The sequence below is a fragment of the Carettochelys insculpta genome, chromosome 17 (assembly GCF_033958435.1).
Source record: "Carettochelys insculpta isolate YL-2023 chromosome 17, ASM3395843v1, whole genome shotgun sequence".
In the NCBI taxonomy this organism is placed as follows: domain Eukaryota; kingdom Metazoa; phylum Chordata; order Testudines; family Carettochelyidae; genus Carettochelys; species Carettochelys insculpta.
In genome coordinates, this window is record NC_134153.1 from 26104144 (window position 1) to 26680859 (window position 576716).

Sequence of the window (576716 nt, forward strand, 5' to 3'; positions counted from 1 at the left end):
TTTGGGTCAGGACCCCAAATTTGAGGAATGCTACTCTCCCCCATGGAATCTGTACAGTGCAGGGTAAAAGGCCAGATTTCCTGGGAGGATACCAGATATCAAGGTCTGTGACATTTTGCACAGCTGTGAATTTGACAGAGCCCTATTTATGGTTCAGGTTTTCTGTCAAACGATGTATCTTTTGCTGAAACTTCTAGAAAGCTTCGTGCTGTCATTTGCATCTTGGACTATCTGATGGATTCTCTGGCCAGGCAGAGTCAGTTGTAAATGTTTGATTGGTTTTAAAAGTGTTTATCACTTTAATCCATACTCAGCTTTTAGGTGTTTACTCCAAGCTGCCATGCAATATTGTAGGAAAATTACTGTCTTGCAATAGTGTGACAGCACATGGCTCAGTCCGTCTGTTCTTAGTCATGGGGTGTCCCCTGAAATCATTCATGTGCTACCAAATCATTCTCATGTGAACTTGGCATCGTGGCCGGTGTCACTCAGGACAATGGAGGGGTCGCCAGGCCAAATTTCAGTGAATGGTGTCACAACTTCACATGACCCAACACACTCTGCTCCCCTGACCCCACCGGTACCAATGGCACACACCTTGCATAACACGGATAGCTGCAGGCATTGCTACTTATTTAGGCAGTTCACCCTCTGCTGAAATTAATGTGATTTTTAGAGGGATAAGCATGGACTCAGACCACAGACTATACTTGTACAGGTTAAGCCTCTCTAATCCGGAACACTCTTGTCCAGAAACATCCATAATCCGGCATGATTTTAGATAGCTGAGTGACCTCTTATCATGGGTGTGGACAAGTTTTCAGCAGTCCGTGCGCTTTACAGCCATAAGTCCTCGCGCTCAGTGTTCTGTGCTGTTCTTTATCTGTATTTTACCCCTCCATGTTTTCTAAGATCCCAGTAAGCAGTGGAAGTGTTGGTAATGTGCTAGAAAAGATTGACCTCCCATGGTCCAGCATTTCTCTTGTCCAGCATGGGTCAGGTCTCGAAGGTGCTGGATGAGAGAGGTTCAACCCCTACTGCAAAAACAAACAGTGGGATTTTCCTCTGTTGAACCATACTATTGACTGTTGTTTCAATTCCTGCTGTTTTTATTTACTTGTTCAGTAATAACATGCTTACTATAAACTCCCTCCCCCACCCAGATTACTAAAATGAAAACCCCTTTGGACTTCTGATTTAACACCAAGAACATAATCAATCTGAGTTTCTATATCAACTGTGAGTAAGAAGTCTGGTACTTCACGTAACATAACTTGGGGTTATCAAAGCAGCCTTGACAGATGCTCTAATACTTTCACTGATGGGCACCAGTATAAGAACTCAGGTAGAGGAGTAAGTGGAAATTTAAGTGGTTAGAAACATATGCACATAGAAAGCCCTAAATTTTGTTCCTGTAATTGTTTTTCCATATCTAAGCAACAAAAACCTGTCTTCCGCAATGACCTGCCTTTGAGATTAAGGAAATCGGCTACAAGGTCTTTATGAAACAGTCTGGGCTGTCTCTGTGTGCGTTTCTCCTTTGTAGCCTGCTGTGGTGACTTAAAGAACGAAATGGCTGCAGCTGTGTCTGTTCTTAGACATATCAAAGTGCAAATTGCACAATGCAGAAGTCCCATTTTTTTGTATTGCCTAGAACCACAATTCTCAGCACTACATGTATAAGCTTAGCAAATAACCAAAATTTCTTTGTATGTAGGTGGCCGCAGGTCTTAGCAGCATGTTACACACACACATGCATCTGATCATATTTTTATGCAGAGGTCTTTGAAGGATGGGGGGACTGTGTTTGTGTGACTGTTTGTTATGTATTTGTTCCCATAGCACAAGAACTAGAAGTCACCAAATGAAATTAATAGGTAGCAGGCTTAAAACGAATAGAAGGAAGTATTTTTTCACGCAATGCACAGTCAACCTGTGGAACTCCTTGCTGGAGGATGTTGTGAAGGCCAGGACTTCAACAGGGTTCAAAAAAGAGCTAGATAAATTCAGCGACGATAGGCCTATCAATGGCTGCTAGCCAGGATAGGTAGGAATGGTGTCCCTAGCCTCGGTTTGTTAGAAGCTATGAATGAGTGACAAGGGAGGGATCACTTGATGATTACCTGTTCTGTCCCATCAGGCAGTGTCCTCAGTCAGAAGACAGGATACTGGGCTAGGTGGACCTTTGGTCTGACTTAGTGTGGCCCTTCTTATGTTTGTGTGCAGCTCCCAGCACCATGACTCCCAATTCTGAATGGAGCCTGCATTGCACACAGTAGCAATATTTAATAGTAGTGAGGAGTACTAACAGTGTGACTTCCCAAATGTAGCACTGCCAGAAGTTCTTAGAAAGTGACAATTCTGTGTGCAGTTTGTGGTGCCAGATCAACAATGTTTGTAAATTGCCCCATGAGCCCTAAGAACAGACAGTATGCAATTACAGTTCAGTAATGATTGCAAAATTCATGCTCAGATTCCTAGGGATAGGAAGCAATTTTATTCCTTCATTAGGTTAGCTCTTTCTCATGAATATTTTTAAAAGACATTTACGGAACGGCTTGCACTCAGTAGACTTTTGCTAAATTTCTCATTATTGTAAGGTCTGAACTTGCCATGTACTACTGGGCATCGAGGGACACTTGCAGGACAAAGGCCCCTTTTGTGATGGGTGGTTGGGGTGATTTTAGCCCCATGTGCTGAGCTGTGTGCAGCAAAGGCTGGATGAAGTTGAGGGACAGGAAACCAAAGGAGCAACCTGGAGTTCTCACCCATCCTTGGGTGACTTTATAGGTCCTTTGCACCATTACAGAGTTGCACGAGGGCCATACAGGAGAAGAGACGCTGACCCTTTTCTTTGAAGAGTAAAAAGATGTCCCAGATTTCCAGCACCTATCTGCTACAGAGCACAGGCAGTGCCACTGAAATGATATTGCCATCCTCTGGCTGCTGTTCGGCAGTTTCTGTGAAGTGAGTCGGTGAGCCTCAGTCCCGTTTCCTCGTCTTCATGTCACAGAAAACCACCTCTGACACAGTATGTGCTAAGGGAGCTTCTTTTGCCGTGTCAGCCAGTAGGGCAAGAGTTTGTTAACCTGGGGCTGGCAAACCCCAGCATGTTTGCCACTCTCCATATGTGAGTCGATTTAGAGAGGCACACGTGGGGAGCTCTGGCCCCGCCCTTCCTCCCCCTGCCATGGGGCCCCTGCTGTGTGACTCCACCAGAGCACGGGAACCTTGCCAGAGCACAGGGCTGCCACCAAAGCCCCAGCTGTGGAGTCCCCATGGGAGTGCGGAGCTCCAGCCGTGGGGCCAGGGGCAGCAGTGGGAGCCGGCCTGGCCCATGTGCAGCCTGTAAGCAGCAGGCATGAGATCCCTCGCATCCACTGCACTAAAGGGTAAAGCTCTGCATCTTTCTTTATGAATGAAGCTGTTGTAAGTAGGACTATTAGTGACTTTAAAAAGTATCGCTGGCACTTGGACTGTACGCAGAGGGCGAAAGGTCAAATTTTGGCACTCCGTCTTGGAAAGGTTGCTGACCTCCGCTCTCCCTGAAAGGTGGGTGGGGGGCGTGGGGTGGAGGTGTCCCTTCTGGTCTGGGTTGAAGTATTTTGGCGGGATAGTTACAATGGCAGCTTTCACAGCCTGAGCTGTCTGTTGCAGAGACAGAAATACATGGCCCAATTCCTCTTTCACTTTCACCAGCCTAAGACCATGGATTTCAGCGGAATTACTCCAGGCTTATACCAGCATCAGAGGAAAATCTGACCCTGTTCCTGAACTGCCATTTAAATGTGAAAATTCACGAAAAATATTTCATTAGAAAAAAAGAGGAGTTTTGTGATGGGCTTTGCAGTATGTTACTGTCATTTTGCTACCCCCAGAATTACTTTGTATATACAAATTGGCTAGAACTACTGTGGAAAATGCACTTCCTGCAAACTCAGAATTTTTCCGGGGGAAATTTTCAGTTGATGCTCAAGCTCTTCAATTTTGGCCTTGAGTTGATCCCTATTGAAACATTTCAGTTTGTTGAACCAAATTTAAACATTTTGTTTGGATCCAGTTTGCCGTTATTTAGTCCTCCTGAGTTCCTCCGTTGTCTCATGGGAATTATAGTGCCAGTGCCTAAAACCCCTTTCTCCTTTGTGTGTTGGATGTTTTTTTTTTTTGGCAAGACTACACCTTCAGTAATACACACAAAAGGCCCCTGCTGGTTGAGCTGCTGTGGGGGACTATGGGAGTCAGATGACCACATTGTGTCCTGGGAGATGGAGTATAGCGAGAGAGACCAGCCCATAGAGTAAAATGGCACATGAGACAACTGAACTACAGTTCCCACAAGGCCTTGCAGCCGCTCAGACTCAGAACATTCAAACCAATCCTCAATGAAATATTTTCATATTTTTCAAATACTTTTTTTAACTTTGCATTCAGCAAAAAGTCGCAATGTGTCGACTCTTCATCCCAATTTCAGATGAAAACAAATTTTGGGATATTGAAATTACTTGTAGGATTTTCAGCCTGCTCTATTCATATATGAAGGTCTATTCTATTCACAGTCAAACTAGAGGCAAACAAGGATAGCAAGTTCTGCCACTGCGCACACCCTACCATCCCACATCTTAGCAGATGCTCAAGTCTTTGCTACTTGCAGACCTGCCTCTGCTCCCCATCCTCGGACGGGGAGGTGGTGTCCTATTGGAAATGCACAAGGAGCAAATTAACCTCATCTTGATACAAAATAAAATGCTTGACTGTCTCAGCTTGCTAACGGTTGCACCAATATTTTGCCTGTAGATGGCACTGACCCAACATGATACACATGGAAAGCAGGACTGCTTTCCAATAGATTTTTCTTTGGGTTGTTATTGTTATTGTATGGTTTCAGCATGATGTGTATAAACCCTGGAATAAAGGATTTTCAGTTTCAGAAACAGGTTGCTGATTATTTCTGTAATCAATGCTATTGATAATAAATAGCTTTCCAAGTCTACAAATCATCTCCTTTCCTGCTTGCTTGACTTCCTTTGCATCTGTCAGTGGGAGAATTGAAGACAGAGAGGTAGCCCTGTTAGTTTGTATTCTATCAAAACAAAAAAGCAGCCACGTAGCACTTTAAAGCACTTAAAACTTTGTTTTGTGCAGAAAAGAGATTTTAACAACTGTCCACAGAGAGAATGTTTGGAACTAACGTTCATATTCAAATTCAACACATTAATGCATGGTTTGAACAGGGACAGCAATTACCTGACCCATTATAAGGAGTCTTTTACATACTTTGATGTTTGACCTAACTCTTAACTCCCCTCCCCATGTCCCCCTCCCCTCTGTTCTGATTTGCCAACATTGATAACAATTTTTGGACCTCTGTGCTTTATCTGTTGAGTCTGTTCTCCCAAGGCTATGATCTGAAGAAGTGGATTTGTCCCATGAAAGCTCATCACCTAATAAATTATTTTGTTAGTCTTCAAAGTGCTGCATGACTGCTTTTTTGTTTTGGGAGAATTAAACTAAGCCCTCCAAACTTTCTTTCCTGATAATCTTTAGGATGTATCTACCATTTTCTTTGTATCACCACTCATGGATGGCCATTTGCTGGATTTTGGGAATCAAAACAGCTAATCAACATCTAACAGAAATGAACTGGGCACCAATGCGTCTGACTGCATTTTGAAAACTTGTGGGAGTACCATGGGGAGAGAAGAGTGATGGAGACTGAGAGGATTGAAGAACCAAGGCTAGGTTCAGTTTTTTGACTTGCGCCATCATTACAGCCATGTAGATTGAAAATTAAATACATTTTGGGTAGACGTGAAATTGAATTTTTTTTTTTGAGATTTCTGGCAAATTGAAAAAGTCAAAACAATAATTTCAGGTTAAACATCACATTTTTGCTTCAGGATCAGGCAAGATTTTTTAATGTTTTTCTAAAATAATAAAATGGAAGGAAATTTGGAAATGAAAAGCATTTTGAATAGAAAAATCTAAAATATTTTGTGAGCCAAGGTTGAAATGAAACTTTGATTCTATTCTAAAGGTTTTGTTTTGTTTTGTTTTTTTGGTCTTTTCCTCCTCCCCTGCCTGAGATGAACAATTCAGCCAAAGAACAACAAGAAATCTTGTGGCACCTAAAAGACTAACAGATATGTTGGAGCATAAGCTTTCGTGGGCAAAGACCTGCTTCATCAGATGCAATGAAAGCCCATGAAAGCTTATGCTCCAAAATATCTGTTAGTCTATAAGGTGCCACAAGACTTCTTGCTGTTCTTGAAGCTACGGACTAACACGTCTACCTTCTGGTACAATTCAGCCAAACTGACACAAACTAACAATGTTTTGATGGTACTGAATCTGCATTTTTTTTCCTCTGGGGGGATAAAAAAACCCACAAAACATTTCAAGTGGAAAAATTTCATCCAGCTTGAATTGCCATGTATGATGGGCCAAATGCTGGCTGAAACTGAGCGGGCTGCCTGGCTCTCACTTTGCATAGGTGTAAATGATGGCACAAGATGCACAGCAGCCACTCACAAGTCCTTATGCCCTCTCCAGCAGTGCTCTGTTGAGATCTATGGCATTCCTATGGATTTACTTGGTGTAAGAGAGCAGAAATGGGACCCTTTAATATTACAAACCTGCTGCTCATCCTTTCGTCTTCAGCCTTCCTAAGTCATGACTATGTAGCTCATATTACATCATGAGGGGCATTCTTGGGGACTGCTCTCTTTTACACTGGCTTCAGATTGCAGTGGGTCAGACCTATTTAGTTTTAGCCTGTCCTGATAGAGGAGCTCTCTTCCCTTCTTCTCTGATCACATGGATATCCATTTTACAATGAAACCCTCCTGCCAATGAAAATCAGACCCTTTGACTCCAGAACTGAATTGGTAGCGGGGGGAGGCAGGTATTTATAAAGGGCCCCGAGTATCAGTGTTTCCTTGAATGTTTTCCATATAGGTGCAGAATAAATTTTGTTCCGGGCCCTGAGGCAACTGCAGATGCGTACCACCAGTAGAAAAGCATGATGCTAGCTGTGGGCGCACTGCTCATCAGCTGGGCGGCATTTGACTCTCTCCCGGGGGACTGCTCACGTGCTCGGCTTACAGGGAACACTGCCGGGTTTAGTGGGAACGGTTGGAGTGCCAAAGCACAAGGACTCCTCTACCTCAAAGAAAGAGATCAGATCCAAAGGCCTGGGAGAGGCACTGAGTTTTCTGTGGAAGGAAGGGTGCTGCAGTGGCACAGACAGAGCATGGTTGGCTTGGCACTGTCCCTTAATGCAGAGATTATGAGCTCTTTCCCTCACATGCATGCAGCCTCTATCCCTCACACACAGACATCGAATTATTGCGCCAGCGAAGGGGGATTACTTATCTGATGGAAGATAAAACCCACAAGGTCATGCAAGCTGAGCGGCTGCTTATGCTCCTTTTAGGAAATAATCAGAACATTTGTAATAGCTTTTCTATTGACCTGGTTGGATAATAATGTGTGTGCATGAAAAACAGAGAGAGAGAGAAAGCAGGGAGGGGGTGCAGTGGGGTAGATAGGGTGGGGATTGGTGCCCATCAGAGCACAGACCATTGCAATGTAAAGACGGATCTTCTCTTTGAAACTTGAGCTGGTGTTAGCTTCTGGACCCCATTTAGCTCTGGCACTCGTGCACTTCTATCAGCAAGGGCCCTCCCTCTCTGTGCTGTGATGGCCAAGACAAACAGGGTGCATTGGGTGGGGTGGAGAAGTTGTAGATGTAATTACAGTTGTTAGCTAGAGTCAAAAGCCAGTTCCCCTGGGTGAGGAAACAACCTTCCTCTGGAGTCAGTGCTCATTTTTCTTTTGTTGCAGATTGGCCGTATCTCTGGAAATCCCCAGATCTATGTTGTTTCCTTGTGGCTGTTTATTTGCATCATTTATTTAATAGCTCCCATTATTTCAAATATTGCATGAGCCGGATGTAAATCTTCCTCTGAGCACCAGCCTTTGGATGAGCCTGCTCTGGGTCTGGTGGGCCAGGGATCAGTGAATTGCAGTTAATGGCGTGTTTCAGAATTTGTGCGTATTTGTTAAGCTGCCTGGCCGAATCATCTATTTGCCTTGCCGGTTGCAAGAAGGGTTTTTCAGTGCCTTTGTGCATGGTTCTTAAATAAGAGGTATGAGGGACTCGGACACATTATATAGGCATGCTTTGGAGGACCTGTTGTGGGAGATTTCAGGAAAATTGGGAGTATTCCCCATGCAGCAAAGGAGAGGAACACTGAACTCCCTTCCTCCTGGAGCAAGCAAGCAGGGAGTGGACAAGTTGACTAAATAAGAGGGACTAGAACTTAATAAGAAACTTCCTAATGTAGGCTGCATCTACTATTGCAGGCGCTGCTAGCGGCATAGAAATGCAGCCCCTCTCGTGCAAGTGTAGTGCCTCAGGCCAAGATGTGAGAGAAATCTGCCTGGGGTCTGTGTGTGTTTCCTGGACTAGCTCCCCTCCTCCCAAGGGACATTTGCTCGCAGAAGTGGCTTCCTCTCTCGGCTATACGTGGAAAGATGGACTGTCCATCATTTCCAAACCTCTTGCTGCTCCTCAGAAGTGTATCTGGGTTTGCACGTAGATGGGGACTCCAGACCAACTCCCATTTCCAAGTTCCTGTGACTACAATTCACAGGACTACTTGCAAATTACAACAAATGAGCATTTAGGTCATGTTTTTGTTGTTAAAGCTAGTTGGAATCTCTCACCCCCTTCCATCAAGGGCAATTGTGTGTGTGGTGAGGGGAAGAAGGCACTAACGGACAAAATAAAACACAGCCTGTTCTTTCTGGAGACTGAATGCACAAACTACCTTGTTCCATTTCACTAATGACCCGCAGTCCCCCCAACATCACTACAGAACCTTCTATGCAGGGCCCTGCTTGTGGTGCCGGAGGGGGACATAACAGAGCTGGGTAGAGGTATGTGTATATTCAGCCAGAGGATGTGGACAGGAGGTGACTCCTTGTCTGGCCCATGACTTCCCAGAAGGGAAACCCTGGGACTGCACAGAGCTACAGAAAGACATGGAGGAAGTTTGCAAAGTGAAAAATGCTGCACAGATGACAGGCCACAGAAGTCAACGTTTCCTGCCGTGCAACTGGAATAAATAGCTGGAGTTTGATTCACTGTATTCCTAAGGGTCATCTCATTCTTGACCTGTAAACATCTGGAGGACTGCTGGAGAGTCCGTGAAAATATTGAGATCTGAGAATTAAACAGGGAATGCTGAGAAACAAAAAACTTGCTTGTTAAAAAGTTGGTCATCCAATCAGGGAACAGAATCAATATCATGTGACCAAATTACCATTCCATAAAGAGAGATTCCTGTTTTCCAAAAATTTATTGGTCCAGTCTATTCAACCAAAACTTATGCACAACCTGTGAGAAACAGTGTGGCCTAGCCAAAGGGGCATGCACTGGGAATCCAGAGTGTGACTGGCTATGTGATTTGGGGTAAGATATTTCACCTCTCTTTCCTCTGTCTGTCTTGCCGGTTTAGTTCGTAAGCTGTTCGTGGCAAAGATTGTCTCTTACTTTAGATATACTGTGCCTACCATGGTGGGGCCTTTAGGCGCTACTCAACATCCACATGTAACACTTATATGTCATCTGAATGGCTTTACTAACTCACCTCACCAGCAAGCCTGGGGAAAGATGGGTGGAAGCTGCTGGTAGAGCTTTAATGGAGTTCTAACCATGCACCTAGTTTGTTTCTCTTATAGATTTCACGGTGGGGAAAAGATAAAAGTCCTCTAGAGTTTTACCAAAGTTGCTGGGTCCACAGATTTCCTCCAATTATTAGTCAGCTGTTACAGAAGGAGGGATAGCTCAGTGGTTTGAGCATTAGCCTGCTAAACCCAGGGTTATGAGCTCAATCCTTGAGGAGGCCATTTAGGGAGTAGGGTAAATAAGTGTCAGGGATGGTGCTTGGCCTTGCTAAGAGGGCAGGGGACTGGACTAGATGACCTCCGAAGGTCCCTTCCCGTTCTAGGAGGTGTGTGTGATGTGCATGAATCTTTAGCCAGGACTGAAGTGTAATGGCTAAGTGACATTCCTATTTGCTGATGTTCAAAAGGAAACTAGGCAGCTGATAGTTACTGGATATATCCCTTTGCCACAGCTGTACTGACAGTTTGGATTTCTAGGTTTTTTCACTGGTTTTTAGACTGCCCCTGGCTTCTGATGTTTTGCAATTGACAATCTTGGGGCCTGATTCAAAGCCTACTTACAGCCATGGGAGTTTTTCACTTGATTTCAGTGGCCTGTGGGTATCAGGCCCCGTGGAACTGAAGTCTTGGTTGATAAATAGGCAGCATGTGACGCCCAACTGTCTGCTCAGACTACCAATAAGGATGCAAAGTGGGGTGGGTTTAAAACAAGATTATCCGGAACAACCAATGTCAGCTCTTGCTTGGCCATGAGGGCTAGGTGGCAAGGTTCTGGTTATGTTCTGTATGGCGAGGTGCATGCAACTGGTGGGCTCTTTGCAAACAAATTGCTTTGCCTTGCCCTTGGCTGTCCATTGGTGGTTGTTTGGGGCAGGGGGCACTAGGTCCCGGGAATTGCTTCTACTCTGCCAGGGGATGACTGACATTCTTACGAGCAGGAAGAGGGAAAGCAGAAGAGTTTCAAGAAGGCCTCACAACTGTCCTGCTGTGAACCCTTGTGTCAGTGGGCACCACATTTGCACTTCATGCCATATTGCCAGCCTGTGTGCTGTCACCATGAGCGTTGCAAGGCTGGGCTGGTTTCTTTGGTGGGAAAGGAGAGAGGAGCGAGGGACTTGTGAGTGTGCAAACAAGCATGTGCTGCTCAGGAATTTTGCCTGAGCTGCCTGCAGGTCCCCCTTTGGCTGCTTGGGCCTGCTGTGCTGTCTGTTTGCCCAAGGTGCACCTGTGCGCACAGCGCAAGGCAGGGCCCTGGAGCATGTGTGGCAGGACAGGGATTTCTCGGTGCTTGCAGCTGGAAATTTACCTCCAACACTATTCAGGGAGTGGGAATAAAGAGAGAGAGTTGCCTGGAGGCTTCTGCAGCCCCTTCAGCCTGGAGGTAGGGGCAGCCACTGGAGGCTGCAAGAAGCCTGAGAGAGGAGAAGAGTAGGGCCATGTGGAGCCTGCGGAGGGAACGGGCACAGAGGGTGGCTCTGGGAAGTGACGGTGGAGCAGTGTAGGGGACAGCAGCAAGGAGTCAGGCCCATTAGTGTGAAAGCTGAAGTGGAATGATTTATTTTGCGTGCACGTATGCTGGTCTGTTCAGCCTGTAATTGTCTCGTGTGCTGGGTTGCCGAGTAGGAGGTCAGCGGGAGCTCCAGAACCAAAGACCAGCCAACACCAAGATTTATTCTCTTAAAATAATCTTGTGATTGGTAAGGGAATTCCTGTGACTGTTTTTGCCGTTCTGACTTGTGCTCTTTTTGAACTGCTGGTGCTGGCAACCCCGTGTGGGAACAGAGAACTGCCGAGATGAACGCTTGCAGGAAAATAACTGGGGGAGGGCAGAGGTGTCATTGGCACAGACTTAGAGATCATATCTGAATGTGTATTCATGGATGCTTTCTGGGCGGAGGGTGTCAGGAGGAACGTTGTAATGAGGGTGAAATACTTGCTCTCCTTTGTCGGGAGACATATTAAAACTCCCAGAAATGTGGCTTCTAGGAAACCTGGCTTCCAGGAAATCTGCCAGTCGGATATAAGACAAGGATTATTTGCTGTGCTTATTTAACTCCCTCAGTAAGTGTCCCTGTCTTTTACAGTCACTCTCTGAACAATTCATATCCTTAGGAAGTTCAAAGGAAATAACTTGCTGCATGTTTGCTATGTTTTTACTGTTATCAACACTTCAGTTCTGGCAGACAGTAATGTAAGGTTAATACATCAATAAACTGGAGTGCTCTGATTCAGATCCTGATCTCAGTTTCACCAGTAAAGATCCAGAGCAACTGTATGGGCTCCAAACTGTAAACCTTTTTGCAAATGAAAACTCCCTGGAGAGAAATGAGTGGCTCAGTGTTCTTTATGGGCTAGGGCAGGTCATTTCCTTGACATCCCAAACGTTAAGCCTGGGCAACGCTACAAACTATTTTAGTATGTGAACCTATGCATTCACAGCCATGCTGAATAACCAGACGGAAGGGTAGATGTGCGGAGGGAGAGCATACAAACAGAATTACAGTAGGAAAGATGCCGGGACTGACTCAGCACTATACCAGTTATGGGGGTGACGGGAGGAGGGAGGTGGGGCAGGAGAAGAGGGACAGTGGTCTGTAGGATGAATGTCCTGTGAATTTTGAAACCCGGCTGCCTGCCCAGACGCTCTGCCTATCACCTCCTCCCAACCCCACTTACAATGCAAGTACCATTCTCTCCTGCCTGTGAAGCAATGAGCACAGAAGAGCCAGGATGCTTCTGTGTAAAACCTGTGGATGTGTAGAAAAGGAGAAGCTGCTTCCCTTTGTGTGTGGCTGCAGGGCTGGTTTTCATCCTGCTGGGCTCTCAGCTGGCTCCAGAGGAAGCTGCCGGCCTTTGTCGTGTGGTTAGCTTGGGGCTCCGCTGGGCTGGGTGCTTTTGAATGCATACTGAGGTGGCCCATGTCTCAAAGAGTTTACAGGCTAAACAGAGCAAAAAGGGAAAGATGTGCCAAGGCCAGGGTGGGTGTGAAGTGGCCCCCTGGCTGGATGCAGTTCACGAGGGCTAGCTCCTGGCAGGCCGCCAGGTGCCTTATTTACCTGCATGTCCACTGGTTACATCTGCTCGCTGCTCCCATTGGACCAGAGGTCGCTGTTCCTGGCCAATGAGAGCTGCGGGAAGCAGTGGGCCGGCGTTAGGGAAGGGACAGGAGGTGCTTCCCGCCATGGGATGTGAGGGGAGGGATGACCTAGCCCCATAGCTCTGCAGAACTCATCTTTTCTCCCCACCTGCCACTGTGGCCGGAAGCAGCTGGTGCCTTCCTACCCACACAGAGTTAAAAGGCAGCTAACGCTCCTGGCTGCTGCTGGTCACTGACATAACCCATCTGCTCCTGTCTCTGGGCTCCAGCATGGGCAGCAAGGGGTCAAACCCCAAGGCTGCCTTGTGTACCAGGGCCCAGGGAACCTGACTGCAGGAGCTTCATCGAACTCAGCCAGAGAGGTGGCTCAGCAGAGGAGGGTGCTTAGGGGATGGAGCAGCCCCTGGGCAGGGAGTGTGAAGAAGGTGCTAAGCCACTGCCGGGGAACTCCATACCAGCAGTCTGGCCCCTCTCTCCAAAATGGAGCCCTCTGTGCTGTGGAGCCTGCGGGTTCAAGATGGCTACGTCTACACAGCAGCTTTAGTCTGAAATAAACGATCCCTGAGTAGCTATTTCGAAATAACGCTGCTGCACACCACAAGGTTTTTCAAAATAGCGTGTAGGGTGGAGGGTCCTGTGCTTTCCTGGGGTGTTCTGCCCGCACTGCCTCTGGCTGGGATGAAGGAGCCTGCCAGCCAAAGGGTTAATGAGCTGAGTGCTCCAAGCAGGGGCTTGTTCTCCACGCAGTCTGGGAGCGGGATGCAGCCTGTGGGGGCGGGCACGGGGTGACGGGACACAGCAGGGAGGGGACAGTGAGAGGGGAAGCATGCAGAGGGCTGATGGGGCAGCAGAGGCCACATGCAATCAGCCACTGCCTGGGGCCAGGCTGCACGGCCCAGAGCTCACAGCCCTCAGCCAGGGCTGAGCCAGAAACGGGACAGGGGGCAGACCTCTTCGGACCGACAGGTGGCACACAGCCACATGCATGCTGCATTTTTTCTCCTGCTACGAGCAGGCCCTGCTACCTGCTGGGTTCCTCCTCACCAGCTGCCTGTCCAACATTCATTGTTGGCCACTCACCGCTGCTGGGCAGGCAGCTGGTGAGGAGGGTATCTAGCAGGTAGCAGGGCCTGCTCACACTGCTGGGGGGCAGAAAACATGGGACAATTTGCCCATTTGGGAGCGCAAGCCCCCTTTGCTATGGGGGCCTCTGAGCTTTACTAACAAGATCCTATCTGCAGCAACCTAGGCCTAGAGACTACAACTCCCATGATGCTTTGGGGGGAAAAGGGGGAACACTGTTCTTATCTAGCAGTGCAGGATGTAGAGGAGAGCAGGTGTGTGGCTCTGTCCAGACCAGGAGCTGCTGCTGGAGGTTAGAGCCTGCTGGTGCTTTGGTCGAGCAGGGAACTTCAGAGGCGGTTGGTGATTTTCCCTGAAGGAGAGACACTCTTGCCTTGCTTGGAGCTGGCTGAGAAGGGCCTGCAGGGGAGGAGCTGTGAGTAACTGTGATGACTCTGTGTCTCCTGAGCTTACCAGGACCCAGAGCTGGCGGCGTGTGGTGGAGCAGCTCTGGCTGCAGAGGGGGTTGTGCTGCTTGCTGCTATGGCTAACCCGATTGGTAGAACCTGCACAGTGCTTTTTTCTGCTCCAGCTGGAGATCTCCAAGTGTGGCCACGCAAGCCACTGAAATCCAGCGGAGCGTATGCTGAGCGGTGGGGTAAATGGCGGCAGTGGAAATGCCAGCTAGATAAGTTTCAATAATTACTGTAGACTTTGTTAATTGATTTTATTTCGCTGCAAACTGTGATATTTAATCTTAGCCTGTTAAACCCTGCATCTTTAAGTGAAGGTGTGTTAATTCTAATTTCAGTTCAGTAGATGTATGTTATTTATCACAGTTACTTTGGGGTTAGATTCATGTCACTGATTATTATTAAAATGGGTTTATTCCTGGAGGTTTCCAAGGCACACCACTGAGTGTGTCAAGGGGCCAGCCAGGTGGAGGCACTGCCAATTCTGAATTCATGTAGAAGTTAGGGACTGCAGCACAGGGGTGGATGGAGGGTTCCCACTTGTCCAACATCACTCAGGGTCTCCTTTAATACCAAGAACACCAGAGGCCCAGGCACAGGTGAGTGTTGCCTGCTCCCAAGTAACTCCAGGAGGAAACAGGGACGTACATAAGAAAATGTCAGGACTCCTGCAGGAAGCCTTAAATGCAAGATTGTCCCTCTAACACAGGACATCTGGTCAACCTAGCTGTGCTCAAGAAAGCTCACCCCTAATCATTTGCAACCAAAACAGTCAGGTGATATGAAAAGAGATGTGAATAATACTAAGCAGCTCTGGGACAGGATGGTGACATACTCTTGAGAAGAATGGAAGGCTGTATTCAGAGAAAGGAGTAAGGGTCTCATGTTCTAGAAATATTCAGCGAGAACAAAACTCCAAGCAACAAAAAGATAAAGATGAAAAAAACAAATTGAGAACATTTATAAGCAGTAGCAAAAAAGCAAACATGGGCTAGAGGGCTAAGCAGCTAAGCAGCTCCATCAAGGGAATCTAATGGCATAATCATAATGGCCTAGTTTTAATAACAGGATTTAATAACCTCCTGTAAGGAGCAGTCAGTTGTCAGAACCACAAGATGGAATTGGCTTGTGTTCTATTGCTATGATAGGGTCGGAAAGTTTTGTTTGAAACATTGTCTGTTCACATTTCTTATTACAAGCAGCCTTACAGCTATGAGATGGTCAGAGATCACATCAACCGGATGGTAAAGTATTCCATGCAGCTCTGAAACTAGGGTAGCATTGGCGCATTTGAGGATTTCTGAGGGAATACCATCTTTCCCTGGGGCTTTTCCAGAGAGAGTGCTTTTAGTGTGTCACTGAGTTCCTCCAAGGTGGGCTCAGCATCGAGTTCAGTCATGGTGGGCAGAGGCTCGATGGCATTCAGGGCTCTCTGTGTAACTACAGTCTCTCTGGCATACAGCTGTGAGTAGTGTTCCACCCAGCATTCCATCTGCTTGGTTCTGTCCTTCAGGACTTGCCTGTGGCCGACTTAAGTGGGGCAGTCTTTCTTTGTGATGGACCGATGGCCTGCTTGATCCCATCGTACATTCCTCGCATGTTACCAGTGTCTGCAGCCTGCTGAATCCTGGAGCAGAGTTGGAGCCAGTAATCATTGGCACACCACCGAGCAACCTGCTGCACTTGACTCCGAGCAGACTGGAGTGCCTGCAGGTTCACCTCACTGGGAGAGGACTTTATGCAGCCAGTGCCTGTCTCTTGTTCTCAGTCAGGGGTGCCAGCGCTTCAGTGGGCTTCAAACCAATCAGCAGACTTGACTGTCTTCTTCCCAAAGGTAGATATTGCAGTATTATAGATAGTGTCCCGTAGTTGTTCCCATCTCTTGCTGATATCAGTGTCGTCTGGGCGGGGCAAGGCCTCTTCAAGTGCTTGGACAAACTCGCATACTTTTGAAGGGTCACAAGTCTTGCCAGTGTCAGTGCACGGACTCCCTTCCTTTTTGGAGTGAAAGAATCTTCACGGCTGGATGTGCACCTTACTACACACGAGCAAGTGGTCAGTGTCACAGTCTGCGTTGTGGTAGCTACTTATCACCCGGACGTTACCTAAACGGCTGCGTTTGGTGAGGATGAGGTCAAGCTGGTGCCAATGTTTCGATCTTGGGTGTTGCCGCGAAACTTTGTGCTGTGGTTTGACGTTGAAGAAGGTATTGGTTACGCAGAGGTCATGCTGGGAGCAGAGTTCAAGGAGGCGCTGTCCGTTTTCATTCATCTTCCCTGTTCCAAACTGTCCCAGACAGGATGGCCAGCTGTGGTGGTCGCTGCCATCTCTGGCGTTGAAGTTGCCAAGGATGAATAGTGGCTCATGGGAAGGTACCTCACTGATGGCAATGCTAAGTTCATCATAGAACTTGTCCTTAACTTCCTGGGCAGAAGTTAAAGTAGGTGTATAGACGCTGAAGATGTTGACCATGCCCACTGGTGTCTGAAGCTGGATTTTCAGCATTCTCTCACTTCCCACATTTGGTGGTATGACTGAGCCAGCTAGACTGTTTCTGACTGCGAAGCCAACACCATGTTCCCTGGTCTCTTCTGGAGGCTTCCCATGCCAGAAAAAGGAAAAGTCCTTCTCCCTGAGACATCCAGAGGACGATAGCCTTGTTTCCTAGAGGGCCACGATGTCCATCTGCAGTCGTCTCAGCTCGTTGTTAATGATTGCTGTCTTCCGGGGGTTACTAATGCTCTCTAGGTCTTCTGTAAGGCCTGGAGTCATGGTCGGTACGTTCCATGTGCCCAGCCTGAAGACTGGATTATTTTGTTGCTTGTTTGTTTTGCCTGGTGTAAGGTTAACGATCCACCTGTTGGTGATTCCCTAAGCCCCACACATCCAGTGGAAAAGTGGACCATGGCAAGGCAACACCTACTTGGCTGGGGGCTGCCCAGCTTGAGGTGGGCGGTAGCTGTCCAACGAGATCCAAAGACCTCTCCCACCGTCGGAAGCAACCCCTGGTGCCTCACTCTACGCCAATCGAGTGCAGTGGCTTAATACCGGTAACTGCTGCTTCCTGTGTTGTGTCACCGCTCAGAAAGCGATGCCGGAGTGTCCTCTCCAGGGCGCAGGCCTGGGAAAGTAAGTTTGAAGAAGCAGCTGATGCCCAGCAGCAGGTTCCCCCTCTCCACGCCACTGATGTAATCCAAGGGAAAGGCAAAAGCCAGTACAACTTGGCACCAATGTCATCACAGGAGCTGCCAGAGTGAGATTGAGCACAACCTCAAACTGCCTTAGGGGCTCCATCTCTGGATTTTTCCTCGGGGTTTTCTCCCGAAGCCTTTCCCATGACTAGGTATCGCTGCAAGGCAGCGGAGGTTTTAAATCAGAGTTCCTTCTCCTAGGTGGGCGGCCTTCCCAGGCTGACAAGCCCCATCTGCCCGAAGCAACTGGTTTTAAGGCGCCAGTCACCCGCCTTTGCCCCTTCTCCTGTCAGTGCAAACAGTTTCACCGGGCTTAGAAACTAAGCCACACGTGAAGGCCAGGAGCTGGACTTCAGGTGTCAGAGGCGATTGGAGACGCACGCTATGGGAGCATTTTATAGATAGTAGGAGCTTATCCCCACTACCATCCCTGGCTATGAAACCTTTGAAATTGTTGATATATGAACTTCTTTATTGCTTGCCATGCTGACCCAAAGCATTCCTGTTGATTCCCCTGACTCCCTAATGGGATGCACTGTAAAAACCACGTCACCAGGATTTCCCAGCTGATGTCTTCCCTTGGGACTCGCTTCCTTTTGTGAGTGTAGAAAAATTAATGCAGGCTCACTGGCTCTCCCAAGGCTCTTCTGAGAGTGTTCTGCTGTTCTACCCCTTCCCTAGCCACAAACGTCTCACTCCACGGAGTTCCTCAGGGGCTTTATGCCTGCTGTTAGAATGCTGTTAGACTCAGTTTCAGATGGGGTGTGGAAGATCTTCATGGAAAGTGCCATCTGTGTTTCTCCAGTTAGGGCCCATAGAAATTAGAAATGGAAAAGACGTACGGGTCCTGTATCTACGCTAGTTCCCTGCTGCTGCAGGTTGTTCCCCACAGGACACTTTCTGTACTTGCTCCTGCCACTTCCTTTGTTCTGTATCTATTTGACACTCCACTTTATCTCACTACTTCCTAATGCCCAGATTGATTCTCCCTTTGCTTAGATGTCATCCTGTCACTCTAAGGTTCACCCAGATGGATCAAGCAGGTAAGTGGATTAATATGGACAGAACATGACATATGGTAAACTGGGATTCAGTGTAAAATGTGCATTAGGTGTCAGTGTTGTTTGTAGTTGCCTGGCTATAACAAATCAAAATGTTAGGAAATGGCAGATAGGGTATGGCTCCGTTGTTATCGCATCGGTCCTGGTGACTTGAACAAATCACTTAAGCTTTGTGCTTGTGGTTTATATGTTTGCCAGGAACCTTTGCTAATACCCCAGCCTTATGTCATACAGATGGGTCGAATTAATCTTCTCTATGTAGAGAGAGAGTATTGCGAGTCCAGAGCATTATTTCTTACTGAATGCCCCTCTGCTTAATCCTTATTTTGTTGCAATAAGAAAGGGACTGAAGGGTTAATTAACTCTCCCTGGGGAGAGTAGTTTGGCATTTTTAAGGCTCCTTTAGGCCCATAACATTTTATGAAAGACATTTTTGTTTTATTGTTGTGATCTTTCATTCAGAGGCATCCCTCCTGGACAACACTTTCAATTTGATCTCCAACGCAGACGTAAACTAGCTTATCCAAGATCTTTTAATAACATATGCAGGGCTTTTAATAAATGTGAATTTAATCAGAGACACTCTCGCTCTCTTTCTTTTTTTTTGCTGGCAAGATAATTTAATATTAACACATCACTCCTTATCATCCAATAACACTTAGTCCCTATAATCTTATGACAGACTAATTTCTGTAGCAACGTCCCCAGTGTCAAATCTGCTTCATTCCATTACTACCCCAACTATTCACAGAGCCTGGCTTGGTAATGAATATTCCAGCTTCTAAGCTTTTATCTAAGGGGTATGAAATAAATGTGGAGTTTAGCCAGAGAGTGTTGCAGCTTCATTTTGCCTAGTGAAGTTTTGTTAATGTCATTGGAAAAATGAAAAAAAAACCCCAAAAAACAAGTCCCACCAAACAACGGAGAACAAATTTTATATGTAAAATAATAATAATGATAATAATAGAAACCCCCTAAAGTACATTGACTGTTGGGTTTAGCGGAAGTTTTAATGCTAATTGGGAAGGCATCTGCTGGAGAACTACACCACTACCGCATCATTCGAGAGGTAACCAGGTTAGGACAGCAGCTGCATGGGAGCTTATTGGTGCTAGCTTGCTTGCTTTCAGAATGTCAAAATCCAAGTGTAAAAAAAGGATGATGCTTTTTGTTTCTCCATAATCTACTGGCCAAGGGGCTCAGAATGCTTTGCAAACAGAACTACTCAAGCTGTACAACACATTAGGTAGTGTCAGCCCCGTTTTATTGTACGTGAAAGGAAGCTCTGAATGGCCTAAATCCAAGGCCACGGTGGGCATGCGCACACTGGAGTGGGAAGATGCAATTTCCAGCTGAGGGAGACACCTGCATTATCTCTGAGCAAGCTACTGTGCTACCAATAGTGGTGTAGCCACAGGAGTGTGGGCAGTTGGCTGGGTTGGTGGCCCTGCGTAGGTGGCAAGTGTTTGGGATGAAATTGTACTGAGGGCAGCTAGTGCTGCCGGCTGCTTGCATGGCCTTGATTTCATGCTACTTGCAGGCACCAGCTCTGTCAGCACTGGAGTGGCTCTGTCTCCCGGAGTTGAGACTGACACCCCCAGCTCTGGTGTAGACCTGTGCAGTAAGTCTGTGGCAGAGCTGGGGCTAGAAGCCAGACATCCCAGCTCACAGTGCCCCGCTCTCCGCAGTAGAAAGTATTCTTTGCCACGTGTGGGTTCTTTAACACCTCTGTTGGTGGAGGCACTGTAGGTGTTTCTGCCACACTTCTGAGGGAGGTTAAAGGGCTGGGCCACACTGCACATGCTGCACTGGTGCAGCTTTAATGAAGGCCCTCTGTGCCGATGGGACGGAGCTCTCACTTTGGCCTAGATAATCCCCCTCCTTGAGCAGTGGTAGCAGCGGTGGCAGGAGCAGCTCACCTGCCAACACAGCGCTGTCGACATGCGAAGAGAGCTTGGTGTCACTGCAGTGCTCAGGGCTGATAGAGAGAGAGAGAGCACTACAGTGCGCACGGGAACCTAGTGTAAGAAACTAAGAGCTTTGGTCAGAATCAGGCACCTTGTTGGCTGTACTACTCACTCCCTCACTACAGCCCATCCACCAAACCCCAGGCTGCTGCCCAGTCCCACCCAGACAGCCCTGTGCAGCAGGGGAATTACCTGGAGGTGGGTCTGGTCTGGTCCTCTCCTCTTGCCACCAGAGCAGTTTGCAGGAAAGGGACAAACGTGGTACTACCCCTGCCCTGTCAGAGCTGGGAAGCGTCCTTTGATAGGGTGCTCCTCGGAGCAAGGAAACATCAGATTTCAACAGACATGAGAATAAGCGGAGGGCTGATTTCGTGGCCTGTGATGCACTTTTCGTGTCTGTGAAATTGGTAGGGCCCTGCATATGACTGTTGTTTCTGTTACTGCTGTAGCATGCAAGGCCAGGGGCATGGACTCTGCGGTACAGGGCACCAGACAGTGCTGCAAAGCATGAGCATTACCACCAGTAACATAAAGTACCAATGCTGGGTAGGATAGTGGGCTTGGTGATGGTTTGGAGTGCTTTTCCCCTTCAGTCTAGCTGTCAGCGCAATCCACGTGAGCTGTGCCTAGTCCCAACACACATCGAGAGCTCGGCTGGCTGCTTTTTTTCTGCCTTCCTACAAAGCACCTCTAGCCACTGTCACTTACTTTAATACGTGCAGCTCAGAAGTCAGAAGATGAAGTGAGCTCATTTGGCATAATTATCAGAGGTGTCAGGAATGTGAAATTCAAGGCAATATAACTGTCCTGGAGCCATCACACCTGAGACAGCCTGTCAGGGCTTGATGCTGCAAGGATAGGAAATGCACCTGCTTCCTCAAGCAGAAAATAGACTGTTTAAAAAAAATTGGTAAAGACAAAACTGCTATCTTGTTTTGCTGTTTAGCATATGCTTTCGCTTCCTGCTCCGCTGCCCCTGCCCCTCTTTGTCACTCATCTGTCACAAGACCTCAGAAAAGCAGTCGGAGCTGAGCTGGGCACTATGCCTCATGCTTCATAACAAGGGCATGTTGACTGCAATTCTGTGAAGTATTGATAAGCCTGGGAGACAGTTCTGTTTCATGTGTCTGGGAGAGTCCAGTAGAATAATGCTCTGGCTGGCTGCATAACTGGTGCCAAAGTCCATCCATGCATGTATGTTGTTCCTGTGGAGCCCGTGTAAGGAGGATGGTCTAGTGAATGAAGCAGATATCTAGGAGCCACATCAAAACAAAAAGCAGTCAAGTAGCACTTTAAAGACTAGCAAAATAGTTTACGAGGTGAGCTTTCGTGGGACAGACCCACTTCTTCAGACCATAGCCAGACCAGAACAGTTTTGATAGTGTATAGACTAGCGCGGCTTCCTCTCTGTTACTAGGAGCCACAGTTTGAGTTCTCACCCTGACATTGGTTGAAGTTCTCTAGTCCAGCACCCTGACCAGTGCTGGATGAGCAAATTTGGTGTACCATGGGAGGCCAATACTGTCTAGCACATGACCAATGCATTCATCGCTTACTGGGCTCTTAGAGACATTTAGGGGTAACTTAGAGCTAAATAATAGCATACAATCTTGAAAGCCAGGACTGTAAATGAACTTTATGGGACCATGGCAAACTTGGCCATTCACATAAGTGGTTGTCCAGCTCACTAGAATCATGATGGATTATGTATGTTGCCGGGTGAGAGCATTAGAGAGGTTTAGCCCATATTTTCTGGGATCTTGGGCATGTCACTGTCCCTGCTGCACTTTCCCCAACTTTGAGATGACCTCCCTGGGAGGTCAAAGGGAGAGGCTGTGTAAACGCAGAGCGTTATAAGTTAGCTGTAAAAGTGGCCAGTGTGTTCTGGACCCATGGGCTATAGGTTGTGAAGATGCACCACAGGTATGATCGCAGGTCACATGCTGTTCCTATAACAGGGGTTAATGTTTCCAAGATAGCCCTGATTTTGGAATTTAGGATTGCTTCCCACAAGCGTAATATGGGTGCCTTTAACAGGGCTGAGCTACATCATGGACATTTTTCTGAAAATGGGGAGGGTTGAGGGAGGGAACTAGCTATGCATCAATGTGGACAGGGCTGTGCCCCAGGTTCCAGAACTATTTGTGGGGACAACTAACTGGTTAAGATGGGAACCTTTTGCTCTTCCATTCACTATTGTTGCCGTCTATTTTCATGCTAGTGGTTCTCTGCCATTTAGTATTCAGAGTTAAATTGCTGATCTCCAGATGTATTGTGACTGCTGAGGTTTCCTGGGTTCTTGCCGTGTTTCACAGACCCTTTGGAAATGAAATAAAAAATAGCGAGTACAAATGGAAATAAAAACCAGGCAGGAGCTTGGGTTACAGCATTTTGAGCACGGTACTGTGAAGCAGAGCTACTCAGTTCCCGTGGGCTGGCTGAATCTGGCCAGATTCTGAATCAGTTCCCTGTTCCTCTGTCTCATGACAGAAAGCTAGCTGGCATTTCCCTTTTATAGCACTCTATTTCATTGTGGGCCTCCTGATGCCCTGGGATGCCTATCTCCTCCCTTTGTATTTAAGAGGCCAGTTGGAAATTGCTTCACTGAGTGCAAACCAAAGTCAGCTCTCGCGAGTTACTTATGTGGCCCTGAGCTGGGCAGAAATTGGGTGCCCCCACCCTACCGTTTTGATGTTATTTTCCCTTGCATTCCCAGCATCACCTTGCCAACCTCTGAAAACCCACCTCCAGCTGAAATGTACAGAATACAACATGAAGTTCTTCATCGCGTGGTTGGTCATGTCCATTCCACATTAGATGTGCGTGTTTGCCATGTGCACCAGTGTTGGAAGTTTTCCCCTTAGCAGCATCCATAGGAGATCAGCTCTGGTGACCCCTGGAATGGTGCTGCCATGGCACAGTATAGGATACACCACGTACTCCCCAACTTTCAGTTCCTTCTTGCCCCCAGTGAAGGTGCGTTGGAATTGCTGGCTTCGACTCCTTTTAGCTTGCGCTCCTCCATTTAGCAGCTCTTGTAGATAAATCTTCAACAGTTCAGTAAGTTAGTCCCAGGTGGGACATTTGCCTAGGGACAGGCATGCCCAGGTCCTCAGGCTTCAAATCTTGTGCTTTGTGCAGGTGCCTATGCCTAGGAGTAACCCACATGATAGTTCTCTGCAGCATCTTGGAGAAGGCCATGGTAGTGATTAGTGCTGAATATGCAGATCATTCAAGCCCTGTACTGAAAAGGAGAGGGACGTTTGCCTGCAGCACTTCCAATGGAGTTGGCACTGTCCCCAGCAGGGGAGCAAGTATCTGCTGCGAATTTGTGCCTCATGTCTCTGTTGTGGAGTGCTGCCTTGGTGCTGTCCTCCTGTTGGCACCTCACCCCTTCACCAACCCCAGTGAGGAAGGCGAAGGTTTCAGCCAAGGGCTGCTCCTCTCCATCCCAGAAGGTGAAGGAGAAGCAGAGAGGAAACCCAAGACTTGCACTGGGTGTCTCATCACCTCTGCTTGGAAGTCGAACTTTAACTCACGTGGAGCAGCCCAGCCCTGTCCCGCCCAAATTGGCAGCACTGAGCAGCACTGATGAGCTCTGCTACTGAAAGGCACTGTCGACACAAGAAGCCTGAAAGGGGCACAGGCTGTTCTGGCTATGCCACTTCCAGCAGCACTGTCGTCTGTGGTGTCCCAGTCTTGCATCTGATGAAGGTTTTGCCCACAAAAGCTTAGGCTCCAAAAGTTTGTTAGTCTGTGAGATGCCACAGGGCTTCTCGTTGTTTTTCCAATCTTGAGGCAAGCCCATGTTGGGCTCCTTCAGGGCCTCTCCTCTCTGGGACTGCTCGTCACGTAGAGGGCTGGAACACCAGTGCTCCCCTGTGCGAAGCCATCAAGTCTCAGATGCTGAGAGACAGACATTGTGAACATCCCTCCAGTCTCCCGGCTGAGGACGAAGGCAGGGTTCGGAACAGCACTCACCACCGCAGTGGCACAGAGCTGTCGTCGTCACCGAGGCCTATGCACCATTCCTGGGATTGCTCCCCAGAACATCAGTCTTCATCAAAGCCAGCATTTGAGCAGTCCCGGTCTCAGCAGTCTTTATATTCGTGACATTCCACTTGCAATTCCGGCACTAAAGGGACAATGGGAGTCATAGATTGCTGGGTGTCCACCACAGATCTGCCTTCCTCAGATTGATGTCAGTGTGCCACAATAGAGGCTCTTTGCAGTTGGAGAGGCGCTGGTGGGCCTGGAACATGTACCGCTTTGAGAGGTGGTTTTGAGAGCTTCTTGGTCCTGGTCGCCAGGCAGAGCACTCGTGCACTCGGAGGGCAGCACAGAGCAAGGGTCCCTGGACTGTCCAGTCTAGTGCTGATTCTGCCATTGTTCCCCCAGCCCTCAGCACTGCAAGGTCTGTGGCTGGCATCCTGGTTCCTGTGGAATGCCTGGGGGCTTACTCAGCAGCCCAAGGCTCCTAAGTCAGTCTCAGGGCATAAGAGAGACCCTCAGCATCTTGACCTCCTAAAACAGCACAAGCCGTTGGGAAGGAAACCGTTCCCTCCCACGCACCCAAGAGCCTCCAGTGGACCCTGTGGAGGTGGCTCAGGGTAAGAGAGAGGAAACCGCAGATCTGGCTTATCTTCATCTTCCCCAGGAGAGGCCATTAAACACCCACCTCTCCTGTGCTTCAGGATGATACGAAGGCACACCAGGGACTCCTGAGGTGGGTAGCCTCAAACCTCCAGCTACAGGTGTCGAAGCTAGAGGAGCCAACAGGTGCCGCCTTTGGTGTGCTCAGCACGTCAGCCCCAGGACGTATTGCCTTGCTACTACATGTAAGAGACTTTAAAATTACCAGTGTACTTTGGCAGACACCCTCCTCCCTGACCCCCATTTCGAAGAGTGCTGAGAGAAAGTACAGGAATATGTTGCCTAGGGAGGTTGTGGATTTGGCATAATGGATGATTTGAATAGAAGAGGCAGACCTCACAGAGAATGGTGCAGAGCTAGTCTGCAGAAACTAAGCCACTCTGCACTGGACCGGAAAAGATGGAAGGAAATAGTGAGAGAGGCATCGGACACCACTGCGTGCTGAGCCCAAGGTTGTTGCTGATGAGGTTGTGGAATCTCCATCACTGGAGATATTTAAGGGTAGGTTAGATAGACACCTATCGGGGATGGTCTAGATGGTGCTTGGTCGTGCCGTGATGGCAGGGGACTGGACTCGATGACCTCTCAAGATCCTTTCCAGTTCTAGTATATGAATCCCCCTTTATTCCTCTTGTTGGCCAGGTCCTTGTTCAGCTCAGATGGGACAAGGCCTGGGTCATCCTGATTGCCTCAGCCTTACCTCCCCAGCATTGGCTCAGGGCGCTACTGAACTTGGTGATATACTCCTCTGTGCAATTTCAGGACACGGGCTGGCTCTTCCACCCCACCCTTTCATCCCTGCACCTCACTGCATGGATGCGCCATGGCTGAGTGAGGTGGACAGTATGTGTTCAGAAGAGGTCCAGAAGGTCCCTTCCATATGACTGACCTGCCAAGAAAAGTGGGTGAGGCTCTCCAACTGTGCAGGGGAGCCGGATATCTCTCTGCAACAAACTCTGGTGCAGTCAGTTCTCGACTATTTGTTGCATCTCTGGTGCAAGGCCTAGCGCACTGTTCTGTTAACGTGCATCTTGTGGCCATCTCCACTTTCCCTGAGCTGGTTCAAGGGCAAACAGTGTTTCAGCATGACATGACACCATAGTTCCTGCAGGGTCTTGGGTGATTCTGTCTGTAGGTGTGGAACCCAGTCCCTTAATGGGCTCTTAATCTAGTCCTCTCCTGACTCATAGGGCCATACTTCGAGCTACTTGGAACCTGCTCCCTCTCCCGTTTATCCTGGAAGGTAGCGTTTTTGGTCACTGTGATGTCAGCAAGATGCATTTTTGGAAATCTACAATGTTTTTTTACAAGGACTAGGTCCATGCAGGCTCCCTCCCGCCCCCAACATCTGGCCTTGCTTCCGAAGGTGATCTTCTTCCACGTTAACCAGGACATCTTTTTACCTGTGTTCTGCCCCAAATCTCACAAGACAGGAAAGAAGGGGTGACTGTATGCCCTGACATCTGGATGGCTTTGGTCCTTTACCAGCAATGTATTAAACCATTCCACAATTCATATCAGCTTTTCATCTCTACAGCTGACAGAATGAAGAGCCTGGGCAGTGTCCACACAGTGAATGGCTAAATTGGATTTTGTCGTGTGTTCGGACCTCCTGTGACCTGGCAGGTATCCCCAACTGCAGTTCTTTTGGGCCCGTTCAACCAGGGCCCAGGCATTGTCAGTGGCCTTCCCGGCAAAAGTGCCAATCCAGGACATCGGTAGAATTACAATATGGTCCTTGATCCACACATTCATGGCCCACTTCACCCTCATGCTGCAGGCTAAAGATGACGCTGGGTTCATCAGGGTTGTGCTGCAGACAATGCAGCCGTGAACTCCTTCCCACCTCTGTAGCTACTGCATGGAGTCGCCTAATGTGGAATGGATGTGAGCAAGCACTTGAAAAAGAAAAGACAATTAGGAAAGATCTTTTTGTGACTGTTGTTCTTCAACCTATGTTGCTCATGTCTGTTACACACCTCGCTGCCTCCCCTGTGTTGGAATTGCCAGCAAGAAAGAACTGAGGGTGGGGGCAGTGTGTAGCACCCTTTATACTGTGCCGTGGAGATGCCACTTTAGGGGTCGCCAGAACTGTTTCCCTATGGATATTGCTAAGGGAAGAACTAACACAAGTACACACCACGTGTGGAATGGACATGAGCAACACATCTCGACAAACACCAGTTATAATGGTTGTCGTTTTAATGACCCAAAGTGGGAGAATAAGATGACCACACAGTTCCAATGGCAGTGTTGCCACATCATGTAACCACTTGGTTTCTGGGTGATTAATTGTTTGTCCCAGACCATCAAGCTCTGAGAAAGCACCTGGTGGAAATATACCAGAGTATGTTTCGAAGCTCTACGCTGGATATTTTTTCCATCACTGCTTTTTAATTGCGCTTGTAAACTTTGGGAGCAGCTCCTTTCTGGATCCCCCAAGCCAGCTGTAGAACTCGCAGAAATGTGTAACCACGCATGTGAAAGTTGAAGTCAATGTGCAGAGCTGTCTGTGTGAGTTCATTTATGCGTCCAGGATCTGATGCTCTCCCCGCTTCAATCTTTATTGAAGGAACAGAGTTAAAAACAGTAGAGGAGTTCAAGTACCTGGGCAGTGTGACAGCCAATGATGGCTCCCTAGACAAAGAAATCAATAACAGAATCTGCCAGGCCAGCCGGGCACTGGGACATCCGAGAGCGTGAGTGTTGAATCATCACAATATCTGACAGTCCACTCAACTGAAAGTGTACAAGGCTGTAGTCCTGACCAGTCTCCCGTATGGCTGTCAAACCTGGACCTTGTACAGAAAACATATAGAACTGCTGGAGCGCTTCCACACACGCAGCCTGAGGTCAATACTGCACATTCGATGGCAGGACAGAGTTACAAACCTGGAACTCCTGGACGGAGCATGAACCATGAGCATCGAAGCCATGATTCTGAAAGCCCAGCTTCACTGGACAGGGCACGTCGTACGAATGGAGGAGTCAAGAATCCCTAAGCAACTCCTCTATGGTGAACTCTCCCAGGGCAAAAGGAAGCAAGGTAGGCCTCACAAGAGATATAAAGACTGCGTGAAGGCCAACATTGCTCATGCTGGTTTAAAACCAGATCAGCTAGAGCAGCACGTAAAAGACCAAACAGGCTGGCGTGCTCTCGTACGACACGTGTATGACAACTTTGAAGAGCAGCGACGTGTATGCCTCATTGATGCTCGTGAGAGCAAGAAAGCAACAGCAGCAGCTGCACCAAGAGAGCCAGCACATTTCCCTTGTTTCCACTGTGAATGCCTATGCTGTTCAAAGCTTGGACGATGCAGCCACACGCGAATCCACAACCAATGAGCCTGTGGAAGCTCACGACGTCATTGTCGGACACTATGGACTACCTATTACTGCGCAATGGGTTGGAGTGCAAATATTTCGTGGGCCAGAATGAGGCATAAAGTGCCTGATGTTGCAAGACTGCAGTTTCTGGGAACACAAAGCATTTATTTTAGGGACATTAGCTCTCAGCTGTGTATGCTCCTAAATCACCTCCCCCTGAAACAACAGCAGCAGTAGCCTGGGACTCTGTTTCAAAAAGGGGTCAGTTTCAGTAGTAAACAGACACCAGCTTGTTCATTTTCCCTTGTGTTACTTGGCAACATAACTGCCTTGCCCCTGGTCCAATTTGCATCCAAAAATGCTGGCTTGCTCTTTGCTGGCTTGTTCATATTCATCCTTAGTACAGCATGCAGAAATTAACCTGCCACTGGCGCCTCTCTTCCCCAGCAAATGCCTAATAATAAATTCAACAAAAAATAATTACCTTGCTGTAAACTGCGTATTAGCATATGAATTAGAGTTTAACATATGAAAGGACTTTTGATGCCGTATAAAATTGATATAGAAAATGACCATAACAGAATTACAAATTACACTTCAAAAGACAGCTTTATCGAGCACAGATTGAAGGCTCGACGGCTGAGCAGAAATGCCCGTGTTGAAGAGGGGTAGGAGTGTGATCGTATTCTCTTCTCTAGACATCCTGAGCATTTTCAATGCAAAGATTATTAGAGCATTTATACCAAGTGAATCCTTGTACCCTCCACCTCCTGTTCCATATTTCCCACCCTTAGACGTGCATGTCTCTTGGACTCAGGTAGTTATGGTGATTTGGCGTAGCAGCAACGCTGTTCTCAGAGCAATGCGAATTCTAGCAGAGGTGACAAGTGCACAAACAAATGGACGCCCAAAGTGGGTTGAGTTAACTCTTTGAATGCACGGCATGAATAAGATTCACTTTGCTGGACATTTCCATGTTCAACATTCTTAGCCAATTCCTCACCTAACTGAAATGAAAGGAGGGATCCCCCCTGCTTCACTGGGATCAGGATTGGCTCAGGTTATGAAGGGAGGCTCCCACTGGCATCAACACGAGACTGTCTGGGTTGGGAGCAGGGGAAGTCCTTATGCTAAGGAGAAAATGGGAACTGTCATTTGCCAGATAAACAGAGCGTCGTTGCAGAAGAGGAACATTTCTGCAGTGCTGAGCTTCTAAGGGAATGAAGGAGAAAGAGGGGAAAGTGACCCAGATTTCCTTCCCAAGGTTATATCTTTTTTGCCAGTCATCACACCTGGTGCAGCTGCAGCGCTTTTTGCCTGTAATTTGATCTAGAAAGTCTTTTGCAAGGGGAAATGGCTGGTAGCTTCAGTTCATCTGTTCTCTCTATGGCACGGCAGTGACTAGATTTGGGGTGGGGTGGGAGTGTGGAGAAGGTTCACAACATTTATCTATAGGGGCGTACAGAGAGCATGTGAAATGGGAGAGGAGGGGGGTGGCACAGTGTGAGTCTAGTGATACTCAGACCTCTGTGGTCTGGACCCAAATTAGTTGTCGGCATTACCCAAAATGGCAGTGGGTTAGAAACACAGTAAAAACAACCTGACTGATTAATAACTAAGGTGGTTTAATAATGAAATCGCATAGTGTTTTAATATCATGTGGGGCAAAGAGTTACAGGTGATGCCTTAAAGAAGCACGAGCCTTAGTCTGAGTATCACTGGCCTAGGTACTGAGGAGGTTCAGCAGTGTGTTAGGTTGTAGCTTTTCCCCAGGTATAATGGCTTGAAATGTTGTATGTGAACTTAATCAGCCTGTTTGGAGTTGGTGAGCTCTGAAGAAAACAGAAAATGGGGGTGAGGGGCTGTTAGAGCCTCCTGCAAATGTGCCCGAAGTGCGATATCAATTGCAAAAGAGTGAATGAAAGTTTTAGAGAATGTCACAGTATGCTGTAACAATAAATGCTGATGGGAAAAGGTGCAGAAGGGAAGCAGACTGAATTAATCCAGAAAAAACCTTACAGATTGAACTCAAAGACTGAGGTATGATCCCTCTTGGTAAACAAGACAAATGTGGGGGCTGGGAATTAATGAACCCAAATTGGTGTGTTGTAAATTTAGGCTTAACTGGTGAACCAAATAATGTAGAGATGAGCTTTTGGGATCCTCAGAAAAAGACATTAGGTGGAAATGTTGCCTGTCATGACCTTGGCTGACTGAAGAAGGAATGAGTGAACTTGCAGACTCTTGGATGTTGTACCCACTGTCTCCTGGGACCTTGAACCTTCTTGGTTCCACTCCTGAGAGAGGTCCAGAGAGAAGGACCCAGATGGCCATTTTCATATCACCTGGAATGAGAGACTTTATCACCCCACCCACTAGTGTGCTCTTTATCTTCCCCTCTTTACTTCTTTGCTTTCCCATCCCTGTCTCTTGCCTTCTGTTTAATAACCATCTGGCTTAGCTGGCCATCACTGTATATTTTACAAAACTGCTGTAAGCCTGAGACTCGAAAGAAGCAGGTAAAAGCAATGCCATAAACAGCCTGATGGCTGTACGTGTTTGCCTGGGCTTGAAGTGGCTGATAACACTGTGTGCTCTGCCTGTGTTTTGCATCAGTGAGATTACGAATGAAAGTCAACATCAGAGACAGAAGCAGCATTTTCTCTTTGCTCCTCTTTCGTTTTCTCTTTTGTGTGATTTTGTCTTGTTTTGTTTCCTAGGAAATGGGATGAGGCTTTAAAAATAACAATAATAACAACAGCTTCAGCCCATTTCACTAACTTTTTCTCTTTTCCCCAAAAAGGACAGTTATTACTATCTTAAATGCTATCTGAGACATAGTTAAAGAAGGAGGTTTTTGCTTCTAATGACTCTCTGTGGCTAATGGGAAAGGCAGGAAGGGATTGTTTAAAAAAGAAAATGTTACTTCATATCTTCCATTTCAAGTGCTTTGTGTTTACTTGTACTCTGTATCTTTAATAAAAGGTTAGCAAGATTTTAATGATACACATACCTCTGTACCTAGCAGGTAATTGTGAACACTCCACGGTACCTAGCAGGTGATTGTGAATGTACCATAGAACCTAGCAGGCAGAGGTCTCTTCTGTACCAAGCCATGACTCTTGTTTAACACTGTTTAATGTTGGATGGTGACACAGGGCCACGTTAACATCTTTGACAGGGAAGCAGGTCAGAGAGTGGAGGATTTGGAGGGAGACAGAGCAGAGAACGCTGGACAAGGCACACTGCTTGGAGAGAAAATCGAGGGAGTCAGTGGGTGCCACCTGCAGCAGCTCTGTCAGGTGTAAGAAGTGATGGGAGGTAAACACCGTAGTCAGTCCCCCTTAGGACTGGCAGAACCCTCCTGGGTCATCAAGACCAGTCATCTGCTGTCACAGACAATCCCATCAAAGTATCCCACTCACAGATTTCTCTGGCTTCCTTCTCGCCGGGTGCTGGCTGGCTGTCTTGGCCAGGGCCTGGAGGAAGGTGATGAATTGGTCTTAAGAGTCTGTGGGGTTGCAGGTGGGTAGTGTGTAAACAAACAAGTGCTGGGATAAATGCAGCCAGCAGGAGGCAGAAGAAGGACTGCAATCCAGGAGCCTGCAGGTGGCCAGTGTTCATATGCCGGCATCTGCCTCTTATTGCACAAGGGAGCGTTGGGTGAACTGTGCTGTCCAGTGCTCGTGGCTCTATGAAGGAGCTGCCCGCTCGTGTCCCAGGCATGCCGTCCAGGCTGGCCTGCTGGGGTGAATTTAACCAAGCAGTTCGCTCTAGAGACTGAATTACATAGAACACACTGACCGTGAGTCTCAGCAGGGCAGGTTTTCCCTGTCGGCCTACCAGGATGCCTCCGTCCTGACCCAGAAATACCTGCTCCTGGGATGAGGGGCCCATTTTCCGTGCCTCTGCTCCGCTCCTGGCCTCTCTGCTGAGATTGTGGTCAAGGGTACCATTGGGGAGGTGACAAGTATCAGAGAGGTAGGCAAGTTAGTCTGTACGTTCAACAACAGCAAGAAGTCCTGTGGCACCTTATTGGCTAACAGATATTTTGGAGCAGAAGCTTTTGCCCACGAAAGCTTATGCTCCAAAATATCTCTTAGTCTATAAGGTGCCACAGGACTTCTCACTGGGGAGGTGGACGCTGTCTGTTGGGAACTGGAGCAAGACTGCTCCATCCCTTTCGTGTGGGCCACCCCACAACCATCAGGCAGTAACAGCCAGCAGCCGCAACCGATGGTGAGCAAGAGGTGGAAGGCGCTGCTGTGGCCCACCATTACCCGTTCTCAGTCTGAGTTACCCAGTTACTGTGGGAGGCAGTATTTGTAAAGAAGGATGCACCTGAGAAATTGTACCTCTTCTCTGAACACTGACACCCCCTTGTACCCTCCTTGTGCTGTTCTCTGGAGTCTCATTGCTTCTGATGGACACACATTTCTGCGCCTGGCCCTTTAGCACTCTCTCTGCAGCAGTGAAAGCAGCAATCAGGCCCTAATTGGAGCCATCCTGGTTGCTGCAATGAGCAGAAATTCTCATTGAAGTCGGACCTTAAATTCAGTGGCTGCCAGCATGTCCCTGCAAGTGACAATGATGAGGACAGATGAGGGCAGTTTTCTTAATGGCGCCGACAATGGTTCTAAATAGCTTATTATTTTGTTTTCATCTGGTGATTGTTCCTTTTCCTTTCTCTTCCAACACAGAACAAAAAACTACCATGTAGAGCTGAGTTGCAAGCCAGGGTAAACCAGACTGCCTCTGTTTCCTGCCTGCTCTGTCTGTGTCTTGCTGCCAGGGGATTTCCTGAGAGTTGTCTAATCTTCAGTGCTTTTCTTTGGGTGATGGAACTGGGCCTGCAGCTCCAGAGAGGGATTCCCATTGGTATGACCCTTGTCTGAATGCTGCCATGTATTGGGGCTGAAACGCCCACACTGCAGGGATCTGTTGGCTCAGAGAGTTCTCCTGGGAGTTTCTGTGGTCCCCTCAGACTCCACCCGCTCCTGTCTGCGTCACTGTACTACAAAGCTATGCAGTGCAAGGATGTGATACTGCACTATGTGTAAGACACAGTACAAGAGATGCTTAGATCCAAAAAGCATGCAAAGCCCAGGGGAGCCTCAGAGATTGTACCAAGCCCTCACCACTTCATTCTGGGGCCCTCACCTTTCTCCTCTCAGTGGCCATGAAGGTGGTTGGTCCAGCAGCAAGAAGGAACAACAGGGGCATTTCCAGGCCTCCTAAGAGAACAAATACCTCTCTCATGTGCTAGCCAGCTGGGGAAATGAGGGACAGGCATCTTCCCCTCTGCTTTCCTTTGAGCCAGAGGGTGCCATCTCCAGGAGACTGTGGGGAACGAATGCAGGAGCCCCTTGAGGACCCGGCATCTCCCACTCTTGAGCTAATAGCTCAGTCTGTTGGTCTCAAGCAGTCATATCTTGCTGCATGTTTACCAACACAGCTGAGGCCACCAGGGTTGACCCTGGGTCCCTTTAAAACTTTAGCTTTACTGAGCACCTCTCATCTGGCTAATGAGCTATGCAGAACTGACTGAATAGCCTTGCAAGCTCTGGTCACAGGTTTCAGTAAGCCTCATGGCTGCTGTGTGGCCCACAAATGAGCTTAGCAGGAGGGCAGTCTGGTCTGGAATGAGCACAGAAGTCAGATATAGGAGATCCCAACTTCTGATTCTGGCTGTGCCACAGACACCCTGTATGACTGTGGGCAAGCACTTTCTCTTTTTGCCACACAAGGATAATACCACTCACCACGCAGCTGATGGTGTGATGTGAGGGGAAATTAATGTCCGTGCAATGCATCAAATGCACAAAGCATTACAACAATGCCAAGTCATAGTTTCCAAGACTTGAGTGTCTGAGTGCTAACACAAAGAGACTTTAACACCAGATTACAAAGGGAGACACCTGAATTGGAATTTATTCTCAAGTTTGATACCTATGACCTCTGGCTCACAAAGATATCAAGTACCTTACACGTTACAAGGACAATTTCCCCACCTTTGATATTCGCAGTGACCACAGGCATCTCACTTAACTTAATAGACACTCACAGGAACCATTTTTCTTCTCCCTTTCTTCCCCCTTCCTTCTGCCTTATGTAGCTGACTTGTTAGTTTTTATTTCTTTTTTTGTAAATCTTTCTTTTCAATTCTCTTTGTCTCAGTTCTCATTTACCAGGATTCTCCAGATCTGAAGAAGTGGGTCTGTCTCACGAAAGCTCATCACCTAATAAATTGTATGGTTCGTCTTTAAGGTGCTACAGGACTGCTTTTTTGGTTTGCAATGCCAAGTGTTATTCCAAAACCACAATTAGGTGAACGGAGGGGTCCCCTCAGACTCAACCCGCTCCTATCTGTGTCACTGCGTGTGTGTCCGGGGCACTATCAGCTGTCAGGACTCGCACCTGCATCTCTTAGGGGTCTGTCAGCACTACAAAGACAAACCTGTGCTTAGTCTGTGCCAGGTGATGCAGAGGGCGGAGTGGCTTTATTTCTATGACTACCAGGCTTGGGCTGCCACATGAGCTCTGCAACCCTCCGAGCCTTTAGGGGCCTATGGCCTGTGAAAGCAAACAAACAAACAAACAGCCACACAACTTGAGCCACATGTGCCCATCAGCTGGCACGGGCCAGCTGTGGGTGTCTAATTGCTGTGCAGACAAACCCTTATTGTGGACAAGGACTGTTGGCCGGGAAGCAGTCAGGGTTGGCAGTCCCACTCCCCTGGGTCTCCAGACTCCCTGGGCTGCCATGGGGCTCCAGCCCTGCGCTCCTGAGGCTGCTACAAGGCTCTGGCAGGCCGGGGCACCAGCCTGGCTTTGTGGCAGGGACTCTGGCTTCCTCCCGTGCTGCAGAGGGGCCGGCAGGTGTGAACAGAACATAAGAACATAAGAACGGCCATACTGGGTCAGACCAAAGGTCCATCCAGCCCAGTATCCTGTCTGCCGACAGTGGCCAGTGCCAGGTGCCCCAGAGGAGGTGAACCGAAGACAATGATCAAGCGATTTGTCTCCTGCCATCTGTCTCCAGCCTTTGACTAAAGACTAGGGGCACCATACTTTACCCTTGGCTAATAGCCATTTATGGACCTAACCTCCAAAAATTTATCAAGCTCTGTTTTAAACTCTGTTAGGCTACGTCTACACGTGCAGCCAACATCGAAATAGCTTATTTCGATGTTACGACATCGAAATAGTCTATTTAGATGAATAACGTCTACACGTCCTCCAGGGCTGGCAACGTCGATGTTCAACTTCGACGTTGCTCAGCCCAACATCGAAATAGGCGCAGCGAGGGAACGTCTACACGTCAAAGTAGCACACATCGAAATAGGGATGCCAGGCACAGCTGCAGACAGGGTCACAGGGCGGACTCAACAGCAAGCCGCTCCCTTAAAGGGCCCCTCCCAGACACAGTTGCACTGAACAACACAAGATACACAGAGCTGACAACTGGTTGCAGACCCTGTGCCTGCAGCATAGATCCCCAGCTGCCGCAGAAGCAGCCAGAAGCCCTGGGCTAAGGGCTGCTGCCCACGGTGACCATAGAGCCCCGCAGGGGCTGGAGAGAGAGCATCTCTCAACCCCCCAGCTGATGGCCGCCATGGAGGACCCAGCAATTTCGACGTTGCGGGACGCGGATCGTCTACACGGTCCCTACTTCGACGTTGAACGTCGAAGTAGGGCGCTATTCCTATCTCCTCATGAGGTTAGCGACTTCGACGTCTCGCCGCCTAACGTCGAAGTTAACTTCGAAATAGCGCCCGACGCGTGTAGACGCGACGGGCGCTATTTCGAAGTTGGTGCCGCTACTTCGAAGTAGCGTGCACGTGTAGACGCAGCTTTAGAGTGCTGGCCTTCACAGCCTCCTCCGGCAAGGAGTTCCACAGGTTGACTGTGCGCTGTGTGAAGAAAAATTTTCTTGTATTAGTTTTGAACCTACTGCCCATTAATTTCATTTGGTGTCCTCTCGTTCTTATATTATGGGAACAAGTAAATAACTTTTCAATATTCACTTTCTCCACACCATTCATGATTTTATATACCTCTATCATATCGCCCCTCAATCGCCTCTTTTCCAAACTGAAAAGTCCCAGTTTCTCTAGCCTCTCCTCATATGGGACCCTTTCCAAACCCTTAATCATTTTAGTTGGCCTTTTCTGAACTTTTTCTGACGCCAGTATATCTTTTTTGAGGTGAGGAGACCACATCTGCATGCAGTACTCAAGATGTGGGCGTACCATAGTTTTATATAGGGGAAGTACGATATTCTTCGTCTTATTTTCTATCCCTTTTTTAATAATTCCTAACATTCTATTTGCTTTACTGACTGCTGCTGCACACTGTGTGGATGTTTTCAGAGAATTATCCACTATAATTCCAAGATCCCTTTCCTGATCTGTTGTATCTAAATTTGCCCCCGTCACATTGTATGCATAATTGGGGTTATTTTTCCCAATGTGCATGACCTTACACTTACCCACATTAAATTTCATTTGCCATTTTGCTGCCCAATCACTCAGTTTGCTGAGATCTTTTTGAAGTTCTTCACAATCTACTTTGACTATCCTGAACAGCTCGGTATCATCTGCAAACTTTGCCACCTCACTGCTTACCCCTTTCTCTATATCATTGATGAACAAGTTGAACAGGATTGGTCCCAGGACTGACCCTTGGGGAACACCACTAGTTACCCCCCTCCACTGTGAAAATTTACCATTTATTCCAACCCTTTGTTTCCTGTCTTTTAACCAGTTTCCAATCCATGAAAGGATCTTTCCTCCTATCCCATGACCACCTAATTTACCTAAGAGCCTTTGGTGAGGGACCTTGTCAAAGGCTTTCTGGAAATCTAAGTATATTATGTCCACTGGATCCCCACTGTCTGCATGTTTGTTAACCCCTTCAGAGAACTCTAATAGATTAGTAAGACACGACTTCCCTCTACAGAAACCATGCTGACTTTTGCCCAACAAATCATGTTCTTCTACGTGTCTGACAATTTTATTCTTTACTATTGTTTCTACTAATTTGCCCAGTACTGACGTTAGACTTACCGGTCTGTAATCGCCAGGATCTCCTCTAGAGCCCTTTTTAAATATTGGTGTGTTATTAGCTGTCTTCCAGTCATTGGGTACCGAAGCTGATTTAAAGGATAGGTTACAAACCACCATTAATAGCTCTGCAATTTCACATTTGAGTTCTTTCAGAACCCTTGGGTGAATGCCATCTGGTCCTGGAGACTTGTTACTGTTTAGCTTATCAGTTCCAAAACCTCTTCTACTGACACTTCAATCTGGGACCGTTCCTCAGATTCGTCACATACACAGGACGGCTCAGATTTGGGAACCTCTGTAATATCCTCAGCTGTGAAGACTGAAGCAAAGAAATCATTTAGTTTCTCTGCAATGGCATCATCTTCCTTGATTGCTCCTTTTATATCTCTATCGTCCAGGGGTCCCAGTGCTTTTTTAGCGGGCTTCCTGCTTCTAATGTACTTAAAAAACATTTTACTATTGTTTTTTGAATTTATGGCTAACTGTTCCTCAAAATCTTTTTTGACTTTTCTTGTTACATTTTTACACTTAATTTGGCAGTGTTTATGTTCCTTTCTATTTTCCTCACTAGGATTTGACTTCCACTTTTTAAAGGATGCCTTTTTATCTCTCACTGCCTCTTTTACATGGTTCTTACGCCACGGTGGCTCTTTTATAGATCTCTTACTGTGTTTTTTAATTTGGGGTATACATTTAAGTTGGGTCTCTAATATGGTGTCCTTGAAAAGTTTCCATGCAGGCTGCAGGGATTTTACTTTAGTTACTCTACCTTTTTAACTTCTGTTTAGCTAATCTCCTCACTTTTGTGTAATTCCCCTTTTTGAAATTAAATGCCAGAGTGTTGGACTGCTGCGGTGTTCTTCCCAACACAGGAATATTAAACGTTATTATATTATGGTCACTGTTTCCAAGCGGTCCTGTAATAGTTACTTCTTGGACCAGATCCTGTGTTCCAGTTCAGTACTAGTGTGGTCTCAGCCCCGGAACTCTCTGCATAGGGATGGAGCAGGGGGGCTGGGCTGCTGCTGCATGCCACTAAAAATCAACTCGTGTGCCACTCTTCGCATGTGTGCCGGGGGTTGCTGACCTCTTAGAGTCTTACAACTGAAGCGTGTCCTTACGGAGAAATCTCTCAGACCTGCCCTGGATCCCAAAACTAGGCCCACCCCCACCACAACAAACTTCACCAACCCTGGCTTGTGACAGGTCTCTGTTCTTGCACCCCGCATCAGAACAACCTGTCAGAAAACTAAGCGATGAGGCAGGCACCTGTGTCTCCAGCACAGGCATCGACCCAGAAGACCTGTTCCATGAGCAGATATCCAGCACTGGCAGCTGAAGCAAGAACGTCCGGTACTGCCAACGTGGCCAAAGCCAGCGATGCTATAACAGCTGGCCCTGACAGAGGCGCTAAGGGGAAAGCAAAACCCCATGCCTCTGTACTGATGACACCGAAACTGCGACCTGCACGCCGCTGCGCAGCACCGGTACAAATGGCAGCTTCTTCAAAGGCAGTGAGCACAGTGGTTCAGCCTTCAGTGCTGCCTTGTTCTCCACATACCCTGGCTCTGACGAGTTGGCTGCCATAGGGACCAGTCAAACAAGCACAGCAGCAGATGCTCGGGCAGAAATCACACATCATAGAATCCTAGGGCTGGAAGGGACCTTAGGAGGTCATCTTGCCTAGCTCCTTTTGCACTGTCCCCTGTGTCTGCTGAGCCAAATCCCTTGCTTAGCACTCTTTATCTGCACACCCCCACTAATAAAGTGTCCCTCCGCCTCAGCTCTCCGCTCACAGTTCAGTCTGCTCCATACCAATCCAGAGTTCACAGGTACATCAGCATGGCGACTCTTGCCACACTGGGCCAGGATCACCTGCTGGCTGCTTGCCAACTCTTCTCCACCAGCCACCCCTTGCTGACTGCTTACCCGCTGCTCTCCACCAGCCACCTGGCTGCTGTTTTGTGGTTTTGGCTTGAGGCAAAACCCTGTGATTTCAGCTCTCAGTGGCTTCAGCTCAGGGCTTAACCGCAAGAATCACAGTATCCACCGGGGTGGACTCTCACAAAATAACTACAGCTCCCAACACTGGTCTGAGCTTTAGTTCTCTCTTTGAAGAAGGGGAAGGAGGACCAGTCAAACCAGATTTATGGTGGTAGGGCCAGAAAGCTCCCAGCTGATTCAACCAATACCTGTTCCCGACTTCTGGTAGAAAGATCTTGTTGTTGGATCTGTCCTCAACTCCCTTATTCTCAGTACTGATACAAACATGGCAAACTTGGCACTGAGTCTCCATGCGTCCCCAGCACAATACAGTCCTTATCTGAGTGAGGACAACGAGCTCTCCTTCCACTGTCCCCTGTCTACTAGGATACCTATTGTAATATCTACCAGGAGCCCCTCAAGGGGCCTCTTATACTAATCCCAGGTACCTACAGTGGTATGGCCAACCTGTGGGTGTCCAACCCATCTTACCTATTAACATTCTAACCTAAACCCCATCAAATGATGCTTCATACTTTTACAGTCAGAGGGCACTGGGTTTGTACACAGACAGAACTAGACTGTTCTGTAAATCATCCAGGCTGTTCTTGTCCATCGCCGAGCAATCTAAAGGGGGTGCTATCACTAAAAACTCTGCATGGGGGATCTCTGACTGCATAAATCCATGCTAGCATTGGTGCAATCGTCATCCCCCTAAAGGAATTTGCACGTACTCCACTAGAGCCCTGTTGACCTCCATTGCTTTCCTGAACAATGTACTCATCGCGTACATTTGTAGGGCTGCTACCTGGGCCCCAGCCCATACCTTTACACAAACATCATGCATTACATCAAATGGCATAATCAGATACATCATTCGGACTCTCTGTGCAATCCTCTGTCACGACTTCAGCTCTGAAGCCGCTTCCTTCCGCCACAGGGCACGGCTCTGAAGTCACCTGAGCACTCACAGGAGGAGCACTCGAAGAATGGAGTTCCTCACCTTGTGCAATAACATTGGTTCTTCGAGATGTGTGTTCCTGTGGGTGCTCCACTGCTCTCCTTTTTTTCCTCTGCTTCGGAGTTTCTTACTCAATCCTGGTCTACACCAGAGAGCAAAGTTGATCCTAGATATGCAGTTCTAGCTATGCCATTAGTGTTGTTAGAATCGATGTATCAGGATCGACTTTGTTCCTTGGTGTAGATTGGCACAAGCCCAAAGAGCTCCAATGTCCTTTTGTCCACATGGTAGCGTGGAGTACCACGGTCGATGGCCAAGCCCAGAGAGATTGATGTTTGCCGTGTCTTTACAGACGCAGCAAAATCAAATTCCGGAGGATCGATCATGGCGTGTCGAATGCATCCTAAGTGTAAACATACCCTCAGTCTCTGCAGTACAGAAGGAGTGGGTGGGGGAGGGGAAGGAAGGCATTGGTTGCACAGCAGATTGCCCTGCTGCCTAAAACACCATGGGAGAGGGACCCCGCATGTGTGACCCAGCTGGGCACTTCTCGCCAAAGTCTCCAAGTGCAAGCGCAGGAGTGCACAAATACCTAAAGTGCAGCTCCAACAGGGACACGCATCTTGAAGCATGTACTATACTGCACAAGGTGAGTAACTTTCTCTTCCCTGCAAACAGTTTTTGTTTCCTGGGTTAAACTTCTTTTTCACAATTGTTTGCTGTAAAATTCCCAACCAATTCTCCTGAAAGTTAAACAAACCAAAGAAAGCTCCTTTGTAAACAATATTTAATTATTCTTATTGTTTGTACTGTGGTTCCATTTAGAGTCCCCCACGAGGATGGAGGTTCTGTTAAACTAGTCACTGCACAAACACACAGGAAAAGTTAATCACTACTTGAAAAAAATGTTTTCGATTCTATTCTAGTATTAAATAGGAACAGCCTCACATGTTCTCATAACACTGAAATAATCTCCGGTATATGAGGGGATTGCTATAGAGAAATGCATAATTGTTGCCCTGGAAGATGGTAACATCATTGTTGTGAACTGCAAGGCAGCTGGAATTTTCCCACATTACGATCAGACACTGCCTGCTGGAGTAGGACTCCCTAGAGTTGTCTGTAAATGAAGTCACGGTATTGCCAGTGAAACCACCTGCCCAGAGAGAAGAAGGATGGTAGGAACAGCCGTCGGGCTGAGCAGAAACTTTACTTCCCTTTTGTTTTAGGCAACTATTTTTATGAAAATATGATTCTAACAATAAAAAGAGAGACTTAACATTTTTGTTGACAGTGAGACTCTATTGGTCAGTCTATTTCCCTTCTTTTTGTTGTGTAAAATGATTAATTGTCTCCTTGGCTAAGCTTGTCCTCTAAATGATACTAAATTGCTGGTAATTTCTGCAGTATTTCTCGCTTTACGCACTAATGATTTATTGTTTACAGATTCTCTCCACAGAGAAGCCTTTTGGGAACATTCCACTTGGCTGCTTTTGGCATCCTGAAGGGATAAAATCCCATGTAGCCCAACTCTTGGGAATGCTGCAGTGGCATCAATGACCTTAATGGGGAATCTAGCCTCTCCAGGCAACCTGGCTTTTGTTTCTCCCTTCCTGGGAGAGTTAAGCCAATGCTCCTTTTTCAGTCGTCACAGAGAGGTAGCCATGTTAGGCTGTATCTTCACAAACAAACCAGCAGTCCTGTAGCACTTTAAAGACTTACAAAATAATTTATTAGGTGATGAGCTTTTGTGGGACAGACCCACTTCTTCAGATTTTCAGAATTTCCAGGTCTGAAGAACTGGGTCTGTCCCACAAAAGCTCATCACCTAATAAATTGTTTTGTTAGTCTTTGAAGTGCGACAGGACTGCTTCTTTGCTCCTTTTTAAAATTCTCCTGGTGTCACTGTAATTACTATTTTGCAGATTTGGAAGCTGGGGAAGGGATGGGATAGAGACAGGCTATGTGAAAATGTTTTACCTGTCCTTTTCCCTTGTCCTTCAGCTTGCACAGTGGGAATTTAGCTAGCGCCTTGGGTCAGCACATTGTTTTGAACCTTTCATACGTGCCTCTGTAATTCCTCTGTAACAACTGCCACTCTGAAAGCTAAATGCTGCGGTTTGGCAGGTAAAACGGGAACACAACAGCTAGGCTTCACCGCTGCTAATGCAGTACAGGAAAAATCTGGATTTTGATGGCTTAGAAGCGAACTAAGGAAAGACCAGAGATGCACAGTGAGGGGGAGGGAGCAGGAAAGGGTGCTATGGTAAACTATAAAAATTGTTCCCCCATATTAACAGTGTGAATCCAAGCTGTGAATGGCAAGTCCCAGCCAGGCCTGGAAGTGAAGTCTCAACATGTCGTTGGGAAAGTTGTTCTTGTGGTGTTTCCAGCTCAGACGAAAGCAGGAAGAAGTTGATATCTCTGGCAACAGGCTGATGTCTTTTCCCTGCTTCCCCACCACCTTTTGCTATCCTAAAATGTCTGGCTAATTCAGAGCATAATCTGTGTGAGCAACCACATTTGGGTGCTTTACCTAATTAACTGATATTTGACGTTTGCGTGGTACAATTTAGCCTATTAGGCACTTGATGTCTGCCTCTTTCCCCTTGTTTCCTTGGACACTCATTTCTAATGACAGCGAAGAGTCCTTCGGATAAGGGAACAGCTGGCAGGTGTGCTATACTAAGGGGATCTGAGCAGGGATCTAGGATTTGTCCTCGCTCAATTATTGGGTGCCCAGCTTGAGAGACTTCATGGAGGCCTGTCTCAAGTCATGCACCCAACATTGGTGCACCCTTAAGCACTAGTCACTTTGGAAACCATAACCTTCGGTTTTTCTCCTTTCCATGGGCGTTTTTATTACCTAAAGACACAATCTGTGGAGTGGAAATAACATCATCTTGTCTTCTCGTGGTGTTACAGCACCTGTGGGGTTATAAGATGATCTGCTCTGCTATTTTGGCACATAAAAACACAGGCCTAAATACAAAGACAGCATGTGCAGCTTTGTTTGGGTTTCTCTGAATCCCAGGGTTTGGGTTATTCTGATGTTGTCAGACCCTGCATGCGCATACTTAGCTATTTTTCCTTTCCTTGGGTTCAAATCTGGGCTTTGGGTAACAAGTGAAATGGATTTAGTCTGTATAGACTGAGGTTTGTCTTTGTGACCAAACCACAACAGGCGTGTCTGTGCTAGGAACTAACTTAGAAGTTAGGCACTACTTCGAAGTATCCACCAGAGAGTCTACACACATTTTCCCTTACTTCGAAGTTAACTTTGAAGTAAGGAGTTCAACTTTGAAGTCCTTACTCCAGTCCCAGGAATAGAGAAGTGCCCTGCTTCGAAGTTTAACTTCGAAGTAGGGTGTGTGTAGATTCTCAGCTTTGAAGTTGCTTGATTTGAAGTAAGCAAATTCAAAGTTATTTTTGTAGCGTAGACCCAGCCAACATGATTGACAGTCTCTTCTCTGAGAAGTCCATCCCTGGATTATCAGTGGTTGCTGTGCATTCTGGAATTGAAGCATCTCGGTAGAATGTCTGTTTTGCTTTTTCTTTAAATTATTCCATTTTCCTCAGAAGTGTTCAGCTTTTCATTAAAAAACAGTTATTTTCAGCAACCAAAAGGCATTCTTTTTTTTCTAATTCTTGGGTTTTTTCAGTAGTTGGTTGCACTCTTCCGTCTAATCCCTTCGATGCAAGTGCAGAATAAGTTTGTTTTATGTACATGGAAGCATGAGCAAATCACACCACCAACAGAAACACAAGACCTACCTGTGTGTGCTCTGCAAATCAGCTGGGCAGTGTTTGAGTTTCTCCTGAAAGACCACACAAGCGTCCAGGTGACAGGGAACACTGCTTGGTTTCCAACAATCAAACAGTTTTCATGTATCAGATTTTTTGACAAAAACACAAAAATGCTTGATGGGAAATCTTCAAGAAAAATGAAACAATTTTTGAAAAATTTCCAAGGAAAACCAAAACCATTTCCTTAGCAGCTTGATTTGTGACTAGGTCTGGTACAGCTTGTGGTGAGGCAAGGAGCGGGCCTGATCCCAGACAGCTCTGGTTTCCGCAGCTTGTTTGTCAGAGAGTCAGTTTTGCAATTCTGGAATGTTGCAGGCTCTGTGATTTCAAAGCGTACTCCTCTTAATAGACAAGGCCTTCCCCATAGTACTTTCTGCCTTTCTCCTGCTTCTCTTCCATACCCCCAGTTCCCTTTGTCTTTGCATTAATCCTTTATGGACAATGGCTTACTTTACCAGAAGAGTTCTTTTGACCAAAAGAAGCGATATACAGTTCCAGAGACGGGCACATTGTAACTTAGTTCAGTGGTGTGAGGACTGGCCTTATACACCCAGGCTTGTGAGCTCAATCCTTGAGGAGGCCATTTAAGAGTATGGGTCAAATAAATTTAAAAAATGAAATCTGCCAGGGATGGTGCTTGGTTCTGCTGGGAGGGCAGGGGACTGGACTTGATGACCTCTCAGGTCCCTTCCAGTTCTATGAGACATGTGTAACCTGCGTATCAGGTTCCCTGGGATCTGGAAGCATAAACAGAGGTGAGATCTGGATTTGATCAAGGTATTCACGCCTGATGGTGAACACCTTTCCTCTCTTGAATAACCAACTATAGCTGTATATCTCCAGATGCCACAGAGATCCAAACTTGAAACCTTCAGCACCAAAAGCAACAATCCTTGCCTTGAGAGCAAGGGGTGGGGGGACTCTCTTCATCAATCCGTACCAGTAGCATGTCATTTTCCTAAACAGGGTGTGGGGTAGTGGGAGGGGTGGCAGCTGCTTGCAGGACATATTATCACACCCAGTATGTCAGCGTGTGGCACTTGCACACAGAAGACCAAGGTATGGGGGAAAGGAAGGCTTCCCTTCCTTTGCTGCTTCTCCTGATAAGTTTGAGAACATTTGTCTCAAAAGTGTGCTGAAATACTGCTTTCTTAAAGCCTCCGATAGATTCCTCTCTCTGCAAAGAATCTTAGCATAGGGTTGTAACTTCTGAATTTTATTATTCTTCCCCCCATCCCCAGCTTCTAGGTTGTAGCTTTATATCATGTTGGGAAACGTTTGTTTCAGGGTTGAATGTCTTCCTGGTGAAAGGGATGGAAGCCATGTTCCTTTTTAGCACAGAGTGTTCGTTCTGCTTGAAATTATTCAATGAAAACTGAAATCCAGGAGTTTCGTAGTTGATCCCATTGCCGGCGAGGAATGGGTTATGTATTATAACCCCCCTGAGTGTTATAAGCCCAGCATGTTCTTTCTAACACCAGTTGTTGCTCCTCACTGTGGTTTTGAAAGGTGGGACTCGCCGCCTAGGGAGGTTGTGGAATCTCCAGCATTGGAGATATTTAAGAGCAGGTGTGATAGGCATCTACTGGGGATGATCTAGATGGTGCTTGGTCCTGCTGTGGGAGCTGGGGGCAGGGGACTGGACTTGATGACATCTTGAGGTCCCTTTCAATTCTCATATTCTATGCTTCTATAAGCCATGTATGTTAACACTAAGTATTTGCATCTGACTCCCTTTGTTCTCTGCCAGTGCCAAGGGACAGATGTTTCTGCTAATGTTTTCCAGATGCTGGAATCTGACTTTTTTGAGAAGGATCTGACTATGCACAATTTCCACTTCAGCTGCTAGGGTGACGATTCATCTCATTGTACAGGCAACTGTTATAAAACCCATATATGGGCACATACCTACTTGCCTCACCCTTTGTTGGCCAAAATTTGATTGAGGCATACAGATTCAACTGGCGTCTTGCCTCTTCAAGGGCTGAGGCCCACTGGAACAGTGCTGCTAAAGGTCTTAATTCCATCACTGCAACCACTTTGGTTTCTAGAGGTGTCCATGTGGTGCCACTCACTGTGGAGAGTCCCTTTTTGGTTCTTTATTGTTGTACATCTGATCTCATCTTTGTCCCTATCCATTTTCATTTCTCTCCCACATATAGTCAACCTCTGTGTCTTTGTGGTCACCTCCTTCTCCACTCCAAAACAAAAATATTCAGAATTTGCCCAGGCCCTCTCAGAAGTCCAGAGAAGCACAGGCCCTTTCAACTCGTGAAGACTCTGGGCATATTAAAAATAAAAAAATGATGACAGATGAAAACCCAGTGAGCCACCAACAACAGTGACATATTTGAATATTAATAATCCAGAGCCTTTTTCTGTGCAAATACTCTAATTATCGAGGGATGCACATAAAAGCAAGTTGTGAAACTTATCACATGCCAAAATATTGACCAGTGTCTAAATCTGAGGCCCCATTTTAGCTTGAGGCCAAGGTCGAATGCCTCTGTTGGCACCCCTGTGATTGGCCCTGAATTTTGAACAAAATGAAATGAAAAAATGGGGCATTGATTGATACGTTTACTTTAAATTCAGAATATTTCATTCTGATTGTGCTGTTTCAAAGAACTTTCCCTCTTGGAAACAAAAAATTTCATTTTGAAGTATTGTTGTGAAACAAAGATCCAAAACACTATGTTCTGAATTGTTAGCAGGTACAGATCAGCATTATCAAAATGCTCCATTGTGGTTTGTTTAAATGAAAGTTCATCAAATGACACGTTTCTAAAGTTTGGGTTGAGATGAAAATGGCGTCGTTCACTGAGAAAAGTTTAAATGAAAAATGCGCGACTAGCCGTAGTAATTAGTATTATCGCCCTATGCTGGATGGGGAAACTGCGGGACTAAAAGAGGAATTTGGTCAAAGCCACACAGGAATCCTGTGTCAGAGCTGGCACCCAGAACTCCTGATTCTCTGTCCAGTGCCTTGTCTACAAGCTATTCCACACCTGTTTTTGACAAAGAGAAACCACAGGAGTCGGGAGGCCCTGGTTCTAAAGCGGCAGAGATGGGAGGGAGTTTCTGTTTCTCTGGGAAGCATTTAGCAGCCCTGATCCAAGACAGAAGCTCTGATTTTCTTTGCTTGTTTGTCAGCCAGACAGTTCCTCAATTCTGGCATGTTACAGGCCTTCTGGCTGTGTCACTTCAAAGCTTATCCTGCGTAATGGAATTGCTCCACACCCTTTCACAAGGGACTTTCCCATCCTTCCTCCTGCTTCTCTCTCTCCCCCCATGTCCCCTTCCTCTCTGCATTAATTCTTTATGGACAAAGGCTTATTTTACTGAACGACTCCTCTGATCAAAGGCAGCCTTATCCAGCTCCAGAGACGACAAGCACCTCCCAGGGAAATCACAGAAATTAGGTCAGATGTGTGCCTCTCTGAGCCTCTGGGATGTGGTTGCTGAACAGTGATCTGTTGAGGACTTTCGCATGTTGCCCTTTTTATTATGCAGCTCTAAGTCCTGGTCATTCAGTCCTCCCTTGGCTTTCTTCCCCTCCGCCCCATCTCTCTAAAGAAGAAACTCAGAAACCAGAGATCTCCCTCCCATATACAGGAAGTGTTCCCTGGGAGTGGAAGGGCAGAGCCAATCACTTGCAGTAGGCTCTTGCAGGGAGAGCTGCTCTAGATGGAGGATCCAGTCACAGCCACCACATTCATGGCACTTGCATATCGTAGGCAGCAGGATTTGAACATGGTTCTCTGTGGGAGGAAATGGTGCTGTTGCTTTAACTCCCCTCTAGCATGGTCTGTACCGTCAGCTGGCTTCTCAGTTGAAGCCAATGTTAAGAAATACCAGTAGAGAATTCAGTCTTATGGGAATGGATGAAAAGCCTGTTGAAGAACTCCTGGACTTCCTCACCTGGCAATGAAATAAAACATTAGTATATGGAGATGCACATGTCAGAGCTGGAAGGGACCTTGGGAGGTCATTGAGTCCAGTCCCCTCCCATCTTAGCAGGACCATGCACCATCCCCCTCTTTTTTTTTTTCCCCTCTCTTAGATCCCTAAATGGCCTCCTCAAGGATATGAGGCCCCCCTGATAACCAGGGGTGTATCAGGCCAATGCTCAAACCACTGAGCTATCTTGGGGAGGGTATGGTCAGAGCTGAAACCTTGAAGGGGAGCTGGAATAGCTTTTCAGGAAGCAGTAACCAAGCTCTCTCTCAGGGACGTTTGTTCTTGCCATGCCCCCAAAGCATCATTAATCGCAGGCAGATGACCTTTCTTCCAGCTCATTAACATCAAATGCTAAAGAGAAGGAGGGCAGAGGCATTCTGTAGCAATTTATATGTAAATGCATAAGGTACCAAATAAAAGCGACTCCATTGGCATTCATTAAGAAAACAGTGTTATTGGGGCAAGTTTGGAAAGGTCTATGTTTTTAAAATTTAGTGGAACAAAACAAAACAATTGCTGGCTGCCTGGTCAGCCTTTTTTCCTGGACTCTGACCTGGTGGGTTTAAAAACCCAGACATGCTTGGAATGTGTACACGCAGGCATGCTCTTCACTGATTTAGTGCATTGGTCTTCCAGTTCCTTAAACCTAGCTGTGACTTGCAAAGAGGAAGGCTATAGCTAGGAGGGATAGGCTCGAAGTTGGCTAATGGAAAACCTGACTGAAACATCCCACTTGGGAAGCTTCTAAGAGTGTAAAATAGGCTCCCATATGTGTCCCCTTGATGACGAGTTAATTAAATGGACAAAGTACTGAAGAGCCTGACTCTGCTCTCAGTTATGGTAGTCCACCATCTCCCACTCACCTCTGTTCTCTAGGACAAGGGCGAGCAAACTTTTTCCATTGGGCCCCACTTTTCATCCCTGCAATCAGCAGCGGCTTCCCCAGCCTGTCTAATGTCATCCAAACCGATGGACATTTCAGTTATGTTCATATACAAAAAAACCCAATCCCCTTTTGGCACGTATAAGTTAGTAAGTAAGTAGAATGTAAAAACTTCATGAATCGGTGGATAAATGTGAATGCACAGACCTAAAAACAGTAAGATAATTCTACATTTTTAATGAGATGGATGTACCTGAGACCCAGCAGCCAATCGTGCTGCGCCCTCCTTACGAAATGTCATGCCTCTCCGAAGGGGGCCACCCCCCACTTTGCACACCCTGAACTAGGATTCTCTCGTACATTGCTAGACCTGCCCTCAGTAGCCCAGAGTGTGCAGACTTTGACAGACAGGGAACGAACATGGCCAGCTCACCCCTGGGTCTCTTGACTGTCTCCTCTCTTTTTAAGCCTTATGTTTCCGTTCAACCTGTGCTCCCGTAGGGCTGTGTCTGCCAGCAATGGACGGGAATTAGGGAGTGTTTTAGGTTCTAGTCCCAGTTTTGATCCATGTTATTCAAGAAGATCTAAAATGAGGCCAAATGCATGTGTTCATCCCTAGGCAAATGCATGTGTTCATCCCTAGGCAAATGCATGTGTTCATCCCTAGGCAAATCGTTAGAATATTTTGCTTTAATGCTTCCAAGAACGTTACTGCAGAGAATAGTATAGTTTTTACATACACAAGGGAGTAGCTTACATACATCACTTTGTAGCTCTGCAAAGGTTTGCCTCTGAAGCAAGTTTGGCTTGGATAAGATGGAATTGAGTTGCTACGTCTCAGATTCCAACCCAAACCTAGAGATCCCTTGTCTGCTCCACAAGTCTCTGGCAACATTGGGTTTCACTGGCGGTATCTGCTGAGAAGAGACTAAAGGCTGGAATTGCAGAGGCATGGGCCGTGGCTGACAGCCCAGCTGGGGAAGGCAGGTGCCAGCCCCACCCCTACCACCTGAGGCCTTGCCCCTTCCACCACCATGCCTGCAGACCCAAGCCCAGACCACACGCCAGGTTATTGCCCCCAGCCTCTGACCTGTAGCCCTTAGGCCAGGGGGAGCATGGCTCCACTCTTCCCAGCCAGCCACCGTGCCTGGTGGCTGGAGGGGTAGACAGCCTCGGTCTCAGCCCCAGCCTGAGACCTCCTCAGGGAGCTGAACAGGCCTGGCCCCATGCCCATCCAGGTGGCAGGCCAGCTCCGGCCCCAGCCCTCCCTGGGTGTCTGGATAGTCATGGCCTAGGCTCCAGCCCTCCCCAGCAGCTGGGCTGCCATGCCGTGGCCCTGGTCAGCTGCGCCATGGCCCCTGCTTTGCTGGGGAGGCTAGGAAGTTGTGCCAGCCCCTGTCCTCCCCTGGCAGCTGGGTTGCAGCACCACAATCCCAGCTGTCCTCAGGTGGTCAGGGAATGTAGGCAGTTTTGGGAAGGCAGTGCCTTCTCTTGGCTCTCTTACCCACTGCCCATGCTCAGGGGCAAACTGGTGATGATGTCTGTTGTGGTAGCTTGCAGAGCATCTGCAGTTTTGTATTCATGGCTCTATCAAGCCCCTGTTGTTACAATCAAAGGCTTCAGCACCCACCTCCCTACCCTCTTGGTCCCCCAATATGTTGCTTGTTCTTCATTCTTGAGTGAGCACAACTCTGCTCTAAAAGCTGCCAGCTAAAGCGCACATCCTGTACCAACTCCAGAAACAATAGCAGCGCTCAGAGTGGTTTTCAAGTGCAGTACCAGTCATGGAAGAGCGCCGAGGCTTTGGCTATCTAACTGATGAGCAGAATGTTTGTGCAGCTGTGTTAATGAAACTTACGGAAGATTTGCTGCGGAGGGTTTACCACTCCAATGTACAGTTTACAGTGCAGTAATTAGGTTAGGATACATTCCAGTTGGCTTCTCGCAAAACCTCAGTGCTTAGCTTGATGGGTAACAGCATGCAAAGTACAATAGATGCAGTGAGATCTATTTTCTCTTTGAAAACAAACAAACAAAAATCCCTACTCAAGTGCTCTGTTTCTCTATATGGTCTGGTGTTTATTCAGCAAGGCATGCTTCAGCTGGGCCTCTCTACAAAACATCTTGATCTATCCTGGATATTTTGTTCATATTTCTTGGGTTTTATCTGGCTTTCAACAGCTGCACAAGAGAAGAGTATTCAGAGAAGGGGAGCCAGTGAAAACCGGTAGTGAAGTCATAACACTAATAGCAAATACGTAAGCATGTACATCCTATAAAACATTGTTTCTTAAAATTTTTGAGACCACAGAGCACCAAACTATAACATTTTTATGTGGAGCACCAATGAAAATTTTCTTCAAAAAGAAGTCAGACAAAACAAACACAAACAAACAAGCAAAAACCAAACCAACCAACCTCACAGCAACATGTAGAGCAAAACCAAAATGAAGTAATTTAATCAGGTATCGTAGCTATGGAGAAATCATATCTTGTTTTAATAACAGAAAACATAGAATCATAGAACACTAGAATTGGAAGGGACATCGAGAGGTCATTGGTTCCAGTCCCCTGCTTTCACAGCAGGACCAAGCACCATAGACCATTCCCGTTAAGTGTCTGTCTAACACATTCTTAAATATTACCGGTGATGGAGATTCCACAGCCTCCCTAGGTAGTTTATTTCAGTGTTTGACCACCTTGACAGTTAGGAAGTTTTCCCTGATGTTCAACCTAAACCTCCCTTGTTGCAATTTAAGCCCATTGCTCCTTGTCCTGTCCTTAGAGGTCAAGGAGAACATTTTTTTTCTCTCCTCCTTGTAACCGTCTTTTAGGTTACATGAAAACTGCTATCATGTCCGCTCTAAGTCTTCTTTTTTCGAAACTAAACAAGCCTACTTCTTTCAGTCTTCCCTCATAGCTCACATTCTCTAGATCTTTAATCATTCTTGTTGCTTTTCTCTGGACCTCCTCCAATTTCTCCACATCTTTCTTGAAATGTGGTGCCCAGAACTGGGCACCGTACTCCAACTGAGGCCTAATCAGTGCTGAGTAGAGCAGAAGAATGACTTCCTCGTCTTGCTAGACCATCGGAATATTTTTCCAAACATTTGTGGCACACCTGTGAGTTGTTCATGGAATACAGTGTTCTGCGGAACATAATTTAAGAAACACTGCTATAAGAGCTGTGTAGTGTTAAAAATATACAAAAAAAGAGCATGTGACCACTGTACAATGTGGTGGAAAGACAAAAGCAGAAACATAATAGGTACCATCAGTCTAGGCTTGTCCTCAAAACACTCTCCCAGCATTGGTTTCCAAATATCCATTTATAGCCCTTCTCCTGGGCACCCGGAGAAAGAGGCTAAGCAAGAGTGAACTCCTTGATTGTTGTGGACCAGGTAGTGCCTGGTGCCCTGTTAGCCAGCAACACACACCAAAATGGAGGTGTTGACTAGCAAGATGAGTGTTTCTGGCAGGATGGGCATGGCAAGCCATGCGCTGTTGCTCTGGGACGCTTGGTGGCACAGTGGAAGGATCAGTCCTGGCAACGCTTTCAGCTGTATCTATTAGCTGGGTCACCAGCAAGAGACATCTTACAACACACATGCCATAAACCTGGGTTTAAAAAGCACTATACCGCAGAAGCTCTAATTAGGAAAGCACAGACTGGTTTCCAGACAGCGGGTTTAATTCTGGCACACTTGCACTGGAAGGAGGCATGGTTTGGTCAACAGCACAGTAAGGATCTGTGTTATCATCTGTTTCATTTCTTGTTAGGCATGGTTGGCACAGGGATATAATTATCCATTCAAAACGTGAGCCTAGAGCTGCGCGGTGTCCGGCCGGGGCCACAGGAGCCCACAGCTTGCAGCTGGTGGAGGAGCTGCCTCCACACGCTTGTCCCACCAAATAGTGGGGTGTGTGTGCAGAGCGGGTGGAGGGTGCCCCATTTTGCCACCCCACCATTTCCTGTTCGCTACATGTGGCAAACGGGCAGCGTGTTGGATGCTGCGGACATAAATGGGAAAACACTGCATCTTGATTTATTTCTTAATGAAGCTGTCCTGAGTAGGACTAGTTGCCTACGTCTACGCTAGAGAGTAGTGTTGACAAAACCAGTGTTTCGACACAACTCACCGCGCGTCCATGCTAAAAATGCGTTTTGTCGCCATATTGTCGACAGAACGTGGCACTTTTGTCAACAGCCTTCTGCCCCTCCCCCATGAGGCAGAACGCCTTTCTCAACAGAATCTGTCGACAAAAGAGTTGTGTGGACGCTCCTGGGGGCCTTTGTTGACAGACAGGGATTCCAGGTCACTGAGCAGCCCTCTCTGCTCTGCTTTCGGTTGGCTGTTCTGTCGAGAGAGTGGCCGGGCCGTCCAGCCACTCGCTGTTGATAACGGATTGACGGAGCGCTCTGCTTTCATGTGTGGGTCTGATGTGTGAGCGGAAGTTTTGTCAGAAGATGTTTTCCATCAGTAACTTCTGTTGACAGATCGCTCTAGTGTAGACATAGCCTTAGTGACTTGAAAAGGTATCTCCGGCACTGGGACTATACATACAGGTCAAAAGGTCAAATTTTGGCACTCTGCCTCCATAAGGTTGCTGAACCCTGCCCTACGGGCAGCCACAGCTACTTGCTCTAAGTTTTGGCTGTGGCAAAATTGTCTCTGTTGGTACCCCCAGGATCAGAGTGTTGCAAGTTAGCTTAGAGTAACCTTTCCCCCCAACGTTAGCAGCAGTCACTGTTTTTACACCTTTGAACGAACTCTCCTCCCATCTCCACCAATAACAAGACAATGGTCATTATGGCTGTGGCATGTAGCTGAAAAGGGGGTAAAGTTATAGTGAAGTGGGACCACAAAAGATTCTTGCAACGAAGTGACTCAGAGTTTCTTGAGTTGATGGAGATGCTAATACTGTATTGATTTCCCCACGTTTTTACCATTATAAGGGTCTTTTCGATAAGCAGCATGAGCAAATCCTCAAATCCCCAAAGGCTTAGTGGGCTTCTTTCTTGCTCTTTGAAAAACCAAAACAAAACAAAATTAAACTCCGAAGCAAACCATAAATAATCAGAAGAACAAGACAGGAATGCTTCAATATTGGAATATGACTGGACTAGTAACGTTTTTTTTTTATCCTCCACCATATTAACTTTCATAATTGCCACAGAAGAACTTTTGTAATAACACAAGAATCCATATGCATGAGCAAGTTTGTGTGTGAGCACTTGTGCTTCTCTGGGCCTGTGGGTTTCAAATGTGTGGGAGAAGACCTGAGGTTGAATGTGTATCCATAAGCATGTGGTGGTGTTCCTATTGCCTGTGTCTTTGTGTGTTTCTCTCTGTGTTCAGCATGTGGGAACATATTTGTATGTTTATCTAAACTTCAGTGTGCCTTTAGCTTTGTTAGTATTTGTGTTTCTGAATGCGTAAATCAGTGTGTATCTCTGTGTGCCAGTGTCACGATCTGTGAGTTTCTCTGTGAATCTGCACTGGTGTTTGTTCATCTTTCTCAGGGTCTGTAAACCTGTGTTTATGCATATTGTGTTTGTGCAAGTAGCTGTGTAAGGATGAGTATTTGCTTGTATTGCTATCTGCTGCTCCTTGTGCATCGAGGATGTCTAAGGAGTTTAACATGGGAGGAAAATGGCACATTTTGTCAGACCGTAGAGTTTACAGCGAAAGCCAATTTATACTGATAGCACTGCATTTTTGCTGCTCAAAGTTGCTTATTGTACCACAGAACTAAAAAGGTTATAGCATTCAAAGGAAATAATTTATAAACAGCAGATGTTTCATAAACTATGATAAAAACTCTACACAGTGTGTGCATGCGCCTGGACTGGGAAAAAGGTATCTAGCTGGAGCAGCTGGTGGAAAAGCCGAGGGAGGTCAGCAGCAGAATGGCAGCAAAATGCACACACAATGGCAGGCGCTTAATAAGAATTTTCAGACATGATGCAAAGAGGGGAGCCAAGGGAAATTAATCTCCTGCACTTTCAGAGGAACTGGGAAAATGGTGTGAAGAGGGGGATGGGGTGGGGAGGAAAAGGGAAATAATAAGAAAGATGCAGCAAAGTTGGGCTGAGCTTTGAAATAATTATGTTGCACGTTCCGAACTGAGCTGGGGTATTTTGCAGCTGGCAAGCTGAAGTCTGACCTGGTCCCTCTTTCTCCCTTGCATGAGTTCTGTGATAGCGCTGCTGCCACTGGGGAGATGGGGAATGATAGTGGCTGTGACTCCTTCCCAGAGGACCTCTTTGATGCAGCCGTCAACGTTTTTTTTGAAGACATCAAAGTGCCTTTTAATTCCAGCCTCCAGTTCATTTCATCTGCACCCCCCCAGCTAACAATGACAGCGTGAGTCCTTCCTCCCAGCACTCTCTAATTACTCATTTTTCTTTTCGCAACTGGCCTTCCTCCTTGCTTCTAGACCAGCTGCTTTGTGGTTCCTGTTGCTCCCTGTGAGCCCGCAGGGCACCGAAGGAGATGCACAGGAAAGAGGACGCTACCCTGTCTTTTGTCACTGACGTTGTGGAGAGGACTTTATTTCAGATCAGGGTGTGGTGCACTGTGGCATACTGGCCTGAACCCCTGGGGAGTGTATTACAGGCTCCTTTGGCAGTGGCAGATTACCGTTGGGGCCAATGGGGCTGTGCCCAGGGTCCCTGTCCAATGGGGAAACCCCAGAAAATGGGTGACCCTATGCCCCAACCCCCTCCACCTTCCCATCCAGTGCTCCTGCTGGGGAGTGGGTCGGGGCTTGGGGACTGGCCCCTTTCCACCTGCCTGGTGCTCCTGCTAGGGAGCAGGGGCAGGACAAGCCCCTGGGCCCCATCCCCATTTCCTCAGTAGGTGTGCTGAAGGGAGAGGCACAGGTGGAAGAGGTCAGGAGGGGCCCTGGCTCATAAAACTGTAACCCACCTCTGCCCACTGGTTTCAGTCTCCAGCGTATATGAGTTAGCACAGCCTTGGGCTACGGAAGCTTGTTTTTTGCTCAAGCTGTTGTACTTCATGCCCCTGTCTCCCTGGGAACTGAGCCCCAGGGGGGTGCTGTCACACCAGCCTCCTGTCAGATGATGCTCTGGGGGTGATATCTGCTGGTGGCTTTTGGGCTTCATGGCTCTGTCATTCCCAGAGCCACACCTGATGTGCCCTCCATAGACGTGCTCTGGCCCATCTCATGACTCTCGTCCTGTTCCCGCACTGGGGACACCCCCAGCCCTGGCCTCTGTCCCTTTCCGTGATCGCACCACCACCGGCATGACAGCTGCCTTCTCTCTAACCTGGCCATCTGCAGGACTGGGGATACCCTTCCTGCATCTTCACACCTCAGCCACATGAGCTGTTTTCACACCTCACCAGAAAGCACGTCCTTTTGCCCTGGCCTCTGTGGCTCTCTCTTTCTCTGCTATTATTTTACAAGCCTCTACATGGGGCATAACTCGCCCCCCTCCTGCCCCAGTCAAAGCTGAGGCAGGGGAACCACTGGAGCTGTACTGGGCCAGAAAATTTGCACCCCTCAACCATTGAGGAGAAAGCATTGGTATATGAAGTGCTCCAGCACAGGGCAGAGCCACTTCCAGGAGCAGCACTGCCCTGAGACAGCAGGAGAAGTGTTTACTGAGGAGGTCTGCATGCAAGTCTTTCTACAATACTTTGAGACATCTCCTCAGGTGTAGCAAGGGCTGCATGCAGGGCCATCAGAGCCGCCTGTGGGAGCCTGAAACTCTGGCATTTGTTGCCCAGGACTATAACCGAAAGCAGCCAGGCCCCCAACTGGCCCATTGGCTGTGGTAGGAAGTAACCCATGGGGAAGGTGAGCAGGAGGAGAGCAAAATCAAGGCCATACTGTGCTATCACTGCCAGGGACTTTGGCAGAGATTCTGATTCTCCTACCTACCCCAGGGCCTGTTTGCCTAGCTCTGGGATGGGCAGGACTATTTGGAGAGAGGCTGAGCTGTCTGTTCCTGTTACAGGTTGGACCTCTGGCACCCTTGGGACCTGAATGGTCCCAAAGGAGGAAGTTCGCCGGACCATGGGAGGTCAGACCCCACTCTAGCCAGTGGGGCTACATGTGCTCAGCAGCTGGCTGCTCTGCACCCTAGGTTGGTGGGGCTCCCTGCCCCCAGTTTCCAGGGCTCTGTGCCCCTGGCCAGCAGCGACTCTGCAGTCCCAGCTGCAGGGGCTCCCTGCCTCTGACCAGCAGAGCTCCACTCCTGGCCACTGGGGCTGCCTGTCACAGGCCAGCAGAAGCTCTGTGTGCCTGGCTGTAGGACCACCACACCCCCAGAAACCGATGGCTCTCTGCCATGGGCTAGCAGGGCTCCTGCCACCAGACTGCCTGAGCTCCAAGCTGCTGGCAACCTCTGTGGCTGGGTCTCTCTGGTCCAGCAATGTCCACGGTCCTGCTGAGTCGTGGATGTTGCTGGATCAGTGAGGTTCAACCTGTACATTGAACTGAAGGAGAGACTGGAGCAGCAGTCCCTGGCCGGTAGATACCCTGCTGCAGGCAATATGGGGTGGACATATAGGGTATTGTATATATTGAAGACACAATCATAGACTAATATGTGTACGTGTGTACCTTGGAACACCACTGCAGAGAGCACCTCAGTAATACCCAGAAATACTTTCCTAACAGGAGACCTAACTAACTCAATGCACCATTGGAAATGTAAGACCCATATCGCAAGACCCTGACCGATATCCCTTTGCTCAGAAAAGTGAGTCTTAAGATTCCTTTCTTCAACCATGCCGGTTTTTTCTCCATCCGAAGAAGGGGGTCTTACCCACGAGAGCTCATGACTTAATAAATGCATTAGTCTGTAAGATGCCACAGAACTGCTTGTTGTTTGTGCAGCCACAGACTAACGCGGCTCCCCCTCTGAGATTTTCCTCCATGCCTTTGATTGTCTGATCCTCCATGAACTCTCCACTTGGTACTGTTCCTTGCAGTAGAGTCTTTGCAAGTGTCACATTCCACATATGGACCAGCTGCTGAGCTTTCATCCAAGAGAGATACAGGAAGATGTGTTCCCTTCCAGATATTTTTAGTCCACTGTCAGCTATGGCAGGTTATGGCTCATATAAGGTATGTTATACACCAGGATCAGGAATCTCTGGCCTGTGGGCTGGATCTGACCTGTGGCTTGTCTGGATCTGGACCCCAAGGCTTGGGGCTCCCCTCCATACCACCTAGCCCACAGCAGGGTTGGGGGGTGCAGAGCCCTGAGCCTCCCAGGGTGGAGCAGGCGAGCTGGGACCAGATCCAGATCATGGGACCAGACCCTGCACCCCTTGACCACTCTGCATCCCCTCCCATGCCCTTCCTGCACCCTGTCTCACACCCCAACCCAATCCAACCCCCCCACCTGCATCTTGCTCTTGCCCCCTCCCAGACCCCTTACCCCCACCCTGACTCCTTCCAGCCAGAGCTCATGCCCCGAATCCTCCACCCCTCTCCCACCCAGACCCCACACTTTTCCTGCACCCTCTCCTGCCTAGACATCCCACCTGCACCATGCTTCTGCCCTTGGCCTCCTGCACACCTCACCCAACACCCTGACCTGTCCTCCCAGACCCCAAACCCTCCATCCCCGCTCTTCCAGGCCCCACAACCCACACCCTCCTGCACCCTACCTCACACCTAGATCCATACTCCCAGCTTGCTTCTGTACCCTCTCTAGCCCTGACCTCCAGCCCTACCCTATATCCCCTTCTCACCCAGGTCTCCTACCCTCAGCCTACTCCTGTATGCCACTCCAGCCCAGATCACCCCCAATTACTATCCTGCTCTGCATCCTCCCTCCCACCCAGACCTTCTAGCTCTGGCTCTGCTTCTCACTTGTGGACCATGACTGATTTTTCTATGGGTCAGTGGCTCCTGATCCAGAAAAGGTTCCTCTTATACACTCTGTCACCTAACACAGCGCACTGCTCCATACCCTTTGTCTCTTTATGTTTGACATTCTGACCATTTATGCCATCACACTGTCTGTACCGTTCAGTGCCGATCAGTTTAAGTGTTTCTGAATCATACAGGTTTTTCCAGTTACACATCCTGAACAAGTAATAACTTGGTCAGTGGGTGTCCATTAGTAGCAATGGCTGGCTGTGGTTGATTCAGTGTCTTCTGAGTAAATAAATAAAATGGAGATATGCATCTCCTAGACTTGGGAGGTCATCTAGTCCAGTCCCCTGCCCTCTTGGTGGGACCAAGCACCATCCCTGACATCTATTTTCCCCAATCCCTAAATGGCCTTCTCAAAGATTGAGCTCGCAACCGTGGGTTGAGCCGGCCAATGCTCAAACCACTGAGATAAACCTCCCCTCATAATTTTCTGCTTGTTCTGTATCCACCATCTGTAGAACTTGCTCTGTTTATTTTTCTGTCTGAAGAATGAATGGTAGATACCAACAATGTCTGTTAAACTTTCCGCTCTTGGTCTCAATGACACATGATCTGAGCAAGTAATTATTTTTCTTTGTTACAGCTGGAATGCTCAATCCTTTTGAAACAAATATTGTGACCAGGGCCTGGAAGGGGCAGCTCTCTGAGTGCTGCCTCTTGTACAAGGGCTGGGGAGGCCTTTTTGCCTCTGTCTTATTTGGATACTCTCCTCATGTGCGGTCTTTTTGGGGAGTGATTCTTTTCCAATGTCGGAAGGGTATTTCTGAGCTGTAGTCCCATCAGGAGCTGTGCTGCACTCTGCCCAGTGGCTGCTGTTGGTGTTGGTCGGTGGCTCAGAAGACAAAGAAATAGACTCTTCTGCTGAAGGATTTTCTTGGCCGTCTGTACAGCTCTCCGAGCCTCTCCATTCGCTTCTGGAAGAGATGTCCCATCCGTAGCATGGTTTGAGGTGTCCGCCTTCGGGCCTGTGCCTTGGGGGGACCTGTGGCAGCCACCCCAACGGTCCTATGGATGGGAGAGTCCCCTTTATGGACGTCAGGCCATGGGGCCCAGGGTGGCCTGGAGGATTACTGAGGGGGCGGGGGTGGTGTGACTGGCAGCTGGGCTCAGGCCCACCCTCACTCATCACGGGAGTGGGAGCCACAGAGAGAGGGGCGATGCAGCAGCCTGTGCTGCTTTGCTGCCGTCTCCCAGCTGGATCGCGGAGACCCAGCTGGGAGTTGAGTGAGGGAGCAGAACAAGCTGCTGTGTCACTCCACCTCTTGCAGCTCTTGCCACTACGGCGCATGTGATGGCTCAACCCCTGCTGCCATCCTGCACGCCGGTGATCCACCAGGCCGTGTCTCTTGGCGGGGGGCTCTGGAGAAGGGAGGGAGAGGACTGGGGTGGGGAGAGGCAGAATGCGGGTGGAGCAAGGGCAGGGCCTGGGGGAGGGGCTGAAGTGGGGATGGACACAGAGGAGAGTGGCCTGGAGTATTATGGGGGGGTGTGTCAGTGACCAGCAGCAGGGGTCAGACCCCTCATGCCCACCAAGACTGGGAGGAGGGGTGGGTGGCAGGGCCAGGGTTGGGGAGGGGGTTGTCCCCAGCTCCAACCCCTTGTAAGGAACTGCCCTGACTTTTGGCCACTGTAGACTGCTAGCAATATGATCAAAATCATATTGAATTAGAAAGACCAACTTAAATTCTGGTGCAATGACTTGTGGTCCTTTGGCACCTTATAGACTAACAGATATTTTGGAGCATAAGACTTTCGTGGGCAAAGATCCGCTTCATCAGAGAGCACTTCAATCTCCCTGGACGCTCAGTAACAGATTAAAAGTAGCAGTCCTAAAACAAAAGAAATTTAAAAAATCAAATGGAGAGAGAATCTCTGAGCTGCAATTTATTTGTAAATTTGACTCCATCAACCAAGGATTAAACAGTCCTGGAGTGGCTGGCCCATTACAAAAGCAGGTTCTCTGCCCTGGGTGTTAATTAGACTCTGACAATGGCTCACATCCCCCTGTCTGATCTGACTTGTTTTTTCCTCTGTTGATACATACTACTGATAATGGGCCATTTCCACCAAAATATCTGTTAGTCTATAAGGTGCCGCAGGACTTCTTGTTGTTCTCGAAGATATAGACTAAGACAGCTACCTCTCTGATACTTGTGGTCCTTTGTTCATCAGTGTTTTTTCTAGAATACGAAAATGACCAAAAGTGTACATCAGCGTCTGGATAACACTGCAACAAGTGATGTCCTTCAAGTACGTTATTTCTATAGACCCGGGAAATAAAATGTTCACTATGGCCAAGTAAAGATGGCCTCGGAATTTACCCAAGTCAGCAGCTATTGAAGCTAGTGTTGCTATTGAAGGTTCTTTGGATTGTGTTGGTCTGTTAGTTCTGCAGTAATCCTTGCTGCTGCCTGGCCACTACATATATGTTTGAGCTTCCACGTAATTGGACTGTATGGCACCGTGTCTGCTGTGACCAGATTTTTTCCAGGAACATAGCAAGTAGAATAAATTGCCTTATCAAAAAAATGATGGTATCGTGGCACTGCTTGGTGCGGGTCTGTTTAGTTGGTCAACCTAAATTTGGTTCAGGTTCAGAAAAAGGCAATAAGAATGATTAGGGGTTTGGTACGGGTATCACATGAAGAAAGATTAAAAAGACTGAGACTTTTCAGCTTAGAAAAAGGAGACTAAAGTGGCATACGATAGAACTCTGTAAAACCATGAGTGGTACGGAAAAAGTGAATAAGGGAAGGTTACTTACTTATTCCCATAACAAAACGAAATTTATGGGCAACAGGTTTAAAACCAACAAAAGGAAGTTTTTCTTCACACAGCGCCTGGTCAGCCTGTGGAATTCCTCACCAGAGGAGGTTGTGAAGACCAGGACTTTAACAGGGTTTAAAAGGGAACTAGATAAATTCATGGAGAGTAGGTCCCTCAATGGCTATTAGCCAGGATGGGTAGGAATGGTCTCCGTGGCCTCTCTTTGTCAGAGGCTGGAAATAGATGACAGAAGAGGGGTTGCTTTGTTGACTCCCTGTTCTGTTCTCTCCTTCTGGGGTATCAGCCATTGGCCTCTGTCAGAAGACAGGACGCTGGGTTAGATGAAGATTTGATCTGACCCAGTGTGGCTGTTCTTATGCTCTTACATTCTTATGAGAATTGCAAGTGGTTTATGTCCTATCAGGGTAAAAGAATCTAATCCATGCAGATACCTGTAAAAGTTCCTACATGCCCATATGCTTTCTGGGCACTCCTTATTAATCAGTTGATAGGTTTTTTTAACTTTTTATTATAGGTTTTTTATTATTTTTTATTATAGGTTTTTTTCTGTTTCTGAGCATGTGAGAGTAAAATGTAACTGCTTTAAGCTCATTTCTGTTATTGCAATAGTACACCCCATAGGCCATAGCTGCTTGCCTCCACATTGATGATTGTGGGCTTAGTTACATCCTAGTTCTTTGAGAAATGGAGCTGTTGAGATAATTCATTTTACCTTTTTGGAGCAATTGTCTTGATTTGGCCCCTCTAGCCACAACGTGTTGGACTCAAATGGTCCATGTACTTTTCTCACTGTAGAAATGCCTTGTGGGTATTGACTAAAGTAATTTACCATCCCTAGTGTGCGTCTCAGTTCTGGTATGTTTGCTGATGCATTCGATTCTCAGTTTGTTTTTACTTTCTCAGGCTAGGACTGATTGTATCTTTGTTTATTGTATGTCCTAAAAACTGTCTGGGGTAGGTGAAATAAGCACTTTTCCTTATTTGTCCTCAGTCTAGCCTGACTGATTAGGCTTGTAACTTTGAGCCTTTTGCTATGTTCTTCCATTGAAGGACATCATGACAACTATGAAAACTACAACTCCCTTGGTGTTTGTGAACAGTTGTGCCATCTTTGGAATATGTCAGGTGCACTGCTAATTCCAAAAGGAGAAAGCAAGATCTCCCAAAGGCTGTGCTAGTGTAGTCAGTTTAAAACTTTCTTAGGCTAAAGGAATTAGTCAGAATATACACAGCACTCTATGGCTGTCCTCAGCTCAGCTAAGATGGCATCACTTAAGCCGCTGCCCCGCCACACCATGTGTCTAAACATTGTAATACAGTTAAACAGTCCTCTGTACTATATATGCTCATTAAGTACTTGGCCCTTTAAACCTGGGGCAGGCAACCTATTTCAGCCTTAAGTGTGTCATACAATCAGCTGATCTGCCCTTCCTCCTACGTTGTCCATGTTCAGCTCCTTTAATGTTGCTTTCTTCTAGCTTCCTCTCTCTGTGTTCTCTTGGAGGCAGCTGATATTCACGTGCATTTTGCCATGGTTTCAGAATTTGATGGATGCAATCATGTCAGTTGAAGTTTCATGGAGGGAGCCCAATTTTCAACCTCATAGTGTGCATCTCAGTGTAAGTGTTCCAGTCAGCACACGAACACCCAAATGCATGCTTCCGGCATCACAGCTGGGATTTCAAAGGAGCCAAGCGGATTGGGCACCTGGGTTCTTAAATTCTTCAAGGGCATCTTGGGACATGGACTTATTCAGGAAGAGCTCTTTCAGAATAAGTCCACATGTGGACACTCTTATTCTAGAATAAGGGTGTCTTGTTCCTGGGCAGCTTAACCCATTTTCACAGTGTGTCAAGCAACAGAAGAACGAAGCACTTTTTTTGGAATTACGGTGGCTGTACATGGAGTTATTCAGGAATAACTAATCCTGAATAACTCCATGTGTAGGAAGCCCCTTTGAAGGACAAAGACTTAGGCTGGGACATCAATTTTTTTAATTTCTCTCTCTCTCTCCCCCTGTGTGCATGCAGCCTGCAACCAGTCACCGTGCTGTTGAGTGAAAGAGAAAGGGCTTAAATTCAGCAGAGAATCATACTGTTCGATTGCTCATTCAGTTTACCCTACTGGTATAGACAGACTCTTTTTGATGTGTGCATTTAGGATTATGATTCTGTTCCATATGCACCATGGAGGAAGAGCAGATTGTGAATTTGCATGTGTTTTATTTTTGCTTTGTGTTCACAGTCTTCTAGTGTTCTTTTCCCCCCAGGATAGAAACTTCATAAAAAACCTGGTGCTGCCTCATCCCTGGAGCTGGATTGAGAAATGAGGGGGAGCTCATGAGTTTGGGTTTTTAACACAAAGGAATGATCTGCCGTAAGATTCGAATTTGAAAGGTATTTAGTAGAACTCAGTCAATTAGGATTATTATTTATTTGTGGGGCAGGCTGAACTGGGATTCTTACTGTGTTAACTGTTAAACATACACGCAGTTCTGAAGCAGTTAGCATGACAGGATCCCGGTCTCAGCTGGGGCCTCTAGTTACTACTGCAGTGTGGTTATTAACGAACAATCATACAAAGGAAAACGCCTGCTGTAAAGAGCTAGCAGTAACTGAAGGCTGAGATTTTCAAAGTTGCCTTGGGAATTTGGACAAGCAATTCCCTTTGATTTACATTAAACTCTTTCATATCTGCCATTCTATTACCCAGCACTCTCAAATAACTGGCATGTTAACCATAAGTAAATTTTAGTTACATTTTCCATAAGCACAGTAAAGTGACAGTAATACAAATAAAGACGGACAATGCAGTATAAGTTTACAGTGTACAATGTGACTGTTGTTGGTAAATAAAATACTCTAGAAACATTTTTGTTTGTTTCTTAACGTCTAATCTGGTTTTACTTTAGTGTTAGGAATTGGTAGGTAAACCTCTCTGTGATCCAGAATGTTTGAATATCCGGTAACTGGGGCTGCAGGGTATGAAAGAGTTTACTGTAGATGGGAATCAGGCATCCAAATCTTGTAATCTAGTGAGGGTTAAAGAACACAAGCTCTTCAGTGCTATGAGAGCCGCAAATAAAAAGCAACACATAAATAGGTTTCCCTATTCTTATACCATAACTAGGAGGTGTAGAAGGACCACTTCCAAAAACAGTCCACACAAACCCAAAGATCCTGGGCTCAAACCTCTGTCCCCAGCCATCAGTGAAAAGAGGAATAAGCATGCTGACTTATTCCATTTGATTCACACACATGCTAAGGCAACACGTCATGCCATGATATTGGCTTCGCTGACTTTTATTGCATTGGATGACTCCTTTTTCTCTTGAGCAGAACGGGTGGTGTCAGTATTTTTGTATGTCGGTGGAGACGCAGGGCATGGATTTGGTTGCCCTCGGAATAGAAATGAATTGCAAAGTAATTCCGTACCTGTTCTGCTCTAGAACGGATTTCTGATTCTTTGAGGAGCTGGTGGGAGGGATCCGTGCATTAATGCTCTCGGTCTGTTTAATTTCCACGGAGTCACAGAGGGGACGCAGAGGGAATGTGCCTCCCCTGCCGCTATGGCAGGAGGGCTTCAGTGTGTGTAGAGGTGGAGGATGCATCTGAGGTTGCAGCGTGAGAGTGTCTCCTTCCCTTGCAGCCTGAGGGTGGCGAGAAGTATGTTACCCCAGGCGTGACACCCTATGACATCACCTTGTTGTTTGTTCTTTTAGACCTGTGTTAGACAGCCGGCAGCACAATGCTTGCAGTGTTTGTCCTTTTTGAAGGATTATGTGGCCCTGATAGAAGCTGCCACTGGGCAGAAACAGGGCGACTCAGGAAGCTGCAGCTGGCTCATGCGCCAGGGAGCAAAGAGTGAGGGAAGAGGACAAAACCAGAGTCGTCCACATGCATGGCCCTTCTTCATCTCAGTGGGCCGCACCAGCCCGCTGCCCCCTTTTCTATCGGCCCTCCCATGCGCTTCTCGTGCACTGGGGCCCTGGGGAAATACAAGTGGCCTCATTCACGCCCCACCCCTCTCCCCCCCAGTGCTTGGACAGCTGATTGGTGGCATTCCAGCTCTGGGAGGGAGGGGGAGGCATGGGGACAGAGCACGGAGCTGCTGTTTCATGGTACTCCGAAGAGGCTGGGAGGGAGGGGGAGGCGCAGACCATGCGGGGCTGCAGTGTCCAGCTGCATGAGAGGGGTTTGGGGGAGCAGGACAGACAAAGCATCCGACGGCCACAGGTGGAACCCGATCGGGCTACAGGCTGCCTGCAGGTTGCTCACCAGTGGCGTATACGGCCAGCCTGGAGGGGGCTGCAGGCCACAAAACACCCCTGCCATTCTTTCACTTCTAGGCCTCCTGGCCCTGCTGGAGATGGGACACTTGGTTCCTGGCAGAGGCACTGTTACTGTTGCTCAGGCTGTTGGGCTCGATGCTGAGAGGTGTTTTTTTGGTGGGGTGGAAGAAGGGGGAAAGGCTCCGGTTGTTTCATTTCTCATACAGAACCTGAAATAGAACAGGTGCTTATCATGGGTAAGATTTACAGGGCCAGGAGAGAATAAAGCTGGAGGAGAGGAGCTTGTTACAAGTGAAGATGATCACTGGAAAGGAAACAAACCTGCCAAAGCAAAGGTGGGTGGAGGAGAGGGGCTTTTATAGCCATGTTGAATTGGCTGGTGTGGATTTTTTAAAATGTATGGCTTCTGTCCTCCCCAACCCCCCTTCCCACCTTTTCCAAATAGATCATCTGAAATGTCAGGTTAATAAAAGGTGTCTGGGTCCAGCGACTCTGTGCTGCCTTGTCACTTCTCTCGCTTCTGGTTCCCACTCCTGCCTCCACCAGCAGAATCACAACTTGAGCTATGAAAAAGGAAATACAAGCAAGGCTCCTGTCCAGGTCTGCGGAGCACCTGTTTTACCAGCCATCCTCCCTTTGCTGGCTGCCGCTCGCAAGGGCTGGAAAGCCAGGACTTGATTCTCACCTTGCATTTCCCCACCTGTAGGGATTGAAGCTGAGAGTTTCAAAGGAGCTGTAGGGGATTAGGGGACTGAAGCACTAACATTGCTCTGGAATCCAGCTGCTTTAAAAATCCCAGACTTCAGTCTGGGTGAAATCTTGTCTCTGGCGCAAGGCAGCAGAGGCTTCTGACTCGGAAGTGGTTTCTGCTCATGCACCGATGTACAGAAAAGCAGGGGACAGGGATGGGGATGAATTGGGTGCTCAGGCACCTGTGCGGGGAGCTCTTCCTTGCCCTATACCCCCTTTGAGCTGATTGTGCACATGCAAAGGGGAGGCAGAACAGCTGGGAGTGACTCAGATCTGTCTTGTGCGCGGGAATATCACTCCAGTGGGACCTGGGGGCCTGCAAAAAGGATCAGCACATGTAGCCCTTAGGCAGACAGCTGGCTGGGACACCACCGTGTTCCGTACCCTGTTAGGCTTTGCATCCTCAAGCAACCCAATGTATTGCATGCACTTGGCAAGCCAAAATCCTACCTTCTCCCACTGCTCAAATGCTGCCCTCACCGCTGGGGTGAACAGTGCCAGCTGCTTAACAGTGCACAGTAAAGCTCTGTTACCGGCCAAGGGAGTCAGGGAAGAAGTATATCCTATCTGTCTGAGACTGCACGGCAGGAGTTTGGGTGGGTGGGGTGTAATCAGTTGCCCAGGACTTTGGCTTGCACACTGGCTTTGCCAAAAACTACAAGAGGATTTATAATGACTACAGGGACTTCGATGCTGTGATGGCCCTTCTCGCTGGACGTAGTGCCCTGGTGGTCGAGGTGAAACATTAATGCGTTTCCCCATTGCTGTAGAACCTGAGTGCCTCCAGCCATCCCTGTGAGGCAGGACAGCGCTATTATTTATTTCCCTTTTATAAATGGAGACCTGAGGCACAGAGAGGCTAAGTGGCTTGCCCAAAGGCTCATGGGATATCTGTGGCAGAGCAGTGAAATGACCCCAGGGCTCCTGAGTGACAGGTAGAGCAGCCTTCCTGCTCTCAGCAGATAACCTTGTGGCACTGGGGCAAAGACGACTTGAAAGGTAGAACCCAATATGCTGAATCATCATCAGCACCTCCTGCTGTGCCAGCTTATTCCTCCATCTCTCTCCTCAGCCTGATGCTGCCTGGCTCCAATGAGCTCTCACGTGGCATCAGGTGGGATGGCCGGGGGGGAATTTTCTCTCCTTTGCTCCCAGTGGAAGACAGATTAACTTTTAAGTGGAAGAACTAACATCAAAACCCTTTGCAATTTCCTGCTGAAATGGGCCAATCTGCTGCTTGAATAGGTAATAATGCCAGCAAAGCAATCAGCAGCCGACTGGTGAACATTTCAGTACAGTACTTGGGGAACAGGGGGGTATTAATGCTGAATTCCAATTGCTGGTGAAGGCGCCATGCGTACTAAAGGTGGCAGCTGCTTGGGAGCTCAATAAAAATTTCCGGCAAGAATTAGAGCGAAGTACAAGGGTTGTGTATATTCTGATCTCTGGGATACAACAGCCTCCCCAGAGCAATCCAAGCACTTAGATTCAAGCTTTTCCCTGGTATTGTCTTCCCCTGCAGTTCTCAGCCCCTGAAGAGCAAGAGGTTCATTGGCCGATCCTCACGTCTCCTTCGCAGCACTTTGCCAATACAGATGGCCGCCCTGGGATTTAAGAGCTAATTTCAGGGGATCAGCACCGGGATTACACTTCTCCGCTTCCCATTGCTGTCAGAGTTTGACATGCAGGAGGCTGCCTGTAATGTATTCCATGGCACAGCTATTGACAAGGGTGCTGGGGCCAGAATACAATAAGGGAAAAGAGCTGAGGCTGCACTGTGTGAACACAAAGAAAGCTCCAGAGTCAGAGGGGACGGCAGGAGGGAGGAGGCAGAGAGGGAAGCCGCTAGTGAAGGGGTGTAATAAGATGGCAAGAAACTAGCTCATCAGCAGCTTGCAGCATCCGCCAAGCCAACACGTCTAATGAGACGCTGCATACTGCGAGCTAGATGTGTGGATTTCCTTAAATAAATGTTGTAATCATTTGCAAGAACGTTCAGACAATCGTATTGCTTCGTTTCCCCTCGCTTTTCTGGGTCTCCTTCTGCTGTCCTGAGGAGGCTTTATTGAGTTGGGCGTGTGCTTGTGGCTACTTTGCACCAGGCTAATGTGGCACCAGAGTTGGTTCTGCTGGCCCAGTGCAAGGAAGAGCTTCCAGGGGCACAGAGCTGATGCAGGGGGTCTTACACCTCTTGCCCCACCGGCGGCCTGCATGGTGGGGGAATGGGATGTAGTAGGATAAAAGGGGGGGGGGTCTGTCCAGAATGTCCCTGCGCTGTGACCGAGGGCTTGTCTGCACATGAAATTGTGCCACTCGAGTGCTTCAGTGAAGATGCTACCACCACCAGAGAGAGGTTTCTCTCTGCTGTCCTTGACGAGGGTAGCTATGTGGGTGGAAGAATTCTTCAATTCACCTAGCGCTGTCTGCAGCAAAGGTTAAGTCTCTTTAACCATGTTGCCTGGGGGTGTGGATTTTCAAATGCCTGAGTGGCGACAGCTGGGTTGACTAAGCTCTTTAGTGCAGACTGGAATGACATGTTCTGCCCTCTTCGGTGGTAGAGGTGAGAGCAGCATTTAGGCTGGTGGGGCTGGGCTCTGGCCAGATCTGCAGCAGGGTCAGAATACGTAGAGGGGAACTTTGCTGTCTCTGCCTCGCCTGACCTGATGTGCATTTTGTCCGGCTGATTTACACAGCAGGTAGCCTCACAGCCGGAGAGTGTTGGGTGCTTTGCAGAGGGACACGGTGACTTGACTAGCTTACAGTGTAGTATTAGACCCCATCAATACACCAGTCTTTTCCCAGGCCTCTCATTGGTTTGTGCACCCTTGGCTCAAACACACAGCTTCTGTGCATGTGGCATGCAGACAAGAATGGGTTAACAAAGCCAATGAGACTTCTCTGGGCTTTAGCCATAAAGAGAAGGTGCTTGTAACTGATACAGTGAATGAGGGGGAAACTGTGGGGACATGGGTGGTGGGTAACAGAGGCGAGGGAAGGCATTGTCTTCCCTAAATAGCCTCTACTCCTGCCTTCAGGATCGGCTGAGGCTGCTGGGGAGAGCTGGAGTCCGGCGTGTCTGAGCTTCGGGGTGGGAGAAGCAGAGTGGGCAGGAGCATGAAGCCAAAGAAAAAAGGTTAAAAGTCCCTGCAGTACAGATGTAATACCAGGAATGCTGAGCATGTGCCACAGAAGGACAAATGTAAGATAATTTCAGTCTTTATTGCTCCTCCAGGCCCCCTTCTCAGCCTGCAGTCCCTCTCCTGTGCTCTGCCTCCAGCTACCCAGCCGCAAAAAACAACAGAAAAAATAAGGGGTGAGGAAAGCCAGGAGAGCAGTAAAGAACTCACTGGAGTTTCTCTCCAGAGCGCAGTTCTCTGTGTCTTTACTTCTGCTCAGCAGCTGCTGTGCTCAAAGAGCGGCGGATTCAATCGTCTGTAACGTTTTGCAACCTGGATTCTTACTTTTAACTTGCTTTTCTGTTGGCATTTTCCTCACTCCTCTGTGGCCAAATTTACTGTGGGTTGATTTCTTTCTCCGAGCAAGATCAGATGGCAACTGACTCCCCGTCTCCCCAGCGTCTATTTTTAAAGCATGCTCATTTTCTTCTTGGTGGAAATAATGCACATATTGGATGGCAGTTGGGATCCTGACTGGTTCCTGGGTGGTAAATAATGGGACTTTGGGCTCACCTCTGGCGGTGGGCAAATGGCACAGAAAAATTTCTGTATGTCCCAGTCAGGTGTGTCAAATGAAGCCAAACAGGGAGGCCAGGCTTCAAGCTTTTAAGAGTCCTATTGAAAGCCTGCTGAAGCCAAGGGGGAAGGACTTCCGTTAGCTGCAGGGGACTTTAGATCAGTGCTTGTCCAAAATGTTGGCGCTTCATGCTCCACCAAGGTCTGAAAGCGCAGTGTGTGAGCAGACAGGGCAGCACCCTCATGGCTGGGGGAGCAGCTTGATGGTTGCTTTTTGCCTGGAGTTCCCAACCACTTTGCAAATATGAATTATGGAAGCCTCACAATATTCAGATGTGCGTGTTGTCTCTCTGTGGGTGATCTGATTTGTCCAGGGTCACGTAAGTCTGTGGCACATTTGGGAACACAAACTACTTGGCACCTTGCTTTTCTTCAACCATTAAGTCAGTGGCTTTCAACCAGAGTGCCGCAGCATGCTGATGTGCCTTGAGAAGTGTCCAAGTGTGCCATGAAAATATGTCAGTTTCCCCTCGCCACTGGGGGCAGGGCGGGGGGAATTTGATGACCCTGCAGGCCCCCATTTGCATCAGGAGGCAGTTGAAATGTTGTTTCCCATCGTAAATGAGCCGGTGGGGAGGCCACCCCACTCTTTGCTGTGGCAAGAGGGAGGGAGAGAGAGAGCTCACTGGAGCTGGGATGTGGTTTAAATGCTGTGTCCTGCCTCCAACGGGCTGGCGGGGAGGGGAGCCCATTTTCAGTGATTACTCATTTACTCAACAGCTCTAACACAGCACTGAGCAGATTTTGAAAATGTGTCTGTGCGTGCTAAGATGGTCTATTCTGTGGTGGATTTGAAACCTTAATGCATTTGATCCTTGTTTAGCTTGTATTGCGCTGCACTTGTGCCAACTTCAGCCATCTCCTGGGTGTTCCAAGGTCCCTTTTGGAGCACTGAGTGCTCTCATGCCCTTGATGCACAATGATGAAAGCTGCATCCTCTGCAAATACAGATTTGCTATATTTTCAACTGATAAAATTTCCCCGGGTCTGGGGTTGATTTTCTGGGAGGGAAAGTCAGAGAAACTGGTGTCGTGCTTCTGCTGCCATTGAGCTGGTGAATGGAAATACCAATACTGATGTTCTGTTGGGGATAGGGAGAGTTTCTGGTTCTGAACCACCTCCAGCCATTGGTGAAGTTCAGGTCCAAACATCAGAGCTTGGACACATTAGCAGGAGGATCAATCTATTCCCATGTAGGGCCAGATTATGATCTTCCCACTCAGGGTGAATAACGCCTTGCAATTCAAGCAGCCTCACAAAAATCAAAGTAAGGTATTACTGAGCGTGTGTAAAGGTGATGCAATCTGTCTCTTATTCATTGGGTCCCATTTTGATGAGATAAGTGCTAGAGCAGGTTAAAATGCATGAAAAATAATCTTAAATGTTTCCTTATCTTAGACTAGGGATCACCCCAGGGTTACACTCATTTGTATTTCAGTAAATGCCCCTGTTGGATTAAAGGAAAAGGGGGAACTAGTTCTCAAGCGCAGCTCCCACCCACTCACTCACACCCTCCTGCAGTCACACACTTAGACAGGTAAACTCATGCAGGAGAAGAGTTGCACTGGGACGGTGGAGGAAGCCAAGGCATAGTGGGTCCAGTGTGTTTGCCTGCAGTCATGAATCCAGGGTGGTGAGCAAATTAGAGGACCCTCTTGTCAGCTTGTGCTCTTGTCAGCGTAGTGCTTGGGAGCATTCAGTACTATCCATCCTTGAAAAAGAGGAAGGCTCCAGGGTGCAGGGCCTCCTCCTGCCTCCCCAGCCAGGTGAAACTACCTCCTGCAGAGTGACGATTGCAAGAACTCCCTTCTATCTTTGCACCCATCTTTTTATATGTTTCAATCCACAGCTCTTTGTCTCGTCCCTCTGTCCCAGGACTTATATGACCATGAATCATCACCACTGTCCCAGGATGCTGTGTGACCATGAGTCATTGGCTAACAGCAGATGGGACTTTGATCGTCTCTTGATGGGGCCTCTTTCTCTTTCTTGGGTGGATTCCTTAGCAGGGCTTAGCTCCTATTTTCTGGCCATTAAGGTGCTGCTGGCAGCTGGTCGTCCAGACAGGCTGACTTCAGGGACTGATTCCACTGTGCACATCCCCCATCATATTCACGTTTTCCTCTCTCACACAAAGGACAGCTCAGTTCAGAGAAAGAAATCAGCTCATGTAACAAAACACAACCATATAGAAGAAAGCTACATCTACAAAACAAAGGTATTGTAACAAAGCTTACAGTTACAGGACTTAAAACCGGTGATGACTGAAAGTTACATTGTACTGGACTGAGTGGATGTTTTATAGAACAATAAACATTTAGTCCAAAATTTTATCTGGGAGTTTTCTTTCTAGTCGAAAAACAGGTAAAAAAATGTGAAAATGTTTTCCTTGTTTCGTTTGTTTTTGTGAGATCAAAATTAAAAGTGTTGATAAATGTTGCATAGCTGGAGTTTCTTGAGTAAGAGCTAGGTAGACAAACTGGCTGGGAGCAAACATTAAGAGCACCTAAGTCTCTCTGGAGATCTTTGATCTGCCCTCTGCTTCCTGCAGAGAGGACTTTATTTTGTTTTCTTTAGGGAATATTCCCTGCCTTGTTGCAGGGGAAGAGAGTTTGGTACATGTGTCTGGAAGATTATATAAATTCCAGGCTTTCACCTCTTTTTCCCTTGCCTGGTTTTGCCCATGTTGATATAAATCCAGCATTCTCTGACAGCTAATTTTTTTGGGGGAGTGTGTGTGTGTGTGTGAAACCAGAGAGCTGAGTGGTGCAGCTTAGAAGAATGAGCCCTTGTAATTATACTACCAAGAAGCAGGTTCAACTAGCTTGCAGAATAGGACTATAATCTACTGGGGGGAAGTGAATTGCAGATTTTTCTTGTATCTCATTCAGTAGTACTTAAGTTTTGCAACGCTCAACCATAAGGTTACATACTGCATGGGAAACTCCTATAATAAATCAATAAATAAATGTTGTCTCCTATAATAAAGCATACAGGGCACAATTTTGGGGGGTTCTGTGCACCTTTCAATCCCATTGTCTCTAGAGCGGCAATGGTCAGGGGCATCTGGCTGAGCAGTGACTTGTGCCTCTAGGAGCCAGTTCAAATCCAGCCCTCGCAGGCACTGACAGTGGCTCCTCTGAGATTAATTTGCTGACCTTGGTCCAGTTTTCCAACCTAGCCAGGGCCTAAGCTTCCGGTAAGTTGTGCAACCAGCTGGTCACACAGGTGCCTGTTTAGCACCACACAGACACTCAAGGAAGCCACCAACCTAGGGACCTGTGTCGTTTGGGGGAGGCCTGCCCCAGCCCCAGTCTCAAGCAAATCTTCCCTCCAGTTAGTCATGCCAGGGCTGCCAGGCCCTGGCCTGGACTCTACGATGGGTGTCCTGGCCCAGTCCTGTTGTGCAAGCCTGGCCCAGGCCACCATCTGGCCATAGCAGCCCAGCCCCAGCTCCCATCTGGCCTTGCAGGCCTCGCTCCCTCCAGCTCCCACCCTAGCCCGTCTGGACCTGTCCTCTTTATGGCCCCACCAGGGTGGGGAGAAGTGCAGCTCCCCCTCTCCTAAGGTGCTGTTGTGAGGAGAGAGGGCTGGGGGAGTCCTCTCCTGACACTAGCACCAGAGCACTCTCTTAAACCTCTCTGGAACCTGGCCTCCACCCCAGAGCCCTCCCACCTCTCCTGCTCCAGCCCAGAGCTCCTCATCTAACTCCATCCAGAGCCCACACCCTCATCTGGGCCCCCCCTTTGCACCTCAACCCGCTGCTCCTGCTCTGAGGCCCCTCCCACACGATGAACGCTTGGCCTCACCCCCGCCACATGAATTTCGTTATAGGCACCAATATAAAGGAGACGTGTCGCTCATTGCCTCCATACTGGTGCACGTAACAGCATTCATGCTGCTCGGGAGCGGGAGGTGTTAGAGGGCGCACAGGGCTGAAGTCGTGGGAACTTTGTGTGACTGTGGCCGATGCGGTACCTGCTCTGAGGCATGCTACATTTACGTGGAGGGTTGGTTGCAGCTGTTGCAGGCTCCCTGTTATAAGTAACATGTTCTGCTCTGGCACCTTCATAAAGATCATTGCCATTTTTATAGCAGCCTTCTCCTCCACTGTCATCAGAAGCGATGGGAATAGTCGTGTCGGCTGCACAGACAGAAATCAATGCAACCATTGATGTCTTGAGCAGAGACAGCAGGATTTGGTCCTGGATGGAGCCGGCAGAGCCGGTACATGTAACTGGCATTCAGGGTGCAAAACCAGTACAATTTCCAATGAGTGGTATTCCGCCCTAGTGTCAGGTGTCACGACTAATCAGCTGTAGTGGAAATAGGGCTTGATTATGCTAGGGCTGAATTTGGCCCTGAGGGGTGTTGGAAGTGGGTTGGCATTTACATCAGAAGAAATAGGAGAGGGTGAGAACCAGTGCTTTTTGTGTGCCTCTACTGAGTACCACCTCCTTGGCAGCCCTAGCTGTGGGGTTGGCTGGGGCTGGAGGTGGGGAAGGGGGCGGTGAGCTGGGTGAGTACCAGCTCCACTTTTCTTTTTTTGGTTACAAAAAAAGTTCTGCTGAGCACTATAAATCTCTCTCTTGTTTTTAGCTCTAACTTCAGAGCCCTCCCTCTTGCTGTATACGCTACTCATTTTGCAAAACCACCAGGTTTCATTCTTCGTTGCTTACTCCTGGGGGCATTTCTCACCAAAAATTTAAAAATTCTGCACCAAAAAATTAAAAATGTTGTGCACAATATTTTAAAATTTTGCAAAATTCCACATATTTTGTTTGTTGAAATAACACAATATAACCACAGTAGTTTCAGTTATGTTGGTAATTTATTTATTTTACAGTACAATGGATGAAGAATGCAAGTGAGGAGCTTTAGATGAAATCCCCCAAACCCGCTTTCTCTGATAGGAGTGTAGCTTGCATGAAGCCTTTACTTCTAGTTTTAGTCAATAAATATATGCTGCCAGATGTTCACTGTTACATCACAGTCAATGGAAGAGAAAGCGTGGAACGGAGGCTTAAGCTGTTAATTGATATTACTTACTGAGCATGCTCCTTTATACCACTGACAAGGTAAGCGAGCCTTAAAATGTTTACATGTGTTTTATATTCCTTGGGGAATTCACTAGAAACAATGGGAACAAATCACTAAGCAGGCAGGCTGCTAAATTCTGCTCTGTTTGAGGGGACAGGGCCGACTCCAAGCCTACCTCCCCAGAAACTCCCCAAAGTCCTGTCCCTCCATGTCAAGCATGCCACATTACCAAGCAGGGGGGACAGAGCGTCTCTCTCTCTCTCTCTCTCTCTCACGCAAGACTGCCTGTCCCTCCAATGATGTACGCCTCTTCCAGCTGCTGTGAGCACCCAACCTGACCTGCCTTCGCTGTTGAGGAGGGGTGCTAACGCTCCTGCAGCTTCCCTTTGCTTTTCTGCCAGAAGTCGGTCTTCTGGGGGGAAGCAAAGAAATCTGCGAGGGCTGTGAATTCTGTGCATGTGCAATGATGCACAATTTCCCCAGGAGTAACAGCTTTCTGTCTTGTGCGACACCTCCCAAAACTCAAAGCACCCTACATTGGGACCTGATTAGAATGATGGCTTTGCATCCACATTGCACTGGTGTAAAGGATGACACAGGGTGCAGATCAGTGCAAAGCTGGACTCTCCATATCATGCCAAGGTCTGCTGCTCTGACATTTGCACTTGGCAAATGTACACCCACCATGTAAAACACACCACTGCTTACATCCCTGCTGCGTTTGGCCCATGCACATCCATGGGTGCTGCACATGAGTACTGCTGGCTGAATCTGGGTTTATATATTGCTATGAGCCACAGTAAAATATCCTATTTGGGTGTTCACTTTGGTATGTCCCAATGCACAAGCTAAGAGGGTGTAACTTGTAGGCAAAGTAAACGAGAGGGAAGTTTTCACAGAGTGCAAGTAAGGGCATGGATTTCCTTTTGCAAGATCCTGCAGAGATTTCTTCTCTCTGCCCTATGAATTCCTTTTTCCTTTGGCAGTGTCCTCCCCTAAATAACAATGGAACTGACCCAGCACTCAAATCCTGGCTTTGTTTGGAAGTGAAAACTCCCTTGTTGATTTCTCATCTTAGGTACCCATTTATGCAAAGGAGAATCACCACGTGGTTTGGTAGATTATGCTTGAAAGCAGACCAGCACTAGTAAATAAGAGATCACTATTAATCAAGAGAGAGGGCTTGTTGCATCAGAGTTTGCTGAGGGAAACATAGGCATTGTGGCTTTCAGCCCATTATTAATATTAGCCTTTCTTTTGTGCACGACTGGTCAGTTTCCTGGGTCCTGCAAGCAGTAGGGAGAGGAGAGCCAGGCTGCCTCCTGGTTCCCAGCTCCCCACTGCTCTGGGAGCCAGGAAACTGACCAGCCCTCGTGGGCTGGTCATTTTCCCGGCTCCTGCAAGGCCAGGGGAGCCGGGAACCAGGACGTAGTCTGGTTGCTGTCTCCCCCCGATTTGCATGAAAATTTGAGTTACGTGGGGGTTGCAGGAACGCAACCCTTGCATAACTTGACGGTTTACTGTAGTTCCTTGTACAAACAAACAGTTAGTATCTATAACTGATTTAAAGACTGGAAGCTGAAGCTAAAAACATTCAGGCTAGAAATAAGGTGAATTTTTTCTAAACACTGAGAGTAATGAATTATTGGAACAACTTAACAAGGGAGGTGATGGATTCTCCATTGCTTGATGACTTTAAATCAGGATTGATTTGTCTTTTTTTTTACCTCAACCATAAGATAAGGGCTCCACTCAGAGGGGCTAGTGCAGGAATTCTGGCTAGGGGCAGGGAAGGAGCATGTGCTCCTGCCCCCTCAACACCCATGTCCCCCCTCCTCCTCCTGCTCTGCCCATGCCCATACCCAGACTTCTCACCACCCCTGCTCTGCCCCTATCTGCTTCTTCCTGCAGAAGAGCCATGCTGCCCCCAGTAGGTGCGGGGGTAGTCTACTTCCCCCTCCCCGGGGAATGTGATCTGAGAGCAGCATGAGCTAGAAAGTCTGTGCTGCTCTAGGACTTTGCCATACCAGGGGAGAGGTGGGAATGGCCCCAAGCACACCAGAAGTGGTGCAGTGCTGACAGGTAGTTCAAGGAGGTGCGGGTAACACTGGTGGTTGCATGTGTGACCCCCCTGATGCCCTCCCTCCATTATTATGCAGGTCAGACTAGTTCCCATGGCCTTAGAATCTATAAACTGGAGAATGCACATGCAATTTCGCATCCTGCATATGCAGGCGCTAATAATGCATAACAACCAGGGGTGACTCTGTTGCATGAAGAATTGCAGACCTTACTGACCCAGCCCTTCTTGTACTGCACCCAGAGCAGGGCTCAGAACAGTGCACGACACCACCAGCAATTTAACGACATAGTGGCTAGCGTACAGAAGGGCTGTGTTCCTTATTAGAGCTGTCAGCTAAGTTATAATTTAACTGGCATGTAAAAAGAATGCTCTCCAGGATGAAACAAGAGTTGATCTCTCTCTTTTTTTGATGTGTTATTGCTGGAATATATGCCGGGCTTCATCTCGGTTTTCTGTAGACAGCATAAAGTACCCAACAGAGCCGAATACAAGGAGAGAAATATCAAGAAACATATTTTGGCGTAGACAAGCCGCGGAAGTCTCATTTCAAGCCGCCGCTCAGCAAGGGGGAGATTGGGCTGGAGGCTAATCTTTTACGCAAACCGCGGAAAAGAATATATACCTCTTCACCCGCCAAAGTGTAAGTGATGGGCGCGGTGGGTGTGAGAAGGAGTTGGCTGCAGAAGGCCTGGTCTTAGGAAAGAAGGTGGCCCGGCCCACCTGCTTGTTTGGCATCTCTGACCACCGTGGCCATGGCATCCCTTCCACTGCCCCTGGGCTCTGCACCCCCTTCCTGTGATTAATTTGCATTGGAAGAGGTGCCAGGTTCAGCCCCAGCAACTCCAGCCCAAATTAAGCGCTGGCTGTACAGCCAGAGAGTGGCAGTTGTTGGCTGGGCACCTAGTTCTGAAGTCAGGGCAGCGTGGCATGTGGTGTATCCCCACCCTTCATTTGCATGGCACTACGTCCCCTTCACTCCTCCCTGCCGCGCAGTGCCTGCTTCATCCCTAGTCCCTGCACTCCGCCCCCACCTGTAATTCTCACACCTTCTGGGTGTGGTGCCTTGTCCCATCTCATGCCACTGCCACCACGTAGAGAGAAAAATGAGTCTGTTCTGCGGCCTTCACTTTCAGCTCCTGTGGTGGAGCAGGGGTCTCAGTCTCATGGCCTGCAGGCCGGCCCCCTCTGGAGCACTTATGAATGCCAGGAGGCCACAGGGACTGGCTGTCCCTGTCCTCCAAGCCCTGCCCCTTCCTGCAAACACCACCTCTCTCTTCCATTGCATCCCATCTCCTGAGGGATGCAGCTCCCAGGATTGGCAGGGGGCCTGGTGCAGGGCAGCAGCAGTGGTTGACTCACACCACCTGCACTCCTTGTGGTGTCAGGGAGCCACAGAGAAGTGGAGCTAGTTGTGGGGCTTGGCGGATGGGAACGGACAGACGCCCTTCCCAGCTCCAGAGGTCCCAGGTTTGATTCTGCCAGCAGATCGCTGTGTGGGTGTGTCTGTCAGCATTTCACATGCAGGGGGGAACTGACCTGGATGCATGTGGTAGTTTGTCTTGCTGCTTGCTCCCTACTCGAATGCTGCTTATTATCCACTCACCTGTTAGGCATCAGAGCAAGGAGAAAATGTTGTATAAAGCCTCCACTCAGTCCAGTATGGTGCATATGTAAGTTCTGTAACTTGCAGTCCTTGCTCGTTCTAAAGCCTGTAACTTTCTGTAAGCTTTGTAACAGTAGCTTTGTTTTCTAGATGTAGCTTTGTTCTACATAGTTATATTTTGCAGCAGAAGCTGTGTTTTGTAGCAGATGCTAGGTCTATATTAAGTATTATAACTTAGTAAGAAATTGTTTATAGATACGATAAGTCTGTAAGAAATCCTGGCTGTTCTTTTGTAAAAGAAATGGCTTTCTGTGAAAGTGCGAATGTGGGTGTGTGCGCAATGGAATCAGTCCCTGAATTCAGCCTGTCTGGATGACCAGGTGCCAGCAGCACCCTGATGGCCAGAAAATAACAGGATCTGAGCCCTGCAAAAGAACCCACTCAAGAAAGGCCCCACCAAGAGAAGATGAAAGTCCCATCTGCTGTTAGGTGATGACTCATGGTGACACAGAGTCCTGGGGCAGTGGTGATGACTCGTGGTCATACAGCATCCTGGGGCACTGGGACAGGACAAGAGCTATGGACAGAAACGTAAAAAGATGGGTGCGAAGCTATCAAGGAGTTCTTGTCATCACCACTCTGCAGGAGTGAGACTGGGGAGGCAGGAGGAGGGCCCTTCTCCCACTATGGGTGGTCCTGGCTGCCCCCGAATACTTCCACTGACAAGGGAGCCAGCTGAGAAGGGGGCCATGCAAATGAAGGCCTGGTCTTAGGAAGGAAGGTGCCCTGGCCCGCCTTCTTGTTTGGCATCTCTGACCACTGTGGCCATGGCATCCCTCCCACTGCCCCTGGGCTCTGCACCCCCTTCCTGTGATTAATTTGCATTGGAAGAGGTGTCAGGTTCAGCCCCAGCAAGCTCCTTGCCACCTCGGATTCACAACTGCAGGTAGACACAGTGGACCCACTATACCTTGGCTTCCTCTCCTGTCCCGGTGCAACTCACTTGCGTGAGTTCATCGGTGCGAGGGTGCGAGCGTGCGGGGGTGTGTTTGAAAGTTAGTTCCCTTTCTTTTCCTTTAATTCAATAGTGGCATTTAATAAAGCACCTGTCAGTGTAACTCTGGGGTGGTCTCTAGTGTAAAACAGGGTGACAGCAATGTCAGGGCCCCCTGGTACTCTCCCCACCTGGGCTGCCTAAGGACTGAGCTGCTGCTCACCTCACAGCCCAGCTGGGGCAAGTGACCTGGATTCATAAAGAGCTTGAAATTGCTCCTCACCCTGCAGAGATGTTTGCTCTGCCCGTGCGTTCTTCTGGGGATCTGGTACATTCCCCTCCCCGTGAGAGCTTGGCTAATAGATAGGCAGGGGAGACAACAGCCTTGCCTGGCCCCTGGGCAAAGTGTGTGTGGGGGGCTTATCTCTGTGCTCTCAGAAAGAGTGAGGCCTCAGCTGGAAGAGGCGAAGCCAAAGCAGCCAGCTCTCAGCACCCTGTGTCCTGCAGCGCTGGGTCCCTCCTCTAACCCTCGGTGTTGCCTGGAGCATAGTGCTCCACCAGCCATTAAAGGGCCCAGGGTCGCCACTGTAGCAGCCGCGATGGTCCAGAGCCCCGGGCCCTTTTGAATCGCAGTTGCCCCCTTTGCCTCCCCCATCATTGGCTGGCCTGGCACAAGGTCAGCCCACTTCCAGATTTTCGGATCCAGGTCCTCCTAGCTTGATCTGTGCCATTTAACAGACCTGTCCTCTTTGTTCAACACCCAGCGCCCCACAAGGAAGCTGAGATCTTGCTCAGTGACTTTGCACTGCCAACTGGCGGGGGCCTGCTGCTGTCAGAACGTAGTCTGGATAGCTGTTCCTTCCTCTACTGTCATTCAAGCATATGCAAATGTAATTAATATGCTCTAAATTAATCTTCAGCACTCAGTGAAAAAAAGGCACAAACTTCCACCCCACCGCTCACAAACTCAGCCCCTGTTTGTCGTTATGATTGTGTTAAATAATAGGGCTGCGCAAAGGAGCATTTAATATCCAGCCGGGCCATTACTGAGTTCTTCTCACAGCTCCCTGCATGGAAGGATAATCATTGTACCTACTGCTGTCAGACTTTTTGCTGTGAGCTGTAATTATTGGCACCTGCAGCTAGGCACAGGGGCTCATTCAGTCTCCATGTAATGTCAATGCTCCACCACAGGGGAAGCAGTGGCACTCGCCCCAGCACCCTTCCTTGCCGTGTTTTCTCTTTGGAGTCCGAGAGAGCCTTCCCTGAGGTGGGGAGCCCCAGAGTCGCCATGCACTGCTCTGGAGAAGTTCTGTGCACTAGGGAATAAAATGAAGAAACTGTTGGGAGGGGAATGAGTTGTTTCTCCAGCTCTGACCTGTGAGACTTCCTCCCCCCAGCCCTGCTGATGGACCGCAGGCCTGGCCCAGAGAACCCCTTGCCAACCTGTTCTTAGGCTCTGGCACCTAGCTTTGCTAGTTCGCCTCGCTGTAGCTTCTTGCTGCACCTCCAATCCTGCCTCCCACCACCGCCAATGCACCTCCCTCCAGACTTGCAGAACCCCTGTAGCTCTGGAGCTCAGCAGATGCACTTCCATCCTGAGCAGCAGTTCTCCCAGTGACTTTGGCCTTGAACTCCCCACAAAGCTGCCGGTGCACACAACTGCAAGTACGCTCAGTCCTGCTCCGCAGGACTTTCTGGCGGTTCCTCCCCTCGCTGCCGCACTCTGCTGGTGCCCCTTTGGGTAGGGGGCTGGACTCGATGACTTCCTGAGGTCTCTTCCAGCCCTAGGCGTCTACGATTCTACACCTGGGCCCTTTCTTGCCTCACCTCTCCTGTTTTTAATAGTCCAGCAGGTCTGCTACATTGCATGGTGGTTCTGGAAGGTGGATAAACATTCCCTGACGTACCGCAATGAAACCAAGAGTTAATTTACATTGCATCCAAAACCACAGATGTGACCCAGGTCTTCCCAGGAGAAGAGCTCCAAACCTGTAAGCTGAGCGCTGGGGTGGCCACCCTGGAGAGATTCAGGTGCCACTTGGCTGATTAGCAAAGCACCCACAGCCACCAAGAGCTGGCAGCATGTGTTTCTATTGGCAGTGCACATCCACACATGCCACAGTGCACAGAACAAAATTTATTCTGTCCACAGATGGGAAAAGTTCGAGGGAACAGTGCGCCAAATGTGCATCCTTCCCCCAACCATTAATAGTTGGGGTTTTTTTTTTTGTGGGAAAAAAAAAGCATTTTGTCTCATCTGAAAAATATGCAGATGTTACCAATGTGTGCAAATTACCAATTTAATCATAATAATACTTGCAGAGTACTTGTCATCTGGCTGTCGCAGTGCTTTGCGCAGGTATGCTTTTATCCCTGTGTGACAGCTGTGGAAACTGTTATACATCCCACTTAATTTACTCTTCCCAGAGATCCTGTTAATGGTAGGTGGACCCCCCCGCTTACTTTTTTTTTCTTTTCTTTCTGTTTTTTTTCTCCTCCTCCTTTCTTCCCCATCTTTCCTCCTATAAATAGACCTTGTTTTCATGTTTTTGCTGCACAATCTGATGACGCGGGTCTTATCTAATAAATAAAAGTGTTAGTCTTTAAGGTGCTACAGGACTGCTTGATATGTTTGTGAAGCTCCAGATTAACATGGCGCCCCCACTGAGACAGAGCTGATAAGTGACTTCCCGGAGGTCACACGAACAAATAGGGTCAGAGCTGGGCCAACAACCCAGGTCTCCTGACTCAGTGCAGGGCTTTAGCCCCTCGACTGTACCAACTGTACTGCCTCCCCTTATATACTCTACACTGCTGAGCATGACTCTCATTTAAATTAATGGCTCGTGAGCTGGGAGCATGACTTCCACTTGAGAAAACACGTATCAGCTCTCCTTTAATGAGGCCAGTTCCTGCAGCATGAAGGGGAATGTGAGCAGCTAGCTGGCCCAAGTTCAAACCCCTTAGACCTCACTGGTTAGTACTGGCGTTGTCTAGCGTGTGCTGTGGCTACTGCCTGTGTTATAGCAGGTATAGGCTATGTGTAGTATGCAAGAGGGACGAACGCTCACACAAGCATGTTTGCCTGAGCTGGGAATCGCACTGCCAGTTCCAAGCGCAGAGGTAGCCTTTTACCCCTTTACAGCGCCTTAGTGTCAACAAGGATCAGCCCCTTATGTTCAACTACCAGTCTGCCTGGAGCATAGGGCTCCATTTGCAATTAAATAAGTTTTTTCTCAAGTTTATCATAAGATTATTTTCGGATACCAAACCACCTACTGAAATGTGACTCGGTTTGAGGCCTGGCTGGACCCCAAGGCGTCATTTCTGGTGGGAAATCTGCAAACCCTTTTTTTTGCACTTAAATGCATTTTTAGGCACAAGGACTGGCTTGTCTGTACAAGTGGCATCTCAGCTGAATGCCTATGTCTGAAAATGTGACCCTGAATTTGCCCTTCCAATCTCTTTTCCATAGAGACTTTCATAGAACTCCAGACGTCCTTCTCTTTCTAGATGCTATAAAACAGTGTTTCTCAACCAGGGGTTTGACTACCCTTGGGGGTACACCGAGCTCTTCCGGGGGATACATCAACTCATCTAGATAGCTGCCTAGTTTTACAACAGGCTCCATAAAACAACCACCAAAAAACACTAATAAAGTCAGTACAATCTAAAAGTTCATTCATACAATGACTTGTTGCGACTGCTTCATATGCCTTACTCTGAAACACAAGTACAATATTTCTATTCCAATTAATTTATTTGATAATAGGATGGTAGAAAGTCAGCAAGTTTTCAGTAGCAGCCTTCTGTGATGTTTTTGCATGTTTTTGTACATAAGTAGTTTTTAAGGGAGGTGTAACTTGGTGATATGCAAAACAAATCTTGCTCCTGAGAAGGGTACAATAATCTGGAGAGGTTGAATGGGACTTGTTTCAAGACCTTAGGTTACCTTAGGACGATGTTTCTCAACCAGTGCTACTTGTACCCTTAGGGGAATGTGAGAGAAGTCTGGGGGTACTTATAATTTTTTTTTAAAAAGGGGTACTTTATTAAAAACAGGTTCAGAAACATTGCTGTGAGAAGTTCAGGCCTTTGAAGACCACTTTAGTGTCCACTGACAACTGGTACAGTGCCTGATTGTGCTGTTAACAGCCCACCATGCTTGACTTGGGGCAGAAATAAGTGGCTTGATTTTTCCGGCTCAGCTAAAGCAAGATAAATGGAAAATCAATAGCTGTGCTGTAAATTCCTTGCAGTTAATACATACAATATTTTAAAGTACAAAATAATAGAAAAGCAGGTAGGTAAAAAGACAGTAATTGATGGATTGCTTTTGATTTTTGCAGAGAGAATAATTGTGTGTGTGACTCTGAGATGAGGCACTTAGTGAGCTGACATCTTGTTCTGTAACTCTCCCATCCATTTAGCTATGAAAATCACTGTTTTCAGAGTACTGAGAAAGCTACATTAAGACGAGCTGTGCAGTTCTTGTCAAACCTTGGAGAGGTTGAGCTGAACATGAAGAGCGAAGGAGGAAGCAGGAGCTTGACTTGTTCTCTGTTTTGGAAACAAATTGCCATTCTCCTGCCACATGTGAACTTCAGTCAGTTCTTTTGGACAGGTACTCCTCTACCTGCTGGCTGTCCCACCTCCCAGGCTGGTTTTTTGGGTCTACATGTGGGTCATGATGCCTCTACAGCTTGGTGACCTAGTGGAGCCTCCTGGGCAGAGAATGGCATTTACCAGATGAGAGGGAAAATTTCCAATCAAAATTAAACACAGTGACCAGTTCAAGTGCAGGGCTGTCATTAGAGCTGATTGAACATTTTCAGGCAAAACTTTTTCTTTTAGAAGGAAAAATGCAGATTCAGTGACACTAAAATGTTTTCCAAATTCTTTCTGACTTTGCCAAATTGTTCATCTGAAACCCCTGCCCCCAAAAAGCTCTGAAAAAAAAAATCAAAAGACTGTGTGTCAACATTTTCTAAATGAAATTTTTTCATTTTTGGGGTGAAATGCCTCTTTGTTCCAAAGCTTATTTTAACTGGATTTTAAGATGCTCCCCCCGCCCGCCTTTTTTTTTTTTTTTAAACTTTTGGTTCACCAAAAATTTAGGAAGTTTTCATTTCTGGCCTGCCTTGTAGTTATTTTTTCCTAATGGCCAATGAACAGAAAATTCCAGATGAGCCTAGAGATGTGTGAGTGCCCGATTGTGCTAAGCACAGTACAAACGCGTGATCATAGACCGTTCTTGCCCTACGGAGCTTAGGGTTTATACAAAGGCCTGGTCTACACTAGGGATCAAAGTTGATCCCGGATATGCAGTTCTAGCCACGCCTTTAGTACAGCTTGAATTGACGTATCAGGATTGACTTTGTTCCCTGGTGTAGATCAGGGATTGTTGTGCTCATGTTGATGTCCCATACTCCATGCAGCAGTGTGGAGTACCAGGGTCGACAGCTGAGCCCAGAGAGATCGATTTTGCCACACCTTCACCGAAGTGGCAAAATCAAACTCCGGTGGATTGACTGCAGCCAGTCGAACCCACGGTAAGTATAGACATACCCAAAGGGTAGGTCTACACAGCAAAATTATTTTGAAATAGCATCCCTTATTTCAAAATAACTTTCCTAGTGTATACACAACACAACCACTATTTCAAAATAATTTCAAAATAGCGGTTGGCTTATTTTGAAATTGGTAAACCTCATTGCACAAGGAATAGTGCCCACTTTAAAGTAGCTATTTCAAAATAGGGGCTGTGTAGACAGAGAATAGAGCCTATTTTGAAGTAAGCCAAATTGACTCAATTGTGTGTAGATGCTCTGTTTCGGAACAGTTACATGCTATTTTGAAATGCATTTTGTGTTATTTCAAAATAAGCTATTCCAGAATGCCTCTTCCAGAATAGCTTATTTCGGCATAATGCTGATATGTAGAAATACCCAACAAGTAGGAGGGGAAGTAGAGATAAATGAACTTGCCCAAGTTCCCACACAAAGTCAGTGGCAGAGCTAGGGATAAATAAACGTATAAGACAAGATTTCCAAATCCCAGTCTAGTGTCCTATTCGCTAAGTTTAATGCATGACTAGGTGGGATTTCTAGAACAGCTGGAGCTTTATTCAGAGAGGCAAGGAAACCACTCCCATGGAGGTGTATTTTGCACTCACAAGAGCTGCTTTCCATAGGCCGTCAGTGTTCCCATGTGAGTCCAGCAGCAGTCATAGGCTGTATGATAAACGCCTGTGCCAAATGATGAAGGCCACTGAGATGTCTAGCTGCCATTTTTATCAGGCATTTCAGGAAGCTTCCAAGCCCAACTGGCTGGGTTTGAGTCAGTCAGACAAAAGCCTCCAATTTGGTTTACTGGGCAGGCATGCTGCAAGGAACAGCATCATCCAGGGTCCCCGTTTCCATGGAGATAAGGGGTTGAGTGAATGGACTGCAGGGTGGGGGCTGGAAGCAGGGGGTTTACAGGAAGTGGACTCAGCGCTGGGGGACGGCTGGCTGTAGCTTCAGGAAGGTCAGCCTTTTTGTACTCTGTCTCGCTCAGTTTAAACTGCCTTCTCTCGCACTTTCAGATGAGCAGGCAACCGTGGACTATTACCACGCACTGAGCGAGCGGAGGAAGCAGAGACCCCATGCTGTTCTGGAACCCACTGGCAAAGCATTAATAGCTTATGTCTGACTGTCATTCCACCAATCTATCCCACGCCCCGCTGAGAAGCATTGGGGATAGGTGGAAGTTTGCCATCTAATGAATATTTAAATTAAATTTAAGAATGAAGTGTCCCCTGGAGGCCTAATTTAGTCTCTAAGTGTTAAAGTGTACAAAGTATCATATTCCATGATGGAGGGAAAATAAAGAGTTATGCGGGCGGCTGAGCAATGGAATCTATCAAGGGAAGATCTAGTGCTTAATTTTCTTCACTAAATGGGTTGCTGAGCCTTCTGGGGGAATGGGATTCTCATTAGTTCTTTCCCAAGATAAGCAAAGTGGGGTCTTTATGTCACACCACTGCCTGACAGAGTATAGCCCTCCACATGCTCCCCACAGCAGTCTGTCCCCATATTATACTGATTCCCAATTGGCTGGTTGGTCAGAGGGTAGGATTCTGATTGGTTAGACAGGGAGACCCCAATAATACCCATTGGAGGGGAGTGTGGGCAAGTGGGTAAATCACAGGACTTGTCCCGGAAATCTATTCCCGTAAGTAAATGGGGAACAGAAGAACTTTTTTAGCAGAGTTGTGAGGCTTAATTGGTGTTCACGACGTGTTTTGAGATCAGACAAAAGGTGTTGTACAGTCGCTGGGCTCTGTTAATCCTGGGTGAGTGGAAAAGCCATTTCTAGCCAGGGAAGGCAGGGAGGCTGATCTCTGTCTCTGGGATTTTTCGGCCATTTTGCCTTTGCTGGGATCCAAAAAAGCAGAAAAATAACGGTAATGTCTTCGGAGTCCAGATTCAGAACTGTGCCTCTGCTGGGGTGTGACTTGCAGAACTAGCCTTCGGGTGGGTGCTGTTTTCTCCCTGCAAATTATTGCTCCCAATTTTCAATCAGTGTGAATTGGGGGTTCCATGATTAATATGAGGGAGGAGAGAATTTTATTTGAAAGAGCTCAGCACGGTGAGCACTGGGCTCTCTTGAAACTCACTCCCACTTCTAGGTGCTGAGGAAGATTTTTCAGACAAAGATAGCAGCTAGATGCCTAATTCCTAACGACTTTCAAATGTGAGGTAGGGTCCTGTTTGTGTCTTTGAAAATCTCCCTGTTCTGAGCAATTGGGAATCCGGCCCTAGATCTATAACTCTCTCTTTGCCCCCACATTCCAGTAAGTTCAAGTCTAACTACTCTGAGCACTAGAAATGTAGCACTGAGTGGGTCTGTCCCACGAAAGCTCATCACCAACTAAATCATTTTGTTAGTCTTTAAAGTGCTACATTTCTGCTGCTTTGTGGTGTTGGAGTACAGACTAACACAGCTACCGCCCTGTTACTACACTGAGCACTGTTAGCGCTCTCATTCTACAGTGGGTGCAAAAATGTTGGTGGAATTACTGCACCTACGGAAATGTGACTCGGTTGGTGGCCAGGCTGACAGTTGGACCCCAAGGCGTCATTTCTGGTGGGAAATCTGCAATAGGCTCTGTTTAATTGGTTAGAGAAAGGGAAAATCAGACAGAAGTGCTAGTGTTATGCAGCAAATTCTGCTCCAGGAAAGACTGGTCTTTCCACTCAAGATTGATGACTTTGCCTCAGCGAGTGTTATTAAACATAAAAAATACAAGGATGCAAGAGAATAAAATAGAATGTAAAGCCCCCAAGATTTATGTTCCAATGCTACACGCTGCAGCCACATCTGTTTTAGTGCTTCCTTTAGGGGGCTGATTGTGCCTCTGCAGAGGCAGTGGGGTGGGGGTGAGGAAGAGGCATGTCAAAATGACCGCTTGCAGGCACTTTACTCTCCTGGGGCTTAGTGCGTCCTGGATGGTGATGGACAGGAAGCAGTGGGCAGCAGGACCTATACAAAGAGTGGCAATGCAGCCCTGGTAGCAGGCCTGGCAGCTGGCTGAGGAGGATACTGAGTGGGGATTCTGGTGACCGGGGTTCTCTCCCCACCAGTGCTGCTAGCCTGGCTTGTGGCTTCTCTCTCTTTCTCCTCATCCCCTTTGTTGGTCTCACAGGCTTAGATTGAAAGTGTGTTGGGGCAGAGGTGGCCTGTTGCTGTGAGTTTGTGCAGTGCCAGGCTGGCCCTAGGCTCTACAGTAGGATAAATAACAAAGCACATTTTACAAGTTACAGCTGGTTGGGGAGGAGAGAGCAGGCTGCTTTTATCCCCCTTTAAAGCACAAAACAATCTGAAGAAGCAGAACTGTGAAGTGCTGTTCAATATGCACAGCCTCACACAGTTCTTGTATTATCTTTAGACAAAGCTACTTTGGCAGGTGTTTCCACAACTCTCTTTACCATGGCATCTCGCAATCTTTACTGCATTTAGCTTCACCACACTGCAAGAGGCAGGGCTGTGCTACTACCCCCATCCGACAGGGGTGTTAAGCGAGGCATAGAGGTTCCACGAGGCTCTCGTGTGGTCACACAGAGCAAGACGTTGAACCCAGAGCTGCTTATGTCAATGGCTAGTACCCTATCCATTGGACTATCCTTCCTCTCAGAGTCTTTCCTATGGTGGCCAACAAGGGCCCAAGTTTGGCCTAGTTTGGATGGGCTAGGTTCTCCTGGGAGGAGCTCCCCTCCCTGCCTCCTAATCCCTATCCTCTGTGGCAGGCATAGGTCCAGCGTCTTCCCTGCATTGGTGCTGATTTATGCTTCTGCTGCTATGGGGCTGCAAGGAGCTAGCTTGGGTTAAAGCAACCCAGGGGGCTGCCTCAACTTGTGGCTTAGCTGCCCACGGGATCAGCCTGTTGGAATGCGCACAGGACAAGGCTCCAGGGATTCATGATGTCTGTTCTTGGCTGTGATACTGATTTCTCCTATAGTCTTGAGCAAGTTACTTAGGAGTGGGGGTTCAAAAACTTCTTTCCCAAGTGACTATTGAGCATGGGGTAACATTTCCAAAGATGTCCAAGTCTCCTTGACTTAGGACAGAGCAATCAGCCTTGCTGTGTTCAGTGGAGGGTGGTGCTGGATCAGCAACACTGGACATGAATGCGGGACTGGCCACTACGAAAGGATGCCAGGCCATCAACCGCGGCAAGTCAGCATGACTTGCAGATGTAGATGTTTTATTCCAGAGGTGGGCAAGGTGAGCGGGTGCAGTGTTTAGTCGCACAGATTGAAAACATTGTCAGCCTCATGTGCCACAGGTTGTTTTCATCCACCATAGCCCTTTGTCTGGTTTTAAGGGTGAAACTTTTGGGACCAACACAGCTAAATTAGATATTAAAATGTGGCTAAGGCAACCCCTAGCAGTAAAAGTGTGCAGCTGCCAATCAACAACATGTACGTGCCAAGGCATACAGAATGCAGGCTCCCGCTCTTTGTGGAATTAGGCTCCTAAGTCCCTTTGGCATTTCAGAAAATGTTACCCACAAGCCCTATTGACTTCCTGTAGCACTTGTGCACCTACATCACATAGGCATTTTTGAAAATCTCACACTTGTAGCATCCTTTGTGCTGTTGTGAAGTGTGAAATGCCACTCATCCTCTGCCTCAGTTTCCCATCTGGAAAATAAGGGTAATGATGTTTACCAGCTCATAGGGGGCGCTAAGAGGACTGATTAGTTAATTTATACGAGTGCTTTGAAGAGACAATCTCTTTATTATTATTAGCCATAACACTGTAGTGTTGTATTTCAAAGCTTGCAGCTTTTCCACTCTTGCATCAGTAAGTGATACTTAGGAGTTTAAAAACTGAGATTGTTACATTCACAGGTAATAAACTTTTGTCCTTCAGCTGTTCATTTTTTAAAAAAAAATATTTAATTAAAAAATAGACTGAGTAATTTAGTGCAGCTGCTTCTGCTCCAAGCCCCGTAACTGTAACTAGGGCGATGGTGGGAGTGGAACAAGAGCCCTGCCTGAGAGGTTGGATGATGTGCACGTGTGTGTTTGAAAGGGGGAGAATCAAATGTGAAGGGGAGACGAGGGATGGAGAAGTTCGTACTTAAATTAAAAAAAAAAATCTTGACAAACAAGCTGAGATGTGGTTGATTTTTTTTTATTGTCACAGCAAACCTTTTCCCTCCCTTTGATGTCTGAATAGAAAGGAAAAAATGCATATCATTGTTTCACGCCATGTTGTACAAGCCACCAGTACACAGGTTAATGGAAAAAAAATGCATGAATTTGGCTAGATATATAAAGGTCCCTTGGGTGCTCAGTCATAAATCTTTGTAGCTGGAAGGCAGAGCAGACATAAATAGGCCTGATATAACCAACTGCTTTACATACAAATGAGTGCTTGCCTTTTATTTAGTTGACAATATTATTATTTCAAATCCAAGAGGAATATTAAATAACCTCTGCTGTGCTGTCTCCATTAGGACTGATCCTGATCTCTGAATTGTGATTGGAGCAGCGGGTCTGGGCTTTGTGCACCAGATTGTATAAACTCTGAAAGGCGCTGTGTGTCTGTGTGTGCGCGGGCGTGTGCGCGAGAGTGAGCGAGCGTGCATGATTCTATGTAATGGGGCAAGTGTCATTGAAATACATTCTATTCTGTAGAGGAATGTACCTTCCATATAAAGCTCTGCTGGGAAGAAAGGAAATAAATTGGCTCAGAGCAGCCCCACACATAGTTATTAAGGGACTGTGTATAATGGACTCCATTGAGCTGATGCCCAGAAAGAGTTCTTTAAAAAAAAAAGATTTTAATGCCAGGGATTGCAGTGCTGGGGTAAGATGCCAGACTAACAGCCGTGGAAAACCAAGTCCTCGCTTGCCTTTGGAGAAGACGTGTATTGACCCCGCCCAAAAAGGAGCCATGGCAAGAGACAGTGGGGCCGACAGCTGGTGTGGGCCCTGGGGCAAGGTGAGAGGGGGCTCCAGCTCTGTGCCCTGCAAGGGGTGGGGCAAAGAGGATGGGGGTGAAGCCTAGGGCAGTCAGCCATCAGTGCCATCCGGACTGCAGCAGTGCCCCCCACCCCTCAGCCATGCACAGCAGTGGAGCAGTGCTGCTGCAAAGCGGCCAAGGGGTCAGGAGCAACTGCCCCCTTTGCACCGCCCCCCGCGCCATTGGCAGGCCTGGTTAGAGGGCAGATACTAGTTAGTGCCGCTCTGACAACCCCTTCTGCTGAGGCGGCCGACCATGGGGCTGACATGAAGGTGGCTTTTCTTTACTTGTTGCTCATCCCCTAGCCCTTGAGCTAAGACCGCCAGTGTAGGGAGACCACTTACTAAACAGCTGCCTCCTGCTGATGGCTTTTTGCCACAGTCTGCTTGAAGTCAGATTTGGACCCAAGTCCTTATGTGAAAGGGCTCCATGCCCCATTCAAATCCCCTGCTGCGTCCAGTCCCAGAATGAAAAAGCCCCAAAGAAGGGATTCACTTGAAATGCCGTAGTGGATGGGGAATTACTAGAGCAGTATTGAAAACAATCAACACAAAGGGGGCATATTGCATTTTCACAGACAGTTAAATGGCTGACGACAATCAGCCTGAGTGGGTGGGGTGGTGAGAAGGGAGCTCACGCTGGATTTTGTATTATTCCTTTTGTGAACCAAAAATCCCAAGAAGGGGTAAGCTTTGATATGTTACAATCTGCAAGGACTGTATTTGAAGCTGTGTCCTCACAGCTTGGTATTGGGCAAGAAAAGAAAAGTATTGCGGAGTAAAATTGTCAAACTTGTATGCACAAAAATGCATGCTCAGTCGTATAAATAATTTGCATATGCATTTACTGCAATTGTACCTGCAAATGGACAAGTGTGATGCTCTACATACAAAGCAACCCAACACACAATTAAAATGAAGGCTGAAAATTAAACATGAAGTTGCACAACCCGTTTTAAAAACATGGCCCTAAATCTGTAACTGCTAGGGATAGCCATTGGAGCTAGTGTTAGTACTTTTTAAATGCTAAAGCACAGCACGTGTGTAAAACTGCCTCTGAAGCTCAGGTGGTGATTGATAGTCAATATGTTTTCACAGGGGAATCTTGAACTCCCAGGGGATGCTCGTCTCTGCACAGTTATGCCTTGTCAGAGGCTCATGTTCATTATGTGTCATACGTCTGTGGATCCCATTACGGTAGCATCTAAGCACCTTGCAATCTTTCATGTGTACCCCTGGGAGGTAGACCAGGCTGTTTTTCCCATTCTATCAATGGAGAGCTGAGAATCTCAGCGACTAAGCTGTAGTCCCAGAGGGTGTTTGTGGAGAAGTGGGGAACTGAACTCATTTCTTCCAGATGTGAGCCCTGACCATTCTTCTACCTGGGGCAGGGCGAAGGGGGGTGGATCTTGTGTGGATTTAAGGATCAGCAGCTCTGTTTAGCTACTCAGAAACTCTCAGCATAGTCCAGGAGAGAGACTGAAGGGATGAGTGATCTGGACGATGATCTTGCAGCACGTTAGTACCAAGACATTGCCACTTGTGCCAACATCAGTGCAGCCTTTGAAATCAATGGCTGTCACACAGTAGGAGATATAATAGTACTTGGGTAAGGAGCACTAGGGACCCAATGAAATGGCAAAACCAAGGCAAAATGCATCTCTTCCCAACACACTACAGAACTCCCATGGTCAAACATACCCTTGAGAAAGGCAGAGAGTAACTTGGAGCAGGTCTGTACAGTGGGGCTCCAGATCAAAGAACTGCCACAGACTCAACTGTGTGACCTTGGACAAGTCACTTAATCTCCTCTTGCCTGAGTTCTCTATCTGTAAAACGCAGATAACAGCATTGCCTTTCCTCACATGGGTGTTGGAAGGATAGATGTTGAACACTGCCAGGTGTTCAAATAATGTAGTCATGGGGATCTTAGAAGTAGCCAGCATGAAGTTGGCACAAACGTGGTCTTATTCTGCACCGGACTGGCATGTGAATTCCTACAAAGCAAAGGAACAGAAATGTAGTACTTTAACAAAATGATTTTATTCAGTAATGAGCTGTCGTGGGACAGACCCACTTCATCAGATCAATTTCGTTTCCAGTACAGACTGACATTTATAAGTACCGAGGACCGAAAAAAAAAATTGCAATAAAAACTGAGAAATCAAATAGGATTGAAGGAAGGAGGTGAGGAGTGGAGGGATGTTAATTGTCCCGTCTGAGATAATTACGAGCATCAAAGGCAAGGAATGTGTGAGGTAATTGATGTCTCTGTTCATACTATGTGTTAATGTGTCGAATCTGAATATGTACTCTAACTCACAAATCTCTTGCTCTAATCTGTTGTAAAATTCTTTTTGTTCCAGGACACAAATTCTCAGGTCTTTAACAGAATGGCCCACTCCACTGAAGTGTTCACTGACCGGCTTATACGTATTGAGTTTCTTGATGTCTGCTGTGTGTCCATTTATTCTTTGGCCAAGGTTTTGCCCAGTCTGTCCAATGTACATAGTGTCAGGGCATTGTTGGTACATAATAGCATATATAATGTTGCTGGAAGTGCACGAGAATGTGCCTTTGATTCTGTTAACTCACGTCTGCTTTGTTTACAATATGTCAATGTGGCCAGCTGGGAGCAGTGATGCCAGCAGACAGGGGAAAGGACAGGCAAGAAGGAACTAAGATATATTAACACCTCTGAAATACAAATGAAATAAAAATGAACTGTGCCCGTCCTTTTGTTACCGAGACTGCCTAGAGTAGTGTTTCCCAAACTAATTTGGCCATGGAACACTTTTAGACTTGGAAATATTGATGGAATACATACATGTTGGTTGGAGGGGTAGGAAGGAGGGTTTCATACAGAAAAATTGCCACACGTAATGCTCAAAAGTTGATTTAAAAGAGGTATTTTAGATGTCTTTTATTTTTACAAAGAGCAAAAAGTAGCAAGAAAATTATCTGAACGAATAACTAATGTCCTTCTCATGGGGCGCAGTTAGCAACCCTATAATTAAGTATAAAAATGAAAAATTAAGTACAAACCCAAAACAAAACATCAGTATAACAGCTGAAAGTGTCAGTCTTTTATACAAAAATAGAACGGACAACATTGTTCAAAAAAAGGATTGCTCTCCCTTGAAGCTTAGAAACATTTTTTTATGAAAAAGAAGTGCAAAACAAATTCGGTATGGAAAACATTTTTAAATTTTGTTTCTTGTATAAGTTTGTTATCTTTACAGAAAACTACTGGAAAATTAAATTAAATAATATGACCTTTTTTAATGGGAAGAGTGTTTTTGCACCTTTTGATCACAAATCTGCTTAATATTAGGAATGATTCTGGAGAACTGGGTGCAAATCTCGTGATTTCTCTGAACATGGATGATCATTTTGGCATGAGTCACATAACAACAACTATGCTATTATGAATGTGTTATAAATGTTAAAATACTTATCAGCGAAATACTATTCAAATACTTTAGTATTTCTGATACACACATAATTTCATATTTAATAATTTAGAAGGAAAAATATCACTGTCAAAATTTTTTTCACTAAACACCTATTCACATTTCATGGAACACCAGCATTGCATGGAACACAGTGTGGGAAATACTGACCTAGAGTCTCTGGGCTGCTGCAAAGTGCGGTAATGTTCATTGCAAAGCCAACATATCCTCTGAATAGTGGTATTTCAAAGGAGAGACACCACCAGCCATTTAGTGCATTCAGTTTTGCTGTGGCTAGCGCACTAGTTTAAGGGCTTATTTACACTACAGCGGAAGAGTGACTCATGAGAAATCAAGCTCTCATGGGTCACAGTTGACTCCGTGCTCCTCGCAAGCTGCAAGGAGTAAGGAAGGTCATAGGGCAAAAGTCTCCTGTCGACCTTCCCCAGTAAAAATAGACAAGTTAGACAAGTATACCACTTCTGTGTGCCTCAGTTTCTCCAGCTGTCAGATGGGTATGATTTTACTTTTTAAAGCACTTTGAGATCAGTGGATGAAAACTTCTTCTAAGTTTCCTGGCAAGTGTGTGGCGCACAAACAGTACATCACCAGAATGCTTTCTGGCTCAAAACAGATTTGGAGAGTTAAATAATTCAGAGAACACAGAGGGAAAGATTATGAGTTACAAGAAAGGGAAGAAAGATACGTTTTCACCTGAGATTTTAAATGAAATGGGAAGTTGTTGGGGTGGAAATGTGGATGAAAGCCGTTCCAGATAGCAGGATAATGAGAAGAGAGAAGCAAATGAGTGATGGTGAGCTCATAAGGGATAAAGACCTCTCATTGTTATCTGGAGGAATTCTTCTTTAACTCAAGTGGCAGAGACCTCTGTGGGAAATGAAGAACTGGGAGTAGGTTTGTCCGAACTTCCATATTGCCAAACCCACGAGTCCTATAGGGCTGAAGAAAGTTATTGCTCTTTTAATGAATTATAGCTTCCAAAATGACACTATGTAACCTCATGAACTGAAGACCAATTGTTACGAATGGGATTTTCGAATGCATTATTTTCTAAGTGGTGTTCCTTGGAACCCTGGGGTTCCGCAAAGTGAAAATAAGGGTTCCTTGAGAAAATGATCAGTGGTCGGCATCCTGGGGTGCAGGGGCAGGTTTGGGCTGAGAGGAGTCAAGCCATGTATAAGACTGTTATTAGGGGTTCTGCAAAAGTCTTCTGAGTTTAAAAGGGTTCCATGGCCAAATAAAATTGGGAAACACTGTTTTAATGAAATAGGGCTGCTCACTTTTGGAGGAATTTGTTACTAGGTGGTAAGAACTGCCTTTGAAGAATCTGTTATTGTAACCCCATTTGAAAACATTGTAATGAAACTGACTCCATATTGTGACAGAAACCCCATTTTAAATTTTGCACTGTGTTAACTCTGTTTAAAGTTAGGTGTGTGTGTGAAATCTCATTTAAAAGTGAACGTAGGTGTGTGTGTGTGTAATGGGATCAGTCCCTGATGTCAGCCTGTCTGGGTGGCCAGCTGCCAGCACCACCGTAATGGCTGAAGAAAAACATGGGCGAGCCCTGAAAAAGAACTCACCCAAGAAAGACAAAAGCCCCACCAGAAAAGTCACATATGCTGTTAACTACGCTGGGGCGGTGGGACAGGACAGGATCTATGAGCTAAAACATATAAAAAGTTGGGTGGAAAAGTGTAGGATTGAGTCTTTTGGTTCTACAATCATCCTCCATGAGCACCAGTGAGCAGCAACACAACCCAGCCCTCCGTCCTCATGTCTAGACCACCTAGCCAGTGGACAAGCATGCCTAATTGAGGCTGGTCATCAATGTTTCCGCTATTTTTTTTCCATCTGGGGTAGAGTAATTGGCCGTGTCTACACTAGCCAAAAACTTCGAAATGGCCATGCAAATGAGCAGATGGGAATAAGGGGACTTCGAAGTAGGTGGGGTCCTTTCGAAAAGGAGCCCTGTCTGGACGAGCCGCGCGGCAGCGAGCCGCGTCAATTTTGAAGTGCCGCAGCTGCCCGCATGCTAATGAGGTGCTGATTATGTATTTCAGCGCTTCATTAGTAAACTTCGAAATGGCCATTTGCATGGCCATTTAGAAGTTTTTGGCTAGTGTAGACAGCCCTGGGGGTATTCCAAAGTGACTTAAAGCTGGATTTTTAGCCACTTGCTCCAGAGCATGGAGGAGGGAATTAGCTACCCTGTTGTTTAATCACTTAAGCCTATGCAAAGTGGGTGCAAAATTCTACGTGATTTGAATTCACATACTCTCCACATGTGTAACTGATTATGCAATGTGTGAGGCATTGCAGAATCAGTGTGTGTATCAGATCTTCTTCAGCTTCACTAAATAAACCACTTTGTCCACTTGAAAGTTAATATGAATTAAAGGAGGGAGTGAATTTGAAACATGGAAGCTGTTCCTGAATCACAGTGGGAATGCTTTTAGTTCTGCAACAAACCTTGTTCTGGATTAGCATAATGCACTTTCAAAAGTAGATTAGCCTAAATTATGAACTAGGACTCTTATTCTCAAATCAGAGTGTTCAAACAATTAATCAGAAACAACTGCCATGTGTAGGCAGGTCCTTCTCCATCACACACGCTGCAGCGATGAGGATGTGCAGTTGTAGGAAATGCTTATGTAGGTATGTGCTGGTTACCATTATGGCCAGCCCACTGGGGTTTTAACCTGGGATCACTGGAGTTAAAAGCACAGCTGAGTGAATCATTATTTTTTTTTTGGTCTGGTGACTAAACTGGAAAAATAAAGTTAAAACATTGTTTGTTTTGAACACCAACTGATTTTTTTCTCCGTCTTTCATAGAATCCTGGGGCTGGAAGGGACCTCAGGAGGTCATTGAGTCCAGCCCCCAGCTTTCCTTATTGACAAAAAAAGCAAATAAACAAAACCAAAAAATATTTGGGTCGAATCATAAAACACTAGAGCTGGAAGGGACCTTGAGAGGATATAGGGTCCAGTTTCCCTGCCCTCTTGGCAGGACCAAGCACCGTCTAGACCATGACTGATAGGTGTCTGTTTAACCTCCTCTAACTAGTGATGGAGATTCCACAGCCTCCCTAGGTAACTTATTCCAGTGTTTAACCACCCTGACAGTTAGCAAGTTTTCCCTAATGTCTAACCTAAACCTCCCTTGCTGCAGTTTAAGCCTATTGCTCCCTATCCTATCTTCAGAGGCCAAGGAGAACTATTTTTCTCTCTCTTCCTTGTAATCCTCTTTAAGGTACTTGAAAACTTCTGTCATGTCCCCTCTAAGTCTTCTCTTTTCTAAACTAAACAAGCCCATTTCTTTCAGTTTTCCCTCATAGCTCACGTTCCCTAGACCTTTAATTATTTTTGTTGCTCTTCTCTGGACCACCTTCAATTTCTCCACATCTTTCTTGAAATGTGGTGCCCAGAACTACAGCCTATTGAGGCCTAATCAGGGCAGAGTAGAACAGAAGAATGACCTCTTGGCCGTGTCTACACTAGCCAAAAACTTCAAAATGGCCTGCAAATGGCCACTTCGAAGCTTACTAATGAAGCGCTTAAATACATATTCAGCACCTCATTAGCATGCGGGCGGCCACGGCACTTCGAAATTGACACGGCTCGACGCCGCGTGGCTGGTCCCTACGGGGCTCCTTTTCGAAAGGACCCTGGCTACTTCAAAGTCCCCTTATTGCCATCTGCTCATAGGAATAAGGGGACTTCGAAGCAGGCGGTGTCCTTTTGAAAAGGAGCCCTGTCTGGACGAGCCGCGCGGCGTTGAACCGTGTCAATTTTGAAGTGCCGCGGCCGCCTGCATGCTAATGAGGTGCTGAATATGTATTTCAGCGCTTCACTAGTAAACTTCGAAATGGCCATTTACATGGCCATTTCAAAGTTTTTGGCTAGTGTAGACGTAGCCCTTGTGTCAATAGTTTATTTTGAAAACGTTGGAACGTTTCAGAATTTGTAGGCATTTTTCAGGCAAGAGTATTCACCAAATTCAAACTGAATTCATTAATAGTTTTTGGTTTTGGGGGTAGCTACTTTAACCAATTAATAGGTAGGATACTTGTATGATGCCAACAGCCTGAGTGTGTGTAGGCAGAACTGAACCTGAGACATCTGGAGGTTAGTGCATGAGCCTCTACTGCCTGTGCTAAAAACCAACTGACTGCCAGTGAAGGCTGTAGAGCAGACTCACTATTCTCTGTGGAAGTGGTCTCAGTACTGCTAGATGGTCAGAATGCAATACGCAGAAAGGGCTGGTGAGGCACAGCTGCAAACAGAAGACAGGACTTTATTAAGAGAAAGCTGAGTTTCACTTTCTTTGCCATACAGTCTGTCAGAAGGAGCACCTCTGATTAAATGTTCCTGGGACCTACCCTAACGTAGTGCAGCTGTGTCACTCTAGCAATTCGACCATACAAAAAAGTTGGCTTCTGGAGGTTCTTCAGCTGAAGTGTCAGGTACTCCTGCTGCTACAGCTACTAGGTTCATGCTTCACAGGAACCCCAGAGAGGGGCAATGGTGTATTTGGATATGCTAACTATTAGACGCAGGCCAAACCTTGCTTTTGGAATCTGGAATAGAAACCACAAATTCTTTTTCCCCAGCCTGGCATCGCTGTTGTGCAAATTCCTGCGTAACATGGTGGCAATGTGTACATCATGTGCTTCAGTGTAGATTGGTCCACAAACCGGCTCAGCATTTCCTTTCTTCCGGCGGCAAACGTAGAAGGAAAAGTGTCTGTATACTAGATCGGCAGATTTGGTGTTTAAACCCTGCTCATGACCCATGTATATATGTATCTCTGTAGTAAGTAGGATCAGGGTTCCCTCTAATTTTTTCCATCTATGGGTGGAATATATTTTGCTACATGCACCTGGGTATCTGTGGGGGTGCACCACCAACAGAAACATGCTGCTGGCTGTGGGCGCTCTGCTGATCAGCTGGGCGGCTCCTGAATCCCTCCTGCGTGGCCGCCCAACACTCAACTTACAGTGCACACTGGGTAACATGCTGCAATAATTTGTTGAAGCGATTTTAGAGCATTGTATTTGGAAGTGGAGTTGGTTGTTGTGCTAATGTTTATTCCACTGTTGTGTTGTTACATTTGCTCAATGGGAGCTGTCCCTTTAAGAATAGGGTGTGGCAGAGGAGAGTGTGTTTGGGCTGAGCACAACAGGTGGGACAGATTGTGCACAGTGGTGCCAACAGGTCCAGGGAGTGGAGATCTTGGCAGTACAAGCTCCAAAAAGGTGAGAACTTGATTAAATAAACATACCTGTCCAGAAAGCAGCTTCACTTTCACAGAGGTTGCCTTATGAGCTAGTGGGGAGGAGCTATCACCATGCGTGGCAGGCAAATGTTAGATCTGTTCAACTGCATGTCACCACTTTGAATCCTAGTTAGAGCAGCTGGGATGCAGATCTGCTCTCCTTCAGTGGCAATCTGATGGTCCTAATTGCAGCTTCCCTGATACAAACTCACCAACACTAGATCAATAGAGCTTCAAAGCAGGGAGTTGCTCTTAACTTCCTGTGTTTATGTTGTGCTTAGCAAAATAGACCCAGGAGCTCAGTTGGGTCATCTTGTATGGGGCGGCCAACCAGTTAGGGACTAAGAGCCATGGACAGAGTGCACAGAGGCATGTGTTTTATATTTTTCTCTGTACATCTACCTAGATAGATAAAAAGAAATATATAATATGTGGCTTAATGCCCTTCCCCTCCCCCAGACCCAGGCATCCCCAGTTCCCTGCCGTTACCCAATCTGCCACTCCCACACCCAGAACCAGGCACCCATGGTCCCACTCACTCTAACTCAATGCCCTCCGCCAGAGCCAGTCTCCTGTGCTCTAAGTGGATGCTAGTGACTCACTGGCGCTACCACGGCTGCTGCCATGCGCTTCTCCCACCAAGCACTGGTGCCTGCATGCAGAGTCGGGGACAGCGCTCCCCGCGCATGGCTTTGAGCGGGTAGCTGCATTTACTGGCCTGAAGAGCTGGGGGTTGGCTACCCCTATTGCACTAAGCCCGTCTGTAGTAGGAGATGAAATCATCTGCTTTGCTGTAAATGTGGGTGAGTTGGCGATACAATAACTGCGCCATAGGGGCTGAGGCTGGATGGGGTGGGACAGAAGGTGTTCATTTTTTTTTTAATATAAAAAAGGCATGCATATTTGGAGCACAATTGCGTGTTTTAACTTTTGGGGTTGATAACTGCTAATTAGGAAATGTCATTGCTGACTTTTTGCGTTATCATTTTTTGCTGATTCATTTTACCAATTTACAGTGTCATTTTCACTGTTTCACAGAAAAGTTGACTGAGGCAGGGAGGAACTATATTTTTTGCTCATGGGCAAACAATGAATCAATGGCATTATCCACAATGGTGGAGTCCCTTTCCCTTGAGGTGGCAACTAGTTTTGTCTATTTTCAGTCAACAGTCTCTAAGAACTCATTACATGAGCATATGTGGAGCAAAAAGAAAAGTTTAAAGGGTGTGTTGTATGTGAGAAGTCAGTAGCTATAGAAATGTAAGTTGATTGAGGCTGCAAGGCATTTCCTACGTCTGTTAGCTGGAACAAGCATTTTCTAGTAAAGGGTGAAAATGTAATTGGTTGGCGATCCTGTCTCAGTCTGTGCAGCCCTTGTCAAAAGGACATAACTCTGGCTGTTCTTCCAAACAGAAAAATGTATTGTTTCCTCAAGCACATCCCACTTTATCCTGAGGTTTGCTTCATCCCCTGAAAACTTATTTGAGGTCTCTCTTTTTATTTAGGTGGAAAACCAGCATGTTCAGAATACCCAGTTGTTGTATTGTGTGGGCTGGTAAAAGGTTGAGGTGGGGCAGAAGTTACCAACTCACTTATTAGAGAAATTGGAAGAAAAAAGGCTGCCTTATAAGCTAGGCCTTTCCTTCTATCAGTCACCACCCCATTTCCAACCAATACATTGTGCCCTGTTGTGTGTTCTTTTGCGCTTCGTCCACTTAAAAAGAGACTCATTCAGGTGATAGAAGTGCCTGGAATTTTATAGTCTAATACAGTGGTCCCAAACCTTTTATCTCACTACCCCACTTACCTCTCTCCACGCCCCATCTCCCTTCTCTGCTCTAAGACACCCCCCGCCCTTTGGAAATCTGAGGAAATTCAATTTATTGCTGCTAATCCTACTCCACCCTCCCTCAATTATTCCTCTTCAGTCATGGCTTGGTGTGCAATACGGGGGATTGTGACAACCATCTGTAAGCATCTGAACGGTAGATGTACCAAGGAGGGAGCAGGGCATTAAAACTGTATGCTCGCTCTCTCTGTGGGGGCCGGCCTGCGTTGTTCGGTAAATGACTGTTTTGACTCCTGGCCAGCACTACAAAGATGTGCTGTGTTCTTGTCTTTTCATTTTTCCCTCAATTTGTGTCAATTCATTTGGGGGATTTCTCTTCCACTCCCCTCCCATATCTCTGCCTCAGTATTCTGTGCATCTTCTGTACTGCTCTCCTGTGGAGGTCCTGTCAGCGAACTCTGCCCTGGCAACATGACATCAATGTACTGATAACCCAGAGGGCCATGCTGGGTAGGACCTGCTTTACTGCCGTGCAGCTCATGTATGTTAATGGGTCACAGGGCTGTAACTGTATCAAGCATGATGGTCTATTGGCTGATAGAGGAGCTTGACTCAGAACATGCCAGTTCTAGTCCCAGCTCTGCCACTGACCTGCTGGGTGACCTTGGGGATTTTAGTTTTTCTCATTTTCCCCATGTACCGTAATGATACTGACCTCATTGTAAAGTCTTTTCCTATCTTCTGCTAAAAAACACTCTATAAGGGGTATATTTTATATTATTTATGTGGGTGCAAATTTTCCTGTCATGGATAGTCCCTAACCCATGAAGAATTAGACCCTCATTCATGTGGATGATGGGTATATTGGTGGTACAGATGCTGAATAAGCAGCAGCAAAAGGAAAAAAAAACCTAGATTTATTGTCAGTAAAAAAATTCTCTTCTGTAGGGAAGAAAGGCCCTCAGGTTGTGTGACTTAGCGCTGGCATGTCACCTTGGGGGATTTTCAGAGCTGGGAAAAGACGATGTTTTTGTGGAGACATTTTTCACTGTTCCTTATAAATAATAATTATTGAGACTTGCTGTGAATTACCCTCCCGAGTCCCAGTGCCTCTCTGTTGCTCTGTTACACCCACCCACACATTCTGTGATGCACAAAAATACCTTGTTCATATTTTGCATGTCTCCAGGGTACACCCACCTACCTGTCTGTCTTGCCTAACATGCATTCTGTTACATGCACCCTTTGAAACTTTCTGCCCAAGCACTTGTGTAGTTGTGTCCTGGATCCTGCTCTTTGGAGAAAGCACCCACAGAGAAGTGTACCCTGAGTGTATGCGTACACTACAAGTAAACACCATGGCTGACTGTGTCAGCTGACTTGGGCTTGTGGGGCTTAGCTGCAATTTAAATGGCTCGGCAGTGCAGATTTCCAGGCTGTGAATCCTGCAAGGTGAGAGGGTCCCCAAGCTTGGGCTGTAGCCCCAGCTCAGAAGGCTGCGCTGCACTTAAACAACCCTCCAGCCTGAGGCTTTTGAGCCCAAGTCAGCACAGCTGGCCCTGCTGTGGATTTTTAATTGCAGAACAGAGACCTGCAGTAGTCACTTTCACTTGTAGACCAAACTCAGACTTCTTCCCATGCCTATTTTATTGTGTTCCTAGCAAGGCATTAATGAGTTCTTAAGTAATGACTGGTGTCTGAATCAATTTGCTCCTCTGTCCAGTTCATCTTTTCCTCAGAGACAATCTTAGTATTGATTTCTGAACGGTTACCCTTCATGTCTCTAAATATTGCACACACGCTCACATTCACAGGGGGCTGTGAAAACAAGAGCTGGATGCACTCCAGCTGTGTAAGAGAATGCAACTGAGATCAGAGGGCTCCAAAGCCAGGCCAGTCTGAGAGCAGAGAGGGGGCTCTTTTCCTCATGCTGCTTCAGCCCATATTTTTACCTGGCTGTTGAAGTAACTTCATATGTGCAAAATGCTTTGCAAATTGTTCCCTTCTGTCCATTCAGAAGGGTCTGGAAGGCTGTAGTGGGTGGCAAAAAGATTTCAGTGGGAACGCAACAAGGGCAAGTACTAGGGTTTACTAGTGGAGGGTATAGTCTCTCTGTTTTCACTGGCTGAGCAGAATCCAGTTGTGGTCAGTGCGGCACGTGCCTGGAAATTTACTCTTGCTGTGGAAGGTAGCAGTGTTGGTACTTTAGTAGGTGGTGCGATTGCTCTGGGTCAAGCCTGAAACAATGCCCCATTGTGGAGTCAGGGAGCTGTGTGCAGCTGACAGTGTTGTCTCTGGATGAAATCAGAGCCCAGGGTGTTGCTGGTACCCGAGTCTCATGGCGTTTTTTGCTATGTTTTGCAAGTGCAGGGATGTTACTGTTCGAGTGGCGGTGGATTTTCTAATGCACTGATATAGTCTCTGTGCCACAGCGCTGGGCATCATGCCATGCACCCCGAAGATAGGCATGGTGGCACAGTGATCCTGCCTGTATTCTGCCTATGGCACACGGTAGCTTCCTAAAGCCTTGGTCTCATTCTGGGCACTGGGTTTGATGTGGAGGTGGCTGGGTGGTGGCTAGTGGCCTCTGATTATACAGGTGGGATTAGATTGTCACAGTTATGTGCAATAATACCTGTGTTCTCCCTGTATGGTGCAGCAGGGGCGGCATCTGTTCCAGGCTCCTCAGCCACCTTCCTTTCTTGGGTAGAGAAATGCGTTTCTCTCCCTCATGATCAGGGCAGTTTTTGGCTGTGCAAGGATGAACACCCCAGCAAAGTCAGGCTACCTGGGCAGGCTTCCTTTTCTCCCCCGAGATGAGAAACGACATAACTGCCACAGTTAAATTAGCACACAGCTTTCTAAGAAAGCTGCTTACTTTTGAAAGTAAATACATTTCAGAGAAAACAAAGTGATAATCTGCACACGTGTTCCTAAACTCATCAGAGATCATCCCCTCCCTCCCCCTCAAATTCTTACTAGAGCTCTGGCAGGGGAACATGCCAGAGGCTTTCTTCTGGGGTCACGCTTGTAACGGATTGTGCTCAAGACTGGCACACCGACTGAGCCGCGTCGTTCTGTTGCTTCCCAGGAAGGATTGGGGCTCCACGTGGACCCAAGCTCCTGTGCATTTGTAGGATCTGAAAGTCTCAAGAGTCAGTCTTCGCTTTGGCCACTTAACCAAATTCCTTTCTGTCATCATCCCTGGAGAATCCAGGGTGAGCAAGTTACGTGCGAGCCTCTGGAGATGTTATAACCTGAGTCAATTTGCTTGACATTTTCCACTCTTCTGAGTTCCACAAGAGCCATGGTCCCCACTCCAGTGGGATTGTATTCCATCACTGGCCCATGCTGATACACAAACTTAATTCTGTAAGGTTTGTCCAAGAAATTGCCTTGTCTATCACATGCATGATCTGCGTGTCCTTTCTGCCCTTAAATGCTATCATCTGACAGAAGGTGAGTAGCATGATGGCTGTGATGCAAACCTTCTTTCAGGGCTTAGAGAGGACCAGAAATGAGCCATTTTTTGGAGCTCTGGAAAGCTGTGTTTCGTTATCTTCGTGCTCAGCCAGCACTTTTTGGCTTGAGTGGTCAGTGGCAGGATGTGTTTGTCAGACTGACTGGCAAGGTTCACAGCAGATGTTGCATACCTGCCCAAAGTGAGTCACTAAAGCTGTTGGAGAGCGGCCTGTTGCTCTATCTAACTTACTGCTGTGGCGCTTGTCCTCATGGCATCAGAGCATTGCAATGTATTTAATGCATTGTCTTCCCAATGCCCTGTGAGGTGGGCAACAATAATTTTAACCATTTTATGTGTGGGAAGTGAGGCACAGAGGGACTGTGGGTATGTCTGTGCTAGAAACACTTCAATGTAGACACCTGCATAGTGGAAAGAGCTCTTTTGTTGCTGTGGTTTAATCCAGCTCCCCTCAGGGTGCCAACTGGAGCAGTGGAAGAGTTCTTCCCTCAGCCTAGTGTTGCCTTAGCACTTCTTAGGACGGCTTAACTATGCCTCAGGGGTGTGGATTCTTCACAGCTCTGAGCCATGTAGCTAGGTTGGTCTGACTTTTGGGCACAGGTCAGCCCTAAGTGACCTGCCCAAGGAGTCTTGGGCCAGGCAGGGAATTGAACTCAAGGCCCTGGCTAGCCCCCTAACTGTCTTTATCCTTGTCTCCTGCCTGACTATCTGACTGTGGCAGTGGATGGAAACCCACCAAACCCTGCTGAGAGCAGCCAGGATGATTAAGCCTTGTCCCATCTGCTATTGATCTCTCTATGGGCTGGGAGAGGAGCGACGACTCCTCACCAGGCTGTAGATCAACTTGTCTGGACTGCAGTTGTCCTTGCAGCTCCTGCATCCTTCGCTCTGTAGTGTGAATGCCTGGTGGAGCCACCAGGCCCACCCCGTATCTCCCAGGTGTCCTGGTTGCAGTCAGGCTCCGTGCAGCAGTGATGTGAGGCACAGCAAAAGCGGAAGGTCCCCTGTGCCGGGTTCTGGGATTGCTGTTTATTTGTACAGGTTGAACCTCTCTAGTCCCGCTCCCTTGGGACCTGACTGGGAGGTCAGTATTCTCTAGCACGGTGGTGTCCAACCAGTTTTAAAGAAGTAGCTGGTATCGTGACCTAGTCGCATGATTCTGAAAATATATTTATTGTTCGAGCCAACTAGCAACGCTCAGCCAGCCACATAGCCGTAAGTGGGTAATGGCTAAAGTGTTGGACACCCCTGGTCTAGCAGCACTGCCAGCACGTCTGCTGCTTACTGGGCTCTGAGAAGGCATTTAGGGGTAAATCAGAGGTAAGGAACAGAACACTGAGCACCAGGGCTGGTGGCTGTGAACCAAGTTTATGGAACCACTGGAAACTTGGCCACTCCTGAGAGTGGACATTTGGCGAAGTAAAATCATGGTAGACCATGGATGTTGCCAGACCAGGGAGGTTCAAGCTGTACTGCAGTAGCTCCTAAGAAACTTGAGGTGGGCACGGGCAGAGCAATCCAGAATCCAGATGCTTCAGCAGAGAAGCGGAAGGGGGAAGAGAGTGCGGCTGATGCCAGGGAGAGTGTGGCAAAGCCGGTTTTGTGGCAGACTTCCCTGCCTCGTTCCACAGAACACAGACCTGCCCCAGCAAACAAGACGTGAACGAGTCCTCCGCCTCTTCCTCCTGCTTAGTTTCATTTAGATGTCGAACGCTGCAGCACTAAATTGTCGTGTTGCAGCCAGTTGCAGGGCAGGTTTTCAGCCTGTCTGAGTGAGAAATAGCGACTAATCAAAGGGCACAGGAGGGATTGCTGCTGCAGGAATAAAAACCTGTCTGCACTGGTAATAAACATCGTGACTGCTTCCAGAATTACTCCCCAGGGCAGCTTGCTCAAACTTTAGTCATGCAGGAAAAATAACTGCACCCAGTGGAGCTTGTCCATTTAAAAAAATACAACTGAACAGTGCAGTCAGGGTGAGATTTGCTCTCTCCTGCTGTTATTGTCAAGGAGATTGGCTTAAATGACCCAGGCCCCCGAAGCAATAAAGTCCACCTGATCTTGGAAATCAGCGTTCTGCCTCTAACTGGCTTTGTTTTTATGCCTTGTGTGTGAGTTTTCTCAGAGGCTGCAAGGTGTTAAATGAGGGCAGAAACCTGTACGTGCACAGGCCCGAAGTGGGTAAGGTAGCTGAGAAGGAAGGTGCTCCAGCAGTTTGGGCCCTTTCTGGAAGTTGGAAGACCTGCATTCTTTACCCATTATGACCACAGGCAAGTCACTTTGTGCCTCAGTTTCCCAGTTCTGCAAGGGGGATAACAGCACTCCCCTCGCACATGGAGGTGGTCTTTAGGAAGAGTGAAGGGCTTCCCTGTCCATGGTGGCAGGGATGAAGTACCAGAGGGAGCCAGAGCTTTACTCTGTCTTCCCCGAAGACACTGAGACATGGAGGGAATTAGTCTCAGGCTCTATCACCCTATGAAGTGGGGCAGAGGTCTGCAGTCTACCATGTGCCTCCTCTCCAGCAACAAAGGGGTTGTCAGTGGGTCCCAGACCCCTCTGCACTGGGCTGAGAATGGGCTGTCTGCACCCACCCCTTCCCACTCAAGGGTCAGAGTCCTCAGCTCCCTGCACAAAATAGAGTCCTAAATCTCCAGTCACCATACCACAGAGCCCAAATAGGAGTAAAATTCTTTGATTCCCCCACGCATATATCTAATCAGGGCAGGAATCTTCTCTCCTGACTCCTACCTTAACAGCTTAATCTCTGTGTGGGGCCATCCTGGGAGAGCTGTTTCCCCTGAAATGCTATGCTTAATAAAATGCAATGTGCATCTATAATTTAACTATGTGTGACAACATATAAAATCTGTTTAAAAATATTACCGGCTTGGCCAATATTCCTGGTAATTAAAAATGGATGTTATGACAAAGTACAGCAGGTGTTGAATGTATTCCAGGCTTTAGGTGTATTTAAAACATGGGCCATGCCACATTTTTACGATATTTCAAAATTGATGGCAAGTGTGTACTGTTTTAAATATATCTGATATATTGTCCCATATATTTTAATTATTAATCTGTAATACAGCCAACCAGAGGCTAAATTCATCCCAGCTGCTGCTCCAGGCGACTGTTACAAAAGAAGCTCAGTAAGCTGTGGTTGGATGGGGATAACCCTAAGCTGCTTAAAAGTCATCCTTTCTGGTATTGGTTCACTGTTGTCTCCACCTGTGCCGAGCAGGTGTGAAGTGCAGCCAAACAGAGTTCTCCCCTCAGTTGCACCTGAAGTTGCATTTTACAGCTGCGTGGTGCTCACTAGGCCAGATTCTCACTCTATTTGTGCTGTTGTAAACTTGGAATAAATGCAGTGAAGTTAGCGGAATTACTCTGGCTTTACACAGCTGTGGCAGTGGAGCAGAACCTGACCTGCTTTTCACAGGGGAGAGGATGAGAGAACCAACCGCAAGATAACAAGTGGAAGGACAGAAGTGTAACTAATGACACAGGTTGGAGAGCAGTACAGAGTCAGGCCATAAATCCTGATTTGTACCTGTCTGTCTCATAGGCTTTGGGCTGTGTTCTGTGTTTGCACCACTGCTGTAACTTAACGGTTGCATGTACGCTCTCTGGATTTACGCTAGGATAACTAAGAATGTATGTCTCAGAAGAGTATGTGTATTACTAATATAGTCTTTGCTGTGCTACTTAAGATGGACTGAAATACGATTTGGCTTGGATATGAAACATCTGCAGCTGCCAAGCTAGAGGGCCTGTTCTAGGTTTTCTTGGACTAGTACTGCCCAGTTTGAGTTGTTCCTGAAGATAGCATCAGTGGAAGCTGTAAGAGTATAAGGACAACCATACTAGTTCAGATCAACGGTCCATCTAGCCAAGTATCCAGTCTTTCCACAGTGACCAATGCCTGTTGTCTCACAAAGAAAGAACAGGGAATCATCATGATCTATCCCCTATGTCCATTTCAAGCTTCTGACAAACAGAGGCTAGGAACACCATCCCTACCCATCCTGGCTAATATCCAGTATCCATAACCTATCCTCCATGAATTATCCAGTTCTGTTAAAGTCTTGGCCTTCACAACATCCTCTGACAGGGAGTTCCACAGGTTGACTGGATTGTGGGAAGAAAGACTTCCTTTTGTTTGTTTTTAAACCTGCTATTTATTTCAATTGATTCTTATGTTATGGGAAGGAGTAAATAACATTTCCTTATTTACTTTCTCCATACCAGTCATGATTTTATAGACCTCTGTCATACCCCTCCCCATCTCCTCTTTTCTAAGATGAAAGGTCCCAGTCCTATTAATCTTCCTCTTACAATATGATTTCCTCATTCCATATCCCTAATCATTTTTGTTGCACTTTTGTGAACCTTTTCCAATGACAGAATATATCTTTTGAGATGAGGCTACCACATGCACACAATATTCAATATGTGGCTGCACCATGGATTTATGTAGAGGCAATATAGTTTTATCTCGTGTATTCCTTTAGTAATAATTCCCAATGTTCTGTTTCACTGTTGCTTCATGTTGAGTAGATATTTTCAGAGAATCTATCCACAGTGACTCCATGATCTCTTCTTTTTGGTGGTAACAGCTAATTTGACCCCATCGTTTTAGATGGTTATATAAACATAGGGGCTTTGTCATATGGACAGAAAGATATCCATATAAACATATGGATTATGTTTTTCAATATTCATTACTTTGCATTTATTAACATTGAACTTCATCTGCCATTTTGCTGCTCACTCTCCTAGTTTTGTGAGATCCTTCTGAAACTCTCCACAGTCTGCTTTGGATTTCAGTATTTTAAGCAATTTTGTATCATCTACAGATTTTGACTCCTCATTGATCACCTCTTTCTTCAGATCATTTATGAGTATGTTGAGTAGGATTGGCCCCAGTATGGACTCCACTAGTTACCTCTTTCCATTCTCAAAACTGACCCTTTATTCCTCTTTATTTCATATATTTTAACCAGTTCATGAGAGAACCTTCCCTCTTATCACATGACAGTTTATTTTACTAAAGAGCCTTTGGCAAAGGAACTTGTCAAAAGTTGTCTGGAAATCTAAGAACACTATATGAAATAATTTTAGTAAGGCATGATTTCCCTTTACAAAAACCATCTTGACTTTTCCCCAACAAATTCTGTTCATCCACGTGTCCGACAATTCTGTTCTTCTCTATAGTTTCAACCAGTTTGCCCAGTACTGAAGCTAGACTTTCTAGCCTGTAATTGCCAGGATCACCTCAGAAGCCTTTTTTAAAAAATTGGCATCATGTTAGCTGGTCATTTAGAACAGAAGCTGATTTTAAGGGATAAATTACACAGTTAGTACTTCTGCAATTTCACATTTGAGTTCTTTCAGAACTATAGGGTGGATGCCCACTGGTCTGGTGACTTACTGCTATTTTAGTTTATCAGCTTGTTCCAAAACATCGTTTAATAATACTTCAGTTTGGGAAAGCTTCTCAGAGTGGTCACCTAAAATGGATAACTCAGGTTTGGGCCTTTCCTGTGGGTAAAACTCATGTGTTTTACATCTGTGTTTCCCAAGGGGTGTACTGCAGAACCCTGAGGTTCTGCAAAGAGAAGATAAAGGTTCCACAAGCAACTAATTGGGGTCTGCAACTTGGGGCTCCAGAGCCCCATGTAGCTCTAAGGAGTCATTTGCGGCTCTGGACACTGCTGCCACTGACTCCTCCATGGCTCCCTGCCCTGCTGCCGCTGAAAAAGTAGAATTAAATTTAATTGGTTTAACTGCTGGCAGAGTTGTGGGAAGGATCTGGCCATGAGACCAACTAAATTTAGTTCCATTATTTCAGCAGCCGCAGGTCAGGGAGCCTCAGAGAGCACCATGGGACAGAGCAAAGGGAGCCAATGGCTATCCAAAAGCGGAGCCAGACGGTTCCTGTGTCGTCCTGGCTTTTCATTGGCTGTGACTGGCCTCTCACGTTGCCATAGGGTGGCCAATGAAATCGGGCCCTTTGGACTAGAGTCGGAGGAGCGGCGGCGACTAAGGTAAGTTCGTCCACCATGTTGGGTGAGGTAATGGGAAGAGGTAACTTGGGCGGAGTCTGTTCAGGTAGGGTTAGGCTGGAGGCCTCTTTGGATGAATGGGTTTGTCCCGGGGCCAGTTTGGGGCTGCGACAGGTTAATCCTGGAGATGAGGGGGTGGGTTTGGGGCTGAGAGGGGTTAAGCCATATATGACTGTCATTAGGGGTTTTGCAAAATCCTTTGAAGTTTAAAAGGGTTCCGTGGCCAAATAAAATAGGGAAACACTGGGTAAATCATCATGTCCATGGCCAGTGTGGAACTCTAACCACTTTCGATGCATTTCCCTGCTCCCGTGCTGTGTCCATGTCCTCCTTTGGGGTGACAGCAAGTTTCAGAGCTCTTGCAGCTTTCATTTCTGGCTGTCGCAGCTTTCGACTGAGTTCAGTTACACTTTTCTTTGGCAACTATGCATCAGAAAAATCTGAATTTCATTAAGGCTGTGGTGTTGGTATTGCTGTGTCAATCAGTCAATGACTGGAACACGTGGCAAGCACCCATGGCTCTCTGGTTAATTTGTAAAAGACAGCAGACTCAACTATTGGAATAGACTAACGTTACATTTCGTTTAATGTCCTGATTCTAGCCATGAACTAAACATGCTGGTTCAGATGCTGTGAGTGCATTACTTAATGCACCTTGCCAAGTGTTTAATGCTATCCCACAGGAGAAATTTATTCCTAATCTGATGTCACTGGGTGATTAGTTTATGCCCTGGAGTCTGAGGATTTACTGCACTGCGTATCTAGTGCTACTGCAGATACTGTTTTTATTTTGACCTGGCCAGATTCTGCTGTCAGTTACACCAGAGCTTTCTCATGGAGGAACACCCCAAACAATGCAAATATGCAGTTTGGAATCTGCAAGAGAGTTTTTAATTATTTTCCTTCAATGAGGCCATTTCCACAGCAGCAGTTAGATAGCCAGGTAGCTCACAGAAGAGGGTGACATTCCGTCATCCTAATGTATTGGAAGGCCCTAAATCACTAGTTTAATTTTCCTTTCCTCCTATTGTTGGCTCCTAGGAAAATTTTGATTTGTTCACTCTGCTCTTGACTGTCTGCATCAGCCCCAAGATTAATCATTTTGTTTCATTATGAAAGAGAGAAGTATCTGTAGAGCCCTGCGAATCTGTGGATATCCCCTTTATAGCCCCATCCAGGGATGTGAGTATCCATGGATCATTTTGGTGGATTCAGGTACGAATATAAATTTTGCATCTGTGCAGGGCTCTGAATTTGCTTCAAGGCATCGTTCATTTTAGATGCTGTGTTAGCCTGGGGCCAAAATCTAAAGCGAAGCACTTACCCAAGAAGTCAGTTGTGAATCTTGTGAGTTGCTCCACCTCGGAGCCTGGAATTAGTTCTGTGGGCATTTGTGCATCCTCCATTGTTCACCAGATCTTTTGTCCTGTCCTCTCCCTCCACTGTTTATGGTGCTGTGCAGGCAGTCTCGTGGGCAGAGCTCTGCATCAAATGGGGCTTGACCCACCCATGCACTTCCACTGCCTGTGTTGCTTCCTCTCTTGCAGAGGACAGGATTGGATTAGTTCCTAAGAGCAGTGCGCTGTTTGTGCTACTAGATGCAGCTGCGTGTTCCATGTTGTTCTATTGTCTTCAAGTTCTTAGGCTGTGGCCATGACCTTGATCCGATGTCACTGTAGGGGTGATGCCTTTTGTACCGGTGCAAGTTCCCTTCTCCTGCTCCTCTTCCCCAGATGTTGGTGCAAATCTCTGCGTCTAACTCCCGACAGCAACAGGAGGTCCCAGGTCTTTAAAGGGCTGTCTGTGGCCCTGGTGGCCAAAAAGCAAATAGGCCTTCATGCACCACAGATGCCAGGTCTTGTACTCCTACCATTCTTTCTCAGCTGCATTGGACACATTGCCCTGGTCGCAGTTGGCAATGGTCAGAGAACGCGGCTAAATATAATGCAGGGGTGACAGCAGGCCCTGATGCCCGATGAGCTGTCTGCAGACAAACAAGGGGAAGCTGCTCCTCTCTCTGAGGCACAGTTGTCTTTGTCATCTGTGGATGAAGCAGTGGCAGGCCTCTCGCAAATAGAGCTCCCTCATCCCCTGCAGTGACTTCAAGGAGCTCCAGGCCTTGCTCAAAGGGTGGCTGTCATCCTGAACTTGGAGGTCCAGATACTCATGGAGGAGTTGGATGACCTCTTTAATGTAATTTCCTTCTCCACACCAGCCTAGGTCATCTTGCTTGTTCACCCAGGGGGCCTAAAAGTTGTTCAAGATACAGTCAGGGCCAGGGGAGTGGCACATGGAAAATAAAGAGGCTGAGAAGCTGGATTTATTTGGCAGGAAAATTCATTTGACAGCCTGCAATGGCCCTGCTGGCGCAAGTGCAGCTTCAACCTGTGATGCTCCGTCAGCAAGTTCAAGGAGAGCCTTACCACAGCACTGAGTCCAGGAAGTCACCACCATGGTGGGAGAGGGCAAAGCAGGGCAGGGCGATTAGCTTCTATGATGAGGTAACAGGCTCTGTGGACATGGGGAGGTAGTGGGTGTGATATACCTTGACTTCAGCAAAGCTTTTGATATGGTCTCCCACAATATTCTTGCCCGTAAATTAAGGAAATATGGATTGGATCCTTGGACTAAAAGGTGGCTAGAAAGCTGGCTTGACAGTTCAGCCCAACGGGTAGTGGTCAATGGCTCAATATCTGGATGGCAGTCAGTTTCAAGCGGAGTGCCGCAAGGCTCCGTTCTCGGGCTGGTGTTGTTGAACATCTTTATTAATGACCTGGATGAGGGACTGGATTGCACCCTCAGCAATTTTGCAGATGACACAAAACTAGGGGGAGAGGTAGATACGTTGGAGGGTAGAGAGAGAATCCAGAGGGACCTGGATAAATTGGAGGACTGGGCCAAAAGAAATCTGATGCGGTTCAACAAGCAGAAGTGTAGAGTCCTGCACCTGGGGCGGAAGAATCTCAGGCATTGTTACAGGCTGGGGACCAACTGGCTCAGCAGCAGTACGATGGAAAGAGACCTAGGGGTTATGGTGGATGAAAGGCTGGGTATGAGTAAACTGTGTGCCCTTGTAGCCAAGAAGGCTAACAGCATACTAGGGTGCATTAGGAGGAGCATTTCGAACAGATCTAGAGAAGTAATTATTCCCCTCTATTCGGCACTGGTGAGACCACATCTGGAATATTGTGTCCAGTTTTGGGCCCCCTGTATAAAAAGAATGTGGAAGTGCTGGAGCAGGTTCAGCAGAGGGCAACAAATATGATTAACGGTCTGGAGCACAAGACCTATATGGATAGGCTGAAGGATTTGGGCTTGTTTAGTTTACAGAAGAGAAGACTTAGGGGTGATTTAATAGCAGCCTTCAACTTCCTGAAGGGGAGCTCTAAAGAGGAGGATGAGAAACTGTTCTCAGTGGTGTCAGATGGCAGAACAAGGAGTAATGGTCTGAAGTTGGAGAGGGAGAGGTGTAGGTTAGATATTAGGAAAAACTACTTCACGGGGCGGGTGGTGAAGCATTGGAATGCATTGCCTAGAGAGGTGGTGGATTCTCCTTCCTTCGAGGTTGTTAAGTCCCAGCTTGACAAGGCCCTGGCTGGGATGACTTAGTTGGGGTTGATTCTGTTTGAAGCAGGGGACTGGACTAGATGACCTCCTGAGGTCCCTTCAAGCCCTATGATTCTATGAAGGTGGTAATCCTGGTGCTGGCTTGTTTTTGCCAACACTGGGTCACCATGCTGCTGGACCTCTCAATGGCTGTCCCATTAGGGATACTACCACAGTCAGGTTGGTTGTCACGAAACCATGGTGGTATCTTGCAGTCAAACCTGACAGCTTGGCATTTAACAGTTTGGCTGCTTCATTGTTAAATGCAGAAGAGCAGGAGTGCTCGGCCAGAGTCCACAATTCCTCCTGGGCCACTTCATCAGAGTGATCTTCATTGCCAAATGGAAACGGTTCACTGGTTTCGCCTCAGATTAAGGCATTTTGTCTGAGCAGGCCTCATTGCACTTAATCCTAGACTACCCTTTGCATCTCAAGCTTCAAGGCCTGTCCCTTTCAACTATCAAGGTGCACTTGGCCACTCTTTCAGCCTTCTCCCCACTGCTCGAGAGTAGGATGGTTTTCACCCAGGACATGCCTGTCAGATTCATCAAAGTCCTCAAGCCTGTCTACCTGCTTGTCTGGGACCCTGTCCTTCTGTTGGACCTGACATGTACTGTCACGGTGTGTGGGATCCTCCTTCGTGCCTCTGGCTTCCTGCTCTCCCCTTCTCCTTCCCTGGAAGGTCATGTTCTTTGTTGTGGTGACTAACATATGCTTGCTGGGTCCCTGAGATTAGGACCGTTACTTCGGAACTGCCCTATATGCTCTTTTACAAAGACAAGGTTCAGCTGTGGCTGCACGCAGCTTTCCTGATCAGGTGGTGTCACAGTTTGATACAGACCAGGATGTTTACTTGCTGTTATTTTTCCCAAAGGTATATAAGTTGGAGGAGCAACATAGGTTGCATTCTCTAGATGAAAGCTCATGTCCTCCTGACTATACTGAAAGGGCCCAGCCAGTCGCAAGTTGACACGGTTGTTTGTTGCAGCGGCCAACAGAATGAAAGCTCATCCAGTGTCTACTCTAAGAATTTCTTCTTGGATCACTGCTTCCAGGATCAGACCAGGTGCCACCTTTCATGATTGTGATCACTCACTCAGCTGGAGCGTGGGTCTTTTCAGCTGCTTTCCTAGCCCAAGTGTTTATCCAGGACACCTGTAAGGTGGCCACCTGATCCTCCATCCACATGTTCACATCCCATTACATGCTTTATCCAGCAGACCCAGGACAGTGCTGATTTCGGTAGAGCAGTGCTGCAAGCCACAAGACTGTGACCTCCAAGTCCACCTCCAAAGATACTATTTATGAGCCATTTAGAAAAGAATTGACATAAGCAAGCGCTTGAAGGATTTAAAAACTGGTTACGTACCTCTCATAACTGCTTTCCGAGGTATGTTGCTCATGTCCATTCCATAACCCACCCTCCTGCACCTCTACTGGAATAGCTGTCAAGAAGGAACTGAGAGGGCCTTGGGTCAGTGGCACCTAGTATACCAATGCACAGTACCCCTAAGGTGAAAGTGTCCAGCTGTGCATGATGGTGCATGTACAGCTGGAATGAAATAGACACAAGTAGCACATCTGGACAGGTAACTTTTTTTCTTTTCTGTGAATTGGGGTCCAACACTCGACACATAAGTTGGATCTGTTGATGCTATTTGTTCCTGGAATCAGGAGACAAATGGGTGAACAATGGAAGCAAACCGTGCAGTGTTTTAGCATCACGGTCTGTGGACTCTGAGGCGCCAGGTTTGGGTCCTGGCTTCCCAAGATGTGCTGTAAGATATAGCTGCATTTCAGAGGCTCAAATGTTGACCCCTGTGATTTAGATGCCCTTGGATTTGCAAAAAGACCTCCTGTCACTTATGGTGGCAGAGGAGAGCAGCAGATGTCTGCTAGGAACAAGACAATTTCATTCTCTTCCTGACCTAAAGGTATGATCTCCTTCCAAGTTATAGGTTTGCTGCTGCTGATCTTTTTCTGTTTTTTAAAAATTTCATAAGTGAAACAAATAACGTGGGTGAAAAAGCCAAAAATCCATTAAAATGTTTTGTTCCGTGGATTTTTAAAATACCATCTCACCTTGATGATACTTCAGCTTCCAGGCTAAGCTGAATTCTCATTTTGCTCCAGTAGCTTTGCTAACTCGATCCAACTTCCAGGGTCTCAGGGCTTGGAAGAGTTTGTTTTAATTCATCCGGATTTTATTTTTAATCTCTGTCTGACTTCAAACAATATATTCTTTTTCAGATGCTTACTTACCCAACCTGCTTTAGATAATCATATGGTCCATGTGCGTGCTGCCTGCACAGTACAGCTGTGATTGCAAAATTGAATCTCCGATCCCTCTGCAGCTATCCATGGGAGAGTGCAGATAATTAGTCTCTAATGAATACAGATTTGGAAACATCTGTGCAAATTGAAGCTTAGGAAACAGAACTGAGGAGCAAGTGTGTGCAAAATGAAACAATAAGAAAGGCAGCACTCGACAAATATTTCAGTTATGTTCGTCTGCGCCAAGAAATCGGAGGAAAGTGGAGTGTGCTTTCCTGTCCTCTTGATGGCTGCTTTCTGTTGTAGGGAAACATAAATGGGGATTGTGCTGTTTTTACAATCTTGATGCTGCAGCTGATGCATAGGGGACGTCAGTGGGATTTGAGGGTGCCCCAAACGGTGAATGATCCGGCCCTAAACTGGGCAGATGGGGTCGAGAGCGGCCTTTTAACAGGTTTTGTACAGGATGAAATAGTTCATCTGCCAGCCCTGAGCACCCTCCTGTAACTCCAAAGCTCTCATCACTGGCCACACCCCAAAGCCCACGCTCCCAACCATAGTTCAGGCTCTGATCATCCCAGACTAACAGTATCGCTGTCTTGGAGGCAGCCTGCTTAGCACTCACAGGAGGAGAGTCTCTCGCATTGCTGCACAGCACCCCACCTCTCTCTCTCTCTAACTGTGGGAGTAGAACCAGGGACAGCTGCCTCCATCTCCCCTGAGCCTGGAGATAAGCTGTTGTGGGATCTGGAAGAGCTGTAGTGGGAAAATGGAAGTGAGTTGAAAAATAAGATGGATGTGAGGTTCACTTCCAGAAAGGCCTGATCCAGAGCCCATTAAGTCTCATTTTGTAATAATGAATGTGATTCCCACGGTAAAGAAGCTACAGTGATTAATCATAAGTAATCTGACTTTTCAGTGCAGTCTTTAGCAGTGTCTGACACCGTTTCATCTTCTGCAGAACTGGGAAAGAGGAGAATATTTCTGCCCTTTCTTGTTCAGAGGTCCAGTCTGCAGAGACAGCTCGGATGTCTGCTTCTGACCAGTAGTCTTTGATTTCTTTCCCAGGATTCCCAGTTAAGTTTGGAATGCAGTTTGTGCTGCTGAGATGTCTTGGACCCTGCAGTTTGCGGAAGGGGTTGCAGTTGGCTAGTAAGATGCTGAAGGGCTAGGAATTTTGTGTGCCAATTTTGTAACTGAAATTAAATGCACTCTGTTGGAGGCTGTTTGAAAAATAAGAGCCTGTGGTGCAGAGTTTGCAGGTCAGCATTTGCATCCATTAGAAATCAGGAGACAGTGTAGCTGACAGCAATTCTTTTTTTTTTTTTATTATGTTAAACTCTCCTTAAAACAGCTTTAGAAGTCTTCTGCTTTTCCATGCATTCAAATGTGAGCTCCATTTTTGGTGCCAAAGAGAGAAACTCCCATTTATTTTAATGGGCTTTGGAGCAAGTCCTTAGGCTGCATCATGACATTGTCAAATTGGCCACTTATTTGGTGCCTGACTGAGGAAAGCGCTTAAGAATCTTCTCAACGTTAAACACTTGCTTGAATCCCACTGGAGTCTGTGGGAGATAAGCAGAGACTTTAGTGAGGGTGACCAGACATCCTGATATTACTGGGACCATCTAAACGTTGGGGCTTTATCCTCTCTGGGGGAGTGAGCAAACTTTTTATGTTTGGGCCCCACTTTTTGACCCTGCAATTAGTTGGGCCCCCCCAGCCTGTGGGAAGAACACAGGAAGGGATGTGGGGGAGCTCAGGAAGTGCGTGCTGGGGGGCGCCAGGCAGTGACGCAAAGGGGAACAGGTCCTCGGGGAGAGGACCCTAGGAGGGTACCAAGGAGGGACTCCAGGAGGGTAGCTCACTAAGCTGGAAACTCACCAGCTGCCCCCACCACTTGACTCAAGGCCTCTGCGCATTCTGATTGGCCTGATGGGGCAGGGGAGGGGAGCGTTCCTTTGGCGACAGCAGTGGCAGAGAGCAGCAGGCTGGCGAGGCAGCGGAAGTCGTGACGTGGGGGACGAGCCAATCGCACTGCGCGCTCCCCCCTTACAAAATGTTGCACCTCCACTTTGCCCATCCCTGTTCTGGAGGATCCTGTCCTCTCCCCCACTTTGCTTTTTCCACCGTTTCGTGCTTGCTATCTGGTCAGCTGAGCATCAGTGCTTTCCTGAATCAAGACCACGGAGACAGAGTTCTTCTTTAAAAATTTTGGACACTTTGTGGCGATGTAGCCGTATTTGCAGTTTGGAACTGTTCATCGATTTGTGGATTTTTGAATCTGGCAGAACCACTATGGCCGTCGAATGTGACCTGCTTAACACGGGGCGCGGAACCTCAGCCAGTAATTCCTGTTTCAAGCCAATATCTTGTGGCTGAACTAGAGCAAATTTGTAGGAGTATTAGATTGTTTGCAATATCCTGCATCAGTCCTTTCACAATGCCTCACCGTTACCTGCTGGGGTTTAAACTCTTTAAAACAGGAGTGGGCAAAATACAGCCCACAGGCCAGATCTGGCCTGTCACAAGACTCTGGGCCACCTGTGTCCGGTGGCTCCTCAGCTGCCATGCTCCCACCCCCTGCTCAGAGCCAAAACTGGCCCATGGGAGCTGCCTGGTCCATGCTTGTGGGAATGTCTAGCACTTGGAGACCCCCTCACAATGGGCAATCCAAGCAGGGAGGTCCACACCGGCCCCAGCAGCCGGCTTCTTTGAGTGGAGTGTGGGGACACAGCAGCCAGGGAGCCTGCCTGAGGGTACTGCTGAGCAGCTGGCTGGCCATTGCCTATAAGCACCTCCTAGTCAGAGCCTGCACCTGGCAGCTCTCCTGCAACCCAGTCCCCGCCCCAGGTCACAACTCAAACCCTCTGCACCCCAAGCTGCACTCTTGTCCCTGGTCACAATTCCCTCTCAAACTTTGCACCCCCTCCAGCACCCCAAACGCCTGCCCCAGGCCGCAACCCCCTATTTCACTCAGACTCATTCCCAGGCCCCACATCCTCTCCGGCATCCCAAGCCCCTGTCTGAGCTACTTCCTTCCCAGACCCTGTACCCCTCCTTGAATATCATATGAAGCGGGTGGGGTTCACTTTTGACCACTTACCAAATTCTTGGAGTAAAAAATGAATGTCTGCCCCTGCTTTAAAGGCTGTAGAACAACAGTTAATCACCACAGCAGTTAATTTCCCGTTTGCCAGTACAGACAGCGATCTGATATCCCCAGCATACCTCACTTGAGAGAGAGTGCAGAGGAAGGGGAGAAGTCTTTAGAGATGGCAGGTGAATTACTGTTTCATTTTTCCTTATTACACAGGTTGGGAGCATGACCATGGGGAAAAAGTACAGAGAATAGGACGTCCCCCCCTGTGCAAACAGACACCTGGTAACTAAAGAAAGAGGTTTAAGACCAGAAAGCACAGAGATATGTGGCAGGGTTTGAGCAAAGTTGAGTTTATAGTCAGTGGTTCCTTTTTAGCAAGTATCGCCATCAAATTCTTCTGGCCATCTGACTTCCTTTCCCTCTCCAGCAGTGGCGGTGGGGTGAGAAACCCCAGTGGAGCAGTCTTGACTGTTTTGTGGGAGCGGGAGAATAGAGAACTGGCAAATGCAAAACAACAATTAGCAGCCCAAGCAGCACTGAACCCATGCAGTTTGCAAGCAAATCTTGTTAGCATCATGGCAAAGTAGGCGCAGAACCAGTGGGCCTGAAAGCAAGTCTGTGTGAAAAGCAGGGGTTGCTGCCAATGTGTCTCTTGCCAAGTTATTCAGAAAACAGGTCCCAGGTTACCCAAGCAATGCAGCTCAGCACCAACAAGCACTAAGAACAATACTCAGCACTTTCTTCAGAGATGAGGAGAATGAGGTACAGAGAGAGGTTAAACAACTTGCCTAAGGTCACATCCCATTAGTATGGGAGCCACAATAATTATTACAAAATTAGTCTGGCTTTGATCCTACACTCCAGTAAGGCCATGGAAAAACCCCTGGACCTAATGGGTTCTGAATGAAGCCCTTACGGAGATAAAGCTCCAGCCTTATTTCTGCTTTAGCCCTTCTTCCCCATTGCCGCTTTCCAGGTGCCGATCTGAATTGGAGTGATTTGCGTGTTGGGTTTGGGCTCCAGCCTAGTCCAAGTCCAGGCTTAGGGTGCAGTGTAAACATACTCTTGGTGAACACGTAATCCAAAAGAGGGGCTGTGCTTGTGTCGAGACAGTAGAGAGCTGCACTAAGCTTCCCTTGGTTCTGATGTGCTCCCAGCCTATTTGACAGTATGTTGTGCAGTGATTGTAAGTCTCCCTAGTAAACACTCAAAGAAACCAAGTCATTTCTGAAAAGATTTTTTTTATGTTCCCTAATTAAAGCAAACTGAAGGCCTGATGCATCAGCTTCCTAATCACCTGTGATAATGAAACCATAACCTCTAATGAGGTCGGAGTACCACTGTTTCTCATAAGTCAGTACATAGCACAGACTTATGATACCTTTTTCTGAGGAATTTTGAACTGGCAGCTCTGAAAGCTGAAAGTTGCTTTTAATTCAAGGTCAGGCAGTAAAAATTCCCTTATACAGTACTTCCTTGCCTTAGTTCTTGAAGATCAGTATTAGAGCAGCAGGACAAATGGTTTTCACGCCCCTTCTCCCAAATGTTCAAGATGCTGAAAAAATTTCCCATTCCACATTGGGACAAAAAGTGAAAACCATGTGGGGCCTGGAGGCGGGGGAGGAAGGAAATTGTTTCAGAAGCTTTTCCCCACCAACAGTTGGTTTGGGGCACTGAGAACATTTCATTTGGATGATTTTAGAATGATTTATTTCAGTTTTGTTCTTTTTAAAAACATTTTTACTTTCAAAGCGGTAGCAGATTTAAACAAATTTTTCATTTCAACTTGAAAAACTGTTTTTTTGAAACACTGTTTCTTAACAGTGTTTCAAAATAATAACTGTTATTTTGAAATCTATCTGAAAATCACTGAATGGAACATTTCAACAACTTCAAAACATTTTATTCCAAAACATTTTCAGTTGGGAGAGAAGTTGAAGTCGAGACAGTTTCATGAATAGTTTCCATATTAACAACCTGGAATTTTCCAGTGGAAAAAACGTTTTAAAAAGAACTTCTTTCCAGTTCTAGTCATCGAGACTCATCCTCAAGGGGTGATGGCCATTGTAATATCAAGGCTTTGGCCTTTTTGCTGTGGCTTATCAGTTGTGGTTCCAATTACCGTGAGGCACGTAGCTGGCTGTTTTATTTTTTTGCTGGCTGTGTGTGACTGACACAGTGGGACCAGAACTGAGCCACACGCTCTTATCTCAACAGCAGCCTAATCCATCAGATAACTGCCTTTCTATCGCTATCAGCTTAGGCTGTGGTCAGAGCACTGAGCTAGGGATTAAAAGTACCGTATCCCGTAGCAGTTCTCCTGGTCGCTCTCAAGACTGAGCTATACTCAGCGTTTAAGGACCCCACTTCCCATTGAGCCCTGCTCAGGACTGCAGCAGGGAGAGATCTCTCCAGCCAAGATCTGGAGCTACTGCAATTGGTGGTGTGGGGCCCCTCTCTGCAGGCTGCAGCATGGAGCTGTTATGGCCGGGGTCAGGGACCCCTCTTTGCTGTCTCCAGTAGGGAGCTGCCCAGGTAAGCGCAAGCCCCAACTTCCTGCACCCCAAAACTCTCATCCTTGGTCACACCCCAAGATCCAGACTCCCAGCCCAGAGGCTGTAACCCAGTCTCTAGCCACAAGCCCCTCCCCAAACCTGCAGCCTCCTCTTGCATTCCAAAGCCCTCATCCCCAGTCCTGCCCCAGAACTTGGACTTCCTGTCAGAGCCCTTGCACCACAGCCAGAGCTCAGACTCCTGCACCCCTGCCCCAGGGCTGAGCCCTCTCCCACACTCAGAACCCCTAGACCCCACTCCCGCCACCTGGGTTTTGTGATGTGCACCAGTATGAAGGCAGTGTGTTTGTTCCACTCAAGGGTGAAACAAATTAGAGGGAGCATTGCATATACTTCTGTGTGCTGAAGAAACAAATGCTGTACAACGGGAGGTGGGCTTTTTAAGGGAAGGGGTGGGATTTGGTTTGCTTCTGTGTGGTCTGCTTATTGCAGGGCACTTGGTATTCTGGGACTGCTGTTCCTCATTCCCCTCCTGTTGTTTGTCAGAGGAGTCCACTGGGCTCACGCAGGCACCTCTGGATGTTTTATACATAAATGATATATGGTCTGTGGGTCCCAGCATAGTGCGCCAAGGAAGAGCAGAGTGATTTTAAGGTGATGCATGCATGGCTGATATAGATGGCAGCCCTGTGATTTATTTGCAGCTCCCATGGTGAGAGAAGCCACAGAAGGCTGCAAATGACATGTCAAACTGGATATATTTCCCCAATGATAGTGCAGAGCACATAGGCATGGAGAGGTGGGGTGTTAATCCTAAAACCCAGGGAGCAGATGGAGTGGTGTTTGGGCACCATTTCTGAGGCCCTCATGCTACCCAGAGAACATGGTAGGAACCTCTTGGAAGGCAGCACTCAGTGAGGCTGTACTGAAGACAGTGTCTCTTATTTTGGATCGTGCGCCTCGTCGGGGCAGAGTTACGGTGGGAAAAGTTGTGTTGTGTAGAGCAGATGGGACCAACTGCTGTTCAGGAAAAGAGGGAGGTAAGAATGGCAGCTCTCCCCCATTCCCCCAAGATATGGACCATGTGGTACGTGATTGCTTGGGAGTAGACTAGGCTAAGACAAAGAAAGAGCTGCTACTTTTCTACTGCTACTCACTGATTTTTCACCTCTGCTCTGGCATTGTCTGTTAACAGCAACTGTAATGTGGGCATCTAGTAGGATGGAAGGCAGGTCATGGAGGGTTTTTCTCCCTCCTATACAATTGCCACCTCTCTGCAATTGTTTGTATGTTAAAATAAATGCTGAAATGAACCCTAGATATGATCTCTGAGTCCAATTAGATTAGGACCCAGAGTTATGGAATAAGAAATATTCTAACCACATCTGTACAGCTTCACAATCATTTTAAAATTGATTTTAGCCTAAGGCCCTTGAAAAGTGACTTCAATGAAAATTAAAGAGTTTAAGCTTGAGTATGAAGTGAAAATGCTGTTCTAAAAGCTCTTCCGGACACACAACAGCTTCACAACCTTGTTCTAAAGAAGCTCTGCATTTCTTCCCCAACTGAAAGGGGATGTGGAGCTATGTATTGCAATGGTCACAACTAGCAGGGCAGAGAGAGTGCTTGCAAGTAAATATATGCCCCATGTAGTACCAGCTGGGCCAATCTGGACAACTTTGCAAGCCCTAGCTTGCTTGTACACTTAGGCTGTCTGCTTAAAGAAAAAGACAGACAGACACAGAGTTCTCCCTAATTTTTTCCATTTATGGGCAGAATAAATTTTATGCACACCAAAGCATGTGCATATGTGCACCACTAATAGAAACACGCTGCCGGCGGTGGGCACTCTGCTAATCAGCTGGGCAGCATGTGACTCTTTCCTGGGCAGCCACCCGAGCACTCAGCTTACAGGGAACACTGGACTTGTGATGTAGAACTGAAGGTCTCAGGTCAACTTCAAGAAACACTTCCTATCAGCAAGAGGAATAGCTGTTGCCTGTAGCATACCCTTCCCCCTCCCTCCCACTGCACTGGGACAAGCCACACTTAACTCGTGCTCTTTCTAGCTGTACGTGGAACAAATGTAATCACCACAGCATTAATATATAAATAGATTACTTACAAAAGATCCCGTTAAAAGACTCTTATCATTGGAAAATCAAGCCATTAGAAGTTAGAAAAGATGAGAATCAGGCTTTCCTGGGTATCTAAACCTTCTCAACACGACAACAGTCAGAATTTTTGAAAGCTGCAAACACCTGCAGTGAAACATTTCACCCAGAAGGGCTAAAATTTGGCAAAGTTATAAGCAGTGGAAAGCAGGGGTGTATAATGCGACTGGCCAGTCAGCCTTGACTATAGGCACCAGTACCTGCATCCTCTAAAATAACATGCGGTTGTTTTTCTTTGAGTTACCAGTCACGCGGACCTGGCTGGAGAGTCGGGTGGCCGTTCAAAGGATGTGCCGATTCTGCTTTCTGCATAGGGTAGCTTTAATAGTGGGCAGTCTCCAGGTGACTGCTGCAGAGGGAGCGGATGGCTGCCGTCTCCAGGGGGCGTGGGCTGAGAGTCACAAAAGGGCTGCACCCTGGCCCGGTTCTCTTCCCGCTGATGTCAGAGGTTTAATTACCCTGTGGAATTAGGCTCTTGCAAATTCCATTGCCATCCCCCAGTCCCGCAAACGTGCCTATGTTACGCTCACGAGCAGTCCCGCTGAGGCCATGAGTGCCGATGCTGCCGGGACTGGGGATTTGTGCATTCTGTACAGCTTTTCTTTACAATGAAGGAATCCGAGCCGAAAAGGCCTGGTTTTCCTTGGTGCATCTGGATAACAGAGCACTCAATAAACCTACCCCCTTTAACATTTTGGCCTTTTACATTCCTAAATGATTTTGTTTTCCCTCTGAAAACAAGTTGGTGGAATAGTTTATGATATTTCTAACACTGGCCATCCAGTTCTGGCTGCCTCTAAATATATTTCGGAGGCCTCCTGTTATAAGATGTCATGCAGAATTTATTTTCCAGGGAACATTTTACCTGCAACTCAAGTAATGGATAATAAGTCAAAGACTGAACTGGAAATGCTGGAGGCAAATAACTCTTACTTTTAGCATTTCTAAATTCTAAAATGTGACCCCCCCACACCTTTCATGCACCAAGACTAACTTTGTTTATTTTTTTCAGTGTGCTCCCTCCGTCATCCAGAATGACTTGCAATGTGATTCACCTCCTGTCTGTTAATTTAACCAAAATAAGAGAGGCCAAGTCCATAAGTAATCAACAGTTTTTTAATTTATCCTATCATGCTAGGACTTGTGGGGCACAGCCTGAAACTGTGGGACTGCTGCGTCCTTTTACTTCTCTATCCTGGACCGTCCCTCACAGGGCTATGCCAGTGACAAACAGCAAACCTTCCTGGTACTGAGGTTACTTGACCATCAATGTGGGAAGACTCTTATTCAGGTAAATTGCAGAAGGGCCCTCCAAGATGCTTAAAAATTAAATGGAGAGACGCAGTAGCCAATCACCCCTTCCCTCAGCTTTCCATCCCAGGAATTCACCATCTTATACTGCTGAAGATTCCCTTGTACAGTGGCAGCTCATTAATTAGTTCACCACTTGATGTACAATAGCCCTTGTTAACCTGAGCTAAGAGTCTCGAAGCATTTCAGCCCAAAACTTCTCGGAGGTAAAATATAGAACCCATCTATTAACTACAGGCAGATCGATTTTAAGTGATTATAAGTAGTAGACATAGATGAAAGTTGGTTACATACCAAATAGAAATAAAATCACTGTCTAAATTCTATGGACCAAGCAAGATTTAAATCAAGCAGTTTTTCACCCCGACAAATGCCATGGGCAGTTTACAGTTCTTGGCTGATTCTGATGTAGATCTGTCTGGTCGGTTACCTTTTTGTAACTGAAAGGCTGGCTCTGGATGTCATCAAACTTCTCAGTGTATTTCAGTAACACACACGTAGCCAAACTTTATAACTTCACATGCATCCATAGTGCCTACAATTCAATGGGATAGCAGAGTTCGACAATCAAGATGTCTTCAGTGACCCTTCACAAGGCATACTTTGTATACAACATATCTTAACTATATTACAGTGGTGAATATAGGGGCTTTAGGATGCTATTTTGAGGTACAGAGTGTCACACTGACACATTCATATCTGTAATCACTAAACCTTTTGTATCCAGCTACTAACCCACTTAAAGCCTCCTGTGAAATGAAAAGATTTCCCCTGGAAATTAAGGTACTCAAAGTTGTTGGAAGGTGGCCTTGTGGTTAAAGCACTACCCTGGGATTGTAACCCTCATGGTCTAAGTCCCAGCTCTGTGATAGCCTTCTTGTGTGATCTTGGGCATGCCAGTTAATTGCTGTGGTTCCTGTTTTGAAATATGCAAACAATACTTCCCTAATTTGTTGTGAGCGTAAATTAATTAGTGTTTGTGAGGTGATTGGATACTGTAGTGATGGGTGAGAAACATAAAGACCTATACTAAAATCCTCCTCCTCCACTCAGTATTACTGTGCTCTAGAGCTGGAAAACAGGACCTCTCTTGGGAGCTAATCACAGCTCTGAGACTGGTTCTTTCTCTGGCCTTTTGTTGCTTAACTTTGTCCTTGACGTTTTCCCCTCTGTGGAACGGAGGTCTGAACCTACTGGCATCCCAGGAGCAATAATTAGCAATAAGTAGTCCATGTTTTTTAGTGTTTGAAAGCAAAGTGATTTATTTATGATCCACTGTATAGTTAAGAATCTCACACGTGGTTTTTGTTCCAAAGCACAGTGTGCTCTGGTATTAGAGTTATCACAAAATGCAGACTAGTATTTGAAAGATGTACTCAATGAATGCGGATGGTGTGGTCATATAGCTGATTTGTGCACTAATCTCTGGGGCAGCAGTTTGAGAGGGTCTCATGTTGGTCACCGCTAAACCACTACATATTTTGTCACTGTCCAAAGGAGGTCCAGGCCTGGAAGAGCAGAGGAAATTACTGGCTACTTAGCCAGCAAGGCCAGATGATACACAACGATTGAATTCCAGCTGAGAATATTTAGCAAAGTGCTTGCTGACTCAGCTAGAAGGATTTTTCTCCATCTGTGAGGGACAGCTTTTGTGTGCTAGGATCTCTTCAGGCATTGAACTGCTTGGGTCTTTCTTCGAATCTCAGCCTATGGTAATGCCCCATAATGCACAGTCAGTCTGGCTACTTGATGTGGGACTTAGCTAATTGTTTTTTGTTGTAATGTCTCTCCATCAATTGGCATGCATAACATCAACACGAGCTACTTCCTCATGAGAGATGTGGATGACTGCAGGACTTTGAAATTGCCTCCATGTATCCACATTGGGGTTTGTAAGCACAAATATCTGTATTGCAGCAGCAGCAGCTGGCGAGGGTGCTTTAACACTATGCTACGCAGGGTGCAGGCATGGGTACCAGGGTGTCATGGTTCCTGCTTAGATCAAGATGTGGTTGTACAATGGTAAATACTCCTGAGTTTGGCATTTTGTGGTGTTTTGGCACCATTACTTCCATCATGGTTACCACCAGGGTGGCAGTATTTCTTCTAGGACAACCTGGGTATTAGCCTCTGTGATGTGAAAAAGGCCAGAGCTGTATGGAATGGCTAGCTGGTCACATTCTGTTCCCCAGAAGCCTGGCACACCTTTCACCCCCTGTATATGCAGCCTCCTTGTCCTGTTTCCTTATGTATAACAAGCAGTCCTGTGGCACCTTAGAGACCATAGTGCCATGAAAGTGCCATTTTTCATTTGATGAAGAGGGTTTTCCTCACAAAAGCTCATACCCTAATACATTTGCGAGTCTCTAAGGTGCCATAGGACTGCTTGTTATTTGTGAAGCTACAGACTAACATGGCTACCCCTCTGAGACTGTTTCCTTATTTGATCGTCACGTTCCTGCCTGTTGCCTCCATGCATGCTCCATGTCCGTCCATTTTCTGCATCCATGTGGGCCCCTTGGAAGTCCTGGAATGGGAACCAGGGCCTGCTAGCTGGCTCCACCCTGCTTGCCCTCTCTTTCCCTGGAGCTGCCACTCCAGGGAGCTGCTTCTGGGACCACCCTGTTACTGCAATTCTATCCCCTGCTCTTTGCAGCCGAGAGGCTCAGTTACTTTCACCATTGGTGCTGAATGCGTTCTTTTGCAACTTTCCCATAATCGGGTGCTTTACCTCAAGCTTTAAAAACGATCTCCGTAAATGTAACCTCTTTAATTGTCACATTACTGGGCAGATCCATAGCAGAGCCGTGAGGGAGGGAAAATACGTACTGAGCAGTGTGGGCGTATTGATAATTTATTATCTAATAATCTCTTGCCTTGCTTTCTATTCCCAGCTCTCTCATTACATGTACATGGCTTAATGCCCCATTGCTAGCAGCAGGGTTGTGACAATATTGCAGAGCCAATTTGGCTCCTTTTTGGGGTCAGGATGCAGTAGGGGGTCCGGGAGCTGTGGTGGGGGTACAGATCTAGGCAGAACACAGATGTACAAGGCCTGGTGCTGCCAAGGAGCTGAGTGATTTAATTTTCTTTCTTTGGAAAGCGGGGTGGTGAAGAACTGCAGTGTCTAGTGGTGGATGCTGTTGAACCAGTTTATAGGGTTGTTGTGATTCCAAATATGTACCTCGTGCTCCAGGAAGGAGGCTGCTGGCTGTGCCCAGCCAGCTTTACAGTCACACGCTGGCATGTGTTGAGTCAAATCTTCCCATCCGCAGCTGTTTGTTATATAGCTCTTAAGTAGTGTGCAGCACTGGCCAGTGGTGAATTCAGCTGAGCATTTACATTGCATTTGCAGATCGTTGGTGGATGAAGTGACTCCTGTATACTGATTTTGGAAGAGATTATGGGGCTCCTTCAGGATGAAAGGCACATTATTGATCTGAAGGGCCGGATTCCAACATACCTAGACCTTGTCTACAGATGCAAGTTGTCTTGCTTTACCTGTACTGGCATAGGTATAGAAGTACACCCTTCCTAGAGTGGTTGCAGTGGTATTGGTCTAAATGGCTTCATTTTGGCGTAGCGGTGTCTGTAGTAGAAGGGGAATAACTATATTACTATAAGTGTTGCAGTGGTGCTGGTCCCAGGTTATGAGACAAGGTGAGTGAGGTAATATATTTCATTGGACCCACTGCTGCTGGTGAAAGGGGCAAACTTTTCAGCTACAAAGAATTCTTCGTCAGGTCCTCTTCAGAACCTGAACAGCTGTGTAGCTTAGTTTGTCCCCAGCAGAAGTTGGTCTCATAAGAGGTTATTACCTCATCTCGCCATCACCTTGTGTCTCTAATATGCTGGTATAAGGCACTTTTATACCAATATGTCAGAGCCCAGGCTAGGGGGTGTACTGGTGTATACTGCCTAAAAAAAAAGTCACGTCTCAACTGAGATAGTGGTACAAAATTATATGCAAAATGCACCTTGCTCCAGTGTACCTGGAACAAATGGGGAGTACTCAGTATGATACCGCAGCAGGATTTAATTCTAAGCTAGTAGATATCAACTCAGCCTGGCACTTGGCTATATATGGCCTGTTTGTGCTTAGTTGTGTGTGAGTACTTAAGCAACTCCTCTACGGTGAACTCTCCCAGGGCAAAAGGAATCATGGTAGGCCTCGCAAGAGATATAAAGACTGCGTGAAGGCCAACATTGCTCATGCTGGTTTAAAACCAGATCAGCTAGAGCAGCATACAAAAGACTGAACAGGCTGGCGTGCTCTCGTACGACACATGTATGACGACTTTGAAGAGCAGCGTTGCGTACGCCTCATTGATGCTCGTGAGAGGAAGAAAGCAACACAGCAGCTGCACCAACAGAGCCGGGACAATTCCCTTGTCCCCACTGTGAATGCCCAGGCCGTTCAAAGCTTGGACTCCTCTGCCACATGCGAGTCCACCACTGATGAGCCTGTGCAAGCTCAAGACGTCAACATTGGACACGACGGACTACCTATTGCGTGAATACCTTTCTGAACCAGGATCTTACTATCAGCTGAGTTGTTATAACCACTAAGTGTAGAACATGCCCTGAGTTCCTTCATTTCCCTAGTAGAGCATGGGTTTTGAGTTCACTAACTTCTGAGTTAAATAAGCATCTATTATTTATTTGTACTGGGGTGCCAATGGAGATTGGAGGCCCTTTGGGCTGGCCACTGTACAAAACACAGTGAGAGGGCATTCCGAGCCCCCGAGAGCTTCTGGTCCAAATAGAGATGGGCTCTGTCTTCTCTGCAAAAGAAGGTGTGTGTTTTGTCTGGCTGGATAATTATCTAACTGGAAAACTGCAGTGGAGTGAAGGCTCCTAGCTAGATGAGATCAGGTCCAGGTGAGGAAGTTACACAATTGACTTCATCAACTATCGTGAGGTAAATACTACCCAGGCCTTCTCTCCACTCAGGTCTCTTGCTGTAATGTTTCTTGAGCTATCTGTCTCAATGTGCATATGCTCTTTACTTTGCAGTGAAGACTTGGCTATGGACAGAGGATGGGAGGAGGAATGGTGCCATGGAGAGGTTAAGTGGCTTGCTCAAGGTTACATAATGCACAAGAGATTGAGTGGGAATCATAGACACCAACTTTGTGGGAGCTCTGAGGCTGGAGCACCCATGGGAAAAATTAATGGGTGCAGAGCCTCACCAGTACCAAGCTCCTTTCCTCTCCCCTCCTTCAGCTGGCAGCCCTGCACATATGAACGCCCCTCACGCCCCCACAGTGCTTCCAGGGAACCACAAACAGCTGATTAGGGACATTTGAGCTCCTGGAGGGACAGGGAAGGAGAATGGGGTGTGTCAGGGTTGGAGCAAAAGAGGGGTAGGAAGAGATGGGGTGACATCTTGAGGGAAAGGAAGGAATAGATGAAGGGTGTAACATGGAGGGTGGGGGTTGAGCCAACCCCTAGGAAGAGGAGAGATAAGCACCTATGGCTGGGATTATAACCGTGGCTGTTGACTCCTAGTTCAGTGTCCTACCTTCTGGGCCAGGCTGTCAGGATTCTATTTCTAAGGAATCGAGATTGGAAAGCTTGTGACTGGTAGCAGTATAATAGTGCTGACACGCATTGCTTTCCATCTTGTCAGCCTGCTTGCTTTCCACTTTAGTTATAATGGAAAATCCTTTCCTGTACAACTTAACTTCAGATAAAAATTTGCTTGACAGCTTTACTTACACCAGAGAGCTTTGAGCAGAAATAAATTCATATGACCAGTCATTTCTGGATCTCAGGGTTATTAAGGAAGAGCCCACATGGCCCGTATATCTGAGCGCGCTATAATTTGCAATTATTTATTTGCAATTATTTACTACAATTAAAAACAAGTGAAATTTGTACCGTCCGCATTTGCAATGGATAGAGTAATGGGTATGATTTAACTGAAATTGTATTCAGAGTGATTACAAAAAGGATCTGGGATGTTAAATGAAAGCACTACTGGTTAGGGTCTGAGTGTAAATTATTGGCTTCAGTTCTTTGTAGAGCTGCATCTGATGCTAGTGAGGAAGGAGCACAGTGATAAAGAAAACAAGTTTTACAAATGGGGCAGCCAGATACAAGTGGTGTGTTGAACAGAGAGCAAGAGAGAAGCTTTGAGTACAAGGTAAATAGATGTTCTTTATGTAAATGATGTAGCTCTGCTGTGGTCAGAGAGCAGAGGTGTACGGTGTTACATAAAGAGACAATGCAGCATGCTCCAGTGGATAGCATGCAGGGCATGTGGAGACGGGGGTTTCTGATCTTGAACCTGCCACTCACTTGTGTGACTGCGTCCTTCACCAAGTGGCCCCATCTCAAATTTTCAAAAGTGGCCTTTGATTTTGGGTGGCCAGTTTAAGGTACAGTAAACTCTCTTTTAACCGGTATTCGATCTACCGGAATTCTCAAACAACCAGCACCGGGTGCCATCCCGGTGCCTAGGCCTTCCAACCCAGCTGCCTCCCTGTCCCATTCCTCTCCTGCCCATTGCTCACATGGGGCACAGAATCCATCTGCCACCTGGGGAGTGGCGCATGCCTAGCGGCCCCAGATGGTGGGGCACCCCCTGAACTGGCGGCCTGGGACGAGGCAGCCCCGTCAAGGGGAGGCACTGTGTTATCCAGGCGGAGCAGGCTGCTATGGCTGGTGCAGGGCCCCGGAGGCCCTGTTGAGCACCTCCACATGTGCAGCTGCACTGAAGCTGGAGGCAGCTGGAGAGCAGTGTGTTGATCTCAGGCGAGGGGAAGAGCCTCACCATTCAGGGCAGGTGCAACGGGAGCAGGAGTGGCATGGGGAGGCCCCATCGTGGGCTGCTTGGAGGAGAAGGCAGCCTGGTGGTGCAGCTGATGGCGGGAAGGGCTGCAGCACCGACCAAGCTGTGAGAGGGAGGGGCCTGCTGCCTGCCAGGAGGAGGAGAAGGAGGAGCTGAGCAGGTACTTGTAGCCTTTTAAGTCTGCTTTTGTGTCACTCCAGCAGCACATCGCAGGACTGCATATGAAAGCTTTCTAAGCAGTATACTTGTCCATGCACCTACTTCCTCTAGCTCCAGCAGAGCGGGGTTAGAGGGGAGCCAAGCTGAGGAGAAGTATGAATGTACCCTGCAGGCAGGCAGGGAGCTGCATCAGGGACCAGGGGAAGACACCTCTCCATCATCCGGCATATTTGAGCATCCAGCAACCTCCCAGTCCCGGGGGTGCTGGATATCAAAGAGTGTAGTGTATTTAGGAATCCAAGCTGGGTGGCCAGAAATTAGCAATTGCAGAAATTACCAGGCACGCCAAATTAGGGCCTCCTTTTGAAAACTTCCCCCTTCGTTGTGCTCAGATTCTCTGTCTGCAAAATGGGGCAGAATTTCTTGCCCACCTTTGTCCAGGACTTTGAGATTTCTGTGATGGGGACAGTGCCTGGCTCTGCCATTCCAATGCTGTCAGCACGCACCGCCTTGTGGTCCTAGCCGCACCACTTGAGAATGGATGGCAGTCCCCGACGGAGCATGGCTCGGGTAGGGTGGGAGCCAAGTGGTAAAGTTATGATCCACACCTGAACTGTGCCACTTAGAGAGGCTTGGATCAGATCTTCCTGCCACCCAGGACCATGATGTTGTTTTCCCAAACTCTCAGTTCCAGTGGATGGTTTTTTTTTTTTTTAGCAGAAGGAGTTAGAGGGTGGCGGGACACAGAGGAGAGAAAAATCAGTTTTGTTGTTCATGGAACACTAGGAAATCTGTCCTCACCAACCAGGGCAATAAGACACAAGAATTGATCTGCATGGTCCTAGATCACTAGATCTGACTTTGAGCGGGCCTTCGAGAGGGAAATTCACCCCTGAATAAATTACGTGGTGACTGACAAGAAAATATTATAAATTATGTATTTGGTTATATTATTCAGTCACCCGCAGAGGAGGTTGAATAGTGGAAAAAGGTGTGAATGTGTTGTGATAATTGATGGAAGAGACAGAAATACTGTGTCACCAGCTCCAATCCAAATTCTTCTGTGACAGCAGGAGCTTCCCAAATCAGGCATAGGAACAAAAGCAAAATCTCCACCCTAGGCCAGCGTAAATTCTTCCAGGTGTTTTTTAGTGTCACGAGGGATTATTAAGGGCTATTTGCTACAGTTTTTTAACATTCTTCACCTTAAACTTGAATGGCTTTGGAACAGGGTGCAGAATTCTGTCCTGCTTTGTATCAAAGGGGTTGTCGTGTTAGTCTGTATCCACAAAAACAAGAAGTCGTCCTGTGGCAACTTGTAGACTAACAGATTTTTTTGGAGCATAAGTTTTTTTTTGAGCATAAGCTTTGTGCATCTGATGAAGTGGGTCTTTGCCCATGAAAGCCAAGCCATCGAGTGGTGAGCCGACAAACTGAATTCCACTGTAGTTGCGGCTGCACCAGAACAAGTCTTTTCAAAAGCTGTGTCCTGCTTAAAAGGACATTTTCCTCCTATTCCCTGATTGTGTTCTAATCCTTACAATACCTGTCACCTCTTGCTACAGTTTGTGTCTGCATTGTTTGGTTCCTTCCTAGTTTTTTTTTCCCCTTAAAGCACATAATCCATCAACAACACAGGCGTACTATGCAAAAGCTTGAGATATATAACCTGCATGGCTCACGTCACCGTGCTGTCTGCATTGTTCATGTGTGTGTAAGGACAAAGTGAAGCTGGGATTCACACAGCTCATCAACTACTCCGGCACCAACAGAAAATTTGTCCACGGGGCAGCATGGTATGGGGAGGAGGTGAGCAGCCCTCCATAGTGAAATAATAAGGGCTATTTAGAAAAGCTGGACATGCGCAAGTCCATGGGGCCAGATCTAATGCATCTGAGCATGAAGAGCAAGTTGGCTGATTGGACTGCAGAGCCAGCGGCCATTAGCTTTGAAAACTCATGGCTATTGGGGGAGGTCCCGGATGATTAGATAAAGGCAAATATAATTTCCATTTTTAAAAAAAGGAGGAGGAGACCCCAGAGAGCTACAGACTGGTCAGCGTCAGCACATTTACTGGGAAAATCATGGAGCGGGTCCCCAAGGAATCCATGTTGAAATGCGTGGAGAAGAGGAAGGCAATCAGGAGCAGTCAGTGTGGGTTCAGGGCAAGTCGTGCCTGGACAGCCCAACTGCCTTCTATGAGGGGGTAACCGGCTCTGTCGATATGGAGAAAGTGGTGGGTGTGAAATAGTTTGACTTTCATAAAGCTTTCGATATGTTTTTTCCAAAGTGTTTTCCTGAACAAGTTAAAGTAGTATGGCTTGGATGACTGGACTATAAGGTGGATAGTAAGCTGGCGAGATCATGAGTCTCCAGTGGGCAGTGATCAATGACTCGATCTAGTGGGCAGCTGCTATCAAGCAGAATATCCCGGGTCGGTCCTGGGGCTTGTTCTATTAAACATTCATTTATCTGGATGATGGGATGCACCCTCAGCAAGTTTGCAGGTGGCCCTAAGCTGCAGGGAGAAGTAAGAGGGAGTTCTAACGAGGGTGCTGGAGGGTAGAGAGAGGGTCCAGAGTGACCTAGACAAAATGTAGGATTGGGCCAAAAGAAGTCTGATGAGGTTCAACAAGGACAAGTGCAGAGTCCTGAATTTAGGGTGGAAGAATCCCATGCACTGCTAGAGGCTGGGGACCAATTGGCTAGGCAGCAGTTCTGCAGAAAAAGACCTGGGGATTGGGGTACATGGGAAACTGGATACGTATCAAGAGTGGGCCCTTGTTGCCAAGAAGACTAACAGCACATCGAGCTGCATCAGTGAGACTATTGAGAACAGATGGAGGGAAGTGATTATTTCTCTCTGTTCAGCACTGGCGAGCCACATCTGGAGTACCGTGTGCAGTTTTTGGGCTCCTTGCTACAGAAAGGAGGTGGACAAATTGGAGAGAGAGTCCAGCAGAGGGCAATGAAAATTATTAGGGGGTAGGGCACATGATTTATGGGGCGAGGCTCACGGAACTGAGCTTATTTAGTCTGCAGAGGAGGAGAATGAAGGGGGATTTCACAGCAGCCTTCAACTACCAATAGATGAGTTTCCAAAGAGAATAGAGCCAGGTAGCTGGTGACAGACGACAGAGCAAGAAGCAGTGGTGTCAAGTTGCAGTGGGAGAGGTCTAGGTTGGATACTGGGGGGAAAAACTATTTCATTAAGAGAGTAGTGAAGCCTGTTTTTTAAGGTCAGGTTTGACAAAACCCACGTTGGAATGATTTAAATGGGGTTTGTTTTGCTATGAGCTGGGGTTGGACTAGATAACTTCCTGAGGTCTCTTCCAATCCTAATCCTCCGTGATTCTTTAATGGGAATGGCAGCTCTGAACTGGCATACTCAGTCTGTTCTGAGCCATGATCCACCTCCACAACTACGTATGTGAGATCATCTTCTTCCTCACTGGTTTTAAAATGGGCACAAGAGAGACCTTCTGAATGCAACATGCAATTAACCCATGGAACTCACTGCTCCTGAATAGTAAGGAAGCATATTGCTTTGTAAGATTCCAAACTGGAATACATGTTTTAGGGCACATTTGGGGCAGATTTCCACATGGGGATAAATTTTCAAAAGAACTTGGCACCCTGTGTGCACTTAATGCGCTGAAATCCTCTCAATCTCCCCCTTTCTGAGTGCAAACAGAAGCTGAAGTGATGTCAGGACTCGGATCACAAGAGACCTCAATCCCCTTGTTTGAGAATATAATCTGGTCATCAGATGGACTCAGCAAAATTTCACATACAGTTTAAATGTTAGGCATTTTATGCTTTCTTTTAAAGCATCTAGGATTGGCTGCTGTTGAAGAGAAGGGTAGCTTTTTTTAAATGGAAAATTGGATTCAGGAGAAAGGAATTATCCAAGTGGTGTCTGCCTGCCTTTGTAAATTTTTTTTCTGTTCTAAAAAAGAATCCAGGAAAATAGAAATATTTTAATTCTGCAATACTGCCACTCTGCACCACTGGAGCTGTCATTCACATGATTCGTGCCTCTCTTCTCTTGGGTGGATTCACATTTCCCTCTGTCTGATATCTCCTCGGATGCCCTGCAGTCCTGCAGTTACCATGATGGTTGGCCTTTCCTCAGTGGAAGGAGAGGAGGGTCTGTGATGCATCTTAGGAGATATAGTCCAGCCAAGGAGTCTGGTGTGTAGAGAAGAATGGGAGTACAAGGCATCCAAACAACAAACCTTATGAGGCCTGGTGGTGGCATTTTAGAATCAAAATATTTTGGTTTCTGATTTTTTTTTCCCACCACTCTTGAAATCTTCCATGGGGGATGGGAGCCCAGTTTCCATCCAGCTCTTGTGATATTATGCACCTAGGTGGTTTATTGTAATGCCCCACTGCAGCAGTTCTCAGGTGGGAGAGGGGACCTGTGTATGGCTCCTGCTCCATGTAAACTAACTTTCTGAATGGGAGGGCAAGACTCTCCCGCTCCCGTAAAGCCTCCACAGGATGGGTGCATCTCCCCAAAGTGCCCAGAAGCCGTTTGAGAAATAAGCCAAGTTATGTGCCCTGCTTTGCTGAAAAGGGGAGACACTGATTTATATTCTGCTGTAACCCCCGCTGGATCTGTTCCACGCACATACATTGAGGCTGCTAATCTCTCTCTCCTTCTAGTTGCATCCCTGGTATCTGAAATGAAAGCAGCATAATTGGATGCGCCACCGTGGCGGCCAGTGACACAAAGCATTTTTCTAAAAGTGTCCTTCCTCTCCCCCATCCCCTTGTCAAACGATTGCATCTGATGTGATAAACCTGCATAGCTCCTGGTTGGCACCACAGCTAAGTAATTTACCTTTCCAGAGAAGAGTTTTGTTATTGCAGTACATTTGCTGCAGCTATGTGGGTGAAATTATGTGTTTCAAATAAGAAAAAAATAGGAATTTTGCTTTCACATTGCCCAATAATTCAAACTCCTTTGAGAAAAATGAGATGTAGACCTTGAGTCAGAGGTGGAGAATACCCATTACTGAGTGTGATTAAAAAAGGACAGAGGCAAGGAGAGGAGACAGAAAATGGATAGGGATGTACATGCACATACACCCACAGTGCAGGGAAGATGCTGACCTCACTTAAAAATGGCCTAAAGTTTTAAAAAGGAAAAAAAAAGACTGTGGCTTGCTTGCTGAAAGAGGTGTGTATTTGGCTGCATGAAGGAGCTTTCATTGGATGGTTTAGGGAAAGAAATATGAACCTGTTTATACTATGTGCGATTGAATCTGCCAGTCCAGATTTTGACACCTAAGGAAGTCAGAGAATTAAGACTGCTTGGCAATCCTAGTCTTTGGGATTGTCCTGGAGTCTCCAGGAATTAAAGGTTAATCTTTAAGTAAAGAATATATCATGTGGTGAGCCTCCAGGAGTATGTCCAACCAAATCTGGCAGCTCTAGACTTTGCTGAATTTGGATGCATCAAAGCTTGGGGTTCGTTGTCCCAAGAATGCCCTCATCCCCCATCCCTTCTCTGTGTAGCTAGCAGTATGTGTACGGTGCACACAAACCAATCTGGAGCCATGGTCGTGTCTGTCCTCGCTTGTTCTTCCCTTTGGGCAGGCTGTAATGTGATCTAAGGGGAGCAAGGGAGTCACTTGGTCATTTCTTGCTCTTGCAGTCCTGTTTGGGCAGCAGCTAGCCTGCAGCAATGCAATGTTCATTACCTCCTGGCCACTGTTGTGCCTAGGCTTCCTTTGACTGACAGCATTGTCATGCTAATTCTCCCCTGACAGCAGTGTGAGTTTGGGTTTGGCTTGGCATTATGATGAGATCAGAACTTCAGCTTGGTAATCAATACTCAGGCGGGGGGTGTAAATAGATAGACAGGACCATGGTCTAGCTGAAAAAGTGGCTCTCTGTATGGTTCCTTGGAATCAGCAGTAGGCTTCATTGAGTGGGCTACAGTGTGCTGGAATGGCAATCACGCTACATTGGAGAACTTTTTCCAATCTGCATTATGGAATTCAACCAATTCATGATTGAACTTTGGATGATGAGCCTGAAGTAGATGTGTGGTGATCTTTATTGGTCGTGAGGGAAGTTATCAAGTAACGACTCCCTGGTTGTGGATGGCCATCTAGCAAACTGACCTGACAAAGATTGGGTAAGTACTCTTTCAACCATCTAGCTGAGAAAAATGTGCAACGTTTTGCATTGTGAATCAACACAAAGTCATTGTTAATTGCTCAGTCATCAACTGCTTGCTTTTATCATCCGAATTAGTATACCCCTCTCAGAGAGAGGACTGTTGACTCTCCAGTGAATATTGCTGGAGGATCAAGTGTTGGAAGGGCCTGTTGGCCCAGTGCACACCTATTGGCTTGTATATATTGGCAATCCTAAAGCTACAAATCTGAATCACATCATAAAAACTGGAGGGAGAGAGTGAAAGGGCATCTGATGTTGGAACACATGTATGTAGTGCTGCCATGTTTAACATCTGGGGAGTATGAGATGAAGTTGAGCCAGCAACACTATAATATCCTGCTGTGCTGATAGCACCATGAGTTTCTTGCAAACAAATTTCAGGACTGTGATGAGTGGTTAAGGCACTAACGATGCTGTGCTAGACTGCTGACAGATACTCAGCATTAAAATTAAGAATTGGAAGTCTTGGTACATGGCTAGAAAGTTTGAGAAATAGCAATGTATTGAGGTCATATTCAGATGTCATGTCATCAAGATTTGTCACTGAATTTGGTCCACTGTTTGGATCATAAGCTTGTTGGATCAGTACTGAAGGACAGACCAGGACATCAGATCTTAACCCATCATGGAGAGAGAGGCTCAGATTTGAACATGTGGAGCTGGGTCAGAACAAAACTAGAAGAGGTTTATTTTTTGTTTCTGGTTCAGTCCAGCTGAAATCTTGCAAGAACAGGTGATCTTCTGAGGTGTTTCCACTTGTGGGGAAAATCTTAATAAGAAGAGTTTCTGGTGAACCTGATTCAAAATCTCAACTTCAGCTCTGATTTGAACTCTGAACTTGAGCTCAAGAATGGACCATCATCCTGTTGAGTCATCTAGAGTTATTGTGCTGGGCTTAGTTCTGCCACCCACTAAATTTCTCCAGTTAGCAAAATATCGGGTTTGCCACTTGGAGTCAGGCTTGGACAAAGAAAATGTGCTGCTTATTTTTTAAGAATTTTGGAAACGCTGTAACCTGAAGGTAGGTGTACATCCTGGCCAGCACCTAGGGACAGGAGTTGTCTAATATTCTTCCCAAGACTAAGACAAATGTAGCTGTACAGGAAAAAAGTGGCTTTTATTTTTCTGTTAGGAAATACAAGGAGAAAATCCAATAAGAAGGGAGCAAGACATGTAACATTTGAAGGGAGGAGGAGAAATTCAGGAGGTATAAATTCATCCAAGAGAAAAAGAGAGAATACTTTGCAATTTGTAGATTCCAAGGCCAGAAAGGACCACAGGGCTCATGTACTCTGACCCTGCCTCCCACCGCTTCTCCAGGGTGACACAAGCTAGAGAACTTCCTCAAAATACATCCTACAACTAATCCTACACCAGAACATCCAGTCTTGATTTACAAATGTTCAGTGAGCATCCACCATTGGAGGTCCCATTTAGTTATCCCACTGAGTTAACTGTGTAGTTGAGCTCTGAGAACCAGGAAACCTCAAATAGCCTGGATCTTCTGCTTCCCAGCCCTGTGCCTTAATCACGAGATGGCCTTATTGTAGTTGGAGCCAGAGGGCCAAAAATGTGAAGAGGCTGTTGGCAATGTGTCATTTCATGGGGAAAATTAGACCTGGCTTTTTTTCTTTCTTGTTTTTTTCATCAAAATTGTAAAATGTTTTTGACCAAAAAAAATTGATTTTTGTTTGCTGATTTTTTTTCAGCCAGCTCTACTGATAACTGGGCTTGTTTCTAGGGGATAGAAGGGGGATTTTTTGAGAGTTCTGTGGAGGGGAGGGACTTATCCCAAGCATAACCTTCAGAGAGGGGCTAGTACTTTAGAGACCATTGGTTTTCTTTTTTTAAAAAGATTGGAAGGGTTCATTATGCGCATCTAGTCCCACCTCCTGTGTAGCACAGGGAATTTCTCCACGTGCTTCCTGCATCAAGGCCATGGTTTAGCTAGAAAGACCTCTAGTCTTAGTGGAAATGCTTCAGATGACAGAGACACCAATGTGTCCATAGAGAAGTTTGTTCAAAAGGTTTAATAGGTAATCGTTAATAACATTTTAAAAAGAGTGCCTTGTTCCCTATACGTAGAGTGTTCTGATGCTCAGGCATTGTGACCTTACAGGGACATCTGTACTGCACTTAATTACTTCCTTAAATTCTCTCCTGGCAAAGGGTGCTGAGGTTTCAGCACATCAGGAGCCTGGACAGTAAATGTAATGTTTCTCATAAACATGTAGGTCAGTTGGTGCTGTCTTACACACTTGAACGTGTCTAAATATCATGTGCTTGTCTGAAAATAAAAGCCTAAACCCAATCAGAATGACTCTCCAGCTTAGAAATAAAACCTTGGAGGAATTATTCTGAGGCTTGCTCCTAATCAACCTGGCCCAATGGAAAAATGGGTATTCTCTTGAGACCTAATCAAGAAAGATCCAGTAGCGTCCAGTTCTTCCTCCAAAGTTAGACGTTGGAACTTAGCACTATGCTAGGAAGCATGAAAGCTGAGTGGGCTGCATTGCCCAAAGCTTGCAAATGGAAGCCTAAATAGATAGACTATCTGGAGAATGGCTGCACTGTCTAACCTGCTTAGATTCTCGATACACGAACCGGCTGGATAATGACAGACAGATCCTCACATCACAATTGAAAGTGTTGTGAGAGAGTTGCCTCACTCTACTAACTTCCAATAATTGGCCTAGCAGTTGCAATAGAGTTTGTGCACTGCAGTGGAAGAGATCTATTAAGAATACTTTCCAGGCCTATGCTGCTGGGGAGAACAGTTAATTGAAACTACAGAATGTATTTTAATTGTGTCTCTCTGTAAGCTTTTGCTTGAATTGCAGTGCAGAACTGACTTCACCACTCTGATAGTTCTGCTGCTGAGCTGAATGACTGTACACGATCAATAAGAGTTTTTTGCGTTGGGTTGGGGTTTACTTTTTTCTCTTCTTTTTTTAAGTTCAGCAACATTCTAGAAGTTTCCAGCATTTATTCCTGGAGTTCTCTCTGGTAGTGGAAGAAGGCTGTCTTCCTATTTCCAGTTCCCTGCGTACCCACAGCCTCAGTTTCCATTTGTGGAGCTCCTTGGTTTCCACACTGGGACAGAGTGCTGCTCTACCTCATGCTGGAATGGTGCTGTCACAATTTTTAGTCAGCCTCAGAATTCCCTCTGTTCTTTAAAGAATGTTTTCTTCCCTTGACCTCCCAATGCTCCTTGCATCTCTGTCAGCAAAGGGCTCTATCTATATCAGTAGCTCTCCTTAAACTTAAAATCTCTTTGTTTTCTCAGTTCCATCTGCCCCACACTGAGAATAGTCTGCCTTCATGCCTTCCTTGACTCGTTTTTTTTTCCTCCCTGCATTTTTATGAGCATCCACCTAGTGGTGGTGGCCAGAAGCCCATGATTAGGATTTCCTGTCCACTGTCCTTCCTATTACCAACAGCAGCTCCAACGATTCCTTTCTCTTGTGAGGTAATAATTTCTGCTTCACACTTTGCTGTCATATAGTTGAAAATTGTGCCATGGGCGACAGTAATGTCAGCCTTCCCTTTATAGCTGAAAAGCTAGCGTGTTGCCATCAAACAAAGGGATCAGACCACTGCACTTCTCTGCTCTCTGAAATGCATCTTTAATGGTGGAAGACATGATTCCTATCTGACGTAAAATAAAATATATGAAGATACACATCTCATAGAAGTGGAAGGGACCTCAGGAGGTCATTGAATCCAGTCCCCTGCCCTCTGGCAGGACCAAGCACCAGTGCCCCCCTGTTTTAAAAAAAAAAATCTATTTCCCCTAAATCTTTAAACACCCCCCTCAAGGACTGAGCTCATGACTGTGCGTGTAGCAGCCCAATGCTCAAACCACTGAGCTATGTCTTTCCTCAGGGCCCTAGTGGCTGGGGGTTTAGAGAGTCTGTGTGAGCTGTTTTAAATCTAACACACCTGTATTTTTGGGTTTTCTTGTTAAAACCACCAAACCAACTGGCCCCTGAATGGGTGCATTAGGGATGGGGGCGCAAAGGGTTGTCTTTCTCTTGTGTTTCCTGTGTGGGATCCAGGTGGAGCTACACTCCTACTTCCTGCCCCTTGCCTGCATTCCTCCCACTTGCAGCAGTCAGCATCGAAGCAGTGAGCTTCACTGGCTTGTGGATGCCTCCTACGCCGGGTTACTCTGGGAGGCACAGTGCCTCCCAAGCTCTGTACTGGTCTCATGTTTTGGCACCAGGGGTCTGAATTAAAGCCCACTGAGGTCAATGGGAATCTTCCCCAGGTGGACGAGGCCTTCTTTAGTAGCACTTCGACCTGGTACAACAGTGACATAAGGAGCCTAATTCTCCTTTACCCCAAAGCCACTTTATTCCACTCTGGTGTCAAGGCTCTTTATGTTGCCAGTGTGCTATAAAGAGGCTATGGTGTAAATGAAAATCAAGCCAGTAGTTTTAGAAAGCAGATTACCTTGAGCTTGGATGGGCCCCTGGGAGCAGCAGTACTGGCTAGCAGAAGGCTGCTTTGTTTTCTTGGATTAAAAATGTAAATGTTTTCAGGCTGTGAATGTAGACGGGGAAGAAAAGAAAAGATGAAAAAATATTATGCGCTTCCGATTTTTAGATTAATGCTCTTCCTCATAAAAGCATGAGTGACATTTATTTGGCTGGCTGCATAATCCATGTTAACAAGACAATTAGTATGTGATGAAAGTTATTATCGTCCTCTGCCCATCAAAGTTGGGACTGCTGCTGGATTTGGAATGGAGCCTTGCTTCATTTCTTATTTGCAGCAAAAGAAAATATTGAATTTTTTTCCAAAGATCTTGATAGGGTGTAATTAATACTTTCTTGCATTAAATAAAATGGAGCAAAACACAGCCACTCGGATTAAAAGAAAAATCCAACAAAAGTTAAGTTTTTTTTTTTAAATTATATTTTGAGTGAATGTCAGACTTCTGAAAGCTAATTGATTGACAGCCATGGATGATGGAACCTGTTCTGTCAATAATCATAACTGCAGTGTTGAAAATGGCAGCACATGTGTTTTTCAAACACCATGGCATTACTATATATTTTCCCTAGAATTTCTCACCGTTGCTTGCACTGCTTCAGTGTTATCTGGGTTAACAAAGATGCAAACCCTAACTTGGACAATTGATCCATGTGGTCACCGCATCATATAAATTTGCCATGACAGAGTAAGCCTGCACAAAATGATTCTCAGTTTTAGTGGTGGTTACCAACAGCTCGTTTCCATTAGGCCTCCTGTACTGAGGAGGACTGCTAGTGGAGCTGAACCAGTGGAGGTGGAGTAGAAAAAGTTAGCAAAAATTTCCTGTGACGGACAAAGCCTGTGTGTGTATTGATGTGCTGCAGGCTTCTCCTAAATTAAGCACTCTGCCTCCCACAGTAGATGTAAAATGGGAGGTTGAGGCCCCCTCCTCAGCTGGTGAGCAGTAAGCCCCAAATTTTTTTGGGTGCTGGTGCATTAGCAGCCTGATTAAGACCTTCATTTTACAGACACTGCTGAAGTGATCTGAAAGTCTGATCATGGTCAGACATTATCTACCAAGGATGGATCAACCCAGTCTCTTAGTAGAGAAAAACTTTGAAGTGTGTTATTCATTCTGTTTTGTTCTGTGTACTTGGATAGGTTACCACAGTACAAATAGTACCTTATGTGGCTGCAGCATCTCTGTTCAGATTGTCAGATGCAACAATATTTTATCACAGAAAGCATCTGTTTCGTGAGAAGGTCTAACAGCTCCGTGGTTTGCAGCTGGCCTTTGAAATTCAGCAGGTAGGAGGCCCTCAAGCTCGAGAAGTGCCTTTTCTCTGTCCCGCGTAACTACATTCAGGTTTAGAAGATTTAGTAACTTTTCAAAGTTACCTTTTCCCTTCTGTTGCAGAGTTTGGGTAGCCTGCTCGAACAACTGGGCATGGACCTCCGAAAACGCTACACACACATTACTGCCAGGTAGTCATGCGATAGCCAGCGGTGGACAGAACACCTGCTGCTGGAGTAATGAGCTTGGCTCCTCCTGCCAACCCTTCAGCCCAGTAGATGGCTCTAGTGTTCCATCTCTTCCTTCTGGGGGCGCCACATGAGGCAGGAGCTGCATCACCTTCACAGTGGAGCCAGCTCATCGCTCTTTCTAGGCCTGCTTTCTGTCCCATGAAATTCCATTGGTTGTCAAGCATGTGTGTCTCACTCTGTCTCTCTCAATTTACAATTAAGAAATTCCAGAATTTAGACTGCGTGCAGCCTTAATTCAGCCCTGCTCTATGTATGCATTATGACAGTCTTCAGTGATATGATCACATGCTATTTTTGCCATGGGAACTCTGCCTCATTCAGTGCCCATGTTGGACTGCAATGATCAGGGCACACATAATGGGGCTATTTGAGGGACTCCTCCACTTGCACTGGAAGATGTGTGGAGAACAAAGCAGGCCATGGCTGTAAAACAGAGATGGACATATGAATAAGGCAGGCAGGTGCCTCATAGAAGAATTCCCTGCCTCTACCACAGAGGGAATATGAGATGCTGGGCAAATCACTTACCCCCAGAATTTGGCAGAAGGTCACTCATCGTGTGTGTCTCATTTTCCGGCTGCCCCAGTGTCTGAAGAGCTGGGAACTCATGACTGCAGCTGAAGTTGATGGGTCCTTTGGATGCTTTGCATCTTTAGCAATGTGGTCTGGAGGAATGAGCACAATACAGGGTGGAAGGAGATCCTGACCCTGCCCTTGGTTCACTCTGTCTTTCATGCTAATCAGTTTACCTGTGCTTCGCCCTCTGTAGAAGGAGGCTAATAATTCTCACATTTTCTAAGGGAGATGGTGGTAACTTCATTAATAACAGAGACAGAATATTGGCGAGCACCCCAGAAAAGGCTATGAGGAAATAAATATTCCAGGGCAAGGTTTGGATTGAGTGCAGTAACTAAGGCAGGGGCCACATGTTGAATGAGGATTAAAAGTAAAAAAGAACAAGCTGACTCCTTTCCTGAATACTACCCATATTTTGCATTGAATGAGGCAGGGGTTCTCAGGAGAAAACAGAGTGCGATTAATGGTGTCGTTCATACAGACAAGGGGCTGAGTTAAGGTTGTATGGACACTACAGTCATTAAAGAGAGGGGACATGCTGATAGTGGGGTCTGGAAAACCCCTGCTTACATAAAACGGACTGAATTCACGGCTGGAGTAATGCCTTTGGCTTTAGTTGAGTTAATCCTGGGTGAAATTAGAAAAAAAGTCTTTGACGGATAGCAAATGTGGCAGGGAAATTGCTGGAAAGCTTCAGAACGGTGAAAAGATTTAAGGGTAAGTATGAAAAACGTAAGCGTTCTTGACAGAATGACAGAGACTTTTCACAATCCTTTTTCAATTCCTATATAAGACAATTTTATTTAGGAAGGTCTCCAGACCTACTGTGACTTGTACATGTGTGTGTGCATGGAGACAGAAATGTCGCTCCCATATCCATTTTCTTCTGATTCAGAAGATATTACTAATGCATTGCCCCCTAAAAAATCTTTAGCTGAGGGTTTGAGGGGCTGGTGTGCTTTAATTACTCCAGGGCTGGCTTCCCTGGGAAAAATAAGCTCCCCCGCCAATTGGCAGTCTGGTATGTTCTGTGTCTGCTTATGCCAGGACCAGTTCTGCTGCAATGAAGTCAATTTTGCTGTTAACTGCAACAGGCACAAGATTAGACCTTTGGACTAGATACTTTATAGAGGACTGTTGTCAGCCACATGCCCAGCTCAGGACCGGAAAGGGGATTCATTCCATCCACCAGTGGATCAGGCTAAATGGCTTCAACCAGCAGACCCAGCTGTGAGCTGTACCTGGTACTGACATGTAGAGTGCTTTGCAGAAATAGGGATTTCTGCATTTTCTCCTATTTTTGAAGTACTAAAATAAAATTGCTCCCAAGCCAAAAATGAATGATGTATGCACGTTTAATGTTTGTGTTTGGGCCTGGGCCAGGTATTGTTGTTGTTTTTAATAATTATGTTGTTCTCTGTCTGCTTGATCGGGCTCATGTCTGGTTTGTCTGCTGCTAGTATGTTTTCTCCAGCATTCCAGGAAAAGGCAGCCAAACTCTGCAGAATCTAAGCTATTTTCTAGACATATAAATGATAGCTTTTAGTGTGTGTGGATTCACTTTTAGAGGCATTTATTTATTGACTCTACATCAATCCTCCATGAATAGGAAAAGAACCATTGATCCAATTCCAAGAAACAGAAAACTAATTGGGAAGACCTGCCATGGACCAACGAAACAGCCAGCATTTTGGGATGAAATCTCCCACTGATGCAGATACACCAGGGGTCAGCGGTGTCAGCCATAGTGCAGACACTGCTCTAAATCGCCACTGGTATTTTTTTAAGCACCATATGTGCTGGTCGTAGAAGACCATATTAAACATGCCTGAAGTCATCTTGGTACCATCATTTCTGCTCTGGTTCTCGGGGTGAATCTACATCGTTACTATAGCAACACTGTGCTTCATTTGCATAATCTCGTGTGATCATGCTGTCAGAAGTGATTGTGGCCAAAAAAACCCGAAAAAACAGCTATGTAGATAGTATTCTGTTGGCAAAAACCCCCTTCATTGACTGATTCTTATTCCTGATAAAATGAGGTGTAAGGTTCTGTCAGTGCAGGGGTTTTTTGCTGTCAGAACCCCGTGGATGCAGCTGTTTTTTCCCGCAAAATGTCTCCTGACAGCACGATTGCGCAAAATTATGCAGATAAAACACGAGATTTGTAAATCAGACCTTTATTTGCAATGTTGGGTTCCCTTATTTGCATTCCTCCCTCGCGAGAAGAATGCTGTGTTAGACATAGCCTTAGAGTTTGCAACTACTAGGGAGGCGGTGGTTGGTGTTTTTTTTTCCTAATTTCCTGATATGTATCAAATAGATCTGGATGGAAAAGAAAAATATTAGGAAGGATGGAGCTTCACTCTTAGCTCTCTACTTATTTGAATATCAAAAAGGAATCCTATAAAAAGAATAGCACAAGCAGGCAGAGGAAGAATCCAAAAGGCTAAGGCACAAAATGAATTACAGCTAGCAAAGGCAATAACAGGATTTTAGAAGGGCATGAGGAGTAAGAGAATGACAAAGCAAAGTGTAGGTGCATTAGCTGGGGGGAAGGAAGGCATGACAGCTGGAAGTATTGAGGTGGTTAAGGCCTATTTTGCTTCATTTTTCATTAAAAGTGTTAATGGTGACTAGATGCATAACACAAATAATATTAACAAAAAGGAGGAGGGAACAGAAACCAGAGTGGGGAAAAATAGGTTAAAGAATCTTTAGAAAATTTAATTGTATTGAAGTTGGCAGAGCCTGAAGAAAGCCATTCTTAAGGAACCAGCTGAATGAATCTTCGAACCATTAATTATTATCTTTTGAGTCTGAAAGGATGAGTGAGATCCCAAAGGACAGGAGAAGGGAAAACATAGTACCTTTCTTTAAAAAGGGGAACAAAGAAGACTCACAGAATTGTAGACCAGTCAATCTAATGCTGATAATTGGGAAGGTACTAGAATAAATTATTAAATAAGCACTTTGCAAGCACCTAGAGGATAGTGAGTTTATAAGTTATAGCCAGAATGGATACATCAAAAACAAATCCTGCCAAAGCATCCTAATTTCCTTATCTTACAGGGATATAGACCTAGTGGGTGTGGGAAAGCTGTAGATATCATATATTTACTAAGGCTTTTGACATAGTCCTTCATGATGTTCTCATAAACAAACTAGAGAGATGGAGTCTGTTAAATTACTAGAAGGTTAGGACAAAACTGTTCAAAAAGTCAAGTCAAAATGTAGTTATCAATATTCACTGTCAAATGGGAGGATGTACCTAGTGGGGTCTCACAGGGGTCTGTCCTGTATCAGACACTGTTCAATATTTTCATTAATGACTTGAATAATGGAGTAGAGGGAAGGAATACAGAATTTGCAGATGACAACCAGGCGAGAGGGATTCCAAGCACTGTGAAGAAGTTTTCTTTTTAGAAAAGAAAAAATAAATATATCACTATAGATTGGGATATAACTGGCTGGGCCTAATATTGCTAGCTAGGACCTGGTGGTAATAGAGGACCACAAACTGAATATAATGCAGCTGACAGTTAAAGCTAGTATCTGTGATATGTTAATGAGAGATAATTGACCTGCTTTATTTGGCACTGATGAGGCGTCAGCCAGAGTATTGTGTCCAGTTTCAGGGCATTCTACTGTAAGAAAGATGGATAAAGTGGGGGCCCAGAGGTGAGAGATGCAAATGATAAAAGGTTGAAAAAGCCTGGCATGTTTAACCTAGAGGAAGAAGGAGTGATGGGGCAGGGAAGGGAGGAAGACAGCAGATGAGTATTCAGTATGGCTGTTCGAAAAAGGAACTGTTTAAAGGCTATTCTAAAAAGGAGAGTGATCAGTTGCTCTCCATGCCCACAGAAGGTAGGACAAGAAGAGTCTTAAGCTGCAGGAAAGGAGATTGAGGTCAGATATCAGGAAAGACCTTCTAACTGAAAGCATAGTTCGTACTTGGATAGGCTTCAAAGGGAGATCCTGGAATCCCAATTGCTATAGATGTTTAAGAACAGATTAAACAACTGCCTGTCAGGTCTAGGTGCGCTCAGTCCTGCCTTGTCTTAAGGCTGCATCTCCAGTAAGCTCTGGCCCCAAAGAGCGGCCTCCTTAGCTTTCTTCCTCCTGGCTTTCTGCCCACAGTACACTGCCTGCATCCAGTATCTCAGCTCCTTTGTTTGCAAAGAGGAAAACCCCTCAGCTGCCACAGCTCCACTCTGTGGCCTAGTACTTCAAGTGATAGTAAAAATAGCTGGGGATGTGAGGCTAATAGATAGGCTTAATTTCTCCATCTGTGGAACTAGAAAGAGTGCTTGTCACCCATTGGCTTTAAGGGGACCTGCAATTTTATTTAGGTTTGATACTCGCGTGAGGACAACTGCTAATGCTATTTATATATTATGTTGCCAAGAAGAAGGACAGTTTGTTTAGCTTGTATTACAGACTTTTTTGGTGTACCATGAATGGTACTGAGCAGCCATTGCACAAGGACAAGAGTCTATGAGATTGAAGACTCAATACGTTTACAAGAAGTAAGAGGAAATATTCATTTATGAAATTTAAATTCACTGCTGCTGGAAGCTACGCAGGCAAATGGGTGAGTAAAATGTAAACAGCCAACCAAAAAGGGAAGGGATTAACTCTGACTAAGAATATCTTCTGCCACCAAACAAGTCTGCGGTAAAATAAGCAAAAGCTTTTCTTCCTTATGTTCAGGTCATTAACTTTTTCTTTGTGCCAGAAAACAACCTTCCTGTATGATCCAGAATTATACAATTAGCTTGCTGTTGAGGTTTTGTGTGTGTTCTTCTACAATGTGCACAATTGATAATTGTCTCCACTAGGTCACCAAGCTCGCAATTTCTTTTGTTCTGGGGGATCTCCTCTGAGATCCTCTATTCATAACACACAGGACACAGAATAGCTTCTGACAGTAGCAGTGTTCAGTAATTACCAAGCTGAATTTATATGAGTGACATGCTTTTTAGCCCATTGTTTTGTCTTCTAAGACATCCCAAACCATCTTAATAAATGAATATTCCATTGTCCTTGTACATTATTATGCAGCAATAAGCCATGACATCTCCCCGACCCTCATTTTAACAAAGTAACTTAGTTTGAAACTGCAGCAATCTCCTGAGTTACTAGCTTCATCCCTGTGTTTAATAAAGGAGGTGTTACTTGATTATAGACAGTGAAATACAATTTTCAGATGTTGCTGCTACTATCAGCAGGGTGTAATAGAAACTCATTATAGTTCACAAGTCTAATTTAATTACACTTTCCTCAAGAATGTTACGCTGGCTCAGCATGAACTGGGGCTCATCTACATATATTCAGGCTCAGGCTTATCAAAACTCATTAATATCTACAGTGAAATCGTTTTAGGAAGTCAGGAAAGGCTCTAGCTTTCTTCTGTCTGCTATGCCATTTGACAACCAGTGGTGGGTTTTAAAAGAACATGAATCTGTCCAGGAGATGGCGGAAAATTAATCAGATCTTAAATTTTGTATAAAAGAGTGTGGAGTAGAACCTAGCTTTCTTGCTTGTAATTCTTGAATGATGATGTGAAACTACAAGTTTAACCTCTCTAACCCAGTACTGGTCCTGCAACATCTATGGGCTGGAATGATTTTAGTTAGCTGGATGTCCACTTATCATCGGCGTGGCCAAGTTCCCCATGGTGCTATGAAGTTTGTTTATAGCAAGCAGTCCTGGCTCTCTGTGTTTTGTGCTGTAATTTACTCCTAAATGCCTTCTAACAGCCCAGTAAGCAGTGGAAACATTGGTAATCCTGCTAGAAAATGTTGACCTCCTGGGGTTCAGCAAGTTCTCTGGTTCGGCACTGGTCAGGTCTCAAGGTTGTGGGACTAGAGAGATTCAGCCTGTAGAGTTTTCTCTTGACTGTATCCCAAAAGCCCCATTTTGCTTACACTCAGTCCTTCCTCAAACAGAATGTTTGTTGACTTGAGAGAGTCTTGTAAGCACAAGTGCTCTGTAAATACTGAGTGAAGACACCAAGATGTGATGGTAATGCATTTGCCTTTTTCCAAGTCACAGCCTTTGGTAAGAAAGGATGAGAAGGCATAAGATGAAATAAAGTATCATTATCTCCATTTTTATAGAGGAGGAAACTAAGTTACAGAGCAGCTATGTGACTTAGTGAAGGCCCCACGACACCTGAGTGGCAAAGCCCAGAACTGAATCTAAAATGCCTGGCTCCCAGTTGGCTCCCTTATTTCCTAGACATTATCTCCCCACTACAAAAGTGCCAAATCTCAGGCTAGAACATTTGGTGGAACATGTGTTATTGAGGTTGATGTTAATGATGTTGAAGAACTTGCTATGAAACTTTAGGTAGCTAAATAGGAAATACAGACAGTGTAGATCAGGCGTGTCCGGCTCACGGGCCTCATGTGGCCCTGGACAGCTAGTAATGCGGCCCCACAAGATCGTAAACTTTTAATGTTATTATGTGATTTATATACATTAACTATATTATATATTTTATATGCGGCCCAAGACAATTCCTCTTCACTCAGTGCGGCCCAGGCAAGCCAAAAGGTTGGACACCCATGGTGTAGATAGTTGTTTTTTGTTTGTTTTTTTTTTATGATGAAAAGTGAGCTGGCGGGAAGTGGAATGGTTGAAACTCAACCTTTGTTCTCAGAAACCTTCAAAACTGAAAGGGCTAGGCCATGGTTGGAAACCAAAATAGCAAGAAGAGCCATTTTTTTCTGAATTCAGTTAAAAAAAACCAACCTCAATTCAAGAGCCACAATGCATATGAATATGAGACAGGTGTTAATAAACACTGTCAAACCGTACTATTTTAAGAACAGCGCAGACATACTGATTTGTAAAGTGATATATGTTTACTGCAGGACATTCACACACTTTTACATATTCTATTTCTCACACTTTACTTGTGTTTTTATCATTCTGTTCCTGACTTTCATGTGTGAACCTTCTCTCTCTCTCTCTGGAGAATACCAGATGTCATCTGCTTCCATTTGCCAAATACAGTAAGCATACAGACACATCGTTTATGTTGTTTCAAACAAATATATTGTTAATGTGAATTCATATTAATAAAATGGGCCAATTAATTATTTTTAGTATCTTAAGTATGCTGATAATGTTTTCAGCTTACCAATATTTTAGTGCAATTTCAGCTGCAGAGTTTCTTTGGAGAGTCATTCAGTGTTTGGAGAGTAGATTGTCATTTTCATTTTCAAGCAGGACTGTAGACTTTCATCATTCAGTTGGCTTCTCAATTTGCTTTTCATGAAATTCATCTTTGAAAACAGTTGCTCACACAGGTAAGTAGATGGACAGGATACCAAATACATATCTCTTCATGTTACTATAGGCAACTCAGTCTTGGCTTTTTACGATCAAACATTTCAGTCCGTTTGTGTCGAAGTGCTAGGGTAGATTTCTGCCTATCTAGATTTTCAACTTCAGTCTGAATTTACAAGTCCACCTGTCCTTACCCTGCAAATCAGCCAGTTCCAGTTCTGCTCAGTCCACTCTTATAAATGCTGAAAAGTTGAGCTCAGAGGTATCGGCTTCAATGGGTTTCAACACAAATGACAAAGTTGAATTTTCCCTTCTAAATTCCTGAAATCGACCCTGGAAGGCTTCTTGCATTTTCATCATCACATTTTTTTAGGCTTGCAATGTTAAGCTCGTAATTCGTTGCCTCTTTGAATTGCGTCAGTGACGTGAAATGAGCCAGCAGACCTGTCTCAATGTCTCTCGCAAACTATGCTAGTTTTCTCTCAAATGATAGCAACTCTTCTAAATGCAAGAGACACACACTTCCCTTTCCTTGTAGCTTTCTGTTAAGGCCATTTAAATGTGAGGTGATGTCCACCATGAAGTGAAATTTCTGTAGGCACATAGGATCTGTCAGCTCTGCGTATTCACAGCCTTTCTCCTGCATGAACGCCTTCACTTTTCCAGACAGGCTGTAAAATGTGCAAGCATGTTTTGCCTGGAAAGCCACCGTACCTTGGTGTACTGGAGCAGGTTGGAATATTGACAGCTGACCTCTTCAAGAAGCGTACAGAACTGCCAGTGTTTCAAGCCTTTTGCCATGATTTTGTTGATGATCTGCATTGCCAGGGTCGTCATTTCTGTGATCTCAGGTGGAAACATTTGTGCACTGAGTGCTTCTTGATGTATTATGCAGTGAAACAATATCACATTATGATTCAGCATTTTCTGCAACAGAGAAATAAGCCCCTGGTGTGCTGCTTTCATACTTGGTGCCCATGAGTAGCTACTGAGACAACGTGGCTGGTGTTTATTTCTTTCATTTTTAGGCAGTTGATGACAGCTGAAAAAATATCTTCTTCTCTTGTTTGGCCTTTGAGTGGCAGCACCTTAATAAGCTGCTCTTGGGGTCCTTCAGAATTCACATACCTGCTGAGAAGGGCAACTTGCACAATGACAGCAACATCACTCAACTCATCACAAGCAAGAGATAAGCCCAGGGCCGTATTAATGTCCTTAATCTGATGGCTGGTGATATCTGTGGCCGTTTTTAGAGTTCCGTCCCTCACCATCGTTGCAGACAATGGCGGATCTCTAATTTTCTGAACAATTCTTTTGTTTCTGACATCCCTGTACAGCTTTTCTGACACATTGATAAAGCACTTTTTTATATACTTGCCATCTGTGACTGGCTTTCCCTGTTTCACAATCTCTTGAGTAGTTGCCACAAAACTAGCCACAGGTATGCTGCTCGGTGATTTCACCCATTTCGCGAATATGTTTCTGCTTTGCTTTGCATAACAGCTCCTCCATGGCTTTTTTTCTGGCATCTCCAGCTGGATACTGTTTGGCAAAAGTCATGTGGTGTGTGGTTTATTGTTTGAGAAAATGCCTCTCATAGCTGCATTTTCTGCTGTTGATGAATTTCTCACTGAAAGTGAGACATAAAGGAAGCCCAGCTGAACTCGGGTCCATTCACTTTGAAATTCTCTGTTTTCATCTTCAGTTTTCCTCTGTTTCAGTCTTCTTTCTTAAAATGCATGTTGCCCTTCACAGCAGCAATGCCACAAGCTTCCTATTCCTTTTCAAAATCAAGACTTTAGTAGCAACATGATCAAAACACAGATACAGTATCATATCTCGCAATGCTCTGCTCATATTGACAGGGGAGTTATCCAGTGTTTCGAGATCACATATCATTTGCTATTTAGATATGAGTTGTTCATTATTGGGCTTTTAGATGTTCACCATTTATCGAAAATAATCAGGAGGGGTTGCATTTTTTTTTTTTACTTTGCATTTATAGCATGGGGAGCCACAAAAAATGTCCTTAAAGAGGCCATGCGGCTCCAGAGCCACAGGTTGAAGACCCCTGGGCTAGGCATCTCTAGCATTTATATTTTAATGTTACCACTTTTCTGCTCCCCCGAAGCCCTGTGGTCTGAAAAAGTCTTTTTTTCTTTGTCTCTAGATATTTCTAGAGTGCTCATTGCTGAAACGTGCATTAAATAGTCCTGGGGAAATTCTGCATTTGGGGACTTAAGAAAATTGCAGAATTCAGCCAGGACTGATTAGAAGCCCTGGAGAAGAATCCAGAAGGTCCTGGATTTCACTTTTGAGGTCGGTGGGGGTTTTGTTGTTTACTTTAATGGGATCATGATTCACCACCATCATGTAATTTGGCTGCTGTGTCACCACTCCCATCTTTTTGAGATTTCTTCAGGAATGAGTCAGATGAAGCAGAATGTCCCATTAGCTCTTTTCTTGGGGGCCCCCTTGGAAATCCAGGTGATAACACACATGCAAAGGCTTGTGTCTTGGGATACACATGGGAGGTGGGGAGAGGTTCTCATTTCCGTGACATTAGTCATTAGTGCCCTTCACATGGTAACACGGACTCAAGTGCCCACTATACTGAGGTGTCTGCCTTTCCTTCCTAATCTTCCTGTGAGTTTTCCTCCTTCTCCTCTGAAAAAGAGATTTCTGGGGTCCACGCAGCAGTTAGAGGCAGCCTGGGGAGAGTTGTTTGGTCGTAAGGTGCTGGACCTTGTTTCCTGCTATCGCTTAGCAGTTCCATGTCCCAGACCACTGCTTGCATGTCAGTCCTTCCACAGGCTGCTTTCCTCTCATGACACAGCTCAGTGTGATCTGGGCATACCCTGATCTGGTGGAAAATTTGGGTAATTGACTATCCCAAGTTACTTGTGGGCGCTGGAGTCGTCTGCTTCAGCTAAGACTTGCAGAATGTCATAAACCGACTTGCTAGATCAGCTTAAAATGACATTGTGATTTGAAACTGGTCCAGAAGCAGTTGCTGCTACTTGATATGCTGAGGTGATCTATGGACACGCATTCATGAAGAAACACAGAGGAGTAGAACTGTGGAGTGCACGAAGCAGAGAAAGGAAACGGTGAGAGGGCACAGAGGAAGGAGAAGAAACTGATCATGGGTGTGGTCTGCTGTTGCACTTTCTTATGCACGAGGGCTGGTAGACCAATCACCCTGTTCTTTACTTCAAGGTTAGCAGGATAGGTACCTAAAAATGCAGCCATTCGTTGTAGGGACCCTCACTGCTGCAGTTCGGATGTCAGGCTTAAAGAATGGCCCTTGCTGACCATTAAGGGCTTGTATCAAGGAAGTATAGGACTGGGACTTGCCCACTAAGTGAGTGCCCATGTAACAAAGGGTCTCTATGTGGATGACACTGAGAGTATCAATTCAGGGCAAACTGCTTAGAGGCAGGGCTGCAACCTCCCAGGTCTGGGGTTCCTCCTTTGTAAGGCACACCAAACCGGTCACAAAGAGAGCTTCCACTTCACCACACTGATTAGTAAGAAGTCTCATAAGCCAGTGGTTTTCGACCAGTGTGCCCGCACACTGATGGGCTCTGAGAACTGTCCAAGTGTGCCATGAAATTTCAACAATTTCCCCTCCTGGTGCCTTGGCAATTGACAACCCCATGCCAGCTGGGGCTCAAGCAGCAAGGTTGAAATGCTGTGTCCTGGCTCCAACAGGCTGGTGGGGAGGGGAGCCTGCTTTCAGTGGTTGCTCATTTACTCAACCTCCCTAGCATGGTGTTGAACCAATTCTGAAAATGTGTCTGTGCTGGCTGGCTAAGATGGTGTATTCTGTGGTGGATCTGAAACATTAAGGCTTTTGATCCTTGCTTAGCTTGTTGCATGCACTGCTACCTTGCAAACCTCATTAGAAAGACTGTAACCATGGTAAACGTAAGTAAGCGAGATGTTTATGAGCAATCGATTCAGCTGAAAAAAAGTGGCCGTGCCATGGACCTGTTTGTCTCATTGAACTGTGCTGGCTTGCTGAAAAAGTTGGGAACTGCTGGTACAAGCAGTTCCCTCAGATACCCCAGTTCCTCAGGATCATCACCAGTAATGCTGCTTAGGCAGATGTAAGGTTTCGAATAACTTTCTCGTCAAATAAAAAGGTTCTTCTGTTGCTACAGGACCAGCCACATTCATAAGTCAATTCATAACTTGGATCTTACCTCAAAGTCACGACGATAGCTAATCCTTTTAGGGCAGGGGTGGTTTGTCCCGCTGCTGGAGGAAGCCCTGAACTTTGGCACTGCTGTGTGGAGTTGGTGGGTGAGTGCTCGCTCACCCTACTGCAAGCCTGTGGGGTTGAAGCCCCAGGGACAAGGGAGTCCCAGTTCCGTTTGTTGGGTGAGTGGGTCCAGGTCAGTGAGGGCTTATTTATTTTGGCGGGGGGGAATTGTGTTTTGCTTCTCAGCCAGGGGCCTGCTCAGGTTATTGTTTATTTTGCTTTTCACTTGTTTGTGGCCTCTAGTTTGAATGTTCACAGAAAGGCTCATGTGCTGTGGACTGGCACCTCCCAAGGCCCATTGTCTGTCAAGTGTGTCTATTCAACTTGAATAGTTCCTACACAACAGGTTGGCCAAATGCGTCACTGGTGTTTCTCAGAAGCAAACATTTGAAATATTAGTAGGTAGCCAATACTCATAAATTAGAATACAAAAATGATTCGTGCATATGAACGCCGTTATTATAAGATTTCCGTGGATGCCTCACTTGTCATGCGTTTTGTATAAGATTTGTTGCAAACATTTAACAATGATTGCAACAAGCATCTGTATGTTGATAGTTCTATTGAATAATATCACCCACCTCCCACCACTGACTGGGAGGAAAAGAACCAAATTCTGGGGGGAAAAAAAAGGGGTTAATTAAAAGATTATTGGAGCTGGCAGCGCCTTGCTTATGTTAATCTACATGAGCCAGAGGGGTTAGTGCTCAGATGGTCAATAAGACCAGCCCATTTTATATTATATTATTTTATATTATCGTGGTTTCTTATATTGGCAAAGTTGTGACAGAAACACTGCAAGGGATTGATTCGTAGATAGAAACATATGTGCGTTGCTTGTGGTTTATTAATTCGACCAAGATAACAAGTGCTGCATTATTGATCAAACCCACAGGGACATTTCCCTTCTTTCTTCTTGTCGATGAAATCCTCTTGTAATTGTGTTTTTTTTCTTTCTGGTTCTTTTATTAATTTTATTTTATTTTGTCTGCCTAAAAAGATCTCTGGCCCTGCTATAATGAAGCGAACACAAGCAGTGTGAGTCAGGGCTGTCAGACAAAGGGGCAGAGGTGGGAGACAGGTTAGGTTTGTGGGGAAGCGAAGATGTACTAGTTTGCGCAAAAGAAGTGCAGAGTCTCTCTGGCTGTCTCTTATTTGGAAGCTACCATAGTAGAAGATGTATTTTGAGGAACCTAGATCTCGGATGCCTGCTGTCCCCCTTTCCCTTCCTAACTGTTGCTTTTTAATGCCAGAGTAAACCAGGAGCCCAAAGTTCATGAAGCTGAAGGGAACAAGTAAGTTATTGGTCTGTAAAACAAATGATAGCCATGAACTATTTCAGCTTGCTTAAAATTTCTCTTCTGTCTGGAGAAACCACTGTTCCTTGCACACCAGTTCCCCTGTCACCCAAAAGGCTGTGAGAGGGGAGGACAGATTTTATATTCAGACATAGCTTGGCAAGTTCTTGTCATGGCACCCAATAGCTGGCATATTCACGTTGCAGAGGAAGCAGAAAGTGAATTCAATCATTTTTTATGAAAATTCCACAGCTTTTCATTATGCTTACAGATGGTGTCTTGTGACTCTGCTCTTTAAAAGCAGTGCTCTGGTTTCTAATGCTGAGGTAAGAATGTTCCCTTTTCCAGCCTCTCTGGCAGTGGGGAAGATGCCCCCTATTCCTGTGGCAACCCTGTTGATTTCCCCCTTATTTGAATGTCTTCCTTAAACTGTCCCTCCAGCCAAGAACCAAATGCAACTGCAGGCTAAGTTTGGGGGTGATGGGAAAAGTGGTGTAAGTGCCTGCAGATGACACAGTGTGGGGAGAGAAAGGGGAAGTTGTAACTGACAGAACACCTGGCTGGAGGATAAGGCTTGTCTACGCATACTGTGTAAACCCACAACACACTAGTATGTCATGTGTAAACTGTTCCTGTGGACCCTTCTACTGAGCAGTTAAAGGCCCCTCATGCACTTTGATCTACTCCACTTTGAAATAGAAGTAGATTAACGTGCACTTGGGAGCTTTCCAGGCAAGGTGGTAGTGTACGCTTTGGCAATTGTACCCCAGCTGGCTGTGCACTAATTTCACGTAGACAAGCCCTTACAGGGGAAGATCCCTAATGCAGAGCAGGACTAGAGAAGGGATTCCTGGCGCCCTCCCCATCCCCCAGCATGCCTTTATTGTGCCTGCTACTTTACTTTAAACATGGAGGTAAAGCCATTAGTAGTAGTAGTAGTAGTAGTAGTAGTAGTAAGCCTCTTCCACTCCTACATCTTGGAGCATGGGCCATTGATGACCATTTGCCAGCATCACCTATTCTGAGCGAACTTTTCCCATTCCAACCAGGTGTATCCCATCTTTTTAGTGTCTGCCTTCAGGTCTCTGTGCCAGGTGTTTCTTGGGCACCCTCTTTTCATCTTTTTTCTTGTGGGTTCTAACTTAAGGCTTGCCTTGTGATGTTGGTGGTTTGGTTATTGGTGGTTAGCTGCAGCTCTAAGGCAGCCGTCTTGCAGCTGGCTATATCTTTCTCTAATGGAGCTAAGCAGTAGCTAATGTACTTTTCCAGTTGCTTGTTCTGAGGTGATGGCATCCTCCTCCAGTTAAATAGAAAGGTGCAAGGGTTCAGTCAGCTTTGTGATACTGTCCAGATAATGGTGTTTGGGCAGGCGTTTCTGGTGAAAGCTCAGGGACATGTGGAAAGGGTAATTCTCCCTCAGCTTTGCTTCACGAAGCCCTGCTCTTAAACCAGTAGTCACACTAGTCTGCTGATGTTCTATAATATCACCTGGCATTTCTACATCCTTTTCTGAATGGAAGATCTCCCCATGCTTTACTTGAATTAAACCTCCATCACGCACAGGATGAGGTAAAAACTATGCTACTGTTCAAGATGGGAACACGGACGCCGATTCATTTTTGCCCTGCATATTGTTAGATATTAGATATTGGCATAGAAAGTGCACTTGTTATGTTTGCAGATGATACCAAGCGGGGAGGGGTTGCAACTGCTTTGGAGGATAGAGTCATAATTCAAAATGATCTGGATAAATTGGAGAAATGGTCTGAGGTAAACAGGATGAAGTTTAATAAGGACAAATGCAAAGTGCTCCACTTGGGAAGGAACAATCAGTTTCACACACACAGAATGAGGAGAGACTGTCTAGGAATGAGTACAGCAGAAAGGGATCTAGGGCTTCTAGTGAACCACAAGTTAAATATGAGTCAACAGTGTGATGCTGTTGCAAAAAAAAGCAAACATGATTCTGGGATGCATTAACAGGTGTGTTATGAACAAGACCCGAGAAGTCATTCTTCCGCTCTACTCTGGCTGGTTAGGCCTCAGCTGGAGTATTGTGTCCAGTTCTGGGCACCGCAGTTCAAGAAAGATGTGGGGAGAAATTAGAGAGGGTCCAGAAAAGAGCGACAAGAATGATTAAAGGTCTAGAGAATGTGACCTTTGAAGAAAGGCTGAAAGAATTGGGCTTGTTTAGTTTGGAAAAGAGACGACTGAGGGGAGACATGATAGCGGTTTTTGGGTATCTAAAAGGGTGTCATAAGGAGGAGGGAGAAAACTTGTTCTTTTTGGCCTCTGAGGATAGAACAAGAGGCCAACTTAAACTGCAGCTAGGGAGGTTTCGGTTGGACATTAGGAAAAAGTTGCTGACTGTCAGGATAGTCAAACAGTGGAATAAATTGCCAAGGGAGGCTGTGGAATCTCCATCGCTGGAGATATTTAAGAACAGGTTAGATAGACATCTGTCAGGGATGGTTTAGAAAGTATTTGGTCCTGCCATTGAGGCAGGGGGCTGGACTCGATGGCCTCTCGAGGTCCCTTCCAGTCATAGTGTTCTATGATTCTGTGATTGTTGTACACCAGCGCCAGGGAACTGTCAAAGCTCCCGTTCTGATCTGGGAGTGTTTTACACCCCGTTCAGACTGGTGTTAATGACTGTATGCCAAGGGCAACAGTGAACTCATCCCAGAGAGACACATCTCAGCACTAAAGCTAAATGCATAAGGGAGTGTTAAAAGTTAGCTGTTGCAACCCCTCAATGTCATGCTTACCAGTGGAATTTTAACCGTTAGTTAGATGCCAGGCTCCCTGTACGTGTGGAGAGTTAGATGCAGAGGTGCAGCCATGAGCAGGCCTGTGTGGGCTGCAGCCCACTCACTTAGCATCCAGACAAACCTATCTCAGCCCTGGTTCTGCTCCCTCTGGGTCCCTTTCTGCCCGGTGCTCCAGGAAGGCCTGGGGAGTGTGGTCAAGGGTGTGAGTTTCTCTGCTTGCCCAGTGCTCTCACCAGGGAGCAGGGGTAGGGGCTTGTATGCTGGGCCACTGCCACGGTCTTCCACAGAGGTTAATCATGTTCTGAGCATGCCTGTCAGTTTGGGTTAGATAGGCAGGAGAGTGTCCAGTCTGTGAACAGATGTAAACATGGGTTAGGTTGCATAGGGTCTAAACATGAGTAAGGTATTAGACAGCTCTGAGTTGATCATCTGCTTCCCAATTTTTCAGAGGAGATAAATACTCACAACTCTAGTTGCTGTTAATGTGCTCCACCTCAGTTCTTCTGCTGGCTGGGTGCTGTTGAGCAGAAAGATTCTTTATCAGGAGAAAGGGAGGACGTTAATGAATATTTAAGTGGAGGGATTTTCCACTGTTGACACTGAACCTTAGTTCTTCTAGTTACAATTGTTAAAGTCCTGCCAACATCTAATTAATGAAGACTCTGCCCCAACTTTACTTAACCCATGGCTTTTTTGTTTGTTTAAATAAAAATAATTAGCTCGCTAAATACCAGCTTATTTTGCCTCAGTCAGACTCCTGGTACCAGGATTGTTCCAATTTGAGAGTGACCAGGAAGAATTTTCATAGTGAATTCAGAGGCCTGAATGCCATGTAGGTGTTTGCCAACCCTCCAGAACTGGCTTGGAGTCTCTGAGAATTGGTATCAATCTCTGTGACTTTTGAAAGCAATCCTGGAGATTTTAATTGGCTATTTTAAGAAAATGACATTAAGTCCTGTTTGGAGAAAAAGATCTCCCCGAAGAGCTTCAGTCAGAGCTGGCAACTCTAAGTCCTTGGACTGAGACAGATGAATGGACATAAATCTGACATCAGGAGAACACTTTAACTTCTGTGGACACTCAATAATGGATTTAAAAGTAACTGTTCTTCTGCAAAAGAATTTTACCACAAGATTAAAGAGGGAGTCAGCCATTCTGAAATTTGTTTGCAATTTAATACGTTTAAATTAGGCCTTAACAGAGATCTCATCTATCTTACACATTACAAGGGCAATTTCCCTACCTTTGTTCTCAGGAATGGGACACATCCTACTTAATTTAATTTGCTTTGTCTGCTGGTTGAACTGGTGATAGGTAACTCCCCCTCCCCCGCCCTTTTTTTTCTTTGTCTTTCCCTCCTTTCTTCACTTATCCTTCCCTCTCTGGACTCTGAGGCTATGTCTACATGGTGGGTGCTGCCTCGAGGTACAGTATTCCAGAATAGCTGCCTGTGTCTAAGAAACACCCCTGTTGTGTTGAAACAGTTTCAAGATAACGGGCATGCTGTTCTGGTATCCCCATATGCCTTATCATAGGAAGAATACAGGGATGCCTCAAAATGGTGCTTTATTTGAGCGTGTGATGCTGTTTTGACAGCGCTACACGCCAAAATTGCCTAGTGCAAATTGTGTAGCTTATTTCGAGGTTAGGCTGCGGTGTAGACATGGCCCAAGTGTCTGCTCCAATCATCTGAGGAAGTGGGTCTTACCCATGAAAGCTCATGACCTTATACATTTGTGTAGTCTTTAGGTAGTATAGAATTGCTTGTTGTTTGTGAAGCTACATACTAACCCTGCTCCCCCTCTGACACCAGAATTAAGGATTAGGAGCCACATGAAAGAATGGTGGAAGCCTTTCACAAAGCAGTTTTTGCTGTGTGTGATTGCACTGCACGCAGGCACAGTGGGCAGTGCTGGGAAAATGGCCTTATTAACTGTAGCTGCTGCTGCAGAGGCCCTAGATAGTTATAATAGTCTCCATCTGTCAGTAGTGAACAGAACTGATTTAGAGAAGGGCCTTCCACCGTTAAAGTTTTTTTGTGCACCTAGAGAGAAAGAAACCTTTGAATTATTCCTCTCACACACAAAGATGCAGAAGGCTCAATAACACAGTGAGGAATATGGGACTAATTGGAAGGTGCATGACTGGTTTTGCAACAGTGCTCCCTTAAGAGACACCCTCGTGAGAAAGAGGCAGGTGGTAGACTACAGAGATGAGTATGTATTTGAGTGGATTCTGAACCGGTGTTGGAAGAAGCCATGCAATGCTGTAAAGTAGCCAAACTGGCAAACTTGCAGGTTCAAGGTCAAAGTCAAGAGGAGACTAGAGACATTTATGTGAGGTTATCACACAGTGGAACATGAAGGCTGGTTATCAGAGGAGAGCATACTAATCAGTGGGGCAGTAGAAGAAAGCATGAAAATGTGGCAGTCAGCAGGCAGCCCAAACTATTGTTTGAGAGAGGTAGGAGTGAGCTCTCATTTACAGACTGTGCTTTTGTTCGGATGCTGGACAGAGTCTGCTGTGCATATTTGTCAGACAATATAGGCAAAAGCCAACTGTAAATGCAGTGAAGGAATCTATAGACCGCTCCATTGGAGAGGCACTGTACAGTGATTCCATACAGCAAATGTCACAAGCTCTGGAGGAGGAAAAGGAGATCACAGCACTGTGAGCTAAGTTAAAAATTGGTAAGGCCCAACCAAATCTGTTGTGCTGAGAGCTGCTAGATGCACAATGGAAAGTAAAACTGAATTCCAACTGGGAGAAGGCAAAAAAAGTTCAGAAGCATTTTTTATGAAGCTCATTCTGAAATGGGGATTTTCCTCCTCACGAAGGCAGATGGATGAGGAGCAATATTCTGAAGGCAGTCCTGAGGCTTCCGGAGGAATGGGGCACCAGGGAACTAGAGAACACCCACTGAAGAGCCATGACAAGACACCAGCTTCCCAGAGGGAGGAGCTTTAGGAGGAGATAGGGAACATTACCAATTTCTCCCCACCTACCAGAGCTAGATGTGTATTTCTAGCCCGCATACTTCAGTTTAGAGCAAAATGACAATTTCAGAGCAGGGTAGGACTGAGACTGGAGACTAGTTAGCCTATGCCTCTGGACACACACATGTGTTCCAATTTCAGTATTTCTGTAAAGATGGAGGTAGGGGCAGTGGGGAGAAGGGGAAAGGTGTGGCACAATTGCCACTGTTGTGTAAGGCTGTGGGTGTGGCTACAGAGAATAAAGGTCAAACTTTTAGTTTGGAAGGTGGCATTCAAGGCTCCAAGCTGTAGTCAACACCAGGCTCTGGTTTCTGTTGTCTTTCAGTCCTATAATGGTTAAATCCAGGAAATCAAATGTCTTTCTTTTCACTATGACCTTGACAACACATGCCTGGCAAAGTCGTAAGACCAGAAAGCCATTCTGGGAACATTCATTTAGCATCATGCAATCAGGCTGTGATTTAAAAAAAAAATTTAGAAAAGCAGATTGTGCTAAACAAGACTTAATAAATAAGACTCTTATGCCAGATCCTGGGCAGAAGGTTCCTTGGTTTGACCTTCCATAGGCATCTTGGTCAGCTGCATACAGAATTTGAACCAACCATGGTAGATGTGGATATCAACTGCCCAGATGGAAATTCAAGGGCTCCCTGGTGTGCGAGTGTGGTTCTCCTCAAGGGACTGTTGAACATATCACTACCTACTGCCTAAGTTATCAATGTGAAGGAGGCATTATTGTAATAAATTCTGCTACATCTTATGTAGCCATGTGGCTTGATCAGCTTTGGGTTACCGTGTAGCTGCTGGTCTATACTGGCCACATGAAAGTAGATATTTAATTGTAAGCACTCCCAGCCTTGATAGGAGCCCCACATTAAGTGGACCAGCCACAGGAGGGGGACAAAGACCGCCTCTTCCCTAGTCTGGGCTCCATAATGAGGATGGCTGTATTTAAAAATCAATCCATCAATAAATGATTAAAGCCCTGAAAATGAAAGAGCTGGGAACAGCCTTGCAGAATGTCACAGTTGACTGATGGCTGTTACAACATCATTCCCTGCCATTGCAACTTCGTGGAGGTGGTACTTGTCAGGAATGTGGTTAGATAATGTCTCCTTCAGCAGTTTGGAACTGAGACTGTTGGAGCTCAAGTAGGCTTAGCTGGACATGTCATCCAAATCGTATTGATTACTGCATCCTGTTCCAGAGAACTACTCCTTAATGCCACTACTGAGTGTTCCTGGAGGCTGACCAAGGCTGTAGTAACTCCCTGCAAGCACCACATTCTTCACTTCTCAACCTACTGAAAAGCCTGGCTTGTCTTGCTTCTCGGCCATCAGTCAATCATTCTGGTAGGTAATGGCACCTGTAGTGATTCATGGGCCTTTCTACATATTTCTCAGCCTGCTGCAGGGGAACCAGATTGTGAGTCATGGCCTTTAAATAGTGGGAATGTTGATAATGAAGAGACCCTGCAAAAAGCAAATTCTGGGCAGGTAGGTGCTGTTACGTTAAGGGTGTGTATTTTACCATTTGTAGAGTTCGACATTGAGAAAAACAGGCCAAGGTAGAATTTTGGAGCAGGTATATAATTTTTTCTCACTGTCTAGATGTGTTCTCATTTATGTCTGTGCAAAGTGGTTGTAAAATACAGAGTCAGACAGGTAACAGTTTTATGCTGTGCGGGTGTAAATGATCTTGGCTTCTGATGAACTCTGTTGCCATGTCTCCTGACCGCAGCCATGCCCCTTCTATGGGCTTTCTCGTAAAGGTCTGTGTGGCACTGTGAACTTCAGAGCAGCACCATATAATTACAGTGGGCTTCGTTCAAAGGTGTCAGTTTTAAAAGGCGTATTTGTTGACCCTTTGTTGCGTTGCATTGTATCCGCTGTCATTGCGTGTGAAGTTTATGAAGTTCTGCTTTGTGTGCGTTACTGACCTGTGTTGTGAGGTTGGGAACACCCATAACCAGCCATCCAGGCACAACAGTGTAGCATCCACATGGGCTTCTGGCCCACTGAAGAGAATCCACTCTCCCAGTGACCGTTTCGGAGGAACTGTGCATTTGATGGAGGCTGTTTAACCCATGACATAGCGTAAGGACTTCCCAGAAAGTGGGAGGTAAGAGGGAATGAGGTGATGGCAGTGGGGGGCAGAGGCCCTTTGTTCTTCAGAAGGGGGCAGAGCTATGGAGAGAAAAGAACACTCTCCTGCTGTGTTATAGTGACAAGTGAGGTGCGGCGTGATGTATTCCAGGAACAAACTCAGAGCCTGGGGAGCAAATGGAGCAGTTGCCCCAAGGCCCAGTGGCTCAAAAGGGGGCCAAGGCTCTGGCTGCTGTGCTGACACAGTGACAGCAATGGCAGCTGGAACCCTGCATCCTTTTAAATCACTGCTAGAGTGCCATGCTGGGCACATTGTCCCCACCCCATCAGCCCCTCCCCAGTCCCAGGGCCCCGTGGAGGCTGTCAGTTCCCCTGTTCATGAACCGTTTGTCTGGTGAATGATATTCAGTCCTTTGTGGTTGAATAATCAGATAATTTGTTTGCAAATAACTAATTTGAAAGTGCTGGAGGTAAAATTTCATTCACCCCACTATTGCTGAGTAGTATGTGCACCAGATATTCAACATGGCAGGAGTGTAGATAGAGCCCTATCAGTCCAAGACCAGCGCAGAATGGGAGGATGATAAGGACTATTGCTACTAACACTAAACACGAGAAATGTCTCTTGCCCCAGACTGCGATACAAAAGCTCTGTGTGGCATTTTTTATTTTCCTTCAGCTGTGTTTTTGCGTTTAAAAAGAGGGAAACAAATATGGAATTTGTTTATTTGTAGGTACATAAAGTTAAACAACAACACACAAATCTCGCATGGAAGTTGCTGCTGTTTTCTTCTTCTTTTGTTTTTTGACAATTATGTACATTGTTTTGTGGCATCTTCATAAAATGAGGAATAAGACATGACATAACTAAGATGCATGGTGTGTTTTCCAGTGGAACTGCAGGACTGGCAAAACATTACTATCATTTTTCTCTCTTTTATTTGAAATCATAAAGAGTTAAGTATAGCAGTTTGCTGTCATTATTTCCTTTCCACTTCAGTAAGAAGTGAAAAAAGACTGAGACAGTTAATTTAATAGTTGGTTGGTAAAATATACTGATCTGTGGACATTATTAATTGAAATGAAGGGCATAGAATGTTTAGGCTGCTAAAGATGCGTGCTTGGAAAATGAGATTAAGCAACACATGAAACCTCAGAGTTCCAACTCACGACACAGGTAATTTTCATGTGACGAAAAAGGTAGATGTTTCGGGACAGAATGGAATGGAGAAGGGCTAGTTGTAACGCTTCTTCTATAACTCCTGTTTATAAAAGATTGCACAGCAGGCTGTAAAATAAATGAATGCATTAATGAATTTTTAGTGCATTCTTCTGAGGCAGGTAGATTATCCTATCCCCATTTTGCAAATAGAGAAACTGAGGCAGAGAGGTCATTTACCTTTGGAATTCTGTTCCTCCAAGGTAGGCCCCATAATTTGTAAATTCTTTAGGTATCTTACTTCTTAAGAAAGAAGGCAAAGGGATGGTAGATGTTGACCAAAAGGGGTGGTTATTTAGATGCCAAACAGGGTAGTTAGGTGCCTAACCTTAGACACTTCATTTATAAATTTGCTCTCCAAAGACTTGGCCAGATTTCCACAGCAAGAGAGAGAGACCACAGAGAGATTATTTCACAATCCATGAAACATTATTCTTGGCTTTAAAAAAAAAAAAATCTGCTACTCAGACTAAATTTTGCATTGCTTCATTTCTTCCCCTTGCTTCAAATCTTACTCTTGTGGACAACCAGGAGCCATTTCTCCATTTCCTGGGCGTCTCTGTTGTTTGAATACTTGCAGACCTTTGTTAGATCCACCTTTGTCGCTCTTTGCTCTTGCAGTGTACATTTAGTTCTCTCAATCTTTTCTTCCTTAGAAATCAGCCTTCAAGGCCTTGAATCACTATTGTAGCTCTCATCCACATGCATTTACACCTTTCTGGTACAGAATGGCTAGAAATGTATAATGTCTACATCCTGCCTTTCTCAAGGTGGAGAGTTGCGCAAGCAGTTATATATATATATATATATGGGGCTATACTGGCAGACTCTGCTGCGTAACTTTACAATATGGCTCTGAGCCAGCAAAGAAGACAATCATAGATTAGGGTTGGAAGAGACCTCAGGAAATTGTCTAGTTCACCCCACTGCTGAAAGCAGGAACACCCCCTGTGGGGCTGGCAGCCACTGAGGGCCCAGAGGCAAGGTGAGAAGGGGGCCCAGGTACCTGCCCTCAGAAGGGGTGGGGCTTAGGGCAGTCAGCCCTAGGCCCCTCCCACACAGCCGCATGCGGAGTGGTGGCACAGCGCTACCATGGTGTTCCGAAGAGGCTAAGGGCAACCCCCTCCCCCCGGCTCCATCAGCAGGCCTGACCAACCCCAACTAAATCATTCCAGCCAGGGCTTTGTCATGCATCATGTTGAAAACCTCTAAGGATGGAGATTTTGCTACCTCCTTAGGCAACCCATCCCATTGCTTCTCCACCCCTGAGTGAAGCAGTTTTCCTAATATCCGACCTAGATCTCCCCCCCTGCAGATTGTGACCATTGTTACTTGTTCTATTATCTGGTTGAAACTAAGCATGTGTTGAAGTGGACTGGGCTGACCTGTAGTCTGACGTCTGTCCAGTTACCAACTGTAATTTAGTGTGCTTATATTCTTATTGGTACCCTCAAAATAGTGCTACAGTAGGCACATTGTTGTGGAGGGTTAGTTATTGATCTTTATTGGTAATAATATTGATCTTAGATTTAAGGGTCTTTGTGCATAAATATAGATAAAACTGTTAAATGTAGGTAAAACTGTTATTTTGTACCACTTGATGCCCTTTGTTTTTAATGTTTTATTTCTGATGTGTATTGTGTGTGGAAGGGGCAGTTAATGTATTCTTAGACTGGGTTTGTAGGTGAAAATGAAATGGAAGAAAAAGGAAATCCTGCGTGGTGTGATGAGGTTTAAAGCTTGGTTTTCTTATCCTTTTTCTTATCCTTGGTTTTCTTATCCTTTTTCAGTTTGTGGATCCTTTTGGAACTTCGAGTGGAGGTGCAGTCCCCCTTGGAAATCTATTTTCTGTAGATATAGTAGAATTCTCTTCTGTTTTCAATATAAATCTTTCATGGGACCACTTAGAATGTAGTGCATAGACCTCCACAGGTATCCACAGACCAAAGGTTGAGAATCCTAGTTTAACAGAAATCATGTCACAGGGGTGTGGTGTTCCTTTGGAGTAGTTAGTCATTTAACATGATCAGGATCATCATTATCACTTGCAGACGAACCTGAATTTAGTGAGCATGTGAGAGGTTGCTTGAAGTTGCTCTGCTGAGCCAAGCTAATGTAGATCTTATCCAGCATGATTTTGATTTAGTTGATTTGATGCTCCTATTGTTCAGTGTGATCTGAAATGAAAGGTGATACCATTGCAATATATGCTGAATAGCCTAAGATCTGAGTGAAGCTTTAAGGAACAATGTTCTTCCCTGAGGAAATTGCACTAAACATGTTGTTGGGGATAAAGAGCTACCTATAGTAAAATAATAAGGATGTTACATATGCTGCACTGACAGGGTCATTCTGCATCAGAAATAATAGTGCCTTGTACCTTTCATCTCATGGGCTCAAAGCACTCAGGAAATTCTGCTTGAAGAGAGCTTAAGTACATCCTGTCAACATCTGGATAAATGGGGTTAAAATATTCCACAGCAATAGGCCAAGACAGAAGTCTGTGAAGCATAATTGTGCAGCTGTGTATCTTTTCAAAAGGTGCTGTGCTTTGAAATTTGAAATTTTAGAGGTGGAATGTCAGCACAGAAATTAATTTTTAGACATCGGTGCTATCTGGTTAGAGTAATTGCTTATTATCTGCTTCCCTGGGGTTTTAAGCTCTTGGAAAAGAACATTTGCATCTCAGCTATTGTTTAAAGAGAAGAAAAACCTTTCAGAGGTTCTGTTCAAGTTATCTGTTGCTAAAACAATTAAATAGTCTGAGGAATGGTTTAAAAAAAAAAAACTTTCAGAGAAGCCAGTTACACCTGACCCTATCTGCTTCTCCTGAGAAACTGGAAACTTTCATTGGCATTCTTCTGTGACTGCTGGTACCTAGTTGGTTATGTGATCTGCCATTACATCAGACTTTTCCATACCTATCTTGGCTGGGATGGATAGGCAGCTCTAAATGGTCCCAGATTGCTCTGATGTGTTCATGCACTTAGATTCTGTGAAGACTGATGCTAGAGAAATACGTAAGACTGGCAGACTTGCAGGCAATATCACCAGTACCAAAAGAGCTAGGGGGGTTACCATGGCACAGTAGTCAGTAGAGATTTTCAGTGCTGGAGATCCAAGCTCAGATCAGGTTATTGTGCTTAAAAATAAAGGCCACAGGTTGCGTACAATCCAAAGCCATCATGGGACAGATTTTCATTTGTTTATTACCCAGCAGACACACCTATTCTAGTGCTCAAATGGGAGCTGAACTCTCATTGGTGTTGCCACCTTTTCAGTGCCCAATGCTGCTCCTTCAAAGGTGGTGGGAGAAGGGGATGAACATTCAGAAGCCACAAGAGTTACTTTCATGAAATATATGATTGCAGTAGAAGTTAGAGACCACAACCACCATTTGTGCCCTCTTGTGGTAGGCACTGCTTACAATCAGAGACAGTCCTTGCCTAAAGAGATTCCAATCTAACTGGTCAATACAGAGAGTGGGAGGGAGAAAGGAAGCATGGTTATTTCCAAGCGTTGGGACTCTTGTACACAGGAAGTCTGAGCACAAGTCCAGTGGTTTAACTGCAAGAACAGCCTCCTTCCTTTCTGAGCATACACCTGTGCAAAATTACCTGGTGACCGTTGCAGACTGCACTGTCTGCAGCCACGCCCCCCCAGTCTCAAATTGACAAACAGGAAAACCCTATGCAGAAAAGAGCCACGGCCTCTGACCTAGCAGCTCAAAGGCGCCAGCTGCATACCTTAAAAGGGAAAAAGAAGTATGGGATGTATGGGTGTGTAAAAAGGGGCAGGGGCTGAGAGGGGCTGCAGGCGAAGAGAAGCAGAAACAACCAGGGTGTGATGTGTCAGGCCTCGGGTGGAGCCAGCAAATGGCAGATCATAAAAGGGGGCAACAAAGTAAGGAGGAGGAGGAACTCCCGAATCCTGGAGAGACCGGATGCTGTCTGCCACAAGGATTGATCACCCTTCGCCGCTCCTCCTGCCTGCTCCTGAGTTAAATAGAGTAGTGTGTGAAAACCTACTGGTACCACGAAGAAATTTGTAACAGTATAGCTTAGATAGCCAGATGCAGTGTTTTATTGTTTTGTTCCTGTACCTGCTCAGCTACGTAAGTAAAAGTTAGCAGTTGCATTTTATCTCTGGCTTTTCTTTTGATACCCTGCCATAGCTATGTGTATTGCTGTGTGTATGTCTTTAGTTTTATGAGTCTGTAAGGGTTACGTGTAAGGCTGAGGCAGAGATGCCCCAGGACCCCCGAGAGGGCTTTGACCCAATGACCGGGAAGTTCTGAAAGCAAGCTGCCTCAGCTGGGAAGCGTGGTCCACTGAACCTTCATGTTCTCCAGAACAGAGTGGTGTTTGTGTCTGTACGTCACTTTCTCCTATTAATCCTTAAGTCCTATCCCCTGAAACTCAACACTCACGCTTCTTGGGGATAGGTGACAGCTCTTAGATAACAGCCAATGAATTCCACTAACCCGTGGGCTATTTTAGAGAACTACTGGGAGTTAGAAAAACCCCAGGGGGTGTTTCTTTTCCTTTTTGGGTGTAATCCTATTCCTCCTGTTAGTAGTGTGGTGTAAGCCACAGCTATAACTATGTCAGTTTCGTAATAAATAGCACAATCACTCTCAGTGGAGTGTGCCATCACTGAGAAGCAGCCCTCCCTTTTCCCCAGTTCAACACTTCACCCACCTCTCACCTCCACCCTTATTTAGGACTTGGAGCACAGCATATTTGCTCCTCAGCACCTAGCGCTATTATCCTAAAGCCATATCTACAAAGCCACTCTACTGCGCTGCAACCTTCTTGCTTGGGGGTATGAAAAACTGCCCCCCGAGCTGAGCATGTTATAGCACTGTCAAGTGCCAGTGTAAACAGGCTCCCAGCTCTGGGAGCTACACCCCTTGTTTAGATGGTTTACATACAGCTGTAAATTGTCATGCCGTTTCTACTCACCCTGGTTAATTGCCATTGGTGGGCCTCTCCTCCATGAATGTATCTAGCTCTTTTTTGATCCCTGTTGAAATCCTGGCCTTCACAACATCCTCTGGCGAGGAGTTCCACAGGTCAATTTTGTGTTGTGTGACATCCTTTTTGTTTGTTTTAAGCATGCTACTATTAATTTCATTGGGTGACCCCTAGGTCGTTCGTTCTTTCTTTTCTCAACACTGGTCATGATTTTATAGACCTATATCATATCCCACTTAGTCTCCTCTTTTCTAAGATCAAATGTCCCAGTCTTTTTAACCTCCCTTTATATGGCAGCATTCCAAACCCCCTGATAATTTTTGTTGCCTTTTTCTGAACATTTTCCAATGCCAAGATATCTTTTTTGAGATGAGGTGACCACATCTGTATACAGTATTCAAGATGTGGGTGTACCATGGATTTATATGCAAGCAATAAGATCTTGAAACATAATCGATAACATGGCCACAGAGTGTGGAAAACTACAAAGTTTTATCTCTTTGTAGTTAAGGAGAAACATAGCCATAAGCTATGCTGATGTAAAACCACCACAAATTGAGGCATTATTTCAAGATATTTGTAACACAATTTTGTTCCATTCACAGTTATTTACTGTATGTAAATAAATTCCACACTAAGGAGAAATGTTACTTGATAACTCAATTATTTGAACATTAAAGGGGATGGGAATCAACCCAAGTCCCTAAACTGCAGCAGGAAAAGAAGATTGTAGATGATATCATAGATTTTTTTTTTTATTATAAGATTAGATTTATTTGAAAACAATATGCTGAGATTTGCTTTCTTCCCTTAGAAACATCCTTTGCTCTGTAAATTTGTAATTGCTATTTTCATTAAATGTTGTGCTGTGATTTGAATTATTAAAAACTACATGGTTCAGCGTAGATTCCAAATCAATAAGAATTTCTAGCTGTTAGAATAAGGGACTGAAGGTGAGTTAGGATATTGTCCTTGATGAGAGCTATTGCATCTTTCGGTACAAGGAGTTTAACGGCAGGGGAGGCAGGGGAATTTCTGGGGGTACAAAGATAAATATAAAATCCTTTGAAACCTTGTTTGCTGTGCTTCCTACATGAATATGGATTGGAGAATGATTGATTGTCTGGATTATTGCAAGATTTGATCTTCCCCAGTGAATTTAATGGCAAAATTCCCATTCATTTCAATGGGAGTAGGACAAGGTCCCTAATCTGTGGTTAGAGCTGGCCAAATTATTTTTTAATTTGATAGAGAAGAAGCAAGCTAGTACGGCAAGTGGGGGAGTTATGTGCGGTATGCTTTCCATTAATACTATTAGCCCTTCAATAACCCGTCTGCTCTTTTGCTGCCTGAATGCATACGCTTAAATCAAAATGGTTATTTAAAGGAAATAATACAGATAAAAGTCCTTGAGGAAACAATAAGGAAGCTATGTATGGAGGAATACACCATATCTGGCTCCATCCACCTGAGCTACGTCTACATGTGAATGCGACATCAAAATAGCTTATTTCGATGTAGCGACATTGAAATAGGCTATTTCAAAGAATAACGTCTACACGTCCTCCAGGGCTGGTGCCATCAATGTTCAACGTCGACGTTGGGCAGCATTACATCGAAGTAGGCGCTGCAGGGGAGCGTCTACACACCAAAGTGGCCCACATCGAAATAAGGGTGCCAGGAACAGCTGCAGACAGGGTCACAGGGCGGACTCAACAGCAAGCTGCTTCCTTAAAGGGCCCTTCCCAGACACACTTGCACTAAACAGCACAAGATACACAGAGCCGACAACTAGTTGCAGACCCTGTGCATGCAGCATGGATCCCCAGCTGCCGCAGCAGCAGCCAGAAGCCCTGGGCTAAGGGCTGCTGCACACAGTGACCATAGAACCCCCCAGGGGCTGGAGAGAGAGCGTCTCTCAACCCCTCAGCTGATGGCTGCCATGGCGGACCGTGCTATTTCGATGTTGCGAGACGTGGATCAGCTACACGTGCCCTACTTTGACGTTGAACTTCCCATCTCCTCATGAGGATAGCAACTTCAACGTCTTGCTGCCTTATGTCGATTTCAACTTCGAAATAGCGCTTGCCACGTGTAGACGTGGCAGGCGCTATTTTGAAGTTGGCACGACTACTTCGAAGTAGCCGGCACATGTAGACGCGGCTCTGGAGAACAAGTTTACTCTTCCCAAGGCTACCTGCTAATTAGTATAAAAGAAAGATACCAAATCAGTACCAACCCAGGCCTAGAAAAGGGAGGAAGTTTGGGTTTCTCAGGGAGTGTCAGTGTAAGCTGACAAGCATGCAACTAGATACCTAAAGAGCATGTGGCAGCCAGGACAGTTTGTGTCTTTGGCTGGGCTGAGGGGAACTTCTAAATGCTTGCATAGAAGAAAAGTAAGGTAAGACAAAGGGAAATCTGAATATAGGACTTGTTGGGTTTTTTTAGCCCTTTGCTGTGAATGCTTTGTACCTTTTGGGTGAAAGAGTAAACAATGCTTGATGTTCAAAAAGCTGCCCCAGGCTCCCAAAGGGAAAAGCTTACAAGTTCCAAACTGGGCTGGGCCTGTTGGGTTAAACCAGTTAGGAAATGAGAGGCTGCATCCCAGAGATCCAACTGCTGGTTTGGTAGAAACTTGTAGATCCAACCAGGATGAGATGCAGGAAGACAGACCTGTTACCTGAAGGATCTAAGGTGCAGCTCACACTGTAACTATGACAGGCAACATATTTTAGAAAGTGTCATTGTGTGTGTGTAATATATAGGCATGACCAGGCTACATGATCAATATAATGATAATATTTGTTAAGGCAGTGGAGAAGATGCTACCGTGACATTGTATTGGGAACATCTGACTGGTTATTCATCTCCAGAACCATGCCTCACACAAGGGTCTAGATTTATTTTGGAGAAATTAGAACTTTTTGTCATAATACAGCAGAAAAACTGTCATCTTAAAAAAAAAAAAAAAAAAGAAGCACAGCAGAAATAGACTGCTGAGGCAAGGGTTAAAGACCTGCTGTGGTCTCCTTAATCCATGAGCAACTCAGCTCAGTTGGGGTTGACTAAGGAGGAGAGCAGTCATGTGCTGCAGTACCTTGCAGAGAAACCACCGGGATTCCAAACACCTGGGACCAGACCTTTTGGCCAGATCTTTGGGAACCCTCCATTCACAGAAGCTGAAGGTGTAGGCTAGCTGTAGCCAGTGGATGAGACTGCAGAGATGGACCAGAGGAGAGCCCAGGAGGGATCTCCAGGTCAGCCTGCAGCAAGAATGGCAGGACTGTAACAAAGGTAGGATGTGACCCAGGGAACACATGTGTGGGCACCAGATTCTCAGCCACTGAAGTGGATTATTGGCTTAAATGGCCCTGGGTCAGAACCCAGTGGAGTCGGATGGGTCTGAGTTCCCTGTCCCATTCCTGGTCCGTTAGCAATAGTTGCTAGGCAAGGCACCCTTGAACTCTAACCACTGAGTGATGCTTTCTGAACTGTTGCACCTAGGCAAGGCAGCTTTGAGCTCGCACCACTGGGTGATGCTTCCTGAACTGTCACCAGCAGGCAACTTTCCTGAACTATGACCATCAGATGTGACAACTTGTGAGCACTGCCATGTGGCAGGCTGTCACATGCATGCACACCCCTGATATCCAGACTAAAGGAAGTGAGAGAACAAAACATCTCGAAAAGCAAGCTGATGCTCACATTCATAATTTCTGGAAGCCTGTGGTCAGAAGTTTCAATGTGGAAGGAGCCCTTTCTTAGTGGAAAGGGAATTCCACTGGTTCTCCTTCTAGCCTTCTATATAGGGTCAGCTCTTTGAGTCTTCCTGTCCAGTCTGTCTTTTGAAACAGATCCCCAGAAACTCCAGGTTAATCAAATCCTTTTATATAACATCCATTCAACTGGTTTTAGGTCTTCCTACTCGTCTCTTACTCTCCACTTGTAAACTTATCATCCTCTTTCCTATATATTCTTCTGATCTTCTTTTCACATGCCCACAACATAACAGCCACATTTCCTCAGCTTTTCTATCATTGATATGACCTTCACCTGAGCATTACAAACATGGTTCATCCTTGTAACTCCAAGCATTCATCTTCACATTTTCCTTTCCACTGTATTCAAGATCTGTTCCTGCCTCTTCATCAGTACCCAACATTCAGAGCCTTATAAAAGTGCACATTTAATTACTGTCTTGTGGATTTTAGAGTTCAATTTGATGGGAATTCTATTGCTGTCCATTTAGTTTATGCCTTTCTTGTTCTGCTTATAAATTCATCACTGTTTATCCTGTGCTATCAAGTTGAAATATGTGAACTTTTGTACCTTTTGGTAGGGGCTCTTGTTAAGGTATTGTTGTACATCCATGTCCATTTTCCCCAGACATCCTCTCATTCTTCTTCATTGCCTTGCACATTAGGTGTACGTGTGCATGTAACATTTAAGGGGCCAATTATTCCCTTCTCTGTTGTTGATGTTGTTGTATATTCTCTCCATATTTACTACACATACCTATATCAGTTTCCCTGAAACTGCGCCAGCTCCATTTCTCTTATTTGACATGCCATAATATAGTAGCTGATAGTGTTCTCCATCATCTTTTGTCTTTGCACCATTCTGTTTGATCTCTTGAATGCAGGTAATCTTGTACTTTCCTTTCCGTCAATGTCTGGGCAAACTCTGCACTATTACCAGCTATTGTCCCTGTATTCTAAAATAACAATCTTATTTTCTGGACTTGGACTGCATCCATCCAGAATGACACCATTTGCACTCAGACAAAGGCACTATGCTTAGTTCCAGGCAATGCACTGCTTATATAGGGCACATAAAAAACAATTTTCAGGATTTCTTAGGCTAAGTTTTACAGCTGGCTGCCAGCCTGAAGCTAATACTCCTCATTTCTCAACTAGGACCAGCTACTGTAGAGGTACATTTCCAACCGTTACACTTGGGAGTCACCCTAACTATACTGGACTTGGACCTTGGTAGGAAGTAAACTCTGAGAGAAAGAAAAAGAGAGGGGAGGTGAAAAGGCTGTCTCATTGCAGTGAGGGACTCAGGGCAGCTGATGGTAGGGGAAGGCGGGGCAGAAAAAGGTGATTTGAAAGGACCCTGGGCTCCCAGCTGCCACTGTTCAGGCCCTTTAAATCCCTGATGAAGCTCCGGGCGGAACAGGCTGGTGAGTGCTGAAGATCTGTTTGCGAGAGTCTAGCTCCTCCCCTTTTGCCTGAGGTCCTTCCCCTTCCAGGGGCCAGGAGCCATTACCCCTTCCCTTTTGCCCAGAGGTTTGGCAGTTCTGTTGGTGGCCCTGGGGGAAGCTCATCTCCAAGTAGCAGGCACTTGGTCCCAGGGTCCTACATGCTCTTGGCTTTTCCCTTTTGAGAATTCAGGGCTGCAGTGAGGTCTGTTCACCAAAGAGCACAGAGCAGGCCCAGTGCAGAGCAAATGCCTTTGTAAGAGGTGACGTACAGAGGACTCCTCACCAGAGACTAGTGGGGCAGTAGCAGAGATGAGGGTACATCTAAACTAGGAGATTAGGTCGAATTTGTTAAGGTCAATTTTTTTTTTAAGCCCCTGATTTTGTAAAGGTGAGGGTGCACGTCCACGCTGGCATATGAAGCGGATGGAGATGGGTCCCCATTAGGGTTAGCAGCTTTGACTTTGTCAGCAAGGCACTCTGGGTACCCATCCAACAGCTCCTGCTGCCTCCTTGCATTGTGGGTTAAGCGCCCCGTGTCTGACAGGATAAAAAAGTGCCATAGGTGGTTCTGGGTGTGTGTCACCAGCCTCCAGTAAGTACACTTATCTCCTCTCTCTCCCTTTGGAAAGCAATGGCAGAAAGCATTTTCATGCTCTTTTTTTTTTCCTTGGGTATCCGTGCAGACATCATTGCAAGGCTGGCGTGGAATCTTTCCAGCTTCAAACTGTTGTGGCAAGTATTGTGAGCCCCTCACACATTGTGCTGCAGTACGTGTGGAGCCTAAGCAGCCTTCAGAGGGCTGAAGGCTCTGAGAAGGTTACGGACACATGGGAATGTGAAACGCTGGGCAGGAGGAGTAGGGAGATGCTGGCTGGACTTGATGCTTTGTACACAGCAGAGCAGCTGTTCTGGTGCTGTAAAGCAAGCTCAGACTGGCGGGACCATGTTGTTCTGCAGGTATGGGATGATCAGCAGGGGGTGCTTCTCCTTGCGTTAGGCAGTTTTCATGGAACTTTGATTTGCTTTTCCTCACCTTGGAGCGCAGCAATACCAGAATGAGACCTGCTCTGATGGTTCAGGAGTGAGTGGTAATAGCTGTGTGGAAGCTTGCAATGCCAGATAGCTACCAACCAGTGGGCAGTCAGTTTGGAGTGGGCTAATCCACAGTGGGGGCTGCTTTGATCCAAGTAGCCAAGGCAATCACTATACTTCTTCTATGAAGGATGGGAAATGTGCAGGTCGTAGTGGATGGTTTTCCCGCAATGGGGTTCCCTAACTGCAGTGGGCACTAGATGGAACACACATCTGTATCTCGGCTCCAGACCACCTTGCCATAGAGTACATACAGTGCCAAGGTTACTCCTCCATGGTGTTGCCGGCGTTGGTGGATCACAAGGGTCATTTCACCAACACCAACACGGGAAAGGTACATGATGCGCACACTATTAGGAACTCTGATCGCTTCAGAAAGCTACTGAGTGGAACTTACTTCGCAGAGCAGAAAATCACCATTTGACACATGGAGATGCCAATAGTGATCCTGGAAGATCCAGCTTACCCCTTGTGGTCCCTGGGATCGTAAAACCATACAGCAGGAGCCTGCACTGCAGTGAGGAGCAGTTTGACTACAGGTTGAGCAAATGCAGAATGGTGGTAGAATGTGCATTTGGCCATTGAGAAGCCGGGCTCAGGAGCCTGCTGACTTGGTTAGACTTCCATCAGTGGCCAATGCCAGGTGTCCCAGAGAGAGTGAGCAGAACAGGAAATCATCAGTTGACCCCTCTCCTGTCATTCATTTCCAGCCTCTGACAAACAGAGGCCAGAGACACCATTCCTACCCATCCTGGCTAATAACCATTGATGGACCCAACCTCCATGAATTTATCTAGTTCTTTTTTGAGCCCTGTTAATGTCCTGGTCTTCACGACCACCTCTGGCAAGGAGTTCCACAGGCCTTGTATGCAGTGTGTGAAGAAAACGCCTCCTTTTGTTCATTTAAAACCTATTAATTTCATCTGGTGACCCCTAGTTCCAAGAATTATTGATTTCAGAATAGGACTGACACACAGGAAAAAATACGGCATCCTTTATGGCATCTGGCCAGTAGTTCTTTTGCTAGCCGAAACTGCTATGCTGTCTGCTGCCTTGCTGTCTATGGCTGCGTCTACACTAGGCAAGGTCTTTTGGAAAATTGGCCCCTTTTTGAAAGAACACGAGGAGCGTCCACACACACAATGCGGTCTTTCGATCTCAAGTCAAAAGAATGCGTCTCTTCTTCTGGAAGTTCTCTTCCACTCCTGGATCAGGGAGGGCACCTCCTTTCAAAAGCTTCTTTTGGAAAAAAAGGCGTGTGTAGATGCTCCACGGGCCCTTTTTGCAAAAGAGCAGTTCTCCTGGTGCCAGATTTTTCAATCCCTGGCCTGTTCTTTCAAAAGGAGGGGGTGGACTCCCTCTATCGAAAGAGCAGGTCAGTCTTTTGATCCGCTCTTTTAAGCGTAGATGCGCTCTTTGAAAGAAGATCTTCCAGAAGACCACCTTTCAAAAGATTGCTGTAGCGTAACTGCAGTCTATATGTGTAATTGATGGGCCGCATGACAAGAAGGATGCCTGCAGAATAGGGTTTGTGAGATTTCACAGTGATGAGGACACCTGGATGTAACTTCCTTCGGCATTCCAAAAATGAAATTCCTTGTCTGGCCATGGGATTTGTCCCAGGATGGCACGAGGCTTTTCCTTCCCTAGGCGCAAGGCCCTGAGAAAAGATCTCTGCATTTAAAAAAAAAAAAAAAAAGTTTTGATGGCATCATGGGTAAATGCTTGAATTCACTGGATATACACAGAGGCCAAGTCACCCTCTGCCCCTCCTTCTCCCTAGACTACTGTGATTTTTCCAACAGCACAGAAGCAGACACAGTCAGCTCTACTTTTGCCTTCCTGCTGAGGCTGCAGCTATGTGTAGTACGGTAGGCCAGTCCCATCTGAGAGGGGGCAAGGTGGGGCAGGCTACCCCTGTCTGAGTGAGTGGGAGAGGGTGGAGTCTGTGTGCTCAGCTCCAGCACCTGCTGCTGCTTTCTGTAAGAAGAAGAGTGAAGCAGTATTGACAATGTAGGGATTAGGAGTCCCAGACTGGTCCTTACACCAGACAGGCATGGGGCTCAAACTGGGCCCCATCTCCTAGTGTAGCTTGGAACAGGAGGAGGAGCGCCGGAGGTCCCTGCCCCTGCTGGGAGGGGAGCTGGGGGTGATAGAATCCTGCCCCAGTAAATGGCTTGGGGTAGGGAATGGCTTCTGGTCTCAACCCTGCTCCAGCTTGTGCTGCTCTGTCTCCCCCCATGTTCCCTGGCAGCATTGTAAGGCAGGCTGGGCCACGCTGGGATTGCTGCTTGCCATGCCATCAATTATTGTCCCTTGTCCAAACTGGCGAGAGAGGAAGCAGCAGCAATGGCTTGGGCTAGAGCTGTGTGTGAAGGGGCTGGACCCAATCCCTCCCCTAGACTAGTTTGGGTTGGGCAGCTGGCACCATGTGGAGAGACACTGTCCCTGCCTCTTCCCAGCCCCTCCTTTCCATCCCACTCTCAAAATAGGACTGGCTCAGCATCTCCCTCCTCCCCTCTGGGACGGCAGTGACCTGCTGGCTCCTCACAAGCAGCTGCTGCCTCAAGGGGAGGTGGTTGTGAACATATCTGCTCCTGCCATGGTACTGGGCCAACTTCATGATTTCCATGCAGTCATGTGGCACTGGAAGCAAAAAAATCTAGTTAAGAAATTGTGCTTGCTTACAAGCCACTGAATTCCAGAGTGCTAACTGGTAGCAGAAGTAAGTATTGGTAAAACAACGAGGAGTCTGCTGGCACCTTAAAGACTAACAAATGTACTATGGCCTAAGCTTTCATGAACTGCAACTCGCTTCCTTATGCCATAATAAAATTGTCAGACTTTAAGGTGCCACTGGCCTCCTTGTTGTTTCTGATGAAAAAGACTTAAACAGCTACCTCTGAAGCTGGTTAAACATCGTTATAAGACAATAGGCATTGGTGGAGATGGCTCCATAGTCAAACATCGTGTTCAAATGATCCACACACCATTTAGTATGGGATTCTACTCTTCCAGGGTCAGTGGAATCTTTCTTTAGTGTGAAGAGCTGCACGAGGAAATCATTTGCAGTGCTCATGCTCTGAAGTTTTAGTAGGCCTACAAACCCCCAGATCAGTTCCTGAGCACCATCTCCTGGTACCTTGTCTGTTCATGAACTAGTAGTGACACATGTACAGACATCGATTTTTTTCACTGCACTCCTGGAATATTCTAAGGATTGACTGAACTCAGTTTTTTCAGGGGAAAAATATTTTTCGAGCCCAAGGGCTAGGTCCTTGTAAGTTCTGCTTGGACAGCGGCAGCAGTGCAAAAAGGATATTTACAGCAAGTTAAGGCAGAACCTGACGACTAGGGAGAGGCGGCATAGTTCTCACTTTACCAATATTACATTGTGTGTGTTTGTGTGGCACTCAGGTGGGTGCTGATTTGCAGCCCATCTTGAGTTTGCTACTCTTGGAGAAGATGTGGGTTTAAATCCCCTTCTCATTCCCATTTTTCCCAAATACTTTTATCTCTGCTTTCCTTCCCCTGTTCTAAGGGTCAGGGAAGTTATGGTGGACATCTGTTTTCTAAATCCAGTGCATTTGAGCCCTTAATCGGCATTGCAAACACATTGACTACAATGAGGTCTGTCTGAGGCTTTTCTCATTGTGTTATGGCTGGCTGTCATGATGAGGCCCCCACGTAATGCACGCTAATGGATCAGCATCTCGCAAATGTGGAATAAATTAAGTCTTGTGAAGGAATGTCAGCACAGAAGCAGCATAAGCCTTGCTGTATTATTTAAGGTTTCTGGTAATTGCTGTTGATATGGGGGCTGAAGTGGGTGGTGGTTGGGGGGAGAGCCATCCAGTGGCCACTAACTCCCAGATATTGTAAAAGACACTGCAGATTCAGCAGCTTCAGTGGATTCTTTTTATTTTATGGCTATTTTTTCAGAGTATGTTCTCTCTGCAAGTTTACAAGGGCCAGTGTCTGCATCCTTGTTGTGAACTTAGAGGGCACCAGCAGAGTGCAACCCTCTGGTTGTCTGGCTGCCCTCATTCTGTGGCTGCCCTTTACAATGCCTTTGTCTCGAGGAATCCCGGAGTGATTTACAAACTGCAGAACACCAGCCCTTGATGAAATGCGGTCATCTACCCAGTAGAACCCGGCAGTTCTTCCTCTGGGCACAGGAATGTTACATAATGTTTTCAGACAGGCCAGGAAAGAGTGTTGATCAGATGTATCGCAATATGGTTAAATATGCAGGGGTAACATATAAAGATCCAAGCTAGAATTTCACCCAAGCCCTGGAATTAACATATGCACTCGTGCCCCCTCCCCTAAAAATAATGTCTTGGAGAATTTTAAAGGGCCATTGGTGGTAAGGGACTTTGACTCATCTAAAACATAGCATAACACTCCTTAATATCTTACCTAAGGATTGGCTCGGTCCTGATTTAATAGAAGTTGTATTATTATAACTGGGAAACAATCCCCTTAAGGATATCTTGGAAACAGGGCAATTGCAAACAGGAGGGAGTTTTGAGAGGGGCTCTCCTGGTGAAGGAGGGGTGATTTCTGGCACCTTGAGGTAAGCGGCTGTCTGGAGTGTGTGGGTGTTTTGTGCTTGGGGGTTCTGGGCTTGTGTTTGTCTGTCTGTTTGGAGGTTTTTGAGCACTGACCTGTCTGTCTGTCTGTCTGTCTGGAAGGCCCTGTGCTCAGAGTGGCAGTTGGAAGCTGAGTGTCATAATTGGGATTGAAATCTAAAACTCTCTGCTCATTGGTTGAGCTATAGCCAGAGAGTGGGGCTATCAGGAGGGCCAGAGCTTTATAAACCCTGCTGGATAGTGACCAGGGAGCTTGCAAACAGGGTGATTGCAAACAGGAGGGAGACTTGAGATGAGAGTTTAGAGGTGGGAGGTGAGGGTGTGTCATTTCCTTCTGACATATAACATATATCCCAAGCCTTTAAATAAAAAAACCCATTTATATTCAGATTATTGTATAGAGAAAATGCAGGCAGAAGCCCAGCAGCAGAGTGGGGGCTCACCTGTTTATTGCATAGAGTGTAACATGTACCTGTCCCGTGGGCAGGTGGCGTATGTATGCGCTCGTTGCAAGGAGCTCCTGACCCTCAGAGACCGAGTTCGGGCTTTGGAGGCCAGGGTGGCTGAACTAGAGGAGCTCAGGAAGGCAAAGAGGTATGTGGATGAAGCTTTCTGGGACACTGTAGTACTGTCCCACCTCCAGCGTGAGAGCCCCAGTGCTCTTAAGGAGGATGAAAGGCTCAGGGGAAGAGAGCAGCCATTGGAAGCTCAGGGAAACCATCCCATAGTTGGGACCCTCCTTCCAAAGGATGTTACGGTATCCTCTCACACTGAGGATACCCCTCTGGAGAAGGGAACACCAGTTGTCAGGAAAAGACAGGTGTTAGTAGTGGGTAATTCACTTGTTAGAAACATAGATAGCTGGGTTTGTGATAACGGGGGAACCGTATGGTGGCTTGCCTGCCTGGTATGAAGGTTGCGGATCTCTTGAGGCATCTAGATAGACTAATGTGTAGTACTGGGGAGGAGCCGATGGTCGTGGTACATGTTGATACCGACGACATAGGAAAGGGTAGGAGAGATGTCCTAGAGTCCAAATTTAGGTTGCTAGGAAAAAGACTGAAATCCAGGATCTCTACGGTGGCGTTCTCAGAAATACTTCCTGTTCCACGTGCAGGGCCAGGTAGGCAAGCAGAACTTCAGAGTCTCAATGCGTGGATGAGACGATGGTGCAGGTAGGAGGGGTTTAGATTTATTAGGAACTGGGGACACTTTTGGGAGGGTGGACCCTATACAGGAAGGATGGGCCCCACCTAAATCAAAGAGGATCCAGACTGCTGGCACTAAACATTGAAAAGGTCATAGAGCAGTTTTTAAACTAATAGATGGGGGAAAGCCAATTGGTGCAGAGGAGCATGTGGATTGGACAGAAACTCCTCTTAGAGGAGAATCCATCAATAGAGATACTCTAGGATTTAGTAAAAAAGAGAGGAGGGGTGATATCAAACAATGGGTTAGATCAGACAAACAATGACATGTAAAACAATCTAATACATCTGGGATGGGAGGACAAATAAGCAGAGACAAATATTTAAAATGCTGCTACACAAATGCTAGAAGTTTGACTAATAGATGGGTGAACTAGAGTACCTTGTATTAGAGGAGGAAATTGACATAATAGACATCATGGAAACTTGGTGGGATGAAGACAATGTATGGGACACAATCATACCAGGATATAAAATATAACAGAAGGATAGAATGGGCCATGTGGGTGACGGAGTGACACTGTATGTGAAAGATAACGTAGAATCAAATGAAATAAGAATTTTAAATGAATCAAAACGTTCCCTAGAATCACTATGGATAGTAATTCCAAGCTCTACTAAGAATAGAGCAGTAGGGCTATATTACTGACCACCTGATCAGGACAGTGATAGTAACGTTGATATGCTAAGGGAGATTAGCGAGGCTACCAAAATGAAACACTCAATAGTAATGGGAGATTTCAATTATCCCCATATTGACTGGGTACATGTCACATCAGGACGAGATGCAGAAATAAGATTTCTTGATGCCATTAATGACTGCTTCTTGGAGCAGCTGGTATGGGAACCCACAAGGGGAAAGGCAATTCTTGATTTAGTACTGAGTGGAGTGCAGGATCTGGTCCACGAGGTCTCTGTTACAGGACCTCATGGGAATAGTGATCATAATGTAATAACACTTAATAGTCCTGTGGTGGGAAGAACACCTCAGCAGTCCAACACTCAGGCGTTTAATTTCAAAAAGGGGAATTATGCAAAAATGAGGTTAGTTAAACAAATTAAAAGCCAGAGTGACTAGAACAAAAACCCTGCAAGCTGCATGGAAGCTTCTCAAAGACACTATAATAGAGGCCCAACTTAAATGTATATCCCAAATTAAAAAATATACTAGGAGACCAAAAAAGAGCCGCCATGGGTTAACACCCATGTAAAACAAGCAGTGAGGGATAAAAAGGCATCTTTCAAAAAGCAGAAGGCAAATCCTAGTGAGGTAAATAGAAAGGAACATAAACGCTACCAAATTAAGTGTAAAACTGTAATAAGGAAAGCCAAAAAAGATTTTTGAGGAACAGCTAGCCAAAAGCTCAAAAAGTAATAACAAAATGTTTTTTAAATGCATTAGAAGCAGGAAGCCTGCTAAAAACCCGTGGGTCCCCTAGACGATACAAATACAAAAGGAGCAATCAAGGACGATAAAGCCATTATGGAGAGACTAAATTATTTTTTTGCTTCAGTCTTCACGGCTGAGGATGTTGGGGGAGATTCCCAAACCTGCACTGTTTTTTGTGAGAAATGAAAGTGAGGAACTGTCCTGGATTGAGGTGTCATTAGAGGAGGTTTTGGAACAAGTAGATAAACTTAATGTTAACAAATCACTGGGATAGGGTGGCATTCATCCAAAGGTTCTGAACGAACTCAAATGGGAAATTGCAGAGCTATTAACACTAGTTTGTAACCCGTCCTTTGGATCAGCTTCCGTACCAAATGACTGGAAGACAGCTAATGTGACACCAATATTTATAAAGGGCTCTAGAGGTGACCATGGCAATTACAGACTAGTGTGTCTAATGTCAGTTCTGGGCAAACTAGTTGAAACAATAGTAAAAAATAAAATTGTCAGGCATGTAGAAAAACATAACTTGATGGACAAAAGTCAACATGGTTTCTACAGAGGGAAATCATGTCTCACTAATCTGTTAGAGTTCTTTCAAGGGGTTAACAAACATGCAGATGGGGAGACACAGTAGATATACTATACTTAGATTTCCAGAAAGCCTTTGATAAGGTACCTCATCAAAGGCTCTTATGTAAATTAAATTGTCATGGGGTACGAGGGAAGGTCCTTCCATGGATTGAGATCTGGTTAAAAGACAGGAAACAAAGGGTAGGCATAAATGGTAAGTTTTCCGAATGGAGAGGGGTAACTAGTGGTGTCCCCCAAGGGTCAGTCCTAGGACCAATACTATTCAGTTTATTCATAAATGACCTGGAGAACAGAGTGAGCAGTGAGGTGGCAAAGTTTGCAGATGACACTAAACTGTTCAAGATAGTCAAGACAAAGGCAGACTGTGAAGAACTTCAAGAAGATCTCATCAAATGGAGTGACTGGGCAAGAAAATGGCAAATGAAATGTAATGTGGATAAGTGTAAGGTAATGCACATTGGAAAAAATAACCCCAACTATACTTACACTATGATGGGGGTAATTTAGCTATAACTAGTCAGCAAAGAGATCTTGGAGTTATCGTGGATAATTCCTTGAAAACATCCACGCAGTGTGCAGAGGCCGTCAAAAAGGCAAATAGGATGTTAAGTATTATTAAAAAAGGGGTAGAAAATAAGACAAGGAGTATTTACTGCCCCTATATAAATCTATGGTACGCCCACATCTTGAATACCATGTACAGATGTGGTCTCCTCTCCTAAAAAAAGATATACTGGCACTGGAAAAGGTTCAGAAACGGGCAACTAAAATAATTAGGGGCTTGGAACAGGTCCTGTATGAGGAGAGACTAAAAAGTTTGGGACTTTTCAGTTTAGAAAAGAGGAGACTACGGGAGACGTGATAGAGGTATATAAAATTATGACAGATGTGGAGAGGGTGAATAAGGCAAAGTTATTTACTTGTGCCCATAATACAAGAATTGGAGGACACCAAATGAAATTAATGGGTAGTAGGTTTAAAACTAATAAAAGAAAGTGCTGCTTCACTCAGCGCATAGTTAACCTGTGGAACTCCTTGCCAGAGGCGACTGTGAAGGCTAGGACTGTAACAGAATTTAAGAAAGAGCTAGATAAATTGATGGAGGTAACGTCCATAAAAGGCTATTAGCCAAGGGTAGGAATGGTGTCCCTGGCCTCTGATTGTCAGAGGCTGGAGATGGATGGCAGGTGACAAATTGCTTGATCGTTGTCTTCGGTCCACCCCCTCTGGGGCACCTGGCACTGACCGCAGACGGCCTACTGGGCTGGATGGACGTTTGGTCTGACCCAGTATGGCCATTCTTATGTTCTTATAGTCATGCTTAATGGTCAGTCAACAGTTGTTCTATGATGTGCCCCTTTACCTCCTGGGGCTTTCTCAGTGAATGAAGATGTGGGGCAGGCACAGATAGGTTGTTGGAGAGATGATTCATGGAGAATAACTAAGGCTTGGGAAATTCAGGCTACTTTTTTTTTTTTTTTTTTTTTTTTTAAAAGAGGTTGGGACTAGGAGGCTTGTCATGTGGGTAGATCAGGGTTGTCACGTCTGCTGGACAAACGGGACAAACTCTGGAAGGAAAATTGTATATGTTCTGTCTTTCTCTCAGAACAAGAGAGAGAAAAGAGAATCAATGAAGTGTTATGAGAAAGTCGGACTGGGTAAATGTATGGGATTTCCAGTTGTCTACTGCTAAAACCAAAAGACTGATCTTTACAAAAAGGAAAGCTACATAAGAGAGTAAATTGTATATGCATGGAGAACAAATAGGTATAGTTTGACGGTTTAAATTGCCAGGGATACTGTTTGCTACTGAATTACTCTGCAGTGATCTTATAGGAAGGAATTTCCAAGGGTCAGCTTGCATAAAAGTATTGTTGATATTAACTGGGAGCAGATATGAAAACATCATGATAATATCCACAACCTTAATTAGACCCGTTCTCAACTCAGTATTCAAAAATTGTTTAATTCAAAAACAGATACTCTTGAGTTTTATGTGGACTATTTATTGCAAAACTCACATGCACAGTACAGATAGTGAAATGAAATGCCAGTTACACTACAAATGAAATTCTCTTTCTTCCTATTTTTCAGGAAGAAAGATTCATTTGAAAATAGGGTTTGTTTTTGAAGGAACCCCATCTACGCTGCATGTTTTTTTCCCCTGAAAACAACACTTCTGGAACACGAGTGGCGGTCGTTATGCAAATGAGGCATGCAATATGTAAATAAGCACCTTATTTGCATTTCCAATTGGCTGTATTTGCATTCCCCTTCAGAAAGGGGAATGGAGTGTAGAGACAGCCCTTGAGTCCCAGGCAGATGCAGTATAAATTCATGGAGCCTTGCCCTTGTAAGGTGTTTCAAAAGTTAAATGATCTATCCCAAGCTTGGTGAACAGCAAAAAAAAAAAAAAAAAAAAAAAAGTGATAGAAGGTAATCTAGATTTTTCTACAAGTATTTCGATTGTTGTAGATGAGTTATTTTGTTACTGAGAATATGTATTAAAATTTTAAATCTAACCAGTAGCCCTTAAATGACTAGATACCAGATGAGAGAGCATGCTAGTATTAGAGCTGAATGGGTCTAATGTTTATTTAATTCTCCTTTTTAAAATAAAGGAATGAGACACAATGCTCTTGTCAGCTAAGTACTAAGTTATTATCTGCAGAAAAATCCCAAGAGATTTTAGGTGCTAAGTCATCCCCGAAATCATAATTAAAGTTGCACTCTTCCCCTTCTCCACAGCAAAATCGGAAATGGAAGCCCTGCCTCATGGCAGTAAAAAAAAGGGTGTCTCTGCACACAGAGGTGATTTAAATAAAGAAATTATATTTCTAATAACCGAGCGAGTACAGCTGGGTGTATGTGTCGCATTTAACTTGGATCCCAGCGTGTGTCAGGTAACAAAATGAAATGGCAGGCAAACTAACTAAAAGCACTGAAAGAGATGGAAGGATTGGCATAGAAATACCCAGGAGTAAAAATTAAAAGCTTAATACAGAAAAATTTAACAGGGGAACAGCAAAATAAAAAAGGGATCAGTGAAAAACAATTTCTTTTAAATTGTGCCCTAGAGTTGAAGGTAATGACACTTGTCAGGGCCTGGATAGGAAAAATAAAGTGATTTTGTTCAGGATAGCAGTTAGCCATTGTGGGTCAAACAAGATCTTCTTTGAATGAACAAACACAAGGAAGGAGTATGCAACTGATCCCCTTTTATGAAGCATTTTCAAAGGAGAGAGCCCCATGGGCAGGATCTCTCTAAAAGAAGTGTGTTGGTCGGGGTGTGGGGAAGCCTCACAGCGGTGAGCGGAAGACCCGGCAGTAAGGGTGGAATCCGAAGGGACAGCTCAGGCCAGAATCTGAGTGGAGAGTGGCACAGTGGAGGCGTTGAGGCCGAAGGCCTTTCATTCATCTTGCCCATCCTCACTGCCTCCAAGAAGCTAAGGTCAGTTCTGTTCCTGGTGCAGCCCTGCTTCTGGCGTTAACAACAAGCCAAGACAGAGAGGGACTTGGAGCAGGTCTAGCAATTTCCTCTGGTGTGCCAAGCAGCTAACAAAAATTGGACCTGTCCCAAGCAAGAGGGTGTCAGCCTGGCCTGGAGTCCTGGGGGAAGGCAGGATAAAGGACAGCATGCTCCTGCACTGTTGACTATGTTGGCCAGTGAATGATGCGTGTATGCTCTTGCTGTTCCATTCAAACACTGTTGGTTTCAGGAAGGACCCGAAATGCACATGTAACTCTTTCTGGGTCTGTCTTTTTGGAGAGCCTGCCTCCATCTCCTGTTCCTCTTGTCCAGCTCTAGCTCCATTCTGGAAGCCAAATGGAGCTTTTTAGGATGGAACTGCCTGACTAGCACCATTTCTCATACAGCACAAGCAGAGCATCTTTCTCCAGCGGTGAGACTATCAGAGGGGGAGAAGGAATCACTGGTCCAATTCCCCCAGCTTTCAAGATCTTTCTGCATGGGGAGGCTGGCTTGGCCTTGCACATTTCTCCATTTTGCTTCCAAATGAGTGGGCACCATTTACAGGCCCTGGCACTCAGCTGCCTGCTCTGGGGCTAACGAGCACTCACACCCCTTCTTGCTCTCAAGAAGAGAGAGACTCAAAGCTGTATGTATAGATCTTATGAACCAGAGGAGTCATTTCCAGCAACCTTCTTGCAAGGCAAGAAAGAGCATTCGTACCATAGGCGACTGGAGCAGATTCTTACCTTTGCAGTTTTGAGATTTTTCTCTAGGTATTTCTCTAATGGAGGAGAGGGGTGGGCAAGCAAGAAATGCCAGTAGATATACTCTGCTATTGCCAGTCAGCAAAGGGGTCAGGAAATGGCCAAGTAGCCACACACAGGCTGGCTTTGGGTCCTAGTCGCAAAGCGGAGCCAGAGTTAAGGAATGCACCCCAAATCCTTCCCAGTTTCTCCTCTGAAATCCAGGGGACGGCAGGCTCCTCAGCTACAGGATTATACAGCTCTTCCCTGGTGCTCTTTAACCCTCTCATACCCACTTGCCACTCCTCTCCCCCATTCCCCCCAAAAGTACTCCCTTTTCTCACCTTGAATAGCGACGTGCTACATGACTGCTTTTTGTTTTTCTCACCTTGTGCGACACCTTGCTTCCCTGTGCAGCATTCTAAGGGACGGCTGTCCTTTACAGCTGCAGATTGGTTTCCCCACTGACACGTTAGGTGTTCTCATCTCATTACTTTAAAACACTAACTCAGCAAATGGTGATAGAGTGTATTAATTGGTTTACATACATGCACCCTACTTCACTGAGAGCTTCCTGCAGAGAGACTTAACTTTCATTCTTTGGTCTGTTATATGCTGAATTTGGAGTATGACAGACAGAACTCCTTGGTGCTTTAGCCTTCCTTATTCCCTCATGGTTCCTTTGTGGTTGACTTGGAAGGAAGGGTGACTTCCCTCTATCCTTCAGAGGTCACAGCACGACTAGGCTTGCTAGATGAAAGCTTAGTTAACCAAGTTTTATTGACCATCCCCTTGACTTATCTTAGGCTGCTTCTACACTACGAGATAAAATCTAATTTAAAGGAGTTAGCTCCACATTAAAATGTTACTGTCTTCTCTGTAAATGTCGTTAGCTTATTTAGTCTGCCCTAATATTGGTAACAAAATGTCGGTATTAATGGATGGGTAAAGCGTCAATCTCGAGTTTAAAATGTTGAATAAAGGCTAGTGTGGCTAGTGTGGAAGCGCCATGTCTTTCATTTGAATTTATTAGCCTCAAGTGTCCTGTATGTATCCAACAAAGCTATGCGCTGTACCTGGCTCCCAGCTCCCTGCTACTCGCCGGAGCTGGGAAACTGACCAGCAAAGCTGTGCTGTCAGTTTCGCAGGTCCTGCAGCTTGGCGAAGCCAGGAAATTGAACTAGTTCTCCTGGGCTCGTTAGTCCTCTACTTCTTTGTTGATACTGTGACCTAGAGGACAAAGGATGGTGGTTTAAGTGGTGGGGACGCTGTCCCTTGGAACCAGAGCTGAGATCACTAGCTTAACCACAAGGGAGGGGGGCAGATAATCAATTGATATGCATGAAATGGGCAGAGCTCATTTGAAAATCTGAATGTAAGTGAGAGTGAGGACAACTTGGAAATACAGTCCCTCTCTACTAGACGCCCAACAGATACTTAGCACTCTTGGGCATTGGTCAGCTATGTTAGATCCGTACTGCCATTATAACCTAGAGGAGATAGGTTCTGTGACCCGTTACCAATCACTTGAGCCATGTTACGTGTCTTATCTTGGGGTCAAATTTTCAGAAGAGCCAGTGGGCAGTTCTCAGGTGCTCAGGACCCATTTAAGTACCAAAGTAAGGGACAGAATTTCACAAATGTCCAGCTCCAAGTGTGGTGTGGAGTTATTAAGAGCTCTGTTTGCTATGTACAGCCCAAGCACCGAGCTCTTCTGACAATCTGGCCACTGACTGTGGTGCCAAATGAGAACTGGGCTATTCTGAAAATTCTGGGTCAGTTTGTGAGCACCGAGTGCTTTTGTAAATGCTGGCCTTGCTGTTTGTTTCAGGCAAATGTCATTATCCAAAGTTCCTGGGAATGGCTCTGTGACCCAAAGCAGACGTGGCAAACAAACTAGTGAATCAAACATTCACGAGATCTAGCAAACCGATTGACACGGCAGAACACTAATTATTCCAATTATCTTGAAAGCCTTCTTCCAACTCCAGCTTTTTAGCCTGTTCCCTGATCCCTGCTTAATGATGGATCAGTTGTGTAGTTAATTTTTATATTTATGACCCTACCGTCATATTCTGTGGGTCTGTTAAATGTTATGTGCTGTAAAACTGTTTATGATTAATGATGACCCCTGTGCTACCTTGACTGCAGTGTTCTATTGAAAATCTGGTGTTCAGTCTCCTATAGTTACATGTTTTCCTTTCCCCCCTGTAGAGAGACAGGCCACAAACAGTGACTAGAGGCAGCTGGTTCCCCATGACAGGTCATGGACTAACATCTAAAGAAACCAGCAGGGCTTGTGAAGCAGAGTGTGGGTAGGGGCAGAGAAGAACGGGGTGAGTACTGTGCTTGACAGGTAGGAGAACTACATTAGAAATGCAAAGTCTTTCAAAAATGAGTTGTCTTGTGGGACCTAACCTTAAAGAAGCTCGACTTTCTGAAATTTACCCTCTGAAAACCAGGACTCCTCAACATATCTCATATGACTCCCAGAATTTGAACCATCCAAAACCATAGGCATTTTGTGGGGGACCCCAAACCCATCATGTAATCATGTATCCTAAGGTTTCTTTTCATTTAGTTTTTGTTTAACACTTAACATAACGGCTATGTCTACACTAGCCAAAAACTTCAAAATTGCCATGCAAATGGCCATTTCGAAGCTTACTAATGAAACGCTGAAATACATATTCAGTGCCTCATTAGCATGCGGGCGGCCGCAGCACTCCAGAATTGACGCGGCTCATCCAGACGGGGCTCCTTTTTGAAAGGACCCTGGCTACTTCGCATCAATTCTGAAGTGCCGCGGCCGCCCGCATGCTAATGAGGCGCTGAATATGTATTTCAGCTCTTCGAAATTGCCATGCAGAGTTTACTAATGAAGTTTTTGGCTAGTGTAGACACGGCCAACATGAGAACTAGGAGTCACTCAGTGAAACTAATAGGCAGCAGAGAGAAAACAAACAAAATAAAGCATATTTTCCAAAATCAATTATAATCATTCTTTGCCAGAGGATGTTGTGAAGACCAGGATAATAACAGGGTTCAAAAAAACTAGATAACTTAATGGAGACTAGGTCCCTCCAAGGTTGTTAGCTATGATGGGGTAGGATCCAACCCCATGTTTTATATATCCCTCACCTCTCTTTGCCAGAATCTGGGAATGGGTGATGGCATGACTCACTCAATGACTGCCTGTTGTGCTCATTCTCTCTTGAGCACCTGACATTGGCTACTGTTGGAAGACGGGATCCTCAGCTAGATGGACATGTCATCTGACCCAGTAAGGCCATTCTGATGTTCTTACATAGAACCCAGATGCATCTGCCCCTGCTGTTATACACTAGACCCTTTTCTCCTCCAAGAACTGAGAGGTCACCCAAGAGTTCTAATGGGGCCTCTTGGGGTCCACAGAGGAAGTAACAAAGTAAGACTACATATTAAAAGTTTAAATCTAGCGGTGTCCTTTTAGATGATTTGCCACAAGATGTCAGAACATATTATTACAGCTGAGTGAGTCTAATATTTGTTTAGGAATGGGGTGCAGCTCCGCTGCCAGTTAACTCTCTCAACTCTCTGTCAAAAACGTTTTCAAGTGCCTAAGTAGCCCCTGAAATCATGGTAAAGCTCCCCCAAATACACACCAAAATCTGAAGTAGTGCCCTGGTTTTGGATTATTTTCACACAGTTGGGTGTGTTTCCCTGTAACTCCACATCACCACAGTCTTTACCTGCCTCAGGCACTTTGGTCACTGCAGTTTTGTATACATTTCACCAGTCTTTCTGCTTAGTTAGCTAAGTCCCCTCAAGGCTTAAGCCCCGATTGACACATTCCATTTGTCTTTTGTATGCATGCCTAATCTCATCTAAGCAACCAGAGAAGAAAGTTAGACTGTCTAGCACATGGGACAATCTGTGCCAGGAAATACTCTCTCCCGACATTGCTAGATTCCATTTCGAATGCTGCCCCTGGTACTTTCAGCTATCCAACAGGATGTATTATCTCTGATGAAGATGTTGGAACTGGGGCCTCTTGCTAGCAACTTTAGTCAAATGGCCTAGTTCTGTATTATTGTGAAGTAAAGCACTTTTTATATGATCTGGACAGCATCTTCAAAACAGTGGCAATTCCACACAAAATGTAAGCTAACCATTCTAGTATATATTTCTGATGGTGAGCTGGCTTAAAGTATTTTCTTGAATGCACAAAGCCTTTCAGTAAAGCACACTGTGGCTCTATAGACTGCTTTTGCAGTCCCACTCTGTGGATATATGGATTGATTCTGCTCTCACTCACACTGATGTAAGTCAAAACAAAGCCCCCTGATGTGAGCTCAGAGGAGTTAGAACATGTGGGAGAGGAGAATCAGGCCTAGCTATCTGTCTATCCAGCCAGCCATGGTATGAGATCCTCTAGTTATAAATGAGCCATCCCTTTTGTTTTGTTTAAAGGACAGAGGAAGTTAGTCTTCCTAACTATAATTTAATACAATAATGAATCATAGCACACTGAAACTGGAAGGGGCCTCACAAGGTCATTAAATCCCGTCTCCAGTCCTCATGGCAGGGCCAGGCATCATCTATATCATCCCTGTTAGATCATTATCTAACCTGGTCTTAAATGTCTCCAATGATGGAGATTCTACAACCACTTCAGGCAATTTATGCCAGTATATAACCACCCTGACAGTGAGAAATTTTTTCCTAATGTTCAGCCTACACCTCCCTTTCTGCAAATTAAGCCATTGCTTCTTGTCCTAGTATCAGAGGTTAAGGTGGATAATTTTTCTCCTTCTTCCTTGTAACACCCTTTTAGGTACTTAAAAGCTGCAATAATGTCCCCTCTCAGCTTTCCCTTTTCCACTCTAAAAAAACCTGGTTCTTTTAATCTTCTCTCATAGGTCAGATTTTTTAGACCTTTAATCATTTTAGTTGCTCTTCTCTGGACCTTCTCCAATTTCTCCACATCTTTCCTAAAATGGACAGTACTCCCAACTGAGGCCGAATCAGTGCAGGATAGAGTGGAAGAATTAATTCTTGTGTCTTGGTCACTACATTCCTGTTAATGCATCCCAGAATCACATTTGGTGTGTTTTTTGCAACAGTGTCACGCTGTTGACTCATACTCAGCTTATGCTCAACTATGGAACCTAGATCTTTCTCCAATGCTCCTTCCTAGGAAGTCACTTCCCATTTTGTAAGGGTGAAACTGATTGTTGCTCCCTAAGTGGAGCACTTTGCATTCATCCTTATTGAACTTCATCCTGTTAGCCTCAGACTGTTTGTCCAGATCATTTTGCATTCTGACCTTGTTCTCCAAAGCACTTCCGACCCCTCCCAGACTGGTATCACCTGCATACGTGATAAGCATACTCTCTATGCCATTATCAAAATCATTGTTTGATTTAGGCTGCTTTTCTTTCTAGTGCTGCTGAGATCAGCTTAATTCCTCCAAGATCCCAGGCTGAGAGAGAGGAAACCCCTTGGCCTGGGTGCAAACCAGTGTTCTTTCTAATTTTTCGATCCATTGGCAGAATGAATTTTGAATGTTGTGTGTCCACAGGATGTGTAGATGTGCACCACCAATAAAAATACATGCTGCTGTTTGTGGGTACTCTTCTAATCAACTGGGCAGCGCCTGAATCTCTCCTGCGCAGCTGCCCAACTGCTCAGCTTACAGGGAAAAGGGGTGATAACCAAGGTGAATACTGGATGATAAACATAGTAAGTCATAATAGTGCAAATTGTTATCTTAGGGAAAGGTTCCTTGTTACAAGTGCTTTTGCTCTGATTTGATTAGATCCGAAACACTGTGGACATCTTTCCAAAGTGTGAAAGCCAGCTGCACTCCAAACCAGGGGCTTGCAAACCTGTGGTGTTCTCCAGGTTCTGGGACGAGCATTCTCTAATACTTAGAGTATTCTGTATCAGACTCCCTCTGTCTGACCATTCTGCCCTTGTCCCCTCCAGCCGTTCCTGGTCCCAGCCCTAGCCTCCCCTTCCTTCTTCAGCTCCTCAGTGCCATCCCTCCTCTCCCCTTGCTTCTTACCCCAGCCCCACCATTCTGCTCCAGCTCCTTCCGATCATCTGACCCTCTCACCCAGCCTCCACTCTCAGCTGGGGAAGCACTGAGACACAAGTCTGCCTTGCGCTACCCTGCATCACTGACAGAACTGCTGGAGAGTGGGGGAGGTCTTGGTTGGGTATTAGGGAAAACTGTTTCAACAGGACGATGGTGAAGCACTGCAGTAGGTTATCTAGAGAGGTGATGGAATCTCCATCTCTAGAGGTTGGTAAATCGTGGCTTGACAGACCTTTGGCTGGGATGCTTTAGTTGGCATTGGTCCTGCTTTAAGCTGGGAGCTGGACTTGAAGAGCTCCTGAGCTCTCTTCCAACTCTGTGAGTCTACAATTCTAATTCAGCTGTGGAACTTTTCAAGAAAAAGTCTTTACTGAGCATATGCAAACTGAGCTGCTCAGAGAGGTATCACATTGGCTGGATTTTCAAGGGGCTGACAAAAAGCACACCCTGTCAGCAGAATGAGCACTCTGGCTTACTTCAAGGGTGTGTCCTAAAGCAGAGGGAAAAGCAATGTATTGTCTCCTAGCCTCATTCTTAGAAACAGCCGAACCATTTCTGCTGAAAATTCCCCTCCCCCAGCTATTCAGCTTGTGGCAAACCCCTGATATGGCTGAAGTAGAGCAAAATTGTAAGGAACAGAAAATGGGATCTTAAAATGGGAAATGTCCAGCAACCTTAAAGGCAGCCATCCCTGCCTCCATTGCCTGTAGTACACTGGCATAGGACACGTGATGACTTTGGTGCCAGTATCTCCAAAGAGCGCCCTCCATGCTTGTTGAGTGATTACCGCTTTAGCTTCAGTCTGAGCAGCCTGTGCTTTTGGTTCTGGACTGTTTCTCCCAAGGGCAGCCCCAGCTAGATCCATCTGTGGTAATACCGTGACCCCTGTGACTGTAGTGTCTGAGCACCTCATACTCCTTAGCATATTTGTTCTCTTTTTATGTACTGGAAACAGAGGCACAAAGAGACTAAGTGACTTATGGTTCTTGTGGTAGAACAGGGAACTGATCTCAGTGCTTCCCACTCCCAATCTAGGACCCAAACCACTGGACCCTACTTCCTCTCTGTGTTTGGCCACACTTAATTATAGGGTGGAAGCTGACAGCCAGGCAGACTAGCCATGGTCATTCCACCGGCGGCTCAGTGCTAGGAGTGCCTTGTAGCAGGAGTTGGCATGCATGGAAGGTGCCTTTTCCTTGGCTGATATAAAAACACTGCGTATGTGAGGCACATGGGTGGAGTAATGGGGGTAAAACTAGCATTGCACTGAATGCTGCTGGGCTCTAAATCTGTCTTGCATCCCAGGGCAAGCTGAACCCTTTGGGGTGCTTATGAGCTACTGCCAGAGAGACCCATCTTTAAACAAGGCTGGGACAAGTGCATTCAGCTCTCAGGGGGAGAAAGTAGCACCATTCTGATTCAGGGCGCAGATGCTTTGCTGAAGGGGTGAAAAATAACAACCTGAGGCTGGGCGTAAAAAAGAAACATTAATATGTGGAGTTCCCTGCATGTCAGAGCAGGTGTCTTTTAGAGAGTGAGGCCAAGTTTTCCTTTATCCATCTCTGATGAGTGGAGGGGGCTGAAGGGCCCTCTAGGACAACCCAAACATGCATAATCAGTCATAAAAAGGCAAAACAGCATCTCTTGACAGCTCTTTACCTCTTCTGCCCATAGCACCCAGCTCCATCAATTATTTCCCATACAGTCCTTGTCAGTGTCAACCATAGTTTAAAAAAAATAGCGAGCGAGGCAAAACAAATGTAAAAATAATCCCCTTGGACATGAGAGTTATTGATGCTCTCTCACCACTGTGTCTCTTTGATGGTATTGTTTTGGTTTCCTGTTTCACAGTTGTGGGATAAAAGGGAATGGGCTGCTAAAGGGCTCCCCAAAGAGCCATGTTTTTTCCCATATGTCCCACAATGCATTCAAGTTCCAGCTCTCAGTTAGTGCATTTCTGATGGAGGACTCGTTTGCTCAACTCCTCTCTCTTAAATGAGGGGGAATGTTACCTGGATAGTGACCCCCTCCTCCCTGCGCCTGGAAAAGTGCTTCCGACCCCCTGCTGCTGGCACTGATAAGCTGTGATGTGTGTGAATGAAACGTGTACCAGGAGTGCTGTGATGTGGTGGGAATGTATAAATCTGATAGCTGTGATGAATGTGTTTGAACTCGTTATCTGTGGGTGACCAAGTAGAGGCTCTCTGTGGGCTGGGAATGAAGGCTGCTGATGGCATACCTTGTGGGCCCCCAGGAATACATGCATAAGTTGGAAAAACACCCTACTCCCACTTATCCCAGCCCCTTGAGAGGTGTGAGTAACAGTCATGATACAGCATGCTCTTGTGAGCTATTCAAAGGTGTTAAGAAGTCTTAGAAAAACAAAAACAATGCAAAACACCTCCTAGGATTTTTTTTTTAAATTTTTATTTTTTTAAATCCTAATACTTTTATTCCATGGACTAAAGAGCTCGTGTTAACATTCCCCATTTAAAATACAGCATCAGCCTGCTTGTAAAATGAGCTTTGAAGTGCTGAGCGAACAAACCCCAGGGGAAAGCATAGTTTTTATTAACAACTTCTGGTGCACTTCAGGAGCCTAATTCTAATGTTTAGTGAAAACCTTTTCAGCAAGAGAAAAAAAATCATCAGATCAGAAAACCCACTGGACATGGCAGGACAGATTTTGTCCGTGTTACTGTCTGTTCCCACGCTCTCTTACCTGGTTCCAGTTAATGTTAGGAATGTTTGATTTAAATACCAATTTAAATATTGATTGCAAATATAGTTTGACTTAAATGCTCTTAGGGCAGAAAATGATCCATTTGCCATCTTGTCTGATATCCTGGATCGCAAGGGCACACTATAAACATGTTCTTCCAGTTGTTGAAATTTGCAAATGTTGTAGATTGGGTATAAAACTTCCAAAAGCACGAAAGGGACCTAGGTGGTTTAGTTATACTGAGACTTACGTTCTTAAGATCTAGATCCTTCTATGTGAATTTGGTGGATAATTACCTCTGTGGACCTGGGCTTAAATCCCTAAAATACATTTATTTTAGAAAGGGGATTTAGGCTCCTCTATCACTTAGGTGCTTTTGAAAATTTTACACCCAATGCGTAATATTTACGAGTAAGATCTGTTGCAGCACAGCCCCTTAAATAAAGGCAAAAATAAAAGGTACAGATTTTAGTCTAGATATTGATTTTAGAGGGATTAAAATTAATGCTGCTCTCAGTTACAGCTCCAACATTCAGATGTAAATGAAGGCAGGAGAAAGTCAGATTTATTTTAAATGTATATATTTTGAAAAGTGGGCCAAGATTCCATCATCTCGTAAGGCTACGTATAGAATTATATTTTAAATTAATGGTGGAGTAGAGCATGGGTTAGCTAAGTTTTTATGTCAGGTCCCACTTTTCTTCATTGAACTTAACAGGGTGTCCCCAACCTGTCCAGTGTAATCCAAACTGATGGAAATTTTTGATTGTTCCTTTTGGCACATGTAAGAAAATATGCATGTAGAATGTAAAAGCTTTATTAAACACTATGGCTACGTCTACACTAGTACACTACGTTGAAGTAGCCTGTTTCGAAGTAAGGACATCGAAATAGGCTACTTCGACGCGTATCGTCTACATGTTCTCCAGGGCTGGTGCCATCGACATTCAACGTTGAAGTAGTGACCGGGAACATCGAAAGGAGCCGGCCTGGAAGGAAATGCAGAACGTCCGCACACACAAGCACTCCCCATTGAAATAAGGGGTCAGCAAAGCCCCAAGCTGCTCCCTTAAAGGGCCCCTCCCAGACACACGTGCCCTGCACAGCGCAAGATCCACAGAGCTGACAACTGGTTGCAGACCCTGTGCATGCAGCACGGACCCCCAGCTGCAGCAGCCAGAAGCCCTGGGCTAAGGGCTGCTGCACGCGGTGACCATAGAGCCCCGCAGGGGCTGGACAGAGTGTCTCTCAACCCCTCAGCTATTGGCCGCCATGGAGGACCCCACTATTTCGAAGTAGCAAGATGCGTTGAACGTCAAAGTAGGGCGCTATTCCCATCTGAAGATGGGAATAGCGATTTTGACGTCTCACCGCCTAATGTTGATTTCAACGTTGAAATAGCACACGGTGTGTGTAGATGTGATGCTTGCTATTTCGACGTTGTGCCAGCTACTTCGAAGTAGCCGGCTAGTGTGGACGCACCCTATATAAATGTGAATACACATAAATAAAAAACAGTGAAATATTTCATTATTTTTAATGAGATGGATGAGCCAGAGACCCAGCAGCCGATCATGCTGCTCCCCCCCGTACGAAATGTCAGGCCCCCCCCGAAGCGTCCTGCCCCCCACTTTGCACACCCCAGAGTACAGTTGGAAGACAGGTAGATTAAAAGGGTGAAATTCTGTCCCCTTTGAAGTCAATGGAAAATTTTCATTGGCTTCAAAAGGGTCATTTGTTCCACTCTCTCTCTGCAGCTCTGCCAGAGGGAGCAAGAGTGAATGGTTGTGGTGATGGGGAGCCCCGTTGACTTCAGTGTGGTTTCACATAGTGCAGCAGCCCACCTGCATGTTTTCAGATATAGGATCAGTGCTTAAACTGGGCCAGTATGATGCCTACACATACAGAAGATCCTCAGTTGCCAGCTGAGGGGCTTGTAGCACTCTGGACCCCTTGCCTAAGGATTCCTCCATGGCAGCCTCCTAAAGAACATGGGAGTGGCTCTAACTTATGGGTATCCTTGGATCCAAAACTTGTTCAATCTTCTCCCAGAGCCATGGACCTTGCCTAAATTCACCTCAGAGGATGCACCAGTTAACAACTGTGCTCCTTTTTACTCCTGGGGTAGAAAGTTGTTAAACCGCGTAACCGTCTTTTGAGGCAAGATCAGCATAAAGATACCTATTCCGAGATCCTAGAAGATTACAGAACTAGGCTATGGCCAGGGCTCAGTGTTAAAGCTGGGATTAAACAGCAGTTATGGGCTCTTAGACTCAGTGAGATGCAAATGGGTGATTTAGAATGAAATAGGAACATAATGAAATTTTCATATTGCCATTCAAGTATATTTGGGCTGGATTCATCAAAGGAATAATGGGGAGAGAGACCTTTCATTTGTAGAGTCACTGAATACAGAGCATTGCTGTCCAGTATTTATTGACTTTCACATTTTAATTAATAGGTCTAGTGCCCATTTATGATAGTCTCTATTTATAGAAAGCAGGAACTTGAAAAATAATGAATTATTTGCTCCTGTACTTGTGCCTTGTTGTTCAACTTCTCCGCTAATGCAGAGGACCAAAAACGGTCACTGGAATTGTGTTGTAATCTGTATGTAGATGACTGGGGGAGGAGAACATCGTTCTCTTGCCATCCTTGTTGGTCAGACCAAAGATTGGCTCCTTTGTTCCCTTTGCTTTTTACAATGCAGCTGACAGATAAATCAGCCAAGGAAGGTGATGCACACTTGGACCACTGGAGGTCACCAAACACCTCATGAAGTAAACAGGCACGCAAATAAATAAACTGATTTGGGAAAAATTGGAAGTGGGGATAGAGTCTGGTGGTCCCAACTATCTCAGGGAGTGGTGATGCTAATCTAGGTGACATCCTTCAGGCACCGCTTTATTGTGTTTGTCCTGTATGATTCCTTGTAACAGCCAGACATCCTTTCCTGTTCTGACCTTATTGAACAGGTAAGACTGGGGAGAGTCTCTACTGCCTTGAAATAATACAGACTTCCAAGTCTTCACCTGGTCAAAGCAGCACTAGCTGGTCTCGAAGCTTTAGATGGGCAAGATTTACATGGTCTTGCAGTGGCTGTTCCAGAAGTATTTGTGGGCCTCAGTGAATTAACTGCTCTGGGAACTACAAAATAACAATGCCCAAAGAAGCACTAGTTTAATAAATGCATAGCTTTTAAGGCCAGAGGGGCCCACTGTGTTTACCTAGTCTGACGTCTTGCATAATGCAGGACAAAGACCTTTGTTGGTCTAGATACTTCAGCTAGCCAATCTCCAGGCATTTCGTCTGCTCTGCATTTAGGTTATGAGAACCTTACTCCTGCTGGTGATCATTGACTCACATGCATTATCCCAAAGAAACCAACAGGGCAATGTAGACAAGTTAGCACTCACCTGCATGAGATGAGCTTGCACAAGAGCACCCTGTAGAAGCACTGTGCCGGGCCCAGCGTACACCAGCTGAGGTGTGAGAGGAGTCATCCGGTCTCCTTGTGGGCAGTTTCCCAGCATGAGGCTGATGAGGGCTGAGCCCTTATGTTCTGAAACTATGTGGGGAGGATGATGGAACGATGCTGTTTCCCCACTTACAAAGGGGAAACGGGGGAAGTAGCTTTTAAATAAGGAAATCTACTGTTCTGGGAGTACAAATGAGGCAGTTAAAAAGAATCAGACGAGGAAGCCATGTCATCAGCCAGTTGACTGCAAATCATTGTGACTTTATAGAGCCAGTTCAGCTCCATGCAAATTGTAAAGGTTTTGCTTTCACTGGCTTTCAACTCACAGTACAGAAAGCAAATGTCAGGAGAGCAGTGAATATGCTGCCTCTGTATAGAAGGTGTTTAAACTTAACAAATATTAGGGAAAAAGGTGAAATCCTCGCTCTGTTCCAGACCATGACAAAACTCCATTGACTTCAGTTAGCGCCAGGGTTTAACCGGTGGTCTTTTGTGTCACTTCTATTCTCCTTGTCAATACAGAGGGAACACCTGCAACTTAGGCAATAGAGAAGAAATAAAAAATAGGTCTCAGTTTGTTATCTGCACAAGATTTTCCAAGCAGTGCATAGAACTGCGCCAAACTATAGGACATTTTTCAAAGAATTTTTTTTTCACAAAATCGTGACCATATCTGTGTCCCTAAAATATCATTGGTCATTCGCCAGCACAGAACATATATAACTGGCAACAGTGTACCTCTTTTGGCATTAGGAATACTCTCTCTCCAGAGCAGGCTTTTCGAATAATTTCACTAATATGGAACTTAGTATAACTTCACAATAACATATGGAGATGCTCACAGTTCAACTATTTAAGAATTCCATTGCATAGCTATTTTCCACAGCCAGAGAGGAGAGATACCAGGTTTGTTCATAATAAATTCATAGCTAAAGCACAAGTAAAGATTTCTGAATAACATTAATAGCAATGTCTCTGCTCATGGCAGTATTTGAAGCAGGTTTGTGACCTTTCTGTAAGCAAGGTTTCAAGTGGAGTGCCCCAAGGATCGGTTCTAGGGAAGCTATTGTTCAATATCTTTATTAATGACCTGGATGAGGGGATGGATTGCACCCTCAGCAAATTTGCAGATGACACTAAGCTAGGGGGAGAGGTAGATACATTGAAGGGTAGGGATAGGGTCCAGAGTGACCTAGACAAATAGGAGGAGTGTGCCAAAAGAAATCTGATGGGGTTCAACAAGGAGAAGTGCAGAGTCCTGCTCTTGGAATGGAAGAATCCCAAGCGTTGTTACAGGCTGAGTACCGACTGGTTAAGTAGCAGTGCAGCAGAAAAGGACCTGGGGATCACAGTGGATGAGAGGCTGGATATGAGTCAACGGTGTGCCCTTGTAGCTAAGAAGGCTAATGGCATATTGGAGTGCATTAGGTGAAGCATTTCCAGCAGATCTAGAGAAGTTATTCCCCTCTACTTGGCACTGTGAGGCCACATCTAGAGTATTGCGTCCAGTTCTGGGTCCCTCAGTACAGAAAGGATGTGGATGCATTGGAGTGGGTTCAGCAGATTCAGGGGCTGGAGCACATGACCTATGAGGAGAGACTGGGAGATTTGGGGTTATTTAGTTTGTAGAAGAGAAGAGTGAGAGAGAATTTGAAAGCAGCTTTCAACTTCCTGAAAGGAGGCTCTGAAGAGGATGTATAGAGACTATTCTGAATGGTGACAGACGGCAGAACAAGGGACAATGCGCTGAAGTTGAGTGGGAGGGGTAGGTTGCATATAGGCAAAACTGTTTCACCAGGAGGGTGGTGAAGCAGTGGAATGTGTTACTGAGAGAGGTAGTAGGCTCTCCATCCCTAGCACTTTTTGAGTCCCGGCTTGACATGGTCCTGGGTGGGCTGATTTAGTTGAGGGTTGACCCTATTTTGGGCAGGAGGCTGAACTAGATGACCTCCTGAGGTCCCTTCCAGTCCTTGAATTCTACGATTCTTTTCTCTGTATGTGTTTACAGAGGAGAATGGGACAGCACACAGCACCAATCCTGTAAATATTCATACATGTGCTTAAGTTTATAAAAGTGAATACCACAGCTGGTCAAACTTTTTTCATAGAAACTTTTTTTAGTATAGAACAGTTGATTTTTTGACCTGCCCTTACAAAGGTAGAAAACATCTACTTTACCCTCAAAAAATTCTATTTTTTTGATCAAAAACACCAAAAGATATTTTTGGTCAAAAATATTTTTGTTTTAAGCAGCCTTTAGATACTTTTTTAAAATTTCCATTTAAAAGACTACATTTTTTCCACAAAAATATCTTTGATCTACTATAGTGCCAAGTTGTTCAGACTGATGTGTTGACAGCATCCTTCAGCATACTGTTGGGAATAAAACAGGAGTGCCTATTGTTACCTTTCCTGTTCTTGATCACAGAGGACTGGATTATGCGCAGGACCACAGTTAGCCATCAGTGGGGCATTCAGTGGACTCTTTGGAAACATCTAGATGACATTGATTTTGCTTATGATGTCATGCTCAATTTCATACCCACATGAACACATGGAAGAAAAGGTTGCAAAACAAGACAAAACTACCTCAGTAACTGGACTGAGCATTAACAAGGGAAATATCAAGACAATGAGGATGAACCCGTCCAGCAACAACACCATCACAGTGGTAGGGGGTGATTTGGAAGATGTGGATAGTTCACCAAGTTGGGGAATATTATGGGCAGAGATGGAGGATATCATGCCAGGATAGGGAAAGCAGCAGCTGCATTCAAGACTCTTCATCCCTTATAGAGTTCAGAAATAGTATCTGTAAAGACAAAACTGCAGATCTTCAACCTAAATTTGAAGAATGCGCTCATGTGAATGCGAGACCTGGTGTACTAGAAAGTCTTCAAATCACAAGCTACAGACATTCATAAACAGATGCCTGAGGTACATCCTTCTCATCAAATGGCAAGACTTTGTCACAAAGGATGTGCTTTGGAACACAGCAGGACAAGAACCACTTGACGTTCAAATGAAGAGAAGAAAGTGGGGATGGCGAGGCCACGTTCTTGGAAACCCGTCATCCAGAATAGTCCATCAAGCTCTCCAATGGAACCCTCAAGGAAGATGCAAAAGAGGAAGACCTTGGACAACATGGAGAAGATCTGAAACTGAAGGACAACAAATGAGGTGCTCCTGGACTCAGCTACAAGTTTTGTCCCAAGGCGGAGGGAAGTAGAGGAAACTTGCAGATGACCTATGCTCCACTCGGAGCACGAAGGTTTAAGTCAAGTAAATTATAGTGAATAATGCCATGGAGATGAATGGGAGTAGCCAAGTGTGGCATATTAAGCCTATGCTGTGCGAAGGATTTGTGTGTGTCAAAGTTCAATGAGGGTTTTGGGGCTAGGTTTTAAAGGTATGTAGGCACCTAACAGCCATTGTTTTTAAAATAGGTTAAAAATGTGGCCCTTTACTAATAGCCAAAGCTGGGATTTTTTCCCTTTCTTTCTCTCTCTCCGTACCCTTCAAACATTGTGAATGGAAAAAACAGTTTCTGTCAGCACTGACACAAGCAGACACGTCTGCAGTCAAAGTCAATGAGATTTATGTCTGCTTAATGTCAGTTGCTTGCTTCTGAGTGTTTGGGGTTCGCCAGAGTGTAAACCTCAATTTGTTATCTTATGTCCTAAATTGACCCTGCTTGAGCTCTCACTGGATTTCCAACCAGATACCTTTGCTGCTCAACAGCTGTCGCTACTCGGTGAGCTAAGGGCATCATTCCAATAGCTAACTGCTGTGGTAGACCCATACATGTGGTGTATACCAAACATAAACCATCTGCTTGTCCCAGCTAGGCTTGTGGGGAAAGGTTGTGCTTCTGATCCTAGCATATAGCACAATTTTCCCTTTACCTACATTTAATATGAGCCCCTTGGGGTGAGGCAGGAGCAGGGGCCTGGACTTGAGTTACAGGGGAAGAGGCTCAATGTGTTTGCCAAAAAAGCCACTCCAGAAGATTCTCAAAATTTCAGTCTCTATAAGGTTACTTCTTCCCTAGTTTAAGTAAAAATATTCATTAAACAAGCAATGGTTTTAAAAGTCCCCTGGTTTTCCCCAATGCCATGTCACATTCACGCTGTAAAATGTACTATAACTGGAACATAGATCCCCAGGTCAGCTGGATCTGTTAATGAGGAAAAGACATCATGAAAATTACGACTTTTCTTCAGGAATGGCATTGAACAGGAAATTCAAGGAATATTTGGATATCTCAGTGGCTAGGTAGGCACAATAGAATTTTGTAATGCAAACAAATTATTTTTAAGCTCTTGCATTTCATTTCTTGTAGAAAGAGTTCTGCACCTGAAAAAGAGATTTGTTCATTATAAGCTGTTTAAATGAATATCAGTTAAAGTCTATACTGGTTAACTTTGGCCTAAACTGTTAAAAGGTGGTGGGGATACATGAAAGAGACAGCAGGTTTGAGCCTGCACCAGTGCAGATTTACAAGAGTGGAAAATTTTAAGAAGCCTGAAGCCCAGCTTCTCCCTGTGTGTGTTGTCATTGGGCTGGTTTGACTCTGTCTCTCCCCAGGTGCTCAGAAGAGTTCATTATGGCTGCATCTATACAGCAGTCCCCTTTTGGAGGAGGAATGCAAATGAGTGAGATCAAAAATACAAATGAAATGCTGATTTACAACTCTCACACTTCATTTGCATAATCTCACACGATTGCATTTCCAGAAGAGACTTCCGAATGCAAAAACAGCTGTGTAGACAGGGTTCCTCTGCTTAAAAAAAAAAGGGGGGGGCAAAACAAACAAACAACCCCCACCCACCGTTTTTGGAAGAACCCTTCTTCCTGAAACAAATGAGGAAGGAGGAGGATTCTTTCGAAAATGGGTTTTTTTCTGAAGGCACCCCGTCTACTCAGCCATTTTTGCTTTCGGGGAAAGTCTCTTCTGGAAATGCAATCACGTGAAATTATACAAATGAAATGCAAGATTTGTAAATCAGTGCTTTGTTTGCATTTTCGATTTCTGTCATTTGCATTCCCCACCCCGGAAGGGGAATGCTGTGTAGACGCAACCTAAGTTATGTGACTATTAGGTGTTGAGCTCTTCTAAAAGTCAGCCCCCATGTACCACAATGATGCCCACAATTAGCTGACCTGAGCTGCAGGATCTGACTTTCAGTTCTGAATGTTTGGGTAGCTTGGGTCAAGAAGTTCTTGCTTGGGGCTCATTTCTGGTCAATGCATGAGGACAGAGGAAGTGGATGGCTAGCAGACCCTGCGTTAATTAACTTTGCAAAAACTTAAAATGTGTTAAAATGTTTGGCTCGAGTCCATTTGCTTAGCACTGGACATACTGCTTCTGTCTGAGTTTTGTCTGGGTTCTCAGAATCAGAACCTAAAACAGAGCCAGCTGTCCCTTGTCATGACATTTTAATGTCTCATGCTGGGAGTTTTTGTGTTTGAATATATTATCCATTTAGGTGGCCACATTAACAGCTTTGATGGACTTGGAAGCTCAAATTCCACTGAAATGGATGATGAGGGAGGATCATACCTCCACAGGGGTGAGCATTGTAGTCTGTCTCAGCTGACTCAATACAATACATTGATTTGGGGACAGGAGGCTCTTTCAAGGTTAGAGAAGAGAGAACTTCTAGTGTCTCTTCATATGAAAACTGAGATTCTGAAGAATATAAATTCCTTCAAGATAGGTGTTATTTCCAGCTCTAGTACCCCTGAGCATTCTCCACAGTGAACCGGAAATACTCTTCCTTCTTCCTTTATTACATTGCCTCTAGATGGAGCTTGGGTATGGAGATTGCTATGTAATTAGTTTAATGTATATGACAAGCTTGCACATGCTAAAGGCAGAATTGCTATGCTTCGATGAATCAAATGACTCTGCCTCATGCTATATTTTGATGCTACCTAGATCAAACGAGCCGGGTCAAAAAGTTGAGATTCTGAGTGTTTTATATGCAATGCATTCTGGGAAACTGGTTCTTCCTGCACTGTATGGTCGATCTGCCTACCATGCTGCGTTTGAGAGTACTCTGGTCGTGTATGGAGTCACCCTGCCGAAGTGGTTACATTACATCTTACTGGAAAATAGGCACAATTCAGACTGAGCCCTTTGACCCCTGGTGTAAAAGTACCCATGCAGCTCGTCTGAGAATACCCCATTGTTCTGGTTTGTGGCCTCAGAGTGTAGATGCATTGATCAGTATGCTGGAAATGTATCCAGAAGATGAGCAGCAGTCCAGGGAGGGTTCCAAATAAAAAAAGAGGGAAGAAGAGGCTGGTTACAGAACAATCCTTAACAATGCCCAAAACTTCCTCTTCTTTCTGGTAACGAGACTCTCAATGTAATTCTAGACAAACTGCAGGCCCAGGCTGCATGTAATTAGCATGTATTAGCAGAGGATGTTAACAAGTAAACCCTCTGTAATTGCTGTATGAGGAAGGGATCTTTCCATGTTGTTTGTGCCATGTAAGTCAGTGTTTCCGTTTGTTGTATCACTAAGATCGCTAACGAATCATGACAAGAGCTAGCTTTTGGTACAGAACAGTAGCAGAACTGAGGTATTATCGTAATGTGCAAACTGGGCTTTCCATGAGGAACCCAGGGCGCTGCAGTAAGTAAAGTGTCTTGAGCATACCATGGTGCCCTGCAAAACTACAGTGCAATATGCCCTGGTTTGGTGAAGGCAGCTGAAGAGACCGTGCTACACCAGTTCTTTGTCTTTGGAGCTATACTGACTTCCTGTTTGTTTCTGTAAAGCAGTGTGTTTGCTTTGGTCAGTTGAGCCTAACAGAGAGATCACTTTCCTCTCTGCAGACTAGCCTGATTACAAATATAATCTGGGGCACTCAGATTCAGAACCCCACTCTTGGATGTCAGGGGATGATTGGTCAGGCATTCCATGTGGGAATTAATTGCCCTCCCTCCGCCCCCGCAGTGGACTGGAAGTTAAAGTTTATTGAGCTGAGGGGCTCACACCAATTTATTTTCTTGGGTATTTATGGAAGGTGGGTGATGTCTGATTTTGTTTAAGGGAGAAGCTTCTGTTCTTGGAAAGTCCATTTGCTTTGGGAAACTCATGCACCCCAAGGATTTTATGGATCCATTTCTACTGAAATTTTACAGGTAGTGATTTTAAGGCTTTTCCTTCAGGCCTGCAGTAAAGTTATCCAACTGTTGTTACTCCCCTCTCTGGTTTGTGCTAAGCATTAATCTAAACAAGTGCAAGCAGGACACATTAAACCCGAGAGCCAGCAGTTTAGGATGAAAAAAGAGCAGGCGGTTACACACGACTTTAAAGAACATATATATACTCAAGCAAAACTGCGCATTGTCTTTAGCTAGCTCTAGAATAAGTTATAAATTTTTGACTCTTTACCCTCTCTTTGTTTCAGTCTGATGCTCCTTCCATTTCCATGATCGCTTTCCTTCCTTTGGCCTTCTTTTTCTTTGTGTTAGAGTGAAGCCAAAAGTTCTGGTGCTGAAGGAGCCTATAGTTTAAGTTTTATTTTTATTCAGATCCATCTGGGCACTGGCTGTTTGGCTCTCACTTCTAAACTAGCCAACAAAGACCATTTCTAAGCAGTTGCTGTCTGAAGCTGTTTCAACTTTCCAGTTTCTCATTTATTTCTCATGCCTACATACCATGGTGTAATGTGTCCTGCTAAGAGTATAGCTACACTATGAAATTAGGTTGAATTTGTCAAGGTCAGTTTTCTAGCACCCGATTTTATAAAGTTGAGGGTGCATGTCCACACTGGCATATAAAGTCAATGGAGTGTGTCCCTGTTAGCATTCCAAAGCAGCAGAAATGTAGCATTTTAAAGAGTAACAAAATGATTTATTTGGTGATGAGCTTTCATGGGACAGAACCACTTCATCAGATCAATTTAGCATTGTCAGGTTTGACTTGGTCAGCAATGTATAATGTATCTATCCCACAGGCCCTGCTGCCTTCTTATGTTACAGTTTTCTGTCCCAGTGTCTGAAGGGACAAAAATGCGCTGTGGGTGGTTCTGGGTATGTGTCATCTGCAACGTCTGGTGTACTTGTCTCCTGCCCCTCCCTTTGGAAAGCAACGGCAAAGAGTGTTTTTGTGCCCTTTTTTCATATCCATGCAGGTGCCATTGCAAGACTAGGGTGGAACTCATCTGCAGTAATAAAATGGCCTGACAGTGAAGGCTAAGGCCTGAACAACAGTCAGTACTTTGCTAACATAAAGCAAGCTGTGAGCAAAAAGCAGGTCCTGCTCACAGAAGTTTGGCAAGGACAGGGATGCTGATATCGCAGTAATACACATACCTTGGGGAGGTACTAGGCACATAACCATTCCAGGAGGATGGTAACAGGATGTCTCGCTGTAGAAACTGCTTAGTACCAGGTCACCCCCCGACAGATGACAGGTACAGAGGCATCCCTGGGAGTGGTATGCAAGGCTGCTCTTGACAGACACCCCCGCTTTGCATTCTGGGGTGCCAATGTGAGGTGGGCATAAGGGTCAGCATGGGCTGGAGTGCTCCTATACTAGGCCATTCAGGAGCTCTGTTTGCTGTCTCATCAGCTGCAACATCTCCTGGGCCTCCAATTCATGCTGTCAGATTCTGAACAAATTTCTGTAATTGTTGGGTACTGCAAAGCATGTCATGGTCTGGTGCCTTCAAGTGCGATGCACTGAAGTCTGAAAATACGCTTACCTCCTCAAGCATGGGATATCCTGAGCGTTTTGTGAGAACACAAGTTCCGCTGTGACCCATTAGCCTGAATCAAAAGACAAGAGGATTTGGGATCAGTTCCCATCAGATCATTCCACTGTGGATGCACCCACGCAAGTCTGGTCTGCGTGGCAGGAGCATTCAGCGTCAGCCTAGCGATGACAGCCTGACAGGGTTTCTGGCTATTTCTTCACTTCTCCAAGTTCTAAGTCAAACGAACAATCCAAAATCACCCAAAAATGAAACAAACAAGGAACAAAGTTGTAGGTGGTTCTAGCCAGGATATTTTGGATCTCTTTCATCAGAGGGGCTCTGAACAGGCTAACGTCCACCCTAAAGTCAGTGGGTCTTCAGCACAAGTTAGAACGTATAGGTGTTTCCCTTTTATCACTCAGGATCTGCGTTCCCATTCTGAGAAGACTCACAAAACAAAAAAGCAGTCAAGTAGCACTTTAAAGACTAACAAAATAATTTATTAGGTGAGCTTTCGTGGGACAGACCCACTTCTTCAGACCATAGCCAGACCAGAAGAGACTCAATATTTAAGGCACAGAGAACCAAAAACAGTAATCAAGGAGGACAAATCGAGGGAAAAAAAATGATCAAGGTGAGCAAAGTAGAGAGTAGAGGGACAGAAGGGGGTGGGGAGTCAAGAAGTAGATTAAGCTAAGTATGGAAATGAGCCCCATAGTGACCCAGAAAATTCAAATCTTGGTTCAAACCATGTGTTAACATGTTGAATTTGAATGTAAAAGAGAGTTCAGCAGTCTCTCTTAGAAGAGTGTTGTGAAAATTCCTCTTCAGTAACATGCAAACTCTTAAGTCATTAACAGAATGTCCCACTCCATTAAAATGCCGGCTAATAGGTTTGTGGATCAGGAGTGTTTTTATGTCTGTTTTGTGCCCATTAACTCTTTGTCTAAGAGAGTTTGAAGTCTGTCCAATATACAAAGCATCTGGGCATTGTTGGCACACGATGGCATATATGATGATAGTTGAGGAACATGCAAATGTGCCCATGATTCTGTGAATAACCTGGATAGGTCCAGTGATAGTATCTCCAGAGAAGATATGTGGACAAAGCCGGCAGCGGGCTTTGTTGCAATGAAAATTCCCAGGACTAGTGTTCCTGTGGTATAGACTGTGGCTGTTGGTGAGAATCCTCATAAGATTGGGAGGTTGTCTGTAGGAGATAACAGGCCTGTCACCTAGGGCCTTCTGGAGTGTGGCATCCTGATTAAGGATAGGTTTTAGGTCTTTAATAATTCATTGCAGTGGTTTGAGTTGGGGGCTGTAGGTGATGACCAGTGGTGTTCTGTTCTTGGCTTTTTTGGGCCTATCTTGGAGTAGCTGGTCTCTGGGTATTCGTCTGGCCTTGTCGATTTGTTTTTTTTATTTCTCCTGGTGGGTAATTCAGGTTTATGAGTATTTGGTAAAGATCTTGGGAAGACTAAGGCTCTGCTAGCTACCTTGCCCCTTCATGGAAGCTTAACTCCCTTCCAAAGGCTACCCACTACTGTGTGGCACTTTTTCCCCCTTTCTGCCATGACTTGCAGGTGTGGCGCAGGGGCAGGCTGCTTCAGCCCAGAGCAAAACTCTTTAACCCTTTTCACTCTGTCACAGAGTTTAATTTTCCCATCACAGATCCAGTATGTGTCCTGGCTGCTGAATGGGGCTGCTTTGTTGGGTGAACACTGTACAGTAATATGGTGCTCCTAGGTTAAATCTCAGACCATTTATTCCATGCATATGCATGATGGATAATCTGCTAACAATGATATACAAGTTTTATTGACCCATTTCTGTACCAGGGCATTACACACAGCTGATCAGGGAAAAAAGAGCAGGAAGTAACATGAAGAAGGGCTGCAATCACATGGAGGAGCTAGTTTAAACCCAATGTGCGTCATTTAAGCAATCCTGTAGAAAGCGGAGTAATTTTTTTGAAAGTGACTTCAAGAGAGAAATTGGGGAAGAGAATGTGGGAAAAAGGTCTCTTATTGTTGAGTTTTTTGGACAGGGATCAAACAAAAATTTCTGCCTTCCACAGCCGAATGAGTTTTTTGTGATCATTCCTGGATTTTAATCTGCTCTAAGCTCACAGGGGGCGAAAAAAAAAAGGGATCTAGCAGGAACTGAAAAATAGCAACTAGTACAATCAGCAGTTCCTTCCAAAAGTGCATTTTCTATGCCAGGATTTATTCGTACAGTCTATGGAGACAGTAGGCAGCATAGGCTAGAAGCTAGAAACATGGGGAGAACCACAGGGTTTGTCTGTATCCAACAGCCTCAATTAAAATAAAAAGTATATTCATTACAACAGACTCCCTTCTCATGTCTACAATAGGAAACACTACAGCAGATAACTCATAAATGAAGAACTTTGGAATCTACTAATGGGCTTGGATATGAATAGTCAGATCCAACAGAACTTTTCGAAATGTCTGGGGTTTTGATTTGGCCCATTGTTCTTACTTTTGGATCTGATCTTCCTCGAATTTGGGGGGCATTTGACGTTTATTAAAGTAAGGAATGGGGAAATTGTGATGTTGGCAATATGTGTTTTTAAGTATGTGTTTTGGGCTGAGTGGCTTGGAAATTTAAAATGAGCTCACAGAAGCCATTTTTCATAGTGCTGAGCGTGTAGATCTGGATAATATGAGTTAACTTGCATATTTGCCCAAAGCCAACACCATCTTTTGACATTTTTGATGTTTTAAAAGTTTAGTTCCCTTTTTTTGGGGGGGTGGAGGTGGGGGGCGGAGATTCCTGGAATTGTGCTTTAAACACATGCACATAGACACTCAACAATCCCTGGCAATACAGAGCCACAAGTTTATTGCTTTCCCATACCCCTTACCTCTGGTCTGGAAGTCAAATCTATTCCCAGGCTCAAGTGACTCAGCCAGGTATCAGAGGTGGACTTCAAAGTCCATGGCTTGTTTTTGTCCGTAAAGTATTTTCAGGAAATTACAAACTTAACTTCAGTGCCAGGAAAGATGCTGGAGCAAATAATTAAGGAATCCATCTGCAAACATCAGGATAAACAGTAACATCATGGATTTGTCATGTCAAACTAATCTAATTGCTTTCTTTGATCGGCTAACAAGCCTTGTGGATAAAGGGGAAGTGGTGGACATGGTATACCTAGACTTTAGCAATGCACTTGATGCAGTATCACATGAGCTGCTTATCAGTAAACTAGGGAAATGCAACCTAGATGGAGCTACTATCAGGTGGGTGTGCAACTGGTTACGTAAACATTCACAGAGAATAATTATGAATGGTTCACAGTTTGGCAGCAAGGGAATAACAAGTGGGATTTCACAGGGATCAGTTATAGAGCTAGTTCTGTTCAGTATCTTCATCAGTGAGTTAGATAATGGCATACAGAGTACGCTTATCAAATTTGCAGATGGTACCAAGCTGGGAGGGATTCCAAGTGCTTTGGAGGATAGAGTCAGAATCCAAAATGATCTGGATAAACTGCAGAAATAGACTTGAGGCCAACTAGGATGAAGTTCAATATGGACAAATGCAAAGAGCTCCACTTAGGAAGGAACAGTGAGTTTCACACTTACAAAATGGGAATTGACTCCTTAGGATGGAGTACTACAGACAGTGACCTAGGGGTCATAGTGGACCACAAGCTGAGTTTGAGTCAACACTATGACATTGTTGGAAAAAAACAAAACAAAAATACCAACCAGCCATCCAAGAACCAAATAAAACCACCTTGATTCTGGCATGTATTAACAGGAGTGTTGTGAGCAAGACACAAGAAATAGTTCTTTCAGTCTACTCTGCCCTGATTAAGCCTCAACTGGAGTACTGTGTCCAATTCTGGGCACCACATATTAGGAAAGATGTGGAGAAATTGGAGCAGGTCCAGAGAAGAGCAACTAAAATGATTAAAGGTCTAGAAAACATAACCTATAAGAGAAGTTTAAAGGAACTGGATTTGTTTAGTTTGGAAAAGAGAAGGCTGAGAGAGGACATGATATCAGTTTTCAAGTACCTAAAAGGGTCTTACAAGGAGGAGTGAGAAAAAATTATTCTCCTTAGCCTCTGATGATAGGACAGTAAGCAATGGGTTTAACTTGCAAGAAGGGAGGTTGGATATTAGGAAAAATTTCCTAACTGTAAGGATGGCTAAGTCTCGAAATAAATAGTCTATGGTAGTTACAGAACCTCCACCACTGAAGATATTTAAGAACAGGTTGAACACATATCTAACAGGGATGATATAGATAGCACTTGGTCCTGCCATGAAGGCAGGGGACTGGTCTTGATGACCTCTCAACATCCCTTTCAGTTCTTGTATGCTATGATTCTGTGATTCATGGGAAGGGAGTATCAAGGTCCATGCCCTTCCCCCACTTTCCTGGGTGTATTTCCTGACAAACCTGCTGGCAAATTAATACAAAGTATGCACACAGTAATGAATATAATGACTTGGTTAGCATAGTGTAGTCATACATTATTTCAGGCATCTCCAAATCCATCACAACAGCTACGTTTACACTAGCCCCAAACTTCGAAATGAACACGCAAATGGCCATTTCGAAGTTTACTAATGAAGCGCTGAAATGCATATTCAGCGCTTCATTAGCATGCGGGCGGCCGCGGCACTTCGAAATTGACAAGACTTGCCGCCGCACGTCTCGTCCCGACGGGGCTCCTTTTCGAAAGGACCCCACCTACTTCAAAGTCCCCTTATTCCCATCAGCTCATGGGAATAAGGGGACTTCGAAGTAGGTGGGGTCCTTTCGAAAAGGAGCCCTGAAGTCCCCTTATTCCCATGAGCTGATGGGAATAAGGGGACTTTGAAGTAGGTGGGGTCCTTTCGAAAAGGAGCCCCGTCAGGACGAGCTGCGTGGCAGCAAGGCGTGTCAATTTCGAAGTGCCGCGGCTGCCCGCATGCTAATGAAGTGCTGAATATGCATTTCAGCGCTTCATTAGTAAACTTCGAAATGGCCATTTGCGTGGCCATTTCGAAGTTTGGGGCTAGTGTGGACACGGCCAACATGTGCTGAAACACAAGCCACATTCTGGATGTTCAGATCTGGTGTTTTGGTGTGGGTACATTACCAAGTAAAGCGAATCCATGGAAATGTGTCTGTCTTCAGTATCCATGCATCTCTTGTAATTATCCTTTGCATCTAATGTGGAAACAGAGTGCTTTATTGCCCAGTGCACGCCAAACAGCATGCATGCATATAATTGTTTCTCTTATCAAGCAAACTAAGTGCTTGCACTTAGTGCTTCCTTAATGTGCTGTTGTGTGGCTACTGAATAGCTGCTTAGACACAAAGTACATGTGCTGGATAGAGCTGTCTGAGTGATTGGAAGAGAATGATTTATTAGATGAATTCAGCCCTTATTCTGTCTGGGTAATAGCTGCATTCAGATCATAACTTATACCCATCTGTTCTTTTCCTAGCACTTAGAAACACTGCTGTCCACAGTGAGAAAGCTGGAAATTGGGAGACAGGTCACATGTATTCCTTTTCTTTTTAGAGGGACGTCTACACACCGCCATTTGGAAAAATCAGTGAATGTCTCTCAAGCCAGCCAAGCTTTTAAAGTAGAAGGAGTTTGTTAACTGACCTCTGTGTATGACGCAAACACTGCGCTGGTTAGAGGACGAAGAATGGAGGAATGATCAGGTTCAAAGGAGAGGTGAGTGACACCAGCCTCTATGATGCAGAATTAATGTAAAGATATCTCTTGAGGGACTGGGTCATGGCTCAGGGAAGAGATTATGGATCAGCAGTCTTTTGGTTCTATGTTCAGGTTGCAGATTCAGATCTCCTCTAAGTTGGTCCTAGTAATTGTAATGAATTATCATGTGCTGTTAGTCAGTGGATTATAGGAAATTACTTGCTGCTTTCAGCCCAGTAGACATAGATCCACACATCATAACCCATCAGCACAGCTAGCAGTACTTGGCAGGCTGGTGGTTAGCCACAGGAGAGAAACTAAGGACTGAATGAGCCTTGGTGGGGAATCTCCTTCTCACATCTAGAGAAGGAGGTCACAGGGGAGGCTATTGTGAAGGCAGCTCACACCACAGGCAGACTAACGAAAGAGAACTTCCTTCCTGCCAGCAACAGCTTTAAATGAGAGAAATGTCCCACAGGACAGTTCCCAACTGGAAGTGCCCTGGAGTGAACTCAGCTGAGAATCTGGGTGCCCTTCTCTAAAGCGAGCAAGACAGCCATCACTCAGAACTGGATTATCAATCATGTTACTTCCAGACTGACACTGTCACAAGTGTGGTGGTGGGGCTCTGATTCTGATCTTAGTCCACACCAGTGCAGGTACAATGAATTCATGGGGTTATTGCAAATTTACATCTGGGAGATTTTTTTATGCCACAGTGCTGGAAGCTAGGTTTAGGCAGGTGAGTGGTTCTCTGAGGAATTCAGTAGGCCTAGCCATGTGCTGAAAGTCATAGATATGTTTAATACCATCCTGAATTACAATCACCATTAGGGAAGTCTCCCATGTCCTGTGTGGCGCTCTCTGCTGGATTATTTGCCATGAGTGAGGGAGGAAAGTATGGAGTTACAAGAGCTGAGGCACTGTGACCTAGAGAAGATAGAGCACTGGGTACCAGTCCTAGGTCTTCCCCTGGCCTGTTGGGATGACCTGGGGGAGCCTCTTCCCCTCTCTCTGCCTTGTTTCCATCATTTATAAAACAGGATATTGACTTCCTTTGTGAAATGCTTTAGAGATCTGACACACAAAACAATGCATGAGGGAGAGGCAGAGGGATGGGGAGCGTTGCTATGTCAAAAAATGGTTGAGAAAATAGACTAATGAGATTCTGTGAAACTACGAAGAGGTGGAAATGAGGGTGGGCAGTAATGCTGGACTCTGAGGGTATGTGCGGAGATGCTTGTTGGCTGGTTTCCAGACTATTGAGACACAGCCAAAGAGAAAAACAACTGCCATTGTAAAGAACGGACAACACTGCTTAATATTTTTTTAAAAGGTATTAATGTTTGCTGTATCTTTGAAGCCAATTAACCAGGAGCAGGTTTATGATGCAGAATGGAACAGCACTGAATTCCTCCTGCTGGGGTTTTTATGACTATTGTGCATGCTCGATTGAATGGTGCTTTTATGATTATTTTTATTTATTTATTTATTTATGGCTGCCGAGGAATTAACATGAATAATTTTCCCATTTCACCATCTGCTTTAGACCCCATCACATGGGCTTTCATTGAGTGCTCGGTGTAAAACGCTTTTAAAGTGATTCTCTGCATATTTCCTGCACGCAGCAGTCTGCTAATGTACCAGCTCGATGTACAGGTGATGGGGCTGTCTGATTTAGAGAGGATCATTAGGGTTATGATGAGCTGTGCAACTGCCTTGTTTATTCACAGTTAGCAATTTCACTTTGGCGTCCCTCGTCTTGCCAAGATTCTTGGATGAATTTTTTATATGTAGAATAGCCTGTTTGAAACATCCCACTGCACACGTGCTCTGACTCGGCAGCGCAAATTCTAACCCTGTTGAATCTGGCTCGCTGTGCCTGGCACGTTCTGTTTGTGCGGAAGTGATGCGTAGACCCATGTCTCTTTCGTCAGGGCTGAAGCGAGTTAATTAAAAAGAGTTTCCACATCTCAAGTGTTAAGCCACACTCTGCAGATATTTTTCACTCTCCTCCTGTCTCTTGGGGACAAGACCTTCTGCATAAAAGCTCTGCACCCTGACTTCTGATTCCACTGAAGTCACTAATAAGTATTCTCACCGTGATGCCTCTTGCGACACAGCACAAAGTACCCACCTTTACTGCGAGTATGGTGATGGCGATTAAAAAAACTAAAGTTCTCTTGCCTGCCTGTCACACAAAGCTGTTCACACCAGGCAAGTGGCTGAATAGCATTTTCCTAGGTTCCTATGAATATTTATGTAGGGGGACAGTTTTAATGCCGGCTTTAATGCCAAAGGAAAAGCTCCCCGGTCCTTTGTACGCCCACAGAAAGTGGGGACGAAATCTTAATTTCCTTCATGTTGGAACATAGCAGTAAAGCTGGTCAAAAAGCTTCGTCTCTAATGACTCTCAAATGGAAGGAGCTGTGGGCTCGTTTCCACCCCCCCCCCCCCTTTGAGATCAACAGGACCTGGGAGTCATTTTATTGGCTTCAATGGGAACTGCGTCAAGGCCTGGAGCCGCTACCATTTTGCAGTCCGTTCAGATGCAGGTTGGAGGCGTGTGCTAGTTTGCAGTAGCTAAGCTTGGATTACTGATTGCAGGCAGCTCTACAGCTGCATTAGCTCCATAGATAAAAGGTGGGTATGGCTAGAACATGTGGTCACAAGGGCAATGAAGTGAGGCCTTTAATTTCACATTAGGATTCTCCCTGTATTTGTTAGCTAGAACAATATTAACCTTTTGAATTTATTTAGAAACTCATTAGTGTTTTCTACATAGGCCATTCTTTTCCTGATTAGCTCTCTTCATTACAATTCAAATATCTTTCTGCTACATTTACCACATTGTCCTGCTTCCGCTCATCTCTATTGTTGCTCAGCTTAATTTATTAAGGCAGCGAAAAGCGGGGGGGGGGGGGGAGAAAATCAGTTCACATCAGCAGACTTTATTCTCTGGGCTGCTTTGGGGAAAGGCAGTCAAGGCAACTCAGAGGGATGAGAAGAGCTGGTGGGGGTGGGGGAGCTAGAACTTTCCTGCAGCCTTTGTCTGCAGTGCCTTCGCTGGGGGTGTGCCTTGGGCAGGGGAAATGTGTGAGACAGGAGGAGGAGGTATGGCTGGAGCACATTGCTCTTCAGTCATCCCTGACTTGCCTCGAGCAGCAGCATAGATGAAGTCCTGAATCGTTCTGCAGGCCAGATTGGCTCCTGTTTAGTGCCTATGATCTGGGCAGCCTAGAGGTTGTGCAATGACGCATTCAACCCCTTCTTCTGTTCTCCCCCCGATGTATCCCCTAGAACCTGAAAATTCCACCTGCTCCACAATCAGGAAGTGGTTGGCTTTTTCTAAAGGGACCCCATATTACTCAGTGGAAATTAGCCTCCCTGCGAGGAATCCTTCTGTAGCATCTGGAGAACTGTACAGCTCCAGCACTGCATGTGGAGAGAGAGAAATCCACCAGTGCCTAGGCCAGTGGTGAGCAGCCTGCAGCCCCTCAGGTTCCAAGTGTGGTCCGTGAGATATATTGTTTATTGTTGCCCATCCTCAGGGCTGCCAGATTCCTCTGGCTTCCAGATGCATTGTGTTTTCCCTACTGGTGTTACTTAAGTGGCACATACCCACAGCAAGGGCAGGTGAGGTGAGGTTTGTGCTGACTGCATACAACATGGATTGTGAAAGCCACGTGCTTCCTCTGCATCCAATCAAAGCACTGCTGTGGTTCAGTCCACACACTCCACCTGTTCCAAGTATGCAAGTGCAGCGAGCAACACTGCCACATGGTGGGAAACCGTCTGGGGTAGAGCAGTCTTGCTGCCCGCTGAGGTGAAGGAGGGCCAGGCACGTGGGCCGCTCAGTAGCCTCGGTTTCCCATTGCTGGTCTAAGGACTCTTCTGGAACTGAAATAAGCCAACCTGGTGGAATGTACCTACATGACCCTAAAACCCTGATCTGCGTGCCAGCCGATAGTGAAAACAGCCCAGGAGGTCACTCCCAGTGTCACAAGATAAAATTCCTTCCTGCTTCCAAACAGGCTTTCATTTACTCCTTGTGTGTGTGTGTGTGTGTGCGTGCGCGCGCGCGCGCATAAAGTAGCTGCATGAATTTTGTTTTCTGTGTACTGTGCCTTTAAATTTCTTGGTGCCACCTGAAGGCAGCTGCTGAAGTAGATGAAGGCATTTACGGCAACTTTTCTGCTTTCAGACTAACAGATATTTTAGAGAATACGCTTTCGTGGGCAAAGACCCGCTTCATCAGATGCATAAGTCTCATGCATCAGATGAAGCGGGTCTTTGCCCACGAAAGCTTATGCTCTAAAATATCTGTTAATCTATAAGGTGCCACAGGACTTCTTGTTGTTTTTGAAGATACGGACTAACACGGCTACCTCTCTGATACTTTTCTGCTTTCATGACTTGTTTTCCTTAAGCTAAATTAAAAAAAACAAGTAATTTACATTGGAAACTCTCTGTGCATGGAACACATCTCTGGGTGCAAGAAATCACCAGGGATATGGAGCCGGTCCTGTTGTTGAGTGGTTCTCTTAAAACCCAGGCCACGGGTCTATTAGTACCACCTTTCAGAGCATTTTTTTCCCTCATGGCTGAACATCAGGAGTTTGGTTTTTGACATTTGTTCCTCATTAAGGAAGTTCTAATGCTTCAGATTTTTAAAGAGCCCTAGCCTGGCCCCTGTGATAGTGTGTTCTGAGGGGCCACTGGTATGAGCCACAGGTGCATGCTTGCACTTATACATCCAGTTCCCTGATTTGCAAGGATAATGCCACCAATGACACTCGGGGCCTCCTGAAATTTCGTTTGGTTTCTCTTTGTAGTGTGATGAAACATAATTGCTCATGGCCCACAAGCATCTCAAGAGATGAGACTCTACATGCCCTGTGGTGGTAACTGAGAATGCCAATGTCCTTCCACAGGAGGTTTTTAAATACAACTGGATAAGGAGACCATATTCTCACCTGTTCTGGGTTTTCCAATTATCACCATCACATCTGAGCACTTCACAAATATGGGTGAATTTATCCTCACCCCACCTCTCGAGTGACAGCTGAGTGCCTAAGGTGCTTGCCTATAATCTGGAAAGTTGAGTTTTGCTTGATCTCACACTGCAAGGCCCCCTCCAGTTCATCCTGCTGCAGAAAGGGATGCCTGCACCATTGGGTTAAGGCACTCAGAAGCAGGTGGATGTGATGCTGGCCATATGACTCTGTTGGGTGGTATAGACTATGAAAGAGACATGCCTTAGCCATATCAGCCAATAACGTCATTGGCTTAGGGCCATGTGGGTCTCTTACGAGACAAGGCCCGTTTGAGGTACACTGCAGGGAAGGAGTAATTTGTCTACTAGCATGCAAAAAAGATACATTGGATTTGGAAAAGGGCAACAGAAATGATTAGGGGCATGGACCAGCTTCTGTATGAGGAGAGATTAATAAGGCTGGGAATTTTCAGCTTGGAAAAGAGACAACTAAGAGGGAATGTGATAAAGGGCTATAATAACCTGACTGACATTGAAAAAGTTAATAAGAAAAGGCTGTTTAATCCTCAGAACACAAGAGCTAGGGATCACGAAGTTAAAAGGCATTAGGTTTAAAACAAACCAAAAGGAAGTGTAGTACCCAGAGGCACTGAGACCTCATCTGTGGTGAGTGAAGTCTCTGCTCTACAGCCTCAGCTGAGAGCCAGCTGGCCCTTAGCTCATGTGGTAGAGTGCAGGGCTTTAGACCCTATGCTTACAGGTTCTATCCCTGGTGCTGGCAACCCCAGGTCTGTCAGCATTACAACTGGTGCATTGGCTGGGAAACAAACCCTAGTCAACTGCTTGGAAGGCAGCTGTGCTCACCTCCATTTACACAAGGTACAGATCACCTGTGGAACTCTTTGACAGAGCTAGATACACTCATGGAAGCCAGGTTCTTTGACAGCTGTTAGCCAGGATGGGCAGGGAAGGTGTCCTTGGCCTCTGTTTGCCAGGAGCTGGGAATGGGTAACAAGGGATGAATCATTGGGTGATTACTTGTTTTGTTCATTCTCTTTAAAGGACCTGGCCTGGAGCACTGTCGGGAGACAGGATACAAGGCTAATGAATCTTATTTCTGACCCAGTTTGGCCATTCGTATGAGTCCATGGCCAAGGCGGGACTTGAACCCTCATCTCCTGAGTCCCAGTACACAAAAAGAACAAGAAGTCCTGTGGCACCTTACCAACTTGCTTGTGCTCAAAAATATGTTAGTCTATAAGGTGCCACAGGACTTCTCATTGTTTTTTGCAAATGCAGTCTAACACATCTACTCCTCTGATACTTCACTCCTCATCCAGTGGCTGAAGCACAAAATCCTCCTCCCCACTCTCAGTTTTCTTTCTGTGTTGGTTGTAATGTGGTTCTTTTTATGTCCTTTATAAAACCTGCCTTCAGTGCACCTAGGGAAGCCAAAAGGAAAATGATAAAAACAAGCATAATTTTCTAGTGTGTAATTTTGGACTCCAACAGAGGCCTAAAACAAAGTGAGGTAATTATTCCACTCAACTCAGCACCATTTGGAGAAGTGGGCTGTACATCATCATTTTAAAATAAGACACATGAAATGGAAGGAGTTCAGTGGAAAGAAAAGTCTAACAAATGTCAGGAAAAATTGGACTCTGGAGTGAAAGATAAAGGCATGGGCGTGCACAGCTTATGACTGGGGTATTGAAGAGGCAGAACATGGACCAAATCTATACCACTGGACACTTTTGAACAGATCCCCAAGTCTTTTATTTACTTATTATTTTCTCTGGTGTCTAAACCTTGATTCCACCAAGCAACCTGGACATTGATTGAAAAATAATTCACTACCTCTGGCTTACATGAAGGTAACTGACTGAGGAGAAGATAACTGCCTACAACATCACAGAGGATGTTATGAAAGGTCAGGGATCAGTCGTTCTCATTAGTTAATGAGAGAACAAGAAGTAATGGGCTTAAGCTATGGCAGAGAAAATTCAGGCTAAGTATCAGACCAAGCTTTATGGCTTTGAAGTCATCCCGGACATAAATGAAAAATAGAAGAATTACACCATGGATGAATTTGGCTCTCTAGCAGTCAGATCAGGCAATCTGCTGCCAAGTGTAGGCATGGAACCAGCATCAGTGCAGATATTAAATTTGCAACTTGATATGCATTTGTCACAAATGGTTAAACTGTGTTCTTGGCAAGCAGCCCTCAAAGCCAAAGGGGGCCTTGGTTTGCGAGTCAAGATTGCCAGGGGAGTACCAGTAGCAGTGTGGGCAGTTGCAGTTCAGCTCCGACGGCTTCTGTCTCATTGTCTACTGCAACAGATTTTCTCACTTGCAGCACGTTTTCCCCAGGCAATGTATTTATTTACGCAATGATCCTGCAGAACTCCACAATGTGGTGTTGGGTCCATGAGCTTGGAAAGATGAGGCATTTATATAGACAGGCCTGTCTAAAGAGATTGCGGTACCCAAGCTGGCACGTGGACGGTGAGACCCAAGGTATTACGCTGCCAGTGGGGCACCACATAGGGCCTTAAAGGTACAAAGCCCAAGGCAGCCTCCTTGCTTACTTTGCACTAAGGCCAGACCTGTACGTAGACAATAAGAACATGATAGTTATCTCTCTTATAAAATGTTGTTACAACATTTTATAAGTCCTTGTGCTTCAGGCCATAAGCCTCTAAGTGGCAGTGGTTAGGAAGAAACTCCCTCCAAGGGGTGGGTTATCCTGTTACCCAATTAGGAAGCTCCTTGCACCTTCCTCTAAAGATTCTGGTACCTCAAGACAGGAGCCAAGGCATCAAGGAGGACATTGCTCAGGAGTAGGGGATCACAAAAGTGGCTTGTGTGCACCTGTCTAACAAAATTAAGAACAAAGTGAGGACTGCTGTAAATAGCACCACAACACCTTGCTGTTCCGCCATTCCCTTCCCTTCTAGTTCTTGTACTGCCCTCAGTACTCTAGTATCTGGGCATCTTCCAGGAGTCCATTACATGACATGCCTAACGTGCTGGCTGTGGGTGTGGGATCTGACACAGTAGCTGTCATACAAAGGCTGTGTCTACACTAGCAAGTTCTTTGAAAGGTTTTTTGAAAGAAGGGGGCTTTTTCAAAAGATACGTCGGAGTGTCTACACACAAAACGCGTCCTTTCAAAAGTAAATCAAAAGGATGCAGTGTTCCTTTCGGAACTGCTCTTCCTTTCCCTTTTCAGGTAGAGCACCTCCTTTGAACAGCTTCTTTTGAAATAAAACGTGTAGACACTCCACAGGCCCCCTTCCCCCCCCCCCACCCAAAGAGCAGTCCTCGTGGGACCCAATTTTTCGATCCTTGGTCTGCTCTTTTGAAAGAGCAGGGGGCTGTGTGGATGCTCTCTTTCGAAAGAACAGATCGCTCTTTTGGTCCACTTTTTTTGTCTGTGGACACTCCCTCGCTTGCAAAAGAAGTTTTTTCGGAAGAGCTCTATAGTGTGGATGTAGCTAAAGTGTGCCAGAACTGGTGTCAATGATGTGCAAACAGACTTAACACATGGATCTACAAGACTAGATTTACCGCAGGTCTGATTTAATATAAGAATTCCTCTGTGCTAATGGCAACAAAGCTCCATAAAGTATTTCATCAACTAAAATAGCACCACCTTGGCAGCATTATAGGATCTGTCTTCGCGAATTCTGGGGCATATCTGAAGAGCGCTGATTGTAAGAAGTGAACAGTGGGAGATTTATAGACTGGAAAAGTCTGAATCTCTTCTCCCTGAAATTACATGGCCCATTAGAAGTTCTTTCCAACCCACTCATTTCCAGATGCAATAGTTTAACTAGACACATAACAAACTTTTAAAAATACCCCCCCGATTGAAAATATTCTTAATTTAGCTAAAATGAAGCATTAAATGTAAAGAGAAAATAAAATGGGCTGAATTTAAACATGTTTATTTCAATGAGCATGTTATGCAAAAGCTATTAGAGTCACAGGGCCAGGAGAAAGGGAGGCAGTTTGAAAAGACATTTTGTTCAGGGAGTGTGTGCTCATTGAGATAAATAGGGGAAGAGGCGGTGTGTTGCAGATTTCCTTTTGGGGACCTCTGAGGCATTGCTTACTTTAAAATTGAACAAACCAGAGAGGAAGAGGAATGCAAAAGTATTTAGTTTTAATGCTTTGCTAGATATGGTAATGAAATAAGAGGTTGAAAAAGCGTGAAGGACTAACTGTTCTTGATAGCACCAACATGGGAGGAAGTGAGGTCTAGGGCTGATAATGGAGCAATGGGAACCAGTAGCATCCTTAATTTAATTTCAGGCCAAGGCAATGATTGTAGTGCTTTTCTGCTTACCATGAATATATCCCTTCTCTCTGGTTGTCCCATAGCCACAGAACTGGGTGATGCTGGATTTTTGGAAGATGCACAGCTCCTTGCTTTGGGATGTCTGTCTTGTCCTGAGCATCCCACGCAGGATTTGTAATTTTGGTTCTGCACTTCTCCCTCAGGTCTTTTTCATATGATTGCTCTATGGTTCTGAGGAAATCTGCAGAGTTGCCTTATGGTATAAAAAAGGCAGATATTAAAGATACCTGAGAAATTATATCTCTGTTAATAAAAATGAAATGGCACATTTGACTGGAGAGAAGCGGATGTGTTGAGACCCCATAACTGAGTAGCTGAATACAGTGAACTCTTTCATATCTGGCATTCTATCACCTGGAACTCTCAAATAACTGGCATTTTAACCATAAGTAAATTTTGGTTACATTTTCCAAAAGTACAGTATAGTGAGAGTAAATGCAAATAAATATAGCGAATACAGTATAAGCTTGTAGTATACAATGCTACTGTTTCTGGTAAATAAAGTACTCTGTGTGCATTTTTGTTTGTTTCTTAATATCTAATCTTGCTTTTCTTTAGAGCTATGCGTTGCTAGGTGTACCTCTCTATTATCTAGATTACTTAAATTTCCAGCAACCTCCTGGTCTCAAGACTGCCGGACATGAAAGAGTTTACTGTGCTGTGACAATCTGTTGTCTGGAATGGTGGAAGCATGCCAAAAAATCTCCAGCCTAGGAGCAGGTAGTAAACTTCCAGTAGAAGGACCAGTATTCTTGTTTAAAGGAACAGCTTCCTACTCAAATAAATAGTTGTGATGTCCAAGTTTAGGCTAGATTTTGTTACCTCTCTCCACTTTGAGCAACTCCTTTCTCTGCAACTAGTCCTAGTGAAGAAAATGATAATGGAGTACTAAGTACCGTGAACTTGCAAAAATTCTGGTTTGGATACCATTCATATTTTGGACCAAGGTTATTAATCAATATTATTTTCAGTTTAAGTGAAATGACATGATTATGCGCAAGGAGACTGATTCTCAGAAATAAGCATGCATATTTGTACACACAATTACTGGAGTTGCCTGCACATGATGGAATTTGTAGCAGCAACGAAGGGTCCTGTGGCACCTTATAGACTAACAGAAAAGTTTAGAGCATGAGCTTTCGTGAGTTAACTCACTTCTTCAGATGCTTCTTCTCCAGCATCTGAAGAAGTGAGTTAACTCACGAAAGCTCATGCTCTAAACTTTTCTGTTAGTCTATAAGGTGCCACAGGACCCTTCGTTGCTGCTACAGATCCAGACTAACACAGCTAGCCCTCTGATATATGACGGAATTTGTGCACACACATTACCTGCTAGAAGACTAGGCTTTGGGATAGAGATTTAGGATTTACTCCTGAAGGCCTTGCTAGGGGAAGTTTCCCTTTCCATAGCTTTGATTAACAGACTGGGTGATTTAATTTATTTCCTTTTGATCCTCAATACTGATAAATTGAATTCAGGTGTTGTTGCAAAATCATTTTTTAAATGCTGGTATAATGTAAATTTGTAGCACCTCCTAATTGTAAACTCAATTACAAAAAGTATATGAAAGTTCATAAAAGGTTGCAATAACCCACAACAACAAATGTTACTAGAAAATAAGCCAAGTTGCTTTCTGTAATCAATGTTACAAACGGGTGGGGAAAAATAAAAAGAAATAGACTAAATTAGTACAGAAGAGAAAGGGCCATGCTGGTATAATTCAAGGACTATGTTGAAATGATGCTTGGTAAAAACAGATGACATGGAACTGGAAATCAATCAAACAAAATTGGGTTTGTTGGATAGTAAGCCTAATTAATGAACAAAATAATGATGGGAGGAGCTATTACACGCTCCATTCCCTTTGCACGTCTTTGAAGAATGGGACTCTGTGGGGCGTGGGGGCATGGGAAAGAAAAGACATATGCTAGTGGGGCAGCCGTCATGGGTGGTGCTCTCTCTGTTTCCTGGGATCTTGCACCTTCATCATCCTAATCCTGAGATGTTCTGACCATGCTGGCCAGAGAGAGGGACCCACATGACATCATCACCCTACCAGCTCCCATGGAATCCCTCACACCAGCTGCAATGAAATGGGACTGAACTTTAACAGCAGCAGCTCCAGCTCATCTCAACTCACTTCTCTTCCCGCCCACCAGGCAGTTCTGGCAGTCTTTTCCTTCTAAAACTCTCTCCAGCTGAAGGCACATGGAACAAGAAATGTTGCAACAAAGGAGTACTTCACATTTCAAATGCCTTTCCTTCTTTTCCATCTCTTTAATGAACGGTTAAAAGAACTTTAAATGGTGTGTTACCCAGCAGGCTGAGGTCTCTGTATGCTAAACCCCGGATCTTGTTTAACAATGTTTAATGTTGGGCAGTAACTGGGTTATATTAACCCCTTTGGCCTATATATTCCATCTAAATTAATACAACAGTGCTCATTGTTCTCTTGTTGTAAGATTAATTAGTTGCCTAAAAATCCTTTAATAGACTATTTTCGTTATAGCTTAAATAAAGGTTGAATCTCGGATATCCAGGACTCTCTGGTCCAGCAACGGGCAGGGGCCAGCTGGGAGACCAGCAGCTGGGAGCCCCTGCCAGGGCCAGGAAACCACAGCTGGGCCAGCAGCAGGGATGCCAGCAGCAGCCAGGGACCCATGACCAAAGAGCAGCAGCCAGGGCTGGGAAGCCGGTGGGTGGCAGCTGGGGCTAGAAAGCCACTGGCCTGTGGCCAGGACTGGAAAGCTGGCAGCCGCTAGAAAGTCACAGCCAGGGTCAGGGAGCCAGCTGTCAGGGCTGGGGACCAGCTGTCAGTGGTTGGGGAGCTGTGACTTAGGAGCCACGATGTGGCCCAGGCTGGCAGCTGGGAGCAGAACCCAGAAGTGGGACCATTACTTTCCCATGGTCCAGCAAAATCTCTGGTTCGGGACTGCTCAGGTCCTTAGGTGCCAGACCAGGAGGTCCAAGCTGTGTACCTAAGTAAACCCAACCCTCCTCTCCCCTCTTCCTGCCCCTCCCCCACATTTACAGCTGGCTCTAAATGTGAGATGAGTAAGGTGTCCTTTCATAGACAAGTGTTTTAGTCTCAGTATGGAATAAGCATAACTATGTTTTACAAGTGTTGTGGCACAGGCCTTAGCAACCATGCATCCTTATGTATGGATTTGTTGGCTGTAGCTCTTATATCAGAAGAGACTGCAGCTATTCTGGACTCCCTCTTTATGAGGCCCAGTTAACCTCCTGTTTTTATCTTGCCACCTGAAGGTATAGATTAACTGTCGAGTTTTTAAAATGGTGCCTGTAGTTTTACATTAACCGTCAAATCCAGACTATATCTGCACTTAAACAAGGTACTCTTTATTGAAAAGGCAGGGAGAATAAACACTTAAATGCAACCTCTCCCATATTGGGCTAATGCTGTTGAATTGGTAAAGAAGCTTAGTTACAAAAATTGGTATGTTAGGAGGTGCATCTTGTAACCGGTCAATCTGTGACACTAGCGATCGCAGAGTGTGAAAAATGTCTGAAATAGTACTTGCCGACTCTTATTTCAGTTGACAAGAGCTTGCAAATCTGTCTGTCCCCTGCCTAGAATCTCGACCTAACTTATGACAGGGGTCTGCAGCCTTCCTGTTCATATATGCCTACACCCAGATTTCATACTTGTATAACTATGTTCATTTAAAAAAATAACACTCCTAATCAATATAACTACACTAGTAGAGCCACTAGTGTTCGTAATAAGCTGTACCGGCAAAGTGTCTGTATAATGATATATCTGTTTCCCTGCCTGTATGAGCTACACCAGTATAATGCACCTTTCTCCTGGTAAAGCTCTGCCTACGTTAGCTGTGACCACTTCAACTGAACCAGTAGTGAAAAAGGAGTACAACTTCTGCGTATAGACGATTGTTGAGTAACCACCCTTACTAGTCACGTTCTTTTTGCTCTGATGTGCAGAGTCCTGAACATTTGCCAATAGCCACAGACCATGTTTGTGGATTGCGGATGGGTGCAGATCCAAATTTTGTACCTGTGTGGGACCCTACTGGAGAGCTAGTGTTCCTCATTGGCTCGTACAAAATGATCCGGTTCTCAGCATCTCCAGGATAAATCAGGGGTAACTCTCTGAAGCAAATGGAATTACACCATAGTAAAACCTGGGAGAGTTTCGGGCCATTTTCTGTTTCCTTCTCCATTGCATGAGCACTCTGGTGAACACTGGGCCTATTTCAGAATGCTCATTTGACTCCCATGTTCAGTTAATATGTTCAATAGCTTTTCAAAGGAGAAACCCTCTTTCTTTGGTTGTGTGGAAGAACCAGGTCATTTAGCATTCTGCTGAATTATCTCCTGGCCCTAATGGATTTGTAGACCATATTACCTGCAATTTCTTTAAAAAGGGACATTTAAACAGTTCACATTGATAAAATTGCAGTGCGTTTTAACTCTACAAATACAGTTATTTGACATGCCATCCATTTTTCTAAGGAAGGAACACTCTTCCCTGTGGCTGAGAGACCTGGGCATGGTATAGAAGGTGTTTTACGTGTTTAGAGCATTTTCACTGGTGCTGTGTGCATCTTATCAAATGGTGATAGAATGCCAGACAACAAAGTCCTAGATTGGTGCTGCATGGCCTGTGTTGAGTCCCAAGCAGATCACCTTGCACATACGCAGGGGCCCTCCTTTCAGCCACACAATCTAGGCAGACTACAGCTGTTTAACTGGGCATTGTTGGCATGAATGTCTTCCTTGATTAATTATTATAATCACCTTATGAATTGTATTGATCATGTTTAGTACTTTAATGGCCTCCAAGCAAGTCCAGTGCGCTCTATCAAAATGAGATAACAGGTGATAAAAAGGTTGCAGAGGCAAAGCACAAGATGCTTATATATGGCAGTGTTAGGCTCAGCATACAAACAGGATGTAAATGGAACAGACTTGTATGGTGATGTGTATCCCTTCGAGTTTCTATGAGAGTCTTTTTATTCCTTTTAAGGCAATGCACAACTCATTCTGTCTCTTCCCATTCTTAGCCTAGCCAGATCAATTTCCCACATTATAGAGCACTCTTGGTTATGTTTCCTTCTCTTGTTCCAGATCTCCCGTTATCTGAAAGAAGGTAATGGGTGCTGGAGATTTCAGACCAGGGAGTGTCATGGAGTCGTGTTTGGATCTGCCTCTCCTCTTTGCTCTAGGCGTCCCTCCAACTGAAGGCTGGGTGGGTTTGTGTCAAATCAGCAGGTGCCTTTTTTTGTGTGGACTGATGGGTGCCCCAAAAGAGAGAGATTTGAGGCTGTATTGTGGCATCCCTTGAGAAGTGCAGGGGGTTGATTTGGATAGGAACCTGAGTTCCAAGATTAATCAGAATCTTCCCCAAACCTTGAGTTTGCAAAGTTGTCTGTAAGTTTTCTAAATGCACCCTTTCTGGGGAGATATCTCATACTTCCTGCTTCTGACTGGGGTGAAAAGAGAGCAACAGCCTTTTTGTTTGCAATCCTGATGCATTTTCAAACCTGTGGAAAGGGTCATTTGGACTCCGAGTCGAGGTTCAGGTTGATTTTACTTTATCAGAATGGTTCTGTTATCTCTAATGTCAGACATTTCATGACTTGCTCGTTTATTTGAGATACAGAGATTTGATAAGTCAAAGCTGAAGTAAATTTCATTTAGCAGGTGTTTTCATGGGGATTGATTCAGGCAGCCAACAGCTGCAACTGGTGCCTCAATGAATTTGAAGGGATTGGAAGGCAGGTCATGATGGTTATGAATATTGTCACTAAAGGGGAACTCAAACCAAATGCCTCCACACTTTGATGAAGCTTGCATCTAGAGCTGAACTTTACAACTCATGTTTTGCTTTGTGATCACTCTTCTGTCTGGCTGGAATTGAGTATAGACACCATACTGTACTGCAGGAGGTAATTTGCAGGACAGGTCCACACAAGTACCCTGGAACAGAGGTACAGGTTGACCCTCTCTTATCCGGAACGCTCTCATCTGACAAACTCTGCAATCCTGCTTGATTTTAGTTGGCCAGATGACCACTTATCATGGGTATAGCCAAGTTTCCTGTGGTCCCATAAAATTTATTTATAGCCACCAGTCCTGGCTCTCAGTGTTCTGCGCTGTGATTTAGCGGTAATTTACACCTCAATATCTTCCAAGAGCTCAGTAAGCAGTGGAGGTGTAGGTGATATACTAGAAAATATTGACCTTCCGGCATCTGGCAGATTCTCTCATCTGGCACCAGTTAGGTCCCGAGGCTGCTGGATGAGAGATGATCAACCTGTACAGTAATAGTAGCAGGGAGTGGTAGCTGTTGTTTCAGTATCTGTACACTTATGACCCACTCTGTCTGGCTAAGCAAAGTTTGTTTCCTTAAGAATTTCCCCTGAGTCTTGCTATTTGTCACAGAGCTTACTGGAATATGAGGTTTTCAATCACAGAAAACTTTGGTAAAAACAAACACCAAAAATAAATTCATAGCATTGTCATTGAAATGTTCAGCCAAAACATTCAAATATTTGCTGGAAAATCAAAAACTGACTTTTTTCCACATGAGGCTAAAAATGTTTGATTTTCAGTATGTTCTGGATAAAAGCTGAATTTTCATTATCAAAAAATCAAAACGGATTCCCACAAAACATGGAAACTAGGTCAAATTGTAAAGAATGAATTCAGACAAATAACACAAGTATGTAGGGGCAAAATTAGAAATGTCAGGTCACAAAAAGAGCTCAAACTAACTAGAGACATAAAGGGTAACAAGAAAATATTTCATAGTTAGAAGCAAAAGGCAGACCAAAGACAGGATTGGCCCATTACTCAACGAGGAGGGAAAACCAATAACAGCAAATATGGAAATGGCAGAGGTGCTTAATGACTTTTGTTTGTTTTCACCAAGAAGGCTGGTGGCAATTGGATGCCCTAACATAGAGAATGCCAGTGAAAATGGGGTACATTCAGAAGCTAAAATTAGGAAAGAACAAATGTAAAATTAACTAAATTGGTTAGATGACTTTCAGGCACCAGGGCCTGATGGAATGCATCTTACAATACTCAAGAAGCTGATTGAAGAGCTGTCTGAGCCATTAGCTGTTATTGCTGAAGTCATGGAAGACAGGAGAGATTCCAGAAGTCTGGAAAAGGGAAGAAGGGAAAAATAGTGTCCATCTGTACAAAAGGACATAAGGACAACCCAGGGAATTATAGACCAGTCAGCTTAATTTTTGTACCTCAGTGTAGGGAGATGTGGTAATGCATGCGCACAGGCGTTAGGAAGGTGCCATTTTTATGCGAGTCACTTTCCGGAGTAGAACCGTGCCTCAAGTTGCCTTTGTTGTCAGGTGCCCTCACCCAAAAACTTCTGTGTATGGTTGCCACTCACAGAAGGCAGAACTTCCAAGAATTAAGTTGCGTCGTCAATCAACGAGGATGAATATACTGCAGTGTCTTACATGGTTCCTGACAGTAGTTGCCCATGTGCCTTTAGTAAACTGTATTATTCGTCAGACCTGGCTGCCATCCATGAGAAAGCTGTGATGAGATTAGTAAACCTGCAATTCAAAGGCTAATCAGCAAGTCTTCCCTTAAGCAAATGCATTGCAACTTTCAGTCCTATCTTTTGACTGTATCAGCCTTCATAACTTTCAGAGTCTGGTTCATTTTTATCTGTTCTGAGCAAATCTATCTGCTATTGTGCTGCATGAACTGTTCAGTTTGTGTCAGAAAAAAATGGAAAAGGCTTGGGGGTGGGGGAGATACGATTCTTGTCAGGTAGATGAAAACTTGGTTTCTTCCCCTCCCTCGACCTCCATCTCTCCAGAACACACTGCTTGTAGAAGGTGACCTTTCCCCTCCTCCCGCTCCTCTAGAGCTGAAAGAGATTCAGATGACACATCTGATGACAGATAGATACCAGCATGTGCAAATTGTGCTTGAACTTGCTCCGGAGAAAATTGTTACAAGGCCCGTGTGCAGACTCCGCTGCATCAGAGATTGCACAGATCATAGCCAAATGTTTGTGTCATTTGGAAACACCACTCAGAGGGGACACGGAGGGATGAACAGATGAGCATTTGAAACTATAAAGGTTACTGTAGAGAACATGAAACATGGCTCACAGTGACTTTTGAAGAATGTTCTCCATCTGGGGAAAGTTCAGAGGAAATCAGATTAATCTCAACAATCCACAGTTTTGTTTCTTTATTTTTCTAAAAGTAATTTTTTTTTAAGTAGGAGGGTCTGAAACCTCTGTGCTTGCAAAAATGTTGGCTGATACAGTTGTCTGTTGATCCTGGGACAAGGGAGTCTGTGGGGTGGATTGACGCTGTAGTGTTTCTGAACCAGAGAAGCTATACCTTGAAAATCTTGCAGATTAGACTATTTTTGCACCCAGAACTGATCATATGCATCATTGTGCCAGATTCTGGTTATAGTTACACTCGAGTAAATCTGAATAACGTTGGTGAAGCTTCTTGAAGTTAAAACACTGTAGTATCTCAAATCAGAATTACAGTGGAGACACCCTGGATTTATACTTATGTGGCTGAAATTAGGTTCTCTGGCCTAGTGTCATTTAAAGCTAGAGGTCCTGTAGTCAATGCAATGTAGATAATCCAAGGGCGTGAGAGGAAGAGTATCAGACCTTGTGTGTAATTCTGGCCCTACTGAAAGTCCCAGTGGCAAAACTCTCATTGACTTCAGTACGGCTAAGATTTCATCCCCAGATCCTGGGAGGAAAAGAGAGCACACACAAAAAAAAAAGTCAGATATCCAAACCTCCAGGTTGGTAGCAAAATGCTGCTGTCATATGCACGCTCAAAACCCTCAATGACATGGTTTGGTGAGGTGCGAGTGTAAGTGATGAAAGTCAGAAAATGCTAATTCCTACCTCACCAAGGCTTTTAAGTGTGTACCACTGCCCTGACTGAGCCGTGACATGTCCAACGGATGCTGGGCCTAACTCCCAAGTGCATGACCAGAACTGGAGTATGTGTGCTTCTAGCATCCTGATTGTGAATTACACTTGCCAGCCATTTTGGGGGCACAAAACCACAGGTGTAAACTTATTTGTAGTGTACCAAATTTGCACCCATTTCTCTGTCTTTCCAACTAGCATCTCCAGTTCAATCTCTTGTACAGGCCTTAATCCATTGATGCACACAGGCTAATGAGGACTAGCAGTTTAGTTTGCTACAAATCATTATTTACAGTCTGATGTGGGATTCAAGCAATCATGCCTATTTTGCAGCAATCCTCCTCCCCACCCCTGCTATACACACACTTGCTGCGAAGTAAAGCAGGGGTGGGGATAACAAAGGACGGAGATTCTGGTGGTATTTCACTGCAAGATTGCAAATCATTTGGGATCAAAGATGCTACCTATAAATGCCAGATTTTTATGAGCCCTGTTGCTGGGCTTGTAGCTCCATGGTGTTGCTTTAGAAAGAAGAGAGTTTACAGCACAGTCTAAAGCTGAGCCATTCTTTCAGGGTGTTCTGGGACACAGCTCTGCTCCAAACAGTAATCAGCATCTATCAAATCTTCCCAGGCTCTGCACCTAGAAAACAGACTGTGAAGCCAAGCGGACAGCAAGAAATGTATGGCATTGGTGTACAGTTGCTTCAAAGGGCCGTGTTACATTTGGCGTGCAACACAGACAAATGAAACCTTCAGGGCTGGTGTGCAGTTAGCTTGTTTGCCAGCCTCGTTATGGGAAGTCATGTTTCCCTTTCTTTCACAGAGAGACATCATGATGATAAATAATTCAGGCTGGGTATAAGCAGGTGCACTTCCAATGAAATCTATTTGGTTGCACCTGCTTACTAGAAGGTCCTGATCCCCTGCTGTGCCAGTGCTTTGTATGTCTTTAAGCCAGCTTTGTGCTTTTCTGCGGTCTTGGATGCCAAGGATTCATTCAGCCCCAATGTAATTTAGAATAACTTCAGGGCTATCCTAAATTACACCCAAGTGCACTGACCCTCAAGGGATGATTCCACAGCTTGCTGGAGTACAGCGTATTCTGGACTCCTACCTCTCTCTAGCACATCCCTATGATTCTAGGGAATCCTTAGCTGGTGCTTTAAACCAGCTTTTTGATGCTGGAGTAATGCAAAAACACCTGATGACTAAATTGAATCATATAACATTAGAAACAAAAGCAGTAACCCCCCCCCCACACTAGCAAACTTTACTCCTACAAAGGAAGTCCTGGAACATTTTGTGCTTCCTCCCCTGTTGATGATAGCTGTTCTTGGGATCCCCCTGTGTTATTCAGGACAATGGTCTGTAGTTTGGTCTTGGCACATTGTTCAATGACTTTTTACAGACTCTCAGGTGTACACTAACCCAGAGTCTGGTCCAACATCCACGGAAGTCCAGGGAAAGGCTCTTGCTAAGAGCTGCAAAAAAGAGAAGCTGTTTGCCATGTACAATAACAAGTTTCATTGGCCCTATAAATCCCAGGGACTATGCTACATAATCTTGAGGACTGCGTGCTGGCATTTCATTTATTAACTCTTTGAACACATACAGATCTTGTCCATACAAAACTCCTATAACAACTCTCTTAACTGCTGTGGGTCAAGCCTCCAGCCAGAAAGTTTGAACCTGCTAAATTTCAGTAATGAGAGTTGGGGTGAGCAACACATGAGCATGGTTGGAACTGTTCTATCTTACACTTTTTGAAAGGGGAGGACAGGGTCATAAATGTAGCTGCCTTCCATTCTGGCAGCTGAAACCCAGCTCTGCTGCTGCTGCTAACTATTCAAACCTTCCCTAGTGGCACAAGTGCCTCAAATGCAGCAAGCTCTATAAGGAGAGGACAGGGAAGAAAAATCGGCAGCCCCGTTTACATAGTGGTCTCCGATCTAGCTCTGCTGCACTCTGTGACACTTAGGGCGGCATCTCCATTGATACGAATGATCTGAGACACTGCTCTTTAAAAGCCTGTAGAAGCCAGCTTCTACCCCTAGCAGGCAGTCCTCAGAGCTCTCCCAGGGACAGCAAAATGCACTGAAATGCACATTATGGCCATACAGCCTTCTTCACGGAATGTGTCCCAGTGGTGGCCTGTAATGGGAAATGACACAGTCACGTTGAAAGCCTTAAATGTTCCTTAGGCACGTTGACAAAAATTGTGTATGTGCTCCTTAGGCATCTGAAGGAACACAGCGGAGAGCATTTCCTCTCGGCTAATAATAAACCCTTTTTATTTTCACAAGAGAAGAAGGAAAATGTAACCATTAGAATGCTGGGCTTTGTACTTCTTGTAACAGCATCGTCTAGCAATGGGAGAGGGTTCTGTCATTGTAACTCAGGGCATAGGGCCCTGAATGGCGGGAAATCTTCCTGGAAGGCAGCTGTGTTGGTACAGGGTGTCGATAACCCCTTTTACATTAGAGGACCTGCAACCACCAAACACCTGCTCTCCCCTCAGGTGAATCCATAGGTGAAATGGAGGCCCCCTACTGGCTCGATGAATCATGATGACCTGAGTCCAGAGAACCATGTCATATTCAGAGCATCCACTGCCTGGTGTATCCACTTGTGTTTCCAATCTCTTATTTTCACTGTTTCCAATTCAAATGAAACCCCAAACTCCAAGTCAGATGATCCAGAAATTACCCATCTTCCATGAGCATCAAAATAAAATTTCCATGAAAACACAAGAGAGACGGGCAAGCAATGTTTCCTGTAACCTGTAGGAGAAATTCAGATGCCCTACAGCTGATGAGCAGAGCTCCCACAGCCAGGGGTTTTTTGTTTGCTTGTTTGTTTCCACTGGTGGTACTCAATTGTACATTCTTCAGAGCACATATAATAATGTGGTCTGCCAATGGGTGGACAATGTTAGAGGAAACGTTGCTGAGTTTTGTAGGGGAGCATTCTCTAGGGCTCGGGGGGACCTTTTTTCAGTCAGGGGCCACTGAACCACAGAAAAATCGGGCCACACACAAGCAAAAAAAAAAAAGCAAACAAAAACCCTCCCTACTCATCTGCTCCCAAGTGAGATGCAAAAAACAACAACAGAAAAGCAAATCCTAAACCCTCAGAACTATTCAGCTATTCAAGAGAGCAAAACAAAAGGCCACCCTCCTCTCACTCAGGCTCCAGCGCGACAGGGGACCAAGGAATCGGAGGGCTGGAGTTTGCAGCCTGTGGTGTGGAGACATGCTGTGGGCCAAATCGAATTAAGCCAGGGTTCGCTACCGCTGGCCTATGGAAAAAGGAGAGAGTGCAGTAAAGGAACACAGAAATAATTGGATGGCTGCTGAAATTCCCTTATCGTGAGAGACTTACAGTGCTGGAAGAGGGTTCTTGTGAACTTCCAGACATTCAGATATTTGCATTTATTTTTGTGCTTAAAATGGTCAAACTTTCCAAACGATTTGTTTAAATAACTACGTGCTCTGAGAAGGGTCCCCCCACCAGCCCGCCTGCCCCAGAGCTGTTGAGCTGTCCTTTCAGTCCTGGCTCTCTCCTAATCAAAACCTTGCTGTCTAGGAATGATAAATTATGTTTTCAACAGATTGATTTCTGAGCGGTATTACCAGATTGCTGTATGCTCCAACAGCGGCAATCCCAGGTGTGCTGTAGGCAGGAGTGCTCCAAGCGCAGTACTTGAGGTTGTCCAAACTTGAGCAGGCACTGGCTGCATACGCAGTAGGGAATAACTGCATTGGGCATGGATAGAATAAACTAGCAGGTTGGTTCCACAGACATCAGGACGCAAACAGAGGGTGTTTGGCAAGGCAATGCATCTTCCCTTCTGCCTTTTTTCCTCATGAAGGGCCAGATCATGCCACATTTGCTCAAGGAGAATGGTATCTCCCCCCATGCCTTGCACATTTAAATCCATGCAGCTGCTCCAGGAGGAAGGTGCTACTAACTATAAAAAAGGTGGCAGGAGGTAGACGTAAATGAGCAGTTTTGTTTTAAGAGGAATTAAATGGGACTAGAGGACCATGGGGCTCTATCAGCTCTCACACAGGCTGATAATCAGTTAAACCCTCAGGCATCCAAAGAACAGAAGAGATTTAAACGTGACAAAGCTCAGGTCCAACACAACATAGGATTGAGGCCCCCAGGAGCTGACACTAGGGATCACAGGATGTGTGAGGCAAGCTAGGAGTTAGGGCGACTGAATTACACAGCAGCTGGAGCTCTGGAGCAACATGCAGCTCTTTAAGGACCTCTTCGCGGCTCCCGGTGCTATAATTGCAAAGTAAAACAAAACAAAACAAACTCCTCCTCATTATTTTTGCTAAATCATAGAATCATAGAACACTAGGACCGGAAGGGGCCTTGAGAGGCCATCGAGTCCAGTCCCCTGCCCCGACGGCAGGACCGACCACTATCTACACCATCCCTGATAGACATCTATCTAATCTGTTCTTAAATATCTCCAGCGAGGGAGATTCCACAACCTCCCTTGGCAACTTATTCCAGTACTTGACCACCCTGACAGTTAGGAACTTTTTCCTAATGTCCAACCTAAACTTCCCTTGCTGCAGTTTAAGTCCATTGCCTCTGGTTCTCTCCTCAGAGGCCAAGAAGAACAAGTTTTCTCCCTCCTCCTTATGACACCCTTTAAGATATCTGAAAACCGCTATCATGTCCCCCCTCAATCTTCTTTTTTCCAAGCTAAACAAGCCCAATTCTTTCAGCCCTTCTTCATAAGTCATGTTCTCCAGACCTTTTATCATTCTAGTTGCTCTTCTCTGGACCTTCTCTAATTTCTCCACATCTTTCTTGAATTGGGGTGCCCAGAACTGGACACAATATTCCAGCTGACACCTAACCAGCGCAGAGTAGAGCGGTAGAATGATTTCTCGTGTCTTGTTCACAACACACCTGCTAATGCATCCCAGAATCATTTTTTGCTTTTTTTGCAACAGCATCACACTGTTGACTCATATTTAACTTGTGATCTACTAGAACCCCTAGATCCCTTTCTGCTGTACTCCTTCCTAGACAGTCTTTTCCCATTCTGTATGTGTGAAACAGATTATTCCTTCCTAAGTGCAGCACCTTACATTTATCTTTATTAAACTTCATCCTGTTTACTTCAGACCATTTCTCTAATTTATCTAGATCATTCTGAATTATGACCCTATCCTCCAAGGTAGTTGCAACCCCTCCCAGCTTGGTATCATCTGCAAACTTAATAAGCGTACTTTCTATGCCAATATCCAAATCATTAATGAAGATATGGAACAGAACTGGTCCCAAAACAGACCCCTGTGGAACCCCACTTGTTATGCTTTTCCAGCTGGATTGAGCACCATTAACAACTACTCTCTGGGTGCGATTAGCCAGCCAGTTATGCACCCACCTTATTGCAGCGCGATTTAAGTTGGACTTGCCTAGTTTGTCGATAAGAATATTATGCGAGACCATATCAAATGCTTTACTAAAGTCTAGGTATACCACATCCACTGCTTCTCCCTTATCTACGAGTCTCATTATCATGTCAAAAAAAGCTGTCAGGTTGGTTTGACATGATTTGTTTTTTACAAAACCATGCTGGCTGTTCCCTATCACTTTACTACCTTCCAGGTGCTTGCAGATGACTTCCTTAACTACCTGCTCCATTATCTTTCCTGGCACAGAAGTTAAGCTTACTGGCCTGTAATTTCCTGGGTTGTTCTTATTCCCCTTTTTGTAGATGGGCACTATATTTGCCCTCTTCCAGTCTTCTGGAATCTCTCCTGTCTCCCATGACTTTCCAAAAATGAGAGCTAACGGATCAGCTACCTCTTCTATCAGCTCCTTGAGGATTCTAGGATGCATTTCATCAGGCCCTGGTGACTTGCAGACATCTAATTTTTCCAAATGGTTTTTAACTTGTTCTTTTTGTATTTCAAAAACTATCTCTACCCCTTTTCCACCAGCATTCTCTATGTCAGGCATTCCTTCAGACTTCTCTGTGAAGACCAAAACAAAGAAGTCATTGAGCATCTCTGCCATTTCCAAGTTCCCCATTACTGTTTCTCCCTCCTCACTGAGCAATGGCCCTACCCTGTCCTTGGTCTTCCTCTTGTTTCTAATATATTTGTAAAAGGCCTTCTTGTTACCCTTTATGCCTGTAGCTAGTTGGAGCTCATTTTGTGCCTTAGCCCTTCTAATTTTACTCCTGCATTCCTGTGTTATTTGCCTGTGTTCATTATTTGTAATTTGTCCCAGTTTCCATTTTTTATAGGATTCCTTTTTTAGTTTGAGATCATGCAGGATCTCCTTGTTAAGCCAAGGCGGTCTTTGCCCATATTTACTATTTACTGGTCAACATCTAAAAGCCCAAAAATGAACTTGTATCTAAATATCAAATGGCATGTGATCTCAGACATTGGATAACTGCCCCAGCATCTTCCAGAGAGAGAGAAGGTTTGGGGGTGAAACTTGTGAAGGCAGTGGTACAGACACACACGTAAAGTGCGAGGACATAGAATATGTAAAAGTTTTTGAACGTCCTGCAATAATCATGTATCACATTATGACTCATTGGGCATGAGCTGTTCTTAGAATAGGGGTTACAGAAGGTATGGTTTGATGTTATTTATTACGGACCGTCTTGTATTCACGTACATCAGGGCTCTTGAATTATTCAGTTTTTTACTGAATTGGAAAAAATGGCTGCTCTTGTTGTTTTGGTTGCCAACCCCTCCTGTAGACTGGCTCTATTCCACTGTGTAGCTCTCCACCCCCTACCTCCTGCTCCTGCTCACTTCCTTCTCTCCTGCTTTCCCCTTCTCCTCTGCGTCCATCCACCTTCTCCTTGCCTTACTCCCTCCTCTTGCACAGATACTGCACAAGACAGCCAAATGGTTGGGCCTTTGAGGACTCTTCTCACAAATTTCTGGCTTGTGAGGCCTCAGAGTGGGCACATGTGTTGCAGAGATTCCAGGCAGCACTGGGGTCCATAAGAAAGCCTGGAAGGCTGCCATAATTTAGATGGGTTCCCAGTGAGACCTGGGCCTTTTCAGCCCCCAGAGCACCTCAGGTTCAAGAGGGTACAAAGGCAGCTTCAAGCCACCTCAGACCCCTCTGCATAATCTCTTTGTTATTGACATGTATTATTTGATTTGCAGGATCACCCAACAGTCCCAATCAGGACTGGGAGCCCAATGTGTGAGGTTCCATACAGACACCCAGGAAGAGACTGGCCCAAAGAGCTTCGGAGCCTTGTGGTGATGGATTTATCCCATGTTGTTTCCCCTGGTGTACAGAGCCAAGTAGCATGTGGTCTTGTAGCTGTGACTATTGGGTGGTGGTGGCAGTGATATCTCTTCGGAAGCACTGTGCTCTTCTTGTATTCCATTTGCCTCCCTGCCGAAGCTCAGGAATAATAAATGTGAATTTTCTTAAAATTTTATTGCTTAAAATGTCAGGGAACGATCTGAGCTAGGCTGATATTTATAACCTCCCTTGTCTGAGTCTGTTGATAGTTGGAGGTTAATTTACCCTGTAATTAAGCCCTTGCCTGTTTGCCCTTGCCCAGTTTTTTTCTTTTATATTAATTTTGTGGGTTGCAGTTAGGAATTTTATTGCTTTAAGGTCTAGATTGTATTTGTATTTCCATTTTCAGACATTCTTGATCTGCAGTCATTTATAGAGGTGGCTTGAACAGGTCAGCACTGTCTGCAATGAATCATGCCAGGCAGGAGATGACGTTCTGTCACTGGAGCAAGGCTTTATTGATTGTGACTAAGCTTCCTTACTGAGCCAATCCTTTGCTTGCATCTCTTGTGTTCAGAGATTTGTATATGTCACTTCTTTTCCTTGGTGAGGGAGCTGGTAAGCAGCAGCTGTGAGAATAAAAATTGGAAAAATCTTAAGGGTCCTGGGATTGTGGGACACAACCAGTGACAAATTATTGAGAGATTTGAACAGTTAGGGAGACAGTGCTGCAGAGCAGATAGAGCATTAGACTAGATCACTGGTTCTAGTCCTAGTTCTGCCACTGGCTTGCTGGGTGTCCTTGGGCAACTCACTTTGCATCTATGTGCCTTGGTTTCTCTATCAGAATAAAGGAGATAACGATACTGATCTCCTTTGTAAAGCACTTGGAGATCAAAAAGTGCCATGTGAGAGCAGGGGGATAGTAGTATTATCTATGACGTGTATTCCAACAGGCTCCCCCAGTTCTGTGGCTACCCATTCCATCACTTTCCCCCTGCCACCCCTCTGCTGTGGTCCCGCGTTTGACCGATTTACTTGATCCAACCCTGGAACATGAGCAATACCCAGCCCCTTCTGGAATCCTAGTACAGGTTGAACCTGTCTAATCTGGCACCCTTGGGACCTGATTGGTACTGAATGAGAGAATGTGCCAAACCACGGGGGGGTCAATGTTGTCCCAAAGCATTATCAGCACTTCTGTGGCTTACTGGGTTCTTAGAAGACATTTAGGGGTAAATCAGAGCTGAATAATAGCACAGAACCCTTAGAGTGAGGAATGGTGACTGTAAACAAACTTTACGGAACCCTGGGAAACTTGGCCACACCCATGGTAAGTGGACGTTGGGCTAAGTAAAATCATGCCAGACAATGGATGTTGCTGGATGAGAGTGTGCCGGACAAGAGAGGTTCATCCTGTGTTATGAAAATACCCCATTATAGAGCTATATCTGCTCAATTTGGGACTTCTGTCAGAAGCCACGGGGTGGAATGTTTTTAAAGTGCCTCAGTGACTTAGGAGCACAAGCTTCATTGCCAGCCAATAGTGCCTTTGTGCCTAAGGCTATGTCTACACTAGGCAAAGAAAGTTGACTGCAGATATGAAATTCTAGCTATGGCAGTTGTGTAGCTAGAATTGACGTATCTGTGCTCAGATTACTTGGCTGTCCCTACTGAAGAATATCGATGGGAGAGTTTCTCCCATCAACCTCCCTTCCTCCTTGTGTCTTGCAAGGAGTACAGGGGTCAACTGTGACACTGAGAAGTCGCTTTTATGCATTGCTAGCAGATGCGCAAAATCAAACCCTGGAAGATCAACCCTGAGTGTGTTGGTCTTCCAGGGTAGTGTAGACTTAGCCTAAGTTGCTAAGTGGCTTTTGGAAACCCCACCAGCTGTCTCTAGGCAGTTCAATCATCTGTGAAACCCAGCTGTGCATTTCTCCTGATGTGCAAACACTAAGAATTTGTTTCTTTTCTATTAACAGCCATAGCTCTAGGCGTCATCACTGTAGTATGTTAACGAGGATCCTATTCTAACATATTTGTGGCTCACCATAACACAGGTCATGTTATCTGGGGGTAGTCTCTTTGGGTTACTCAAAGTCCAGGTTAGGAATTCTTAATGGATGACTACAAGGCATTGTACTCCTCTTCCATTCCAATGGCAATGAACCTTTGAACTTAGCGTAGGCTTGAACCTTTGTCTATAAGGTTGCCTGTGTACCAGCCTGGATTGACTTAATTTGACTTAAACCCTTGTACTCTGGGTGGAGCATGGGTCATCTACAAGTCTCCTCCACTTCACTACGTCTCAAGACGAAACTTCTATCTGACTCAAGGAGTACCCCAGATGTTGTCCTTCAATCGCAGTAGATCCTCTCTGCATTGTCCGAAGTCTTCCCCTTTTGCATTTTCCTTGCGGGTTCCATGTGAAAACTTGATGGTCTATGCTGGATGATGGTTTTCTGAGCATGTCTAATACTGCAGCCTGACACAAGACAGTTTAACTTCCCTGCATTCTTCATTACAAAGCCATCTGTGGCTTAAAAGGGTGAGCTTGACTTCACTGAAGATTTATGGCATTGTAGACTGCATTGCTGTGGGTAAAGTGTTTTCAAATTCAGGGTATAAGAGGTCTGACTCATGAAGAAGCATTAGATAAACTAGAATATTGTACATTACGAAAAGAGATTAGTGTCATAGGAAGAGAAGCATGTGAAAGAGGATAAACCTGTTCAGATGAAATAACTGATTCAAACCCACAATCCAAATGCAATTTGAACCATCCAGCTGAATCTTTTTGAAGGTTCAGAAAAATTGATTAACTTTTACAATTAAATCTGTTTTAATTTCATGTGCCTTTGCATTGCCAACTAGAACAAGCAACTTAATAGCTGAAATATTGCGAGAGAGCTGTTCTATTGGCATTTCCAGCTTCATCAGAAAAAAGAGTTGTTTGAAATCTCATCAGGAAAAGCCAATTTTAAAGACCCAAAGAAATGGATAGGCAGTAAAACCTTTGAAGAAACCTTCCATTAGAAGAGTAAAGTACTTGACAGCACCTTCTTAGATGATGCCGTTGGGAATGAAATGGCCAGATTAGCACTGCCAGGAGACTGTGGAGGCCTCTGACCCCTCTCTCAGTTTTTCTGATCAAAGGAGCTGGCCACCAAACGACTGTTCAGAGTGAAGGTTTGCCCATCTAGCTTGGCTGGTGTCTGTTTGGTGGGGTAATAGAGATATCCTTAGATGGATCATGTAGGCTCCATTTGTAGCTTTAAAATGTTCTGCATGCATATGAACTGTTGTAATGAAGTCTCAGAGGGATAACTGTGTTTAGCCTCTAACTTCACTAATAACAAGCAGTCTCCTTGGAGACTAACAAAATTTATTAGATCATGAGCTTTCATGGGTAAAATCTAATTCTCAGTATGAAAAACAGATGCAATTCCAGCACATGAAATGAACTGTGTGGTCTTTGAGGTGCCACAGTACCGTTTGTTCTTTGTTTTAACGCAGTGTGATGGTTGTCTGGCGTTTTCACTTGCTTTAGATAACACGTGGTTGGTATTGGCCAGCTAACCAGCTCTGTTGGGGTGGAATGCAAACACTGTTTTTCTTCACACACGCAGTTAGTGTCTGTGTGGCATGTCTGTTTTAGGGGAATCACTCCAAGGCTGCTGAATGTTTAAGTGGGGCTCCTGGCTAGCTCGATAGTTCATGTGAGATAATGGAATGTCAGAGGTGACCTGTCCTCATTGCTACATTGTGGAACACAGGAAGAAATCAGAAAGCTTCCTGGGGTAATCAACTTAGAAGTGATGCATGGGTGAGACAGACTTGGTGGATTCAGCCCAGATACCACCCACGCAGAGTGGACTAAAAGCTACAAAGCTATCCATCCTGCTGCTTATAATGTAAATACTTTACAATTATGCAGTGTGTTTCACGGCTGTAGATCTCAAAGCATTGTACAAGGAGGGCTCATCCTCATTATCCCCATTATACAGATAGGATAATCGAGGCACTGCAAGGTGAAGTGAGCTCTTTTAAGATCACAAAGCAAGCCTGTGCCAGAGCTAGGAATGGAGCCCAGGTCTCAGACTCTAGCCACAGAAACAAAGGGCCAGTAAGGTTATAATCAAATCAGATCATTGTTACTAAATAGAATATGTAAGAACAATTAGATCTTTCCAGAGGAAGATACCCTCTGCTTTTACGAGAACTCTACCTTTGTCTCTGTAGCAAACTAATAAAGTGGTGAACAAAAAAGTGGTTGAAAGGACTGGCAAGGCACATCAGGCTCTACAGTATGTCAGTCACATGGCCAGTAATATGTTCACAAGTTCCAAATGCCTTTTAAAGCTAATTGTGTGTGTGTGTGTGTGTGTGTGTGTGTGTGTGTGTGTTAATGGCTTCTGGCCCTGGAATCCAGGCTAGCAGCTGGTGCCACTAATTGGTAGCCCTGAGGAAGAAAACATCCTCAGTGGGCAGGCAACTCTATTTCGGATCTGGTGAAAGGATTAGACGTGCTGTCTTGCTAATTCTGTCACTCGTAGTCTTTTTAATCAAGATGAAAAGCTGAGGGACCGTAAGGGGCTAACAAACAACAGCTTTGCCCAGTTCCTGCAATCTGACTGACAGTCATAGCCTGGAATGGTCAGGCCCCTAACAAGTTGTAACAGCAGCTGAGTTGCAGCTGTTTGTTCTCTCCAATGGTGTCTGCTGGACAATGCCAGAAATAACATCAGAGACTGATATGTCAGGTCCTCGGCCTTTTTCTGGGATGCATGGCTTGTTCTTTGCGGGGCTGATGTGAAGTCCTATAAAACAGCCAAATACCTCCAGCTAATTCACGCAGCAGTGAATAGGCCAGCTAATACGACCGTCTATACGAACTAGTTAAGTGCAATATCATCGTTCTTCCCTCTTTCCTTCTGGAGCTGTGTCCTGTGGAAGAGATCTGGGGAAGTAAAGAGCACAGGTACAAAATGAAGAACATTTATTGAGCTGTGGCTTACTGAAAGCAAATTGTTGGAGAGCTGATGTTTGAGTGGTTTATGGAGATGAGATGTATTGCTGATGCCGTGGAAAGTGATGCAGTCTGTATCTGGCCTTGGTGTTTGGGTTCTGGGCAGAAGGAGATTTTGAGTGCCCTCTACTTGTCCTGTTGAATCTCTGCATGCATGTCTGTCTAGCTATCCCCGTTGATGTGCCACGAGCTCTAATAGCATCCACAAAATCATCCAATATGATTTCTGTCCCTTCCAGTGCTCCTCTTGAATGCTAGGTGTTTGTCTTCACTGTCTCTCATCTCCGTCAAATACAAAGGGTCATCTTCTTATGTTCCTCAAGAGTCCTAGGGTCCTCCCCAGTGTCCCATTTGACCTTGAATCATCCCATCTGAAACTGCTTTGGGGACAATCTCCCAGCAGTATTGGCTGAAGTTGTGTAGGCACAGCCCCCCATGCCTCAGCTCATTTGCTGTCTGCACAACAGCTTGCTCAGTTCACTTCGTGGAGCTCAAGAGACTGCCCAGAACATTGCTAACAATGAAAGCCAGAGAAAAAGTGGCTTTCACCAAATTCCTCATTAACCTTCTTTTTGTGTTCTTCTCCACACACACTTTTCCAGTAGGTTTGTGACTGAGAACAAACCTTGCTCCATAGGGCAAGGGGTTGTGGAGATGAAACTTCACTGCAATCATAGCTCACAGATGCACAAACAAGGGAAAAATTGCAATGACAAGGTTGTTTGAATAGCTCGTGATGCTCGGCTTTAGAGAAATCCATGCCTAATGTGCCTACCCAGCAATGGCAGACTAAAGACCATATAATTCTGTTTCAGCCTAGTATAGCATAGAAAGGAACCCTGTGCCAACTAGACTCATGCATGGGTGTGTTCTGCAAGCATCATAAGGGTGTCTCGAACATTTAGGCCATGTCTACACAAGCAAGTCCTTTTGGAAAATCAGGCCCTCTTCCAAAAGAACAAGTGGAGCGTCCACACACAAAACGGTCTCATTTGAATTCCTTTCAAAAGAGGCCCTCTCAAATGAGGAAGAGTGCCTTTTCTTGAAAGAGTGTTTTGGAAAAAAGCACGTATAGATGTTCTGGGTGCCCTTTGTTTAAAAGAGTGGTTCTCCTGGTGCCAGATTTTTTGATCCCTGGCCTGTTCTTTTAAAAGAGCGGGGGCTGAGTAGATGCTCTCTTTCAAAAGAGCAGATTGCTCTTTTGATCCGCTTGCTTGTGTGTGTGGACAAATTTCAAAAGAATATTGTCTGGAAGATCATCTTTCAAAAAGATCACTGTAGTGTAGGCGCAGCCTTAGGGTATGTCTACCCTACAGGGTTATTCTGGAATAGTTTATTCCAGAGTTGTTATTCCAAAATAGGATATTCCAGAATAACATGTGCACTCTACAGGGAAGCCCTAAAATAAGCAAAACTTCTTCCAAAATAGTATGTCTACACACAGTAAAGCCTATTTCAGATTAGGGCCCTCAAGGGGCTCTAATCTGAAATACTATGGCTACACAGCAGTGATATTTCAGAATAAGCAAACAGTTTATTGCAAAATAGCTCCTATTCCCTGTCTATACAGCCCCTATTCCAAAATACCCATTTCAGAATAAGTGCTATTCTTCATAGAATGAGGTTTACAGAATTCTGAATAAGCCGTCTGCTCTTTAGAAATTATTTTAAAATAGCATTTTTGCTGTGTAGACGCTTGCAAAGTTATTTCAGAATAGCAGCCGTTATTCTGAAATAACTATGCTATGTAGACTCCGCCTTATCGTCTTGCTGCTGGAGGCTAAGAATTTTGAGAGAGAGTATTTCATTTCTGTATGCTTTTGAGAATAATGCCGATTTGCTAATACTTTCATACATGTACAGTTAAGCCGACCATCTGGCCTGGCATAATGTGGCTATTCAGAGATGTAAATGGAAGCAGGATCCCTTACTCCCAAATTCCCTGCTATGCATCTGTCTCTCCTCTCCCTGCAATCCCACAGGCTTGTCTGCCCAAGGTGCAAACTGAAGAATCACAATCCAAGGTTTTTCCCCATTAATGTGAAGCTTGGGCTATAAGAGCATAAGAACAGCCATACGGGGTCAGACCATAGGTCCATCAAGCCCAGTGTCCTGTCTTCAGACAATGGCCAATGCCAGGTGCCCCAGAGGGAATGAACAGAACAGGTAATCATCAAGTGATCAATTAATTCCCTGTTGCCCATTTCCAGCCTCTTGCAAACAGAGGCTAGGGACACTGTTCATGCCATCCTGGCTAATAGCCATTAGCCTGGCTAATAGGGAGAGAGGAACCTTTCAAGAGCATAACTAGCATGGGTGGGTGCCCTACCTACAGCCTGTATGTTGTGTAGAGAGAAGACAGTAAAATCTGGTCATGGAAGGGCGTGTCTGGGAAGGCACAGGACTGAGAATCAAGGAACCTGGGCTTGATTTCCAATTCTATCACAAGTGCAATGTCTAACCTTGGGGATGTCATTTAGGAGCACATTTTTGACTGTGGCTGCAGAGGGTCATGAGGACAAATGAGAGAGCATGTTTCACCTCCCCGTACACCTGCAGCAGGGCACTCAACATCCCTTCTTAGGCATGAAGGGTGGGGCTCCATTTCCGATTGTCCCCTCTGAGCGGGTGCCAGGGGACAGAGTGCGGAGGGGTAGGGAGCTGGAGAAACCTGGGCCAGAGTGAGAAGGTGCAAGGACATGAAGCAATCTGTGCCTTTAGCAGGGCTGCAGGATGTTCCTTTCCTCCAGGAGCAAGAAGGGATGAGTGGAGGAGTTGTGGCTCTGAGTCACAATTCATTGCCTGGGCGTATCCAACTTGGTACAGCTGCACACATGATTTTCTCTGATTCTTGAGCTAAACCTCAGTCTAGTCCTTACTTTCTAGTCCTTACTGTTTCTCATCTGAGTACTGGGGGTAGCCAGACCTAACTCACAAGTACACTGTGTGATATGGTTCAGTTCCTTGCCAGGAATGGAAACAGTGCTTTGAGATCTTACTTAGTTTAGATGTTTTCTTCTTGCATCCCCCCATCCCACCGCCCACTTCTGTATTTGACTCTCTGGCTATGCTCTGTTCTATTTGCACCATCATTTCTCACTGGAGTTCATTTTCTCTCTCTCCTTCGTCCTCAACAATCTCAACTTTCCAAAACTTCTGCATTAAAAAGAAGTTGAAATTAGGGGAAACTCATTTTCCTTGCCTCCAATCTCGGCCACTTCTGATCACCACTAAGGGGCAGTTAAAGATGAGCGTAGATTAAAGTACCCTTAATAGCCAACATGTGGAATGTTAGAGCATCATATATTAAACATGCAACCAGATTTCACAACAGCCGCCACATCTTCCAATATGGTTTAGTAAAGCCAGGCACTTCTGACTCATCTGTCGCTGTCAGATGGTGCTACATACTGCAGTATTCCCTGGGACCGTGTGTTGGAGTGGGATAGATGAGGACGCGCTGCATCTCCCCAGATAGTTGGGTAGTCTCTGTGCAAGGCAGTAGTGTGAAGCACCGTGGAAGTCATATTTTGATAATATTTATGCCGAGGGTCCTGGATATAACCAACGTTAGGATACAAGCGCTGTTTGAAAGGCCTCATACACCATCTCATTATTCAGCTATGGGTCAGGACACCAAAGCGGGTTGTGACCCAGTTTTCATGGGGTCACCAGGACTAGCTGAGACATGCTGGGGCCCAGGGCTGAAGCCAAAGCTGGAGGATTTAGCCCTGGGCAGCCAGGCTCAAGTTACAGGCCTCCTGCCTGGGGATGAGACCCGTGGACTTCAGCTTTTCCCCAGTGTCCAGAGCGGTGGAGCTCAGGCTTCAGTGTCCCCTCCTGGGGTCATGTATTAATTTATGCTGTCAGAAGGGGGTGTAGTGCAGTGATTGGAGATCTGTGCCCATACTGACTGTAAAGGAAGGAGTAAATTCCAGCTGCTCTGATCCTCTGCAGAGCACACACATGCGCCAGGGCAGATTCACACTCTGAGGAAACCTGGTGCAGCTCAGGTTACAGGTCTCATGCGTAGAGCTGGCTGCAACCCCTGCTGTGCTGTGTGGATGAATTGGAGCAGTGTAGCTTAGCTCCCAGGCTGAGCAGAGACAGTTCCACTAAGATTGTTGCTAATCAGCTGGGATTCCTCAGCTTTGTTGGGCTCAAGGCGCATATATCTGTCCTGCACCTGCCGGGATGAATCTGACTCCATTAGTGGAGCCATAAGTCAGAGGACTCTGCTGATGAGTAAGGACCATTATAGGTCCCTATTGTCAGAATGAATCTAAGGGCGTCTCTCTTTCTGCTTGTGCACCTTGTTGCCCTCTCGCTCAGATACTTGCAACCCATAGAATTTAAGTGGATAAAACCTATTCACATTGTCAAGATATACAAGCAAATGGGGCTTGCTCTCGTAAATGTTTGCATAAGGTGCTGAAAAGGCACATTTGAAAATCTCAGCCCAAGGGTCTTGCCTCTATTTGGCAGGTACAAGAGAACGCTGGCCTGGATGGGCAAACACTGGCAGCTGGCATTATAATGCTTCACTTACCATATTCCCGAGAGCAACAAGGGGATGCTGCCTTGTCCTTCTGATCAAAAGACTGATAACTGCTACCTTAGGCTCCCATCTTAGCAGAATGGGTGATTGTTACGAAGGCAAGACTCCGACTCTGAGTATTGCTTCTCTACTCTCAGAGGATTTTCCACCAGTGCAACTCCTGTGACTTCAGTCGAGCTGTACCCATTCATGCTGGTGTAAATAGAGGAGAATCATGCCCCAAGACATCAGGATGCATGAACGCTGACATGATAGTAATTTATGATAACAGTCATGGGCAGGATAACAGAAGGGATCAGTGTTCCTTGTACACTCTGCACTTGGGCAGCCACCCAAGAGAGATTCAGATACCGCTCAGCTGATTGGCAGGGTGCCCACATTGTGTTTCTGTTGGTGGTGTGCAGCCACACCCACGTTGGCGCATATAACAAAATGTATTCAGCTCATGGGAGGAAAAAGTTAGAGAGAACTTTGGAAAGGACAGTCGAAGGGGCTCGAGGAGCAAGCCCTAAGCCTGAATTACAAATGATCAGGGATTTTCTGCCTGTAGTGACAGTGGGACTTTCTGGCCTGTTGAAGACAATGAGCCTCCCAGAGATGTTTTCAGGTGCTGTTACATTCCAGCCTCTGAACTGGATAAATTAATGAGAAGCTGTGCTTCACGGAACAGTGCGGTTTTGTGCGACTCACCCTAATGAACAAAAACAATCCAGAGTGCCCCATAATGGGGCTTCTACTTTTATAGCTCAGGATTTGCCATGAATTATGTAAGATGTCTGGAGGTGAGCGTGGAGATTTGTAAGTAATGAATTTTGCACAGGTTCAGCCTCATCTCAGGTGAATTGAAAGGCCTATTAGCAGCTTAGATTCTCTTTCAGGGCAGTCCACAACCTGCAGTGTTAGCCTAGTTGAAAACACCTTGTCATCTGGCTCTTGTCATGCCATCTTTCTCAACCCCCCCGCCCCATCCCCCTTAAGGATAAGGAGTGTGAACCTGTGTGCAGCCTTACTTTGTGCTGGCCCTGGCTGTGCTTAGAACACATCAGTTGCAGTTCTCCCAGAAAAGAGAGCAAAGCAAATCAGCACTTTAATTTAAGAAAATAACTCTAATTATGGCAAAATCTTGTGTTTAGGCCCCCGTTCAGGAAATTGTCTAAGCACATGCATTGACTTAAATGGAATTTAAGCACATGCTTAAAGTTAAGTGCAATCTTAAGTGTTTTCCTGAATTGGATCAGTGAGCCTGATCCTGAAAGGTGCTGAGTGCCTTCAGTTCCTGTTAAAGTCAACCAGAACTCTGCTTCTTGTTCTCAGCTGTCTGGTCTCCAGGCAGTGTAGGGTAGATAGAACCCAGGGAAACTGGGGGCACCCTCTCCATCATTGCTGAGCTAATTTGGTGGGGTTTCAGTCGTGTTGGTCAGAAGTAGGATATGGACAGGAATTGTATGTGGGCAGTCTGACCTAGTGGACAGGACAGGGCAGGCCATCAAATCTGGGGGGGTTAGAATCCAGGAACTCAGCCGGGGTTACAGCCAGAATCAAGGACCAGGGAACAAGCAAGAGACGTGTTCAGTGGAGCAGCCAGTCAGGAAGTCTCTGTTGTTCAGACAACTTCCTGTGCCTCTTTCTGGCTTACACAGTATAGATGGGCCAACAAGTGGAACTGGTCATCATCCCGAAGCAGGATCTCTATAGGCAGTGCCCCCGGGAGGGGTCAAAAAGTCCTTCACTTCCAGTAGTTCTGGGTGAGCCATGTCGGAGAAGCAGATGTCCCAGTTTTGTAAGGACAGTCATGATATTCTGGGTTTTGTCTCATATATGTACCTGCCATCCTCCAAATCCATCTTGATCTTTTACATTTGCTGCCTGGTCACCCTAGAACTACCCAAGCCGGCTGGGTTTGATGCCTGTGGGCCTTTTTATCAGCAGACCTAGAGGCTCCACATAACCTTTAGGCCAAAGCTGGAAGATTCTTTGAGTATCAAGCTGTGATCAGGAAATAATAAAACAAATATGCTAATACGTGTTCTTGGCCTGTATGTTCCAAGCAAAAAATAGATGAAGCCATGTGAATAGGAGGGGAACCCAGGTGACAGTAATTGGAGGAAGGGCTGAGGAAAGGTATGAAATCCTCCTGATCTTTGGAAGCTATAATGAGTTTTGCTTTCTGGGTACAGTGAGTCACTTAATGGTCACTTTTTTATTCACTCTTTGCTTTGAGGTTGCACTGGGGCTTTGAACTTGGAGCTTGTAAGGAGACATTCTTCTGGGTGCAGCGTTGGAGCAGAGAGCCTAAGGGCACTCTGAGAAAGGAATGAAGAGGGCGACAGAAGAGGAAATTAGAATCGGCAGTTGGGATTTCCCAAAGCTAAGTGCTGGTACACGGTGCTTTACTGCTTTGCAGAGCTCTGAACCTGCTGCTGCCAATGGCTAAAGGGGATTGAGCTGAACATCTGTCGCCTGTGATTTGAGACCAGTAAGTTGCAAGCCTCCGTGATTTCACAGAGTGAGACTCTGACCTGAAATGCTGTGTGCCCTGCTTTTACTGACACCAGAAGGACACCAATGTTAGGGCCATGCTGCTTCTAGTTTCTTATTTAATTTAATTTAATTTTCTAGTTTCTTCATTCTTACGACAAACGTCCAGTTGATCAGTAGGAAAGGCAGTCCCTCGCCCTAGAAGGAAATGAGTCAGGAGGCTAGTGATATTGAATTTCACATACATAGTCTATATTTCCATAAGAATGACCGTACTGGGTCAGGTCAAAGGTCCATCTCACCCAGTGTCCTGTTTGCTGACAGAGGCCAGCAGTGTTCCCTGAAAGCTGAGGTCTTGGGCAGCTGCCTAGGAGTGATTCATGGGCTACCCAGCTGATTAGCAGAGAACACACAGCCATCCCCCCATGGGCATCATGTGTTTCTGTTGGCAATGCACACCCTGTGCATGCCTTGGTGAACTCTCATTCAGAATTAAAGTGGTCTTAGTTTGACTTAGCTGTAACTCACTTTGAGAGTGAATGAATGCTTAAATGTAGACCTGAAGTTAGTTTAAATTGACCTAGCTGTGTTGCTCAAGGCGGGTGTGTGTGTGTGAAAAATCCATACTCCTGAATGATGCTCAAGGGGGTGAAAAATCCATACTCCTGAGTGATGCAGTTAAACCCCTTGGCACATCATAAAGTTTATTCTGCCCTGGGTGGAAAAAAAAATAGAGGGAACATTGGTGATCAGTGCCAGGTACCTCAGAGGAAATGAACACACCAGGCAATTAGCAAATGATCCATTACCCATTTCCATCTTCTGACAAACAGAGGTTGGGGACACACCAACATCAGGCCAATACTGGGCATCTGAGTAGAGAATGTTTGAGGTATCTAACCCTAAAGTATTTCCCATGTAAAAACACGGATTAGTGCTCATCTGTTTGGAGACACTCAGGAAAACTTAATGTGAATAAACTAAAGGTGTGAATTTAAAGTGGATTGTGTACAGTGCATTAAAATAGGGTGATCAGGCCTCCTGAGGCCAAATACGGGACAGGAGGATGAGATAGTGTCCTGGCCAAAATGGGACAGATGGTCACCTTACCAGTCAGGTGGTAGCTGCCCTGTGGGGGCTGTCACTTTGCTGGGGAGAGGTGCTCCCTGGCTGCAGGGTGCAGCAGCAGCTCCCAGCTTCCCCAAGCTGTGGGGAGAGAGGAGTCAGGTGGCAGCCAAGTGGCTCAGGCTCCAGCTCCCCTGAGCAGTGGTGAGTCAAGAGCCAGGTGGTAGCTGTGTTGGTCCAGCTGCGGCTTCCCTGAGTCATGGGGAGTGGGATCCAGGCCAGCTATCCTGACTCCCCACAGCTTAGGAGCTGTGAGCCAGGAAGCAGCCACACCGCTTGGGTTCCGGGTCCCCTGAGCAGCTGGGAGCCAGGAAGCAGCTGTGCCGGTCCGGCTCCAGCTTCCCCCAAACCATGGCCAGCAGGATCGGGGCCTGCCGTGCAAGTTGTCCTCCCAGCTCCTTCATGCGTGGGGAGATGGGAACCTGGCAGAAGCTGTGCTGGTCAGGCTCCAGCTCCCCATGGCTCAGGGAGCCAGGAGCCAGCAAATATGGGGTAATTAGCTCCTTTATAAAAATAAATCAGGACATCTTCCTGGTGCCCGAAATGTGGGGCTGTCCTGGCCAAAACGGGACGGATCGTCACCCCACGTTAAAACCCCAGCATGGGCACACTCCTTCAGGATTAAAGTGGCCTTAATTTGACTTCGCTCTAACTCAATTTTGCAATGAATTAGTGTTTAAATGTAGGCCTGAAGTTTAGTTTAAATTGACCTACCTAAGTTGATCAAGGGGTGAAAAATCCGTACTCCCGAGTGATGCAGTTAAACCACCCTTACCCGGAGTGTAGACAGCACTCGGTCGAGAGAGGACATCTTCCATCAGTATGGCTACTGCCTCTTGGGGAGGTGGATTCACTGCACCAATGGGAATGCACCTCCCATAACACAGGAGTGGTACAGCAATGCAGGGAGGGGTGAATGATATTAATCCTTAAATATTAACCACTTTACATATTTGATTCATAGATTCCAGAGCCAGATGGGACTATTGCGATCATCTCACAGGCCAGCGACCATCCCCAGAATAATCCCTAGAGCAGAGCTTTGAGAAAAAAATTCAGTCTTTGATGGCGAATCGACCCTAAACCTTGAAAAACTGTTGCAGTGGCTAATCACTCTCATGGTTAAAAAATTGTGATTCCAGCCCAAATGTTTCTAGCTTCAGCTTCGAGCCATCACATGGCTACTTTTCTTTGCTAGATTTGTGAGCCCATTATTCAATATTTGCTCCCCAGGTAGGTACCTACAGACTGTAAACAAATATCCTCAACCTTCTCTTTAAGCTAAATAGACTTAAGGAGTTCAATCTATCATCATAAGGCAAGTTTTCAAATCCTTTTCTGAATCTCATGGCTCTTCCCTGACTCCTCTATAGTCTATCAACACCCTTCTTGAAAGGGACACTGAAATTGGACATAGTATCCAGCACCAGCAGTAGGTTTAGAGAGGACATCTTTCATCAGTATGGCTGCCACCAAATACAAAGTTCAGATAACCTCTTTGCTCCTACTCAAGCTTCCCTGGTTTGTGTCCCAGAATCACATTAACTCTTTCAGCCTGAAAAAATTCAGGCGTAAGGGGCTGGTGGCAGAGGGGGTTTTTGCTGGCAGACGCATGTCTACATGGCCTGTTTACTGCCAGGAGCACCCTCTGCCAGCAGCGAGATCTTGAGTGGCTATGCTAATGAGCCATGGAAATATGCAAATGAGCAGTCATTTGCAATTGTGAGACTGCTCATTAGCATGAAGCTGCACAAAGGATGTCTCCATATAGACCCAGCCTGTAAGTATTATCAAGCCATAACCATTTGTATATAACCTACCATTAATTTTTAATTCTGACATTAGTTCTCTCTTTCACATATTAGGACATGTTCTAACATACAATTTCCCTGTTTTCTTTGCTACAATTCTTGAGTTAGGAGCTTTCCAGCTGTAAAGTTTAGAAATTCCAAGGATATTAGAATTTTGGCATTGCTTCAACTGAAGCCTGTCATGATCACACAGTTTTTTTCCCTTCATACACATTATAAATAGCTGTGTAAGAACACAGATATCCTGTTCCCTAGCATGATTTGGTGGTCTGTGGTAAACATCAGTTAATAACCCATTTTATGCTCTATCCATTAAGGTATTGATTTGTAAACATTCAACCTAGTTTTCTTCTGAATTATCAGTGACTCAGAATTAGGTAATGCCATTGATTTTAACATTCCAATCATGTAAATCATCCCACCAGGATTCAGTAATACCAACTAGTTCAAATGCTCCTGTATAAGCAATTCCAATTCCAAGGCTCCCAGCATTTGTGTGTGCTTGATTCAGGAATGGCTTCTCTTTGGTTCCAGGATTAATTCTGTTCTCAACCTCTTGATTTTGTGCTGAGGGCTCATATCTTCCCTCCTCTCACCTTCCGGTCTTTGCTATTTGTTTAACATGCCACCGTGCACTCCTGACATGTCCCTCAGGAGGCTGGTTTCCCTTCCACTGAGATGGAGGCCATCCAAACTATACAGCTCTCACTTCCCGCAAAGAGTGAACCAATGTTCCAGAGGAGCCACACCCAACAACACTTTCTTGGCCAGTGGCTCACTTCCCAGCTCTTCTGCTTTCCATCTCCTTTCTCCTGAGGGACAGGAAAGATGTCGGAGAAGATCACTGGGACGTTCGTCTTTTCCCATGCCCTGTCAAGTTCCCTGAAGTCATCTGCTATCTGTGCCGCAGGCTGACACGCAGTGTTGTCGGTGCTGTTAAGCAACACAACCAGTGCACTTTTGCTTGTCCTTTGGAACATACTTAACAGGAAATTTAACATAAATATCCCATTCTCTCTTGTATCCCAGTTTCTTAAAGGTACTTAGGTGTTGCTCCACTTAGCATGGCAGTCCCTAGCCTCTAGGTCCAGCATGCAGACCGATCAAATCCTCAGCCCTGAGCTAGGTGCCTAAGAAAGGAATGCTCAGCATATAGCAAGCTGGGAGGGGAAGATAATTAAGCTAGTTAGGAATGCAGTAGTGAGGCACTTAGGTGCCTAAGGCTGTGTCTAGACTAGCCCGGAACTTCGAAGGGAGGATGGTAATTAGGGTGTTGGGAGTTTACTAATGAAGTGCTGCCGTGCACATGCAGCTCTTCACTCGTCAAAATGTCCCCTGCGGCAACTTCGATGTGTGAAACTTTGAAGTGCTGGCTTGCGTGTAGCAGCAGGTCAGCCGTGGGTGCTTGGAAGTGTCCGCGCTGCATTGGAGTCCCTTTGCTCTTCAAAATTTTGGGGAGCAAAGGGACATCAAAGGCGCGTGGGCACTTCAAAGTACACGCGGCTCACGCGCGGCTACACGCAAGCTGGCCCTTTGAAGGTTCACACTTCGAAGTTGCCGCAGGGGAGACTTTGACTAATGAAGTGCTGCATGTGCATGGCAGCACTTCATTAGTAAACTCCCGACACCCTAATTACCATCCTCCCTTCGAAGTTCAGGGCTAGTCTAGACACAGCCTAAGAAGTGCACCTGGTTCATCTGGCTGTCCACACCTTCAACCTCCTCAGCTGCTTGGGTAAACCACGTCCTGGGAGCTATCACCGTCTGTCTGTCTTTCCATTCCTCTCACTCCCACTAAATGGTTCTTTCATGCTAACCTTCTGTTTTCTTACTGTGTCCCCAGCTGACCTTTGTATACATTGGGTGCCACTCCTCTCCCCCTGCAGGATCTGACTCCAGCCCTCCAATTGTGGGGTCTGAGGGCTGTCAGGTCTGGCATGCCCCACTGGTGAGAGGGATGGTTTCCTGGGTTGGGATGCTGCTTGTTAGCTGTGAAGTAGTGTCAGGGCTTAGATGACTTTGTGAAGGCCAAATAGTAGAAACTTAAGTGTCTGTGGGATGTTGGTGTTCACAGAGTTAGGTAGCAGCTTAATGGTGGCTGTGAGAACTGTACTGATGCCTCAATGTGGTTTTAGGTGCCTAAAGACCTTGGAGGATCTGAGCCTTACCCTCTCTGTGCCTCAGTTTCCACATCTGTAAATCTAGGGTAATGCAGCTCACCTGCCTTTGTGGAGCGCATTGATCGTTGCAGAGGAAAAGCACTATGGAGGCTGTGCAAAGAGCCACTGTAAACTGCAAAGCCTATGCATTGTTTATGGTGTTTTATTTTGAAGATGGGCTTTCACCCCAAATCATTTCACAGCACAGCTGTTCACTTTCTCTCTAATCCCAGTCACATTAATGATGAAACGGTGCTTCCAAAACATTCACTGTCCTTACACTTTCACTTACGTGGCTTGGTTACCATAGAGATGAAATGGGGAATCAAAATGTTTGAGACTTACTAGGATTAAACATAATTTTATTTCAAACTTGAAGGCAATGACAGGCTGGATATACAGTAGATCCTTGCTGGGCGTGGACTCGACTTACACGTTTTCATGTTAACGCGAACCGAGTTGGGGCGGACCCTACTGTATCGTACCTCACCATTACGCTTACCACTGCACTGCCGGCCGGCTCAGGAGCTCCTTAGGAGGCAGTCCCTGCCTTGCAGCTGCCCAGCGTTGCAGCCTCAGGAGCAGAGTGGGGCAGGCACAGTTGGAGCTGCCCAGGGCCCCAGTGCTGCCGCTGGAGCTGCTGCCGCTGGAGCAACCCCAGGGCCAAGCTGCACTGTGGCTGGAGGTGTCGCCACCAGAGCAGCCCCAGGGCCAGGCCTGCTGCTGTTGGGGGCAGCAGGGGCGCCACGTGTGTTCCGCGTGGCTGGTGGCTGAAGCAGGAGGCTCCCTGCCCCTTCCCTAACCTGGCCCCTGCCTGCCCACAGGGGGAGCCGGAGCTGCCAGCTGGAGTGTCTGTTCCAGCTGCCCACTTTTCCCCGCCAGGGAAATTCCGGGACTCTCCCCAGTCTCTCCCCCAATTTAAGAAAAATTTGATTTATGCTGAGGTTGTCCAGGACACAACCTCTACCTAAATCGAGGGTTTACTGTGTAAATGCCTGAATACTCTGCTCTGAACACAGCCCATATCGGACATTTTATACCCTTTCTTTAGAAAGGGAAAGAGCTGTAATCATATGTACGTACAGCATAAAAGTATACTATACTCCAAAGCAGCCTTGGACCATGAAAATAACAAAGTCTAAATAACGTTCTAGGGCAGAAAACCTGGAAGAGGCCTTGGTACATGTTTGCTTTTGTAAAACATGCGCTTTTTGAGGTATGGTTATAAAGATTGCAACATAAATTATTTGAAAACCAAAATTCAATTTTCTCCCCCACCAAATTATTCTGGACGCCGATAATCCTTTCTACCAATAATATTAAAGTTCAAAATAAAGGTTGAACCTCTCTCATCCGGCACCCTCGGGACCTGACTGGTGCCAGCTGAGAGAATTTGCCAGATGACGGGAGGTCAGTATTTTCTACCACATTACTAAAACGTCCCCTGCTTACTGGCAGGGTGACCATCTGTCCCATATTTAGGATGCCAAAAAGGCGTCCTGACTTATTTTTTTAAAGGGGACTAATTGTCCCATATTTGAACGTTCCCTTGCTGACCTTTTCTGCCAGCACCTGCTCAGGCACAGCTGCTGGTCGGAGTCACTTGCCTGAGCCTCAGGGGAGTGGGGGAGTGTGGGTGGCTGCTGTGTCCCTGTTGCTTCCCCAGGGCTCCTGGCAGTTGTCACTTGCCTGGGGAGGTCTGGTGGTTGCTGCCTTCTTCCAGGCTCCCCGGGGCTTGGTGGAGCTGAGAGGAGCCACCCCCCTCCCCACATATCTCCATGTCTCATATTTGGGACAGGGAGACATGGTTGACCTACTTACTGGGCTCTTGGAAGACATTTAGGGGGTAAATTACAGCTAAACAGCAGGACAGAACACTGAGAACCAGGACTGCTGGTTGTAAATAAACTTTGTGGGACCACAGGAAACTTGGCCGCACCCATGATAAGTGGTCATCCAGCTACTTGAAATCATTCTGGATTACAGTTTGCCTGATTAGAGAGGTTCAACCTGTATTAGTTAAAATCTTCTTTTTGGGAAATATGACATTTTTGAAAATCTTCTTTATCGCCTTCCCATACAGTCAGGTCAAGAAGTACACAGCACATGGTAGGACTGGGGAAGTTTACTTTTACATCCCAAGACATACTTCTCTTTTTTCAGTTTGGGTAATTCTTCTGAAGGATGCATTAACATCTAAATGGAAAACAAGAACACAAAGGAAGTTAGGAAGCAAACAAACAAGATTTGAAGGTTTTCACAAACACCAAAAATACTTTAAGGGCAATCTGAAGTAGCTATGTGATGTGAAACAAAGCAAGCAGTGTTTTAGCACCTAAAAGACTAACAATTTTATTTATTAGGTAATGAGCTTTCATGGATAAGACCCACTTACTCAGATTTGGAGCAGGTTTTCCTATTTTCTGTCAGGAAAATCAAATTGAAATACTTCATTGTGTGTTGGGTCAATTGGAACCAAGAGATATTGGTTTGTCAGGTATTTCATTTCAGCTCAGTTCAGCATTAATCTATGTCCACCTGAGCTACTACAGTGTCTCATGGGACATGGAGTGCCTCATGCTCTTGGCTGGACTATACCTCCCATTATGAACCATGAAAACTATAGTGCAGCAGGCGAGATGTAGTCCTACTTAGTGGCCTATTACATATAGGAGAATGGAGATGAGAGGCATTTGAACAACAGCTCCCATGAAGCACCCGGCAAGTCATGCAGGGATGTAGAATACTATCAAATAGGGTTACCAACTTTCTGATCACACCAAACTGAACCCCCTTGCTCCAACCCTTCTCCAAGGCTCCGCCCTGCTCTCTCCATCCTCTGTCGCTCGCTGTCCTCCACCATCACTCACGCGTTCATTTTTCTTAAACTGGGAAGGGCTGGGTAGGGGCCCTTTTCAACTGGGTGTTTGGTTGAAAAATGGCCACGTGGCCGCCCAGCCTTCAAACGAAACCAAAGCGATGTTCAGCAAGCCAAAATGAAACTTTTTGGGGACTATTGAAATGACTCCAGTCAGAACTGGGGACAAACATTTTGAAATACTGGGATCTTTGAAATGTCAGGGCCTTTTACGTAGTCAGAGTGCCCATTTTGCCAAATCCAGCAGTCTCTTCCTCAGAACTCATGCTGGGCAAATAAGGTGAGAATATTTGCGAACAGAGAGAATAAATGTAAGTTATGGATCACTTTGAGTGTTTGCAGTCACAGGCGCATGGTCTTGTCTGCATTACTGTGCAGGGAAAGGCTGGAACACCAGTGTGTGGAGAAGGCACCACCATGTCTGTGTTCCCCTCAAGGCCACACACCAAAAATAAAAAATAACATATAGTCGCAACTTGTAGTTCATGATGATCTCAGGTGCTAATAGGGTCACATTCATCACTTCACAATTCCAGTTTTATGTGAGTGTAACCGTACATCTCAGTGGAGTTCCAGCAACCTAAAACAGGCATAGCGCAGTGCGAATCAGATGCCATGTACACACTGAGCAAATATGAAAAGTAAAAAAAAAGCAGTAAAAATTAAAATTGGTTCCTGGATAATGTGCAAACAGAAGAAAAGGCCTAAATTCAGTGGCATTTCAATGGGGCCCAGAGCTCTGGCTGCTGCTGCTGCTACTTTGGCAGCGGTGGCAGCTGGAGATCTGGCCCTCTTTGAAGTGCTGTGGCAGCGCTGCTCTGGCTGTGTGCAGAAGTGAGGGACTGGTGGGAGGGCAGTGCCACATTCTGGGCGGTGTCAGGATTGAATGCCCTAGGCCCTGCCCCTTCTGGGCAACAGAGCCAGGCTCCCTTTGCCCCAGGGCCCCTAGTGGTTCTTGGTGACACACTCAGTATGGATTTTACCCTGGGTCCTGTGGTGGTTTTGCTTGAGAAGGCATGGTTAAAGGGGCATTGAAAAGCACTTAGTAGTATTAATGCTTTGTTAGTTTGCACTGTTTAGTCCCATGTGTACTAGTGTTGTCTTAGGTCATGGGAAAAGAAAATAAATGAGCAGCTTAGGTTATATGGTTGCATCTTCATTTTCTGTCTGTACTTCTGGCATCTTGTCTATGTGTTTCCTTCATGAGCTGTAAGTATTGTGTTTTCTTGTCTCTCTTCAGTTAAAAAAGAATCTGTAGAGAGAAGAAAGTTGCAGGTTTTTTGTTTTTTTTGTTTTTTTAAATTGTCAGGATAAAGCTCCCACTACCCCTCTACAGAGAGGGATGGTCATGCTGTTGTTCAGACTTGGTTCTAATAGTTACTGTGATTTGCAGTCTTTATAAAATCAGGTAATTTAATGTAATTCCTACATTTTCAATCAAGCCTGGTGAGCAGATGGCAGAATTCATGATTGTGGATTTTGTCTAATGATGCAGGCTGTTTCCAGATCTCACTCCTACCCTCATATTGCCAGGGTATTCTCACATTCTGGGCATACATGCAACCAGATTAAAATAGTTGTGGGGCCAGGGAGCCCAGAAGAGAGAAAACATGAGTCTAACACCCTTCTTAAGGACTCTATCAAGATGAGACCTGTGGAACTGAATAGAAATGAGACTAATAAGATGCTATGGAAAGCCTACCTATAGAATTTCATCCACAATGATCCTCTTTCTATAGAGAGACAAGGAAGAAAAAACTATTTTACTCGGAAGGCGGTGAAGCACTGGAATTGGCCACCTGGGGAGGTGATGGACTCTCCTTCCCTAGAGGTTTTTAAGTGCTGGCTTGACAAAGCCCTGGCTAGCAGGATTTTGTTGGGATTGTTCCTGCTTTTAGTAGAGGGTTGGACTGGATGACCTGCTGCGGTCTCTCTCAACCCTATGGTTCTGTGATTCTAAGATAGGGGAGGTAATACCTATTACTGGATCCCATTCTGTTGGTGAAAGAGGCAAGCTTTAGAGCTACACAGAGCTCTTCTTCTGCGTAGCTCAAAATCTTTTCTTTTTCACCAATAGATGTTGGTCCAATAAAAGATATTACCTCGCCTAATGTGTCTCTAATAACTTGGGACCAGTACAGCTACAATAGCCCTGCTAATGCCTTTATATTGTTTTTGTTAAATCATTTTATAGTAAGGACAGAATTCTCTATTACATTCTATAAGGGTGGCCCAAAAATTACATTTTCTAACTAAATTGTATAAGATGTTTCTATAGGGAATTAAACAGCTGTGATTCTCTGACTCACCCAAGTGGATGTGTCTGTGTTTAACCAATACCAAGCTCTTTGCTGAAGAACTGGTGCCACCTCCCAGGTATTTCTGTGTGGGTAGAGGACACTTAGAAGACCTGCAGCGATATATAGCGATGCTGTAATTTTTCTAGTAGCTGCTACAGAGCAATGTATTTCATCTGGTAGCAGTTCCGCCTGAGGAAGATTTTTGGGTTATCTGGCAATATGTTGTTAGGGATGCGTTGGATGAGCTTAAACTCAAGTTGTCTCTGCTTGCCACCTCAGAAAACAGTTAAGAATCCCCACTGGTCATGGGTTTGACCAACATTCATTCTCCCATGAAACAGATTACAAAGGTGCATTTCAGCTGCTGCTGACTACGGCTACGTCTACACGTGAAGCCTACATCGAAGTAGCCTATTTCAATGTGGCGACATCGAAATAGGCTATTTCGATGAATAACGTCTACACGTCCTCCAGGGCTGGCAACGTTGATGTTCAACATCGACGTTGCGCAGCACCACATCGAAATAGGCGCTGCGAGGGAACGTCTACACGCCAAAGTAGCACACATCGAAATAAGGGTGCCAGGCACAGCTGCAGACAGGGTCACAGGGCGGACTCAACAGCCAGCCGCTCCCTTAAAGGGCCCCTCCCAGACACAGTTGCACTAAACAGCACAAGATCCACAGAGCCGACAACGAGTTGCAGACCCTGTGCATGCAGCATGAATCCCCCGCTGCAGCAGCAGCAGCCAGAAGCCCTGGGCTAAAGGCTGCTGCCCACGGTGACCATAGAGCCCCGCACGGGCTGGAGAGATAGCGTCTCTCAACCCCCCAGCTGATGGCTGCCATGGAGGACCCGGCAATTTCGACGTTGCGGGACGCGGATTGTCTACACGGTCCCTACTTCGACATTCAACGTCGAAGTAGGGCGCTATTCCGATCCCCTCATGAGGTTAGCGACTTCGACGTCTCGCCGCCTAACGTCGAAGTTAACTTCGAAATAGCGCCCGACGCGTGTAGCCACGACGGGTGCTATTTCGAAGTTAGTGCCGCTACTTCGAAGTAGCGTGCACGTGTAGACACAGCCTACATGGGTCACTGAGTCACAGACGCTACCTTACTAGCATCTCACTCCCTGGAAGGAAGTATGATCTAAAAACTAGAACAGGGTCTGGGCACTTCCTCAGTTTTCCTTTTCTGTAAAATGGGATGACAATACACATGGAATGTCATAAACCTTAAGCCATTAATATCCAAAGTGTTTTCAAAGCCTTCGATGAAAGGTGCTGTAGAACCCTGGAACTGTTGTTGATGGTTTGATTTCTACATACCCTTCATGTGGATGCAAAGCAGCAGGAAGAGGGAAGGAAGGATAGGTACGTACGAGGGCAGGGCAGAATTAAATCCTGCATGCTGTGGGGGTCAGTTGCTGCTCCCTAATTAGTTCCTTGAAAGAAGATGGCACCCATAGGGGCAACACAGGGCAAGAATAGAGAGAACCATGGCAGCAGTGTCACCAGTCCTGTTCCAGTTAGCTGCGAAGGGAGACGAACGCTGCGTCTCCTCAGGGAGCGCTGTCACAGGTGTGCTCCTGCCATGCACCAAGTAACTAGGAGGTGTTAGAGGGCCTCTGGTGCAATCCCATGTGCAGCCTCTATGAAGCACCTTATATGAGATCAGTTCCAAAACCTGCATGAGTCGGGCTGCCTGATCATGCCCGTCACGCACACAGCACCTCTCCTTGGCCTGGTGGCAAGATCAGCTAGGCAGAAGCCATTCGGACTCAGCGGTCACTTCGGAAGGAGGAAGACCTGTTTCTGTCCGTTTTTGAGCACTGCAATTTGCAAGTTTCCATGGCTTTGCTGTAGAGGGAAATTATTCCAAGTTGGAGTGGGTGGTTGGTTAATATTGTTTTACTACAAGAATTAATGTGCGTAACTATTTTGCTACTTGGCCTGGATGCTGCCTGCTGTGCGGCGGCACTGCGTGTGCCATTAGCAACACTAGAGAGGCACCTTTAGAAATACCTAAATTGCATGGATAGCTACTGAAGACAGAGACAAACCACGATGGCCGGTAAGGGAAACTGAGGTCCTCTTTGTATTAACTCTTCTCCAGTCCAGGCACTTGGGGGTCGCAGTTGGAGGAGGTGGGCAAGCAAGGCCCTCTCAGCCCTGCAGAGACACCCCAAAAGGACCTGGGCTGTGAGAAGTCCAACAGAGGCACGGTACCTCTCAGAGCTCCCTGGACACCATGTGCCCATACAGCACTCCTTTCCTGCATCTGTGCCAAAAGCACAAAATCTGCACTTTGCTCCCAGTGCTTTCAGCAATCAGGAGCTTTATCAAATGCTAAGACAGTTAGACACACATACGTGCTGCAACCTTCACAGGGCTGCTTAGGCGCAGTTACCTGATTTGCACATTTTATTTACCATCTGCTTAGGCCAATACATATTTGCAGAGGCAGCCCTGGGCTTTATTGTCCACCCAGGGCTGCTGCATTTGGAGGCTTTGTGGATGCAGTTTAAACTGCCCGTTTGCAAAAATTCTCCAAAAGGCACAGTGAAGCTGGAGGGGGTTGATTGGTGACAGGAAATGGCCTGGATGCATTTTTTCACATTCATTATGCTGAAATGGCCCTTAGTGTCTTAATCTCCGCTGTCCTCCTGTGTGCTGGGTATAGTGGTTCTGAAATGTCCCCTCCACAATCTGTGGGAGTACAAAATTAATTCCCAGCCTTGATTGTCAGAGCCTCCTTGTGCAGGTGCATCAGGTGCAACACAGACTCAGGCTTGTCTGAACCTTCATGATAAGTTCTCCTTGTTAAAAGCCATTATTGTCGCTACTCACTGAGTGTAATTCTGACTGACTGCTCCAGTTCTCCTTTGCATGTAATTGAATTCATATTCATCATAAAGCAATGAAAAGTAAATTGTGTGTGTGTGTTTTTCCCTTCACAAAGCAATGCATGCCACTCACTCTGCCTTCCCTGTTATCTTCCCCTTCGCAACATTTTGTAATAGAATTCATGGGAACAGAACAGCTGAAATAGATTGTGTGCTTTTGACCCACCTAGAAGAAAGAGAGATCTGTTTCAGTGCCAAGGAGGAACCGATTAATTTGTTGGCTGCTGGGGAAAGAAAAGCCTCATGTATAAGATTCTTCAAAACCAAAGAATGATGCTTGTACAACTGCAGGCTGAGTAGGATGGGGTAAGAGGGACCCAGTGCGCTACATCGTAGGGCATCCAGGAATGAGACAATATGCTTCTAAAGCAATGCTCAGAGTCGGAAAATTAAAGATAAAGAGTGTCACTTATTATGGTTTGCAAATTGAAGATTTTATAGCACAATGATTTACTCACATTGGAGCTGGCCAGATCACAGATTTTTCCATCACGTGAAAAATTTTGGTTAAAAAGATGTTAGTCCTGAACCAGGATGAAGACAAATATTCAAAAATGTACATTAAATTAAAATCTTTAAAAATAGGTTGAATCAAATGAAACATTTCACTTTGATTTCAACCTTTTAAAATATAACACAAAGTGAATTTTGAAGTTAAAAGTCATCGCGAAATGAAACTTTAGAATTTTTTGTTTGTTCGTAAAATGACAGACCAGGACATTGCACCGTTTTCAAAATCTTTTTTTCCTTTTTTTTTAAATGAAAAATAAAGTATGTTCAAATGGTATGATTTCTGGGGGGAAAAGAGTTTCCGACAGAAAACTGCTTGGATGGAAATTTTCTGTCATGCTCTAACAGTGCAGGAAAGATCTGAGTCGAAGAATCAATAGTTGGATAAGGTGAACCTGTGTGTGAGAACCAGACATGCAATTGGCGACCATAGAAGAAATTTGTCTTGGAGATGCTGTGGCAACAGTGCTTTTTTGTAAAAAAAACGAGGAGCCAGTGTGTCTCCTGTCCCCCTCCCGACCCCTGCTGTGGGGCTGGTGGCAAAGTAGCAGCATGTGAGGGATCCACGTTCTAAACTCAAACTCAAACATCATCCCACAGCGCATCTTTTTGACAGAAAGGCTTAGCATGCTCATTATTTGACATCTATTATCCCAGGATTGGTAGAGATTTTAACTCCGGCTGGGAAAATATGGGAAGATCTTCCTTTGAAATGGATACTGACCACATTATTATTCTCTTCAGATGTTTGCTTGAAACTTTGTCGTCATATCTACCGAAAAAAAAAGTTGGCAATGGTTATATAGCTGGTGTGTTGAGACCACTTTATGCCGTGCTGTCCGCTGTCTCCATATGTTCCCTGTCTCTGTCAGTTGACTTTTGTTTTACACTTGGATTGTAAACTGTTGGGGACAGGGACTGTCTTTTTGTTCTCTGTTTGTGCAGTGCACAGTGCAATGGTCCCGGGTTGGCACCCCTAGACTCAGTCACTTGTTACCACATGACTTAAGGAGCAGAAAGGTAGAATTTCCATGAAACACTGAAATTCATTCTGATATGGCTGATTGTGGAAAAGTTCTCCCTTGCAACTTCTCTGAACTTGCTATCGATCTCTCTTCTCTCATGAGAAGCGGGAGGTGGGGGGAAGGCAGTGCAGCAGGGAATCTTCCCCAGGGACCACAATCAGGTCAGCTCTTCACTCAGGTAATTAACTCAGATATAAGTCTCAAGGTCCCAGGAGATGATGGGAGTGGTGTGCAATGCTGAGATTAAGAGGGTCTAATCGTATGTAATTTTAAACATATTGTAACTTCTTCATACCGTCATACACACACAGAGCTACTCAAAGCCTGTGTCTGCACATCTGCTATTTGAACCATTATGCTCATTTCTTCAGACGGTTGCTGATCTGACCGGTCCCTGGTTATTGCCTGTTTTGATTGACAACCTACTTGCATGTCTTGCCTCATTCCTTTGTATGTTTTAGGATTGCCATTTTGGGGAGCACCAGAGCATAACACACTTTTGAGATAAGGTGCTCACCAATAACCACACATTTTCCCAGTGAGGGCCTGCAATCAGTTTATACAATGGCAGTATGGTATTTGCAGAGTTGTTTTTGCTCACGTGCTTTATGTCTTAACATTTCATTTGCTTTTTTTGATTCCCGCTGAGCAGAGATTTTCCCTGAGCTGCCCCCAATGACACACAATTCTTTTCCTTGAATAGTTAGTTAGCTGTCATTTTAAATGCATCTGCTAAGCTGGCGAAAATTTTTTCAAATGTGAAAACAAGTAGGAAAGTGGCCTCGGATAAGTTGTTCCTTGCATCGATAGGGCTTTGTCAGTTTAAAAAAGAGGAAAATTGCATTTTCATTGTGATTTTTCTCCCATTCCCTCTTTTCTTTCAACCAGCTCTGCCTAGCAATGTTTGTGGGTAGCTCAAATTATTCTTTCCAGAGTGCTTCAGTCCATTTTGTCAGTGCTGAATATCACCAACTATCATGCAGCCCATTCACCTAAATGCAGTTGGTCCTGCTGCAGATTCTTGCGGTGTTTTCTGGGGCTCACTAACAAACCAAAGAAGCCTTGTGTCGCTGTGCAATTAGGAAAAGCCTCGCAGAAGAGCTGCTTCTCAAGTTTGATGGACAGTGCTGCAGAAGGTGACCCACTGGGCTGCCTGTCCCACACATTGATGTACAAGAGCTACACTTGCTCAAGTGATAGGGCTGTGGCTGTTGCCAGGACCACATAGAGCACTGAGCCCTGGAGAGCACTGAATGTTAAAACAAGCGCAGGGAACCCAGTTGGATATGAAGCACATTCTGTTAATTGGGTTGTTTAAGGAGGGACAAGTGCATGGCTCTGCTCTGCATGGCATGGTTGGGCAGGAATGACAGAAAATGAGCCTGAAGGCAGGTTGGCTAGTCTTCCTGCAGCTGGGTTGGTTTGATTTGATTGACAGGGGCAAGGGTGGAGATGGGAAACAGCCACTCCAGTTGAGAAAGGGATTTGGGCTACAAAAGATGCCTCGTCGTCCTAGCCATACCATGTCACACCTACACAGCTGCGTGTGCAGGGTCTAACCCTGCCAACCTTACCCTGGCCACTCTCCCAGTGACTCAGGGCTGTCTGTAATAATTTAGGACTCATGCGTCCTGACCAGTCTGTTATGCTGTTACTGTGTTCGGATATTGTGTTGATTCAATTGTGGGTTTGACAGGAAATGTGCCCTGGAAGGGGGCTGAGGGATGGTAGTTCTTGATAGTCACATCTCCTGACAAACTCTCCAGGGCACACAGGACAGTGCAGAACAATTCAGTTAGATGCTCTGGCTCTGTTCCCTAGCTGGGCCTGCCAGACAGCTTTTCCCTAGAAGGGAGTCAGACCCTGTGAAAAGGAGAGAATAAAAAATGTGTAGTGGTGCATATGTTCTCTTGAGAAGGGGTATGGATGGTTAAGGGTGAGAAACGGGATCCCCACCTCCACCCCCTGCCCTTCTGCAGTTCAGGATGTCCTGAAGAAGCTTAACCTGCCTATATCTCCATTTAGGATGGCCAGACTCTATGTGAGGCAAGCATGCATGGCTGGCCTTTTGTTCGTTAGAAAATCTTTTCTGCTTTGCTGTTGCTATTGTTAAGATTAAACAATATTTTGTTTTAAGGAGCTATTTTGGCTCACTGAAGTCACCACTAATCAGAAGTGACTGCTCTAGTCAGACCTGTTGGGTAAGTGTGGTTGGTACACCTGGGTACTGTAAACTGAGGAGACATGGGATTCCACCACAGAAAGGTAAAGGTTGGGGCTGAAACCTGAAGGAGGTGCACTCAGAGAGAGACCATGGAAGGCTAAAACATGCACTTAGCCTTAAACCATGACACTGAGTAAAACCTGAAGGATTTGAGCCATACTTCTCTAGCCATGTCAGAGCTCCAGCTAATATATTATGGAATACACTGGCCATTTTGTACAGCACACCATGCAGTATAATTTGTGTATGATTAATACCAAATTTTTCATGGCATCATGGTAACCATGACCTACCCGTCTTTTTTTAAGTCCATGGGTTTAGTCCAAACTACTAAATGGGGGCCAAATGCTCATCAGTTTTAAATCAGCATAGCCCCGGTGAAATCATAAGAAGAACATAAGAACAGTCCATATTGGGTCCATCCAAAGGTCCATCTAACCCAGTATTCTGCCTTCTGACTGTGACCAATGCCAGGTGCCCCAGAAGGAATGAACAGAACAGGTAATCATCAAGTGATCCATCCTGTTGCCCATTCCCACCTTTTGACAGACAGACTCTAGGAGCACTGTTTCTACCCATCCTAGCTGACCTATCCTATCTTATCCATCCCCCATTTATCTAGTTCTTTTATAAATTCTGTTAAATTCCTGGTCTTCACAATGTCCTCTGGCAAGAATTTCTACAGAATGACTGTGTGTTGTGTGCAGAAATACTGCCTTTTGTTGGTTTTAAACCTGACACCTCTTAATTTCATTTGGTGACCACCAGTTCAGGGGTCTGCAACCTGCAGTTCAAGAGCCTCACGGAGCTCTTTAAGGACTTCTGTGTCAGTCCTGGCATTATAATTGAAAAATAAAGAAGAAAAATCCTCCTGATTATTTTTGATAAATGGTGAATGTTTAAAAGCCCCAATATGAATAAACTCATATCTAAATAGCAAATGATATGTGATCTCAAAACACTGGATATCTCCCCGTAGTGTGCTTCAGAGAGAGAGAAGGTTCAGGCGTGGAAGTCAGGAAGATAGTGATACAAACACACAAGTAAAGTGTGAGGAAATAGAATATGTAAATGTTTGTGAATGTCCTGCAGTAAACATTTATCGCATTATAAATCATTGTATGTGAGTTATTCTTAAAGTAGGGGTTGCAAAAAGTATGGTTTGACGTTATTTATTAAGGGCAATCTCGTATTCACATGCCATTGCAGCTCTTGATTTATTGAGTTTTTTACCAAATTGGAAAAAAACAAATCTCTTCTTGCTATTTTGGTTGCCGACCCATACACTAATTCTTACGTTATGGGGACAAGTAAATAACTTTTCCTTACTTACTTTCTCCATGCCAATCATGATTTATCAGACCTTTATCAGACCCCCGCGCCCATATTCTCTTTTCTCAGATGACAATTCGCCGTTTTATTTATCTCGCCTCATATGGCAGCTGTTCCAAAACCTTCATGTTTGTTGCTTATTTCTTAACTTTTTCCAATGCCAAAATATCTTTTTTGAGATGAGGCAACCATGTCTGCATGCACTATTCAAGATGTGGGCAAATCATGGGATTATATATAGGCAAGAAGATATTCTCTGTCTTATTTTCTATTCCTTTTTATAATGATTCCTAACATTCCATTTGCATTTGTTTTTGTTTTCACTGCTGCTGCACATTGGATTTTTTCAGAGAACTATCCATAATGACTCCAAGATCTCTTTCTTGGGTGGTAACAGCTAATTGAGTGCCCATCATTCTATACCTATAGCGGGGATTATGTTTTCCAATGTGCATTACTTTGTGTTTATCAGCATTAAAATTCATTTGCCATTTTGTTGTCCACTCACCTAGTTTTGAGAGAGCCTTTTCAAGCTCTTCACAGTCTGCTTTGGACTTAACTATCTTAAGCAGTTTAGTATCATCTGTGAATTTTGCCACCTCACTGTTTACCCCATTCTCCAGAATATTTATGATCAAGTCAATGACACTGTGCTATTTTGCACAATGTTAACGTCTGGTTCCACAGATGTTATGCTGTTGATGTGGACAGTGCTAAACTTAACTGTATTAGTATGATTGTTGTTTCTGTAGGGATCAGGCATTTCAGAGGGAAGAAGAAAAGAAAAAAAAAAAAGTAGATAAAGCATGAGGCAGTGACTCAGTTGGGAACAGAATGCTGAGTTCCAACCTCCTGCCTCCAGATCACAGACTACAGTGGAGAATTTTGGCCATAAGTCACTATTTGTTGCTATTCCTTTCAAAAGGTTACTTTCTTTTGAGCTTTGCTATATTCAGAAGCAGATATGCCCATGCCACCCAGTAGGGCAGTCAGGAGGTAGAAAATTGGAAGGTAGACGTTACTGTCCTGAATGCACGCTATAGGAGTTCTTTCCCCAGTGCCTTAGAAACTCAAGCAAATAGTCATCAGGCTGAAGTGTAGCACCACTGAAGAATTAAATGAGCATTTATTCTCAGATACTTAAACTGATTGCATCTGTGATACCCCTGGTCAGCCCATGAATGCCACTTCCCCCTCACCTGATTCACTTAATCATCACAGCCAATCAGTGCTATTGAACAGAGAAACAATACATTTCAAAGTGCAATCACTCTCCAAGCTGACCCAGCAGTAGCACTTATCTCTTCATGGACAGCGGAATTACCTACTGTTAAGATGCAGCATGTTTCTGTAACTGAAAGGTGCAGTCGTGTGCGTTCATGTATGACAATGTAACAAGAGGAGAGTAAGGGCTGAAGGCAGGATGCATCAGAATAGGGAAATGTGCACACCGCTAGAGTCTGCACATATCTGAATGTGCAGAAAAGTTCAGTCAGCTTTGCTCACACCGTGACTTGAAAGTTCCTGAAAAATATTTTTGAAAGGCAGCAATGATTAAGATGGGTGGCACTGGAAATCACATTAGTATAGGTTGAGCTTCTCTAGCCTGGCACCCTTGGGAGCTGACTGGTGCCGAACGAGAGGATTTGCTGGACAATAGGAGGTCAATATTGTCTCATAGCATTACTAACACTTCCTCTACTTACTGGGCTCTTAGAAGACATTAAGGGGCAAATTGGAGCACAGAATACTGAATGCCAGGACCGAGGGCTGTCAACAAACTTCATGGGATCGCAGGAAACTTGGCCATACCCATAATTAGTGGTTGTCCAGCTAGCTAAAATCATGCCAAATTATGGATGTGCTAGATGAGAGAATCCCCAATTAAAGAGGTTCAACCTGTACTAACATATTGTTCTAGATCTACAAGATGGTGAGAGCCAATGTTCTTATAGAAACTCAGTCCATATGTATGACAGATGCAGAAAATTAAGGTTTTATTGTTTTCACTATACTTTTTTTTTTTAAAAGTTGACTTTTCTTATTAGGATTATTGTGAATTTGACCTTTTATAAATTTATATTTGTATACCTACTAAAACTGTAATTGCCTACTTATGGTCCTAGGGTGTGAGTGGTCTTCTAAATCACATGATACAGTTTCTGCTTTCTAACTGGATGACTGAAATATCATTCAAGAGAATGAATAAAAAATAGAAGTTAATGAAAACTCTCTCTCAGCTATCAATTTTTGGACAAATAACTATTAGTACTAAAATTCCTGTTATTTTAAGGATATGCAAATGTTTTCTTGAGCATCCTGCAGTTGTCCAAACAAAGCTTGATGTAGCCCACCAACTCTGCAGCCCCCCTAGCTAAGAATCAGTCATGAGTGGACAGTGTGTAATTCATGGGAAGCATGAAATGTACTCTGCTTTGGGCGGCAGAACAGTCTCAATCCCCTTAGTTTCCTTATTAAGTGCTCAGGGTGAAAATAGAGAGAATTTGTGCATCTGAATCATGGAATATGAGAACTGGAAGGGACCTCAAGAGGTCATCCAGTCCAATCCCCTTCACTCATGGCAAAAGCAAGTACCATCTAGATCATCCCATACAGATGTTTGTCTAATTTGCTCTTAAAAATTTCCAGTAATGAAGATTCTACAACCTCTCTAGGCAATTTATTCCAGTGCTTACTTAGCCTTATTCAGGATGCTCATCATGCTAACTAAATGCTCAGTTAAATTTTCCCCTTTCTGGTTTCACTCTTGTTCCTGGGCACTCCCCTTAGTATAAGAGCAGGGTCTCTTAGGCTCCTGTCCTGATCATCTCTTCTCCTGAAGATACAACATTCCAAACCTGGAGTCCCCAGACTCAAATCCGAGGTGCCCACTTCAATTTCTTGGGTTTCCTGGTGCCGAATTCAAATTCACAGGTTTCCTGTTACCTACTTCCTGCGCACCTGGGCTACGTCTACACGTGAAGCCTACATCGAAGTAGCTTATTTCAATGTAGCAACATCAAAATAGGCTATTTCGATGAATAACGTCTACACGTCCTCCAGGGCTGGCAACGTCGATGTTCAACTTCGACGTTCCGCAGCACCACATCGAAATAGGCGCTGCGAGGGAACGTCTACACGCCAAAGTAGCACACATCGAAATAAGGGTGCCAGGCACAGCTGCAGACAGGGTCACAGGGCGGACTCAACAGCAAGCCGCTCCCTTAAAGGGCCCCTCCCAGACACAGTTGCACTAAACAACACAAGATCCACAGAGCCGACAACTGGTTGCAGACCCTGTGCCTGCAGCATGAATCCCCAGCTGCAGCAGCAGCAGCCAGAAGCCCTGGGCTAAGGGCTGCTGCCCACGGTGACCATAGAGCCCCGCAGGGGCTGGAGAGAGAGCGTCTCTCAACCCCTCAGCTGATGGCCGCCATGGCGGACCCCACTATTTCGAAGTTGCGGGACGCGCAATGACTACACGGTCCCTACTTCGACGTTGAACGTCGAAGTAGGGCGCTATCCCCATCTCCTGATGAGGATAGCGACTTCGACGTCTCGCCGCCTAACGTCGAAGTTAACTTCGAAATAGCGCCCGACGCGTGTAGCCGTGACGGGCGCTATTTCTAAGTTAGTGCCGCTACTTCGAAGTAGCATGCACGTGTAAACATGGCTCTGGAGAGCAGCATAGATGGAAGCAGCCAGAGCAGACAACCACAGGGTATTGTGGAATACATACAGGACACCTCTGGAGGCCGGTAAAGTTGATGTAAATAATTTCCATTTCCAACCTTCTGAATTCAAACTTGGTGCTATGCCAACTCGCTTTGTGGGTGTAATAATATCAGCCTTAGCGCTCCCTCAAATTGACCTAATGGTTTTCCCAGTGAAGACAGTAATATTGTAAAATCGAGCTAACTGCCTTAAAATCGACTTTATGATCTAGTGTTGACATAACCTTAGACACATGTCTTTAGGCTTTATGGCTGTTGATCCCCCACCTGTCCATGAGAACTAACTTGACCTTAAGAGAAAAGCATGAGAGGAAAGTTACCCCATAGCACTGAGATATGCATACAGTTCCTGTAACTTACTCTCTGCTGAATTGCTTTTCTTAAATCCTTGGCTTTTGACCCACTCCCAAGTACAAGGCTGCTGGGATAGCTAATGCTCTGTTGTGATTCATCGCTCATGTGTCTAGATCGTAATTATAATCCTGTCTTATATGTGTTACTAGCCTCTAATTTTAATCCCAAACACTTGTGTGTGTAATGAGGTGATGCTTTATAGCTTGTGTACTGTTGCAAGCCTGTGATTTGCTGATCTATCCTCTCCTACAACACATTGCAAATACAAAATCAGATAAAATGGAATAAAAATAAAACACCAGCAAACTTTGGTCCTTTAAATCAGGAGCATAGAAAAAATGTTTTGGTGGAACACAGTTTGCCTGGAAAATATTCCAGTCAAAATATAGGGAAAAGATAACTTTGAGAGTCCAGACTTTCCTCCTTCATGATAGTCACATCATATATCCTTGATATCCATTGGCCCAGAAGAGATGCTGCAAGTAGGATCATATCAGAGTCATTTCTGCGTATGACTTGTCAAGACAGAAGATAAACACACACATACCCAGGCACTTTTTAGTGTCTGGATGCCCTTCCCTGAGGATGGTGTGCAGACAGTTTGTTGTCCCACATATGTAACTCCTGGGCTGAAATGCCAGCCTCTCTTGAGCCTCAGACTTAGTGACTTAGGGTGGCTGGTGCTGACTTGAATGTTTTTTGCAAGGCTCCATACGTAATACTCATAAAACAGATTTAGCACATTGTGGGTTGTTTTCACTTTCAGGCATTGTGAATTCCTCAGTCACGGGAATGAGGCCCCTTGTGACTGCAAATGATGCCTACTGCAGGGGACAAATGGGAATGGACAGAGAGGAAAACGTGGTTGACTCCAGAAAATGTGGTCTTCCTGATTTAAACGGAGCTATGCTGCAGATAAGTGGGCCCTGTTCAAAAGGAGGGATGGGGAAAGATAGAGAATTCTGAGGAAAAAAAATGAGATGCAGCAAGGTCACGACACTGGCAAGTGCCACATTCGTGAATTCAGTTATTCAGGAGCAGCCACCGCTTCCCCAGGACTCCATGGCTGGGAATGCCGCCTGCTGCTGCTTCTTCCCTGGGGCCAGGAGCTCCAGTGACTGCCACTTCCCTGGCTCCCCATGGCCCCGCTGCCAGTCTCTGCCTCCCCACTGCTGCTGTCCAGAGCTGCCCGGGAGCCCACCAATTCATGAAATTCAACATTTGCAGAGGTTCTCAACACCAAACCGTCGTGAATGTTGTGACCCTACTGTTCTTCAGGTGCCTTCCCAGTATGCAGCTTTTGACAGTCTGGAAAAGAGGATGCTACCAGGGAAAGCATGTGCTAGAGCAGAGAAAAGAGGAACAGTTGGCAGCACAGTTTGGCATGAGCCAGCACTCCTAGTGGACTCAGGTCTAGGAGACAGAAACTCCCAAGTTCCCAGGCAAGTTCTGCTCGTAACTACGGTTTGAGAAAAAAAGAAATTATCTGCACCATACCTCAGATATCGTTCCTCCCGCCCTGCACCCTGGAGTACTAGTCCAGGGGGTTGTGAGGTTTCTTTAGCTAACATATTAAATATGGAATATGACTCTTGATCAAAAATGAGGCAGAATCAGAGTGGGCGGGTAGCAAATGGTAGCAAGCCCTTGAGGCTCACACTGGTGAAGGAATAAAGAAGAAACAGTTCTAGAAGAATGACATGTGAGGAGGAGAACAACGGGGGGGCACTGAGTTGGAAACAGTAGAACAGGGATCAGCAACCTTTCCTTTTCCCCCACTCCCAGCCCCACTGTGGAAACAGGTCCATCCCCTCCAGACAGCGCCCACCCCCCTGCCCCGGGCAGACTTAGCTCTTTCCCTCCCAGTGGGCTGGCCATGAACCCTCCCCTGAGGGCAGCAGGCCACAGGGCTGAGGTGGTGGGCAGCGGGCTTAAGGGGTTGGCCGTGTCTCCCCCGCTCGAGGTAATAATCAGCCACGGCACGGAATCTCAGCCACACTGTGGGGCCCTGCATCCTCCAGAGCCCAGCCAATTTGGACCCATGGGCCCATCTCTCAATCTTGGCAGGGGCTCAGCTGGGCCAGCCCCATTCTGTGCTCACCATGTCCGCAGTGGGATCCATAGCGGGGGCTCTGGCCCCGCACTGATGCAGGGGCCCAGCCCCAGTCCAGCCCCATCCTCTGGTGGGATTTCTGGCCACCACCTCTGCTGCATGGGGGGAGGAGGGTGAGTCTGAGGTCCCACCAGGAAGCCGCCTGAAATCAGCTCGCATGCCATGAGTGGCACTCACACCAGGGGTTGCCAGCCCCTGCAGTAGATGTTATTTATTTAAAAAATCAACAAAAACTTATCAGTTTGAGCCTTTTTTTTTTCCTTTCATTTCTGGAAGATCGTTTAGTGAAGATTATTTTTTTCCTAGTTTGGAAATGAACATTCAATGAGCTCATTGCATAGACTACAGAGATGTAAAAGTCATTCAGGAAATACTGCAGTGGTCTGGATGAGTCACGGAAAAGCAGGATGGGTAAACCACTGGGACTAAGCTGTAGGGAGCACTCCTGCAGTCTCAGGAAATGGACAAAATGAACCTAATGGGAAAAAGTTTGCAGAGGGCTTCTGAAAATATCCCAGTGCTTATGGTAAATGCTTTCAGTTTCAGTCACAAGTGCACATTACGGAGCCCATATCCACTGCTGATTTCTGTGATTGTTTGATAATAACCAAGGGCTCCTTTCTACCTCACATTTATCAACTCCGCGTGTGTGCTCTTTCTTACCCCATATTAAGACCTGAGACATTAGGGCAATTCCTGTACTTCTAACTGAATCTACGCTGAGAGTGGAACATGGAAATCTTGCCTCAAGCACCTTTCTCTGCTTTATGTTGAGGATAAGTGATGTTTCCCAAGGAAAAAGAGAATTTTGATCATATATGTCCTTCAATCTACAATTCCATCTCCAGAAAAAGGTTGCAGGCACCTGATACTAAGGTCATTTTTAATAGGGGCTCTAACATCTGAAACTCTTTGGCTGAAGTTACTGTCCAATTCCCTGCTCTTAGGCAGAAAGCGCAGGCTGTGGTTGAGTGTACAAACAGCCAAAGCATATGAGGCAGTGAAAATAACTGTTTTATTACCTCAGCAATATTTAAAGCCCATTAGTTGTTGATCTCCTTATACTCCAGCTTCCTTGGTAACATTGCGTCCGAGACACATTGCCGTGGGTTTAGCTCTGGGGTACGCTACACCCATGTAATTAATTGTAATGCTACTCTGTGCAAATATGTCCCATGATGCTCCAGGTGTCCCTGAAACCATATGTAAAACACATGACAAGGAAAATAAGAACCGAAGAGGATTAAAGGTTAACATTTTAAGAAGTGCTGAAGTCATGTTTTCAGAATGAATTGGGCCCAAATCCTCAAATGTTTATAGGTACCTAACTGACATCAGAATCAATGGCAGTCAGGTGCTTTATCAGCAGTTCCAGGTGCCTAAATACATTTGAAAACCTGGCCCTCAGCGCATTTGAAAATATTACCCCAAAGGTCTTCTCTAAGGAGATGTTAATGAATCTTTTCCTTTAGGAAATTCTCTGGATGTGAGAACTAGTAGCACTGGCATGGTGTGACTGAATGCAATGTTCACAAGTATTTTAGTGTCACCCACCTTCCAGCAGAAATTGTGAGCACACTGGGAAATGAATGGTAAGGCTGGCTAATAACCTCTCACTTCTGTAAGTGCCTATGTATCCTCTGCCAAATTGGGGTTTCATAACCCTAAAAGAATATTGTTTGTCCTACTGGGAGAGCACAGTAGAGGGGCTATTTTTTCTTTTTATCTCCAGAGGTGGGGGAGCAGTGAAGCTGAATTAAACAAGAGCTCTTGTGTGTTTTTCTATAGAGATAGGCCCTGTATGTAAAGAGGAAATTAATGGATTTAATACATAAGAAATTAATTGATTTCAACAGTAAGTGGCGAACTAAAGCTAGATATTCTAGTGTCCTGAGAATGTCTCATGTGGACTTCTTACCAGAGACTGGCCTCTATAAAATCCATGCTAGGACTGTGCCCTCCTCTGAAGCCCATCATGTTCTGGGATAGGACTTTGGGACAGTGGCACTCGTTCAGGTATTGAAAAACTTGGGGTGGGGGTCATGTCCAGCCCCCAGGCCTTCTATTTGGTCCTACTCATTCTAGAGGTCTGCCAATGTTGTGTAAATACACAGGCAATGCAGATATGTCATGTAAAACTTTCATACCTATGTGTCTCACTCCACAGCCTGTGTTCTCATTGAAGCAGCTTTCAGTAACATTACCCAAAAGATCTTCTCTTCCCTCGCAGCAACAGAAGAACATCAGAACCCTTTCCAGTCTCTATAACAGCAACATCCAGCTAAAAATAGAAGGCTTCCCCTTTAGCTCATCCAATAGTACTTTTGGCTAAAGGCCCAGGTCTGAAGCCCAGGTAGAGGGGTGAGAGATTTCCATGCACATGGAGACTAGCCCAGAAATAGGAATTCCGTTCATTGATTAAGTCCAGTTTTGTGTCAAGCCATTGACAAATGCTTCTTAAAAATACTTGCCTTAGACCAGTCACTTGACGTATGTCTAGACTACACAGAAGATCGACCCGGTCAGAGTCAATCTTCCTGAGTTCAATTTCGTGCACCTGATAAAGATTCACAAAATTGAATTATATGCGGTTGGCAGCCAACTCCTGTACTACTCAATATCATGAGGAATAAGGGAGGTCTGTGAAGATGGCCAGGTAAGTCGATTCTGGGTACGCAATTGCTGTAGCTAGAATTGTGTATCAACAATTTTCTTACCTGCCTAATATGGACCAAGCCTTGTTGGTCTCCCTCTCCCAAGAGAGAACAGAATCATTCACTTGGAGCCTTTTTTGTACTTCAAAGACCACAGAGAGAGAATAAAGGCACAATGAAAAGGCTGGCAGAGAAGTTGTTCCAACACACAATGCAGGTTCTGATATTGCGGCATCAGCATGGCATGCATTAATGTTATTTATAGCACTCTGCCTATACTTATAAAAGTGGTGCTAATTAGCAGATGGAATTAGCCAACTGCTCTCAACAGCATAATTGTAAATAATTTTCTAATGTTTTACTTGCTGACTACTGTGTTTCTCCTGGAAACAAAAAATATGAGCTAATAATAATCTAGCACTTTCCATAAACATGGCAAACATGAATTATGTGTGATTATGATGCAATCCTCAAATTTGAGTCTCTGGCATTTCTAGTCAGAGGCTGCCCTAGGACTTTGTGGCTGCACTTTCTCACCTCCACTGTATTTTTCTTTTCCTTGAAAATGTGGTAAACCATGAGGTGGCAACATTTGCAGATTAGACAAAATGATTCAAGATAGTTAAGTCCCAAAATGACTCCAGAAATTACTCCAGATTGTTACAAAGGAATCTCAAAAATCCCAAGGTGACTGGGCAAGAAAACAGCAGATGAATTTCAGTGTTGCTACATTCAAAATAATACTCAGTGGAAAACTTAATTCCAAATACACATTCAAAATTACCCCTTGGGAAAGAGATTTTGAAGTCATTGTGGATTCTTTTCTGAAAACATCTGCTCAGTGTGCAATGGCACTCAAAAATGAAGTGAATTTAGGAACTGAGAAAGACTTTCTGACTGTGCAAGTGCAGCTTTGGATTGCTGTAGGCCATGCTCAGGCGAGGTCTGAGATGCCCATGCAGTGTGGAAGAGGAAGCAGGTTGATTTGAATACAGAGGGGAAGAGCCACACCTGAGGGGGTGTGCAGTAGGAGTAAATTGTGACAAAGACCCTTGCAGGGTGGACACACAGGTGGGATTGGAGACTCATAGGATGGGGCAAGTGGGATTTGGAGACTGATTGAGCCTGGAGACAGAGGCTGGAAGCAAGGCTATCTTGTGTAATATGTATGCCGGCCTATTGTGCAAAATGCTTTTAAATCAGAACGGTCCCCTTATATGCGCACCATGCATGGATTTTGCACAGGTGACTATGACTACACAAGCTACAACTTCACAGAATCACAAAATCACAGGGCTGGAAGGGACCTCAGGACGTGATCTAGCCAGCCCCTGCTTCAAGCAGGATCAACCCCTACTAAGTCATCCCAGCCAGGACCTTGTCCAGCTGGGACTTAAAAACCTCAAGGGATGGAGAATCCACCACCTCTGTAGGCAACACATTCCAATGCTTCACCACCCGCCTGGTTAAGTAGTTTTTCCTAATATCTAACCTACACCTCTCCTTCTTCAACTTCAGACCATTGCTCCTTATTCTGCCATCTGACATCACTGAGAACAGTTTCTCACCCTCCTTTTTAGAGCTCCCCTTCAGGAAGTTGAAGGCTGCTATTAAATCACCTCTCAGTCTTCTCTTCTGTAAACTAAACAAGCCCAAATCCCTCAGCCTATCCTCATAGGTCTTGTGCTCCAGACCATTAATCATTTTTGTTGCCCTTCGCTGAACCTGCTCCAGCAAATCCACATCCTTTTTATACTGGGGGACCCAAAACTGGACACAATATTCCAGATATGGCCTCACCAGTGCTGAATAAAGAAGAATTATTACTTCTCTAGATCTGCTTGAAATGCTCCTCTTAATGCATCCTAGTATGCCGTTAGCCTTCTTGGCTACAAGGGCGCACTCTTTACTCATATCTAGCCTTTCATCCACCATAACCCCTAGGTCCCTTTCCATTGTACTGCTGCTGAGCCAGTCGGTCCCCAGCCTGTAACAATGCTTGGGATTCTTCCGCCCCGTGTGCAGGACTCTACACTTCTCCTTGTTGAACCGCATCAGATTTCTTTTGGCCCAGTCCTCCAATTTATCCAGGTCCCTCTGGATTCTCTCTCTACCCTCCAACGAATCTACCTCTCCCCCTAGTTTTGTGTCATCCACAAACTTGCCGAGGGTGCAGTCCAGTCCGTCATCCAGATAATTAATGAAGATGTTGAGTAACAGCAGCCCCAGAACCGAGCCCTGAGGCACTCTGCTCGAAACAGACGGCCATACAGATATTGAGCCATTGACCACTCCCCGTTGGGCCCGACCTTCAAGCCAGCTTTCTATCCATCTTATAGTCCAAGGATCCAATCCATATTTCCTTAACTTATGGACAAGAATGTTGTGGGAGACCATATTAAAAGCCTTGCTGAAGTCAACATATGTCACATCCACTGATTTCCCCATGTCCACAGAGCTTGTTACCTCGTCATAGAAGCTAATCGGATTAGTCAGGCAGGACTTGCCCCTGGTGAATCCATGTTGGCTACTTTTGATCACTTTCCCCTCTTCCAAGTGCTCCAAAATGGATTCCTTGAGGATCCCCTCTGTTATTTTCCCAGGGATTGAGGTAGGGCTGACAAGTCTATAGTTCCCTGGATTGTCCTTTTTTCCTTTTTTAAAGATGGGCACTACGTTTGCTTTCTTCCAGTCATCCGGTATTTCCCCTGATCTCCAAGAGTCTTCAAGAATAATGGCCAAAGGTTCAGCAATGACCTCTGCCAATTCCCTCAGTACCCTGGGGTGCATTAAATCCAGACCCATGGACTTGTGCACATCTAGTTTTTCTAGATAGCTCAGAACTTGTTCCTTCCCCACAGATGGCTGCCCTCCACCTTCCCATACTGCATCATCTAGGACTGTCATGTGGAAGTTGACTTTGTCCATGAAGACTGAGGCAAAAAAAGCATTGAGTACTTCAGCTTTTCCTGCGTCATCTGTCACTAGGTTACCTCCCTCATCCAGTAATGGCCCCACACCTTCTCTGATAACCCATTTATTGTTCACATGCCTGTAGGAACCCTTCTTGTTACTCTTCACATCCGTTGCCAGCTGCAGTTGCAGTTGTGCTTTCGCTTTCCTGATTACTGCCTGGCATTCTCCAGCCGTATGTTTACACTCCTCCTTAGTCAACTGTCCCTGTTTCCATTTCTTGTATGCATCCTTTTTGAATTTAAGCTGACTAAGGATTTCCCTGTTAAGCCAAGCTGGTTGCTTACCACGTTGGAATTTCTTACTATGCAGTGGGATTGTTTGTTCCTGTGCCTTCAGTAAGACTTCTTTAAAATACTGCCAGTTCTCTTCAACACTTTTCCCCTTCGTCTTCGTTTCCTAAGGGATCCTGCTCATCTGGTCTCTCAGGGAGACAAAGTCTGCTCTTCTGAAATCTGCCCTTCTGAAGTTAACAGAGAGTTAGGCTCAAGGTTTTACCATTCAGGTTTCTGTGTCACTAAGGACCTGATATAGGAAAGCAATTTTGCATTTGCTTATTGTTGTGTGTACGTAGGTGTTTTCCTGAAGCAGGATGGACTTTTAAGTGTATTCTTGAATGGGGACCTGGAACCCTGTGAGGGTCATTTACATCTAGAACAATTTGCCAGGGGATATGATGGATTGTCCATCATTGGCCATTTTCAAATCAAGCCTGGATTTATTGTTCAATAAATAAACTAGCTCTGGTCTAAAAAGGATTATTTCAGGGCGTTTCTCTGGCCTGTGTTGCACAGGAGGTCACAGAGGAACACAGTGGTCCCTTCTGGCCATGGCATTTATGAAACTTAAAGGCACAATGGTGGATTTAGTTTAGAGACATACAGGAGTACATTTAATTGTTTATGAGATAGCAGGTTTAAAAAGAAATCTTCAGGCTATTAATTGCTTGTCTTTTAACCATCAGTGTTTTCTATTATCCCTCCTCTTTGTCCCTGGCAAACCTCTCTGTGCTATTGTCTTGACGCTCAATAGCTTCATATATAAAATATCTGATAACTAATTTGGTTGAGTCTCGACCTATATCAAAAGGAGAACAGGCTGAACATTTTATCAGCTAATTAAATTCCCTCTTTAATTGTGCTTCTTTTAGAAGCATAGGGCCAAATTCTCTGCAGATGTAAATTAAAGTCAATGGAGTTGCACCGGTTTATACCAGCCAAGCATTTGGCCAATAGTATGATGCATGTTTTTGTTTATTAGCCTATACAGTACATTTAGTAAAAAACTAATACTTGAAGGTACACTGTTAGAGTTTAAATTTTGCAGGTAATAAATTACTTGGAAGTTGAAGCAAGGCATTCCAGATTCTATGCCACTGAATGTATCTGAGTCCTTTGAAATATCATCTAACTATTGGATGCCTCAGTGTAACTTGCCGTAAAATTAATATGATAACTCCCACCTTACAGGGTTTTTTTGAAGCACTATTAATTCATGTATGTAAACAACAAACAATCCTGTGGCCCCTGGGTTGTTGTTTTTGAAGTTATAGACTTCACGGCTATCCCTCTGAGACTTTATATCATGTGTATAAAGTGCTTCCAGATATTTTGATTAAAAGTTATTGTGTAAGAGTGTATGTTTTTTGAAGAAAATCCCTTAGCATTCTACCTGCCACAGGCTGAAGTCAGAGAGGTTGCATATTTATAAGTGAGCATGAAAGAGTATAAATATTTGTTTGAATTTTTTAAGACATTTGCTTTCCTTAGGTTTGCTTTCCTTCCATGTTTGCCCTCCATTTTGCAGATTAGTGAGAAGTGAATTTTAAATTCTCTTCATACATATATTCATACCAAAAAATCTCTTTAGAACAGTCAAGCTCATCCAGTCAGGAAGGAACAATACAGTGTTAATGATCAACTGCAGCAAAGTGACATGTCTCAAGTTTTCAGTTGCAAATCACAGAGCAAACAAAATTCACCCGAAGAAAGGAATCATTTCAATTAACAAATAAAGGAATGTGATTCTGGTCTTTGGAGAGCAGGACAGTGAATTGCTGTGAATCATTTGTTCAGATCTAATGAAAACAGACTTGTTAGCTTCACTTTTACTTATACAGGTTAAACCTCTCTCATCTGGAACTCTCTTATCTGGCAAACTCCATAATCTGGCAAGATTTTAGTTAGCCAGGTGACCACTTATGGGTGTGGCCAAGTTTCCCGTGGTTCCATAAAGTTTGTTTGCAGCCATCAGTCCTGGCTTTCAGTGTTCTATGCAGTTATTTAGCTGTAATTTACCCCTACGTGTCATCTAAGAGCCCAGTAAGCAGTGGAAATTTTAGTAATGTGGTTGAAATATTGACTTCCTGTTGTCCAGCAAATTCACTCATCCAGAACCAGTCAGATCCCAAGGGTCACTTTCTAGTAAGTTTCATTTTCTGGCTGTCATGCATTAGCCCAGACATTGGTTACAAACTTATTTTCAGCCATAGAAATAAAGAATGATGTCCTGGCTCCATTGAAATCAAAGGCAAGAATCCCATTCATTTCAGAGCCAGGATTTCACCCAAAATGTTTGCCTGTTGGCTTTGGTCAAGATTTACAAACCTAGTTGCTTAAATTTTGGCTGGTGATTCCAAAGTGTGGAGTGCCCTGTAGCTCATGGTCCTGGCAGTGGGAGCTGCTGAGAGCTAAGTTCTGCTGATTATCCAGCCACTGATGAAGGTGTCTAAAGAGGGACTTTAGAGTCTCCCTTCCAGACCCCATTTTTAAAAATCTTGATCATTAAGTTTCTGATTTTCTCTCAGATACCTGCCGTAAGCAGACTGTAACCCAATGGCGTCTCCAGTGTGGGTATGCCACTGCACTGTGAGGATGCACTTTCTGGATGGCTACAGGGCACTCAGATGTAACTGCAGTATCTTTAGACACGCCCAAACTAGCTTTGATCTAACCAGCTCCAATAGCGAACTGCAGGAAGCCAGGGCAACATGGGCTGTGCTGCATCCTTGGTTGAGAGCCTCTGTTTATATTCCAGTGGATAGCCCATATGACAGGGTGGCCCGCCGGATAGGGACTAAGAGCCATCTATAGAATGGATGAGCCACATGGATTAAGTGCAAAGATCTGTCTATCTATCTATCTATCTAAAAATAAACATACGTATGTGGCTCAATCCCTTCCCTCCCCCTAGAGCCAGGCACTCCCCACCCTCTGCTCAAACCCAACCCCCTGCCCCTCTTCCAGAGCCAGGTACCCCCAGCTCCTCACTGTAATCCAATTCCCCCAGCCTTCTCCCTGAACCTGGCACTCCCAGTTGCAAACTTGTTGCTGGCGACTCAGCAGAGCTGCTGTTGCCCCATGCTTCTCCCACCAAGTGATGGGGCTCACGTGCAGAGCAGCAGACCGCGCTCCTGGCACACAACTCCAATTAGGAGCCTCATTTAATTGCTCAAAAAGCCACCCCACCATATGGCTACCACTTCACTGCTGTGTTACGTGAGCTGGCCAGGTCAAAGTTATGCTGTGACTGGCATCTAGATATACCCTGCATTGCACAGCCTTCCTACCCCTTCTTGAGACTGAGCTGCTGGTAATGGGGTTGCTTTCACAGCCTCCTGCCTCCTTGACATATAGTTTCCATTTCCTTTGCTCCCTTGGCTTCCCTGAAGTGTTCTGCTTTTAGTGACAGGGATCTCTGCTGGAGTGAAATATTGCCTGTGTCTCTGAGCCACCTTCCCATTCATGTCATGCTGGCTGCCCAGGGAGCATTGGCAACGTGTATCAGTGACACTGTCCCACACTGGCTCTTTCACCCTCCCAGGGAAAAAAAATCTGTGGTGTTATAATTGTCCCTGCACCAGTGTGCGGTTGTAATGGGAAGTGACTGCTTGCCTGAATAATAAAATATCCCAGTATATCTCAGCCTGTCCCCCCGCCATCCACTTTATACCTGTTAAACTGCTGCTGTTCCTGATCTCACCGCTCCTCTCATTTCTGCCTTCACATACATTTTACGGGCTGTCACATCCACTAGCCTGAATTACGTGTGTTCCTGTGATGGAGAGTTTTTTGACAGCTGCTTATTCAAAGCCCCACTGCTAAGGCAAGTCTGCTGGTGTCTGCTCTCTCCCTCTGCCTTCACCTTCTGCTCACATGGTTGTTCTGACTCTCCCTGGTCTTCCTCTAATCATTATTAACTTTTGGACACTGTTTAGTTTCTGATTCTCTGGCACTGTCTTTATTCCATGGGGAGCTGGGGATAGAGAGGCTGGTCATGCTTCATTTGAAATCTGCTCTTGCTAATTTCCGGTTGTGAGGGACCTGGAGACTCTGCTGGAAGGCGCTAGGCACCTTCCACTTGTGCTGGATTCAAGCATTTAGACACTGCTGCATTCAGCACTGCAAAGCCAAACTAATTTCAGAGCCTCCCAAGACGGACATCTGGAGTCCAGCCACTCTGACATCCTGCAGTCCCACTGCCCCTCCTTGTGAAGGAAGGAGGGTAGGAAAACCTGAGCTTGGCCACTGCCCAGATCTCCTCCTTTGCAATACCTCACCAGGAGCTGGGGTGGGGCTGTGGACTGTAACAGTCAACAGTCGCTGTAAGTAGCACAGACTCTTCATCGTCCTACCAACGCTGACCTATGCACTTCTAGCAGAGGTGGAAGTACCAGGCTGCTGCAGCGGGCATCTTACATCAGTGGGAGTGTCATTGTAATGTGGACACTGACAGAGTTAGGTTGGCAGACGCTGCCATACATCAGTCTAACTTGGGTCAGCGATTAAAAAAAAAAAGGCAAGAAAGGCCATTTATTTGTAATTTGGTAAAAAAAAAATCACTAATTCAAGAGCTGCAATGGATGTGAATATGAGATGGTCGTTAATAAATAACAGCGAACGATACTTTATTTTAGTCCAGTTTAAGAAGAGTGCGTGAACACATCCCACAAGGCACTGCACATATTAGAGGGGGAGTTACCCAGTGTTTTGAGATGATGTATGATTTGCTACTTAGATGTCAGTTGTTCTTTGTTGGGCTTTTAAATGTTCACCGAAATATTGAAAAGACTCAGGAGTGTTTTGTTTTTTTCTTTAACTTTGCAATTAGAGTGTCGGGAACCGCAAAGGAATCCTCAAAGAGCCACAGGTGGCTCCAGAGCTGCAGGTTTCAGTCTCCTGATCTTAGTATAGTGGGACCAGGCTTCTGTTTCATTTTCAGAAGGGATTGAGGCATGTAGGACCCACTATTCCCTTGATAGTTGAGGGGATTGATGCTCCTAAATCCCTTTTGAAATTGATGTTTTTAAAAGGCACCTCTGTGGCCAATTCCTGGCACTGCAATGAGGTAGGTCCCCTCTTTGGATACATTAGCTCCAATGTGGCGCCACTGAGCACAAGTAAGAATCTGAGGCTTTGGCTACACGGGCAATTGAGCCTCAAAGCTTTCTCGGTCACAGGTGCTTAAGTCCTCCCCACTGAACACAGCAAGTGCTAGTGTTAACATCACTTGGTTGGCAGCTGGGCTCTCCTGCTGGCAAAGCAAACACCCTGTGTAAGAAGTGGAATATTTCTGTTCTCAAAAGTGCCGACAAACAGCATTTACACTGCCTGGGTCAACAAAGCTCCGTTGCTAAAAGCTGTGTGGGGTAGATAGACTCTGACTGGACGAGAAGAGAAATCATCATAACGTCATTAGAATAACTTCTTTACACGGATGAAGCGCATCTTTGCCCACCAAAGCTGATGTTTATGCTCCAAAATATCTGTTAGTCTGTAAGGTGCCACAGGACTTCTTGTTATTCTTTACACTAGCTAACGATCTGGCCCAATCTACCCTGTCGAACCTTAATCTCCCCTCAGCCTCTTCTCAGTGATGTCCTCTCTTGCTCTGCAAGCATTTCTTTGACAAGACAAATCTTTTATTTTCTTAAAAGCAACAGTCAAAGTTCAGGAAAAGCTATAGTGTTCAGTTCAGAGAGAGAGAGAGAGATTAATTTGCATAATCACATCAGTTTTTAGCCTCACCAAATGTATTCAGGTCTTCAGACATCTGACAGTCTGTCCTACCTCTCTGGCAGTCTCCCTGCTGGTAAAGCAATTACATGTGTCAAAAGGCACCCAGTGAAGGGTTTAAAGGTGCCACAAAAGTACCGTTCTAGAGGGAGCTGTGGGGCTTTTAGGATAATTGCAGAAAATAGGGCAACCAATCAAAACTTTCAACCAAAATAAAAACCGAATGGCCAAAATAAAAATAAATCCAGCAAAAGAAATGAGCTGTGGCTCACTCTCAGCGGGGAGATGGCTCAAACGTGTTCTCCTTTTGTGACAATGCAACAGTTTACTGACAGATCTTCCCAGAAGAAATTTCCTGCTTGCCCATGGGGTCAAGGTAAAGCCTGCCCCTTGGAGCAAGTAGCCCAAGAACTAGCAGCCACTTGCTGGATGTTTTGTCCAGTCTCTTTAAATATACCCAATTTTCTTCATGCAAATTTCAATAGTTCTCCCGGGCATCTTCCGTTGTGACCTTACTGGCCATCTGAGCCATGACTTGGCCTCATGCTCTTTTTGTCCCTGCTGAAACCTTAAAAAGAACCACCTTCAGTAACAACAACCAACCTCAAACAGTAAGAAGCATAGCAACGCTGTCATTCCCTTGGATCCCAATCTTCTGTTCCTCACGCCGTGTGTGTGGCATAGATCAGTGTTTCTCAACCCACGCGATGTGTACCCTTAGAGGTGTGTGAGAGGAGTCTGCGGGGTATGGAGCACTCGAGCTGCATGCAGTGATTTGAGCAATGAAATGCAGCCTCTGCTTGGAACCGCGCACCAGGAGTGCCATCCGCCGCTCTGCCCATGCACCTTGGCGGGAAAAGCATGTGGGAGTGGCTCTGGTGAGTCTCAGATGTGTTAGAGTGGGGGAGGAGCCGGGGGGAGGTGTTAGAGCAGGGAGGCTGGGGGTACCTGGCTCTGGGAGACGGGAGGGCGCTAGTTTGTAGCAGGAAGCTGGGGGTGCCTGGCTGTGAGGGACAGGAGGGGGCTGGGTTATAGTGGGGAGCTGGGGTGTCTGGCTCTGGGGGAGGGGAAGGGCATTGAGCCACATATATATTTATTTTCTCTCTTGCTCTCTCTCTATATATAGAATAAAAATAAATGTAGAAATTATATATTGTATATCTATGGCCGCGTCTACACGTGCACGCTACTTCGCAGTAGTGGCGCCAACTTCGAAATAGCTCCCGTCACGGCTACACGTGTTGGGTGCTATTTCGAAGTTGAAATCAATTTTAGGTGGTGAGACGTCAAAGTCGCTAACCCCATGAGGGGATGGGAATAGCGCCCTACTTCGAAGTTGAACGTCGAAGTAGGGCACGTGAAGACGATCTGCGTCCCGCAACATCGAAATAGCAGGGTCCACCATGGCGGCCATCAGCTGAGGGGTTGAGAGACGCTCTCTCTCCAGCCCCTGCGGGGCTCTATGGTCACCGTGGGCAGCAGCCCTTAGCCCAGGGCTTCTGCCTGCTGCTGCGGCAGCTGGGGATCCATGCTGCATGCACAGGGTCTGCAACCAGTTGTCGGCTCTGTGGATCTTGTGTTGCTTAGTGCAAGTGTGTCTGGGAGGGGCCCTTTAAGGGAGCGGCTTGCTGTTGAGTGCACCCTGTGACCCTGTCTGCAGCTGTTCCTGGCACCCTTATTTCGATGTGGGCCGCTTTGGCGTGTAGACGTTCCCTCGCAGCGCCTATTTCGATGTGGTGCTGCCCAACGTCGAAGTTGAACGTCGACGTTTCCAGCCCTGGAGGACGTGTAGACGTTATTCATCGAAATAGCCTATTTCGATGTAGCGTGCACGTGTAGACGTAGCCTATATGGGCTTGTCTGCACTAGCTCCCTCTTCAAAGGGAGCATGGTAAGTAGGGTGTTGGGAGTTTATTAATGAAGTGCTGTGGTGCATATGCAGCGCTTCATTAAGCAACCCCACCCCTCACCCCCAGCAACTTGGAAGTCTTAAACTTCAAAGCGCCAGCTTGTGTCTAACCGTGGCTCACCCGCCAGTACTTCAAAGTGCCCGGGGTACTTCAAAGTCCCTTTACTCCTCAGCACTTCATTAATAAACTCCCAACACCCTACTTACCATCTTACCACGCTCCCTTTGAAGTAGAGAGCTAGTGTAGACAAGCCCTAAATGTCTGAAAATGGTAGGTCCTGGGACTAATTATAATTTTTTTTTTGAAAAAGGGGTGCTTTATTAGAAAAAAAAAAGGTTGAGCAACACTGGGGTAGATGTATATGTGCACATCTCTGTCTCTCTCTCTTTCTCTCTCACACACATGCATGTGCATGGTAGAATAATAGAACTGGAAAGGGCCTCGAGGTCAGGTCCATTGCCCTGCACTTTGCTCCTGGGAGGACTTATATGTACATAAACATAAAAAAATCATGTCACCTATAGCTGACATAAAAGCACATGTGGGCTAAAATGTTACAGCTGTCTAAAGGCACACAAGGGAACACAGCATGGCAGTTTAGGACAGGAAGTGTAGCATGCATTTGAATTGGAGGGAGAGGCGATTTAGGCAGCAGAACACAGCTAGACAAATTAGAATTTAGCCTGGACTTCAGAATATAATATTCCTGCTCTTGCAAAAAGTGCCTCACAATTTACTGACCTTGTGTGGTTTTTAGGAATGTTTGAAAACCTGAAATAAACAATTATTGTCCAAATTAAATAGGCAAGGAACTATTTTCCTAGAGGCTCCATTCATGAATATAAATGTGATGCTAATAATAGGCATATTGGGCTTCAGCTTTCTCTCTCTCTCTCTCTCTCTCATCTACATTCAGAACGCAAAAGCTAGGGATGGAATCAGAATCTGTGCTGACCCTGGTGTAAGTCTAAAGTACTTCTATTGACTTAAATGCAGTTACTCCAGACTTAACATTGGTGTGGCTGAGGGCATTGGCTAGTCCACACATTACAAAAATGCCTCATAAAGGTCCAGTATTTATTCAGTCCCATATGCAAAGACCAAAATAAATTGAATACATTGGAAGAGCCCCAAGATTATGTCTAGAATGATCCCAAAGTTGTTCTGTTTTCCAATTCAAATTAACCATATTACACATTAGGAATGTCTGGAGGTGGGGGGGTGGGGAAAGACAAGCCATCTCATAAAGCCTGGCTATGTATTTTAATGCACACAAGGTAAAAATAAAAATTACTCTGGAACATTTGTTTATTCCAGATTTATAATGTAGTTTGCTCTTCAGTTGCTTATTAAAAGTCTTAGGAAATATTGCTGGGGTGGTTATCTCCTCTCCGACAGTTCTGCAACTGCTACAGCTGCTCTCACTTATTCTGCTGTATTTTCAAAGTAACTCTATTGTCTTCAATTTATTTAAGCCTGTGTAACAGATCAGAATCTGACTTACTCCAGCTAAGCTAGTATTTTAATTGTAAGCGCTATTGCTGCTATTTTAGCACACAAAAACTACATGTAGTGGCAGCATGATGTCTAGCCCCCAAAAATGAAAAGAAGAAGAGTAAGAAATAAAAGGGAAAGCCTAGCATATTCCTTTCCATGGTTTACAATACTGTCAGGAACACATTCTGATGTTCCACGTGGTTTGTCCTGTCCTTGCTAAGAGATTCAGCAAAGCAGTACATTGTCTAACTTCTTCAGATTGGTCCTGCAACGCAAAGCCTTAACTGTGACCTGATATGCTGCTACATAGATCAGCACTTCAGACTGTTGCACGTTGTGCTTGTTTGGAAAGTAATTCTTCTTTAACAACACTGAAGTCACTGTTCAAGTCCTGTATAAGAGTGCAAATGTAGATCTCATCATACAAGTGCTCTCTGCTTGTTTGGAATGCAAACAATAGCATTTGAGTTCTCTTTGTGATTTCTTTTGCTGGGATGAAGGTAGTGTCTGGTGTAATGTCTTCAATCCCATTCAACGTCCATTTCCCAGCTATATAGAGGACATTCTGTTGGTAGAGCCAGCACTTCTAACCCATCTGTGATGGCTGTGGAGCTATTCTGTAATAATAGATGGATACTAGTTACTGGGATGTTTTCTGCGTGACTATATTGGTTTATCTAAGGAAAAGAATGGCTCAAAGAAAAAACATCTCAGCAAACACTCGCGAATTCTTTTGAGACAAAGCCAGCTGTGCCTTGATGATTTTAATCTCTTTCTCTAGCCATCTTCCAAAACTGGTTTTGATCAGGTCTAGAATGGGCCGGCAAACACAGAAGAATTCACATAGGCTTAAAAGGGACACACTCTCAAATACCAGTCTTTTTTTCAGTGGCGGGGGACTGGGGGGAGGGTGGTGAGTCAAACTGAGACGTAAAACCCTCCCAAGATGTCTCAAGAAATTAGCCTCTAAGAGGTAGCCACGTTAATCTCTATCTTCACAAAACAAAGAAAGCAGTCCTGTAGCACCTTGAAGACTAACAATATTATTTATTAGGTGATGCGCTTTCGTGGGATAGACCCACTTCTTCAACTCTGGAGAATGCTGATAAGTGAGAGAAAGAATATTTAAATAAGATAATAAAAAGTGAAAAAAAATAACAAATCAGCTATATAGGGTGGAAGGAATGGGGAGCAGTGTGAGGAGAAAAAAAGCCTCTGCAAGCGTCTATTAAGTTAAGTGGGATGCCTGCGGTCACTGCAAATATCAAAAGGTGGAGAGATCATCCTTGTAGTGTGTAAGGTAATTAGTATCTTTGTTGAGTCCAAGGTGATAGGTATCAAACTGGAAAATAAATTCCAATTCAGATGCCTCCCTTTGTAATCTGGTGTTAAAATCTCATTGTTTTAAAGATACACTGTTAAGTGTTGAAACAAAAAAGCAGTCCAGTAGCACTTTAAAGACTAGCAAAATAATTTATTAGGTGGTGAGCTTCCATGGGACAGACCCGCTTCTTCAGTCCATAGTGATACCAGAACAGACTCAATGTTTAAGGCACAGAGAACCAAAAATAGTTATCAAGGTTGACAAATCAGAAAAATTGTAATCAAGTTGGGTAAATCAGAAGAGAAGAGGTGCGGTGGGGGTGGGGTGGGGGAGTCAAGAGTCAGATAAAACAAAGCATGTGAAAGAGTCCATATAATGACCGAGGTAATTGGCATCCCAGTTCAAACCATATGTTAATGTGTCTAATTTCAATATAAAAGAGAGCTCGACACTCTCTCTTTGCAGGCGATTCTTGAAGTTCCTTTTCAGTAAAACACAGACTTTCAGGTTATTAACAGAATGGCCCACTCCATCAAAGTGCTGGCTGCCAGGCTCGTGAGTTAAGAGCTTTTTGATTGTTTTGCGTCCATTCGTTCTTTGTTGAAGCGTTTACCATTTGTCCTATATTCAAAGTATGTGGGCGTTGTTGGCACATGATGGCATATATGAGGTTAGTAGAGGAATATGAGAATGTGCCTGTGATTCTGTGAATAACTTGGTTAGGTCCAGTGATGGTATTTCCAGAAATATATGTGGTCAAAGCTGGCAACAGGGCTTGTTGCAAGGAAAAGCTCCAGGATTGGTATTATTGTGGTACAGTCTGTGGTTGCTGGTGAGAATCCTCATAAGGTTGGGGGTTGTCAGTAAGAGAGAACAGGCCTGTCACCTAGGGCCTTCTGTAATTAGAAATCCTGACTTTCACTACGACCATCAGGGGAAATCCACATAGAGTTCTTCTTTTGGTGTTGGGGAGGGGGGCGGCATCGAGAGAGTCAGATTGATGTTCAGAGGTGTGTTGGGAGAATTCCCTTAGATGGAGATGGTGAAAGAAGGCTTCAAGGTCACCACAGAATTGTATTAAGTTCATGGAGAAAGTGGGGCAGAAAGAAAAACCCCGGTGTAAGAGAGACTCTTCTGCAGGGCTGAGTTTGTAGCTGGAAAGATTAACAATATTGTTCGTTGAGTTGTGGTTGTTGTCGTTGTAGTATCCTGAGGTCTGAAGTAATTTAGACAATTTATTGTCCTTTCTTTTTCGTAGCAAGTGGAAGTGTGTTTTATAGATTTCTTGTCTAGTATATGTAAAGTCTCATTCTGTGGGATCTTGCGTGGATGCCTGATTATTGATGAGAATTTCAACTTCAGAGAGTTCATTTTTATTCATTTTTTGTTTATTGTAAAGGATTTTGATGAAGTGGTTCCTCAGTTTCCTAGAGAGCGTGTGGCATAGATTTCCGCTCTAGTCGGTGTGGTATGTTGATTGTAATGGGTTTTTCACTGTCAGTCCCTGTGCCTTGCCAAATTGAAATGCTCACTTACTGTTTTATGTGCGTTCAGATTCCTAATGTCTGATTTGTGTCCATTCATTCTTTGGTGAAGTGATTGTCCAGTTTGTCCAATATACATGGGTGAGGGGCATTGCTGGCACATGATGGCATATATCACATTAGTGGAGGTGCAGGAATATGAACCCCTGATCGTACAACTGACATGGCCAAGTCCAGTGATGGGGTCTCTAGTGTAAATATGTGGGCAGTTGGCAGTGGGGTTTGTTGCAAGGAAAGGTTCCAGAAATAGTATTTCTGTGGTGTGGCGTGTGGTTGCTCGTGAGGTTGGATGGCCATCTGTAGGAGAGAACAAGTCTGTCACCCAGGGCCTATGAGAGTCCAGCATCATGTTCCAGTACAGGTTGTAGAGTAGGGCTGCCGAGGTTGCCATGGTGGAATGGTAGGGCTTTAGGGAAGATAGGCCATGGCTGTGGACTGCCATCGTTAAACTGTTTTCCCACAACGATTTGTTCATATTGTTTTAAGAAGCCCAGGAGATCACTGTACGCCACTGGTCATAGACTCCTGAAGGGAAGAACTGCAGATGCCAGAGTTCAGCTGGACCGTCAGAGTAAGAAGGATATGGAATAAGGGGATTTCAAAGTCTGCTGGGTCCTTTCAAAAAGGACCCCCATGTAGACGAGCCGCAGAACTTTTGACGTGCCGTGGCCGGCAGCGTGCTAAAGAGTTGCTGAATATTCATTTCAGTGCCTCATTAGTATTCTCCGATTTGGCCTTTAGCATGGCCCTTTTGAAATTTTGGCCAAGTGTGGCGACAGCCTGGGTGTGATTGATTTCCCCCTCCAGAGGGCTTCCTGCAGATCCTGCCATCATTTGTATAATTAAAGACTGGCCTGTGGAAAAAAGAGGCTGGGACAAAGGCTGTGTCTACACCTGCATTCCTATTCCTCTTTTGAAAGAGGCATGCAAATGAGGGAAACTGAAAACGCGAATGAGGTGCAGATTTACATATCTAGGGCATCGGTTGCATATTCTTTCGAAAGAAGAAAAGCAGTGTAGACGCGGCTCTTTCGAAAGTAAGCCTCATCTTCAAAAGAATCCTTCTGCCCAGAAAGAATGTGAACAGGGGTTCTTTCGAAGATGGGGTTTACTTTTGAAAGAGCCACGTCTATGCTGCTTTTCTTCTTTCAAAAGAGGAATATGCAAATGAGGCACCAGATATGTAAATCTGTATCTAATTTGCATTTTGATGTCCCTCATTTGTATGCCTCATTCGAAAGAGTAGTGTAGACACAGCAAGTGTAGATACAGCCGAAATGAACTGTCATATGGATGAGAGGGAAAAAAACCCCCAGCAGCTGTAAGTGATGGACTGTCCCTGCAAACAGGAACTAGCAGGTTACAGCTGGCTCCAGTTAACCACTACCTGTTCCAGAGCTGCCTGGAGTGAGAGGAGTTTGGTGGCCTATTTAAATCAATCCCAGCCCTTGACAATGGGGGAGAGGTGCTGCTGAAGAAATGTTGGGAGATAGCGCTAGAAGATCACTCTGAAGTGGGCATTAGGTCAGTGTCTAAGGTGAAGCAACACCTTGGGAAATAAATATAAATAGATATAAAGCTGGTAGAATGTAGGCACAGACTGGGCCTGCCTTCTTGTAAGTGCTTTGGGCATAGAGGAGTCATAGGGTAATGGCACTGATGTAAATACATGAAGAAGACTTTTTAAAAATATAGATGCACCTTCTATAAAAATTGCTATTTTCTCTCGCTTCCTACCTCCACCATGACTTTCGTGGTGGTTGTGGTATCCTAGGTAATCACCTAGTGACAGAGGCACAGATTTTATCATAAATGAGATATAAAAACCTTTTCTGTTAGGGATCATAGAATCACGGAATCATAGAACACTAGAATTGGAAGGGACCTCAAGAGCCATTAAGTCCAGTCCCCTGCCCTTCTGGCAGAACCAAACACCATCTAGACTATCCCTAAGAGATGTCTATCTAACCTGCTCTTAAATATCTCCATTGATGGAGATTCCACAGCCTCCCTCGCTAACTTATTCCAGTGTTTAACCATCCTGACAGTTAGCAAGTTGTCCCTAATGTCCAACCTAAACCTCCATTGCTTCAGTTTAAGCCCATTGCTCCTTGTTCCATCCGCAGAGGCCAAGGAGAACAAATTTTCCTTCCTTCTCCTTGTAACCCTCTTGGTGGTACTTGAAAATTGCTATGATGTCCCCTCTAAATCTTCTCTTTTCTAAACTAAACAAGCCCAGTTCTTTCCGTCTTCACAACTCCGCATTAACTGCCGATAATGGGCCACAGCCACCCTGACTGAATAGACCTTGTCAGCTCTGGCCCTCCCCTTTACTGAGACTCCCTCTTTCAATCCTCCTCTGTAACCACCACCCACTCATACATTTGACGAAGCGGGTCTTTGTCCATGAAAGCTTATGCTCCAAAATATCTGTTAGGTGCCACAGGACTTCCTGTTGTTTTTGAAGACACAGACTAACTCGGCTACCTCTCTGATACTCAGAGATGGTGTTGTCCTATGGGGAGCCCCAGAAGAGGAACAGGGGAATATGGAGGTGCAGGCAGTGAGTCGGAGGTGTTGTGGGAATGAATTAGGAGACAAGACAGGATGCTGTGAGGAGTCTGGTGACTGAGATGGCAGAAGGAATATGGGCAGGGAGATGGGAGGGATAATCACGTGCTATACACATAAATATTCACTTCTCTCTGGTACGAGAACTGTCAGTGGACAACACAAAAAAAAAAAATTCAGGCAGGAACTTTACTGCGTTCCAGAATGAGGAGCAGCCATGAGCAATGGGATGAACCTCTGACAGGAGAGTGAAGTGCTTACATGGGGAGAGAGTCACTGAATGACTTGCTGTGTGTTAAAGTAATCAAAACAAAACCAATTGTACTAATTAAGGAAATGAAGGAGAAGGCTGGACAGTGGGGGACATAAAAGTAGTGGGTAACAGTGGGACTGGAATGGTAGGGTAAGAACTAGAGAGAGGAATCCTTTTGGGGATTTTAGATTCTGAAGGTTGAGTAAGGACAAGGCCTGGCTTTCAACACACTCAGTACACACTTGCATCCAAAACAGCAAACACAAATGAATTCTGGCTCTGCACGTGCAATTATTGCAGCTCTTTATTGCAGTACTGAGAAAGGTCTTTTATGTCTGTGTGTTATAAACTTTCAATTACTTTTTAAAAATGTATGTCTTTTACAGGTGTTTGACTAGGAGACGCTACCATGTATTGGTGTTGTAAATAACGCACACCTAAGAACTAGCCCTCTGTTAATAAACAGCCTCACACATTACCCACTTGCACTCAGTAGACTTTGTTTAGTCCTGTGTGTATAGTCTGTGCCATTAGCTGTATGCTCATCTGGGTAGGAATGCGAGCAATGATGTAAGCTGTGTAGAGCTGTGTACCTTTATTGTACTATGCAAAATATGATTAACAATAACTGTAATTACTGAGCTGGGTTAATTCAAAGTTTTGTATACCATTCCTCTTCTCCAGACCATCTAGTCTTTCTGCACCATGTGTAGAGTAGCAAATAAATACCCTCTGGTCTGATTTTTACTTCTACTTTTTGTTTCTTTTTAGTGTGCATTACAGAGCATCTTGCTGACTATTTCATACTGCTGAGATTCCCAGACAAGCAGCGTTTCCACTGGCTGTCATTACACTGCAGTTAGAGAGCGGTAAGGTCAAATAAATACATCCTAGTACTGTTCCGTGCTTCCTCCCAGTGGTTTCTGACCTTGTATATATCAGTTGGAGAGAGGTTGTGCATAATCTGGATCTGTTCCAGAGGTCAAGAATCACCAGCTTAAAGGAAGCCTACATAGTCAGTAGCTGCTTGTGGTGGTCTGCCTCCTGTTATGAAGGTCAAAGCAAAATCAGAGATGGTGTATTTTTTTTAATGTCATACTAACGCATTGACAGCTTTGGAAACAAAAGCTCTATCTAACCATGGTTGAGGCAGAGCATACGGAGTGTAAGTTTAATCTTCCCAATATGCACTTTCACCAGCGGGGAGCCTGCCAACTCTATTGAAACTCATCTAGGAGTGAGCAATCTACTGATACCAATATCCTATTCAATTACTACTGCTCACAGTCTGCCCAGAGAGATGCCAAATGCAGGTGTGGCACAATTATGTGGCTGCCTGTGCACAAAGAACTATCTGGAGAACCCCATGTGAAAAGAATAGAAGACCATTCAATGATAGATCACTGACTTTAAATCACTAGCAGCTCACACTGAACCTACACTGGTGACCTGGTGATGGAAAACTCTGGTTTCCTTTAGAGTTCCCCTGAGCGCAATCTAAAAATTGCAGTCTTTCATTATGCAGCTCCGAATTGTATGGCTGGAAGTTTGCGTTGGAGGAAGCAGTGAGATTTATTGCCCGTGATTATGCTGAATGGTTTAGGGAGGCTTTGTATATTCAGATGGAATTATTTTACACCTGTTACAGTGTTCATGGCTAGAACAGAGACTAGAAAAATATCAGTGAGGTTTTTGTTCATACATTAAATACTACTTAGAATTAACATAAGTAACTGCTTCAAAGATGGTTAGGCAATTGGTCTTACGTCAAGCAAAAGTAAAAGCCTGCTTAGAGCTATGTTTTAAAATAACTTATAATATTGTCTACTGCTATACTTATAACACATACTGCTCATATGTGTCTCATCCTTATGGCTGGTGTCGTGGAAACTTTATCCAAGTGACTTAAGGCAAGATTTGTTAAGGCATTTAAGTGTCTGAAGATAAGTAAGATTTTCAAAAGCATTTTAGCAGGTTAGGCACTTTAGGAGTTAAGTGTCTAAGGCACTTTTGAAAATGAGACTTAAGCTTGGAAGTCTCTCCGGCAACTTTGTGAATTTTACCCAACATCTACTGATAATTTATTAACCCTTCATAAGCTACAGGCATACATGCAAGGTTTGATGACCCAGAATTCATTGTAATTAAAGGGTACCTATGAAAGACTCTTCGGAGAATTAGCCTCTGTATTTTGGTCCACTTGAATATTTAAAACTAGAAATAACAAATTGGTATTATTTGGGCTGTCACAATAAAACAAAGACAATAACCTCAGAATAACTTCAGGAGGCTGTCAGTGCCTCGCAACATCCAGTTCTTGAGTTATTTGTGAGTGTTGAATTTGACTAGACAATGCTTTCCAATTGTGTTTGTTCCGGGTATCCTGCTGACAGGCATAGTCTTGAGTGTGTGTGCCATTCATCATCTCTCTCTCCTTATTATCATGATGTCAAGATTTGGCCTACTTGCTCACTGGTGTGCTTGGTGGTCATCTTGAATTTGTATAGAAAGGCTAGAGGGGTGTCAATTAAAAAGAGTATTGTTAGTTCTGCAGGGGACATATGGAAATGGTTAGAATAAGAAACATATTAGAGCTGAAACGAAGGAAAAACCAACAACCTTGGCAAAAGCATTTTATAGGGAGTTTCCAAATGGCATACCTTGCACTTTATAGAGTCATTTATGTGTGTTGAAAAAGCAGAATCAAGTGCTTCTTTTCCAGTGTAGTAAAAGAAGAAGCAAGCTCTAAAGGTGTTTTTTGATTGCTTTTTTTTTTTTAAACACACAATGGCTGCATGCATGCCCCAACTCTGATCTCTCAGAGACCAATTTTATATCAGTGCAGCTCTACAGGCTCCTGTGGATGTGTTCCTGATTTATGCTGAAATGAGATCAGGATCAGGTCCAGAACTAGAAAAGCATAGCTTCTAGGCTATGTTTTGACCCCCAAGAAAACTGCTTTGTCATACGCCTTGGGGGGACCTTGCTATTCAAACATGCTGCATTAACACTATTACAAACTGCAGTGTCTGACCATTCAAGTAAAGCATGCTAGTGTTTTTATATAGCATTGACTCAATAGGCAGCTGAATAGACTGATAGAATTAATATGTTCATACTTATCACTGATTCAGTGCAATCAGAAGATGATTGTGATTGGACAAGCAAAGTAAATGGGAAAAATTCCTCCTGCAGTCTTCCCAACATCACTTACCTTTCTCTGGTCTATTAATTTCAATTCTCTTACAATGCCAGAATCTAGCCCTGATGGTCCTTATTCAGGTGTGCTATTGTTGAAATGATTTGGGAGTTCAGATTTTTCAAAACCTTTGTCAGTCTGGATAGGCGTAATGATCTTTTCATAGAGCGTGTATATAGAATTCTCGACTAGGTTTAAAAAAATAGGGAGATGCACATCTCATAGAACTGGAAGGGACCTTGGGAGGTCCTTGAGTCCAGTTCTCTGCCCTCTCGGCAGAGCCAAACACCACTCCTTTTTTAATTTTTTAATCTATTTGCTCCAGATCTCTAAATGGCCCCTTCACGGATTGCACTCACAACCTTGAGTGTAGCAGGCCAATGCTTGAACCATTGAGCCATTCCTCCCCAGGTTATGGCTTCATAGTCAAAGAAAGTGACATTGTTAGTTTTAGCTACAGTTTTCTTTGACTTTCCAGGGCTCCTCTAAGGATATATAGGTCAGTCCCATGAATTTCAAAGCCATCAAGTTTCATATAGATACAGTTGTGTTATTTAGTGTTTATCCTGAAGTATAAAATTTCTCCCTACGCTTACAATACACTTGATAGCACTTATGAACTGATCCAAAGCCCTTTTAAGTTAGTGTTTCAATTGATTTCAGTGGGGCATAAGTCAGGTTTACACTGACTATATAGGCAGAACAGATAGCAATATGTATAATGAAGGTTGCCTGACAGTAAACTCTGTTTTAACTGATGTTCTGTTATCCAGAATTCTCAAATAACTGGCACTGTAGTTAAGTTTAAGTTAAAAATAAAGTAGTGAAATAAAGTTAAGTTTAAGTTAAAGATTAAAGTAAATTTTAGTTAAGTTTCATATAAGCACCAGACATGTATAGTGAAAGTTAAAATAAATACTGTATATGGTGTTGTTTAAGTTAAAGATCAAGTAAATTTTAGTTACATTTACCGTAAGTACAGTATAGTGAAAGTAAATACAAATAAATACAGCAAATACAGCATACGTTTACAGTGTACAATACAACTGTTGGCAACTAAAGTACTCTGCATACATTTTTGTTTCTGAATATCTAATCTTGCTTTTCTTCAGTGTTATGCATTTCTAGGTTTGCCTCTCTGTGATTCTGAATATCCAGCAACCTCCTGGTCCCAGGGTTGCCAAATATGAGTTTACTGTAAGACTGTTTTCAGTTGCTTAAAACCCTGCCAAACTTTAACTGGTTAGGCTAAAATTTTCCATGGGAGTGTGCCTAGCTCAGCCTGAGAGTTATTTTTGTCTAAGACTTCAACAACAATCATTTAACCATTTTCAAGAACATGATTTGGTGAAAATACATTTTTAACTGTTAAAAATTCTTCTGATATGCTGTAGTGCATTTGGAACATGACCTGGGAACTTGGTCATGAAGTTATCCTGGTGTCAGGGATGTGCTTTTTACTTCCCCTGTGAAAATCCTCCCATGTTTGCCAAAGTTACAAGCCCTCCCAGTAATTGCCCTTCCCAGATTGTGCACACCCCTGGGCTCAGGAACTGACAAATTTCCTGTGCTCTCAGTGAGCCCCATGCTGGTCCCAGGAATCACGAAGGAAGATGCTGACTGGAGTGAAGAGGGGTGAGGAGAAAGGCAAGATGGGGAGACTGGATCTAGTTTCTGAGTGAGGGTGGAAAGACTGGTAGTAGGATGAGGAGGCGGGGGAGTGGGACAGAAAATCAGAGTTGAGGCACTGGCCACTCACTGCTTATTTTTCTGGCCGTTGTGAGACCCTGGGGACTGATCTGCTAAAGCACTAAGCACTCACAGCTGTAACTGATGTGAACTGATGTGTGCCTTATACACCATACTCCTTGTTGAAAGTAATGTACCTATGACATGTGCCTCTGGAATCCACAGGGGCAGAGCACCTGTGCCATGCTGCTACCCTGTTTAGGTGGCATGCTCCCTCTAGCAGTCGCTTGGCTTTCTGAGGTCAGGCTTGGCCATGGCCACAGATCTCCTCTTGGGCAACCTCCAGCTCAATAAAAAACCTCTACCTCCTCCAGGTGAGTGACTGTGTAAAGAGGAACAAGCAGAACAGAGTCCTAGTGATCTGAACCACAGATTGCATCTCTTGGGACCTCTCCTGGGTCTGGAGGAGTGCAAGGCAGCTTCCTCCAACCTGGAATCTGGCAAAGAACACGAGTGCTAGTCCAGTTCTCCGAGCCTCTCTTCAGCTCCTTGCTCAAGGCTTCACAATGCAGATTTATTTTCTAGGCTTCTAGGCTTCTTCCCACCACTCAGCTCTCTGTGGAGCCTTTCTTACTCCTGATTAGGGAGCTGGGTAGCTGTTGGAAAGATCCACAAATTGCCTTCTCTTCAATTTGTTCTGTAGCAGGGAACTAAGATTATATAGAGAGATTTGTGCCCTTTCCCAACATTCTTCTGTTCCTCAGAATCCCCCTGAGAACAGATCCGAGCTGGAGCTGGAGCTGTAGCCCACCTGGAAGGGCCAGCATGCCCTTTGATAACTGGCTAGCTCTGCTGGGTCAGCACTCTGGAGGGAAGGGGGAGGTGAAGTAAGGATTCTGTCCTGCTCCTGTGTGCAGTGCACAGACACTTCTACGTGCCATTGGTCACAGGGTTGCAGTTCTGCCTGGCCCTTGCACAGGCAGTACAAATGGAGGAGTGAAGATTCCTTACCGTACCCTGTGCTGTTCACTTGTGTGAGGGCTAGATGCAATCTGCTCTCAAGTGAGGGCTGTATGGTGCGACTGGATGTTATGTATCAGGTTAGTGACTGGACAGGGATAACGCTTGGAGTATGTCTGCCTTGCTGCTGTGTGTCATGAGTAGATATACCAGCACCAGTCTGGCTTGGATACTGGAGTTGCAAAGTTGCAGCAGCACAGGTGTCAGCGCAAGCTAACTTAGCAGGGAATCACCCAGAGTCCTGGGCCGGCTTATCCAGCCTGCACTGCTGCATCTTTCCTAGATCAAAGCTAGCTCAGGTGTATCTACTTGAGCTGCTGTGGCCACCTGTGACTGCAATCTATTTGAGCTGGAAGGTATAATTTCCAGATTGAATGAGTGCTCTAAAAATGGAGGCATAGCCACCCTGGCATGGGTAGCTGGAGAGGTTAGAAGCTCCATACGTTCCAATTCAATCAGACCTAGCAGAGGTACACTTTCTGAAGTAGGAAGTTATGCTCCAGTGGAGGCATTGACTTCTGCTTCCAGTGGGAACGCTCACAATTAGGAATTCACGCTTTTACTTCCCACAGTATTCCGCAGCACCAGAATAAACATGCTGTTTTTTTACTTGCCTGCTTACCTGTTCGCTAACACTTCAAGAAGCAAATACAACAGAGGGCCAAAGGCAGAAAATGCAAATTCATTGGAAAACATGGAAGGAAATGTTTGTTTATTGCAGCATTTACCCTGCATGACTTTCAAACCAAGGTAGGGTGACTCCCCAGCAAAGTCTTGAGCTCAGACATCAAGGGCCAGACTTCCATCTAATACAGGCAAAAACCCCTATAACATTGGTGGACCTATACACTGCATAACTGCTGTCAGTGTCCAAAGAATTATGTTCTTTGCTGTGTGGCCAGAGGATTCTTGATCTGTTTCACTCTGCTGTTGCCTCTGCCTTCTTTCTAAACTGCTGCACTGACACACAAAGTACAATTGTATCATTGTTTACTACTAAGCCAGTGACAAGGAAAGTATTTTTCCTCGGCTACTACTACCATCAGTAAACACCCAATAACATAATGACCAGCCAGTGTGAAACTGTTAAAATTACCTCATAAATAACTCTTAATGCATAGAGAACTAGGAGCTGCTGTTGCTCATGGATAAATTACTCACTGCCATTATGGAACATTAAACTGTGGCTAATGTGGAGTTCTCCGTAGGGGATTCATTAAACACTATGGGTCTCCTATGGATTTAACCATCAGGAAACCAAACTGATCTGGCTTGTTGTCATTCTAGAATATTAGTGGTAATGCACCTCTGCGCCAGAGCAGCAAGGATGCTCATAGACCAGAAACATGCTTTAGGGGTGGCAGGGGAGATCACAAGCAAAACACATATGAGCATTTTGGGCAGGTTAAGATCTGTAGCAAATTTTTATATTTCATTCCTGCCTCCTGATGAATGAGCAGACATGGTTTACACCCACCTTGTGCAACTGGAGACTCAGCATTAGATGTGATTCTACCAGCAGTCCAACCCACGTGTAAAGTTCTCCTGTGAGCACCAGCAACCCCACTGAAGGAATAATCCCACTGGGCTCAGTGTGACTTCCTGGCATCAGGCAGTTACTCACATGCAGGAGTGTTTGCAGGCTCAGTATATTAAATTTATGTCAAAGACCAGATGGTAGTTGGTCCCAATTAGCAGTGCATAGCTATTAACATCACCATGGTATTCACAATGTTTATATGGCTATATTATTACATTTTTATTACTCTAAAGTTTATCATTACAGTAATACACACTTTCTTGTGAAATTACAGCTGCAAATTATTGCCATTTTTGCAAGGTATCTGCTGTTCCATAATATGTATAAGATATTACAGGTTGTACCTCCTAAAAATGATGCTCCTAGACCAGAGAGTCCAATCAGGAGATCCTGCCAGCTACCTTGTAGGACCAGGCCAGGGCCAGAGCCCACTGGCAGTCCCATGGGGCCACACTGGCGTCAGATCCCCCCACAGCAGCACAGACTGGAGCTGACTGCAGCAGCGTGGGCTGACAGCCCAGAGTCCAGCCAGCCCCTGAAGTAGCATGGACGAGCAGCCCAATGGGGCGGACAAGGCAGGGTGTTGGCTGCAGGCTTGGGGGCCCATGCAAGGGACCTCCCTTGGTTCAGGAAATTCTCTTGCTCAGGACCAGTCAGGTCCCAGCAATGCTGGACCAAGGAGGTGTGACCTGTGTTACGGTTTAGTAAAATAATATATATTTTTATTAAAATGTAGCATGCGCTCTTGACAAGTAATTAATGCCACTGCACTATTTGTTGCATGCTTACATTAATTAGGTAAAGATCTGAAGAGTAGCCATGGTACCACATATTCTAAACTGAGTCAGTTTCATCCTACGTCTACACTTCCACTAGCTGTAGAGCAGAGGTGGGCAACCTGTGGCCCGGGGACCCCCAGCTACCCCACTGCTGCATGTGCCTCTCACACACGGGGGCGCCACAGCCTTGCACTTACCCGCTTCTGTCTCCCTCTCACAGTACTTTCAGAGGAGCCACAAATAAACCTGATTCACACTCTATCCCTGTTCCTACCTCTCCCTCCCAGAGCTGGAATGCTGGGAACAGCTGATATACAGTGTGACAGGAAGGGAGGGTGAGGAGCAGGGATAGAGTGCAGAGCAGGTTATCTGTGGCTCCCCTGAAAGTGCCAGGAGAGGGGAGCAGGAGCAAGTAAGTGGGTGGCTCTGGTGGGTGGGGGAGGGGGCTGATGTGACCCACTGAGGTGAAGGAAGGCCACTCTTGTGGCCCACCCACTCTTCCTGATCGCCCATCCCTGCCACACAGGTGCAAAACGTCTGTAGTTTCTAGGGCAGAGCAGAGACGTAGATAGCTGTGACTGCAATCAGCGTGGCCTGGGTTGTTTTTCTCAAGGGGCGTAACTTACGGTTGCCCAGTGGCTGCTTTGTGCCTCTGATCCTGGCAGGAAGGCTAAGATCCTTATAAGGATTTATGGACCTAACTCCCACTACACTCAATGGGAGTTAGGTGCTGAAATACCTTATAGGATCCAGGCCCAGGTGGCTGCCAAGCGTCCTGATGGATTTTGCCTGCTGGGGAGGCAGCAAGAAGACATCTGCCTGCTATGCACTTGAGGTGATATTTTTAAGGGTAAGTGCTTGAAAAAATCTGGCCCTTGAAGCCTGATCCAGAATCTGCTAAAGACAATAGATGGAGCTGATAGTTCGTCTAGCACAGTCCTGGAGACCAGTCAGCCTAGGGCATTAGGGAAAGAGCCCTTGGCTGCTAGGATAATTCCACAAGGAACAGGCTGGGCTGGCTTTGTGTGGGTGCCCTGAAAGACCACAAGGCTCTTTCCCCTTTGCCTTTTTTGCCAGGGGCCAGCAGCTACTGGTGCAGCTGGGGTAGCAGAATGGGGGCAATCAGAGACGACTAACTCCTCTATCCTGGAGACAGTGTTGGGGCTGTGTCCCTGCATAAATTCTCTAGGGGTGGGGTGAAAGCAAGCTCTGGAAGGGCTGAAGCAGCTGGCTTCAGTGCCCGGGCTTGGGCTTGAACTGGAGACAGATGGCTGAAGGACACAGAGGGTCTGGCATGGGCCTGGGACCCTCTTTCCCAGGCTGGAGCCAACCTGTCCCAGTTCCTCTAGTTCATAGGGAACTTCTGCCTCTGCCTGGTTGCTGGGTGGAGGGCAGAGCACTATGTTGAGAGGAGGCTAATGCTGGCACTGGATTCCCCTCAGGGCTGGGGAAAAAGCCCCCCTCTCTATGCTGATCTTTCAAAGGATGGTGGAGCCATTGCTTCCAGTCAGTTCTCAAGTTCCAGGCAGAATGCCACTGCTTATATCCACGGACACATGTGACTAGTGGCCTACAGCCACGATCAGCTCCCCCCCTGTCCCCATTCGTTTACATAGCTGAGGATTTGATAGCAAGGTATCTTATTATTTAACCGGAGCTTGCCAAACTCCATATCCCATTTCTGTCCTACCAGGGCACAACTAATTTCCGTTTTTTTTTTTTTGGGGGGGAACTTACCATCAGAACAAGAAGTCTAGGTGGTGTGAAGAGAGAAGAAAGGGGATGCAATTAATTGAACTGTTCATGTAATCATTGAGGGGTAGCACCCTCTGGTGTGGCTGAGACATACTCCACTGAGGGTAGGGAGGAGTGGAAGGAAGGACTAATTTAGGGCAGACTACAATGACAATACCGCGGTGAAAGCACACAAATTCCTGGGTTTTTTAAAATCTTATAGCGGGGAAAGATCTGGCCCATTGAGGTTTGTCAGTTTTCCCAGGATCAAGTCTCTTTTCTCAACTGAGTTACTGTGAGCTAAATAGGTATGACATGTACAAAGGAATATTGCAAATTGTCAAAATGTGTTATCACAGTATCTGCATAATGCTAAGTGTTCCAGATGAAGGTTATTGCAGAGAGTAACCAATGAATCAGCATTCAGCGGTCTGTTATTTTAAAGTGTTACCAATTTCATTTTGTTTTGATAAAGTGGATGCATTGTGAAAAGCACATACTTGCATCTACACAAAAGGCAAAAAGCAGAAATCAGAGTGAAATTCAAATATGGAAGAGAACATCGGAAACAATGAAGTTCTAAGATTGAAAAATGAAAGAGAGGGATAAAGCCTTGTGGTTTAATATGAAGGAGAAAATATATGACAAAATCTTTCATCTCTCTGACCATGTTTGCTGCAAAGTAATAAGATACATTGGCTCTGAATGGAGAAGATAAGAGACTAGGATAAAAAGAAGCTTCAGTACTGCAATCATGGGAGTAAAATTATTGCCTTGTTTTTATTGCTACAGACACAGGAACTCAGAAGAAGGATGTAGCTGCAGAGAATTAAGAGCCCAAATGATGGTTTGCTAGTACTCCAGATACATTTTTAAGAGCAGTGCACTGGGAATTAGAAGTGCAGCCCAAGATACTACCCCTCCTAAAACTGTCAGTGAAGCACATGTGTGCAGGGAGAGTACATTGGAAAATATCAGGCATATGGCACAAAGTTGATGCAAAACTGGGGCTAGTAAAGCAAACCTGTTGTTGTTCCAGCAAGAGTAGGACATGTGGTGTTGGGCAGGAGATAAGTAAGATCCCAGGAGGGACTCCTTTTAGACTGTGCTACGAAGTTGATCAGTTTATGAACATAGTAATTTCCCTGTCCAGAGAGTTTCCATTTGCGGATCTCAAAACACTTTACAGACTGGTAAAGTGGTTTGATTTTTTTCATAGGTGCTGAGAACCTAACTTGTCTTGAAGTCAAATGGAAATTCCCCTGGATTTGGCTGACCCAAGAACATGAAGATGGCATGGGTGGGAGGGGGCTGCATAAAAATTGTCGGGCAGCCGCCTTCTCTGGACACTTGGGAGAAGCAGCTGAAATTGCAGGTGTTTATTGAGACAGACCTGCCGAATCTTTTGAATCCTACATGTCACAAATGTCTCGTGCGTTTACTTTGGAGGAAAGCAAAGTCTTTGGCTACCAATACTTAAAACAGTGGAAATACATACACACTCTGAAACAGAGACAGCTGTCTGTAAGTTGTCTGCCAACCTCACGTCTAGGCCAGTGTTTATCAACCTTTTTTTTTTTTCTATGAAGTGCCCCTTTTCCAAAAAAAGGAAAGTACCCCCAGACTTCTCTCGCATATCCCTAAGGGTACATGTACAACCGGTTGAGAAACATGGCATTAAGGTAATCTGAAGCCTTGAGACAGGTGCCGTTCAACCTTTCCAGATTATTTTACCCTTTTCAGGAGTCAGATTTGTTTTGCATACCACCAAGTTACATCTCACTTAAAAATTACTTACAAAAACCTGCAGAAATATCACAGAAAACTACTACTGAAAACTTGCTGACTTTCTGCCATCTATTATCAAATGAATTGGAATAGAAATATTGTACTTGCATTTCAGCATAAGACATATGAAGCAGCAGAAACAAGTCATTGTCTGAATGAACTTTTAGATTGTACTGACTTTACTAGTGTTTTTTGTGTAGCCTGTTATAAAACTAGGCAAATATCTAGATGACTTGGCGTACCCCCAGAAGACCTCAGTGTACCCCCAAGGTTGCATGTTCCCTGGTTGAGAAACACTGGCCTAGGCCAGTCGTAAATGAGGGACATCACTGCGTGGAGAGAGAGAGAGAGATGACAAGTAGACAGCTGTTTGTGAAATCTCTAAACAGAATTGTGGTTACATTTGGTTCCATGTTCCCTTACCACAACTGGTTCATTCTTTATTGGCTAGAGGGGAGATGGGCCCGGACCAAATCCAACCCATCAGAACTCTGGGGAATTTCAGACCTAAATCCAAATTCAACCCTGTCTGTTAAATGGGTCAAAATCAGAGTTTGGCTTACACATCCCAGACCTGTATCTGGGGGAAGTTGTGAGTTGGATCTGAGAGCCACAAAGGTGTGGACTGATCACAGATTTGAGAATTGTGTCCAGTGCTATCTTGCATTTGTTTGAAACTGAGGCCAGGTGCAAATTTGGCATCAGTAAGCAGCTGCTACTTGTACCTTCCTCCACAGCATGTGGTTGCCAGACTACCTAGCCCATCTACTGAACTGGAAAGCAGTGAAATAACCAAAACAGAGAAAACAGTCATGTAGCACTCAAAAGACTAACAAAATGATTTATTAGGTGATGAGCTTTCATGGGACAGACCCACTTTTTCAGATCATAGCTTTACCAGAACAGACTCAGTATGTAAAGGAGAGAGGTCCAAAAATTGTTAGCAAGGTTGACAAATCCGAAAAATTGTTGTCAAGGTTGGCAAATCAGAAGAGCAGAGGGATGGCAGGGGCTGTAGGGTGGGGAAGTTATGAGTTAGATAAGACATCCACGTATGAGTAAGAGTCCTTATAATGGGTTAAGTAATTGCTGTCCTTGTTCAAACCACGTGTTAATGTGCCAAATTTAAATATGAATTAGTTCTGAGCATTTCCTTTGTAGACAATTGTTAAAGTCCCTTTTCAGTAGAACTTTCAGCTCTTTAACAGAATGGCCCCCTCCATTAAAGTGCTGGAGGACAGGTTTGTGTATTTGGAGACTTTTGATGACTGTTCTATGTCCATTCATTCTTTGTCGAAGAGTGTTTGCATTCTGTCCTATATACATGGTGTGTAGGCATTGTTGGTATATGATGGCATATATGATGTTAGCTGAGGAACAGGAGAATGTGCCTGTGATTCTTTAATTAACGTGGTTAGGTCCAGTGATGGTATCTCCAGGATAGATTTGTGGACAAAGTTGGCAACAGGGCTTGTTGCAAGGAAAAGTTCCAGGATTAGTAGTATTGTGGTATAGCCTGTGGTTGCTATGAGAATCCTCAGAAGGTTGGGAGGTTGTCTATAGGAAAGTACAGACCTGTTGCCTCACATCTTCTGGAGTGTGCATCATGATTTAGGATAGGTTGTAGGTCTTTAATTATGCGTTGCAGTGGTTTGAGTTGGGGGCTGTAGGTAATGACAAGTGGTGTTCTGTTATTGGCTTTTTAGAGTCTGTCTTGGAGTAGTTGGTTTCTGGGTATTTGTCTGGCCCTGTTTTTTTTTTTTTATTTTTCTCAGTGGGTAATTTAGGTTTATGAATGTTTGGCAGAGATCTTGTAGGTTTTGGTCTCTGTCAGTAGAATCAGAGCAGATTCGATTGTATCTCAGGGCTTGACTGTAAACGATGGATCGTGTTGTGTGTGCAGGATGGAGGCTAGAAGCATGTAGGTACGAGTAGCAGTCAGTCGGTTTCTGGTGGAGAGTGGTATTGATCAGGCAATCAGTGCTTTGTACTGTACTCTCCAGGAAATGTATCTCTCATGTGGAGCGGTGAAGGCATAAGTTTAGGGTGGGGTGCAGATTGTTAAAAGTCTCCATGGAACTCTTCTAGAGTCTCTTTACCATGGGTCCAAGTGATAAATATGTCATCAAAGTATCATAAGTAAAGGAGAGGTAATAGGGGACAAAAGCTGAGGAATTGTTGTTTGAAGTCAGCCATAAATATATTAGCATATTGTGGGCCCATGCGGGTGCCCATAGGAGTGCCACTAATCTGGAGGTATAAATTGTCCACAAATCAGAAATAAGTGTGGATGAGAATAGAGTTACAGAGGTCAGACACCAGATTAGTTGTAGTAACATCAGGGATGGTATTCCTGATCGCTTGTAGTCCATCTTCATGTAGAATATTCATATAGAGCGCCTCTACAGCCATGGTGGCAAGGATGGCATTGTAAGGAAGTTTTCCGATGTTTTGTGATTTTCTCAGGAAGTCAGTGGTATAACCAGTTAACCCAGGGAGGCTGTGCTCATCAATGCTCCTTCTCACTGCCTCCCTTTCATGTCTTCCTGGATTGCCCCCTCACTCACCCAGTCCTCCTCACTGCTCCACTCTGTTGCTCTCCATGCTTCCTATTTCTCTTGTTCCTCTTGTGTTCAATCTGGAACAGAGTTGGGTTGTATCAGTATTATACATTGCAGTGCTGATGTCTCTAATGATGTTGATGAATATTGAAGTTTCAAAACTGAATGTGGAGCAGGAGTTAGGTGGTTCAGTGAGAACTGTGGCTGCATATGGGGAAATGTGGAGTGTGCACATGTAGGCAATATGTAGGAGCTTCAGAGGGCCCAGGAGGGGTGACTTACAGGATGCAGGATTGTGGGCCTGGGTAAGTGAGGCAAAGGGTGAGGGGACCACGTGGGGAAGAAAGTATACAGGGTTTTTTTTTTCGGTGAGAAGATGAAGAAAAGAGAGCCACTAAGCAATGATGAACCATTTGGAGAGCTGTTGGGCTATAGTTGGAGCAAAACACAATAGCTAATGGATGACAGAGCAGTTTTCATCCTGCGTGAAGTCCAAATCTCGGTGCAGACTTCATTGTGGAGCCATCACTATGGTGATGCTGGGGGAATGAATGCTTAGGTCACTACCGTGTCCCCACTCCCTTTTACTGAGTGCAGCTCATACTTTCTTTCTGGCCATGTTGACTGAACTCTCTGGCCAATGCACAGTGGTGGAGCAGGTCCTTTGCCTGTCCTGTTGCCCAGGGAGTCTTGAGTTTGTGCCTGATCTCTGTGCAAAGGGTCTTCATACCCTCACACACCAGTCCTAAATTTCATCTCGCTCTTCTGGCCCACTGCATGGTTTGCTACCCAAACAGCACCGATTTTCACTTCTGAAAATGAAGAAGGTGTAAAAAATATTTAAAAGACAAGTTCCTGCTGCACTGTTTCGGCAATTGAATGTTACTGAGCATGCTCCGTCCTTTTGTTTTCCCTTCTTTTTGTCTCATTCCCTGATTATGATGCCTTGAGTGCCTTTTCTAAAACACATTGAATTTTAAGTCGTCATCCCATTGTCCTGAGTGATCCCTTACCATTTATAGTACTTTGAAGATTCCAAATGCCTCTTTCCTTCACCATACCCACTATGGGAGGAAAAACAGCAATGAAACTGGGGCGTGGGCTCAAAAGGAGGAAAGTGATGTTCTCTTACACCTCACTCTTCAATATTCTTTGAGGATATGAACTTGTTTAATAAGAACCTCAAGAGCTTTGTGGCTTACAGACCCTTTTCACCATATCAGAATCACATTTACAAGGCTAACCTCAAGAGGCAAAGGGAACAGAGATGGGCAGAGGAATGGAGGAGAGAACTCAACCCTGAACAGAGTTACTCCCCAAAGAGAAGAGAAATAGATTCATAATGATACCACACCATCATCATCAACAACCATGGGCTCAGAGCCCATTGTTGTCTGATGCCTCTCTTACTATTTCCTTCGATCTTTCCCTGTCCAGTGCAGAGTGGCTTAGTTTCTGCAGACTAGTTCCACACCAATCTACTGTATCATCTACCCCTCCTATTTGAACCATCCATTATGCCAAATACCAGGGTCTTGACTTTTCATTCATTGTTCATTCTGCAAATATGCTTAAATAGCTGTAACTTGCATTGTAGAACCTTCTGCAGCAGGTTCTCTTTCGGCTGTATCTTCCTACATATTTCCTCATTGGATAGCACACCTTACTGAATTCATAATGCCTATAGGATCAGCTTAGGAAGTGCTATGCTACTGGAGTGACAGGTGCCAATACAAAACCCTGCAAAGGGGCCATGTCTACATTAGTCAGTTCTTTCAGAAAATCAGGCCCTTTTTTCAGAGAACGTGAGTAGCTTCCACACACAAAATGTATTATTTCTATCTGAAATCAAAAGAATGTGGCTCTTCTTCCAGAAGCCCTCTTCTGCTCCCAGATCAGGAAGAGCGGCTCCTTTTGAAAGCTTTGTTTGGAGGAAAAAAAAAGCATGTGTACACACTCCATAGGGTCTTTTTTCAGAAAAGCAGTGCTCCAGGCACTGGATTTTTTGATCCCTGGCCTGTTCTTTCGAAAGAGCAAGGGCAGGGGGCTGCGTGGACGCTCTCCATCAAAAGAGTGAATTGATCTTTCGATCCTCTTTTTTGTTTGTGGACACGCTCTTTCTAAAGAAGATCTTTTAGAAGAGCATCTTTCGAGAGATCGCTGTAGCGTAGACACAGCCAGATAGAACAGTAAAAGGTATCAGATCCTCAGCTGGTGTGAAACGAGTCACTTCCATTTGGTGACAGTGACATTGATTTACAGCACCCAAGAATGTAAAAAAACCAACCAATGTAAGATAGCTGATCTGCTTTCCAACGACCGATTGTATGTGATTGGCAAAGCCTCAACTTGAAGTAGGGATGCATTTTATAGGGGTGATATTGTTGATATTGTGACCTTGAAGGGAGCTTCAGTCAAAATTTGCCTTTTTCAAGTTCTCACAACTTCTGTGAAAGTAAAGAATTTTTTTTCTTACACAGATGAGCGTATGGTCCAAGGCTGCATGATTTTAAGTATAAGCCAATGTCTGGGTGCTGGTGACTTTTGAGTTGACAATATTTTGCACTTATCCAGCCCCGTTCACTCTTTCTTTAACTAGACGTCACAAAAAAAAATCCCTATAAAATGGGTACCTGTATGCCCATTTTATGGAAAGGTTAGTGAGTTGCCCAAGGGCGTATATTAAGTCTCTGCCAGAAGCAGATTAGAACCCTCAGCCAGGATTATCAAAAAATGGATCTTGAAATTAGTCTCCAAAATTAATATTTAGGCTTCAGTTTTGGTTAAAGTAAATACCCAGAAACGGTGACTGAAATAATTCAGTCTCTTTGTCTGCCAGTTTTCCATCTGTAAAAGGAAGTGTTATTCTTATATCTCCAAAGCTTTTTCTTCTGAGACTGAAAGCGTTGTCCGCAGAACTGCATGAGTTCCCTCTCTTGGGTGAAAACTCCAGGTGTTACTGTAATCAAATAATTATTAGTAACTGTGCGATGTTTTGCAGTATATTGCTAGGAGACTACATATTGTGATGCAGATATTACTGGCTTGCTGTGGCACTAGACATTATGTTGCAATGACACTGATCTCCCCATGGTCTGCACTGCAGATGCCTACCTCCTACATTTTACTAATGGGAAGGGATGAGAAACTTCGATTACGGAACATGCAGCAACTTTTTTTTCGCTCATAAAACTCCCTTGAAACATATTTTTCTTCCTTTTGCCATCAGTGCTGTTGAAGAAGTGGGGCTCCTTTACTCTCACCTGAGGAGCTGTTTACCAGTTTATGAACAGCATAAATTTGGATGATATTAAAGTGAAAATCAATGTATACATTACAGTCACATCATTGTACTCCGAGGGATAAAGTTTTCTGCAAAACCGTTGAGATTAAAACAAATCCATCCCTTTTTCTCCACCAAGGGAGCAAAATTGTACCTACTAAGCACTATCCCATGTTATGAAAATACGTGTTTTCCATAGGAGCAGGAGACATTTGCTCTTACGGTCCTCCTTTTTCCTTTTGTCCAGTCAGTAAAATGAGGCATTTTGGGTGCTGAAAGAGAGAGAAAATGGGTATTTTTATAATACAAGTTGGAAACTTACACTGAAGAAAGCTGTGTGTCTCATGTCTCATGGTGATTAAATCTACCTCTTTGAAATGCTCAGCAACCAGCCAGAACTCCCACTGGGAAGTTTGCTGCAACCTGCAGCCCGTGTGTCGTTAGCTATGCTCATCCCTGCCCTGAGTTTCCTAGAGGGTCTGGTGAACCATCCCTCTCACTGAATTAAGCATTCTCAGAACTGAGCAGCTGGGAAAGGGCAGCACCATAAGCGCCACAAGATGTCTAAAGCAGGAAAAGATATATATCCCTTTCAGTCACTTCAGCAGCGCCTTATTTGTGCAGGACCTAGGGAGACCAAATCTTCCGTGTGTAGGCTGGGGAAACCAACATCACGATGCAGAGGTCTGTGTCCCAACAGCAGTGAAGATCAAACCTCAGAACTCCACAGCTGTGATGGGAACTGAATGACATGGGATTGCTTTAGAGCTGTCTCCTGCAGCCCTGCATTCAGAGGTTGGACCAGATTAGCAGAAGCCAGAAGCTATTTCTATCTAGTGCCCGTTCGGTGTCCTTTGTAAATAGATTTGATGGCATCTTCCCAGTTCCTAGGTGACAAAACCATAGCCCAAGATTATCAGTCTGTTCTGGGGAGAGAAGCCAACGACTGAGTGATGAACCTGCTCATGCTCTGGGTGGTGACCCCAGGTCTGGACTGAAGGTGGTGGGACGAAGGCTGCGTTGTCACTTTGCTCGTTCACTGTTATTCTCCAGTCAAAGAGAGGGTCGTGTTCTCTAGGGCTGCCGATCCAGCGCATTCACCTGTACTAAACTCATACCTATTAGTAACAGCAACGAAGGGTCCTGTGGCACCTTATAGACTAACAGAAAAGTTTTGAGCATGAGCTTTCGTGAGCAAAGACTCACTTCATCAGATGCTCATGATGAAGTGAGTCTTTGCTCACGAAAGCCCATGCTCAAAACTTTTCTGTTAGTCTATAAGGTGCTACAGGACCCTTCGTTGCTGTTACAGATCCAGACAAACATGGCTTCCCCTCTGATACTTGATACTTATTAGTACAGATTGTTTTAAAAGCCAGGCATGCCCCACTTGCTGATTCATACGGTGACACACCGATTCCATGTAGAGCACTTGGCAGCCTGGAACATTTGCTGCTTTCTTATGGTGTCAGAGCAAGATGCTCTGAGCTGACAGCTACTGCACCTGGGAGCATCATTGTTTTCCCCCAGTCCTCTGCGGAGTTTAAGGGTTATATTAAAGGTACAGCTAGAAACAGAATAGAATACAAAATCAGGGTGTGACAGAGTTGCCAATTGTGGAATAGCACAGTTACTGTTTGGAAAACTGAACATTTCTCAAGGGTTTTTTTTTCCTTTGTGGCAAAATATCTCGGGGTTTTCCCTCTGCCCCCCAGCCCCAAAAGTTCACCATAGCTCTTGGATCACAATGTGAAATAACCACTGCAGTGTATTTTGTATATGTTCCACAAAACAGCTTGCAGGTGTGCCAGATAGATTAACAGTATGCTTAGCATGCTGGGAAACATGGAGCATGGAACACGGTAAAACTGGAGCACTTTAATGCCATTTAGTGCCAAGTCTTCAAAACAAGGCCCAATGTCCTAGATACTTAAAGGTAGTGAGATTCTCTGTGAAGTCAAAGAGATTTACGCACCTGCATACCTTTGAGGATTTAGATCAAGGAGCCTGATTCAGCCTTGACTTAAACTGGTGTAAATCAGGGGCAGCTCCTTTCAAGTCAGGGAACGCGCGGGTATAAGAGACGTAAGCATACATAGAACCAAGCACCTGGCACACACCAGCGATATTACGCACTCACTGGTTGCTCTTGTTGACACCCATGATAGCCCATGCGTAGAGATGTGGAAAAGTAGAGCTGTGCAAAATGGGCCAAGTGAAACCCAAAGCCAAGGGAAAAGTGGAACTCAGACCCGGATCACTGAAAAGTTAACGAAGATTCGTGAACCTGAGTTATGGAATGGACCTGGGGAGTCAAGATCTTGGCTCACTTTATGGTTTTGCATTCAAATAATGTGAAATTCATTGTTTTGCACATGTCTAGGCCCAGTGTTCCCTGTAAGCTGTGCACATGTGCACCACTCAGGAGAGCGTCAGATGCCACCTAGCTAATTTGCAGAGTGTCCCCAACATGATTTTTGGTTTCTACAGGACCTGATCAGTCCTGCACAAGAGAATCTTTCGGACCAGGGGAGGTCCCCTGCCTTGGGCCCGCAAGGCCCCACACCCCCCGTCTACTGGGCTATGCACCCAACTGCCCCAGGGGGGCTCTTGCTCTAACCCCAATCTCATGCTGCCTCCCTTGGAGCTGCTGGGGGATTCCAGCTTCAGCCCTGGCCCCATGTTGCCACCCCGTGGGGCTGCCAGAGGGCACTGGCTCTGGCTCCAGCCCCACGCTGTCCCCCCTCATGCACAGGGCTGCTAGCCCTGGCCCTGTGCTGCCCCTGCAGGGCTGCCAAGCCTGCTGCCTCTGGCCCCAGTGGCCCTCCTGCTCCTGGGATCTCTGGTCAGACCCCAGATATTTCCCAAGCAGAGTGTGCCGGTGTGAGGAGTGCTGTCTGCACTGGTGGTGCACATTTCCACGTGCCCCAATGCACATAAACATTTATTCCTCACACGGGTGGAAAAGGTTAGAGAGGACATTGTCTAGGACACCATCAGGTTGATGCAGCTGAGTTTTAGCTTTTTCTGCATAGACCTGCAGTGAGCACTAAAGTGCTACGTGGTAACTGTCCATGTGAATGCTGTGGGCATGAGTATAAAGATCCTAGTTAGTGTTAGCATAATCCTCCCTAAACACAAATTAACAGAAATAAGCACCAACAATGAGTCCAGTGGCACCTGAAAGACTAAGGCTGCTAATAAACAGCCCAAAATATGCTAATGAGGAATGGATGTAAGTTCCCGGCACCTCATTAGCATAAGGTCACATGATTTGGAGTCTGGAAGATGCTCTCCCGGACTCCAAAACAGTGTGTAGAAGTGCGGCCCCCGGGGGGGTCTTCCGGGAGGAAGTCCTCCTTCCGGAGGCCCTTTCTTCCTGAACATTTTCTCCAGTACTGGCCAGCGTAGAAACAGCCTAAGAGATTATTTGAGCATAAAGTCACGTCACATGCATGTGGTTTTTGCCCACTCAAGTTTATGCCCAAATAATCTTCTAGTCTTTAAGAAGACACAGGACTCCTCGTTGTTTTGGTAGATACAGACTAACTTGGCTGCCCCTCTGATACTTATAACTAGGCAGTCTTTCACTCCTGCCAGTAGCATCCCTGTGTGGGAGTTACTGCCCAATACCTTAGTGCATGCTGGGGTGCACACCACCATAATCTGAACTATGGGACTGTGTAGCAAGCCCTTACTTGGAGACTTTGAACCTGAAATCCAATTAGAATGGAGGCTTTCTAGATGGAAATGTTGGGAAATCTCTGCATAAGCATCTGTGAGCAGGGCGTCTACAGTAGGAATGCAATTACCTGGGAAGTGTTAGGAATATTTGTTGGTGTGGTCTTTGAACAAGTCAAGCTTTCCTGCATTGTTTTATGGCTGATCACTTTGATAACTTGGCACCTGTTTGATATAATGTGGTGTATTCTAAAGTTAGGGGAAGATACTTCAAGTCAGAGCATGTTTTAGTAGCATGAATGCCTGCCAGTTTTGTGACATTTTAAACATATGGGCAAATAAACTGAATTGCAGATAAATTTACTGCAGTGCATTTTGAAAACCATATTATTGATTGTATCTGAGGAAGTCTCCAAGGCACACTTGTTCTCATCCAAGGGGTCTGCAAAGTATTCTGACCAGCATGGGCTTATAAGACTGTCAAAGTCCATGCCTGGGTGAGGAGAGGAGTGAATATTTGAAAAAGTCCAGAATTTAAGGTCCTGACCTGCAAACGCTCAGTTGGTCCCACCACCTGCACAGAATCACTTTGTAGTTGGAGTCCTCTGAAGAACACGGAAGCAGACCCCGTGGAGGCAGGGAGGGAAGAGGACGGATGTAGAGGAATTGCTGGGGGCGGGGGAGAGACATCTTGTGAGAATAATATCATGGTGCCCCCGACCTCCACACACATGCACACTCTAAATTTCAGCAATGGCTGTGGAAGTAGGATGCTGGTTTTCTTGTTGTCACTGTTGAGGAGATCTCCAAATAGACCTTTAATGTACTATATAGCATGCAAGTTCTCCCACAGGGAGGTGAGCATCAATAGTAAATGGAAATCAATTCTGGCCAAATTCTGAAGTCCCGATTTGCTGTAGTTTTCATTTTCTCAGCACATTTTATTCAATTTTATTAGGTCATTTAGCAAATAATTTTCATTTTCTGCTTAGATCTGAATTCTGAAAGTAATGTACTGTTGTACAGTTAATGAGTCTGCTAATAAGCTCCAAGAAAATGTGATTTGCAAATCATTCCCAGTCATAACTGTCATTCAGACCCTTTGCCAATTAGCATAACCATTAGTGACTATCCCTAAGAGGTCCTTGAAATTGAAATGAGATTTCCCAAGATCCTTTTTTACTTGAGGCAGAAGATTCTTTTTCGTATAGAAAGAAAAGCCTTATAAAAAGCAATAACTCATTAATGAAAAAGTACATCTTTAGAGGTAAATGGCCACCTGGGCTTCTGAACAGCAGCAAGAGTTCCATAATATGTGGCTTGTTTGTTTGCCCTTATAATGATGTTAAAAGTTATCGTGCCTGCATAGCTAATTGAGCTGCATGGAATTACTGATGAGCTGCAAATGAGGGCTGTGTTTTGTAATACAGACGGACCCAGTGTTACTGCTTTAGGATGGCTTCATGAATGATGAAACAGTCATGATTCCTGGTCACTCAATTGGTAATTTTGCCTGAGCAAGGACTGAGTTAAAACTGAAAACTACAGGATTTGGCATGGAATGGCAGATCCCCAATTGGTGCCAATAAGTCCATTCATGTCCACAGAGCTACAAAATGTGCGCAAATGGGGACTCAGCCCTAAGACCTCAGTGGTCTCAATCCTTCAGCTGCCTTCTGGGTTGTGTGCAGGAGTGAATGGGTGAGGTTCTTTGGCCTGGAATGCCCAGGCAATCAAACTAGATGATCATGTTGATTCCTTTTGAACTTCAAGTCTATGAGCCTAAGCTGTTTTGTCCATCCTTTAGATCTAACCTCGTCTCACTTGGAAGCAGCCTCCATCGCCCTTCCTTTTGCCATGGTAACAGCTGCTATGGCAGCTCTGTGCTGGTTGAAGATTCTCCTGGGTTGTATCTATGCTCTCTTTTATTGTTTGTTTTAAAGCAACGTTAAAGGCATTTGGAGCTAGTAAAAGGAAGTATGCAGCGATACACAAATACCGATTGTATTATTTATTCTTCCCATTGAGCTGTCCCTAGAACAACCACTAATTTAAGGAAAAGTGAGAGCAGGTAAAGGTCTGTGAACACTTTTCCAGGCTCTTACCCTCTTGCCTCCGACTTCTCCCAATTGTAGCATGAATACAGAGGGAATGTGGAGCTGATTTATCCCTGCTCCTAGCCCATGTTCTTCTCTCCTTGTCATGAGGGAGGTCTCAGCTGGAGTACTGGGAGCAGTGCTCAGCACCGCACTTTAAGAAAGATGTTATCAGATTGGAGAGAGTCCAGAAGTGCGAAACACAAGCAAGACTAGATATAGAAAATGGGACCCACGAGCAAAGGCTGAAAGAATTTAGTGTTCATTCTAGAGAAGAGAAGACCGGGCCAGAGGGGACATGAGTCTTCAAATAGGTGAAAGAGGAAAGTGACCCAGCTGCACTGCTTGGAGGACACATGCTGGCCGTGGGGGGAGGACTCTGAGAGCAGGAGATGGAGATCGGCAGCCTAGGGAAGCAGGTGCAGTCCAGCTGGGTGGAGCAGCCTGTGTCTGCTGCCCAGCCTCAACCCCATCCCCAGGTGCCGTGGGCTCATCAACCAGCCTTGGGCTGCGGCAGTCCCGAGAGAGGATGCACCCACAGTGCCTCTTTCTGACCCAGGAATTGGTAAGCACTGGTACGTGGTTGGAAGGGAGATTACTGGGGACACTGCAGTCCTGGAGGGCTGGAGTCCCACAGGAGCTATGAGAAGAGGAGGGTCCCTATGAAGCACCTTGGCAGCCGGTGCATGTGGGATACTCTGCAAGCAGTTGGGCCCCTTAAATGTGTCTGTGCAATCATCACCCAGCATGCTCGGCACTCTCAGTGAGGCAGGGGCTGGTCATACACAGTGCAGATCCCCCACTAGTGTCATAGGACTTGTGAGGGGATCATGCACTTGGGACACCACGTGTGTCCTTTCCTGTGAAGTTGGAGGAGATGAGCAGCTCCGGGACAGCTACAGGCAGTGCCCGGCAGCATAGCAGAGCAGAGGCTCCAGGACTGCGCAACGGTCTGGGCTGGTCCTATACTCCTGCGAAAATTGCACGGATCTCCAAGCAATGGGTGAGGAGAAAATAAATGTGGAGAGGGTACAGTGATTTCATGATCCATGACGGGTAAATCTGTGCACACAAGGCAGCAGATTGGAGGGGGTGATGGTGCTGCTTACGGGGTAATAAGTATTTGAGGTTCAAAATATTTATGTGTTTTCTATTCAAGCCATTTGCTAGGTTGGGACTGGCCTGCAGTGTTAACAATGGGGTCCTGGGCCAAAGAAGGTTGAGGACCACTTGTGTAGATAATAGTTGGTCCTGCCTCACTGTGGGGGACTGGACTAGATGACCTATCCAGGTGTCTTCCAGTCTTATATTTCTATGATTCTGTGAACTGTCAGCAAAAGCCCTTCACCAGCTGAGCACTGGTTTATCAATACTTAAGAATATTTTGAATTTCTCTAGTTGGTTAGGAGACACCCATAAACATACCTCATTTCCCTAACAGGGCTCTGAAAGAATTATTCTTAAAGATGTTCCTTTGCCATCATTTACAAGCTGGAGGCTAATTCAGTAGAGCTGTGTCTACACGTGCACGCTACTTCGAAGTAGCGGCACTAACTTCGAAATAGCGCCCGTCGTGTCTACACGCGTCGGGCGCTATTTTGAAGTTAACTTCGACGTTAGGCGGCGAGACGTCGAAGTCGCTAACCTCATGAGGGGATCGGAATAGCGCCCTACTTCGACGTTCAACGTCGAAGTAGGGACCGTGTAGACGATCTGCGTCCCGCAACTTCGAAATTGTGGGGTCCTCCATGGCAGCCATCAGCTGGGGGGTTGAGAGACGCTGTCTCTCCAGCCCGTGCGGGGCTCTATGGTCACCGTGTGCAGCAGCCCTTAGCCCAGGGCTTCTGGCTGCTGCTGCTGCAGCGGGGGATTCATGCTGCATGCACAGGGTCTGCAACTCGTTGTCGGCTCTGTGTATCTTGTGCTGTTTAGTGCAAGTGTGTCTGGGAGGGGCCCTTTAAGGGAGCGGCTGGCTGTTGAGTCCGCCCTGTGACCCTGTCTGCAGCTGTGCCTGGCACCCTTATTTCGATGTGTGCTACTGTGGCGTGTAGACGTTCCCTCGCTGCGCCTATTTCGATGTGGTGCTGCGCAACGTCGATGTTGAATATCGACGTTGCCAGCCCTGGAGGACGTGTAGACGTTATTCATCGAAATAGCCTATTTCGATGTCTCCACATCGAAATAGGCTACTTCGATGTAGGCTTCACGTGTAGACGTAGCCTAGGTGTGTTTTTTCTGAACCATATTGGCTACTGGTGGGTAAATTGTCATTCCTTGCTGTCTTGAGAAGAAAGATCAAGGGCATATTGATCGTACACTTACTTATGCAATAGTCCAATTATTGGGATTTTGTTTGTTTGTCTGGGGTTGTTGTTTTTTTGTTTTTTTGTTTTTATATTTGCCAGTGGTATAGTGTTAAAAAATGAAAGGCAAATCTAAACTTTTTGGTGTTCCAGCCTGGCAGTGGCAAACTCCATCTCCCCCAAATGAGAAGTGATCTTCATTTATCCTTGACTGTACTGCTGGTCCTTGCCTTTAATTGCCTTCCCATTTTTTGTTACAAAAGAGATGGCATTAAGGAGATTGTGCAATAGCCAATTAATTTTAAAGGTCTTTAGTTCCATTAACTTATCTGGACTAATTCATAATACTTCTTTGACACTGATGGCATAGGAGGCCTTTTTGATAACACTAAACCAGGAGCTCTAGAACAGATACAAATTAATGTCTATGTAGAAACTAATACGATATAGAAATTCCATTTATAGAATGTCACAGGGCCAAAGATGATATCTCTAGTCTCAGATACATCCACTGACCTCTTCTGCTCTCTTTCAGACCCCTTGTCCCTATTTTCAAGGGTCTTATTTCTACAGCTCTGGTCTTCTTTCCTCTGATGTGCACTCTGGCCTCCATCTTCTCCGACATGTTCTTTGTCATCTTTGCCCTTTTCTTACTCTGTCCCTTTAAATTTCTAAGGATTGTGCAGTCCTCAGTGGTTGAAAGCCATTGTGTTTCCAGTCCAGTGTGGACTGTCAGAGGAGACACACACATGTGCACTTTTAAGAACAAACCTGGTCACTTTTAAAGAGCTAAAAGATCCATCTCTGTGCCCAACCTTTCTGCCTACCATGAGCGATGGGCTCTTGGGCACTCAGACAATTGACCAGGTCTTGGTTCTCTGTTCAGGGCAAGTGAAATGCATCTGGGTGCACAATGAAGGATGCCTTTAAACATGTCATAATCATAGCCATGTTGTTACCTATCACAGATAGCAAGCTGCTTCAGAAGGACAAGGAGAGTGAGGGAGGGAGATACACAAAAGACCTAAGCCATAGTATCCCCCAAGTGGAGTTAAAATTCTTGTTAAGGATCAGTTATTTCTCTGAGGAATCAGAGATTTAAATCTATTCCCTGTTGGATGTGCTGTTTAAGCATATATGCAGACTAAGCACCTTGAGCTGACATTTGTCGTGCTTTCTCCAGGGGCAGCAGTTTATGTTTGCACCAGAATCTTTCTAACACTCACTAACTGTTGATAACCTGAGAATGTTATTTTTTATTGCCAGAATTGTGCACAAGCAGCAATGTGGCATCTTTTGTTTCTTTACTAAGGCTAAGGCTTTTGCCATGGATATGCTCAATAATACATAGAGAATAAAGAAAAATCACAGCAGCTGTGACTTGTCGCAGGGAGTTGAGCTGCAAGATTCCCACTCTTCCTGCAGAGGTTGGGCAGAAGCAGGGGCCCACTCTGCTCTCCTGCCCCACTGCCCAGGAGTTCCAGGGTTCTGCCACCTCCTAGGGCAGCTGGACCCTCACCACCGTAGTGACGGGGAGCTCTGAGGTACCCCCATGGCCTGTATTGTCTGGGGGCTCTGCAGTGTCCCTACCCTGGGGCTGAGGTACCCTGCAGTTCCTGGCCCCTGGGGCTGAATTCATGGATTCTGAATTCTGAGGCTGAATTCCATGACTTGCACTAGTCCTAGGCATCCTTCAGTCTGCATAGACTATGGATTGCGCCCTTCGTAACTCCATTTAAGATCGTCATTTACAGCGTTGACTGTGACTGTGGAGGCCTACACGAGAGTGACAGTCCTTGCTACATCTGCTGCATATGTAGTGGGTGTCTGGCAGGTCCTTGCTGTCCTTTCTACAGGCTCGCTTTTCCTCTGCCAGCTGTCTGATCTTCATCTCGCCCTTCTGAAGGCCCTTGTGTAGTTCCTGCTTCCAGCTGCTGCGGTCGTCTGCCAGCTCTTCCCAACTATCTGGGTCGACGTCTACCTCCTTGAGGTCCCTCTTACAGATGTCTTTGTAGCACTATTGGGGGTGTCTGGGAGGTCTTTTGCCAGAGGCTAGCTCTCCATACAGGATGTCTTTTGGGATCCTTCCATCATTCATCCTATGGATGTGGCCAAGCCAGCGGAGCCTCCACTGCCTGAGGAGGGCGTGCATGGTTGGAATTCCAGCTTACTCGAGGACGGCGTTGTTGGGCACTCCGTCTTTCCATGATATCCCAAGAATGCACCTGAGGCAGTGCAAGTGGAAGACATTCAGCCTCTTTTCCTGTCGGGTGTACAAGGTCCAAGACTCGCTGCTGTGGAGGAGGGTGCTGAGGATGCAGGCTCTGTAGACTTGCATTTTGTTGTGAGTGTACAGCTTGTTGCTGTTCCACACTCTCTTGCTAAGTCTGACCAGAGTTGTGGCTGCTTTTCCAATCCTCCTGTTTAGCTCAGTCTCCAGCGACAGGTTGTCAGTGGTGGTGGACCCGAGGTAAATAAACTCATGGATGACCTCTAGCATGTAGTTGTGAATACTGATGGAGGTTCAGCAACGTCCTGACCAAGTATGTTTGTCATCTCTAGGCTGATGGTAAGCCCAAAGTCCTTGCATGCTTTGGAGAACTGATCCAGCAGTTTTTGAAGCTGGTCTTCTGTGTGTGTCACTACAGCAGCATCGCCTGCCAACAGCATGTCTCTAATGAGCACTTCCTGCACCTTAGACTTAGCCTTCAGCCCTGCAAGATTAAACAGTTTCCCATCAGGTCTTGTGTGCAAAAAGATGCCCTCTGTTGAGGATCCAAAGGCGTGCTTCAGGAGGATTGGAAGGAGGAGTGTGAAGAAGATCCCGAACAATGTCGGAGCAAGGACGCATCCTTGCTTGATGCCGCTCCTGATACTGAAAGCATCCGATGATGTGCCGTCGTATTGGATGGTTCCTCTCATGTCTTCATGGAAAGACTGGATCATCTTGAGTAGCCACGGTGGACAGCTTATCTTGTGGAGCAATTTGAACAGTCCATCCCCACTGACTGAGTCGAAAGCCTTGGTCAGGTCGATGAAGGCGACATAGAGTGGCTTCGTCTGCTCCCTGCATTTCTCCTGCAGCTGCCTCAGGGAGAAGATCATGTCAATGGTAGGTCTCTTGGCACGGAATCTGCACTGGGATTCAGGATACACCCTCTCAGCGAGCTTCTGGAGTCTGCCAAAGATGGCACGAGCGAACAATTTACCCGTAATTCTTAGGAGGGAGATTCCACAGTAACTGTTGCAGTCACTTCTGTCTCCTTTGTTCCTATACAAGGTTACAATGTTGGCATCCCGCATATCCTGTGGAACGTCACCCTCTCTCCAGCACAGGCACAGCAACTCATGTAGGGGTTCCAGGAGTGTGTCCAAGGCACACTTGATTACCTCTGGTGGTATACCCTCCTGGCCTGGGGCCTTTCCTACTGCAGTACTGTCAATAGCTTTCTTCAATTCGACCACAGGTGGTTCCTGGTCCAGCTTGTCCATGACTGACAGGGGCTCGACTGCATTGAGGGCTATATCAACCACAATGTTCTCGCATGAGTACAGCTCGGAGTAGTGCTCGACCCAGCGCTCCATCTGTTTGGCTTTGTCGGTGATGACTTCACCAGATTTGGATTTCAGAGGTCTGGATGGGTCCCATTGCCTTCTTTATGCCCTCGTACATTCCCCTGAGATTACCAGAGTCAGCACAGGTCTGGATATTGCTGCACAGCTTAAGCCAGAAGTTAGCACAGCGCCTGGCTGTCTGCTGTACTATTTTTCTGGCTACTCTGAGTGCTTGCTGGGTACTGTGATTTGGTGAGCGTTTATACTGCAGTAGTGCAGTGCGCTTCTTTTCGATGACTAAAATCATCTCATTGGAGTTAGCTTCGAACCAGTCATTTGTGTTTCCTGCTCTTCTTCCAAACACTGGCAGGGCCGTATTGTAGATTGTGTCCCTCAGATGCTGCCATCTGGATGTCGCATCAGCACCTCCAGGGCTGCTGCGCAGATTCTCCTTGAGGGTTTCTCTGAACATTTTGGCTTTTTCTGAGTTTGCCGTCTTTGTGATATCAATGTGGGGCCTTCCATTTGGTTTAGAATGGTGCAGCTTCTTGGGTCTCAGCTTGAGCTTGGAGCAGACTAGCGAATGATCTGTATTGCAGTCAGCACTATGGTAGCTGCGTGTCAGGAGGACGTTTTTGAGGTTGTCGCATCTGGTGATGACCAAGTCTAATTGGTGCCAGTGTTTCGAGCGTGGGTGTCTCCATGACACACTCTGCTGTGGCTTGGTTTGGAAAAATGTGTTTGTCATGCACAGATTGTGGTACATGCAAAGTTTGAGGAGACGCTGTCTGTTGTCATTCATTTTTCCCACATCGAAGTGACCTAGGCAAGAGGGCCATGAGTCATGATCGGCTCCAACTCTTGCATTGAAGTCACCCAAAAGGTACAATTGATCACAAACAGGTATTTGCACTATGGTGGCACTAAGCTCGTCATAGAACTTGTCCTTTGCTTCTGATGTGGCATTCAGGGTTGGAGTGTAAGAGCTGATCAGGAGGACAGGACTGGCGCAGGTTTCAAGTTTGACCTGAAGGAGTCTTTCTGATCCACCCGTGACTAGTTCCACCATTTGCAGAAGGGTTTTTCTGATGGCAAAGCCAACACTGTGCTCCCTGGGTTCCTCTTGGGCTTTGCCCTACCAGAAAATGATGTAGTCCTTTTCCTTTAGGGATCCCGAAGCTGCGAATCGCGTCTCCTGCAAAGTGGCGATGTCAGCTTGGAGCCTCTTCAGTTCCTCATTGATGACAGTGATCTTTCGAGTGTCGCTGATGTCCTGAAGATCTTTAGTCAAACCTGTCAACATGGTCTGTACATTCCAGCAAGCAAGCTTGAAACTTTGATGATTTACTTTTCTCAATAATTTTCTTGTTGGTTTGTCTGGTGCTCATTTCAGTCATTTGTCAGGTGTGGAAACCTTAAGCCTCATGCACCCAGTGATGCAAGTGAACTATGGCAAGACAGTACCCTACTGGCTGGGAGCTGCCCAGCTTAAGGCGGACGGTGACTGTCCAATGAGATACGATGAGCTCTCCCACCGTTGGAGGTAACCCCTGGCGCTTGTTTCTATGCCAATCAAGCAAGAGCTTAAAACCAGTATCTGTTGCCTCCCATGTTGGTTCAACGCTGTTAAGCGATGCTGGGGTACCTCTCCAGGTGCGAGCCTGGGCAATTTTTATGGAGACCCTAGGCTGCCCAGACACCAGGCTCCGCCTCTCAGCTTTACTGATATAGTCCAAAGGAAAGGATAACCTCTATGTTTGGTACCAGCTCAGCTGCAGGAGTTGCCAGGATGGTACCAGAAGTTGACACAGAAATGCCTTAAGACTCCCCTCTGGATTTTCTGTCAGGGTTTATTCCCTTAGCCTTACTCCTTCCCAGGATAACCCACAAGGCAGTGAGGCATCTTCCTCCGCCTTCAGAGGAGCTGTCGATTTGCAGCACCACACCTCCTGGTCCGCCATTGGGACTGCGCATTAGAAGGGAGAAGGAACAAGTCCCTCCATAAGGTCGGTGTGTGAGACAGACCAGACCCCCCTCACTGTGTTTCGCCTGTGAGCTGACGCAGTTGCCCGGGGGATGGTGTCGCTGTGATGCACAACAGCTGCTAGGAGTCAACAGTGAGAGTTGAGTGGTGGGTGAGGACCACTGCTTCCATCCGCCTGAAAAGGCGCAGCTGCCGGAGAGTCAAAGGTACTACCTCTACCCCAGACACCCCATATCACCCCACGACTTCCACTACCTCTTTGAAAACCTAGTAGCCTCGTTCATTAAAACCTGAGTGCTCTTCTGCAGTAATCCTGTTTGTCAGCCAATCAAAATGCATTGCTGCAGAGCACAAATTAAGCTGTCATCAGTGTCCTCTGCTATCCTGACAAGGATCACAAAGTCAAGTTTGCTCAGAACTGGGAAGGTCCATGATTATGCAACTTCCATTCTGGGCCAGGTTTTTATACCTTTATTGATGTTAAATACTACTTCAGTCCACAAGCAGTGCCAGCAAAGTCAGTGGGATTGATTGTGGGGAAAGGGTTGTGTATGTGACTTTCACACTGGAACTATCCAACTGGAGTAAATGTATTGGAATCTAGCCTGTTAAAAAAAGAGACAAAGCTTTGATCCCAGATTTACTATGTAGGCTTCTGGTTAAACTAAAGCTGTAGTAAATTCAGAGTATCAGTTAAAATTGTGGACCAGTAAATAGAGTTGTTCTGGTGATTTCAAGATCTGGGTTTAAGTCTGACCTTGGTGGGGGGGGGGATCTCTTTGCCTCAGTTTCCCCATCTGTAAAATAGGAGCAATATTTCTTCTCTCTCTCCTGCTCTTCCCCCATCATCAGTCTGCCATGTCTACTTAGATTGTAAGTTCTCGGGACTGGGCCTCTTCCTCATTATGGCTTTGTACAGTGTCCAGTACAACAGGACCATAATCTTACTTATGGGTAGCTACCATTACACAAATAATAATATTGTGGATTTGGAATATCTGAATCTTGTGAAAGCCTTTACACTCCAGTGTTCTTCTGAATCTGGGCACATGTGGCCATTAAATGTCATCCTTGTTTTCACCCTTGGGGACTCCCCAGTTTTATCTCTACCACTTCAAACTACGATCTAGAGTTCTCAACTGGCACATCAGCCTAACATGCCAGTCACATGCAAGTGATCAGATTCTGGCCTGTGCAAACATGATCTGGTTCTTGGGGTGTTATGTTGTATCACTCACCGAGAGTCAATCTGTGTAATATTAGAACTTGGACTGGAACTCAGGAGGTGTGGCTTTATTCTTCTCTCTTCTGCAGACTCAGTGTGTGGCAGACAGGCTGATTTAAAGTGACTCAAATCACCAGTTTTAATCAAGATTTAGTCAGCAAGCAAGGAGCTTGATTTAAATTGCTGGAGGTGGGGAGGTGTTTTGGTTTTGGGTTTGTTTTGTTGTTGCATTTGGATCTTTGTTATTTTCCGCAAGAAAGGTATCTCCTTATTGGTTGCTATAGCCATTAAAACATGCTGATTTGCGAGCGAAATATAGTCATTCCCTTAAATTTGGTACATCTTTTGCCTAAACAGCTATATACTATAGCAGGGTGGGCCAAAGAGTTAGGGACAAAGAGCCAAATGAACAGAGTGCAAAGAGCCATGTATCTATCTATCGAGATCTAGAGATAGATAGATAGATAAAAATATAATACTTGGCTTAATGCCTTCCCTCTCCCCCAGAGCCAGGCACACCCAGTTCTCTGCTCTAACCCAATCCTCCTTCCCTCCTCCAGAACTAGGCACCCCCAGTTCCCCACTCTTATTGAATCCTCCATCCCTCCCCCAGAGTCAGGCCCTCCCAAGTTCCCCTGCACTCAAACTCACCAGAGCTGTTGCCACAGCTGCCCCAGATCCACTACCACCACCGCTGCCACCACGTGCTTCTCCCACCAAGTGGTGGGGCGTGTGCGCGAAGAGGCAGACAGCACTCCTGGTGCACTGCTCTGAGGAGAAGCCAAATTAATGGCTGAAAGAGCCACGTGCAACTCGAGAGCACATACACAACTCCCGGCTCTATACCTATTCATATTTAAGCAGATACATAGCTTACAAACCTTATGCAAATTCTTTGCTTTTACCTTTAACGTGCTTGAAAGATGCTAAGTGCCTCATTTGTTATTTACTAGGTTAATTCTTTACTCATAATTTGTCACTCTGCATTTTTGTGGAAATTGGAATTCAGTGATTTATAAAATTTATAGCTGTCGATTAATCACAGTTAACTCAAGTGATTAACTCTAAACAAATTGCTTGATTAAAAATTAATCACAGTTAATCGCAGTTTTAATTCTGCTGTTAAACGATAATAGAATACCAAATTACATTTGTTATATTGTGCCTATTTTGCTACATTTTTAAATACATTGATTTCCATTACAGCACGGAATATAAGGTGTGCAATGCTCACTTTATATTATTTTGATTACAAATATTTGCACTTGAAACAAGATAAAAGACAGTATTTTTCAATTCACCTCATCTAAGTACCGTAGTACAGTCTCTTTATCACGAAAATGTAACTTACAAATGTTGATTTTTTTTTGCATAACTTCACTCAAAAAACAAAACCATAGAAAACTTGAGACCCTATAAATCTATTCAGTCCCACTTTTTGCACAGCCAGTTGATAAAACAAACAAAATTATTTTTATTTATGAAAGATAATACTGTCTGCTACATAATTTACAATGTCACTTGGAAATGAAAACAGGCATTCTCATTGCACTGTGGTTGCCGACGTTGCAAGATATTGATGTGCCAGATATTTTAAAATATTGGTGTTTTGTTTATCTTCTTTTGCGGTGTAAAGATTTGCGAAAAAATAGTAAAGTGAGCACGGTCCACTTTGTATTCCGTATTGCAATTGAAATAAACACTTTTAAAAATGTAAAAAAGTCATAAAATATTTATAATAAATTTAAATAAGTAATCTGTGATTGTTTAGCAGTGCAATGAATCATGATTTTTATAATCTTGTACTTAGTCAACTTTTTTTTAATAATTTGACAGCACTAATAAAACATTTTCATTTTTATTAGTTAAATAAAACTACTTTTCAATATGCTGAGGACATAAGACGAAAGTGTTTATCAAAATACATTTTAAAACATTAATTTATTAAACAAAGAACATTTAATCTAGTGTGGTACTCATGAAGCAGACTGATTTTCTAGTCACTATGTCTTTCAAGGTGTTACTAAAAATAGACATTGATCACCTACCCTAATTTCGATTCAGAAATTGGAAGAGAAAAATGAGCTTGGGTGCTTTTTGAATTCCCAGTTGGTTTTGCAACTTCAAATAAACTGCAATGGAGAAAATATTCTCTCTGTATCTGCAGAAGAGGCAGCAGCTGTCAAAAGTTGCCTTAGAACTTCAACTGACTCCCATTCCAGGGGCTTAGTCAGTGACTCCCACCAATTCAGTTCTGTCTTTCTTTAAGACTCTGGCAGCAATTATATACAATTGGAAACATGAAAAGTGAAGTAATTGAAATAATTAAATATAAAAGATTTAAATAGATTATAGAGAGACAAGATAGCTGAGGTATCTTTTACAAGACCAACTTCTTATCTTCTTGCTGTCTCCCATGAACAGAAGTTGTTCCATCTACCTTGTCTCCTTGGACATAGCTACAGATAAATTCCATTTTATAGATGACAGTAAGTTTAAACTATAGCAAAGGTTAGAATGATTTCAAATTGAATTTGAAATTCTTTTTAAAAAGAAAAATTAATTTAAATAAAACAATCAGATTTTATTTAAAAATCCATCATTTTTTTAATTCAGGTCTTTCCACTACTTAAAACACACACACACACACACACACACACACACACACACTCTCTCTCTCTCTCTCTCTCTCTCTCTCTCTCTCTCTCTCTCTCTCTCTCTCCTGTTGCCCCTTCTGCTAAGTGGGGATAAGGACGCTGTTTTTTGTAAGCCCTGTGAACCAGCATCATAAAAGCACTTAAGTATGTAAGTCCCTGTCAGTCCAACATTTCAAAGCTGGTGAGATTCTCTAAACCACTGTTTGGTCATTTCCTAACTCCTAACATCACCCCATCCCTAAAGACAGACTCACAAATATGGAGAACTGTAAGAACCTCAAGATGTTATCTAGTCCAAGCCCTTGCACTGAGGTAAGACAACTTATTATCTTGAGCATCCGTGACAGATATTTTTCTAACAAGCTCTTCAAAAAGCTGGATGGAGATTACACTACCTCCCTAGGTAATTTGTTCCAGTGCTTAACTACCCTGACAGTTAGGAAGTTTTTCCTAATGTCTGAACTACATCTCCCTTGTAACAACTTAATCCTATTACTTGTTCTGTCTTCAGTGAATAAGGAGAACAATTTATCACTCACCTCTTTACAACAACCTTTTACACACTTGAAGAGTGTTATCATGTCTCCCATCAGTCTTCTCTTCTCCAGACTAAACAAGTTAGTTTTCTCAGTCTTTCCTCACAGGTCATGTTTTGTAGACATTTAAGCATTTTGGTTGCTCTCCTCTGGACTTTCTCCAGTTTGTCCCTGTCTTTCCCAAAGCATGGTTCCTAGGACGGCACACAGTAGTCCAGCTGACTTCTTATCAGTGCTGAGTAGAGTGAAAGAATTACTTCCTGCATTTTGCTTACAATGCTCCAGCTAATACATCCTAGAATGCTTCCTTGCAACAGAATTCCATAGTTGATTCGGATTTAATTTGAGGTCCACTATCACTCTAGGATTACACCCCTTCCTAGGCAGTCGTTTCCCGTGTTGTAATAAGATGGTTGAAGTCCTAGTACAGGGATCGGGCAACCAAAATAGCAAGAAGAGCCTTTTTTCCAATTGGGTAAAATACTCAATAATTCAAGAGCCGCAATGCATGTCAATGAGAGAAGGTTCTTTATAAATAATGTCAAACCATACTTTCTTCTTCGAGTGGTCCCCATGGGTGCTCCACAATAGGTGTCGGGCTCACCCGGCACCACAGATCGGAATTCTTCTAGCAGTTTCTATTGGATCAGGCATGTGCCGATGTGCGCCGCTCCCTTGCGCGCCCCCAGCCATGTGCGCGATCCGGTCCCTGCCAGTTCCTTCTCAACCGCCATCGGCTGCAGACGGAATCCACTCCAGCTAAAGCCAGAGGCAGATAAGATAGTTGTTTTTTACACGTAGTTCGTTTGTTTGTCACTATTATACAAAAAAAAAAAAAAAAAAGAAAGAGAAGAGCATATTAGATAGAGAGAAGAGGAACGAAGGAGGGGCGGTCAAGAAGGCTATTAAGCCGTCCGCTGCCCTGAAGGCCGTGAATGTTATTTTGGGTTAGAAAGCACTGATTAGTGGCTAAGTACCCTATTAACAGTAAAGACTCGCCGCGATGGCTTCCTCGGGGTTTAAGAAGTGCGAGTCATGCCGCGAGGCTATGCCGGCCTCAGATGGGCATAATGAATGCATTCACTGCCTGGGAGAGTCTCATGTTACCCAGAAGTGTTCCCACTGCGCTAAGCTTACAGCCAGGGCCAGGAAGGACAGAGAAATGAGGCTCAAAATGATCTTGTTTGATAATGATAAGGCTCTCCAGCCGGAACCGCTGGAGAAGCCTCACACAGAAGGGCCCTCTGGGTTGCATAAAAGGAAGGCAGCCTCTTTGACCCCCTCTGTGCAGAAGAGGAGGAAACTCTCCCCGGCTCGATCCTTGCCGGTGGTCCCAGCGAGCAGGACGAGTGGAATGCAGAGCCCCCAGCCGTGAGCTCATGAAAGCGGCAGTGCAGCAGTGCACGTGGCAGAGGCTGAGCCTCTGATTATACAACAGGCGGCATGGAAGGTGCTGCAAGGAGCAGCGCGGCAAGCGCCAGAATCGGCACCGCCGCCGCACGCGGCACCGGCTCCCATGGCGCCAACGGCGCAGGGGCACCCGGCACAGAGCCTACCGGCGCCGGAGGAAGCTATCCGCGCTGCACTGCTGTTGATGGTGCCGAGTGCGGCGCCGACAATGGGGCCAAGATCCCCGGCTCCGGAGGGGGCGGCGCCCACCCCTCAGGGGAGGGGCAAGGCCAGAGCTAAAACCCGGCACCTTAGTCCATCTCCAGGCAGGGCTGCGCTGCCCTTATCACCCAGCCCCCCTCCCAAGATACGCATGCCGCACCGCCAGGCTGCAACTCCACCGGCTTATTTTCGGGCCTCCCTCTCCATTCCTCCAATCGGTTTTGCCGTGGCTCAGGCCACCTTCACCATTTTTGGGCATGGATCCCCTTGAGTACTATCACAAACCAGCTTCACCATTGTCAATGTTGTCGCGGAGATCCCGCTCTCCCAGACATCATGGGTACACTCCCCAATCATGGTCCAGGTCTCCATCACCAGGCCCTTGCCCATGTTGCTATGGTCGTCCTCATCATGTTGAACACAGACACCGCAGGTCTAGATCCAGGAGCAGGTCCTCTCCTACTACTCGTCAATACTCCTGTGTACACTCTCGCTCTGGGATGGCAACGCAGTTGTCCCAGGGGGAATTAGGTTCAGAATCCCAAGACTTCCCTTCACAGCCCACCAGGGAGCAAGTATACCACCGAACTCGGGAGCCAGAGGATTTGGGGGAGGTTTACCCCAGCGGTTCCTCCTCATCCTCCCCAGGTGAGGCCATGGCCCCCAAGGATGTCTCCCCTCCGGATGACCTTAAACAATTCTAGGAGCTGTTCAAAAGAGTAGCATTCACGCAGGACATTCAAATAGCAGAGGTGCAGGAGAAGCACCATAAACTCCTGAAAAATTTGAGACCCCTGGCTTCATCTAAAATCGCTATCCCACCGGACGAAGCCATTATGGAGTCAGCCACTAACATATGGCAGACTCCGGCCTCTATTCCGCCTACGAACAAGAGAGCGGATAAGAAGTACTTCGTCCCAGCCAAGGGCATGGGCTCCTCTTTAGTCACCCACAACCCAATTCGTTGGTGGTCGAATCGTCCCAGCAGAGGTCGAAAACGTCTCAGTACAAATCAGGGGGGTTGGATAAAGACGCTAAGAAACTAGAGCTGTTCGGCAGGAAGGTCTACTCCTCCTCTACCCTATTATTGAGGATGGCAAATTACGTGGCACATCAATCAAACCATAATTTTGACAATTACTCTAGACTCACTCCTCTCATGGATTGACTCCCGGAGGACAAGAAGCCAGTGTTAAAGGTGATTGTCCAAGAAGGCTACGCGGCATCACGGACAGGAGTCCAGGTTGCCCTGGACGTGGCGGACACAGCGGCATGTTCAACAGCAGTAGCAGTGGTAATGCATAGGGAATCCTGGCTCCAGACATCCGGTATCCCCAGAGACCTACAGGCGAAGATCGTGGATCTTCCCTTTGATAAGCAAAAGCTGTTTGCAGACTCAACCAACTCAGTCCTCCACTCCAGCAAAGACTCGAGGGCCACACTTAAGACCTTGGGTATTTATACTCCCCCATACAAGAAAAAGAAGTTCTATCCTCAGCAAAGACGCTATGCTTACCAACCACAGCGCGCTCAATATCAGCGAGGCTATGACCAAGGCTGCCATCATCAGCAGCAGCAGTACAGGGCCCCCAGACGACGTTCTCAACAAAGCCATACACCCTTGGGACAAGCCCAGAGACAGCAAGTTTGACGGTTATGTCGAGGGCTGCACTATCAACACCTTCGCTCAATGCCATTCTCATCTCATGTTCCATCATTGCCTCAAACCGTTCCACTCCCAATGGCAAAAGATCACCACAGACAAATGGGTGCTAGAAATTATAGCCACGGGTTACACGATCCCCTTCCAGTCACTTCCACCAATGAAACCTCCCACCCAGCCTCATCTCAGGGACGCTGCCCATGAGGCGAGACTGAAGCAGGAGGTAGATCACCTCATGTTCATAGGGGCAGTGGAAAGAGCGCCGGAACAATTCCAAGGGAAAGGTTTTTACTCATGCTACTTCCTAACAGAGAAGAAAACAGGAGGCTGGAGGCAGATTTTGGATCTACGGGGCCTCAACTGTTAGTTGCGCAAGCAACGCTTTCAGATGATCACAGTTGCCTCCATACTTACGGCACTGGACGATGGAGACTGGTTTACAGCCCTCGACTTACAAGACGCTTACTTTCATGTAACAATCCACCCGGCACAGAGATGCTTCCTCCGCTTCACGGTCGGCGGGGAACATTTCCAGTACAGGGTTTTTCCGTTCGGCCTACCCTCGGCACCCAGAGTCTTTACCAAAACCCTGGCAGTGGTATCAGCCTACCTGCACAGACAGGGGGTGTTTATTTTTCCATATCTGGACGACTGCCTACTGAAAGGGGCCTCAAAGGCAGAGGTCCTATGCATGATACGCGTCACCGCAAACACGTTTACTTTGCTGGGCCCAGTTATCAACCTCGCAAAGTCAAAGACCAAACCCACGCAAGATATAGAGTTCATAGGGGCACACACAAACTCTATAACAGCAAGAGTATACCTGCCCGACGCCCGCTTCCGCGCCATCAACTCCCTGGTGCAAGTCATGACGTACAGCCCCGCGGTGCCGGTCCTAACATGCCTACAACTGTTGGGGCACATGGCGGCAGCGACGTTTGTGGTACAGAATGCCAGGTTACACATGCGAAGCCTGCAGCATTGGCTGGCGAATGTTTACAAACCGGCATCCCACACTGTCCACAGGGTAGTGTTGCCCACGACGGAAGTGCGAAGATCTCTAGTGTGGTGGGGAAATACCAAGAATCTGCTAGTGGGGGTGCCCTTCCACCAACCACAAATTTCTATTTTTCTTACTACCGATGCCTCCCACATAGGATGGGGAGCGCACATTGGCAGCAAGGTGACTCAAGGGCTATGGTCCCCTGCGGAACAGACACTGCACATAAACATACTGGAGCTCAGAGCGGTGTTCAATGCATGCAGACATTTTCGGAAGTACCTACACGGCAAAGTAGTTGGGATCAATACCGACAATACCTCCACTATGTTCTACCTCAATCGACAAGGAGGGGCACGATCACGTGCGCTATGCGCGGAAGCAGTCCGATTGTGGAACTGGTGCATCGCCAACAACATAACGTTGAAAGCCTCGTACTTGCCGAGCGCCCACAATGTGAAGGCAGATCAGCTGAGCAGGCGCTTCGCACTCACGCACGAATGGCAGATCCGCTCCGACCTGCTACGGCGCATATTTTGTACATGGGGGTTTCCCCAAGTCGATTTGTTTGCCACCCAGTACAACAAGAAGTGTCCCCAGTACTGCTCCAGAGCAGGAATAGGGCAGGGGTCCCTGGGGGACGCATTCATGATTTCATGGAAGGGCCCTCTACTGTACGCGTTTCCCCCCACAACGCTTATCCCCAAGGTTCCGCAGAAAGCCAGAAGGGAGAGAGCTCGCATGATACTCACAGTTCCAACTTGGGACCGACAACAATGGTTTCCCTTGCCTCTGCGCGTGTCGGATCGTCCACCACTCCCCCTACTGGTGGCACCGGACTTACTCACGGAGTCTCAGGGGTCCATAGTGCACCTGCACCCTCAGGGACTACGCCTACAAGCATGGTTAATCCATGGCTCAGCGCCTTAGAGAGCACGTGTACGGAGGGAGTACGACAAGTCTTGGAGTGTAGCCGAAGGGCCTCCACCAGGAGGACTTACGAACAGAAATGGACACGCTTTACAGCCTGGTGTTCTGCCAAACAGTTAGCTCCCCTCGACGTTCCCATAACCGTAATACTAGAATACCTATTGGACCTCAAACGAGACGGGCTTTCTCTATCCTCAATAAAGGTCCACCTCGCTGCTATATCAGCTTTTTGGCATATAGAGGAAGGGCCCACCGTATTCGCCCACCCTATTGTCACAAGGTTAAGAACATAAGAACGGCCATACTGGGTCAGACCAAAGGTCCATCCAGCCCAGCATCCCATCTGCTGACGGTGGCCAATGCCAGGTGCCCCAGAGAAGAACAGAAGACAATGATCAAGTGATTTATCTCCTGCCATCCATCTCCTGCCCTTGTTCTGAAGGCCAGGGCACCATACTTTATCCCTGGCTAATAGCCATTTATGGACCTAAACTGCAAAAATTTATCAAGCTCTTTTTTAAACCCTAATAGAGTCCTGGCCTTCACAGCCTCCTCGGGCAAGGAGTTCCACAGGTTGACTGTGCGCTGTGTGAAGAAAAATTTCCTTTTATTAGTTTTGAACCTACTACCCATCAATTTCATTTGGTGTCCCCTAGTTCTTGTATTATGGGAAAAGGTAAATAATTTTTCTATATTCACTTTCTCCACACCATTCATGATTTTATATACCTCTATCATATCGCCCCTCAATCGCCTCTTTTCCAAACTGAAAAGTCCCAGTCTCTCTAGCCTCTCCCCATATGGGACCCGTTCCAAGCCCCTAAGCATCTTAGTCGCCCTTTTCTGAACCTTTTCTAATGCCAATATATCTTTTTTGAGGTGAGGAGACCACATCTGCATGCAGTACTCAAGATGTGGGCGTACCATAGTTTTATATAGGGGAAGTATGATATCTTTTGTCTTATTATTAATCCCTTTTTTAATAATTCGTAACATCCTATTTGCCTTACTAACTGCCGCTGCACACTGCGTGGATGTCTTCAGAGAACTATCCACTATAACTCCAAGATCCCTTTCCTGATCTGTCGTAGCTAAATTTGACCCCATCATGTAGTACATGTAATTTGGGTTATTTTTTCCAACATGCATTACCTTACACTTACCCACATTAAATTTCATTTGCATTTTGTTCTTGAAGGGGCTGGTAAACCTGTACCCCCCTCGAAAACCGCTACCACCGTCGTGGAGTTTGAACTTGGTGCTCAGCACGCTATCGGGACCACCCTTTGAACCCTTAGCCACGGTACCCCTCCGACTCCTTACTATGAAAACAACCTTCCTTCTTGCGATTACGTCAGCCCACAGGGTGAGCGAGCTCACAGCAGTGATGGCAATGCCACCCTGCACAGTATTCTCAAAGGAGGCGGTAACCTTACGGTTACACCCAGCCTTCGTTCCAAAAGTTGCCTCGGAGTTCCATCTTAACGAACCAATAGTTTACCCTCATTTTACCTGAAGCCTCACAGCTCCAGCAAGGAGGCGCGCCTACATCTCCTAGATGTGAGAAGGGCGTTGGCCTTCTGCATAGACAGAACTAAGTCCTTCCACAAAATGGACAGGCTTCTGGTGTCTCTCGCTCCCAGGTCGAAAGGGGAAGGCCTCTCTTCCCAGAGATTTCGAAGCACGTTGTATCTTGTATAAAAATGTGCTACGAGCTTCGAAAGACCCCTTTGCTGGCTCCGCCTAGGGCTCACTCCACCAGGGCGGTGGTGGCATCAACAGCCTTCTTCAAGGGAATTGTGTTAAAAGACATCTGTAGAGCGGCGACCTGGTCATCCTACGACACCTTCACCAAGCATTACGCCCTGCATCGGGTATTCGAGGAGGATACCCGTCTGTCGACAGCAGTCCTCTCGGGGGCAAGCTGCACTTAAATTGATTACCCACCTCCTTACTTGGGTTACTGCTGGGTAGTCCCCTACTCCCCTACTGTGGAGCACCCACGGGGACCACTCGAAGAAGAAAGAGAAGTTACTCACCTGTAGTAACAATGGTTCTTCGAGATGTGTCCCGTGGGTGCTCCACCACCCGCCCATCCTCCCCGCTTCGGATCTCTGTCTGGTGTTTTTCAGGAGCATTGGAGGCGGTTGGTCAAGGAACTGGCGGGGACTGGATCGCGCACATGGCCGGGGGCGCGCAAGGGAGCGGCGCACATCGGCACATGCGCGATCCAATAGAAACTGCTAGAAGAATTCCGATCTGCGGCGCCGGGTGAGCCCAACACCTATTGTGGAGCACCCACGGGGACACATCTCGAAGAACCATCGTTACTACAGGTGAGTAACTTCTCTTTCTGTAACCCCTATTTTAGGAACAGCGCACGCACAGTGATTTGTAATGTGATACATGTTTACTGCAAGATGCTCACAAACTTTTTACATATTCTGTTTCCTCACACTTTACACGTGTGTTTGTACCACTGTCTTGCTGACTTCTCTCTCTCTCTCTTTGGAAGATGTTGGGGGAATTAGTCAACATTTCAAGATCAAATACTGTTCGTTATTTAGACATGAGTTGTTGTTTGTTGGGGTTTTAGCCGTTCACGTTCATTGAAAATAATCAGGACGGTTTTTGTTTTTACTTTGCAGTTATAGAGTTGGGAACCACAAAGAAGTCCTTAAAGAGCTGCATGTGGCTCTGGAGCCACAGGTTGCAGACCCCTATCCCACCATGAGCCAAACTGCTGGAAGCCTGAAAGTGAGCCTCTCAGACTAGGAGGCTCTGTAGGCATGATGATAGCACACCTACAGGACTGGGTGAGACTGACAATACCAAAATCTTTGTGAATATGGCCCAGTGGGATCCCAAGATGGAAATAATGAATTATTCCTTCTATTATTAGACTAGGCACTTTTCACACCACGTATTGTTGAAACCACATGATGTGTATCTCCTGGTATTGTGCACTAGTACCAGATTCTCTGCCTTCTCCATATCATGTAAAGGGTCTAGGGAACTGCTATCATGTCAGGTTCTGCCAGACATGGCTTCCTGAGGACATGTCTATACTAGACCTTAAAGTTGATCATAGATATGCAATTCCAGCTAGGACACTTGCATAGATGGAATCGACGTATCTAGGATCAACTTATCTGGCCATCCTCACAGAGGGATGTTGCTGGGGGAAGCTCTACCATCAACCTCCCGTGCTGCTTGCGATAATGAGGAGTACAGGGGTTGCTGAGCCCTGATAGTTTGATTTGCACATCTCCACTAGACTCGTGAAATCGAACCCTGGAAGATCAACCCTGACGGGGTCGGTCTCTTGGTAATTATAGACATATCCTAAGTTACTTTGTAAATAAGAGTTCAGAAGGCCTGCTAATGAGGTGAGATACAAACATACTTGCCAGTGGGGGTCACTGCAGTCTCATAGGACATTTTGTGCCATGCTTTCTGAGACTAAGCAGCTCTTCCTATGAGGTACTGTGCTATTCTCAATCTTCTGATTTCATCCTTGGTAGCTACAGTGTGTTATGGGAAAAATACTGCCAGCACTGATCTTTGCATATCCCCCTTAACTGCAACCTGGTAATCAGATAATACAACCAAAAGCCTCCTTTTGGCAGCAAAGTTTTTTTTAGAGCTTAACTTAAAACTGAAGTATGGATGTAAAATGAAGTGGAACAGAGAAATACGAACATTCCAGGAATTTTCATTTCACCTCCCCCAGCTACCTTTTCTCCCCTCCCTTGATGCAAACACCAGCAAAAGAAAAGGACAAATGCTAATTATTTTATTATGAGTTTCTAAGCCACAAAATTCAGCTTGCATTTTTTAATCACTGATATGAAAATGCAGTGACTAAAGAAGATATGATCACATGTTCCTTTCATCTCTGGGAGCTATTTAATAACCCTTCTGTGTAGATATGTATCTCGGGCTTTGCAGAGAGTTTGATTGGATGACTTCTCTGAAAGCTCCAATCGCTCCAGTTCATATTTGTATTTTGAAACTTGTTAACAATACATCTCCCTCTCCCCAGCGGGAGTAATCATAACGGGGAAATAGTTGTAGGGGAACTTCAAACAAACTCCTCTGAGGCACGCTTGTGTTTGTAAGAGAGGGTATGCAGTGGAGTTCACTTACTGAATTACCTGGTAGGAGAAAACAGAGCTCATAAAAGAATATCCTTCTCATACTCTGCAACCAAAGCATACAATCATGATGGCCTTGTAGACCTTTTTTTAATCTGAGGATCTCCAAGTGCTAGGTGACCATTAATTACAAGGAGAACTTTCCTAATTAACCCTAAGTGAACAGTAGTGATTTGGAAATAAACAAAGGTTGTGGTATTGCAAACAGGCATGCTGATGGGGGCAATTACTTCAGGGCCTGGAGAGTCTAAGGGGGTGGGGCGCCCAGCCCCTGCTGCTGGTACTGTGGTAGCAGTGGTGAGCGGAGCCCCAGCCCCTCTTGAATTGCTGCCAGAGCACCACATTGGAGGGCTGGATGGGATCTCAGCACTGTAGTCCAGGCAGCATTAAGGGTTGTCTCCCTCTGGCCCCATGCCTTCCAGGGGGGTGCAGAGTGGGGCCCCATCACACCTTCTCCTGGGGCCTGTGGTGGTTTTCAGTCCCACTGATTGCAAACCAAATTTTGTTCATTGATTTTGAAAAGTCTAGTTTAATTTTATTAAAAAGCTGGGTCTGCCACAAGACTCCAAAGCCTAGTCCCTCCAGACCGAACCATGGCTTTGACTCAAATCTGGGGCTTGAGTTAAACTCAAGATTTGAATTTTTGTGGCACTCCTATCCCCATCCATATCCAACTACACCCCAATGCTGCAAGGAATGCTGGGGGATTCAGATTCCTGATCTGAATCTGAATTTTTCAGCTCTGACCCATCTCTCATTTCAGTGATCAGTAATAATCCTTTGTCTTTCTTTGGGTCATTGCCCCATTTGGAAACGTGGAAGCAAAGACCAAAGAACCAACTTATCCTGAGTCCATTTACTGTTCACAGCTGCTTACTGAAGAACACAGTGCTTCCCTCTTCCAGATGGAGCCTACATGTTTGGCAGCTGCTCCAGGATCCCACACTGTAGAGGCTGCCCTAAAACATTAGCAGAGCTGCAGGATGGGTGCACCTGCCATTCATAATTAAGGCCCAGGAGTTACAAGAGACAACCAAGAAATAATTTTTTAAAAAATGCTCGTGTCCCCGTCCTGCAAAAATACCCACTCAGACACAGTTTTGTTGACTTCAGAGGGATTGGACATGAGCAGAAGTTCCACCTTTGCAGGATGGAGGCTTTAATGAGCACATCTGTGCAATTTAAGGAGCTGCTAACCAATTTTACTTTGTTCTATTTGAAATTTTGGCCTAGATCTTCCAGGCTATGTCTACATGGCAGAGCCAGTTCGGGATACTTTGGTATCCTGAAATAGCTACTCCGTGTCTTTGAAATGCGCTCATTTTGAAATATTTTTCCGAAATAATGGACGTGCTGTTTTGGCTCCTGTAGTCCTTATTGTAGGGTGTATTCTGTCCCTTGTCCTGGCTTAAGTCCATACTGGGCTGAGTTTAAGGTCTTGGTTGAGTGGGAGGGATAGCTCAGTGGTTTGAGCATTGGCCTGCTAAACCCAGGGTTGTGAGCTCAATCCTTGAGGAGGCCCTTTCAGGACTGGGGCAAATAGACATCAGGGGTAGTGCTGGCTCCTACCAAGAGGGCAGGGGACTAGACTAAATGACCTCCTGAGGTCCCTTCCAGTTCTCAGAGATGTGTATCTCCCATGATATACATATCATATGAGGCAATCTTTGGCTAGCTCCTCTGAGCTCATTCAAGAGCAGAAGGTTTAACATGAGGCAGTTAATGATTAGACCAAATGCATCACAACTGGACTTCTTAAGTGTCAATTAGAATATGGAATCCTTGAAAAAAGAAGGCATTGGTCATTATGGTGAAGTTGGGCACTAGTTGTTTGTGACTTTTATCAGTCAGGAAGGGTAGGCCTCAGATTGGCAGATCTTGTATCAGGTGCCCTGGCCTTCCAGTCAGGTAAATTTGCTTCATAAAATGAAGGTGGGCGGTTTGTTAGCCAGGAGGGTGAGAGGGTTTGAACCCTTGCAGCCTGGGACACTTTTCCAGATATGACAGATCTCTTCTGAAAGGTAGGACATTTGATCTTCACTGTGCTTGGTGCTGAATATTGCTGTTCACTCCAGGTGGTCTGAGTTAATGAGGCAGTTTAACCACCCTTCAGGCAAGATTCTGTGGAGGGTGACAAGTCTCCCAGCCTGTGACATGGCTTTGGCATAGTCTTAGAGAGCTATTTTGTTTTAGTCTTATCTTCTCTTTCCCACCATTGATGCTCAAGTTTTTATTGCCTGTATGGGTCCTTGAGAATCTGCTAACTATGTCAATGGTCCTGGCCAGGGTGAGATCATGCTACATCATATCCTGGATTCCTTAACCACATGGGATGGAGTGCTGCTCTGCCTTACAAATGGAGAAACAGTGCATGGCTGATTTAAATGATTGCCCAAGTTTATAGTTATTCATCTTGCAGAACTGGCGATCAAACCAAAGATTTTTGCCATGCCAGATTACCAGTCCTCTCTCCACTGCTACATACCTACTTTACTTTTATCTAAGAAGGCATCAGATTCCACAAATGGAGAAAGATAGCAATGTATCAAACATAATACAATGCTTAGATACTATCATGATGGGGGCTATAAAAAGACCAGAGGAGTAAATGACTTAGCACAGAACATATTCTTTGTCAGATGATTTGGAGGCAGAGTTTAATGTCATGTCCTAGGACAGAGATTTACATAAGTTAAAGTTGCTCAGCTGTTGTTCCTTTGGCACAAAATGTTTTTAAAATGAAAGCCTGGAAAGAAGAATGACTGACTAAAGAATAAATGCCATGAAAGAATAAGCACCAAAAAGTAAATCACAATATTAGAAGGCCAAATTCGTCGTGTTTGCAGCAAACTCCAAAATATTTCATGAAACAAAGAAGGCCTCTTTAAGTGTAACTGCTACACAGAATACATTTGCACTGAAGGAAGCTAGAATACAGCACATTCCTCTTAAACTGGTCAGGAAAAATGACTGCAAAATGGCATCTCCTTACCCCATATTTATTCACCATCTGTGACTTTCCTATCAGTTTTCTCAGTTTACAAATCACAAGTAGATTCTCTCTCTCTTTTTCTCTGTGCCAGGACTGCAGGCTCAACCCCATGTGTGAAAGCCAAACTCTGCTCTTCTTTCTGCCTCATGAATCGCTACCATGTATAAAGACAGGTCTGGATTCAGCTGCTGATTTTGCTGATAGCACATGAGGCATGAGAGAATGTAGCTCATTCTTTGGCCACTTTGTTGGCTGTGCAGCAGTGCTATCTTGTCTTTTGTTCATGGGCTAAGTGTTCATTGCAAGGGGGAACGGATTGTGGCCTAAGCGTTCCCTGAGTGCTGTCCTTTCTCAGCAGATTCACAGAAGAAGTCTAGAATGGGAGAGTTGTAAAAGTTCTAGTTTCTAGTTCTAGTTCTAGTCAGGTTCTTTGAGCACCCACCACTTCCATATCTAAGCTTAATTCATCCCCATAGGCAAAGGATCTTAAGCCCATGGTGGTACGTTCCACGTGACATTAAAAATTGTCATTTGCTTTGTTTATGACCCTGTTCATCTGAGTATCTCCAGTACTTTGCAAAGGTGAGTAAATATTGTTAGCCATGCTCTACAGATGGGGAAATAGGTATCTCTGGCTTGTTCAAGGTCAACGTGTGAGAGAATTAGGATTATAAACCCAATCCTTTTATCTCCCAGACTCCTGCTTTAATGACTTTATCAGCAAGACCCAAGAGACAGAACCAGCTTTCCAAAAACACACAGTTGTATACAAACCAGGTACACATGTGAATGTTTGGCTAGGTAGTTATAAATTCTAACCAGTCCATGGCATGTGAAAAATTAATGTGCAGCGAAACCTGCACAAGTAGGCACCCGCTTAAACTGGACAATGGTCTAGTTTGTAAAGAAATTACGTGTGTAAACTCATGAGAGAATGTTTTCTGGCCACAACTCAGGCACCTATTTTTGACAAAAAGGTCAACCGGTGCTGGAATTGGAAAACAAGGGGGAAATTTATGAACAACTTTTACCAAATTTTGCCCAATTTTTTACTGTAGTTTTCTCAGTATTTATAAATTTGAAAAAGTTTAATGAACTGTAAGTCAATGTAAATAAGGAGCAGATAAAGAAGTATATATTGTGAATTGAACAATGTGGGGGTGGGAAGGATGGCACCCCTAATTCAAGTATATTGAAACAAACACAAGAATTTTATAAATCCTGATTTCTGCCAAGCGTTCCAGGTGTGTCTGACAGAAGGCACCTGGTTGTGCTGCTGAACCCAGCAGATAGTTGGGAGGTTTATGAGCAGCTGCAGCACTGCAGCAAACCCAGTGAAGGGAAGACTCACTCTGATTGTACTTGTCCATCTTTTATATCAGACTCAAAAATCTGCATCTGATGTTCCAAAATTGCCAGCGTCTGGGAGAAGCAACCAGTCCACAAATGGAAGAGGATGAAAACAGTGACGTACAGCAAGTCGCATATTCAGGCTCAGCAAAACCTGGACATCCCATGAATGAAATGTTTGCATGTTGCTTCATACAGGATAATGAAAAAAGGAATACTCCCTTATACAGCAGGTAATCAGTCTGTGATACTCACTGCCAAAGGTAGCTCAAGGAGTCAAACTCCATAACTAAACTTTCGAACACAGTGTCATTTTACTGTCAAGTGTAATATCTATTGTTATAAGAGGGGGACTGACAAGTTCTGCAGGACCTTAGACAAAGTTTGGGGAGGGCCTGGCTTCATGCCCCTGGAAGGGATGGGGCTGGGAGCACCCAGCTTTCTGCGCCACCCCCAGCCAATAGACCTATGTGGTGCTCCAGCAGTGATTTAAAGGGACCAGGGCTCCAGTCCCTGCCATAGTAGCAGCAGCAGTTGGGAGTCCTGGGCTCCTTGGAATCACTGGCCCTGCGGCAGCTGTTCCACTTCTCTTCTGCCTCCCATCAGAGGTCCTGATTAGACGTGTTAAGAGTGTTCAGCTCTCAGATTGCTGAGCTCTTGGAAGGAATCTGTCCTGTTGTTCCTCTCCCATCACAGCCCTGCACAGCTGATGCAGTAGTAGCAGAAAATACAGGGGTTGGGAGGCATTATGCCTTTTTCTGAAGCATCATGTATTGGCACAGTCAGGAGACTTGGTGGAACAATGGTCTGATGTGCCACAGCAAAGGCAACGTTCCTTCATTCTGCAAAAGAAAGCTCAGATCAAAACAGTTCATAGCTGGACTGGAGCACCTGGATCCTAAATAACATAGGTTCATTCTAGTTCCCTTCAGAAAGGTCTGATCCATCCTCCATCCACTCCTGCAGTAAGAAGTGACATTCTTGCTCATCACTTCAGATTAATGATGGACAAGCCTGCCCATGCTTCAAGGAGATTGATTCAACTAAGCCCTGGTTACTTCACATACTTCAAATGCAGATTAGTACAAAGCACAGCTTTGTCCTTTGCAGTAGTTTGTGAGAGTGTATTTTGGTGATTTTGAGACATATGGTTTTATTTTGAAATGAGACCGAATCGAAGATGAAATGTAGCTCAAACGCTTCGTCCTTACCTGAGTTCTGGTTGAAACTTTGAAATGCTGGCAAAATTTTGATGCACATCCATAAATCTGCCTTGGTTTGCTTGAAATTCAGCCCTACAACTTAGGCTCAGGTTTCATGAACATTAGAAAAATGTTCGAAGAATTTTTGGTATGCAGCAAACTCGTTGTGCAATTTGGGAGTTTGCATCAGTATTTCAGACCACCAAGTTTCGTGTGGTTCGGCTTTCATGGAATAAATTTTAGACAGGTTTCAATCAGAATATTCTGAGAACCTTTCTTCGATCTAAAGGTAAGCTGGTTCCCTTTCAAGAACAGGTAGTCTCATGACATTTTTAGCATTTACAAGTTTGACTCAAAATTCAAGAGGAGACACTTCTCTTCAGATATTTCTACTCTTTCAGTTCCGAGTCTGCTGACCATTTTGGAATTGTAGATCTGATTGAGGCTTTGATTTGAGTTGGGGTTCCAGGCCTACTCTGATTTCATCTGGAGTCATTTACCCATCGCTGCTCCAGATGGCCTTGGGAATAGGCGATCTGGAAGCAGTGGTTGGCATGCTGGGAGAAGACATGCAGGTGGGCGTGGGGGTGGTGTTTGCCTGCATAATTGTGATCAAGTCAAATGAACAGTGGAGTGAAAACTAGATGAAGGGAAGCAGAAAAATTCTCCTGGGCAATTTTCCTGGTAATGTAGGAACAGAATTATACGAGTAATGATTGACAAATTAGAAGCACTTTATACCTAATTTCAATATGTTCAGATCTTAGGGAGGAGAACTATGTTAAGTTTCAAATTACTCACCTTGCCAGAATCTGCTGTCTTTAAAATCACAATCAATCTAGACATTTGGTACTAAATCTTAGGGAAACAAATTGCTTTGTATGGTACATTGCACTCTTAAAATGGCTTTATTTGGAAGTCCAGCTGAGCAAGTTAATTTAAACGGTGCAGCTGGTAGATGATAGTCAAGCAATTGTTATCAAGTTCATTTACAGGAGTGTAAAATCACCCAGCCAGGTAAACTGAAGGTAGAAATGACCTACGTGCCTCATTTAAAGCCCCCTTTTCCCACTGACTGTTGAATCTGGCCCTTGAGCCTGGTATTTAGATGCTTAGTACCCATTGAAATTCTGGGCCTGAGTGATTACAGAGCATTGTGATTGTCCTGACTAGCTAAGTCACCAGGGGGAATCAGAGGCTCACCAATTAAAGGGAGAGCCACAAAGTCTCTTCCAACTTGGCCCCCTGTGAAGCTGCAGTCCTGGGTGTTCCCCTCTACCCTGGGCTGGCTGGCTGCGTATGGGGAAGTATGCTGCCAGGGGAAGCAGTGTTTCACTCCCACTGAGCACTGGGAAGTTCTGGGAGGAAGTCTGTCCGGGGTGATCATAGAATCCTAGGGTTGGAAGGGACCTCAGGAGGTCATCAAGTCCAGCTCCCTGCCTAAAGCAGGATCGACCCCAACTAAGTCATCCCAGCCAGAACTTTGTCAAGCTGGGACTTAAAAAACTAGGGATGGAGATTCCACCACCTCTCTAGGTAACACATTCCAGTGCTTTACCACCCTCCTGGTGAAATAGTTTTTTCTAATACCCAACCTACACCTCCTCCTAACTAGAGACTATTGTTCCCTGTTCTGCCATCTGTCACTACTGAGAACAGCCTCCCTCCATTCTCTTCAGAGCCTCCCTTCAGAAAGCTGAAGACTGCTAACAAATCGCCTCTCACTCTTCTCTTCTGCAAACTAAACGATCCCAAATCCCTCAGTCTCCCCTCACAGATCACGTGCTCTAGTCCCTAATCATTTTAGTTGCCCTCTGCTGGACCCTCTCCAATGCAACCACATCCTTTCTATACTGGGGGGCCCAGAACTGGACACAATATTCCAGATGTGGCCTCACCAGTGCCAAATAGAGGGGAATAATAACTTCTCTAGATCTGCTAGAAATGCTCCCCCTAATGCACCCCAGTATGCCATTAGCCTTGTTGGCTAGAAGGGCACACCGTTGACTCACATCCAGCCTCTCAACCACAGTAATCCCCAGGTCCTTTTCTTCTGTACTGCTGCTTAGCCAGTCAGTACGCAGCCTGTAACAATGCTTGGGATTCTTCCATCCCAAGTGCAGAAGTCTGCACTTGTCCTTGTTGAATCTCATCAGATTTCTTTTGGCCCAATCCTTCAATTTATCTAGGTCACTCTGGACCTTATCCCCAACCTCCAGTGTATCTATCTGTCCCCCTAGCTTGGTGTATTTAACTTATGAGCAAGAATATTGTGGGAGACTGTATCAAAAACTTTGCTAAATTCAAGGCATATCACATCCATTGACTTCCCCATGTCCACAGTGCCAGTTACCTCATCGTAGAAGCTAATCAGATTGGTTAGGCATGACCTTGCCCTTGGTGAATCCATGTTGACTGCTTCTGATTGCTTTCCCCTATTCCAAGTGCTGCAAAATGGATTCCTTGAGGATCCCCTCCATGATTTTTCCACGTAAGGCTGACCAGTCTATTGTTCCTTGTTTTAAAGATGGGCACTATATTTGCCTTTTTCCAGTCACCCTGTAGCTCTCCCAATCTCCATAAGTTTTCAAAGGTAATTGCCAAAGACTATGCAATGACATTTGCCAATTCCCTCAGTACCCTTGGATACATTAAATCTGAACCCATAGGTGTGTATGGCTATGTCTACACTAGCCCCAAACTTCGAAATGGCCATGTAAATGGAGTTTACTAATGAAGCGCTGAAATACATATTCAGCGCCTCATTAGCATGCAGGCAGCCGCGGCACTTCGAAATTGACGTGGCTCGCCGCCGTGCGGCTCGTCCTGTTGGGGCTCCTTTTCAAAAGGACCCCGCCTACATCGAAGTTCCCTTATTCCTGTGAGCAGATGGGAATAAGGGGACTTCAAAGTAGGCGGGGTCCTTTCGAAAAGGAGCCCTGTTGGGACGAGCCACGCGGCGGCGAGCTGCGTCAATTTCGAAGTGCCGCATCTGCCCGCATGCTAATGAGGTGCTGAATATGTATTTCAGTGCTTCATTAGTGAACTTCGAAATGGCCATTTACATGGCCATTTTGAAGTTTGGGGCTAGTGTAGACACGGCCTGTATGTCTAGCTTTTCTAATTTCTTTAAATTGTTCTTGTGTATGTCAAGCTTTTCTAAATTCTTTAAATTGTTCTTTCACCACAGAGGGTTGCCCACCTCCTTCCCGTACTGCGTTGCCGTTGTAGTAGTCTAGCTGAGCTTGTCTGTGAAGACAGAGGCAAAAAAAGCACAGAGTACTTCAGCTTTTCCCACGTCACCTGCCACAAGGTTACCTCCCTCATCCAGTAAGGGCTGCACACCTTCCCTGATCACCCTCTTATGGTTAACATGCCTGTAGAAACCTTTCGTGTTACCCTTCACATTCCTTGCTAGCTGCAGTTCCAGTTGTGTGTTTTGCCTTCCTGATTACGCCCCTGTATTCACAAGCAATATATTTATACTCCTCTGTAGTTATCTGTCCCTGTGATGTATCCCTGTATCATTTGCCCTGCAGACCAATGGCTGTAAGCCACAAATGAGCTCCGAGTCAGGTCTTTACACTTTGCTCTTAAGGTTGGCTCAGTCTTTGGTCAGCATTGAACTCTTCCCCATGACCTTGCTCTGGGATACCTACAGGGATTAAGACTTGTCCATTTTATTTAATGCTTCTGTGATTCAATATAATTGACTCTCCATTCTCCAGCTCTTGCTGCTTAAGAACTGCCTAGGCCTGCTCACAATTTTATTTCAGAAAATAGAAATCGTGCTGGTGGCAGTGGCAAGTTCATAATATCTGAAGCTTAATATATAATCAAAAGCATAATACTTGAAGTTTTATATGATATACAGAAGCAGGGAGTGTCTAGTGAAGACATTATGTAAATTTCAAGTGATCTGTTCCCTCTTGCAACTGACAATTTATCAGTGGCCAATGACTTTCAAAAATAAAAGTTTTTCTTTGTTGTTACGAACCAGAAAAAAAAAACCCAAAAAACTAGCCACTGTAAATACATTGCATGAAGGGGAGAAAGTAAACCATTCTAAACTCCCGGCAAATGGTGTAGTCGTGAGCCTCCCTGCTTGCCCATGAAGGAAAGTATAAGATTGCCAGTCCTGTGTGTTAAAAATCATGAGTCAAGACCCCAGGATTATATGTGTTACTTAGAAAAGCTTGAGATTTTCTCAGATGATATATTTGTGTTTGACTCTTGAGCTGTTTAGTCAGGGTGGGTGATAAAAAAGTTGTGTCTCATTAGTAAATGTCCCTGATGGGGTGCCATTATATGTACCTGCACCTCTGCAGGCATCAGCTGAATGCAGCTCCCACTGGGCATTCACAGCCAATGGGGGAGTGTCAGGAAGTGGTGTGGACCAGGACACTGCTTTCCACCACTCTCATTGGCTGTGAATAGCCATCCGTGGCCAATGAGAGCTGCGTTCGCCTGATACCTGCAGGGGCGCAGGTAAATATAGAAGTGGGGAGCTGCCAGGGACTAACACTTGTGGACTAGATCGGACCTGCGGGCCAGTATTTGCCCACGCCTGCATTTAGTGCTCACTTGGGTCGTGTTTTCAGGGTTTTCTCCACAACCACGAAGACTAGAAACATACTTTACATGAAAGCTGAGGTTCACTGCAAGTAAGCAGTGTTTAAAAATGTCCAAGTGCTACTGATTTCATGTATATTGTACCCCGTATATTAATAATAATCTGACAAATCTACCGAAAAGAAAAGAATGGGTTGTTTGCCTGTATATCCTCCTTTCTGTGCCGGAGCTCATTAATAGCTTTTGACATAAAGGTCCTCAGTAAAAGCCCCGGTTTTATTGCCAGTGGAGGGCAAATTACCATTTGGATGACATACAGTATGACCTTCAACTCCTAATGGTCCAGGGAGAGTTCGTATCCCACTGTTTGTTCAGAATCCCTATCTTGAAAACAATAAGACCATCAGTCATTATTACCTTGTCTCTGGTACATTGTTCCCAGTTTGCTCAGTGGCTATGAAATGCACAAACTTGCTTTTTCCATCAGATCCTCCCTCTCTATTACAGAACGCCGGACGGCGGTTGTGCATCCTTTCCTCTAGATAGCTATTGTGTTCATCATAATTCCTTATGATCCTCTCCCTCCCCCAGCCCTCCAAATCCCTCCTCTCTCTTATCCTCTGGTGTGATTGTGGCGTTTTTTATGTTTTTAATAACAGCCTCAGCTTGTGGAAAATTAGGTGAGTTAGGCTTTTTATGTGGCAAATTGCACATAAACAGCTCCTCACCCCGCAGAAAACAATTTCAAGTATTTGTCTGTTTTTATCTATTTATCTACGGGATGAATCACTTGCATTATAAAAACTGTGGAACAGAGGAAAAAAAAACTAATAGAAATGATAATATGATTACTGCGGGTGATTCACCCAAATCAGGCACATCAATTACCTATGAGTAGGCTGCCACTATGTCTGTGGTGGATTTTTTTTTTTTTTTCAAATTTAAAGCCGAATAGGCAAGTGATATTAGGTCCTTATATATGTTTCCATACTGCTTGGTGCTTAGGGAAGATGCGACAGATATATCTTCATTTTATGACTGCTCAGCAGTCAAGTCTCATAAGACTGAAGGATGTGTGCCCTTTTCCCGTACCATCTTGTTTGAAATCTGGAGAAAACACTAGAGAGACATTTATTTACAGTTTTATTTACTGGGGAGCTATTAGCCTGCCCTGTATGTCACCCTGTACTTTATTTATTAGGAGTCAATTTCAATTCCCTTTTCCGAAACAGCTGAAACATTTGGACCATTGTGCTACATGCAGAGATGACAAAGTAGGTGGTTGAAATACAGTGAACACAACATGATAGTTAGCAAGAGGATTAGGAACAGGGATTTTATCAGGAATCATGACTCACCTGGTGGATACTTTTATAATGTTCAGTTGACAACAGTAATTTTGAGAAGCTGCTGCAAAGAGAGCATGAGTGGGGATTTTCTCTGAGTGCTTATGCTCATGTGATGTATACACAGGGAGGGTTAGTTCTTTAGAGATATGGTCCTAGATGCTGCGAGTCCTTAGGTGGCTACTGATATTAGGCTTGAGCTCAAAGTTAGTGGAGGCTGCGTGTGGGCACAAGAAAAATCAAGGATGTCATGGTATGTGAAATCACAGCTCTTCCTAAGCTGGATTCATACATTAAAAAGCAATAAGCTTGAGCTCCAGCTTTGCCTCCTTTGTTTACCAGAACTGACACACTGACTGGAACAGCACACAGCTGGAAGTAAGTCTGTTGCAAAGCACTCGGCATAGTTGTCCAGTAAACAGCACACTGACATGCTCACTCGCTCTCCTTAGTAAGAGCATTGCACTAAAGCAAGAGGACTTGGATGCCGGCAGAGCATCAGAGTGCCTCAGGAAATGTGAGCTTAATAAGCACACTAAAGAGACACTTAGCTGCATGCTGCCCATTGCTATTAGCGTGAAGTAAATGCATGGCTGCATAAAAATGATCCCATAATGCAGGAGTATGTTCCTCTGTGTTCCAGGCCACCACGTGAATGGGCTAGCTGTGTACCCCGTGAGTCCTGATTAGGGGGTAGGCAGAGCAGGTTTCTGCCCCCTGGTTGATTAAAGGACTAGAAAGAAATCCTCACCCTTCATGCCATGCATGCGTCTGCATTGGAAGAGGGAATGCCACTCCAGAGCAGTAGCTCAGTCCTGTCCAAGTGGGCTTAACACAGGGGTCTGCAACTGAAAGAGTGAGAAAAGCCATTTTTTTTCAAATTCAGTTACAAAATCAATACTTCAAGAGCCACAGTGCATGTAACTATGAAACAGTCTTTAATAAATAACATCAAGCCGTCCTTTTTATCACCCCTGTTTTAAGAAAAGCGCACACACATTCAGTTGTACAAGTTAGAGTAGAGTTACCCCCATATCTAGGCTTAACCTACCTCAGCCTCCAAATCTGCCCCCCATCTGGCAAACCCGCCTCCCATTCCCAGGCTTAACATCTCTCAGCCCCAAACCGCCCCACCCATTCCCAGGTTTAACCCCTTTCAGCCCCAAACCACGCCCCCATCCTGAGGATTAACCTGCCTCAGCCCCAACCTCTGCACTGCCACATTCCCAAGATTAACTCATCTCAGCACACACAGCTCCTCTGTGGCTACTGCCTCCCACTCCTCACTGCTCCCTGCTGCCACCTTCTCCTCCTCAGTGGAGCTGCATGGTTCCAGCAGGGGCAGGCTCAGTTGCTCCTCCTCCCAGCTCTCCTGCAGGCCTAGCATTTCCTTCATGTGCAGCGCAGGCGACTCCTTGCCCTTCCCACTTTCTCTTCCAGGGCTCCCTGCCCTGATGCGGCTTTCTTTTCCAGGGCTCTCTGCTGCAGCTGACTGCTCAGCGCCACTGCTTAAACAAAACAACTAAATTCAGGTGGTTTAATGGCAGGCAACTGAATTAAGTTTTTTTTTTATTTTGTTTAAGTGGTGGCAGTGCTTGGAGGTGCAAATGGCTCCTTAAAGAGCTGCATGCAGCTCCAGAGCTGACACCTGGGCTAGTGGATTGGCTTCAGGCCGCCTCACTGGCTCTGGCCAATAGGAGGCCCGAGGAGGAGTGTGGAGAGAGGAGACAGTGAGATGAGAGCTTGTGCTAGAGCTGGTGGCTAGAGGGAGCAATCTTAGATGCAACCCAAACCTGGTACCAGGGAGCATATTGGGGCACAGTCCTATACAGACTGGAAATGCAGCCTGGCATCAACATACTAGTTCAGTGACCATGGAGACTGATGCCAGACAATGCAACAGAGACTGGAATTCACTTGTCTGAGCTCACACAGCAGCCAAGCACCAACGATGAGTGGAAGGTGCCCTGTTTAGGACCAAGAGACTAGGTCCGTTTGGATTCTAATTGTTCATCTGCCCAGATAATAGTGTTGGTTTATAACTGATCTAATTTGGGCCTTCTCAAAGGTGGTGGAAGGGACCAAGAGCTTTGGTCCTAGTGAGAGGCTAGCAGGAAGAACATGGCTAGGGATCTGAGGAACACTTAACTGAGCCATGGTGCCACCACCACCACAAGAACCAGGAGACCCTTTGATGGAACAACAAACTGCAGGTTGTACTTCCTAAAACTAGCGGCCTCTGGTCTGGCATCATCCCTCGTCCAGCTTGTGGGGGGCTGAGTTGGGGGCTGGTGGCAGGAAACCTCCCCTGGTCCAGCAAATACTCTTGTCTGGGACCAATCAGGTCCCAACTGTGCTGGACCAGGGAGGTGGAACCTGTATTGTTATTTAATAAAGAGTAATGCAGCCCAGGATCACTATTCCAGGTGTGGCCTATCCCTCGATTTACAACTTCTGATTTATGAGTTTTCAGTACAACGAATCATGTACATTTATACCTATTTTCAATTTACGAACGCTATTTTTGCTACAACGAAGAACCAACCTTCGTCTGAGCATCCACAGTACAACCAGTGCTCCACCAGCGGCTCCACTTCCAATTTATTAACTTTCACCTTACAAGCAGTTCTCATTGAACAGATTACATTTGCAAACTGAGGGATAGGTTTATTTAGTTGATGTGGCATTAATTGTGTAGCCAAGTATCATCTCTTTGTTCTCTAGAATAGATAGGGAGAGTAACACAGAGATGGCTCACACTGGCTAGTTAGCTGGCTAGCCCTGGTCCTATAGGTCTAATGACAGGCCAAGGACTTCAACAGTTTTGGTTGGGCCAGTGGTTGAGCTGAATTAGTCACTTTTAAAGACACATTCCCACAGCCATATATTGTTTGTAGCTAAACTTTCAGCACAACGTCCCTGGATTAACATGCCAAGAGGCTTTGATTTGAAGCCGACTGGTAGAGTGCACATAGAAGTCATTGAACATGTAATCACATCCCTGATCACAAGATGAATCACATCTTTTCTTTCCGTTGTGGTAATAGCCTCAAGCGAGGGTCAATTGTTTGATGGTAACGCACCTGTGTTATGAAGTTTTGTGGTAGATGAGCCATTTGCAGAGACTTCTATTTTTAAAAAAAAGCTCCACTGCTTTGTTTGCTTTCCATGAGATCTGATCTTGGGTTTGGAAGCTTGGTTCGGCTCTGACAAATGCATTGATGAGGTGTAACTCCACAAGCATGAGCACAGAATGGGAACTATTGGTCAGTAAAGCGCTTGAACAAAACACAGAACCAGGCAGGTAGCACTGTTCTGAAATAAATGAATAGCTGCATATACAGACATTGTAGCTTGTTCATTCTCTTTAACCCTTAATGGGATTAGATGGAAAAGTTGATCTAATCCATTTGGGATGTGAGGTGACAGTGGAGATATGTGTTACCTGCAGTTGTTCACAGGTGTACGCAGAAATGCATGCCCTTCTCCTGAGCGATGATTTGATGGGCTTGGAACTGTACTGGATCATCAGCACCGGGCAATCCTACGTACCAGGTGCTGCAGTGCCACACTCAGCAAGTACCACTTTATGAAGGCAATGAAACTTAAAATGATGTCACTGAGCTGCTGGGTTGGCCTCCTTTGTGGCTGCACTCTCAGTCCCAAAAATACTTATTCCCCACCTCTGAAAGAAGCAGGGACCCTGCCAAGTTCCAGCCATGGGGACCAACATTCCCTGGCCAGATGCTCTGGTACTTTGCAGCTGCAAATTGACAGTGGATGATTCCTATAGTGAGTCCCACACTGTCCCACTCCTGGCCACCCTATAGGAGGTATGTCCAGGGTCATGGCTGGGTCATTTGTATGTCCTGCCCATCTCTGGATGCTATAACAACTCAGAGGCAGGCAGCCCTGAAACCAGTTTAGGATTAAGAGATTGTAAAGATGCTTTTGTGCAATGGCAAGCCTCTCCACCTGCAAGGGAAATGAGCTCAAGAGTCTGGCCCTTCATCTCATCTCTGTTGAACTGGATCAGCCGTTGGTGAGCACTACCTTTTGTAAACAACTTTAGTATTTTTGTGGCTTGTTACAGACTAAAACTTTCTGGCTACGTCTACACGTGCACCCAACTTCGAAATAGCTTATTTCGATGTTGCGACATCGAAATAGGCTATTTCGATGAATAACGTCTACACGTCCTCCAGGGCTGGCAACGTCGATGTTCAACTTCGACGTTGCTCAGCCCAACATCGAAATAGGCACAGCGAGGGAACGTCTACACGGCAAAGTAGCACACATCGAAATAAGGGAGCCAGGCACAGCTGCAGACAGGGTCACGGGGCGGACTCAACAGCAAGTCGCTCCCTTAAAGGGCCCCTCCCAGACACACTTTCATTAAACAGTGAAAGATACACAGAGCCGACAACTAGTTGCAGACCCTGTATATGCAGCACGGACCCCCAGCTGCAGCAGCAGCAGCCAGAAGCCCTGGGCTAAGGGCTGCTGCCCACGGTGACCACAGAGCCCCGCACGGGCTGGAGAGAGAGTATCTCTCAACCCCCCAGCTGATGGCCGCCATGGAGGACCCCGCTATTTCGATGTTGCGGGACGCGGATCGTCTACACGTCCCTACTTCGATGTGGAACGTCGAAGTAGGGCGCTATTCCCATCCGCTCATGGGGTTAGCGACTTCGACGTCTCGCCGCCTAACATCGATTTCAACTTCGAAATAGCGCCCAACACGTGTAGACGTGACGGGCGCTATTTCGAAGTTACTGCCGCTACTTCGAAGTAGCGTGCACGTGTAGACGCAGCCTCTGTGGCCAACACTCTGGCTGGCATTCATGGCAGTGTCATGCCCCAGGGAGGAGAGGAGAAATTAATATGTAGTTCTTGGGCAAGATGCTACACACAGATCTTAGCTGCAAACAAGCGTGTGACTGACTTTTTCAAATGTACTTTGATGGAGTCTTGTTTGTGTTGTGAGTTTGTTCATTAGTTTCTTCCCATTGGAGACCTACAGATAGGGCTAGTTCTAAATATTGTTCCCAGTGGGAAAGAATTTCTTGGTCATCTTATTCTACTCCCTGTCTGTTGGCACAATGGTCAATCTCTTTCTACATCGTCCTTACCTCCTTGTGACTCTGATCTCACCTGTCATATAGCTAGGTCTACCACCATGTAAATAAGATCTGATAGTGTGCAACAGATTTGTAAGTGGAAACCAATTAAAGTCCTTTGAAAAGAATTAAGATAAAACACTGAGTCCTCTGTAGGCAACAATCATTCATTGGTAGGGAGATGACTTAGATCAGCAACCCACAGAATCTTTTCAGCACCAAATAATAGTTCAAAGGTCTGTGACTCGCTCACTCTCTTCTAGGAAGTAGCCTGAAGATAATTAAGGCATAGGCTATGTCTGTACTAGACACAGAAGTCAACCGCTGATATGCAATTTTAGCTATGCCAATTGCATAGTTCAAATCGACTTATCAGCAGTTGACTACAGTGGCTGTCTACATGGAAAAAAGTTGATGGGACCATTTTTCCTGTGGACCTTCCTTAATTATCACCACTCACGAAGAGTTTTAGGGTCGACTTTGACCCCTGAACTTGCTGAACACACATGAAACAAAACAATGGAAGATCGACCCTGAGCGGGTCAATCTTCTGAGGTAGCGTGGCTTTAGCCTTAGATTTAGAACCACCAGTGTAGATGCGCTAACAGAGCTTTGACATTTAATTTCTGTAAATACAGAATAAAGATAGAAGGCAGTCCTTGGAAGGGTAGATGGCAAAATATCTTTGCAATGTCTTACTGGTAAAGGGACTGCAGAGTGCTTGTGCATGCTTTTGTATGTTGCAACCTATTCCAATAATATTTAGCAGAAGAATAATTCCCCACAGCATCAGCTGCCTGGGTTGAATCAGAAATCTGTCAACATTCTGCCTCTTGTGATCTACATTAGATCTAAAAGATTTGGCAAGAAATTTGGATCAAAGCAATTACTTATGTGGCTATTTGTTAGGGATTGTCTGAGGCACTGCACTCAGAGAAATTGAACTGTCAGAAACTAATACTGGAATAATAAGAGGGCATTTCATCTTCGTTGGACACCAAAGATGAATAGTGGGTAAATTTGAAAGAAAAAAAAATAAATTGAATATGTATTTGGCGTTAGTTTTTGTTAAAAGACTATCACATGAATAATGAATATATTAGGGAGAGCAGACTGGGCCTTCAATTTCTTTCAATAATGTTAGTGTTGTATATACTGGTCTGAATAAAAAGCATTTCATAAAACACCTACACACGGCTTTGCAATGCATTATTGATGGCCCCTCTTGAGAAATCTTACATCGCTTTCAATTTTGACATAGTGATATAGTAATAATAGAAAATTCAGGCATAATATTCAGACTGCATCTCCCCCCACCCTTTTTATTATTCTTTGCTACACTGAGTGAACACAAATATGCTTTTCTGATGCTTCTTTAGGCAGCTGGTGCAGTGATGTGGTGTTGTTAGCACGGGGGTCGTCTGATGCCACTGGAAAGTTCCAGCAAAGTCCTCTGAGCTCCTCTCCCCTCCCCAGCTGGTTTCCGTCACAGGACAGATTGACACTCTTCTCCCTTGGTTCCAGTTTCTCAAGAGTGTATGGCAGAATGACCATTGCTCCCTAACCAGGTGGGACAGCCCTGGAATGCAGTTCAAGTCCCAGTCCCAGGCTGAATGACTCTGGGACAGTGGCTGCACTCTTGCCCAAGGCTCCAGGGTTGAGGAGAGGGAGCTGAAGGGAGTCCTAGCGCTCCAGTACCCCAAGGCCCCATCCCCTACTCCTCCTCTTCCCTCCTACCCCGAGACCTTGCCCCGTAGCCGTTCATAAAGAAGTGCCAGACACAAAGGGTGAAACCCTGGACCCTCTAAAGTTAAAGATAATGTTCCTGGATTGCACCCAAGTGTTTGCTGAAGTCTTAAAATGAGTCTGGAGAAATTTCCCAGCCCTGATGTTTGTCCTGGATCCCCAGATCCAAATTCAGAACAGGCCCCATGGGAGCGGGATTGCTCCAGCAGCAGGGAGCCTCCCAGCGTGAATAAGATGGAAGGCTCAAGTTGGAAATAATGAGAACTGCTTGAGTGCTGCAACAACAGGGCTGAAGTATGCCTTTGCACTGTGCTTTGTGTAGAAGTGCCATCCCAGGAGGAAGGAGTGGGCTTCTCCCTTGCTCCTCGCAGGTTGTTAACTGTTGTTGCACCCTGTGATCTTCAGTAGTTGCTCAGGGCTTACTGTGGTTGCCAGAGGTCTGCTTTATTCTATGTCTGATTCCAGCTGGCTGTGCAGAACAGCCACAGCATCACAGCACCTGCCCAGACTCAGGCTGGGAAGCTCAGCCCTTGAGAGCATAGTGCCTCCCAAGCACCATAGCCCTGACGCAGAGCAGATTACTACCCCTTCATTGGCTCCTTTATGCCAGCGGGGATGGGGGGCATGGTATCACGATTATATACTCTTTGTTCACATTCTACTGGTGAGAACTGCAAGCAGATTAACCCTCTGCTACTGGACCTGAGGTTCAGGGACTCTATGCAGGATGTGGGAGGTGCTAAGTCACCTTTGCCCCAGCACAGCTGGTGTAACCTGGAGCAGAGACCAACCCCCAGTGTTCTGGAGAACACATTCAAAACTCAGAGGACTGGGTGGTTGTATTGTGTGCATGCTGTTTGTTCCTGGCTCTTCACAGAGGTTTTTCCAAGTGGGTTTTGGTTCGCACAAATAATTGGGGGCAAAGACACTCTTTACCCTTACTGCAACTTGCTAACCAGGCTATTTTTCTGCAAAGCAGAGCACTCCCTGTTGATTAGTCATGATCTGTCATTGGTCCCCCTCCTGTTTTTAAAAGCCTGAGTCACACAATCAGGGAGATACACTAATTCCCTGTCACTCGAGTGACCAATTGTACATCATATAATCAAAAGTGACTTCAAAATGATCTGGTCTCACAAATTGTCTGATGACTCCAAATAAATACAGCCAGAGAAATCAAGTTTGCTCCCCAGATGCCTTGGGAACAGCACAGAGCCTTAATTCATGGGCTATTTTTTTGCTCTAATAAGCAGATAACACAAATCAGACACACAATGTACTGACAGATCCAGATTTAAACTGTAAAATGCAGCATTCCAGGAAACAATTAGCAATCATAACATTATGTTTCTTCCCATTGCTGTCAGCCATGCCTGAGACACCCACTCTACAAAATTACAGTGTTAGAATCAGGAATGAAAATCCACAGATGAGCTGAACACCTCGAAGTGCTTTGCAGTGAAACAGGAAAGTCTGTGTTCCAGATGGAGCTGGATGGAAGACACGTTGGCCCTTGGTTGTTAAACTGTGTCGGTACATGGTGCTGGAAAAAGAAAATGTTCCTAAGCATTATACATGCAGCATCCTGCTTCCGTGAGCTAGGAGAAGGGAAAGGGGAAGAAAGGTGCTAATGAGAGCAGAGAGGGAGCAAATGGTGCCACCGAATAAGGTGACCTCACATTTGGCTTTTCTGTGTGCACCATGTATGGCTGCCTCAGTTCACTTCTTCCCTGTCTTACTCTCCTTTCCCTCACTTTAGCCACCCCCATCCGTCATCTGCTTACTTCATGTGTTCCAGTGCCCATGTTCCTTATGGCCCCTTCTCCCCTCAGAGACTCTCTGAGTCAGTTATGAGCAGCCAGCCTTGTTCAGATACACCTGAGAAACCGAAGTGCCCCTGCGCCTCTAGAGTCAAGGCTAACAAAATTATCATAATACCAAGTGAAAACCATCTGAACCAATTCTCTCAGCTGTTCAGGTTCATTTTGTGAAAGGGCACATGTCATATGTTATTATCAATCCTCAGGGAGAACAAACCTCGCAAGTATTACTTGATAACACTCAGGCTAATGGAATTATTGCGTCCAAAGAGGGATGGGATGTGTGTGGGAGGGTGGAATCTTGTACTGATGACCTTTGGTGAGCCTTTTTCTCTCTCTGCCGCTTCTCGCAGCCCTTTGTAACACTGTAATTCAGCAAAGCTTTATTTTCTATTCAAGCAAAATACAGCACCATTATGGACCAATTTCAGATCTTAAAATAGGGCCCTGCTGGAATCTCAGAATTGTTCCTGTGAAATCCAGTGGCTTTCAATGCAGCTCTTAGCTGCATGAACTTACTGGTGGGAGTACAAACTAACACAGCTACCTCTCTGTTACTGGTGGGATGATCTTGTGTGTGCTAATAATCAAAGCATGTCAGCCACTGTTTCACTGAGTATATGCGGAGTGTCACCGGCAGAAAACAGAGGTGGACTCAAAGAAGGTCTGGCATAAAGACTCCTGCCAAGAAGTCTCTGGCTGTGAAAAGAACAAAGATATCCCTAGTCTCCTCCACTCTAGCAGACACTTGTTGGCATCCTCATTATTCCCCAGTGTCTACCCCTACCCCCTTCTTCCCTCCCTCCAATGCCTTACTTAAAAAAAAAATCTGGCTCACTATTGATCAACAGAAAAACACCTGTTTACCTTGCAGGACCAGTATTTGGTTCCTGAATGTATCAGAGCAGCAGAACTCATGTAATATACAGCCTTATCAGTCTGGGTGTGAGCCCACACAGAGGGGAGAAGGGTATTCTCAGTTTGCTATGTTCGGTGCAGTCTTTGGAGGCAGCCAAGCTTTCTCTGTCGTTCCGGACGCTGTTCTTTATTGTACGGTTTTCTGGCCTAATGTGCTTTTACACTGTGGTCAGCTCAGATCATCCCACACCCCCCCTTCAGGCTGCCCTCCACATTTAGGGCTTATCTGTGTCATACCTAACCTGCTTTCCAACAACACAGGCAAGCCGAGTAGAAGCCCTCAGTGCTCTGTGGCAATGTAAATGTCTCAGGGCACCAGGGGCTCTAGAGAACCCAGCTATTATAGGATTAAAGAGTTTGTTGGTTCACTGTAAGGGGTCAAAGGGTGGTTGGTTGGGGTTTGTGCTCCTTCAGAAGCTGAGCATTCTGGGTAACCCTTTTCCAAAGCATCTAACTGGCATAAGTGCTGAAGTCCCACAGAATCATGTGGTTGCAGAAAACTATCACTGTGCTATTAAGTCAATGGAGGGGAGGAGAACTTTCCTTAAAGATGACTGATTTTTTTTCCCCACTCTTAAATTGTATTGTTTAGCTCTGCAGGCAGAAAAGCCTATTGAAGCTCTGCTGGAGGGAGCTAAAGACATTTCCAGTGGCAGGAGGCCTGTTCATCGGAGCACACAGCTTTCCAGCTGTAGTGCTTGATACTAGCAGCTGCTAGGTCATCTATTTGAAGACAGACAAACACACACACACACACCATACAGGTTTTCTGCCACCAAAAGTTGAAATAAAGCCACAGAGGTGTGCCCAGATGCCAGTTGCTCTGCAGGAGTCAGAGCAAATTGATTAGCAGCGTTACCTGAGTAGGTTTCCAAAGATTAACACTGAGGATTTGGAGTTTGATCATAATGAAGGCTTGTGACCTCAGAGCACGGCACACATGTCTTGTTAAGCTGGCGGGCTAGTAGAAATGTAGCTAGTGGTCAGGGCACGAACTAATAAAAATCTGTTTTTTAAATGAATAGTTATAGGGAGAAATGGAAAACATTCTCCCCCAAAGTCCATTTTCTTTTAAAAATAAAAATGTCAAATATTAATTTGCTTTGACAATTTTCTCTCACACTCACACGCTGTCCCTCGCACAAATAATTTCCCAACTATTTCTAATTGTAGATCTGTGTGTATGTCTCTCCCTGGATCATTGACCCCCCTGCCTAATGTGTATTTGTGGCAGAATGTCTGTGTTTTGTAATGTGACAGGGGAGGGAATGCTCAAGCAAGTGTCTGCATTGTACACTCCCTTTCCTCCAGCACCTTAGCACCATAGCATGACTCTTTGCTGATGCACAGGCCAGAGTTTTGTCTTTTTCACGCTTCTCAGGAACCATTTAAATCTCAGGGCTATCATATATTAAACTCTGTGTTAATAATTCCTAGCCATTTTTAAAATAAAAATCACTACATAATTTCTTAGGAAGACAAGCATTTTATGCACACACAACATACTGTAAATAGCATTCAATATTGTAAATAATATTTGTACTGCTATGAATAATTTTAAACAAAGTGAATAAACATTTATCTCTACTGGTGTTCCTTTAACAGACTTTGCCCCCTTTGTTTCTGTTTGATACATTCAGTTGTAAGGTTCCAGCATAACATGTTCTGTGTTGTAGCATGCATATCAAAACTCGTCCCCCCCTCGGTTTTTCACCTGCACACACCCAAGTTCAAGAAATGCCAGCATTTCAGTCCTTTCAGGCACTTCAGAGCCCCAAGAGCAAATAGTCTAGGAATCATTACAGCTAGCCCCATCCTAGACCTAGGAATGCTGGTCCTCACAGTTGCTGGTGAAAGGGAGATCTATAGCCTGTATCCAAAATGGATTAGGGAGGGTGAGGAACCTATAAAATATACACTGGGTCATCTGGGTCCCTATAAGGTTCTCACTTTGTAGGGTGCCATCTTCTTCCCATAAACCCAGCCATGTCAAGCAAGAATTCACAAACCCTTCCCCTCATGCAGTCCTGCCCCATTTATTTTCCTCAACAACCACAATCCCAGTTATCTCAATGTACTTGCCCCAGGCTCTGTAGCCCCTGGGATGGGGGTTGGGGACAAATGCTTACCTCTCAGCTCTCCCTGTAGGTCCATAAAACACCACACAATGGATCACATTATCCTCGTGGAAGGCTTCCCTAGTAAGTGAAGCTAGACTAACAGTATCTAATATCCAAAGTGGTACAAGGTTTGAGAGCCAGTCATAGAATCATAGAACACTAGAACTGGAAGGGGCCTTGAGAGGTCCTCGAGTCCAGTCCCCTGCCCTCACAGCAGGATCAAGCACTATCTAGACCATCCCTCATAGATGTCTATCTGACCTGCTCTTCAATATCGCTAGTGATGGAGATTCCACAACCTCCCCAGGCAATTTATTCCAGTGTGTGACCACCCTGACAGTTAGGAAGTTTTTCCTAATGTCCAACCTAAACCTCCCTTGCTGCAGTTTAAGCCCATTGCTCCTCGTCCTGTCCTCAGAGGCCAAGGAGAACAATTTTTCTCCCTCCTCCTTGTAACCCTCTTTTAGGTACTTGTAAATTGCTATCGTGTCCCCTCTCAGTCTTCTGTTTTCCAAAGTACACAAGCCCAGTTCTTTCAGTCTTTCTTCATAGCTCAGTCTTCACATAAGACACATCTCTTGGTTCTGCATTGCTCAGTGGTTGAATCCACGGGGCTGTAACTCCTGTATTTGTAACCTTCCCTGCCCTGTCACACTCTGGCTCAGCTTTGAAGATGACTAGGGTATGATTTGCCAGGTGTGTTGTCTACAAGGAGACCTTCCTATACAGCTTAAGAACAAGGAGTGAACATGTCAGGAAGTGGCCACACATTGCTCTAAAAGTAACAGCGAGAAAGCCGTGCTTGTCTATATACTATCAAAACAAAAAAGCAGTCAAGTAGCACTTTAAAGACTAACAAAATAATTTATTAGGTGAGCTTTCATGGGACAGACCCACTTCAGACCATAGCCAGACCATAGTCTGTTCTGGTCTGGCTATGGTCGGAAGAAGTGGGTCTGTCCCACGAAAGCTCAGCTAATAAATTTTGTTAGTCTTTAAGGTGCTACTTGACTGCTTTTTTGTTTTAATTGGTCTAAAAGTGTCTTCATCCTCCTGAATTGCCCTGCCTTGCTCCCTGGAGGTGTGCGCCCAATTTCCAGCTGAGATCCATGCCTTCAAATGGCTTTGAGTTATGATGACTCCCTCTGGGCAGAAATTGTGTTGGACGCCTGCTTTCACCTCAAAGGTTTGGCCAGGCCAGATCAGGCACGTGGTGCATCTAGTCCACATGCCTGTCTCTGACCATGGCTAGAACAAAACACTTTATAGGTCCGGCACTTGTCATCTGGTTTGATTTATTTCCTTCCCCTGCCTTCTTACCTGCCTGTTCGACTGCCCTTCTCCTCTCTCGCTGTCTCTTTTCTACACTCTTCTCTCTTTTATTGTCTGTCTCCATTTCACTTCACAGCTCCTTCCCCTATTTCTATCCGGCACTATCAAACATACACAAGGAGTTCTCTTACAGAATCACTTCTGATAATGCTTGGTGGTTCCTGGGGATGGGTAACAAGAGATGGACCCTTTCACCTCTCGGTCCTCTATCTAGCACGGATGCCAAATAACATCTTGCAGCTTTTTGATGGCCTGTAGGAAATGAGATAGGAAGAGGCTCAGTTCAGTTCCTAGCAAGTAAGCATCCAGATCACAAATGTAATCATCACAATGATCCCTGTTGGGCACTCCTGATGGAAGTCCTAGCAGTGAGCTCAAGGGCAAATTAGCCATGGAGGTGTCCATAACTGTGTATGACTCATCTGTTTCTCTTAGTCTTTAGGTGCTGATGACGTAGGTTTTAGTTATGAAAATGTGATGTGGTTTTTGAGATGACACTGGCCTGTCTCTATGCAGAGACACCCCCTGGACCTTCACCTGAGACCGCACACTAGCCATAAATATGGCTGTTTAAAACAAAACAAAATGAGAATAGGCACTCAGTGCACAAACGTGACCTTTGGATTGTGGGGTTTTTTTTAAGGCAGCATTGAAGCTAAATGAAGGAAAAAAATAAATAAGTACAAAATTAAAGGCTCATTAGCCACTTCAAAAAGTCACCGTCATTTACTAAACCTTTCAGAGGCGCCTGGGAAAAGGGAGAAGTGCCCATTAGGAGGATAAACAAATTCACAGGTCTGAATGTCAAGTCAAATTGAGCATAGATTAATTAATGTTATGCGTAGTAGAAGGTGAAGTTCAGAGTCAGCAGTGTCTGTTTGCCTATTTGTATTTTCTCTGCCAGACTGAAAGGAAGAGAGCAGCTATGATAGAATTGGTATATGCTAAGTGCCAACCCCATAGGTAGCATTCCTAGGAGAAATCCCTTTCTGAGTCCTAAAGCCATTCTTCTTGGTCTTGGGTAGATTGCAGTGGAGAATCTTGCTGGTGCTAGAGTCTCTGCAAATGGAAGCCACTCTGAAACTGTTGTTCAGACACTCATTAACCACGGAAACTCCCTGAAATTTCCATCTCCAAGCTCCCATTTACTTCAGTGGATTTTGGAGCAGGCTCCCCACTGCTCGACTGCTTATGACTGCAGATCTCATTGAAAACCATGCCCCAAAACTGAAAGGCTTGGAGCTGAGATTTAAGCCCCTTGAAATCAGTCACATCTGATCCCTGAAGCTGCTGTTGCAATCATGGACCATCAGCAAGTGAGAGCCAATCTCCTGAAAGCATCCCTCTGTCTTCCCTTCCTGAAACCAGCACTTTTCTGCTATTATGCCAGCTGATTGAAGAACTGTAATCAACTCTTTTCTGCTCCATAAAACAGTTACTGCTAATTACTAATTATTGGATCTAAGCCTCCTACCATATCTGGAAGCATTATACTGACTGGGTGTTCACAATGATCATTGGTTTTAGGCAAGCCATTATTCACTTGTAAGCAGTTGGATATGTTACCAAGATAGTTTTTGATGGACATGAGCCAAAAATGTTTGAAAAGGAGGGCTAAGGTTGTCAGACAATAATACACGTACGCATTTTTTATGTAAGTTTGTACATTCTATTAGTGACTGCAAAACTAAATTCAAGTATTCGCTAATGTAAGACACTAGTTAGATATTATGCACTATTTGCATACCCAACAGTTTGGTTTGTGTAGGCAATTGCAATAATTACACGAGCAAATGTAACCTCCATATGTGCTCTTTCATGCAGAATGGCCTGAAGCTATGTCTACACTTACCCAGAAGGTCGATGGTTGCTATGTGATTTTTTGGTACACCAATTGCCTATCAAATATCAACTTTGCAGCTGATGACTTCCACAGCTGTCTTCATGGCAGAAGGTTGATGGGAGATGCCGCCTGTCAACCTTCCCTAAATATCGGTGGCTCATGAAGAGTTCCGGGGTTAACGTTGACCCTGGAACGTGCCGTTTCAAGTATGTGCAAAATAATGCCCAGAAGATCGAACCTAAGCTGTCGATCTTCCATAGCCAGTGTAGATGGTAGCTTTGGTTTGCCTTCTGTTATAAAACTTGCTGCTGAATCTGTGAATTGGCCGCATGGCAGAAAGAGAGTGGTGCGTCAGACTAGGGAATATGCATCTCACAAAGTAATGTTGTGGCCAATTTAGAAACAAACTCTGGATAAAAGCTCTGCCCATCCTTTCTTCTGACAGATGTCATCATGTTTAGGGATGGATGAAGTGAGCAGGTCAGAAATTTTTCATTGAAAGAGTTTTCCACTGGAAACTGACAAAATCAAAATTTTGATTTTTCCCATGGAAAAAATGTGACTTCTTTCTGTGAATTAGTAATATCACTGTCTCATCCCAAGGGCATATGAGAAGTCCGTAAGGTCCAGGAGCCATGTGATCTAGTTTGCAATCCTCAGGTTCAGTAACATCAGCTTAGTTGATATTATTCTTATGTATCCAAAAAAAAAAATGCTTGGGATCTACCAGGTGTAGTGCACCTGAGAGTTCAGACTCTGTTGGTTTGTGATGTTGATATTGTTTAAAAAATTAAATAAAAATCTCCAAATACATTTGCATTTAGCAACCTTTTTCCTAATTGCATGAATTGCCCCGGGGTGTCTGGGATGAAGGGCGGCACAGAAAGATGTGAGGTTTTATTTGATTTGCCAGATGAGACTTCCCTTGAGTTTGTAGTTTGGGAATCAAGGTAAGGCACATTTCCACATAAGAACTAAGAATAGCCATGCTGGGCAGACTAGGGGTCCATCTAGACCATTATCCTGTCTTCTGACAGTGGCCAATGCCAAGTGCTTCAGAGGGAATGAAGAGAACAGGGCACTTTATCCAGTAATCCACATAGCGTCATACAATCCCAGCTTCTGACATTCAGAGGTTTAGGAACACCCAGAGCGTGTGGTTCATCCCTGACCATCTTGGTTAGTAGCCATGGATGGACCTGTCCTCCATGAGCCTACCAAATTCTTCTTTGAACCCAGTTATATGTTTGGATTTCACAATATCCCTGGCAATAAGTTCTGCAGGAAGATGTGTGCAGTGTAAAGAAGTACTTAGGTTGCCTGATGCCTATGCATTTGATTGAGTGCCCCTTGGTTCTTGTGTTATGTGAAGGAGTCAATAACATTTCCTCATTCATGTTCTCCACACCATTCCTGATTATGTAGGCTTTTATCATACCCCCTGCCATAGTTGTCTCTCTTCTACAGTGAACAGTCACTGTCTTTTTAAACTTTCTTCATAAAGAAGCAATTCCATACCTCTTATAATTTTTGCTGCCCTTGTCTGCACTTTTTTTAGTTCTGTCTTTTTTAGTTTGAGATGGGTCAACCAGAACTGCACATGCACCATATTCAAGATGTTGGTGAACCGTGGATTTATACACATGTATCATGATATTTTCTGTCTTCTTTTCCCTTTTCTAATGATTCCTAATACTCTGTTAGCTTTTTTGACTGCCATTCTACACTGAGCAGAAAACTTTCCAAAGTGACTCCAAAATTATTTTGAGTGTTAATGCTAATTTAGGACCCATTATTTTATATGTATAGTTGGGATTGTCTTCTCCAATGTGCATTATTTTGCATTTAGCAACATGGAATTTCATCTGCTGTTTTCTTGCAGTCAATCAGTTTGCTGCGTTGTGTGCTTTGGCTGATGTGATTGGGAAATCACAGCTCAGTTTACAAATGCTAGTGTGTGTCCTGTTGACATCACAGGATAGGCACACTGGATAATAAAGGTGTCCGACAAGTGCAGGATGGTACTGTTATGGACTACAACACAAGCAAATTTGGGGAAATTGGCTGGAGCTTCCCTGTTGTTGGTTTATGAGTGACTGGGGAAAGCATTCATGTAATTCAGTTAGGTGTGTCACTGCCTGGGGACAGCCATGTAAGTGTGGTACCAGCTAAAGATTTGTATCTTGCCAACACCATCGCAGTGGGTAGGACAGAAGGCTCAGCAGTCCTACAGTCCATGTTTTACTTCAGTGACCCTGTCACAGGGCCACTTGTAACTTTACTATTTTCACTTATTTTGTAGGCCCACCAAAGACCTCCCCCCAAAAAATGACATGGCTTCTTCATTAAGGAGCTTACAATTGAAACTTTAGACATGGCATAACCAGTGGGTGAAAGAGGGGAAAGTTGAAGGGTAGATCAGTACTGTCATGTGGTCATTCTTGTTAATCAGGTGCACATTGCAGCAGTTCTATTATTTTTATGATTATTTTAAACATCTGCAACATCAGGAAAATAAAAGAGTGTGACACTGAATGTTTTTGACTGAGTTGTTATGGGCATCCTAGGAGAGGTGAGTTTTGAGTTAATGGAAATCAAGAGGAGGTGGAGCTTTGACCAACTGGGGTAGATAGGGAACTCCATAAATGGGGGCTGGTCTGATCAGAACTATGGAGATTATTATGGGAGAAATTGACAAAGGGTAGATCCCAAGACTGAGCAGCTGACAAGAGAAGAGTTTAGACAGGATAAAAATGGAATGCGGAGGAAATGAAATATGTATTTGAAGTGATGAAAATGGAGAAGCCAGAGGAGAGATTCAAATGAGGAAGGATGTAGTCAGATCATCTGGTGAGTAAAACAACTGTAGTCATTTTCTTTTGGATGGACAGGGTAGGGACCATGTGGCCACTAAGGAGACCACAGAAGAGATAAAAACAGACTTGACTTGATCCTGCTTTACAGCTTTCTGAAAGTTTTGCTTTCCCCAAGCTGTGCTGGGCTTTAGTCTCAGCAGGTGAAGAAATGGCAAGTGGACGATTAAGCTAATAGATTTATGCTGGTAAGCTAAGGAGGACAGTAGTGATCTCTTTTTCTTGCTGTACTCCTGGGTCTTCCAGGTCTGGAAAGGACATACAATTAGGTGTGTGTTGTTCAGATAATAATCCCCACTGAGACTGCATTTTAGGGTGTAGTCTGGGGCACCATATGGCCTGTGAAATGCTTTTGGCATGTGCTGCTTTGGATAAAGCAAAAATATGATCAGCTTTATGGATAAGAATGCATCACTTGGGATGCATAGCTGTAGCACATCTAAACTTTATGGCCACATCTACACTAGAAAGTTGTTTTGGAAAAATGCACTTTTTCAAAAGAACACATGGAGCATCCCCACACACAAAATGCACTCTTTTGATCTGAAATCAGAAGAACGTGGCACTTTTTCCAGTGGCCCTCTTCCTCTCCCAGATGAGGAACAGCCCCTTTTCTTTAAAGATTTTTTCAGAAAAAGCATGTGTAGATGCTCTGGGGGCCCTTTTTTCTAAAGAGCAGGCCTCATGTACCATATATTTTGATCCCTGGCCTGTTCTTCTGAAAGATTTGGGGCTGTGTGGCTGCAACTCATCAAAAGAGCAGATCATTCCTGTGATCACCTTTTTTGTGTGTGGACGCGGTCTTTTGAAAGAAGTTTTTCGTGAGAGAACTTCCGGAACAACTTCTTTCAAAAGATGGCTGTAGTGTAGACGTGGCCTGTCAGTGTTTAGAAGAGAGCTAAAAATTTTGAAAGAATAGGCCTTCGCATAAGACTTTCAGAGCATCCGTATTTCAACTAACTTTGGAAATACCAGAAAAATAACCATTCCTGCAGTAACCAATGAATTGTAATTTCGAAGGGGAGGCAGGAAGAGTGCAGGTGCACAACCATGAAAAATATATGACACAAAATAAAGGGGGGGACACGTATTTTGTGTCCACTTTAGGTTCTGGGTGAGCATATTGGTCAAGTTCTTATTTTATCCATAGAGTTTGCCAAAACCTAGAGCTGTCACGTTACAGGAGATTTTGACATATCTAAATTTACTTTTGTTCCATTACTGAAGGGAAGCAAAGATTTTAGAAACAGAAAGTCTGCAAAAAGCAGCTGTTGCAGAAAAAATTGAAATTTCATTTTAAAATGAGTTCAGTTTCAAAATGTGTTGTTTTTCATTTTCATTTTATTATTCTATATTATTTCATGACACGTAAGTAATAGTGCAGATGATGTCTATCAAGTTATGCCCTTATGACATAACGGTTACTGTGTTCCATACTATTATTGCCTGTTCATATTCTATAAATTAGTTTCTATTCTAGTTAAAAAAATAATTAAGGGCTGCTGATACTTAGTATTATCTGAAACAAATTAAATTATTTTCTAGATCAAAGTGTCTTCTGTTTATGTTGTAATGAAACAATTTGATACTAGCTCTTACACAGTGATTTTCATCAGTAGATATCAAAGCATATCACAAAGTGTATTATTAGACCTAGTCAGAAAATTTTAATCATAGAGTTTTCTGTGAGAAAATGCTGCATTGACAAAACAGACATATCACATTATGCACTACTGCTCCTAAAGTCATGAAATAATATGAAATGATAGAAGCATATGAAAGTAAAATCCCAGAATAAATTACATTTTGAAACTATTTTTATATGTTTAGATTGACAGCAAATTTCAGAATGACAAAATTCCTGTGAAATAGAAATTCTGAGTTTTGTTCTGTTATATTGGTAATGTTAATCATACAGGAGGAGTAATTCCCTGTGTAGACATGCTATTTCAGTAAAAGAACCCTTTGTAGTTTAATCCAACCACCTCTAAAGCAACATAATTAATATCACCTACGATTTTTCATTATTAAAATTCCAACCTTGACTTGACTTAAACCCTTGTACTCCAGGTGAAGCATAGGTCATCTGCAAGTCTCCCTTCTCTTCCCTCTGTCTTGGGACAAATCTTCTGGTGACCCCAGGAGTACCCCAGTTGTTGTCCTTCAGTCTCAGTAGGTCTTCTCCACGTTGCCCAAGGTCTTCCTCTTTTGTGTTTTCCTTGAGGCTTCCATTTGAGAGCATGATGGACTGTGCTGGATGATGGTTTTCTGAGTGTGGCCAGCATTAACAAGGGAAAGACCAAGATGATGAGAATCAACCAGCTCAACAACAACACCATTACGCTGGGAGGGGATGACCCGGAAGATGTGGAGCAATTCACCTACCTGTGGAGTATTGTGGGTGGAGACAGATGAAGGACAGACAAGGATATCGATGCCAGAATAGGGAAAGCAACAGCTGCATTCAAGACTCTTTGTCTCATATGGAGTTCACTAATAACATCTGCAAAATGAAACAGTGGATCTTCAATAGAAATGTGAAGAGTGTGCTCTTCTAAAATTCAAACCACTTCAGCATAATTATTCCCATTTTAAAATGGGAACACAGAGGTACAGAAACTGTAAAGTGACTTTCCTAAGTTCACGCAGCAGAACTAGAACACAGGCTTCCTGAGACCTAATACACTGTGCTGCCCAGTAGGTGACCTTGCTGTTGCTTAAATGGCCATTCTCCCAAATTACATGCTTCATGGTATCATATGGACACATCAGCACCTCTAAGGCTATGTCTATAGTAGAGAGTTTTGTCAACCAAACCTGCAGAGTGTTCACATTCCCAAACCATTCTTCTGACAGTAAATTGACAGAATGTGGCACTTTTGTCGACAGCGTTCTGTCATTCCCGCATGAGGCAGAATGACTCTGTTGACAGAGATCTGTTGACAGAAAGTTAGTCTGGATGTTCTGGCGATCCTTCTGTCGACAGACAGGGCTTCTCAGACACTGGCCCCTGTCTGCTGTGCTTCCAGTTGGCTATTTTGTCGAGAGAGTGGCCCGGCAGTCCATCGGCTCTCTGTCAACAGAGCGGTTTGCTCTTTCAGTCCGCTTTGGCACTCTGAATCTGATCTGTCAACAGGAGTTTTGTTGGAAGATTCCAACAGTAACTTCTGTCAAAAGATCACTCTAGTGTAGACATAGCCTGTGTGACATACTGGTAGACATATAGGTAGCAGCTGATGTATGCTCCATCTTGTTTACCAAGGTGTGTTCAACAATGGAGGAATACTGGTACCTACTGAAGAAAGAAAATGAGTTTGCAAGACTAGATTTCTTTGCGCACTGAGATTATGAATTTAAAATTTACTTGGATTTGTTACAACTTCAGTTTCCTACAGCAGAAACTATTTTCTTCCTAAATGCACACGCACATGCCATAAATGAATACCTTCTAATTTTTCTTAAAGACAGTTGTTAATCAAGATTGCAACCAGTTGTGCAATGTTTTCAAGACAAGTGGACTAAAGCGATTAATGGATTATTAAATGGGTTAAATCCTACTGATAACTGGTTGTCAGACAAAAGGGCTAAACCCTTAATCAGCTAGAGAAACACCACCTTGTCAAACACTATTTTTTCTGGTTCACCTTGAACTTGCTGTAACTACTGCTTGATTTTGGTCATATTACTATAGCAAACAGTGTAATTGATTTCAGTTACCATATTTTTTGTCTGTGATTATTTTGCACAAATTTTATTTTAGCATTGCCTGGAATTGTAATTGATATGAGAACTGTTGCACTGTCTTTTCATGGCATAGTTTTACTCACATCAGTTTATTTACAGCTGTGCATATGTGGGTACATTGTATTATATACACACACGCACACACACACTGGTTGAACCTCTCTAGTCTGGCACGCTGTTGTCCAGCAACATCTGTAATCAGGCATGATTTTAGTTAGCTAGATGACCACATACCATGGATGTGACCAAGTTTCCAGTGGTCTCATAAAGTTTGTTTCCAGCCACCAGTCCTGGCTCTCAGTGTTTGGTGGTGTTATTTAGCTGTAATTTACCCCTAAATGTCTTCTAAGAGCCCAGTAAACAGCGGAAGTGTTGGTAATGTGCTAGACAATATTGACCTCCCCGGTCCAGCAATTTCTCTCATTTGGCAGTCCCGAGGGTGCTGGATTGGAGAGGTTCAAAATGTGTGTGTGTGTGTGTGTGTGTGTGTGTGTGTGTATTTGCAATAATATAAAATAAGTCTTATTTACTATTTGTACATAACACCATACCATAAATGTGCATGGCATATTACATAGTGCAGGGAAAATATAGTTTCTACCTGTGAAGAGCATAATCTATTATTTATTTATTTTTATTGCCATAGCACTTAAAGAAGCCCAATGAAGATTTGGCACTGCCCAGAACAACACAGAGACATTCCCTGCTGGATGGGATTTAGGCCTAAACTCTCAAAAACATTTTGGCTCTTGACTCACATGGAAAGTTTATAGATCTGAAGAAGTGGGTCTGTCCCAAGAAAGCTCAGTGCCTAATAAATCATTTTGTTAGTTTTTAAAGTGCTATGTGACTTCTGTTCTGTTTGTTGTGTGTAAAACATCAGTACAGACATTATCGCCCCCGTGAGTCAGGGACAGCATGATTTTGGCGAGCAGGGGCTCTGTGAGAAAAATCCCCTCAGACACATGAAGCTTCAAATTGTCACAGCTTGCCAGTTAGCAGCATTCCAACAGTCACTTTTTGACCAGTAGCTCCCCCGGCAATTTGAGAAAGGTTCCATGAGCTCATCCATAATCATGAGGAAAGGTGTCTAAATTTACATAGAACGCTCTGATTGGGTGAGCCTGGAGAAGTACCAGAACCTTCCACCAGGGGCTGGACCTAGTTGAGAACTGTACTAAAATGGTAATAGACTCATGAATAATGCATGAGCATGGTCTATAAAAGCAGGGCACACAGCCCATTCTGCGGCCCTTTACGGGAAGGCGTGGTTCTGTGGAACGTCCGCCAGTCCCCAGGCTAGCCCTTTGGGGCGAAGAGAGAAGAACCGAAGACTGCCACCTGCTCTGAGGTGCAAGACTTCCCACCACCTGCATTCCAGCGGCGGCAGCGGCAGCAGCGCTAACAGTAAGCAGTGTCCCTGGGGGAAAGCGGGTCGGCTGTCGAACTGGCCTGCACCAGTGCAGGTACTGCGCGGCTGGCTTAGCGGAACCCAGGGCCCGCTACCACACCAACTAGTGGCTGCTTCACCGGACTTGACACACCCACCGGAGCTGACACACCCACCTGACCAGACGTATCCTCAGCGGCAGGCCTGCGCCTCTGCGCAGAGCCGCAGCTAAACCACCACAGTCCATTCAGTGGCCAAGGGACCCTAGTAGGGGAGTAGGGCTGATCCCTCTACTGTGCACCTGCCTGGCAGGGCAGGTGTAGCACCCGGAGGCCTAACCTTGGGCTGGGGCTTCCTGGCCTCTGACTGGATTTTAATCTAAAAAAAGACACATCATAAGTATTTATAATCTTAATTGTTATTGTTATAACTTATCTTAGACAAAGTTGTTAGTATTAGTTAATTAGTTATATTTTAAGTAGGCTTAATTATTATAGAAGGACTGTTTATTAATTCATCTTATTAGTAGTGTTAGTTATTAATTTTCAGTTGGGGGAGGGAAATTGTTAGCACCGTGTTAAGTAACCTAGGGTAGCATATTTCAAAGGTGAGGGTGTGGCCTCTCTTTCCCCTGTCTTTCTCTTTCCAGGCTAGATAGAGGGGCAAATTCCCCTTCGGCCTTTTTATGTGCCTTTTTGGATCGGAGTAGTGACCTGGTCCTGGTAGGGTGGGGGGAATAGCGCCCTCTCATCCTCCCATTAATATAATTTACATAAATACAAATTTATATTTATATTTTATAATTCCTTTAAACTTACCTTTATACCTACCTGAGGTAACAATTCACCCAAGTATTGTCATGAATATCCACTTCTGTGTAAGTATACATTGTTGTTAATACGAGACCTTAACACAATATCCTTTTCCCTCTCCTAGGGGTTAATAAAATCATTGTCTCTGTCTTTCAAAAGTTCCGTTGTCCATCTCATTGCTCCTCCTAGCCCTTGCCTGCCCAAGGGGGCTCAGTGAGGGCCCGTGCCAACTGAGTGCGCACCCCAACATAGTCACGGAGGTGGGTTCTGGGACCAAAAAGGTGGTGCAGGGTCGTTCAATTGCACCCTCTCACCACCTGGCGGAGGCCCAGCTCAGCTGACAACTTTCAGCGGCATTGGAGATTCTCCCCAACACTGGTTTGTAGTCTTAGACAATATAAACTTAACATTGTAAATCAAGACATGGGGAAAGTAAATGTGTAGTTTGTATCTACTATTTATGACCATGTTAAAATATGAGATAATATGCTTGAACTAGTTTTGTGTTCAACAGTATAACTTGCTTTTGGAAACAGGAACCTTACAGTTAGTTATGCTTTATTTCTTTTTGACATGGTTAATGCACACTGCAAAACTGCTGTACGACACAGGGGCTGTCAGGCTGGAGAAAATCTGACCTGAACTTCAATTGCAAACGTTAGATTTCTGCATACCCATGGTAATGTCAAAGCCCCTGTGAAAGCAAATGGGAATGTTTAAATCTTTCAGCACATTGGGGTGGTCTTTTTTTCAAAATCTTTAACAGGATTAATAATGCACTAAAATTATGCTTGTGCAGGTGCTAGGAGAAGAAGCTAAAAATCTTCGTTATAAACTATCAAGCAATATTGGATGAGTCTCTAAAGTGAGACAAGGAGAACTCCCAGCTGCTTTCCATTGACAGGGTTCAGGGCATGTATCCTTTGAGCAAAGAGGAAAAAAGTGTGGGTGATTTCAGCCACATGAAATGCAGAAAACTTAAGGCAGAAATTAAAGAGGGTAGGGTTCATGTTCAGGACTGGCTTTATGAGACCATAGAGGAAGAAAAACAAGTTGTTATATGAGCAGCCACCATTATTACAAAGAGTCAATAAATCTTGTGTAAAGTATGTCGTGATGTATCAAGTGAAAAATTATAAACTGCTAAGTATTACAGTGCTCTTTATATGCATGTACTGTATTTGCCTCTGAAGTTCTGAATATTGGCTATGCATTTTTGTACCTCAAACATGTATTGTTGTCCTTCGTGACACCCCAGATAGATTTACATCAGAACTAGATAGCTGTGCATTGATGGTTTATTAAGGGCACTCTGCTCTCATAGTACACCATCTGAGAAACTCCTGCTGCCCAAGAAGCCTTCGTGTAGATTCCGTGGACAGCATGGAATTGATGGTCACCCCTGTGCTTCAGCAAAGCATGTAGAGACATGTGATCCAAGACTCCATCTTAGGCCAGTGACTTTGTGTACACCTGAGCTGAAGATACATAAGTGAAGGCTGTGACATCACTTCTGTCTTCATTTCCTGCTTCATTTCTCTGGACAGTATTTCTAGCAAGGGAGCTTTGAACAAGAACTAATGGTCCCCATCATCTGTTTGCGAGAAACTTTTTACTGTGTTGGGTAAAAGCTGAAATAATATATTGACCTTAGGCTAAGTGTCAGTGACTGAGTCTTTGGGATTGGTGGAATATGACATGTGATGAATTGGGTTTTTAGTAATTTACCCCAAATGTCTTCTAAGAGCCCAGTGAGCAGCTCTCACTATAATAGACTAGTTTGTCTGGATCAGAACCAAGGTCTGGAATTCCTAAAGGGGACTGTATTTTTGCTTTTTGTTAACCAGCATAGTGCTACAATAACTGTTTTGCTCCTGGGTGGGTTAGCCTATTTCTAGAGTTAACCACTAGTTTTTGATATGTACCTACCTTGTTTCTTGAATTCTCCCGAATGTGGCATTTTCAGCTCAGTCCATTCTAGGCAACTCATCAGAGGTATTAAATTTGAAAGCTCGGCAGCCTCATTGCAACGAGGGGAAGGAAAATATTGTGAGGAGTGTTTTCCCCTTGATGCACCTGTCTAACTTCAGCTAGTTGCATCACAAGCTTGCTTATCTTCATGTGTATTCTTCATACCACGTTTGCTTGGGTTTACGATAGATGCAGTCCATGCACCCCTTTGAATCACAAGGCTGTAAAAGTGGAAGAGAAGAATAAGAGGATGTGAGCAAACTCAGACCAGGTTAATGGAAACTGGATGAAAATCTGGTCCTGACTCACTTCCCCCTTTTAAACTTCATTTGCAACCTTCCTTTTTCTGTTTGATTGACTTGCTCTACAGAAGCCATTCTGATGTGCTCTGTGTAGGCGTTTGGAGGGAGGTGGGAACATAAATTGCATAACTCAGTTTTCTATTCAAGGCTGCTCTGACACTGTCTGCAGGCAGGAGAAATCAAGTGATCAAATTGACTAATGAGAAACAGAAGCAGCAACTGTAACACAAGATAATTTACAGCTCAGATGTGACAAATATACTCACTTTATTAACATATCTGACTATTTTTGGGGGAAAAAATGCACTACTTAATGCTGTTTTAGTTGCGCACTCAGGCTATGTCTAGACTACAGAGACTTGCTGGCAGAAGTTTGTGTTGAAAGATACCTGGCAACAAGACTTCTGTCGACAGATCGCTTCCAGACCATGAAAGCAGATCGAAAGAGCAATCTGCTCTGTCAACAGAGAGTGGCCAGAATACCTGGCCATTTTATCAGCAAAACAGCCACCTGGAACCACAGCAGACAGCATTGTATGGCATCCTGGAGGACTTTTCTGTCAACAGAAGGCCCCTGAACATCCGTATGGGTGTTTTGTCAACAGATCTCTGTCTGCAGTGGCATTCTTCCTCATGGCAAGTGGAGTACAGCTGTCAACAAAAGAGCTTACTTACTGTTAACAAAACTCGCTTGGCAGTCTGGACGCTCTGTGGATTTTGTCAGCCAAACAACCATTTTGGCAGCAAAACCTTGTCGTGCAGACATAGCCTCAGACACTTCAGTTCCTTAATTATGGTTTATTAACTCAAGCCTTTTTGTGTTGAGAGTCTTTGGGTTTACACTAAATTCATAAGGCAGCAAGGGGCTCAAAGAATGAGAAGTCCTGTGGCACTTTATACACTGATTTTTTTGGAGCACAAGCTTTCGTGGGCAAAGACCCGCTTTGTCAAGGGCTCAGTCACTCATGCCCCACTTGGTCTGGCTTACTGAAAAAAAAAATAGACTGTTCTGGAATTTATGGCTTGATCCTGCAAGATTCTAAGCAGCTTCTGCAAGGCCGTGAAGGTGCAAAACTCCCACAGACTTCAGTGAGGATTTTGAGGAGCTGACTTCAGTCTTCCTGAAAACTGATCCTAATCTTTTGAATGGATGGTAATGCCTGACGAAAATGGTCCAAGATTACCTCGTGCTTTGCAGGTCCTGTGAATGTGGCTCCTGAGATTACAAAGTCAAAAATGAATTGCCTTCTGCTTTCAGTCCCATCTCATTGAAGGTAGTTTATAGGCAATAAAAAAAGAACTAAGCCCTGCAGTCCTTTTTTCAGGCCACGTCTACACTAGACCTGAAAGTCCACTTTAGATAAGCAGTTCTAGCTATGTCAATTGCATTGCCAGAATTAATGCATCAGAAATGGACTTTTATGAGTGTCTTCACTACAGAAGATGAATGGAAGTGTTTCTTCCATCAACCCCCCTTACTCCATGAAATAGCAAAGAGTACAGGAGTTCACTGACGACCCCAGACAGATTGATTTTGCTCATCTTTACCAGACATGCAAAATTGATCTTCAGAAGATCAACCTAATTGAGTTGGTCTTCACATAAGTGTAGAGAAGCCCTCAACTTTCCCTCCCTCTGAGTAAGGTCTGCAGTATTTGGCCTGGCAAAAACAATCCATATTTAATATCTTAACACCCTTCCTTCTGACTTCAGCGGGACTGTTCATGGAGTAAAGATGGCAGAATCTAGCCCTACATCATCATGCTCTATATAACTCATGATAGTTTTAATATGTTAATGTGCTGTTCTGAAAAGTGGCCTTGTTAAAACTGGCATGTTCTGACTCAGAGCTTGTAAGATTTTGGAAAAAAGACCCTCTGGACGGCTCAAGAACTAACATCTACAAGCATTAGAGAAAAATGCTGAATAATCTGAACAGCTGAGAGGGTAAGCAGGAGATCATCAGATGTTTTTGCATCCTTTACTTTCTGAGTTGTTCTTGACTGTTGACAACCCTGTGGAAGACAAGCAGTCTCTGCACAGACGAGCCCACTTCCTAAGCTTTCAATGAAGGGCTAGGAAAGTGTCCTGCCCTAGTTTTCTTTGGGTCTTCTAACAAGACATGTCTTCATACTCCCAATGTTCTAAGCTAAACTCAATCAGGAAAAGTCTTTATTTATGCTCCCGCCAAACTTACAGAAGCTGTTGTCACAATGTCCGGAGAGGCTCATGATGGATTGCCCACCTCTGGGCCAACACCCCAAACTAGTCTTGCCATAGAGTCACAACCAGTCCCCTTAGGCTCTCAGGTCCATCTTGCCTCCTAGAGAAAGGGGACTTAGTGATAAATGGTCAGTTAAATTGAAAATGAAAGCATACTGAGGTTGCTTTCAGCCTCAAGAGAGGAGTCTCCCCAGATCAACTGGCACCCTTGATCTTACACAAAGGACAACACCTGTAGCCAATCCTTTAATAGACTATCTGAAGATTTATTAACTAGGAAGAAGAATGAGAGTTAGCTGAAGGTTAAAGGTAGAAAACATATTCACATCAATGAGTTACCAGGCAGCTTCTATGAGTGACGGAGTTGTAGCGATCTGTCAATTCAAAATGTCTTTCTGGGAAGACCCAGGAGATTTCTGGCTTTAATTTGGTTTCTGTGGCCCTGTGAGGGTTCAACATCAATCCTGTAATTGTATTTCCTTCATTGAGCATTCATCTTCCATGTCCACAGGATGAGCCTCCCTGCAAGTAGCATTTCCAAGGTTTGCTAGGACCATATTGGTTCTTTGTATTATGATCATAGAATTGGTATGCTCCTTGATGGCTCATCTAACTTTGATAGAAACAGAAAGCCGTGCTAGTCTATATACTATCAGAACAAAAAAGCGGTCAAGTAGCACTTTTTAAAGACTAACAAAATAATTTATTAGGTGAGCTTTTGTGGGACAGAAAGACGTGAAGAAGTGGGTCTGTCCCATGAAAGCTCACCTAATAAATTATTGTGTTAGTCTTTAAAGTGCTACTTGACTGTTTTTTTGTTCTAACTTTGATAGTTATTCTGGGAAGGGGCAGTGAGTCCCATTCCTTTGTTCACAAGTTCAGAACAAGCATTTTCTAAGTTATAAAGCAAAACTTATCTATTTTCTTAAACCCAGAATACTGACATTACAAGTGAGATTAATGCCTCAAGCAACCTACAATCACTGCATGCTAACTACACTTTTATAAGAGTCAGACTTATGTTGATCAAAACTAATATATATATCTGAAGCGGTCTGGTCTCCAGCTATGAGTGTGTCCATTCTTAGCTAATGCCTGCAGCCTGAGTAAGACCTGGTGTCTGATCTCCCGGTGCAACAGCTGTGTTTATATAATGTAATAGAGAAATAAAGGACGAGGACGACAAATGGATATTTCCTTATCAGTTACTTTGCAATGCTAGATGAAGGTTTCCCCCTGCAATTGTGTGACACAGAGGAGGCAGTGCCTGACACCTTCACTTGTGCCATGTCTGTTGCTGGCAAGTCATGCTGCCCTTGAAAATCTGACTGTGAGGCAACAGAGCTAACCCCTTAGGGTGAGCCAAGAACAGGTTCTGCCTGCAGATGCTGATGCATTTTGCACTGAGCCCTGTCATTTTGTGCTAAGAAAATAAATCCTAGCAGTGCACAGATGTGGGGAACCTTTAACAGGGACTCTTGAGGGTAAACTTGAAAACCCTCTATATTAAGAAAAGACAAGTTACATGGCCTGTGATTTGTTCTTGTGCTGCCCTTATTAATTGTGGAGGGCATTTGGGTCGATTCTGATTCTGCAGACACTTCCATCTGATAGTCTAGAATTTTTAAAGTAACCTGGGAAGTCAGGTCCAGTACTAAGTTTGGGCCCTTAACACCCTTTGGAAATCTCAGCTTCATGTTTTAGCAACATTAATGCATTAAGCCTCACAATCCTCCTGCAAGGCAAGGGAGTGTCCTGCTGACGTTTTATAGGTTGATGAACTGAGAAGAGAGAGGTGGCATGACTGAGGCAGGGTCACACAGGATCTCCGTTGAGTGGGAAATAGAACTCAGCTTCTGGCTGCCTGCAATAGGGTGTTCAACCCATACTTATCCGAAAGGCCAGATGGGCCAGTTAACCCATTATTCTGCAAGATGGGAGAATTAAGGCAGGAAAACCTTAATTAAGGAAAGCTTACCTGGGCAGGAGTAGGCCAGACTTCTATAAATCCACAGAACTGACAGCAGAGGAATATGGCAGGGGTGTAGCTGCAGTCACTCCTGGGGAGAAGGAAGGCGTGTTTGGAAGCTACAGAAGCTGGGTAGTGTACAGTTACTCCTGGGCAGATGGAGTGGTGCGTCTGATTCCCCTCTTGCTTGCTTGGTCTTAATTAGGGATAAGTTTGCCAAAGTCAGAGTTTCATAGACTCATAGAACACTAGAACTGGAAGGGACTTTGAGAAATCATCAAGTCCAGTCCCCTGACCTCATGGAAGGTCCGAGTACCATTTGTATAATCCCTGACAGATATTTATCTGACCTTCTCTTCAATATCCCCAATGATGGAGATTCTACAACTTCCCTAGGCAATTTATTCCAGCATTTAGCCACTCTGACAATTAAGAATTTTTTCTTAATGTCCAGCCGAAACCTTTCTCGTTGCAATTTAAACCAATTGCTTCTTGCCCTATAATTAGAGGTTAAGGAGAATCATTTTCTCCCTCTTTCTTATAAAACCCTTTTAGACACTTGAAGGCTGTTATGTCCCATCTCATCCGTCTTCTTTCCAAACTGAACAAACCTAATTCTTTCAGTCATCCTTCATAGCTCATGTTTTCTAGACCTTTAATATTTTTTCTTTGACTTTCTGTACCTTCGCCAGTTACTCCACATTTTTCCTGAAATGTGGAGCCGAAAACTAGACATAATACTCCAGCTGAGACCTAATCAGTGTACAGTAAAGTGGAAGAATTATTTCTCATATCTTGCTTACAACACTCCTGTCAATGCATCCCAGAATGATGTTTGCTTTTTTTTTTTTTTTTTTCTCCAAGTGTCACACTGTTGACTGGTATTTAGCTCTGAGATCCTTTTCTGTGGTACTCCTTCCTACGCAGTTATTTCACATTTTGTATGTGTGAAATTGATTGTTCCTTCCTAAGTGGAGTACTTTGCATTTGCCTCATTGAACTTCATCCTATTTACATCAGACCATTTCTCTAGTTTGTCCAAATAACTTTGAACTATAACCCTATCCTACAAAGCAGTTGCAATCCTTCCCAGCTTGGTATCCTCCACAAGCTTTATAAGCATACTAGCAATGCCAGTATCTAAATTGCTGATGAAAACATTGAACAGAACTGGTCCCAAGACTGATCCTGTGGAACCCCATTTGTTATGCCCTCCCTGTGAACCATTGATACCTAATCTGTGAGACTGGTTGTCTAACTGGCTATGCACCCTCCTTACAGTAACCGTATCTACACTGTATTTCCATAGTTTATTGATAAGCAAGTCATGCAAGACTATCTAATGCTTTACTAAAGTTTCAGTATTCAACATCTAACACTTTCCCCTTAGCCACAAGACTTGTTGTCCTATCAAAGAAAGCTCTCAGGTTGTTTTGACATGATTTGTTCTTGAGAAATCCATCCTGACTGTTACTTATTTAATTATCTTCCAGGTGTTAGCAGATGGATTCTTTAATTACTTGCTCAATTACCTTTCCCAGCACAGAAGTTAAACTGATTGGTCTGTAGTTTCTTGGGTTGTTCTTATTTTCCTTTTTATAGATGGGCACTTATATTGGCCCTCTTCCATCTCCTGGAATCTCCCCAGACTTCCATGACTTTTCAAAGATGATAGCTAAAGCCTCAGATACCTCCTCTATCAGCTCCTTTTAGTATTCTAGGATGCATTTCATCAGGCCTTGGTGACTTACAAACATCTAACTTTTCTACGTAATTTTTAATTTGTTCTTTTTTTTTAATTTTATCTTCTAAAATTGCCCCCTTCCCCCTAGCATTCACTATGTTAGGCATTTTTTCATCAGACGTCTCAGTGAAGACTAAAACAAGGAAGTCATTGAACATCTCTGCCACTTCCAAGTTTCCTGGTATTGTTTCTTCCTCCTCACTGAACAGTTTTGGTTTCGTGCTTTCAATGAGTTATTCAAAAGGCTTAAGAAGAAATCATTTTGTTAAGTATGCCTTCTGTTATTTGGGGCGTGCAATCCTAACACTAGGACCCCTGGGCAGAGACAATCAATTAAGACAAATTTCAGGGCAGCATGGTGACGCAAAGTGGGCCTTGGTTGAGGCCAACCCATTCATTTCACCACTGAAACATTTAAGCCCAGATCTGCTGCTGAGTTAGCACATTAACCCCTACACACTCTTGAAAGGAAGCAGCCACCGCAGGCTTCCTTGGCTCTGCTTGGCTAGAAACACAGGAAACACAGGACCACTGGTCTGTCTGCAGAAAAAAATACCTCCCTCAAAAAGATCTCCAAAATATAATAGAGCATAAGTACATACCTTTAGGTAGGTTTTCTTTAATCCTGTTGCCTACACAGTAGATTATAGTTAATTAAACCTCTGTTCACATAAATAGAACGGGAAAGAATGTAAAAGTAATGAGCTGACAACTCTGTGCATTATGTTGGGCTTCTAAGAGAATTTAATTTAGAGAAGAATTATGCACAAGGCTGAAAGACAGTCCATTAACCCAAGCCAACTGTCTGGAAAGATATAAAACAAAAATGTGTTCTGCCTCCCATGAAATAAGGAGTGAGCTGTACATTTCCTTTACCTGGTGCATCTCAGGGCTGCACATGCAAACTCGAGCAGAGGACAGGCTATGCGGAAAGGTGGGCAGGGAAACAGACGGGTTGGAACTAGTGAAGCACAGAACTATGCAGAGATCCTGCTGCCCAAAGAGGCTTGAATATGTTGCTCACAAAAGTGAGAAATACAGCCAACATATGTATGGTAAGTTAAGTGTGGAGCTACAATGGAGATGAAAACCAAATAGTTCCTTAGAGCGAGATAGACATTATTATGGTATGGTTAGCACAGGAGGAATGTCCAGGATCAGGGCCTTAATTTACTAGGTGCTGTGCAAATACAGCCCTTGTCCCCAAAAGTCCACAGTTTAAGTAGGCAAGATGGACAAAGGGCAATGGCCTGGGATATTTCACATGAGCAGAATGGTAGTTGGAGACATTGGCTGTATCTACATTTGGTTCCTCTGTGTGTGATTCCCTGTATGTGTAGACATACTCATGCTAGTGCTTATCAAGTAGTGTAACCCAGACAGCTCCTTGTGGAAATGTAGTCATCTCGTAGAGTAGATGTAGATAGAGGGCTTTAAACTAGGTTCTATAGGTATTGGTGACCAAAGCCCACAGGTAACTAATAAAACCTGAGGTCCCTTCCAGTTCTAGTGTTTTATGATTCTAGCCTGGTTCCTCAGCTGAGCTCCTTGCACAAGTGCCACTACATCTCTGCTGTGGCTGGCAGCCTCCTCCCTCGTTCCAGCCTGAGGTCCTCGTAGCTGTGCGAGGCCACCTCACACCTGACCTCAGCATCTCCTGCACTTCAGGTAGTGGGTCTATTCAGCACCTTGAGCCAAAGCTCAATGAGCACCTCTCCTTTGGCATTAGTGGGCTCTAGATCAGGTCACAGAGACTAGCTGGACAATCATGGCTACAAAGGACTAGACTAAGTAAAACTCTTTTTTCCCTTGTCAGATACTACAATGAGACTCTGAATTTAGGTCTTCAGAGATAAAGCACGCATGTATTTACTCACTGAACCACCTACCCCAAAGCAGTAACTGTGACGTGCCTACTAATATACTACCCATTTCCCGTGCTGGCTGTGATTTAACTTGAATTACAGCACCATCAGACAGAGAGGTGCATTCTCTACCCCAGATAAAGAGCTGGATGATTTCCTGTCACTGTTGCCTCTGGCATCTTCCTGTTCCTGTGTCAGTTAGAGACAATTATTGTTCCTTACAAATTAACGAAGCAACATGACAGCACATGCATTACGGGTGTAGATGATGAGGAAAGCCAGCTTGTTCAAACAAGAAACGTACGGACTTGTTTTCTACTCAAAGAAATCATCAACATTTACTTACAGTTACCAACTTTTACAAACAGTAAAGATGTTTTTTTTCCCCAAAGCAATGGGGCAGCAGTGATTTACATCAGTTGGTGGAATTTGTGGGTGACTCGGCCTTCCATCTGTGGCCGGCCTACTCTGCCTCTTCCAAGGTTGTCAGTGCACAAAAGGAAACTGAAACAGATGGCGTGTCACACTCATGTGGAAGGAGACTCTTTCCTCAGAGCAGCCCCAGGCAGCCTGACAGACTAGTCTGTGATCGTACACCCACAGCATCAGGCAGCCCATCTCCAGGTGATGAAGATGAGGGCCCTGCTCTCCACAGCAGTTTGCCTACTGCTGTATTGTATGTTTCCCTTCTCAGCTCCTCCCTATACGTCTGATATCTCTGTGGCAAGATGGGGCTGGTTGTGCTCACAATGGCTTATTAACCCCGTGTGGGGTTTTTCATATACCTCATCACATGCCAAGACAGATTCTACTGATCTCAGTCCCACTGGTGTGAACCCAGAGACTCCTTTTCACATAAACTGACGTTCACCGGCATAGAATCATAGACCAATAGAGCTGGAAGAGACCTAAAAAAGCCATCGAGTCCAACCCCCTGCTCTAAGCAGGACCAAACCCAGCAGATCAGCCCTGCCAGGGCTTTGTAGAGCCAAGAGTTAAACACCTCCAGGGATGGAGACTCCACTACTTCCCTGGGTAGACTATTCCAATGCTTCACCACCCTCCTAGTGAACAAGTTTTTCCTAATGTTCAACGTGGACCTTTCCAACTGCAACTTGAGACCATTGTTCCGTGTTCTGCCATCCATGACCACTGTGAACAGCCTCTCTCCAGCCTCTTTGAAGCCTCCCTTCAGTAAGTTGAAAGCTATCAAGTCCCCCCTCAGTCTTCTCTTCTGCAGACTAAACAGTCCCAATTCCCTCAACCTTTCTTCATAAGTCATATGCTCCAGCCCCCTAATTATTTTGGTTGCCCTCTTCTGGACCCTCTCCAGTGTATCCACATCCTTCCTATAATTGAGGGCCCAGAACTGGACATAGTACTCCCAATGTGGCCTCACCAAAGCTGAATAAAGAGGAATAATCACTTCTCTGGATCTACTGGCAACGCTCCTCTTGATGCAACCTAATATGCCATTAGCTTTCTTGGCTACGATGGCACACTGTTGACTCATGTCCATCTTCTCATCCACTACAACTCCCAGGTCCTTTTCTGCAAAACTACTACTGAGCCAGTTGGACCCCAGCCTGTAACAATGCTTGGGATTCTTCTGGCCCAAGTCCAGAACTCTGCACTTGTCCTTATTGAACCGCATCAGATTTCTTGCAGCCCAGTTTTCCAATTTGTCTAAGTCAATCTGGACCCTGTCCTTATCCTCCAGCATATCTACCTCTCCCCCTAGCTTAGTGTCATCCTCAAACTTGCTGAGGGTGCAATCCAACCCCTCATCCAGGTCATTGATAAATATGTTGAACAGAACAGGACTGAAAACCAAACCTTGGGGCACTCCACTAGAACCCGACCACCATCCCAACATCGAGCCGTTGATCACTACCCTCTGGGCCTGACCTTCTAGCCAGCTTTCTGTCCATCTTACCTTCCATTTATCCAATCCACATTCCTTTAACTTGCCGACAAGAATATTGTGGGAGACCGTATCAAAAGCTTTGCTAAAGTCAAGATAAATCACATCCATTGATTTTCCCATATCCACAGAGCCAGTTATCTCATCGTAGAAGCTAATCAGATTGGTCAGGCATGACTTGCCCTTCCTGAATCCATGCTGACTATTCCTGATCACTCTCCCCTCCTCCAAGTGCCTCAAAATGACTTCCTTGAGGAGCCCCTCCATGATTTTTCCAGGGACTGATTTAAGACTGACTGGCCTATAGTTCCCTGGATCATCCTTCTTCCTTTTTTTAAATATGGGCACTACAGTTGCCTTTTTTCAATCATCTGGGATCTCTCCCGATCTCCACGACTTTCCAGAGATAACGGCCAAGGGCTCGTCAACAACATACACCAACTCCCTCAGAACCCTAGCATGAATTAGGTCCAGGCCCATCGATTTATGGACATTTAGCTTTTTTAGATAGCTCCTAACCTGTTCTTTCCCCACCAAAGGCTGTCCACCTTCATCCTACAGTCCATCACTTATTGCATTAGTCCAGGAGCTGTCTTTGTCCTTGAAGACAGAGGCAAAGAAAGCATTAAGTACTTCAGCCTTCCCTACATCATCTGTCACTGGGTTACCTCCCTCATCCAGTAGGGGCCCTACGCCCTCTCTGATCACCACCTTCTTGGTAACATGCCTGTAGAAACTTTTCTTGTTGTCCTTCACATTCCTCGTGAGTCGCAATTCTAGTTGCACTTTCGCCTTCCTGATAACTGCCCTACATTCTCAAGCTATACATTTATACTCCTCCCTATACATCTGTCCCAGTTTCCACTTTTTGTAAGTTCCCTTTTTGTGCCTAGGTTTTCCAAGGATTTCCCCATTAAGCCAGTCTGGTCTCCTACCATATTTACTTCTCTTGCTGCACATTGGAACAGTTTCTTTCTGTGCCTTCAACAGGGCTTCCTTAAAATATTGCCAGTTTTCCTGGACTCCTTTTCCCTTCATGGTAGCATCCCAGGGGATTCTGCCCATCAGGTTCCTAAAGGAGTCAAAGTCTGCTTTTCTGAAGTCCAAGGTGTGTAATTTGCTGCTCTCTTTCCTTCCTTTGGTCAGGATCCTGAAGTCTCCCATCTCATGATGACTGCTTCCCAGGCTGTCCTCCACCTCTACCTTCCCTATTAGTTCCTCCCTGTTTGTAAGCAGCAGGTTGAGCCGCGCACGACCTCTGGTCAGGTCCTTCAGCACTTGTACCAAGAAGTGATCCCCAACATTCTCCAGAAATTTCCTGGACTGCTTGTGTACCGCCGTATTGGTCTCCCAACAGATGTCAGGGTAATTGAAGTCCCCCATGATAATGAGAGCCTGTGATCTGGAAACTTTTCTCAGTTGTCCAAAAAAAGCCTCATCTACCTCATCATCCTGATTTGGCGTCCTGTAGCAGACACCAACCACCACATCTCCAGTGCTGCCTACACCACTAAGCTTGACCCATAGATTTTCAACAGGCTTTTCTCCCTCTATGTACTGGAATCCCAAGCAATCATAGTGCTGTCTTACATACAGTGCAACCCTTCCTCCTTTTCTCCCTTGCCTGTTCTTCCTGAACAGTTTATACCCTTTCATGGCAGTGCTCCAGTCATGCGAGTCATCCCACCAAGTCTCTGTTATTCCAATCAAGTCGTAGTTCTTGGACTGGGCCAGGGCTTCTAATTCCTCCTGCTTGTTACCCAGGCTTCTGGCATCGGTGTACAAACACCTTAGATAACCAGTCGATCTCCCCACCCTCACTACTCGAACCAAGGGTCCACTTTTGTTGTACACTCCTCTTTGCATTTCTTCTCAGCCTCCAAGTTCCTTTCTACCCACAGGGTTTTGGTCATCTTCCCCCAGTGAACCTAGTTTAAAGCTCTCCTCACTAAGTTTGCAAGCCTACTTGTGAAAATGCTCCTTCCTCTCTTGGTTAGGTGGACCCCATCTCTTCCCAATAATCCTTGTGCCTGGAACAGCATCCCATGATCAAAGAATCCAAAGCCCTCTCTCCGATACCATCTGCGTAACCATGCATTTACTTCCTCAATTCGATGGTCCCTACCTAGCCCTTTCCCTTCGACAGGAAGAATGGATGAGAACACCACTTGCACTCCAAATTCTTTGACCCTTCTTGCCAGCACCACATAATCTGCAGTAACCCGCTCAATGTCATTCTTGGCCATATCATTAGTTCCCACATGCAGAAGTAGGAAGGGGTAGTATTCCGAAGGCTTGAGCAGTTTTGTAAGGCTCTCAGTCACACCCTGAATTCGAGCTCCCGGTAAACAGCACACCTCATGACATTGCAGGTCTGGTCGACAGATGGTTCAGTCCCTCTTAGGAGGGAGTCCCCTACCACCACCACCCGTCTTTTTCTTCTGGGTGTGGTGGTCATTGAACCCCCACCCCTAGGACTACACATCCCCTGTCCTGCAGTAGAAGCAGTTCTCTTGTGATTTTCTTCCTGTGATGCTCCTTCCAAAGCATTCACCACCACAGAACCAGTGGAGAGTGCCTGAAAGTGATTACTTATCTCTTTATCAATGGGGGACTCATGTACTGGCCGTCTTTCTAGAAGTTACATGCTGCCAGTTCTCCGCTTCATCCCTTGCCACCCTCCCCGGTTCTTCCGCCTGCCATGCTTGCAAGATTAAATGCTCCCTTCTGTCAAGGAAATCTTCGTCTTCCCTGATTGAGTGTAGGCTCAACACTTGAGCCTCCAGTCCTCTAATTTTTTCTTCTAAAATGGAGACCAGCTTGCACTTAGTGCAGATGAAATCCCTTCTTTCCTCAGGGAGGAAGACAAACATGGCGCATCCCGAGCAGGTAACAACAGCAAACCTGTCATTATCCATGCCTGCCATCCTAGAACTGTTCGCTTGGACACTGCTTTATAAAGCCCTGAACTGTCTCCACTTACTGAGGCTCAGCCAATCAGCAGAGGCTTCTAGATAACAAGCTTATAGAAGCCAACAGATTCCAACTGCCAGTCCCAGTCCACCCTCCGTGGGGTGGGGAGGGGCAGGGAAAAAATGAGGGAGAACAGAATCTTGTTCATCATGTCGTCTTCACTTTCCGCATTGGAAACGCTTCCGTTCCTCAGCTGGTGTAAACTGGTGCAGTGCCAGTGAAGTCAGCGTGGCTACCAGAGGCGATGTGTGCTGGGGTCCGTGGCGGGGCCATGTATCTGCCCTTCCGTGAGGTGCTGTTTGGCTTGTATTGAGCATGTTCGCATGGACAGCTGAAGCCACTTTGCTTTTCCTCACCCCCTACTCCGACCTCAACTATTGGCAGCTTTGGACCATCTCTGGTGGCTACATTGACTGAGTGCTGGTCCAACACCAGGGAAAGATTGCTGTCAAACAAATAAAATTAAATTGTTAAATGTCCCCCCACCCGCCGATACTTAGGCTATGTCTACACTAGCTCAGAAGATTGACCCACTCAGGATCAATCTTATAGGGTTCAATTTCATGTGCCTGTTAGGGATGTGCAAAATCAACCTATCAGGTCGGCAGCTGACCACTGTATTCCTTGCTATCATGAGGAGTAAAGGAGGTCAGCAGGAGAAACTCTCCCATCGACCTTCTTCGGTGAGGACAACCAGGTAAGTCGATTCCAGTTACTTTGATTCTAGCCACACAATCGCCATAGCCAGAATTGAGTATCTGCAATGGACTTACTGTTCCCTAGTGTAGACAGAGCCTAAAACTGAAGACAGAAACCCTAGGGGATGGGGGTGGGGGGAGGGAGAATAAACCATGACAGACAATGGTTCCATTTGACTTGCTTCCATGGCCAGCGAAAAAATTTAGAGACATGGTGGCACAGCATTGTCCTGACTGGTGAGCGGCAAAGCTGGATCTGCTACTGAGCACATCTCTCTGGCTTTTGTTTGCCCTTCGTTTGGGCAGGTGGGGGCGATTGCTCTTCCAAAGGCATTATCACCCCTTTTGCCAGAGGGATGAATTGTGGCAGGTCCTATTTGTGTTCTCAAATGACAATCTCTCCTGAGTTGCCTAGAACCACAAAGGACCTCCAAGTAAATACCGGCTGCAAGACAAATAAAACTGTGAATATTTAAGGTCAGACTCAGAAACACACTCACTACTGTGTACATAGCACACAGGCAACAGTCTCCTGAGTGCTTGAGCAGACACCCCAGAGAGATTCAAGGGCTGTCCAGCAGATTAGCAGAGTAATCACAGATGTCCAGGATTGGCTGCATGTGTTTCTAGAGATGGTGCAGATCCACACAGGCCATGGTGCACATAACAAAATTTATTCTTGCCACGGATGGAAAAAAATAGAGGGAACATGACAAGTTACCCACTTTGTTCATGCAACCATGCATGCAAACACTTCTAGAGATCTGGGCCTTACTGAGAAATTACAATACAGATCTTCTTTGTGTGTGTTTTTTCAGTTTTTTTTTTAAATTGGCCCTAAATCCTTCTTCCTGTGAAGTCAATGGCAAAACGCCATTGACTGCAAGGCTGAATCAATCCAGATAAGATCACACTCAGTCAATGAGGAGGGAACATGAACAGCCTTATTTTGGCAGCCAAGGAGACCATGTCACACTAGGGCGTACAGTGGAAATGTCCTGGGACTTTCACACACTATATGCCAGGCCCATGGGACTGGATTGTTGTGTTAGTGCTGGCACATTTTTTCCAGGTCTGCTTAAATAACAGAGCTAGCCAGTAGAAGCCCCGAGGGCTCAGAGGATTGCTTATGGGCTGAGAACATAAGAATGGCCATACTGGGTCAGAACAAATATCCATCTAGCTCAGTGCCCTGTCTTCTGACAGTGGCCAATGCCAGGTAGCCCAGAAGAATGAACGGTGACCCTCCCCTGTCACCCATTCCCAGCGTCTGACAAACAGAGGCTAGGGACACCATTCCTACCCAGCCTGGTTAATAGTCATTGTTGGACGTATCCATGAATTTATCTGGGTCTTTTTTGAAGCCACGTAAAGTCCTGGCCTTCACAACATCCTGTGACAAGGAATTCCATAGGTTGATTGTGTGTTGTATGAGGAAACAAAGTCTCCTCTGGGTTGGAAGTTATAATGTGGGGCCCACTGAAAGAGGATGACTGTAAGTTTCCACGCAAAGGCTGCTTACCTATGTGCCATGAGGTTTCTGTGTCATAATCTGGCTCCTAGTAACAAGGTGAACCCCACACAGCCAGCACTAATTGGCCTCTGTGACAGTGTGGCTAAAGCAAGAGCATCCTATGGTCTGATCCAGCCTTGCAAATCTACCCTGTTTTAGAAAACCACAGCTCCAAAAAAAAAGGCAGCCAGGCAAATCCCTGTGTTAATGAAGCCAAGGCCACACCAGTCACTGCAGTGAGAAGGTACATTACATTCTGTCAGCACTACCTGGGGGAGACGCAGACTGGAGGTGCTTACCAATAAGCTTCAATTTTTAGTTGGCCTTTGAGTGTGATGATCCATGGCTCTATCTGTGTCTGTACCTGTTTGTAACCGGTGTCCCTGGGCTGCTTTTGATTGCTTTCTAGGCACTGGGACACTCAATACAGCTCTGAAACTATTGGACATTCTGTTAGATGCTATGCTTGCAGGGCCATTGTCTTGTTTGTTATTAGCGAGGGATTAGAAGTTTAAGGCCTCTGAGCTTAATGGCCTCAGTGGGTGGAGAGCGCAACACTCACTGTGAAAATGACAAAAATCAATAGCTAATCTAGTGCAGTCAGTCATCCTTTTCAAAGCCCCATCCATATTGATTTCCAACTGCCGCTCTTCCTGTCCCTTGACGTAATCGGCCGATTTGTGTGGCAGCCAGATGCTTTCTCTGTCTTGATCTCTGTGTTGGCTTTTCACATATAAAAAGGGATCACGTCGATCCTTTCAGCTTTCCACCTGGGCAAGGTGTAAAGATTGTCCGGAAGGCAGGCTGGGAGGACAGCTCTGCACCAAGGAGGACCATGCTGGAGTTGGATATTTGGAGATGGGACTCCAAATAGGAGGAACAAGGGAAGTCTGGCCGCATGACACACCCGTGGACCCGGTTCTGGCTATAGATACAAATGGCTTCCCAAACAATTCTCTCCTTTCTTTGAAGAGGCAAAAGAGTTACAATACTGATAAAAGGGACCCCAGTGCACTGATGGTTTTGTGGCCCAGGATGCAAGAAACCAGGGTCAAATGCCTGTCTTTTCCAGAGCCTCCCTGGACGACTTTGGGTGAGACACTCGGGCCTGGTTGACACTATCAATTTTTGTTACCAAAAGCTGCCTTTTGACAACAAAACAGTGGGGTGTATGCACCACAAGGTAACTTTTGTTGGGTAAAATGCTTAGTTTCGGCAGCAAAGGCTTTCACCTCTGCAAGAGATTTTTACTTCGTTTCTTTTCCCCTCCCTTGATTGTCACAAAGAGCCAGTGGAGACACTGCTGGTTGTTTTTCAACAGAACTGGCTTCCACAAGTATCCCACAATGCCTGCCCACATGTATCTGCTCAGTGTTTTGATCTCTGTTGCTCTGCTGGCATGTGCCCCTCCTCTTTTAAAGCACTGGAAAATATCTGACAGCTGCATTTGATGGTCCATTAGAGGGGGAGAAAGTAAATCATTGCTCTGCTCATGTTCTGCCCTACAGTGGGAACACAGGAGCAGGCAGACTGTTGTCATGAGGGGTGGGTCGAGCGGGGGGTGTGAGATTACTGCTCTGCCTTGGGACATTTGGCAGCACAATGCCATTCCCAGCAGCTGAGGCAGCAGTGGGGAAACTCAGAGGGCATCCCAAGATGTGCAGTGATCAGCTCTGCCTTTCCACAGCATGCACTGTGGGATTCATACCCACAATGCATTGCTCACAATGCCGATGAGAGTGCCCCCCAGTGAGGGCATGGTCTGGCAACAGACAGAGCAAGTGTGAACACCCTTTGGTGATTTTTTATTTTGTCAGCTTTTGGGATCTTATTCTCTTTCGACTTCTTTTTGCCCTGGTGATGTGGGTTCATGCACCTGAGTCTTCTGGTCTCTCATTTTGTGCGTACCTTGTCTATTTGGACTGTCACTTCTCTGCTTGAGTTTGCCCTCTCTCCCATCTGGAGTATTTTGATAAGCTCCAGGGATAAGTCATCACTCTCAGAGATAAGTTTCAGAGAAGTAGCCATGTTAGTCTGTAGCTTTGAGAACAACAAGAAGTCTTGTGGCACCTTTTAGACTAACAGATATTTTGGAGCATAAGCTTTCATGGGCAAAGACCCGCTTCATCAGATGCATGAGTGGGGAGGTGGTTTCAGAGGGGTATTTAAAGAGTGGGGTCCCAGTAAACGGAAGGGCCAGAGCTGACAAGGTCTATTCAGCAAGGTGGAAATGGCCCAGTATCAACAGTACTTATCAAAAGAGACAAAAACAAGTCAGATCAGAAAGGGGGATGTGAGCCTTTGTCAGAGTCTAATGGGGATATATTAGCACCCAGAGCAGAGAAACTGCCTTTGTAAGCTGTGAGGCACTCCCAGTCTCTGTTTAATCCATGATTAATGGAGTCAAATTTGCAAATAAATTGCAGCTCAGAGATTTCTCTCTCCATTTGATTTTTGAAATTTTTTTTTGTTTCAGGACTGTCACCCTTAAATCTGCCACTGAGTGTCCAGGGAGATTTAAGTGTCTCCCCCACAGGCTTCCGTACATTACTGTTCCTAATGTCTGATTTATGTCCATTTATTCTTTTATGGAGAGACTGTCCAGTTTGGCCAATGTAAATTGCAGTGGGGCATTGCTGGCACATGATGTCATATATTATATTAGTAGATGTGCAGGTAAAGGAGCCCCTGATGGTATGGTTGATGTTAGGTCTTGTGATGATGTCACTGGTGTAGATATGTGAGCAGAGTGGGCAGGGAGGACTGTTGCAGGGGCTGGTTCCAGGCCTAGAGTCTCTGGTTTGTGATTTGCAGTGGCTGGAGAGGATTTGTTTAAGGTTGGCAGGCTGTCTGTAGGTGAGGACAGGCCTGCCTCCCAAGGTCTGTGAGAGTGAAAGATCATTAGACCCTATGCTACCATGATATATGCCATCATGTGCCAGCCATGCCCTCTTTTCCTCTTTTGATAAGTACTGTTGTTACTGGGCCATTTCCACCTTGCTGAATAGACGTTGTCAGCTCTGGCCCTCCCTTTTACTGGGACACCACTCTTTAAATACCCCTCTGAAACCCCCGCCCCCGCACTCATGCATCTGAAGAAGCGGGTCTTTGCCCGTGAAAGCTTATGCTCCAAAATATCTGTTAGACTATAAGGTGCCACAAGACTTCGTGTTGTACTCTCAGAGATGATACTACAATATCCAGAGAATGGTTGTTTGTAAGGCAGAGAAATTCCTCTGAGCCTCCCTTCAGTCTGGTAGGGAATTTTAGCCAATGTCTCCCAGAAGTCTTCTCTAACACAATGCTGATGTGGGCGTCTCTTTTGCACATTGCATGTTTTTAGTGCTGGTGGTGTCACACATTTGGAGCGTAAGTCCCTGAAAGACTTGGTTTGTTGTTGTTGCTTCCAGGCACTAGCAATGAGATCTAGATCCTTTTAAAGTCTAGATCGCTAGCTCGAAGCATTCCCAGACTAATAGTGGCTGAAAACAACTTTAATTTGAGTGATATTCATTGGCGAGTGTTAAATATCTGCACGGACCAGGCCCCAAAGCCCCCATTTGGAGGCTTGAGGAGACCTTGCCGCATCTCATTTCAGAGAAGCTACAATGAAGTCCTCCAAGCAGGATAAAGTGGCTGCAGAGGATGCAACCAATCAGAGGCCAGGAAGGCCTTTAAAGGCAGCTGCAGGACCAGTGGCATTTCAATTCCTCTGGAAAGCGCAACATGTGAATGAAGAATGCATGATGAGCTGGCTGGTTGGGAGAGCAGTAGCACGAGGGATAGTTCCATGTGCGGAGCTTATTGGAGACTAATGAACTCGTACACTGGTATGGTGTTACAAAATCCCTTTAAATCAAGGCTGGAGCCCTGCACAGCACAGTTCAGATAGTGTTGAGGGCTGGGTGGGGGAGGCTTGGGGCAGTTCAGGCAGTGCTGAGGCCTGGCTGCCCTGGCCCTGCCCCTTCTGTCTGAAGCCCCAGTCCTTCTGGAGGCAGAGACGAGACACACCCCCACTACATTGCCCAGGACGTGGCAAACCACCAACCTCGGTCCCAAGTAACCAAAATTTGGCCTATGCCAACATATTACAACCTCTGCAAGAGTAATAAACTCCTACCAGGGAGCAGACCAAAACGAATCTTCTGCATTAGCCTCTAGAAAAATGCAGCAGCAAAGAAGGGGTGACGGCTCTTGAAAAATGGTAGAATCAGAGGTGTGAGGTTTTCATCCACTTGGGAGAATTTTCTCTTTGGTATCTCTGTTCTATATGAGCGTAAGCCAGAGTCAGTGCTTGTAGCCAGACAAAGTCTTCCCCTTACAAGCCAGCTTGCTCACTGTCCCCCCACCCCACTGAGGAGCCTCACAAGCACACAGGGCACGGAAACGGCTGCTGACAGCACAGTCTTTGATGCCGCTCATTGAGGCCCAGATGTGCTAGCTCATCGTGACCCTGAGGAACAGAAAGTACAGATAAAAGGCTAACAGGCCAAACTGTGAACAAGGCGGGGGGGAACCTCAGGAAATCACCCCAGCTGGCATTGATGGATATGATGACCGCACAGCCATCCCAGAAGAGGAAGTATCTGCCCACACAAAAAGAATGTCCTGTACTTCTAAATTGCTTATCTCCTGTCTTACAAGTGCAAATTAAGAGTTGCCCTTGTAACAAACTGACGTCACAAAAGACAGACCAGTACGATCTGGCACCTTAGATAAGAAAGAGAATACGTAACCTAAAAAGGGGTATAAAGGTGGGCCCAGCAGAACTCTAACTCTGAGTGCATCTCCACCAACTACCTGCTGGTCAGGTCAGGTAATTGCCTCCCGAGGTCCACAACTGGGGACGCCCAACCTTGTATTTGTCTTTCCGCGGAATTGAGTGACCAATCCAGCTTGGCTAAGCTGGTATCGAGAGACACAGAGAGGGTAAGATATACCCATGCAAGGTCTCCTTTTTTTGTGTACAGTTAAAGAATTAGAGCTCTGTAACTAGATGTCGTTGTATCAAGATATCATTGTGTTAGATGGTAACCGATATCTTTGTTTTGGATTGTAACGTAACCTGTTAACACCTGTACTTTGCTAGCATATAAGAAGTAGACAATAGCCTTTTGTAACCACACGCTTATAACTGTAGCTTAATAAACTTGTAACCAGTTAAGATCTAAGCCTGACTGCTGTTACTCTTTGTCACTGCAACACAGCCGGCACAATAAAAGGAACTTTAACCGTTTGGTTACCACAGCCTGGCCGTAGGTGAGAGTGCTAGGAGCTCCCTGCTCTAACAGTAAAAAACTGGGTTGTTTAGGACCCAGGGGGATACCTCACCGCACATTACCCAGCCACCGGCTAACAGTGCTGTAGCTAAAATGGCAGCAAATGCTTCAATGTAATTCATAGGGAACAAGCTCGGTGTTCCTCTTCCCAATTAAATGGCAGTAGCAGAAGGAGGGGTTTTTGTTTGGTTAGCTGTTTTAGGAACATAATTTGGTAATTCAGTTGCTTCTCTGATAAATATCTGGCCTCTGAACCCAGCTACAAAAGACGGAATTAAATCTGACTAGCTTTGACAGACAAAATTTGATTGTGGAGTTTGTAGCACATCTAAGAAGCCCCAGGAAAAAAATTACAGCAAATTATATTTTCTTATCTCCCCATTCGAGCAATGTTGAGGTTGCCCAGGGCTGCAACTGAGCAGGCTCAAAACAGAACAGTCCCTATGAAGCTTGCACCATGCAAAATAAAATTGAAAAATATTCTACAGAAAGGCATTGTGGGATTGTAGACATGACACTGAACTGAGGCCAAGAAGACCAGCAATCAAATGGTGTGAGATATCATGTAAGTCATTTTCCCTCTTTGGGTCCCTGTTTTTCCCACCATTTATCTGTTGTATGTATAGCTTGTAAGCTCTTTGGTGGGAAGAAGTGGTAACTTATAGTATATATGTGCAGTGCCAAGCACAATGGAACTCTGACTTCATCCATGGCACTGGGTGCTACTAGAATGTGAAGCATCAGTTCAATCACCCTTATCACTTTGCTTGTATGTTGTTTCCTTTACTCCTACCTTTCGCCTGTTTTTTTAAGTTGAAAGGTTCTGAGAGAGGACCTGTGTCTTCCTCTGGAGGGAGCATGGCCAGGTATTTTTGAGTATAACTACAAAGTTTTATGGACACGTGATTTTCGGCACAATTTTGCAAATGCAATTACTGTAACTTGGACCTCTATTTAGCTGTCTGGGATTGCAAATCAGGTACACAGCCATTTAGGTAGTAGCAATTATGCTTGAAATCAGTGCAGATGCAAAATTCCGCTTGATGCTTTTTATGCACACAAGTTTGCAGGTGGGTAAAGGGAGACAAATTTTTGAACATCTTAACTTGTGACCCTTTAATTTTTGGACCATTGAAAATGGCAGCAAGGGTGCCAGTATTTAGTTTTTGTTGTTATGTTGTTGTTTCTTGGTTTTTGTTTTGTTACATAGACACCTCTGCTAGGAGCTGATCTGATGCTACTAAAGCATAGTAAGAGGATAGCACTCACCTCTCACTGGTGCCCCCTTTGGCTGAGTGCCTGTGCCCACACACTGTCAGTCCAAAGCCTCTCTCAGGCAACTCGACCCTCCAGCCAAGTCACACCACTTATGTGAAGCATACAAACCCCCTTCAGCATACACACCTAAGGAGGGCCCATCTCAGTGCTCTCTGCAGCATCCCTCTGAGTCTGCTCCCCACTCTGGCAGAGAGTGGTGCCTCCAGGGCTTCCCCTCCTGGAGACCTCATCTTCGCCTTTGCTTTAGGGCTTCATCTCAAAGTCCCATCATAGGTAATAGGCCCTTTGTAGTACAACTATATGTTCATGGCCTCCGTTGGAGAGCATCAGTACAAGGAGAGGAGAGACTGAGTCTGGGACTTTCAGAGCCACTGCCTGGAATTTTCATGTCCACCGTGGATTCTGTTTTATGATAATTAGCTGATCAGGTCATGTAGGAGGCTTTCCAAAAAATCTCATCCCATGTGTTTATCTTCCACATGGTCCAGAAGAGCAGGGAGCTGGGGCAAGAAAGCAGAGCCTGCCTATCAGAATCTGGGTGGCAAACAATCACACATTTATTATTTGTATTTTGGAGGCATCTAGAAGCAGAAGTCCTAGACCCTATTTTGTTAAGTACTGGACAAGCGCAGACCAAATAGGATGATCTCTGATACAAAACCCGCTCTAATCTGTATAGGATAAGAAACAACAATTGGATACAACTGTATAAGGGAGCACCAGCAGACAATATCAATGTTCTGAACACATCAGCATTATTAATTTGTGCTTACACGCTATTTCATGCTGTAAGCCTGTGTGAGGTCCCTAGGACTAAGAGGAGAATAACCAGTATTGCCATGGGAGACATCTAGAGACTTCCATAGAATGTGGGCTTGGTGGTGGTTCTCCTCTGAGTTCAGGTCTGAACTAGTACACTGATTTGGTGTTACAGAAGCAATGCTGCTAGAGATAATGTTTTTTGGCTCGGACACCATAGACTTGATTTGACTGCTTGCAGCAAAGAGACCTCTTAAAATATTCTGTAAGGGGAGAATTTCTATCCCAAGTGCAATGACTAACTTGGCGTACGAGTAGACTTGTGAGCCTTGTTGTGCTGATTACAATTTAGCCTAAATTATTGCTTGAGCATGACTTTTTTTGAGATTAGGACTTCTACAGGAAAGCTCAATGCTTCATAGTTGCAATATGGGCCACAGGCACTACTGTGATGGGCATTACTATTCACTATAGACTTAACTAAACAAATAAAAAGTTGAAGTTTAATAAGGCAAAAATGTTTATATTGAATTGCCTAATGCTAGAGTCTGAAGTCTATATTTAGGCTTCTAAATAAAAGTGGGTGGATTAATGAAGGATGCAGGTAGAGAACACCTCCAAAATCAGGTTATTGTTATTTCGGAGCCGAATATGTATATCTGACTAATGTTAAACACACAAGTTAGCCAGTCGTTGCTTACTTGTTTTAAGGGACATAACTACTGGTGGTGGGATGAGCTTCTTACCATGATGTAAGTAGTAAATAGGTAATTACTTTTTAAATTACCCATTAAGCATTTAACCAGCATTTCCACAAACAAGTGACATATAACAAAGTAGCTTCAGCGACTTCATTTTGGATTCAGTTTCCAAAGATGCTAATTGACATTTAATAGTTTTGTAATTGTTCTCTGTCATCTTATAGTGTAGAAAAATGCCAGAATGTCTTTCAGTAGAACAGAAAATGGAACAATTTAATGTAATATTAATGGTATAACCCAGGTACACACTTACTGCTGCTACATAAAACAGAACTAAGGTAGTCAGGAAGGGATGTGGCATTTCAGAACTGTATTCATTTTCCAAACTTTTTGTCAAACTACCAATAGAGTTTTTGTCAATGACAATTTCAAGTGGCAATTAAGTAAATGTGAATGTACAAATATGCATATTTGTATAATGGACATTGTTATACTTACACATTTCATTCATTGCTTTTAAAATTGTTCTATATGGGGGTGTATAAACTGTGTATAAAGTAAATATAAGTATGTATAAACTGCCGCAGGGCAAGGGGCAGTTTACACTGGTATAGCTACACTGGTAAAATTTCCCAGTAAATCTCAGACTACGTCTACACTGAACAAAATAAGTCGACCACAGCTACACAATTTTAGCTGCGCCAATCAATTTATCTGCACTCGGCTAACTTGGCTGTCCATACTGGTAAAAGTTGACAAAAGAGTTTCTCCTGTCAACCTCCCTTATTCTGCGCAGGGCTAGAATACAACCCCAGACAGGTCAATTTTGTGCATTCATAGTAGATACACAGAATTGACCCCCAGAAGATGGACTCTGAGTGGGTTTATTATCTGGGTTAGTGTAGACATAGTCTCAGTGTAACCAGGGTGTAATTCAGCTAAATGTGCATACATTGTATTTTGCAGTTCTTTGCTCCTGGGCTTAAATGTATTACTCATGGTTTATTAGCTTTCCCCCCTTTCTACTTTCATTTGGTAACATGGTATGTGCAGAAGTCATCAATATTTATCCACAACATCTGAACCTTTTAATGACTTAGCGCCCGGTATCCAGCTGTTTTCCCCTTATGCTTAGCTATTATCTCTCTCTATATATAATCTCTTTGATGACACTTTTCATGGCTTCTCACCCCCTCTTTTTTGGTTCCTGAACTAATCATTAACTCGTTATCGGGAAGTTTTAATGTCAGAAGTCACAGGACTCAAAGCCTTAGAACTGTATTTCTTCCTGTTTTTTAAAGAGGTGCTGTCCGATTGAATTTATGTGGGTTAAAATGAGACCTTCTTTATGACTGCTCTAGGGTTCATGTAATTCCTCAGAGCTATTCCTAGGGGACTAGTAATGGACTATGGAGTTTATCATTTCTGTGTTACTTGGCTAAATCTACCAAAGGTTAGGACGTATTAACACAGCAGGGTAATGACTAGAAAAAAAAACGTGTTAACAAATATTTCATGAGTGCTAGCTCTCTGATGTGAACATATGGCCTTAGCATTTACACAAAACTTAGAATCTGGGTTCCGGGATTCTGATAAATGTATTTAACCTCTTCCTTATGGGCTGCCATTTAAATGCTTCTAATAATGATTGAATATCTTCAAATGCTGAATAGATTTCAAGTCAGAAAACTAGTCTGTGAATGCATACGAGAGTCAAGCTTCACTATGTTTTGTCTTCGTTATTTATCGTTTAATTGTTGTGAAATTATAAAATTCCTATTGCCTAGTTCTAGGCACCCATTTTTAAATTTTTTTAAATAAAGATACAGTTATTATAATTAAGAGTCAGATCCTGGCTAGTAGCATCCCATCAATAGAAATAGACAATGGATAGTATGCCAGCCTGCACTTACACCCTCTTTCCCCTTTGTAGCATGCCATGAAGGCCAAGGTGCCACTGAATTAGTTACAATGTAACAACAATTACAAACCAAGAGGATTCTAAAGGATTAACTCTAAAACACTGAAAGCCATGACAGGGCCTTTAACGTGGCTCCATGTCTTAACGTTTAAAGGAACACATATTCTCCACGCATTTTTTTTTCAGTTGTAAGACCCATACTAATCTGTTTCCCTGAGTCACCAGCATATTATTAATGAATGTTTTGGTCCTCGTTACACTTCTTCCCAAACCAATAGCAGTCACTCATATGTGACTGTACAAGTACGAAAGGCGGTATAGAAAAGATGCGGATGCATTGGAGAGGGTCCAGTGGAGGGCAATGAAAATGATTAGGGGGCTGAAGTACATGACCTATGAGGAGAGGCTGACACATTTGGACTTATTTAGTTTGGAGAACAGAAAAGTGAGGGGGCATTTGATAGCAGCCTTCAACATTCTGAAAGCGGGGGGGCTTCTAAAGAGGATGAAGACAGGCTGTTCTCATTAGTGACGGATGACAGAACAAGGAGCAATGGTCTCAAGTTACAGTGGGAAGGTCTAGGTTGGATATTAGGAAAAACTATTTCACCAGGAATGTGATGAAGCACTAAAATGGGTTACCGAGAGAGCTGGTGGAATGTCCATCCGTAGAGGTTTTTAAGTCCTGGCTTGACAAAGTCCTAGCTGGAATGATCTAGTTAGATCCTACTTTGGTCAGGAGTCCGAGTCTGTACTCAATGACCTTCTGAAGTCCATCCCAGCCCTAGGATTCTGTGATTCTGCACTTGCTTTGTTTTTTCTTCCCTTTGTGATTTATTTCACAAGTGATCACTCTCCCCTCCTTTAGAGGCATAACTGTGTTTAATGGATGGGAAAAAAAGGGGGGGAGGGGAGAGACAATGCTTGCATTCAGAGAAAGGGTTGTGCGGTTTTTCTTGTGTTGTTGTTTTTGTTAGTGAATCCCCTCTGTCCCAAGTCATCCTACTATAGAGACTCCAGCTGGTTCTTGGAATACTTAGCACTGCAGTGGCTGTCTTTGTAGGAGAATACTCACATTTTTGGATGTTTACATAGGTAAGCAAACAGTGGGGGTTTTAATAGCCACATGCCAGGAAATGCTTAAGTTCTTTTATGTTCTGAGTCCTTACTTAATATTTTCTCAAGCACACCTCGTTAGCTCTTCTTCCTGAATGAAGACAGAAAAAGACCTGAAACCACTGGGAGTCGTTTGCTTGATTAAATCTCTAATAAAGACTTCAGCACCGTTCTGGGGGGAAGGACAGTAGTGTTGTAGAATCTTCAAGAGCATGTAGGTTGTGTTTGGTTTTGGTCACTAGACTGACTGCTTGAATAACTCAACCTTACTCCACCGCTCTTGGCACTGTTACAATGTGCTGGACATCTTGGAAGACAGGCTATCTCCGAGATTTCCAGTATTCTCAGTCACCAGTTTTTACCAGAATTATTAAATGCAAAGTATGTGAAATAGGCTCAGAGGCTATTACCTTTTTTAAAAGTTTGTCTGGACCTGTGCCCGTCTTTAAGGAACACCACTGAAAAATGCTTCTACAGGGCAAGGAATCTACCCTGCTTTGTGAAGAATGTAGCATGCATTTTATGAACTGTGTCTGTTAAATGTAAATAATTAGCAGTTCTAAGGTTCCCATCTATGTATGCCAGCACAGGAATCAGACAACCAAGAAGCCAGTAACTTCTTAGAAGTTCTTTTTTAAATCCACTGAGATGTTTCCTGAGAGTATGAGCTCTCAGACATTTAGTCAAAACATCTAATGATAACTGACTTCAGAAAGTTCATCAGCACATTGATTGACACATTTCTCATCACCAGGTGGGGTTTGTTTACATTTTTTCAGTGAGGTGGCTTGACACAGATTGAAAAACACAAACAGACTCTTTTGTGTGATGCATCTTCTCTGAGTTTGATTTTTTTTCCAGTTACAGATGAGGGGACGTATTCACTGGTATGCCTTAGGGAGAATGTGCTGCCCTGTTGGTGCAGAATGGTGGAGAGCATTTCTTACCTCGGTTTTGAGGCTGGTGTAGGAGAATCTCTGGGGGGCACAGAGCCACCATTCCAGCCCCATACTCAATCTATTCCACGTTCTGTGGAAAGTGCCTGAGGAAAAGGGATGTATGTGGCTGAACTATCTATGTACTAGCGGTCATCAACCCCCAGCATGGGTGCCAAGAGTGGAATGCAAGCTGATTTTCATCAGAACATGAGGCAGGAGCTCAGCCCTGCCCTTCCTTCCCCATGCAGTGGGAGCTTCCTCAAAGCCAAGCCGCCTGTGATGAACAAAAGACCAGCTAATGCTACCAGCCACCACCTAAATCATAAAGCTCTGCATCTTCATTTAGTTATTAATGAATCTGTTGTAAGTAGGACTATTAGTGACTTTAGAAAGTATCACTGGCACTTAGTCAAGTATCATCATGCACAGAGGTCAAAAGGTCAAATTTTGGCACTCCAACTCGGAAAGGCTGCTAGTTCCAAATTGCTAGAATAGCCTCGTTAAAGCCACGGGCAAGTGGTGCAAGAGAGAAGAACCTTCAGACACCTCTCATCTGAATCTGAGAGTGGACTGGCACCAGGGCAGCCTCAGGATCAGCAGTGTGTCTTAACACTACATTTGTTTCTCTCCCCACCCCAGACCTTGTACTGTGAGCTCAGCTTGGTGACATTAGAGCAGGGGTCATCAACCTGCAGCTCCGGTGCTGCGTGTGGCTCTTTATGGAGTCATTTGTGGCTCCGGACACTGCCGCCGCTGACTCCTCTGCAGCTCCCAGTCTTGCCAGCCAGCAGGTGGCAGGAGAGATCTGGCTGTTCAACCAACTGAATTTAATTCTATTGTATCAGTGGTGGCAGGACAGGGAGACGCAGAGGAGTCAGCAGCAGCATCCGGAACTGCAATGACTCCATTTGAGTCCCAGGAGAGATCAGTCTGGCCCCAGAGGAGGGAACAGGAGGAAGTGGTTCTACATTCTCCCCCTGCCACCCACCTGCACCTTCCATGTTGGCTGGCTCCCTCCCTCCAGTTCAGGTCAGTGGATCTGGGGTCTGAGAAGGGAGGGGAAGACAGAATGGGTGCAGGGGGATGGAGGGGGTCTTGGCCCCTCTCCCTGCCTTGGGTGAGAAGCGCCTCCCCCAGGCAGGGTCCAGCCATGGAGCTCACCTCAGGAGGGCTCCCCACTCTGCCAGCAATGCATGGGGCAGGGAGGAGGCAGGGCATGCTGCTGCCACCAGGTCTCATGCAGACCAGCTGCTGCATCCACACACCTCTGCTCCTGGGAGTGCAGGAACTCAGGCTTCCTCACACCAGCAGCAGTGTCAGTTCCTGAGATGTCAAGTGGGGGCCAGCTCATCGGCTCTGGCCAGGTGAGTGGGTGTGACATTAAGTGCCATCTGCAGGGATTTGCTGCCCAGTTCCTCCTCCTCAGCATGGAGGGCTGATGCAAACATTGCTCCTTCCTGCTTAAGAGCCGATCCCCAGGCGCAGCACTTCGCTTTCCTCCTTTGCTCTCCAACCCAGGGGTGAAAGTAACTTAAAATGTCTAAGTGTACAAATCATTGTGGGCACGCTGTTCCTAACACAGGAGTTACAAAAAGTATGGTTCGATGTTATTTATTAAGGACTGTCTCGTATTCATATGCATTCCGGCTCTTGAAGTATTGATTTTGTAACCAACGTTGAAAAAGCGGCTCTTCTCACTATTTTGGTTGCAGACCCCCTGAACTAGAGAGTCTAGTCCTTTATTTATTGGTCAATCTCTCTCTTCCTCAGGAATCATCAGTCTGATGTTTTCCTTTGTTTAATTTCATTAAATTAATCCTAGTTCTACTCTCTTTTGCATTGCCCTAAATAATTCCTGTCTTCCATTTTATGCTGTCAATTCATAGACTCAGTAGACTCATAGAATTTGCAGATCTGAAGAAGTGGGTGTGTCCCACGAAAGTTCATCATCTAATAAATTATTTTGTTAGTCTTTAAAGTGCTACAGGACTGCTTTTTTGGTTTCGCAGACCTGATGAAGAGCCCTGTGTAGCTCGAAAGCTTGTGTCTCACCAACAGAAATTGGGTCAATAAAATATGTTACCTCACCCACCTTGTCTCCCTGATATCCTGGCACCAACATAGGTCTGCAACACTGCATAAACACTTCTAGACAGTTGTCTTTCCAGTCTGAGCTCTACCAGCAAGGAAATGTCATTGAGGGAAACCATTTGTGACCCTTCGATGACCCTACAAGTGCAAGTTATTCCACGCCTCCTATCCTTTATGCATGCTTTTCTAGTGTGCCCAATCACTTTTGAATCTAAGCTTATAGATGGTAACCTCTTTGGAGAAAGGACTGTGTTTGTAGAGTGCCTAATGCAAAAGGATACCAGTTAAGTTGAAGGCTTTAAGTGCTATTATAATAAATAATAGCAAAGCGCCTCATTGCTGGGTAATTAAAGCCATGCTATGTTATGACTTCATTACTGGGTAACTCGGGGTATCTGATGATGTTCCCCAGTAGACTTCAGGGCTGCTCTATCTACTTTGATGAAAGAAATTCTGCTTGGGCTACATATCCCTTTTTTAAACTACAGTCAACAGGTCAGTTCTTGACATCCTGTTGTTCTTGGGATGTTAACCTACTGCAGGAATTCATGGTGTGTGTGCCCAGGAACACACAGCTTACTGAGAAATAGTGGCCTGGTGAAATGTTGCCCACATTATTTAATAATTAGGAGGGATTTTTTAAATTCACCATAAGTGAGAATTCTTGCAAAAATAGCTGTTTTGAAATAGCAAAAAGGGTGTGCTGTTTCAGTTGTCATTTTATTACATAAACACTGGGTAAATCAGTGAGTCTAGAGTGGTCCATACAATTCTGTTGCCATCTTCTTGGAAATGACATGTATAGCAGCTTGTTTCTCTATTGCTGCAGTTAAAGTCCATAGAAGAACACAAGAAAAAATCATTTCAAAACTGGTAAATCTTTAGTGAATGACAGCAAAAGGCTGATTTCCATGCCTGAAGAAATATCTGCCATTTTTCTAGTTAGAAAAGACCTTTCCCTTATTTTTGATCTTTCTACAATATTTATGATCTTTCTACGATATTTATATTTGTATTTATTGATTTACATTGCTTGGTGATCTCCAATTTTGCTCACAGCATTTGAGTATCTTTAATGGAAGTAATCTTTTGATGTTTGAGGTGTCAGTGTTTGTTTGGCAGTTTGGACTCCGCAAAATTTGTGCCTATGTTGCTGCTTTTTCTGTACACACTACTATATGGCCTGCATGTGTCAGTATATGTTATTAGTGCCTCTAGACTATGCTCACCATCATTTAGTTTGAGATTTCCACCCCTCAGTTTTGCACACAGTGTACAACAGTGGGCCCAAATGTGGAGGGTGGAAAATGCATGCCTTTTAGGTCTCAGCCCTACAAGAGAGCTCAGTGGGTAGACCCTTGTATCTAAAAGCATTTATTTATTTCCTAGGCCTCCTGAAACAGGTAGAACCAACTACTGACCAGTGTTCTCTGTAAGCTGAGCTTTTTGGTGGCCACTCAGGAGGGCATATCTGGAGAATGAACGCCGAGCAACAATCCAGACCCTGGTATTCAGCATAATGGACGGTTCAAACAGGAGAGGCAAACCCCACAGAGAATTGGTAGATGATATGATAGATTGGTGTGGAGCTCGTCTACAGAAACTAAGCCACTCTGCACTGTTCACACCTCCAGATCAACTGCTGGTAGTAGGCCTCACCCTCTCTGACTGAGTTAACCTCGTTATCTCCAGCCTTGCTCTGGCCTACCTATTTATACCTGCCTCTGCAAATTTCCACTACCTGCATCTGACGAAGTGGGTCTTTGCCCACGAAAGCTTATGCTCATACATTTCTGTTAGTCTATAAGGTGCCACAGGACCCCTCGTTGCTTCTGCAGTGGACAGGGAAAGATGGAAGGAAATAGTGAGGGAGGCATAAGGCACCAATGGGCGCTGAGCCCACGGCCGATGATGATGATGATGATGATTTTATATATATATATATATATATTTATAAGTTTAATAATAATATATATAAAACACTTATTAAAACAGTCTGTGACTACTCCATGGGCACATATTCTCAGGGATATCTCAACATTAGATCTCTGTGAGCCAGCCCTGGGAGGCAAAAAAATTCAAACACAGAGGTAACACTCATAAAAAAGGTACAAAAATATCAAAATCTACCCACGGCCATTGGACCTTTCAGGCAGTGGCAAGAGAGCATTCGTAAAACAAATCCTTGTCTCATCTTAGGAACATGGCATAACATGCGAGCAAAGGGGTTTTAAAACAATGTTACAATCTATACACATGTGTAATTTACCATCCTGCTGGAAGGCTGGGAAGGTCCAGCTGCATCAGATCACGTGTGCAGGGCCTGCGTTTTTGTTGCCCAGTGCCTTGCAAACAGACCCCGACATGTGCTCCACCAAATCAGATATATCTATGGATGCAGTGCCTGTTTTGTGGAGGAAAAAAAACATAGGTGCTGGTATTCAGCCAGCTCCCCACCCCCTTGCCCAAGCCAATCCCTTGGCTGGTGCTGCCAAAGTGCTGGTACTCACTGCAGGCAAGTACCAGCACAAACAAAGCACTGGATGCATAGATAGATAGATATTAGCCATCTCAAGCCCTTTTGATCTGTTCATTTTCAGTCCTGGTAAAACTTTGGGCTGGAACCAAGGAATCTGGATCTTCACGGTTAATAGATTGGCACTGTTTCCTAATAACCTTAGGATGTTTATCAGCATGTTACTTTTGTAGAGAGATTGTGTTGCTTTCCTGCTTGCTTCTTAACTGCCCTGCTGTTAAGCTAAAATGACATGCATACAGTAAGCTTTTCAATCATCCAATGTAGCTATGCAGTGGCACTCTCCATAACCAGTGCACATACAGTATTCATAATTTATTGCAGCTCAGCCCTGCCTTCTTCACAGATGTAACCTCATTTGTTTCATTTTTACATTTCGTTCACCCGTCTATCACCACCATAACCAAATGCCTTTTTAATAAGAACAGGATAATGCCAGCAACTGTAGCTGGCCCTTCTGTGTATGCACTGCATGTTATTGCATTTGCTACTATTGTTTTACAGCCAAGTCACTGCCTATTGCTGGAATGGCTTGATACACTGTACTGAATGTTCATTGTATCTGTCACTTCTTAACCTATTGCAGCAGAAGGAAATCAATAGGAATTGATTTGAAAACATCCAACCTTATCAAGAATCGACTGTGACTCTGGGACAGATGCTAAGTTGATGGCACAGTGCCCGAGGTTTAACGGGGCACCTAGTCCTGAATGTGACAACCTTGCTTAAAAAGGATGGTTGGACTCCGAAGTGTTAAATGCATTCGTTCCTCTTGGACCCCTCGGCGTTCAGATTATGCCAATTGCCATGCCATCTCCCAGCTAAGAGCTGAATGTTATTATCACTCGTAGTTGTAGAGGCAGATTACTGGCGGTGGAGGTTGGGGGGGGAGGGAGAAAATGTTGCATTTAGAAATAAAAATTATGCCAACAAACATTATTTCAGCAATTACATATGTTTAGTAATTATGCTAATGCTGATTCTCAAAAGGCAGTTATTTGCTCAGCATGTTTTTGGTTCTTTATCTCGCTACCTGCCTAACCCTGTATTTTCACTGCAGCTCTTACTGGTTGTTTGTCAAGTTAAGTGATGTTTGCAGTGCTATGTATTGTCAAGGCAGTGTTGCATTAGCAGAATTCCCCTTCTTCTTCTAAATCCGGTGCAGCCTCCTTTGGTTTTCGCTCATCTCAAATATGAAGGCTTAGGGAGCCAATCCTACTCCTTTTGAGAAGACCCTTGGTACTGCAAGTGTCAGCTGAGGTTCCACTGCAAAATGAATGGATTGCTCCTGGATTCTCACAGTACATATTTGACAGGGTGGTAATGGGTGTCCATGCATGAGTGCTGCCTTCTCTTATGCTGTTGGAACAGCAGGTCTCATGGTGCCACTGCAGAAGAGCTGACTGCTAACAGCTGTTTCATTGACAAGGACCTAAAGTTAAATTGGAAATTTAACGGATCAAGGGTTTGCAGAGTAAGAATGTATGAAAACAGCCATATTAATGGCTAACAGTTTAAATAGTCGAGCTAAACAACACAGCGGTGGGAAGATAGAGGCAGCCCGTGAAGCCACTGAAGGCAAAGGCAGGAGAAAAAAAAAAAAGGAAAAGATCCCTACCTGGCAATGATGAACCATTGTGCCACACCCTCTCAGGGATAGATCGTAGCCTAGTACAGGAACTCATGGGCCACAGAGACCCAAGAGTCTGCTTCCCATGAGGAGAGACTGCTACAGCTAAGCAGAGAAAAGACAGGCAGGATACAGAGGCATTGTGCTAGGTCTAGGTGCAACCATTAAATAGCCACACAAAGCAATGGCAAAAGGCAGCAATCAAAACTGCACTGGGGCACAGGTTGTAGGACGTAACTACAGACCATAAGAACAGCCACACTAGGTCAGACCAAAGATCCACCTAGCCCAGTGTCCTGTCTTCCAACAGTGGCCTTTTTTGACCATGTGCCACAGAGGGAATGAACAAACCAGGTAATCATCAAGTGAATCATCCCCCGTTGCCCATTCCCAGCCCTGACAAACAGAAGCTAGGGACACTATTCCTACCCTTCCTGGCTATTAGCCATTGATGGACCTATCCTCCATGAATGTATCTAGCTCTTTTTTAAACCCTCTTAAGGTTGTGGTATTCATAACATCCTCTGTGAGGGAGTTCCACAGGTAGACCATGTGCTGTGTGAAGAAATACTTCTCTTTGTTTATTTTAAAACCATTGCCTATTAATTTCATTTGGTGACCCTAGTTCCTGTGTTATGGGAAGGAGTAAATAACTTTTCTTTATGTACTTTCTCCACACCAGTAATGGTTTTATAGACCTCTATCATGGCCCACCTTAGTCCCCTCTTTTCTTGAAGCTGCAAAGTCCCAGTTTTATTAATCTCTCCTCATATAGCAGCCATCCTATACCCCTAATAATTTTTTTGCTCTTTTTTCAACTTTTTCCAATTCCAGTATCTCTTTTTGAGATGAAGATGCAACATCTGCATACAGTATTCAAGAGGTGTATCATAGATTAATATAGAGACAATATGATATTTTCTGGCTTATTATGTATCCCCTTCTTTATGATTCCGGATATTCTGTTGGCATTTTTTACTGCTGCACATTGAATGGATGTTTTCAGAGAACTATCCACAATGTCTCCAGTAGCTCTACTGAGTGAAAACAGCGACTATAGACCATCATTTCTTATATAGTTGGAATTATGTTTTCCAATATTCATTACTTTGCATTTATCAACACTGAATTTCATCTGTCAATTTGTTGCCCACTCACCCAATTTTGAGATGCTTTTGCAGCTCTTCACGGTCTGCTATGGACTTTAATATCCTGAACAATTTTGTATCATCTGCAAAATTTGCCGCTTTGCTGTTTACCCCTTTCTCAGATAATTCATGAATATGTTAAATAGGACTGGTGTCAGTACATATCCCTGGAACACCATGAGTTACCTTTCTCCATTCTGAAACCTATTTATTCCTACCCATTGTTTCCTATCTTTTAATCAGTTACCAATCCGTGAGAAGACCTTCCCTCTTATCCCATGATAGTTTACTTCACTTATGAGTCTTTGGTGAAATACTTTGTCAAATACTTTCTAGAAATCTAAGTATACTATATCCGTGGTCTCCTTGCTGACCCCTCAAAGAATTCTGGAAGATTGGTGAGACATGCTTTCCCTTTACCAAAACACATGTTGACTCTTCCTCAACAAATTATGTCCATCTATGCGTCTGACAATTCTGCTCTTTACTAAAGTTTCAGTTAGTTTGCCTGGTACTGTTAGACTTTCTAGCCTGTAATTGCCAGGAACATTCTTTTTAAAAATTGGCTTCGCATTAGCTATCCTCGGGTCATTTGGTACAGAAGCTGATTTAAAGGATAGGTTACAAATCAAAATCACTATATCTGCAGCTTCACATTTGAGTTCCTTCAGAACACTTGGTGAATGCCATCTGGTCCTGGTGACTTATTACTGTTTCATTTGTTAATTTATTCCAAAATATCCTCCAATGACAGCTGTGTGTGGGACAGTTCCTCCGGTTTGTCACCTGAAAAGAATAGCTCAGGTTTGGGAATCTGTCTCAGGACAGATGAGAAGAAAATAGCTGCAGGGTAGCAGCAAGCAGCTGGCACATCCAGACAAATGGCATCAAGACCACTACTGGGAGGACTTGGAGTCTGTGACATCAAGTGGCCTAATTCAGTGCCAGAAGGAATAAAGTAATGAGGAGCACAGAGGTCCAAGAGGATGACACTCACCAGAAGGAAGGCTTCAAAGAGACATAAGTCTCCCCCACCAACTAATCACAAACAAGAAGGAGAAGACCGGTTTGAAAACCAGCCACCTTGAAGATATATGAAGCCTAAGAGGCCACACTGAGCTGTCAGTAAAGTTTGTATCTGGTAGGCTTTAGATCAATGACCCATGGTCCCTGCACATCAGCAAATGCTGACAATAAAGACACATAAGCAACAAAAAGTCTTAAAAAGAAAGATGAAACAACTTGCTGAAACTTGGAGGGAGGAGCACAATTTACAGGAGGAAAGAGTTTGGAAGAGGCTCCGGGAAGTGACTGTGTGCCCTTGCCTGGAATGCTAGCTTCAGCTGTAGCACCTCTATAAATAGTTCTCCTAATAAATAGCTTGTTAAATGGTAGAGATATTCAGTCCTCTTAACATATTATTGAACACAAGGAGCATGAAACATAAAGAACACCACAAAGTGGAAGGCAGGGAATAATCATGTTCCTGCATTCTTTGAGAACCTTGCCCCCATATTAGTTTTACCTTTAAAATGGCGCATTCAATTCTCAGAGTAGTAGTAAAGCATAATACACGGTATAAAATGTAATTTTCCAGACATTTTGCATGTAAGCAGATGTTGGTGTAAAGTAGAGAATGTATCTCGCTTGAACTTTATATGCTGCAAGTTCCAATTTTTTAATGATTTTTTCCCTTGTAATTGTCATTATGTTTCTGGTATGTTCAGAGAACAAATGAGGAGCCCTCCTGTGGCTAATATAGCATCTATTAGGTTTTTTTCTTATCAATGAAATTTTAGATTAATTTTGAACAGAGTTTTTTTTTTTTTTAAACTACATCTAATCTGAAACATTTTGCTTGGAAAAAAATCAAACTTAGAAAAGAACACTGCTGTCACGTAACAATGTAGTGTCTCTGAAAACATGTTCACAAGGGTTAGTTGCATGAATATTCAAGACAAGCAATGCACACATAGGGCTAACTTGGCATCTTGTCTAGTGTTTATCAAGTCACACAGAGGAGCTTTTAACTGAAGAGAGAAACGACCAAGCTCTAATCATGTCTTCCAGAGTGGGGCACTTTTGAACTGCTTTGTTTTGTAAGATGTCCTCCTATGGATAAAGAGTTTGGCTTTTCTTTTCCTGGTGAAATTTTGGCTTTGCTTTGGCTTCTAAAATGTAGAGTGGTGTTGTTAAAGTACATAAGCAGACATGAATGTTTGTTACTGAATGCATTTCTGGGCAACTGTAATATGCCTTGGGGGGTCCTTGAAGAAGTGGGAAACAAAGGATGGGTGACTTTTACCTCCCCAAAAGGAATAATAAAAAGCCACAAATGTACTACTTTGGATGTATCGCTAATAATCTCGAATGAAACATATCCCTAAAAGTACAGGAGACATATCCATTGTTGCCAGGCATTTAGGGTGACATTTCCCCTGCTCTATGGGACCAATGAAAGGCCCATGCACCTCTTGTGCATTGTGCTGGGCTTGTGCTTTGGGAGGATTCCACACTTCAAGACAAAATGCATGAAAGGCAGCATAGCCCAGTGAATTGAACTGAGTCAGAAAACTAGGGCACTAGCTCCACCATTGCCACCGAATCACTGAATGGGCTTGTTCAGGGCACTTAACCTTTCTGTGCTTGATTTCCCCTGACTGTAAAATTAGAACAGTACTTGTCCTTTTTATAACTGACTTTGAGATGCATGAAAATTTCCGTACAATTGCTAAGTATTGCCTGTAACAGCTGCCAGTGAACACTGGTGCAGGAAACACTAGCCCAGTTTCACAGATAGGTAAACTGCTGAAAAGAGACTGAGAGGTAGCTGTGTTTGTCTGTATTCTAGCAAAACAAAACAGCAGTCATGTAGCACGTTAAAGACTAACAAAATAATTTATTAGGTGATGAGCTTTCATGGGATAGACATCTGAAGAAGCGGGTTTGTCCCATGAAAGCTCATCACCTAATAAATTATTTTGTTAATCTTTAAAGTGATACATGACTGCTGTTTTGTTTTGATGAAGAGAGAAGCAGTGACTTAGCCCTTCATTCAGCAGATACTTAAATTGAGACCTTACTTTGAAAATGTGAGTAGCTCAACGGATTTCAGTAAAGTCTCACATGGTACAAGTTGGCCATAAACTTGAGCAGCTTACTAAATTGGGGTCTGAATGATTAATTTTCATTGACATATATTTAACCAGCTGCACCACCCCCAGTTAAAAGTAAATGTTCTCAGTAAATGCCTTTTCCTGTTCCATTATTACTTAAAATTACGTAACCCTACTTGCATTGTGTCATATGATCCATCATGCCTGCTTTTCAGCCCAGCTTAATGTGCAGTTTCCCCCAATATCTAACAACTGCTTCTGTGTGCTTGCAAGTGGACTAAATGCAAAAGCAATGCTCTCATCGGATGCATTTCCACATGGAGTTATCTGATTTGTGTGTTCCACTGCATGCTCAGATAAGCTGTTAAACAGTGCATCTACATAGTCCTAAATTAGGTCCCTTTTATGCTGGACCTTATTTTTTAGAGTCACATTGTGCACTAGCCAATATGTGTTTGGTAACGATTTAATGGTAAAGTGTAAGATCTGAGGCCACAGCTTCGGCTGGAGTATACAGTGTGGCTTCACTGGGTGGCGAGATGCCAGTTTACTCCAGCTGAGTAGTTGTCTCCTGAAGCTCAAACCAAACTTTCCCTATAAAAAATACTCAGAACAGCAGATGGGCTTGCATATCATATGCACTCAAGGCAACACCTAGACCCCAGAGATGAGCACCTAAACTTGGTTTTGTACTTTTGTGCACTTGAATCAGACCCATGACATTATGTGATTAAAATGTCTTTTAGATTAATCCGTTTCAAATGTTTGTCTATCTGCTCAGAAAGTCTTTCCCCTGCTATTTAATCACCTGAGCTGTAGCGCAGACCCAGTTCTCAGCAGTAAATATCTGACAGATGAGCTTGTGTAAAGAGCAAATGAGAACTTCAGTGCTCTGTGTGAGGATTAGGGTTGGCTGTAATAGCTTTGAGTTTAGAGCAGTTTCAGACTGTGGAGGAGATCTGATTCAGAGAAGAAATATGATAATTGGGAGCCAGAGGGAATCAGCGAGCGCTTTGGCCAAATAGGAAATTACCTTTTGGTGCTTTTTTACTGTAATCCCTGCAACTCCAATTATACTGGCCTGATAAACTGTTTAACTACATTTTATAACACCCTGACTTGTACATGACTTAATCCAGCCAATGCGTTTTAATGAAATCATTATCCTGATGGTGTCTAATTATAGTAGCTTTTTGCTTCTAAGCGTAGCTTAGTCTAAAGGAAGGTGTTGAACTAATATTTAGGAAATAAACAGACCGAGGATCAGCTAGTAAAACTCTTCCAAGTCTCATTATTGCTTCTAGTTTAGCAAGGGGATTTGATGCTCAGGGTGATATATACAGGTGCTGAAGAGATGAACTGGTTTGAAAGTTCTGGAGTGTTAGGCAAAGCTGATTGTTCCATTTAACCTGAACTTATCTGTAATGCCTTTAGGTCTATAACTGATACATTTTTCTCTTCCTCTGCATAAGCAACCTTCCAGCGCATTAAGCAAGCTTGATTTAGGATAAGCAGCTGCAAGACAGGCTTTTTTTTCCATTCCACAAATTTTTAATATTTGACAAAAATAAATCAAATAAAAACTAAAAATACTTCAGCCAAATGACAAAATATTTAGACGCTAAAATGTGGCCATAGTACCTCATAAAATATGCATGTCAGGTGCCTTGTCATCTTAGGCTGGGTCTCCTTATGGAGAGGTAAGCTCATTGACCCAACCGCATGTGCTGGATGCCCCCCCCCACGGTTAATGCACTGAGAGGTCCCCAGACTGGGGGAGCCTCAGCCTGCCCACCCTACTCCATCCACATCAGGCCACGCCTCTCTCTCCTGACTGCCCTCCCCCCCCACAAACACCAGACCAAGCCTGGTGGATGAAAGGCCTTCTGTGTCCTGGTATACCCCAGTACCCAGTCCTGTTGCTAAAGAGTGGCTGCCTAAGTAAGTGACAGCCCATTTGACTTAGCTGGTACCATTCAGGGTGCTTTTGTCACTGAAAAATGGGCTTGTGGGGGTTACCCAACTACAATGTGTTTCAGTAACAGTCATATAGCAAAAGCTTGTGAGTTTATATGCAGTGTTGTTACACACTTTTTAAGAGGATAACAACATGCAGCAGACTGAGTTTCTGAATGATACCTCACAAAGCACATGTTTACACAATCTAAAATAACTGTATACAAATGGTGAATATGCAGTATAGGATATAACCTGGGCTTGTGGTGCCCCAGTATTCTGAGGCATTGAAAGGGGAGCCCAATTCCAAAAGGCGTATTCTACATTAAAAGACTACCTTAATGCCGGCTGAACCTGTCTAACCTGGAACTCTCTCCTCCAGCAATATCTGTAATCCGGCATGATTTTAGTTAGCTGGATGACTACATATCATGGGTGTGGCCAAGTTTCCAGTGGTCCCACAAAGTTTGTTTAGAGCCACCAGTCCTGGCTCTCAGTGTCTTGTGTTGTTATTTAGCTGTAATTTACCCATAAATGCCTTCTAAGAGCCCATTAAGCAGTGGAAGTGGTGGTAGTGTGCTAGAAAATATTGACCTCCCATCATACAGCAAATTCTCTCATCCAGGACCTTGTAGCAGCTTCCTATATGACAGTTAATTAGGAGCAAGGAGTTGCCAGACTCAGCCTAATGGCCATCTTGGTCAATAGGCTGACTCGAACAATGTCCCATGCCTGACATTTCAGAGGAAGGGGCATAATCTTGCACTGACAGTTGTGGGACATACAGCACTCAGTGTAGGTCTCAACTTGATCTATAATAGTTAGAGATTGGCTTATGCCCTAAAGGTTGCATATTGTTCCTTTCGATTACCCTTAAGCCACTTTTCCAACACGCTGATTTTTTACCTAGATATTGTTAGCATGTTTTGTAATTAAATCACTTCCTAGTTTTCCATTAACTGAAACCTCATGTTTCTTGTTTCTCTGCCTTAGGCCTCCTAATCTCCCCCCTGCAGAAGGACTTCCAGCACTCCAAATGAAATCCTTGAGCTGTTCTCTACCAAGTATTCTCACACTCTCTTGCCTAGGAACAATGCTAGAAAATTGTAAAGAGCCATAATATAATAAGTAAGTTTGATAAAATTCAGAGCTTTTTTCATAACTTTGACTACTATCAATGTTTATTTTTAACTTTTTTTTAATCCATTTAAATTTTCACATTTGTCGGAAATTATGCTGGTGCCAACAATAATTAATGATAGTAGGTGTTGAGAATCCACAAGTTATAGCTTTATAAATGTTAAAACAAAAATTGTCAACAACACATGTCAACAATCCACTATATATTTTAGAGTGCATCTGTCTGTCTGTCTGAGCTACATTTGTTCAAAAACTCCTCTTAAACCCTAAGAGCTGTGACCATGAAATTTGGTGTGCAGCTTCCTCTTACCTTAATTTCAACCAGGGTCAGAGTTTGGCAGTGCCTAGAAAGTGGGAAATGCCAAAAATCCCAGGAATTCCCAGCGCATGGGAAGGGAGGGGCACTGACGGGAGGGATGACATACTTCAGACACAAGGGCAGTGAGCGCAGGGAACAGCGCTACTGCAGAGTGACCACTGGGGGAAGCCACAGCAGAAAAACAGTGGCCATGTAGAGACAAGGTTCTCTACCCAGCCTGCCTTTGGATGGGTAAACAGCTCCCCTGTGCCCTACAAGGAGGGCCCAGCTGTTCCTCTGCAGCCCCACCCCCCAGCCCTCCCTGACATGCTGGGTCCAGGAAACCCTTCCTTGCCACTCCCCCTCCCCACTAAGCTCATGCTGGGGCTGGGGAAGCCCAGCGCTGTGGACCACTCCCAACCTCCTCGCTTTCCCACCCCCAGAGTTCAGGCTGGGGCTGGGCCCAGTTCCATGCCCACAACCCCCCTGCCCCCCCAGCTCCCACTAACTGTCCCTGGCGGGGCGGAGGTTAGTTCAGGCTGTGACTCCAGGCCCTCTCCACCTGTCCCTGTGCTGGGGGACCAGGTCAGGTCATGGGTCCTGGCTACCGCAGCCTGTCTGTGGGGTGTGCACTTTGGGCGACAGCTCCCAGTCCCCCTGCCTGTCGTCGTGGAGGGCTGGTCCCAGCACGAGCTGTGGGGGCCAGGAGCTGCAGCCCAAACTGGCCCTCCACCTTCTGAGGACAGGCAGGGTGCCGGGAGTTGTGGCCCAGCAAGACTCCCCAACTTGGGACAGGCATGGAGGTGGGGCCAAGAGCAGAAAAAAAACCTTCTGTTAAGGACCCAGGGAACATGGGTACATCTGCTAGAATAGAAATAAAAATCCTCAGCTCAAATTCTAAGTCCTCATGCGGCTTTTTTCTGTGCCTGTGTTTGAAATTCGATTTGTTGATGGAAATATGTTTTAGTCAGCGTGTGCATATGGTGAAACTGACATTTACCATAGAAATACGACCCTTCTAAGTCTAAGCCATTTTTTCCAGCCAGCTCAACATCTCTTATTTCAGAAGAGCTCAACCACCCTTAAGCAATTGTGATTGTAAGCTTGCTGTAGGAATAGTCACGAACTGCAGTAACATACCTTTCCCAAATAGCCTTCCTCTTTCCCCACTCCCATAGCTCTACTCAGTTAGATTTGGCTTTAAATATCTCTGTTTGCATTGGTTCTGTTCAGCAGGAGAATAGGTACAACAGAATTATATTTCATCTCTATTTTCACTCCCAGGCAGACCTCAATTTTCAAGGGTAAGTGTTTTTCAAAGTTATTTCTGGGAGGCCCTTAACTGCAAAATAAATGTACCCAGCCTTTGTACATTATACTACTTCACATATACTGGTTGAACCTTAATAAACTCTACAGTTTAGAAAAACATGTGTATGCAAAACAAAAGCCTGTGGTAAAAGGTTATGTCTAAGCTATAAATCCTCAAGGAAAAATAATCTCACAGCTGTCAATATGTCTTTAATGCTGCATCCCAATGCCTGGGTATTTCTAGTGCATGGGCCCTGATTCAGGAAAGCTCTTTAGTGCATGCTGAAATCCATCTCCATTCTCAGCAGCATTTAGCCAGGTGCTTACCTAAAAGCACCTCCTTCTGAGGCTAATTCAAACTCTACATTATAACTCAGGGTGTGGATGCATTGGGGGATCCCTAGGTCTGAAAGGTTCCACATTAGATCCACTAAGCAGTAAGGTGCTGTCATGGCACCAGCCCTGTTCTGTGGTGCAATGGAGTGGCTCCTTGAACTACATCTCAGTATAACTTTCAGTTCTACCACTTCTACTGACCTGGATTATTCAGATGATGTCATCCACCTGGGTCACTTTGCAGTTGTCCTCGAAGATGCACTAGATAGCTTCCAGCAAGAAACAGCTCCTCTCGGGCTCCGAGTTTCTTAGGTAAAAGCAAAAATCCAGTTTCCATGGAAAAGTTGACACCCTTGCTGTGGAAATACTGGTTGACTTTACCTACCTAGACAATAAACTGCCATCAAATGAGTCATCCTGTGGAAAATTGGTTTCACAGCCTCAACGATAAAGCACTTGCATAGAGTTTACAGCCAAAAAAACTACAGTGAAACTATATACTAAAGTACACATTTATAAACCTGCATATTTCTTTTTTCTCATATGGATCTGAAACATGGACCTTGTTTAAACAAGCAGGAGACGTCTCACATGCATTGCCAGTGGTGATTACTGGGTTTGACTTTATCAGTAATAGGGACTTGTCGCTGAGAACTGGCCTTCAGAGAGCTGAAGTCCTCACTGGCCAGGGCTGGATGGCCCTTTTTGGCTACGTTGCCTGCCTTGGAGACAAAGTCTCAGTACATTGAGCTCTCAAGATGAGACGAGATCAGAAAGCATCAGGTCATTGCCAAATCACAGCCTGGGAGTGGCTGCACGGTTGCCTGTGATTAACCTGGCTGCACAAAATCAATAATAATCTTGTGGACATCTCAGACATCTGGAATAAAGCCACACAGAGTCTTCATGCACGCTCGGCAATATGGGCATCTGTGGACTAAGCATGTTGTTGTTAATTATCAGCACTATTTTAAGGCCTATTGATATCAACAGGATTAAAACCATCCACACGCGTAGGTGGGGTCTTGAATAGGAATGTTTTCTTGATTCAGAGTTTCAAAGTCTTGCTGAAGTCTACGGAAAGAGTCCAACTGTTCATAGAGAAAGAGGTGCAAAAACCCACAATGAAATTTTTAAAATTTCACAGGTGCTGCACTCCATTTTCCAGCAAAATACGTGGTGTTTTAAAAATGCTGAAATTCAAAATTTCTTCTGAATGAAAATAAGCTTGCATTAATATTTTGAATTTTGAATGTTATATGCTTGAGTGGTGCCTAGATGGATGGATTCACAGAAGACAAACAGGCAGAAAAGGGCCATTTCAATAAGAACATCACGAGCAACAGAATTTCTGTGTGGTGAAACAGCCCGAGAGGAGAAAAGCACAGGGTGGGAGGAGGGCATGAGGCAGGGCTTGGGCTAGGAGTGAAATTTCAGAAAATGTATGTAGCCACGTTCCCATGTGTCTGTCCATAACTCAAAAATGAGACTTAGCTGAAATCATGGGACTGACCACCCACAAATAAAGACAAGTGGAAGTCTGGATCCAAACTTTGTGGCTTTGGGCTATCTCAGATTCATAGCTATCGCATTCAGTATTCAGGGTCACTATTCATATCATGGAGGCAATAAAAAAATTAATCTGTAGGGCTAGAACTACAGCTGTACATCAGGACCACTCCTGACTGTTGTTTTGACGAAGCTCTACCAATTTGTTGGCATTCATTCACAATCTTTTTTACTTTCTAAAGTTCTGATTTAGCAAGTACCAACATGCGTGTCTAATTGTTAAATGAGCATAATGCATTTAATTGCAGCAGGACTACCAGTTAGGCACATGTGGAGCGCCTACCTTGCTGAGTCAGGGGCTTTTTTATGAACATCCAAATGAGCAGAGTTTTATTTACAAATGAGTGCTCGTGGACTACAAAAGCCTCCCAAATACAACCAGGCATAGTCAAAATAAAGTTCCTAACGGACATCTTGAGAAGTTCTTTTTATTATTCTCAAGAGCAGTTTGTTGCACAATTACAATATTACAAATATTACAAAATTACAATATTAGTGTATAATTCATGAATGAAAAAGTGATTCTGTTCCTAAAACTAACTGCGATGAGTTGGATCAAAAGTGCCCTTGGGGTTGTCATCTGGTGTGGTGATCAAGTCACACAGATGATGAACCAGCTCAGCTATAGGTCCATTGAGAGGTCCCATGAAACCAACCTCTAAAAGGCACCAAAACGCCACATAAATCCATATTACTTTGTATAAAAGCTTTATGCGGAAAATGCCCATAAGTTTGTCGTCTTTATCAACAAAGAGATTTGCACAGTGGTTATTCTCCCCCACCCTTGTAACAAATATTTACACTCAGCTTGGTAATTAAAGTGTTTTCATTAAATATAAAAAGTAGGATTTAATCGATTTGCAAGCACAAGCAGACAGATCTAAGTGAGTTACTAAGCCAGAATAAACAAAATGTGCCAGATAAGCCTAATACACTAAGAAACATGTTACGTGCAAATTCTTACCCTAAGCAGTTGTTTTAATCATCTCTTTCAGAAGCTAAGCAGCCTCCTTGCTTGGGCCTGATCCTTCCCCCCATTCAGTCTTAGATGGTTCCAGCAGGCATCTTGTGTGAGAAGTGGGGAGTGGGGGATCGCCTGGTTTCTGGTTACTCTTCAGTTGTTCAGTTCCTCCCGCTCCTTTGTATCATTTTCCCAAAGCGAGAATTCTTTGTGTTCCATTCAATTCTTTTTCTCATCTTAAGTGGAAAAGTACTAGATCCGAAATTAGTTCCTGCATCAAGTAGCATGGTTGTCTCATGGTTCAGTCTGGGCTTACAGGAGTAACAAACGAAAGGTCATTGACCTGATCACTGAGCCATCAAGTTTTTAAAGTATCACTAATGTCTTTTACTAGAATACCTGAAGTAATAGAACAGGTTCTCTCTTAATACTAATAACATACAACAAAGATACATGCACAAAAATAGAATATACACAATCGGGGGTCATAGGTTCGCGAATGAAAGACTACATGACCTGTTTTGCGTCAAGAATCTTTGAGTTATGCATACAAATATTCATAAGCCAATTGTCAGAAAGCATGGGTGGGTGATACTAACACTGACCAATCAGGGAATGGAAGCAATGCCAGTTTACTTAGCTGACCAGTTCCTTGGGATGAATAATCAAAGATAAATATGCATAATAGTAGGCTGTAGTATTAGTAGGCATCCTTCAGTCTATGGGTAATGCTCATTTTGTAAACAAGCTATAGGCTGAAATGTGAGCACTCAGTGTTTAGCAAACAATTATGAGTAATGACTCATCAGACTAACAAAAAAATGGTTTGCAGCTATACCACATGTAAAGAGTAAAACAAACTATTATTTGCCCTCTTATACCCTGCTACTTATGCCAGCCTTCATTGCCCATTCTTTATGTTTTCAAACAAATACCTTTGTACTTTTTTCCCATGCTGCCCCTGAACCATGGCAGGAGCTCCCTGTTGCACTCTGCAAAGTCTCACTGCAGTTCAGATTTCTCAGTACATCTTACCTATACCACAGTGCCTACCAAATAATCTTACAATTAGTCAGTGTATGCAATTATAACTGTTTACCCCTCCAATCAATCATCTCAGTTATTTAGTATGCCCTCCATTTTTTTTCTGTTGACCTCTTGTCCTTGTTTTAGATTATGTAGTACTCTGCAGGGATGGGGCTACATTCATCTAAAACTTTATTTTTAATGAATAATTACACCAGTTCTAATTGTGAGCCATGGCATTGGGCAGAAAAACTGAGCAGTGCTAAACATTTTCTAAATCACAGCTGGCTGCCTTCTTTTAAATAAGGTAACTTTTCCAGATAGCATTGAAAGACAGAAGCTCAGATGAAACCCACAGCTCTAGTAACTGGCACTAAGTAAGCCAGGAATTTCACAGATCGTTGGGGAAGCAAGTTGGCAAAGACCAAAGAATCCCCCCCAGAGAGGTAGGTATGTGGTAGGTGCAGGAGAGAAAAGGCAGCATAGAACTGTCTCTGTAGCTCCAGCCCTGGAGCACCTATGGGAAAAATTAGTAGATGCTGAGCTGCGTCTAGCAGCCAAGCCCCTGCCACCCCCCGCCCTCAATACCCCTCACCCACTGGTGGCCTCTGCAGACCAACTCCTGCCCTCCCAGTGCTTTTGGAGCACTGTGAACAGCTGATTCACAGCATTCTGGAAGCCCCAGGATGGAGGGGAATGAGCAGGCACAGGGCACACGTAGAGGCGGAGGTGCGGAGGAGGGTGGAAAGAGGAAGAGTTGGATGGAGGCTTGAGGGAAGGGGTGGGATAAGGTAGGGGTAGACCAGGGTGGGACTAGTTGGGTGGTTAGGGGAAGGGGTGGAGCTTGTGCGGGATAGGAAGGGGTGTTGAGCACCCCCAGCTAGAAGTCAAGCTGGTGCTTATGAAGGATGGTCTTCAATATGTATGCTGTGGCTGATGTACGCAGCCTTTGCTTACCAGTGTCGGTCTGTGCTATTATGCTGACTTGTGCAGTTAAAAGTGTGCCGGTATTGAAACCCCAGGAATTTTCTTAGAGGTGTGTTGCTTAAAAGGCATGTTTTAATTGTGAGTCTAGTCTGTTCCATGGGGAGAGGGTTATCTGAGCTTCTCTGGAACTAAAACCAAGGAGCGGAGGCAAGTCAACCAGATTGTAAACCACAGGCACACGTGGTTCAAAGTGGATTCTCAAGACACCAACTGTCACAAGAATATTTGGCTTAAATACCTGGCATTTAAACTGACTCAGGCCCTCTTTCTGATCCAGCATATGGGGAGGTCCCGCTGTCCCAGGGGACCCCAATCCCAACCAGCAGAAGCTTTAGAAAGCTTTTGGCCCCATAGGAGCCCCCATAAGGTTGATAGATGATGCTTGGTACACTGTTAGCATGCCTATGGGAATGTTTATTGGGTTTTGCCTTTCTATTGTTTCTTTCTAATGCTTTAAATTAAGAATAGATGTGCTTGCTAAGAGAGAGATGTGGGGTGGTTGGTCATAGCCCTTGGAGAGAAAACAGAGACTCGGTGGGTTTTTAGCACACTGGCTTTCTGGGGATGTTGACGTAGACGACAGGGAGCTGTGCAGCACTATAGTCCCACAGCAGGAGTGCATGAGACCAAAGTGAGATGCGTGAGACCAAGCGAGGTGAGGACAGAGAGCTGGAAACCTTTCAGTGTTGGTCCATGAGGGACCTCGGAGGAAGGAACGTTGGCGCAGTTACCATGAAATTGTAATGTGTGTGATGGCAGCTGGGGAACCAAGGCACTGAGTTTCTGTGTTACAAGTGATGGAAAGGCAGCTTGACCTGGCTCCATCCCAGGGCCTGCACCCACTCCACCTCTCTCCCAAATCCCTGTCTAACCCACCTCTTCCCATCCCTCTTCTGTCCCTTCCTGACCCACTCATCTCTCCCACCTCCATACCATTTGCTGCTAAACAGCTGATCAGGATGGATGAGAGGTGCTGGGAGGATGGAAGAGAAGCTGATCCATGGGGCTGACCACTCACTATTTTTTGTTGTAGGTGCTTCAGCTCCAGACCACCATGGAGTCGGTGCCCTTGACACTGTGAATGGCCATACGTACCCATGTCTGGAAAACCAAGTGCTATAGAAGGAAAAGCACAGAGGGAGCACAAAGGTTTCACAGCTGCTTTGGGAAAGGAATAGCAAAAAGAGGAAGGGGAAAACAAGCTATGAACCACTGAAGGAAGACCAGCTGCATGACTTATGCAGGGAAAGGTAGTTTAGCATTCGGGAGCAGAAAAAGGCACCACTGCTTGCCTGGTTATACTTTCAGGCCCAGAAAAGACTCATCAGCCCACAACAGTGACAGAGAGCTCAGCAGATGTTGTGGGGAGGGGAGGGGAATAGGAATGTTGGCAACAACTCCCTAAAGCAGGGGTGGGGGGAATCTACAGCACGTGGGCTGGGTCCGGCTTGACTTGGTCCACAAGATTCCAGGCTCCCAGAAAAGCTGGGGGGTGTTTTTGGTTTTCTTGCTTCTCACTTGCACATGGCCCACGACTAATTTTTCTGTGGGTCAGTGCCCCCCCACCCCCCGACCTCCAAAAGTTTCCCTACCCCTGCCCTAAAGGGAAGAGGCTGACAGAGGTAGCACCCTTGCTCCACTCCGATCAAATACATCAATCCAACTGAGCTCGTGGACGGATCCACAGGAAAACCAAGAGCAGAGCTGGCTAGGATCTGGCAACCATTAACTGGGAGTCCTCAAAGGGCCATGGAGAGGGAATACGGAGAGAGTTACCCTGAAACTACACCAGACAAGAAACTTTTTGTGGATTGGTTGGATGGTCCTTGTTAAGATGCTGATCTCCTCATATTGCGCATCCACAAATAGTCCTAGTGGCTTCGAGGCAGCTGCTCATGGAGCAAGTATTGTGCTTCAGGACTCAGAGTGGTCACAGTCTGGCTTTCTGTCCAAAGGGCCTGAATCCACTGACTTTCTTGGGAAGTGAAGAGGCCCATCCCCCACTTGGGACTGGCGACAAATTGAAAGCAGAGTTGACAAAGGAGTCTGGGCCAGAAAGTTGTGGGGGCGGGGTGGCTGAGGGCAGGACTGCAGAGTTATTTGCCTACTCAGGGGCCCAAGTTCACTTGGCAATGGCTCAGATTGCTGAGAGGTTCTTTATCTGCACACAGTTCATGGAGTAGCTAACTCTGGGAGGCATGTTTTATTGACTTGGTTCCACTCCTATTTGCAAGCATCTGCTAATCCATTGGCCCATTGTAAACAAAATTTTAATGCGAGGGATATGACACCAATAGATAATAATGCTGACTTCTCTGGGATCCTGTAGTTGGCTAGTGTCACTGAGAATTTTTATAATACATCTATTCAAAATAGTATGTTTCAATTTACAGGATATCTTTTTTTTTTAACTTGACAAGCTCCAGCTGCTTCACAAATAAAGACTGATAAAGCCACAAATGTAGATAACTGAGTGCTTTGAGTAACTTGGCTAAGCTCATATAGCAAGTCAGTAGCAGAAATAGGAATGGCCTCCCTCCCACCAGCCCCTACAAAGCTTCCAGTTCCCATTCTTCCAGCCATTAGTTTCCATGCCTAGAAATACAGAATGCTCCGCTTCCTGGATTATGGTGATCCCACACCATTGCATAGCCATATATTTCTAGGTTCTCACAGCCCATCTATAGTCTGACATTGATATTTACACTGATGATTTCCTGGGGCCAGTGCAAATCAGAGAATTGTGCTGATGGCTGCACCGACCAGCGTCTGGAAATTGGCAGATAATGTATAAAACTTTGTATGCGCATCAAAGGTTTTCTCTGATGATTCTACAGCTGAGCATGACCTTATCAGGAAAAATTGCTAACGATCCGGTGACTGTATTTTATTTTAAAGGCTTTCATTTATCTGCCTCTGTCTTCCCATATAGTGACACCTAATCACTTCTGGGAACCTCTGTCATTTACTATTGACCAAGTGCTGTAATCAGTCAGTTCCTGTGTAATTTCAGAGAGTCACGGGTGACTAACATCCTTTCCCAAATAAGAGCCCCGAAGCCTTCACCCCAGTCCTTTGTGATACTATAAGGGTTTGCCCATTTATTTCTGAGTTCAGCATTTCAAAGAGCTTAGCGGGCTGTTTCCTGTGTCAGTACTGCCTTACGTACATCATAAGCGCAACAATATAAAGAGAGCATGACACTCACATGTGTCCTGGCTGCACAAACAACACTTGTTGTTTTCTCTTTTTTTCCCCCATGCAGCAGTCACATTGCAACACAAGTAACCACGCTACCGCAAACATGTTAGCGCAGCCACGCTACTTGCTTTGGAAACGGCTGTTATATGTTCTCATATGAGTCAACCGCTCACCACCAAGACTTACTTCACTCATTTCTCAATAACGGCAACACTATGTTGGACTTTGGATGCACTTTGGCTTTTTCAGAACGCTTAGCAAAGTAAGTAATAATGCCCCTGTGTTTCAGGTGTAGAAACTAAATTACACAGAGAGGAAGCGGTTTGCCTAAGGCTACACTGAGCATTAATGTCAACCAAGAACAGAACTCACAACAGTTTCAGTTGACTATTAGGATTAGACCACATTGTCTTTTTAACGTCATTTCTATAATGGTATTTTGGCTGGCTTTCTCCATTCAGTCAGTCTCCATTTACAGTGCAGGCAAATTTTTGAGGTGCATTTAATTTTCTCTGCCACACTTAATCCTCATGTTACCCCTTTACTGAGGCAATTAAACCTATTTCCGATCCATTTGGTTAGGGTTGAAAGTTATATTTTTAGTGATAGTTTTTCAAGGGCTTCGTGTGTTGGTTCTTTTGCAGTTATGAGGTTTAATTCATGCCTGTGTTCTAGCTCATACTGCACTCTCAGTACCTGTAACAGCAACGAAGGGTCCTGTGGCACCTTATAGACTAACAGAAAAGTTTTGAGCATGAGCTTTCATGAGCACAGACTCACTTCATCAGATGCTGGTCTTGGAAATCTGCAGGGCCAGTTATAAATTAGCCAGAGCAAGGGTGGGGATAACAGGGTTAGCTCAGTCAGCATGGGTGAGGCTTACTACCAGCAGTTGATCTGGAGGTGTGAACACCAAGGGAGGGGAATCTGCTTCTGTATTTACCCAGCCATTCGCAGTCTTGGTGTGGGAGGGGTAGCCATGTTAGTCTGGATCTGTAACAGCAACAAAGGGTCCTGTGGCACTGTTGAGACTAACAGAAAAGTTTTGAGCATGAGCTTTCGTGAGCACAGAGCTCAGTACCTGGTTTATTCTCACCCCTGGAAAGCAAGAAAAACCATGGGGCCTTCCAGTGGTCTGGAGGAGAATTAGGCCCAGGTTTGTGAGGTGCTAGGTGATTCTAGCATGCATCCTTGAAATCCCTTTGTATAATAAGAAAAGTGATGTAAACCCACTGCTGCCCATGAAAACCACCCCCCCCCTCACACCAATGTGCTTGTGCCTGGGACACAGAAGCCTTAATTCCCTGTTCTGCCAAAGACTTTCTGTTTGGCCAATTGGGCCAATTTTCCTGTGTGTCAGCTCCCTCCCTGTAAAATGGGCATAATTCCCTCCCTCACAAGATTACAATGAGGAGAATCATGTGAAAGAAAATAGGGGCCCAGATGCTGTGGTAGTGGGGCCATGCCCAGGATAAACAGATAGATTGCAGTGGGATTTGGGACCAGTTCCACTGTGAATTCTTGTCTCTGAATCAGATGCACAACCGAATCCCCGTTCAATTATGAGGCAATGATTTTTTTTTTATAAACCCAGTGTTCTGGCCTCTTCAAATCACAAGCTATGGACAGTCATAAATAGATGCCTGAGCTACATCCTTCACATCAAATGGAAAGACTTGGTTACAAATGAGGAGCTTTGGAACAGACTGGGTCAAGAACCACTTGACATTCAAATAAAGAGAAGAAAGTGGGGCTGGCGAGGCAATGCTCTCAGAAAACCATCATCCAGCAGAGTCCGTCAAGCTCTCCATTGGAACCGGCAAGGAAAACACAAAAGAGGACAATGTGGAGAAAGTCTATTAAGCTTGAAAGACAACAGGCTGGGTACTCCTGGAGTCAGGCAGCAGTTTTGTTCCAAGACGAAGTAAAGTGGCAGAGACTTGTAGATGACCTATGCTCCACCCAGAGTACAAAGGTTTGTGTCAAGTAAGTCAAATCAAGTTCTGGCTTCTTAAATAAGGGATAGAGCACTAGAAAAAATGGGGTGGAGTGGGGTAACCCATGGAAGGGTCATCAAGTCCTGCCCCCCACACTTATGGCAGGACCAGCCACCATCTAGCCCAGTGCTTCTTAAACTACGTCCTGCAAAACATTGGTGTTCCATGAACAACTCTCAGGTGTGCCACAAGCATTTGGAAAAATAATTCAAAGTTTTATAATAACCATTTTACTAGGTCAACTGTAATGGAAAATACTGAAATGTAATTTTATTACTACAGCTCGCAAGAGTGGGAATAGTCTGGCAACACAGCCAAGCTGCCTAACATTGTGCTAGCCTCGCCTCTCCTCTAATCATCTTCTCCTGTCTATACAGCGGAGTAGCAGCGAGCAAAAGTTTCATAGGTGTTCCACATAAAAAATATTATTGTTTGGTATTCCGCGGTCTCAAACACGGATCTTGCCCATCTCTGACAGATGTTCGTCTAACTTGTTCTTAAAGAATAAAACCTTCAGTGCTGGAGATTTCACAACCTACCTCTGCTCACACACGTCTCCCTCTGCCCCACTTCTGGCTAGTATTTTAGCCCACATCTTTTGCTGTGTTCCTGGTATCAGAAATGGTAGTCCTGTCGTTTGTAACACACTTTGGGGATTCATGAGACAGAGGTCTAAGAAAATGATGGCTCATTTAATGTCCCTTAAACATTATTTCCCTCCCAGCGTCTCCTCTAAATTTCCAAACCCTCAACTAAGACTGCCACTAAATCCTTTAGGGGTGCAGACACTCAATGCTTCTGAGCTGCAAGGCCATGTGTGACAGTACCTAGATGTACTGAATACTTTAGGTGCACCACTGAGGCCTGGAAGGAGTGGTGCAGAATCACACAGCCCCAGTGGGCAACTTCAGAAGCCACAGCCTTTCTCTGAGCAGCCTGATGAGTATTAGTTAAGATGCTTGCTCCACTTTTTGGTGGCCTGTGAAAGGGACTGGCCCAGTGCCGGGAGGAGGCTGCACCATCCTTCAAGCACTACAGGATACTGAAGGGAGGGGTCAGAACCATTAACTGACTCCTTGGTCTATGTGAGTGGCTACAGAGAGAGTCTTTTTGTGCCCTCACCCTTCCGTGCACACCAGTGCAGGGTCTGGGTCCAAGCTGGCCTACACAGTACAACAGATTATAGGGACAATCTCCCTGTTTCCGCACCTGGCCACGTCCTTATCTGCTCCTTTGGGACAGGTCCTTTCCCAAGCACGTCAGAAAGGTTAAGGGGGTAGAAACTACATAAAGGACCAGAAGGGTGGCTTTAATAACATTGTGAAACATTAGGAATTCATATCCCCTTATCAGTTTTTGCTGCAAGGAGCATATTCTAGACTCCTTTCTGCTTCTGAGGATAGAGACCATCAATGCAATTGCTGAATGCAATCCCTGAAAAGTATGGATGCTGTCGAATTTCAAACCCATTTGAACAGCAGAGTCAGAAGGGTCCACACTGTGGTTGGGAATGATGTAAAAATAGGGGGCGTGGCAGAGCAGAACTGACTGCCTCGTTCAGGGCTGTCTCTTAGACTATGACCAGGACCAGATGCTTCAAAGGAAGTGGCAAGAAACTACATCAGTCATATTGTACCCTACCCAAAGGGGAAAAGTCTTCCTCACGCTGACCACTAGTAGCTAATTTATGCTCTGTGCTGTGCATGTGCCTCCCTTTTTGAAAATCCTATCTAACATGACTGTGGATATTATTATGCACATAAATGCACAATACAGTGAATATGGGACGAGGACTAGACAGGGATAGGGAAAAACCCTTATGAAAAGGTAGTTTGCTGTCTATCTACATAGGTTTATTTAAGGGTGGCCATCCGCATGGTAATTGGCCATCTGTGCTCTGTATAAGGAATGAGCCACTGGATCAGGCTATTTTTTTATTTCCGTGATCTACATAACTGAAAAAAAATTCAGGAACTAGCTCAATTTTTAAAGGAGAAGAAATGCCTGAGAGTTTGGGCCCCAAATGCTCCATTATCTGCCACTGCTTTAGAAGACCAGGCAGTTGGCATAAAATTGCCAAGCACACTGCCTCATGAAAGCCAAAGACCAGCATCATCTGTCTCAGGAACTCCTTTGGTAAAAGGTGCATGAGCATATATGAGTTTGCTCACCGGACTAGCAGCATTTGATGCTAAACTTCCGCCTCTGAAAAAATCTTTTCTGTGGGCACTGACACTTTGCCGTCATACCCTTTTCCTCACAAGCAGGAGAGTTGCCAGCTGTAATTCTCCACCCCAGCCATCAGTCAGCCTGATATTACCACTGTAAACACCACATTTGTCAACCTCTAATAGTTTTCTGCAATCAGGGCATGATGGATTAGCCTTCAATTAAAATGAATGCTCAGACTGCATCAGTCTGAGAGAGCCCAATGTGGTATCAGGCTGTGATCAGCTTGCTCTTCTGATATTCCCATGTCCAAACCCTTTGGGGGTATTTTTGAAGCTACTTTTGAAACCAGGAGGGTGGAAAGAAGGGGGAAATATCAGCTGAAAGAATAATATTGCTTGGCATTTCACAGCACTTACGGTACATTCAAGGTTCTCAACACATTTTTTACTCACAGTAATTAATTCTTACAAGCCCTCTGTGAGGCAAGTAACTACAAAGCAGAAATCAATGCTATCATGTGACACGTCTAAAGTTACATAATAAAAGAATTGCACAGCAAAGCTCCCAACAAGGTCTTACACGCCTGTTTTGAGGATTTAAGTGATACATATGCCATTTGCTGGCCCAGGCAAACCTCAAGGAATCCCTCACAACTGCCCTTGATCTCAAACAATGCAAAACCTTGGGAGGGCCATGCTAACAAAAGCTTTGTTGTGTTACACCCAAAGTATGTATCAATTCTAAGGCCCTCTTCTACCAGCTATGCATGAATCATGTTCTGACTCAGTTTCTGAGGCGGATAAGAGCTGATTGCCTGTGATAATACCCAGTGGGTTATTAGTCTCTGCTACACGACAGAAAAGATATTGCTTTCCACTGTCATGAAGCCTTAGTTCAGATGAATGGAGTAACGCAGCATATACATTTCTTTGGAGGAAAGAGCCTTTTCAAATAGGCACCGTGGTCTGTTTTAAAGGCCCAACACTTGAAGAAAGTAAATTGGGCGTGCCTGTGTTTAAAGGCTCCATGGGTCAGGCACCTGCCTCAAGAATCAGAAAGCAGAGCCCGGGAAATGACTGTGCGTGCTCTTTCATGCACACTGGGCAGAATTCAGCCCCATGTAGTAGGCCAGCAAGAGGCCGAAGCACCGCTTAAGCCTTCAAAGTAGGGATTATGTGGGACTTGAGTGTGGCCTGGATCTGCTGCAGGGTGGGGTTGCATTTCACCAATAGACCCTTTTTTTTTTTTTTTTTTTTTTTTTTTTTTTTTTTTTGTGTGGTTTCTACTTCGATTGCCTGGGGAGCTAAACACCCCTCGTGCAGCGCCAGTAATGTAATAAGAGCCTCTCCCACACCAGCTAATAAGTCCAGTAAGTTCACGTTTCTGAATCCAATAGCTCTGTTTTGCCAGTTAACATTCTAATTTTGTTGACATCCCAAGTTCCATTTGCTCTCTTAATTTATCGACACTTTTTTTTTCAAGTTTGCTTTGCTTTTTCCACTTGAGCCTCACAAAGGCATTTACTCGCAATAGGCAAGGAGGGTGAGGTAAGATCTGTTGGTGCAGAGCCACTCAGCGCTCTGCTTCAGAATACGTTTACCCAAAAACCTCTGCTTGTCTGATTTGTTATCTGAGCGGGTGGTGGCCTGCTTAGCATCCCCTGAATTTCGTTTAGCCCCTCCTAGCAATTCACAGAGCTTTGCTAGGTATGATATGGAAATGCCAGTGGTGGCTGCTTTACTAGTAGAGTATTGTCCTGCTGTCATGTCCTTCGTTCCGCCACATCTGACAAGGCCATGAATGGACACTCAGGCCTCTGGCTGGATTCCACTGGTGCATGTCTCTTCCAGGGCTCCAAAGAGGGAAAACCACAAAGCAAAGGAAAAACAAGCAGTCCCAGTCATGATATGGGCCTCTTTTCCTTCAGGGACCACCTGGCAAACTAAAGTCTAGCTCAGTGTCCTCAACCAACTACCAGGATGTCTCTCCCACAGGCAGGATGGTGCCAATGTGCCACAGGTGGGTGACCTGTGTGACATGGGGGGGTCATCATCCATGCCTTCTGCCTTCAGTGCCTGGACCTGGTGGTGAGGTGCATCACTGAGAGTGCCACGCAGGGCATGATCAGGAAGTGCATTGCCAGAAGCCCCTCCAAGCAGGATATCACTATGTACCTCACTGGCTCCCTGGAGGCCATGTTTGGGAGAGAGGGGAAAGTCATGTCATTGTTACGTCCCACGCCTGCAATCCCTCATACTACCTCAGACATATTGCAAGGTGCATCAGGAGATGGGAGTCCCTCTGCCATGCGTCCAGCCCTTGGACCATACCGTCATCACAACACCTGCCCGAACTACGTTGGAGAAGACCCTGGAGCAAAGCTGGCCTGTTGACCCTGAGGCGCATTGCTGTTGACTCCATTGTCCCTGCAATGGACAGCCACCGGTGACATGACATCACTGTGACCATTGTGACCAGGAGAAGAAGAAGGTCATCAGGACTGGACATCTCAGTGCTCTTTGAGAACAGGACCCTGGCTCTCCACAGGGTCTGAGCTTGGATGTTTGAGATGTATACCGCACTGGCAGACATCCTGAGCTCCGAGGGCTATCCAGCTCCATGCCCTGATCGTGGCATCCCTGATCACATGAGACCTCCACAACAACCTGGTGCCATGAGCATGTGGTGTTGGTTGGTGATACGCCCAGGTCATGAGGCAGTTGCTGGTGTCCAGCGACATCTGATGGTCGAGAGACTCTACGCTGAGCATGTCATTGGCCACTGGTGGTAGCAGGATGAGTGGCTGAGACTACAAGCGGGGGACATGACCAGGGAAATCACCTTCTTCCTTCCATAACAGACTATATACCTTTCCACAGGAGCCTCATGGGACTGCCAAAAGCCACAGTCGGGGAAATTACCTGCTTCCTTCCCTAACAGACGATAGATCTTTCCAGAGAAAACACACAAGCCAGTGACGGACCAAGGGCCACACTCCACCCATGTGCCTATGTGTTTTATTGCCACAGTCTGTGACTCTATACGCTTTATGGGTGGTGCCCCTGAAAACACCAATTTGGTGACATTCCTAAAGCTCACCCACCTTAATCTGGGACAATGCTGGTTGTGTACTCTATGTATCTCATAAACTATGTAAACCAATAGTTGCAATTCTTCATAACCCAACCTTGACCCCAGATTTACAGTGCTTTCCTTTTAAATGTCTACCATGGAAGCTTTATTTGAAACATTAGCTTTAATAAAATGTTTCAATCTGTTCTTGCTTTGGAAGACAGCCAGCCTTCCTCTAAGGGGCCTTGAACAATTGTTGTCAAGGTGTTCACAGTCCTTGATTGGTTTGGACCAAAAGAAGAAGGAACGAACCAGCTACGGTATTACAAAGTAACAGCAAAGACAATTTTACTGAGCAATCTAGCAGCTGCTGCAAATTACCAAGGGGCATTTCCAAAGTATACTAACTAACGAACACAGGTTGAGGTACATTAAGTCATAAAACTTAAACTAAAATCTTCATCTAAACTTAGACCTAGAGGGACAACTGACTGCAAAGACTACCTACCCTTGCTGCAAGACAATCAGGCAGTCAAGCCCTGGAGCTGTTTTGTTTGCTTATTTTATTCATATTTATGCTTAAATAAGCACAAGGCCTGAGCGTTTGGCATTTTCTGTATCTGAGAAAATACTTTCATAAATACCCAGAAAGAGGGCCCATTGTTAGCTGGGAGGTTGCCATCACTAGACAACCATCCAAGGGTTATTCCTCATCATGAAACATAGGCTGTGGGTGCCAGTTTGCACAGAGTACTGACAATATCAAACAGTGATAAAGAATGTTTGTATCTGTTAAGAAGTCCTGGCAAGACTGAAACAGGAAAATGACTGCATGTAGAGGGATGGAGGACCCTTTTAGAACGCCCTCCCTTAGGAGAATGCAGAAGGTGTGGAGTCAGTGATGAGGAATTAGCCCACAACAAATTTAGTGGAGTATTGAGAGAGGTTTCTCACCCCACAAGATAGTATGGGTTTGGGTTCTTTAAATATAAATAAATACATGGCGATAGACCTAGCTCATAAAGCTGGAAGGGCCCTTGAGAGGTCATTGAGTCTAGCACCCTGCTTTCACACAGGACCTGTTACACTTCCTGACATTTAAAAAAAAAACAAAACTATTTGCCCCAGAGCCTTAAATGGACCCATCAAGGATTGAACTCACAACCCTGGATAGTAACAGAGAGGTAGCCATGTTAGTCTGCACTCCAGCAAAATAAAGCAGCTTGGGTTTGTGGAGTAAAAGCACTTCGAGTAGTGTGGGCACTTCAAAGTGCCCACAACTATATGCAGAATCATAGGGCTGGAAGGGACCTCAGGAGTTCATCTAGTTCAGCCCCCTGCTTCAAGCAGGATCAACCCCCACTGTGTCATCCCAGCCAGGACCTTGTCAAGCCAGGACTTAAAGGCTACGTCTACACGAGCCCCAGACTTCGAAATGGCCACGCAAATGGCCATTTCGATGTTTACTAATGACGCGCTGAAATACATATTCAGCGCTTCATTAGCATGCGGGCGGCAGCGGCACTTTGAAATTGACGCGGCTTGCCGCCGCCCGTCTCGTCCAGACGGGGCTCCTTTTCGAAAGGACACCGCCTACTTCGAAGTCCATGAGCTCATGGGAATAAGGGGACTTCAAAGTAGGCGGGGTCCTTTTGAAAAGGAGCCCCGTCTGGACGAGACGCGTGGCAGCAAGCCGCGTCAATTTCGAAGTGCCGCTGCCGCCCGCATGCAAACGAAGCGCTGAATATGTATTTCAGCGCTTCATTAGTAAACTTCAAAATGGCCATTTGCGTGGCCATTTCGAAGTTTGGGGCTCGTGTAGACACGGCCAAAAACCTCAAGGGATGGAGAATCCACTACCTCTCTAGGCAACGCATTCCAGTGCTTCACCACCCGCCTGGTGAAGCAGTTTTTCCTAATATCTAACCTACACCTCTCCCTCTTCAGCTTTGGATCATTACTGCTTGTTCTGCCATCTGACACCACTGAGAACAGTTTCTCACCTTCCTCTTTAGAGCTCCCCTTCAGGAAGTTGAAGGCTGCTATTAAATCACCCCTAAGTTTTCTCTTCTGTAAACTAAACAAGCCCAAATCCCTCAGCCTATCCTCATAGGTCTTGTGCTCCAGCCCCTTAATCATTTTTGTTGCCCTCCACTGAACATGCTCCAGCAAATCCACATCCTTTTTATACTGGGGAGCCCAAAACTGGACACAATATTAAAGATGTGGCCTCACTAGTGCCGAATAGAGGGGAATAACTGCTTCTCTAGCTCTGCTCGGAATGCTCCTCCTAATGCACCCTAGTATGCTGTTAGCTTTCTTGGCTACAAGGGTACAGTGGTTACTCAAATTTAGCCTTTCATCCACCATAACCTCTAGGTCCCTTTCCGCTGTACTGCTGCTGAGCCAGTCGGTCCCCAGCATATAACAATGCTTGGGATTCTTCCTCCCCAGGTGCAGGACTCTACTCTTCTCCTTGTTGAACCGCATCAGATTTCTTTTGGCCCAGTCCTCCAATTTATCCAGGTCACTCTGGATTCTCTCTCTACTCTCCAATGTATCTACCTCTCCCCCCTAGTTTTGTGTTATCCGCAAACTTGCCGAGGGTGCAATCCCATCCCTCATGCAGGTAATTAATAAAGATGTTGAATAACACCAGCCCCAGAACTGAGCCTTGCAGCACTCTGCTTGAAACTGACCACCATCCAGATATTGAGCCATTGACCACTACCTGTTGGGCCCAACCATCAGGCCAGCTTTCTATCCATTTAATAGTCCAAGGATCCAATCCATATTTCCTTAGCTTATGGACAAGAATGTTGTGGGAGACTGTATCAAAAGCTTTGCTGACGTCAAGGTATATCACATCCACTTGACTTCCCCATGTCCACAGAGCTTGTTATCTCATCGTAGAAGCTAATCAGATTGGTCAGGCAGGACTTGCTCCTGGTTAATCCATGCTGGCTACTTTTGATCACTTTCCCCTCTTCCAAGTGCTCCAAAATGGATTCCTTGAGGATTCCCTCCATTATTTTCCCAGGGATTGTGGTAAGGCTGACTGGCCTGTAGTCCCCTGGATGTCCCGATCTCCAAGAGTCTTCAAAGATAATGGTCAAAGGTTCAGCAATGACCTCTGCCAAGTCCCTCAGTACCCTTGGGTACATTAAATCCAGACCCATGGATGTGCGTACATCTAGTTTTTCTAGATAGCTCAGAACTTGTTCCTTCCTCACAGATAGCTGCTCTGCACCTTCCCAAATTGCATTGTCTAGGACCATCATGTGGAAGTTAACTTCGTCCATGAAGACTGAGGCAAAAAAAAAAAAGCATTGAGTACTTCAGCTTTTCCTACATCATCTGTTACTAGGTTACCTCTCTCATCCAGTAACGGCCCCACACCTTCTCTGATAAGCTGTTTATTGTTCACATGCCTGTAGAAACCCTTCTTAATACTCTTCACATTCCTTGCCAGCTGCAGTTCCACTTGTGCTTTCGCTTTCCTGATTACTCCTCGGCAAGCTCCAGCTGTATAAAAGTCGATGCTTCAAAGTTGCTGCGGGTGAGGAATTAGCTTAATGAAGTGTTGTGTATTCACTGCAGCACTTCATTAGTAATCTCCCATCACCCTGATTAACATGCCCCCTTCGAAGTTGGGGGCAAGTGTGGACAAGCCCTTTGTGTAGCCAGCATTAATAATGTACCTTGTTGCAGGTGGTGTTTGAACACTGCCCTGGCACATTCCTCTGTCACATGTCTCTTGATTTAAGCCCCGATAAATGGGAGGATTTAAGCTATCTCAATTGGAAGGTGTTTTTTTCCCCTCCCTTTCCTTTTTAAATTACCTTTCAGCTCATCCCCAGACTGAGTAATTCAGTGTTTATGGAAAATGAAAGTCATGGTCCACAGACAGATGATGGTTACCTAAAAGGAAGGAAAAAAAAAGAGGGTGGGAAAAAGATTTATCCTCCTCTGGAACCCACCTCAGCTGAAAGGGGTAATAAATCCATAGGTCTGTTGATAGCTCTCCCTTCTGGTGCAAACTTAGCTATCCATTTGATCAGAGCCCGTCATCTTATGGGCTGAGAAGGTGGAAATAAAAAGCAAGCTGCAGAATGACACAAGAGGATATTGAGGAAGAAGAATCTGTCCCATTTCTCTGTTTGTCTTTACATGCCAATTTCACTGTGGCTTCATTGGTAGCAATTCCTTGTTTGTCACCATTTTAAAAATTAAATGACCAAAAAATAATCACAAAAGCTTTGGGTTATGCCAGACACATGCATACGGCAGTCCTGAGCAACGACATGGATTCATCTTAAAAGTGGGGGGGCAGGGGTGGAAAGCATGAGGTCCCACTCCCTCTGTGGCCCTACCCCTGCCCCTCCCCTTCTCCCTGAGGCCCTGCCCACTAGCCATACTGGAAGCTGTAGCCAGGTTGGCAAACCCAGGCCCCACCACATGCCTAGTCTGGTGAGGCAGAGCCTTGTGGGGCAAAAAACCACAGGCTGGACATAACAAAAGCTGCCTGGGCAGCTGTGGGAGCAGCAGACAATCCATCTGCCCTGGGCGGAGACCTTGAAGGGGCAGGGATATGGGCCAGTGGCTGCTTTTGGGACCCTCTGTCTGGTCTGGTAGTTTGTAGCTCTCCACAGATGTCCAGGCTGTGCTTACCTGGTCTGGGTTCCTGCTTTGGCCTGGCTGGGGTGAGACCTGAGCGGGAAGACCAGGGGCAGGGGACCAGGCCTGTGGTGAATAGTGAACAGGACAGGCCCATCCATGTTCAAAAGTAAATGGCGTCCTAGAGAGAGACTAATTGCAATGACCTTTTCTAGCTCTGAATAGTTAACATAGAATGAGCCAAATCCTGCAGCATTTCCTCAGCGCTCGGTTGTGCTCAGCCTTTCATCTCTCACAGGAGGAGCCCCCACAAGGAGGAAATGCTGCCAGGCTCCCTTGTGGATTTGCCTCCCACAAGGAACAGACTTTCCCCACCTTTCCTCCATCTCCATGGCACTGCCATTCCATTGGCCCCATGTTGCAGGGGCCCCCACACCACTGGCTGCTTTCGAGAGCTTACCCATGCAGGACTTTGCAGTGCACAAGAGGGTTCTTTCAATTCATTTCTATTCAGTGACATGTCATTGGCTTTAGAAACTGTACGAGCATCGCACTAGCATCTAGCTATATGGGGAGAGTAAGATCCACCCAGGGAAGGGCTACATGTTATGTGTTTTTAGGTTGAGACAGTGTCCAGATGTCAGCAGCAGCCATTCCTGATCTGAAGACACCATCTCTACTCAAGGGTTAGACACAGCTTTTTTCACCCCACTTTCATCTGATGCTCCCAAACTGCAGGCTATATATACCTTTCTCCCAGTGCCATGTGAAGCAGAAAGTGCCTCTCACGTAAAGTGATTTCGTGCCTGTTGTGTGGATTTGTCATGAGGCTACGAAGGGTGGGGCATAACACAGATGATGCATGCGTGTCTTAACCCCTCTCCCCATGCCCGCCCTCAGCTTGCCTCCTCCTGTTCATACCTCCTCCCAAGTTTGTGGCCCTCCAGATTTACCTTCCTCATGAAACCCACTGTTAATGTACTTTGAGTGACAAAGGACAAGCTCAAATCAAGTGTAAACCTGCATGAGCCCACGCCCTGGGCCTCTGCTTGGCCTGGTGCCTAGAACAATGGTACCCAAGAGGGCGAAAGGGAAATCTGTGCAGAGCACCAGCAGTAGCCTTATGGCCTCACACTCAGGCCTTGAGCTAGGCCTTCTGCATGAGAACTGTCACCTGTACTGACCAATTTACCATACATCAAAAATCAACCAGGTGCCACATTATGTTATAGTCACATTCACACCCCATCAGCACACTCTCTCCGAAGTATTGCTGTAGCTCCAGCCACAAATTATAGGATGTTTAGCCTTCTACCACCACTCCCAGGTAGACAGTGATTGTCCCCATGGTGAGGGAAACAGAAGAACAGCAAGACTAAATCCAAGGGCCTCAATGTCAATGGGTGGCAGGTGCCTAAATACCACTGAGACTGTGTGTTTAGGGCCCGATTTTAGAGGTATTTAGGCATTGCTGCACTCACCCAGGCAGTGGCTTATTAATTTAGGAGCATGGCTCATTTTAAAGGGGGTTTATGTAACTAAATCCCACTGACAGACCATTTGATTTTTGACTCCTCAGTCCTGCTTCCCCTTTGAAAGTGAGATGTAGGCTGCTGAAGCTGAAATGCTGACAAAGCAACACCTGAACACCGCTAACAATCTAGGCCCAGGTGGCTTGCGCAAGGTCACAATCCATGGCAGAGTGAGGAACTGAATCTAGCTGTCCCAAGGGGTGTCAAACTTCTTCCCCATGTAGCTCAGATGCGAGGAATGCCATAGACTCATGGCATGCAAGCCTGGGTCAGATATTTATATATTATACTAATGCTATTTGTTCACACGTGGATTTTTATCTGTAAACCGTCCCTCTTTGCGGGTGTACGCTTGTGCACCAGTGACCAACAGAGGCTTAGGAGGCCCTGTAGGCAAATGTCTCTAATGCTCTGAGTAAATTTGTAGCATAGCAAAGAAGGCTAATTTGTATATTTTTTTTGAGTTCTTTCCTCCCACCCCCACTTGGCACAAGCCGTTGGTATCTTCTTTTTGTGTGTGTGTGTGTGTGTGTGTGTGTGTTGCGGGAGGAGGAAGGGGGGTTAACATAGTGTTGCCCAGAGGCACTGCACTGCTTGCTTTGCTACAAGCTGTGTGAACTTTTATCTCCCCACTGCAAGAGGAGAAGTAAATCAGAACAATCTGACAGCTTTGTCTTTCAGCCGGTTAGCCACAGGCGAGAGGATGCCTCCCCTGAGATCCCATTAGGTGTGTTGTCTCCACCACTAAACCTTCAACAAGCACATTCACTGAGCCCTGCATGTCAGAGAGAATCCACCAGTTAATGATTGCTGGGAATTCACTTAGTCTCCGCACCCCCACCCCTTTGCTTTCTTGCTCACACTTTATTCGCAAGTGTATTAAAAATCCGCCCCATTTAAGCACAGAACCGTCTCTCAGCGCTGATGTACTGTGTCCCCTGTTAAATGGAGATGGCACATTGCATGGAGGATGGGATGGGATCCCTGCTGCCAGCTGTGCAGGAAGTGAATGTAAACCTTGCCTTAGCCTCTGCTGATGCAAAGCAAGCCAGAGACGGTGGCAGAATGAAATAACTAGATACCGCAAGCCCTCTTTATGTCTGAGGATGTTTCCTGCCTAAGGACAATACAGCAAATCAGTCACAGACACAGGAGAAAGGCAAGTCTGGAGGTCATATGGCTACTCACTTTCCCCATTAGCTGATACACACATCCCTGCTGAGGCAAAACCTGGTAGTGAGCAAGTGCGACAAGCTCCTAGGAGCACTACAGGATCTGCAACCTGAGCAATATCCTGCAAGCAGGCAGAGGTGAGGTGGCATTTCCAATACACCTGCATAACACCACAGTTCAAGTCACCCCGATAGCAGGCCAAGAGTGAGCTCTGCAGGAGAATGCACCTGAGACAACCTGGCCAGTGATTCATGGTCTGTGTAGGCCAGTTATTAGCCCGTGTTTACAGGGGACCTGTCCTGTTGGATACCAAACTACATGTAAAAAACAGCTGCACAAAACCTGTTCGTGGGGGGACTTGGCTGGGGAAATCAAGCTGTTTTAGTGTTCTGTGTAGCATCCCTCACTGCTGTAGCTGAACAATATCCCTGCACCAGAAAAAAGAGGGGGAGGTCTTTGCCTCACAGACTGTCACACTAATAAATGACATATTCTGGAGCAACTTCTACTATGAGGCTCTTTGTAGCAGCACCTCACGCTCCAGGGAATTCCGGTAGAAACACTCTTGCAGCCCAATCTCACATCAGGATACACTGAGATCTCGCAAGAAACAAGTGGCTTACCCAGTGACCCTGGAACTATTGTTGGCGTGAGCGTGCTGAGCTGCACCTTCCTTTTAGACCTGCTGAGATCCAGTTGCCAACTCTCCCAGACTGGACAGACCAGTCTCCATTGCTGCAAATGAACTCCAGTCCAGAAGAGTTGGCAACTCTCATCTCAGGATGTGCCTCAGCTGTGGTCCGCTGCAGAGCCCTGCACTGGCTGTGGGACCCCTGGGGCTGGCAGGCCCTTGAGGTCCAGTAGACCCCGTGACAGGGCTGATGGATGCAGGGACCTTGAGGGCCAGCAGGTGTCAGGACCCCCACGGGAGTAGAGCCCACTGTAGGGCTGGTGGGACCTGGGCAGAGGAATGGCAGAGCTAATGGTAGGGTCAGCAGAACTCCAGGTTTCGGGGGTTAGAGGTGGAGCCCATGGCATGGTGGGTGGGACTCCAGGATCAGGGCCAGTGGAGCCCTCAGAAGGGCTGGCAGGACCCTGGCGGGTAGCAGAGCCTGCAGCAGGGCTGCTGGGACCCCAGGATGGCTGCCTAGAGGACACGACTGGGGCTGGTGGAGCCAGCAGTGAAGCTGACCCCCCCTCCCCCCCACCAGGTGTGGGGAAGATGGGCACAAACCTGGGGTTGCTGCAGCATTCCCTGCACCGCTACTTCCAGTGTCTACGGGCTTAGCTAGCCAAGCACAGGTGCAGCAAGCCTTTGTTCAAATTTGACTAGGATCACATAGGAAGGGGGCTTGTTGTGTTGTGGCTGCACTGTACACCCCCTGATGTGAATGGACATCCTGGCTCAGGCGTGGACTAGCAAGAAGTGCTGCATTTTAGGACATGAGTACCCTGGTAGAATCACATAGGCTGTGTCTTTTGAAATAAGAATATGCAAATGAGGCACCAGATATGTAAATCTGAACCTCATTTGCATTTTCAATTTCCCTTATTTGCATGCCTCTTTCAAAAGAGGAATGCAAGTGTAGGCACAGCCATAGTGGCTATGTCTACACTAGCCCCAGAACTTTGAAAGGGGCATGATAATGAACCTAATTGAAAGATGCTAATGAGGTGATTCCATGAATATGCAGTGCCTCATTAGCATAATGGCAGATGCAGCACTTCTTAAGGGTCACTTTCAATCATGCACGTGGCTCGTCCACACAGGGTCCGTTTCGAAAGGACCCCGCACACTTCGAAATCCCCTTATTCCTATAACCAAATGGGAATAAGGGGATTTCAAAGTGTGTGGGGTCCTTTCACAAACGACCCCATGTAGATAAGCTGTGCATGACCAAAATTGGCACTTTCCAAGTGCTGCGGCTGCCATTATGCTAATAAGGTGCTGCATATTCATGGCAGCTGCTCGTAGGCATCTTTCAATTAGGTTTATTATCATGCCCCTTTTGAAGTTCTGGTGCTAGTGTAGACATAGCCAGTGTGTAAAAAAAACAGGGCATTACTGATGTAAAATAATGAGAAATGTGCAGAGGAAATGAGCAGCATATTTTCTCATTACACTAAAATCAGGGCACTAGGACCCTGTGGGGAAGAAAGTCTCACCTCTGGCTCTGGTTCTGTGACTAGCGTTCTATAAAGACAGAAATTCAGCAATTATCTTGAGAACTAGTTGAGAGCCTTTCAAATTCCACTGATGACAAAAGACACATTACAGACAGGCCAAACCTGAAACCACTCATCCATCCAGTTCTTCCCTCTGGCCTCTACAGGTTTCAAGCAAATGGAAACCAGATCTCATTGATCACTAGCTATAGACCTCAATTGATGAGAGTTTTTTCAAATTCAATGCTGCCTCCATTTTGCATTCAGTCCAGTTCAAGGAAAAGCCTTCATGGTGAAGCCAGCCTAATGTGCTTGAAAAGAGCCATGGAATAGTTTGAGCCTGCATGTACAGAAAACAGAATCATGCCCAGTGAAGGTTAAAAATCATGGCTGGGGTAGTCCTGAGGAAGGGGGATTGCAATATTAATTGAGTTTGAGCCCCTTTTGGGGATAATGTAAACTGAGTTGCTCCCTAAAAGACCTTGATAGCAAAGCCCAGTCTATAAAAGAAAGGATGTGGTCACAAGTGCACATCCCAGCCGTTTGAACCGAGCACAGGTGAAAACAGAATTAAGAGTCACACTCTCTGCCTTCCCCCATAACAGTTCATGAAGTCCATAACCGACTTGTGTCACTTTACCCATAGTTGTGAGCTCAGCGTAAGTAAGTGGGAAACCAAATCCCCCGGTCATTACCTCACTGTTGTTTGCAGACATGGAAGGGCTGGAAATCAGGAGGAAAGCGAGAGCAATGTGGAGCAGAACTGGCTATTAATTAGGGTCCTGTTATTAAGGGTTCCATGCATGTGTAAGACAGAAAGAGAGAGAGAGAGGGAAGGGAGGCAGGTGCCAGATGCCTGGAGACCACCACTTACCACTCAAGATGCTTGCTGGAAACATCTAAACATCTAAGACTGAACAGGGAGATGAAATGGGCCCAAGATAGCTTGTGAAAAAGATTATTCGACCTAGTGTTAGAGTAAGAATTTGGAACCACAGGCCAAGCTCAGAGGAAAAACATGCCTATTCACAGGTCATTGGTCTGAGTACTGAGCCATTATGGTTCTGGAGTATCATTAATGGCCCTCATTAGCACAGCTACATTTATAAATAGATTTACACTTTATATTTCTAATGTCACATACAAGAATGATACATGCACAGAAATAGAATATACACATTCAGCAGATTGTAACTTTAGATTGCTAAGTCATTTCTCATAGGGGACTTCAATCATCCTCACGACACATGCTGGGAGACCAACACAGCAGCACACAGACAATCCGGGAGGTTTTTGGAGAATGTTGGAGACAACTTCTTGGTGCAAGTGCTGAAGGAACCACCAGGGGTCATGCTCAACTCAACCTGTTGCTGATAAACAGGGAGAAATTAGTAAGGGAAGTAAATGTGGGTAGCAACCTGGGCAACAGTGATCACGAGATGTTTGAGTTCAGAATCCTGACCAAAGAAGGGAAGGACAGCAGCAAAATACAGACCTTTGACTTCTGAAAAGCAGACTTTGGTGCCCTCAGGGAACTGATGGACAGGTCCCCTGGATGCTAACATGAAGAGGAAAGGAATCCAGGAGACTTGGCTGTATTTTAAAGAAACCTTAGTACAGGCACAGGAATGCACCATCCCAATGTGTAGTAAAAAAAGCTGATAAGATACGTGACGAGCCTGGCTTAACAGAGACATCTTTGGTGAGCTGAATGTAAAAAAGGAAGCTTACACAAAGTGGAAACTTGGACAGATAAATCTATTGCTCAAGCATGATGGGGTGCAATCAGGAAGGCTAACATACAATTGGAGTTGCAGCTAGCAAGGAATGTGAAAGGAAACAAAACAGGTTTCTATTGACATGTTACCAATGATTCTGTAACAACAAAGCATATTAAATCTACACTGCTGGATGGAAGGGGAAACTGAGGTACCCCATCTCATGGATTTGGTGGCTAAAGGCCAAGACACCAGTGCTTCAAAAGACATTAATTATTATCTGCATTCTAGAAGCAATGCTACACTCCAGAATGTTCTCAGTCACTCAAGGGAGTGGAATCTAGAACTTTGGCAAAACTACCATGAATGACATCATGTGGTTGAGTGGCTTTGGCTGTGTGGGTAACCAAAGGCAAACAAATTTTTGAATGCACTACCTACACACTGGACACTGATCAGTGACAGGTGTCACAGAGTCCTCCACACTTTATAAAAAGTGCCTTGTGAATATGAACATGCATAACTTGAAAATGCTTTAGGCAAAATGCATCATGTGACATAGAATCATAGCTTTGGAAGAAAACGCAGGAGGACATGAGAGTCCAAAACCCTGCTGAAAGCAGGGCCAGTCCCAACTACATCATCCCAGGCAGGGCTTTGTCAAGCTGGGACTTAAAAGACTTATAGGGAAGGAGACTCTAACACCTTCCAAGGTAACCCATTCCAGAGCCTCACCACTTTCCTAGAACTTGTCTGCACTTGCCCCCAGCTTCGAAAGGGGCATGTTAATTGGGGAGACAGGCGATTACCAATGAAGTACTGTGGTGACTAGGCAGGACTTCATTAAGCTAATTCTCCCCCGTGACAACTTCGAAGCATCAAACTTCCAAGTGCTGGCATGCATGTAGAACGCATGTGGTTAACGTGCATGCCGGCACTTCGAAGTTTGATGCTTCAGAGTTGCTGTGGGGGACAATTAGGCAAATGAAGTGCTGCCTATTCACCACAGCACTTCATTGGTAATCTCCCATTGCCCTGATTAACATGCCCCCTTTGAAGTTGGGGCAAGTGTAGACCCAGCCCTAGTGAAATAGTTTTTCCTGATATCCAACCTAGACCTCCTGCACTGCAACTTGAGACCACTGCTCCCCATGCTATCATGTCACGACTAAGAACAGTCTCTCCCCATCCCCTTTGGGACCCCGCTTCAAGTAGTTGACAGTTGCTATCAAATCCCTACTCACTCTTCTGTAGATTAAATAAACCCAGATCCCTCAGCCGCTCTTCATAACTCATGTGCTCCAGCCTGTTTACGGGTATTGGCTTAGAAGCTGCATGTTCATGCAAGACCTTTGCTCCTGTCCTCAGCATGTACAAAAGCTATCTTCAAAAATCATATGAGATATATATTTTCCAGCGGTTTACTATCAATGTGAGTTCCTTTATCCTAGTCCATATATTGTGTGAAAAGGCAGAAAATTACTACCAAACCAATGGTAGAGTAGTGTTTTCAAGTATGGTTTCTTCGCTGTGCTCTCTGGTCAATCAGTTCTGTAGTTTAATATTTATGACCCCTTTTCAGTCCTCCATATATCAATGTGTGTATTTAGCTTTAAGGTTTCCTTTTCCTTTGGTAAAGGTTTTCAGTTCAAGTACTCTTTAAGGCTTTGGGCGGGAAGTGGTTTCCAATAAAAAATACTCTCTGCCAGATAGTCCCTGTAATTCTCTTTCCTTGTGGTGAGCTTTTGTCCATTCCCTCCCTCAGGTGATTGATTTGCTTATTTGCAGCCATGCACAGTCTCAGTGGGATTTTTATCTTTCTCTCTCAAAGAGATGGTAGTAGTTTTGACAGGTACTGCCAGTCTGATGTCTGGTACCAGTGTGTTTTGGACCGGTAGGTTTCTCGTATTCCTCCAGATTCTGTTCTCATGAAGTCAGCCTCAGAAACCCACCCATCCCCTTCTCGTGACTCTGGGGCCACTTGGCTGCAGCCTGGATCCCAGGTCTGCTAATATCAGTGGGGCTGGTGGGACGCTGGAGAGGCCACCCAGACACTGGGACCTGGGGCTGGTGGAGCCAGTGGCAGCTTGTTGACAGGGCCGGCTGCTAGATGCTGGAAACCTGAGAGTAAAACCTGCAGGTTTTACAGCACCTCCACACTCCTACTTCCTGCACTGATGCAAATGCATGTATTGCAAACACGAGAGCAGATGCGCCACAACCAAAATGACTTCTGGGTCTTTCAGCCACATGCTCCTTAACATACCAGTGATTTGATTGGCAGGGATTGGCACTGACCTCTAATTTTGCAAGTCCAGGGAGGCTATTACCAGCTCAGTTAATGGGGGCAGGTGGGAGCTTCCTGTGTTGTCTCATGCTGCAAACTACACGCTCCACTCCCAGTGCCACCTTGGACAAAGACTGCCCTCTGGGGTGCTTAACACTGATGGCTGGGCTCAAAGCTACCTCCATGGTGTTAAGGGGAGGGGCATTGTCCACTTCCCATCCATGCACTGCAGATTGGTTTGGAGCAGCAGATTGGTTCATTGAATAGCTAGGAATTATGGTCTGGCTTGCAGGTGAGTGTAACAAGGGGAGTATTTTTTAAATAGCGTCCTTGAACTAGAACAGGGATATGCACCTGACAATGGTGACTGTGTGCTTTGCATGCCTTACAGTGGAAAGCTTGGCCATTGGCACAGCTTCTGTACCAGCAGAGAGGGTTTTGCAGATTAGAAGGTGAAAAAAGAATGCATGATGACATGTTCAGCGAGATAACGATTGCCTCTGGGACCGCAGAGGCAGAGCTGAGAGCCTGTAGTATTTCTTTTTCTGATAAACTGGTCATGATCATGGGGAGCAGGAGAACATCCCAGAAGCATGAACATTCCATGCAGGATGAGCTGATGTAGATTATGAAAGACCAACAGACATGTTGAAGTGTCTGGTTGAGCTTAAAGACAAGCAGCGTGAGGGTAGATTTGCTCTGCAGTGCCTGCAGAACTGCTTGCAAGCAGCACCATGTTCCCAACCTCTCTCCCCAAATGCACAGGGGTTTCATTAATCCCTGCCAGTCATCACTGGAAGAGGGTACTAAGAAAAAAAGGCAGTTATTCAAAATCTTTTGCTGGACAAGACTATTTGCTTTTATAGACACGATGACTTGGCTTCTCCCCTCCCAATTTTAACACATCATTTTCCCAAGGTTAAATTACTTTCCTGTTATCTCAGTTTCTGTATGTTTGTTCAAAAAAAGTCCGCATTGCAAAAATGAAATGCTTTTTATTTATTTCAGTCATGGCGGTTGAGGGGCCGAAAGGGAACTTATGTGATGAAGGGAATGGCATGGGATGGCACAGCACAGATAAGTAGTGAACGTTCCTGTGTCTCATCACTGAGACGGATTGTCAAAGCCAGCCTGACATGCGGAGCTTCTATCTGAGCTCCTCTTATGGTGCTGCAGCTGTTGCTCATCATGCCAAAACTGCTTAATGGTGAGGCCCCACCAGTCAGCACATGTTTCCTGGGACCAGAAATGTTGCCCCGCTGTGTTTACTTGTTGCACAACTGCCACTAGCCACTAGCAACTGAGAATTGTGTCACGCTATGGCTTGCAGCAGGGCTGCTTGAATGAATGTTGCATGCAGGAGCTCCAGAGAGACAGCCACATGGGTTTTGTAATGCCCAGCTGAGTGGGCTCCAGGCATCTTGGACAATGGAATACATGTGGCTAAGCCAGGCTTTCGCAAAGGCATACTCTGTGCAGCCATACAGGTGTAGCTAGTGAGGATTCATTCCACTGACACAGTGTGATGTGGACAGGTACAATTGACTTAATTACTGCCGTGGCTGGATGTGGATTTACATTCAGTCAGCTTAACACTGTAGACATGCCCAGAGCCTTTTTTATATCCTTGTGTCCTGAAATATCACTGATTTAAACAGAGTAAGACCAGAGGGCTCTGTAGTTTCTGAAATACAGAGGATGGAGGTAGGCAGGCCAGCAGAATCTCTCCCAACGGGCTTCAGGGGATTACATGAGATAGCTTACTTCAGTAACGTACTGCTTTTATTTCAACTTAATGCACTGTAAATGGGTTATATTGTCTCTACCCATACTACAGTCACAGCCATACCTACACTAAAGGGGCAGCCAGATGTGTGTGACACATACACATGCTTTGGGTCCTTGTGTTGGTGTATATGTAATATTTAGTTGTCAGCTAAAACAATAACGACAAAATAAAAGTAAATTAAAAAAAACCCAACATTCCAACTGGCAGCAGAATTCACAGCCTTATGTTTCCATTTCCTTGTGTTCATCGTTGCAACTGTGTTCTGGTCCTGGCTCAGCAGGGCGGCTAGGTGATACTGCATTTCACAGCTGTTAAAGTGCTGCCAGTGGCATGCCCGTGCGGAACGGCTTAGTCTCAATCACAGTTCCTGAGGCTGAGAAATCTGATGTTGCCCAGGGGTTTAAAGAAGCCACTGATGTTTGGGGCCTGCTATAAACTGTGCATAGCAAAGCTAACAGGCAAGATGCTCAAGGGATACCCGAGAGGTGGTAATTAGAGAATGCTTTTATCCCTCCTCCTGAATGCTGAATTATAGAATCGTGGTACTGGAAAGGACTCAAGAGGTCATCTGGTTCAGCCCCCTGCACTTATGGCAGCACAAAGCATTATCTAAACCATCTCAGACAGGTGCTTTGTCTAACAAACTTCCACTGATGGAACCTCCACCATATCCCTGGGCAATTTATTCCAGTGCCTCCAATTCATAAGGAAGTTTTTCCTAATGTCCAACCTAAGTCACCCTTGTAGCAATTTAAACCCATTGCTTTTTGTCCTATCATCAGAAGTCAAGGAGAACAAATTTTCTCTCACCTCCTTTTCAAAATCTTTTACCTACCTGAACATGTGAAAACTGTTATCGTGTCCCTCCTCTGTCTTTTCTTCTACAGACTAAACAAGCCCATTGTATGTTCAATTATCCTGCATAGGTCATGTTTTCTAGACCTTTAATTATTTTTGTTGCTCTTGAGTGGACTTTCTCCAATTTCTCTGTATCTTTCCTGAAATGTGGTGCCCAGAACTGGACACAGTGCTTCAGCTGAGGCCCATCAGTGCACAGTAGAGCGGCAGAATTACTTCTCATAGCTTGCTTACAATGAACCTGCCAGTCCATCCTAGAATGATGTTTGCGTTTTTGCAACAGTGTTGCACTATTAATCCATAATTAGCTGTGACTCGCTTTGACCCCCCAGATGCCTTTGCACAGAACTCCTTCCTAGACAGTCATTCCCCATTTTGTATGTGTGCAATTGATTGCTCCTCCATTTCTACTTATCCTTCTAGAATGTCACCCTATTTAGCTCATACCATTGTGCCCAGATCATTTTGAGTTTTAATCCCCTCCTCCAGAGCAGCTGCAAACTCTCCAAGCTTGCTATCAGCCACAAGCTTTGGAAGTACTCTCTCTATGCCATTATCTAAATTACTGATGAACATATTGAACAGCACCAGACCCAGAACTCAACATGACTGCTGAGGCTAAAGAAAAGGAATCCTAATGAAACTAATTCAATTGCACTGTGTAAGGGGCAAAAACATAAGGGCCACGTCTACACTAGCAAGTCTTTTCATAAAATCAGGCCCACTTAGAATCATAGAAGAGTAGGACTGGAAGGGACCTCGAGAGGCCATCGAGTCCAGCCCCCTGCCCTCATGGCAGGACCAAGCACTTTTTAGACCATCCCTGAAAGCCATCTATCTAACCTCTTCTTAAATATCTCCAGTGATGGAGATTCTACCACCTCCCTTGGCAATTCATTCCAGTGTTTGATCACCCTGACAGTTAGGAACTTTTTCCTAATGTCCAACCTGAACCGCCCCTGCTGCAATTTAAGTCCATTGCCTCTTGTTCTATCCTCAGAGGCAAGGAAGAACAAGTTCCCTCCCTCTGCCTTATGACACCCTTTTAGATACCTGAAAACTGCTATCATGTCCCCCCTCAATCTTCTCTTTTCCAAACTAAACAAGCCCAATTCTTTCAGCCTTTCTTCATAGGTCATGTTCTCTAGACCTTTGATCATTCTCGTTGCTCTCCTTTGGACCCTCTCCAATTTCTCCACATCCTTCCTGAACTGCAGTGCCCAGAACTGGACACAATACTCCAGCTGAGGCCTAACCAGCGCAGAGTAGAGCAGGAGAATGACTTCTCGTGTCTTGTTCACAACACACCTGCTAATGCATCCTAGAATCATGTTTGCTTTTTTTGCAACAGCATCACACTGTTGACTCATATTTAGCTTGTGGTCCACTATAACCCCTAGATCCCTTTCTGCTGTACTCATTCCTAGGCAGTCCTTTCCCATTCTGTATGTGTGACACTGATTGTTCCTTCCTAAGTGGAGCACTTTGCATTTGTCCTTATTAAACTTCATCCTGTTTACCTCAGCCCATTTCTCCAGTTTATTCAGATCCTTTTGAATTATGACCCTATCCTCCAAAGAAGTTGCAACCCCTCCCAGCTTGGTATCATCTGCAAACTTAATGTGTACTTTCTATGTCAATATCTAAATTGTTAATGAAGATATTGAACAGAACCGGTCCTAAAACAGACCTCTGTGGAACCCCACTAGTTATACTTTTCCAGCAGGATTGAAAACCATTAATAACTACACTCTGGGTACGGTTATCCATCCAGTTGTTCACCCACCTTATAGTAGCCCCATCTAAGTTGTATTTGAGTAGTTTATTGATAAGTATATTATGTGAGACCGTGTCAAATGCTTTACTGAAGTCTAGGTATATCACATCCACCGCTTCTTCCTTATCCACAAGGCTCATTATTCTATCAAAGAAAGCTATTAGATTGGTTTGACGTGATCTGTTTTTAACAAAACCATGCTGGCTGTTCCCTATCACTTTACCACCTTCCAACTGCTTGCAGATGATTTCTTTAATGACCTGCTCCATTATCTTTCCTGGCACAGAAGTTAAGCTGACTGCCCTGTAGTTTCCCGGGTTATTCTTGTTCCCCTTTTTATAAATGGGTACTATATCTGCCCTTTTCCAGTCTTCTGGAATCTCTCCCGTCTCCCATGATTTTCCAAAAATCAAAGTTCCAAAAGAACAAGTGGAGTGTCCACACACACAAAGTGCACTCTTTCAAATTCCTTTCAAAAGAACACAGCCCTTCTTCTGGAGGCCCTTTTCCTCTCCCAGATGAAGATCACCTTTTTTTCCCCGAAAGATTCTTTCACAAAAAAGCATGTGTAGATGCTCCATGGGCCCTTTGTTCGAAAGAGCAGTGCCAGATTTTTATGGTGCCAGAGTTTTCAATTCCTGGCCCATTCTTTCATAAGAGCAGGTGCTGTGTGGACACTTTCTTTCAAAAGAGCAGATTGCCCTTTTGATCCGCTTTTCTGTGTGAGGACATGCTCTTTTGAAAGATCTTCTGGAAGATCAGCTTTCAAAAGATCACTCTATTGTAGATGTGTCCAAGGAGAGCAGAAATGGACACAAGATACAAAATATGCCTTCAGATGAACACATACACACGCACACCCAGCACACACCAAAAGCCCCCTAATGTCTGGGTTGGCTCATATGGATTGTTTGACCTTCATACATCAGGGATACACATTCCAAACATCCTCGAAGTTCATAAGATCCATGGAGGCATGCAGCTTTGAGGCTCATCTCAAGTTAAGTGATCACCGGCCTTTCATTTCTGGCAACATGGATGCAAGTTGATTTTTGTTTTTACAGTGAAAAAACTCTGGCCCAGAGTATGGTCCCATTTGCACGGGGCAAATGCACAAGTCAGTGGTGTTAGCTGCCATCAAAATTTGGCTCACTATATTCAGTGTGCTCCTAGCAGTCTCACCGTATCTCTCAGAGGAGAGAAGAGGGCATCGTGGTGATTTGCCTTGTGGGTGCCTACATAGTTTTGGTGAGGGCAAAAGTTCATCTAACGGGCACAGCAGGCTGTTTTGATAACTGTAGGTCAGGGTGATGATGCATGGAGAGGTGGTCTTGGGCAGCTTAGCAGTGGATATTACAGGTCATGATGGAGGTGACTGAATGGAGCTGTACATAGGTAAGCATTCAGACCCTGCCCACACTATGCATGGATGTAACCATTGCTGCTTAATATAATATTGAATTCTCCACCCCCATATGAACAATCTTAAAATCCTCCCATGCAAGTACATATATAGTAAGGGTAACTCATATCTCCAGAAGGGTGCATTCTCCCGCCCTGTGGATGGCTACCTGCTAATAGACTGCAGTGGCACACCCCTAATCAGAACGTGCAAGTATGTTATTAATGGGTTGGCAACCCCAAGGGAACAGCAGGAGAACTTTGAGTAAACCATCAGGATGTGTCAGTCTTTCAGTCCCAGCACAGCTCTAATTGAAATCGTCTCTGTCATTTACTCGTCAGGAACGTAGCACTCTGGCTTTGAATGAAACATTAGGCTCTGCCCTGACAGCTCCAATAGAAGACTATTCGGCAGCTTAATCGCTGCCTGACAGCAGCGGTTACTCCCACATCAGCATCTATTAACCTTTCATGTGTTCCCTTTTGTGTTTCTTAAATCTGCAGCACCTTGTGTCATTGAACTACAGCTGGATGAATTCAAAAGAGAGGCTGCATTTCAGTTCAGGAAAAGATCACAATGTTTGGATGCTTAACTGGACTATCTTCACCCTAGGATCAGCATATCTGCTTTGCAAATCTTATTTTGACCCTGAGCCTCACAATTTTTGATATATTAAGCAAAGTCCTAGCTCCTGTAATCAAGAGATTTGCATGAGCCATCCAAAAGTAAATTGCTAGCCCTCATGGCTACTAAAAGAGTTTGAAAACATGAAGCCAAACAGTCAGAAACAAGCTAAGGAAAACTCAGTATTTATTATTTGTTAAAAAGATTTTGATTTTTTAAGCCACTCATTTCTGAGGCCACGTTGAGACAGCCCATTAGCACAGAGTTGCTGCTGGCAGCGCTGTGCCAATGATAGGTCACAAAATTGCAAATGGAGGCCGATTTGCAAACTCATGCAGCTAATTACCATAGCAGTGTGAGATTTCAGAGCCTGTGTGGATGTATCTCTGTTGGCTAAGCACCCCTCTATCTCCAGTCCCTTATGCCTGAAAAAAATCAGGGTGCTTTCACTTCTGGTACTTGTGTACAATAAAGATGTGATGTGCGCATGTGCACGTACTGTCACACAAGTAGTTTTCTAGAGGGACACCTGTGATTTGAACTTAAGTATGTTCCCGCCCCAGCAAAGAAGCTGCACTTTTACTCAAGTAACTTTTTGGGTACTTTTCCCACCTCTGATGGTTTACCAGGGTTAGTCCCTGGTGGGCTGGCAGATGCTTCATTTACCTGCACATCCATGGGTATGGCAGCTCGCAGCTCCCATTGGTCACAGATTGCCATTCCCAGCCAATAGGATTGTGGGAAGTGGTGTGGCCCAAGACGCCACTTCTGGCAGCTCCAATCAGCCAGGAATGGTCATCCATGACCAACAGGAGCTACGAGCAACTGTAAAGCATATGGTGGCCTGCTAGGGGCTCGCCCTGATGAGCTGCATCTGGCTTGTAGGCCATTTATTGCTGACAACTACTCTAAGGTCTGGGCAGATGTGTTCAGGCTCTGGCTTCTCCTCCCTGACTTGAACAGTTTTAATCATGGATCAGTCATGTCAGCTTGTGAACAGCTTTGTTCCATCATCATCACCAGGCTCTGCAATGAGCAGATAATGATTTCACGTGAATAACTGCATTCATCTACCATCCCCTCAGCTGGGTTCAGAACTACATTTGAGTGACTGGGAAAGGTAGGCAGAGCTTGGAACGTGAGCAAAGTCTGCTCTGAGGAAGGACTGATTATTAAAGAGAGCTGCTTGCAGTCTGAGCTGTAAGACTCCCCACTGACTTTAATGGGTTAGTTAATTTTGTTTATCCAAGAGAAAATTAATAGGTGACTTGATTACAGTCTGTAAGTACCTAGATAGTGAAGAGATTTCTGATAGTGGGTGACTTTTTAATCCAGCGGAAAAGGGCATATTGAGAGACAACACTTGGAAGCTGAAGACAGACAGTTATTTTAGTCTGGGAATAAGGCATGAATTTTCCACAGAGAGGGTAATTAACCTTTGAAACAATTTACCCAGGATGTGGCGGCTTCTCCATCACTTGCAGTCTATCTCAGGACTATGTGTCTTTCTAAAGAGAAATTAGAGCTCAAACAGAAGTTATGAGCTTAATGCCGAAATCAGTGGGTGGGTTCTCTGGCCTGGGCTATACAGGAGTTCAGGCCAGATGATCAGAATGGTTCCTTTGGCTATGGAGACAACAAATCCTTCAGTTATGGGGCAGCTACACTCACCAGCTCTCTTCCCCTTACAACAATCTCCTTCTCCAGTAATACAAGATGAGGGTAAGCCACCAGCATTCAAAGATGCAGGGTGTGCTCATATCCATATATTTGATTCAAGCTCCTCTCTACCAGAAAAGAGAGTGGCTATTAAAGAAACGCTCCTCAGTTTTGATGGAAATGCTGGAAAATAACATCAGAGGATGAAGTTGAAATTTCTAAGAAATCTGATAGAGGGTCAGCCAGGGACTGATTGCAGTAGGTAATTTCCTTGATTTCCGTAAGGGTGAAGACACCTTCAATGAATGGGTGACAGCATGCTCTTATGCTCCCTGGGTAAGGTTAGAGAAAGAATGAACATTTTTGTTGCTACTATGTTTTCACTGCCTGCGTCATGCAAATGCAACACACAATGACTCAGTACTTCAAAGTAAATCTAAACACGGGAGTCAGGAGTGCTTACTAGGAGGAGAGACTTTAAAACTGACAGTTCTGCTTGCACAGACAATTGTTAGGAGTGCAATAATTATCGCCAGACCAGTACTTCATCTACCCTTAAGGACACAAGTACAGCAAAGGCCTTGAATGGCAACTATTGCAGCTTATTTACTAAGATGCCATGGAGCAAAGCATTCTTCAGGTGCATTTTAAGGCAACAATAAAGAAAGCTAGAGCATTTTAAAAATCTTCCCTTTATAACTTTGTATTGATGGCATGTATTTGAATCATCTGGATGCCATCAAACAGGGATTCCAATTTAAATGTCACTGTGGAAATGCGCTCGCTCTCATCCTTTCACAGTCATTTGTCACCCTCCAATTCCCGGCAATGAAGAGAAGTGAATATAAAAGAAAAGCCAAACAAATGAAACTCTATTTATTAAAACCTGAAATCGCAACACCAAAATCTTTTGTTGCATTTTTTAAATTTATCTTCTGTGCAGAAAAAGGCGTTAAAAAAAAACCCTCAGCTGCCTTGTAAAGATAACAAAAGGCAAAACAAAAGTCTACGTAAATGTTAACTTTGAAAATCAAGTACCATCCATTTTGGCTTAACTCCTTGTTGCCACAATGGAAGTGTCACCTCTTTGTTTATCATTACCACTTTTTTAAGCAAAGGAAAAAGTCGTAACATTAAGTAAGCAGAAGAGGCTCTGGCATTTTTGAGTTCTACTTTCCCAAAACGTACTCAGTCATTCTCCACAAGATGAAAATATGCGCGTAGCTAAAACAATGTAACAAAGTGGCTTAAAAGCCACAACACAATTTTTCCTAAGAATTTCCAATTTATGTTGTACTCTGTCACATCACCATTCTGGATCTGAAAAACATTTGACTCTGGGAGTTTTCTTTTGACCAGTGACTTCATGTACCTTTGGCAAAATATTGTGACTGTAAATATTTGATTAATGTAATGACTATAACCCACAAAACTGTTAAAATGATTTTTAACATGCATTTTGCAGTAGTAACTAAAACACAACTCAGTCAGGAGTCCATTGTACCAGGCACTCAATAAATATACAGCATAGGGCAGTAATGGTAAAAAAATCAGTTTTGTTTTTTCATTACACACACACACACACTCTCTCTCTCTCTCTCTCTCTCTGCAGCATTTGGTTAACTATATATAGGGCAAATATTGCATTCCATAGACAAGCAACACTCAAACCAATGTCAAAATGTAAGCCACTGCCTGGACTACTCATCTTACTGAGGAAAATATTTCATGTTCATTGAAAACTGGTTTTGGTGGGCAGTGAGCCTCTCAAATCTGTTGCATTCAGGTCTGATTTTGCAAACTGACAAATGTGCAGCTTTTGGCATCACACTGGCCCCTGGCCCTGGCTCATTCCTGATGAGCAGAGAGTGTCCCCAGAACCTGGTCTGGGCCAGGAGAGACCACAGGGCCCTGGCATGGTGCTCTGGGCTGAGGCTCTCCCAAGTGCAGGCAGGACCCTGGCATCCAGCCCTGTCACTGGTGCAATGGCAATAATGCTTTCGAGCAGGGCTGAGGCTGGAGCCTCCAGGGGGACAGGGAGGGAGGACAGAAGAGAGAGTAGGTGGCTGTGGAGGAGGATGCTGGACACAGCACCAGCTAACAGCACTCTCTACCCTCATCAGCAGTCCTAGTGACAACAGCTTCATTAATAAAGACATTCAGATGCAGAGCTTTGCCATTTATATGGAGGTTGGTAGCATTAGCTGGTCTTTTGTTAATCCACAGGTGGCATTCACAGGTGGCATGGCTTTGAGCAAGTTCCCCACTGCATGGAGGAGGAGGGATGGAGCTGAGTTCCTGCCTCAAATGCCAATGAAAATTGGCTCACATGCCTCTCTTGGCACTTGTGCCAAGAGTTGCTGACCCCTGCACTAGAGCATTTGCTGAGGTATGCACACATATATTAAAACCCAGATATCCTGAACAGAAAGGTCAGTACAATTATCCTATAATCATCCTATACGAGTGCAAAATCCAGAACTATACCCAAGCTGACCTTTACACAATCCCCCAAACTGAAGCAGGTTTTGACTGCCCACACAAGTAACAATTCATTGCACACATTTTTTCACAGTTCTGGGAAATGGTTTATAATTAGACAAATGAAGAAAACAGAACTAATACTGAAACCTGGATATCGATTATATATTTTTGGTGGTGGGGTGCACAATAGTGTGAATGACAGAGTAGCTTAATGGATGTGCTGAAAGAAAGTGTGGCATGTCACATGTGAAGGTCAGTGATTGAAATGGAATGTTCAGTGTTCCAAAAGTAGCGTTGAAGGATGAACTTCCTCTTGTGAAATAAAAGGACTTGTGAACCCAAAAGTAAATAAATACAGTAATTAAAAATAAGCTTTTAGAGCTCTTCACGCTGGCAGAGATGATAGATTTGACAATCGTGCACAGAGAAAGGAAGACAAAAATATCCAGTTTTCTATCAACTTTTGAGCAAAAGAACCCCACCTCCCACTGACATCAATAAAAGAAATCCTACTGATATCAGGAGTTGGTGGCTCAGGCATGAATTCGTGTGTGTGTGTGTGTGTGTGTGTGTGTGTGTATGTGTGAGAGAGAGAGAGAGAGAACTTCAGGACATGGCCTCGAGGCTATAAGGATTATAAGTCTGGGAAGGCGTAACACGGGAATCAATTTCCTCCTGGGCGATATGGCACAATTAGGTACCTTATAGGAGTTTTACTCTTTCCTCTAAAGCATAGTGTTATTGTCACCATTCGGGATGGGATCCAGGATTGCACACCTTTGGGTACCTGAGTATGGAAAATTTGATCTTCTTCTTGACTCAGAGATAGGGACCAGTCCACTACTACAGAGCAGTCTTAATTGTAGCTGCCTCCCCACAGGCCTGCTGACTGGGGAGGGGGTGGGTGGGCAAAGGTGGCAGTTACACACCAGCTGAGTGTTTCAAGGAGGCCTGGAGTTCTGGCTGCTCCCACACTACTTTGGCAGTGGTGGTGGGTGGAGCGCCGGGCCCCTATGGACTGCCATGGCAGTGCTGCTCCACTGCTCTGTATGGCTGCTGGGAGGGGCAGAGCTGCGATTCAAGCAGTGCTCAGGGCTGACTGCCCTAGGCTCTGCCCCTTCCACCCTTAGCCCTGTCCCTTCTGGTAGCACGGAGCTAGGCCCCCCACCCATCTTGCCCAAAGGCCCGCAGTGGCTGTCAGCCCCACTTCCTCTCCTATATGCTCCCTCCAGAACCATTGACACATTATGCATGCTCCCTACTGCATTGGCATAATTAATTCAGATGACCTTGCTCACATGGTTCTCCCGCTAGTCCTTCCTCCCATATAGCTCTGGCTCATGCATTCCTTTGCCTGGTTCCCATTCCTTGCAGTCCTGTTGCAGCTGCACTGGAAACTATGCTACATTGTCCAAGGCATGAGAGCTGTTGCTGCTGTCCATGGAAGATGGAAGCACTAAACTGTGAAGTTAACAGCTGCGAATGGCTCACAGAATCAGGATAAAAGAAAACCGGTGGTGCTCCAAATTCATTTCTCCCGTGTGATGCTGGGGCCCATACGCCCAGACAGCAGAGCACCGCCACCCTGGATCAGGGCATGAAACAATTAGACAGGATGGGTCTTGGAGCAGTGGCTACAATTTCGCATTCCAACAGACTTCCACCCGCAAGGCCAGTACAGTTAGAATGAAAACACTACAGTGGGAAAAATAAAAGAAAGGCAAACAACTCTCTCCCCTCCATGCACACACATTTCGCAACTGATGGGGAAACCTTAAAAACCAGTTGAGAATCTAAGGTTTCACAGCCCCCATACTGGTGCTTAGCTGGGGGTATTTTTTCTGGACTGTGTCACCCATCCCTACATAATCATATAAAAAGTCAGTGCTTCATTGAACTTTCTAATAGCCAGGACATATTTCCTTTGCAACCCCAGTGCTCTCTCTCGCTATGAGCTTTCTCCTGAGCAGCATGCCACAGCATATTGTAAAGGGAAAACGGTAATTAGAAGGAACATTCGAGCAGAGGAACTTGTCTGGAAAAATGCTTTAGCCAAATGAAGCAGTAAAGGTTGTTTTTCACTTAATCCATTAAACACACATGGGTCTACCGAGCCTCTTCTTTTTTCCTTTTTGTTTGTTTTTCTTTTCAAGACTTAGCTCTTAGGACAAAGAGGAGGATAAGACAGGAGAGGGGCTTGGAATTTAGTCCCATACTAAACTCTTCACTGCTGATTCCTTCCTAGAATTGATTGGTAATTTTTCACATAGGTGTTTTTTCTCTGGAAAACATTGATTAATCCAACCTGAAACTTTTTGCATAAATGTACCAGATTCAACTAAATTTTCATCAGAATTGGCTTCTCACGTTCAGGATGGGATTTCTGGTCAAAACCACACAGAAACCAACCTCGAATTGGCCCGCAGTCTGGCGATGAGAGCTCCTTACCTGAAAACCTCATTTATATCCTTGTCCAGATTATGCAGATTTCTAGCTGAGCAGCTGGACCACTAAACTATTAATCTGATCTCTCTCTCTCTCTCTCTCTCTATTTCACTCTTCCCACCCATCCCAAAAACCCACCATGGCAAGGTCTTGGTTTTGTCCCAAAGTGCAATGGGAATGGTTTTTATCTCAAAAATGTTCATAGGACATGAAAACCATTTCCTGCCCACCTCTATCCATGCCACCATTTCCACACAGTCAAGCACTAGAACATCAAAGATGATAATGTGGTATGTAAAGGTAAACCAGAGCTACCTTTGCTCACTGCACTTCCAATGAGAATTGAACTAAACAACATTATGGCTGGTTTATGTCGGTGTTCCTAAAATCCCATGCTTCAGGAACTTAGATGATCATCTGTAGGGATCAGGAAGGAACTCCACCCCTTCTGGGTATTTTGGTTTGTTTCCTTTGACACATGAGATGTCCATAGCTGGATATGGGATGCTGGACAGGGACACCCACTGCTCTGCTGAGGTAGCACCAAGAATTCTCTCTCCCTTGCTTAGCTGATTGGTACTTGCTCACTTGGTAGTTGATCATCATATGTGGAGCTGGAAATTTTTTTTTCCTAGGTCAGGTTGGCAGTGACTTGGGGTGCAGGGGAAATCACCTCTGCCAGCAGCATGGGGGTGCAGGTCATGGCGATTCATGAATCATCTCACTGCCAACTGGCAAGGGGTTTGCAAGAATATCCTGATTCTGGTATGAACATTCTGGTTCACCAAAGAATACCACACGTGGTCTTAGTGAAAGCCAAGGTCACAAAATCATTGTGGAATGTATGTACAGATGATATTTAAGGCACTACATATGTACACTGAAAATATGTTCTTAGACTCAGAGACAGAGAAATGGATTTCTTATCCGACAAATTGTCCTTCTTACCATTCAACTCCTAGTTCTCTGAGAATCGCCCTCTCCTACGAGGCCATTTCCTGGGCCTTTGTTCAACAACTGGAAATCAGGTCTTCTAGCCCCCTCTACTCTTAAAGAGTCTGCACATCCCATTACAATCTCCTGTAATCATTTCTTTGCCATTGCAGGGACCTTGGCTGCATTTCAAAAATTGAATGGGGTGGAGTGGCAACTTCAGCCCTGATTCCAGGGCTACTTAGGTACCTGAAAACTCTAGGCTATTGAGAGATAATTTAGCAGTTAGCTGACAGGAGCCCAGAGGCTAATTTCTATACAAAAGAAAGACATATTTTAGATCCACTCAACTCGAATAACGACATGCTATGACACCTTGTGGTAAGTCACTTAAGGGACACACATTCTCTATTAAACCATTCTACTCCAGGTGGAGCATAGGTCTCCAGGTCACCTAAAAGTCTCCTCTGCTGCACCCAGAGTACAAGGGTTTAAGAGAGAGAGAGTCCCGTAAACGACAATGGTAGGTTTAAAAATTTAATATAGCTTCTTACTTTGTTGTTTGCTCTGCAGAGAGAAATCTCATCAGAATGAGAGGACACTGGAGAAGGTTACTGCAGGGAAGACACATCTGGGTTGTATGCAAGAACATCAGAAAAGCCATACTGAGTCAGACCAAAGGTCCATCTAGCCCATTATCCTGTCTTCCAACAGTGGCTGTGCTTGAGAGGGAATGAACACACCAGCAATCATTGAGTGGTTCATACCATCACCCATTTCTAGCTTCCAGAAAACAGGAGGGACAGGAAGAGTATGATGTTAGATCTCTCTCCCCCATCACCAGCTAATAGCCGCTGAGGGAGCAATATTTCTGAATTTACCAAGCTACAGTCTTGGCCTTCACAACATCCTCTGGCAGAGTGGTCCACAGGTTGACTCTGTAGAAATACTTTCTTTCGTATGTTTTAAATCTGGTGCCTATTAATTTCATTGAGTGATTCCTTGTTTTTGAGTTATGTGGAAGAGTAAATAACACTTCCTTATTCAATTTTTCCACATCCTTCATGATTTATAGCCCCCTGTCATATCTCGCCTTAATTACCTCTTTTCCAAACTGAAAAGTCACAGTCTTTTTAATCTCTCTTCATATAAGTATTAAGGTGTTCAATACTCCTAATAATTTTGTTTGCCCTTCTCTGTACCTTTTCCAAATCCAATATATATTTTTGAGATGGGGTGATGAAATCTGCACACACTATTCAATGTGAGAGCAAAGCATGGATTTATATAGAGGCAATATATTTTCTGTCTTATTATCTATCCCTTTTCTAATGAGTCCCAATATTTTGTTTGATTGCTGCTAGACAGGGAACAGCTCTTTGCAGACAATTATGCACAATGACTCCAAGATCTCTCTGTTGATGGCTTCAGCTAATTTAGACCCCATCGTTTCGTATGCATATTTGGGATTATAATTTTGCCAGGTGCCTTACTTTGCACTTATCAAGATTGAATTTCATCTGCCATTGTGTTGCCCAGTCACCCAGTTTTGTGAAATCCCTTTGTAACGCTTTGCAGTCTGCTTTGGATCCAGCTTCCAAATTCATCATGTATCACACCCAGGCAGTGCTGCAGTTAAGAGCTAATTCTGGGCTTAGGGTGAGTAGATCCCTGATACTAAAGTCAGAGGAGGGCTAGAGTCTCCCTCTAGTTCCCCTGAATGGCACTGCTGCTTGGGCATTGGTATACTTTGGTGTCTGTGGCACATCATTCAAGCTCTAGTTGGGTGTCATGCTTAGGTCTAAATCTAGCAGGTGGTGTTGGTGGCTGTGGTGTAAATGTGGTCAGACTGGGTCATGTGGTAGGGCTTTTTGACCTTAAACTCTGTAACCCTAGGACACTTTAATTCTGAATAAGTGTCTGGTTCGGGGCTCAGTGCAGTTTAATTTGCTTTAAACTCACAGCATTCGGCCATTCAAACAAACTTCCCTGAGGGCTCCTCTGTATAGAAAAAAACCCATGGGTCTACAGTCTGTTTATGTTAGCATGTAAGCTATGTCCAGTCTCTGACGAAAGGCTGCCCTGTTTGTTGTGGGATATAGATGCTTTTTAGGGAGCTGTGGCAAAGAGCAAGAGAGTTTGATCTTGGCTTTATTCTGTCTACATTATTAGAGCAAAGCTGCTTCTTAAATAGCAGTGTTTGAGCTGAAATTCCTGAAAGAGGGGACTGGAGGCTTCATGCTATTGGTGACTGACTCAGTTCAAGAACTGGTGTAGATAGTGTGGTTCATGCTGTATCACTGATATCTCCTCTAGCTGACCAGCAAGGCCCAGAGAGCTGCTACCCGCCTGGCAGTGGTCCAATACATTCTTGGATCAGTTTAATTTGGTCGAGGACGCATTACATTCCATATCTGGCAGGGAAAAGAAAGAAGAGGATCACTACTTTTAAAAAAGGAAAGCTGTTGAAAAGGAGTTCAGAGATCTGGTTGCTAGAAGTGGTGCTAGGTAGCTGGGTTAGCAAGCACCATTCAGGTAAGGTGACCAAAGGTGTGTGATAAATTTGACATAGCATATAGATCTCACAACTGCAAAACTATGTAAAATGAATGAAGCGGGCTCTCACTGCAGAGATTTGAGTATGAGCCAATGGACAAGGAACTACTGCAGAATTAATGGCAAAGAAGAAAAACAGTGACTTGGACTCGGTGCTGAATTGCAATGGGAAAATGCAGAAGGGAGTGGAAATTCATCTCATGCTGTAGCACTGCTCTGTGCCTGGGAGTGGAGCACAGGAAAGTATCAGTACAGCAGGGTGGGCATTGATACAGAATAGATCAGACACTCACCATGTTCTTTCTTCTCTTTTTCATACCAGTATTTGATGTTTTTCAACCTTCTGCTTCATTCTTTAGACTCTGCAGCCATTTTTCAGTTCAAATGGAAAGATCAGAAACTTTTTAAAGAGCCGGATTTCTTTTCCACTGGGAAAGATAGGATGGTGGAGCTCAATCCCCTGGTATTCCAGCTCCTTTGACTACTGCTTGATGGTCAGTGTGAGGAAGGACAGCTGGTGGGCCTACCGGGTGCATTTTGATTCAAAATCTCTCACAGGAACATAGAAATTGCCAGACTGGATCAAGCCCAAGGTTCCACTTCCCCAGTATCCCAGCTCAGTGGCTTTAGAGGAAGGTGCAAGAGTCCCACAGGAGGCAGCAGAGGGACAGTCTGAATGTCTCATCTCATTTCTCAAGAGTTCAAAATTGATTTCTGCACCAAAGCCTCTGGCTTTTATCCTCTTCTTGCATTAACAAGCACACCTCTGGCTAGTTCAATGGTCCATGTAAGCATCTAGCTCTTGCTTGAATCTACGTGCTCGCTTACATCAGACATGAAATTAGCTTGGCAGTCCTAGCCAAGTGCTACCTTTCTTCTTCCCAACTGAGTGCTCAGGCTTTGTCCAGACTGCACCCTAATGTGACTGGGCTGTGTGGGCATGTAAAATTCAAAGTGCACCGGGGAGTTGGGTTCTAACTGCCCCATTTAGATGCAGCCGACGTATTGAAAAGTATCCAGTTTGCACTAACATAATCCTCTTTCAAACAGGGACTGCGTTAACCCAAACCAATATCTTTGAGTTTGCACCAGCAGTGTCTCCTTGGGGGATCAGAGTGAAGCTCTTTGGTGCGCTCTCCGGTTCGTGCCCCTGTACTCTGCACTGTGGCACAGTGTAGAGAACCCTGCATTTAAGCACCCCTATCGAGAAGCATTTCAAGAGACTGTACATCATAACAACTGTCCATAAATCTGCAGTCCCTGAGCCAAATTCTGCTTTCTGGTACTTTTGTGTAAATCTAGATCAATGATATGCATGGGTGTTAGAGAGAGATGGGGCTAGAGATAAGAGTTCTTTCTACTCACTTGGTACATAAGAAGGTGAACCAAAGGCATCACGTTACCCTCATTAATAAATTCACTTAGTCTGGAACATTCCAGGGCTCCCACACTTACAGTCACATGAGGTCACATGCTCCAGCAAGATGTCCACAAGGGGCTTCCAGCTCAAGAGAATTATTTCTCCTAAATGGATTTTTTAAAATACTTTGGATAAAATTCTGTGTGGGTGAAAAAGGCCATGCTCACAGATGTAGAGCATAATGATCTGTCCACTGGGGTTTTTATAAGCTTTCCACTCTCATGTCTGAGTTCCTTCTTGCTTCAGAGGGAGCATATATACTTCAGGATTGAACTACTGACCTGTGACATCAAGCACTCAATTGTGGTGAGCACATCCTGTCAGCTGGGGGGCAATGCTGCCCCTTTTCTCTGCTCCCAACACCCCGTCCATGGTTACTTTCACTAGGCAGGTTGTCAGTGGTTAAGCCCTCTGGCTAAGGCACTCATAGTTGAAAATGGATGATCCCCCACTCCCACCCCAGGGTCTCAAAGGTCCCACAAGGACGACGTTGTTGATATCAGCAACCTGATCTCTGGGCTTAATTCTCAGACCTTTCTGGGCTAGCTTTAAGCCCGTCTCTGCACTATTTCTGAGCACTACCACCGGGCTATCTCCATGGTGATTCTTTGTAGTCAGTGGTTTTCTGGTGTCTTCTTAAATCCAGCTCTTCACTTAAATCCTGCTCTTCTGAACAAGCTTTATCCCATCCTCAGGGCTAGCCAGTGTGGTGGGAAGGACCAAAGTCTGCCCATTACTCCAGGTCCCAAACCAGGGGCCCTATAAGCAGCAACTCCCTTACTTCTTTCTTTAATGGCTGCTATTGCAATCCCTGGGCTGTTCCCCGTGCAGTCCCATCACCTTCTTGGGTTTTCTGCTTGCTCCTTACTCAAGTTGGGCCTCTTACAGGTCTCCTTCCCTAGAGTTTCACTGTCTTCTAAGTCCTCCTTCCCCCTTCTGTTCCCAGCCAGCAACTAATTGGCACAGGCTCTGTAGCTCCTTTTAACTAAGCCTGCTACGTTCTGATGGGCTGCTTCTTTGCAGCTTGTTTAGGAAGGTCTGCAGACCCTGCCTTTACTGCTCAGTTTGTAGGGCCATGAGGCCTCCACCCAGTGCTCAAGGGCATAGTATTCCCTGTCCCAGGGTACCATTCAAGTTTATGGCCAAACTCCCATTACTGTTAATAAGATCAGGATTTCATCTGAGATATGCTTCAGACATACGTACTTCTGGGGGCTTGCCTTTATATAAAAGCTTTAATACAAAACATTGCTTTATAAACAAAGCTTCCAAAGGGGAGAAGGGTTTAATAGTTTACAGATGGGAAAACATAATAGTAGCAAAGAGTCCTGCAAACATAAGGCAGAGCTCATTTACTTTGAGTGACCATTTTATTTTCACCCTTGCATGGTTAATATAAAACATATCACCAAAGCATAAATCTTAACTTTTTCTTGAAGTTGACTATTAGTAGTTTTTTCATGCTAGATTCTTTCATTCCTGCATCAGAGAAATGTAGGTCCTAGATCTTGAAGTTGCAGTAATAGGGATTCACCTGACCAACATCAAAATGAAACAACTAAAAAAGAAACTTACACCTCTGCATAATATCCTGAAACCTAGAACACTACTACACTACTGAAAATCTGAGACTTTTTAGGGCTGTGGGTGGGAAGGAGAGGATATGATTATGCATTTAGTGAGTCATAAGCATGAGCTGGCACTAGGCATGGCAGTGCAAATTTCCCCATATTGTCCTACCAGTATATCTCAATTCTGATTTAAAGGGACCATCTCTAGTTTTCAGAATGGAGGGAGGAAAATAGTGGTGTCCCTCAGAGATATGTATTGGAAACTGGTCTCTTTGATATATTCATAAATAATCTGGAAAAATAGTGAACAGGAAGTAAAGTTATAAATACAATATAAAACGCTCAAGAGAGTTATGTCCAAAGCAGACAAGGGGATCTCACAAAAGAAAGGGACTAGCCAACAAAATGGGAGATGAAATTCAGTGATGATAAATACAAAGTAAGGAACAATGGAAAACATTATCCCAACTATAAATACAAAATGATGTGGTGTAAATTAGCTGCTACCACTCAAGAAAGAGCTTAGAGTCATTGTGGATAGTCTTCAAAAACATCTCCAGTGTGCAAGGCATTAGCTTGGGACTCCAGAGACCCAGCTCTTTTCTCTGCTATGCCCTAAACCGTGTATCTCCCTGGGTAGGTCATTTATGGTATGTCTGCATGGCAACTTGACACTCATAGCTATAGAGCCTTGAGAGATGGGAGGGTCCCTTACTCAATGGCTCAGTGTTGACACCACAATTAACCAGATGCTTATTCCGAGCCCTAGAAGCCAGAGTCAGATGGCATGGTCCAGCTATGGGTTTCTAAATGCAGTGTAGGTTACCCTTTGCCTCACAGCCCCTCAGTCCTCCATTTATTAAATGGCAATAACAACATTTCCTTGTCTCACAATGGTGCTATAAGCATAACTACTGTGAAGATGGGGAAGTTCTCAAGACACTGTGGCAGTGGAGGCCCTATAAATGCCCAGATAATTCTAGGACCATAAGTTTTTGTCCTCTATCAAATTCTGTAGACTCTTAGCACAGTTCCAACAGACCCTTGTTTAATTGCAATAGAATCCTGTTGGTTTTATGTTGAAAAAATTCTAAAGCATTTTCCCATAAAGATCAAAACAATTTAAGAAGCACTTGATGCAGACATGGAGCCACCTCTCACATGCTGCCTCTCCACCACAGTGCTGAAGTTGCCAGCTGGATTAAGCCTATGTACACTTCACAACATAAAGTTCCTCTGCATTGTTATCCATTTTGCACTACTGACCAATGGCCGACAACCAGCAGAGTACTGGACAGAAGATCTACAGCAGGCCTTCAACTTGTTAAATAAGCCTATAGTACCATTCTCCATCACGGCCTTCCCTTCCCCTATCTATCTCCCGGTTCATGTATGTGATTTTATCCTTTTCAGCATTTTCACTTTGTATATGAGATTTTGTTAAACAGATGCCCATTTCCCCCATTCACACATCCAACCCTTTGCCTCAAAGATAGTCAAGTACAGAACACAGTAGTTATTCAGTCAAGATTTGCTTCTCTGAGGCTGTCTCATTAATATTAGATACAAGTTAGATAGGGCAACAAACTTCTATTTGACCTCATCAGTGTGGGGAGGAAATAATTCTAACCATGTGCTACATTCTTAGATCTGTCTGGCAAATATGGACAGCATGAAGAGTTGTAGGACCCTTGATGAGATCTGGGCCCCTAGAGATTGCTTCCTTCCCTCTGGGGATGTTGACTTCTGGGAACATTCCCTTGCTGTGAGGACATCCAGCTCTAGACCCTTATTTAAAGCCCATTGAAGTCAGCGGGAGTCTTTCTATTGTCTTTAACGACATTGGGATAGGACCCCAAGAGAGATTACTTAGTGATGTTCCAAGTCTCTCCTTTTCAACCACTTGTTTCAGATCTCATGCAGCTACTTGGACACCTAGCACCAGAACTGTTCTCGACTATCATAGCCCCTGGCAAGTCTCAGGCTGACTGGCAAATCTCCAGCCACATTTTAAAACCTTGATGAATGTCTGTTGGTGATCTGCTGTAATCCATGCCCCATGTAATTAGAACTAGTGCCTTATTAATAAGGAAAGATGCCACCTCTTTTCATGCTAAGCTATCAGCTCTAACTCATCAGTGGATGCTTTTTCAAAGTGTGTTTTATCAGTGAGTAGGTTGCTTTGTCACACTGGTTAATGAAAGGGTATAGAAAACAGCCTGAGATCTATTACCAGAGGCATGTAATTATTTCTGAAATCACAAGAGCCTGAAATATTTATTTGTTCTTATGACAATTCCATCTGAGTGTTTACCTTATAGCCCCATCCCACGTTTGCTGAGCTAAAATGGTGGATGCATTAGGAGGGCTTCCAAAGGGGAGAAGGGTTTAATAGTTTACAGACGGGATAACATAACAGTAACAAAGAATCCTGCAAACATGAGACAGAGCTCACTTATTCTGAGTGACCATATTAAGTTTATTTTCACCCTTGTATAGTTTGCTGTAACTCCAGAGTATGAATTATTAATTTAATACAACACTGGGCTTAGTGGGACCAACTGCCACCACAGGCCCTGGGACTAGGTCGAGGCAGAGCTGCTCTGTGCCCCATCAGGAGTCAGCCTTTAGCTCTGTTGAGACCGTGGCACTGGCCTGTCCACCACCCCCGAGCTGCATGGTGCGACAGAGTAGTGCTGCCATGGTGTTTCAAAGGGGCTCACAACCCCAACCACCACTGCCAAAGTAGCAGTGATGGCAGACAGCGCTCTGGCCCCTGGGAAACACAGGGCCCAAGAGCAACTGCCCCTTTTGCTCCCACCCCCATCTCTGTTGGCAGGCCTGATCAGGCCACTCTCTTGTATTGCACCCATCCTGCAACACATGCAATTTAGTGCATAAATAATATAATAAAGTGATTACTCCATAGTGCCCATAACCAAAAACTTCTCTGCTTAAATCTGGCCATAACAAAATAAAACTAGCAGCCAACCCTCATACCAAACAAAGAACTTTCCTGATTCCAGAGGGCATCTGTCTTCCACAAACATGTTTGGATACACTATGCAGGAGTAGAGAGAAATCAGCTATCTCTAAAGCATGAAATAGTAGCCTCTGCCACAGCCAGGATGCCAATTTTGATGCATTGGTGTTATATCAAAATATACCACTGGTCTCATTTGACACAGTAAATCCTGATTTAGGGATTGCTGCACAGGTGAGTGAGCTAAAGCCTTGAGCTCCATCTAGGAGGCCCAGAAGGCCTAAATCATCAGTCAGAGCTCATTTAAGAAGGTGAGATATACAAAACACAGATTGACAACTAGCTGAAACCTGTAAACGTCAATGAAGCCAAGGAAACTAAATGAGGAACTAACACTTTTACTTGTGGCTTGTTTATTTGTTGTGGCAGGCCAGTGTGGCTGAACATATATGCATATGGTTAGGCATCTAATCGATTCAGGTTCCTAAATAGCTGGCCTGATTTTCAGAGATGACTCCTGGTAAAGATAATGAAGGTGAAGAAACTTGGCACCTTTAAAAATCAGGTCACATATTACATGCCTCAGTTTGGATTTAGGTGACTGCCTGTAGGTACCCAAGTGTGAACGTCTGAGCACTTTTGAAAAATCCCACCATTAACCCAGGCCCACACCTCATTAAGTTTAGTTATGAATGAAATGGCTCAAATTAAATAAGAAAAACCACCTAACCCAACATCCTAAAATTAAGCTAAACTATTCTTCTTGTTCAGAAAAGTTAATTTAACTTATAAGTATCTAATATTACCTGAGGAGGAGAAAGCCCTGACATATCAGATTATTACCTATTTCTGTGAAATTTTAGGCCCAATTTTCAGATATTTTATATAAATATCTAAATTTTAGGTACCTATTTGAATGGAACATGGCAGGAAAACAAAAAAGAGGAAGACCTCGGACAACATGGAGAAGATCTCCTGAGACTGAAGGACAACAACTGGGGTACTCCTGGAGCCAGCCTCAAGTTTTTACCCAAGACAGAGTGAAGTGGAGGAGACTTACAGATGACCTGCTCCACTCAGAGGACAAGGGCTTCAGCAGTAGTAATAGTATCTGTATTGAGCAGCTGAACATTTTGAGGTTAACACCTAAGTTAAAATGGTGACTTGTTATTGGAATAAACTGATGTTTTAAAAAATGATCCAGTTTGAGTTTAAAACTATTTCTACTCTGGGTCCCAGTGATGTACTCAATTTTTCACCCTGATATCACATAACAGTGTTTAAAAGGTGGCCAAAAGGCCCATGTCAGAGGCTTGTGAGTAAAAAATAATCCCATGTCCTTCCAACACTCTGCTCACCTCCTATTTGTTCCCATTTGGAGAAAGAGGTTGTGCTGGGAACGCACTCATTGGACAAAACTGGGGGTGGTTAAGAGGTAGAGAAGATGGCCTTTGAATGAAGAGGAGAGTGAGTGTGTGAAATAAAACTGAGGAAAAGGAGTGAGGCGCAACTCATTGGGCCTGAAAGTCTGGCATATTTTTCTCACCTCCATCCTAGCCATTTCCTCTCCTGCTGCTTGGAGATCGCCAAGAGCTTCCTTTTTAATCAAGGACCATTGGAAAGCACCAGCGGGTTTCCTCTCATAACACATTGATTGACTTCGCACTGTAATGACAATTGCATCCTGTAATCAAAATTGCAGTCATTAATGGCACAATTATTCCACCCCACTTGCAGCAATGATGACTTGGAAATGAAAGCTGGAGTTGATGATTATCATTGCTGAGAATGCATGACAGCCACTGAGAAAGAAAGGGATGCTAGGCCTCCCGACCAGCCAGTCCTTATTCCAGCATGTTAAATACTGTACTTGTCTCAGAAGCAGGTGCTAATGGGGGATGTGTGACACCAGGGGATGATGGAAAAAACCACAGACAGTCTAAAGGGATTCAAAACAGAGATTAACATGGCATGATTTACATTTTCTTTTAGCCTCTGTCCCCATATGTGTTTCATATCATCCTCGAGTCACACCCACTTATCAGTGTAGACGCCCATTGGACTCACTGACCAGCATGTAAATTGAGCTTGCATGGACACATTTTAACAGATTGGTATTTTTTATGAACACTTCCTCTCCCCTTCACAACTATGTACCATACTGTCAGCACTGGCACAGTAACTCACAATAACCACTAGAAAGGATACATGTAGTGCCTTGCCTCTTGGCTTCCTCTTTGTCACTAGAAAGGATGTGTGTCAAAGTATCTCATTTTTGAAAACAGTTTATCAGACTACCTGATTTTATGAGTCCTGTGCTTATGCCCTCAGTGGCTTCTTCTTTTAATTCCCTCCTCGCATCAGAATGGATTTCCAGGTAACTGTTGGTGATTAGCCAGAGAGGAGTCATTAATATAACAACTAATGTAAGGCATGTGCCTAAACCCATGTGTTGGGAAAAAATGTTTTTTGTCAATCAGCGGCAGACTGATTTGTTACTAAATCCTTTGTAAACAGGTGGTGCTTGGAATTTTGTTCGGTTCATTTATGGGAAGTATTTTAAAACATTTTTTTCTTATTGCTTTTGTCTGAGGTCATTCTCACATTTTGGGCTGGAAAACGTCTTTGGCTATGAATTTTGGAAGGGTAGGCTTTCTTGCAAGATTTACCGTGCTTTTTGTGGTTTGCTGCACATGATATTATGCAAGGTCCACTGTAGTGGTGTATGTTTGATCTATTGAGCAGAAAGCAATAAAGAGTATTCAAATAAAAGCAAAATGGTTCAGTTTGCTGTGATTCACTGTACCACATCACTTATAATTCACATGGATTAGGACAAACACAAAATTGCTTGAAAACCTCAACATTTCTGGATTTTTAACTATTTATTACAGATCTAATTTAGGAAAACATTTATGTATGTACAGGTTGAACCTCTGTAATCCAGAACTCTCTCAACTGGCAACATCTGTAATCCAGCATGATTTTAGTTAGCTGGATGACCACTTATCATAGGTATGGACAAGTTTCCTGTGGTCCCATTAATTTTGTTTCCAGCCACCAGGCTTGGATCTCAGTGTTCTGTGCTATCAAAACAAAAAAGCAGCCAAGCAGCACTTTAAAGACTAACAAAATGATGTATCTGGTGATGAGCTCATCAACTAATAAATCATTTTGTTAGTCTTTAAAGTGCTACTTGACTGCTTTATGGTTTTGATAAAATACAGACTAACATGGCTATCTCTTTGTCAGTGTTCTATGCTGTTATTTAGCTGTAATTTACCCCTAAATGTCTTCTAAGAGCCAAGTAAGTATTGCAGTGGTGGTAATGCTGCTAGACGATATTGATCTGTCGAGGTCCGGCAAATTCTCTCATCTGGCACAGGTCAGGTCCCCAGGGTGCCAGATTAGAGAGTTCAATGTCTTTTGTTTTTAAAAGCTCAGGATCAGTTCTTACTTCAAAGCAACTGGTTCCTGCATCCTGTGAGAAGGAAGGTCAGTAAAGAGGGCAGGAGGGTTTTGAAAAGAAGCAGCTTGATACAGACAGTACTTACATTTTTCCCACTTTTTACATAGAATATTTAGACCTTGTTTACACTACGGATTTCAGGCATCGGCGGCAAGCCATATGGCTTTATCATTGCGTGAAAGAAAACTCTTAGTGCAAAAGGCAGAACGGCTCTAAAGCATTATTTGTACTGATGCAGCTGTATTCTGCTTGAAACCAGGCTAAAATGCATCACAGCAAATTCTGTGTTACAGAGACTTTGCCTGCCAAAATATGCTTACACTGTTGCAACTCCTCTGATTGTGAGAATCAGGGCCAATCACAGTATAGACAAGATCATAGGCTGGATTCTACAGTGTGTGTATCAGACACAAAAGAACAAATGTGCAGCACAAGCTTTTTAAAAAAGTGCATTGTTATAATGGAAATAGCAGCCAGCATCCATCACGTTCGGCATGCTCCACAACAACACTTCAGTAACAGTTTAGATGATTTCCTCATAATTGCCTTCCCGAGCTAGCTAACAGCCTAGATTCGTTTCCATTAAGGCTTGGGAGGAAGCGATCATTTAACGTTTTTCCCCACTCTTGCTTTCCCACATTTTGTAAATTACGCAATTACATGCTCACCACTGTCCCCTGAGCTATGAGAGAGAAAGCTGCTCACTTGATGTGGCAATGAAGCGGCCCAAGTGGGAGTAAAGTGAAGGCCATAATCTCTGGCATATGTTTTCGCATCATTGCATTGCAAAGAATACATGAACAACAAAATCAGTCACAAGTCAGTTTAGTGGCTGCTGCATCCATTAACTGTGCACCAAAACAGTTTATGAAAGGGTCAAGAAACACGAATGACAGAAAAAGCCAGTCTGGAATCGTTCGAGGACCAACACCAAATTTACAAATTCTGAGCCAATTTCTGCCTTTGATAGCTGCTTACTTAAAAATGCTCTCAGTAACAACTTGGTTTCTTCACTCAGAAGTTATCATCAATGCCTCAGCTGCCTTGAAATGAGAGCTGCATGTTCTTTGATAAATGGACTGAAACATTTTCTCAGCTTCACTGGAGCCTCTTTAAATGCCCTCTGAAATACTGTTTGGGATTTACTGCAGCACTATTCCTTAAAAATTACAGCAGATAATCCTAGGCCTTCCATACTACTAATGCACCTGGAAAACCTACTCCCTTTCCCTAGCTCATACATGCCCTAACTCATTCAACTACAAAGGTTTTATATAGATGATTCAAGGGTCAGCTGCTCAAGGCTTAATGCAAGGATCATGTTCTGTAAAGGACACACTTACATTTTCAGTGCTTGATATTCTTAAGAGATGTGTACAAATCCTTAAACATTTAACAGTATGGGCATATCACAAAAAGCACTGTTACTTCCAAAGTTCAGGCCCTATTTCTACCTGATGCTATACAAATCCAAAATGACCATGTTACTATTCCTCCTAATCTTCCGCACGAATTCATAATTGCGGCCTGTTTCTTGATCTTCTGCTAATTATTCATATAAACGAAGTATTGGATGCTTTAAGCCTCTCCCATGCTGGCAATTCTTATAGTTTGTTGCACTGTTCTTTTGGAGACGTTTCCAGGACCCACATTTTCATTAGTTCACTGTTCTGTCGCTTCCGCAACAGAGTCTGATTCTCTGGCTGTACTGTGGAAGGGGAGGAATGCAATTCTGCTCCAGGGCATAGGTAAGGGGTACACAGAGGTCCCCTTGCATGCTCTTTCCCTATTGGTTATCTGGGCTGGAAAAAACCTGGCCCAGGACAACTTTTACTAGTCTTGGCTCTGTCAACTAACATGCAAGAGAAGAAAAGTATCTACCAAGTGTCTCTGAACTAACTCTTGACCTTTAACCTGAGACCAGCTCAGAATCCCCAGGCATGGTGACATCAGGGATTCCCTATTGAAAGGGTGAGGCTGTGACTGGATGTCCTTGATGTGTCAGTTTAGAAGTGGGGATCCAAAAGGGAAAGCAACTAAGAGGAGAACAAGTGATGTAGTAGAGGGGCTTGTGTTGCACTTGCTTCTCCAGCTCCTCCAGGCTGCTCCTCTTGTTCCAGCCTCAGCCTTCCTTCTTGAGCATGTCAGTTGCACTGGTTTACCAGATTAGTGGGTTACCAGCATGGTCACCACTGACAGAACCTCTGAATGTGTCTCCCTGCACATTGCTTAGCTGTCCTTCTTCTCTACATCTTTCCAAAATTACCCTTTGTTCCTGGGAGGTGCCAAAGGCTGCCTCACCTCAGCCCCATCTGCTCTTCTTGGGTGTGCATTGGTGAGGGGAGAATTGGATCAGAAACTAAAGTTGGGGGACCACCAAGTTCTGTTAGGGATACGTTTAATTTCCTGATAGACTGATGCCTCACCCTCCCCACCCCCTGCTTCCCCACCCCCTTTGCTACATGACAGATTTTACTGAAGGCTAACACCTCAACTTGACTTCAGTGGAGTGAGGCTGATTTATGTCACCTGATGATCTAGCTCCACACATACAAATCAAGAGCAGAATATCTGGCAGGAATTATTGACTCTTCCCTTGATCAACATTGAAGGGAGGGAGAAATCATATCTTACAGAACCAGAGCACTTAAAAAACCCCACCATCTATTGAGTGGGTTGTTTTGTTTCAGTGGCCTGGCTCTGGGGGGGCATCTGCTACCCAATACAGCCATTGTAGATTGGGGAGAGGAGATCTTAAAGGAGGTAGAAATAAAGTAATGAACACAACAACCTGGGGAGCCACTGATGGAGAGAGATTGTGTCCAGAACTCAGTCACCAAAAGGGAGGGAGGAAGATCATTTTCTGACTACAGATTCAGAGGAGGCAGGGGTGAGGGGAAAGACAGTAACTGAGCAGATTAGTAACAGAGAGATAGCTGTGCTAGTCTATATACAAACAAAACAAAAAAGCAATCCAGTAGCACTTTAACAAAATAATTTGTTAGGTGATGAGCTTTTGTGGGACAGACCCACTTCTTCAGACCATAGCCATACCAGAACAGACTCAATATTTAAGGCACAGAGAACCAAAAATAGTAATCAAGGTTGACAAATCAGAAAAATATTATCAAGGTGAGCAAATCAGAGAGCAGAGGCACAGAAGGGGTGGGGGAGAGTCAAGAATTAGATAAAGCCAAGGGCAGATTAGGTTTATGAACTCATATGCCGGGGTGGCCAGCCAGTTAGGGATAAAGAACCATGGATAGAGTGCAAAGAGCCAAAGATAGAGTGCAAAGGGCCATGTATTATATATTTATTTTTATCTATCTATCTGTGTATCTATTGAAATAGCTAGACAGATAGGTAGACAGATAGATGTGTAGTTCAAAGCCCTCCCCTTCCCAAAGAGCCAGGCACCCCCCCCATTCGAACTCCATGCTCGCTCCTTTCCCCAGAGCCAGGCACCTCCAGTCCCCCATTCAAACTTGCTGCCAGTAACTGGTGGGAGCAACCACCACCACCACCACCACCTCCACTTCAAGAAGGAGCTGCATTTAATTGCTCAAAGAGCATCATGTGGCTCAAGAGCCGAGGGTTGGCCACCTGGGTCATACACCTATGAGAGAAGAGCCAGCCAGAGAAGAGTGAGCTTGAGACACATGAACAGCAACCACCCATGCGACTGAGGAGACAGAACCCTCTCACGCACCCGAGCATGGCCACCAGGGAAGAGAAGACAAAGGCACTGCTGTGAACACAGAACATTTTGGCATTCACAGCTTGATCCAAAACATACTCTGCTGCTACCCTGCAGGCAAGGGGAGAGAAACTGGGCTCTAGCGGCTCCTTCTCCCACCTCAAATAATGTTCTAGAAGCCGTGTCTACACGTGCACGCTACTTCGAAGTAGTGGCACTAACTTCGAAATAGCGCCCGTCACAGCTACACGTGTTGGGCGCTATTTCGATGTTAACATCGACGTTAGGCGGCGAGGCGGCAAAGCCGCTAACCCCATGAGGGGATGGGAATAGCGCCCTACTTCGAAGTTGAACGTCGAAGTAGGGCACGTGTAGCCGATCCGCGTCCCGCAACATCGAAATAGCGGGGTCCGCCATGGCGGCCATCAGCTGAGGGGTTGAGAGACGCTCTCTCTCCAGCCCCTGCGGGGCTCTATGGTCACCATGTGCAGCAGCCCTTAGCCCAGGGCTTCTGGCTGCTGCTGCTGCAGCTGGGGATCCATGCTGCATGCACAGGGTCTGCAACCAGTTGTCGGCTCTGTGGACCTTGTGTTGTTTAGTGCAACTGTGTCTGGGAGGGGCCCTTTAAGGGAGCGGCTTGCTGTTGAGTCCGCCCTGTGACCCTGTCTGCAGCTGTGCCTGGCACCCTTATTTCGATGTGTGCTACTTTGGCGTGTAGACGTTCCCTCGCAGCGCCTATTTCGATGTGGTGCTGCGCAACGTCGATGTTGAACATCGACGTTGCCAGCCCTGGAGGACGTGTAGACGTTATTCATCGAAATAGCCTATTTTGATGTTGCTACATCGAAATAAGCTACTTCGATGTAGGCTTCACGTATAGACGTAGCCAGAGTGACTTACTCCAAACATCCACCTCCTGCAGTTCTCATTGATTTCTGTGGGGGCTATGGGCATTTGGCACCTCTGGCGAACAAGCCATTTTTACTTAGGTGCCGAAACCCGGGTTCCAGATCCCCCAGCTGGAAAGGGTTTGGCCTACAGCATGGATACAAAGAACACCTTCAGTACATGAAAGGACTGTAACCACGACTGCCGTCTGGGTCTGCAAGCGGCCTGAAGCATGAGCTCCGAATGGCCTTATTCATCTTCATTGGGCTGTTAACTGTGACAACCAGTGAGGATATGTTCCAGATCTGTGTAATTTTACTAAAATAACCAGCAGAGAACAAACCATTGAGATACTTTATTATCGTTGGAGAGAGTGGCAGTACTGGGCCAGGGGAAGAGTGCACTGATGCAGCTGTTGTCAAGGGCAGCTGGGGTAAGGAGTTTGGAATTCACAACTCCCTCTGAAATGTGAAGTCACCTGTATCCTGGGCCAAAGTGGAGGGAGGAGAAGGTACGTTCCCCTTCGTCAGCACCAAAAGCTTCAATTGTCTCCTTGCTGCAAGCACCCACAACTGACTCCCAGGCCTTCCTGAATGCCAAAGCTGCAGCTATCCCTGTCCAGCTGTAAAAGCCTCCAGCTGCACCAGACCCGATCATACCTGCAGTGTGGATGTGTTAGTCGCAGGGCATGGGCTCATCGTCACATGGAATACAGGGAGCAGCGTAAAGGACACTGAAATTGCTAACAATGTTTAGGTGAATTAGGATCCAAACTCGACTGCTCTTGCTCAGTGGTCACTCGGTAACGAGTAGGTCATCTTCATGTCACCCTCCTATTTGTGAGTCTGTTGACGGCTGATCAGCCCGATTCTGGAGCCGCAGGTCTTATCAAGGAAGGGGCCGGTGTCAGTAGCTGCTGCAGGGGCGTGGGGCAGTTTTTGTCCCAACTGCACTTACTGGGGAAAAGACAGAGGGAGGCGGAGAGGCCTGGAGGGGAGTGAACCACTGAAGGGGCGAGACACAAAGGCAGGCAGTGATAAATAATTCGGAGCTTCATGCACATAATTGTGCTTCTGCTACCTCCTGCTTTTCTAACCCTCTGTCAGGGTGACTCATCTAGTGGGTGCCTAGAAGGCCCTATTTCCACCGAGCAAAACCTCTTATTTAATTTTTTTAAATGCAATCAATAAATCCCTAATTATAACGTTTCCTGTCCCTGCCTCTGCTGCCCCCACTCAGCTCTGTGTCAGCCTGATAATGTCACCGCATGGAGCAGATCTGGGTTTACTCGTCCTCCAGGGCTGTTCTGTCAGCAGAGGAATTGCTCAGTCTTGCTCCCAAACAGCTGCTGCTGTTTCCTTTTTACATCAGCTGCTCTGGGAATGAAGACGCAGTGAGTGCATTTAGCAACTGTTGACACTGTGCTCCACTGGCACACTGGCCAGGGAACGGGAGGTGCTGCTTATCTCCAACTTCACTGCCATCAGGTCCATGCCTCAGACCACCTTGGGGCATGTAGAGCCCATACTCCAAACCCCTATAAGTTTGCACTTCAGTGGCTGGGCTCCTGAACAGTCCCCAGCCTAAGCTCCAGCTGTGGCGATATCAGTGTTTTATTTCTGCTGCCAAACAACACAGCAAACAAACAAAACAAAACAAAACAAAAAAGAAAAATAACCAACCAGCCAAAAAAAAAAACAAACCCCAAAAACCCTTAGAACACTTCAAAGCAGGGATTTTTTTTCCATTGTTTCTGCACATCAAAGGATAAGGAGTTCTTTCTCTGTATCACAGGGACCCAGACAGCAGTCTGATTTCATCTGCTTTCATTACACAGCCCTCCAGTGCTGCGGGGAGCTTTGGGGGTTTAGGGACCCATGGAAAAAAACAGCTGTTTTGGTGGGCAGGAGTTCTCAGGGAAGGGCACAGAGCTATTAGCAGTGAGCAGGTGGGGCATAGGGCAGAGAGGGAAGGGGGTGGAGCAAGGGCAGGAAGAGGGAGAGTTGAGGGCAGAGGCTTAGAGCAAGGGGCAGAGCCTCAGGGTGGAGCACCCACCCGGAAAAATGAGGGTCACCTATTTGCTTTGTGGTACTTATGAAATGAGACCATTAGGAGACTGGCACCTGTTTGTGCACAATTCTGGGGATGGTGGAGGATGGAATTAAGCCTCTGAAATATGGAAGCCACTGCAAAGGAGGAGAACAAGTCAGCTCTGCAGCTGTGAAGAGAACTTGTCAGGGGAGTTCAAACAATGGCATCTTCCCCAATGCGCCTCCTGTACACTCAAGCTTATGATGGTTTCTGAAGGCACACAACACATTTTTTGGGGACATGCAAGAAATATATTTGTTTAAAGAGGCGCCATGGGGAATGGATTACAGAGAAGCAGCCATGCACCAAGACATCAGGGTTCTCAAACTGAACCATCATTGTAATCCAGGACCTGATACATTCGCAGCAAGGACTCCAGCCCTGTACTGGGCTTGCATCAAGGACTGCTGGGTTCAAAAGCAGTGGCTCATCCCCTTTAGCTAAAGAAACTCCCTAGCACACCTATGATGCAATACAGCACATTGCTCTAGCACCTTTAGCCAGAGCTTTTCGAAGCACTTCACATACACTGGCTAATTAACTCACCAAACACACTAATACATTTTATACTCAAGAAACTAAGACATGGAGCAATTATGTGATTTGACTAAGGTGACCCAGTGAGTTGGGGTAGAGACGAGGCCAGAATCTGTAAGTGCTGAATTCATTTCTTTGAGTTAAGCCATAGATGACACTGCTTCTCAATAGCACAGCAATCATATATCTTCCTGCAATACATCTGGTCACTACTGAGCAACCTCACTACACCCAGAAGGCACTGAAAAGTTATTAGAACCTTTCATCTAGTTTTACTACGCAGCTGCTAGTGTTAAATCCTGCTACTGATACTCTTCTTCTACTGGACTAATTTTGCAAGCCAAAGAGGTGGAATTTGGCTCATAATGCCGAACAGGAAACACTTCCAGGAAGTTAAAAAATCCTTGATTAAATTTAATGCAACAACAAAATGACCAAGAAAGCATTTGCATTACTTTGTGATGCAGCACACTGTGCGACAGGAAGAAGAAACAAAGCAGATATAGGATGTGAGGCAGGGCATTCTGTTCCAGGATAATGGAAACTGATGTGTAAGGAGGAGAATTATCAGGACCAATTAAACATAACCACTAATGATAAAAAAACTAAGCTACTATGGACAGCATGCTCTGGTAAGTGCCTCTGAAGTGTCCACCTTACTGGGAAAAAACATGAGACGACATTCAGTGCTCCTTTTGCAGATAAACTCCCAACTAAATATGTGGATAAGTGTGTCAAGGGCACTTGGGAGGCTGCAACTGCACACTCTATACAGAAAGCCTCTTTGTGCACGGTATGGGAAGTGCATCAAGGCGCATTCTCCTGTCAGTATAAAACCAGAGTGGAGGGTTAGCATGAGCGCCTCCATGGAACATGCTATCCAGCAGCAAGCAGGTGCTAGCGGAGACAAAGGGTGAAATCATTTTGATATGCAGGCTGTCCCCACTTGAGTAACTAGTGGCCTAGGAAATATTAAATGCAATGAATCCTTCATTCAGCTTTCACACAGAGTGTTGGCAGCAACAGCCTCCCTTATGGTACGCCCAAGAGAGGCACCTCATATAAAAACTGAAAACTTTGCTCGGTATCTTAAAACAATGGGATGCATTTTTGTGGAGATTGCCCTTTAAAGAGAGACTTTGCCAGACCCCTCAGAAGTGGAGGAATTTGCTCTTTTAATGTGTGTGAGTGTGTGTGTGTGTGTATATATATATATATATATATATATATATATATATATATATATATAGTCTGTCTCATTTTTGAAGAAGCAAATCCTTTGTACTGTCATAAATAAAGTATAAATTGGCAGGGGTAGCTGTGCAGAGGAGGGGTGAGTGGCGCTGAGTAATGGAGCTCCCAATGTTTCTATAAATTAAGGACGCCCAGCTTGACAATGAATAAGTCATCTTTATCAATATACCTTCCAAGCCCATGACAATGCTTAGCAATAAAGCTTCCTGTCCATTTCAGATCTAATCATGTGTAGCACAAATCCTACAGGTCACAGACTACATGAAAGGCTGAGAACATATCAGCAAGGATGTGTATCTCCGATATCACCAAGCTGAGATATCCACACCCTCACTCTGCCACAACAGATATAGGGAACCTCTCCTGACGCCATGAACAGCCATTTTTTCCTAATCCTAACACAAGGAACACCAATGACAGTGCTTTTATAAACAATCCATGAACAAACAGGTGTTGCACAGGCTCAGGACTTCTCAAGCTTGGTCCCCCTGTTTTTAAATACAGCCCAAACTTGCACAAGCAATTTCCCTAATTATCTGAAAGAAACTTCCCAGCCCCTAGCATCTGATGAAAGAAAGAGCCACTGCATACCTGCATTGTTTATAAGCACCCTGTTTAGGATAAAGGTGGCAGGGGTTTCTTGAAGATAAGGTTCATTTCACAGCCAATGTGTGGCATTTAAAAGCAGTGGGCCAGATTTCCCAGTAGCCTATGTATGATCATTGCTACTTTCACTAGGGAATCAGGAATACGAAGTATTGTGGTCACAAAATTGCAAAGGCAAAAACGGAGACCAGGTTGAGCAATGGCTGAAACTCAGGCTCTGCTTGAGACTAATTTTCATAAAAAGGTACCTAATTTGCTTCGAGAATTGCAAAGACACAACGAAGTTACTGTCTGCAAGACATTGAATGTATGAGAAATGACGCCACGCACACATATAGCGTTTGTCTGTTGGCACAACACACTTCTGTACATGCCACTTTTCACGTGTGGCTTTATTTCAAAAGGAAAATATGCTGAATTAAAAAAAAATCTGTGCAAATTCGAAGTGGGGCGAGTCCACTGAACCCAAAGGCTCACCGGGTTGACTACAGTTGCCTAAACTCTGGCCACATGCTGGTAGCAAAAGTGGTAGAAATGCTGACTGTAAACACTGAGATATACATAATTGCCAAAAGACACCTGTTGATTACTACAGTTGATAACACATTCATTACGGTAGAGCTTTTAAGTGCAATGAGTGAAGGAAAGCCGCTTTCCTCCTCCCTATATGCAATTACTGTGCATTTGCAATAGCTTCCTGGCTACTTTTTTCCTGATTGGTAAAGTAACCATTCGGAAACAAAAATCCAGCATTTTTTCATTAAAGGAGATAGGAAGCCAAGAAGATAGCATTATATACAGCATTTTTATGAAACATGAGGCACAAAGTGATAGTCGTATTTTTGTATATTAACACTGAAGGATGCTTAGTCAATATGATCGTTTAATTGTGTGAATATTCTAGCACATCCTCTTGGAAAGGAGATATGGGCTAATGGAATTGCTACCAGGCCATGCTGTTGCTTCTGAGAGGGTGATTTTTAAAGCAGAACTACAGCTCATTGTTTTAGTTACTCAAAAATATAGATTACTTTTTTGAACAATGGATATATTCCCAACCTAGTGGCTCATATAGCATGGCCTGATTCTCCTTACATTTATATCTCCATTTGCTTCAAGAGTTTACTATTGATTTACACCAGTGAAAGAATATTCAAGCAACATATTGCTATATATAGGCCCAGTTCAGTAAAACATTTATGCACGATCAGATGTCTATCAATTAGTGAGCATTTGCTGTCTGAGGTCAAACATGGAATCATTTTTATAACAGGCATGTCTCCTCTTTAACAATGATGATCCTAGGAAATCTCCAGCTTTCTTTCAGCTTTCTTGTAACTTTCACACCTCTTTGCAGGGCCATGGACAGCAACTGCATCACTTACAGTACACCCAAGGGAAGCACCAAGAACAGAAATTGAAAACGTCACTCTGCATCCCTAGACAATGGCTGCATTTTTCTTGAGCTCTTCCTTTAAACAGAGGCTTTGCTAGACTTCAGAATGGGAGAAATTTGCTATGTTATTTACAGTGGGTGTCTCATTTCTGAACAGATAAATCTTTTCTGTGCCCATAAATAAAGTATAATTTGGCAGGGAGAACCTGGCTATTTAGCAAAGTACTTAGGTAGATGCTTAAGCCTCACTACAGTCAACATGCTCTGCTGAATAAGGATGAGCTGCTGAACCAGGGATTTAGAAGTTGTTTTAGATTAGTGCCTGCACCTTTCTCAATGAACCTTTACAATACACGCTACAGAAGAAAGTAATTATATTTAAAAGTAGCTACCTGGGGTACAAAACTACACTGAGCTTAACACCGTCGGGGAAGGTAATTGCATGTGTGCAGCATCTCAGCAGAAACAATTTGATAAACACCTGCCCCCTGTGTGCAAAAGAAATACAGATGAAAGCAATATACATGCCAATTGGGCCTCGTTTTTAGCAGACCTTCCTATCTGCTTTTGCAAAAACTGCAAACCTTTAGTTTTGTCCCTGAATAACCTGCATTTGGGCATGCAAAATAGGAAGGTGCACATCTAAGTGTCCATACACATGCATGTATTTTCAGATACGTCCACTAGTTTTGCAACGTATGCTTGCAAACTTTCAGATGTAATTAAAAAGTAGGCTGGAAATTTGGTCCTTTATATTTCACATCAAGAAATCCCATGTGTGATACAGTTTTGATTTACATGGCATATTATTTAAAAATGCTTTTCTGTTTTGTGAGTGCAATTTGGCACCCAGAATTATTGGGGCTCACACAAATGCATCAACATTTCAGGCTGAAATAATGGACATTATGTATGTAAAGAATCAGCTTTTCAAATGCTCAGTGCTCACAACTGAGTCAGATATTTATGAAAGCTGAACTCCTCCTATTCAGGGTTTCTAATGTTATCATCAGCATTAGAGAGCTGTGAATCTTGCAGGTGAGGCATGCAAGGTCTGAGAAAGTGCCAGTCCCTGAGCATGACCCATGTGAATGGACTGACTTCTTGCACTGTGCACTATGCTGTCAATTTTACAGCAAGTGGGGAAGGTCACACATTCACACACATGCACACAACCTTTTTTATTCTCTACTGCACCACATGTATGGCTGGGAATTTCAGGTGCCAACCCTCCTGGTTTTGCTGGGAGACTCCCAGAATGGAGCTCTATCTCCCAGAGGCTACTCAAGCCACACTGAGAGATTTTAGGTTACTCGAAGTCTGGTGGCACACTGGGACAAGGGCAGGATCCCCGCCTGCCCTGGCCCCTTTCCACTCCCAGAAGTGGCTGACATGGATCTGCAGTGCCTTCAGGAGGCAGAGGGTCTCCACATGCTGCCTCCACCCTGAGCAACAACTCCACAGGTCCCATTGGCTGGAACTGCAGCCAATGGGAACTTCAGGGATGATGCTTGCAGGCAGGGGCAGCGTGTGGAACTCCCTCACCCGCCTTGGGGGCGCAGGGCCATTCCAGCTGCTTTGAGGAGTGGCATGGAGCCAGAGAAGCTGCCTTAGCCCCACTGCTCTGCCAACCAGGAGCCTTGGAAATAATTACTGCCCAGTCACAGCCTGCACACCAACAACTCCCTCCTACAGCCCACCAACATTCCTCAGCTGTGAGCTTCCTCCTGCACCCAAACTCCCTCCCTGAGACTACCCCCTTCACCCTTCCCACACCTCAGCTCCCTGCCCCCACACAGTGCAAGAGAGTGAGGGTAGGGGACGGAGCAAGTGGGGTAGGGCCTCCCAGGAGGAATGGGGCAAAGGGCATTGGTGTGACTGGACAGCTGGTAGTCCTAAACTAATGCACGATGAACTAGTAGGAGTGTTTTGTAAATTTGTACCTTCCTTTCTCCTGTCGCTTAATTGTCCCCTTTGCTACTCCTCTGATCCCAGCTGAATGGCAAAAGGAGGTGGCAGCATTGCAAATGGAATGAAGAGCCAGCAACAATGAGGTTCACTGCAGAGCAATATTCCTCTCTACAGAAACTGCTCTGGCTGCCCCCAAAGAGTGTCTGTGTGCGCAGCAGAAAAGTGCAGTAAGTCTAAGATGCTTTCTTAAATACTGGAAAGAACATTCCCTCTGTTTTCTCCATTCTTTGGCCAGATAAATTTTGTGCTGTGCACTGAGGTATGTCTGGATGTGCACCCCTAGTAGAAACACATGCTGCTGGCTGTGGGAGCTCTGCTAATCTGCTGGGCAGGACCAGAATCTCTCCCCAGTGGCCGCCCAAGCACACAGCCTACAGGGAGCACTGACTGGAAGTTCTCCCTGCTTTTGATGCTGCCCTTGAACAGAGAAAGGGTCTGGCTGCCACTCCTGCATGGGAGGAAGAAGCAGGCCCCATTCCATTGCTCCACTTCTGTGGGAAGTGAGGAGCATTCCCAATACTGTTACTTCAGATGGGGAGCAGGATCACGGCATGAGGATAGGGCTATGGAGACACCATTTTGTTGGGTTCCTCCATATCGCCTTATTCCAGCCCTGACTGCAGGTGAAAGCAGTGATGACTCGATGTCTTTGCCTGATCTTCTTTAACAAAGCAGTGACCTGCCTTGGAATCCAACATGCCTCTCAGTGCACTGTGCTCCCATCTGCATTACAATACAGCAGTGGTCTCCATCCTGTTACTCACAAGCAGGTGCCAGAAAAACTACATGGCAAATAGCACCTTTTCTGATCATCCTCTCAGGCCAAGCTAAGGACTAAATCAGCCATGGAATCTGACTTGTGATCTGGGTAGACCCAGATTGCCCAACTCGTATCTCACACTTGCATAAATTAGGAATAGCTCCATAGAAGTCAACAGTTAAACCAATAGGACTGTTTAATGCATGGATTCTCTGATTAGCTGTATTTTGCTTGGTACTTAGAGGCCACTATTCCTCCTGTCTGCTGATAGTTTCTCATTTAGTTAGCCATTGATGCCAATTCTAGTTAACTGAGACAGGCCTGTTTCTGCTATGAGCTGCAATGCTGTAAAAGCAGGACATATGTATTGTCATGAATGGGGTTATTCTAACATTACACCAACGTAAATGACAGCAGAATCTGATACTCTAAAGCCATGTCTACACTAGGCAAAGTAAGTTGACCACAGATATGAAATTCTAGTTACTGCAATTGCGTAGCTAAAAATCGATGTATCTGCATTCGGCTAACTTGGCTGTCCATAGTGGAGAAAGTCGATGGGAGAGTTTCTCCTGTCGACCTCGCTTAATCCTTACATCTTGCGAGAAGTGCAGCAGTCAACTGTGACCCCTGAGAAGTTGATTTCATGCATCCATACTAGACACACAAAATCGAACCCCCAGAAAATTGACTTTGAGTGGGATCTAAGTGTCCTGTCAGCATTCTCTGAGCCTTGTAGACCAAGTTTTAAGAGACATACACAGTGCTAAAGGTTTTAGAGGCTTTTATTTTAACCAAAGTCTCCCAATTTAAATCTCAATTTCCTTTCTCATTCTGCAATCGCGGTCACCACGGCAGGGGTGAAAAGTGGAATGTGTCTTGTTATAGACAACGGAAACTAAACCAACAGAAATCAAAGAAAGTGCTCAACCCGTAGCTATAATTATTAGAGAGGAACTGCACTAACCTAAATGGAATTTCACCTTTGGCGATTCTGTGGAATTGACTCTAAAACAGAGGTGAAATCCCACAGGCAGATGGCAAGTTCTGTGGTTGGCATGCTCTCAGTGCTACATTACTTCTTCAGTCCCACAGAGTCCAACATTAACTCTGGGAAGTGCTATTATTAGGGAGATGAGAGCAGCTGCAAGTACCTCTCTTCCTAGTGCTAAACTAGCAAAAGTATTATACACAAGGAAGAGTAATATAGTTCCACCAAATTAGTCCAGGCCACTGAGGTCTGCTTATTTCAATTATCACTGGTACAGTGCAGTCCCCTGCAGTCTGCTATTAGCTCTCACCATGTTCCTTGCCACACTCCCGCATAAACGACTCAGCTGACTAGGTAAGTCACCTTTCATGCTAGTGAAGAATTTTTTTTCCTGGTAGCACAAACTTTAGCACAGATACCAGAAAGTATCCGTAATCATTCTGGATTACGGATGTTGCCAGATGAGAGAGTTCCAGATTAGAGAAGTTCAACCTGTATTGTCTATCATTGTGGAAATTATATCTATCTTTCTAAACTGTGAATCTTTTAAATAGTTTTTAGGAACCAAATCCGCACTGAAAAAAAAATCAGTGCAGCTTTATGCTTCTAAACCTCCTTGGCATTTTTGAAAGTCTTTCGCTTATTGAGCATTTATACCAATAGAGACAACAGGCTTCTTAGGCAGGGAAATTGCATGCCAGTGTGCACTGGAAACATTTTATAGTAGCTCAATGCCACTTTGAAGATTCAGTTTCCACATAACTGACATTCATCTCTGAGATCAGATTTGTCTGTAATTTATGGGATGATGTACCCATTTGGGGCATGCCTCCACCTCCACTCCTGGTCTGATGGTCTATAGCAGATGCCTATGACAACATCATCCTTGTTGCTCTCGCTGCTAAACTTAACCCAAAGACTCTCAACAGGCTTGTCTCCAGTTTCATACTGGATCTCTGAGCATTCATACTGCTATCTTACACACAGTGCAATTGCTACCCACACACCTTCTGGGTGGGGTAGTGTCCCACCAAGTGGCACTGAGCCCCCTTACAATGTGAACAATGAGTGATCTACAGCCTTAGCTACTGGTGCCAGAATTGTTAGAACTGCAGACAATGGGTTTGTCAGCACAGCACAATTCTTCTACCTGTACATGTGTTTACTGCAAGCCCTATGATTTATTACTTACATGTTACTTATTTATTTCTGTGTCTCATAAAAGCTATGTGCAGGGTCTTTATTTCCCTGGAGCATAGGGGAAGGGGAAAGCCAGGTATCAAACACCACATTTGCAATCAACATCCTGTAGCTAGGAGGAGAAATTCAGCAAACATTTTTTCTTTCCACAGCTTTTTAAAAATTATTTGGATGAATTCTGTCTGTTGAAAGAGATATTTCACTGAAAGACCTATTTGTTAGGGTAGCTGATACCCCTGCCAACACTAAAGAAGACTGAGTGATTAGAAGAGTCAGAAAACTTTTGCTGCAAGGGAAAAAGGACCAGTAGCAAGGACTGCTATTTTTAAATTGTGAGTGATGTAGTGGTATTGCATGATACTTCTACAAAACAAAACTGTATTTCTTGTGGAACATACAGTTATTCTGGTGTGTCACCAAAGCCATGGTCCAGGTGATAAGGTGTGTTCTGTGAACCATTTGCAATAGGCAACAAAAAAGAACGCTAGAGGTTTGGAGACCTGGCTCAGTTTGTTAGAGCTATTACACTTCAGTGCCATAGAGATAAGAGATAAATGCCAATATACACCAGACAGACAAATAGAAAGGGCCAGGAGATTTTATATTAAGGGAGGCAAATGCCTTATTTGACTTATACCCTTATACTCCACGTGGAGCATAAGTCATCCACAAGTCTCCTCCACTTCACTCTGTCTGGAGACAAAACTTCTAGCTGACCCTAAGAGTACCCCAGTTGTCCTTCAGTCTCAGTAGATCTTCTCCACATTGTCCGAGGTCTTCCTCTTCCCTTGTGGGTGCCATGTGACAGCTTGACGGACTATGCTGGATGGTGGTTTTCTGATAGTGTGGTCTAGCTATCCTCACTTTCTTCTCTTGATTTGAAAGTAAAGCTCTGTTCCAAAGTTCCTCATTGTGGTAAGGTCTTGGCATTTGATGCAAAGGATGTAGCTCAAGCATCTGTTTATGAATGTCTGTAACTTGTGATTTGAAGGCTTTTTGGAAGGAGTCTGTGTTAATTAATTAGAATTGGTGCTATGTAGCCTGCAAATGAAAGAGCAAACATTTTCTGTTAATTATTATTCTAGATGCTAAAATTAAACACAGCAGGTTGGAATGATCCCGCAGACAGATTTCAAGGAGATATTATAAACTTCTGTGTGAAAGCACTTTTAAAAATCTTTTGCTGGTACGTACTGTTGATGAATGGTAACTCTAAATTTGCAGGCAGGGAACTTGACTGGGGGCATATCCATGCAGAAGCTAAGAATTGATATTTAATGCTGGCCTGCTGGCGTTTTATCTGTGCAGAAGTGCAATCAGGTCCCCTTCACCCCACATAAACACAGATGATATCTAATTAGTTTAGTTTATGGGAAAAAAATTAAACATAGACATATCCACTGGTTTAAAGTGGAATAAAGTATTGCACACAAAAAAGCACAAGCCTGCAGCAGCTGCAGTCAAGAAAACAAATCAACCACTTATTACTTCTCCTTCAGTGTTTTTAAACATTTATGGAGTGCTATCAATAACCGAGTTAATTGTGACTGGCTGATGGTCTGTTTGCAATGCCTTCTTTAACCTGAAAGAACCAGAACTGCTGCTGAAAGAACTTTCCATCAATGGCAATAATTATATGGCCTTTAAACGGCTTTTTGCATACCTGATAGCATGATCCTGTACAGCTCATCGCAGGCTTTGAAATACTAATGTTAATGACTGGGGCTGTAGGGCACAGAGCAAATGAAAATGATTTATTTTTTTCTGTCTGCATGTTCATTGACACTCTCCACTATAGAAAAGGGAAAAGACACCATTTTACTAAGCCAAGAATCTTCAGAAGATGCAGCAGTCACCCCTCTACACTCTGCAGCATAGGAAGGCATCCTCCTTGGCTTCCGGAAGTGTATGGCTAGTGGCAGTCATCTTGAAAAAATATATTAATAGTAGTCACACGTGGCCCCCCAAAGCTGTGTAGGAACCCAGTGCCAAGGATGGAAAACGGGGCTCCAGCCTGAGTTAATAGCTGCAGAAGACGAATGTTAACATACAGTGCCATGACAGAATGTTTACTAGCTAATCGCATTACGCCTCTGGCATTTGACTGTTGCAACACAATACTCATTTGTGGTGGTTTGGCCCAAGTTGGTCATGGTAGTGAGATACCTCACATTTGGAGGAGGCACCGTACCTCAAGCAGACACAGCGTTTCCCAAAGTTCCCTAGCCTGCCCCATGAGATTGTCCATCTGCTGCTTCAGGTCTAAAGGCAGTTGCCTTGGGCCCTACACTTTTAGAGCCCACGATTAGGGCTCCAACAGGCTTGGCCCTGCCATCAGCGAGCTGCCTGGGGCCCCATGAACTCTTTGGCCAGACCTGTGCTGCTGCATCCCCGAGAGCTGAGCCATGCATTCCCCCTGTGTTTGACCAGCTCTCTTAGCCAGGAAAAGGAGATTTTGGCAAAACTATGGAGGTCACTATGAACTTCCTCCTTCCCCCTTTTGGGTGGCTGGTGCCCATGGAAGCAATAACAATGAGAGATCTTTGCACCTCGGTTCATGATAGCACCACAGCTACAGTCTGCCATGGAGAAGCAGGGAACACAAAACTAGCTGCTTGTGTTCAGACCCCTGGCTTGCCATAGTCCAACATAGGACGGCTCCCAGACAACCCTAAATTCCACTAGAAAAATGGATGACTCACTGGAGAACTGATAATTTAGGGACAGAGTTCCCAACTCTCACGATTGTTACGAATCTCAGAGGAGCTGGTGATTTACTTGAAGGCTCAGATCGCAGCATCAAAGGATTGCATAAAAATTTCATCTTCCTTTTTTTTAAATAAAAGTAACTTGATCTTTCATTGTTGTGGGGAAAAGGGTAACAATGAGAACTCAATGTACTCAAAGATTCAGAAAGCAAAGAACCCAACAGACTTATTTTTTTTTCCAAGCCAGTCTCATAATTTTTTAACACTAGGTTTTGGCAATACTGCAGCGGTTGCATAGGCTAACCCTGTACCAGTAGTTTCAGGAATAAGACACTTGAACAGTAGGTCCAAACAAGCAGGGTGGCAAGCTAATGGATCAGTGCCGCTGTTCTATAAAGGGAAGGAAATATATACCCAGCAGCTCCTCCAGAACCTCCTGCTGAGGCTCTGGCTGCACTTCTCCCCACACCTCCTCATCCTCACACACCTCACCCGTAGCCCCACGAATTCACGGGACCTCCTGGTCAGCCTCCTGCAGGCCATGGCCAAAATGGCCATATACAATACCAGGGAGAGGAGGCTGGCTGAGGAAGGGGCCTGCGACTGTGGGTCCTATTTCTGTTCCATCCTCCGCTCACAAATCCGAGCAGAATTCCTCTGGGTTGCGTCCACTGGCTCCCTCGATGCCTTCAAAGAGAAGTGGGCACTGTCCGGGGTTCTCTGCTCAGTATCCCCCTCTGGCTTCCTCATTTTGAACTTTTGACCTCCACACCCATCCCTGTTTTCTCCTTAGTTGTCCCACGCAATTTGTGAACTTTGTCTTTTTAATGGATCCCCCTTTTTGAAGAGGATCTTACAGTTGTGAGTGGGCTGCGTCCCCCTAGTGCCCTGGTTTCCAACAGGAGCAGGCCTGCCAGACTCTCCAGTAGAAGGTAAGGATGCCACAAGAACAGAGGAATTACTACAATGTATCAGACCAGTGAGTAATTTAATCTAGGAATTTGTCTGTGACAGTTGTTGCAGAAGAAGGTGCAAGAAACTCGCCAGTAAGCAGTTATGGTATAACTTGCCAACGTGAAAAATGTTCCTACTTCTCATTAATTAGAGGTTGCGTGAGGTCACAAAACATGAAGGTTTATACCCAATCCAGGCATTGCATCAAAACAGATAATGTTTGATTAGATATTTTCAGAACAATTAAAAAGTTTATTTGCATTGACTGATTTCACTTGTTCACAACTTTGCTGTTTGGGAAAAAACCACAGAAAGATGTAAATTACAACCTCCATTTACTGGCTTACTCTATACTGCTGGTCTCTTTTCAGCAACCTGGCAGCCATCACTGGGAGCAGAGGTGATATCTTCAGTCCCAACTGTAGTTTGTTTATATGCCATGGGATGTACTTGAAGAGACTGTGCTAAGACAAAGAGGTGCAGGGAAGCAGGCAGGCTTTATGAAGGTTTAAAGCAGTGTTGAATTCTTCAATAAATGGAAGTGAGACTATCTGGCTCCTGTGTGAGGGTGCACAGACTGACCTGGTTTGAAGAAGCATTCACTGCTTCTCCTGGGAATAGGTTAGCATATCAGAGAGGAGCATATGTTCCAGGAGACGATATTTAAAAGAGACTTTCCATGCAGATTCCAGGCTGTAGCCTTTGGAATTAGCATTTGCTTCCTCCCTATCTGTACGGTAGCCAGTGTTGGTGTGAGAAACCTTGTCTTCAGCTCCTGCCATCTGGAACAGCCTTTCCTTGTCTGTGCGCCTCTTCAACTCTGTCATTTTCACTGACTTCAGGTGGAGAGTGAAAACTGAACTTTTCTCCATTCCCTGTATCTCAGTTTATTCTCCTTAAGCTCTAATTCTGTTATATAAAACTGTGCATATAATGGGCCAAAATCCAATCTCAGTTATACCAACATAAATGTGAGACCACAATACTAACGTTATTGGAAGTAAACAAAGGATAATTCAGACCAGAATCGGGCCCAGCATACATGTACTGAGTTCTTATTCCATCATTATTGAGTATTTATATTTCCCAAGCATTTAATTAGACACGTAAAATACCAAAGAGAACTGAAGCAGGACATGTTTTGGACCTAGAGGCCGTGAACAGTGTTCTTTTAAGAAGTCCCCAAGTGGAGATTCTACTGGACAAATTATGAATATACACGAGAAAGCAGAGAGCTGGTGGACATAGATTCTATGGGTAATCTATAAAAGCTGAATTGTTCTGGTTAAGTCATGTACCATAATTCTGGATACTCTTCTGGAGAACCTTGCCTTGGGAAGGGCTATGAACAGGATTTATGTTTTGGCTCCAGCCATGTTCCCCCTAGTTGTTTCTATTAATGGGCAGAATAAATTTTATGTCCACCAAGGCATGAGCAGGTGTGCACGACCAGTAGAGTGACATGCTGCCCGCTGTGGGGGGGCTCTGCTAATCAGCTGGGAAGCACCTAAATTTTGCCTGGGCAGCTGTCCAAGCATTCAGTTTACAGGAAACACAGAGCTCCAGCCTCGTCATATTGAGAACATTTGGCCCACACATTCAAAATGCTGAATGCAACTCTTATCATGTGTCCATGTTGGTGGGGTACACTGCTTGCACTGTAACTGTCGGTATTGAACTGTTTTGCATTCAGAGAACTTTAACTGCCAGTGCTCCCATTCATATACCTTCAGTCATCACAGTCATCACCACCATCATCATCAAGAACCTTGAACTCAGCGCCTGTTGGTGTCCGATGACTACCTCACTATTTCCTTCCATCTTTCTCCATCCTGTGCAGAGTGGCTTAGTTTCTGTAGACTAGCTCAGACTAGCTACATCATCTACCCATTCTCTGTGGGGTTTGCCTCTCCTATTCAAACCATCCATTATGCCGAACACCAGGGTCTTGACTTTTCGCTCATCGTTCATTCTGCAAATATAGCTGTAACTTCCATTGTATAACCTTCTGCAGTAGGTTCTTTCAGCTGTATTTTCTTATATAATTCCTCATTGGTGACCTTCTGCATCCATCCTATTCTCAGGATCTTTTTATAACGACTCCTCTCAGACGCCAATATCCTTCTCTTTGAATCTTTCGTTATCACCTGTGTCTCCCATCCACACAACTTGCTGCTGAATACACGTTTTCAAGATGCTCAGCTTTGCTCCTAAGCTAATCGCTTTGCTTTTCCAGATCTTATTTATTGCCTTCAAACTTGCTCTTGTTTTCACTATTCTAGTCGCTATTTTCTTCTTACAGTCTAGATCATGAGTCACATTGCTTCCCAGATACATGCACTTCTCTACATTCTCTAGTTTGATCCCATCTACACTGATTTTCTTTTTGTTCATTCATCACAGTGCAGAACAAAAAATAAACATACACTTTCCTATAGCTGCCAATATAGCTCTGAAGGGATCATTTCTTGATGTGTCTCCAGTGGTTTCTATTTACTCGGGGTGTGCCTGCTATAGTTCTCTAGGAGCTCAGAAAAAGCTACAAATTCCCTGCTAAAAAATAGGAGAAAGAGCTGCATACCCATGTGAATCCAGATTAAAAAAACTCCAGTGAATGTTTCCCTTGGTCTTAACATAACTTAGCCATTCTTCCAAAAAGCTAATGCTGAAGCAAGCAGAGGTATAATATGATGGGAGGTTCTGGGCATAGCTGAGAAATCAATCCTGGGTAAATTGCTTAAAACTGGGCCACTTACAGCCCAGGCTGTAATTTCCTTCTCACTAAGACAAACCAAACCAGCCACAAAAGTACTTCTGCCAACCCCAGTGGTCAGCCAGAAGCCACACAAGCAAACCCACAGATTCTCCAGCTGACTCTAATGCCTAAACCAGCAACCTCTCTTACTCAGGTGAGAGGTTATTAAGACCTATTTCACCAGCTCCACACAGATTCTTCAGGGCCCCAAAGGGTGCAGCCACATTCCCAGCATGTTGTGTGAATTCTTTAGAATCTAAAATCTAAAGGTTTATTACTAAAGAAAGAAAGAATAGGGGTGAGAGAAAAATCGTTAAAGCAGTACATTACATATATCAGTTACAGCTATTGAGGCAAGCACAGGCCAGCAGTGTTATATGCTGATTTCTTGAAAATCTCTGAAAATATACCCCAGGAGAGGTGGGACCCCACTTCACATAGGCTTAGTTCATGAAGTCTGGAGACCAAAGATGGTCACTGCCAGGGCCATGATATAGCTTGCCATGTGGAGGGAAAAAATTCCTTTCTTCCCTAGGCACGGAAGTATCACCTGACCAGGTGGCCTGATGTGGCATTCTGCCATTGGTTGCTGGGTCAGCTAGCACATCCCAGTCCATTTCCATAAAATGTGGAAGTGATGTCTGGGCATCACTTCCTTTGTTTAGCCCATGTCACCCAACTGGGGATGTAGTCACACCTCGTGTTGTGAACCTCAGCACCAAAACATTTCTAGTTCAGGCATAAAGCCAATAGCTATCACTTCACATACAAACATGGCACAGACACACAAGTAGCATAAACAGATTCAGGGCATTACTTGCTTTCATTAGACACCTCACTTAGCCCACTTGGCACAAGATTCGATGCCAGCTTAATACAATGGTCACAGAAATGGTTTTATAAATATTTTAAAAATCCAGTATCAAGAGGTAACTGGGCATAGCTGTATAACTTTGTCAACTTCATTTCAAATCAACTGTTTACTGAGGCAGCTAACACAGCTTGGAAACTGGATATTTTCCATCAATGGCACCTTTAAAGTAAAGCAACGATATTGAGTAAAGGGGAACTAAGTTTATTTTACTTCCCAATAAGAAAGTGAATTGTATCCCTCTCTAATGGCCCCAAGCAAAGATCGTGGGAGTAAAGAATTTTTATAAGGCGTAATGCAGCAGCAGATCTAATTCACTCCAGCAAATCCTTTTTAATCTGTGGATTTGTATCGTTTGCTGGCGAGACTGAGAAATTTGACTGCGTCTAATCCCTCAGCTTCTGCAGAGAAATGGCTTATTTAAATATTGAGCTGGCTGTTGTCAACATCAGAGGGGTAAAAGGTGATGGATGGCAGTAATTACGCTGGGTGCCTCTCCATTAACATGCCACTTTCTCCAGGTATAAAGTCTGCTTCTCTTCGGGTTTGTTTAACGACTGGGAGCAGAAAGGAATGTTAATGACCCCTCCATAATTATCATGCTCATTTGGGTTTGGATCGCAGGGCTCATGCAAATGGACGATGAGCTGTACTGGTTAGAGCACTGGAGTTGAGCAGTGCCACGCAAGCTTCCTCCCTTCTGCCAGGTAGTCTTCACTTGCAATGCCCTGCAGCTAAACTAGTCAGAACATGCCTGAATGAACTGCACATCCATTCATAAAGACAGTTTTCTGCCTTCTTAAACATCATCACAGCTTTTATGCCACGTAGTCACATATGCATCATAGCATCCGATGTTACAGGCCTCCCAGTAGTTTATTTTGCATCAACAAATCATATAATTTGCAGCTTAATCGGGACTGGAGATGAGACTGAAATCCCAGCCTCACTGAAATCAGTTAGAGTTTGGCCATTGGCTCCAAAAGAGCTGAGATTTCACATTAAATCTACAGAGGCTATAGCCTGGAACAGCCTTTCAAACCTCATAGTCTCATCGCTCTACAATGAATATCAGAGGCAGTTTGTGCTCAGGCTTGAAGTGCAGACACAAACCTTGGTATTTATGCTTTCCAGTGCAATTTAAACACACCGAAGCTTGCTGCGTCTCCTAAACTGCAAATCAGGGAACAATTTGGCCCCACTAGTTCATTTACACTATGGACATTGTTCTTATTACTATTATTTGTATTACCGCCATGTCCAGCAGCCCTTAATCATACACCACAGCTTCACTGTACTGCCATCACAAAAAGCCCCATATTTGGGGACTGAGAGTAGACCAGACCTTTATCGCTCTTGAAATCTCTGCCAAAACTCCCACTGATTTAAATGAGAACAGGAACTGTCCTGGTGATTGCACACAAGGGCAAAGGTCTCACACTTAGAATTTCACAGAGGAAAAGAAACTACAATGAAAATTATGGAACCTTGATTTAGCCACAAATGGGCTACGTAAACACGACAGCCATCTGTTGACAGAAGTTTTTTTCAGAGGATATCTTCTGACAAAACTGTCGACGGATTGTGGCCAGACAGCAAAGTGGATTGAAAAAGCGATCTGCTCTGTCAACAGAGAACAGCTGGACTGCCCAGTGCTCTTTCGATAGAATGAGTGACTGGAAACACAGCAAACAGGACTGGTCAGTGACCTGAAAGACCAGTCTATCAACAGACGCCCCACTGGAGCATCCACGCAGCTTTTTTGTCAGCTGATTCTGTTCAGAAAGGCGTCCTGCCTTGTGGGGAAGAGGCAGAAGGCTGTCAACAAACGTGCTGAATTCTGTCGACAGTATGTTGACAGAATGCATTTTTCATGCGGATGCTGCACAGGTTTTGAGAAAACTCTGTAGTGGTGACCTAGCTATGCAATTTTTGTATATAAATGATTTTCCAGAGCCTAAGAGCAATAGAAAAGGTCTCTTTACATCCACACCCCCTAAAAAAAAAAACTCTATTGTGATTTGAATTCCCATTTTAGAACCAAAAAAAGGTGACACTGACCAGAAGAAAGTTATTTTCAATGAATAAACAAAGTGACGAGTTAACAGACACCATGAAAAGTGAAAAAGTAAAGTAGTAAATGAGACTTTTTTTATTACAATAAGCTTTAGTGTTACTCTAAGAGATACGTTAAAATGGAAACATTCAATACAAAGTCCTTTACACTGTGTGGTGGGTGGAGCTCAGAAAAATGTGTTCCACATTGGGTAAATAATTAATTCATTGATGGACGGGCATGCATATCACTATGGCACATCCCAGGGCAGTTCCATAACCACTAGGCTATTAAAAAAAAAATCACACTCTGCCCCACAAATGAATATTTATTTATACAAAGTAGAACAGCTTCAAACAGGAGCGATTGAGAAAGAAGTGACCCAGATCCCTAATAGCCTGGTGATTAGGAGTAAAGCTAAGTAAATAATAGGTTTTGGTTTTTTTTTCATTCTGTGGCTCAGCCCCATACCCCTCAAGTGCAAGCGCAGCTGAAAATTTTTCTGGATGTCCTTTGTCAAAATACAACACTGGAGCAATTTTGTTCTGGTAAAATGATACCTTCTGAATGTCAGTCTGAAGCTGAGATTCCATTCAGAAAATGTTGATTTGAAACAAAAATGTCAGAATGGTTTATTCTGACATTTCCAACTTTTTTTTTTTTGGTTTCTGGGTATTTTTTCTGTCAAAGTGATTCACCAAATCCAAACTGAATTCATGGACAGTCTCAGTGTCACTGAAAGTGTATTTTTAATGTTTTTCCATCTCTAGTTAGGGCTGTCACCTGCAATGTGGGCAACCAGAGTTCATAGGTGCTGGAATGAGGGATGCAGGGGGTGGTTTTGAAGTGCTTTCCATTAAGCACAAGGTTTCCCTTTGGATTCTACAGCTCTTGGCATCCCCACCCTGGCAGGGTTCAAATCCCTCCTCCAAATCAAGCAAAGCAGGGACTTGAAATAAGTCTTCTTTGGGTACCCAAGTACCCCATCCAACTCTCTGGCTCTGCAAGAAAGGGTCCTCCTGGCTTTGGCGCCTAATTCCAAAAAAGCACTTTCAGCTGAGAATCTCAAATTGTGACAAGCACATCCCTCAGCTGGCCAGTCACCTAACACCCAGATCAATGATAGGTAGGCTCCCAAGTGCCTTTATGGATCTGGGACTTAATCCAGGCTCTTTTCCTCTGCATTTTTTTTCCTGGCTAGCACTGGTGGTGCACTCAGCTTGTGCACATCTGAGAATCCCTTTCTTAGGTGCTATGGGGTAAATCTACATGGCAAACCAAACAAAAAAAGTGACAGCAAGTCTCAGAGTGCAGCTAAACTAACTTGGATTCATGAGACTCATCCTATGGGACTAAATAACAATGTAGATTTTCCAACTCAGCAAGGAGCCAAGACTCTGAGACCCATTCCCCTCACTGTGTTTCAGAACCTGGGCTCCAGCTTCTATGTGTGTGTCTACACTGCTATATTTAGAGGGCTAGCAGGAGCTCTATGAGCCCTGGCCAGTTAATCTAGGCCTTGAGATTTGCTGCCATAGGTTGATTTGTTGGTTTTTGTGCTTGTTTGTAGTGTACGTGAATCAGTCCTGGGGGAATCCTGCTATTTTACTCTGGCTCCAAATGCAACAATTGCAGAAGTCCGCCAGGACTAATATATTCTAATTCTCTCCACACGAAAAGAAGGTTGCCCAGGCACTTAACTCAGAGCTGTAAATTCCACTGGGCAGCCAGACCTTTTATAAACCTGACACTTGGCCTCTCTGTGTCTTAGTTCCTCATCCAAAAACACAGATAAAAGCACTTCCTTCACAGGGGTGATGGAAGGATAAATATTCTGAAATCTGAGGCCATCAGATAGTATATTAATGGGGATTGTATAAGTAATAGAAACGGAAACTTGGATTTGATCCCTGATCTTTTTTCCCACCTGAGAACAGAGTAGGCTTTGCAGAAATGGCTGTATTCTCTTGTTTGTATGCCATGTCCTTGCCCTAAGCTTGTTAAGCTTTTTATTCACCTACTTACATCCCCTGTCTTATCCAGAAAGTTTTTGCTGGGTAGTATCTGCATAAAGTCACTCTCTTTTGACTAATTTAGTTTTGTTGCTACATAGAACACATATACATTGGGCCCAATCCCGCACAAACTATTCCCTCTCCGTGGGACTTGTACTTACATATGAAGGCAGGAATGGGTCACCTGTGGCAGACAGGCATGTCAAGGTCTGTGTGAAGTTTTACAGAAGCAAAAGAATGCAAGGCCTGATTCCCCATTGTTATACCAGAAAACAAACCCACCACAGCCATTTGGGATATGCAGGCATAAAAGGAGAATTGGAGTCTTTGTGTTTAGAAACAATTGGTTAATGTATATATAGCCTCAGAGAGGGCGCCATATTAGCCTGTAGCTTCACCAAAAACAAGCAGTCCTGTGGCACCTTAAAGACTAATTAAAAAATAATAAATAAATGTGTTCGTCTTCAAGGTGCCACAGGCCTGCTAGCTTTTAGTTAGTGTACAGAACTTTATATTTTCAAAGAGATTTTCAGGGGCATATGATATTATACATTTGTTTGGTTTTTACTTTGCTGAACAGTGGCTACTTCTGGCCACTTAAGGGCTGGTAATTATACACTACAACACATGACTGGGCATTCATTGTTGAGCACACACATGCTTTAGGGCAGTGGTTCCCAACCGTTTCACTTGTGTGGACCCCCAAACACCCCCAAACTGTTCATGAACCCCAATCACCACCCCCCCACAAACTATTCATAGACCCTCAAAGCCAATTCTAGCTGCTATGTGCATTTCATTACATGAAAAAGGAAACCACAACCTAGATTTTCGGACAGCAATTTATATCATTGAAAGATATTTAATTTAAATATTAAAATTGAGTGTAACTGTGCAATTTATTTAAAGCTTATTGTCTATGATCATTTTTATTTCGCTTTTATTTTCTTCACAGACCCCCTACAATATCCTCGGAGATCCCAGGAGTCCACGGACCCCAGGTTGGGAGCTACTGCTCTAGGGGGTCTCAAGAGATACTAGATATTCACTAGGCCTCTTTAAGGAGAATAAAATTGCTCATCCACAAGACCAAAAAGAAAAAATACATCTATGCAAGATCTCAGATTCTTGGAAGTGGAAGCTGTTCCAGTGAATCTTTCCTAATTATTTCTTTGACTAGAAGTGTTTGTTGGAAAGATCTGTTAAACAAAGGTTGCCATGGGCAGTCTGAGTCAGTCAATCTTGAGCTCTAATCTTGATTCTCCACTTCACCTTTTGCTGAAAAGAAACATACAGGGGCCTCCTTAAAAAGTAATTAAAGCCAGACCATGCGACATATCTACAAAGCACTGCCATCTATTAATGGGGATGATGGATGCTCTGCATTAATCTTGCCATGGTTACGGCCTTACATCCAACCTAAGAGAATCAGCTGCATGAGTGATTCAGTGAGGTTGCTTCCTGCAAATTGTGTTAATATTTCACCCAAATGGCAGAGACCTTGTCTTTGCAAACTAATCCCTTCTTTCATCTCTCAAGAGACTGGATTAGGTAATGCTCCCAGGGATAAGATATTGATTCTGCATGCGCCCATCCAACTAAGCAGTAGCAGAGAAACTAGAGGTGTAAGCAGATCCAACTAACATCACATTCCTGCCTTGGTAACTACCTTCTCTACCAGGAATTTAGGAAGTAAGGATCAGTGCTCCATCACCTGTCTTTGGATGATACCAGCTTGAACTGTCATTATGTTAGATCTAAACAGTGGAGCCATGTTGACGCCGGTCAGTGCCTGGTGATGGCAAGACAGTAGGTGATGCTCTTCCTCCAGCAGAGGGGTTATATTCCATTTGACACCCTGACCACTTGTGGTGATTAAAGACCATAATTTTACTAAAGAAGATGAGTGTAGAATTGAATGAGTAATTTGCAATGAATAATATGTTTGATTAATTTACTCTTCCATCTGGTTCATGGACTGGTCTGTGAACAGATCACTTAATTCTCCCTCACTTGTCATTCACTAGTGGAACTATTACAGCTGCTCAGTGCTTTGATACTTAAAACCCTGGAATATCTTGATATCACGGTCTGTTTATCATCATAGATCAAGCACTGGAAGCTTTCCAGCCATTGGACCTTTAGGCCCTCACTCTTCTGGGCCCACATGAGTGAAGTGAACATCTACTTCACTGGGGCTGATACAGAAAGATTGAAAATGCCCTAGGCACAGTGGCTTAACCAGCTTCTAGCTAAGGCAAAACAGCAGTTCGTAGTTTAGCCTGAAGGCACAGTCCAGTGGCTAGTTAGGACATGAGAGAACTGTAGGAATCAGCAAGAGAGCTAACACTCTGGGCACTGTTTAAACAACTAGGCCCCTGCAGGGAGGGTCTGTTAAAGAAAGAAGTTCCTGATTACCCTTCAGCCTGGGGCTGAGTAGCTGATGAGCTAGTGTGCCTGGATGGAAGTGCATAGGCTGGAACCGTGGGTGAGGGGAGGGGAGAAGCAGAAAGGAGACAGGGGGCCAGTAGGCTTGACAAAAAGGAGTTCTCTAGGAGGAGATACCTTATATCCCCAGCCCCAAACACTGGAGAAGGGGGTAGTAAAGCTGGAACATGTTATAAATAGTGTGATTGCACTAGTATGTAGAAGGTGGTGGACTGAAATACTAAATAGACTGCCTGATGGTATGTATACAAGAGAAGATATCTGAATGGTTCCTGCAAAGCAGGGAGGACAGGAGATGATGGTGCACAATCTAGGATGCCTCATGCTGCTTTTGCAGCTTTTGTGGTTTGATTGTCAGTTCAGCAATGTTGGGGTGTTTTTACCTGCCTTATGAAAAAACACCAAGTCACCTATTTTTCCTGTGTCACAACGAAGCAAGATGGCCATAATTTCTCTGCAGTATATCTGCATGGGGAAGTGAGGCTTCTTTCAAAATTGGCTGCCACCTTGCACTGTTTTCAATGAGATTGAACCCAAGCCCATCAGCAAAATGGTCACCACTCCATGGTTCAGACTGGGCACAGGGATGGGGAGGAGCTGCAGACATGCTGTGAAAGGGGAGTGGGGAGCTGGAGGCAGAGGCATGTCTCATTTGAAGGCCCCTTTGTATTGTCACTCTGCTGTTCCAGCAGGACTTCAAGCCCAACTCCTGATAGCCTATTGTTCCAGATATCATGATAGCTAGGTTACAAGGTCCCACTCCTTCTCCAGCGGTATATAGTTGTTCTTTCTGAGGACACTAGGCCCTTCTCACTGCTCCAACACCTCACTACAGCATGAAGACATGCCCTTGGCACTGCAGCTTCTCCCAGCTGGGGGAAGCCAGGGACAAGTGTGCCGCCTAAGTTACAGGGAGGAGGTCCATCCCTCCCCAACTCCTCAAGCTTGTAATAAACAAAGAACCCTGGGATAGAAAGAAAGCCCCTTCTATCCTCTGTAGCCTGCCTCGTTCACTCACTAGCGTGAGATTGCTTGTTCCACTGCCATTCCGCATTCTTCTTTCTCCTCCCTTCAAAGACAATGGTAGTGATGTTCAAAAACATGGAAGAGAAATAGAAAAAAAGGAGAGAAGTGGAAAGAAGTGAGCAGGTAACAGACATAGAAGAAAAGGAGAAGACAGAGGGATCGTGAAAAGGGAAAGACCTTGAACATCACAGGGGCTGTCCAACATCATCTTGAAGAAAGCCTGCTCTATCTAAAATAAATGCCAGTAGATGTGCCTCTGGAAGATTTGAACCAAGAATTTAGTCTCTGCATATTAACTAACCACTATCTTGTAATCGCTTATAAAAAGAACAGTGTTTGGTTTTATTTAGTGCCTTTCACATTCAATGTATAGTAGAATGCCTTGAGAAATGAGATACATATAATTTATGTCTGCAGTTAACTTCAAGCAGAGACACCATCATACGCCCTGTAATACTTCACACTCCGCCTTGGACAACACAACCTGTTTTACCGAACACAAGTAAATTAGCTGAAACAATGAGGTTATCACCACAAGAAACAGGTACGGAGGACTTTGGTGCTCCTAACAGCACCGCATTCCTTGACTGTTCTACTACTGTATCAATGCCAATTAAAGGTGTCCCACTTTTGTTTATGGGACGGGAACTCCTGCTGATTCAGAGGTGAAAGGAATGAACACAAACACAGTATAGAAACCACTAACAGTAAAGGGGTGTAAAACTCTCATAATTTCTGAAATCTAAAAATCTAGTTAGATTTGCTGAGACTTTCCCAGTGGTTTGTAAGCCAGTGCAGAATTCTGGGCAGAATTAGGCCAGTCCATGGAGTCACACCAAAGCCACATACACATTATAGTTTCACACAATTTTTATTTTGAGTTTCTGGGTCTATCAAACCAGAAGCTCAGAGCAAAAATGGCAGAAATATTGGCAAGCTACACTCCCCTGCTCTGTCAAGCTGTTTGGAGTGGTTCATGCTGATCTCAGGGCAGATTGTTACAAATCAGGGCACAAATCCCAAACTGGTTTGGTGTTCTATTATATTTCACCAACCCAGTCTCAAATATGAGCTCAAGTGCTGAAACAGCCTTGGTACAGAGTCAAAGTCCACTTGGGCACTCTGGTCTATCTTGCCACATAGGAAGGACTGCCTTTGTGACAGATGGTCCCTTATACCAAAAATCTCGAAAATATTCTGGTCATTCTCAGTCCAAAACCAACAGCCACTTATTCCAGGTCCTGACTATGAGCATGAAGTCCACTGAGAATTGCAAGGCTGCAGGACATTCTCAATAGAAATATCTGACTCAGCACCCACTCTGCAGTCTCCACGGAAACCAAGGGAACTTCTACAGAGATGAGTACTATAAAAGGAGACAGTTTATGGAATAGACAACTCCTGTTTCATGGCTGGAGGAATGATCTCCTGTACCAAAACAGTCACCACAGGAGTGGTGGTATGTAAAAGCTCCACAGCTTTATTTTAGTTCACATAAGAAAAACCCATAAAAATGAGCAAAGGAGTTAAACTAATCTCCCCTCTGGAAATTACATATGGGTCTAAACCAAAATCCCAAGAGCCAAACTATGGGATTGTTCAAAATCATGATCCAAAATTGAATCTAAATCTTCCAAGTGGCTCCTGGCTTTACAGTGACCCTCTGGCCCACATTCCTGGATCAGAAAAGCCTTTTGAGGCAGTACAAAGATTGAATCCTGATCCAAATTTTGCAGACTGTACAAATCTCCATTGGAAATTCAGTCAAAGTTGGGAAGGTTATGCACTGGCAGAGCTGTAAAGGTTTCAGGAGAGAGCACATTAGAACAGTGGGGCTCATAGCCCACACCTCAGTGAATTTCTCAAGCTGTATGTGGAAGCTTTCAGCAGTCTGTTGACACCAAGTCTACTCTTACTCCCACTCAAGTCACCTATGGTTTTAAAACACAATTGGATATGGTTCATTTTTCCTATTCAGATTGGTTCAGTTAGTCCCTTGCCTTAACAAGGTCATTTAAAATAATGAAGAAAAACATGCCTGAGTCATTTTACTGGACAATATCATACCCCTTGAGCATGTTATTAAGTCCAAAATTAGAACCAAGGTGGACTGTGCCTCATATAGTTTATAATCTCGCCTCCCCCACATGCCCCATCTAATATACGGAATGCTGAACTTTAGTGTATTCTCTGCTGTTTTCCTGGTCTGACCTATTTGAAAAACAGCAGTCAGGTAATGTACCTGAATTCCTCATGTGTATTCATAACAGCAAACATCAACTGACCGTTGCTGGTTTCATTTCAATGCAAACTAGTTTTTATACAGTCTAACCCTCCAGGGGAGCTTTGAAAATGTGATATGTGCATGGGCTAATTAAAGCTGTAAGTGATCTAGAATGAAGTTTGTGCTATTGGACCATTGCATTTGGCAGGCCCAGGACATACTTGGACACATATCTTTGAAAGCGAGATTGTAATTTCCCTGGATCTCTCACCTGGCTCAATAAATATAAACAAGACAAAAACAAAATGTTTTTCCTAGCAAATCAGAATCTGCAGCAATAACTCTACTGAGCAACCAGCAGCTTCTGGAGGTAAATTGGCTTCTTGAGCAATTTGAAACTGAAATAAATCTCATAGGATAATTAGAGAAGAGAGGAAATGCCATAAATTTAATTTAATTGACAGAAACAAAATAGAAGGTCAGGGGAGAAAGATTTTTTTTCTCCTTTTACGGGATCTTTGGGATAACCAGAGAGTGGGAAGAGTAAGACTCAGAGGCTACGTCTACACTAGAAGCAACTGTCTGCAGAAGTCACTGTCAGCAGAGATGTTCCGACAAAACTCCTGTCAACAGATCGCATCTACACATAAAAGCAAACTGATCTTTTGATCCGCTCTGTCAACAAAAGGGCCCCCGGGAGCTTCTACACAGCTTTTTTGTCAACAGTTTCTGTCGACAAAACACATTTTGTGTGTAGACTCTATGAATTTGTCTACAAAACTCTCTAGTGTGGATGCAGCCAGAAGAATAAAGCCATACTCCTACAGTAATAGGACTGGAGTACCTCAGCCTCTGGGTCCAAGTCAGTTTCAAGGCACGCTTCATCAAGGAAGCCGTCACCTGATTCCAAGCTAATCATTTCACAATGGGAATCAGCCATGAGAAAAATCAAGTTAACTTGAACAGTTTTGTACTCCAAGCCTTCTGAACCTATTCAGGGTGCTTTTCAAAGGAAAATGGTGAACACGGCTTTAAGGATTGGGACAGCTTTATCCATAAGCCCAGGAATCCTACTGCACTGGACAGGATCAGACAGTAAAGCATGAGCTGTTACAACAGAGCAGAGCTTGGTGCTGCAGTTTCTGTGTTCACCTGGATTTACTTTCTGCAGCTCTTAGTCCATGTTATCATTCGGAGACCTTGTTCCAAATCCCTAAGTATTCCATCTGTGCCCTCCATGGGTCACATAGCCAGGGTAATACAATGGCAGGTAATGGCCTGGAAGCAAATCAGCAGATATCTCAGCATTGTCTGTTGCCTGACATATCAATGTTTTAGTCTGGATCCCATGGTAATGGAAAGAGAGATGCTAAATGATGTATTTTTCCAAGCAGTGGATATGTAACTGCATAGGAAGCTACCTCCTTTGATCATGGAAGAGACAGCATGTCCTAGAGCAGCAGCTCAAGAGATCAGAATTCTAGCCCACCATATTGCCACTAATTCACTCTGTGATGGGTTGAATCATAGAAGTTCCCTTGGGGTTGTCCCCCAGTGTGCTAATCATGCCACTGATGCTAACCTTCCTGTTCTCCATGTCTCCCAATCACCCTGTCCCCCCAGAGAAGGCAAAGCATTGGGCTTACCACCCCATCGCAGAATACAGTCACTGAACCAGGTCAGCTCTGGGAGAGCTTAGATACAAGAGTTCAGCACCCAGGAAAATAACCCCCACCCCACCCCCAAAAGGAACCCAAAACCCAAATATAACCATCTTATTCTGTCTAAAAGTTTTACACACAGAACGCACGTAAGATGCACCCACTTCATCAATACAAAAAGAGATTCACGGTGGGGTTCCTCCCCCACCGTACCCCACTGGTAACAATTATTTACATTAGGCTTGGTAATAAACAAAAGTGTTTTTACTAAGTATAAAAGGTAGGACTTAAGTAATTGCAAGTGAAAACAGTCAGACCAAGTGCTTTACTAAATTAAAATGCACAAACAATGCTTAGCTATTCCTAATCTGCCAAAAAACTTGCTACATGCAAATTCTTACTGTAAGCAGTGTACTTAGGTACAAAGCTTTGAGTCAGAGTTGATCTTTATTTTAGCCTGGGTCTACACAGTTACTTCATAGTCCTTTGTATCTTCATAAGGTGGGTCAGGAATTTTCAAAAGTCAGCTGAAGACAAAGGACTGATAGCTTCTCAATACTTAAATAGACTTCCTCCCTGTGTGGGAACCTTTTGTTCCACACTCGCCATCCCCAAGGAAAAATGCCAGGTTCAAGATGGATTCCAATACTAGATGGCATGGTCACATGTCTTTCTTTCTAGGACCAACAACAGTTTGGGCTTATAGGATAAACACAAATGATTGACAGGTCATTGGCTGAATACTGAGAAGCATCAGTAATGCCCATCATTAGCACATTTAGAATTATAAACACATCCACACTTCATATTTCTAACTTCGCATACAAGATGATGCACACACAGAAATAGGATTCCACATTCAACAGACTGAAATATTAAAGTTGATAGGTTACATGAGGTGTTTTCTCTGAAGCACCTTTGAGTTATCCAGATTCATAAGCCAATTTCCATAAAGCATGGGGGGAGCCCTGTGACACCCATAATCACACCCTTTTGAAAGTTCTATCCAAACTTTGAGCTATAAACATACAAACTTCTGAACTATAAAGTGACTCACTGAGTGCTTCTGACCCTTAGGCTCAGTGTTCTATACAAGACACAGTCCACGTAACAAGGACTTTGCATTCTAAGAACATCATTGTGGACTTCACCACTATATATGGTAGCAGAGGTATGACGATATCCTGCGGAATGATGCAGAGACTCCCTGGGACCTTGAACACAGCTTCTGCCTCCAGGACATCTGCTGTTCTGCTAGCCAATATGAATTAAAGGCACCTTTCCTACCCCTTTGAGGAAGCCAGGATAAAAAGTCACCTCTACAAATATACTAATTGACAGGGACCAAACCCATGGCCTCCAGATGCAAAAGCTGCCACCATTTGACCTAAAGGAGTAACATCAAACCAGCATTTATCAGTTGTGGGGCCTGCCCCTTGAAGGAAACTTGATCCTATTTATTAAGCCTGTATATTACACTACCACCAGTTTTAGCACTAGCCTTTTATAGAGACTACCAGGACTGTGATTATACCTAGTTTCCCCACAGAAGGCATCAGGGCTTCCTTTTGCCTCGTATCGCAATTGTGCAGCTGGAGTCTAATTTATAATCAGGTACACTGGAGCCAGGGTCAGAGGAGTAAGTGTTATTGTACTGCAGTCAGTATTGCATTTATTTATTTGTGACATTTTTTCAGAAGATTATCGGGAAAGCCTTCATGGAAGCAGTTAAGTTTTAATTAGAGCAAAGGGGTTGCAAAGGGTTTAGAGGATAGGATCAGAATTCAGAAAAGATCTGGGCAAACTGGGGAAATGGTCTCAAGTAAATAAGATGAAATTCAATAAAGACAAATGCAAAGTACTACACATAGGAAGGAACAATAAATTGCATGCTTAAAGTGGTAAATGACTGCCTAGGAAGGAGAACAGCAGAAGAGGATCTGGGGGTCACAGTGGACTACAAGCTAAATATGCGTCAACAGTGTTAACAGTGTTGCAAAAAATCAAAATCAGTCTGAACTGCATTATCTGGAGTGTTGTAAATAAAAAAGCAAGTAGTAATTCTGCTGTCAGTTGCACTGATTAGGCCTCAGTTGGAATATTGTGTCTTGTTCTGGGTACTAGGAAGTGCACGGCCAAGCAACAAACTGAATCCAGCTCTCTTTGTTCCCCAGTGTGTTAGCCACAAGACCGTCCTTCCTCGCAAGACTGCTCTGCACCCACCCGCTATGGCAGTGGCTGGTAAAGCCAAGATCCAGCCCTCATGTTGAAAAACAGGAAGTCTGGAGGTGGAGAATTGCTAATCAGGGAAGACAAGAGAATCAAAACTGTGAGTATAATATATTGATCGTGAAGTTACAGTGAACAAAGGGCACTTTCCTGCTGCCTGAAAGCATCCACATAATGGATTTAACCCACTTCAGTAAATTTCACACCTTCAGTTGATTTGTCTTAACTTTCTTGAGCATCCCCATGTAGACGTGGTCTGAGTACCTCAGTATTAGAATAAGCTGTATCTCCACTGGCTCCACTTACATAGGGACTGGATAACTAATGCCTATGTTGTATGAGCTTGAAAGAAATCTCAGTATCTCCATGTACTAGTGCCTGCTTAGTGAAAGGGCAGCCTCCCTGCATTCTCATTCATAGACAATTGTTCCCTGAGTCAGACCTGCCGCATTCTAACCTTTTGTTCCCCATGATGCAACGTTGTGTAGCTATAAAGCGAAATGTCACTCCACACAATGCACCCTGCACATCTTGTAATTGCCTCTGCCTTTCCATCCCACCTGGCAGACACAGGCCCTTTTGCTCAAAGAAACGTAACCCAAGTATCAATAAATCAAAATGTCACCAGCGATACAATGCAAATGTGTAAATGGAGTTCTTTCTTTAGGTCTTCTTGGTGCTCTGTTTCCCTGGGGTTGTACCAAAAAGTCATGGGAACAGCTACCACTCACATTTCTTAATCTTGATGTCAAAGATTAACTCCAAGTGCCTAAAAACTACAGAAAAAAAGATAATAAAACACACCTGCCTAATCAGGAGTCAAAGAGTCCCCACCTCCCCGAACATTTAGCTGGCTTGTTTGCCTCCAGTGTAATGCATGCTACTTTCCCCCCTCTGCTTTCTGCAAGTAGCCTTTAAAATTCAAAGTCACCAGCAAACTTGGCATCTGTTTTGCCTCTGATGAAAAGCATCCTAATGATTGCTGTTATTTGTATGCACGTGTGTGCTCGTGGGTGTGGAAAGGAATAACCAGAGGCCAGGTAAAGCTGGAACCAGACTGAGTTTGGTACTGTAAGGTCATAGATGGTTAGCGTTAACATCTTTCATATTCTGTTTAATTGGTAGCTGTAAGGTCCTGGAGAGCACCCCTCCACGAACGTGTTGCATTCAGCAGTTAGGACTCTGGTATCATCTTCTAGCAAGGCAGTTCAACATGTGTGTAATATTAAGCATACAAGTAATGCTACTGAGGTCAAAAGAACTACACGCATACTCAGGTGCTTTGCTATAACAAAAAGCAATTATAGAATCACAGAATCCTAGGGCTAGAAGGGACCTCAGGAAGTCGTCGAATCCAGCCCTCTCTGCAAAGTAGAGCCAACCCTAACTAAATCATCCCATCCAGGGCTTTGTCAAGTCAGGACTGAAAAACAACTGGGGATGGCAATTCCACCACATCCCTAGGCACCACATTGTAGTGCTTCACCAGTCTCCCGGTGAAATAGTTTTTCCTAATATCCAACCTACCTCCTCCTCAGCTCTGTAATGCAGTTCCCCATCAGGGTTTTGGAAGAATGACAGGACACTCCCACCCTCTGAGACTCCAATCTGAGTTTTATACTCAGGTCTCTACACATACAGGGTGAGGATTTCAGGGTTTTTATGTCAGTGCTAGTTGCACATTTGGAGTAGACTGATTCTTCAAGCTTAGAGCTTTCTTGTGCTCCTTGCTATCAAGTCTCAGTGCTTTGCTAGATGGAAGGAACTCCCAGTGAGCTAGGATGCATCAGCCCTATGCAACAACAATGAGTATAATATACAGTTAACCTCAATGCACAGCACCAGCCTTGATTAATAATGCAAAATCACAGGATGCAAATGGACTAGAAGTGCCTCTTGGGGCTCATTTACCCAGGAGACCCAAGAACCACTTGTGCAGGATTTTCCTGGTGGCTGAATTGCAGCTTGACCCTGAACAGTCTTTCTAGGGATCCCAGCCATCTCGTAACTCGGTCTCCCTCTGTTTCCCTCAAACCAGACCAGGCCATCAACCTAACCTGAAATGAGTTGAACATCCCTAAAACTCTGGGGTGTGCACTCTGCCTCTGTCTCCCTCTAAGTTTCTAAGAGGCAGCCTGGCATAGGGCTACTGCCTCTCCGTTATTCTAAGCATGTCTGCTTCCTTATCTCTCTGTTTTGCTGCCTTTGTAACTGGGCTTGTTTTTCTCATTGGCCCCAACCATCAGGACTGGATTAGGAAAGGGGCTTTAGGGGCTGCAACCCAGGATCCTTGGCCAAGGGGACTGTGGACTGCAGCCCTAAAGCCCCTGCAGGCCATGGCTCTGCCTGGTGGAACTGGAAGCAGCTCTGACTCGTATGCTGTCATTCCTTCTCTCCTATCCAGAGCCATGTGTGTCACCGCTGGTGGCACTAGTCTGCAAAGTCATGGCCAGGGGGAGCAGTGGGTAGGAGGCAGTGCTTGCAAAAGCAAGGCTGTACAGAACCATCTATGTCCCCCTTGCCAAACGGGAGCAAGTGCCAGGCAAGTGCCCCAGTTCCTGGTCCCCTCCAAACCAGACCCCCACCCCACTCTCATGCCCCATCCCCCACCCAGATGCCCCCCTGCCCCGCTCCTGCATCCCATCTCCCAACTGACCCCTCTCTGCTCCCACCCCCTACCTCCCACCCAGACCCCTCCTCCAGCCCCATCTCGCTCCTGCCCCTAATCCCCTGCCAAGACACCCCCCACCCCAGAAGCCATCTCACATACACTGAGCGTCTAATTCTTGGCCCCACTCCAGACCCTTGGGGACCTCACAACATTTAAGAAGACTTAATCCAGTCCTGCCAGCGATGAGTGCCTACCACTGGCAATTTTGGCAGCTGTGTCAAATGCAGTCTGGTTTCCCGTGAGTGGGGAAGACTCTTCTTAGTTTGTAAACCCCTTTACACACCCGACACTCTGCTGCAGATCCCCCAAAGCTACAAAAGCCTAGTGGGGAGCCAAGGGGTTCTTGGCTCTGGAAGAATCTGGTTTTTCCAAGCTTCCTACTCATACCTGTGGAAGATGGAGTCTTCCTGTCACACTCCAGGCCTGCAGCTTGTCAGCCCTGCCTAGCGATTTCTGTTTCCAAACAGAAACTGAACAGGGTCTGACATCTTTATTAAGCACTTTCTTAGAAAGAGACAATGAGCAAAGATACCACACAAGCCTATCTGACTGCATGAGCAATGTGTCCTTTGTTCTACAGCTGTTCTAGATCTTTATCAGCCGCAACAGTGCTAGACTTTTCCCATCTCTCATGTAAAGGTCTTGGTTCTTTTTTTTTTTTTTCTAAAACAAATTAGGATGGGTCAGGGGCATTTGTTCATTTTGCTTTTAACTGCATTTGTATTAAGTCAACATGGAGTCCTGTGGCACCTTCAGACTAATACATTTATTAGGGCATAAATTAGTCCCATTAGGCCATGAGCATTTGTGAGCTGCCGCTCACTTCATGAAGCATCTGTTAGTTTCTAATGCGCTAGAGGACTCCTTGCTGGTTTTGCTGAGACAGACTAACATGTCTACCTCTCTGAAACAGGGACATTGCTCTCGGGCTGCACTGCTCCAGGGGGAAGGGAGGGCAGGCCTTCCCCCCCCACTCATCAGAAGCAGCATAGCACTTCCAGAGGAAAAGGCGAGCAGAGGCAGAGTAGGGGTATAGAGGGATAGGACAGGGTGGTGCAGAGGAGTGTTTGGCTGATGCCCCCCACCCCCAAGAGCCTTCCTCACCAATCACCACTGCTCTGAAACATATTTAAAGATGCTTCTGCATGCACATGGGGGTAAAAGTGACTAGATCTCTCTTTTCATCTGACTGGGTGTCAGCACCCAAACCAAAGTGGCGTATGAAGTGCAAAGTTCCTATTGGGAACCACATGACCTCATAGTTCAGAATCTTCAGTGCTGGCTCCAGATTTTTACTTCCCTGAGCCCTGAAGACAGACTCCCACTGATGTCAGTGGGTATGGGATCAAGCTCCGGATAAGCAAGAAACACAGGATCAGGCCCTACAAGATTTAGTTTTAAGTCACTGCAAATGCAAAATCAGTGTATCTCCCAACCCTCCTGTCCCTCTCTTTTAAATTATTGTCTCTAGCCTGTTTCTGGCAGCATGTTCCCTTTTCCCTTTTGTACCTATTCTTTTCTGTTGTTGATTATTGCACTTTCTGCCTTTTTATCTTCCTCTCTTCTTTCTTGTCATCTCAGCTGTGCATTTTTCCTTTTCATGCATTGTGGATGCCTGCCTTTCTTTGTGTCTAGTCTTGAAAGTAAAATCCATGATGCTGTGTACTGGGTAATTATATTATTCAGCACCTTTTGGCATTGCCAGTGCTTTCTAAAAAAGTGGCCTCGTTGCCCTTTAAGCAATTTACATAGCATTACTGATTTTTGCATTTAAATGTACTTATCTCTATCCCAAACCATGGATGTGTTTGGGAGATGATTACAGTGTGTTCATAAGTAATTTAAAATACAGCAATCATAAAAATTTCAGTAGGATCAACAAATAGCTTTTGTGGCCTTTTCTGTTCAAACTCAGTATCACAACACTCCAGCAGTGCAGGACTGTGTAAATGGTGTGTTCCACCTCTAGCAGACTGATGAAAACAACTAGATGATTCCAGGGCTTCTATTCACTAAAGTAAAAATCTGACAAATGCAACCTAAACCGTGAGAGCTGATTATCCGTATTTTAGCTCACACAAGTTAAAAAAGTTTTTACGGGGAGGGAAAAAATACCCAGACTGTATCGGGTCTCTCCTTTCCCCTTGTGGGCACCTCCATGGGACAGGGAGAGGTGGCGGGTGTCTATGCTCCCCACAAAGTTCAATAAAGTATTTGGCTATTTAGCCTTCAGCTATGCACAGTCTATATACAATAACAAGTTCCTCAATTACTCACTGATACTCACTGAGTCATAATCCGTACCAGCTCAACTGTCTTTATAGCCACAGCCCTCTGGCTGAGCCACACCGTGGAGATATAAACCCCTTCCAGGGTATATTGTCAGCGGGGTCACCTCAGCTCCCTTTCTATAATGGCTTTCAACTGAATCCTTGTCCTTCTTGGGGCTCTACCTGCAGTCTGCAGCACTGGTCAGCTTCCCACACAGGGGGCTTCAAGGTAGATCTCTTCCCAGTGAAGTCTCCATGCTCTCTGAGCTGGCTCTAGTACTGACGTTCTTTTACAGGCTTTTCTGGCCCCTGATTGGCCAGTTCCCTGGCTTCCACTCTAGTTTCCTGAGACGATTTCTCTGTGGTTTGGGTGATGGGGCAAGGCCACAATCTCAGTGGAAGCATTTTGGGCCTATTCCACCCCATCACACAGATATTGTTTCGAACTTATTTGTGAGTCCAGTTTTCACAGTAGGGTGCTGAAGTCAGAAACCTCGTTGCTGCATTTATCTATCTAGAGGCCCACCAACACCAATATAATTTCTGGAGATGGGAGCTCAGAGTGGCATTTTAAGGCCCAAGTACCTGGTTTTTGGTTCCTAAATTCAGCTATAGCAAATAAAGTTTGGCAATGGGCTTGCTGGGCCAGATTCCTCTGTGGTCTCACACGTTGACCAAGTTGCACCAGAAGTAAACTTGTGCTTCTTCATTCTTAATATCACAATCAATTCTAAGTAAAGGAATGGAGAAAGAGTAATGGTCAATACCAACAACCCCTTCCAAAGCACAAAAAGCAAAAGAAATGAAGTATTTTAAACCAAACCCTGGTTTATCCTCCATGCCATGGACACCAGCTGTGAGCAGACAATCCCAGCTGTAATTCCTCCTCAGTATCTTTGAGGATACATCTTTCTTCCTTCATACCCTGGGCAGGCTCAATGCAATAGTGAGAACTCATGGGGGGGCAACAGAGATCAGCTACAACCCTCCACCTCAGGTTTCTCATGCCATGCAAAGGTGTCTGTGTTGTTTTGTGAGTGATAGGTGACCTGGAGCATTTCCTTGCTGCTTAGAACCTTCACACAAAATTCTCAAGCAGAAGGGACAAAAGTCAGAGGAAAAAAGAATGTCCACTGTGTTTGGTACATTAAACAATAGCACTATGAGTGCCTAGAGATGCTACCATGGCAAAGATGAAGTTATTATTATACAAAACTCTATTTTGGGGTGGGGGAGGCAAAAATGCTAATTCAGGTCAACTGAAAAAATTATTAAATTTTGTAAAAAAATCTCACGAAGCCACACCACACTACAACCACTTCCCCTGTCAAAAAAAAAAAAGCCCACATTAAAAACATTTTTATTTTATATTTTTGAAACAAAATATTTTCTTTTTAAAACTTGGAACAACTCTTCATTTGGCAATTGACTTCAATTTTACCAAGTAACGTTTTAAAAATTTCAAAATGTAAACAAAACATTTTGTTCAGCCTGAAACAACCCCCCACTCTTCATTTTGGCTCACTGAAAATTAAGTCTCAGAAAGTCAGTGAACTGAAAAAAAATAATTTGTTCCCACAACTCTACTTGGAGACTTGTATGTAAGTCCTGGCTTCTTCACAAATTTCCCCCTGCAACCTTAAGTCCCTCACTCCAGGTGGCTATGTCTACACTACAAAGATCTTTTGAGACAAGCCATTCTGGAAGATCTCTTCCGAAAGAATGTCTTTTGAAAGAGTGTATCCACACACAAAAAGGTGAATCAAAAGAGAAATCTGTTGTTTTGAAAGAGAGATTCCCCCCAACCCCACTTCAAAAGAATGGGCCAGGGATCGAAAATCAGGCCCCATGAGGACAGCTCTTTTGAAAACAAGTGCCTGCGGAGTGTCTGCGCATGTTTTCGTTCAACAGAAGCTCTCAAAAGGGGGCACTATTCCTGAAACAAGAAAGGAAGAGTGATTTTGAAAGGAGCACCATATGCTTTCAATTTCCTTTTGAAAGAAAACTTTTTGTGTATAGATGCTCTGTGGGATCAAAAAAATCTTTCGAAAGAACTTGCTAGCATAGATGCAGCTGGTATGTTTACACTACACCATTTTTAAGTGACACAACCACGTCGCTAAAAGTCAGGCAGAATAAAATCTGTCAGCACTTTTGCTGAGGAAAATCTTCCACAACTTTGAAGCAGCATTTACACTTGTACTTGCTGCCACAAAGCCTTTGTCATTGGGTTGGGTGAGGGAGTTAAGCACCTGCGAACCACAAAAGCATACCACTCAATTGCAGGTGTGAACAAAGCCGTAGTCTCCCCGTGCTTTAGTTCCTTTTTTTTAGCATGAGGATAACAGCATCTCCCTACCTCACACAGGTGTTGGGAGACTACATATGTTGATGTTTGTGAGGTGCTCAGGCAGTATGGTGATGGGGACCAGAGAAGTAATTAAATCATAATGCCACTGTAATTTTCAGTGATTGATGCCATTACTGCAAACTATTATTGCACTTCTTACGGACAAGAGTTCCCTCCTATTTCAAGGGAACCTCAGGACCCTTTTTATGTGGAAGTATCGGAGGGGTAGTCATGTTAGTCTGGCTCTGTAACAGCAACGAAGGGTCCTGTGGCACCTGATGAAGTGAGTCTGTGCTCACGAAAGCTCATAAGAACATAAGAACATAAGAATGGCCATACTGGGTCAGACCAAAGGTCCATCAAGCCCAGCATCCCATCTGCCGACGGTGGCCAATGCCAGGTGCCCCAGAGAAGGAGAACAGAAGACAATGATCAAGTGATTTATCTCCTGCCATCCATCCCCTGCCCTTGTTATGAAGGCTAGGGCACCATACTTTATCCCTGGCTAATAGCCATTTATGGACCTAACCTGCAAAAATTTATCAAGCTCTTTTTTAAACCCTAATAGAGTCCTGGCCTTCACAGCCTCCTCGGGCAAGGAGTTCCACAGATTGACTGTGCGCTGTGTGAAGAAAAATTTCCTTTTATTAGTTTTGAACCTACTACCCATCAATTTCATTTGGTGTCCCCTAGTTCTTGTATTATGGGAAAAGGTAAATAATTTTTCTATAGTCACTTTCTCCACACCATTCATGATTTTATATACCTCTATCATATCGCCCCTCAATCGCCTTTTTTCCAAACTGAAAAGTCCCAGTCTCTCTAGCCTCTCCCCATATGGGACCCTTTCCAAGCCCCTAATCATCTTAGTCACCCTTTTCTGAACCTTTTCTAATGCCAATATATCTTTTTTGAGGTGAGGAGACCACATCTGCACGCAGTACTCGAGATGTGGGCGTACCATAGTTTTATATAGGGGAAGTATGATATCTTTTGTCTTATTATCGATCCCTTTTTTAATAATTCCTAACATCCTATTTGCCTTACTAACTGCCGCTGCACACTGCGTGGATGTCTTCAGAGAACTATCCACTATAACTCCAAGATCCCTTTCCTGATCTGTCGTAGCTAAATTTGACCCCATCATGTAGTACGTGTAATTTGGGTTATTTTTTCCAACATGCATTACCTTACACTTACCCACATTAAATTTCATTTGCCATTTTGCTGCCCAATCACTCAGTTTGCTGAGATCTTTTTGTAGTTCTTCACAATCCCTTTTGCTTTTGACTGTCCTGAACAACTTGGTGTCATCTGCAAACTTTGCCACCTCACTGCTTACCTCATTTTCTAGATCATTGATGAACAAGTTGAACAGGATCGGTCCCAGGACTGACCCCTGGGGAACACCACTAGTTACCCCCCTCCATTGTGAAAATTTACCATTTATTCCAACCCTTTGTTTTCTGTCTTTTAACCAATTCCCGATCCATGAAAGGACCTTTCCTCCTATCCCACGACCACCTAATTTACATAAAAGCCTTTGGTGTGGGACCGTGTCAAAGGCTTTCTGGAAATCTAGGTATATTATGTCCACTGGGTGCCCCTTGTCCGCATGTTTATTAACCCCTTCAAAGAATTCTAATAGATTAGACAGACACGACTTCCCTCTGCAGAAACCATGCTGACTTTTGCCCAACAATTCATGCTCTTCTATGTGCCTTGCAATTTTACTCTTTACTAGTGTTTCTACTAATTTGCCTGGTACTGATGTTAAACTTATCGGTCTATAATTGCCAGGATCTCCTCTAGAGCCTTTTTTAAATATTGGTGTTATATTGGCCGTCTTCCAGTCATTTGGTACCAAAGTGGATGGGAATAAGCTGATGGGAATAAGGGGACTTTGAGCTGATGGGAATAAGGAGCCCATGAGCTGATGGGAATAAGGGGACTTTGAAGCAGGCGGGGTCCTTTCCAAAAGGAGCCCCGTCTGGACGAGACACGTGGCGGCAAGCCGCGTCAATTTTGAAGCGCTGAGGCTGCCCGCATGCTAATGAAGCGCTGAATATGCATTTCAGCGCTTCACTAGTAAACTTCGAAATGGCCATTTGAATGGCTATTTCAAAGTTTGGGGCACGTGTAGACGTAGCCACAGTCTGCATTTCTCCATTTAGATAGTCCCATCAATTCTAGCAGTGAGTAATAAGCCTTCATATTCAGAATGGAGACTTCTCCATGGAGAACAATGAGCAACAGAGAGCGAAGACACATATTTAAATGGAGCCCACAAGGCACAAGCTCTCACAGGAGAGCTGAGTGAGCATTTTGATTAGCGCAGCCGGGAGTTGCCTGTTATTCTTATCCAGCCATTACAAGGCCACTTTTATTACAGAGAGATGGACAACACTGAGAGATACAGAATACCTTTGTGCATCAGTGGGGCTCCTAAAAGTTCTCCTGAGAGTCAGCTTTTCACTTGCCATAACAGTCATTGCTGCTGTCTCATCCTCACTTTATTTCCCTGCATGATACTAGGCTGGGTTGCAACTGATTCTTTTCTCCACCCAACCCTCTGTCAGTCTCATTTGTTGCACAGTAGCTTTGCTGTTCTTTTGTGATTTCCTCTGGGATCATGCAATTCCTTCTCTCCAATGGTTCTGAGGGCAACGCCACCTCGATTTCAACCTACCAAGGGCACAATCCATCACTATCCTATCGCCACTGAACATTTAGTTTAAGCTGCTTTTGCCAGGCCTGCAGAGATCAGGGTATGGTTTGCTATGCTTTGGTAAAAGGAGGTAGGCAAGGCCCCCTTGAATTAAGGTTGGGACAGTCACTTCATTTAAGACCACATCATTTGGAGGGAATTATGACCCAAATTGTCCATGAAGGAAAATCCCAGAACTCCAAAAAGCCATGGCATCATTCACCTTGCCAGTACAGTCAACACTGCTCTCCCTGACCCTGCCTCTGTGATTGACCAGAGCCTGCATAAGGAAGGAGTAGTACCCATTTACAGTTTGTGTGTGGATGAGTTCCTTGTGGATGCAAACTACAGGCATTGATAGTCCCAGAGCTGTTTGAAAAGCCCATTCGCCCAAAGCTGACCATTATTTCAATAATATTGTTTATGCCTTCTCCCCACACAACACAAACCTACAGAGGCATCACAGTCCTGAATGCCTCAGACACTTCTGCAGCTGACTTGTCAGCACCCAACTAATTAGCTACAGACCGGTAGCTGTATGGCCATCCTAGGTGTGCATGATAATCCAACGAATGGAGTCAGTGCTCCTCCAGGGTGAAGCTCTCTGTCCGGGCCTCGTGGGCGCATGCAGCCCCTCCCACCCCCCCAGATGGGCCTGTCAGTTGGCAGCTGTGTGTGGCTGACTGTAGGCCTAGCCCAGCCGCTCGGCCTCTGCTCCCCACATGGGCAGGAAGGCCTCACCCTTTGTCTGGCACACATTATTTAAGACACAGCATGCTGCCACAATGGGTGTGGTGCTGTGCTCTCTGAGGTCCAAGCGGGTGAAGAGGGATCAGAAATGCCCCTTGAGGTGGCCGAAGGTGCTCTCAACCACCATGCAAACCCTGGCCAGCCAGACATTGATGCCAGAAGCCGCAGGTGTCATGTGTCTTCCCTGACCACCCAATGAAGATGTCCATGCACTGTATCTGGTGGTTGATCATGGCCTGCAGGATCACTGAGGAGAATCCCTGGCTGTTGATGTAGATGGATGGCTGGTGTTCTTGGGCAAGGATGGAGATGTGTGTCCTGTCGATAGCCCTCCCACAGTTGGGAGAAGCCCAGGGCACTGAACCCCTCAATGGTGGCATCCACATCTTCCAGGAGGATGACTCTGCACAGCAGGATGCAACTGATGACTCTGACCACCTGTGGGGGAGAGGGATGAAGCTGGACTCACTAGGGTGCCAGGGCACCTGCCAGTTCTCTCTCCCCCCAGTCCTCCTGGACCAACGCCCCCTTTCATCCACCATGACCCCCTGCATGCACACCTGCCCTGGCCATACTCCATGGAGGCAGGATGAAGGAACCCCTTCTGGGTGGACTAGCAACATCCCCCACCCATCCCTCAGTTCTCTGGGGATGCCCACCCCATCCTCCCACCCCCAGGTCTGGGCCAGGGGTCGGGACCCCTGTACCTCCATGAACAGGAGCCCAACAGTCAACCTCCTCATACTGAACTGGTTCCTGATGCATTAAGAGCCGTACAGTGTGGTGAGTTTCCAGAAGGCGACGGTGAACCTCTTCTGCAGGGGGATGGTGGCCCTCATATTTGTGTCCGGTTACTGCAGGCCAGAGATGAGCCACTCTCAGACCTTCTGGAAAGTGGCCATCATCATTTTAGGATTGTGGAGCCATTGCTGGTCTGCCCAGCACTCCAGGACAATGTAGTCCCTCCAGTGTGCACTTGTGTCTGGTCACTTGATGCTGTGGGGCATGGCATTGAGTCCACAGCCAAGGGCCTCCAGCTGGTGGCTCTGGTCCTCCAGATACCGCAGGAGGTTCCACCAAATAGTCTTGGATTAGGTTCCAGGGGCTGGAGGTTGGCCACACTAAGAGCTTCAGGACTTGCAGCAGTAGCAGCAGGGGCTCAAGAGAGGGATGGTGTGCAGTGTCAGGACAACCAGGACACACTGTGAATGTTGTGCTTTCCCTTGATGAAGTAGGCAAGTGAGAGGGGAAACCTGAGGAGCGGCTGCCCAGGTTTAGGGAACTTTGAAGTTGTGCAGGTACTTCGAAGTGCCTGCAGCTACACTGCTTACCGCCGCTTCGAAGTGAACAACTTCAAAGTTTGTGCGGCAGGAATTGGTGTGGAGCTAGTCTACAGAAACTAAGCCACTCTGCACTGGATAAGGAAAGATGGAATGAAATAGTGAGAGAGGCATCAGACACCAACGGGCGCTGAGCCCACGGTTATTGAAGATGATGAATTATGCTAATGAGGTGGTGTATATGCAGCGCAGCACCTCATTGCTATTCTCTGATTGGGCTCATTTACATGCCCCGTTCGAAGGAGGGTGCTAGTGTAGACAAGCCTTAAGTTGTTGTGGTTCCCCATTTAAAAATAGATACTATGTTTTCCCTCCTCCAGTCTTGTGGGATCTCACCCATCCTCAGTAAGTTCTTGAAAATAACTGCCAACTATTCTAAGACTGTTTCAGCTAATACTTTAGTATCTTAGGATGAATTTCAACAGGTCCTGTCAACCTGAATACATCTTATTTAAATATTCTTTAACTTCTTCCTTCCTTAAGTTGGCTTGCATTCCTTCCCCCCTTGTTGTTAATATTTTGCTGAGGATTTGGTCACTATTAACCTTTCAAGTGAAAAACTGAAGCAAAACAAGTATTAAATACCTCAGCATTCTTGGGGGGAATTCTTGATGTCATAAGTCATTAGCTTGTCTTCTCTAGGAGTGAAAGGTGAGCTACATAGCCTTTTCTCTCATCTTAATGTATTTTATAAACATCTTCTGATTGTCTTTTATGTCTGTTGTTAGTGCAACTAAATTTTGCCCTACCCTTTCTGATTTTGTCACTATAATGCTTGTGCTATTCTTTTGTTGGAAATAATTTTGCTGTGTAGATATATGCTTAGAGAGGTGCCTCTTGTTAATCACAGGGTTAGAAGGGACCACAATAGTCACCTAGTCTAACTCTCTATGAAGTTGTAGGATTTGCTGTGTCTAAACACTGTTTATAATCCAAAGCACCCAAACAATATATGATTGCTATATGGTTAGCACAGCTGTAGTGCCAGAACATTGCACCAGATTAATCCTGTAAATAACAGGTTGAGACTGTCTTCATATTTTAAAATATTACTAAGAGATTGTCATTACTTATTGTTGCATGCTGATAAAGGGGCAAAAACTTCAAGCAGTTCCTATGCGAATTCTATTCTGTTCTATTCAGGTTCTTACACCACATTTACTGCTGCTATAACCGAGTTCCTTCCAGCGGTGCATAACGTAACATGACTACACAACTGTCACACTTCATTTGTTCTGTCTCCCTCACCCGGGGGGCAGGGGGGAAGCTTGTGAGCCCTCATGTTTTGTTTTTGTTTTTAATGCCCAGTGTTATGCCGAGGATATGTTGGCATTAGAGAAGGCAATGGGCTTGTCTACACTAAGCAAAACTTTGATTTTTGGAGTTTGATTTTGCACATCTGGTAAAGATGTGGCAACATCAATCTCTATGGAGTCGGCAGTCGACCCCTTTACTCCACGCTATTGCATGGAGTAAGGGAGGTCCATGACAGAGTATAGAGGCTAGATCTTCACTAGGGAAATAAGTTAATTCCGATATATTGATTCTAGCTATGCAAATGCCATAGCTAGAATTGTATATCTCAAATTGACTTATTTCCCTAGTGTGTACAAAACCTAAGTCAAAGACATGCATCATGCACAGAATGGGGTAAAGTCCAGCATGGCCTTCCATTCCTTTGGGAGCTCACATCACAGCTCCAGGTCCAGAGAAGGTTCTCCCACATGACGTTTCTACCCTCTACAGCTAACTGATTGAGTTTACACAGCATAAAAGCCTACGCATTGTTAATAGCAAGATTCTATATTTACAAAATTATGGGGTTTTAGAAATACTTCTGATGGAGGGTGGGAAGAGGGAGGAGCCGCTGAACTGAAGAGAACCAATTATTTTGTTTCTGTGCATGTGCTTAAGTCCGTTCATAAGGGAACAAGAACACGCATGCTGGAAAAGCAGATTTGCTTCTGAATGAAGCATACAGTGGGGTTTCTTGGGTCTCATTCTGTAAAAGGAGGGGGCACTTGAATAGCTTTGTGAGTGTCACTGGAGCAAGGGGGAAAATGAGGAAAAACATCAACCTTTGAATGCTTTTTTTCTATACAAGTATCAGAGGGGGAGCCAAGTTAGTCCGGATCTTTAAAAACAACAAGTCCTGTGGCACCTTATAGACTAGCAGATATTTCAGAGTATAAGATGCGTCTGACGAAGCAGGTCTTTGCCCATGAAAGCTTATGCTCCAAAGTATCTGTTAGTCTATAAGGTGTCACAGGTCTTCTTGTTGTTTATTCTACACATTTTACTGTTGTATTTTTAACTCAGTACAAACACCTTTGTGGTGCTTAATTGCCAAGATCAAAATGGATTAATACATTTTGCAGGTAGAAAGATTTGCAGGGCAGAATGTTTTTTGAATAATGAAGCGTTTTTCTGGTAACAGTTCCTCAAGAATAACTTAAAACACCTTTCCTTCTGTATGCCTGCTGCAGCCTTTGAAGAAAAGCAACAATCCAATCTACATTTCTTTGAATCAGAGAAGGAGCTGAAAAAGAGGATCAGCAGCTTGCTGCCTTTGCAGACTTGGGAAGTAAAACTGAAAGAAGGAAGGGGGTGGGTGAGATAAGGCATATGCTGTAGCATTTTATGTTTAATGTTATGCATGAATACTTTCCAAAACAGGGGCCCACCACCTATGTTCCTCCCCTACACAAATGCACAGGAATTTGCATACCTACAGTTCAATGACCAACTTTTAAAAATTTTAGATGATTGTATGGAAATGAGAGAAAGCTCTGAGTAGCCATTAAAATGGGAATCTTAAGCGACATCTTCATTCAGGGGAAGATGAATGCTGCTGCAGAGGCTCTGCCAGAGCTCTATTTGGCATGCTTGGTAGAGATGTGCTAAATCGAACTCACAGAGCACCCTTGTCAGTGCTGGGAGTGTTTGCGCCTGTCAACCTCCCACAGTGGAAAGGGAGCACAAGCCCAGATTAATGTAATTAGTGTAGCTGGAGTTACAGATCTTAATTTGACCTTCCACTTTAGTGTGCAGACCTGGCCTTAGAATCTCTGACCTTGATTCAGCAACAATATGCTCAGTAAGCACTTCTATTAAAGACACAAGATTTGTGTAGGGACTTAAGTGTTTCACTAAATTAGGAGCTTCTTAACAAAACCGATGAATTGAGTCATCTTGCCACTCTCTGACTAAGTTTACCCATAGATAATGTGGGGCTAATACGAAGAATAGCCTCTAAGTTCACAGGCAGTGTTGTGAAGCTTGATCCATTGACATTGGTCAAAGTCCTTTAGGATCGTCAGATAAAATCCTTGCAGAGGAAATAAATCTGCTCTAAAATAAGGAATAAGAGCCAGACCCAAAGCTCTTTGGTTCCGGGAGAAAGAATCCTATTCCAGGGGCTTTTAATCAGACCTCAAAAGTGTTTGTGATAGATCTTTGTTAAAACCAAACCAAAATTAAAAAAATCAGCAGTATGAAGGAAGACGTTACGTGTGAGTGAGAGAGATTATATAGCAACGTCAATCTAAACAGACCACCGCATACAATTTGGAAAAGGCGTCTTGGGCAGTCAGGATTTAAAGAGACCCTTATATTTCCATATAGATGGGGTATGGCAGAGATAAACATTCCTGTCTTTGAGATCCATAGCTTTTAGAAGGTAAGAAAAACACTGATTCAGAAAGCTGTCCCTAAGCTCTATCTTCTTTTGCTCATTTCCTCTCTCTGTCACAAGTTATTTGGGTAGCTGATTCCATTTCTCACCAGAACACAGAGGCTGCTGGGCAGAAATATTTGTTGTAATGAGCACCTGCATTTCACACAGCTCATACTCCACTTATTTCCTTGTGAGTTGTCTCAATGAACGTCCCAGTATGTGAACTGCAGAAGCTACTGACTATGCCGCTCCATTATCTCCTGTAATAGCGGAAAGGTTACAGGCAGCACCGCTCTCTTGATTTCTTTTTAGTTTAACTTAGACTGATACGTCAAGGGGAAACTCCACAAAAAGAAATTGATTGAGGGAGGTAACAGCTCTGCATTCAACTCTGCTGTGTTTTGTTTTCATGCATTGAGTGAAATGGGCAATGCCAAGAGATCAATGGCACTAGCCTACATCTCCTGATGGAGGCGAGGCCTCTGCTGATGAAACCCTTTTCAAAGCAAATAGGACTCTAGTACTTTAATCCTCTCTAATCCTGCACCCTTGGGCCCTGACTGGCGCCAAACTAGAGAATTTGCCAAATGATGGGAGGTCAATATTGTCTAGCAGCATTACCAACACTTCCACTGCTTATTGGGCTCTTAGGAGACATTTAGGGGTAAATTAGAACTAAATAACAGCACAGAACACTGAAAGCCAGGACTGGTGGCTGTAAACAAATTTTATGGGACCACGGGAAACTGGGCCACACCTATGATAAGTGGACATGCGGCTAACTAAAATCATGCCGAATGATGGATGTTACCGGGTGAGAAAGTTCCAGATTATAGAGGTTCAGTCTGTAGTCAGGGCAACAGAACTGTAGATCAGAACTCTGGGTTCTCTTCCCAGTTCTGCACTTGTGGCTTGCGACAGACTTTTGAAAAGTGAGTAGCTACTCTCCTTTTTTTCCATTTCCCAAGACCTGCAACTCTCTAAAGGGGACTGTGCAAGTCTACCTTATTACTGTACATTCCTCTGAGATCCCCGAGTATGTCTGTAAACACCTTTTGGCCATGTCTATACTCTCCTCGAGAAGATCTTCTTTCAAAAGAGCATGTCCACACACAATAAAAGCAGATCAAAAGAGCAGTCTGCTCATTTGAAAGAAAGCATCCACACAGTCCCCATTCTTTTGAAAGAACAGGCCAGAGGCTGAAAAATCTGCACCATGAGGACTGTTCTTTCGAACAAAGGGCCCCTGGAGCATCTACACTTGCTTTTTTCTGAAAGAATCTTTCGGAAAAACGAGCTCTTCCTCATTTGGGAGAGGAAGAGGGCCTCTGGAAGAACTGCTGCATTCCTTTGAAAGGAATTAGAAAAAGTGCATTTTGTTTGTGGAGGCTCCACTTGTTCTTTTGAAAGAGGGCCTGATTTTCTGAAAGGACTTCCTAGTGTAGACATGGTCTTAGAGTGTAAACAGAAATATGCAGTAACATCACCAATCACTTTATTAGATTTGCACACGCACCCAATTAAACCCATATTGTTTGGGATAAATCTTAAAACTAATTTTGAGCACCTCCTTAGCTGGTACTGCTTAAAACAAAACAAAACAAAACAAAAAACAGAAAAGACTCTGCTACTCCCCTACCACCCCCCTGTCCTGCCCCACGAAAAAAAGTCCACTCAGGAAGACAAATGAGAGGAAACCAAGAACTGTATCACAGGTACGTGGTTCTATGTGGCAGCTGGTGTGTATAAAATGAGTCTGACCTTCTACCCTTACTGAAGAGCTAGTTCTCCTTGTTCTATTAAAAGTACACAGTTGGAATAATGAGGGGAAGGTTGGCTTGCTGCAGCCCCTGGTGTAGGCAGAAAGGATTCCATCTCTAGGGCTGTCAATCCAGCAACACTCTGAGACAATGGATTCTTTTTAAAAATAGAGCAAGATACCATCAAAAGTAGGGAAATGGCCATTCTCACTCAGCACTGCATTTGAGTCAAGAAACAAATAATACTGTCAAGATTTATAGCAAATGCATTGCAAAAGAATGCTGGGGCATTTGTACAAAGAATGAATAAAAACCCGCATACAATAAAAAAACCCACTTGCTCTTATCACATTAACTCTAGGGCATGAAAAGACATCTGATTAACTAGTTATATTGACAAGCTATAGCAGGTATTATATGTTTATTGATGATTTACAGTAGGAATCACGTGGCAGCTAATTATATTCTCCCATGGCAGACTGCTTCTGCCCTGTTCATTTCTTGTTATCAGTCCTCCAGCTCGAAGTATGTAATTATATTAAATATTGACCACCCGTAAATTGGTATATCAACAAAGGAGTCTTCAAGCTTAGCAAAAGTTATATTCTGCCACTTCATAGCCTGAGTAGATTCTTGGCTTGGATCAAATTATCATCATGTATATTGCAGTAGTGCCCACAAGCCCTATCCGAAATCAGGGCCCCACTGTGCTAGGTAATAAATACCTGAACAGTTTTTGATGATGTGAGCTTCGCTATTTTGTCCTTTTTGAAGAGATGCAATGTTCAAAGTGTGGATGAATTTAACTTCATTTTGCTAAGAAGAAAATCGTGCAGAAATGTGATGTAAAATGTGCAAACTGTTTGTAGTGCTCTCTCTTCGCATAGGAAGAATGCTTACGATATTCTTTCACTGAGAGGAAAAGACACATTTCTGGGTTAATGTTTGCCCATTCATTCACTGGGTCAACATGTGTGCTAACAGACATGTCATTCCCCACTGAGACCTCTCACTCTAAAGCTGTGTCTACACGTGCACGCTACTTTGAAGTAGCAGCACTAACTTCGAAATAGCGCCCGTCACGGCTACACGTGTTGGGCGCTATTTCGATGTTAACATCGACGTTAGGCGGTGAGACGTCGAAGCCGCTAACCCCATGAGGGGATGGGAATAGCACCCTACTTCGAAGTTGAACGTCGAAGTAGGGCATGTGTAGACAATTCGCGTCCTGCAACATCGAAATAGCGGGGTCCGCCATGGCGGCCATCAGCTGAGGGGTTGAGAGATGCGCTTTCTCCAGCCCCTGCGGGGCTCTATGGTCACCGTGTGCAGCAGCCCTTAGCCCAGGGCTTCTGGCTGCTGCTGCGGCAGCTGGGGATCCATGCTGCATGCACAGGGTCTGCAACCAGTTGTCGGCTCTGTGGATCTTGTGTTGTTTAGTGCAACTGTGTCTGGGAGGGGCCCTTTAAGGGAGCGGCTTGATGTTGAGTCCGCCCTGTGATCCTGTCTGCAGCTGTGCCTGGCACCCTTATTTCGATGTGTGCTACTTTGGCGTGTAGACGTTCCCTTGCAGCGCCTATTTCAATGTGGTGCTGCGCAACGTCGATGTTGAACGTCAACATTGCCAGCCCTGGAGGACATGTAGATGTTATTCATCGAAATAGCCTATTTCGATGTCGCTACATCGAAATAAGCTACTTCGATGTAGGCTTCACGTGTAGACGTAGCTTAAATGGACAAGGCAGAATCAAAGAGGAAAGGCCTTCTTATCTCCCCTGGGGAAAAGTGAGGCAATGGAGATAAAGAGAAATTAGATGACTTGCTCAAGGTGACATAGGAAGGCCATGGTGCAACCATCAGTCAAATTCAGATCTGAATCCCAGTTCAGAGCCTTAACCACAAGAAGCTATTTTTCTCCAAAACTCAGAGAGAGACTAATTTCCCTTGGGCACGCAGGGCCAGCCTTCCTCACCCAAGGGCGCATCGGAAGCAGACAGAGGGATGCTCGAAGCGGGAGCAGGCTTCTGGCCTTACACTCACCAGGCAGCTCAAAGCCTGGCCTTTTTCTTAAGCAATGGTACTATGGAAATAGGAAAGTGGCTCCCTGACAGTGGCATCTCCATCCACCAATAGGGACTAGAGGAGCAGGAGACTATATGGTTCAGCTCCCCTCCTGGTCAGTTCAGGCCTTGGTCTTGCTTAGGTTCACACAAATCTATGGAAGTGGTAATAAGGGGTATAAGACCAAATGCATTTAATGGGCTGCTGGTTATAATACAAGGGACAATAGACCAATGGGAATCTGATTGTAAAAATCAAGGGTCAAAATTATTGGAGCTGTAATAGAGGTTTCAGTGCAAGACAGGAAGAGGAGTCAAGCTCTCCACTACTGCACTTGAAGGGAGAAAGGCAGAGCGTATGATTCCCACGCTTCCTGAAATGGATTCCCCCGAGGCAGGGGAGAACTCTACTCTCTAAAGATATTTTTACATTGCAAGGTCTTTGTTCTTCCACCTTTCCCACTTTATTTAAAAAACCGAGGTTCTCAGGGTTGCCTCTGACAGCAATCCATTCTGGGCAGCACACACACAAACGGCAGCTGATGTAAATTATACCTCAGGCGCATGGGAGGTGCACAGGGCCAGGCGCACAGAGCGGAGTGATGACAAGAAGACAGAAGGCCTCAAGAGGTGTGAAAAATGCATTAGCTGTTCTTTGTCAGCTCATGCAGGGGTTTCACAGTTAATGTAGTACTCAGAAGGATGGCATGATATTTAGCCTGCAGCTCCTCTAAAGAGAAAAAGTAGACTGTTAGATTTTCAACACAAACGTCCCAGTTCACAGCAGCAACTCCGAGGAGCACCATGGATGTAGTCCGGCTATATACCCAGCACACCCAGCCTGGGGAAGATCAGTTCAGAATAAAGGAAATTCTATAGCAATTAGAGCTAGTAGATATTTTTTTTAAACCAAAATATCTAAACTCATCAAACCCAAAACTTTCCATAAAATAGCATTGGTCTCAATGAACTTTTAATTGGCGAGGTTGCTCAGGGGTCCACAATGGAATTTCTGGTCAAAAGAAAGAGAGCCCAGAATAGCCCATAGCCGGGATACTCTGCTTGGATGCTCCTCAGAAGATGCTACTGTGTATAGGTCTTCCTGTAATTTCAGAGCTGCCTGTCTCTATCACTCTGCCACACGGCTCTCTTTCTTTTTATGCCATTTTCACCTAGAGGGGAAATGGGCTTTTACTGCAAAGCGAAAATGTAATTTTACATAGACTCCATTACCTGTTTCTAATTAAAATAATAAAATCACTTTGTAGGAGAATTAATAACTTCCCCCCTTGCTGTAAGGTTTTGTGAGAAAGACTCATTAAAAGGAACTTTCAGCTAATGCTGTAAAATAAAGAAAAAGATTACATTATTTGGGTTTTATTGCAGCGTTAGAGAGCAGCAGGTGATTGTTTCCCCCTTTGTTTTTTATAGCTCTGTGTGATACAGCCATGACAGAACAATCTTGGTCTTTCTAGTTCTCATCCATCCCTCACCTCCTCTGAGGAGGTCGTCTGCCTACAAACTGTGCCTTGGACCTCCCAGCATTCTGAACTCAACTTATGGGAAATCAGCTGTGACGTACAAGCTCACATACACCTCTGGTTGCTGTGCACATGGTCATCCCTGTGAGCTGTATCAGCTTGTGTGTGGTTTCCTGACCCAATGCTGCTGCCAGTCAAAATAACATTGGGATATATGAGCAGCTGGCATATATATTTATATTTCTCTGAACCAGCCAACCTTCCTGAGCTCTTCAGGCAGGTGGGGAAATTTGGTTTCATAAGGTTTTTAAACCATTCTCTCTCTCTCTCTCTCTCTCTCTCCCTGAAATGGTGTAAACAATAAGGTGTTGCCTTTCTGGATAAGTGTATATAGCATAGTTTCAGAGAAGTAGCCATGTTAGCCTGTTTCAGCAACAATAAGGAGTCCTAGTCCTGTGGCACCTTAAAGACAAACAAAGTTTATGTCCTAATAAATTGTTATTCTTGAAGGTGCCTCAGGACTCCTTGTTTTTTGTGTATAGGACCTTGCAGGGAAACTCTTGTGGACTGCTTTGAGCAAGAACGGATGCTTCTGAAGAAGATGTACCTGGAGGCTGACACGTGCATTACTGTGTTTCAACAAGTATTCTTGTCATGGTCTTCTCAACTGGCTGGTGCCCTTTACTGGCAGTTCTGGGGGTTAGCTCTGTCAGGTTCTCTTCCATCATTGCAGCATTTCTCCCACTCAAAGCATGACTGCACAGCTGCTTCATGACTCAGCTTTCAGGCCAGGTAACACTGTGATTTTGGGGTGGGAGGTGAAGATGGTAGCATGTCTTTCCAGGTCTTTCCCACCAGCGGCATCAGGCAGGTTCACACCACTGCCCTATGTCACCAACAGCTTTGTTGGACTGGTCACATGATTCAGGTGTCTGATCAGTGCCTGATCAGATTCTGGTTTTGGAGTTGAAGGGAGGACAGAGGAGCGCTGGGGCCTAGGGGAAGCAATATAAGGACATTCTGGCAGCACACATGAAAAAGTGCAGCATCGGTGTCAACACTTGGGAGAACCTTGCCCAGTGGAGAGCAGTGATCCATGAGTTGGTGGTGTGATTTGTGAGATCTCACCGCAGTGCAGACGAGAAAAGGTGGAGAAGAAGAAAAGAGCAGAAAAACTGTCCTGTGTCCCTCCAACAGCTACCAGCACCTGCCCCTTCTGTGATAAGATCTGCGGCTCCAGAATCGAGCTGATCAGCCATCAACAGACTCACAAACAGGAGGGTAACGGACGATGTCCTCCTAGTCATCGAGCAACTGCCAAGAGATATTATTTTGCCACAGTGACTCAGGCAGTTTTTCCTCCCCCTGCCCCAAGCAATAGCACTCTGCAGAAAATGGCAGGGAACTCTGCTTCCAGGCCAGGACCCTGCAATAAACAGTTATGGTTTGGTTCTCCGCCACTTTAATTTCTCTCTTACTTGGATTAGTTCTTAACAGTTTCTTTATACTTCTCCTCCAGCCTTCACAGTCAAACCTCTCTCTTACGGCTGCTAGGAAAACTCCGCACAGGTTCCCAGCCTTTTTCTCAAGGATTTCTTCTGCCTTATCTCAGGGGAGAGATTGAAAACTACCTCCCTGCCCTCTTCTGGATTTATAGAAGCCTCACCTGTTCCCTCACAGGTAAGCTTCCTTCTAATTAATATCTTGTATTCAGCCTATATCTCCCTTCAGTACAGCTTACTTGGCTAACTGAGGCCACCTGACCTAAATCAACTCTTTCAGGGCTGGTGTAGGAAGTACACCCCTTCACAATTGCCTTGGCTGTGTTATGCATTGACTTCAGTAGCAGAACTGAGGGCAGTGCATTCCATCGTGGAAAGGGCCGATGTGTAAATAATTATCAGTTCATACCTCATACCACTGTGCTCAGATCCATAGCTCAGCAATTTCCAGATCAGATACAATGAATACTGAAAGTTCCACTCAGCCCGGGCAGAATCAGTGCGATGTTTATTCTCTTGTAGCCAGCAGATCAACATCTCTAGGGTGAGAAGGTCTCCTTTGCATATAGGGGTCCCAGTGAGGAAAGTGGAGCAACAAATACTCTCTGCTTCTCCAGAGCTACAGAATCCATGAGTGTCTTTCTGCTCCTTGCTTGGTATCCCAACACAGCTTTAAGAAAGTGTGGCTGCCTGAGGCCCCCTGTGTACCAGGGAGAGGAAAGCCGGTGGGGAAAGATGGGGCTCAGATCACCACTTCACATGTGGAAAACAAAGATATTGTTGGTGTAAAAGCGGGTCTCAGGAAAAGCACAACTAAGGTGAAAGAGCACAAACGGAGGTCTTGAGCTCTGCAGCTGCCAACCCTTTTGACCCCCAGCCCACCCAGTCAAGTCCCATATGGCCCATTCACTCCTCAGTGTATGATCATTCCCACTGATCAGCAGCATGCCTTTAATTGGTAAACAATACTGCCTCAGCTGGACATGTTCAAGAAGACATCATCAATGATGTTGGTACATGGGCAGAAAAACAAACATGAGGTACCGCTATTAGCTTAAACAATGAGAATTCCTGTGGCACCTTATAGACTAACAGATTTAACAGTGCATAAGCTTTCATGATCAAAGACCCACTTCATCAGATGCATGATATTAGCTTCTGCACCACTGGATATACATGTTGCAATGAGTGTGGTAGGGAAGTAATGGGACTTCCCATTTTTATCCTACTGTAGAAGTACTTACAGTTCTTAGTCTGGCTCAGGGCCCCATTTCATTAGGCACTGTACACACATAGGGAGGCACGGCCACTTCTGCAGAGTTCACACAGTCAGAATAGACAAGTTGGATAAGGAGTGGGGAAGATACAAATTGAAAGGGATACTTGTCAGGGCCAATTATTTTGAAGTTTCTAAGGTAGTGAGTTACAAATGGTGGAACAGAGAAAAAAGCAGCTAGCTACAAACCACTTTCACAAGGCTTCTTCATGCACTACAGCCAGATAAATGAAGTAGAAGTCATTTTATACATCTCACCTTTGGAGCACCTCCTTGCTGTGTGTGAATGGGGGAGAGGGAGTTTCTGGCTTGCCATACTTCAACGCCCCCTGAGAATGGGAGAGGTTTGGTGTGTTTCAGTGTTAAATTCCAAGGCTGTCCTCCTTTAAGTATGTCCCCATGCTTGCTACTAGTGTGCCACTCTGGAGCCAAACAAGATCATATAGGCTGCAGACCTGATGCTCCCACACTGACTAGCAGTGATGTAGCAAAAGAAAGTTTCTATGAGGACCTGACCATCTTGTAAAAGCAACTCCTTCTAGTGACAAGCTTCTCCTGTTGGGTGACTTCAATGCCAGAGTCGGCAAAGACTGTAGGACCTGGAAAGGGGTGCTGGGGCATCATGGAGTTGGTAACATGAATGCCAATGGCTGTCTGCTGCTGAGCTTATGTGCAGAAAATGACCTGACAATTACCAACACTCTCTTCAGGCAAGTAGATAAATACAAAACCACTTGGATGCACCCAAGATCAAAACAGTGGCACCTGATTGACTATGTCATCAGTCGCAGGCAGGACATTTGAGATGTTAAGATCTCCAGGGCCATGCATGGAGCTGAGTGTTGGACTGATCACAGACTCGTCAGATCAGTCTTTATGCTGCACATCACGCCACTGCACTGCAAGAAGCTCAAGGTTGTCAGACCCTCCTTCAGCATCAGGAAGCTGCAACATACTGGTCATCATGAGAAATTTGCAGCCTGCCTTGACAAAGTGCTGACATCCCATGGACCTCTGACTAGAGACCCAACACAAAAGTGGGACCAGTTCAAAACCATGGTGACAGAGTCAGCCAAGTCAACACTCGGACTGAAAAAGAGAGTTCACCAAGGCTGGTTTGATGAAAATGACGAGGCCACCATGAAGATCTTAGAGGACAAACAGAACACATTTCTGCTATGGCAAAACAATCTGTCCTCACTCTCCAAATGTGATCATTTCAAACACCTTCAGAGCCAGGCGCAAATGGCACTTTGCAAAATGCAAGATGAGTGGTGGGAGAGTAAAGCTGATGAAGTCCAATACTACGCTGACACCAAGAACTCCAAGATGTTCTTCGGTGCTATCAAAGCTATATATGGACCTTCAAAGCCAAGCACTACACCTCTCCTGCCTGCAGATGGCATGACCCTTCTGAGGGAGAAGAGCAGCATCAACAATAGGTGGAGAGAGCACTTCAGCAACCTTCTCAACAGACCCTCCATTGTTGACCCTGTGGCCCTAGACCAGATCCCTCAGAAACCCACAAAAAAACAGTCTTGACCTGCCCCCTACAATGGATGAGGTCAAAAAGGCAATCAGCCAGATCAACTCTGGCAAAGCCTCTGGGATGGACGGTATCCCTGCTGAAATTTTCAAAGTGGCATGACCAATGTCACTTGAAGCCTTTCACAGCATCCTGATCAGCATCTGGGAAGAAGAAGACATACCCAAAGACTTTAAGGATGCCACAGTCATCTCACTCTTTAAGAACAAGGGCAACAAAGCTGACTGTGGAAATTACCAGGGTATCTCCCTTCTCTGTACTGCTGGGAAGATCTTGGCTCGAGTCATCCTCAACTGTCTGATCATCAGCATCTCAAAGGAGAACCTACCATAGGCACAGTGTGGTTTTCGCCCAGGCCGCAGCACCATTGACATGATCTTTGCTGTTTGTCAAGTCCAGGAAAAATGTATAGAGCAGAGCTTAGATCTGTACGCTGTCTTTATAGACCTGACCAAGGCGTTTGCCGTCAACAGCGAAGCCCTGTGGATTATCCTGTCAAAACTTGGCTGCCCAAGAAGATTCATTAACCTCATACGCCTGTTCCATGATGACGTGACTGGCTTTCTTCTTTCAAATGGCAAGTCCTCAGATCCATTTGCGATATCCAATGGCGTGAAGCAAAGGTATGTGCTGGCCCCAGCGTTATTCAACCTCTTTTTCACGTGCGTCTTCTGCCACGCAATTATGGACCTGGACTGTGGAGTCTACATAAAATACAGACTTGATCGGTCACTTTTCAACTTTCATCATCTGAATGCTAAAACCAAGATGCTTGAGAGGCTCATCCTTGAAGCCCTTTTTGCTGATGACTGTGCGCTTATGGCACACAAGGAATCTGATCTCCAGCTCATCGTCAACAAGTTTGTTGATGCCACTCACCTCTTTGGTTTGACCATCAGCCTAGGAAAGACCGAGGTGCTGTTTCAACCTCCTCCAGGATCTGCTGCTCTCCCCGCTTCAACCTTTTTTGAAGGAACAGAGTTAAAAACAGTAGAGGAGTTCAAGTACCTTGGCAGTGTGATAGCCAATGATGGCTCCCTTGACAAAGAAATCAATGCCAGAATCTTCCAGGCCAGCCGGGCATTAGGACATCTGAGAGCATGAGTGGTGAATCAGCACAATACCCGACAGTCCACTAAACTGAAAGTGTACAGGCTGTAGTCTTGACCAGTTTCCTGTATGGCTGTGAAACCTGGACCTTGTACAGAAAACATATAAAACTGCTGGAGCACTTCCACACGCTCAGCCTGAGGTCAATACTGCATATTCGATGGCAGGACAGAGTTACAAACCTGGAAGTCCTGGACAGAGCAGGAACCATGAGGATCGAAGCCATGATTCTGAAAGCCTAGCTTTGCTGGACAGGACACATCATATCAATAGAGGAGTTGAGAATCTCTAAGCAACTCCTCTACGGTGAACTCTCCCAGGGCAAAAGGAATCATGGTAGGCCTCGCAAGAGATATAAAGACTGCGTGAAGGCTAACCTCGTTCATGCTGGTTTAAAACCAGATCAGCTAGAGCAGCATGCAAAAGACTGAACAGGCTGGCGTGCTCTCGTACGACACATGTATGACGACTTTGAAGAGCAGCGATGCGTATGCCTCATTGATGCTCATGACAGGAGGAAAGCAACAGCAGCAGCCGCACCAACAGAACCAGGACATTTCCCTTGCCCCCACTGTGAATGCCCATGCCATTCAAAGCTTGGACTCCCCAGCCACATGGAAGTCCACAACCTATGAGCTTGTGCAAGCTCAAGACGTCATCATTAGACATGACGGAGTACCTACTGCTAGAGAGAGAAATTTGTTGAGTTGGAGCTCATATTCAAATTCGACACATTAACACGTGGTCAATTACCTCACACACTACAAGGACTTCTTCCCTTTCTTTGTTGCTCGTAATTATCTCAGACAGGACAACTAACATCCCCCTACCCCCCTCCTTCAATCCTATTTGATTTTTCAGTTTTTGTTATAATTTTTTTTTGGTCCTCTGTACTTATAAATGTCAGTCTGTATTGGAAATGAGATTGATCTGATGAAGTGGGTCTGTCCCAGGAAAGCTCATCACCAAATAAATTATTTTGTTTGTTTTTAAAGTGCTACATTTCTGCTAGAGAGTTTGAGTGTCAGCCCATGTGGGGGTAACGGATAGAAAAAAAATCCAGAGATGTGTGAAGGGGTTGCTATAACTTGAAAGAGCCATTTGAAGTACTAGTAGATTACATGAAGAAGGGCATTGAGGAGGGGAGTTCATCACTTTGTCAGAAGTTTTGAAGAGCTGTTCTAACAAAATTAGATGTGCAGCAAGGTCAAGGAAGGCAAAAATGAGGAATGAGATAGGTTTAATGGTCTGACAGATGCATGGCTCAAACTGGCAAGGCCCATATTTAGGACAAAGACCTGAAATAGGAGCCGAGAGATGAACAGTGGGACAGAAGGGCTTTAAATTATGTAAAATCAATTTTTGGCATAAACAACGTTTACTATAATCTCAGTTCCCCATGATCTAGCATGTCTGATTGAAATAATTTGCACAAATTAAAATATAATATTAACAGTATACCTATATGAGGTGAATGCAAATTGGAGAAAAAAGAGAAAGTTTGTCTTTGCTCATGAGGGATGGGTAAAAAGTTTCATAGATACATGGAATTTCACAGTCATTAGGCTATAAATGAGGACAGAATTCATGACTTGTTTCAGAATAGAAGTTCCAAGACATCAAACTTACTGAGAATTGCTATTAACTCCATTATTATTAAGGCTTATATCCTCCATGAGCTGGTCTACAGAGCACCTTGGAATCACACAAACTTGACAGGGTCTGATAGAATGGTAATTTCTACATACCTGCTTCAAACAAACAGGGACTGCGATTCCTCCTGGCTGCACCGAGCTGGGTCAGGTAACTTTATAAGCTCATGATCATCTGCAACTGTAAAGAGACAACTCATCCCCTTCTCTCCTTCGGCAATGGGTAATTAAATATTTAATTATAAAATGGGATTGTCGATGGCCATAGCTAAGAACTGAGGTAAAAGGGGAAACTAGGGGTTATTTAGGAAAATAAAGGAATTAATAACATTTAGACTGGATGAAAAATATGAACATGAGTCTAGGTCAAGAAAAATCTCATTATGGAAGAGATTTGGGGTTGACTGTAGAGTAGCTGAGGAATGATTTGGTTCTGTAGATGAGAAAAACCACAGACACTTAGGCGTGAGGAAGGGATGGGGCAGTTTTTAACTAATCCAGGCCCCTAGAAGACCTAGAGTCAATTCCTTTCTTTGTCACATCCCTCATTATAACCTTAGGCAAGTCACTTAGTCTCCCTTTGCCTCAATTCTCTTTCTGTTCAATGGTGATAATAGCTCTGCCCCGCCTCACCAGGGTAGGTGGTATGTGTGTGAGCATAAACACATTGCAGATAATGATTTGCTCAGATATTGTGACAAAGGGAGGCTGTAATAGAGTGGCATGTCCCTTGATGTGCTAGATGCCTGTGTAGGTGTAACTAGAGGCACTGAGACCACTGACAAGGGAGTGTGCAGCCTTAGCTAAGAGGCAGTTGGCTTTTTAGCTCATGTGTAGCAGCACTTAGGTTTGGTCCTCCAGCCCCCAAGGTTCAATCCCAGCTGCTACCAACCAGGATGCATCACCTATCAACTTTGCAAGCTTGCAAGGCCAACAGGGGGAATTGAGCCTGGGGCCTCAGTATGGGGGTCTCTACCACATGAGCCAAAAGCCAGTGGGCCGTTAGCTGAGGCTGCAGAGCAGACTCATTATTCTATCTGTAAGTGTTCTCAGTGCCACTAGCGGGGAGTGCCCAGAAGGTGTGTGGATTACACAGTCACACCTGAGGCAGGAATAGGTGAGTTCCTTGTAAGATCACCAGGAAGCTATAGAGTAGGTGGGTGGTGCCGGGGTTGTTCAGTGAAAAAACACCAGAGGAAGTGGTGGCAGAGACTTTGCAAGAGCTGTTGTGAGCTGGGGTTATACGTCTCCCCCAGAACCCTGGACCAGAAGGAAGAACTTTGGCCTTAGCATCAAGAGGCTGTGGACTAGGGAACATAGGATGCATCAGCGTAGAAACGACTACAGCTGGAACAGGATGGAGAGCAGCAATAGTGGGCCTGTGGGCGAAGAGGAGCTCCAGAAATGAGCCATGTTGCCATTAAATTGCCCCCAGGGCAAAGGGGTGTTATTGGATGGAAAAAAAGCCTGTGTGGAGTTTAAATATTTAAAGAGCCTGCAGAAGGGAAAATGGAGGTAGGGCTACATGGGGGTGCTGCAGGGCAGGGTGCTCATTTATAGGGGCCTCTGAGTAGTACCTTACATACGTAATGTGCAGAACATTAAAAAATGTTGGTGCAAAGTTTTGTGCAGCTCCATATATGACATTTATTTGCGAATACCCAAATGAGCTGATTTAGGAACATGTCCGTTTGCAAATTGTTGCATGTGCCCATACTTCAGCTGCAGAAAAAAAACTAGACCATGCCCCAAACACCTTGGAATCACACAAACTTGACAGGGTCTGAGAGAATGGTAATTTCTACATACCTGCTTCAAACAAACAGGGACTGCGATTCCTCCTGACTGCACCGAGCTGGGTCAGGTAACTTTATAAGCTCATGATCATCTGCAACTGTAAAGAGACAACTCATCCCCCTCTCTCCTTCGGCAATGGGTAATTAAATATTTAATTATAAAATGGGATTGTCGATGGCCATAGCTAAGAACTGAGGTAAAAGGGGATGCTGAAGGAAACCTGGCAGCTGAGGCAGGTGGGTGGTTCTGGAGGGTCTCCGGGGACTAGGTGACTCCCAGGTGGGTGAGCCCTGGGCAGCTAGATTTGTTGCTGTGTCAGGGCAGAGGATGGTGGCTGATAGAAGTAGCTGGGCAATAACTCAGAGAGCTGGAGTTCTGGAGCGTGGAAATGGGGAGGGCAAGGCAGAAGATGGAAGCAAGCTCAATAGCAGAGTGAAGTTGGGGCCCAGCAAAGCCCACACAGGCATCCAGCTAAGTAGCTTAGGACAACTTTAGGGTTGCTAATTTCCATGATTTCTTCAAGAGTGATGGGAATTTGGCTGGGGGCTAGAAATAACCTGGCCAGACTGTGAGAAGCTCCCACTCTCTAGTGAATTTCAGCCGTGCCTAGGGCAATCCCTCCTGCCAATAACCTGTCTGCCCACTGTCTCATCTCCTAACACAGAGCAATCAGTCAGGGCTGCTGCAGAGAGCAGGCAGAGCTCTGTCTCCTGTTCTCCTCAGTCACCTGATACCATTCTCACAGGAGGGAGACAGAGCGTGACCACCTGTTATGCTCAGGGGCCCTCTGCTGCTACCTCTCTAGCCCCTCTCCATTGCTGCAGAATGAGGCCTGGGAAGGTGACAAGGAGGTAAAGAAGGGGAAGGGGACCTTGTGGCAGCTGTCTCCATCCTCAGGCCTAGAGGGGCAGAACTTTTGGGAAGGCAGAACAGGTGCATGGGAAAGACTGATCTGAAGGCAAGGGAGGCAGAAGTAATTGCTGGATGGGAGGATAAGCCCCGGGCTTGAGAGATTCTGCAACCAAGGCCAAATTCATCTCACGCAGTAAGCCTGGGTAAGTGTCACACATGCTGGGGATGACCAGGGAGTTCTAAAGAAAAACAAGACCTTTGGAAAAAACCTCCATATTTTGTGGCAGTCTCATGATTTTGAGAGTAAATAGTCTCAGCGGGGTAGCTGTGTTAGTCTGTAGCTTCTTCAAAACAAGCAAACCAACAAGCAAGCAAACAAACAAGCAGTGATATAGCAACTTAAAAACTAACCATTTTATTTATATTAATTTTATTGGCCCACGAAAGCTCATTACCTAATGAATAAAATTGTTGGCTTTTAATATGCTACAGGACTGTTTTTTTAAATTGATTTTGAAGGGTTTGACATGATTTTAAGATACAGTCCATTGCCCAAATCCAGGGCAAACTTTGGACAGTTCATCTTCTGAGGCCCCACACACTGCACATGAGAACCTTTCAGCCAGGCCTGGGCTCTTTGCCAGGCCTCTTCTGTTCCCCTGGGCTTGAAAAGTCACTCTAGCCTTTCCAACTGGTGTGCCACTCTGCTCTTCCCCACAGGGGTCCCCGCACTGCCTCTCGGCTGGGACATCCTGACCAGGACAGCATCTCTGGTACAGACCATTTCCTCTGTGCAGACTGAGGAATATTTTTCACATAGATCAAATACTTAGAAGTGTAAAAGGTGCAGTCCTCTGAAAGCAAACAGCTCTACAGCTATAGACAGAACAATGAGATGATCTGGTAGAAAGAAAACCAAGTTTAGGTGGATAAATGGAATTCAGAGGAGCAGGGGAGAAAGAAGAATTATTCCCTCCATTGGCATTTAAAGGCAGATAAAGCAAACCAACCCCTGCCCAGTTACTACATGACTGGCCGCAAAGGAAAGTTATGTAATAGGACACAGTCAGACGGTAAGAGCTGAAAAATGTGTGAAAGAATGTATATGGCAGCACACCTGATACTGGCAGATGTAAGAGGAAGCTCAGCTTTTTTACTCCAGCTGTATAGTTAATGGGATAAATTCTCTTTTCAAATACATGCATGCAGCTCCCAGTGACTCCACTGGGAGTTGCATATGACTGTCTGATGTTGGATTCAGCTCATCAAATGCAGGCGGTAATGCTGTGTGCAATAAGCTTGATATATCAGTTACAAGATGCCGAGAAAGAGAATATGCAGTAATCGTACCAGTGCACAACAAAACAGAGACAAGATTGCTATGAAAAATTGCGGCTTCCTTAGCTATTTATCACAGGCTTACATGTAGTTTACCAAAGTCAGAGGCAATAGAACAACATGCACATTCAAGTGTTCAAACCAACCCACGCAGCAAGCACGCAGCAGCAGTAGGGTCAATGGAGGTCTCCATTTCCACTGTGGGGAGGCTAAACACAGTCAGATTTCTTCATAGGGCTTGTCTGTCTCTGATCTCCAGAATTCTGTTAGGAGCAGGCCTGGCCTTATGGCAGGGCAAGCAAGGTGCCTTCAGGGCCCTGTGCTCCAATTGTCTCTAGCATCCACCACCCATCGGCCAGGCCCTGCTGCCAGCCTGCCACCATGGGCCCCACAAACTTCTTGGCTGAACCTGGTTAGGAGGAGCTTCTGGTATAGCATATTAACTGATTGTCCATTATGCAGGTTTGTGACCTTCCAAAGACTTACCTATTTCTTCCTATCATCTGTACTCTGACTTATTTAGTTAGATGACAAGTTCTCCCTGGCCATGCCATGTCAGTGTATTGTTAGTACAGTGCTTGGCATCATGGGGCCCTGACCTCAGTTAGGCACAACTCTAATACAAATGACAGTGGATGGACTGCTGGGCATGGCAGTTCCTTTGTCATCTAGTCCAGCTTCCTGTCTCAGTGAGATCCGTAGGTCTTAAAAAAAATGTTCAGGACACTTTTAATCGGTGATAACAATGGCGTGTGTTCCCCTCTCTGTGAAACGGACTCTCACCACACCTTGGATCCAGGAGCAGCTTGGTGAGCAATGAGTTGAGAAGCGAGAGCTGTCAGAGAGCGTAGCATCATGCGGCTGTATGGTGCATTTTCCCCCAATTACTAGTCACTGAAATCTTTTAAATCCTAATGTGAATGGACTGGTGCTGATGAAAGTTAGAAATCAATAGCACTGGCAGCTGTATTTATGATGTAAGCCATCGCTCAACAAATGTTCCCGCACAGCTCTGTCAAAGCACGCTCCATTCTGCACGCTGCAACATACCGTGCTGCACCTGAGTGCCCAGAGCAGAGATGAACATTCATGTCAAATTGAATGTTCTAGGTGAATATTTATGAGATATTCATTAAGATCAAGAAAATAATTTTTACTTGAAGGCTTGTGGACAACTGCCACTGAGTCCAGATCTGGATTTTGAAAAACCCAAAGTTAAAGCATATTGAAATTCAGGACAACGACTCCTTATATAAGTTGGGGCCATTTGTAAAATTTGGCTCTGGAGGTAGGTTTCACACTTGAAAATCCTCAGTGCTTGGAGTCAGAGTTTTGGTTGGGGTCTCTCTCTACCCCCATAGGTAGTAACATTATTTTAACTTAATGCATCTCATAATGGGCTTTACGCTGATCTGAAGAAGAGCTCTTTGTGGCTGGAAAGCTTGTTCCTTGTACCAGCAGAGGTTGGTGCTATGAAAGATATTACCTCACCCATCTTGTTTCTCTCATAATAGAGTTTAGTCCTTTTAGAAAATACTTCCCTCATTAAGATCTTTGCACCATGGTGCTGAGTACATAAATCACCTGACTTAACTATCTATTTATTACTTTGGCCACACATCTACATCTACCTATGTACTTGTGTACAGCAGGTGAGTACTACACAGATATTAACAGATTTATCCATATAAAACCCTGCGACACAAGCAAGTATCATGAACATCAGTTAACCAAAGGCAGAGGGATTAAGTGATTTACCCAAGGTTATATACTCAGTATGTAGCGGAGTAAAGAACTCAACCCCAGATCTGCCAAACACCAGCCTAATGCTTTAGCCAATAGTCTAGCCTTCCTCCCCGGCTTTGCTCTCATGCAGCCAACAGACAAGCTCATCACATTGCTATTCTAAGAATAAATTAGTCTTTAACTGGAAATAAACAAACAAACATGCAGCCTTTGCAAGAGCTCATTTACTTTTCCAAACAAAGGAAAGGGAGACAAGAACTAAAACAAACAGCTTCCTACAGAAATTACATCTGATTTGGTGAGTAAAATGTGACGCATGCATGCAAATGCTGCTTAATTAACAGCTTAAGGACAGATTAATTGCCATATGTTGCCAGGAATGATGGGTGTGCTTCCAGTGCAGAATTAATCGATTACAAATATGTCATCTTGTGAAATACACTGCCTGAAAGATTTCCACCCTGGAGGAAGAAGGAGCAGGCAGGAGTGGGAGTGGATCATGCCTGCCAATGCTTTATCTTTCTTCTGTGGCTGAATGCTAGCAGATTGCATTGCTTTTCTCTTTTCTGCTGTGTCTCACTACTAGCAGCAAGCAGCATCAGAGAACTAGAAGGGAGTCCTCTTATTTTGCTGTCAGTGGGTTTGGACTAGTGATGCTCATATTTAATGCTGCCAGAGCTGAATGGAGTAAAGTGGCAGAGGTATGGACAGCAATAACAGCTTAGAGGCAGAGTGTGCTGCCCTTATTCACTGCAACTAGTAACTGAATATGCGAACAGTCTTATTCAAATCTATGAAATGCTTCAAGGAGCAAGTGGTATTCCTCTCCCGAGAAGTGAGGGTAGCAGAATCTAGCTTTTATATGGCACTTTCTGGCTTATTCTGTCTAAAGCAGGAGTGAGCATATATTAAGTGCCTCTGTAACTATTCATTTGTCACTCAGGCCAAACTCCTTCAAGAGCTGCTGGATTTAGCCTTGGATTTAGATAGTGTTCTTCCTATTGCCCCACTTTGTTTTAATTTGAGTTCCATTAAAACAAGGTTTAGCTTGTTTTTCAATTGTTAAAATAAATCTCTTCTTTGGGTTTGTCTGTACTGGTGGTTCCCAACCTTTTGAGTCACACAGCACACTTCACTGAGACAAACAAGTCCATGGCACACCCACTTTTTTCAACCGAATCGATTGCTCATAAACGTCATATTCACTTACTTACATTTACTATGGTTACAATGTTACTAGAGAGGTTAGCAACATGGTAGTGCCTCCAACAAGCTAAACAAGGATCAAATGCATTAACGTTTCAAATCTACCACGGAATACACCATCTTAGACAGCGAGCATGGACACTTTTTCAAAATCTGCTCAGTGCCATACGAGGACTGTTGAGTAAACGAGTAACTACTCAAAGCAGGCTCCCCTCTCTGCCAGCCTACTGGAGCCAGCATGCAGCATTTAAAGTGTGTCCCAGCTCCAACAAGTTCCCACCCTGCCTCCCCCTTGCCACCGCAGGGAGTAGGGGTATGCTCTCTGCCACTCGTTCAGGCCAGGCAGCAGCATTTCAGCTACCTCCTGGCATGAACGGGGTCCTGCAGGGTCAACATTTCCCACGTGGGGGAAACTAGTGAACCCTGCACCAGCTGCACCACTTTATGTTAATGTTGCCACACCTAGCTGACAGAAGAGAGCTCTCCCATCAGCTTAACTACTCCAGCCCCATTGTGAGGTGGTAGCTATGTCAGCGGTAGGAGCACACCCATTGATACGGTAATGTCAAGACCAGCACTTATGTCATTGCTCAGGTGGGGTGATTCACACCACTCCATGAGATAATTATGCCACTATAACCTGTAGTGTAGACACAGGCTTAGTTACAGCCCTGAACCTTTTTAGTCACCAGACACTGACTCTTGTTTGATCCATGGTCATATGATCTCTTGCATACGAATGATAGATTGTCTTGCTTTTTGGCTGTGCTTCTCTCTCTGTTCTTTCCAGCCCTCAGTTTCTGTGTGTTCTCCCCCCTCTCACACTTGATCACAATACCCTACACCCGCATGGTGCAAGTATCTGGGCAGAATCTCTTAAGCTTTATTTTAGATGTGGTTCATGAAAAGGCTAGTTTCACCATCCTAAAGGGAAAACTTGTTCACATGCCAATTTGAACCAAGTTGTAACTCTCCTAGTATAAGGTTTCACCCAGCTCCTAACATTACAATGTTTAAATGGCACCCACTGGGTAATACTCATAAAGTCTTGGTTTGGGAGCTGGGAATGTTAATGATAACAAATGGTTGGGTTGCAAAGAATTAAAAATTCAGTAGTGTGTCTGCTCTATGTGTGAGACAGGAACACTGACAGTAGTAACAAGGAATCAAATTTTTTTCCTGCCCAGGAAAAAAAATCTGCTTAGGAGACAGCTATCAGCTCTGTATTCTAAACCATCAGCCCCACAGGTTGGAACAGTGGTTGAGAATATGTACTAAGGGTGGGAGCTGCCTGAAGCATAACAAAGACATAGCTGCAAGTACAAGGAGGGAAATGCTCTGATTGGTTTAGTTACGCCGCCCCCCGCAAATAATTAACGTACAAAGCAAAGGTGAAGAGACATAATTATATAGAGGTGAAGCTTTACAGTATGGTAGTTTTAAACTAAATCTCAAGAATGCATAGTCTGGTGTTGTCTAAGTATTATCTCCCATGAATAGTAATTTGAATAATGATGAAAGCTTTTAAATGTTATTTGTGAAATATTCCCTTTATAATTTAATTTATATTCATAGGGCGAGTATGTAGAATTGTTCAAGTGAAGAGAAAGTACTGTGCTCTGTGGGGTTAAAAGTCTGTAAAATACTTCCATAAAACCTAATCCTGCAAAGATTTACTAAACCTTTGACTTTATACGTTGGAATAATCCCATTGATTTTAAAAAGGCCGCTTCTCTCCCTGAAGTTAAATGAGTGAGAGTCTTTGCAGGATCAGGGTCCTGGAGAGCTTTGTCTTTGAATAAACAGATTTATTAATAAAGCAATCCTCAACCTGAAACACTTTGATCTGAGTACAGTGCCCTCAAATGGCTGGAGTCAGTGGAAATTCAAGGCACTGAGCAGCTTCAGGAGTATATCCAAAGACTGACACCGCAGCTGTAAGACCAGCCAATTCATGACTGCCAACCCCAAGCATTCAAACCTCAGGAAAGGGTTTAAGATAATAAATTGCATCCTTCTCATTGACTTGCAGCTTTTGAATCTGTAGGTTTCATATTTCAAGGTTCTGTGGGCAACCAGGAGGACTAAAACCTCCCCCCACCCTTCTATTGAACGAAAGCCCAGAGTCTGCTATAATTAAATGGCTTTAGGAGTTACTGCTTTAGGAAAAAATACCCAAGATCTATATGCGGACTTTGGTTTAGAAATGCTGCACAATTACATGGAATCCGACAAATTAAGATACTTGCAGAGAAAAAAGTGACAACAATCGGTGGTGCCATTTAGGGGAGATGCAGGGAGTGAAGTGCCCACCCCACCCCACCAACACACCCTCACCTTTTTAAGCAGTGATCCCATACTAAATCAGGACAGCTACTGCTGAAGTAGTCTAGAGAGTTCCTATACCCAAATATTCTCAGTGCCCCTGGAACTCGACTGAGCTATTCCTCCATTCAAATGGCAGTGCGACATTTCAATGAGTGTCATTGCACGATAGTGCACAGAGTCACCACGGCACTTAAATTTGCCCTGGCTGCCTTCCATTCCGATACTGGTGAAATGGCAACCAAATAGTATTGTGACTTGTTGCGCAGGGGATCTATTCCTGTATGGAGGAGGGCAGGGGAAGCTACCCAGAACTTATGTGCTAGTGTACATACACAGTGTGTGTGAAACAGGGGAGACTCACTGGCTGAGGGTGCCCCAGTGTGTCTGTCTGTGGAAGCCTAAGTGGAGAGGAGAACTGGGTCCCTGCTGTGAGGAGGAGCAGTTCGAGAACTAGAATTTGCCTAATCCCCAAATACCTGTATTGGTGCCTCTGGCCAAAACCCAGACAAAAATCACTTCTGTCTATGGATCAGTAAAATATACGTTCATAGCACCAAAGGAACTGAAAACTTCTGTTGAAAAATGTCATTCATAATAGATAGGAGTCATGGTCTTGCAGTTCCAGGGACAGGGAGAGATCACTGGGATAAGTCTTGTGTCAGTCTCCTCTATTACCTTTTACTGATTATGCTATTATTTTATTCTCCGGTGTTGAAAACATAGACAGGGGAAGATTACTTTCTAGAGTAGCATGTTTATCCATCCCAACTTTCTACAAAATGGGAAAAAAAAAAGTTCTCTTTTAGGAGACTAAAAATAAGGAGCAAAATACACAGAGGCTACGTCTACAGGAGAGGCTTTTCCCGGTAAAACTGGGGTTTTGTTGTGAAAAACCGCAGAGCATCTACACGCAAGAGGCACTTTGTTATCAAAACCCGGCACATCCACAGGCAGTATTATACCTCTCCCCATTCAGGTACAACGCCTCTCTCAGCTATGTCTTGTCAACAAAACAGCCATGTACATGTTCCAGGGCTCTTTTGTCAACAGACGAGGCTTCTTGCTCACCAGCAGCCCTGTCTGTAGAGCTTCCCATCAGCCATTTTGTAGAGAGAGGGCCGAGCAGCCTGGCTGCTCTCTGGTGACAGAGTGGATTGCTCGTTCGATCTTCAATCCATCGACAGAAGTTTTGCTGGGAAATCCCTTCTGACAGTCACTTCTGTCGACAGATGGTTCTCGTGCAGATGTAGCCATTGACAAGAACTTGTCGCTTATACTGAATGTTTTCACAACAGCAAGTAATCTGCAACAAAATTCTCCACAGTGACCTTTTAGATACTAGAAAATTTATATTTGAAGGAGGGGAGGGGTTTAGAGAATAATCAAGGCGCTTCTAACACTAGCATGAAATGCACTTGATGAGAGAAAGAGTTGACAAGATATGTACCATTCATATTTTATACTGCTGCCAACCACCATTGTATCTAACCTCCTGCCATGTGAAATAGATTGATAAAAGAAAGGCCCTGTGGAATGTCAAGCTCCTCTAATTTTTGGTTTATAGAGCGTTCTGCCTGGAGAATGGTTTTTGGTGAAGGAGGAGCTTGACTGCAGTGCAAATGAAGGCATAGCCGATGTAGTGCAGATGAGCTTTACCTGAGAGGAGGCTTTTGCAGTGATTATAGAAAGTGTCACGATGCTGGATTTTTGCATTCTCCTCTGAACTTGTTTCCAGTGACAGATCCCCTTGACTGAAAAAGCAACCTTAGCTCCCAAGTGTTCCTACTGTTAGACCTTTTTCAAGAAAATTGTCACATTAAAATTTTTAGCAAAAATATTTTAAATTCATAATAGTTGAGTTTAATTGACCTTTAAATTAAAATATAGATTCCCACTTTCTTAAAAAGTGGTATTTTTATTACATTATTATCCACCGAGCCCAATCAAGATTGGGGTCTCATTCCAATGGACGAACTAAATAAAAATAAAAAATAAGAGGTCTTTTACAATTTTATAGCCTAAAAGTTGTATGTGGCTTTCATAAAAGTTGTCTTTACAGTCTCTTAATTTATATGTTTTATTTTTACTTGATTTCCTAAGGCTTTTCATTAAAGGTTAAATCCCTCTTCATTGGGTTAATTTGTCCAGTAATAATACTGAATAACACTTCAACTGGATGTGAATTTATTTAATGTATTGGAATCTTTTCTTTTCACTAAAGTTAGACACCAGACCTCTCTCCTCTAATGTCATGTCTAGCACCATTATTGTCACAAGTTACATGATCTGCTATTACATCTCATATTATGGACTTTTATGTTCATCTGGATTATGCTGAGCAAAATAATGTTTGAACATGACTATGAAATTCTTAAAATGAGCAAATTAAAGATAAAAGGGTGGAATGAATCATGCAATAAAGGGAAAAAGAGCTATTCATATTTGACAAATGCAAAGCTATACATACAAGGGAGCCAGGTTAGATGATATTGTAACATCAGGTGTATCTAAATGTAGGTTGCAAGATCTCCTTGTCAAGAAACGTGAGGATTCTTTAAAACAGCCAAAGCACTCATGCAGTTCTTATGGGACTGTCCATAGGCTACATCACCTACTGCCATCATTTTCCCCGCCACCATCATTTCTCAGACCACATCCCCTGCTGTTCAGCTCAGGGCTGGGGAAAGAAGCCTGTTAAGATATTGTCTCTTCCTTCTGTAATTCAAAGACGTGTGTAGTTTCCATTGTAAGCACCGAGCTAAATATGTAAAAAAACTAAAGAAGGTTAAGAGGGCTCTTTCAGTCTAGTCAGAGCTAGTACACGTAAAAAAATATTTGTGGAGATACTTTAAATGCCTAAAGACAAAATTATATAGTAGCAGGGGAAGTTAATGGTGTTATTGCTCTTGGAGATCACTTAGAGCTCCAGTACAATTGCATAGATGTTCAAAAACCTCTTCCATATTATTTATCCTGCAGCACATGCAGTCCTAAACTACTCTCCCACTGTGCTCGGCACTACACAAACAGAGAACAAAAAGACAGTCCTTGTGACTCTGGTAGCTGTCTGGAAATGTAAGAAACCAATAGACAGTATATTTCTTTTTGCACTCTGTCACTGGACACATTCCAGGATAGACATGGGCTCCAACCATGCAATTAGATTTATGTGAACAAATTGTTTTTCCTGTGCAAAGCCCTGTTGACTATAAGTCCTCTCTGCTCAGGAACCAGATTCTGTGTAAATCCAACTTTAGAGTCAGGAACGATAATAAATACTTTTGGAAAAATATTAACTGTGACTTAGGATATTGTAGTATGACTGATCACACATCAGTCATCCCTTATATTAGTTTATAGAGATCTAAGTTTCATCCAATATAGTAGTGAGCGGACACATTGCTCTTGAAGTAATCAATTAAATCAACGCAATTGATACAGTAAGTGAAACTAGCTATTAGCAAATCATCTTTTTGCAGCCTTTTGCAAAACCATCCAGATGCAGGTGGGGTTACTTTTGGGATATAAATCACTTTGGCCATGTCTACACTAGCTCCAAACTTTGAAATGGCCATGCAAATGGCCATTTCGAAGTTTACTAATCAAGCACTGAAATACATATTCAGCACCTCATTAGCATGTGGGTGGCCGTGGCACTTCGAAATTGATGCGGCTCGCCGCCGTGTGGCTCGTTCAGACGAGGCTCCTTTTCGAACGGACCCCGCCGACTTCAAAGTCCCCTTATTCCCATCTGCTCACAGGAATAAGGCAACTTCGAAGTAGCTGGGGTCCTTTCGAAAAGGAGCCCCGTCAGGACGAGCCACACGGTGGCGAGCCGCATCAATTTCGACGTGCCGCGGCTGCCCGCGTGCTAATGAGGCGCTGAATATGTATTTCAGCGCTTCATTAGTAAACTTCGAAATGGCCATTTACATGGCCATTTCGAAGTTTGGGGTTAGTGTAGCCATAACGTTTAATTGTTTTTTTTCCCTCCTGAAAGCAGAAATAGACTATGTTTGAAACAAGTAGGAGACCAATATGTAGAAGGAAGGAAACTTATAGCACAGTACGGTGTTAACCATAAACTAGTGAAAAATAAAGGGAACGTTAACAAGATTCGACAAGGTAAGGCATCTGTTTCTGTGCTTGTTTTGCTTAAGATGGTTAAAAGCAAAGTACAAGCTGGGTTAACTGGCACATTGGGTTAACTGGCATACCATGGGGCCAGCTGCATGGCTAGGGCTGGCTGACCAGCTAGGGCTGGCTGCAGTGGGGCTGGTTGTCCAGCTGGGGCTGACCGACTGACCAGTGACAGCCCACTCCAATAAATGGCACATTTGATTATCCGGTTCCCCCAGTTCCCCAGGGGATGCCGGCTGAGAGAGATTTTACTGTAGCATTTTTCTTCTGCATAGTACAGCCTCAAAGCTGTGTTAATCCCATGTTCAGTTGCAAAGTTTTGCAACAACCACCCTAGTGTTTTGTTCCGAGTTGCAAACATTTCAGAGTTCTGAACAACCTCCATGTCAGAGGGGTTCGTAACTGTGGCTTCACTGTGATCAATGTAAAGCACTGCAAAATAAGTGCAAAGAAATAGGGATGAAAGGGCTGAAATCAATGTCTTGCAGGCAGATAAACACAGCTGAACAAAGTATGTTACAAAATATACCTCAGAAAAGACAAAGCCTCCATCGTATTGACGCCCCGATGCTTAAGAGACAACCATCCTAATGACTGCAATTAAAAACAAGATACTACCATAGCCCATAAAAGTCAAGATAGTAAACAGGAGTGGGTTTTTGCCCATATAAACATACATCACTCTGAACTCCTGAATAATAGCCGTTTGTAATGTCACTCAGCAACTGAAGGTATACTAAGCACCTCCCGAACACAAGATGACAGGAGTCCAGCTCCTAAGAGCTTAGGCCTAGAACAACAAAGATGCTCAGATCTCTAAGGAACAAACGTTGGCACCTAAATCCCAGTTATGGCTCCACTGGAATCCACAAAACCCTGCAGGTGCCTAAACTCACTCAGCACCCAGGATTTTAGGGTAAAGGTTCCCTTGGTCCCCTGTGTTTGTGCTTCTGGGCATTTGCACTGCTGCCTCCCTCAAGGCATCTCAACAACTATTTCCCACCCAAGCCCCAGAGCAATTTGCAAGCAAAGAAGATAGGCGTTCAGCCTCCCAACGTGCGGCGGCCCAGTCCAGTAGGCTTGTTCTGAGGTCACTCATCAGATCAGGCCTGTCAGGCAAGTTCACTCGAAGCGGAAAGACGAGGAAGACCACCTTCCTCAGAACCTTTAGCCTAATGGTTGAGGGACTCATCCAAGATGAGGGAGCCCCCCCCGCAGTCCAAGTTCTCCCATTTCCTGAAAGGGGGAAGGGATTCGTATAGGGATGGGCCAGCTTCAGGTGAGAGTGCTAAGCACTGAGCTGTTTTCATTCTAATTCTTAATCAGGCCCGGTTAGTATTGAAGAATTCCACTTGTTTAATTAAAGTGGAACAACTTGCATAGAAGAGTCTGACAAAAATTCAGCTCAGACTAACCCCTCACCCCGTGGTTGGGGCACTCATCTGAGAGGTGCAGAGTCCTGTTCAAAACCCTTCTTTCTGGGGGGACGGAGAGAGCGTAAACTGGGGTCTCCCATTGGGCTAAAAGCTGTAAGGGAGGGTTCACTCCTCCACCGGCTGTTTTGTGAGAACTTGCCTGAGAGACCCGATCTGCTCACCACACTCAGAGGTGCCCCCCCACCACCAGAGTATGTCCCCACCACCACCTGCACAATTCACATGGCCAGGGCCTCTCTTTCCTGATTTGTGATGTGTTCAGGGGCTTAGCTGGGAGATGTGTGTTTGGCCTTGTCATAGGGTCCGACTCACCGCCATGGCGCTGCTGCTGGTGACTCTGGGAATTCTCTGACCTTCTGGGTGGTGTGTCGTATGCTGTCGCTCTTCTCAGATTCCATGAGCTGGTCTGGACGCCCCCCGCCCCCAGGATCATGCTGCCCTCTTCAGGACACTGCCCTCCAGCAGTGCCCGTTACAGTCTCTCGCTCTAGGGATATCAGCAGTCCTGCCTTCATGCAGCTACCACTGTGGCCAGCTGTTGCCTCACTCTAGCCCCTCAGCTCAGCGGCAAGCCACAGTCCATACGAGCCGCTCCCTGGTGGCAAAGTGTGGGGGTGAGGAGAAATAGGCAGGACTCAGGCCTACTCACTGCTCCACCCAGGGAACCTCTGGCAGCAGCCTTGTCGTGTCCTCCTGCCTCCCACTCTACTGCCTGGTGCCGCCTAGGCCACTTCCCCTGTAACAGCTTGCCCCTCACTGGCGTTTGTTTCAGGGCCAGCAGAGTGTCTGGTGACAGGCTGCAGCCTCCCCTTAGCCTGCCCAGCACTGCTGTGTGTAAGGTGCTTTGCCTCTGCTGGGAGGCAGTCCTGCACTTACCCTACCTCCTGACTCTGCTTTGCTGAGCAGCTTTGCGCATACAGGGCTGATCCAGCAAACTGCCCTCCACAAGCCCCTCTATGGGCTCTGCACAGGCTCCCTCCAGCCTGCTTTAACCTCCTCCCTGTAGGAATGGGGCACATGTCCCACTATAGGCCTCCTATCATGAAGTAAAAGTGCAGGGGCTTAGGCAAAGAGGTAGCAGCAAACAGAGAGTGCGGCTGCAGTCTGCCTACCTTAAGGGAAAAACTTTACTTTCCAAGTGAATTTAGGTGGCTGCATGGCTAGGCAACAGCTGAGCAGGGGGTGCCCTAGAGCACAGTGGCTCCCAGCAATGGGACTTGGGCTTCTCAGTATCTTTGCACATCTGGCACTTACAGTCTAAGGACCTGATCTTACATTGACTCTGATCAGGCAAAGCTGTGCCCTTGCCTATGACCTCACTGAGGTTTGGGGCCCTTAGGCCATAAAACCATTACACATGACTGAGTGGAGCAGAGCAGGAGCATGTATGGTTTCATAGTCAAGGCTTGAATTACCTTGATACTGTTAAAACAAAAAAGCAGTCAGGTAGCACTTTAAAGACTAGCAAAAGAGTTTATTAGGTGAGCTTTCGTGAGACAGACCCACTTCTTCAGCCCATAGCCAGACCAGAACAGACTCAATATTTAAGGCACAGAGTTAGTGGGCGCCAGACAGTAGGATTCAAGACAGGTAACGTCGGTAAGATACTGCTGCTTCTCTGTGAGGGCTAGTGCCCAGTTTGATGGAGACAAGAAGGCTGTTGGGGTATGCTGGTATTTTCTGTTTATCATGAAAGCAGAGATTCTGCTATAATCACCTCACTCCAGAAGCTTTAAAGAAGAATGCTAAATTGCATGAGCCATAATAAAATCACAGGGGTTTGCAAAATGGGATGAGACAGAGAAGCTACAAGCTCCTTATGACAATCCTCAGGATTGGATCAGTTTAATGAGATTCAGCATATTCAGGTACAGACAGCACCTGGCCCTGAGGGACGTCCACAGTTCCACCAGCACCAAATCTTAGGCCCGATCAGCCCTTTTCAAGCACAAGTTCACAAAGAGGCATAATGACCTCATGCCCAGGGCTCCAAACACCAGGGTCATAGGATGAACACTCACTGTTGCTACTGCTGTGATCTTGGGCTCCACAAGGAGCTGACTGCCTGCATCAAGAGGTGAGAGAAACAGTCTGCCTGCCTCTCCAGCAATGCCCTGCAACTGTGCCACCTCAAAGTAAATCTGGACAAATCATGGCCTCTTTGGCATGGGGTGGGATGCAGAGGAGACCCTAGCTGGTAGAATTAGTGACGCTGAGCATGCCCTGGACCAGCGTTGTCCCATTCGTAGGATGCCTTGGACTGGTGACCCCAGGTCCCATGCTTTTGGGGGCCCCGTGGCAGCTGCCCCAGCCATCCTATGGATGGGAGAATTCCTGGGCCAGATGGGGGTGGCACCTGGGACTGGGGATTGTGTGCAACACCAGCAACTGGAGTGGGGGGTTGCCTCCTCTTGATGCCCCCCCCTGCATGCAAGCAGCAGGAGCTGCAGCCTGCTTGGCTCTGCCAGGCCATACCGCCCACCCTGCTGATTCACCCTAGGTTGTCTGCAGCAGCGGGAAGTGAAGTGCCCCTCCGATTCCTGCCACCTGTGGAGAAGCGAGGCACAATGGGCCAGGAGGGCGGCACGGCGGAGTGGAATGGAGCAGGGAGAGGCAACCAATCCTGCTGTCACTGCTGTTGCACGTAAACTCCAGCCCCAGGTAATCCCCTGGCTCTGCTGCAGGGAAAGAGGGACAGGTGCAGAGCCTGGGGCACGCGGGGGAGGCAGGTTGTGTCTGGGACACTAATAGGGGCAGTGCACCAGGTCGCACCCCTGCAGGGATGTGGAAGAGGAAGATCAAGCCAAATTCTGTGGTGATGTGGAAGGAAACGTAGGACAGACACTTTTACATTCACTTAGGGCTTGTCTACATGGTGATTTAGCATGCAGCAAGCCAGGGTGATAATCAACAGCACCTGAGCCTGCCACAGCTCCAAACTGTCATGAAGACTCTGTTACTCTGCAGTAAAAGTGGGCATAGATGGAAGAGCTCTTTAGGAGCTCGCCTGGATGGTTGCAGCATGCTAAGGCTTTGTAGACTTACACCCTGGCTTTGCTGTGCAGCCAACCTTTTATTTCCCATCAGTCTACTCATGCACGCTCATTTGTCTGTTTGTTGGGTTTTCTGCAGGGCTGGCAAAGAAAAGCGGGAACAGAACCAGGAAGGGGTGCAAGAATGTACCCATTAGAGGAGCCCTCACCCTACTTCACTTACAGCTTCTCTCTCCAAGTGCCTCATTGTAAATTGCAGCATTTTAGACAACAGGAACCTTGAAAATTGCACATAAGGGAATCTAACTTACACCAACTCATCCCTGAATTTGGCTTACAATGACAATATTTCAGTTATTGTTCTCAGTTTGCTTGTGTTTTGGTTTAAACCACATCCCTACATTGTTTTCCTACATGGTGCTTTGTTTATAGATAAAGATTACAGCCTCTTTTCTGTGTTGTTTTTGGTTTATACTGTGATACAGAACTCCCTGGCACTTGGAGGAAAGGGTTACACAAAGGGGATTTAATACAAACAAAAGTCTTTCAGCTACAGCAGACCATGGCATGAATCCACCTGAGCACAAAGAAGAGATGGCGGTTTGCTACTTGCTGTCTGGGATTTTTCATTCCTGTAGGCTGCAGGCTGATGGAGGCCATGCCATGTGACTAACCTGCTTCTGTGAACGTTCCTTCCAACTGTGTCCTGGTGCCAAATGGTTTGTAATATTTCCTCAAGGGTCTTGCCCAACAGCAGAAAGCTCAAAGGGGAAGGACCATTGAAAATGGGGCCAAGACCCGCCCAGAGGGACAGAACTTCTGTCTGGAGAACAATTAGTTTATAACCCATTTGTCTTTGCTCCCACTGGCCATCAGATCAGGGAAGATGCGGAGAGAGAACAACTGAGGATCCTGCTTATTATTATGACTTATTTATTTGGGAGCACTGGGTTTCCTTACACTTTCAGAGCAAGAAGTAGTGTGAGAGTAATTTGTAAAAAAGCATATGACTTTGGCAAGGACAAAAGGTTGTGGAGCTGCATCAGAATGAGAGTTTTCTGTGGATTCCATGTGGAGTTACTGGAAGGGAAATGTTCCGTGCAGTTTTGTGACATATCTCCAACTGTTTTTATTGACAGTCAAATCTGAAGTCTACAAAAACATTCCCATTCCCTTCTCTTAGTCCTATGCAGGCTAGGCTAGTAGTTTTGTAGGGGAAATGCAATTTCAAAACAAAACAGCCATTCCAAATGCACTGGAAACCTTGCAATACAAACAAAGAGTTTAGTTAGAAAGTAGCTCGTGCTATGTATTTATTTCTCAGTATGCCTTCATGGACACTGACATTTGGGATTGGATGGAACATTGAGAAGTCACCATGTCCAGCCATGTAGACCAGAGGAGGATCCAGATCATCCTAGACAGATGTTTGTCCAACATGTTCTTAAAAACTTGTCAATATGGCAATTCCACAACCGTCCTTGGAAGCCTATTCCAGTACTTTGCTGCCATAGAGTTGGAAAGTTTTCCCAACCAAAATCTCCTTTGCTGCAGATTAAGCCAATTACTTCTTGTCCTGCTTTCAACAGACATGCAGAGCAATTGATTACTTGAGCGTCTCCTCTCACAATCAAACTGTCATTCCTATCATTCCCAGCTCTAAGGCAGCTGCACTTCAGAACTAGTGCTCAAGAGTGCCAAATGGAATGGGACTATCAAATTCAGGTACAAATTGGTGGAATACATCATCATCAGAAACTGCAGTTTGGCTATGCCTACACAATGATGGTCCTTCGGAAGAAGATCTTTGAAAAGATCTCTTCAGAAGAAAACTTCTTTTGAAAGATCATGATCATGATCATACACAAAGTGGATCAAAAAATTAAAAAACACCCTGGCCATGGTTTTGAAAGAATTGTGCAGGAAACACTGTGGATCAAAAAAATCTGGTGGCACGGAGGACTGCTCTTTCTAAAAATGGCCCCAGGGACATCTACACGTTTTTCTGAAATAATCTCTTGGAAAAAAGGTGTTCTGCTTCATCCGGGAGCAGATGAGGGTTACTACAAAAAGTGCTACATTCTTTCAATTTAATAGCAAAAGACCATATTTTGCGTGCAGATGCTCTGTAGGATTTTTTGAAAAAGCCCTAGCTTTTTACAAAAAAAAAACAAACCTCACTAGTGTATATGTAAGCCTTTGTGTCAGTATAGTGGGGCAGAGTAGCCACCCACTACCAGGAAGGGGAGGACACCCTTCCGGCAGCCATTTTGTATAGAGCCTGGCCCCTCCCAGTCACCTGACCAGAAGTCAGGAGGTGGGGCCAGGCCTATAAAAGCCCAGGCTGAGGACTCAGGTGGAGCTGAGCCTCTGAAAGATGGCTCTGTGTTCTCTGCTTGGCAGCCAGAGGACTCTAACAGGGGCTAGCCTCTAGAAGAGCCAGAGGGCAGCTCTGGGCTCCCAGGGTGGGAGGTAGAGGACTAGCTGAGGGAGGCTGAGGCTTGGATTGGGCTGCCTGGACCCTCTACCAGTCCTGACACTCTGGGGCCTCCAATGGAACCTTCCTGGAGAAGACCAGCTGGGCCCAGAGGACCACCTGGAGTATCCTCCTCGGCCTGGGCTCTGAGCCAGCCTGAGGATGTGGAACTGAGAGGCTGTGCAGGTCTGCATTGGGCCACCCAGGCCCCAGCTGGTCCTGCCACCCCATGAGCTCAAGGCATTGGTGGACTTTGGGTATGTGCTGTGGGGGGGGAGAGACCAGGTGTGGCCCAGGCAATAGAGAGGCCTGTAAAAGGTCCTGGGGCAGCATGGTGTGGTCTGGATTCCCCTGACCCACACACTAGGTTGCACTGCTGACACCAGGGCCACTGGGCTGGGATGCAGTGGAGTGGATGGGCCTGTGTCTCTTCTGCCACCCACTGGCTGGGTAGCAGTCTCCCCGCCCACCCCCTGCCAGCGTGGGCAGAGCATTTCTTGTGTTTGTTTGCTGCCCTGAGCTAGGGCTGCTGGGAGAATGTTGTCTGTTGCCCCTCCCTGAGTTAGGGCTTGGGCCTGCCCCACCTTGCTCCAGGGCCTGGGGTCCTTTTGAGGTGTGCTGCCCTGCCACAAGTTAGGGCTGGGGCCCACCTAATGACTGTGGTTTTGCTGCCCTGCCTTGCATGAGTGCATGAGCTACTTCTGGGTGTGTGCTGCCCCACCCTGAGTGAGGGACAGGGGACACCTAAAGACCATGTGTGTTTTGTTGTCCCACCTTGCTCTAGGGCTTGGGCTGTCATGGGCTTGCTGCCCCTCCCTGAGCTAGGGCCGGAGGGGACCACCAAAGACTGTGGGCTTGCTGCCCTGCCCTGAGCAAGGCTAGCCCCTAATGTGAGTTGATTTCCCTCAGCACCTGCCTGAGGGAAGGTAGGGAGCTTTTGAACTATTGTCTCCCACCCCCCTGAGGCAAGGTGGGAACCCCCTCCCAAACTAGGGACTTGGGGGCTGTTTTGCATTTGTGGCGGTCAGGTGGGATTGCCACCCACTGACCTGGAAGGGGAGGAGCCCTTCCGGGAGCCTGAACTGGCTACAGTCAGTAAGGTGGTCTTCTCAAATGGTCGTGGTTACAACAATAAAATAAAGTAGGTGAGCACAAGCAGAAAAGGAGACCAAGCTTTCTGGGGTATAGGTTCACAGAGTCCTGTGAATCTGGATGTGCAGCACAACATTCCCACCCCCCCTCCCCCGATTAATATTAGCGTGAGTGTGAGCATCTGTGGTAGGTGAGGGGCAGCTGAACTGGGTTTAACCCTTTGTCATTCTCTCAGCAGCATCCTCGGCTCTTGTCACATAAGGATTGTCAAATGAATTCTAAAGCCAGGAAAACAAATAATTCCTTGTTTTTTATGGCTGCAAGTGAATACAGAAACAAACAGGAGGTACAACAGGAGCAGGGTTGTATGTGGGATTAAAAAGTCAGAAATTAGTTGGACATATCTCTTCAGCATGAGTAGTTGAAACCCAGTGTCTTCTAGACAAAGGATTGTTGTACCTGCACAGTATTACTGTCTAGCTTAAAAACCCAACCCTGCAATATTTCTCCTCTAATCACCATTTACATTGTATGCTGAACAGAAAGAGAACAAAATGAAGTAATTGAAACCTTATATAGGGCAGCACTTTTGTTGTTATGATCATTTAGTCCATTTTAACATCCTTCTCTCACTATAATTAGTGACAGGAGAACCCATCAGCATCCTCCTTCTTTGCCTTGCTTAGCTTAAGTATTTCCCTCAACTTCAAGACTAGAGACAAGAGGTTAATTCCCAAGAAGAACAGTTTTGTCACATTAGTGGTGCTGAATAATGTACACCCCAGTCAGTGACAACACACTCAAAGGAAGGGCGAGCATCCTGAGATACTCTTCTCAGCACATGTGCTGAATGTGTCATGTTTCTTGTGCAGGATCATCATGCAATCTGTCTCCTGCAAACTAGTAACCATTTTGAGAAGCAGGTTACTTTTGACTGCAACAGTCTTGTGGTCTTTTTCAGGGGTAGCTGGGTTAGACTAACTTAAACAACAAGCAGGCCTACAGGATCTTAGAAACTAACAAATTTATTAGGTCGTGAGCTTTCATGATAAGACCCATTTCCTCAGATGATTGGAGTAGACAAATAGAATGTAGGATTTATATAGCTGGTGCAGGGGAAAGGAAGGGAAGGGAAAAAGGGTAAGCTGTCTCTAGTAGGAACAGTTGATGAAGCAAATTGAATTGGATGTGTCCCGTTCCTGTGAATATCAAAGGTGGGGAACTTGCCCTCAAATGTGTAAGATAGTTGTGAGCTGTTAAGGCCTAGTTTAAATGTTTCAAATTTGCAAATGAATTCCAATTCAGGTATCTCACTGAGGTTTTTCAGTGAGTTGAGTGTATCATAGGTGCAGTTCCTTGTGGCATGAAGGCATTTGTGTAGTTTGTCCTTTTCTCCTCTGTAGAGAGGTGAAGTGAGCATCATAAATAGCTTGTCTTGTATTTGTAAAGTCCCAGGTGCAAGGCTAGAGAGGATGCAGCTTGTGCTGTCCCTATTCAGGGTCTGATTTGGCTGCCACAGCTACTATGGGCCTGGTGACAGTAGGGAATGGCCAAAATATAGGACCACCCTAAACTTAGCACTTCCTGGCTCTGATCTGCCCCTTTCTTCCCCATCCTACTGTGGACTGCCCCTATGCCTCTGTGTAGTAATGCATTCTGACCAATGCACTTGGCTCCTCTCTGGCAGGTAACTATGGCTTTCATGACAGTTTTGGGTTTGTGCATTTCTCCTAACTTCCCAAGTTTTCATGTTATATTCCAGTCTCAGTTTGAGTAAATAATGCAATTCTTAGTCATGCTACAAATAAACAACCCAGGGGTCTGCAACCAAAATAGCGAGAAGAGCCTTTTTTCTAATTCAGTTACAAAAATCAATCCTTCAAGAGCCGCGATGCATGTGAATACAAGCCAGTCATTAATAAATAAGGTCAGTGTACTTTTTGGCACCCCTATTTTAAGAACAGCGCACGCACAATGACTTGTATGAGAAAGTTTAAGTTACTTTCACCCCTGGGTTGGAGAGCAGATGAGGAAAAGGAAAATTCAGGAAGGAGCAAAGGTCGCATCAGCCCTCAACATGAGTGTTTCACAACCTCTTTTTAATAATAAAGTACCCCTTTTTTAAAAAAAAAAAAGGTAAGTACCTCCCCCACCTCCCTACCAATCACCTCTCCCCAGCCAGGCACCCCAGCCATCTCCCCCTTTAACTCAATCCCTGCTCCCCTCCGCCAGAGCTAGGCAACCCTCCCCCCGCAAGACTCCGCATCCCCCTGCTGCAAGCCAAGGCCAGCAACTCACTAGAGCCACCAGTGCTGCCACGCACTTCTGCCTTGAATTGCTGGGCTGGGATGCATGTGCACAGCCGAGCACAATGCTCCTGCAGTTCAGAGCATTTGATTCTCTAGGATGTGAGAGCATCTCGAGGACATGTACCCCTGGACTTCTCTCACATTCCAGGATCTGCAACCTGCCAGTAGAGCAGGGAGCCCACCTGAGACAGCTCTGTGGCCAGGTCTTGCCCAGGGGCTCTTGTCAGGTGAACTTGTAGAAAGCCACAGAAGAGTCAGTAATGGCAGCTTCCAGAGCCTCAAATGACTTGTTAAAGAGCTGCATGCAGCTGTGGAGCTGCATGTTGACAACCCCTACCCTAAATGCTTTATGGTAAAATTCTCCCCTCATTTATACCTTCACAGCAGCGTTCCCTGTACAACAAGTGCCTGGGTGGCCACCCGGGAGAAATTCGAGTGCTGCCCAGCTGATTGGCACTGTGTCTACAGTTGGCAGCATGTGTTTCTATTGGCAGTGCACATCCACACATGCTTTGGTATCATAACAAAATTTATTCCATGCATTGATGTTAAAAATTAAAGGGAACATTGCCCTGCACTCAAAGCTTCAATTACATCTTGTTTCGAAAAGAGTGTTAAGTATTATGCAGTTGCTCAGTTTTTATAATGAGCATGTTTGTGACTGCATGTGATAGCATATCACCCTGGTGTGTATTTCTTCTCCTCTGTACACATTTACATGATTGTGTTGTACCTGCTTTGTTGAATGCATGTGTGCACCTCCAGGGTATATTTTTAAGACTTGGAGAAACAAAAAAGAAACTTTATTAAACCTGTTTTCCTTGAACAGAAATAACTGGTTGTTTCCCCATACCCACTGCCCACATGTGCTCACAAAGCCACTATGCTCAGTTGTTTCAAAGTTTGGCAGAACCCTCCCAGGCTTCCTGCTGTGTCACTTGCTCAAGTTGAGGGGGAAACAAAATCTCAAAAGAGAGAGACAAATCCAACAAACTTGTGTGTATTTGAAATTCTTGTCCCACACTGCTTAGAAAAGGTTGTTGGAGGCCCAGAGTTTAGTTTTACACTCCCTGGAAGGAATTAGGGCATCGGTGAGTTGCCTTGCACATCAAGGGCACTTAGAATGGTCATGGTCTGGAATGGAGGGGTAGTTGAGGGAAACTGATGATGACATGTTTGGCAGCCAGGTTGCTTAGACAGGACTGGCACTGTCATGTTAGTCTCTTTGCATGCTCTTTTATTGCCTCTTGACTTTTACAATTAGTATCTAAAAACTCACAATACACAACTTGTCCCTTCAGATTTTCACCCCTTGATAAAGCACCACAGCTGTGTCAATGCTGAAGTTTGCTCCTGTGTAACAAAAAAAAAAACCCACAGTCTTATCTACACCAAACAGCTCTGAATCAGTTTAAAATGGCTTGCAGAAATTTAGCACCCTTCTCCAACATGCTCTGCATATTATTTCCCACACAGTCATCCCTGCCCCATGCACTCCCTGTCCTAACTACATAGACTCCCTGCAACATTCAAAAACTCACTTTACTCTCCCATCACCTCTAGCCTCTAATGTTCCTCTTTCATGACCCAGTGGATTGCTCTGGAGAAAAATACAAACTATTAAACATGTACAAGGATTCAACTTAGTGAATTTAGTTAATTGGAGGTAAATGTAACCAGGTTTATGCCAGGGATGGGACTTTCTGTAAATCTTCTATATATGTATTTTAGAGTGCATCTGTCTGTCTGTCCATGAGTCTGAGAGTCTATTTGTTCAAAAAAAGCTTCCAAAAGTGTAAGAGCTAGGATGACAAAGTTTGGTATGCAGCTTTCCCTTGTCCCAACTTAAAGAACAGTCAGGTTTTGGTTGTACCAGGAAAATGGGATGAGCCTGGAATCTGATTATTTTCCATAACAAGGAGTTGATAGGAGGCAGAGTTATACAGCAGAATGACCCCTGAGGGCAGTGAGCATGGGGGATAGCTATACTTCAGAGACCACTCATACACCCCTCCCCACTGCTGTGACCCCTGCTCCTCTGCCCAATGCCTGCACCCCCATCCTCTGCCTTGAGCAGCTCCCTTGCCTGAGCTGCCCACCCCTTGCCCTCACTCCAGAACCCTCCATCCCCTGCTCTAGGATGCCCCAAGCCTCCCAGCCTTGTGTTCACTCCTGCACCCCACACTTCCTGGCCAGAACCCCCCCACACCCAACCCCTTGCCCTGAGCCTCCCAAGTCCTACTTTCATTCCTGAAGGCCTCACCTCTGTCCTAGACAACCATTCAAATACAGCATGCCCATCTTCTTTTAATTTCGAAAAGTTAAAGCCAAAACCATTACAGCAGTTAAGGACACAAGCAATACCAGGTACATCTGCAAGTGCAAATTATAAACAAGGGCAGGAAATTTAAAGCATGCAGTCTACTTCAATTTAGCTGGTTGAGGTAGAACCGAAGGTTGACCTCAGCCAGCTACTTTAAGTGGAAGCATGCCACCCAGAAAAATGGCCAGGGATGGCTGATGTATTAGCAGATTTCAGAACCTCTCTTCTTCAAATGGATGAACCCAGTAGGATTGGGAACTGGTATTAAGCTTGTGTGATCTACTGTGCTAAGCACAAAAGAAATGGACTTAAATTGTGAGTAAATGAAGTGAGACGAGAAAGAGGAGTGATTAACTGCTGGGTTTTAGCAGAGCCCAGGGAGGAGAAATATCATGTTCACCCCAACTCTATTAAAATAAGCAAGTTTTAGGCTTAGTTATAAAAAATAAAGTTACACTTGAACAGTTAAAGCTGTTCAGCCTTTACGTGTAGTGCAATAACCGCCCCCCACCAGCCCCATATAAATGTTCTTACACCCAGCATAAATACTGCTTCTCCTGCACCAACATGCATATTCTTGAACTCCTTTGACAGATCCTCACCCGCAAAACTAGATGCACTACAAAAATGAATGCCCCAGCACAGAGAGACAACTCAAAGTCAAATTTCTGAAAAACTATAAGTTTGCAGTCCACAAAGGAGGGAGCACACCTGCTAGCAAGACTGAAGAGGCCTCTCATCCAATGAGCGACATAATTCCCTCTGCCAGAGCTCCAGCTTGGTGGACTGTAATATGCAGGGACCGTAACTGAAGGAGCCAGTCCGCCAGTTGCGGAGGCTCAGAGAACCAAAAGTGGAAATCTGACCTTAAAGACCTCTCAATAGTACAGCAAAACTCCTGGGCTCTCTTAATTTGTCAGGAAGATTATCATCTCAATCTTGCAAAGTTTTGGGACTGATAGAGACTGCCGTGTGTAAGAGAGAGGGAAGGAGAAACAAATTGCAAATAATTGGATCTTGCAGTGATGGCTTTATCACCGTGAAAATATGATTTGATCCCTGGGAATACATGCTGCTCTCAGATCTATTTGTGTGCCTCAGTTGGAAAAGAAAACTACATCCCAAACCCCTCCTCACCTAACTGCATGCAGCATCTATGTTTGGCTCCACAACAGCAGAATAATTACTTTAAAGGCAGCAGCCAAAACAGCAAAATAAGTATAACCTTTGGGGGAAAGAAGTTAACACTGCCTATGCCAGACCCTGAGAAAGTAAAATTCTGATGTATTCTTTAACACACTTCTGTGTTACCATTCTGTCCAAAATTGATTTCGTCTGCCTTAGGCATCTCTGGGCGATTCCTAGGTATAAATTAGTAGCTTGCATGTTCTAGCATAGTCCTATATACCCTGAATCTCCTCTTCATTGTGCCTTGCTTGGGGCAAGTCTACACTAGACCTTAAAATCAATCCTAGATACTCAATTCCAGCTATGGGAGTTGCGTAGCTGGACCTGACATATCTGTGATTGATTTAGCTGGCCATCCTCATAGAGGGAGATTGACAGGTCAATCAGACCAACCTTTTGTTTTTAATAGATGACAGATTGCAGCTGGTGGGGAGAGAGAGAGACCTACTGGTAGTTGGGGTAGAACAAAACTAAACACTGCCGTTGTGCTGAAGTATTTTTGTTAAACCCAATAATCTGTGTCTGCTTTGAAATGTATTGGTTACTATGCAAATAATGTTGGTACTTGTTTGGGACAAGCTTAGTCAAGTCTGTAAAGGATGAAACCAAGCGAGAATGACCTGCCACATCAGTCAGACTTAGGGCCAAAGTTGTTAGGGTGCTTTGTGTTACTAAGTTTGACTGGGGCACACATCCAATAGGAAGTGTATACCATGAGGAACGGTGGCATGTTTGTTGCTTATTATGATAGTATCTCTGTTGTACAAGCCTGTGCAAACTAGGCTGTTTATGTATTCTAATAGGTATATTAGCATTTTTATCAAAGCAGGATAATTATATACAGACGCGCACACATACAGAACGGGGTGGTTCATTACCTCCTCTGTCAAAGCCTACTCTTCTCACTAGATAGCTTCCTAGCACCAAAATAAACAATAATTTCAGTTCTTTGCCTGTCAGCAGCGTTTTGCTAGACAATCCCCTTTTTTTTTGCATGTCAGTGCCGTGGCTCCTAAACAGGACATTTTTTTTCCATATCTAGAGTTGTTAGGAGGAGGATTTGGCAAAACAAAGCAAACTAGGCTGGTACGGCCATGTGCGATGGATGCATTGTCCTCGGCCTCTGATGTGTGGGGAAACTATTATGGTTAATTGTCGCAGTTTAGAAGGGCTTAATTTTTCCACCTTCCCTGCTGTGGAACGCTGCCTTACACCAGGCCTCTCACTGACTTCACAGGCAGTAAATGGCGGCGAGTCTATGTGAGCCAGATGCGGTCTAGTGGGGAAAGGCAGACCTGAGTTGAGATTTGTTTCAGAGAGATTTGATCACAGCCTGAATCGTGGAGCTCATGTAAACGTCATGGAGTCAAACAGAGGGGCATGTTAATGCGACCTCTGATTCTGCTCTGACTCTACATGATATACCATGGGCCAAATCTGTCCCTGGTGTGAGCGCACAGAAGTAAAGGAGTTTCTTGTGGTGAAGCAGAAGGTGCTAGGTGAGTCTGGCTTCAAAACAATGTTCAGTGTGGTTAGTCAGTCTGCACTGCCATTGTAGAGAACCCTAAGACAGTGGTAGCTCTGAGTGGGCCATGGCCCATCCACTTATCATCCATATCCACCCTGTCCCAGCTTTGCTCTGGCCCCAGCATTTGCCCTTATCAGTCTATCCAGCACTCTTGTTGGGGAGAGTAGGGTTGAGGTATGGGGCCTTGTCCTGCTCTTGCCACCCCACATTCTTGCTGGGGAGCATGATTGGGGTATGGGGGTTTGCAAACCCCTGACTCTCACTCCTCAGCTGGAACCCCACCCCCCCGCAAGGGGTGAAGCACCTATTGCCTGACCCTGCTCCTCATCAGAAACACTGGGCAGGCAGAGCAGGGCAAGACCCCTCAAACCCAAACCCATCTGGGCAAGTCCCTGTGCCCTGACACTGCTACCTAACAGGAGTGCAGACTGACCTGCCCCCCACTGGAGCTGGGCAAGTCCCCCTGGACTGACCTCTTCTTATCCCCTGGAGAAGGGCAGGCCCCAGTGCTCCCACCCTGCTGCACAGCGGAAGTGCCAAGGGGCTGGGGAAGGCCTCCAACCCCACTTCCCAGCCGTGCCAGGTGGTAGGGCAGTACAGGTGGGGGAGCGCTTTTCTTCACCCTCCCCATTTTCCTATGGCCCCTGGCAGAGTGTCTATTGCCCCTCAAGGGGGCTTGAGTGGAGGGAAGAGGAGGTCCCAATGGCTCCTGCCCTGTCCTCCTGTCATTCCCCACCCACCCTAAATCAGGGCCCACCAAGTGTCCCACTCGTCTTGTGCCACTGCCCTAAGATATCTATTGGCAGAAGTTCTTTCACTGCTTGTCTCAGCTAAAAAAGCTTCTTAATGTTACACTTTATACTAAGGGTACATTTACAGAGTTGAAAACAGGGTAATAAAGAATTAATAGGTGTTAAGTATGTTTCATGCATGGCACATGTTACATACACATATCACCACATCAGGAGATGTTTGAAAATGGTAAGCAACCTCTTGAACTGTGGTGCACATGATTTGCAACAATTAAATCCCTGTATATTAAATCACCTATTAATAATGAAATATGACAGCTATTTATAAATATACCTTTAATAGCTAATGTGACACCCACATCCTCCACATGCACAGAGGGTTTTCAATAACCTGAAGGTTAAAAAGCACACAGTGGGCTTCCCCCAAACAGAAAGGTTGGGTACAAACCAGCTGGGCATTAATATATCACCCAGTCCCTCATAACATGACCTTTACCAAACAGTCCTCTAAGAAGTTGATGTACGTGGAAAAAGAAAAGTAATACAACATCTACTTTAAGCATTAACATGTTTTCTGAGATGTTATTGGTACATCTGCTTCAATGTAAAGAAAAGCATACAACACAAGGCTAACCACTCTCAACACTAACACAACTGCTCTCTGTGTACACACTCACAGAGGAGAGAGAGTAATTTAGGGTTTGGCAAGAGAAAGTAGCATTTAGCATTTGAAACAGTGAGAATTAGATTCTCCAAACGGGGAAGTCCCAAGGATTCATAAGCAGCAGCAGCTGCATGTAACAGCTGGTAAGTAGAATATAGAGACCACTGAATTTGTACGTACACATATGAGGTCAAGCTGTCTAGCATTAGAACTCCAACACGGCACTCCTATGGATATATAAAACATTCGCGGCTTTGTTTTCACTGGCGAAGGTCATAGCCCCTACTCAGACTCAAGTACCAGCCCAATGTAACAGACCTCTAAATGTTAGTATATAAACAGATAGGTTAACGTACACATTAGCCTTGGGGGAAAGATCTACAGCAGCTAATGTTGGAACAGAATGACAACGAGCAACCTTGATAGTCAATGTAGCCTTTTTGCTCTTTTATTAGTCATCCCAGCACCTGCTACAGACACAGATGTCAAGAAACAACATGCTCTGGAAGCTAAGATTCTTGGGTGCTAATGTCAGGTCTGCCATCAGTTTCCTGGAGCAGTAGCTTCTCCTTTATGTGTGCCAGTTTGCCCATATGTAAAACAAGACCATCATTTAAACAGGGGTGGGGCCACTGACCCACATCAAACCAGTTGGGTGGGCATAAAAGAGAGGAGCAAAGAAACTCTCACAAAACCCTCACTGATGTGGCTCCTGATTGAAACATCTCACTCCCCTCATGCTCCAGGCAGGAGAGTGCAAAAGCAGGGACTGAGGCTCAGGACTACCGCCAGGCCAGATTAACTCCTCTGGGGGCCCAGGGTGGGATCAAAAATGTGGGGGGCAGTCAGTGTGCAGGAGGACACTGCTGGGAAGCAGGTGTGGGGTTTGGGAGGGAGGGAGGGAGTAGGCGTGGTCAGGGGATCTGGGTGGGAGGTAAGGTGCATAAGTGGGCTGGAGGGAGGGTGCAGAAACAGGCTGAAGGGAGGGTCTGGGTAGGAGGAAGGTGAAGGTGTGTGCGGGGGGGGGGGGGGCGCGCGGCTAGGAGCAGGATGGAGGGATATGAGCGGGGAAGGCACTTAACTCCACGCACCACTGACCCACCGCTAGCCACTTGGCTGGGGAATTGGCAGCAGCAGCAGAAAAGCTTCTCCAGGGAGCCAGTTCCAGCCAATCAGAGTGGTGGAGGAACTGCCATGCCCCCCCGTTGTGGGA

The 576716-nt window shown here is 45.1% G+C and overlaps 2 long non-coding RNA genes across 6 annotated transcripts; one reads left to right on the plus strand and one right to left on the minus strand.

The window, feature by feature from the left end:
* The first annotated feature begins 14135 nt into the window (after window positions 1-14135).
* LOC142022157 (uncharacterized) lies at window positions 14136-480129 on the plus strand. 5 transcript variants are annotated; one of them, XR_012647864.1, is made up of 9 exons: window positions 14136-14285; window positions 218518-218679; window positions 302264-302361; window positions 350858-351058; window positions 424308-424442; window positions 431976-432192; window positions 434208-434405; window positions 435738-436129; window positions 478283-480129. It is a non-coding gene; the product is annotated as an uncharacterized LOC142022157 (long non-coding RNA). The 5 variants fall into 5 exon arrangements; XR_012647868.1 differs by having other exon boundaries at window positions 435738-436118; XR_012647866.1 differs by lacking the exon at window positions 14136-14285 and adding an exon at window positions 100572-100656.
* On the minus strand, window positions 370693-383826 carry LOC142022158 (uncharacterized). The gene is made up of 4 exons (XR_012647869.1): window positions 383593-383826; window positions 378103-378220; window positions 377758-377985; window positions 370693-371253 (listed from the first exon to the last, which is right to left on the minus strand). It is a non-coding gene; the product is annotated as an uncharacterized LOC142022158 (long non-coding RNA).
* Window positions 480130-576716: the final 96587 nt, after the last annotated feature.